The sequence below is a fragment of the Epinephelus fuscoguttatus genome, linkage group LG3 (genome assembly GCF_011397635.1).
Source record: "Epinephelus fuscoguttatus linkage group LG3, E.fuscoguttatus.final_Chr_v1".
NCBI lineage: Eukaryota > Metazoa > Chordata > Actinopteri > Perciformes > Serranidae > Epinephelus > Epinephelus fuscoguttatus.
This window is the reverse complement of record NC_064754.1, coordinates 41,227,796-41,690,265: the sequence shown is the minus strand read 5'-3', so window position 1 is coordinate 41,690,265 and position 462,470 is coordinate 41,227,796. Positions and strand designations below refer to the sequence as shown.

Here is a 462,470-nt window from a genome sequence, read left to right as displayed (position 1 = left end):
TGTGTGTGTGTGTGTGTGTGTGTGTGTGTGTGTGTGAAAGCTTGAGCATGACTGTGTAAGCGCGCACCTGGACCTTGTTATGTAGTTCAGGAGAGGGGGGGCACAGTAGCTACGCATTTTGGTTTCCCTCAGTTTCACCGCCTCAACAAGTCCAAACACAACAGCCAGAAATAGACTGCACTGAAAAACTACCAGGTTTTAAATATAGCCACAGGATGAAGAAATCAACAGAACTCATTACACCCAAGAATAAATTATGCCCTCAAAATAACCAAAGCAGGACGAGGACCAAATCATCCATCTTATTTAATCTAACTCATTCCTCCTTTCCACTTTTTTCCAACTCTACTCCAATCACGTGTCATCTCTTCAGTTCCCCTCTATTCCCTGAAGAGGGCGATGCTTGTTAAGAGGGCTTTCAGTCAATTAAATTTACAGGTGCATTCCACAGACCCAGAGTTTTTTTTTTTAAGATGATTAGAACCAGTTCTCCATATGCCATAAAAGAAACACCTCACATATTTAATATAAACAGGATTTAGCTGGTATTAGTAGGGTTTTATTGTTAACACTAACAATTAAAGTGGCTTGGCGTGCTGGCTCGGTATGAGCTCGCTCTCCTTGCCCTGTATGCCCTCCAAATGACTGTGACGCATAGTCCCCGTTGTTTTTTTTTTCTGGTTTCATCTCGTCTGAAATTCAAGACGTCTTGCTGACTTTATGGCATTGTAAGTGAAGGGGTAGAAACCTCAGTCTTTTTCAGACTTATGTATGTGGCGTTTAATTCTCGATAGGTTTGACTTAACTGCCCTGTGGTGTGCACAAACCAGTGGGGATCATGTTTAATTAGATGAGGTTTGATAAATTAGAAAAAGACTCCAACAAGGCTTCATGTCGAAAAGCCAGGCTTACAGCCAGGGCCTGGCTCTTTTTAAGGTGGTGATTTGTGACAGTTGATGGATTGAGTATGCTATTTGTGCTAATACTTGGATCCAATATGTTTAATCATTTGTACATCGAATGAATCAAAATGAGCCTTTTACTGGGTTGAAACCACAGTCACACCAGATTGGAAGAGTCCAGGGTCTCATTGAGTATTTGGCAGCAACGTCGCACATAATCCCTGACATGGTACAGACGCCCACCACACTTTGAGCGGGGCCCTTCAAATGGGATTTCCAAAAATCACTTATTTAACCCACTTTGAGAGGCTTGGCATTGTTTTTATGAAAATACACTGTATGAAGGGGAGAGGAATATGAATGCAAAGAAAATAAATATGGGAATGATTACCTGAGTGTTTTTTGAGTGTGTGTGTGCTCGAGTATCCACGCATGTACATTATACATGCCTGTGTGTGAGGTTAGAGTCCTGGGGATCAGTATTATGGTTGGAGCGTGGCCATTGTGATTACTACAGAGGTGCAGTATTCTCGTCCCAATAGAATCCAGTGTGAACCCTCACTTCAGATTCCCATGTCCAAACACAGGGCTGCGCTCACTGTTGTGCAAGCGAATGCATAAAGACATCTGTTTAGAATTCCTGGCCTTAAATGAGAGATGGTGGTCGCTGTATGACAGGGTAATGTTTATTTGTGATAGAACCCCTCTCTACATTCCTTTATCAGACTCTGCCAATACGTTCTGCTCGCCTTACAGATATATCCAACATTATAAAAGCTGTGCTCCGCATTAGAGAGATAAGCTGCAAAATTTGAGGAAGAGATGGGGAAGGTAAATACTAAAGAGGGAGGAAGGGCAGTAAAGTGAGAAAAGGAGAGTTTAATCCGAGCCGGAGTGTGTGTGGACATGCATGCAGAGACCTGGAGAGCTGCACCACTGTGCAGGGAGGCACAAGCCGCTGCTGATTTGAAGAAGTCTTTCATTACTTCTGCTCCGTCCAGCTGGTTCCAACTGACCCCCCCACTCTCCCTGTCTGTCTGAGCTGACTGTCTGTTGTGCATCTGGGCAGATCTTTAGGTAAGACAGGGCTCAGTGAGAAGTGTGTTGTTGTGGAGGTAAAAGGTAAAGAGGGGCTCTAGGGGCTTATGCAGCACAGGAGCAGTGCGGAGGATTATCATTAATTCTGCACACAATAATGCACTTGACTTTGAAGGCACACACAAACACTAACCATTTGGGGAGGGTGAAGGTACGCCATGGAGGGGGGCTGGAAGGTGGAGGGTCACAGGGCCAGACCTTGCTCCAGGGATGATGAGGGGAGGGAGGTGAGGGAGGGACGAGAGGAAATAGCCAAACTAAAAACACATGCAAGGTCAAGTGTACTCCTTCATCTTGCATATTATGGAGGAAAAAGCCAAGAGAGAACCATGTTGCTGTGAGACTTAACAGTCTGGATTTTTATGTCTGCTTTGTAACTTCTATTTTATGTGTTATAGATCTGGTGGTAATTTGTGGCTTAGACAGCTTTGTCCTAAAGGTGAAGGGAAGCCCTGCATCAGTTATTGCTAACCTCAGAGATGTGTGTGTGTTACCTTGACCAAGGCCTGCCTTTAGACCTGCATGTGTTAGATTTGCTCCTATTTATTCACATCAGAGGAATATTACCAAACTCAGGAACACTGAGGAAACTGAGATGTTGATATTTACCCATGCATTGGTTTTGTCCCACTTGGATCATTGCAACTCTCTTTTCAACTGCCTTTAGCAAGACACCCAATGCTTTTGAAGGGTCCTGTGCTTTCCTTCCTTCATAGTGTTTACCCATCAAATTCAGAATCCAATTTTCAATCCTTGTGATCACTTGAAGATCTCAGTTTGGTCATGCACCAGCCATATTAGTGATTAATGCAGCCATGGCTCTGGAAGCACTTGACTCCAATCCAAAGTAACATAACAAAGTAACATAACAAATGCCAATGTGACTTGATGGCTATAAATGATATTTCTATAAGAACAATGTATGTATGTACACTAATGACAATGTTAAACAGGTCGCTGCTCTTCGTGATAAGCGTACAGAGAATTATCATCTGAATCTGCAGCTCCTCTCTGCTTGACATGAGTTTCAGCTCACTGTCAAACTGTCCAGCCCGCAACTCTGCTCTTTTGGTTCACTCTCACCCACTGTACACTACCTGCCGATGAACACAGTTGAGCATTTTGCAGCTAAAGAAACTAATATTTCCCCTTAGGATTTGGAGGTGACTAAAACCAGAATTGAAAGAGAGTCAGTATGGATCACCATTCACCAGGTGGCCAAAAACATGTCTCCAAATGAATGTTATGTTGCTCCATATCTGCTGGATTTGTTCATAAGCAACCATTTGCTAACAAGTTCACCATATCAACCTAAAAGGTGATGTCAATGTTGTGTTCACAACTTGTTTCCGCTGTCAAGCAATGGCACCTTTTTGCATGGGCTTGCATTGGGCCAGGAAAAGGCACAGAGGTTTCCCATGCATAGTTATCATGATCATGGCACTGTAGTGTTGAACTAAATGGAGCCATGTTTTGTAATTCCTAAAATCAAAAATTGGTAACACACACACACACACACACACACACACACACACACACACACACACACACACACACACACATCTCCAAAAAAAGGAAGAAAAGAACTCAGCTCTACTGTGAGAGTAGACAGGACATGGAGCAAATGTAAAGTAGATTCGTGCCTCCTCAGTGTGTATTTCACATTGTAATTCTTCTATGTGTTTTCAGGAAGTTCAGCTGATGGTATTATTTACAACCAGTGTATAATATCTCTATCTAGGGCCAGATACTGAATTTTCCACATTCACTGACAGAATCAAAGAGACTGCATTTTGAGATGTCTGAAAGGGCCCCATGCTTATCTCTGAGAAAAAGTACGGCCATGTTTCAATGTGGTGAAAGACGGACAGACAAAAACACCTCCTCCCCTATAACTACAGTATTTCCAGGCAAGTGTGATATTTATGTATTGATAGTGAAATGAAATAGTAGTTTGATATTTGAAGCTGTCAGTGCTCACATACTACTCATAAATCCAGACAGCTGTCGTCCTGTGTTTGTTTGTGTGTGCGTGTGTGTGTGTGTGTGTGTGTGTGTGTTGTATGTACTGCAGTTATGAATCTTCTGTGGGACTCGTGTTTCTGATAAAAGCTGTGACACGCTGATAAGAAGCAAACAGCAGACAGCAGTGGTGTTCTCTCTCTCTATCTCTGTCCACTAGCTTGTACGCATATCAGTCTGCCTACCTGGCCTTAATAAGATAAAAGGGTTGGGGATGTATTAACACAAATTATCATGTTTATTAACTGTAGATTTTATCATCAAAAATGAAACATGAACCTTCAACCAGCTTCTTTTGTAAAAAACAAAGAAAAAAAGGAAAAGATATCTCTCCTGCCCTCATTATGTACTGTATGTACTGAAGGTGCAAACCTATGAAGTGAGCTAAACACACTTCCAATTTAAGGCCTTTTAATTCTTTACTAGAGGCAAATTTAAAGTTATGAAAACTGTATTGGATAAAACGCAACAAATTCAATGACAGTGATTAAAAAATAGGTGAGATACAAGAAAGATAAATCAAATGTATTGTAACAAGACTTACAGAATACTTAGCCCACAAAATGACATTTATGTATCAGTTAGTCATGCCTGTTACCTTGAATTCATGAACAAAACTTTGTTTTTCTCCAATGCCTCCACAGAAAACGACGAACATATTGATTTATTAATTGATTGAGGACCACAACGATATAAAAACATCTGTTTACAAACTCTCACACTCGTGCCATGTAATCCAAATCTCATTTATCCAGTGGTATATTCAGTACTTCCCAAACACATGCATTTTCACTAAAAAACCTTAGTAACGGAGTCTGGCTGTGAAGAGAGCACTGATAAGTTTCACTTTCAGTCCAGCATGCATGTGTTTGGGAAGCACTGAGCATACAACTGGATAAATGAGACTTGGATCCCCAGTCAGTCAGTGTGTTCACTGTTTTTTGTGGAGGCATGCGAGAAAAACAAAGTTTCCTCATGAATTCATGATAACACAGCATGACTTGTTGATTTACAAATGGTCACTTCGTGGGTGAAATATTTCTTCAAGGGGTGTCCTCAACGTGAGTAATAATTATAATTACTGTTTCAGAAATCATTCTCACTGAAGTGGATGGCGATGTCCACATCACAACTACAACAGCAATAAAACAGTGGTGAACCAGAGTGTTGGGATCACTTTCAAAGCGATTTGATGAGCAATGGAAACACTGACAGCCAATTATTTCCTAAACTGCACTGCATGCTTGGTGCCACTGTTTATAGAATGTTTTTGTCGTTTTTGTTCTCTCCATGAAAATGCTACACAGTCATCAATTTAGCAAGTTTACATACAGCTAAATGCCCCTAATGCTGGGCTCAGACACAATATCAGCCCGATTATAGCCCGATGTTGCCATCATATGGTGTCAGTTCGGATTGTGAATGACAATGAGTGTCGTGCACGATAATCCATAGTTCTATCCCGTGTAGTGTGTCATAGTATACGACAACCAAAGACACATCTAGGACGCTTCACGATGTCTTGACAGAAAAACATGTTTGATTTTCTTTTTATCTTCCATGACTCCTGTCACACCTGTCACTTTGACCAATAGGAACACAGAGCGATCTGCAGCTGTAGACAACTGTGGCAACCTTTTTGTTATTATTTATTTTTTGTAAATTCTTTTAGGGATGTTACCACACAGAGTAAAAAGGAAAACTGATGGCATGAAACAGCAGAGGCAAAAAAGCAACCTGGTGAGTGCTGCCATTAGCATCAAGCTAGCAAAGAATGTTGTTTCTTCATAATGGAGAAGGAATGAAATTCGCTTTTACTTACCACACTTATAGTGGGTACCAGCTTCATTTGAAACATACTACATTAGGAACAAGCCTTTATTTCCAGACACATGCCTATATTTCTCATTCCTGCTGTATATTTCTATTCTTACTTTTAATTGGCTCCCGTTTGCCCTGTCAAAGTTAATGCATCATGCTGTCATTCCAAACTCAACACTTCCTGTATCCATTGAAAATGCACCTTACAATTCCCTTCATTTTCTAAAAAGGCTTTTATTGTGAAACATTTACAGGAACTTGTTGTGGAGGATTCAGTGATTGAATAGTTTGCATACAATACTTCAGATGTAGCTCCTGCCATCTGGTGGCACTTCTTTTTATGTTACAACAAAAACACTTCAAGCCATAGTGACTCTCTGGATTATGTTTCAACACCAACACTGTGGGGATATCCCTGCATTGCCTGAGCATTGTCTGCTTTATTTGTTAATATCATTACTGTGATTGGATATAAAACTTCCTGCTTAAAGTGCAACCAGTAAGTGACTCATTTCTAATTTGATTTTTTTTGTACTGTCAATGGCTGTCAACCCACCCTGTACACCTTCACTTGCACTCAAAGAAAGTGAATGCAGGAGACAGGAGAAGAAGCTGTGGCTGTCTGGGTAGATGAAGATGTCAGCCACAGCTTCAGTAATAAAATTGAGCTCCCTAAAATTTCATTTGTCTTCTGTGGGTGTATTTAAAGGAAATGTGGATCTTTCAGATCACTTTGAGGAGTGCCTGTGGTTTGTGTGTTCCACATTTTATCATGTGTGCAGTGTTGGACCCGCACTGGTCTGGTTTTGGTCATAACTTTGTCCCATCTCCTCAAAGTTGTAGTCTCCATACATATTGGTCTCGGTCAGAACTCAGTCTCGGTTAGGGTGGTCTTGACTCCAACACTGGCTTTTAGCAACAGCATGCTCAGCTGAAACCCACTGCATAGAGCAGTATTCATCATGTTGTGGGGACATGAGTTGTAAAACACATACCATGTGGGTGTGCTGTTTGTGTTCTTGTGTGTAGATATTTGTTGTTCAGGAAGGTGAGTGAGTTTGTGTTGCCTTCAGTAACACCAAAGACCCAGATGGTACTGTCAACATGCCCACAGAGCAACGCTAAGCCGCCTGGCTTGTGCGCTGAAGCAGCACTCACCTCTGCCCTCGCACAAATGCACAGAAAAGGTGAGTCCACAAACTATTTGCGCACACACATACACTCACACATACCTTTTTTTTTTTTTTAATGCATGTCAATCACAATGCATGTTAATGTCAAACGAATAGTTGTTACCAGTGATATACAGCTGACAACAGACAGAGATGAAGATGAGGGCAGATACATCATCTACCCTTCTGATAACTCTTCTAAGCTTACACACACCCATACATACACCAACACTTGCAGAACATATACCCAGGGGCGCCAAAAGTGGGACTGTCCCCCAATGGGAGGGGGGCCCTTGAAGGGTCTGGAACTAAAAGTTTGGTTTTGTTTGTAGTTTTTATCTCGCAGTTATTAGTGCCTATATTAAAACTACATTAAAACCGTGGAATAAATTAGTTAAAAGTTTGAACTTTATATGAAGTTCAGTCTTTCATGACTTTATATCTCTAAGGCAATGGTTCCCAACTGGTCCAGCAACGGGGTCCAGATTCCTCTTCAGTCATTAGTTCAAGATCCACATAGTTTAATACATTCAGTGTCATATTTGTGTTTGGCCATGTCGACAAGCTACTGTACTGTTTCTGTTAAGTAGCTGTCCATTAGTCACTCATTCTACAGCAGGAAACACACTTCAAAATAAAAGCTCTGTGGCAGAAATTGACTGTACTTCAAAATAAAGTGTTTTTTTTACAAACTTGACACAGTCCATTCAGAATGGACTCACGACCCACTTTTGGACCACGACCCACCAGTTGGGAACCACTGCTCAAAGAGCCCCTCTCACCACATAAAGGTGCAAAATGGTTTAGTCCTCCCCTGCACTACAAACTGTCTTGTGTCCACACCAGGCGCGAATAAAACAATTTGGATGAGTAAATTGTAAAGTCAATGTAAGACACAATTAGATGCTAATTCCTGCTGGGCCGTGCGATGGACTTCACTGAATTATGCAAAATACGCAAATTAAGCGGCACAAATTAAGTGAGTGGCGTGTTTTTGTGTCATACACTTATTCATGAGAGTTGAAAATCTGAACTTCAGTGACCAATTCGTACCATGATAGCCAATCAGCATTGAGATCTTCCGGGGATGTATGACATCGAGAACATACCGGCAGAAGTTCATTCATCGATTCACCGATTCCATTCACCGATTGTATGATGTGAGTTCTTCGCCCGGATAAAGCAAGTCAACACAAAACATTCTAGCGTTCAAGCTTGCACAAGTAACACATCGCGAAAAATTTGCATCGCGTTTGGTATGAGCACAACATAAGAATATGTGATTGCTTATCAAGTCTTTCACCAGGAAAGGGAAGTTTGGGTGCCAAGAAAGAAAAGACAGAAAGAAAGGAAAGAACGAAAGCAAACTGACTTTGATTTTTTTTTTTTTCAAAAGGTATGTAAGGGAAACATGGCTCAAGAGACGAAAGGCAAGGGTCCACAGAGACTGCTTATGCATAGGGCCCAGAATTTGGTACTACAATACTTACAGCATTTGACTGCATGCATATTAGTGCACTAATGTGTGCATATGTGAGACTGAGCGAATCTGTCTTATGTAATGCATGTATATGTGTGTCTATACAGTGTGTGTATGTGTGTTAATGCTCTGTCTCTGAGGTGTCGTTACTTTAAAACAAAGAGGTGAGTTTCCACTGCTGCACTCTCATTGATGCCCGTCTGTCTCTGGTGACTTTGGTGGAAACTTACCCTCGCTCCTGTCTCTCAATTATGTTCCTTTCTGCGAAATATATTAGAAAGGACCCCTACCCCCTCTTTCTGTCTCTCTGTGTCAGTAATAGAACAAGGTTTATAAGGCTCGGCAGGCCTGGCTAATATAACCCACATGCCAATAGCGCTGTGCCCATTCTCTCTCTCTCTAGCCTCTAACGAAGCTAACACAGACTCTGAAATCTATGCTTGTGTGTGTGTGTGTGTGTGTGTGTGTGTGTGTGTGTGTGTGTGTGGGAACACCAGACCTGGCAAAAGAAAGTCCACCTCAGTCTGGGCCAACAATGAGACACCACAGGGAGGGAAAGTAGGAAAGTAGAGTTTCTCACTTTAAATCAGTTATGATTTACACACACCCACTCTTATACATACACACACACACACACACACACACACACACAAATATAAGCTCATCCGCACACAGATGTTTCAGCTAATTGATTGCGAGTGTGCGGTGTGTAGACCCATTGCTTATGATTGGCTCTAAGTGTGTGGTGTGTTTCTGGCTGACACTAATAGACCACACAGCAGAGCTTCCCTCCTTTCCCACCCACACACACATAATTTAATCAAGTATCGACTGTAATGCAACTGTGGTGCACTGCTTTATATGGTCATATGAAAAATCATTTTTCTTTGTGTGTGTGAATGTGTGCATACATGCTGCCATATGATGCTGGAGATCTGTGTGTGTGTGTGCCTACAGAGAACACATGCCGTGGCTGGAAATGTCTGTCGGAGTGTGTGAGTGAGTGTGGTGACTGATGGAGTGTGTGTTAGAGTGACTAATGTTGGGCATGTCATCTCACACATTCACCAGCTCTCCACCGTGACATCCAGGAAGGACTGCAGGAAACTATGGGATGTCTCTGTGAAGATGTGTGTGCGTGTGAATTTAAGAGTGAGCACTTTTATAAGTTTGACTGGAGGAAGTGAAGAAAAGGGAGGGGACCTCTGTGGATATTATTCTGGCACTTTGTCCAACCACGCTGAATATCTGTGTGTTGCATGGACGTGTGTATGTACAGTATGTGTGTGTGACAACTGCTGCATGTGTTTGTACCACAGTTGGTGAGACATCCTGTAGGGCTTGGCAACACAGCAGGAGGCAGCGTAACCTTTTGACTCCACTGCGTGTGCATGTGTGTGTATATATCTGCGAATGTGTGTGTGTGCATGTGTGTGCTGACAGGATTTACTATTCGTCAGTCCATCCTGTCATCGCCTCATAACTCCTGGTCCAGCTGGGATCCTGAAAAGAGACAGACAACCAACATGTACAGTACAACATGCACATATTTGCTTCAAACTATTAAGGTGAGACATCAGAATTCATCATGTCATCATGTCAGATGAGAATAATACTCCTGACCAAATGGCATACAGCTGGTGTTGTTAGGCCTATTTAAATCCAAGGCTTCTGCCCTGAATGTTTTATAAATAGCCCTGTATCTAAATAGACTGTATATATTTATACATATACTTGTAATCCAAGCAGCACATTTTGTGTGATTACATTACACAGGAGAGAGCGCACCAGTAATCACATTAATGTTGCATGTTATGCTGCTATGCTAAGCCAGGCTTGTGAAATCTCATTAGCTAAGGCTAGCAAGCTAACTTTGTGCTTCTCCCTACAGTATGTGTTGCATAGACGTGAGAAATGTTCCTGGGCGTCCCTGGGTGAGTGTGACCTTTCCTATCTAGCAATTGTGTGTGGATGCGACCAGCTTGCTCAGACCAGGTGACTCTCCTGGACAACGTGCGGGTGCCTTTCCATCGGCTTAGTCAGCCAGCTCACTCTTCATCTTGGTTGTTTTGAGTAAAGGTGTATTTACGTGGATAATTTGTGGTGACGTGTCAGAGGCTTTCTCAGTCCCTTTTCTGTCTTCTGAATGTCTTGCCTCCGGCGTCCTCCTCATAGCGTGTCTGTTTAGCTCAAAGACCTCTCCAGCTCTCTCCCCAGGTGCGGCTAATGAGTCAGTGCCACCAATCCCCAAGAGTGACGTCAGTGTTGACCCTGCCTCCTACCACCTGCCTACCACACCCACATCTACAAGACATTCATTAAACTACCACTAAAGCTATCGTAACAGGTAAAGGTGGAGCTCATTTTACTGCTGAGTAGTTAAATTAAAATCTCCAAGTCCTCAAAAAAAGTAAAGCAGACAAATAAATGTAGTGCAGTATAAAGTACAATATTTCCCTCTCAGATGTAGAGGTGTAGAAGTATAAGGTAGCACTGAAAGAAAATACTCAAGTACAAACACCTCAACATTCAATTAAATTTAATGATAGCAGTTGCAAAGTATTCTGTTTCCACTCACTACTAATAACTAACAACTACTAATGTTGTTAACATCATAATTTATGATTAATCTGGAAAAAAAAAAAATCAAAAATCCCCCTTTCAGCTAACCCATGAATGACAGGTTGTTATAACAGGTCAGAAAAGATAATTAGGCTATATGATATATTAACTTTGGAGCTTTTTTAATAAAACCAATACAGTAGAATAACTTTACATTATATTATTATTGCAATATTATGTCATTTTATTTAGTATAACAAATATGAGAAAATTTTGCTGAATTATGGATCATCATTATGGGGCAGGAGGTCGAGCACTCTCAGCCTCCCCCTCTAAACGTGCCTGCACTCCAGTTAAATACACTAAATTAGATACTTTTGATATGGTATGCATTTGGACAGGTTTCTCTACAGCACATTATGCAAAAATTGATATTTTTGCAATTAGGCGCCTCTACACAGTTTGAATATTCACTGTTATGAATACATATGCCTGCAGGTTTATACTGTCCTGACATAAGCTGTGGTGACCTGTCTCATGACAAAAACACTGACAATCCAACAGCAGAGTGTACACTGCTAATGTTTTTTTATGAAAGCTTGCAAGATAAGCTGTAACCTTATCATTGTCAGCCCTGTCTCACGGAGTCTTATAACAGTTGCACACGTGCATTTGTTGACAAGCTGAAGGATTTTGAGTCTGTGAATACAACATCAGAAGCCAGAGAACCATGTCTACTGACAGGTAGAGTAACATTACAGGATTTTACACAAATGTATCTCAGCACAGTTTTATTTATTGTGACACTGAGGATGAATACTAACATAACAGAAAGAATAACATAAAAGACAGAAAGTTTTAGTTTTGCTTAAATACTATTTTTTCCCCCACCTGTATACATATAGCGCATAGTTTGCTGAGCGTTTGAATGTGACTTTTGGCATCTGGAAAAACTACAAAACTCTGTGAGGCAGGGATGACATAGAGAGGGTTACAGCCTACATTGCAATCTTTCAAAAATAGCATTGAAAGGGATGTACACTCTGCTGTCAGATCATCGTTGTTTTCCCGTGAAACAGGTCACTACTGCTTACATCGTGACTGTAATGGTTTAAACAGTCTGCAACCCTGCAACAGTTTGTTTGTTTACTTGATCACCCTCTTTTTTCCTTTCTTTACCTCCTCTGTGAACATCCTCTTAAGTCTTGTCGCCTCTGCCATCTGTACTGAGAATACCACACTAGCTTCTTTCTCTTGAAATCTTAATTTCAAATTGTCAACATACATATAGAAAACACCAGAATCCAAACATTCAGATGAAGCACTGAAAAACAAAACAAAAAGCCAAGCTAGCTAGTGCTGTAAAGCATTACGCTCTAGTGATGCAAGCAATTATCTCATACAATTAATGAGTGATCATTAAAATGAAGAATTTCCTTAAAACATAACTGAAACAAATAATAGTCAAGCACCACTGTGTGCTTTTCAAGCCCAGAGTTACTTATGAGTCTTTTCCACTGTCACTTTTGGCCTCACTGAGTCAAGCCATGCTGCGCTAATTTGCATTTCCATTATCAGTTTAGATGCGTCATGCCACGTAGGGCTGCGCCAGAGATGGACCTTCTCCAGAGTAGGTCCAAAAGCCGGGCCACCCTCTCTCAAGCCGGTATTGGTGATGCCTCGCCAACTGCAGGCAATCCCTGTGTGTTGCGAGACTCTACTCACCTCAGTCTGCAGGAGACCAGAGAAAAATGCGTTTTTAAAAGTCTCTGTGCTTGTAACTAAATCTCTGTGGTTTGGAGTTTAGTTTCTCTCCTACGTCCTGTTTTCACTTAAGAAATCTGCTTTATTTTACTGTTTCAGGTTTGCTATCAGCCCTGTTAGAAGTTGTGTGCAGTTGCTGCTTGAAAACTCAACATTTCCTTGTGTTGCTCCTTCACAATAAAAGTTTTTACATAACAAAATAACGGGGAGTCAAAGCAGAAACAGCCACAGTGAGATGTTTGATAGGGAGCTGCAGACAACAGGTTCTTACTGCACCTCTGCAAACAGCTCACCTCCAACAGGTAAACTTATTTTACCTGCCCTGCTGTGGAAAAACACATGCAGCAAGAATAACAAGGGACCTTAAAGGATAACTTCGGTAGTTTTCAACCTGGGCTCTATTTCCCCATGTGTATGTGTGCGTATGATTCATGGGTACCACTCGTTCTAAAATTGGTTCAGTATTGAGGGAGGCGGATGCAGCTAGGAGCCGTGAAATGAGCTAAAACGGTAACAGGGGCAAATGCGTCCTGTATAAGTTTGCGCATTAAAAGTGCTTTTTTTCGCCACTGACAGGTTCAGATTGCCAGCGCTATCTCTGTAAATAGCATATTGTAGCGACCCTGGGGCAGTGGTGAGTGTGGTATGAGTGGAGTCAGCTGTCAGTCAGTGTTGGAGCAGAGAGGAGGAGGGCTGCCCCGCTGGGTACTGTAAGTGAGTATGTGTGTATGAAGTGTGTGTTACGCTAGAAGAGTCAGAGGACAGAGTCTTTTACGTGCTACCCCCTGGAGTGTTACCGGAGTTTTTGGAGTGCTCAAATAAACGCGCCTTTTTCCCAAACGCAAGAACAGGATGTCACGCAACACCCCGTACAGCTTTCATAGGCTGCCTTTGTCGGACGGCGAGATGCTGAAGTTGTGGCTAGTTGTGCTACAAATGGATGCTAACACTCCTGTCCAGACACTGCGCCTTGCAGACCATTGGGTCTGCAGTTCTCCCAAGATGACTACTGCCAGCCGAAGAAGAGAAGACATCCAATCCTGAAACACCTCTTCCTCAAGAAAATGGCTGTCCCACGAGAAGAGAGAGCTACAGACACAGTGGAGCAAAGCTCGTGACATCACACAGCTCAGAGGTAAGGGAAAGGCTAGTATGCTATTTACAGAGATAGCACTGGTGGTCTGAACCGGTCATTGGCGAAAAAAGCACTTTTAATGCGCAAACTTATACGGGACTCATTCGCCCCCATTACTGTTTTAGCTCGTTCCGCGGCTCCTGGCTGCATCTGCCTCCCTCAATACTGAACCAATTTTAGAACGAGTTGTAACTATGAATCATACACACACATATACATGGGGAAATAGGGCCCAGGTTGAAAAATACTGAAGTTATCCTTGAAGCGTCGAATCAGCCTGCTGCTTTTAAACATCATCACTCAAGACAAGCTGTCTTCAGTTAAAGACACACCTTCAAGAAGGTAGCCCTGTTGTAAGCCAGCCCATGACTGTCAAAAAGGGGTAATAGTGCAAGGAAAGGCATTTGGGCTGGGAACCACAGATGGACCATTCTTCCTATTATAAGTCAGTGTACCATCTAAATCATGTCGAAGCTGTTATTTTAAGAAAAAAAAGTTGCATAATGTTGCGTTTACCAGTGACACCAGATACAAACTACAAACCATCTTGTAATGGGATCACTCAAATGTGGACCAGAGGAATAAAGTGGAGGGGCCAATGGCTCCTTTGCTACTTCCCACTCCCCTACTTCCAGTGCCATTGCTCTGACCACGCCCATCTTTGAACTCGGCCTCTTGATCAAGCAATGTGTAGTTCCTTTTAAATCAGCTGAATTTATTCTATTAGTGTTTTCGTATTAATAATGAATTATATTTTTGCAGCCATGTTGTAATTGGTGTCTTGTAGTGTCTGTAGTTCTTGTAAAATAGTAGGCAAGCTGTCTTGGAGGCTGATGTGACTACTTTTCCCTCTCAGGTGCTCACAGTTATGGTCTGCATGACACAATGTGAACATGGTTACCACAGGGTTCATTAGTAATTGCTCTGGAGCTTTCAATCAAATCACAGTGTCTCTCAGCACATGGATTTGGCCCTTGTCAAGGAATTTAAAAAGTTTCTTAAGTTTTCTTAACACTTTAAGGACTAACTGTATACTCCATGTTGGCTTAAAAGTTGATGTTGAAAATGCTTGACTTTGGAAACAGCAGATGACAAATGATAATTAAGAAGTTTAAAGGTTAAAGAAATAACTCAACTCTGTTTCTCATCACCTGTCAAAGATCAATAAAAAGTGTATGAGACTGAACAACCCATTCCAACTCAACAGCTGAGGTACACACAGCTCTGGTTATTTAGAGTACCAAAAAAGGCATAAAACAACCATTAAGTTTCTCTAAACAACCCGTGCAGCATAATCCAAGAGTCTGAAAGCCAAATTAGTGCAGTGTGAGTCCAACTGGCCACAGTTACTCCAACATGTAATATTAATGTGGGCAGAGGAGGAGGTTGTGTAGAGTTTCTACCAACATCAAAGTGAGTATGTAGACTGACAGTAGATAATGAATTCTCATTCATCTTAAACTGTTCTTTAAAGAGACTGCTTCAAAATTGTAAGTGATCGTCTTATTATTGGAATGGATTTGCAGAAATGTTTTGGCTGGCAAGACTTTTCTCATGTTGAAGATATTAGACGCAGGATGTGGGTGATCAGGACGTGTTATGGACATGAAAGAGACAAAGTGAAAATAAGAGTGCACGCATTTGAATGCAGACAACAAAACTATGCAGTGTTGAACCCATTCAGTATGAATATGTTGGTATATTGGTCAAAGTCTTTGGCTTGTTGGCAGCCTTTCCTTCACACTGTCGCCCCCAGTGTAACCTACAAATGTCAGCTGTGTAGAAGGGGAGCGATTTGCTTGTGCGTGTTTGTAGATGTGAGTTTGTTTGCCTGTATGCATGCCCGTGAACTTGTGTGTATGCAGGCTTTAGCGATCAGAGTGACTTTCCCGTCTCCTTCTCTGTCTGTTCACGCAGCCATGATGTGAATACAGCATCAGGCTGACAACAGAGGGAGAGAGAGAGACAGAGTGAGGCAGAGAGAGAGACAGGAGTGTCTGGGGCCTGTCAGTCAGAGGGATGGATGGACCAACTGACAGACTGACAGACAGACTGACTGACAGTACGTCAGAGGGGCCAAGGGCCTTGATTGGCCAGTCCCCCCTGGGAGGTGATGTGGTATTCTGTAGTCATTTTGGCCTAAGCTGCAGTTGATCCTCTGAATGTCACCTAATGAATACATTAGAAAAACCACAGAATTTTAGCTATTTATCATTTCCATCTTTATTCATTTACTGTGAATTTGGATTTGGATAAAGATTTCTTTCTTAAAGGTCCAGTGTGTAGGATTTAGGGGAATATCTTCACAAAAATGCAATATAATATAATATAATAAGTATGTTTTCTTTTGTGTATAATCACCTGAAAATAAGAATTGTGTTGTTTTAGTTACCTTAGAATGAGACATTTATATCTACAGAAGGAGCAGGTCCTCATCCATTAAGATCATCATGTTACACCACCATGTTTCTACAGTGGCCCAGAGTGGAAAAACCAAATACTAGTTTTAGACAGAGCCATTCATGTTTTAGTTTTGGTCACCGTAGTTGGCAGCCGTGCTGCAACAAGAGCATTGAAAAAACACAGATTTTTTTTTTTTTTTTTTTAAAGCTTCTTTATGATGATTTTACCAGTTTTAATTGCATGGTCTGTCTGTTGTGGAGAGGAGGAGACCTCTGCAGATAATTTGGATCTCAGTGAAAGCCTCCTGAATGCCTTTAGTTATTAGAGAAAAAATTGAGTTCACATTACCAGGTGCTAGGCTGTAGCGGCCTGTCTCTGTTACTCCAAACAACATTGGAAAAACACTGATTTCTAATGTGAAACTGCTTTAGTCAGTATTTTTACTGGTTTTAAACACCTGGTCTGTTTGTTTCAAGTTTCAAGTGGTTGTAACCTGCAATTCTCACCACTAGATGCCACTAAATCCCCCTAACTCTTATTCTCTGGACCTTTAAAGAGAAAAAAGAATTAATTAAAGAATTATCACCTGACTTTGCAGTTCCTCTAAGTTTAGCATCTTTCAGCTCAGATTTTCAGTCCATAACTTTACTGTTTTGGTTTACTAATTTGCATTTACAGAAATCAGCTATGAATTAGTTATGAATAAAGCTGTAAAAACTGTTAAAACTGCTTCCTGTCCATCTTCAAACAGCAGGCAGTCCAAACTACTGACTACTACATAGTGGATTATTTAGCGGCTAAAGAGACAGATATTACTATCAGAGGTTGGTGGGGACCCAAACACAGCTAAAAACAGCAAATAATGTACTTAGATTTAACTGGTTGTTAGTCATTAGTATTAGTATTAAGTAGAAACAGAATACTTTACAACTGCTATCATGAAACATGTGTTGACTAGAGTTAGACAGACAGTTATATGTTAACAGTAGTGGAATATAAGTAAGACAGCAAAGATGAAAGATACAAAAAAATCACCTTTTGGAACTTTAGGGGCTCTGTAGTATCCACTTCTGAAGGCATTTAATCAACCCAAAATATTGACAAAACCCCTAAAAACCTAAAAGGTGATTTAAAAAAAAAAAAAAAAAAAAAAAAAATCTTCTGCACAAAAGTCATTATCTTGTGACAACAAGTTATTCATTTTGTGCACACACGATAAATAAATATCATTGATTGGAACTTCATTCAAGTACTGTACTTAATTACAGTTATGAGGTACTTGTATTTTACTTGAGTATATTCATTTTATACTAGTTTCTACTTCAAGTCCTCCAAAACTCAGGGTAAAATATTACACTTTTTACTCCACGACAGTTTTACTTCTGAGTGCAGCATTTTTTTTTTGAGCGTCAGGGTCTTTTTTTAAATTGTTGCTAATGAGGAAAGTACGTATGCGGCAGCCTAGAGAAAAGGTGCTGCATCCCAGTATTCTTTCTTCAGAGTGCTGAGCTCTGATTATTCTGATATTCGAGCTCCTGCTCCGAGCACTTCTTGTCTCTTGGAGCTTTTCAGAAAGGCACTGGTGTTGACACAGTTGCTCCTTTACTTTCTGTCCCAAGCTGTATGATATTTTACAACTATCACAACAAAGACAGGAAAGCCTGTTTGTGGGAGCACACTGGCTGGACACTGAATGTTGCTGATAAGCATTTTGGTTTTATCACCGTATGTGTCCTGAGCTTGTTGCTAGCTGTGTAGTCTACCCTATGTTAGCGCTATGTTAGCTACCTAGCTAACTTTAATGTTAAGATATTGTTGTCAAAGAAACAAAACCCATGAGCAAGTTTTTTATGAGGCACGGGGATGAAGCCTTCCTCAACACCTTGCCACCGCTTCTCTGCCAAAAAAAAAAGCTACACGCTGTTATGCACTTTAAAATGAAAATGCATTAGTGTGGATGTAGTCTTTTTGTTTACTGTGCCATTAACCAAGGGCTGTAGTTACCTTCAACGTAATTGACAAGCCCAGTCAGGGCAGCTCTACTTCTTCGTCTTCTCATGTTGGACTGAGGGCAGACTGGACATTAGTGACCCATTTTTGCCTCTTGAGGTGCTAATTTCAGTATCTCAGCAATAAACACATTTTTGGCAAAATATCAAAACTATTAGATTCTGTTGATAATGTTAGTTATTTTTTTTTTTATGTTTAAAATTTTGGCCATATCTTACAAATTGTACCTTTAAAGGTGATGGTATGCCAATGTTGTGTATACATTATTGCCATATCTTCCACTGTCCCTGGTGGCCAAAAAAACCCCTCAACCTCAAGATCATTTTCATGGCAGTTTGACAGAACAGGAAAAAAACCCTTTCTTTGCTAATTACATTTCTTGTTCCCTCTACATTTGCCACAATTTTTGTGCATAATAGGAGCCAAAAACATTTCAAACAGAAGAGTAAGATGTAAAGCGATCATGAACCCAGAAGATTATTTCCATTCTTTCCTATCGCTCATCACCCCATTTCATCTTATTCCTTCTCTTCCTCACAAACACAGAGATCAAATGCCCTCCAGAGGCTCAGAGATGGAGGGCTTCTTTGTGCTAAAGGGGAAGCGATAACTGGAGAACCTCAATATGTTCTGATGGTGGAATCGATAGAGCTTGGAGGGCTGATTCGAACACATGGTTCTACTAACGTCCATCTGGAACTCATCTGAATATTATCTGCATACTTTGGACTTAAAATAGAAAGGAGGAGAGATTCTGAGACTGAAAAAGTGGAAGGTGAAAAAAGTAATCCAAACTGTGTTGACAGTCTACGTTTATATATGGTTCAAAATCATGTCTGCAACCTCAAACATTTACATCGAAGATTCCCCATCGAAATCTTCCACTGTTTATGTGTGTATGTTGCTGTGTGAGCTGGAATACCTGGGTGTCTATGTGTAGGCCTTTGCGTATTTAAGTGCTGGCAGAGGGTTATTGATTTGCAAGGGTGAATGCATGTTGAAATTCAAGGTGGGCTTTCCGTCTTGTCCGTTCCCCTTGGCTGACAGAGCTCCCTGTAGATCTGCATGCACTCTACACACCCTCTGTTCACTAATTCATTAGTTTCACTCTCACACAACTATCAAACACCATCATGGAAGTAGCTGCTGAAGTAAGTCTGCAATTTCACCTTTGGGGAGGAAATGCACAATGCAGCATACTAAATGCCATACAGATGTAGAAAGTGTAGAGCTCCCAGTTTTTTCTCTGTTGAACCACAACTATTGCTGCACTAATGGTGTGTCTGAAAGGACATGTCTGGAATATTGTTATTGCTCATGTATTAGATTAGTGTATCAAAACTGCATTTATTTTAGTAATGTTTTATTTGGACTTGCACTAAGTGGTATAAGTGATTAAAATTGATCACAAAACATCTATTGACTTTTATGGAGCCCCTAAAGTCCAAAAAGCTGTTTTTTTTTTTGTTTTTTTTTTTAAATCTTGTGTGCACAAATGATTATTTTGTGGAAACAAGTTATTTATCTTTTGCACACAAGATAAAAATACCTCCTGTTGGAACTTTAGGGGCTCTGTAGTATCTATATATAAATATTTTATCCAAAGCATGGTAGTTATTTACGGAGCCCCTTAAGTCCCGAAAAGTGATCATTTCATATATTGTGCGCACAAGATATGATGTTGTGGGAACAAGTTAATTATCTTGTGGGAACAACTTCTCCCACAAAATAATTAACTTGTGCTCACAAAATAGTTGGTTGGCGTGGGGGTTAGCATTGCCCTGGTTCCCTCATCAAAAAGCCAATGGGAGTCTTCTGTTGGATTTTGGATCATAGCAGAAAATAAGCCCTGGGGCAAACAAAAGTCTATGATACTGATACTATGATGTTTTGTTCAGCAAGATTTTATCTTCACAAACTTTTATGATTTTTGAAGCGTTAATGCAGTCACCACAAGTAGAAAGCTATTGTAGGCTATAAACGAACTATACTACCGTTGCATGACTTAAAGTTACCACCGTAAAAAATCTGTAAAGCCATGTCCATTGTAATGACATTGTGAAGTCTCATTTAGCCATTTGTTAGCAACCGCCCTTTTTAAGACACATAAAAGCTTCAAAATTCATGAGTGGAGGATTTACTGATGTATTTACAATGCCATAAAAACAAAACATGAAAGCCTCCTAAGCTTGTGTTAACCACAGACTTTATTTCAGGCACCCAAGCAAAAATCCATTACAAAGACCCATTGAGACGAGGGAACCGGGAGTGCTAAAATGCTAACTCATTTCCGGGTTTTAGGATTCATTCCTGCACCACTCTATTACACATTATTGACTCATCTGTTAGTCTGTGAATTCTTTTTTAAAAGTATTTCTGTGGTGTGCTTGTGTTACAATTTATGTTCTTCTCCAGCAGTGTTGCCACCACCTGGGGGTTAACATGTACATAAATCTGCTACAATGCCTCTTTCCTGAGGTAGCTGAACTCAGCAATATCACAGTTTCCGTATGTTTCTCTCCTTTAGTCTCTCTCTTGAAAATGTTGTCTCTAAATGTCTAAATGGGCTGAGTCGCAGTAAGCTTTGCCTCATTCATCCTCTAAAGCTCTCTGTCTCTCAGCTCAGAGACGAGTAGCGTCACCACCACTGAAGTGTGGTGCTAAATGACCTTTTGAATGCTGACCTCCTTTTGAACAGTGACCTCCGGCCAGGTTCAAGAGTCACCACAGCAACATAGCAGGCCTGTCATCTCATCCACAGGGTTTGCCTGGTTAACCACTGCCCAACAAGCAGGATGTGTGGATGTGAGAGTGTGTGTGTTTGTGTGTGACAGAGAGAGTGAGAGCGAAAGATATAAAGAAGGAGAGAGAAAGAGTGTGTGTTTGTGTGTGTGTGACTGTAACAGAAGAGCTTTCTAAGTGTGACCCACATAAAAGGTCTCAATGAGCCTCAGGACACCCAACTTACATGGCTTACAAGCACACACACACACGCACACACACACACACCCGCGCACACAAAACACACACACACACACACGGACACGCACACAATGGCTGATGGTTCCCATGGTGACTGTGTTCCAGTGAGTGGGATTTTCCAGGCGGCGTCTGGAACAGCGGACACTCCAGAGTTTGTCCTAGAAGTTCACTTTGATCTAAGTGAGGAGATCAGCCCAGAGGGAGGAGAAATCCTGACCCTTTACACACACACACACACACACACACATACACGCGCACACACTCACACACTCGAGTCGGATGATTGTTTACCTGATGCATTTCCTTGCTCTAACCCTAAATGTTTTTTGGTCACTTGAGGGCAGCAGAACAAGCTGATGACAGAATACTGACTCAGGGCCCTATTTAGATGGTCTAAAATGCAAAGCGCCAGGCATGCGGCGCATGGGCGTGTCCCAGTCACTTGCTAGTTAGACAGCGCATTTTCAGACTGTGCGCCATGGCAGACAGTCTAAAAGGGTTGGACTTACTCTGTGAATTAGTCATGGGTGTCTTTTGGGCGTATCATTCAATAAGCCAATCAGAGTGTCACCTCTCATTCCCTTTAAAAGAGGCACGATTGGAGCGCACGGCGGAGAGCTAGTTAGATGGCGGACCTACCAAGTGGAAAGAGTGAGCGTTTTACAGCTGAGGAGACGATAAATGTATCTCTATATTACCTGTCCCGTCACATCTGATGTCAGATCAAAAGGGATTGGCACCGTTTGGCATGTTTGGCACGCATACTGGAAACCCAACCTGATTTGATTAACTGCAAACTAATATGTTCACATCCCTCTCAGCCAGCCACAAACAGCCACAGCATCAGATAGGGAGTATATATTCAGCATCTGTCATCTTAGAAAAGCCAAAAGAAAAGAAACAGAGTGAGACTGCAAGAGAGAAAGAGAGAGCGCGCGCACACACAAGAGAAATGTTAACAAATTGTAAATTATTCAATTTATTTTATTTTAACCTGGGAGGTTAGAGAGCCCAACTCCCTCTCCAGCATCCTGAACCCCCACCGCCTGAAGGTGCAGGAAGGGCTGGTCCCGTCGCTGCACCCAGGCCCGTCTGGCTGCGCGCTGGCTGCGGAGCTGCCCCTGGGTGCCCCTGGCTGTGCGGCCGCTGTGCATCCTCCTCCTCCTCCTCCTGACAAGATGATCTTCAGTTTTACGTTCTAAAAGGCTGGCTGTTCTATACAAATATTTGATTATTCATTTAGGAAATGTGCAACAACATTTTTTGCCGAGATGAGATATCAAGCAAAAGCCAGAGACTGTCGTATCAAGTTGCTTTGAGCTGTAAATTCACCACTTCTAAGCAGAAGGCAGAAGATAACGTTCTCTCAGAGCCTGACTCAGCAAAGCCTGTCCTCCTCCGGGCAGCTGCCATCGACTCCCTCAGGCCCTGTCGACACATTTTTGTAGACACATATTTTTACCCTCCATTTAAAAAAAAAAAATTCTATCCACATGATCTTTATGGAATATGTCTGTCCACATAAGAATGCAAAAATGACTCCAAATGCTGTGACCGGTGCTGTCACAGTCCTCCACTGTCTCTGCTCATCACAAAGGTAGTTAAGTGCACAGGCTAATGTTACCTTTTCAAAACACCAACAAGAGATCTCATCATTGTTGATTCCCTCTCAACATAATGAGGAAGGGGCTCAGGAAAACATACAAGAGATGCTCTGACATGATAAAATTTTACTTCCACTCCTCATCAACAATCCCACTCTGGAAAGTCAATCAATCAGTTTATTTGTTACATAAAATCAACCAGTGTTCCAGCATCTGCTGGTTGGACTTGTCCTAAATCAAAACTGTCACTTCTGGCAGACTTGAAACCGTGGACCCTGAGGTGGGGCAAAAACATTATGTGCAGCAGATGCCTCCGTTCATCCATTAAGTGGTGTAGCAACGCTAACTTTACGTGTAAAGTAGTAATTGGACCGAGCAGTGCTAACAAAATGTTAGCAAACCTGCAGTGCGCCATTGTTTTTGTGGTTTCTAACCGAAGGTATTTATACAAATCCAGAATGAGCATGCATGTATTGAGGAGATGATGTCACTGTTTCCCAATTCCTCCATTTTACTCATCCTGACAGACAAACAATAACTGGAGTTTTAAAAAATCTTCAACTCAGAAGGTGTTTTTATAAAAATATCCATTTTAGTGACCTAAACTCCTTTTGCATGTGAACGAGAGGCCCACACTTAAAAGGAAAATATCAGTTCCTAAAAATATCTGTGTACATATAGACATGGCCTCAGACTCACTCTGGGTCTGGGTCCGCAGCTGTCTGTACCAGAGAGCAGCGTGAAATGAGCAGCACTGACTCTGCAGCTAGACCAAAACATCTACAGTAGTACACTGCATAATGACTGACCAAAAAGGAGACTGCTTGACCTGAACTAGTCTCAAATCATCGTCTCCAACTGATGATTCCAATCTTTGACTTTAGGGGGAAGTCCTATTAAAGTTCATCATATATACACACACACACACACACATATATATATATATATATAAATGTTAATTAGGGCAGCTTTATCCAAATCCCACACAAAGCGGCTGTTTGAAGAACTAAGGACCAGACAAAATGTCCCCAGTCCACAAAAATGTCCTCAACTCCAAGGTCTAAATCTCAAATTGGTCCTCACAAAGACAGAGTATTTACACACAATGCAGTTGTCTTTATGATGTCTATAGGGAAAGGGAGGGCGAGACACCAGTTATAAAATCCTCTCTCTGAGGCTGACTCAGACAACAGATTTTACGGTACTGGCACTGCTTTATGTGTGTGTTTGACGGCAGACATCAGTGTATGTATGTGTGTGTGACTGCAGACATAATGAAAGTTAGTATGTTTCTGCCTTGTCCTACTGACACATTTATTATCTGTCTGAACTCTGTGCTGAGAACTCAGACACACAAGTCCAGCTGAACTTCTCACCACCAAAGATTTGAGACTGGGAGGAGGAGGGATAGCAGAGTGCTCAAACACACACACAGAGTCTTACACACAGTCACACACACACACACACACACACGGACCATCATCAAAAATTAAACCAGGTTAAAAATTAGCCTCAGAGCTCATTCTTGACTTTGGTTGCTTTCAATGTTACCGTCAATGTCAGTCTAAGAAACAGAGGACAGTGTTGGGCAACGTACTCTCAAAATGTAATATATTACATATTACTAGTTACCGTTACCAAAGTGAGATCAGAAGAACTAATGTGGATTTTAAATGGATGAGGATCATGTTGTGTTACAGTAGGTGATCAAAGCACAGAAGCTCCAGTTTATTACAGTTCAAATCCAGTGCTGTGCAGATCAGACCCATTCATGCATTCACATACCACTTTGTATTAAAATCCCCTGCTTATATTAATTATAGTGTGATGATATAGAACAGTTAAGTAGTCTAGACCATTTTAAATAAATGAATAGCCTTGGACACAGGGAGGGTCAGGCAGAGGATCAAAGTATGATAATTATGAGATATGGATAAACATTTGTGGGGCTATGATATGAAACACAATAAACAAATATTGAGGTTAACACAACAAACAGAATGGCGTGCGATCAAGTCACTGTGACGAACGCAAATTACCTCACCTGCTGGTTCTAGGTGCGCTTGTCAGTTACAACAGCACCAGAGAGAGAGTTATGCATAAGCACTGGATGTGTGCTGGTGTTGCTCTGCAGTTATAGGGGATGTGAATGGAAACACATTCAGCATATAGTAACATCACCAGACTGGATGTGTCAATCATTGCTGGGATGAGGAAAAAACAAACTGGAGGACTGCAGCTTTCCCGCTGCTTTCAGGCAGCCTCAGGATGCAAAAGCATAACAGGATAAGTTGTAGGGATATGAATGGAAACACACTGAACATGATAATGCACATGAGCATCAGCACCCTTCTGCACTGTAGCATATAATGAATGAACACACAATAACCTTCGAGGGATGTTTTTTCTGGTGGCACACTGGCGGAAGTGGAGTGGTGTGGATCAGTTATTAACAGTGTTTTTTCGGATGGTAACACATTACGTAACATTGTTAGTGTAATAATATTACCTGTAATCATGTTGGTAACGCCTTATATTACTTCATTACTTCTTAAAAGTAATATATTACTGTAACGCATTACAAAAATACAGTATTATCCTCAACACTGCCCACAAATGATGATTCGTACTTAATGTAAAGTTATGTATCTAAGGTAAACTTACGTTCTTAACTTAACGTCACGGTGGCTGCTGACTGCTGAGGCTGATGAATCTGATAAGACTGAGGTTTACATGAAAATGATCCGCTGATAACGGAATCGTTTCTCATTTTCGTTTTGAAAGAAGTTCCACATTCAGACAACAACGTTTTGATAACTATCACCGTGCACACGGATCTGTAAAAATGACCACAAACGCTGTAGTATACATGCCAGGCCAGTAGCTGGTGGTGTGACTTTGTAACGAAACAACACAAGCCTGCACAGATGTGCTTCTTTCGACAGAGCGGTGATGTATAAACAAACAAAATGGCACTGCACTAAACGTTTGTCTCAATGGATGAGTTGCTACAGTAAATCTACACTTTGCTGGTGAAGCGTTGATAAATTCAACAGGGTAAGCAGCACAAACAGAGCTCGGGAGTCCGCCATTGTTGTTGTGATGGTCGACTTTCTTGTGCATGCCGAGTGATTAGAAGTGTAATGCGCATGTGCGAAAAGTCTCCGTTTTCAGAGGAACTGCATATTGCAAGTTTGCATGACAATGGAGACGGTGTCGTTTCCAAAAAATTGCACTCTGGAACCCGTTTTCAAAATGTTACGTTTTCAGGCACCCAAAACGCTGCTGTTGTGCAAACGATTGGCCAAAACGCGACTAAAGTTTACAGTTTTCGGTTGAAATCGTTGTCGTATAACTGGGACCATATTTAAAATGAGTAGCAGTGACATGATAGGCTGACAGAGAAGGTGTGTCGCTGTGGTATTGGTTGATTGTGAATCAGCTGATGACTCAATTGACCTGCCCTGACAATGACACCTAGAGACAGTGACAGAGCATACATGCAAGGAGTGAATGGCAGGGTGAGAAAGAAACTTAATGAAAGTATTGTCTTCCTGACTGAACTTTTGCTAGAGGTTTATTTTGCAAGGGCACTACATCCTGGATTTAGCCCTGCTGAAGATGATTCTGATTGGTTTAAAGGAATACAAACAGCCCAGAATATTTTTGTTCCCCTTACGGTGGAATTATGGTGGGTTCAACCAGACCTTCATCCAACACTCATACAGCACTAAAAAGAAGTGTGGAGATAGGTCTGGCTTTATGAGACTACAGTTTTACCAACTGACATGAAAAGTCCTGGATGCATAATATTGTTGAAGTGCACTCAGCCCAGACAGAGCCTCATTATTCCAAACTCATTACTTTAATTGTGTTTTTTTAGAGATCCAGGACATATTCAACAGAGTCCTGTGTGTGGTCAGTTGGTTTAGGTAACAAACGTAGGCCTACTTTAATTGATGTTCGGGAAAAATTGTGATTTCTGTTAAATGTTCATAAATTAAACATGTCCTGTCTCAGGCTTCGAGTTACTGTTGACATTTTCAATTTTAAACCACAAACACAATCTTTCCCTAACCTTCACCAAGTGTTTTGACTGCCAGAACACAATCATACACAAACGTTAATCATGCTTTCGCTGCTAAGACTTTATATGGTGCATATAATAGGAGAGAAATACCCACTACATTTCTATTACAAATTGAATATAAACATAATTCTGAGGAGACATGGCTGCTGCATTGCTGGAAAATTTTCATTTCCAAGTTCTATTCCAAATGATCTTATTAAATTAATAATTTTATTGTTTAACTTACAGTAATATCAGATGAAAATCACCTGATCTGGGTAAGGCAAATAACTTGTTCCTGCCTGAAGCTATATGGAGTTTCATCATATCAGCAGAATACATAAAATCTGATTAATGAAAACTGTTATTATCATCATGACTGTTATTTTTATTTGGGGAGAGCTGCGAACATCTTGTCAGTCAGATTATCTCTTTTCCTGTTTCCTCTCATCTAACATGACTAAATAAATACATTAATGATTAGCTAACTTCCACTAAATTTATTACATAATTCAGCTGTCATTTGCCAGCTGGAAAAGGAAACATCATTTATTCCTGCATGGCCAGAGAAGGGGTGGGTTCAGATTACGGTGTTGCACTGGCACTGATCTCTTGTGTGTCATAACCTCACTTTTTCTGTGGGGGGAAATTTCCTGTAACATGATCCTGAAATACATGCTTGGTGTCTGGGAAATGTTTTCAGAATGTCACAATTTGGGCTTTCTACAGAGACAGATTCAACGTCTTAAAATAAAAAAAATGGTCTACTGATCAAAATGACAGAGCTGAAAATATGAACGAGAGGTCATGTCTATGTCTGTCTGTCTGCCTCGCCCTCTGTCTCTGTCGCTCTCCTTTTCAAAGAGAACACAGATTCCTCTCATTCTCCAAGTGGTAATTTCCTCTCTATTGATTGACGTGTCCTGTTAAAGTTTTGACAAAAGAGCCAGTTAACACACACTCACCTGGGGGGGATTAGGTGACACACACACACACACACACACACACACAAAGGTCAGTGGTGAGTTTATGGAGAGCTTCTCTCATTACATTAAAAAAGAAGAATCCAGAACAGCAAATGACATTAGAGGATATCAGAGATTTGATTTTAACAACCAACTTCCTGTGGACACAGGATGCTCAGGTGGGTTCAGTTTCACTGTCCTGTTCACAACTGATAGGAAATATAAAAAAATATAAAGTGATAGGCACATGCTTTCCAGCTTGTTCTCACTCCCAACTCATAAAATACTACTGTTTTGTTGGTGGATCTTGGTTTTAAACACTGATGCGTAGAGGCACCTTAGGTGGCGGTATAAAACACACAGGAAGGCAATAGAGTGAGAAAGTCTGTATAAGGTTGGTGGGAGGGGCGGTGGATGGGTCAAATAAACTCCAGGCTCCTAACAACGTAGTGTGCTAGTATATGCTACGCTGATGATGTATGTTGTGAGGTGACATTACGTTAGCGACAACCACACTTATTTTTAACCATGATGTTTTTTTTCCCTTATTCTTACCACAGACTTTTGTTGCCTAAACCTAAGGAAGTAAACCAAAACACGAAGTAAGTTTATTTAGAAAATTACTTTATGTATGTAATGAGCAGAAACTGTACATTTCCTGTGAAAAAGGAAGTTTATTTTTAAAGACACAATGCAATGAAACACCATCTCTGGACATCTAAAACTGAGGCGGGGGGGCATCTGGGGCATCATATTTTGAAGTGTGGCCCCACTGACAAAGTGGCGATATTTGACGTATTGGGATGAGAAAATGTTGATGCTTGCAAATTCATTTGCTCGTGGTCTGCATCAAGTTAATTACATTAGGGGTGGAGGGGTGGTGGGGCACATCCTTGCCAATATACAAATATCTATAAATGCCCTGCCCCCTGTGACATGCAACCATGCACCCCTGTCTGACAAAAAAAAAATCATTAGCAAATGCGTGTCCTTTGTCCAAGTGGTGTTGCCGTAGCCCAGCAGAACACGATTTATGGGTGTATTCAACAAACATTATTGTTTTTATAACATTGTATTTGTCCAATAGCATACATGAAGGCTGTGTAAGGTGACAGTCATCTATGTTGTGCTGTATGTGTAATTATCTAAACAGCAGTAATTATCGTTTATTGCATTTATTGGACTTGCTTATATTGAACAATATATTAAAGTAGGAGATAAGTTTATAAGTTTTTAATTTTGACTCCATGGCTATGGCCTTGGTCTGTATAAAAATTCCACACAACAAAAGATGCACTCGTAACATGACATCACATTGTGTTGTTGTGTCCCTTTCGCCCTTTTCTCCTGTTAATTTGTGTTTACAGTTGAATTTAGTTTTTCCATTTTGTAACAGTTGATAAAAAGCGTGAAAATGCCCAGAAGACATGCAAACATGAGCATGTTTTTCCATTTAATTAGGCTACAAATTATTGCTCAACTTTTCCATGCACTTCTTTTTTCGAACAAAAAGGGCTGCCTCAACTGGTGAGCTGATCCTCTCTGTGGAGAACTGGGCAAATGACCAAAGTCTCTACTTTGATATTGTTATCTTTGCTGTCACTGCTGCTGTATCTCAAACTGGTACTCAAAGGCTGTATTCACTCTGTTCAACCCACAGGGGAACACAGAAATGTTTCACTCGAGACACTTCAGACTCATAAAATGATTTTCCTATTAGCCAACAGGCCTGAAAGCCCCCCTGAGTAAAAGTAATTTGTGCTCATAAATCATCCGACAACTTGATATGATGAACATGTAATTACAGATGTTCAGTGTTCTGATCATGTTGTGGTCGTGTTCTGGTAAATTTGTGTCCAACCTGTGGATGTTATGGATGTAATAGGAGACAGAGCCCTGAAGCCTTCTTATCAGGGCCATCAGCAGGTGGGCTTTTACTTTATAGATGCTTACACACACACACACACACACACACACACACACACGGAAACGCACACGTATACATTCTGAAACGTGCACGTACAGCTCCAGGTTAAATACCTAAGAGCCAAGAGCTGCAATTCCACCCCCTACCCCAACACACACACACACACACACACACATTCAGTCTCACATTCCTTGGAGTAAAGCGAGCGTAGCTGAGCACTTGCAGTGTACACCAACCCCCACCCCCCCCCCCCCCCCCCGAGGTTTAATCTGATTTCACATTCAGAAATACAGGAACACACACATGCCACTCAGCATACTACATATACTCCAAGCACACACACACATGCAGAGGAGGGAGGGGAGGGCGTGTAGAGTTTCTGCGTTGAAGCCTTGTGTAAACACCTGCCAGTAATCTACCAGCTGAGATGAATCCAGATGAAACAGAACCTGTTCTTACAGTTCCTCTTACAGTCTGCTTCAGTCCGCTTCACATCTCAGTGTGAACTCTGCGAGGCCACACTTGACTCGATGCTGCGATTATAGGAGCCCGCCAGCTCGGATGTAATTCTGCATATGAATGCGAGCCGTCGTCACTCTACATGATTGTTACGTGATTGCTGCACTTCTCCCGCACTGTTACCCGACCCTCGAAAGAACCCGTGTAGAGGATCCAGCGACAGCGCCGCACAGGATGCAGGGTGGGGATTTTCTGCAGAGGCTACCACAAAAGACCGGAGGCCATGATTATGATAAAAGCCTATTTCATGCTCTTCGTGGCCTGATTCCAAGCCGCCAGTTCACCAAAAGTATCTTAAGGATCATAGTGCAGGGGCCAGCCTGTGGATCAACAGACCAAGGTGCATGTTCTTAAGAGTTTAAGGCTGCTTCATGGCAGTCATCCTTTTCTTTTTCACTGTTTTTTATTGTCCTTTGATCTACGATGTCACTCTCTCAAAAGAGCAAAAATGTCCCTACAAGTATTGAAAAAACACCACTGTTAAAAGCTCTCTCTTATGACCTGTGAGGAACCACCAAAAACTATGATGGTGCTAAAATATCAGATTTTTTTTCATTATTATGTATCTGAGTTAAGTTTCCACTTAAGTTTTTTTAATCACTCTGTCCAAAATCATTGCATGTGGCCAGAGACGTAGCACCAAATTCTGGGCTCTATAAACGGTCTTGTGGGACCCCTGCCCCTCCTATCTTGATCCATGTCTCTCTCATGCACCTTTTGATTGATTTATTTTTATTAAGTCAGTTTGTTTTCCTTCACTTTCCTTTCTTTCGTTTCTGTTTTAAAACCCTAATTTTCCTTTCTTGGGCAAAGACATGACAGTGGACGTTATTTCTCCAGCAGCATGAGCAGTCACTGACTCGGCTCTAGCTGCATTTAGAGACAAAAAGTGCAGGGGTGGACTAAACCATTTTGTGGGTGACAGGAGCCTCTGGGAACTTCCACTATTACTTTATACAAAGTTCACTCTTTCAACTAAATTGTGCAGCCAGTTTTAATTTAGTTATGACACTAATTACTTAGAAAAAGAAATTTGCAAACAAAACCAAACTTTTCGTTCCAGGCTTTTTGAGGACCCAGTCTATTGGGACCAGATTTGGGTATAACACGTTACAAAATAACGTGTAAGGGTACTTTGATTACTTTTTGTAACGAGTAACCTAACGCGTTAGTTAGCTGTTTGAGTAATCAGATACTTAAGTACATTTTCAAAAAGACATCAGTTACTTCCGTTACTTTTAGAACACTGGTCCTTCAGCTCCGAAACAGCAACGGCTGTCTTTTGGTTCTTATAACGGAGATAATGTTAAACCTATCAGTCTGAAAGAAGCCATGAAGCTTGCGGCTCGCTACGTGGTAGAAGAAATGCTGCCGTTGTCTATGGTGGAGTCTAAATAGGTGGAGTAGGACTCGCTGACAGACATATTTCAGACTCAGGACTTTCATTATGCCTGGTACACACTACACGACTTTTCTGCCCATTCTGAAAGTCACTATGTCACATTACACGATTGTGGAGTCATAAAATCGTGCCGTGACTTGGCCAACAGACATGACACACAACACGATGGTACTCACCAGTCATCCCCGGCCGTCATACATGACATGTGTGATGTCATCGGGTTATTTTTGTCCTTTTTTTTTTTTATTACTTTTACTATTATTTGAGTCACTGTGTGTGTTCATGTGCCAGCCCAAATGTTGTTGTAGTCACCTAAAAGCGTCAGCAGATGGCAGGAGCTTCATTTGAAGTACTGTACGTAAACATTCAAGCTACTGTATCCTCCACAACCAAGTTCCTACAAATGTTTCAGAATAAAAGCCTATTTAGAAAATGGAGGGATTATCTCAGCCGAGGTTATAAGGGGCTTTTAATTTGAAAGAAATTCAGAAAGTGTTGAGTTTGAAATGACGGCGCAATGTGTTAACTTTATAAAGACAACAGGAGCGGATAAAAAGTAAATATATAAACACACAGAGGGATTAATAAATAACGGACCGTCTATAATGTAGTCTGTTTCAAATGAAGCTGGGAGCCTCTGCAGTTGTGGTGAGTAAAAGCACCGCCGCTATTTGTTAATGTTATTACTTTATGTCCGACCGTGAGGATGTACCATTGTTTGCTAGCTTGATGCTAATGACAGTAAGGTTAACTCAGCGGATTGACAAAGTGCCTCTGCTGTTTCACACCATCATTTCCTCCTTTTACTCTGTGTGGTAACATCCCTAGAGGAAATATTAAAAACGCTGGGGTGTTGTTGTCATACAGTTGTACAGTTGGCAGCAGATCGTTCTGTGTTTCTACTGGTCAAAGTGACGGCTGTGATGGGAGAATTGGATCTCAGTGAAGGGCAAGTGGTCCATAACTTTAATTTTGGAGACAAAAAAATGTAGGCTTAGCACCCTGTGGTCCATTGCCCAATAGGAAATGTAGAATACTCAAAAGTACTTTAAAAGTGCTTGAGTTACTTTTCTCAGGGAGTAACATTGGAAGTACTTTTAAAGTAATTGAGTTACTTTACTCAGGGAGTAACGCAGTAAAGTAACTGGTTACTTTTAAAAAAACTAACACAGTAAAGTACTTTGATTACTTTTAAAGTAACCCTTACCCAACTCTGATTGGGACCCTGTGTAATCAGTCCATTTCAGTTTTAATTTTGACAGCTATTTTAGATTTTGCCTTGGACTTGAGACAAAAATGCTAATTAGTTTCAGTCACATTTAAGTCTTTTTTATCTTTTTTATCCCTACTACTACTACTTTTAGTCATCGAAAACTTATTTTAGTCAACTTTTAGTCATTATGTGTTTAATGTGTTGTTGTTTTTTATCTTTAAACTAATCCAGTGAGGCTAACTGATGTATCAGAAATTTGAATCAAGGTAACAGGCTGTATAAAAATGTCATTTAAACAATTTTTTCTACATCTATAAATCATTTCTAGACACATACAAACTTGCATTTCTCCAGGAGTTTTTGACAGGTTTAACGGCTGATTTACAAGCACTTACTCAACATCTCTCAATTTATGGTCTCAAATCTTTGACACCACAAATAACTGACTTACCTGATATGCACCCAGGTTCATTGTTAACTCTGACTTATCCATCTCACTGTTAAGAATCAGAAAAATAACTTAATTTAAGCCTGAATTCTTTCTTAATCTGCAACATTAGTCTGGAGGTTTAAACTCGTGTCCTCTCACAGAGTTTGTGATTGAAACTAAATTTCATCTGTCAGAGAAAACTGATCTGAGTTCAGCTGCCTGTCAAACAGCATCAACCCGTAAACCTTCTCCAGTCTGCATTTTAGTGGAGTGTTGTGAGGATCAGCTGTAAAGTCTGGTGACAGGTGGCTGCTCGCTCCGCTGCCATTAAGTAGCTAACGAGCGGAGCAACTAACGGCCACCGCTGCAACTAACAAACTCCACACACACGGCTGCTTATTCACTGCTAAATTACAGCTCACAACTTGCACCAACGGCTAATGCTGCTCCGGTGTGAGTGTTTTTGCTGGAAACATCTTGGCACTGATTATGTGCTGGAGTTTGCCAGCCCATCGCTCATGTGGCATTTGAAAATAAGTACAAGCATGGCTATATTAAGCTTGTTGTTGTCTTGTTTTCGTCATGGAAAAAAGGTTGTTGAGGTAGTTTCAAGCAAAGTTTTCATCAGCAAAATGAACACTGGTCCCGCTTTTCCCCTCACTGTGATGCTCCTGTGTGGCTGTGTTGCTACAGGTACCAGTGCTGAGATTCATTAAAATGTGTAAGGTTTAAATAATCAAAGGAAAAGATCACCTCAAAATCAAAAATGCAAATTTTTCTGTGTGTCTGTGGATTATATTGAGTAACCAAGTCATGATTTCTGGAAAGAGATTTTGCTGTTGTTCAAATACAATTTTTTTGGCGCTTTGAGCACCACAAGGTGAGTGCCATCTAATTCTATTATATTAGGGAGAAGGCAGACATCTCCAAGTGTATATCTTCAACACTCAGCAACTCACACCAAAACAATCTAGACTGATAAATAGCCCAACAAGTAAGAGGAAAAGATTTTTGATTTTGGAGTGAACTGTCCCTTTAATCCAGGCTTCTGAGGCTTATTAGGTGCCAAAACACAGACCAGTGGTTTATAGTTCTATGGGGAAGGATGTTTTAGTTCTAGAAATGCATTGCATTGCATTGCAACATCACATGCATCACAAGTTAAGCCACTTTTAGCATTTTTGCAGAATTGCCATAGATTAGTTTCCGAGAGCTTTCAACGTCGGGACCCTGCTGTGCCAACAAAGTGTGCTTACAGAGTTTTCGACGCGATCGTCATGTCTATTAGAGCTGTTATTTCCTGTGATGCTGACAGCGCAGCAAGAAAACAGGGAGACACAAGAGAGAAATGTGTGGAGGATTTTTACTTCCCATCTTATGTCTGGGTTTTTTGTTTTGTTTTGGAGATATTCATAATTTCAAAACTTTAATGAGCACAGCACATTTATAAATATACAACTTGGAAAGAGCTGTAGAATTTAAACTCCAAACTTGGCCATTACAATAGGAAGACTTAAAGATTTGAAGATTTTCCACACTTTGGGCAGATGGTCCTGCATTGTCTCTCTGGAGGCCTCTGCATTGTGATCCTGCTGTGTCAATGCAGTGCACTCGCTTAGGTAAATTAGGAGGCTGCAGTTTGTGACGCATTGCTAATATCAGTCTGAACTTGGCCCTACATCTGTGATTACAGGTCAATAATGCTGATAGCAGACTGAGAGTGTACCAGACAGCGGAAACAGTTTTCATAGTTCTTCTGTCCAATGTACGATAAGAGCAGTCATCATGTGAGAAGAACAATCCCTAATCAAAGATTTCCTCAAAATCAGTGACAATAGGAAATGTAATTTTCCACTGATTCTCTACACTGTGAACATGATTGCCTTTCATGATAGCCCCAACTGCGGTCAGAACAGAGCACTCAGTCCTGGTTAGTGAAGGTACCGTCTTCCAGCTCCACACCCTGTGAGGAAAATCCTGTTTTCCTTTCTCTTTTGAACGGAAAGCGATTTCACATTCTTTCCTCAGGCGAGAGGGGAAAGCCGCAAAGGGGAAAAGATACTCTAATGGCAGTATCAGAGCACAATAATGATAGATGCAGGTTTCAGGCCTAATCCACAGGGATGCATATGCGGGGCATGATGGGATTGATAGAACCATTAAGGAATGCTTTGCTGCTACGGCTATTGTGCCGTTGCTGATGAGGCTGCTGATTGACGGCCCGGTGTGGACCAGCCTGGTGAGGTCAGCTTTCTGGGATGAGATTCATTTGCCTTCATTTACATATCAATCTACCAAAGTGAAGACTGGGATTATGTAGGAATTGTGGCTGCATTGCTATTCAGAGTGTCGTGTTAGTGTATTGCTGGTTATATGTCCTCTACATGAAGAATGTTAATATCTGCTGTCAAGTGGAGACTAAGTGTTTATGTGAGAGAGATAGAAAGAGAGAATATCTTCCTCCTCACAGATATGATGTTTGACATTTCATTTACTGCTCCTGAACCGAGAGGTTAATAATGCTACCAAAAGCAATCAGGGCTAACGGCACATACACAACACATGCACAGATACAGTCCATGCACGGGCATGCACGCACACACACATACTCACAGTCACATTAATGCATTCCAATCATGTCAACCTAGTTAAGTGGCCATAAATAAGATGTCATTTTATACTGGGAATTTAAAACCATCTCCAATTCTCATCTCCTCATCAGCAAGAGCTCTTTCCCAGATATGGACAGTGAATTCAGTGCACAAACACACACACACACACACACACACACTGTAGATATGGAGCAGATTTACTATATGTGTCCGCTGGTTTGGATCCCTTCACTAAAGTTATTTGACTGGCACCTTCCAAGAACAACAACCACAGCCAACATGAACATGCCTCAGTTACCACTAGTGCTGTTCCCAGATCAGGATTTTTAGAGTCGACTCTTCATATATATATATATATATATATATACATATATATATGTATATAAGTTCCTATGTGAGTTTCATATTGGTTCCTGCTTTTTTGTTTCTGTAAACAGTGGCGTTTTTAGGTCGAAGAACTGGAGGGGCAACAACTGCTTTGAACAAAAATTCAAAAACCAAAAATTTTTACAATTTGATGCTCTAACTCAGCAGCTAGCTGTTTTTTTTCTTAATGAACCACTCCATGTTAAATCTACATTTGTTTTTATCAGTAGTTTGGTTTATAACAATATCCTGTGGCTTGTGGGCACCGAGGTCTTTGATCTCAAGTTCTTCTTCAAAATATTGTGCTGAAGATGCAACCTGTTCACATTCCCAACTGGTCAAATACTGCTGGTTTGTCAGTGGTTTCAGCATCAGAATCCTATGCCAAAAGGCCCCTTTCCGGGCAATATGATACACCATCAGTTAATGTCAGTCTATAACACTGCCAGGCGACATCAGGTTATGACACCAGCAGCAACTACAGAATAATAAGAGCTGGAAAGTCTTTATGGGATGGATGGGAGGGGAGGTAGATGGGTCCAACAAACCGTGGACTTTCAACCAGGAGCCTGCTGTTTGCTTCTTGTGTGAATGTTGAGCCAAACTATGATGTTTTCTCTTAATCTTTGCCTAGACTTAACCACGTGTTTTTTTTTTGCACAAGGAAATAAATGTACAGATGAAGTATTTTACTGTATGCATCTAATGAGCAGAAACTGTACATTTCCTGTGAAAACTGAAGTGAAGTGTAGCTATTTTGAAAACACACAATACATGTAAAAAGCATGAATTGGCACATTGTCCCAGAATGTCAACAACGGATGCAGGAGGATACCTTGCACGTCATATTTAGGAGTGAAAGTTCACCGACAAAGCTGCCATGTTTGGGAGGAGTTGGGATGAGAACTTGTTGGTAGAAGATAATCCACATCCTTCATACTATCTTTTTAAAATATATACTAACTTTGCCAACTTTGAGTATCAAATTTATGCCAGTTTCCAAATGCTTTGTGCATGAGTATTGTTATTTTATTACACTCGAGACACCAGGAATTGTACGTGAACATAAACTAATTATGAGACAATGGGCCCCCATGGGCACAGATGTGCAAAAGGGCCCATCACCTCTCCTAATTAGGAGCAAGACACACAAACATTGAGGTGGTTTTGCATCTCTTTTAGTCATTATGAATATTTTATGGTTTCGTGTCTCTTTGTAGCTACCGCTACGTCACCTATTGGTTTGTGGACTCTTGATTTGAAGCCTTGAGTTCGCCATTTCTGCTGTCACCATCTTGATTGTTTGGAGCCAGAAATGACCATATTTGGGTGAGAGGCTGGCGCTGTGGAGGAGTGAGGGGTGGATCTGAGTAGCTGAGGACACTGTCACTCAAAGCAGCCCACCATTAATTATGTGTAATTTTGAACCTTTATAAAATATAAACAGGTGAGTTATATAAAAATTCACCATTGCGTACAGTTGTCACAATGGCAGAAATTAACTATTTTTGCTGTGAAGCTGGGCATTTTAACATGGGGGTCTGTGGGGATTAACTGACTTCTGGAACCAGCCTCAAGTGGCCATTAGAGGGACTACAGTTTTGGCACTTGACACTGGCTTCATTTTTCAGCCTTGGAGGTTGCTGCTTTGTCTTTTTGTGGTTGTTTTGCCTATTTTTGCAGTTATTTTGTGTCTCTTTGCAGTTTATTTGCATCTTCCTGGTCAATTTTGAGTCATTTTGCAGGTGAAGGCTAGGGGGGCCCCTGGGTCTGGGCCAGGTAGGCCTGTTCAAGTAACCCATTCATGTGTGATAAGTTATCCCATCTATAACAGCAGCAGCTGAGGATGTTTTATGACATGCATTCATCAAAAATGATATCAATTACTCTACCACTTTTTTCTGCTGCCAGCAGTTGACCTGTCGCCTCTATTTATATATCATCAAAAGATATTTTTTTCAGTTTAATACACACTTAATGTAATTACTGATTTTCTTCAATACACCTTACCTACAAACATATTCACTCCTCTGCCAAGTTAGTGTCGGTTCAGTGCGCCTGCAGAGCTGCCACCCACCCACACATGCAACTCCTTTATCAGTCGACTTTAGTCTTGTGTTTTTCCTGTAAGACCCACATTGTGATGCCTTTGTTCATCGTCTGTGATGTGAAAACATCACATTTCCACACAGTCAGAGAAAGTAACAGAGAGGCATCATGTCATGGTTCAGCACCACAGAGCTTCTCCCCTGTCTGGCTGCTGACAGCACTGTCAGCCCAGGAGTCAATCACACTGGACGGCAATAGAGGAGGTTGTACAAGCGTCTGGTTCAAAAGTAGTTTAGACTATGATTCACTAATAGTCTGTACCGGAGCTGAGACACGATTGCACTGCCCTGACTCCATCACAGTTAGTTTTGTGGTTAGGTCATTTTGAGACAAGACTTGATTTGCAAAGCTTACATCCTGCCTGGCTCTGTCGACAATGATGCAGCTCAAAAGAAAGTGCAGTGACTCGACTTACAAAATGCAAGTCGACTTGGGGTCTTCTCAACTGATGACTCGAATCATCGACTTTTAAAGGGCAGCCCTTGTTACAACTCTGTTTCCTTGTCTCTGTGTCACACACACACACACACACACACACACACACACACACACACACACACATAAAGATCAGATCAACTCAGTGTGTGTGGTACATGTGAACTCATGAGAGCAGTGTGCTGGGCCAGTGTAAACGGGACAGAGGACTTCTTGTTGTTATAGTGTAATTAGGGTGATGATCAACAGGTGGAGATAATGGAGCTGAGTCTCATCGAGCCAAGGTAATCACACACACACACACACACACACACACACACACACACACACACATACACACACAGAAGCCTCCATACTGCTCCTGATCTGAACACATGCATCAATAAATGACATCAGTTATATAGATTACCATTACAAATCCTTTCCTTTATATCAAACACTGAATGTCTGTGGTTTGTGGACTAACATCTGTTTTATCAGTGTCCAAAAAATGCACTTTAAGTATATGAGTGTGGAAAATGAGACAGTGAAGTGGGAGATGGTGGTTGGAGCTTAAAGAACAAGAGGTTTGGGGTTTTTTTGGGTGGGGGGTGGGGGGCTTGGGGACCCTCATGGTTTGGGAGAGGAATGGGGGAACGGTGGGCGGTTTAGATTGAAGAGGTTGCAGGTGGGGTGTATAGCCTGTGTGTGTGCTTCATATTGCTTGTGTACTAGATAGTACTGGTTTACATGGACATGTGCCAACGTGTGCGCATGTGTGTGTGTGTGTGTGTGTGTGTGTGAGTGCAGGGACCCAGCGTTTGGCCATCGAGTGCACTCTGCTGACAGGCATTACATTTCAACCACAGATATAAAACTGGGTTTGGAACAACTGGACCTGAAGGAGAGAGCGATAGAAAAATTAGTCAATCAAAACCATATTCATTATTTCAAATGAGAAAACGGAAAAGAAGATGGGAGGAGGGCGATGATCATATGTTTTCCATAAAAAGAGTGCGCAGTCCACTGAGTTTTACTTTATTTACTAAGTAAAGAAGGAGACACAGGAGGGTTTTGAGGGCTCACCAGGGAAATAACTCAACTACTGCACACTTAAGTTTATACACTTTAAAGCTGGGGTAGGCAGAAATCTGGAAAAGGCAAAAAACAGCATAATTTGAAAATACACCCCCTCCCGCAGCTCTCTCCTCTGTGATAAGCCGATCCAACCTGACGACCAAGGACATTAAGCACGTGCTTCATGCAGTAACTTAGTATTTCCCGTACATTTATTTATTTAATCTTAATTAATTTGAGAGTTGCCTTCAGTGCATTAGTTCAGCCCTCCTTGCTCTCTCTCTGTTTACCAGACCACAAATGAGACAACAATTAGCTAGCTAGCCACCCAACAGTCCCCCCGCCTTGCTCCCAGCCACTGTGGACTGCTTCGCTGGGAGGAGAGCTTGGGACATGGACCTTAGGTCTGCTGCTATAGCGGTCCGAATTTGGCCAGCACAAACCCTCTACCATTTGGAGTCAAGGCGGGCTCGTCATTGGCTCCAAGCTGTGTAATGGCAGCAATAGAAAGTTTGCTGATCTGGGCGGAGTCGGGCCTTTCCAGCTTAGTTTTGCACTGACTGGATTTGGGTTGCTCCAGCCGCTGAGTAGGGGCACTGCTGCCTGCTGTCCTCCAGGAGAGGTGGTCTGTAGAGGCGGGGAGTGAGGCAGAGGCCACTGTGATTCAAGGTACTAGCTAATGTTACTATAAACAACATTTCCTGTCCATCTCTGAAATGCTTTGCTGTTATTGACAAGGTTTTGTTTTCTGATCTTTTTTGATAAGTCTGTCTTTCTGTTTAGGTGTTGATTTGCAGTGTAAGCAGTTGTTGCTGCTGCATTTTTAGAACAGCCAATACGAACACCCTCTTTCTTAAATGACCTGTGATTGGCCAAAGTCTCCCATCACGGGGTAGATTTTCTAAAGCCTGAAAACAGCCAAGAAGAGGTATAGCAGTCTTGTTTCTCTCAGAGCACTTGAATTTCAAAGTTTATTATGGGATTTTTTTTTTCCCAGTGACGGTGGATTAAAACTTCCTACCCCAGCTTTAATGTGTAATGATGGCTTACTATGTTAAATTTTACTTTTCTGAAAATATTCAGAATTATTGAGCACATCATTGTACATTGAAATCTGCCAACTGCAAAACTTAAAATCTTGGTTATAGGCTACTTGATCATTAGAGTGAGAGTTCAAGGCACTGATGTGATGAGGATTCAGTACTTTTGTTGAGTCTCAATAGGCCGATTTGTCATTTGTAAAATGTGTCTGTTCTTCATCTGTTATTGCTTTAAAAGACATTCAATCCAATTTCCTTACAGGGATCAGTACCTGCTCTGTTACACAAACATCATGCTCCTTTGTTAATTCACAATTCATTAACTTGACAGAATGACATCAAGCTTTGATTAAGCATATTCTCATGTTTAAATGTAACATCAATCTTTCTGTTTCCAAGTAATGTGATGTTTGGAGCTTCAAACTTGTCTTTAAATCAGCTTTTTCAGCAACTCTAAATGCTCACAGTGACGATGCTAACATACAGATTTTTAGCAAGCAAGTTAACCACACTCACCTTAGTTCAGGCTGTTCTCATAAACTGTTGGTATGTTTTCCAATAAAAAAGTAATGCACGTAGATTTGTACATATCCAACATAATCATGAACCAGTAATTCGTGCATGACTCATATATTTTGGAATGCTGCCATGTAATTAGTGTGCTGGTGGAAGTGAACAAGGAAGCGACCCCAAGTGGTTTGTTAGGAGGTAGGCTAGGACAGTGGACTTTCCCCAGGAAACCAGTGTTTGGAACTGTGAACTCTCAGTCATTTTAAGGTATGTTACCGCCACTTTTCTTTTCCAAGACCTAACTACAGTAACTTTACGTGAATTGTGTAACTTTAGGTTAAGGACATAACATCATTCATGGGGTGCTAATTTGTAGGATTTCATATAAACTGTTCTCTGAGGATATGTTGCTTTGTTTGCTAACATTTGCTGACATTCACTAAACAAAAAGTGCAGCTGAGGCTGAGGGGAACGTCATTAGTTTAGCAAGTTTTTATAACTCATAAACCAAAGTATTGAAAGAAAAGTTTTTGCCATAAACTAAACCTGTGCAACAGAAAGACACCTAAGACACACAGGCTGGTTGAGATGAATGCGCTTTCACCACTGAGTTGGTTGCCAACACATGAAGTTTTGTTTGAAGTGTTGGGGGGCACGTTGACTTTTTCTATTGATGGAGGCCTGTTTTATCCGCTGAGGCAGAGCAACAGATACCCATGTAATCGAATCTGCTACGCTAGGGGCGCATTTGAGAGCCAAACCCTCTACAAGCCAAATTTATACAAATGGGCTTCTTTTGTTCACAGTATATAATACAGCTGCTCAATTTACTGCTGCACTCCGAACGGATGCAGAAGCACAAATGTATCGAGGTGAAAGTGAGCGAGTGCAGACACACACACACACACATACACACACACACACACACACACACACACACACACACACACACACATACACAGCACAATGTTTCTCTGTGTGTGTTTATTTATTTTGTTTTTAATTTTCATTCTCTCCTTCGTTTTTCATTACACACATACTCGCACAGCCGGGGCAAATTTTATCTAACTTGTGCTGATCAAACCTCAGGGTGATAGTAGAGATAGCGCGGGAGGAGGAGGTAAATCAATGGCTGTGTAGAGAGGCTGTGTTCCCTATTAAAGAAAAGGCTGACGCATGCATTGGGCTTCGTCTGCTAACTGACAGCTGTAAAGATGAACAATGAGACTATCCTGCTTCATAACCTGGAAAGAGAGACCTTTTCTGGAGCCTGTGACTGTGGTCGCCACCACTTTTGCTCTTAACCGCCACCAAATTGTGTGTGTTTTATAGGAGTTTGCAGAGGTGAATACAACCCAGAGCTCTTTATTAGGACAGTAAACGGATGGTGTTTCAGAGGGACTGAATCGAGAAGGCGCAAGATGGATTTGCCTTTTTGCAACATCAGAGAAAAGGGTCGCAGGTGCTCACATGCACATAAACATAAACTAAAATGAAGCACATGCACATAAAACTGGGGCAAAGGTTAAATGAATCCATATTTTTCCCCCTTTGAATTGCAGCCTTTGCTCTAAAGTAGAGTGACATTGAATTTTAAAACCATACAGGGAGCTGTTTTAAGATTCATGGAGCGCCCCTTTTCTGTGCAATTGCATTGTCAGAGCCTCTTGCTCAAAGCACTTTGTGAAGCCATGAAGTCAGGCCTACGGCTGCTATCTACAAGTGTCCTACCCTTTCCTTCCTTTCTCCTCTCCCTCTCCTTGTCACTAGTTATCACTGTCAAAGTCCAGCTGCGGTGTTTACGCTGGGAGCTGTCACAGAGATGTGTCACCATGATGTGATGCTTCACACGCTTGGTGACAAAACCGCCAGCCGTTATTCACACATGTGGCACCAGTAAGTCTTTTTCACACACACACACACACAACACACAACACACAAACACACACAACCATATGCACTTATCATCTACTACCTGTGGACACATTATTTCTCCCTCAGGTTCATTTTTATTTGACCAGACACCACAGAAATCAATTCAAGTTCAGCTTTTTCTTGCTTTCCAGGAACAGTTTTGACAGGCTAAAGGAAAAAGGAACACAGTTTTACAGCTTCACTAGATTGCTTCTGTCTGTTCGTACTTAGTGAGAACTTTGCTGTTTGCTAATGACTCTTTGGCAAGCTTGCTAATAGCTTCTTGTAGTCTCAGCTTTGTCATAAGCTGTCGCCTGTGGCATTTCCACAAGCCTGCTTCATGTGCTATTTCTAGCAGCTGCAGCAAAATGAAAAAAGAGAGAGAATGAATGTGACCAGAAAGGACAGCGCAGACAGCAAATAATGAGACTCGCCATTAAGGACAGTGTTAACACTGAAATTTTCTTGTTAATGAAGCAGTCATAACCTTTTTTTTACATTTTGAGAACAGATATGACACTCTGTCACATCTGCTGTCATATTACTATATATTTTTTTAACTTTTAAGAAACAAATACATGGTCATTAAAATGGACTTAAACTAATTTAAAAACTTGGTTCAAAGTCCAAAAATACAACCTGTCAGACTGGATAAATTGTATGTTCTTCTCAGAGCAGTTTGTTATTTGTAAGCCACCCTGGTTGCATGAAATAGTTGCATAAAGGAGAGAAGACTTCACAGGGCACTGATGTCATCTTGCTGGCAACTCATTTCACATCACAATAATGCAACATAGATCCATAGAGCATTTTGTGATAAATCCAGTTTTGCTTTTAAGCCAGGCAAATATTTGACAACAGAAACAGGGAGCCGTTCCAGTGACAAGATTTGTTTTACATTATACACTTCATTGCAGCTCTCAGTGACGACAGACTGAGACGGAGGTGATGGAAAGTGGGCTTCTTAACGTTCTCTTGGCTTCAATTCACTGCCAGGTTTCAGCTTCAGTCAGTGTTCATCTTCCAGATGTTGTAGCGCTCAGAGAAAATCTAAACATCTCATGGCACTGTAATGCCATTGCTTTGATAAAGTTCACTGCTTTTGGATTATATTTAAACAAATTGAGGGAATTTAGCAAATTAAACACTTCTTACTTTTAATTTGAAAGACTTTGTACACTTTCTCCAACCATAAGGACCTCGTTTACAGAAAATTAGTCATTGTTCTTGTTTGCAGATTGTTTTAGGTGTGTGAAGACAAAATATGAATGAAAATAACTTCAAACTGCTCTGTTCCCTTTACAAAATAGTGGTATATTCTGGTAAAAGGCAAAAAAACTTAGCCTTATCATTAGTGTATTATGCCACCAACATAAATTGCCTTTCCTGTGTCAGCTAGCCTTAGAACAAGCTCCTTAAGTTTGCTCCGTAAATATAACACTTAGTTTAGTTTTTCCTTCGCTGAGTAGATTGCTTAAAGGTGTTGCACAGAAACTCTTAAAAGAGATTTTACGACAATAAAATTCTACTGTTTCCATGTTGATCATTTGTTTACTTGCACTTACTCTTACTGTGATAGCCTACCTGTTATTGCTAACTATTACATATAATAAAATTTGATTTAAGGTCAAGCATGCATCTTAACAATTTTGTTTTTTCAATAATAATTCATTGGGTTTTTTCAATTATAACAAACATTACATAGCCTATTAATTAAATGGGTAGTCTTTTCAGCAAATAACCTACAGTGAATATCAAGTGAAGTAGGCCTAAATATAAATATAATAGGTAAATCAGTGGTGACTATAGCCTACAGATGTTAAAGTAACTCAGTTTGGATAGTTCGACCACTTGCCTGAGATCTGTTGGAAGGAAATGCCTGTCATTAGCCATGAACAACATGGACAACCACTGTCCCTAAGAGGGTTGTCTTTATGCTATTCTTCCTCAAACTCACTTGCAAGGGGGTCCATGTCATTGGTTCGACAGCCCATTGGTTCGACATCCCATTAGTCCGACTGTCCGCGGTGCTGAACGGCTCGCGGCGGGCGTATGGTGCGCCGCGACCGGCTTGAGGCAGAGCAGGCTCACGGCTTATGTGTTTGTCACTTTCTTTTTCATTTTAACCCACACCATGATCTTTTTCTGACCCTAACCAAGTGGTTTTTGTGCCTAAACCTAACCAGACCTTAACCACAGGGCATCATGATGATTTCGGAACGGACTTCAGAACAATGAGTTTAATATGGTCGGAACAATGGGATGTCGAACAAATGGGCTGTTGAACCAATGGGCAGTTCCCCTTGCAAGGATGCTCTTCCACTATCTGAGCGTCATGGGTAGCCTTCTGTGATTTTTTCTGTTGACAAATTGATCCTCATGTTGTACATACGCTTGTATCTTGATGTGGGTCCTGTCTATCACTCTGCACACTTTGGGAAGCTGGTGACATCAAAGAAGTGTGCCGCTATCTCATCCTTCTCTTGCTGGGACAGAAACATTACCGCTGTGTTTGCAGATGGGCAAGGGCGTTTGAAACTCAGTGAATGACACGTGTCCATCTGGTTCCCCCAGTTTGTGGGTCACAATGCCCCCATTTATCGCCATAAACTAAGCCTCATCATGGTTAACATGCAGTCAGAACTACCTTATATTTTTTCCCTTGTTTTGTTTGCCAAGGTCCTCTGTGCAACAGTTTAACAACCTTAAAACAATTCCTTAGCCAATTACAGGAAACCTTAACTCGGATTTAAACAAAAATCTTAACTTAAGGTGCTTTATGCAACTGGCCCCTGATCCTGTTGGGGAAGAAAAGACCATAAAATAATGGGACGTAGCCAACATGAGAATACCAACAGGTTGGTGAATTTCAGTTTTTTTGCTTATCTAAAGTCACTTAGAGCTATGCGACCCAAAAAGACTTTTTCCCATAGACTTATATGTAGACAGAGATGTCTGTTAATCAGTGGATACATATTTTTCAGTGTCATAACAGGATCACAGCATCACATATGATGACTCAGATTCAAAATCAGAGCTTGATCCATTTGATGACATTTGGAAAGACTTGAAGAGCCACAAGACTGAATCACTTTATCCCCATTCAAGTTAGTGGGGCACTAAACTGAAAGTAGCCACTTGGTTGGTGGAAGTCCCCAGTGCACCTGCTCTATGGGCCTTGCAGTGCGCAAAACAGTGCCAATCATCTGGATTCATTTATATGGAGCAGCTGAACTTTTTTGGTTTTATGTGCCACTGAGCAACTTTCAAGGGGATTAACAGGGCTGCTAGCTTAGTTAGGACAATTCATTTACAGCCTTTGCTTGATTATCATAATGCAAATGCTAACTTTTGCTTGCAAAAAACAGGTGTAAAACCATTTAAACAAAATGTCCTAACTGGAAAAATCAGACTCCTCAGTTGGTCTTGCAGTACATCCAAACACTGTTAACACAATAAGACTTTATTGGGTGACCAAAATGTTGCAGTTCACTATCATAAACTGAAAACATACTGAAGTAGCGACATCTACGGCTATGCCTATGCTCCCTGAATCTGGGGTTACACAATGGCTACATTACCTAATCGCTGTTGTTGCCGTAGTAGCAACATATCAATGGACAGCACCCCTGTCACTCAAAGCTACCATGCGCTTGATTAAACACAACTTTAAGCCATAATGACATTTAAACGGGTGAGTCATATAAAAATTCACCTCCCATATCGTAGTTATGAACGGGGAAATCGGCTGTAGAGACCAAAACCATTTTTGTACCAGGCTGTAAACATGTTTATTTCTGCTGTAAATTTGGGCATTTTAACATGGGGGTCTAGGGGGCTCAACTCACTCTTGGAGGCAACCTCAAGTGGCCATTTGAGGAACCGCAGTTTTTTGCTCTTCCGCACTGGCTTCGTTTTTTAGCACCTGAAAGTTGCTGCTTGAGAAAGACACATGTGCACTCACTGGCTGCATTGGAAAAAAAAGAAAGAGAAGAAGCCAACACAGACAGAAACACACACTCATGACACAAACATACACACAGTGGATCAAATAAATTGAGGTAATACTTGAGATGAATTGATGTGGTCGAGGCCTGATGGGGATTTCATATGTGTGAGTGTAAACTCAGATAATGAGCCAGCTGTTAAACTGTTACAATGACCAGATTCATACACACACGGACACACAGTCTGCCAAAAGTTAAGCTATAACAGAGACAATATGTGCAATAAAGCACCATTAAATAAAGAATGCAGTTTTAAAGCAACATTAAAAGAATACCTTGTCTGTTGTATTTCAGCCCCACCATGTCATGTGTCAGACTGACGTGTGTGTCTGTGTATTTGTGTGTGATGTATGAGTGGCTGTCGGGTGTATGAACTTTGGTGCCGTGTTTGTTTTCTGATAACGTCACACACCCTTTACAGCAAGAACACTAAAATAATATCACAAGTGTGTGTGTGTGTGTGTGTGTGTTTGGCCACTATTCTCAGTTGCAACTCATTCCAGCATGATGTCTCTGAACTTGTTGGGTGTTCTCAATGTGTGTGTGCACATATTTTCATCTGTTTCACTGTGTGCACACCCTTGCTTATATTTCAGCAGGCTGATCTATGTGTGTGTGTGTGTGTGTGTGTGTGTCTATACTGTACATGTACATTCTCAGTATGTGGCTTGGTGCCCACAGCTGCTCGATGCTGGAAATCTGGTGTTATTTCTCTGCCTGCAGGTCTGCATCTAGTTAGTCGAGTGCAGAGTGTCGAAGCGAATATCAACCTCAAACCAAATAACAACAACACCAGCCACCACACAACCGCAAGTCCTCTGTCTCCAGCCACACACATTTCACACACCCCTTTAAAATGTCAGCTTGATCAAAGACAGACATTTAAAAAAGGGCTTGTGACTTTTTAAATGCACTGCTGGGTTGCATATGCAACAATGTCCTCTAGATATTATGTCTATATGCTGCTAAATTGCAACAACAAGTACGGTTTGAGAGAAATTTAATGCCCACTGCTTAATTGGATTAAAATTTCTACTTTGTTAAGGATGGGGAACCTTCACTGGCATGGTTATACTAATAAAATTGGGGCTAAGGTTATGGAACGATCATAGTCATGTTTGAAAAGATGTTGACTGAAAATGAATAGTAATATCCTGTGTTAAATGTTTTCTTGACCCATACAGTCACCGATATCCCTACATGGACTTTGTCACCCGACTTTCTTCTTGCTTCTGACTAAGTGGCATCCTCCAGGGCGGAAAAATGAAGTCAGTGTCTAAGTGCCTTCCTCGAATGGCCACTTGAGGCTGGTTCCGGAAGTCAGTTGCCTATCAATCGGCAATTTGCAGTGGTTTTCATGGCTCCCGAAATGTGTGGCGTACTGACTTTCAGTTGTAGAAATACAGTAATTACAGCAGCAGTCATTTTAGCGTTCTACTGTAGACAGAAATATTTTGTAAAACAATGTCATGCGAATGGAATTTTGTTTTAAAAAGAGGGGGAAAATATCAGTTTACGAAAATATCTGGGTACATATAGACAGGGCCTAAAAGGTTCCTTCTGCCCGTTGCTATGTGCTTTTCCAACTGGGGTCTACAGACCCTTGAAGATCAGGGGAGTTAGCCTGTTGATGTATGCACATTTAATCATCTGTTGAGTGTTTGATGGTTGTTTATTTGTACTTTATAATGCATTTTATTTTTATTTCTCTCTCTTAGCTCGCCGGCACAATCTCCATCTTTTTCTCTTTCTTCTTTAAAATAAGTTGGGAACCCGACAGCAAAGATAACGTGACTTGTAATATTATCAAACAAAGTGAAATGTTCTGTCTTCATCCTAAAATGATCCTAAGTGGCTAATTGCTTATTTTATGGATACAGCAGTACATGAGTTGAAGCAGTGGGGCTCTGTTTGGCCAATCAGCGATGATCATACCTGCAAACCCCACCCCAAAAGTCTTTATACTTTCAGACAGTGCTAGCCCCAGATCAGGGTCTTTTTTGGGGGGTAATATAATGTCCCAAGAATTTAATTTAGACCTTGGTCCCTGTGGTGAAATGCAATGACTTCCCCAAAAGGTTCCTCGTCCCTGGGGAAAGTTTCTGTGGTTAGAAATGGGCTTATGTCATGTTTGTGCCCCTACTTAACCAAACCTCAACCATAACGTCGTTGTCACATCATAAAAGTGATTTGTTGTTTCAGCAGTGACTTGTAACGGGTATTGGAATGAATAGATAAATGATGTCTGCGTCAGAACATACTCATATGTGTCATTCTGGTGGAGGTCAGTTACAGCCTGCATATTTTGGCATTTCATTTGGAGGACACGTTGACCTCTCCCTAACCTCAACCAGACTGCTTTTGTTTCCTAAACCAAACCACAAACTGGACTCTGGTCTTTGGTACCAAAGTCCTGTGCACTGTAAGGCCACCATACACCCTGACTACCTCCGTGAGACTCATACGTTACCAGAACGTAAGACTTTATTCACTGGAAAAACGTTGTAAGTGAACACAGTCCAAGCAGCAAACACGTTTCCCATGTAAACATTAGTAGCAAAACAAGTAATAGTAGTATATACACGTAATTTCTAGGAGACAGGGTTGGCATATGTGTCCGATGAGTCAGTCCTGTGGCTCCATCAGTGTTTTTAGTACGTAGGAAACAAGGGTGTAGAAGGCTGTAACCTCCTCACACACACACACACCCTCCTGAAGAGAAAATCTTGTGAGCCATCAAACAAGTATTCTGATATCACTTCCTTACCTAAATAAGGTTTAATTCGTTTATTAAGCGTCTGTGCACGCCAACTTGCAATTATCACTCCATGGTGCGGCCATAACTCTGGAATACCCCTGCGCTCATTTTCCAAGCTCGATGCTGGCAAATGGCTCGTCCAACAAAGGCTCATCAGTGAGTCATGAGCAAGGGAAGACTCCCGTCACCCCCAGCCAGCGAGCAGTCACAAAAATCACCAAGAGGGGAAGGACGGATTCACATCCTATATTCTTTATGTTGTCAATTATGGATGCAGTGTTTTGGAGTTTGTTATAGATGGTTTAATAATGAATGAAGCTATGGAATCATCTTGCACACACACTCTCTGTCCTGGCTGAAGTTGTATAAAGTATCTCACTGGGTGTCGTCATCTGACCAGCCCCAATCCCCGATGTCTGCCGTCACCTAGTTGACCACTGACCTGGGCGACGGCATGTGTGTGTGGGTGCCAGGTGGCCTGTTGTCATGCAACACATAATGGTCACAGGTCAGTGTGTGTGTTTGTGAGCGTGTGTACAGAGTTGAATCATATTCATTTTTCCCAGGGTGGTTTCCAGTGTCTCCAGCCCCTCCTCATCCTCGTGTCGCTACATAACAGCCTTACCTCTCCTCCCTCCTGCCTACAGTGACTCACTATGGTCTGTTAGCACTCACAGCCGCAGACCTGAGCTGGAGGGTGGGACTGGATGGGTAGTGGTGGGTGGGGGTGATGGGGTGCGGTGCGGGGGTCAGTGGGTGGGTAGCGGGTGTTTCCTCTTGTATTCTGGATGGCTACGCATGGATAAGTGTGTGTTTAGCGACCTCTGGAAGGCTTTTGCTAGGTGTGGACATTATGACTGGATTCAGCTGTAATGACAGTTTTAGTCCACACACACACACACACACACACACACACACAAACGCAGACAAGCAGCTGCTGGAACACTTAGCGGTGAAGCCATATTTGCAGAAATCACAGTGACAAGCGGTATTAACCCTAAATGTCAGCGTCAATTTCACTAAGAGAAGTGCAGCACGTTATGTGGACCAGGCCAACATTTGGCTTGGCTGGAGCCCACAGGGAAGGAAACCCTACTCTGCTTTTAAATGCACTACTTTTAATCATGTTTTAAGTTTCATTTTATTATGCATTTTAGGGAACTTTGGTCCACAGTTGACAGACAGTGTGTTTCTCTGTTAATGTACATAATTTATCAGGATAAATGTGACTGTATGTATCTGATTGTAGGAATAACTTTCCTGAATGAAGCACGTGTTGTGATACAGTTGTGATCTGGTTTAGTGTTATTGTACAATCAGTTGGTTTTCAGATCATGTCCACATTAAGGCAGATTTTTTTTTTTTTTAATTATCTTTGAGCATTCAGGTTGTCTGGTGGTTCAAATATACACAGATTCTGTCCCTTAATGCATTACATTTACACTGTTACATGTACTTGAGTAACTTCTACCAGCCACGACAACGTCACAACAGCTGGTATTGTTTTCACCGTGTGAGTCTGGGTGTGTGTGTATCAGGCAAAACGTAGTCATATTGACACCTTGTAGTAGAAACTACCACAGGAGCCGTTTTGAGTAATTTGCAAGGTGTTTTATATGTCTGTCTGTGGACAGATTTTTGTCAACACAACATTACAGGTGTGTAGTGTAGCATAAAAAAGAAGGTCAAGTTCAAAGTTGGGTGTGGTCCAAGCCAGGGGGCTGGAAGTAGGAAGGCATATCTGTGCCCAGGGGCCCATTGTCTCAGAATCCACCCGTGAATTCTATTATACCTAGTCAATATAGTATAAGTACCTAAATATGTATTTATGTGTGTTCTTGTGGATACACAAGAACACACATAAACAGTTCTGCACACTACATTTAGCAGATATTTTGGAGAAAGCCACTTTACACTCTCTCTCTCACAAACAGACACTCACACACACACACACACATACACGCTAGTCACACACGTGACACCTGGTGTCGTTAAAATGTGACACATTAATCACAGCCTCATGAGTTGGCATGAGCTTTCTAAAATAGAAAGTAATGTTACGTTAATGTCTTTACTTACCTTGATTTCATTATGGAATGCCTTGAGATGTCTCTTAAGATTTGTGATGTTTTTTCCTGTGATTTTATGGCTGCATTTCTCCCCCTCTTTTTCCACAACACATTCCATTTTCTTTTCCAAGGTCACGTCTTCTTTTTCTCCCAAAGACGATCCCCGGCTGCCCGGCCATCGGTCCCTTTCTTTGGGTCAGACTTAACTTTGTTTCTGAAGTTGTTGTTAGCCCACTGCAGCTGCATTTTCTAAATAGTACCGCGAGTGAGGATTGAGGAAGTGACGTCACTTGCGTCTGTGCAGTGCGACGCACAGCCTAGGAAACAGAAATACTGCAAAATAATAATAATGCGACTAAACATTATAATGTTATTTCGTCTCGTCTCGGTTTGGTCAACTAAAATCACATTTTAACAGAGTTTTTATTTTGTCAGCCACATTTAGTCTCGTTTTTATTCGTCAACAATATTGCATTATATATTTAGTTATAGTTACTGTATCGTCACATGACCACCATTTACGCTGCGTCTTGTCTCGTTTTCGTCATGTGATAAAGGTTCGTTGACAACAATATTTAGTCCTACTTTTCATTGACGAAAGCAACACTACTGATGTCAACGCCCTGTTTGCCTTTTAAAAGATATGAAACAACAGTCAAATTACACACTGAACATCTCAATCTTCAAGAAATTCATATTGACAGCACATATATTTTCACTTGTCTGGTTCTGGATATGACAGGTCAAAGACAATTAACGTGCACTTCACATTTGTTATCACCTGTTGAGGACCTATTTGGACTGTAATACACTGATGTAATAAATCTCATCAAATGAAGTAACTCACTACTTGAGTAGTTTTTATGAGATACTTTTTCACTCTGACTGAAGTAGTTATTCGTATGAGTATGTTTACTTCTACTTGAGTCAGTATAATTTTTAAGTACCAATGCTGTTACATGAGCACTCTACTCATCACTGGTTATATGTCATAGCCTATGTCCCCTATCTGTAATAATACACCAAAATCTTACAAAAGAGAAAAAAACAAACATCTTTATCTTCTCCAACTGTCTGTTTGTCCATGCTCCATGCCCAAAAGTGTCCCTTTCTGAAAACACTTGAGTGAATTCATTTTAAAATGACAATCTGATGTGAAGTGTCGACAAGGAAAACAAATATTTTCCGATGTGGTGACTTAAATGCTTTCACTGACAGCTGAGTGCTGTGTGGCGTTAATGTTGACAAATAGCAACTTAATGTGCAGTCTCAATGTGGCTGTCCAGCTGGCCTACGTACTGTTGGCCAAGATTAACAGATATCATTTATCATGCCACAACCAGATCAATATTTCATACCAGTTCAGTTGTCTGACTGACAACAGACACACAACAGACACAGTGTTTGGCTACACTGAAATACAGTAAATTTGGTAATAGTTAGCAGGAGGCAGAACATAACGGACATTTAACCATCTGAAATCAGAGCTAAGTTTCTGGCTCAGGAGGTAGAGCAGGTTGGCCACTAATGGGAGGATGTGTGGTTTGTGCACTGGCTCCTCCAGTCCGCATGTCGAAGTATTCTTGATCAAAATACTGAACCCCAAATTGCTCCAGATGGCTGTGCCATCGCTGAATGAGTGCGTGTGAATGGCTAACGGAGTAGTAGGTGGCACCTTGTATGGTTGCCTCGGCCACCAGTGTATGAATTTGTGTGTGTGAATGGGTTAATGTGACATGTAGTGTAAAAGCATTTTGATTGGTCAGAAGACTAGAAAGGCGCTATATGTGCAAGTCCATTTACCACTTCTTTCTATTATGTTGTGTCGGCAGCCAAACAGGATGGAGATGAAGACTGGTGGGTAATTTCAGTATGGACAGAGAACTTAAAAAAAGACTAGAAACACTAATGTGGACACATGTTTCAGATGTTTTCATATTAGTATGGATATGGCCTCAGGTTGGTATCACATCTCAATTAACACTTACAAAATACCACTTAGCACTACCAAACTAGCCACAGGGCTACGAGTCACACACACACACACACACACACACACACACACACACACACACACACACACACACAAGGCACCAGTTACACCCACCCAGTAAGTATTTCCAGCCCTATGTCGCTGAGACATGTCCTATAAACTCTGACAGATGACACAGTAACATGTGTGTGTATGAACATTAAGGAATGGGGACTGTCAGCATTGCTTTTGTTAACAAACAGCCAGTGGCTTCACACACACACACATACAAATACACATTATCACCATCGGAGCACACAGACTCGACAGCACAGGTGTTAAAAAAACACCCCTCGTGATCAAACCAGACTTATAGAGCAGAGATAAAATACAGTGCTGAGCATTTTATCACTCTATTCATTTTTCATTTTCTACTGAAACACACTTGCAGATTACCATCAATCCACACACTTCTTTTCCCACCTGCACTTGTCGAGTTACACCAGTTTCTCTGATTTTTTTTCTTTAGTTTAGAGAAACAACAGGTGTTTATATAAAGTGACTTAATTTCAGTCCATTAATTCTTTATTTATCATACAATTATCTTGCAAGAAATGCTTTAATTAATGCTTTACTGTACAATGAACTTAAATTGACTAATTAAAACTACAGGTGGAGGCATAAAAAAGAGAAAAGTTAAAAGCAGATTTGTTTAAGATCAAACAAAGAAGCTCAAAATCAATTAATCAATTAATCAATTAATAATTAAGTCACAAAATTATACATATAAACTTGTATTTGAATTTCTTTCTTTCTTCCTTAATGTTTGCATAAAAAAGTTTTGTCATTCTAAATTCAGTAATTTGCTGGGAGGTATTATGGCCAATGTTAGAAAATAAATATCACGTATTTAAAGAAAAAATCAAGGCAAGAACCCATATTTACTTTTATAATTGGGTGGCAACTAGTGGCGGTAGCAATTATGACATAAACAAAGGAGGAAGTCAGGTGACGTAGAATAAAGAGCAACAAGTCTGTGTATGGGTGGGTCAAACAAACACAGGACTTTGACCCAGGAGACTTGTGTTTGTGTCCCGTATGAAACCAAAGTCAACATTGAATTATTTTAACTATGTGAAGTAGTCATGTCACATGAATGTTTATCATGTGTCATTTGTAACAAGCATGCTTATTTTAATCCAAACCAGGATTTCTATACCTAACCAAGTAGTTTTGGTGCAACAGCGACTGTTTCAAAATGTTAACCATAAGTTTAAGACTGTAAATGTTAACTTGATCTCCTGCCACCAGTAGGGACGCTAATTTAGAAAATGCTCCCCTGGGTCATATTAGAGGGTAGGAACAAACAACTTACACAGTTGTATAGGTTAACTTGTTGGTAATTTAAGATAAGATAAAACTTTATTTAGCCTCAGAGAAATTGCTGTGCAGCAGTTGCAATAGAAAATGGGAAGAGTGCAAATATAAATGTCTGAGATTGGACATTTATAGGTGCAAATAAGCTGCAAATCCAAAATATATACATTATCTACAATGCCAAAATCACTATAAAACACTATGAATCATAAAAGTATAGACAAGTTAATGGTAGGGATCAGTTTTTGTGGGTTACATGTAGATGCGCATGTACAGGATCAGATCTGAAGTATAAGTAATATAAGATATTCTAACAGAAGTTATCTGAGCGGCTGTTCCAAATGTGTACTATACAGTATTTCTTGGGAGTAAGAGCAAAGAAAAAATTTACATCTCACTTTTGTACTGTGGACCAGCTGAACTGTGGAGAAACAGTCTGCCACAATGAACTGACAACCTGCAATACACATTTATTTGCAGCGCGTCGACTTTCTGTTTGACATGTGTTCTCAAGCACCCCAAGGTCGAATAAGCCGTGCGCACGCCGCGTATGTGCGTTCATTGTTTTCGTGTCAGACGAGCTGTTAGCGGCGACAGGGCTACAGTGGGGAAACTGTTGCACTAATGACATGTGACAAGGGTATGCAGAGTTGACCCAGTCTCAAACTTTCTCTCCTTTTTCTCTCTTTTTCACATCATTTTCTCTGTCTGTCTCTGAGCTTAGTTGACAGCAGTTGTGTGGAAGGAAAACCCTCTGGTGTTGTTTTTCCATGTCACTCTGAAGCAGTGTCATCCAGCCTCGGACGCTCTTGCCAGTAGTCACCAGCCGTGATTCCTTTAACACGCTTTTGGTTTGCAGGGATTCTGCACAATACTCCAGCGATGTGAATCTAATGATCTGCCTGTGCCACAGATTTTAAGGCGAGCCATGCGGCTTTCGCTCTGATTTGAAATGAGCTAATTAGCTCTATATTCAAGCAGAGGAATGTAAGTAAGGATTAGGAGAAAAGGGGAAGGAGGGGTGTGTGTTTGTGCATGTGTGTGTGTGGAAGGAAGTACTGGGGGGTAATATGTAGAAGAGCTGAGTGGGTGAAAAGGAGCAAAAAGTGGGAGGATGTGAACCGAACAGAGAGGGGGAAGAGGGTCAAACAGAGGGTGACATGTTTGTGTGTGTCTTAGTTGGGAGAAAGGGCATGATAATTAGCCCGTTAATCATCTGGTTTGAATCACTGACCGAGCCCCAAAAGCCTTCAGGTTAGTCACATCTGTGTGTGTATGAGTGTGTGTCCAGGTATGCTATGAGTACACTGCACAGTCGGTGACCTCATAAAGTCCTGCCTGCAGGAGAACAGTTCTCCACAGCCATAACTCAGGTTCTCAAGCAACCGTCACAAAGATCCTGACAGAGTGCTGATCTATGCTGCAACAGCAGACGGGAGATTCATGCTCGTCCATATTCTACAAAGCAACGACCCACACACTCCATAAAACATTTCGCAAAACAAGCTGGTCACTGGAGAGTTTTGAGTTTGCTGTCATTTCAGCAGCAGCAGTAGAAGTTTCACCTTACAGCATTTACTCCTACCTGTGCTGATATCAAGTTGCAGCCAGTTTTTCATAATCCACATCTTAACTGTCTGAGTTACAAGTCTGCTTCTCTTTGTTTACACATCTCCTCCTGCTGATTTATTTCATGCACAGTATCTTTTTTTGTCTACCTCGTTTTATCTAAAACCAACACTATGTTCACTGCATAATCAAATCTGTCTATATCCATGCCATTAAATGGTTGGTTTATCTAGACTGAGAAGCAGAATTTTCTCAACCCATAAGGGAACATGTAACTTTTCAGAAAATTTCAAACTAAATTTGAATTTATGAGATACATGATTTTCTTTGGACAGCAGTGAATCACAGGCAAAAAAACCCAAAAAAACAAACGTATTATTGTAAGCAGGGTCCCATAACTTTCAGTTCAGACCAATGATTCGTGACAAGACGAAACCATTTAAGAAAGTTGCAGCGGTGTGAAAAGGTTGGTCTGAGCTCGACTCAAGCTGGCTGATGGTTTCACCTGCAACTCAGCTGGTTAAATCGTCCGCAGCTGGTTTTAGAGCGTAAAGCACATCACCTATACTGCCAGTCAACTTGTTGTTAAGTCCAATGGTCATGCCAAAATGACCGCAGATGGTGTGTTCACTTGCTTTGGCTGTGGTGCTGAGCCCTCTGTTTCCATCCTCATGATGTGCTGTCGTCAGACTGCTGCTTGCCCCCCCCAACACATACACACAGACAAATAAAGATAAGAAATCGCTAGAGGACATGGACAAACAACACAATTTGTATTTTGACTCTGTGATCCAGTCAGACCCAGAGCAGTATGAACCTAAAAATTCCTCAAGAAGGAGGTCAGTGACTAATTACATTCCCTTTTTGTCTTTTACTGCAAGTGACTTGCAAACATGTCAAGTCTGTGAAAAACATTTTTTATTTTTATGTACTGTGAATTTCTGGCACAGAGCTACATTTTTGAAGAGCTGTTTCCTGCTGTAGAGTGAGCAACTAATAGACAGCTACTTGACAGAGACAGTGACTAGCTCAACAACATGGCCAAACGCAAGTAGGACGCTGAATGTATTAAACTGTGTGGACCTTGAACCACTGACTAGGGAGAAAACTGGACCTCATGGCTTGACTAGTTGGGGGCCACTGTTTTATTTCATATAAATATATGATTATAAAAAATAAAGGTACTTTTTACACCTTAAACAAACCTCAAAAGTGTATAGTTGAATCACAAATAAAGTGATCCAGTTGCTAAACTAAGTGAGATGTTTATTACGCTGTAATTAATAATTAAATACGCAATTCAACTTGAGGAATTGGATGGTGACTAGCAGTTAGGAGTATCAATAAAGATGTTGCTCTTGTAGCAGGAAAAAACAATAGTTTGTGAAGTCTTGCGATGCAAAGATAGTCATGCAAAAGGTAACCAGCAGAGTCGAGTGAATGACTTTCTCTGCAGTCCAGTAGGTGTTATGGTCTGTTTTAGAACTCTGGTGATTGATACTGTGTGGTCTGACATCATCTATTGATTCCGTAGCGTCAATACAGATGGAGAGATTACTATTAAATGTTTCCTGGTAACAAATACCTGTTAAATATAGCAAGCAGGGGAATCAGTGCTCGACACATACAGCAGGACCTTATAGATTTAGTGCAGACCAAGGCCAAATTAAATAATCCAAAAAACAAACAAACAAGCAAAATAAAGTCAAATGCTTACATCTTAAGTCTCTTTCAGAACCCCTTTACTTTAATCCCATAGCAATTCAACATGTTTGTCTTGTGTCTGAAGAAGGACCCCTGGAAATAACTATATAAGTAAGTATAAAAGTCGCAACAGCAGGTTATACCTTGTAAGATTTTCGTGTAACTTTCAGTGGCATCAATCTGAACTGAATGTCATCAGGTTAAACTAAAACTTGCAGCAGCACAAAGTTAAACATGCACAGAGAGAGAAATGCACATCTTGTTCTGTCTCCCAAGGTCACTGTAATAAATTTGTCACGTTAAGTTGAATAAACCATCAAAGGTCATCCTTTGCATCGGTCTATAAAAACTTTCCCCTCATCAACCGTAGTAAGGGTTAAAAACCCTTCGTATAACCCTTGTATAATCTGACCAACACTCTCTTTCTGTTTTTTCAGTGTTCATTAATGCCCACTGCAGGGAGGAATAACTAAATATCCAGCAGAATGCTTCACATACTGCGCTTTGAGCTGACAAGAATTAAAGAGTCCGAACTTAACGTCCTGTCTGATTTTATAAAACAGGCAGCACAATTCGCTCTCTAATGCACATTAAATGATGAAACTAATGAGAGCATTAGTATTGGTGAATTTGCTGTGAGAGGAGCAGATGAAGGTCCCTGGTGCTTACAGTGGTCATTAATTAACGCTTCAGTGGCAAAATAAGTTCCACCAGTGATGCAGTCTGTTCTGAATAGAAAACAGACTTCTTCCTTGCTATCATCTTCAGTTCTCTCTTCTCCCTCTTGCACACCAGGTGGCAAATATTGTGCAAGCCTCGCCTCTTTCTTTAAACGTCTGTAAGTAAAGCTGTCAGGAAAAATAATGTAAAAGACATCTATGTCTGAATGACAAAAAGCCATCTCCTTAACAGAGAGGTGAAGCCTGCAAGTTACATATTACACATAGAAACAGAATGCCACTGCTCTGACCATCCTACTATGCTGATGTGAATGGGGATATCCAATTAAGTCTCATCCATGGTATTACATGTCTATAAAGGGCTTTAAAGGAATACTTCACGTCCAAATGATCATTTGTATATATCAAGCCCAAACACATGCATAATCTATCTATTTGAAAAACAGCACAGGTGCAGTACTTGTCCATGTGTGAGACTGTTTATGTGGAAGTGTTTTGAATAGTAACGTTTTAACTAAATTGTATGTGTTTAGGAAATACTGGTCATATTACTGGACAAATAAGACTTGTATTATATTGCACAAGTAGCATGAGAGATTGTAAATGGATGTTTTGATATAGTTTTGCTGTTTAACTCCCTGATGAAGGCTTGTATGCTGAAATGTGTCAGAGTTTTTAAAGGTTTAAGATGACCAAGCCATAACAATATAGGCTTTTTAATTTTTCCAAAGAGAGTGCCTTGGAGTTTCCTGAGTTTTGCTCTATATAATTGTCCCATCCAAAGAGCACCTCAAGCAAACAATTTGAGTCCTGGAAGCGCTCCTCTACAGACATTTTGTGATAGTTTTGCTGTTGTTAAATGCGGACCCCAATGACTTCAATTCATCGAGAATTTTCTTAGTTTTTGTATTCTACGTTTACCCTGCAGGCATACAAGACACATTTTCTTAACAAATTCAGCATAACACAGGGTGTGGAATTAATATACCAATGATAATTTTGGGAGTGAAGTATTCCTTGAAGCTAAATGTTGCAAAAAAGTACAGCTGAAGTACTAAACTGGCCACAGACGCCCAGCAGCAGCTGTGTCAGGTGTGTCTGGATCCTTAGACAGAGGTGTGCTATTTTAGTATCCATCACTCACCCCCACATGCTCCAGCTCCTCACCCCTCAGTAACAGTAGCTCCAGTATTAGCAGCTGTAATGTTCTGACCAACATGTACTTCTGTCTTTCACATCTGGAACTGCCTCAGGACGTGCACTGAAGTTGACTGGTGTTGGCAGGCCTCTTTGACTGGTCATTGGTGTGCTTATGTGTGTGTGTGTGTGTGTGTGTGTGTGTGTGTGATCATTGGAATGTGTGTGTGCGTGCTCCCTCACCTTGCTGTGGGCAAGACAGTGAGAGTTGAAGGGGCCTGTTGTGAGGTCACACGCCCAAACACTTACATACAGCTCCTCCTCGAGGCACCTGGAGGTCAGCGGCAGTGTTTCCCTGTTTTGGCGGAAGTGAGGAGACGGGAGGATCAGACCTGGAGAGGCATTGCATCAACTTGATGTTTGTCTTTAGGGGGTGGAAGGCAGAAGAAAAAGAGGGGGGATGCAGGCGAGCTGGAAGGCACTGACACAGGTATGCAGGGAGGAAGAGTTTAGCAGAGGAGGCGGTGAGCGAAACACAGGTTTCAGGGGAAGTTTGTTTAAGATGGATGGCTTGTTGTTTATTTGATCCTAGTGGGAACACCTGTGGCTCGAGCAAGACACACAAACAAGTTGAGAATAAAACAAGCAGGGTTATTAATCTCATGGCTGTCTCACAAAACTGAATTTATCTTGTTTAGTCATAATAGGGGTGAAACTGCCTCATATAAAGACTTTGTGAAATGCAGGTTTTATTCAACTGGGGACATCAGTCTGCTTCAAACAAAAACATCAAACATCATCTGAACCTTAGTTTGCTGTAACTTCAAGGCAGAAACATGGTCCACACACAGTGCTAGCCTGTGGCATAGACAGTATAAGTGAATGTGAAGGGCGCTGTCATCCATGGGGGGCACTACAAATGGGGGAAGAAAAAAAATCTAAATGTTTACTTTTACTATTTTTTACTAAAACTATTACTACTATTATAATTTAAATATTAACACAAGGCCACATAACTACATAACAGCGCCTACTAAATAAGGCCTTTTTTTTCTGGGTTCCTGTCGCCCCCCGGCAACCACAGAGGTTGCACTGATTTACAAATGAAACACCAATATAAAAACACAGGTATGTGTTGTAGAGTGCGTCACTTGTAAGCTGTAACGTTGCCGCTGCAGCTGCTATAACATGAAACAAATAGAGAAAGCTTACCCTTACGCTTGCTTTAGCCGGGTTTTGGTTGATTTGAAAAAATGTTGATTTGCAAAACGGGGGATGGAAACAGTTATGTTCAAATTAAGTCTGATGTAGCGCACCTCTCTCCATGGTGATACCCACACTCCGGGTCAGGAAGACGGTAATGCATTTACAAGCTGGTTGCCAACCGCCAGAAAACGTAGAAGAAGAAGAAGAATGCGAGACTTGTTTTGTTTCTGGTTCTGCGGAAATCTCACAGGAGTTCGTAGTTTTCACCAAAGTCCGTACATTTAATGGAAACACACAGGATTCGTATTTCTTTCAATGCGCATTTCCCAATGATTCGAATCACTTTTGGATGGAAACATAGCTAGTGTCATTTGTGTCTGTGTACTTGCTTGGACCATGTTTCTGCCCGAAGCTAGCAGCATTTAGCTTTCAAAAAGGAAATGTAGCCTGTGAACCAGTTTACACTCACATGACAAAGACACACATATTCAGCATATCCTCTCAGTTGAGGCGTAAACTTAAGCCGTCAGTGCTCTTTTGCCTTGCCTGCTCCCAATTGAAAACTAGCCTTAAATGTTGACTTGCAAGAAGCCTCTTACAACCCACATTTACGTGTGTGTGTTTTTTGGAAGGTGGATCCGTCTACTGGCTGTAGTAAATATTACTAGAGGAGGAAGTAAGGTGAGGTGAGGTGCTTAAAGATGGAAGAAGTTTCTATAGGGTGGGCGGTAGAGACAAGCACAGGACTTTCACCCAGTAAACTAGTGTTCCTGGCCCAAAGTCAGTGCTGACTTTTAATAACAATGTAGCATAGTAAGCTAGCATGTGAGGCACACAACACCAGTGATGTATTTGCCATGATGTATGTGATGTATATCACATGACTCTCATCACATTATGTTTGCAACAAAATACCTATTTAAAGCCAAACCATGATGTTTTATATAAACCTAACCACCTAGTTTTGTTGTCTAAACCTAATGACAAAGTAGTGTAACTGCCACTGTTTCATAAGTTAAAAACATGTTTAAAACTGCAACTGTTAGGACGGTTATATATGTTTGTTTTGGGGATGGTCATTATTGTTGTTTCAGAAGTCAGTGTAAATCAACCTGTTTTGTTGTTTAGGCATGTGCTACTGCCTCAACATTTCATAACCTTTCACCCCAGCATCAACCTGTTATCCCATCTGAGGTTATCATTATCACTCCCCACTCCCTGATGTGTTGAGCTTGATGTTTCGTCATGGGGAGTGACAAGGAACGTGCACATTCACATAATAATATATTCAACTGAGACTAGTTGACTGAGACAACTTTGTAAGTGTAATTCCTATATACTGACAGGTGGTGACAGACATTATGAAGTTGTGGGATTAAAATTTACTGCAATAAACTGTAATAAAATGACACCTACCCCTCCAGAAGGAGGGGAAGGGGAAGGAGGCCAAAGGATTTTATAGTGAGGACTGTAGAAGAAGAGATGTAACTATATCAACAGGTTACAACAGTTTACTGTACATTGCTTTTTGCTTTTGTGCTGTGTGTGTTTTTGCACTGCGTTTGAAACAGGTATAAACGCTTTTGCTTTAAGACATGGTTGGACACAAAACTTTAAAGAAACGTGTTTGTTTCTAGCATACCTCGGCCTTCACGCCAAAAGATACGTGATAACAGCAAGCCTCTCTCTTCTGTCTTCAGTTCAGAACTTTTCAAATGCAACTCAATCGACTCCTCCTCTCTGGATCTGTTTTCCCCATCATTCCCGTGTCATGTAGGAATCTGACGAGGATATTATTAATGCGATAAAGACTTTGTGCTTCCTCCTCCTCTGGCCTTGTAATAAAAAACTGTGTAAACACAGCAGAGTGGTCCAGATCAGACACTACGCAGATCCCTGCCTTGTTCCCTGATTAACATCTCTGGCTCGTACTGCGTGGTGGAAACCTAAGGCCCAGCAGTGTTTTATTTATCGCAAAGAAATGTACGGATGAATGATTAGCACAAAGGCTCTTTGGAGTGGACTTCTGAAAAAAAATGCATGCCTGCAGCCATGCACACACGCACACAAGAACACATGCACCTGAGGACACTGGCATAGAAAAGTGAATGAACGCCAGATACGGAAAAATATGAAACTCAATGCACAAAGACAGTCACCTTGTGGGTCTGAGGACCATCTGTGACAACAGCAGAGGTCTTCTGTGTATAAACTGTGGACAGACATGTGTGATGCTCTTCCAGTGAAACATACCTTCACAGTCTGGATCAAAGCTTTTCTATTTACTGCTTTGGGTTAGAGAAAGTCAATGGACCTGATAATAATGTTTAAAATTATTGTGGTTTATTTTCCATTTTTCTATTCAGTATTCTCTGTTTTGCCAGGATTTTGTTCCTGCACCTGGCAAAATTATGTCTTCCCGGTGTAAAGATGTGACTGATGATAATTTAGGCAATTTAGGAATGGGATGAGTGTGTGTGTGTGTGTGTGTGTGTGTGTGTACACAGAAGAGGTACTTTGCTATGAAGCCACAACATTCCTAAGTGACACCGTTCCCACAACTTTGCCCAAGAAAACCAAGCGTCACATCCCTTCTGCCCTTCTAAGGACAACTCTCCATTCTCGGATGAATGGGTACAGACGTGTAAATGTAGAACTTAAAACAATAAAGACAAATTTTATGGGACAAAGAAACCTTTGAGGCAACAGAAGTTCATTCTTCCTACTTGAAAGTTAGAGGGGGAAAATGTTTGGGTCATGTCAAAGTCTATGCGTTGTTTTTCTTTTACTTTATGACTTTGCCATGTATGTTTTGATCCAAAGAGCACCTGACCATGTGGATAAATGATAAATCAAGAGGATAAATTGGCCTGCTTTATCAATCATTTAAAGGGGAACACCACTCAAGGGAAGAATTCATATTATGTGCTTCATTCTAGTGTCCCAAGACAATTTAAGCTTTTCTGAACATAAAATATAAGCTATAACCCAAAAGATACAGTATGAACAGTAGGGTTGTACAAACACACGTATTTGTATTGAACTGTTCAGTACGACGCTTTCAGTGTAGTGCGCATTACAAACTGATCAATAGATATAGCTATCCTATTGCATTTGGAAAATAAAACACACAGCTTCAATTGTGTTTAGTCTGAGAGATGGTTATTAACACCATTACCAGACCAGAAACAGATCTGGTGTTTGGAGCCACTTTGGCTTTGCTGTGAATTATGAGGGCATATGTTACATCTGCTGCACACAGTTGGTTGGGAATACTTACCATGTGAACTCATTTACCACAACACTGTGTGTGTCAATTGGTGAAACTAGACAACAACAAGGTGCAACAGACCTGCTACATGGTAACGTTATCTCTGCATCATTAAGGCAGCTTGGTATGATTGGTACTATCGGTTGGCACATTTATAGCCACAGATATGAGACCAACTCTAGAGTGGAAAACGTAGGCTTGACAAACATGTGTTTTGTTAATGTAATTAAGCCCTGTTAAAATATACCTTCACAAATATATAGGTCAAATTCTTTTAGTTTAATACATTTTAAAATTATTACAATACTTTTACTTATACTACATTTTATATTTCATAAGGAGCTGTGAAGACACCCCAGAAGATGGGTCACTTAGGCAGAGTCCTGCACTAATCGTACCCGACAGGTCATCTATATATTCACAGGTACTGTCACGGGTAAAAATGAACTACATGTGGGCGGGCAGCGAGTAAGAAGAAAAATATATTTTTTATTTTTCAGAATAAAACAAATGAAAAAGATGTGTAGTATATGTGTAATATTTTGACATCTAAATCACTATTGTCAAAGGAAATTTCTCTGGCATTTCTACTTTCTGCGGTATCAAAAACGTAGCTACTATACTGTGACACCACCATGTCAGTTTAAACATAACTGTGATTTTTATGAACAGTTACACCCCTAATGTATGGTAAATGTACTATGTTCAAGGTTGGATGTAACTAAACACATTTACTGAAGTACTGTTCTTAGGTAAATGTTGAGGTACTTGTACATATGCACTGAAATGTAATTCTCCTTGCTATTTCTGTTTAAACTCAAGGTTTTGATCAGCATTAGGCACAGGAGCTAAAATCAATACAAGAATGCATGCAGTTTGACACAACAGCCCTTTGATAAAGTCTGCTTTCAAGAAGAGTATGATGTTCTGTTTTTGTTTCATATAATGAATGAGTAATCATACTTAATAATAATAATAATATAATAACATACAGAAAGGGGCCATTCTGCATACACTAATATATGTAGCTAATAATGCTTTTGTGACATATTAGATGCAGAACTTTTACTTGCTTACATCCTATAGTGTGTTATGGCCAGTTTTGCCTAAAGGAATAGTTATAAATTTTTAGAACCACACGTTAGCTTAGCACAAAGACTGGAAACAGGGAGGGACAGCTAGCCTGGATCTCTGCAACGGTGGCAAAATGTGGCTACCAGCATTGCCAAATCTCAACAAAGGAATACTTTCCTCATAAAATGATCATTTGTATATCTATTACTTACCCTGTTACACTAAATTACACTGGGGAAAGTCCCGGAAGAAAGTCTTGTGGTTTGTGGAACGCTCTGGGCTGCTTCCTTCAGAACTCCCAACCTGCATTAGTCATGTGATCTCAGCCTTCCAAAATATGTGGGTTTTGCCACAAATTATTGGCACATGATCATTGATTATTGGTATAGGTAGGAGTGTTTTTTTTTTTTTTTTTTTTTACCTAAAGTACAGAGCAAGGCTAGCTGTTTCCCCCATTTCCGGTGTTTGTGCTAAGCTAAGCTACCATTTACTGTACAGACGTGAGAGTATCAGCCCTCTTATCTAACTCCCTGCCAGAAAGCCAAGAAGGGTATGTCCAAAAATGCTTAACTTTTGCTGTAAGTAAAATATCAGACTACTTCTTCACCGCATGACTCAATGTCAATAAATGTATATAGTAAACGTCCTGTTGTGTATATATATATATGCATGTGCACCTGCTCAGAAAAAAACCTTTTGGCCCCATCGGATTATCCTGAGTTTGGCAAAGTTTGGACTACGTGATTTGCTGCAGTGCTGCTCACAGGCAATCATCCTTTTAAAATTCTTTTATTTCAATTACTTTTGACGGGCTGCCGTAGGCTACATCACTTGTATTTTACATCAGCTGTAACGAGACAGCATCATTTAACGATGGCATTAAGTTGTAACAAATAAAAAGCGTAACTATTCAATGCCACAAGAATGCAATTTGTGGTACAGGCAGAAATAGCCCAAATGTGTAATTTTAGAAATTTATTCCTGGGCCGGCAATACTGTGAAAAAAAACAATGTTCATGCTTAGAGAATTTTAGGGCTTTGCAGAGGTTGTTAATCTTAAGTAACGATTATGTTGTGTTCCCCTAAAATCAAACCGTATCCCAGTGTGTTGCTTTACCTCCCTGAAAATAATATTTTTTGCTCCTCCGAATAAATTGTTAGTCGTTTCCTGACTTTATTGTAAAGGCAGCTGTTCTTGAGTGTGTGTGTGTTTGTGTGTGTGTCCGCTGTAACAGCATGATGATAGCTTTGTATAACGATACCCCTGTGTACCTCAATACATGTGCACACACATCCACACCCTCTCTCACATACACACTCCCATGCATATTTTTTCCACCCTATGCGACTGTCCAAGTGGTAGAAGGTGCCAATAGCCTTAAAACCACAGGAAAATTGCATTTCGCATTCATAAATTCAATAGTAATATGAATAACAGCAGACTGGAGGCAGGGAGTGGGCTGTTTTCCCAACGACGGCAAAAACCAAACTAAATGTAAAGATAATGACTTTTTCCACAGTGTAACTGCCCCTCAAATTGCATCTCAACTTACCAGACAAATAGGCAGTTAAAATAAAGTTGCACTTGAACCTTACATGGTCATTTCATTTTTAATAGCTTACTCCCAGGAGTGTCTTCAAATTATTCAGCGGTCAGTAAATGTGAGCGGTGAGGAAATGTACACAGAGGAGACTGTTTGTGGCCGGCTTATTGCCCTCACTTTTGAGGCTGAACAGTGACTTTGCGTTTGCTGCGTCTGTTTCGTGTTCTTGTTTGAGAAAATGCACATGAGTGCACATTCCCTCCTGTGTACACACACGCACGCACGCATGCACACACACACACACACACACACACACACACACACACACACACATGGACAACGTTTGAGACGAGCAGTAAGTTATTTGGCGGTGGTGGTTGTTCTCATAACATCGTTTCATTGCTGGCATTTTTCTGTGGTTCTAAATCTGGGTCCATGTTTGTTGATGCAGAGGGTGGAATGAAATAGTGTGTGTGTGTGTGTGTGTGTGTGTGTGTGTGTGTGTGTGTGTGTGTGTGATGAATAGAGCTCATCATAGACTGCCTCTAGTCATCCCTGAATCATACCGCCTGTATTTATTTGAACGAAGTAATGCTTTGATTTACAGGAACTTTTATGGATATTATTCCCTTTGTATGTCTTTCTCTTCCTCCCTGCTCGTTGTGTCTCCACATCGCTGTCTCTCTCTAAGCCCACTGCTTTAATCAAGTGTGTGTGTTTTAAGCCCTTAAACAGAGGGATAGAAACTGACACATGCTGTATCTTTCGCCTTCACTCATTTTGTAATGAGTACTAAAAATGTACATCTAGACTTTATTGCTAAGAATTGAATGGAAAGATTGATACCACTCTTATGTCTGTAAGATAAATATGAAGTTAAAAACTATGCCCAGTGGCCAGAATAAAATATATACCATTTATGTTTCTGAAAACCAAGGGTATGTTACATTTGTACATTTCATGTTTATCATATCAACATTCCTAAAATATGTAGTCCCTTTTTCATGTGTATGAGCTGAGTTTGTCATCAGGCGGTGGAGGGGATGGTGGATGAAGTGACCACAAAGCAAGATGCCTGCCAAGCTGCAGACCACTGTTTGAGACCAACAAAACCGACTGGTTTTAAGTGACTCACTTCTGAGCTTCCTGTGACTTTTTAGGCACCAAATGCTGTAGCAACCTGTTGCTGTCTTTTCAGCTGGGACTGTGGCACAAAGAGCGATTGTTTTTTTACCAAGACACCACTGCTTTTCCAGTTGGGATTGTTCCCACAAAAACGGCCAAAACATGATCTTTTCCTAACCATAACCAAGTCATTTTTGTGCCTAAACCTCACCATATGTTAATGTTCCGATGACTGGGTAAAGCAGACCACTGATCAGGACCAAAAAACAAGAAAACCGTTTGTTTTTTAACAAGAGGTCGGGACATTTCCAGCTGTGGTCACAGTGACCAAACGTGGTATTAAAAGCAAAACATGATGTTTTCTAACCCTAACCAGGTTGTTTTTGTGCCTAAACCACAGGTTACTTACTGTACGTTAACAACAGCATAAACACTGACAAGCCGGTCTCACTCCAAAGTCGTTGAATACCGGTGCTTGGGCAGTGACATCCAGCGTTGGACACCAATGAAAAAGCTGTTCTTTTACATTGGCATGAGACGTGGCCAGCCTGCTGGAAATGCAGTGGGACAACACAAGTTAAGGGGTTTGAAGTCTGTGTGGGATGGTTGGGAGGGGTGGTGGATGGGTCCAACAACCACCAACATTCACCCAGGAGTGATTGCTTCTGTAGGACTGTAAAACCAGACCCTGTTCTTTTTTCCTAAACCCAACCACAAGTTGGCTAAACATAACCCTGTGCATTTGTTGTTGAAGGAAAAAAAAGTCAATTTGCAGTGTTGTGTTGATGCAGTGCATTTATTTTATTAAAGCCCCTACAAGGAACTTTCATTTTGAGTTGATTTTGGCGACCCTGTGGACAAAAGCAGTAGTGTTTTGCTGGAATGAAGCCTACATTTCCCATGAGCTCTAGCGCGTATTGTCGTAAAGGTGCTTACCTGGCTCGCGTATGTGTTTGTTTTACCCGATGATTGCTGCTATTTTAACTCCCCGCGGACATCGGGTCGAGGAGGAGGAATAGCGACTATTTATCAATGTCAGAATCACTATAAATGTAAGCAGCTAGGTAAGATGATGTGTGCCGTCTGAGTGCCGTAAATCGTTTCGTCCTGGAAGCGACCTGGGGCGGACCCGGAGACAGTTTCCTAAAGGTATGGATATACACTATATAGAAATAGCTTATCTTCACACTGATGGTCTCATTTGCTGTTATAGGTCACGCACAGACATCAGCAGAAACGAGAGACTTTGCATATCCAGTTAAAAGTTCCTTGTAGCGGCTTTAACAACCAACACACCCTGGATACCTTGCACGTCACATCAATATGTGGAAAGTCCCAAACGTCAATATGTGACAAGATCGGAGTAAGAATGTGTTGACATTGACACATTGTCACAACATAAAATAGACACATAAAGAAACTTAAAGTTTCAGCATCCGCCACATAAAACTTACAAATGTAACATGGTTGATTTGCAAAAATGTCCAATGGCAGCATTTTCTCTGGGGACTGGGTTGTATAGACTACACCTACCAGCCCATCTCAACTTTAATAAACATCATTTTATGTCTGTTTTGTGTAATTACATCACAAATCAAAAGGTAAAAACAGTTTGCGGGTTTATAAACAAACTTCATCAAAGCAACCTATCAGCTGGTAAAATGTAGAGGTGCTGCTCGGAAGCGTTTTTTTTAACTTCCCAGATTCCCAAAATCCCGCATTCCCTCAGCTCTTCTATTTTTGTATGTAAGTAAGCACACACACACACACACACACAGAACACACACAGAACTCCCATAAATTCATAGGCCAGTCCCCATATCTAATCCCAGGCCTTTAGTGAGACAAAGGATTCTGTTCTCTCTAAGGCCACCATGCTAATCTGCCCTCCAAACTACAAAGGCACTCCAGCAGATTGCTCCCTGCTTCTACAGGGATTATCATTCACTTATTGAACCGGCTCTTATGGCTTCGGAGTAAGAGAGGGAGAGAGACAGAGAGATGCAGTTGCATACAGTTTAGGGGAGCAAAAGGCACGAACCCACTTGAGTTTATTTTCTTTCACTGAGCTAAAAGCGTGATTGAAATGTTAATATAGGAGAGCTGCAGTCCCATATCCTCCACCCGGATAAATTTCTCTGTCTGTAAAGAGAGAAAGACAGATTGTAAGAAAAAGAGAGAGAATGAGAAAGGGAAGCAAAGAAAGAACAAGAGTTTAAAAAAGTGAGACAGCGAGGCTGGAATGTGGGAACAGCCAGTAAAAGCGCCCCATGTAATCGCCAGCGTAATCCTTGTAAAATAACCCGGCAAAGGTGGTGTGTGCATGTGTGGTTGTGTGTGTGTGAGAGGCTAATTAAAGTTTGCAAAATAAAAGACTCTGTATCTTCTTTCACTATTTTTTTTTTTACCGGGCGAGTTTGATTCTTAGTGTTTCATTTGAAGTTCTGCTGTGTTTGTTATTTGAGTTTTGCGTTGATTAGCAAGCCATTCTGACGTGTACTTGTAATGCTTCCTGCTGTGGGATTTTGCAGTCCCCCCTCATAAACCCCTCGGCTCCCCCATATCTCTCCCCCGTGTCTCTTTCTTCAACTGTTGGGTTTAATTCCAGTCATGCCTTCATTCTCGTACAAAGCATGCCAAAACTGGTCATTTACATGGTGAAACTGTGCCTCTCTGCTGCAGCGGCAGGAGGACAGTCAAGGGTAACATCTCTCAGTGCAACATTAATAGGATGAGGTTAATCTCCATAAACTTTTAGTGGATTAGTACTCGAGTCTTGCTCGAGGAACAGGCCTTACATGAGATTTACAGCATTGCATAAACATCAAATTTTTTACCTTGATCATTGTTCCTTTTGCTTCCGCTCTGTCTCATTGACCTTTATACAGAGCAGGGGCCGGCGACCACGTCAGCATCACAATATGCTCACACACACACACACACACACACACACACACACACACACACACACACACACACACACACACACAAGCGCACACACACACACACACACACACACACACACACACACTCATACATCACGCAGACCACACTAACACAGATCTCCCACTCTCAAATGTGAACACAAATAAACATCCTGATTGGGGCATTAATCATGCATGAACACCCACATACATACACACACACACACACACACCACCACATACACCACGCCCCTCGGTTGTTTAGCAAATTAATTAGGCCAATGTTCAATAGGCTCTTAGCTTTAATGAATAGAGCTATAGAAAAGAAGGAGTGACAGCAGGAGGAACCAAGAGGGACGAGCGGCCTGAGAAAAACGAGCAGACTGGTTATCGCTTGCTGTGGCTGGAGACCGCAGAGGTTGATGACCTTTCTTGGCAGAGCAGCACACACTGTGGCTTGAATATTTCTCTGATAATTCAGCGAATATTACTCTTTCACTTGGGAAAATTATCATTTGAATAAACACTGCTGGGGAAGCTGTCGTTCCACACAGGAATAGAAATCTGTTCTTGTTAACCTACACATGACATTTTTTTTTTTTTAACTTTTTTTTTTTTCCACAGAACAAAATCTGAGAATAAACTCATAAAGGTGCCACTTGAATTCTGTTGGGAATTTACTTTGTTTTTATATGGTTTTCACTCCATTTATTTACAGTATGGCATAGTTACTGCATGCCATGTACTGTAATTTTTAGAACTCAAAAATGTTATTTACTGACCTGTACTATAGTTTTGGTACTACATATGCTTTTTATTTCTAAAAAGTTTTACACAATTTAAAATTGTTTGGCATTCTTCCCTGTTTGTCTAAAGGTTTTCTAGGCTATCTGTAAATAAATGATTAGACAGTCAGGGAATATTGCAAAACTCTGGGAATAATTTCTTAACCAAGAAATTTCTTCACCAATATGTTCGTAAAGGTGTCTAGTAACACATATAAATACATTCAAATTCAACTCCTGTAGGAAATTCTGTGAGAGCTGCTGAAAGTTGGGGTACTTGGAACCTTATTGGTGAGACATGAAAATGTCTGTTTCGTTTTCGTCTGTTGTTTTGTTTAGGAAAATGTTTCCCACTGCCTTAAGTAGTTTGTGAGGAGTCAAACTAGGGATTTTTAAGGATTCTGAATTGATTGCAAACATTTGTTTTGCACCCAAACCAATTCTTGGTGGAAAAATAGCCACACCCACTTTTACATGTAAATTTATTAGTGGCTTTATTCGTTTATTTCAATATCTCAAATACTAAGTGAAAAACTACTGTTCCACAATGTCAGATGTCTCAAGGGAGTCTTCTCCAGACTCCACATCATCATGGATACAGTTCTTGCATGTAACGCCAGGGCCACACTGCCCGCGGAAGCGCAGCGCACCGAAATTCTCGCGCACGCCGGAGCACCTCCGTTCACATCAGACGCGCATTTCTCCACGCCATCGACAAGCGATTCTGCTCCCAGCTCTTGTTTTTCACTGCCTGGCTTGTCAGATTCGCTCGCGGCTCGCGCAGAAAATAGACCAGACGCCGAACTGATCGCTGCAAATCGTGAGCCTGCCGTGGAGCTTCCCGGCGCGGCCAGTGTGGACGACACAGTCGGTTAACATGGGCGCCGAAAGGAAACTGCCTTCTCTTCTCGGCGCTTCGAGACTATTCGCGGCGCTTCCGCGGGCGGTGTGGCCCTAGCGTAAAGCTTTTACAACTTCCGCATGCTGAGATACACTTGACACCATTCTTCTTGCACCTGTACCACTGGTTGTTGCAGTCTCCATTACAATTACAGCTTGTGAACTGCAGTAGCTCCTCAGGAGCCATGGGGTCAAGTGTTGGAATCGGCTCATAACCATGAACTCCTAGCCATCCATCCATCCACAGTCACTGCATGACATGCTCTGCAGAAGTGTCCAGTCACGGGTTTGGAGATAGGCACGGAGACAATGCTGTGCAGCTGCACCCTCTGTTGGAGGTAAAGTTTCTGGTTTGATCAGCCCAGCCACTGCCCTCCATGAAAACATGTTATATTGCATTGCACCCAAAGCTATACCTGGTGCATGGTATATGTGCTGGAAAACTGCGATACCAGCCCTGATCACCGCACCCTTTGTAGCCCGTGCACCAAGGAAGATGTCCATGTGTTCATCCATGTCTCCTGCACAAAATCTGTCAAATAGCATTCATTTCCCATGGCCCCAGAGTGCAGAAACCATATCACAACCAGTGAAGACATGACAAAACAGCAGGCAGCACCTCTGTCTTTCAGAGAGAGCTTCTCGAACCTCCCTGACATCATAAGAGCCCTTCAACGTGGTTAAGAAGATTGGATGAATGGTGCTTGAGCTATGGTGCACTAGCATTACCAGCATGTCTGCATCTTCTGCCCGCACCTGAAAATAGAACATCATATGTGCAAAGTGTCTTGAACTGTGCAAAATAAAAACAACAACAAAAAAGCTGCTATAGCCATTGAAGACCACAGTGATCTTCTGAGAGTGACTGCCAAGACACTGCCTGTAGCTCAGGTAACTGTCTGCAATTTCCTGCCAGGTCTGACCTTGTTCCCACGTCACCATGTACAGAAGCCATCCGCCATCAACCACCAGACTGGAGCAGGGTTGGTCAGTGAGATCTAGCAGATTGGTCAGGTCCTTCAGGCTAATCTTGGAAAAGTCTGCCTTGTTTGTCTTGTTCGTTTTCTGATCTTTGTTGCTGAACAATGACAAGGGGAAGGGGGTCAGCTGATATTCTAAGCTTGCTTCGACTGTCATATCCCATTGGGTGAAGATTATCAGTCGGCTGAACAACTTGAGTGAGGTACTGCACCCAGCATTGCACCCAGCACTTGTAGCCCGAATCACTATTTCTCATCCTCCCTCTGCTCAACCCACCTTCTGATTTGGCCGCCTTCATCAGTGTTTGCTCAAAACAGATGTCACACCAGGTGCAAGACCAAAGGACAACGTTGCTCACAAAGGCAATGAAACTTTCAAACGTCTCATTGTAACCAGGTAAAGTTTCGAGTTCCTTCATCAGCTAACAATACAGCTGTGCTCCCTTGGTGTATTGATGATGCCCCTCAGCTGAAAAGATGTCCAGCATCCTGGTAACAATGCAGGCCAGGTGCCCCTTGTGGTCTGCAAGCCGTTTAGTTTTTATGAAGATCTTGATGACAGTAACCATGTAGTGGTACTGCACCTAGAGTGCTGGTGTTCTTACTCCTTTTGCAAGTCTTTTGAAAGTTTCTTCAAACCTCTCTTCAAAGACTGCAACTATTGGAGCTGTGTGTCTGGCTCCCATTTTCCCATCAGCTACCTTCTCCATGAATGTCTCTCATTTCACAAAGCTCCTCCTCAGTGAAGGCATGTTTCATGACGTATTGATAGATGGCGGCATCTATCCATTCAGGATGTGTTTGGCCGTTGTACTTCCTGGATAGATCAGCTGGGTCATCTCTAGTAATCCAGAATCATTCATGATATTACCCAAGGACCCGAGGTAGGACTTAAGCAGGTGAAACCCACCCAACCTTGGAATGATGGGTAGATTTGCCTGCTTTATGATATCTACAGCCTTGAGCCAGATGAGGAGATCAAAGGTCACAATGATGACTTTGTCCCTGGAGAGCCGCATGCACTCTGAGAGAGTGGTGAAGATGGTCCTGTGGTCATTAGGGTTACCTTCCATGACTGGGAGGAAGTTGACCTGCGTGCTCTGCTGGGAATAGTCCGCATGGATTCTCTTCATCATATGAATTTTCAATAAGTTCAAAAAGCCCTAGTGAACCCAAGATAAACCACTGTAAGCTAGATAGCTAGCTAACATCAGCACGAGGCCGTCAGCTAGAATTGAAGAAAGTAAAATGGTCATCAGGTGCACTTGGGGTATGTAATACGAAGTGGGAGTTAGCTACCCAACTAGTTTACCTAGTGTTAGCTAGCTAGCAGGTCAGCTAATTTGATGATCATGCTCTCCATATAGATTAGTTATTATCTATGTTGTAACATGAAGTTGTCTTGCAGTATCCTGTTGAGTGATGAATTTTGTTATTTGATATGTGTGGAGTGTATTGTGTCTGTCCATGGTCCACACAATGGCTTGAGCATGTCTGGCACCTGCCTCTCACTGCTGTAAATGCCAACCAATTACAACAGTAAACAGTAAGTACTTACCATGGCAAATAAATTAATAAATACGCCTTTAAAGCTACTTTTTAGTTTACATGCACCCAGCAACATTTATTTTCACCCAAAAAAAAGGGGGTTGCGATGAGCAGGGGAAAATGGGTATGCTCATTTTTCCACCAAGAAGTGGTTTTGGTGCAAAATAAATGTTTGCAATTAATTAAGAATCCTTAAAAAAAACCCTAATTTGACCCCTCACCAGCTGCTTAGGGCAGAGGTAAACATTTTCAGTTTTTCACTGATAAGGTGGCAGGCACCCAAATTTTCAGCAGCTCTCATGGATTTTCCTACTGGAGTTGAATTTAAATCTTTTTATGTGTGTTACTAGACACCTTTATAAACACATTAGTGGGGAAAATTCTTGGTAAGGAATTTATTGACTATAGAGAATAATTAGGGATTTAAGAATGTAATTTATAGGACAGTTTGTGGAAGATGTGCTGCAGCTTCAGAAACGATGGGAATTAAAAAACACATATGAAAATCCAAAACTTATACAACAAATACAACAACTGCAAACATGTTGTATGTAGGAAAGTGCAAAGTCAAAAACCTACAAACCCCAACAAACTAATGCAAAAGAAAAATGCTTCATATCAGGTCAATGCAGCAGAAGCTCTCTAGGCCTCTAGGGGGAGTGCCAAGTGGACAAACTGGATTTTCAACCTGATAGAGAGATCCAACGAGACAGTCTGTGTGTCTGATATCACATACTTCTGTACTAACCACTAAATATTTTGAGTGCACATGTGCCCTAAGTGCATTCACACTGCACAGTATGGGAAAATGCAGTGTACCAGTGGCACTCTCATTGTCCAAAAGTTTTGTAGGGAATGATGGACACTTCTCACCCTCAGCGGACATCATCTTTGTGATGTAGTGGAAGCTTTGTCACAAACTTATCAACTTTTGACATGGCAGCTGGGGACAACAAGGAGCCTAAGCTGGCTACAGTGAACACCGCTGCATTATACAGATGTGAGTTATACATGTTTTTTGCACCAAGTACCCATACTGTTGTCGAATAGAAGCCCTCAGTAATGTTTGTTGCTCCTAGCTACGGCACATTTTAATCAGTGCCAACACTGTGGCATTAGTTTGGTTTATGTGTGGGCAGAAATAGCGGTTACATCTTGGCGATAATACTCTACCGCCCTTTTGAAATTGCAATTTAAAAGAAGATGAGATAAAGGCGGTAAAAAATGTCATAGTCACTATGGGTAAGTACAAAATGGCAATGCACAATTTGAGACAACTCTACACTGTTGAAATGAGTGCACCACTCAAGAAGTATAGTGTACTACAATAAAGTGTAGTCATGGAAGTATGCAATTTGAAACACACTTTGTGTGTTTGTTTTTGAAGCAGGAAGAAAAATTGAGTAAAGAGGCAACATAAAAAGGTACATGTTCTTTTTTACATTTGGCTTTAGTCATACAATATAGCAAAATGGCAACAGAATTATGTAGGTTCCTCCGAGAGACCTGGAGAACCTCCGTCGTGTTGAAGGGTTTTGCAGCATTTTTCTGTTGCATTTGTTTTTGGGTTTGTTTGTTTTTGACTTTTCATCGTATCTGCATTTGCAGCATGTTCGTTGTTAATTTATTTGCTTTGGTTTTCTGCAGCATGTATTTCCATTTGAAGCACGATTGCGTTGTTATATTTGTTTTGGATTTTTCAAGTGTGTTTTTTAATTAAGCATTATTACATGACTGTCGTGCCAGTAATGACAGTAAAGCTCGCCCCAAGTGTGACACCATAATTATAGAATGGTTATCAACAAAGTCAAAAATACAATCAAAATGCATTCATACTGTGGAGCAATTTGTGTTCAAAAAACTTTTGCAAGCATTGGCTCCATTTTCATGAAAAATACATGGTTTCTGACTAATAACTGAAGAATAATTAGTCATGTCAGTAGACTCCAATGTAATAAAGCCTTGTTTATGACTTCAGCAAGTAAGCCAAACTTAAGTAATGACCTGGAAACAAAGAGATTTCTAATCCCAGTTCTTTCGGCCAGCCAACGATGCTTTGCAGAGATTGTGGGATTTCCCAAACTGAATAAATACAACACACATAAACCTCAAACTGCCTTGCTAGATCAGTCTTGTTCTAAGTAAGTTATACGCTGAAAAAAAAACTTTTTTTAAGGACAGATTCAGCATCTACAGCCACAAATGTCACATGTAGCCTATTTTTAAGACATCACCGTGTCATCAATTCATTGACACAGCTGATGTGATCGAAAAAATCCCAATAACAGTTAACTCCAGAGTGCTGCAAAATACAAAAGTCAAAATGAATTGATAAAAGTTGGATGTAATTATTTTAAAAATTCACATTTTTCCATATTTGTTGGCATCTAGCCACCATGGTCACAAAACTGTTTGCTCTCTGGGTTGCTGGCCACAAGGGAGGTATGTACCTGTATTAATGGAGTGGTCTAGTAGCAATTTAACAGCCCTATAGATTATATTTATCAAGAAAAGTTGATTTATTTAAAGATATAAGACTTATTTATATCATTTTGCCTCAATATTGTAGCCTATATTGGTTTTGACTCAGCTCTGGAACTTACAGTGTTACCATGGAGTAGTTATATTTTCAGTGATGAGGAAGGTGTATGGTCATGTTGATTTTATCAACTTCTGTTGACCAATCAGAACATGTGGTCGGAACTACTTGTATAATTGCTATCAAAAAGCTGCAGCGCTTTTCTCTTAATGGAAATGTTTGATGCTGTTGGAGCGTGTTTTCTCTAATGGATGAAGGCATTCTGAGAATGACTGTCCAAAAGTCTATACGTTTGTCCCCATGTACAATCATGTCTCGTCCCTCTCTATGAAGGTAGGACTTTGGCCATTCAGATGAGCTATAAACATTTTGAACTTTTTACATGGTTGGACAACACGTCACGCAAGCTAATGTAGTACGTCACAAGTGCACCCTGAATGTATAATGTCATTGTACTGTGTCTAAGCACTGTCAAAATTGTATTAATAGCACACACTTACATTTGCAGTGAATGTCTTTTCAGTTTTTGGCACTGTGGTTAGTGAAGACACATATACACAGTATGATGTTTGATTTCTGATGCTAAATGCTCTGCTCCAGTGCACCATTATGAAGCCCTTTTATTAAACCCAGCACATCAGGGGTAACTGTAAAATCTGTTGAAACTTTCTCAGCAATGTGGATTTCTTCTGTGGATAAAGTGAGCTGGCCAACTGCTTCTTTGTGCGTAAATATTCCTTTTGTTTCTGTCACTGACCTGTTTGTAACCTCTTATTCACTTTGGAGAGCATTGATTACTGTGCTGCTGATTCATTGTGGACGCCCTACACCACAGTGACGTAGGTAGCTGTTAACATCACACACAATCCCACTGACATAGAGACAGGCTCAACAATAGATACAGCCCAATCGCCACTGCGTATTCTCCTTCATCGCCTTTCTCTCATCCATCTGACATCACGGGTCAGCAGCTGTGTCTCGCATGCAGAGAAAAATCATGCAAAGATTATGCCTCCATTAATGTTGGGGGATATTTCGTCCCTTTCCAGCAGCATGTATCACCTAATCCACGTGTAATTCATCCCTGATGAATACAAGCTCCTGATCTTCTCATTTGGTTTTACTTTGCATTTTGGCTTCATCCCTTACTGATAAATTTTGTTTCTTGTTGCTCCATAAGTCTAATTTCCTGGAAGGAAAATGCCCTAATATTCAGCTTTTTAAAAGTATTTGCTGAGCTCTTGGCTCATGTCTGTGTGTGAGAGCTTGCATGCGGGGGTTTGTCCTTATGTGCAGATGCATGTATTAAATTTGTCTGAGAGTGCAGGAGAACCTGACAGGACCTGTTTGTGTGAGTGTGTGATCCAATGTCCATTTTGCATGTGTGCACACTTTCATGCTGTGTGTGTGTATCTGTCGTGCATTAATGCCTGACCATGTGTGTGTGTGACTTTGTGTGTGAGTGAGTGTGTGTGTGATGTCAGGCTGATATGTGGTTTACATTAGTTCTGTTTGATGTCTCCATCAGAGGCCTCTCTCCTCCTACTTCAACACTACTGTTTGATCTGCACCAATCTGGTCCTGATCACTCTGCCTTTGTTTACTTTCAAAGACACTTTTCATTTCTCCTTGTTTCTCTAACCCCCGCTCACCCGCTCTCCCTGTCACTCTTGCTCTGTGTGTGAGTGTGTGTGTGTGTGTGTGTATGTGTCTGTGTGTGTCTGTGTGTGCGTGCGCAGGTTTGAATGTCTTTTGTTCTCCCAGCAGATGTGTGTCAGAATAAAATGCAGAAAAGTCAAGGGTGTTTTACATCTGTAAGTCTGCCCTGTGCTCTGGGTTTCATTTTATTTTATATTTTTTCCCAGGAATTTCCTTTTTATTAAATTTGAGCAAAAACATCAATTCTGCTCTTGACATTTTTCGTGAGGTCTTGATTAGAGATTATGATTAGGATTTGAAGGCAAACACTCACTCCAGTTGAAGTCCAAGTGTGGATACATACTTTAATCCCCTGCTTAATCAAATGTTAGGAGGGCAAGTGTCCAGAGTCTATACAGCATGAGTCTCACTCCCACCGTCTGTGATTCAGTCCACAGAGGACAGGCAAAGACCAAAGTGCTTACGTCTGTCCATGCCCAACTTTGAGTTGAGTTTTCATGGATTACAGTATTTTTTTCTCATGGTTTCTAGGGTCTAGTGTGTAGGATTTAGGGGGATATGTTCGCTTTAGTGTATAATTGTGTTTTTGTTACCTTAGAATGAGCCGTTTATATCTATGTAGTGAGGGGAGATTGCTATATACGGAGATAGGCATGTTGCACTGCCGTGTTTCTACAACAGCCCAGAATGGACAAACCAAACACTGGCTCTAGATAGGGCCATTCCCATTTTTGTGTCTGCCACCATAGTTAGCAGCCCTTCAGTGACAAGCAGCATCACAAAAGCACTGATTTTTTAAATGTGAAACTGCTTTATTCAGTGTTTTTACTGCTTTAAATCACTGGTTCAGTTTGCTCCTACTCCTGATAAAAACCTCCTGAAGAAGAAGACTGAGGCAATTCAAATTGGAAGGAGTTTGAACTGGTTGCAATGTGCAATCCTCACCGCTAGTTGCCACTAAGTCCCCCTAAATTTTCGGGTTATGGTTAGGGGCTAGGGTTGGGGTTGTGGGGGACACCATTCTGTAGACCTTTAATCTGTCCACCAGAACAGATGAAAGGTACCGTGTGGAGTTTTTGACCTTTAGTAGCGCTATACAGCAATGTTTTTACATGTGGGTCCCCCTCTTTTCTTTTGTATTGCGCATTGGTATGCATGCAACACAATACTTATTTCTATCACTAGTTTCATAGTATTCCATTTATTGACAGTTGGTGGTGGCAGCACACAAGGAAATAAAACACTTGACTAACTAAGACAAAGACAAAGAAGACTTTAAGCCAGTAAATATGGATGTAAACCATTCACAATTTAATATATTCAAATATCAGTTTTGTTTCATGAGAAAGGAAATGCATTGAACATTGGTTTCATCTTTGTCAGATCTCAAAGATCAGAGATGGGGACTCGAGTCATTGTGACTTGGACTCGAGTCGACTCAAGTCGCTGTTTTTGTTTTGACAGAAAATAAAAGACTTGAGACTTGACTTGGACTTGGAAGTTAAAGACTCAGGACTTGACTTGACTTGAGACATGATGACATGAATGACTTGAGTGTTATTCACATCATGTTTTCAGTTTGAATATAAATTAATAAATTCATTTAAAAAATAATGTTGATTACCCAGTAGGAGCACAGGCTGAGAATGGCGTTGTCATGATTGGATCACTACCCTGTCAATCAGTCATGCCCTCTCTACATACCTTACGTGTTTATTGGAGAAACACGCCCTCTTATATCAGATAGGCATCAACATGTCAGTGGGAGGGGTACCGAGAGTCATCGTCTTCGGCTTTCGGAATTACCATTATGACGGCAAAAGACGAACAGCACAGTGCAAGACATGCGGCATAAACATCTCGGACAGCCAGACGACAACTTCAAACTTTGTTTGTCATTTGAAGAGCCATTCTGCACAGTAAGTGCTTGTCAATTAGCTAATATTATCTGGTTAGTCGGTAGTTAGCTAACGTTAGCTTGATGTTATGGTGGGGTGGGGGGTGGGGGGGACGGTGAGCGAACATTCCGACCGGTTCATCACAAGGCCGGCTGTACGTTTTATGAACGAGCAACACAGGGTTAAATGAGCTAAATGGGTGATTTTGGCTGCTGCCTTGGTTAGTGTGTGTGTGTGTGTGTGTGTGTGTGTGTGTGTGTGTGCATGGGGGTCGTCCCTGCAAAGTAAACATTGCAGCGATCAAGTCACCTAAAATTTGGTTAAAACTGAGTAACCCAATTAACTTAGGTTGTAAAGTTGAGTGAATATTGTTTGAGATGGACTAAATGAAGTAATGGTTTTAAAATTCAGTAATTATTACATGCTAAAACACTAGTAAACAAAGTAGACATTGCTTAAAAACAGATCATGACATAAATATGGGTTTAAAAGCAAAGTAAGTAAATATAATTTAAAATGGAATAAATAATAAATAGGATTTTAAAATGAAGTAACTTTTAGTGAAAAACAGCATATGAAGTTGATTTGGATTAACAGCTGAGTTAATGAGATGTATATAAAGCTAAGATCAGATTCTGCAGGTAAAATTACAATAATAAGGTGACTTGACTCGGACTTGACTTGACATAACCTGTGACTTGACTTGCCCAAGAAAAAATGACTTGGGACTTACTTGAGACTTGCACATGTGTGACTTGGTCCCATCTCTGTCAAAGATTTACACATTTTGATGAACAACGAAAATGTAAAGATCATCTTTGTTTGTTTACATAAAAACTCCACAGGCCAGGCTTTTGTGGTAAAATAACATGGAGTAGAAAGCTCCATTAACATAATTTCACAAGGTGCAAGGCAGGGTCATGCAAGTATAACAGTAAATGTTAAGACAGTGCTAATTTAGTTATGCTAATAGTTCTTCCATTTTATGTCTCTTTTATGACTCTACATTTCCTGTTCCCTTAATAGTGATGGCCAAAAATGAACAAACAAATCTTTTTAAACAATTATTTTTAGTGTCCAGTCAGCATATCCTCATGCAGTTCAAACGATACCCTATAAGAATGCACATATGATATCCATATGATATCCAACAAATTAGTACCCCATGAATGATGTTACGAACACAGTGTAAAGTTGGGTAGGTTAGGTAAGGCAAGTAAAGTTATTGTGGTTAGGATTAGGAAAAGGAACATGGTAAGGATGTACCTTACAATGACTCCAAGTTCACATGATTCCAAACAAAGGTCTCCTGGGGAACATCCCGGGGTAAAGTCCTGTGTTTTGTGACCCATCCATCGCCCCAGCCTGGCTCCCTAACTGGACTGCTTGGGACCCCATCCTTGTTTACTCCCATCAGCGCATTGGTCACGTGATCGCAGCCCTCTAAACCACGTGGATTATGCACAAATTACTCGCTCATCATTATATAGGATATATGCGAGTTTTGGATTATTTTATTGTTCAGAGCATTTCAACAACACATTGACAATGAAGAGCAAAGGAAACAGATACGATTAGCCATGCAATATAATCATAATGTAATTTTTCAGATTATTCCAACACCACATGAATGCAGCACATCAGTGACAGTGACATCAGCTACTTGCCCCTCAAAGAAAGATAAATTGTTGATCAGTGACATTTCTGTTGAGCTTAAGTGTGATGTTGAATCATAGCATGTAAATGACTAGCTTATCTTAATTAATGTAAACTTCTACATGATGACTGGTAATGCAGTGAAGAGAAGTTTTGTGGGGTGTCACAGAGAAACTGACACCATATTTCGCAAAAAGTATTAACACTCAACAGGTTTGACACATTTACATATTAACTGGAAGGAACCAATACTGTGAAAATCATCGGCCTGCCCATCACTATCCCTCACCGGTTGGCTGTACTTGACTTCCCTAAAGTTGAAGTCTATGTAAGAGCATCATGTCATTTTGCTTTGTCTCTGCAAGAAAATCCATAGATTGCATCTATTTCATATAAATAAACTGATTTTAGTCTGAAGTGCTGTTATTAATGGTCATGTAGCCAGACCTGAGAGATCCTAGAGCAGACTCAGACACGTTCAGGGATTACATCTGCCATTAGGCCTCGAACACCTGCAGATCTCCCAGGATCTGGCATGCATGGATATAGGTCTATCTTCTCATGTTTACTTTGCCTTTTTCAGCACATCTCTTCATCTTCCTTAAACCTCCGTGCTCATCTCCCCACCTCCCCTCCTTCTTAGAGAGTTTTATGTGAGAGTTACATGTCTAAGACCCATTAATGCTGACAGCTGAAGACACATAGTGAAATTCCTCCTCCTGACACAGATTAATTCAATGCTCCTAATCATTTATCTTCCAGTAATGTTTTTGTTTTTCCACGTAACTCTGTTGGATGCTCCATGCCTCACGTCGACACACAGAAAGATATTACAGAGTGCGGATGGCGCAACAGAGGGAAAAGATATAAAGTGGATGAGAGAGTGAAGACAACCTGCAGACAAAAAGCCAACAGAGCGCTTAATTTAGAAAACTGAGTGACACTGAGCAGTGTTTACATAGTTCTAATCGTGCAGGCGTGTCCAGGAGCTCATACATGAAGTTTGCCGATGACATGAACATGTACACATTACCGACTCTTCTCATTTTTCTCCTGATTACATTTGTTGGCACCATGGCGACCGTAACAAATAATTATTCTTTACAAGGGTGGACGGCTTTTGTCATGACCTCAGGTTGGGGTCAGTGATGACTTTGTTGCCATGGTGATGGACGTGTGTGTGTGTGTGTGGTGCGCACACATTTTAATTTAACCTACTTTTTCCGACTATTCAAACTGTTAGACTCCTGTGTGATGAAAATATTTCTTAACAGTCCTTAAAGTGGAATTCTTTCCATCTGTGACAGTATCTATGTGGTACAAATGAAGCAATCAGTGCGTAATTAAGTAATTCTTCTGAGTCAGGCTTTACACTTCTTAGATGTTTAAATCATCACTGTCAATCATCTTACCACATGTCTGTAATGAAAACCACACAGTGGAGGAGTGAGTGCTGATTAAATTGGATATAATTAGGTCACAGGAGTTTGAGATAATAAAAGTCAATGTTGCTCTGCTGACGTCCCATGTGCTCAGGGTCCTGTGGGACTCAACCAGGCCTGTTAAACTTTATTAGAGTGAACAGGCTTCCTGAGTCCACAGCACTTTGGGCCTGGGAGAAAGAGACCATAAACACAACAACAACAGCCTATTGTCTGTGAGAGTGGAGGAAAGAATGGATGACAGGATGGATGGATGAATGAATGGTCTGTTCTCTGCACCTCTTAGAGATAAGAGATTGTGTGGAGATGCGAGGTTTAAGGTAAGGTTTGATAATATATAAAGTTTTTGCAGTTTTCAGCTGCAGATGTTTTAGACACATAACCTCACTTCACAACTGTTGCTAAGTAACTTGAGATTTAACACCAGCAGGCTTTTAATTTGTTGATGGTGACAGTATTGCAGAGAACATACTTAACAATGATCACTTATTGGATCTCAACAAAGGCACAGAAAGGTTTTAATTGACTGTTATCTTGGACATGAAAGTGTGAGATCAAGACATACTGGTAATGATGAACTTTGGTGGTATAAATCTTTTACAATAGATCTATAGCTACTAAACTCCTGCAGCTCTTTAGTTACTCGCTGCAGGATCCAAATATCTCCCTAGCAACCCAGTGTGAGTCCCTGACTAAATGAAGCTTCATAGTTTCCACAACTATCTTTAGCAATGAGTTGAAAAAAAGCCTCCCACCTCCTCCAAGATTCACTAAACTGAACCAATTAAAGGACACTGCATGGATTCTTAAGTATTTAGGAGACCCTGTTCTTTATTTATTTACAGTTGAGGAAATAGTCATAATAGCAGCTTTGCCTCTAATCTTGGGACCCTGACACACCAAGCCAACAGTCTGCCAATGGGGCACCATTGACTGTCTATTATGGACTGTCTCCTGTAGCTTCTGTAGGTTTGTCCGTCATTAGGCAGTTATTAGGAAATCACTGGCCACCTCCACATACTGAACTGGCAGGGGTGCGCTGTCAGGAGCATAGGCTGAATATAAAGACGGATCTCTACTTACTCCTATTGTACAAGAATTAAGCCAAAAATATCCTGGATACAGCCGCTGCCGTCTTGTGCTGATGACATCATTTGGAGCCAGTGTCTGCACAGTAGTGATCTGGGTGGTGGGGTCTAGCCCCTGTTCACTCCGCTAACATGGAGGGGGTGGAGTTTATGTCAGATACTACAGCCAGCCACCAGGGGGTGATTGTTTTGGCTTCACTTTTGGGGAGCTGCCATATTGTTCATTAAAAATTAAAACTGAGGAAAGTGTCCCCCAAATGCCACTAATATTTGCATATTTTCCAGTGACAACTGTTAAACCCTTAAAGCTGGGATCTGCATCAAATCTTCGATGGCGGAGAATCCTGCAGTGGAAGTTGCTATTCCAGCATTAGAAACAACTGCCCGCACTGTAGAGCAACCTGACAATAAACTTGTTTCATTTGTGGTCTGATAAACACAGAGAGACAGCAGGGCAAGGAGGGGATGGGTAAATGAGCTACGCACAATGGTTCAATGAAATAAGATTATAGAAATCAATGTATGGGAAACACTGGGTTACTCTATGAAGCATGTGCATATGCCAATTGTTGTCTGGTGGGAGGTAGATTCCTGCTTGCTCTAGCTTTCAATTAAGGCACTATGCAATGCACCATTGCTGCCCCCAAAAGTGGGCCCCATCTAGCTATGATAAGACAGCTGGATACTAGTAGTTAAGACAGTTAGCTGCTACTTGTAACTGTCCTACATACAAAGTTAGGTGTGACTGTCAGGGCCTTGATGGGCCTCGTTGCCTCGGGCCCCTCAGAGTCTAGGATTGCTACTAGAACTAGGTTTAGAAGCAGTGAGACAGAGCTCCCTAAATGAAGGATTTCAACCTTTTAATGCAGTTTCTCCCAGTTTCTCACCTCCTTCTCCTTTTTTTCTCTCTAAGCAAAACCACAGACAGACAAAGCAAATCAAATCAAAATTGTGGAGTGTGTCTTTTGCACATTTTTAGTACACATTCTCAACAAGAACCCAGGGACAGAGTGGAGCTTTAAAGCCAATTTGACATAGTGGCCAAACCATGGAATTACAACTTTTGAGTCCATCACATGATGCCATTGGGCCCAAAAAGACTTTTCCCCATGGACTAATATTGTGAAAGCAATATCTGTAAATCAGTGGATAATTATTTTTTTGAGCATCACCACCAGTGTCAGGCTTGTTAGTCTAAAACTGTAATAAATTACTCATTACTCGTTCCTCTTTTCAAAAGTAATAATACTTTACTTATTACTCCCTGCCAACAGTAGCTACTCATTACATTACTTTTCTGTTATACCCCATAAAATTGGTAATTGCATAAAGGGACAAAGCTCTCTAGCATCTATAGTAATTACGTCAGGCACGACAAAGTCAGTATAGGCAGGAGGTTCAGAGCAAATGAACAGATCAACAGAACATCAGACTAGAGTTTATTTTTCATTTCCAAACGACATTCAGCTTGTTCCCTTATCTTAACCATGTGTTTTTTATTGTCATCATGATGACCAACCTAACAAAGTTGTTTTAGTGCCTAAACCTAACCAAACTTTAATAATATTTACTGTGAAACAGTGATTTGCATAGGTTTTGGAAGACACCAAAAACCATCCCTACCGCCCCAATTGTGCCCTACTGGCCCGACTGGGCCCTGCAGATCCAAATATTTTTCTGTATTGTTCTAGAGAGCATGGAACAAACCATATATAGTATAGAATTTGGCATGGTATTTGTTTGTTTGTTTTTAAGTGATGTTTATTGTATCTTTACTGACTAATTACTTGAACAGCGGACATTGCTGTAGGTGAGGCTGGTGGCCAGTGTGGGCCACTGTTGGGTGCTGCAAAGCGGAGATGAAGACTTGCCCTGTCAGGACTGGTTGTCTGAGGTCGCCTCAATGAGTCATCCCATTTATCAAAAAAGCATTTTTGTTTTCATGATGTCACAGGCCAGTCTAAATAAATGTCCAACCCTGACTAAAAGGATGACATGATTTTTCACAGAAACTGGAAGTACATTCATAAATACAGAAAAAATCAGTTAAAAGTGACTCATCAGACAGAGCTGTACATGATGTGGTTGTGAACCACCCGTCAGGATCTGGCTCGCGGTGTCTGTGGGCTGTAACAACATCACTGTGTGATCACTGTCCTGATTAGCTGCTGCATCTATCACTGAGTGTTTAGACGGGACGAAGAGCTCTGCTGATGGACAAGAGTTCACTCCCTGGTGCAGGTGCTGAAGGGGTGGGAACATGTGCAACACACACACATTAGTATTACCCCACACTACTACTGCATGAATTCTATTGCACAAAGTTGTAATCAATGAAATGTTTATTTCTGGCAATGTTATGAATGATAAACAGTCACTGTGCTGCCAGGAGTGTGATGTCTTTTCCCTCCGAGTTTCTGTAGAGGAAGATTAGGTTTTCTGTAGGTGTTTCCATTTACTCTGTGTCTCATCAGGCAGGGTGGCTCTCAGTACCCAGCATGCAATGTTTTTTTTCTCACATGGCTCTTTGGGCTTATTTCACTCGCCCTGCATTTTTTGTAATGTATTCTTTCTTTACTCATTTGATTGAAAAATTGTGTCATTGGTCTAGGCCTATATGTTTTAAATACTGTGTTTCACAGACTGCGTTTTGCTCCCAGGGTGTCAAAATACTCCGCTTGAGCAGTGTCTCTGTGTCACTACGATGATGCCAGGAGCACCCTTTGGTGTCTGTATGAGATGTACTGCGCTTTCTACCATCTCCAATGTAAACCCATCCATGCCATTATTAGAAGTTGAACACAATGGATGTAGTATAAAGAGCATGAAAGTCCATTTAAGTGTGCATGGGAGGGGAGATGGATGGGATAATAAAGGCTTGACCGACCCCACTCTCCCTCTGACTGACTAGTCATTGCCTTAATTGATTGGGTTGGTTAGATTTACACAAGAGAAGTGAGATTAACTGGGGTTATGGTGGGAATATCAGACAGTCGGAGGCAGAGTGAGGCAGAGTAGGGTGGGCCATGTCTTCTCCATCCTAGAAAATGCAAAGTTGCACACAGGACTTTGACATAAGAGACCTATGTTTGTGTCCCATGTTAGACTAAAAGTCAACTTCAAGTTATTTGGTCATTGGAGTCATTAGTCACTTTTCAGTCATGTGAGTGGTTACCCTAGCCAGGTAGTTAGTCACTAGTCAACTCACGTAACTTACCAGCGACCCATTCTGCATCCTGTATCACAATAGAATGCAAAAGTCTGCCCCTGGTGTCATTCAGGCTGTTCTCATGCACTGTTTGTACATTTTCCTACAAACAGTAATGCACCAAATTTGTACATATCCCAGTGAATCATGAGCCAGTAATTTGTGCATAACCCACATATTTTAGAAGGCTGTGATCACGTGACCAATGTGCTGACAGGAGTAAAAGAGAAAGCGGTCCTGAGTGGTCACTATAAGGAGGCAGGTTGGGGTGGTAGATGTGTCACAAAACTCAGGACCTTCCTTTTAGACCAGTGTTAAGAACCATGTGAACTTTGAATCATTTTAAGGTACGTTATCACCATGTTTCTATTCCATAAACCCAACCACATCAACTTTACTTGCTTAAACGTAATTTCCTTAACTTTACGTTAATTAGGTAACTTTACATTAAGAACTAAATGTCAGTTGCAGGGCCCTAATTCATAGGATATCATACAAACTGTTGTATGTGTTGTGTCATTATAATAACGCTAGGGGCTTCTGCCCAGGCATCAAAACACAACAATTAGGGATGAGATCATGTTATGGTTTGCATGCATGTTTGTTTATTAAAGAAGAACACTGTCACCATTGTTCAGTTTATCTCTGTGGAGGACTTCCATAGCCATGCAAGACAAAACCTGTCTGTTTTTCTACCACTCATCTCGACCCTTCTCATGTTTTTTACCTCCAAAGAGGAGGCACTGTAAAATGGTTATTGTAAAAGTTTTCAGGAGTGACATTGATTTTAATGAAGATGTTTCAGATGATTATTTCAGGAGACTTTCCTCAGTGTCAGTGTTCAGAGCAGTAAGCTTTGTGCACTCAGCAGCAGCAGCAGGTGGAGATCTGTGTGTCTGCAGCCTTTTTGGAGCTGATGACTCTCCAGAGCTTCAGACTGATGGCTCCACTCACTCTCCCTGATCTGGGAATAATCATTTCCTGTGATTTGGGAATATTGTGTCATAGACATTACACTCTGTCTTTGTTAATTAATCAAAGCCTATGAAGTTGGGGGTTTTGTGTGTGTGTGTGTGTGTGTGTGTGTGTGTGTGTGTGTGTGTGTGTGTGTGTGTGTGTGTGTGCGCTTGTGTGTCTCCATCTGAGAGACGTGGAAGTCGTTAGCTCCTGATACGTGCGAGGTGTTTGTTTTTTTAAAGTTTGTTTTGGTCCTGTCTCCTTCATCTGTCTTTCCCCGTCTGTCTGTCTCTCTTTTCTGTCCTTTCTATCTTTCTGTCTCTCCGTGTTTCTCTCTCTTAATTGTTTCCAGAGTGTTTGTTTGGAAATTTGTTGAGTTCTCCATCACACGCAACCAGGATCTCAGCCAAGGCATTCCCCTCTGTACACACACACACTTACACACACTTGCAGACTGAAAATACCACATTAAATCCTTCAATTCCACCCGTGTGATGTCTCCACCATGTCATGTCATTGTGTGTGTGTGTGTGTGTGTGTGTGTGTGTGTGTGTGTGTGTGCGCGCGTGCGCATGTTGCTGCATGTACTGGTGTGTTTGCGTTAGACATGTATATGAAGGAGTCTATCGAGATTCCTAATTCAGAATGTATATAATTAGGCAGGATTTGCTCTGACAGTGCACACACTCACACACTCCACTCGCTGATGTTTGTATTTGCGTTGTCATGGTGATGCCACTTGCTCTTGCTTTCTCGGCAACAACAGTGAGAAAGGTGAGAGCGCCACCCTTCCCTTCCCTCTTCTCACACTGCGAGAGGAGCAAAGGGAGTGAGTTGAGCTTTGGCCATGTACTTTTCTCCACATTTTCATTCTACCTCCCTTTTCTCTGACTCTCAGGATCATCTCAGGAGACACCTTTAGACTCGTTCTCCCTCTCCTCCTACCGTAACCACGCAGAGGAAAAAAATATTAGGATTTCTTTCATTTACATTCCTTACCAACTGTGCACTTCCTTCCCTCCCCTCATCATGTTTCACCGAGGCAATAGGTCAGTAGGTCACATCATATACTCTCAGCGGGAACTCAATTTCCCATCATCCACTTCATGCTGAGCCGAACCTCTCCTCATGCTGCGGCGGGATAAAAGCTCAGGAGCAAGAGATGAGATCTGACAGATGAGGAAAGAGACATAAAAAGGAACTGGATGAGACATATGGATGAGAGACATGAAGAGGGATGCAGGGAAGGGAGGTGGAGACGGAGAGGTTGGAGGACAGGGAGGGAGGAGTGTGAGGGAAGGGAGGGACTGTAAGGTGCTTTCCCAATTCTAGTCTTGAATTCATTGTTTGAAAAACATGTGGTCTGAATTTATTTTAAGGAAAAAGAAGGACAAGATCACACAGTAGTGCTTCACGCAGATGCACACACACACACGCGCACACACACACACGCTACTTACAGCAGTCTATGAAGTCACGTCCCGCTTCTAGTGGGAACAGAAATTCAGCAGAAAATACAAACCAGTGATGTGAATGTGAAGGGCAGTTGTTATTAACTGTGTGTGTGTGTGTGTGTGTGTTAACAATTTTAGCACGAAAACAAATTGCTTTATAAACACACACAGAATGTTTCAACTAAACTCATGTGAACTCGGTTAAAAGTTCTTTAAACCACAAATCTGTGACAATAAAAGTGAAGCTGAAGTGTCTCTGATGAATCAACCAATCAGCTGTTCTCCTGTTTTGAGGCTGTCAGGTAGAGCCCCCTGATAGGTGGAGACATGGTTGTTTTGGAAAGCTAATTGGTTAATGGGGCTTTTCCCAGATCTTTCATCACCCTGCGGTCCTCATCTGGTTTCAATCGAGAAATGAACCGCTGCCTCGACTTCTCGCCTCTTTCCCTCTGTTTCCCTCCATCTGTCTTTCTTTCTTACTCCTCTATCCTTATCTCTCTATCTTTTTGCTGTGTTCATCATCTTCTTGTTTGGCTTGCTTAAACAAAAGGGAAAACCCAGGAGTTGTGGCATGCGTGATGAGAAAATTGTGTATCCACTGAGGTTTCATTAAAAAACACAAAAACACACACTCCCTTGCTCTGAATGTGCTATTGTACCCAAATGTGCATCATTTGTTATATGGGCGGAACCCAGTTATTTAATACTTTGTTTAATAACATTACATTGCATACTTACACCATTGCTTTAAACTACCAGTAAAATTGTTATTTTTAGGGTTTGCTCTCTGAACTACAGTCCTGCTCCTTGAACAAACATCTCTCTCACTCTATATGTCATTTTCATCTTATTTTCATCTTTCATCTTCATCTTCATCTTTATATTTGTACTCTTTCCACTTTGTATTGCATCTGCTGCACTGCTATTCCCTCAGGATAAATAAAGTTTGATCTTATCTTATAAAACATTGTCACAGGTAGCTGGCATTTCTGACAGGCCTCACAGCTTCTAAGCCTATGACATGTTCACTGACACCCTGTAAATCTCAGTAACTATAATAACCCATCACAGTGACACTCATAAATACTAACATGCCACCCAGTTTGTTATAATAACAAATTTAGAGCTTGTTTACATCTGGTATTATCACACATCTTAGGTGAGCCAATCACAGGTGGATAGCCTTATGTCTGTTTACACCTGGCATTAGAATGCATCTGCGCATGCATGAGTGACCACTTGTGATTGGATCTTACTTTCCCGCTCTGTATGCAATTAAAAACGTACATCCTTTCAGTTTGCAAAGATCCAGTGCGTTGTTGTTTTCAATTGGTGGGAGGTCGTGCTGTAGGCTCACTGGTGAGAGCTCACCCACACACACAGTGACAGGGCCAACTGTTGGCATCACATGGCTCTTACCTAACGGTTGTTAATGGGTTTAACGACAGTCGGGCTGTGTCGGTGTTGTTGTGAGACGTTTAGCTGACCATTCCCCTGGAGGAGAGCGTCTTCAGGGACTGCCCTTCAGCACTGGATCTACTGGTGGGAAGTAGATCCACTGTCACCTGAGTAGGCGGTCTTTCAGTGTGGCCCCGGACACATTAAGCCTGATTTATGGTCCTGTGTTAAATCAACGACGTACCTACGTCGTAGGGTACATGACTACGCAGGAGGCTCGCTGTAGCCCCCGGTGTAGCCTGACGTGCACCTGCCAAAAAATGTAACTACACGTTGAGGCGACACAGACCCAGTGCAGACCGAGAGGGCTGTGATTGGTTTGCTTGGTAGCAATACATTTCCAGTTCCGAATTCCAGATTGCGCCATCCCCGCCATCTTTAAACATCTTCTGTTGTGATGTGGATGTTGCAGTATTAACATACTTTCTTCGACATCCAACAACTCCAACTCCAGCAAGATTCTCTCTCTCTTGGTCACCATTGTTCACTGTGACCGGAAAAGCCAGAAGCTAAAAAAGAATCAACTAGAGATGACAATAACCATTCAGGAAAGGAACGCAGCCCCCTACCGCTCTGGCAGTGAATTGCACCGCGACGAAATGGAGTGACGGAGAAGTTCGAAGGGTTCACGACAGCGTCACGGCAACGACGTAGCTACGTCGTAGGTACACCGCAGGACCATAAATCAGGCTTTAGTGTTCACACTGCTGAAAGAATGTGGCCATCTGCAGCCCAGACTCCCTCCAACTGTGGTCTGAGTGATCAGATCTCAAGATGCATTGGGGACATATTGAGTGTATTCACACCTGCACTTAGAGTTGTCCTCTTGTGATCCAATCACACGAGATGCTTGTTGTATGTTTTCATAAACATACAGTACAGTGGTTTATAAATGTCTTTTTCTGCTGCAGATGCTGTTGTATTCTCAGTCAGTGGATGTATGTATGTGATGGAGCAGATTTTCAAAAAGGTTTGCAGATAACTTGATACAACAGAAATGCATTTATTCGTCAGCATCCCTCATCTGCCCGACAGCTAAGTGTTTTGTATCTTCTTATACCTGTACCTGGAACATTTTTCTTCTTTTCTGTAATATCTAGCATTTCATTGTGTGCTAGAATGTAAATAAACCTCAGTTCATGTTGACTTCTGGTTACCATAGTAACAGTCCTCTTGCTTTGTGTGGTGACATGTTTTTCTTAAGTATGAAATATGATTTAACTTCAGAACAAAACAATACACAATACAGTTTTTGTGTAGGATGAATGAACATGTTTAAATATGTTAAAATAATACATGTTATTCAAAACCATAAAACAAAATCATATTGCCCTGACAGGTGTCCAACCTTAGCCAGACAGAACTTTAATACCCCAAATCAGTGTGAACATTTTTTTTTAACATTAAGTGCCAATTACAAACAAACATTATTATTTACTATTCACAGATGGGATGTAAATGGTCAACTGTGGGACCCCACCAGTCAATACATGTACGACTGTGGCAAAGACTTCATCACAGGTTAGTTAATGATGTTAAAATTAATAGTTACAGTATTAAAAATCAAAGTAGTGAATCTTATAGCTAGCCTACCTTATAGTTGCAGGGTGCTAGTTAGCTTACTTAAAATCTGTTAAGCATGTTAATACTAGAGATGTGATTAGTTTACAGTAATGTCACATTGGACCGACCACAGTTAAGTGGAGCGGGTGGAACAAATCAATTAACTGATCACCAATCCAGTATCTTTGTTGCAAAGTGAAATCATCAATACCTTTCATCATCTTTAGTCTACACCTGTATTTTGAAATTCTCTTTCACCATCAAATAGCACCAGGCAGATAATGGCAAGAAGCCAGGACAATGAGGATCATGTTATTTACTTGCGAATATATCAGCTGTGTGAAAATATTTTGGATTTTAGAGAAAATCTACAGACAAAACACATGCAATATGCACCTTACAGTATTTTTCTCAGAAACACGGAGGCAAAACAGAACGCAGCCAGCTTCCGTTTTTTTTGTGCGACACTTCTGGTCCAGCACTCTTACCACTGTGTAAATGGGAATCGCCTTATTGTTTACTGAGTTTAGTTATATATATGTATATATCACATTTTTCACATCACTGTATCACCGTTTAGACTAATCTGATGTTTGTAAAGTCTATAAACACAATGATTGAACAAATATTACTATTTCTGTGTACACGTTTAGTAATTAACATGGTTATCATAGATTAGCTGGGCTAACCGTTAGCTGTTAGCCATTAGCCGTTAGCGGTGTCTGTAATAACTCAATAAACGGTCCGTGAAAAAAATATTTTTTCCAGCGGATGTCAACAACATGATTGAACTAACTGGAGTAGATTCATGTCGTATCTGACAACGGGAGGCTTTTAACGGATGACGTCCTGATGTTAGCTTTGCTGCTAGTGTTAACGTTAGCTGTCCCTGTCAGCTGCAGCCACTGATGCTTTCTAGACATCGTGATTTCCCAAAACTGAATAAATACCACGCACAGCAACACAAAACTGCTTTGCTAGCTCAATCATGTTGTAACGGCTGGATGGTTGATGAGTACATGCTGATTCGGGTGCTATCAGAGTCGATCCGCGCATCACTATGGCTTAATGATCAACTCAGTCAATTAAAACAACCCGTCCTGTGTTAGGAGTGTATGTCGCTGACAGAAAAGACAGAAGAGCAGCGTACACCTCACATATTTATTTCTCACAGTTGAGCACACGTTTTGCTGGCATGCAGAAGCACCGTCTGTGTGTCGAGGGTGTGAGCCGCAGCTTCAGCTGCTCAGATAGAGAGGCTTAGCCTGGTGTGTTTTTTCACTGATTCGGTTCTGCAGGTTCTCTGCTGGTACACTGGAGACGGGGATCAAGCAGTTTGTCTCACTCGGAATAGATTGTGCTTTTTTGGTTCATAGTTTATGATTGACGTGCGATTTATTCGCGTTTAGAGGGAATAAATTTCCATTATAACGGAAACGTGGGCACAGTTATCTATACAAAATACACAGACTAACTAACTAACTAACTGATTGCCTAACATAAACAACTGAAAATTGAAAAAAAATTAGCTTGCACCGTTAGCTCCGGTAAGGGAAAGCATGAGGGAAAGCGGCTGAACGGAAGTCACGCACAAAAAAACGGAAGTTGATCACTATTTACTTCTGTGTTTGAAAATAAGGTGGATATAAACAATGCAATTGTGAGAAAAAAAATTGCTCAGGAAACATGACATACCTGGCTGGCCAGGCGTTTCAGTCTACTAACTTCTTGCTACAGCAACAGTAGCTGCTCTGTTTCAACAATGTTAGGCTGGAAAAAAACGTGCATGCAGGCTGAAATTCAACTGAGCTGTTCTGTTGAGAGATGCAGTGATTAAAACTGAAGGTGAGTAAGAAAAAGTATGAATACTACAAGTAATTTGATAAGCTATGAGTAAAGGAAAAGTCCACTAGTGGCTAAGCTAGGTCATGCACTGTGTAAGTGCTTAATCTAATAATGAGTGACTAGCAAATAAATGTGTTTTGTCTGTGAACCTTGACGGTTATTACTGAGCTGAATTTTACACTTTTGTTAAATGATCTTGTTGTTAATCCATGATTCATGGCTGTTGGGAGAAGTTTGCCATCAGGGCTTTTAGCCAGATAGTCCTGAAGTTTTATGAAAAAGATTATGATTTGGGTTAAATGAAAACATTTCTTTCAGAGGGGTCTTTCTGGCAGAAGGCCCTGAAGGTTAACTTATCCCATGTGCTGTTATATGTGTGTTAGTGGAGTCAATTCAAAGTAAATATTACTGTACTTAACTGGATACAGTTATTTGTAATTATATTTGTGTTGGTTTTATCTTTGAATTGAACTGAATTGAATTGGAGTCATGGCATACCTTGATATCAGCAAATATTGTATCGTCTCAAAAATCAACATAATAAGGTCTTGTGATGAAACTAGTGACCTGCACCCCTAGTAATTATATATGTCAGAATATGACACTTCCAGCCACTGGGTGGGGTTGTTCGTCCATTTTGATGGAGGAAGACTGAAAGGACACCCTTTTCCTCAAACTTTGTCGTTATTATAATACTGAATGTGGCGGACGACAACATAACATTATTCTTTGCCTGACCGGATATGGGATTTGGGCTCCTAACCAAAATACAGTGTTATTTAATGCCATTAAATTGTCAAAAACCTTGGAATTTGAATTGATGGTCAGTCAAATTCATGGGACTGCTTTTACCCAAATAGGGGTGGGGGCATGTTGCAAGGGCAAGGTACTACCAGATATCAAAACTCTACAACTCAAACAAGATCAAGTGGCAACCTCCTACGCTTAAAAATGAACTCAACACAAGAGTACCAAAACAGCAGTACCTCAAATGGCCACTTGAGGTTGGCTCCAGAGGAGAGTCAGTCCCCATAGACCCCCAGGTTAAAATACCCAACTTCACAGCTGAAATTAACATGTTTACAGCCTGGTACACAAAAATGGTTTTGGGCTCTATAGCTACTTTCCCCCTTCACAACAACTGTACATGTACATTTTATTAAGGCTTAAAGTTACACATATTTAAGGGTGGGGCCGCTTTGAGTGACGGGCTGTCTTTGAGACGTCGCTACAGTCTATGAATCAGATCCACCCCTTGTTCCTCCACAGCTCCACCCTCTTGTCCAAATACGGTTACTTCTGGCTCCAATAAAAAAACCCCAATATGGCAACAGCCAAAAAAACATAAGGCTTCAGAACATACATACACAAACCAGTGGGCGATGTCCATTATCTTATGCAGTCTATGTTTAAGATTGGTTAGCAACCAACATTATTGTTACAAAACAAGTTGCTATTAATTGTGTTAGGTCTGTGATGGGACACTGGTCTCATGCCCACCCACCTACAACCTCCACACCCTTTCAGTGTCTCTGCACAAAGGGCACAGCATGTCTTGCACTGGCAGTGAACTTTAATCGTGACCTCTGGAACTGTCCGATCTTTGAGACTAAGCATAACTCTTGTGGAAAAGCTGTCAGTGACCCTTGTTGTCAAACAATGTACCTATCGACCGACTGACCTGGCTACCTACTGACACTGGATAACCTCAGTCTCTCAAACAGTACAAAGTGAGTCTGTTGTGCAAGCATTGTTGATAAAATGCTGTTTAAGTTATAAGTAAAACCTCAATGGATTTCTGCATGCTTTTTCATTCAAGACAATCTCAATCTGGAGCTGCCACGAGACTAAAGGTAAAGCTCTAAAGAACCTCCTGTAATTCTGCGGGTGATATTTGGAAATCGCATCAGGCTTAAGCCCTGAGGATGACTCACTGTAAGAGCATGGCTCTAAATCCCTCGAGGAGCAATAAGCAAAGGAGAGGAGATGAAAACTTGGAAAGACTTTTCCTAAGTGTTGTAAGATTGTGGATGATCAGAGATGATGAGAGATGGGGTTTTTTCAAGGGTCCTTTGAGGACACTGTCTTTACTTTAACCTGTTATCAAAGTTAATTGTATCATATCAGAAGATCGTCTCACCCTGGAAAGCAATTTCCTCCAGAGACCGGGGACATTAGGAGGGGAAATTCTGTAAAAATTTGATCTGCATACTTTAAATTGCTTGTAATCCATCTTGTTAAACAATACCTCATTGAAATTTTTAAGAAGGATAAAAGATACAAAATAGGAAAGGCTTTAGCTGATGTCCCCCCATTTGTGTGTGTTTGTATATATTCATGTGTGAATCCCATTAAGAGCATGTGTGTGGCAGAGCCTCCGAGCTGTGAATATTCATAGGCCGCTATAAGTGGTTATGAATGTGTTGAAAGTGATTTTCAATGGCCACATTATGAATCATGCCCAGCAAAAGAGCTCATTCAGAAGCATCTGTTGCCCGATGCTGCTGCTGCCAAATGTGTGTGAGAGAGTTTGTGTGTTCTTCTATATATTGTGTTCATTGTGGCAAAGCATGGGGAGTGTTCTGTGGAAGTAGATGTGTGCCAAAAGGGGCCCGGAACCCTGTAGGAGACCCTTATCTGTGCTAAGAGCGTGTGTGTGTGCGAGACTTTCTGCATTGCAGTGGTTCGAAGCAAATGTCAATTTTTGATTTAGTGAAACTGTCGGTTCTCTATTCCCATGAAGTCTGTGTGTGTGTGTGTGTGTTTGTGTGTGTGTGTGTGTGTGTGTGCTTGTGCGTGTGTGTTTCCATGCATCAAAAGGAGAGGATATGAAAGGTGAATGTCAGTCTTTGATGTAAAGCTTCCCACTGTTAAACTTCAGCTTCAATCAACATCTTAACTGCAACACACACACACACACACACACACACACAGAGGCACAGCCACTGTTTCACATTAAAGACTTCACAATGAGAATTTAAAAAGAGTTGAGACAAAGGAGAGTCAGAGAAAAAAAGACTAATTAAGATCGATGGTGGTGCCGCAATGATAATCCTGCTCACCTGTTTATCTCTCTACAGGTGTCAGTATTTGAGTGTGTGTGTGTGTGTGTGTGTGTGTGTGTGTGTGTTAAATGGGAGTGTGCGCTTATATGTTTGTTTACATCTCGCTGTAGTTGCGGGGGCGTTTGTGTTACTTGAGTGTTGAGTGCGCATGTGATCATTTACATGATCACACAGTGAATTTGGCAACAGACCACCAGCCTACCATCTGCTACTAACAGAGCATGCAGAGCAAGTGTGCGCGTGCGTACACAGTCACACACACACACACACACACACACACCTGTCAATCTATTCTGTTTTGTGTGCGCGGTGCTTCGATACGCCACGCTGACTTGTTGGATTAATTGTGTGATTTATTCAGTTGGTTCCTGATTTGGGGTGAGGCAGCCTTTTTCCAAAAGGGTGGAAACCATCATTAAATCTGACATCACCCCCCAGACGTACCACACACACACACACACACACACACACACACACACACACACACCTCCTGTCTCTCTCAAACACACTCTATATGCAGCTGTTGCATAGCGTAACACTGAAAATAAGGAGTCTCGTGTATTTCCTGCATCTTAAAATTTTGAGTATTGCTTTATGATGTGTGCAGAGACTTATGTGTGTGTCCTCTTAGTAAAGGTGTCATAATAGCCCCCCACTGTTTAGACCTCAATTAACCCCCTGCAACTGCACAGCAGAGAGACAGAGCAGGGAGGAGGGCACAGGGAGGGGAGGATAAAGGAAGCGATTGGGTGAGGGTGGCAGAGGAGTGATAGAGAGATTGAGAAAAGTGGATTTCGTGACTGGTAAATTTCTCCCTCTCCGAGGAGTAGTATTCTTGCCGTCTGCTCTTTCATCTATCCATCTACCCCCTCGCCCCCCTGTCAGTCTGAGAGGCGCCCGGGGGCAGATGGAGAAACTGAATTCAGGAGTGGGACTCGGACAATGGCGGGTTGAGCCAGCTTTACAAACCCCAAACGTCGAGTGGACGGCCTGTGAAAGCCGCTCGCCCCGAGGCTTGCTAAAATACTAACTATTCACACACACATACATATACAGGGAGAGAAGGAGAGAGAGCAAAGGAGCTCTTTCTTCTTTATATTGATAATAATAATAGCTATCAAAGCGAGGCCGTTTCACAAAAAGTAGCTTGGGACAATCTGGGAAAATGTGCCCCATAGCCTGTGGCTTGTGAGTGAATGTGACCCCGTAGATGACAGTGACACAGATGGAGTTAGTGAGGAAAGTGACTGTGAGCGACCGTAAGCAAGAATCAACATATTCGGTGCCAGTTAAAGCTGCTATAGCGCATTTTGCGGATGTGACAGCCTCATCCTATTTCAACTTTGCTCTGAGTCTTTGTTCGATCTGTCCTTTCTCGTAAAGTTGATAGAGGGAGAGTAATGAACTTTTATCCCATTAGCTTCCCTGGCATCATTCTCCCGCCCTCAGCAGTCATGCCAATAAAACATATTTGAGCTGAGGACAGCAAACACAAGGGAGGCAGGGACACACACACACACACACACACACACACACGCACACACACGTGATTACAACCACACATGCCCATCGGCACATAAATCTGCTTAAACTTCAAAATCAATGTACAGGCATGTTGCTTACAAACACATGCAGGCATTTGCGAATTGAATATATGCACACACACACACACACACACACACACACACACACATGCACTAACACACACACACTGACACCAAGGGGAGACGAGGGTCAGACAGGACTGATTGTCTCTTCCAGTCGCTTCAGAGAGCATATTGATTTTTCCCACACTCCTCTTTCTACACACCTCCCTCTCACTCTCTCGCCTCCTCCATTTCTTGCTCTTTCTCTCCGAAGGAACCTTCATATTTTTCTTTCCCTCCTGTCTCGGCCCTGTTGTCTTTTTCTCAAGCCTCACTTTTTCTTCCCAAACTCTGTCTCTCGTCCCACTTTCTCTCCCTCCCTCCATCTCTCTCTCTCTCTCTCTCTCTTTTTTCTGGTGTTTTTGTAGCTTCTTGCTATGGACTCCACTCAGTATTGAATGGGGCTGACCCTCACTCTTTGGGACTGAAAAGTCTAACTGACTTTGATTTCTATACAACAATGTAACAATGATGGTGCTATGGATACATACACTACTGCAAGGACAACTACAAAATCGTTCTCACTCCCAACCTGTCAAACATGGCAACTTGGTCAGTGGCCCTGCACTTTAAACTATGATGCTGTAGGTACTAGCAATGGATGCCGTTAAACTGATACTGGTACCTAGAATTTGGTACTGCTACCCAATGGTTTAAAATATATAAAATAAAATAAATCATACGCCTAAAGTATTGTGGCAGATCAATGATAATTTTGGCTCGCTGGAAAGCCGACAGTGGCTGCAGAGCTTCGTTGCTAGCTTCCCAGCTTCGAGGCACTTCTGCCTCCTGTCTGAAGTTGGACCTGGAGCTCCATCACCAGCCTTGGAGCTTCATGGAGCTTCCAGGTTTCAGGGCACTTTGCAGCACTTCCGCCTCTTGTCTAAACCCAGCATCTGAACCCAGATCGGCCATTTGGCACCAATAGATGTAACGTAGATTGGTACTTGGTAGTAACGATGTAATTCGGTCAGTACCCCTGTTATCATCGGTTTTGAATTGTTAATTTCCCCTTGTTACACGCTACCGTGTCTTTCAAAATAATTATCTTCACAGGAAATGTAGGTTTCACAACCAAAATTACTTTAAAGGGGCAATAAGCGGAAATTAATCATTTTTAGATTGAAGGAATTAAAAAATCGCTATGTGAAGAACTAGAGGTATAATTTCATCTGGAGTATAGCATGACCTCACACACCCTCTCTCTGTGTTGATCTCCAGCCCATTGTTTACAAGCCGGTCCGGCTACACGTTCATGTACGTTCATGTGAATCGCCACCTCCTACCTCCTCTCGGAGCCCTTGGCCCTCCCTCCCTATAAAAGGCTACAGCCAGTGAGCAATGGCAGCGCGTATTTTCGACGCGAAATGGCGGAGAGCAGAACAAAAAGTCCACCTGAAGACGACCAGGATCCGACATTACTTCTAAAAAAACAATGGTCGTTGGCGAAGAAGTTATCGGATAAAGAAAGGGACAGAACTCGGATTAACATTGGCCTTGCATTTCCAAGGTGGAGAGCACTGCGAGAGCTAAAGGGGCTACAATTTGACTCGGAGCTAGCTCTTCTTCTCCTGGACAGGTACAACATAAAGTCAAATGTCTGTTTTAATTAGTGTCACAGTAACGTTAGGCACATGTCGCTATGTCAGTTCAATTAAATTTAATGTTACAATCGTAGCATGGGTTAATGTCCGGAGCTTGAGTTATTAGCGGCTCGGTCCCAGCAATGGGTCAGTCGTTTTCAGTTGTGTTAGGTGAGTAGCCCGGCAGCCCGCTAACATTTGCAATTAGCATTGTAAAATGTAGCCAGGCTAAAACATCGCTCTCACTCACGGAGAAGAGTAAGAACGTTAGCGTTAGCTCCCGGTGTTAGCACTAGCCGGGATCCGGCGATGGCTGTAGCCGAGTCGGCTGCCACCGGCTACTGGAGTAGCTTACAGCTATGGAGCGCTTCTACCAGCTCTTCTAGTCACTGAGCCTCGCCTCCATTTCAGCAAATATATTGCATTTATTACAGGTACCATCATCACTGAAGTAGGCAGGGGAATAGCTAAACACAGGAGAGACCGAGAGTGAGTGAAAGACATCGCTAACTGCTAAACTAAGTTTAGATGAGGCGAGTGGGGTGGGGGGTGGAGAGCAGAGGTAGAGGGAGGTGTGGCTCATGACACACTTTGTTTTGGTCTACAGGCAGTGCACAACAGCAAACCTAGCGGTGAAACGATTTTGCTTTTTGCCCCTTTAAAAAACAAAACGTTTGGTAAGGTTTATAAAAAGGATTGTGGTTCCGGTCATTGTTGGGCAAATTACTTTCAAAATGTAATGTATTACATATTACTAGTTACCTTCACTTGGAAGTAATTAGTTACTTTACAGTTTTACTCTCTGTGTAGAGTAATTAATTACTTATTACACTACCTTTGTGTTACTTTAACCAAAGTGGGCTCAGAAGAACTAATGTTGATTTTAAATGGATGAGAGTCATGCTGTTTCACAGCAGGTGATCAAAGCACAGAAGCTCAACTTTGTATTAAAAGCCCCCAGTTACAGTGTGATGATATAGCTATGATATATTAGCTATTATAGCTTAGCTATTATATATTATATTATAATATATATAATATATATATTATTATATATAACTATTAAATAGTCTAGACCATTTTAAATAAATGAATAGCCTTGGACACAGGGAGGGATCAAAATCTGATAATTATGTGATGTGGATAAACATTTTTGGGTCCATGAAACACAATAAACAAATATTGAGGTTAACACAACAAACAGAATGGCGTGCGATCAAGTCACTGTGACGAGTGCTAATTAATACTACAGCACTGGGAGTCTGTGGTGTGTCAGTCAGCTACAACAGCACCGGAGAGATGTGTAAGAGCGGGACTGTGTGCCAGCGTTGCTCTGTGGTTGTAGGTGATGTGAATGGCAAAACTTCCAACATATACTAACATCATCCAGGCCAGATGCGTCGATCATTGCCGGGACGAGGGAAAAACAAACCTGAGGCCAGCTCCTTATCCCGCTGCTTTCAGGCAGCCTTAGGACGTAAACTCAGAACAGAAGAAGTTGTAGGGATATGAATAGAAACACACTGGCCATGAAAACGCACACAATCACCAGCACCCTTCTGTAATATAACGTATAATAAATGACATGACAACACACAGCAACATTTGGGGAATGTGTTTTCTGGTGGCACACTGGTGGAAGTGGAGCGGTGTGGATCAGTGTAGACAAATGAAAAATGACAACAATAAATAGTTTATTTCAGGTGGAAACACGTTACGCAACATTGTTAAGGTAATAATATTACCTGAAATCATGTCGGTAATGCGTTACATTACTTTAATACTGCTAAAAAGTAATATAGTAAGTATGTAACACATTGTCATTGTTTTGTTTTATTGGTCTGCTTATTGCAGTGGATGGCATTATATTGGAGTCAATTGAAAGCCCAAAGTGTCTCATACAGGCACTGTAGGTTGCCTTGTGTGTAGCGAACAACTGCAGGGCCACTGACCAGGCTGCTATACTGATGCTCTGGGAATGACAACAGGTTGACAATTTCTGTGCTGCTGCACTTCAGAAGTGTGTCAAGCCTTAAATGATTTACTTATACCCCCTATACTCCCCTCTTGCAGGATGCGGGACCCCACGCATCATTCCCTCTATCTGACACAGAGCAGCACTCTCCTATAAAGCCCCATCTGCAACAAGATTCCTGCCCTTGTCAGAGGATCATATACTGTGTCAGTATTTAAGAGCCATTTCTTCAGCACAGCTCACAGCCTACTATAACTCATTCAGTCACTTCTTCTGCTGTAGTAGTGCTCACATCAAACTGAGGCAGTATTTCATTGTGTTTGTGACGTGCTGTGCTCCCTCCGTCTCTAGCTTTTGTTAGCTCTGTGTTTTTGTTCTTTGGCAGTTTTGGGGAAAAAAAGCCTTTGCAGCAACAAATCCTCTGACAAATTCCTAGATTATGCAGAGTGTGATAAACAGATGACATATCTCCAGCATGGACGCTGTTGCTGTAAAGTGTTTGTGCATGTGAATATATTAAAGAGTATGTCAGGACGCGGTGTTTTATGGTTATTAACTCCATGTGGCTTTTCTCTGATTCAGCGTGCTGGAAAAACAATGAAGGGAAGGAGAGAAAAAAGAGAATGATTATTCATTGTTGTTTATTCTTTTCTGTGATTTAGCTCCTTGCAGAAAAGAAGAGGAGAATATCTTTTGTTCTTCATCTGTAATCTATTCTGTCTGCTTCCACTTGCTCGCTGTCACCTAGACTACATCTTCCCCAATTTGGCGAGACAGGGGATATATGGGATATATTCTATTTCCCTCCTAATCTCAATTTGAGTTCAGCAATGGGTTCAGACAGATGTTTAATCTGTTGTCACAACAATGCTCCTCAACAAGCCAGCTCTGCACAACGCACAATTAGTTTCACACACATGTTTATCTTGTACTTATGGGCTATTTTAGGATAATGGCGGTTGAGTTGTTTTGGTTCACGTCCATGGAAAAGCCACAGAGTCACTGTGCTTAAACACACAAACACTGAAGGATAATTGTGTAAAAGGATTAGAATGGCTGAGACTCTATTGTTGCGCCATGAGAGGAAATATGCAAGACTATCATGTCTGGTTGGATACCATCGTCTATTATTGCTAAACACACATTCAAATGTGCAAATCTACCTAGTTTGACGTAGACAGGTACAAACACCTCCATCAAACAATTCAATTTCATCCCTTTCTTTAACTGAAAAATGCAAAAACAGTTTTAAAGCAGGGGCGGCACGGTGGTGTGGTGGTTAGCACTCTCGCCTCACAGCAAGAGGGTTGCCGGTTCAATCCCGGGCGTGGGAGCCCTTCCGTGCGGAGTTTGCATGTTCTCCCCGTGTCAGCGTGGGTTCTCTCCGGGCACTCCGGCTTCCTCCCACAGTCCAAAGACATGCAGATTTGGGGACTAGGTTAATTGGTAACTCTAAATTGTCCATAGGTGTGAATGTGAGCGTGAATGGTTGTTTGTCTCTATGTGTCAGCCCTGCGATAGTCTGGCAACCTGTCCAGGGTGTACCCTGCCTCTCGCCCGATGTCAGCTGGGATAGGCTCCAGCCCCCCCGCGACCCTCAAGAGGATGAAGCGGTTAGATGAGTTTTAAAGCAGATTACCTTACATTCAATTGAACAAATTTCCTGGACTCATGCTTGTTTTATGCTGTAGGGAGATGCTGATAGTTCGACAGTTATCAAGCACAACATGAAATCTTCCAGTTATAGAAAAACAACAGAAAATGGGATGAATGCAAACTGCATATTTCAGGGCAGAGTCCTGCAGCAGGTTGTGGATACCCGACAGGTAATCCACATAAAGCTTTGTTACGGGTATATATATATATATATATATATATATATTTATATACACATATATATATATGTGTGAAAATTCACAGGTACAGGCACAGGTAAAAAAAAGATTAACTACATGTGACTGGACAGCAGGTGAGAACAAAAATAGATTTTTCATTTTTCAGAAAAAAACAAATGAAAAAGAGAACATCTAAATCACTGTTATCAAACTGCAGTTCATTTTATTCTGAAAGTCAATGACAGATATCGAACCTTTGACTTCACGGACATTTAGGACTCCAGTGATGAAACTTTGAAGCCCGAGGATGAGGTGGCAGCCTACACTGAGGTCAAGACACCCAAGGAGGATCCTTTTGAGGTTTTTGTGGTGGTGGAAGGAACATGCTAAAATGTTTCCTATCCTGTGAATGTCTTCACCATCCCGGCATTGAGTGCAGTCAGTGACAGAGACTTATCCTCCGCTGGATTTGTAATTCAAGAAAGGAGAACCCAGCTTTATGGAGAGAGCCCAGCCTGTGTGTTTAATCACAGGTGTGGGTTGGGTGTGGCTTTGCCTTAGACATAATGACGGTTAACGGGCCGGTTCTGGTACTGAGCTTTACAGGTATCGGCAAGAGCGATACCTGTAAAGCAGCGTAGAGCTGAAGGGAGCGGATGGTAAATGGGTCAAACAGACACAGGAATTTCACCCAGGAGACTGCAGTTTGTGTCTCATGTGAAACCAAAAGTCACTGTGGTTTTAATATAATGTGACATAACGTACGGTCATTTTGCACTGATGTCACCAATGTATTATATACATGTATGTATTATGTTATGTATTATATTTTTTCTAAAACCTAACCAAGTAGTTTTGTTGCATAAATCTAACTGTGATCTTCACTGCATTAATCATGTTACAATTGCTTACAGCTGTGAGTCACATAGAGTTGCTAAAGGGTGCCCTGTGCATTGCTATCAGATGCAGACAGGTGTGAGAAACTGGCAGCGTTTGATGACCTGAGAACAAGAATGAGGAACCATAATATATATATATATATATATATATATATATATATATATATATATAGTACAGGCCAAAAGTTTGGACACACCTTCTCATTCAATGCGTTTTCTTTATTTTCATGACTATTTACATTGTAGATTCTCACTGAAGGCATCAAAACTATGAATGAACACATGTGGAGTTATGTACTTAACAAAAAAAGGTGAAATAACTGAAAACATGTTTTATATTCTAGTTTCTTCAAAATAGCCACCCTTTGCTCTGATTACTGCTTTGCACACTCTTGGCATTCTCTCCATGAGCTTCAAGAGGTAGTCACCTGAAATGGTTTTCCAACAGTCTTGAAGGAGTTCCCAGAGGTGTTTAGCACTTGTTGGCCCCTTTGCCTTCACTCTGCGGTCCAGCTCACCCCAAACCATCTCGATTGGGTTCAGGTCCGGTGACTGTGGAGGCCAGGTCATCTGCTGCAGCACTCCATCACTCTCCTTCTTGGTCAAATAGCCCTTACACAGCCTGGAGGTGTGTTTGGGGTCATTGTCCTGTTGAAAAATAAATGATCATCCAACTAAACGCAAACCGGATGGGATGGCATGTCGCTGCAGGATGCTGTGGTAGCCATGCTGGTTCAGTGTGCCTTCAGTTTTGAATAAATCCCCAACAGTGTCACCAGCAAAACACCCCCACACCATCACACCTCCTCCTCCATGCTTCACAGTGGGAACCAGGCATGTGGAATCCATCCGTTCACCTTTTCTGCGTCTCACAAAGACACGGCGGTTGGAACCAAAGATCTCAAATTTGGACTCATCAGACCAAAGCACAGATTTCCACTGGTCTAATGTCCATTCCTTGTGTTTCTTGGCTCAAACAAATCTCTTCTGCTTGTTGCCTCTCCTTAGCAGTGGTTTCCTAGCAGCTATTTGACCATGAAGGCCTGATTCGCGCAGTCTCCTCTTAACAGTTGTTCTAGAGATGGGTCAGCTGCTAGAACTCTGTGTGGCATTCATCTGGTCTCTGATCTGAGCTGCTGTTAACTTGCGATTTCTGAGGCTGGTGACTCGGATGAACTTATCCTCAGAAGCAGAGGTGACTCTTGGTCGTCCTTTCCTGGGTCGGTCCTCATGTGTGCCAGTTTCGTAGTGGCGCTTGATGGTTTTTGCGACTCCACTTGGGGACACATTTAAAGTTTTTGCAATTTTCCGGACTGACTGACCTTCATTTCTTAAAGTAATGATGGCCACTCGTTTTTCTTTAGTTAGCTGATTGGTTCTTGCCATAATATGAATTTTAACAGTTGTCCAATAGGGCTGTCGGCTGTGTATTAACCTGACTTCTGCACAACACAACTGATGGTCCCAACCCCATTGATAAAGCAAGAAATTCCACTAATTAACCCTGATAAGGCACACCTGTGAAGTGGAAACCATTTCAGGTGACTACCTCTTGAAGCTCATGGAGAGAATGCCAAGAGTGTGCAAAGCAGTAATCAGAGCAAAGGGTGGCTATTTTGAAGAAACTAGAATATAAAACATGTTTTCAGTTATTTCACCTTTTTTTGTTAAGTACATAACTCCACATGTGTTCATTCATAGTTTTGATGCCTTCAGTGAGAATCTACAATGTAAATAGTCATGAAAATAAAGAAAACGCATTGAATGAGAAGGTGTGTCCAAACTTTTGGCCTGTACTGTATATATATATATATATATATATATATATGTACAGTATATTAACATATTTCTCCTCCATTGTCGTTCAGCACTTGTAAATGTAAGATTTGACGGTTTGTCTTCATGGTATTTGTCCCTCCTCCACTGTGATTGAACGGCTGAGGTGACAGTGGTGAGCGTAGTGTTTTTACCCTAAAGTTGAATATTTGTCAGCTCTCAGACAAAAAAATGCCCAACAGGCGCACTTAGCTCAGAATTCATGCCCAGCATCTCAGTGTGCTGCTTATGTTTGTAGCACAGCGTTAATATGCAAAGCTCCAATTAAAAACATTATGGCGTCATATATTAAAAAAATAAATTAAAAAAAATGCTTTGATGGACAAGTCCCTGTAGGATTGTGGTCTGTCATTTTGGAACTGTGAAAATCTCTATCCCACTACTGATCTACAGGTGGCGATGATGTGCAAAGAAATGTAACAAAGCCAACAAAGCCATTCAATTAACATGCCAAGGCCAGGAAAGAGAAGAATTTTAGCAAGGAGAACATGGATGTCAACAAAGCAGAATCTGGGATTTTTAAAAAATCAGCTTTTCAAATGTTTTATGAGGAAGAAATTCACAAAACACAATTGAATGTCAACAGAAGCTTGTTTGTTTCCACAGGGCACCTTTAAAGGTTGGTGGTTTGGTCCTTAACCTTCCTCATGTTTAAGTACAAGAAACTAGAGCATTAACTGCTTCCTATGTATATGTAGGGAAATTTTGGGGCACAATCTGTATGTAATGTAACGTAATGACTTTACACCAGAATGCCTCAAAATCACCTTACATGTAGGCCTATATACAACCAATATAAAATGAGTTCTTTCACTGTAATTTTTTTTTCATCAAATCTTCTACCATTCATTAATATTCAGTTAATTACTGATAAATATACGTTTTTTAGTAAGTAAATATAAAAATAATGTGCTCTTAATTTTGGACCACTTCTGTCTCCTTGTCTTTCTTTCACATGACATGTAACGATGACTTACACACACAACAATAAACACTCACCATGCGAAACCAGACACACCTTTCTCCAGCAGCAGAGGAATAGTAAGTTTCTAACATACCAGATCCCTTCATGAGATCCTATTCACATCCTCAATATTTCCCCAGGCTTCGGTGTCTGGGTGTGTGAGACAGACAACAGCCTCTCAGTCCCATCACAACAAAGGTAACCAGCCACTTACACACCTCAGGGCCTCAATCCAGTTTCAGTACACCTCATGGACGGATCACATCAGCATGAAACTGACAGCTGGGAGTGAATGGAAACCAAGACATGAGGTGGCGTGTGTTGTTTTTTTTAAATGCTGCTGTTTGTGTGTTTTGGCGTGGTGGTGTTCATCCTGTGTGTGTGTGTGTGTGTGTGTGTGTGTGTGTGTGTGTGTCTGTCTGTCTGTCTGTCTGTCTGTCAGTGCAGCTGTGTAACCAGCCCCTGTGTTGACAGTGCCAGTCCAAACACAAACATCATTGGTTTTTAATGATGTGATTATTAGGCCACACACACACACACACACACACACACAAACAACATAGTCCTGATGAAGACAAATCCACAGCAGATTTGATTAATGTGATTAATTAATACATAGATGTAATAAACTGTTTGATATTCCATGTGTCCGTCCGCTGCTGCACTGTGTGAACTTGCGTTTGTGCATAAATGAATATTTACAAGTTTGTGTGTGTGTGTGTGTGTGTGTGTACAGTATGACAAGCTCTGAGCAGCATGTGTCTCAGTAGCAGCTGTCCAGAGGCCAGGTGGCTGAACTGACCTCTGCACACACTCACACACTCACTGAAACACACACACTGACCCCCGCACCTTCAGCTTTACTGCATGGCCATAAACCAAAGATAACACAAACACCTCCTAAATCAACAGGCTAGATTGAGCAGCACCAACATCACAGCCGTCAGACAGATCCACTTCTCATTAGCAGCTCTGCAGCCCTGCTAACCTGCCAGATCCAGCATCAACGGGATCATTGTTTCTCACACTGGAATCGCAAGAATAAAGACATATGAATGAAGCTTTAAAATGTGACTTCATAATTACTGCATGCTTCCACTTGTTTTGTTTCTGACTTACATAGTTTGTGGTGTGCAGCAATGCTTTGTCTCTCTTTTCAATGTGAATGTCAGCAGGCGGATGTCTTTATTTATGTGTGGTATTATTGTGTCACATTTAATCTAATGTGGGATGGGCCATTTCAATGGTATGATATAAATGACATTTTAAATAACTCATTCATCATTTGTACTATCAACAAAGATGGATTGGATTAACTGGTCCTGATACCTGTTGTTACTGTTACTGAGACCGCTGAGATAGTTTTAACACAAATTGTGAGCTTCAAGGGGAGAGGACCTATTATACTTTTGTGTAATTTGTGTCATATATAAAGTCAGATCTTCATATCTAAGGTCCAGTGCGTAAAGTTTAGGGGGATTTAGTGGCAACTATGAAAATTGCAGAGTGCAACCAGCTGAAACTTCTTCTAGTTAGAATTCCTTCAGTTTTCGTTGTTCAGGAGGTTTTTACCAGGAGCTGAGTTATCCACAGAGGTCTCTCCAAAACAAACAGACCTGGTAATTTAAATCTGTAAAAACACTACACAAAGCAGTTTCACTTTGAAAAGTGTGTCTTTTTCCGACATCGCGCAGGGGTTGCTAACTATGGTGGCCAACACGAAAGCCCCAATGGCCCTATCTGGAGCCGCTGTTTAGCTTTTCCTTCCTGGGCTGCTGTAGGAAACATGACATTCTCTGTGGACGAGGACAAGCTCCCTATGTTGATATAAACGGCTTATTCTAAGGTAAGGAAAACACATTAAGTCTTATTTTCAAGTAGTTATACACCAAAGAAAAAAAAACTTTTATATTTAATTCCATTTCTGCCAGTATATCCCCCTAAATCCTACACACTGGCCCTTTAAACATGATCTAAGTTTTAAATAATGAGGTAAACAGAAGTAATAGAAGTAATACCCGTGAGCAAAAACCTCTGGTTTCCTACCATACACACTCATCGCTCCATTTCCAACAGCTTTTTTCTACTCTGGTGGTTACAGTGTGATGTAATAGTGTGCTAGGTGTCTTTATATGTTCATCTACTCCAGGCATGCCACCTCAAGTGTTTGCATTGCGTAGCTTATACCGCTAAAAGCAAGCCACATGGTAACATCAGGGATATACTGTATGTAATCTTAGTTGCCGATGTTGTAAATTTCTCCCTGATTTTGGATTTTATTCCTGCTGGGACATGTTTGGATGTGTTTAATGCCTGGTACACACTACACAACTTTCCTGTCTGTTCCAACAGTCACTATGTCACATTACACGATTGTGGAGTCATAAAATCGTGCCGTGACTAGGCCGACAGACATGACACACTACACGATGGTTCACACCAATCATCCCTGATAGTCTTTCATGACGTGTGTGATGTCACCGGGTTATTCTTGTCCTAATTTTATTACTTTTATTATTATTTGAGTCACTGTGTCTGTTCATGTGCCAACTGAAATGTTGATGTAGTAATGTAAAAAAGCACCACCAGATGGCAGGAGCTACATTTGAAGTTCCGTACGCAAACATGCAGGTCACTGAATCCTCCACAGCAAGTTCCTGCAAATGTTTCGCAATAAAAGCCTTTTTAGAAAATGAAGGGATTCTCTCAACCAAAGTTATAAGAGGCTTTTAATTTGAAAGAGATACAGGAAGTAAGTTAAGTTTGACATGACAGCAGATCACTCTGTGTTCCTCCGACAGAAGCAATTGTGAACGACAAAAAGAAAATCAAACATGCAAGACTTTCTGTCAGGACGTCGTGAGGCGTCCCAGATGCGACTTCGAATGTCGTTAACTATGACACCACATGAGATGAAACGATGGATTGTCGCTTACGACACTCATTGTCGTTTACGATCTGTGCCGACACCGTATGTCGCTGCATCGAGCTAGAATCAGGCTGATATGGTGTAGTGTGTACCAGGCATAAAAGTGTTTACTGGTGATTTTTCACAGTAAAAAGTGCTGCAATTCTTCATTACAGTCATTCCCCAGCTGAAGTGACAGAGCAAAGATGCCAGTATGAAATCCTGCAAATGCTGACCAATCAGAGCAGACTTGGCTTTTTTGGGAGGCGTGCTAAAAGAAAAACAGAGCCTTCTCACACAGAGGGTAGATACAGGTGTTCCAGCACAGACAGTATGAGGAAAACTAAGTGTTTTTTGATCATTAAAGAATGCAAACATGTTCTAGTAGAAACCTTAAATACAAGGCAGAAGCCGAAAATGAGCACAACAGGTCCTCTTTAATGGGAGCGAACCACTGAAGTGAGTCAAAACTTTGGATAAAGGATGATGCTTGAAACGAATACATTTATAGATCATTATTTGTTTCAAAATTGAAGTGTGTAATATATTGAAATAAAAATCACATATATTTCTATTGGCAAGGTGGAGTGTGGTCAGACACTACAAATATAGTACTGAGATGTTCTGCATACGCTGCTTCCGAGAAACATAAATCAAGTTTGTCAAGTTGCACCTGTCTTCACTGACAGTGCCATCTAACTTCCTGAGCTCTGGAAATATAATAGATCTTTGTTCATGTTACCTGCAGGGTTGATGACATTTTCCCTTCATGAGAACAACAGCGACTTGCAACGACTTCAAACACCTGACAATGTGTCATTCTTGCTTTACTTTGTCATGAAGATTTACTGTAAATAGTCACCAGACACTTTACTTCTTTAGCACATTTCCCACCATCCAAAGAGAAAAATAAATGTTACACAGATATAGACTATAACATACAGGCTGTCACCTTGAAAGGACAAAACACTTAATTGTGCCTTTAGAGATTTCTACAATATTTACCCAGTTGTTATTCTTCTCTCTGTAGTTTTATGATTGCTGTTTTTATCTACATTTGCCTCTGTTTCTTTTCCTGAGGTTTCTTCATTTTTCTCCCAATTATAATGCGTTTGTTCAGTTCAGTATAGTTTTTTTGGTCTTTTTCCATATCTGTATAAAAGTTCTTAGGACAAATGGAGTCATAAGTTTTATGTTTTGGGCTGTATAGATAAAATTGACTAGACTGCTTTGTAATACAAAGGAGCTGTATACAACATTCAGAGCAAATCTATGATTCCGGGCCTTTCCAAAATTGGACTCTACCTACTCCCAGTCTATCGCTGAGTATAACTCTGTTTGTAGTCACCTTCACAGTTGAATGAAGCTCCCTCCATCAAGGTGTAGGGGATAAACACAGTGGCAAGCTTTGGGACAAACTTTCCTCTCTGTGGCGGAAAGAGGAACTGCCGTAACTTTTCGTAATGATGGAGAAAAATAAAGCTTAATCCAATTTAATGTTCTTCATATGCATTTGTAGCACTTGTGTGCTGCTTTTGTTGACCTAATTTTTTTTGTATATTATGTTTTTATCATTAAAAGAAATGAATGAACATCTTTTGGCTTTTCACTTTGTGAGCTGCTTGTTTTTGTAACAGTTCTTGTAAATATACAGCACTACAATCAGATGAATGCGACTGTTTTCTAGGGGCTAGAGAAGGATCTATTTTATCCTTTATACAAGGTAACCTTGAAAACGTTAACATCTGTATGACAATAGGCCTATAAATGTTTATCTTAGTTTGTGCAGTTTATGTTTGTAAGGGTAGTCACAGAACTTTATTTGTCTGGAGCACCTTCTATGGTGAAGACAATATGCACACAGGTAGTAAATCAGAGTCAGTGCAGGCTTTTGGAGGGCTTTATAATTCACATCCACTGCTCACTAGTTGATTTGGGACTGCACTCAGTCAGTACATTTACATGCACATAGTTGTCAAGCTAAGCTCATAGCTCGGCTAATCAGTCAAGTCAGACTTCTTGTCTTGTCTGAGTATACATGCAGAAGAGAAAATTGAATTTCAGACCAAGTACATCTGACTCCTCCTCGATAGGTGGCGCTGTGTCCTTTTTAATATAATGCATACTGAACTAGTTCTGGTTGACCCAAAGAGGAAACTAACAATGAATAAAGATGGCGGAGCATGAATGTAGTTTCCTCAACCATCCAGAAATGCGTCTTCTGCTTCTTGGTTGCCATAGTGTTTGCTTGTTTTTCCGGGAGTTACTGCACTGCTGCCATGTCATCTCCTTCTTCCGGGTGAAAGCCAGAGAGAAAGTCCTGAGAGAAAAAGCCAAGTCCGACTCCAGTTGGAATAAGTGGATACATACAGCAATAGTTCAGTTTTCAATCGAATTATCTACTGTAGGTGTGTTCATTGAGCTAGGGATAGTTCAATTTCAGTCGGACTAAGTTGTTTACATGCATTTAAAAGTCCGGTTTCAGTTGGACTAAGCCAATAATTCAGCTTTCTCAAGCTGCATGTAAAAGTACTGACTGTGGCGGACTCTCTGCAAATGCGGAAATGGAGTGAAGTGGGCAGGGAAAGGGAGTAGGGTGTGGTTTGGGCAAGGCCCTCAGAGTCTGAGCAGGGATTGTCTATGGCTCTCAAGTGGAGGTGGCTGATCCGGCAACTAACAGTGAATGGTGCTAACAACACGAACAGTGCTAACAACAGTAACTGTGCTGACAGAGCTAACCTTCAGCTGGGGGAGACCGGAGAATAGAAGTTACACTTTTGCAACCATGACTTCGCCATCAATAGCTGTAACCACCCACAACTCCTGTATTGCACAGTGCAGAGCAGCAGCAATGAGCTAAACAGTGGGATTCACAACAACAAACAGAGAAGCTGGGATCACAGCATACACAGAGGGATCATGACTTCATTCTCTGCTCAAAATGCCATTACTCCACAATATCTTTACATAGCAAACAGTTGTTCGCTGCTGTATTAATGCTCTGAATATTGTGTTCCTCCTCTTTAACGACCAGTAAAATATTTAGATACTCAGTTTGGAGAAAATATGACTGGCAAACCAATAATCTGCACTGCCCTCAGCAAGATTTAAGAATAGCTTGACCTGGGTTTAAAGTGTGTGTGTGTGTGTGTGTGTGTGTGTGTGTGTGTGTGTGTGCGTGCGTGCGTGCGTGCGTGCGTGCGTGCGTGTGTGTGTGTGTGTGTGTGTGTGTTGGGGGTGGGGGTGGGGGGTTAAGAGGAGGGCAGGTCAGGTTAGGCTGTGTCTAAACAGGCTGTGTGCCCTGAAGCCTTGTTGTATTGCAGGAGATAGAGGGGTTACCCTCCATCTCCTCCCCTTTGCTTCCTCTCTTCTCTCTTACTTCAGCTATAATACACCACCATCAGTGACCGGCCTCTGCCCTCCTGTCTGCTCTCATGTCTCTGTCTGCTCCCCTTTTGTTCAGCTATATTACAATTCTTTCCTGTCTATCCCCAAAAACCGCTGTCTGAGTAGACTGTGTGTGTGTGTGTGTGTGTGTGTGTGTGTGTGTGTGTGTGTGTGTGATTGTGGGAGTGTGTGTGTTTGTATGAGGGGTGGGATGGGGGACTCGAGGGAAGTATAACACACACACACACACACACACACACAGACATATACTGAGTACACACAGAGTACACATCAGCATTACAATCACACACAGCTGTTTGTATTCTGTCTTAGGAGCCAGAGAGGGATCAAGACAGAGGAGAGAGGAAGACATGCCTCACCACAGATCTGTCAAACGCCTCGAGATGATACATCACTGAGCCCTAATGAAGAATCACTACTTCTGCACTGTAATCCACTAAAGTAATTCCAGTAGGGACTGGAATCCAGTAATGAGGTTACTATTTGTGCATGTAAATGAAAAGTATCTATGAAAAATTCAACCAGTAAGTCACTACAAAACTTTTCAAATGTAGCACAGGTGACCCTTTAATTTGAGCCCCAAGTTTGATCGTGTGTCATCATGTCTCCTGCAGGTCTCTGCAGGAGACATGATGACATAGGCCTGCATATATATATATATATATATATATATATATATACACATATATATTATCTGTGATGACAAATTTCCAAAAGCCTCCATCATTTTATTATGGCAAATTATATTAAAAAAAACTGTAAAATATATACACAACAGTTATGACAGTTATGTCCTGAGTGACAGCCCTGTAGCTCTATGAGTAAACAGGCGTCCTTAAAAGCTGATTTAACTTGTTTTCATGTTTTTTCACTACATGGATTCCACACCTTAAAGTAACTGTTGAGCATACCCACTGCTATTATTAAAGATCAGCAAAATGCTGCATTTGCGAATAAGTCATAATAACCCATGGGTCTGTCTATTGGTAGGTTGCCACTTTGTTTTGTAGCAGTTAAAACTAATCGATCATCATCCAAACAAGACGAAGAAAAAGTTTCTGAAAGTTTGACTTGTGTGTTGGAAAGTTTCTCTCCTGTTTGCTGAATCTGCTGTTTGAAAGAAACTCATAACTCTTCATTTATGAAGCCAGTAGCTGCTGTACTGTTTGATAATTTAAGCTGAGGAAACTCATCCTATTTATAATGGTTAAAGATAACTTAATTTGCATTTGCAGTGCAGTTACTCTGGATATGAAAGTTGTAGAGGGCTCATCGTGTGGTCCCACTAACAACAAGTGCGACAGGTGTTGTTTTATGTGTCTTATTAGTGCACACTGTCTGGAGGCAAAAGAGCAACAAATGTGTGCTCGATACAGCACTTCAGTCTTTGTTCAGCCCTGTGGACATCTAAGAATCAGATGGGTTTCCCCCATTTTGTGCACGTTAGATTTCACCGAGAAGCTCTGTCGCCTTCCCGAGGCCAGATGAATAAAGCATCAGGTGACCGGGACACTGCAGTGAGAATGAAAGTCCCCTTCCGAGGTCAAACTGTTGCTGTTTGACTGACGGCCAGTTGGAAACCTACGCAGTGCGTGTGTGTGTTTGTGTTTGTGTGTGTGTGTGTGTGTGTGTGTGAGAGAGAGAGAGAGAGAGAGAGAGAGAGAGAGAGAGAGAGAGAGAGTTGCCGGACAGACGCAGTAGCAGACGTGCCCGCTCCCGTCTCCCTCTCTCTCTCTCCTATCACACACTCTCGGGAGCAGCGCTTTGACGCACCACGCAGAGTTGGATTATAGTATTGCGCGCTGGTCTTTCACAGGGCTTTTCCCTCCTTCACATTTCTTACACCCTTGCCACTGACCGGCTATTGATATCTGATCGGAATCAATATCTCTCCACCACGGTGACCTGTGCTGAGCTTTTTGGGGAAACCGAGCGCTGCCGCTGCCTCCTCTCCGGACGCGTGTTGTGAATTAATAACCAAGACAGCCTCACCTGGAGTGTGTGCGTGTGTGTGTGTGAGAGAGAGTGTGTGTGTGTATATGCACTAAAGTGTGTGTGAGAGTGTGTTTCTCTGGATCAGATCAAGGAGCGAGGTGTTTCACTGGCTTGGTTCCGCACATATTCCATACACAGACACACCACACACACACCGGGGGGATTTGGGCACCGCATGCCGGGGACATGTGGAAGTTTGCGCCGCTGTAGCGCAGCCAGAGAGCCGGTCCACCGCCTCGTCGACCTCCCCTCTCCCTGCCCAGGGGGACCAAATTCCCGGTTCACAGCCTTCACACATCGAAACCCCTCCAAGAATACCTAAATGTAAAATTCAGAACGAGAAATTTCAGAAACACACGTCTGAAAGGGGGAGGACAACGAAAAAGGAGGACGGCATCCCGTTGCGTGCAGAGTTTGGTGAGCTGTTTCGGGGATTTCGGGGCTTTTATTTTTTAACGCCCTTGTATTTTCTCAGTATTTTGTGGGTCTCATATTGGCCCCCCAGTTGCCGCAGTGATGGTGGGAGCTCTGAGCCCCGTTGGCCCTGGCCGCTCCCCGGCGACTGCGCTGGGGCTGCTGGTGGCTGTTCTGGTATCGGTCCTGTCCGGCGGAGCGGACGGCCAGCCCTGCCCGGCCCAGTGCTCCTGTACCGGGACTACAGTGGACTGTCACGGCCAAGGGCTCCGCAGCGTGCCCAGGAACATACCCCGCAACACGGAGAGACTGTGAGTACTGTGAGTGGGGGACAGCTTTAACAGCGCAGTTTGTAACATTTCAAAAACAATTTCAACACACTTCACAGGGGAAATCACCAGAATATGATCTATTTCTGTGTCAGTGATGCTGAAGAACAAGTGTGCACTGATCTCATACTATTTAGAATTTAATAAATATGTGCTTTCCCTGAAGGGCTTTAAGAGTTTACAGCAATCTTATCACACTTTCTATTTGATAACCTAAATTATATAGCCACCATTTTTTAGGATCATATAATATTTCTAATTTTGAAATTAACAGTCTTGTTCGTATATTTGTTTTGTCCATCCTTTTAAACTGCATACTGATGTGTATTAGGAGGATTGTTTCCTTGGGGACCACATCTTAATAGCGCAGGGCTCTACATGTGACCAAAAAAACTCCTCACACCTCAGGCTGTGTAAATGCTGCTTAATGCACATTTTTGTTTTGTCATAGAAACAGTAAAAACACTCGAGATTTCGCTGCTCGTGTTTAATGGGAGGCTTCGTTATTGCTGATCGCGGAGCTGAAGTTAGGGGCACTGCTGTGGTTGTGTTGGTGGTTTCGCACTGTTGCATTAGCACAGCCTCCGTAGACCACATCGGTTTGTCTGGAGACCAGCAAGTTAATCAAAAACGGATTTGGACAAGTGGGCTTTGAGTTAAACAGGCCCTGTTTTATTAGTCAGAGACCTCTTGATGAAATTAAAATTTGTCCAGTGTAGTGCAGGGGCTCCTCTCAATTTCTCTGACGCTCAAATGACAATTGTGCATCGGCCACGGCACACCAACTTTCAACAAAAAGCCCTTCAGCAGCTCACCTGCTTTGCCCTTGTTTTATTACCATATGATATGTCATGTACTGACAGTGCCCCTCTTTACCCATTTCTCTGTCCAGGGACCTGAATGCAAACAACCTCACCAAAATCAGCAAGGCGGATTTTGCAGGACTGAGGCATCTGCGAGTGTTGTAAGTTGTCTTTTATCTATTTTATTTTCTCCTTTCTTCTCTCTCCTCCTCCTCTGCAGATGCAAAAGAAAAAACCCAAATACTCTCACGCACAGCTCTGACAAGCAGCACCTTGCATTTCCAACAACTTTTTCCTCCCCAAATACCACAACACAGATTTAACTGTTTCCAGTCCTGTTCAGCATCATCACCCAGCAGCCCCGGAGCTGCCGCATGCAGCACTGCGTCTGGAAGCGGCGGTTTCTTTGAGCCCGCTTGTGTGTCTAAACAGAATAGCAACGGCACCTGTTAATGCTGTCGTGTTAATCTGCCAGTGGAAGTGTCAGGAGGGGCTTATTTTAACCACCGGGCAAAGAGGGAAAGAGATAGCGGTCATTAGGTGTAACCGCGGAGGGAGGAATGCAGCTGGAAGGGAGGGAGGGTGGAAGGAAAGGAAAGGAAAGGAAAGGAAAGGAAAGAGTCAAGTAAGAACAGGTTTCTTACCTGGGATGTATCCAGAGTGGGACAGGGATAACCTGCTTTTATTGTGTGTGTGTGTGTGTGTGTGTGTGTGTGTGTGTGTGTGTGTGTGTGTGTGTGTGTGCTATTCAGTTGCTAAAAGTGAATGGCAGGGAATGCACATTGTTGGAATTCCTCCAGAGATTATGTTCTTAATTGTGTGTGTGTGTGTGTGTGTGTGTGTGTGTGTGTGTGTGTGTGTTTATGTGTGTGTTTGCACCAGTGTTAATGCTAGCCATTTCCTATATGTTCATGTCTACCTGCCTGCATTCACACACAACCTTGACCATTTGAATTGCAATTAAAGCTGCAACAATTGGTTGATAAATCGAAAAACAATTCAATGTCAAAAAAAAACCCAATCCTGGTTCCAGCTTCTCAGATTTGAGGGTGTGCTTCATTTTTGTCATGTGTGATAGTGAAAAATCTTTGGGTCATGACCTGTTGATTGGTTAAAATCACCTATTTGGAATGTTCACCCAAGCCAAATGGAATCTGCAGATTTTTTTTCTTTTACAGTTTTCAGCGGTGAGTCAGAATGAAAGCCTGCTGAATTCTGTGGAATGTTTTTCTGCTTGTAATGTGAATATTTTTTTTTTTTTTTTTTTAAATCTGCTGAAAATACATACCTCGAAATTACTCAAAGTCCAAACACTCCTCCTGGGGCAAAGTCCTTCTGTTTTGTGACTCACTGAGCACCCAAACCCACCTTTTTAGGGAGTAACATGATTGTAGCTATCCCAAATATGTGGGTTCTACATGTTCTACTTTACTAGCTTATGATTATGTGAGATATGTACGTATTTTGGTGCATTACTTTTCATAGCAAAATGTACAGACAGTCCTGGAGAACAGCCTGTACTGCTACACAGACTAGTATGTTCAGAGCACAGTTACCTGCACAATAAATACCATTGGCATCAGGAGCAGTTTAGTTAGGTTTAGCTTTCAGTTTTATAAGGTTTTAGTGCCAATACTTTGTGGTTGGGGTTAGAAAAAACGTTATGGTTTGGCTTAAAATAAGTTGTGATGTGATTAAAATAACCTAACATTGACTTTTGCTTTCACACGGGACACAAACCTCGGTCTACTGGGTGAAAGTCCTTTATTTGTTGTTCACCACCCCCACTGCCTCTGTATGTGGACATTTTCTCATTCTTCATACTAATGTTACATTGGCTGACTTCCTCCGTCACCACATATCAATAAACTTGGCTGTTCAGTGTGCTCATAACAGCATTGTGAATGCACTAGTGGGTTTAGCAGGTCCCTTCTAAACCATATCAATGATGCTGATAACCACTAATAATGCCTATTTAATCAAGTGTTAACATTTGAACCAGGCGGTTAAAACAAGCACCTTGGAGACGTCACTTTGGGCATTGTGAGGGGTGTTTTTCAGTGTTGTTCGGTAATGGAAATAATTGTTAGCTGCAGCCCTAACTCCTAGTTTATTATGAGTGTACACTGTACAGCCTTTAAAAAATGTGTGTGTGTTTGTGTGTGTCTTCTTGGCTTGGTCAGCACAGTGCTCTTTGGGGAGTTGTGCTAGTGTAAGTGAATGAGTAGTCACAGCTATGTGGTTAGATAGAGAGTAAATTGGATGATAGATGAGTCGCTGTCCAACTGATGGGCCAGTTTTAAAGTCAATTCTGGGGCTCCATCGACCCGCAGCTGATTGTCTTCTCTCTCTCTCGCTCTCTCTTGCTGTTTCAACATTCGATCACTTTCTATCTCCACCAATCTGTTTTTCGTGTTTTTATTCACACCCACTGCCACCTATCTTCTCCATCTCTCCCCCCATCTCCTCTCCAATGTCAATCTCTTTGCCTCTCTCGTGTCCTATCTCGTTCTCCTTCACCTTCTCTTCCTTTTACTCTCTCTTATCTGTGGCCCCATCCAGCCATCTTTCTCCTTTTCTTTGGCCTCTCACAGTGTCATCACACAAATCACTCTGTCGGCTCTATGTGTCTCTCTCTATCACTCTCTTTTTTTCTGTCCAATGCTTATTGTCTCACTCTCTCCTGGTGTCTCTCTCTCAGGCAGTTAATGGAGAACAAAATCACAACGATCGAGAGAGGAGCCTTCCAGGACCTGAAAGAGCTGGAGAGACTGTGAGTTACATTTTTGAATTGAAGCAGCTGCCATTTTATCCCTTACTTATTACTTATTCTCTGCACATATTTATGGATGCTGATTCTTGAACTTCTAAGTAGACATGTTCATTATCATATATGTGGACATAAACACATGCAGACAGGTGACAAATGAGAGGACAAACCAACACAAACTGTTATACTGAAATGCTGGTCTGCCACGAGCCACCAGAACAACTTCACTGCACCTTGGCGTAGATTCTACAAATTTGTGGAGTTCTTTTGGAGGAATGAACATTGTTCCCTCATATTATCTTTTGAATATGGTAGTGGCATTGTATGCCACGCCATGTGTGAGATGGGGTTAACAAAATCTTGGTGACAATCTTTCTCTTATGGTTCTATATCCATTTTGAGGAAAGTGAGATTGTGCTTTGAATTACGGGCTGACAAGGGCAACATTTCCGTTGGGAGAAACGTACTGCATCTTCATAAACGATGCAAATTTAAAAATTGAAATGTGCTGCAAATGAAAAAACATGCTGCAGAAAGCCAAACCAAATTCATTAACAGCAAACATGCTGCAAAGCCAATCTACACAGATGAAGTTCTCCAGGCCTCGTAAAGGAGCACCAAGTGTGCCAGGTTGCTACATAAATTTATTGCTCTTACTGTAAAAGACTAAGACCTAATTTAAGGAAGATTATGTGCCCTTAATGTCACATCTTTACTCCACTTTTCTTCCCAGTTACAAAACAAACACTGTTCCACTTAGCACTCCCCCTAGAGGTCTGGAGAACTTCTGTTGTGTTGACTTGAAATGCAGTGTTTTCTGTTGCATTTGCATTTGGGTTTGTGTGTTTTTGACCTTGTATTGTTTCTGTAATTGCAACGTGTTTTTTGTTAATACATTGTTTTGGCTTTTCACATCGCGTTTTTTTAATTCCCAGCATTTCTAAATAGGCATCATTTCTGAAACTGTTTCCAGTTCTCCTAATGGACATGTTTTGGGCTGTTGTAGTGCATTTGCCCTTGTAATAAATGGTGCTAGCGCTGTTTTGAGAAAAACAAAGTTTATAAAAAATGGGAACTTACAGTGTCACATCAGCCAGTGTATTGTGAATTATCTCTGCCAGTCTAGACCTTCAGATGTGTTTGGTCATGTGTGTGAGTGTGAGTGTCTGTGTTTCTGCAGCCAAACTCGCAAACTACTGGACCAATCAGCCTACTATTTTGTGTGCATATTTATTTGTGTACACCCAACGACTTCTCAAAGGTTGAAAAACCTGTTTTATTGATTGTTTTGTAGTGCCACTAACTGCTGACTCTTTACTCCTCTTTTTCTTGCTTTTTTTCATTGGTTGGTTTGTAGACGTTGGTCATAACAGTAGGCCCATTGTATGAATTTGGTCCCAAATTTTTGACACTACCAGAATTTTAACGCAGGATGTCTTAAAAGCTGTAATTCAGGGGAACTGTCTGACATTGCAGTCTAGGAACACAGTCTTGGATTTAAGACCATAAACTTAATCAGTTTTTTTTTTTCACTCACATTTCTTTGTTTGGGACAGCTGGAAATTGCCCAGAAAACTCAACCTAAATGTATCAGTCTCTTAAAGATCTAAATCATTTTTATATGCATCAAATTATTCAGAGGCCCCTCCCATCTGTTTGTCTTTATAAATGTTTAACCTGACCGTCATGATGTGCGGCTTTCAACGTCTTAGTCCAAGAGGAAGAATTTTGAAACTGAGTCACGGGCAATAACTAAGTGAACAGCCAAAGGTTGTTATGGCGTTGGCCTGGAATCACTGGTATTCAGCATCCATCCCTGAGGCAGTTATGGCATAATTAAGTCTTGGTTGTGTGTGAGGGAGCAAGACAGAAGGGGGATGCAGACCTCTGACTGCTGATATGCCCATTGTGTCGACTGTCAACTTTGCTTGATGTGCGGAGCTGTCTGTATGTGTGTGTGTTTGTGTGTTGTGTGGCCTGACTGCCAGCCAATGACACACTGGAATGCAGCAGACTGTGACAGAGTCTGAGGAGGCTTAGAGACAAGCTTTTAATTAAAGACACATAAAAATCCTTGCTGCTTACACACAAGTTTACAAAAACACAGACATACCTGTACACACACAGAGATATCCACCTGTACACACACACAGGCGCACATACAGCACTAAAATCAAATGAAGGCAGTTCACCTTTATGATAGCTGTTTTGGGTAAATTCTTCAGGAGCGGTTAGGATGAAAAGGATGAAGTATCATGATTGCCCAGCTGCTCTCATCTCGGGTGTGTCGTGCCTGGTTTTTCTCTCCTCTCTGTTGCACTGTGGCTGCTCTTTGTTGACAGAGAGAGAAGCTCTGTGGACCACTATAAGGAATCTGCTAGCGTTTCTCATGCAACCAATGCTGGGTTCTGTCCAGCTAAGCAGATCTGGGAATTCCTGCCCAGAGCTGCAGACAAAGAGGGCAATATTTAACTGCGTATGGTCCGGCTTTAACAGTAAACTTTGATAGTTATTACCCTCTGCGCAAAGAGACGGTGGTGCTGGTAAATACAATCTTTCATTCTACATATGAGCAAAACAGGAACTTGCACATACAATGTAGAGTAGTCCTTAAACAGCAATAGCAGTGAAAGTCTTACAAGTCTTTGTGTGCCTCGGCAACAAACACTTTTGACAGCGGCTAACTTTCTGACACAACATGGCTGTTTTCTGTTGTCCTCGTGAGGGTTTTCAACTGTAATTCAGCGTCTCTGGCGTGGCATGTTCACAAACACAAAGGTGGAGTCAGTCATCAATGCCCCCCCGCAGTTGCCGGACAATGGCACGTCTACGGAGTCTGGAGTCTGGGGGCTCATTTCAAAGGCCTCCGTCCTCTGGGGGGCCCAAGGGGGGCTTGCTGGGCACCGCTGCCCAGAGGAGAGGGCCCTAAGCTGGGCTGATGGATCCACAGTGACTGCCCCCCACAGGGGTGGAAAACGGTTCCCCTTCTCATCCTTTTCTTGCTACAGGCCCTGCAGGGCTGGGCAGGGTGGGGTCAGGTGTGGGGCAGTAGCTGGGGGGTATGGAGGAGGGGTAGGTGGTCGAAGGAGGTGTGGAGGAGATAGGCATGTCACAACACACACATGCACGGACACATACACATGCTTGGGTATGGATACTCTCATGCATGCGCATTAACTTACGCAAGGCTGCTCCATCAGTACTGGTTTTATCTTGATTTTGCCCCCCTCCCGAATCCTTACACCCACTCACGCCTTCATTCATTCTTAAATTCTCCTCATGTTTTTCTAACATACCCACCCATCTCGTTCTCTCTCTATTGTCCTGTGCTTATAGGAATGTCATACATTCTTCACCATCTCCCTGTAGATTATAAAGAATAGGAAAGAGAGCAGTTCCTGATCCTCTTATCCTCCTCTCACATTTGACTGGTTTACAGCCTCTATCCTATTCAAAGTCTGTGAGATTGAAGGCAATAGAAGCCACAGATATGCAGAGAGAAAGGAAACAATAATTACAGGTATTGAGACAATGATAAGAGAGAGCAGTGGTGAGATAAAGCCTCAGATAATTAGTCTGTAATTGAGTGATCACATCGTCAAAGATAATTTTAACAGCGCTGAATAATTGTAAAACAGATTACAGGTAGTGAGACGCATCTATCAACAGTGATCACAAACCTCAAACTAAGGGATCATGTTGTAATGTGTGGACAGTGTGACTTGTAAAAGATAACAGGGAGGGTATGGTTTTCAAAGAAAAGCACTGGATTAGTGCTAAATGATTAGCTCCAAAGCCTGCGAGTGATGACACTGTTCTCTCAGATCATTTCAGGGCAAAGTTTCAAAGGTTTGTTTGTTTGTTTTTTCTTCATTTCTACTGAGCGATAGAGCTTGAAATTATCTGCACACAGAAAGCCATTTTCACTACAACAGATCTGCATTAAACAGTAATTCATGTTATATTTTTTTGAGTCCCTGCCTGTCTGTACAGCAGCCAACCTTTGTTACATTTGTCGGTAAACACCAGTTAGCAGTGAAAATGCTTAAATTCAGGAAAAAGCTCTTCAGTACTGTTGAATGTGAATAATTTTTGGATTTCTGCTTTGTTTTAGGGCAGATATGGTACCTGTCATTAGTGTTTTGATTACAGATCAGATAAGAGTGTGTAAACTTGGTGGATGATGGTTCAGTTCACTAGCTGTGAACCAAATACATGAACTGTTGGAGTAGATATACAAACATTCACGCACACTCAGACTCACACCGGTCATTTTGAAGTGGTTGTGGAATAAAGGCAGTTTCTCTGGGTCATGAAAATGTCCACAAGGTTTGGGATATAACTATGGTAACAGTACTGTGTGTGTGTGTGTGTGTGTGTGTGTGTGTGTGTGTGTGACAGATTGTTAGTGTAAAGTGTGTATTATGGCAGCAGTGGCATCAGTGGAGTAATAATTGGTTTCTGAGGTGGTTTGTTATTTCCTTCCCAGCCAGAGCCTGCAAACCCGTAGTACTACGCATCCACAAGGCTGTGAGGTGTTAGGAGTGTGTGTGTGTGTGTTTCTGTATTTTATGTTTGTGTGGGTATGCATGCACGTTTGTGGGAATGTGCGTATGTGTGTGTTTACTGGGTGGTTTGTTGCCCTCTAGCATCTGTTTATGATTGCAGGGATTATCACCACGCTGCAGTGTGACATTAGCTTGTTGGAGTGACTCTCACACCTCAGACGACTGGTGGCTCAGTCTTCATTCACTTTCAGCCAGACTTTGACTAATGAATCATCACTGTGGAAGTACTCTGAGGGTGTTAATGTGCACACAGGCACACAGTGATGCATTCGTTCAGGTCCAGAAACAAACCACTAAATCACTACTGAGACTGGGTTATTGCAGTCGGAGGCGGTCAGTACTTTTAGGTGGATACTAGAGGTATTCAGCACATGTATGAACAAATCTTCAAGCACTGAATCTTAAAGCTGAACTGACCACACTGAATTACCATCATTTACATGGGTTGTAGGTATCTGATCTTCCCCTTTACTAGGGCTGCACAGGTAGCATGACCCATCCATCAACCTATCTCCTTATGCGAACCCCTTTTCTTTACTCTCATCAGTGCATTGGTCACAGGATTGCAGCCTTCCAATTGTACAAACTACTGGCTCATGATTACATGGGAAGTGTACGAATTGTGGTGCTTTACTTGTAGGTATATGTAAGAGCAGTGCATGAAAACAGCCTGCCATAATTTGAATCTTTGACTTTTAGGGGGCAGCCCTAGCCGTAACCTTTACACAAGATATGAGTAAACAAATGGTTGCTATGGCTTTGCAGACCAAGTCTGTACTTTTCAGTTGAAATTGTTGCACATTTAAAAACTTAATACAACCTTACATTGCTTCAGTTACATTTACACCTAAGTCTGTACTTTTCAGTCGAAATTGTTGCACATTTAAAAACTTAATACAACCTAACATTGCGTCAGTTACATTTACACCTGTCCTTCATTAGAGTTTACAGAGCGGGTTTTTTTGCATCCGTCAAAAGCCTTTAGAGAGTTTTTGACCAAGAAGCAGTGGAGAAAATGTGGCGTAACCTGCAGGACACATACATCTGCAACAAGAAAGAGGAACAGGGTCATAGTGGACAGGGGGCCAGCAAGAAAATTAAGTGGAAATGCATAGTATAGAGGTCCCTCTAGAAATCTTTCATGACAAAGAGAAGGTAATGTTAGCCTATCCAGAAATGCTCAATGGCAATGATGATGCTCACAGCAGAGTGCAATTCAATAGCCGCACAGAATCATAACTCAGGTAGTCGTGGTGCCAAAAGCAAGATGCAGGCAGAGAGTGTCGACAGCCAGAGAAGTCACTCCTGTGGGAAGAAGCAAGGGAACAAAAGTGCCTTTTGATTTTGTCTCGCATTACAAATTTTTGCTACAAATAGTACAATAAATTGCCTTGGACTCAATGTGCATGCTATCTGTGCCTAACAATTTTACCGAATTACAGATTTAAAAATACACAAACAAAAAATCCGGACTTGGTGTGCAAAAGCCTTAACTTGAGATACTCAGTGTGGACTTCAGGATGTATGGTAGTTAGAGTCAAAACAATTAGCTTACAGACAGAAAATTAATCTGCGAAAATAAAGATATTTGATTATTTGTTTACTTTGTAACTTATCAAAAAATATATATACTGTTCAGTATTACTTTTGAACATCATTGTAAATGATGTCTCTAGTTTTAGACTGTTTGACAGACATATCAGGTCATTTGAAGATGTTGCCTTGGGCTCTGGGAAATTGTGATCTAGTCTATAGTTTCTTGAGTCTAGCAGCTGAAGGAGTGACTTCATTAGACTTGGAGTGTCTTGAGCTGCTTCATTTGCAGAGGTCATTTGCATTGTGAATACTGTTTCATTATCCCTTAGAGAAAATGAAATAACTCGTTTGCATCTGGTTTACTCCTTGTCCTTTGTGATGCACATACAAAATTATAGCACAAAAAGAAATGCAGAGAACATGACAAGGTTAATTAATAAAAATCAACCATTAATTCAGCTTTCTCATGTCACTTTAATGACCCTTAAATTAGCAAGATACGGTGGTTAAGGTGCCTAATTGTTGAAATAATCAGATAGATGAGCAAAATAATTAAGGGAATTTAAATGCACAGCACCTTAGAGGACTGGTTCACTGTCTTTACTTCATTCTCTCAGCCTCCTAGTCTGACAGCATTGCATCTATTTTAAGAGAGTGAGCTCATACCCCCTCTCTGTCCTCCTCCCTCCTCCCCACCTCCAGCACCGGTCCGTGCACTCACCCAGGGGAGGTCTAGCCCACTAACGGGTGCTCATGGCTGGGCAGCACCTGCAGGAGGAGTGGGCCTCTCTGCGGGACCACGTGGGGCTCTTAGCCGCCTGAGCCGGCGTTAACGGAAGAGGAGTGAATAATTTAGAAACATCATTTCTGCGGGATGTTAAATATTTAAGCAGCCTCTGATGTAACCGTGGAGTGTGAACGTGTGTGCGCGGGCACATTCATATATTTGTGCACTTGTGGGTGGAAGATGGACACAGAGGGGGTGACGTTATTTAAGGAGAGTCCACAGCGGCACATAGCAAAGCAGAGAGAGGTGAAAGATGAGGGTTCAGTCATTGAAAGACTTAGGCTTTTGGAGTTTTGAATGGAGTTGGTGACATTTTTGGAGTGTTTTATTTGAGTAACATCTGCAGAGTTTCCTTCATTTATGTGTTTGTGTGTGAATCCTGCAGACTCTGTACTTTTGGTCACATTTTTTATTAGTTTGAAGTCACTCTTTCTTCATTCTGCCTCATTTCCTTCTTCCCTCTCTTCATTCTCCTCCAGTAGCAGCCAGCACAGCATCCGTCTCTGGGCCTGTCAGTGTGTGTGTGTGTGTGTGTGTGTGTGTGTGTGTGTGTGTGTGTGTGTGTGTCAGGGTTAAACTGTTTCAGCAGCCTGTCTCTCATTGTGTCACTCAGTTGCTTCACTCCGCTCTGACTCACATCAAGGCACAACCACACACAGCAACACACACAGGCACACAAACCTCTTCACTCCACTCAACCAGGGTTAAATGATCGCACCCAGATTATTAAACTCACCCGAGTTCTCTCAACTCTTCTGTTTGTGTGTGTGTGTGTGTGTGTGTGTGTGTGTGTGTGTGTGTGTGTGTGATGACGGGTTGTTGTGAGTTCTTCCCCTGTGAGGGCCTTGTTTACTCAGTGGGGTCCTTTTCACACATTCGGTAGCCCGGCCAGACTGCCTGTTTGTTTTTCCCACATCATCTCCTCTCCTCTGCCTTTGTGGTACAAAAAGCCCCCTTCATCTGAACCCCTTCTCTAGTCTTCCTCCCCCCTGCCTTCCTTTCGTCCTTCTCCACTTCACTGTTTGTCTGGCAGCCATGTTGTACCCCTTAAATCAGGGGTAACCCGGAGTCTGTTTTTGTGCGTATCCATGAACATGTGTGTGTTTTTAACGTCTCCATCAATCTCCTTAATCTTTCATGCTTCCTCTATAACTGCACTGAATTGCATTACAATCAAAATACATACAACATAATTTGATATGGAGATCAGGAAACACAAATCTCACCTTAAAAAGCTAATCATACACACATGTAACCGCTTCACCCGCACTGTCTGGAAGGGGTGACGTAGAGTTTATTCCCTAATTTATGCTGTGTTTTTCCAGGCGCCTGAATCGGAATAATCTGGCTGTGTTCCCCGAGCTGCTTTTCCTGGGAACGACAAAGCTGTACAGACTGTAAGTCCTGTTTTTATTTCTCTATCCATCACTCATGCGCTCTGCAATGTTAACTGAAATATTGTTCATTTCCTTGTGTGTTTCGAGAGCACAGTCGGCCTGTGATGGTTCAGATGAATTGCTGCAGTGGTGTGTTTGTGTGTCACCACAAGCTTGTACAGGTCATTGACGGTGACTTAGAATGACATGGTGAAATATGTTACAGACATTGAAAAACATATCTGGTTTTCTCAGTGACGCAACCGTGGTGTTTCACTTGGATGAAGGAGTGAGAGAGTGAGTGAGGGAACAGATTTTACATGGCCCTCACCATAGAAGCCAGTTCAGTAGCTAATGGAGATTAGCACTCCAACAGCTGCTGCCCGCTGGGAGAGGTGTGTGTGTGTGTGTGTGTGTGTGTGTGTGTGTGTGTGTGAGGATGGAGAGGGGAAAGTGAAAAGACAGATCAAGAGAGATGTAAGCAGTGAAACATGGAAACAGGTTTCTCTTCTGATGTTACACTGTGTGTTTCACATGGCAGAGCAAAGTTTCAGTTACAGATCATAAATGTTCCAGTTTGCATTCAAACCAGCGAACTGCTGTTTGTTGTCGTCAAGCACCTTCCACTCTTCACTCACAGCCAGCGCGCTGTACTGTAAACCGAGCTGTGGATTTCCAGCACTGCAGGGCTGGGCTGCGACACTGCTGAAACTGTGGGAACTAACTTCCCGTCATGGTTGTTTGTGGTCCTGGGGAATAATTATGGTCACATGTATTTATATGTGTGGCTGAATATATTTATCTAAAACAATATTGAAATGCTCAGATGATTCAGAGAGTGTGTGAAAGTTGTTTATGTTCTGCGGCTGCTACGGTGGTTGGCTGGGCTTGACCTGTCGTGTCTAAGGGTGTGTGTCTGCATGTGCGTCTGTGTTTCTCCGAGCGTCTGTGTGTGTGAGTGTGCGTATGAGTTTCTCAAGGCCAAGAGTTGGCATATTGCTCAGCGTGTGGGCCGAGGTAAAAATACAACTCGGATATACTGCTCTCTGCTCAGCTGTCGCAGACAAGCGGCCTCTCTCTCTCTCTCTATCTGTGTGTGTGTGTGTGTGTGTGTGTGTGTGCGCATTCGTGTGTTAATGCTAATTTGTGGGCATGTTGATTGTGTGTGTATATGTGTGTGTAAGCCTCAGGTCTCCAGGTGTATGTGTTTAGCAGAGTGTCCCTTGTTGGCTGTACATGTTCACTGAACACACACACTTCATTCAGCTTCATTTATATTGTGTTGTTATTCTTTTTTTTTTAGTAAAATAAACTACCATATCAAATCCACAGTCGTCAGTGAAGTAAAGAAAACTGAAAATCAACAGAAAGTTACTAACTGACAATGAAAAACAGAATTGCCAGAGCTGGCGCCGTTGCAGCCACAAAGCAGATTTGTCAGACGTATGGAAGTCATTCAGAATGAATGACAACCACTGAGGCTTAGCCAATAGTATTTAGGGCTGTTTGGTCAATATTAAATCTCATGTCTACTCCTACACCCCCTACAGTGAACTTTTATTTCCAGAAAACACAACAAGAAGCCCTTGAGAGCCTCTGAAGTGGAATCTTGTTAAATTTTATTTAGAGGTCAGAAGGTATGTGCGAACTGGACCGACTTTGGTTGTTGCGACAGTACTGCTATAAATGAACACTTGCTCAACCTGCTATTATGAAAATTATGTTTTCACTTTTTTGGGCCTTGGAAAATCTATGTGTATGTGTGCGTGTGTGTGTGTTTGAGTACTTGCTGGATGAGTTTAACCTTTGCTCAGCGCCGTGGTTTAAGGCTTTGGGGGCTAAATTAAACTGAGGTCAGGTGTGATGCATTTTAGAGGAAACATTATTTCTGCCTGAATTATGTTTACCTGCAACATTTGTTTTCAGTTTGTATCCTGCATGACGTGTGTTGTTGGTCTAGACAACTAAAAGACTTTTAGATTATGGAATAATTATTATCTTGGTTACTGAAAGTCAGCACATGTAATCTCACACTTGAAGTCAGTGTTGATTTTTTCAATATTAACCACAACCACAATAAGTGTAGTGTAGATTAGTTTATCTGATATGATGACAATAAGTGTTTTACAGAACTATTTTGCACGACAAGCAGTGTTATGTTTAAGGTCAGGCTGTTCTCATTCACGGTCCACACTTATACCTATAAAAAGTAATGCTCTATAATTTGTATAGAAACCATGTAATCGTAAACTAGGAGGTTGAGATCACATGACCTATGCGTTGCAGGCTGTTGGGAGTGTCGGGGAAAGTCAGGTGACGTAATATAAACAGTAACAAAGTCCATGTATAGAGGCAACCATAGTAGTGGACCAACAGGTCAAACAAATACAGGACTTTGACCCATGAGACTACTGTTGGTGCCCTGCATGATACCAATAACTGTACCTAAAAATGGGCAACATGTCTACATTTCCTCCCAATGCACAAAACTGAAGCCACAATATCCCAAATATGGCCACGGCCATCTCATGCTGATGACGTCATTTGTAGCCAGAGTCTGCGTAGTAGTGATCTCCGTGGTATTGAGTCTCTGCCGTTCAACCAATCACGAGCAGTGCCATTGACCATGGGCACTGGAGCTGTCAATCATGACATCCAATCCCCTTTTTATAGCATCAAACAGAAACTGTCTTTTGGAAAAATGTATTTGACGTGAATGGCATGGCCACGCTTATACATTCGCTGGGCCCCCTACTGGTCTCCCTGACAAAAATAATTGAAGGCAAACATTATTCTCTTTTAGAGGCTGTGGCACACTCATGTTTTAAGGAAGGTACTTTGTTAAAGGAGACAACCTAAGGCATCCATTTGTACCATGTTGGCATAGCTTGATGGGGAAGGCATTAAATAACACTCCAAAGTATGCTAAATTTTGCAAGGGTACAATTAGCATGGTCATTTTCAAAGGGGGTCCTTGGACTCTCATCTTAAAATATCTGAATGAAAATGGATTTTATGGGTACCTGTGAGTTTCCCCTAAATTTGAGAAGGCTTGTTCCCCATAAATGTTTTGTTCCTTACAATCAACATGCTCTTTCAAATTAAAAATGTGTATTTGTCTTTAAGGAAAAGGTCAACCAGCCTATTTGAAGAACAATAGATTGCCTGACACATGTATAAATACATGACACATTAAAACAGGATTGTTTTAATGTGTTAAAGCCCTAACTAAAAATATTAACTGTACAGGTATTAGTCTATGCACATCAGATAATTAGTAACATTAACTGTAACTGCTTCATCAACTAGTTTTCAACTAGCCTATATACTACAGCAGCATAATACCTGAAATTCCTGAAATTCAGTCATGGCTTTTGATTTTGGTGTGCCACACTAAGATTTTCAGTGGCCCCATCAATGAGTATGAGAGTATGAAATATAGGCACTATATACTGTCCTCAAAAAATCTTATGATGAAATGATGACCGTTCATGACATGTAAACTACTTTTTTCTAACCTCCCAACATGCAGTGTATTGCATTTCATAGATACAGAAATCAATGCTGTGTGACTGCACCTGTCAGAGATGACTCATAAGTGTCTGAAATCTTAATTTACTGCACGCTACAGAGTTAATTATTTATTGTCTTTAAATAGTGAATGAGTGAACAAGGGAGTGATTTTAGACACAGCTTATTTCCTCTATGATCCTTGATTTAAAGTTAGCAACGATACCGGAGTCCAGGTGACAAACCATTACGATAAATACCAACTGATGCAACCTAATGCAACAGTCCTGCAGTAAATCCTCCCTTCATGAAGGTTACAATGTTCAGATCTTGTTCTGTTTCTTCTTTTCCTTGTTGCCAGTGGTGATCATGAATATTAAAACGGTGTCAAGTAAAAAACAGTTAACTAGGATAAACACATATCAACAAAACAATTATACAAAATTGAATTACCAAGTAAAATCAATTTATTTCATGGGATGCAAAGATGCCAGGACCAGTGCAAAATAAGTACAACACAATCAGTGGTTCCAGATGATCTATTCAATTCTTGCAGCTCTGTTATGATGCTCCCTTTAGATGAAATTATTCAATACAACATGATTGTTATTTTCCATCGCTATGCAGATGACACAATGCTGACGCTATGCAGTGAACAAATATATTTGTGTGACATTTCCTCTACTCTCTTCTCCCTCTTGCCTGCCAGCTCTTTCTCTCTTTCTCTCTCTCTCTTCCCTCTTTGCTGGACAGAAATCAGTAGTGAGATGAAAGAGGGAGAGATGAAAGAGGGGTTGATGAAGGGATGGGGTGATGGGAGGATAAGAGAATGGGTCACTGCCTCCACAGCTGAAAAGTCTGGTTATGCTTGAGTATGAGGCCAGATTGATGGGACAGGGTTTGTGTGTATTTATATGTGTGTGTGTTGTTTTTCTGGTTGGCAAATGTCCCTCAGCAACAGCTTTCCAGGTTACTTTATCAATGTTTGTCCACTGGTGTTTGTGTGTTTTCCTTCAACTTTGGCTTTCCTGTGTTAATTTGCCTGAGCGTCGACAAATTGAGAGACATAGAGCGATAGAGGAAAACAAAGAGAGGAAAAAACTGAAGGGAAGTTAGTTGTGCCTCAGTCCTTCATCATCCTTCCACTGAGAAGGAGAGTCAACATGGACGAGTTGATTGAGAGGAGGAAAATGAGTGAACTTCAGGTCTCACACACATTAAACCTGAGTTTAAGTGGTCTGGGGGTTTGAATTAATGAGCTGATGAGGCTACGTTTTTGGGTGTGTGTTTATGTGTGTGTAATAGTCCCTAATCCTCTGCTAAACGGTGCCCTGATGAGGCTTTACCAGGCAGCATTGTTGCTTAGCAGCCTCAAAGGTTGTGGCTTTGTCTTCTGTGAGAGCTTAACCCTGCTGAACACACACACACACACACACACACACATGTACCACCTCGGCCGAGACGACAGGCTCAGCACACTGGTCGCAGGCGTCTTTCAGGAGACGTGGGCTTTCCCAGCGTGTCGACAGTTAACCGACACAGAGGGAGGACGAGGAGGAGAAAGAAAGAGGAAGACAGGGGTCAGAGGTAGAGAAGATGAAATTTTCTCTGACTAAATAATGTGTTTTAATTAAGACAGAGCATGCTGGGTGTTTTAGTTGCCACAGAGACAACGACCTCTGGGTCCTACAGAGGTCAAAGGTGAAGAATGTTCCAGTCAGGAGATCTAAGCAGGAGGTGATTTATAGAAGCAAGGAGGGGGAAATCTCCTCCCTCTCATTAACAAAAATCATGATAAATTAAACTTGTAACAGCTGTGTATCCTCTAATGGTACCAGCGGGGATATTTTATTCTAAGTTCAAACAATTGTAAAAAAAATTCCATTATGAGACCACCACAGCCTTTATCAGGATCACCATATAACATTTTACAAAGAACAACTAAATGCAACAAGTATTAAAAAAACAATACATTAAAGACTTACAATGATTAACTGAGCAGCCATTAAAGGATGCATTTATAAGACCTCTCTATTAATGCAGTATGGTGTCACCTTTATTCATTTAAAAGAAAATTCAACCCTGAAGTTACGTTTATTTAGTACAAACTTGTTTTTCTAGTCGTCTTTTTAGAGAGGCATAATAGCTGCTAAGATTATGTGTTTGTGTTTTTGTTTTTTTTGTAGTAAAACAAACTATTTTTTGGGTTGGACAGTATACATACAAAGTGCAGGTCTTTCACCAGAGATTCACATTTTAAACGCCACTGAGAATATGATATTCTTTCTTCTGTCAGAAGGTATTGTAGTACTATGACTACTGTAAGAAAATAAATAAAAACGTTGTCAATGAATGTTTTGCAAATACAGTAAGTATGAGTACTTTGCAATTTACAAAATTATTATTTTTTTCCTTTTTATGTTGATAAAAATGTCCCTGTGAAAGGGAAGTGAAAGCGTCTTTAGTTTCTATACTGTGACGTATTTCCCAGTGAAATGGAATATTTGAGCAGAGTACAGTTACAAGAGGGATTTGAATCAGATCCCTCGCATTTGATTGGACTGCTAAGCAGAGAGCGTTCTTCAAATTCAGCACGATGCGGAGCTACAGCAGACCGTTGGCTCCGCACACTTCTCCCTCACTGTTAGAAGACGAGGGAGAGATGACAGCATTAGACCTCCTCCACATTGTTTTGGAAGTGAAAACAAAGGTTTTGCCCTGATATCCAAACAAACCATCTCCTCATATCTCTCTCCATATTGCTCTGTTAGCTACTACAACCTACAAGCAGTGAAGGGCCGTTTTGTAAGGCCGGAGTGGCAAGCTAGTTGCCCAGAGTCTCATTTGATTGTATGAATTTGTAAACGTCTCTGAGTGCTGTATGAGTCATCAAACATTTGAAACTGTTGTACCTAGTTTTACAGAAAGAGAGAAGACAGGGATTTATATGTAAAAATATTTTTATACAGGTTTTTGAAATATATTTAACTTGTAACAAGAGATAAATTGACAGGATTAAAACAGGAGGAAATTATTTTTACTTTACTGGGTCTTTAAAATGTTGTTGCAGACTGGCTTCATATAAACACAATTTTGCCTTTTTTTGAGGAAACCGAATTTCCCAGTAGATTTTATACATCCATTCGTTCATTCATTTTCCCAAACCACTTATCCCATTAGGGGTCGCTGGGGGAGCCACAGGTCATACTGTCACAGGACTGACACATAATGATTCATGCTCACATTCACACCTACAGACAATTTAGAGTCACCATTTAACCTGCATGTCTTTGGACTCTGGGAGAAAGCTGGAGTACCTGGAGAAAACCTACACAGACGGGCTCTCCCATCCCGGAGTTTGAACTCCCCATCCTGGGTTCGAGCCAGGAGCCCTCTTGCTCCCTCAGTGCTCACCACTGCACCACCATGGTACCTGTAAATATCACACACATGCAGGCATGAATTAGTTCATTTCATTCTATAAGGTCATGTAGTTCTAGACCAGGTATATTTATATATTAAGTAATGTGTGTTATGATACTGAATATAGGGTTAATGTTTAATGTAATCCAACCAGGTACATTTTCCAAAATGTGCTTTTCAAGTGCAATATAATTTGAAATCATTTTTAAGAATAAAATAAAATACTTACTGATGCTACACTTGCTAATGTGTGGTATGTGTATGATTGGTTGTCTTTTTTATTGCTTTGCCTTTCATACTTTTATTGTCAGAAGGTCAGTAAAAGTTGGTGAACTTCATGTTCTTTTATCTATACATTGTTATCTCTGAAGCTAATCTCAATAACTGGCATCGAGACCCCATTGACCCTTTCGTGCAGCTTATCCTCGTAGAACGGGTCATATGATATCCTACAAAAATGCATACACAACAGTTTCTATGGTGTCCTGAGAATTAGAGCCCCACGGATGCTGTTTCATCATTAACGTACAGTTACGTAATTAACATAAAGTTACCGACATAAGTTTTGGTTAAGTGAAGTTACTGAGGTTAGGTTTAAAAAAAAAACATAGTGAGGACGTACTTTAAAATGACGTCAAGTTCACACAGTTCCAATCACACATTTCTGTAGCAAAGTCCTGGGATAAAATCCACAGTTTATGTGACCGAACCACCAGCCCAATTTGCCTCCACACAAGACCATTGGGGACTGCTTCCTAGTTTACTCCCATCAGCGCACTGATCACATGATTGCAGCCTTTCAGATTAGGTGGGATATGTCCAAATTTGCATGCATTACTTGTCATAGGAAAACGTACCAGCAGTTTATGAGCGCAGCCTGTTTTGTGATGTTCATGGGGGAAACAGGAATAAACTAAATTCCTGCCGGTTATTCCAGTCGATGTTGAAAGGGATTATTTGAGTTGCTGCCTTTAAAAAGATCAGTATCTGCTGGTAGCAAGGTTAGTCGCCGTGTTTTGGATTAGAAGATATTTGGCCACTGACTTTGTGTACATAGGGTATGCAAATATCTGCCATTATGTCTGTCCAAGGAAATGAAGTTAAGCCTTTGCAGCTCGAGGCGTCTGTGGATGGGCCTCCCTCTCTCTGTCTCTCTCTCTCTTTTTCTCTCTATCTAACAAACAGACGCACACTGGCACAAACCCACCGCTTTACCATTCAGCAATATTTCCTGCCCCCTCCTGTTTCTCTGAATGCACTTTAACAGATATAATAAAAACTCTCTCTCACACACACTCACATGCACACACTCACACAAGAAAGCAGCTCCTTTCAGATCTTTTCAGCACATACAAAGACATATTGTCCAAGAAATGTTTTCATTAGGACTCTTGGATCACACAGATCGCACCCAGCCAAACAGGAAAATGCGAGTCGAGATTTTATTTTTCTTTCTTGAGGTTGAGTTTGTGTGTTTTCTGATATTTCCATGTCATCTGTGCACACATTATGAATCACCTTGAGTGCAAACCAACAGTTACAACAGCGTGCTGAGGTGTTGAGTGTCAGTGACTCACTCGCTTTGCCATCATACGAACATCACATGACTGCCTATCTGAATTGCTCAAGGCCACTCATTCCTAAGAAGTGATTTGGCCATTCAGATCCCGACACAATGCTGTAATTCATCCTTTAAGCGTTTCGGAGAAGGCTTGCCAAAGCCGAACTGGCATTATTCAGAGGGCACCAGTACAAAAGATTATGTTATACAGACAGAATGTAAAGATATGGAACGCCCTACTTGAATTTTACCACAACTAGAGCTAACTTGTTTCTGAATGGAGCCCACGAAGTGTGTGTGTGTGTGCATGTGTGTGCGTGTGTGTGTGTGTGTGTGTGTGTGTGTGTGTGTGTGTGTGTGTTCCACTCTGTGCAGCTTTTTTTCATTAACTATTAATCATTAATTAATTAATTTATTTGAACTGGAAACATTAGCAGTGGAAAAGAGCATCTTAGATTCTACATTAAATACACTTAGTTGCCAATTTATTAGGTACACCTAACTAAAACTAATGCAGTCTACAGTCCTGCACAATGTGATCTCACCCCGACCAGTATTTTGATGCTTGGGCAGAAGCCCTGGCATAAAATGACACTGTGGGGAGGCTTTTGCATTGTATCTTGATGCAGAAAATGTCGACGATAAGTCACATGAGTTGACTCACTTAGATTTTGGGGTTTTTTTGTAAAGGGGAGGGGGGAATTGTATTTATTCATGTCTTGGGGGGGTTTGGGGGTTGTACAATAGAAAATGTTAAACATCAAACATTAAATTTCCTGCATTTTGGTGATTTCTTTTATGCACCAATAAGTATGGTGTACATATCTTTAATTTTGTCGATATACAAGTCCTCTGCTGCATTCACATTTCTATTTTGGGGGATAAATGCACATGTTCTACATATTTAAGGGGGATGTGTCCCCTGCGCCCTCCCTGAAATCTACACCTATGGTCCTGTGCCTGATCCATCCTTTCCCACCCACCCTACGTGGACTTTCACACTTTTTAAACTACATCTGTTGCTCTGAACATCTAATTATGACGCAGATGAGTTTACATTGGAGTTGGTTTAAAGTCCAGTGTGTCTCACACGGATGCTAAAGGGCAAGAGGCACTGCCCAAGCGGAGTATTCTGACGCCCTGTGAGTGAGACCAGGCTGCCCTGCAATAATCCTGCTATCACAAAAGTTGAAATGTTTGGGGTTTTTGTTTAAACAGTTTTACAGAGGTGTTGATCATTTTGGAGGCTGTAGTTTGTCGTGCTTTTGAATCATATTGCTCAGAGCTGTTTATAATATTTTAGAAAGGATAGACTCCATCTAATAAACAGTCTGCAGTCCCTGTAGAGTCCACTCTGCTCTCTGTGCAGACATATCACAGCTGTGCTCTCACAAAAACATCATGTTTATGTCAACATGACACATAAAAAGGAACATTTAATCATAAACTCTGTATTCAAAGGGAAAACATAAATATATATACTCATACACATAAAAGGTCTTCTTTGCTGTCCTTCCAAAATTAAAGATCTTCCTCTTCATTTGTTTATGTTACCCTAAGTCACTTTGTCGTACAGCGGCATCAAAAGGACAAAAACGATTTTCCCATCTGACCATTTTCAGACCCTGTGTGCATATTATTTACCACATGCGACTTTAAAGAAAGTGACATCTTATCACAACCCCTAACTCTCTTCTTTTCATTTCGGTATTACTTCTAAACCTAAAATTGAAACCTGACAAAAAATATGAAAGTAATTAATGCAAAATCTCTTGTTGAATCTCTAAACTAATTTCCACTTCATGTTGCTCAATTTGGTGCACTGAATGTAGCTCACTTAATCACCTGTCGCCCAGGGTGTGTGAGTGTCAAAGTTCGGGGCTCCTATGTGAAAGTTCAGGGAGCATCAGTGTCAACCGATGAGATATCCAGGATAATGGACATGCCAGCAGTGACGATGCTGCTCTGCCCATCAGATTACAGAAGGAGCGAGAGTTACGCCTGGAAAAAGAGACAGAGGGAGAGAGGGAGAGGAGGGGTAGATACAGACAGAATGAATGAAGGGTATTTAAAAGAAAGATTAGAGATGTGTTTGTGCTCTTAAATGGTGTGGAAAAAAAGAGCAGGGAGGAATTTACTGAGGTGAAGACAGAAGTGTTTTCTCTATTGTGGGCGAGCTGTGAAAAGAAGAAAAAAAAAAAGCAAGGCGGTGGTAGAAAGTGAGGGACAGAGAAAGTAAAGAAAGGAGGAGAGCTAGAGGGGAGAGTCATGTGGAAAGGAGAGGAGAGAGGTATGTCAGTACTTACTGTAGATGGCAGGTAGCCTGAAGCCTGGAGCCAGCATGTCTGTCAGAAAGAAGTGCCCAGGTGTGTGAGTGTGTGTGTATGTGCGTAACCTGAGTGTGGATTACTTGGGGGGGGGGGGGTTACATACCTATCCAACGCCAGGAAGAGCTTACCTGGAAGCAGGTAGTTACGATAGCAGAGCGTGTGTGAATCTACGTGTGTGCGTGTGAGGTCTTCCAGATCATCAAAGCATTTCCTTGCCTTGCTTGTGTGTGATTAAGGGTCACTGTGTGCGGTAATACCCCCCAACAAAGCCGCTAAATCATCCTGCATCCTCTCCGCTTCCCTCGCCTCTTTTTAATGCCTACTTCCTCTCCACCTCTCATTCGCTTTAGCCTCAGTGCTTAACTTAATAATACAATGTTAACGCTGCTGTGACGCAGCTGAGAACTATTTCCTCTCCTCTGCTGCACCTCCTTTTCCCTCTGCAGCGGTTTGTCTCTCCAGGGTATCTGCAGGTATGGATCCAGGCCCTGTATTGATGGATGAGTCGGTCCGGCCGGTGAATTATGGGAGGGATTATGGAGTAATCAGGACAATTCATCATGCAACGCTCCTCTACTCACCCCAATCACAGCCACTCAGCAATATTGACCCCTGCATGCTGTGTGCATCAGTGTAGAGAAGTTGTTGTTGTTGTGTGTGTGTGTGTGTGTGTGTGTGTGTGTGTGTGTGTGCATGCTTTGTACAAGGTGATTAGGAGGCAAGTTACAAACTTACATTGTGCAGCCCAGCCACGCCATATTTCCAACCTTATCTCTCTATATCATTAATTTAAATATAAAACATCCTTAGTTATTATTTAAGTCATTATTTGAGTTCAAGACTCAAATTTCATTGTTTGTGCAACCCAGTCACCAGAAAAAAATTGGCATTGTACATTTCAGCAAAGCATGAATACGTAACAATTGCGCGCTATAATATAGTAGATATAATGAAACTTCATGTTTCAACAAGGCTGTAGTTAATGTCTAGTTAGGTTTAGGCACAAAAACCATTTGGTTATGGTTAGAAAGAGGTCATGTTTGGGTCAAAGGAAAAGCAGAAATGTCTCACTAAAAAACAGCAGCTTTTCGTGGCACTCTCCCCGCAGGAAAAGCAGCAATATCTTGGAAAGAACAATGGCTTTTCATAGCACTATGCCAACAGGAAAGGCACCAACATATGGGTAACAAACAATCGCTTTTGATGCCACCGGGCATCAAGACAGAAAGAAAGGGTGCGATATCTGTGCCACTATCCCAGCATAAAAAACAGCCATGCCTCGGTAAAACAAAAATACTTTTCATGGCATCCGGTAAGAAAGGAAGCGATGTTTTACTAAAAAACAGTAGCTTTTCATAGCACTTTGCCATCAGGAAAAGTTGGGCTGTTCCAGTAAAAACAATTGCTTTTAGTGCCACTATCCCAGCAAGAAAAGCAGCAACATCTCAGTGACAAACAACTGCCCGTCATGGTCATTATGCCGACAGGTAAAGCTGAAATGTCTTGTTAATTAAAAACACAATTGTTTGGGTACCACTATCCCAGCACGAAAGGCAGTGATGTCTCAGGAAAAAACAAACGCTTGTTGTGCCACTATGCCAGAAGCAAAAGCAGCACTGTCATGGTAAAAAAAAAAGCAACTGCATTTCATTCCTTAAAAGCTGCTGGAAATGCTGTGATAGTTTGCTATATGACATTTAGTTTAATTGTTTGTTGGTTGCTAGAACAAGTGCTCGACAGGTGTTTGCCTCGGTGACATTCCATGCACCATCCCATTCACCTCCAGATGACAAGGTCAGCTCACTTTAGGAAGGTTGATATGATATGTATGAAATGTGCAAATGTAATGTATTCATGCTTTGCCAAAACGTACATTGCCAACATTTTCTTGTGGTCAGATTTGATCAGATTTGACTGACAGTGGTATACAATATCAGTGTAAACAGACAACATATTACCTGTCAGTAATGTTGCTAAACTGTGAATGGTGCTCAGTACTAAAGTTTCAACTTAGGCAGAAAATCTTGTGGGAACCCCAAAGTGTCCAAATATAGCCTATACATATAAGAATTTTGGGAAAGATGCATAAAACATCTAGAATCTTTGTCTGTCTTGGGTTTAAAATTGTTGCTCACTGTAAACATCATATAGCTTCAACAAGAAGCAATATCATGATGATACTGATTTTATTAAACTGTTGCTCTGTGGAATAAAGCAATTTTAACATCTTTGATGAGCCACTGAAGGGCAAACACATGTGGAAAACTGTATTTAAAGGGGTTATTAATTCTAATCCAGGAGAAAACTGACTGTGGCTACCAAGTGTCTGCTCTTTCACAAACTAGAACAAAAACTAGAAACTTTGAGCGCTCACACAGTCTCGCCAGTCAAATGGGAAACAGAAAGGTTTCAGTTTATGTCAATCAGTCAGCAGACCTAACATGGCTGTCTTTCTCTGCCCTGGGTGCCTCCCCCCCCTCCCCTCTAATCCTCCATCTTGGCTCCGTGTCAAGCCGCCTTGTCCAGTTGCACAATATCCCTCCTCCGGGGCAGGCAACTGCATCCCCTCTCTGGCTCCATTAGTGCCACTCCACTGGCATAGCCGGCATTCTCCAGTGGGACCGTCATCGCTGGCCACTCTATTGGCACCCCTGTCACTCTCCAACCACCACAAAAGAAAACCTCTCCTCCCTCCCTCTCTGCCTCTCCTGCTCGCTTGGTCTTTTTTTGCGCCCCCATTTTCTTCCCCTCCTCGTCTCTCTCTCCCTGCTCCTCTATTATCTTCCATCTCTCTTTCCAGCACCTTTCTCTTAAGTCTTTTCCCTCTTATACTCCTTCTTGCTCTACACTTCCCCCTTCACTCCCCTACCCATCCCTCTCTCCGGAGCCTAACACATTGGTTTGGAGAGGCTTATGCAAGACCCTCATCCAGGGTAATGATGCAGTAGGAACCAAGAGAGGAAACTGGGAGCTGACCAGCGATTCCTCCCAGAGATGTTGCTCACAAGTTTAGAGCCTCTCACATTATTTCACCAAAAGCTGAGTGTGTTTGAACTGACCACAGCGACCCAGGCTCATTAAAACGCACTATGTTTACATAATGTGGGGACTCAGGCCAGGAACAGACCCACAACACATCAGTTGCTGTCACTTTAAAGGTTCAGTGTGTAGGATTTAGGGGGATATATTGACAGAAATGGAATTTAGTGTAAGAAGTATGATTTTTTTGGTGTCTAATCACCTGAAAATAACAATTGTTGTTTTTGTTACCTTAGAATGAGCCATACCTCTTCCCAGGAGATCGCCATGTTGCACCACAACATTTCTATAGTAACCCACAATGAAGAAACAAAACAATGGCTCTACATATGGTCATTTGCATTTTGTGTTTTCGCAACAGTCACTGTAGTTAGCAGCCGCTCTGCGACAAGAGAATTGGAAAAAAACATTTTTTTTGTAAAACTAAACTGCTTTATTCAGTGTTTTTACCAGTTTAGATTGCCGGATCCATTTATTTTGGGTAGGAGGAGAACTCTGTGGATAATTCACCTCCCTGTAAAAACCTCCTGAACATACTGATCTTAAGTTATGAGAAAAAAAGGTGAGAACACATTAGCAGCTGCTGGGCTAGCAGTCTGTGTGTGTAGAGCTGAGCAGCATCAGAGAAACAGTGATTTGTTAATGTGAAACTGCTTTATTCAGTGTCTTACTGGTTTTTTATCATGTGGTCTATTTGTTTTGGAAAGGAGAAGACCTCTGCAGGTAATTCAATTTCCGATAAAACCCTCCTGAACATCTGGATCTTAAGTTATCGGAGTAAAAAGGTGTGGTGCTGGGCTAATTGCCCGTCTCCGTCATGCCAAACAGCGCTGGAGAAACACAGATTTGTAACATAAAACTGCTTTATTCAGTGTTTTTACCTTTTTAATCACCTGGTATGTTTGTTTTGGAGAGGAGGACACTTCTGTGGATAATTGGGAGTGGGAGAAGTTTCAGCTGGTTGCAACATGCAATCCTCACCACTAGATGCCTCTAAATCCCCTTAAACTTTACACACTGTTCCGAATTTCCTGTTTTAAAATGATTTGAAACCAACTTGTTGAATGCCAGAGATATAAAAATTCAAATTAAAACACAATAATTCATAAAATAAATGTTACTGAGGAGATGAAACATGAAGCATTTGTAAAGATTAATGTGAGAGACAGAAGGAGGGAAAGTGTGATATTGTAGCTGTGTAGCTGCAGGCTGGTGATAGATCAGCAGGTTTGTAATCACAGGTTGGTACCCAACCTGCGTGTGTGTGTGTGTGTGCACATACCCAAGTGTTTATGTGTGTGCACCCCTTTGCGAGTGTCTAATGACAGGTTCCAACCCTGATGTGTCATTATCCAATTACAGTTTTCTCTCATCTCTACGGCAACGCCATGCCCCCAGTAATTGGACGGCTGCTCTTAAGAACTCTGACCTCTCAGCAAGTGTCAGGCAGGAGAACACACACACTTGGGCACGCACACACACACACACACACACACACACACTCACACACAGGATGCCAGGAAGATTGGGTAATGCAGGATAAAACAGATGCTATCTGAAAGAGTGATCATCTAAACTATGCAAAGACAAGTTAGGACTCTGATCATATCATATCGCTTCTTCCTCCTCACACTTCATCTGTCTGTCTTGTCTGTTTTTTCTGTCTAGTAATAACAATAACTGGCACTCTTGCGCTTCCTCTCCTCCCCCTCTTTTTTCTCGCTCTCTTGCAAGTGTGTTGCCTCTAAATGGGCCTAAATGGGCCGAGTCGAAGGAGAGCTTTTGTGGTTTATGGTTCTCCAGAAGCTCTCTCTCCATCTCTGTCTCCCTCTCTTCACTCTTTCACAAAAACAAAACACAGCATTTTTTCCCCCCACTGGCCCTCTTAAATATTTCACACACTTTGGAGGCTTCATGACCTCTCTTCTCTTCATGTGTGTGTGGATTCGGCCTTGTTGCTTGACGGTAACACAAAGACAGATCCTCATCATTCAGAGAAATTCAATTATGGACTATTGGCAGACATGCAGAAACACAGAGGAGCGAGAACAAGAGGAGATGCAGAGGATAAAATGTGTGTGTGCAGGTTTCTTCCTGTTCCTTGGTCAGAGGTCAGACATTAGAAGTCGAGGTCGCCTGCGTCTTGACAGCTCATTGGAGGACATATTTATGAGTTCACAAAGAGGAATTTTAACAGTTTGGTTTCTCAACATCAGACCAGATTATGTTTTTCATTATTCAAGCTGTTTTCGTTTGAGTTTCTTTTTTCTGGACTACACATGACGTTCGTCCCACATCTGTCTCGTTTTCTGTGTCTCATCTTAGCAGCAGAAAACTTCTTTTTCTGTTTGCTTATTATTGAATTGTGATTGCATTTTTATGCCTTCATTTAAAATTCTGACAGCAGCAAAACTGATGATGACAACACCTTCATGTTTATCTGCTTTACCTTGAATTTCCCCTCATTTCATATTTTTCTCATGTTGTCTTCTTACATTCGTCGGCTGATATCGCTACCAGACTATGAGTTCACTGTTTAGTTATTTTGCGAGCGTGTGTAGGTGTGTGTGGAGCAGCTGATTAGAGATGTCTCCGTGGTGAGTTAGGCAGAAAATAAAGTTTAATTTATTATTAAGAGGAGGAGCTGGGCTGTTCCAGGTTGTTACGGACAGAAGGCAGCAGTGAAAGTTAGTGCAGCCTAAACACCTGGACAGTTTACTTTTGAACACGCACACACTCACACACACGCACACATGCACACGCACACGTAACTGTAATATAATTTGAAAGACAAGCAGCAAGGGAATGAGCAACCCAAGGCAATGATGTCAGCCTGTTTTACAGCTCTCATAATTACAAGCAACACTCTGGGTGGGTGGGTTTCTGTCAGTGTGTGTGTGTGTTCAACAGTGCACATAAGATTCCTGTCAGAGTTGTCGTAGTGACCCGCTAGGTAACAGTTGGTGTTTCCCAGACATCTTAGCAGCTGAGGATATCGTCTGCCCTGCTTGAATCTGTGTTGTACAGTACTGGACAGTGTGAGCTGTGGATTTGTTCGGGAAAAGAAAGTGGAGTTCCCCTTTTTAGTAAAATTTCCACTGTTCCCCATGTGTGTTCCCATTAATTTCCTGTAAGTCAAACTGACTGTTCACCTGCACATAACCCCTGCTGTTGAATTATAAAACTCTTCTACGTCACCAAATGAGAGCTGCTGAGGTTTTGGCAAAAACTTTTCAATGTTTCTCTACAAAAATCTTTCTAATTTAACAAAATAACCCAAACGTCTGAGATGCATCTGGTGGTTAATTTGCTTTTTCACAAACAGATGTGCAAAAACGTTTCATCCATAAAAGAAAATATATGAGAAAATTGCCTATTATGCATTTCAACAGCAACAAAAAAATCCCTTTTTGTTTTATTCAACAAAATAACTGAAAATAACCTCTCAGATGCATCTGTGTTGGATTTGTCTTCACACAAACAGCTGTACTAAACTTTTCCAAAACAGATTATATGAATAAATTGCCACAATTATTAAAATTGTGCTTTTCTACAAAAATCTTTTTGTTTTCTAATTCCACCGAATGTTCCAAACTTCTTAAATACAAAAGGCCATGCACAAACTTTTCTACACATGAACATGAACACAATTAAATGATTAAAATTAGTATTTCAGTTATGCATCCGATTAAAGAAAAAGTTAATGAGAATAAGAGTCTGACAAAACATTTGGTGATGACTTTTTAAAAGTTTTATTTGGTACTTGAGTCACTCCATAAAACTCTGCAATTGCCATCTTTATATTGACTTTTAAGAGCAGATTTCAAAGCATCAGAGTCATAAAGGCATCTAACTTGACAAACTCCAGCTTCATCAGTGGCCCAGAGTAAACCAGTGGCAGTGCAGTCTACTTTGCTTCAAGCATGCTAGAGGCTAGGTTAAGATGATTTGGTCGTAGTATAAAGTGTGTTTGTGTGTGTCATGACCTTTAACAGCAGTAGGAAGAATTCCTTCAGTCTTCAGCACCTGGAATACGTAAAGTGGGAGGAAAAGAGAGGAGGGAGGGAGGGAGTGATGGGACAGAGGGGGAGGGAAGGAGGGAGGAGAGGAAAGGGTTATTAACCACAACACATTACCGCCTGACAACCTGCATGTTCAGACAAAAACCACAAGTAATAATACCAGTGTTGTGTGTGTTTGTAGCATGCAGGTCCCATGCAGGTTTCTGGAGGTTCGTAAGTTCAGTGTTGCAGGCATGACAAGCCTCATTTGAACTGAGTCTATATAAGTGTGCGTGTGTGTTACAGTCCCATTGTGTCATCCTGCAGTTGGTATGAGACAGAGTGAGGGAAATACTTTAAATCTGCATTTCTAAAATTATGGTGGCGCTCCCATCTCCTGCTTCATTTCCCTCAATCAGCTCTCTCAGGAGATAGCAGCCATTGGGTTGGCTTGGCTGACTTTTATAGCATTTCGACTGAGCTGCTTTTCTCCTTCTGTGACTCCTCTTACCTTCAAATGCTCTCATTTCCTTTTTTTAAACTCTTATTTTTCTTGCAGCAAGCAGTTTTTTTTTTCTAGTGTTGCTAGAATTCTCAGCACATCTTACAGATCTGCAGTGGTGGACAGGAAGTCAGTAGATTTACTCAAGTACAACTTCGTAGTACAGGGGCGGCATGGTGGTGTGGTGGTTAGCACTGTCACCTCCCAGCAAGAGGGTTGCCGGTTCGATCCCGGGTGTGGGAGCCCTTCTGTGTGGAGTTTGCATGTTCTCCCCGTGTCAGCGTGGGTTCTCTCCGGGCACTCCGGCTTCCTCCCACAGTCCAAAGACATGCAGATTGGGGACTAGGTTAATTGGTGACTCTAAATTGTCCGTAGGTGTGAATGTGAGCGTGAATGGTTGTCTGTCTCTATGTGTCAGCCCTGCGATAGTCTGGCGACCTGTCCAGGGTGTACCCTGCCTCTCGCCCGATGTCAGCTGGGATAGGCTCCAGCCCCCCCGCGACCCTCAAGAGGATGAAGCGGTTAGAAGATGAATGAATGAATGAACTTCGTAGTACAGCAGATGTACTTCATTTGAGTTTATCTATTTTATGTTACTTTTTTATTTTTACCCGACAGAGTGAATTATTGTATGTCCTCCATTATATTTGATAAGTGCTAGTTTTTTGGGTTTTTATTACCCAAGACAGACATGCCCTCAAACTATCGGATGGTTTTAATTAGCTAACTGTTAAGGGCCAAAGAGGTAAAATCATCCAATATTAGACAAAAAAATTAAAAGATTTGAGGAAAGTCCAAAAAAAATGAAAACAAATTCATTTGGACGGCCAACACCACCAGATTTATCCCCTGATCCCCAGGTTGGGAACCACTGAATTAAACCACCTAACTGTATGTTAATTCAGTCTCAAGTACAGTCCCAAGTCAAAACTGATGAGTCCAAAGTCAAGTCCCAAATCAAGACAGGCAAGTCCTGACTCAAGACATTCTCATTCAAACCTTGCCACATATCGACATTTTGTCATGGACTTTCCCCGTTGAGAAATGACGTGCAAGGTACCCTGAGTGCGTTAGTTGTTGACGTTCTGGGATGCCGTGACAACTTTGGCCTGTTACATGCATTGTCTGTTTTCAAAATACACTACTGTTTTGACCGGAAGTGTACAGTCTGCATACAGTCTCATTCAATAATAAGGCACTATGTCGGTACAACCCTGCAAGTTGACCTTTTTTTTCCCCTCAACAACAAGCACAAATGGTAACGTTTTGCCAAAACATTCATGTGGTTGGGTTCAGGCAAAAAAAAAGCACGTAGTTGGGTTTAGAAAAAAAGAACTGGGTTTGGCTTTACAATCTTTTGGGAAGCAAACACCAGCCTCTCTGCTGAAAGTCACGTTGAACCCATCTACCACATCTCTCACCTTCCCTAATCGGACTTCCCCTGCCTTAACTTTCATTGTTGTCCTGCTGCATTTACCCCTGACGCTGCTGAGTGTCGTTAAACAATAACGGCGACTGGTTGTGTATCATGCCAACGTGAAAGGATGGCTTTTTTCATTGGCGTCTGACGCCGGAAATCACTGACCAAGTACTGGTTTTCGTCAACTTCAGAGTGATACCGGATTGCTCGAGTCAAGTCCCAAGTCAAGACTGACAAGTCCAAAGTGAAGTCCCAAAGTCAAGATAAGCAAGTTTCAAGTCAAGACTGACGAGTCCCAAGTTCTAAACATTTGAGCTTTAAACAATTCATAATGCACTCCTCAACAAATGTTATGCCATTTTAACGACAGAATAATAATATGTATAATTTACAAAAATCTGGAATGCTTTTTAAAATATTGTATTTAGTATTATTTTTTAAAACACAATTGTTACAAAAAGTGCAACTCAACTTAATCATTAAAAAAGTAGTGCTGACATTGCACTTTCATTGCATATGGCACTACAACTAAATAAATTTTGCATGTTTCTGTCCTGTCTATTTAACTCATAACATATTAGAAAAATGTCAATAACATTCTCTTTCCAAATTGGTTTGGGGCAAGGTTTCAAGTGTTTTCATGTCAAACAGCTCAAGTTCAAATCAAGTCAGGAGTCATTGGTTTTAAAGTCCAAGTTGAGTTTCAAGTCTTTATAGATTTTGTCAAATTTAGTCTACAGTCAGCAAACTGTGACTAGAGTCTGACTCGAGTCAAAGTCATGTGACTTGAGTCCACACCGCTGTAAAGTAGAGCAGCAATAATGAGCAGATTAATCATTTAGCTGATCAACTGAAATTTATTCAGCGACTTTATTAATCGTGTAGTTGTTTATTTACACAAAAATAGTTTTTAAAAAAATGCCATATTGGCATTTGTCATGTATCACTGTGAATTTTAAACAATTAAACAATTTCAATTTAATAATGTTATCTACTATTATAGAACAGTCACAGGGGACATTTTTCAAGTACTTTCACTTTTGATACTTTAAGTAAATTTAGCTGAGAATACTTCTGTACTTTTACTTAACATGAATGCAGGACTTTTACTTGTAATGGGGTACTTTTAATGTTGTGTTAGTGGTACGTTAACTTAAGTAAAGCATCTGAAAACTTCTCCCACCAATACAGAGCTTTATCTATTTCTGTTTTTTATGTCCTTCATATTAATACAGTGTACACTCCTTTATTTCCTCTCTTTGTGCCATCCTCCTCCTCTCCGCCTCCAGCTCCTCTTCATCTCTATGAGTCGATGAGGCAGAAACAGACAGAGACAGGTGATATCTGATGGGCTGATGGTGATGACTGTTGCTAGTCAAGCAGAATGGATGGGTCTAATTGAACTGTGCGTTTGGTGTGTGTGTGTGTTTATATGAGTGTGGAAGAGTGTGTGGGACAGTTCTGCAAATGGCAGCCGTTTCCATGGTAGCAATTAAGCGCTGGGAGGTTTCAGGTCAAGGTTAATTAGCATGCAAAGATGAAAGAGAGTCAGACGAGAGGGATCAGACGTTTGATCGCTGTTTGTCCTCCATGACCACTCGTGTATGTGTGTGTGTGTGTGTGTGTGTGTGTGTGTGTGTGTGTGTGTACATGTATTTTAAACAGCCCACCCATTGGAGCCTCCTCATCAAACAAAATATGTATTATTGACTAGTACACCGTGTGCAGTGCAGTATCCATGATGGAAATTGTCCTTCATTTTTGAGAAAAGATGGTCTGTTGATGTTTGGAAGGAACATAAATTACAAACATATGGTCATAATTCAAAGATCTCTTGTACGTCAGAGGTTGTTGTAGAAACCATCAATTTAACAGTCTTTCAGAGGAGCCTTAGTTTGTTGACAAAGGCCTTTTGATATGTTATAGCTCAGTATACAGTGATTAACACTTGTTAGTAAAATGTCCTTTTCTGTTCAGTTTTTGAATTTGTATGATTATTAAAAAAATTACATCGTGCCTTAGGAAGGAGCAGATTTTATTCAAGTTAAGTACAAGTTAAGTTGTGTACTTCATTTGCAATGTAGTGATGTGATGTTCAACAAGTCTTCCATCTCATACGATCACATTAATCATACGTCCATACCTCTGAATACTTCCCGCAGGAAAGTTAACTAAAAAAAGCACTTCTACCAGTAGACGACAGAATACTATGCCGACCATTAACGGCCGCAATTTTAAACACGTAAGTAAAGTTATGAAACAGTTGCGGTTGCAGAGAAACTGCATGGTTAGGTTTAGAAAAAAACTTCATGGTTTGGCCTAAAATAAGTGCGGTTGTTATTAAGGTAACTTCACTAATCTCACGTGACATACGTCAACATACTATATTTTTCCTAGTTAAACTCTGCACTGACTTTTGTTTTCACACGGGGCACAAACACCAACCTCCTGGATCAAAGTCCGGTGCTTGTTTGACTCATCCACCACCCACCATAAGTAGATTTTTTTCACTCTTTGCGCTATGTTGCCTGATTTCCTCCTTTGCTCCAGTACTACAGCCTCCACAGGTCAAAAAACGCAAATATGGGTCATAATTTCTGCCTGTTAAAAATGCCCTGTGTGGTTGTATTTGCAATTGTTATATTAATTTCCTTTACAAAAATGCTGAACAATCTCTCATTCCAGTTGTGAGGATCTAATGATATTCTTCAGTGACAAAAAAAAAAACCTTAACATGTTAAGTTTTATACACGCCCTTTGGTTGGAGAAAACAGATAATTTGGAGACATTGACAAAATGATTAATTCAGAAAATAATGGGCAGATTTATCAATAATGAAAATAAGCACTAGTTTCCCCCTAAAGTAATGTTTCAGCACTGATATGTTGTATTTTTAACAGTGGTGTAGTGGAGAGTATATGCAGGTAGCCTATACAATATTTTGGCTGTTAGCCACCTATCGGCAAAAAAGCCATTGGAACACGTAGGAGAGTATACCCCCTTCCTCCTCAGTAACTTACCCATCCAGCTAGTAGTACACCCACATTATCAACTGCCAGTGTTGGACCCGTTACTTTGAAAATGTAATCCATTATTCTTTTCAAAGGTAATCACATTACTTATTACTCCCTTCCAACAGTAATTCGTTACACTACTCGTTATATTACTTCTCCGTTACACCCCTTACAACGGGTAATTGTGTATCTCCCCAGAATTCAGATGTCTGCCTCTGTGTGAATGTCAGGGTGATCGCTGTTAAGTGTAGCTAATGCTAGTTAGCTTCCACTTACCTGGGGGTCCTCAGTTGCCTGTGACCGTTATTTTCCCGAGGCTCTGCCCGAACGACGGAGTCACTCGTGGAGCAACATTTCATTAACCTCATATCCAGCCACAAGCCTCATCACTTCTTTGAAGCTGCAGCTGCTTGCCAGTAAAATCCAGTTTGGGTTGGGAGGAGGGCCCACCTTTGGTACGGTGTATTTCCTGGAGCTTTACGTTGTTGAGTTGTCGGTGGTAGTTGCCGCGGTGTTTCAGACCGGAGGTTTGGGGACGTGATTTTTCGCAGTGGAAAGAGTTTTAGTCCGACTACCTACAGAGACAGTGTTCTTGTCATCTTTCCTCCCAACAAAACCAAAGTAATGGGAATATTTCCAGCCGCTAAGGTAAGAGTTTCAAACTAACGTTAGCTTGCTGCTCAGTGACGTGCTAACATGGGTACTAGAGTAGGTCCACTGATGTGACTGTTGTATTTCAAGTCAGTAGTGATGTGATAACAAAAGTAACGTTGTAACGAGTGTTTGGTTTTGGAGTAACTGTAATGTTATTTCTGAAATTTCATTAGTATGTAGTTACACTACTTGTCACTGGAATAAGTCATTGGTGTACTGCCCAACACTGTCAACTACCACTACACCACTGCTTTTAATTCTATGTGTGCAAATGCAAACCTTCAATCTAAAGACCTAACTGCCTACTTAAAATTGTGCAAATAAATAGATCCACAGTATTCTGTAGTGGCCCTACATTAAATATGAAAACACTAGATACTAGTGTATTTGTTCAACAACACTACAAAGGCAACTATAAGAATTAATAATATTAAAGATATCAAACGTTGTGAGTGTCACCAGATTTGTCCGCCCCTGTTTTAACCTGAGGTTTGCAGGTACTTCTCTTTTTCTCAATCACTTTCTCTTTTTCTTTTCTTTTCCTTTCCCTCTTTGTGTCCCTGCCGCCGCCACTCTGCTCCCTCCTCTGAACTTTAACAGCTCAATACTCACTGCAAAGGCTTTCAGCTCTGTTATTCACAGCTCAATGATAGAAATCCTGCTGTATGTGCGCTCAATGTGTGTGTGTGTGTGTGTGTGTGTGTGTGTGTGTGTGTGTGTGTGTGTGTTTATGGTGATTGATATGCATTAATGATGTAAGGCGAACAGCCATTAAAAGCTGGGAAACTGTAAGCACTGCCTTGAGCTGCGACTATTAGTCTGAAAGTTTCCGGTGTTGGCAAAACACAAGGGACTGCAGTGGCAGATGTTAGGGAAAAGTGTGTGTGTGTGTGTGTGTGTGTGTGTGTGTGTGTGTGTGTGTGGACTACCAGTAGCAGGTGGTAAGTTTATTTCACCCCTCTGGCCCAAACCCACGGTCACAGGGGATTTTGGAGCAATCTAAAGCTCAGCTGTTCTCGTGCTGTAACTACACTTGTGTGTGTGTTTGTGAGAGTGCTTATAAGCTCTGGGACAGATTGTCTTTTTACATGAGCAAGAGGGTTTCAAAGAAAGAGATTTCCTCCTCTGTAATGAAATGAAACAGAGACATACTGTAAATGTCTCTCCATAGAAGCTTGTATCATCTTCCCAGTTTCCCCAGTAAACTGGTGATCTTCTCTGAACAGGTACTTGAACACTTTTCCAGGTCTTTGCTTTAGTTAAGCTGAAGTGTTGCTTAACCTTTTTCCAATTCAAATCTCGAATGAGATCGCTCTGCACTCTCACCTTTTGACCGAAGCTCATTAAAGCTAATTGCTAATCTGGTCATGTGGAAACCCAGCAGCAACCAGCAAACAATCTGCGGTCTTGACACACAGTTTAAGTAGCCGAGGGCCTCAGGTTTCTAACTCCAGATGGGCAGGTTTGCTCAGCTCAACGTAAATAAGGGTCTGATAGCTCGGGACGGACAAAGACAGCCATTACTGAAGTGGCTGTCGGCTAAAGAAAGGATGAGGGGGGGGAAAGAGAAAGGAGAGATTGTTTGTTATTAAATTCTCTCTTCCTGAGGTCAGTGACACGGAGGCTTTTAGTGGCTGCTGGAACCACTCTCCTGCAACACCCCATCTAATTGGTTAACGACATCTGATGTCATAACATGCCCCCCTCTCACCACGCTAACGCCATCCTTCATCCCTCTCTTCACGTTGCTTTTGTGCTCTCTGCATTTTTCAAACAGCTCGATCCCATTGCTCTTTAAACTCACTCGTTCCTCCCCTTTCGTCTCGCCTTTACTTAAAGTGGGTATTGATTGAAGGGAAGATAGTGAACAAATCATCCCTGTTTTTTCTTTGTGGTCCCTGCTTTGCTGTTGAATAGGCCAAACTGTCCATTAGTATTCCTCTAGTAAAGTTTCCTGCATATACACAGTGGTTCTATATTGGCCCTTTATAAATGTTGCACTTAGGGTAAACATCTGAGCTGCTGTACCACTGTCAGCTACTCACATGCATAAATACACAACAACTTGAGAATGCAAATAAGGCTGCAACTAAAAATTATTTAGATACATTTATCTGTTATTTTTTGATGAATTCAGAATCGATGAAATGTATATAAAATGTTCCCACCACAATGTCCCAGAGCCTGAGATGACATCTATAGTTTGACACACAAAACCAAAAGATATTAAGTTTTCAATGATTTTTAAACATAAAAGAAGCAAATCCTCACATTGAGAAGCTGTCACCAGAAAATGTTTTGCATTTTTTTGCTTCATAAATGATTTAAATGACTATTCTATAATTAATTTTTGTCCATAAATTCTCAGTCTTTTATTTTATGTAGGTGTACCATCTTTTTTTTTTTTTTTTTTAATTTTAAGTCTTCCACTATTCAATAGGCATTTATTTTACAGCAGACATTTTGACTTGTCATAGTAGGAAGAGCACAGGAGCTACCAACATTAATGATGGCTCTGTTCTACTCAAGTGTTGCAGTGATGGAGCATGAACAAATACTAGCACCCCGAAATTGACACAGATAAATGGAATTCAACCATCATTAACTTGATCAGTTACACCTGTGCTTTTCCTAAAAAGGCCCATTAACTGACCAATGGCTTCAGTACTATATAAAAGCAGCATTTACACATTCAAAGGATCATAACTGTGGTTACATGTGTGTTTTTCATTTACTACAAATCACACATGTGCATTTACAGACTGATATTAAAAGACTACTCTGTATTATCACACCATTACAGTAAGGTGAAAGTTTTATTAATTTTTTTTTTTAAAGGCAGACTAGATGTTTATTGTGATGAATTATGCAAGTCAAGTGAACCCAGTTGATATTCCAAAAATGAATGGATGCCTGGAGAAGTAAAAATATGTGTATGTGTGTGTCAGTGCCCTACAATATGCATTTTTAAGTAGGTAAAATGCATTTCCAAAGTTTCTTTGGAAACCAGAATTAAAAGATGCTGTACAGTGCAAACACAGAGGAAAATAAAAAGTGGGGGGTAAAAAAGAACAGGAAACAATATACAATTTAATCAGCGTATCCTAATACAATGGTTTGTATGATACCCTATGAACTGGCACCCCACAAATGACATTACATCCTTAACATAAAGTTACAGGGGTTAGGTTAAGGCAAGTAAAGTTACTGTGGTTAGGTTTATGAAGAGAAACTTGTTGGTGATGACATACCTTGTAATGACCCAAATTCACACAGTTCCAAACATCAGCCTGTAGGGAAAACTCCTGTGAGAAAACCCAGTATTTTGTTCCGTGTAATATACCCAAATTTTTGTGCATTAGTTTTTCGTAGGAGAATATACGAACAGTGCATGAGAACAGCCTGTTTTATCAGCTTCCTACAACCGTCAACTGACTGTGTTCTTTTTAGCAAAGGGTGGGTGGGAGTCACTGCTGCAAAAGCCTGGTCTTTGGTTTTAAGCCTCGATTTCAGGCAGAAGACCTCAGTGATCTCACCGTGGCCAGGGGACACAATAATTCAGAAATATAAAGTGTGGGCAGTCCGTGAAGTGCTTAATAAGAATTTTTTTTAACCAATTTAGATCGGCCAACACCGGTGAAATGTGTGACCTACGCCATGCAGTCACATTTTGGACCACAACACAGAAGAGCAACTCAGGGTGGTGAACAGTTAATTAAACTAATCAAGACAGGAGGAAACAAAAGTGTGAATGTTTTTCTTATACAGATTATGGCAGGGTAACACAGTTTTGTTTGTGGTAATATTTCATAGTCCATTCTTAGTTTTAGTATACATGATGTCAAATTAACAGCTAAACTTTCCACTCCTGTTGGACCCCCTGCCTGCCCTTCTGTCTGTCTGTCTGGCCTTTAGTTACCTAAGAACCCCCCAGACCAAAAATAACAACACACTGTCAGACCTCTCTTTGCTACCTTCTCACATGGCCCATAAACTTAACAGCTCTCCTCGCCGCCCGCGCCGTTACTGTACACACTCACAAAGTGCAAGCCAAGTTGGGGTCACTCCGGCGGTGGTCTGTTTGCCGATCTGCTCCTTACAGTCTCCAATTTGCTCATCATGATTGCGATTCACTCACAAACGACTGAACCGCAGCTCATCCCCCAGCTTTGCCCATGCAAATGAACGTCTCATCTCTCTAAAGCTCAGTGAACCTTGTTCAAAATGCGGACGTAAGACTGCTGATGCTGCTTGCCCCCCCCCCCCTTCACACACACATACACACACACACACACACACACTCTTCCAGAAACCCCCAATTTCTGACCCCTCCTACACCCCTGGGGGACAGCAGCAGTGACCCATATGTGGGATGAAGCATCAGAAATACATCTGAACCCCTTTACGCCCAACATACACCCCCCAACACACACACACACACACACACACACACACACACACACACACACACACACACACACTGCCCTGCATATACACTCCAATCTCTCCCCAAGGAAAACGTCTGACAGCAGGCTCTACACGTTTTCATCCTGTAGAATGTATTGAGGCAGACATGCATTCATTCACTCAATTGCACACACACACACACACACACACACACACACTGAGCGCACACACACACTGAGCTCTCTCTCTCTCTCTCTCTCTCTCTCTCTCTCTCTCTCTCTCTCTCTCTCTCTCACACACACACACACACACACACAGACAAAAGACAGAAAAGGGAGTAATGGGCTTAGTGCAGCAGAGCTTCATGTGTGTCATAATCTTGTCATGATACTGTCCTAATCCTCCTCTAATCCACTACCCTTCTGGAAAGATGAAATTGGGATTACCCTTCTATCTGTCTCCATTACACAAGCATCTTCTCTTTCTGTGTGTGTGTGTGTGTGTGTGTGTGTGCGCGTGCTATGAGGTATTGCAGCATTCCCTGGAATGTCAGCTATCGTCATGCTCTCAGTTTTTTTTCCGCTGATCCCAGGGCTCTGGTTTTCCTACTGCTGGTATGAGAGTGTGTGTGTTCGTGTGTGTACGTGTGTGTGTGTGTGTGTGTGTGTGTGTGTGTGTGGCTGGCTAAGTGTATACGTATGTGTTTGTGTACATAAACTGTATTAAATGCGATTCAGGGAAAATATCTTTCTCACAGTGAAGAGAATGTTTCCTCTCCCGAGACAAAGGTGACATTTAAAGGCGAGCGATAATGCGGACACACTCGCAAACACACACACCAGAGCACACACACCTCATTGGAGCAGATGGCCGCTGTGTGTGTTTGTTTGCGCTCAGATGATCATTCATATGCACAGTGAAAATTAACATACTAACAAGCTGCCTGCGCGTATGTGTGTGAGTGTGTCAATCCTTGATTACCACTGTGGTCGCGGGACAGAAGCTGAATCCGTGCCCGTGTGTGTGTGTGTGTGTGTGTGTGTGTGTGTGTGTGTGTGTTAATAACATAGGCTCCACTGACCATGACTGGGGCATGAAGAGGCAACCCGCTGTCTCTTAAAAGATATGGCATCTTTACAGCTCCTTCTCCCTCAGGGCGAAAAAAGAAAACAGGGACGGACAGAAAGGAAGAGACACAGAGAGTTAGAAAGATGGAGAGAAGTTCTAGAATGCCCCAAAATGGAGGAACGGTTGGATGGTGATAGACGTCAAGAAGACAGAGGGATGAGCTGAAGAGAAAAAGGGGAGCAAGAGGAGAAAGACACAGAGGAGTGGTTTAAAATGATAGTGGAAGGAGATGAGAGGCAGCTAGAAGGGCAAATAAGAGACAGAAAGAAAGAGGTAGAAGAGAAGACGAAAGACAGAAAGAACTATAGAACACTACTATGGCATCATAAAAAGGCTGCTCCGACTTTTTACATGCTCGAGGCAGAGATGGTCTTAAAAGACATCGAAATGAACAAAGCTTGGTGTGTGTTTGTGTGTGTGTGTGTTTGTGTACTTGCCCTCAAGCTTTAGGCCACTAATGGGCAGCAAAGTCTTTGTTCCTGAGCAACATGGTTTTTGAGTAGCAGTGCGCGCACACACAGACACACACACACGATTATACACTCTGTAAATAACAGCCTGTACTGCTACCCCTCGGTAACTTTTGGAGTTCGTGTTTGTGCATCTTTTCGTGTGTGTGTGTGTATTTTGTATTTCAGCTTCTGGTCGTTGATTGCAATCGCTCCGAGTCAGATTGTTGCAGGTCATTGGCTAACAGTTGCCCAGGGAGACGACTCAGCAGGCTGCGATTGGCGAATGATGCTAACGCAGTCTGACAGCCTTGTTAGTGCAACCTGATTGGTCAATTAGTAACATCACTTACTCTGAAATCCCTGGAGAGAGAGAGAGAGAAACAGAAAACAGGAGCGATATCAGTTTATTTTAGTTTCTTAGAGTTGATTGAATTCAATCAAAGGCATTAGAACAACTTTTTTTAATAGAGGCACTCTGCTGCTCCGTGTTCGTGTCACAGTGAGTGAAGGCTTTATTGGGAGGTGGAGGGAGGATGACAGAGATGGGGGTGCAGGGGGCAGTGGGGGGGATGGGGGTTGGGTGGGTGTGCTGTGGAGACGGATCCAATCTTTCCATAAATTATGAATGTGTTCCGGAGGAAAGCATTCAATAAGCAAATGCCACATGGTACTGAGTCAAGGAATCCAACTGTGTGTGCGTGTGTGTGTGTGTGTGTGTGTGTGTGTGTGTGTGGGTGGGTGGGTGGGTGTGCGTGGGTGTGCGTGTGTGTGTGTATGTGTGTGTGTGTACTGCGTATGTGCCCACATAGTTGTATGCACACATGCTCCATGTGATTTGTTGTCTAGACTAACTAACAACTAATGACATGCATCAGAAATATGTGGTATTGTTGTTTGGATAGAATTGAAGGTAAAAGTAAACTTATTATTTTTAGGTTTTAATTTCTTAATTTTTTTATGTTGTTGAGTTTGAATATTTGAAAAAAGTGGAAATCTAATTAAAACAATCATTGATACAAAAATTGAGTGAAGTTCAGTTTTCGAAAATACCATTCGAGAACAATCTGTAATTGATTTTTCTGTGTGTGATTTACTTCTTTAAAGTCGGATGCATGGCATCTCCTGCCTTTTTATTTCTTAACTTTCTTTTATCAGAAGATTTGTACTTGTTGCAAGAGGATCTCGTTTGCATCTCATTGCCACATAGCTCTGTGTACATATGCAAGTCAACCTGGAAGAACTTCTGTGATCTCCAGTGTGTTTGCAAAAAAACCTCAATATTTTTAGTTTGGTTTTTTTTTTGGTCTGTAATTTCCCTGGACCTAGATGGCATTCTGATGTTTATTCACTGTTGATTCAACGTCATACACCGTGGTTGAATCACTGTTGAATTATGTTCTGATTTTGAAAGATGAATTAATGTTGATTTCACAATGTTGCTTCATGAACTTAAATATTTAATATTTGTTTCAGCATTGAAACAGATCTTTCTGAAATTCCAGTGTTAATTTGTGAGAATTTTGCCAACCTTTTACAACCATGAGAATGAAACATTGTTTCAATGTTGTTTTAATTTTAGAACAACAACTGACATAATTACAAGGCTGGTCGTGTGCCAGCCGGGGAGTATGTTGAAAAAATTTAACTTTTGTGGCAGATTTCAAAAAGAATGTATTGTGCCACAGGAAGTAAGCATAAAACAAATTACCCAACAGTTTAACGAATGTTATACGGGTCTTTTTACACATTGTTTCTAAGTGAAAGTGCTACCAAAGTTAGTTAGCTTAGTTGGTTGCATGCCAGCTGTGTAACATATAGGGTGCAGGCCAAGCGGATCATGCGTCTTTAACAAAATATTTCTGGCCACACACCTGACAGACCAACCTCCTCACTTGATTGTCACCATGAATTATTGGTCCTGTTTTTGTCTCTGTCCCACCCCATGGGCATATTCCACAAGATTATAGTGAAACTACACTGTCAGCTATATGTATACACTGTATACTATATGGCAATAGAGACACAAAACAAAACTGTTTGGAAACAAGGTGTGAACATCTTCTTGCAACTGAAAATTGTTTGAAACAAATCTGTTCCTTTAAAGAAATCTCTAAAAAGATCTGTCAGAACAACAATACTGAGATTTAGGTGTACACAACTTATTCAACTCTTTTCCGTGGTGGATGTTATCAGTTTATTTATGTCAATGCACAGTTGCACAGTTTGTCAGTTACAGAGGGGCTTAACATGGCGGTGTACATGTGTTTCACAGATCATGCACAGAGAGAACATTTCCAATCCACTTCTCTGTCTCAGCTCATCTCTTCCTTCTGTATTGTTATCCAAACCTCTTCTTTGGCAGCTGAGACAGAGTGACCACTGCTGTGTTCATGTCTGGCAATGCTGCTTGTAATAAAGTTGTTTTGAAGGCCGGCCATGAATGACTTAATGAACTGGTTGAGCTTGCTGTCTGCAACTGTGTCAATAGAGTGGCTAATAAAGTTATGTTATCGGGGTGGCAGGCAGCCTGCACGGCCTGCTGCTTTCAGAGACATGTCACGCTGTGTGTGAGTTAATAAAGTTATGTGTCCTTTGAATGGGTGTAATACAGTTGCCGGGGGCGCTGCTGTGTGATGATAGCATTACAGGAGGCATTTTGATTGTCAGTGCAATAGGCTTGAACCAAATGCCTCTCAGTATGTCGGGGAAGGCCAGAGCAAACAGTGTTCCCCACTTGTTCTGTTTCTCTGAGTGTGAGCTGCTGTCTGTGCAGTGATTTTGTTTACTGTATTATCAGGTATTAACGTCGTAGACAAACAGAGAAACCGCAAATAGGAAGGTGAGAACACACGGACAACATGCGCTCCCACAGACACACGCAAACAGGAATGAGGATGTTTGGTATGTGGCTTGTGTGTCAGGTGGAGCTGAGAAGGGTTGACACCTCGTCAGAGAGTCTGGGAGAAGAGACGGGAGATCTCACTATGTGACACCAGGCTTTTTATAGACACAGGGGAAGTAGAGATGGATCCAAATGGATCACCTCTGCTCCACAGGGGCCCTCCACTAGTGTCTGTGTGCAAATGCCTGTTGGCATGTTAGTTGCTGTGTAGATCCTTTTTATTTTCAATCAGCCAGTGTCATTGAGATCAAGGCCTCTTTTTCAAAGGAGACTTGAGAACGCTGAAAAAATAACCAGACATAAACAACAACAACGACAACATAAATCATCTAAAAAATGTAAGGTCAGGCAATTGATATAGCAACAAAAATAAGCAACAAAAAAAATTCCCATAATCATGGTACAGTGGAGAGGCCCGAATGGCAGTGGCTTGATTTCTTCTCACTCCAGACACTTTCTGAGTGGGTTTTTTTTTTTTTTTTTTTTTTCCACATTTTATGCCTTTATTAGATAGTCAACCGTTAAGAGAGACAGTGAGGGGACTGATAAGGGGAGTGACATGCAATAAAGGTCATCAGCCGGATCATGGTCGACACCTTAAAGGGACAGTTCACCCTCAAATCAAAAATACATAGTTTTCCTTTGACCTGTACTGCCATTTAACTGTCTAGATTGTTTTTGTGTGAGTTGCAAAATGTTGGAGATATCGGCCGTATAGAAGTCTACCTTCTCTCTGATATAATACAACTGGATGACACTCAGTTTGTGGTGCTCAAAGCACCAAGGAAATATATAAGGAAATATTCCTGTTACTCAGAATTATCCACAGATCTTGTTGTGAGTAGTTTCCTGTAGGAACTATTTTCTGTGCACCGAAGTACACCCACCAAGCGTATCACCACGCAGAAGGAAGCATTCATCCGCTGCTAGCTCATCTAGTAACACTGAGCTAAATAATGTTACAGCTCAGCCCAGGACCACGCCATTAATCTTTACATCTCCCGCTGTCAAGAGCACAAGCCTCTTGTCCATGAGTAGGTGCACATTTCCTTCTGTGCACTGATACAGTCTGAGTGTGTAGTTCATTAGAAAGAAAATAGTTTAGAAAATAGTTTCCATTATATTCGAAAAAAATGCAGACATCTGTGTGGCTGATATCTCCAACACTCTGCAACTCACATCAAACCAATCCAGACTAATAAATAGTACTACAGGTAAAAGGACAAATTTGTATTTTTGATTTTGGGGGGAACTGTACCTTTAACTCCTTTGGCCCCCAGGGTACCTACACCAGGGCATTTTTTTTTACTTTGCCTGAAACTCTTGTACTCTCCTATATACTAAATTCTTAGTTACTAATTAATTGATAAAGATACTTAGACAAAAATGCATTTTTATCTTTGTAATTTTAGTTGAGTTTTATTTTATAAGGACGGAAGGTCATATATTGCTCTAAGGCAGATTTGTAATTTTGGACTATGCAAATTAAATTGACTTGATTTAATTCACTTACAAGAATAAATCAAGCAATAAATCTGTAAAATCTACAAAGATAATTTAAGAACCATGATTCCTGTTTGTTGTTGTAAAAGCTGCACAGGTCCTGAATTTAATGCTGCCAAGACAGAGGAACCACCGAGGTTAAGTAATCCTTGGATCCTGTGCCATAATTGCATCAAGCAGAGATATATAGTACTTTGGAGGCTTTTAGAATTTAATTCCATAGATTAATACCATGAGCTATTTCCCCTCTTTTCAATAAGGAAGGTCATCCAACGTGAGGAATGACATGTATTAAATTTGCCTCTCGTGATGAAGCTCAGTGCACAGTGATATACTGTGTGTAACAGCTTGAGTGTGTGTGTGTGTGTGCATGCAGAGTTGTATTTTGTGTGTGTTCTCATATTCTTTTGTGTCTGCATGATAGATGGATTCTAAAAAAAAAGTCACACAAGCTGAAGCACAATAAATAGGTTGTAGAGGTTTATGTGCGGGTGGTTGGCATGTGCACATACATGCATACATAGATGCCTGTGTGCTTGTGTGTGTGAATGCGCTCAGCGTGAGTGTGTGAATGAGGGTGAATGGTGCACTGCGGGGACACCGGCCCCTGTATAGGAGATGAATGTGCTGATATGACAGTGATACATGGAGATGTTTACAGTAAACTGAGAGAAGGAGGGAGACTCGACCTCAGGGGGATTCAGAGAGAGAAAGGAAGAGGGGAAGTGTAAGAAGAACTCAGCTTGCAGGATGTTTTTACTGAACTCACAAGAAAATTGGCAACGTTTACATTAATGAATGAAGACGGTTCATCCATCTCTCCCTCTCTGTCTTTATGGTGAAGCTGTTCTCTATCAGCTCTGTATGATATCACCAGAGGAATGTAGTTATTATGTGAGCCGACAATGCTTGCTGGCATGGTTGGCTCACACTCAGTGCTTGTTGAAACAGCCAACACACACACACACACACACACACACACAAAGGTGCATGTGCACATTGAGCCTGCTCGTCCCATCCCATTACTGCAGACAATCCCTACAGTGTTTGTGAACTGGTACACGCTTACGTTGCTCAATAGGGAAACAAATCTCAGGGCACTCACTCAAAACACACACACACACACACACACACACACACACACACATACGCACCTGTATGCAAAGGCAGGAAACTCAGTAGTAAACATGAGACTACTGAGAAATTAAAGTGTTTCCCTTCAGTAGAATTATGGACTCTTTAAGATTTCCTTAGTTTACAATGGAGCCCCTGTGGACTGTGTGAACTGTAGCAGTAGCAGAAACTCTATCCTTTTAGGTGAATTGGTTTTACAGCAACACACCACTCTGTGCAGCTCTGTATACCCAAGCACAACTAGCGTATAATGTGATATTGGCTGGCTTTAGGAGACTTAGCGCTGCTGCTCTTGATTTGTTGCAACTTTGTGGGAAAGTTGACTGTGAGTGGGATAAGCCCTTATTGCTGTGTGTGTGTGTGTGTGTGTGTGTGTGTGTGTGTGTGTGTGTGTGTGTGAGCTGATGGATGAACTTGCAGTCTGGTAAGCAGGGACATTCCCCTCTCTGTTCTCTCTCTGTGCCATGGAAACCAGACGGGAGGGCTATGGTGGCCCACAGGAGCCAAATGAGGCGGCAATAATGCAGCGCTTAACCCCACATTGAAAAATGACTTCATTCTCTCATCAATAGAGCAGTTCCGAACGCCCCGCCACGCTTATGCATGCACGTACACATGCACACACTCACACACACATAAACACACACAAACACACGCATAATTGAAACGTGCAGTGGGTATTTCCCATGGTTAAGGTGTGATACACTTAACTATTATGCGGTTCAGACACACACAGAGATGCACAGCCTCTCATGCATACACAGTGTGCAGTATGCTGCAGTGCAGAGAAGCCAGTTACTTCTTTTTGTTGATTGAGGCTTGTTTTAAATGGAGATGTGTACATCTCTCTGTCGTCATTGTGTGTTTGTGTTAATATTCAGTCAGTGTGATACTTTCTGCTTTATTAGGATTCCTATTAGCTTGCCAAGCAGATACCAATCTCCCTGTGATCCATTAATATTAAACGGAATGAAAAAAAGAAAAAAAACAAAATAAGCAACAGAGACAACCAAGTGTGACAGATCCAACTGCACGTTGGGATTGTTGTAAAATTCAAATCATTTTCAGAGCAACCGTTGTTTCCTAATTGCTCCCTGAAACGCTCATTAATTCAAGGTCATTTTAACACATTACCATGTGCACACGTGCAGCACAAAGCTTATTGATCCGGCCAGAGGTCCAAGACGTTAATCCGACCACCAAACTGCTATTTATGTGTGTGACGGGGGAAGAGAGAGACCCAAAAGACTCTCTAAGATGCTGCTTCTGTCTGTGTCCAGTGGCTCTTTGCTCACTTAGTGCTGCCATTGTGCGTCTCTCCTCCATTAGTGTATTCGTGTGTGTGTGTGTGTGTGTGTGTGTGTGTGTGCATGTCTGTGTGTGTGAGAAAGAAAGGCAGAGAGAGAGAGATTTGAGGTGTACTGTAATATTATAAGTTGAGCCCTCAGGGCAGCTAAGAGCTTTTAGAGAGAGAGCAACAGGGACTGATGACAGAATGGCAGCCAGGCGTGACTGACAGACAGACAGACAAGAAAATGAAGGAGAGACAGAAGAAGACGAGAGACTGAAGACAGGAGAAGAAGACAGAGGACGGCAAAGGTTATGGGGGGGGGGGGGGGTCTTATTTCTATGGAGTCAATACAGAACGATAAACTCAGCAATCAGGGATTTCCCTCCCTTGCTCTGTGTGTGTGTGTGTGTGTGTGTGTGTGTGTGTGTGATTACTGGTGTCTCTTAGAAACCACTTAGCATCTGTATATTTACCTGAGAAAAACAGGGTGTGTGTGTTCTTATCTAAAAAAAAAACATATGATAATCTGTTTGAGTTTGTTTACATGTACGGTCATCCCAGTTTGTTTTGCATGTGTTTATTTGTGTGTGTGTGTGTTGTTGTTGTGTGTTGTTGTGTGTGAGTGTGTGGGTGCATGCTTGCCCTAGGGCAGCCTCTTTATACTGTCTCCTCTGTAAGGGGCTCGAATTGAAAGCCTTTTGAAATGATAACCTAGAGTTATGAATGGTTGTATACACTTGGGAGGGAGAGAGTGAGAGCGAGAGGCACAGAAAGAGAGCAAGAAGAGGGAGAGAGAGAGAGGCACAGAGAGATATAAATGGGTGATGAGCAGAATAAAAAGGAACAGCGTAATTCAATAAAAAAGAAACGTGTAGAGGGAATAAAGTCATTATTGGAGGTGGGAAATCGCTCCTGTATTTCCTTACAAGCGAATTGTTTTCTTATTCACTCCTCTGTCTTCTTTTCTTTATCTCTTAAAAGAGAAATTGGATAGAGAAAGAAAAATTAAAAAAGATAAAGGGTTATGGAAGAATGTATGCGTGTGTGTGTGTGTGTGTGTGTGTGTGAGAGAGAGAGCAAAAAGAGGATGCAGTGCATGAGACGTGAAAGACAGAGGTTAGAGGCTGGTGCAGTGTCTTGTTAACCTGTGTGGTGGGTGACAATGGCTCAGTAGGACCCCTGCACTCCCAGGCCTGTCTCAAGTGCTGCCTGTCAGTATTTAGAGTGCTCTCTTTCTAGTCAGGCAGCCTGCTCCAGCGCCTCACTATGGCCTCAACTGGGGCCTCCCAAGACCCCTGCGGTAAAAGGAAACAATGTCACAACGCCAACCTCTCCAGCCAGCTACTACCAGCCCCACTGCGACTGGCACAATGAAGATAACCAATGTGGTTAAAGTTGCACCATTTTCCTCGGAAAGTGGTCTGCGCTGCGTTCAAGTGGCAATCTTGTGAGTTTTTATACGAGCAGTCATTTCTGTGTTGCACATCCTGCAGATCACCTGTCAATCACACAGTCAAGTGTGGGGGTGTCTTTGCATTTCATTCCCAGTTGTAGTTTCTGTAGGTCAAATGACCCACATGATTTTTTTAACTGTGTGGTTTTTCACTGCAGCAAATGGTTGAAATCATTCTGTAAATAATATTCCATGAAGTCTAGCCTGCACATGTTGCCCAGTTTCACCAAGTTGTGAACCTGACAACCCCGCAGGTCACACACTTTTGTCTGTTGTTTGCCACAGTGGTTCCTCTGCTTATTCCAAGCAAACCACTGTTGCTGCTGCTGGAAACATTAAACGCATCACTTGCTGAGCTACAGAGGACTTTTTCCTGGGAAAAATTTATGTTACTTTCAAACAGAACTCATGAGGTTTTTTTGTCGACATGGGAAGTCGAACACTCAATATGGTTGGTGTTCGAGTGGTCAAATGGTCGCTAAGTAACTGACAACATAAATGGTCATCGCCTTGTTTTCCTGTCAAAAAAACTGAGTGATTCGGGGGTTTTCTCCACTTTCAACATCATGGTCAGGAGAGAGAACTAAAAATAGAAAAAAAACAAACTAGGGAATTTTTTTATATTTCATTAATATGTTTATTTTTGAAGGAATTCAATGTGCAAATGGAGAAATGTCCGTGTGTTGTCCCTGACCTGTTTTTAAAAGGAAATAAAAGGGACGTGACGGTGGAAGCTGGTGTTATGCAATAGCCAGGCCATTAAAAGTGTAAACTAGAAGGGAATCCTTTCCTTTGGTGAAACCCAAGACAGAAAATAACCTCTGCCTCAAAAACTGGGACCAGACAGGAAATCATGACAATTTGTGTGTGTTTTTATATATATGTGGGTCTTTGGTGGTATGTTATTGCCCTGTTTAATGTGGGGGACTTAAAGGAAGCATGCGCGCTCTCTTTGGTATTCACTTAGAGAAAGAGAGAAGGACCAAGGAAGGGAGGGAGCAGAGGAAGAGAATGGACTGAGGAAAAAAGAAATAGTAGGGGAGAGGACTGAAAAGAAGGAAAGGAAGGGGGGAGGAGACGGTAAAAGGGAGTAGGGAAAGACTAAGCGAGATGGAAGAGAAGGGGGAGAAAAGAAACAAGGAAGGGTGTAAATGAAGATGAAAGACAAACAGGTAAAAGGCCAGTGGGAGGAAGGAAAGGGAAAGAGGGAGTGAAAAATGTGAGGAGAGGGGAGAGGGACAATAGGAAACAAGGAAAATAGGAAGCAGGTAGTATTGTTAGGAGATGAGGAGGAGGAAAAGAGATGAGGAGGAAGGGAAAGAGCACGTAAGAAAGAAAGAGTGTGTGAGGAGATGTGGGAATGAAGAGAGACAGTGGAGAAGAAGAAAAGTTGGGGACAAGAAAGAGGAAGGGAAGGTAGGAAAGAAAAAGTGGGATAGAGAGAAGAAGGGAAGGGATTGACAAGTATGTGTGTGTGTGTGTGTGTGTGTATGTGTGTGTGTGTGCGCGCGCGCGTGTGCGTGCATATGTAGGCAGGGGTGAGAGGTCCATGTCTGTCTTCACCAGGATTAAGCTTCAGCCTTATTACAGCCTCATTACATCAGTCCATTTCTTCCATTACACACACACACACACACACACACACACACACACATACACACACACACACACACACACACATTGAATGCTGTGTTGCTGGTGCACACACTTGCGTACACACAAACACAGACGCACGCACACACACACACACACACACGTACACACACATACATATGCATTTAAAAACAGTCTCATTGTCAATCAGTCTCTTAGAGGTCAGGGCTTGAGTTTGGTATTCTGGTCATGTTAATCAGTTCATGGGTGTGCAAGTGTGTCGGTGTGTGTGTATTGTGTGAGTTTGTCACAGCTGTTCAATGCATTACCAACTAATATGACACTCCTGGTGCACCCACAAACACACACACACACACACACACACACACACACACACACACACACACACACACACACACACACATGCCCTGCTAATCTAATTTAGCTAAAGCAGTGTGATGTGTTGTTGCTCACATAGCGCCCCCTGCGTCCCCTCTGCAGGAATGTAGCCCGTCTGAAGTCACTCATCAGGCTCTGACCTGCACATATTCTCTATATTTGGGACACAAACCTCATCGTGGACATTGTAGCATGGAGGGTCATATATCTACCAGAACAGCTCGTGTTGTGCTGCGGTTAGTAAATGGAATGGTGGCACCAGGTCTGAACTCAGCTGCAGCCTGAAGTGTCTGAACTTGTCCAGTGGAAATGCTACGTGCTGCACTAAATTAGCCCCGGCTGGTGGGGATGTAGGTGATCAAACATCGTAATGACAGACTTGTCTGGTTTTACAGGAGAGAGCTTTTAACATCAGAAATTGTTAGATCCACATCTGCCTTTTGGAGGGAATAAAAAACGAGACAACAATCAATATCACAAAAAAAATTCCCAAAAAATAAATTTCACTATATATGTGGTTTGTGTATATTTACATGTTTCACTGAAGTTGAGATGGGATCTTGGATATGAATAATAGTGGCAGCCTAGTGGCCAAATACAGTAGTGTTTGCTTGTACTGGCAGTTTGACAAGAGTTTGGTTCAAAGGTGAGATCAACAGAGATGAAAGACATATCCAGGTGTTTTACTTAAGTAAAAGCATCAGTACATTGTGATACAATACAAATAAATATCATGCATTTAAAATACTTGCTATGACTGCTGTCAGTGTTTTATGTATTATATATCATGTTATAAGAATATTATCACTTACAGTATGGATACATGTGTTTTACTGTTTAGCTGGTCACTTTAATTGCTGTGTATATTGTTGGATAATTTAATCCATATAGATGGATCATGTATTAATAATCAAATGTTTTGTATGTAAAATCTTAATTAGTAAATTAAGCAGTGACTACAGCTGTCAAATAAATATAACGAATGAACGAATGCAGTGAACGAATATTCGTTATAAATTCTGCCGAAGGTCTGAATGTTAAAAAATAGTATTCGGGACAGCCCTGGAGTATGAATTACCAGAAAATGGAAACACTCAAGTAAAGTGCCTCAAAATCATTCTCTAGATACTGTAGTAGATACTTTCCACCACTTGGAAAAATGCATAAATATGATTGTTACAAATATGTTAGTAGTTAGTTTTTAATTGACTCATTTTTTAAAATAATTTTTATTATTTGATTTGATATTCAATTTCACTTTAATATCCAATAAAAATCTAAAGTTTGTCTTGTGTCCCAGGACGTCAACCGTTTCACAGAAATAGACAAAAACACATCACATCAGACATTATGAACAAATGGGCGCAGTGAAACAAGTTAACCCTATGGGCCCTAGGCCTTTTTGGGGGTATTTTTACTGCCTTTCATTTTAAGGTCATATCACAGTCATTATAAAGGCTACATACACATGCAATTTCGTGTGGTTTTTTTTTTTTTTTTTTCAGAACAACCTGGGTTATCCAGATTTGCCATTATTACATGTCTTTTTACGTGCCTGTATTTTATATTAATTTTTATATCAATGGAAAAAAAGTGTTACTATATTCTTACATTTTTACACGTATCTCACCATAGCAAGTTGGAAGTAGACATATTCTGCCATATATGAAGAGGAGTAATCTCTCAAGACAGATTCTGCAATTTACATTGTAGAATCTGTCGGCAGCCCTGTGTGAAAGACGACTGGGGGGCAATCACAATGGAGGGGTATGGCCGAGACGTGCAGGTGTCCCCAGGAAATGTGTACCTACAGAAACAGCAAGCTCCGCATCCATAGCGACCACTCCACCCAAAATGCCGTCTCGTCAACGTGAAAAAAAAAAAAAAAAATTGCAGCGGATGTCTTAGTTACAACATGATTGAGCTAACTGGAGTAGTTTCATGTCATATCTGACAACGGGAGGCTTTTAACAGATGACGTCCTGATGTTAGCTTTGCTGCTGCTGTTAGCTGTCCCTGTCAGCTGATGCTTTCTAGACATCGTGATTTCCCAAAACTGAATAAATACCACACACAGCAACATAAAACTGCTTTGCTAGCTCACTCATGTTGTAACTAAAATATTTTTTCACGGACCGATTATTGAGTTATTACCTTATTTTTATACAGTCTATGGTTATTACAGACACCGATAATGGCTAACGTTAACAGCTAATGGTTAGCCCAGCTAATCTACGATAACCATGTTAATTACAAAACATGCACACAGAAATAGTAATGTTTGTTCAATCATTGTGTTTATAGACTTAACAAACATCAGATTAGTCTACACAGTGACGTGATAAATAGCTAAACTCTGCTGGTTTTCTACCCGAAGTATTTGTAAACAACACAGCGATTCCCTGGGGGCACCGCCGGAAGTGAAGGGCGTGAGCGATCGCCAAGGCCCCTGCACTTCTGTTAGTCGAAGAACTCCGGGCTGTGCCTCCAGAGGTAAAGAAAACATTTTTTTTTTTTTTTAACCTATGGATTTCCAGATTGGAAGAGGGGAGGCTCTCTGGAGTCTGGCAATATAAGAACCATGATGGTGGGACATTCTGTCACTTCACAGCTGTCCAAAACATGTAGTTTGTGCCAGGCAGACATAATTGCCAGTATTTTTTCATTATTGCAAGAAATTCCATTGACTCATTCACAAGTCAAAAATGTGTTTTATCTGAAAGAAACATGCAGTATTTACAACTGAGATAATAGAAAAATAGTAATAATATTATTCCTCACTATATGAAGTGACTAGTAACAAGATCTGTATAATGGATAGCAAAGAAATTTGTCAGGTTTTTATTTTGTAGACAATTGATCTGTATTTATAACGTGATGGGAAGGCAGCACAATGATGTGTTTGGTATCATCGGAAAGCTCTGGTCAGACAAGTGATTGGTCTTGTCGGAAAGCTGCAGTTCAGCTGTTTCACCTGATATGAGTGGCTTCTCGCTATGACAAACTAGCATTAGCAAAATCCATAGAGAAGAACAGGTCTGAATTTGGACGCACTTTGCGTCGTTCAGACCCATAGGGTTAAACATTCCTATAATGTTCAGTGTTCGACCCAGGTACACTGAGGTTACTTAGAAGCCATCCCAGCTGGCACCAGACAATGTAACATCAGAAAGACGCTGGACTCTGGTTGGACAGACATTGAATTCTGGTCGGAATGAAAACCAGGTTGACATTGTTTTAAATGTCTAACAACATTAGAATTTCATATTGTGTGGATGTAAGCATTATGGCATTTTGCAGATGTTGGCTTGTCCTTGTCATGATGACATTGGCATGGGACATTTGGAAGACGTTCAAAAAAAGTATCAACGTCATCCGTCGTAAGTATTCTATGTCAAACTGATGTTAGGCATTAGACGGTGTCCTGAAATTTTGGTCACCTGATGTCACAATCTGAATTCAAATATCAATGTCTAATGTTAGTGGCCAGCAGGGATATTCTGACTGAATAGGTTGACCGACTTAGGAACAAAAGAGTTCCTCAATCTGTTCAGTCAAGCCTGCATGTGGGATTCCAAATCATCTGTGTTTTGCAAAAAGCTAATATTCTTCAAATAGGATGTAAGAAGGAGGAGACATGACATAATCTGCCAGAGACAACATTCTTTTAGTATATACAGCTTGAGAACTTGACTCAAGCGTTATATATGTTTTTTATTTATTCTTTATTACACGGTAGGAACAGTATGAAACGGACGAGAAACCCTACAGTGCCAGAAGTCAGGTAGTCAGGTCCAGTGTGTAGGATTTAGGGGGGCATATTGGCAAAAATTGAATATTATATAATAATTATGTGTACTTTAGTGTATAGTCAGCTGAAAAAAATTAACTGTTGTGTTTTCCTTACCTTAGAATGAGCTTTATATCTACATACAGAGCAGGTCCTTGACTACAGAGTCCACCATATTGTTTCTACAATAAAGCAGACAAACCAAACACTGGCTCTAGATAGGGCCATTCACGTATTCGCATCAGCCCCCATAGTTAGCCCCTCCGTATCAAGTGTTCTTTATGAAGTGTTTTTACTGGTCATGATCACCTTGTCTGTTTGTTTGGGGAGGAGAAACCTCTTCAGATAATTCAGCTCCCTGTAAAAACCTAATAAACAATAAACACTGAAGGAATCCTAACCAGGAGTTCTAAGTGCTAGTTAAAGTTAAAAACACTTCAGTGTTAAAAAAAACTTATAAATACATTTTGTGAATTTCCATTTCCATATTTTCAAAGGATGTGTAATCACTGTGAATCAATCCCTTTAAATCCAGTCGCACAACTGTTGTTTTTTTATTGATGACTTTTATGTGTGTTTATATGTATGTTTGTGTGCACATGTGTGTTTGCATGTGTGTATGCCTGTGTGTTGTCTGGCTGCTGTCCAGGAGACTTAATGTCCAACACTGTTTGCTTTCATGGCCCGTCTTTCCAACCCACTGCTCGTAGGAATGCAGAACATACACACGCACACACACAGTCATTTTACTCACTTCAACACATATGGTGTTGAGGTAAAATGCAGCGCAAACACACAAAAAGCCCCAACAACCAATCAAGAAAGCGCACAAGTAGTCCACATTATGCATGACTTCTCATATTCACTGCTGGCCATGTGGAAATGGATCTCAGCTTTTGTTTGGAAGTGTTTGCTCTCTTTTTTCCTCTCTCTTTCTCCCTCTCTTTCCTCTCTCACACTCTCGCTTTTTGTCTTTCTACTATCATTGTCAGATATTGTATTTATTTTGACACAGCCCAATAAACATAAATTGTTCTTGGGCATGGTGTCTTTGCCAGTAACTGCCACATTTTAGCGCCAGTGTTGCAGTGCGTGTGCGTGTGTGTGTGTGTGTGTGTGTGTGTGTGTGTGTGTGTGCAGAGCGGACAGTGGACAGATGGTGCAGGACAGCTGGTCCAGAGTGACAAGTGTGTGTGACCCGAGCCTCTACGGTGGTGAAAGAAAGAAAGACAACATTGACGGAGAGAAACTATTTGAAGAGGAATATTTCAGCTAGCCTACGATTGCCAGGAGCTGGCAAACAGAGGGGTGGGGGAGGTGAGGTGAGGAGGGGGAGAGTCTGGAGACATCTTGAATAGATTTGGAGCAAAAGAAAGAGAGGAGGAGGTGGAGTAGTGATAAAAGGAAAGCAGAAACTATGCCTTTCTGCCAATTTGTTCTTTTTTTATCTGAATAGTGCTTGGATTTCTTTCTGATGGCCACAAATGTTGTTCTTCCATCTTTTTGTCCTCCCCTCTGGCCCCCTTCATCTTTCTCTCCTCTCCCTCCCTCTCCCTCTCTGGTCTAAAAGCATTGTGCAGGTGTTGGGTCAGATACTGTAAACTGTCGCAGCCTCATCGGCCTCCAGGAGCTGAGCGGCTGACTGATGAATCCCTCATTTCCCTAAACAGCCCTGAGTAGACGATTGACAAGAGGTTCATTCTCACACTGAGTTCAAGTGAGAGGCCTCAGGGGAGGAAACACTTTCTGTCTCTAACATACACACACACACACACACACACACACACACACACACACTGATACACACTCTAATAGCGCCTGAAGGGAGTAATGTGATCTGTCTCTGTGCTTATTGAACCAGTGATAACCACCTCGTTCTTCCTCATACTGTCTATAAATACGTCTCCATCCACCTGTTTTTATTTGCATTTTCAATCAGCACATCAAGAAAGAAACTGGAGAAAAACAACAAAAGTGTTGAACTTGAGTCAGTACATTTGACAAAGGGGAAAACATGGGCCTCTTGAACAGACAAAATGCTAGAAAAAGCGGATGAAAACTCTCACGTTACATCCCTCCACTCCCTTAGGAAGACCAGAAGATCAAGAATGACAAAGTCGTGTCAAAAACAAAAATGGTGTGTTTGTAGCCACAGGGGACGGATGTCATCCCGGTGAGAGGAAGGAATAAAATGCTGTAATGTGTTCAGTAGAGCTAAAAAAAAAAAAAAAAAAAACCCTCAATGGATTAAGTAGTCAACAGAGAATTATTCTGCAGTTGTTTAGAATAGTCTCGAATAATCTTGGTTTTCCGTGATAGATTGGACTGGACAAGACAAATTAAATATATCAATTTGGGCAGTTTAGGAATTTGTGATGGACATTTTCAACTGTTAATGATTAATCAAGATTTGACAGATTAATTTGATATGAAAATAATTACTAGTTGCGTTCATTGACGATGTCTGCTAGAATAGTGGTTCCCAACCTTTTTCCTTAAAGGACACCTTAAAAAACTTAACGACCCCTGACCAAATGACATATTTTATGGATATTTCATATATATTTAATCCATACCAATAACAGCACAGAACGACTGATTAACTCTACAATACATGCAGGAAGTTTGTGTATTAGTGATTTGGATGAATTTTGACCAGATTATTTCCTGTCAGTATTACATTAGAGATGAAATTTCCTGATATTTTTAGGAACATTTTTTTTATGATTTGTTGTCTCTATTGTGTATCTTTCTGTGAAGCTGTATTCTGTGAATATAGGTTGTCATTTTTTTTCTTAAACCCCTTAAAATCAAGAAGGCCTCATGACCCCAGTTGGGGTTGGGACCCCCAGGTTGGGAACTATAGTGTTCTAGAAATTACATTTATATACTAGGTAGAACTGGTCTATACACCAATATTATATTGATATTGTGGTATGAGACTAGGGCTGCAACGATAAGTCGACTAATCGATGACTAATTGACTATTAAAATAATCGGTGACTATTTTAGAAGTCAACTAATTGGTTTGAGTCTTCATAGAAAAGTACTATAAAAGTACCCCAAAATACTGTTATTGCAGCTTCTTACGTTCAGATATTGGCAGCTTTACACACTCTCCCATGACAGTGAACTAAAACCCTTTGGCGTGAGTAGGAAACAAGACATTAGGTGACATAGTTTTTGGGGTTGGGAGTGACAGACCGACATTTTTCAACATTTTAACACATTTTTTGATAAAATGATTAGTCGATTAATTGAATAAATAATTGACAGGTTAGTTGACAATGAAAATAATTATTAGTTGTAGCCCTATATGAGACTAGATATCGTCTAAGATTTTGGATGTTGTAACATTGTAAGTATTGCCTTTTCCTAGTTTTAGGACTATTCTAGCTGTTCAATTATTTACCTTTACCCGCTTTATCCACATTACTGGTGATTATTTATGAAAAATCTCATTGTATAAATATATTGTGGAAGAACCAGTAGTACAATACTACAGTGTTGTCACAATATCTATATTGAGGCATTTGGTCAAAAATGTTGTGATGTTTGATTTCTCCATATCACCTGGCCTACTGCGAGGGTCACAATTTTGATTCTAAATCAAAAATTGATTGAAATGAACTTTCAGTCTCAGTCATCAAAATCAAGAGCAAGGCCAGTGATTCTCCAAGTATTTTTTTCTCTCTGCTCCCACCTACTTCCGTGTGTCCCAAGGGGAAAACAACACTTCACAGCCAACCCAGCAGAGCTTAGCAGTAGCCTGCAGCTGCACTTTTCCAGACACCGTGGCCACTGCCGGAGTTGGAGATAGGGGAGAAACAAAAGAAAATCCTCCTGCTCACTGAAGTCAGCTGTTTGGAGACACTTTGCCTTCCCTTTGAGTTATTTTAACAACAAATGTATTGTTGACAGTAAAAAACCCTACAGTTTGGAGGCTGTGTTATTGAGGTGAAAGTGAAAGTAAAGCAAGAATCTGAACAGTGGCTGTTTGCAGGTGAGGAAACTCAAACTGTAGTTGCGAAGTACCTTTTTGCCATGACTCATATTTTTGTTTCCAAGTGACTGGTGACATAACCACTGTCACCTTGGGCCCTTCTGTATGAAGTCTGCATATTCTCCCTGGGTAAATGTGTCTTTTTCTGGGTTCTTTAGCTTTCTCCCATAGTCCAAAAACATGTAGGTTGACTCTAAATTGCCTGTTTGAGTGTGAATGGTTGTCTCTATGTTTCAGTCCTGTAACAGGAAACCTATCCAGGGTGTATCTGCCTTTACTTAACATCAGCTGATATAGGCTCTAGCCCACCCACAACCCTGAGAAGGATAAGCGATTCAGATAGGATGGATGGCTTCTGGCCTTAGTGTGGAACATTTAAAAAAGATAGTTGTTTCACTCTTGATACCATGCAGCCCATGTTTTTGAAGAAGAATTTGAAGATGTAAATTACAGTTGTTGGGGTATAAAACCAATGATCTGTTGATCTTTTTGAATCAAGACTTCTAAAAATGGCATAGCCATCAGTGTGAATAGAAAACTGAATCAGATCGTGACCTATCATAAAGGATCATGACACCCCTAATATATACTAGTTTACAACAGCAACTGCTTTTTAAATTTGTAATGCTACCCAGATGTCATCATCAAAATAATAAGGAGCCACTGTTAATTAAAGATTTAGTGTGTAGGATTTAGCTGCATCTAACAGCAAAGTTATAGAATTGCAACCAGCTGAAATTTCTCTTGTGTGCCAAGTTTGCAGGAAACTATAGTGGCCAGTAGAAAAATGCAAATGGCCATATTCTCACCTGATTTTTGTTTTCAGGTGACTATACACTAATGAAACCAGTGTTATGGATATTATGTTGCATTTCTGCCAATATATATATATATACACACTAAACTTAAATGTGTCTGCCAAGTCACAAACTGGAATGCATCAGTAAAATGTTCATTGATCACGAATTTTATTTGTTTTCCTGCAACATCGGCTCATAGCAACTAACGCATAATAAAACTTGTTCATGGTTTAAGTTCAGGCACTGAAAGCACTTAGTTAAGGTAAGGGAAAGATTTTGGTTTCATCCAGAAAAAGTCAAGACTGAGCTGAAATGTGAGGACGACCTGTTTATTTTATTAACATTTAACTGAAACCACTCTGACATGAACCAAAGTGTGTTTGTTGCCTAACCTAAAACCACACACGGGACTTTGGATGCAAACCCCAGTCTCTGCTGCTGTGTCAGAGCTCTGTATGACCACCATCAACCCCAGCCACCTCCCTATGATTCATGTGCTGTGCATAAATGTAGCACATTACCATGGAGCGTAATCCAAGCAGTGAATACATGTAGGGTACGTTTCCATACAAATTAGTAATAGACATACTATATATACATACTGTGTCTGTCTGTCTGTCTGTTAGTCACTCCATCTGTATTTCGGTCTGTGTGTGTGTATGCATGTGTGTATGCATGAGGAAGCCTCGCCAGCATGTCACTCCAGGCTGCTGGGTAAACACAGGGAAGGAAAGACAAAACCGCACACAGTGCTGAATTAAGAGGAGATGTGTGTATGTGTGTGTGTGTGTGAGAGAGAGAGTTAAAGAGAGAGAGAGAAGGAAAGTGTGTGTGTGATTGTCTGTCTTGCCTGTCTTGTCATGGTTTGTAAACTGTGAATAATGACACCAGGGTGAGTAAGTCATTGCCACTGCAGTCCTCTGCTGCTACACACACGCACGCATGCACGTGCACGCACGCACACACACACACACACGCACACACATTTTATGCCTCTTTCCACTGATACGCTACATAAACCCTCATTCCTGATGTACAAACACACTCTCCCCAACCACAAACCGTCTCTTCAGAGGCTCAACTGTCAATCACGCTGAAGATGTTGTTAGAGGGGGAGAGAAAAAAAACTGACCTCTATATTTCCTAGTTGTTAAATTGTTTATGAGCTGTTTAGTTGTTTATTTTGATGTCGTCTCCGACTACATTGAGCCGCACGGAACGGCAGATGGGCTGTTAGCTTTTAATGAATTTGATTTAACAGCACAAATCAGACTAATATAATGCACGTACAGGATGGGTCCGCTCTCTCTCCAAAACTTAAATGTTTTACTTTTTAATCTGCCGCTTGTGGTCGTCTCGACTGAGCCGGATGACAGATGAATAGAAAGAATGAATGATTGATGGATGAAAGGAGTGATGCAATGATTGAGCGATCAGGAGAATGCTGCAGCGATTGATGGATGAAGCGAATTGTGAGGGAGAAAAATAGATGGAGGAGCTAAGTCTGAAAATGACAAAGGATTGTTGGGCGCCAGATTGATACATTATCCTGTAGTGAGTTTTTTTTTTTTTTTTTTTGTAAGACGTTGGGGTTTTTAAATGGAAAAGAGGCAGACAAGAAGGGAGGAGGCTGCTTCAGCTTATTGGGTCATGGAGTTTGTGGCAGATCAGGTCAAAGACGTGGGTGAAAAACTTTCTGACCTGGCAAAGGATATACAGACTAGGACACACATAGATGCACAAACCCACACAAATAGACCCAGACACGCGTCCATGTGCTGTCACTTTCTATTTATCTATTCTATTTATTATTGTATGGCCATGTAAGAGGCAAACAGGAAAAGGATATGATGTCACTGACCAAGAGTTTGTGGTAACCGAGTGGTCTGGCAACATGTCTAGTGGTGGTCATTTTAGCTGTGGTGTGTGTGTCTGTGTCTACATCTTGTGTGTGTTTTGGACACTCTTCCAGGCAAAGACTGCAATAAATTTGGTCATAGTGCTGAGCTGGTTTTAAAATTCACACACACACACACACACACACACACACACACACACACACACACACACACACACAGCCTATATCTGTCATAGGCAGTGTGTAGGTGTTAGAGCTGGGGTTATTGACTCGTAGAGACGGAGACAGCAGCGAGCAGCGAGTGAACACACTGCTATCGGAATACGATTAATACTGTCTGGCTGATGGATTAGACTCATTACACAGGGAGCAGGGCAAAGGAGGGCGGTGGAGGGTGGAGAGGATGTGGGAGAGAGAAGAGAGAAGAGAAGAGAGGGAGGGAGAAGACAAAGAAAAGGGGGGGGGGATTTAAGGCAAGAGGTGTGAGGGAGAGAGAGATGTTGGGAGGAAGTGAAATGTATAGAGGTATGGACTGAAAGTAATCAATGGAGGGGAGGTAGAGATCTTAAATGTGAATTAGAAATCTTTGATTACATTAAGTTCCTCTGTGCTTAAAATTTAAAAACACTTTGAGGAAGATCGAATCTTTAGAGTCTATCAGAAATTCTTCTGTGTCTGACTCTGCTCTACACTGAAACAAAGCCGAAGAGCTTCTACAGAGGGGAAGAGGTTAAACTCCAAATTGACCAACAGAGGGTGCTTAAAGAGCAATATGGTGCAAATGCAAAATGATTTACAGTCGTAGATTGTATAAAATAATGGATGTAGCCACTGGGATATCACCAACTGGTTGGTGGACTCCTGTTATGGAGCTATGAGTTAGGCTTTTTAGCCGTCGCCATGTTGGATTTTTGGAGCCAGAAATGACCATATTTGGATAAGAGGATGGTTAGTACGGTGCATTTACAGCTATTGTTAACTGTGATAATGCGGATGCTAATTTGCTAGCAAGAAAACCATTAAACAGAATGTACTTACCTGAAAACCTGAACACATGACTCTTTTTTAGTACAACCAAAACACTTATCAAGGCTACCAAAATGCTACAATTAACTCATAAACTGAAAACACAAGTAAAGGTGAGACATGCATGAGACTGACGACTGAAAGTTAAAATGCCTCCTGGACTGCAAATAACAATTATTTTGATTTTCAATTGATGAACCAATTATTTTCTCAATTAAACATTTGGGTTTTGCAGATTAATTTTCTGCCAGTCATCTTATTTAATAACTGACTAATCATTGCAGCTCAAGCCTTGATCAGTTTTGAGATGCCATATTTGAGATGCAATGCCAATTTAATCTATAAAGGTTTATGTTATCACAAGTACTTGGTGGCTAATCTCACCAGCATGGTCTCCTGAACCGATTATTGCACACCACTTTGCCAATAATCCTTGTTTGCCACTGAATGAGCAAAGATTTATCCAAGAATGACAAAGTTCACGCAAACGGCACTGTTGTACAAACTTTTCTCAGAACATATTTCCTAAACCACAAAAATATCAGTGAAACCCCTATGGTCTTTTGAATTGTTAGTTTAGGTACAATGGCCGTGATTTTCTCTCTCCAGGTGCTATGGAGGAGTTTGACCAATATGGGGGTGCTAAGAAAATAGTTCATTTTCATGACTTCACAGTAGCTGTGTCAGAAAGTTATTGTGTTTTCAATCAGAGCAGGTAATTCTAAGTTACAGATGTAGTTTTTTGATTGAATTTGGCCAACATAATAGCTGTAACCCTATTACAAGTGTCCATAATGTAATGATACAAAGGTGAAAGACTTTAGCTCTGGACAGTATCAATGCAGCCACGGTTAGGACTGGGATACATGCTGCGATGTTGCTAAGCAACCATAAACAGAACTGTATCAAAGCCCACTTACCAGAAGTCCCAATTTCAGAGCTGATCTTCCTCCAGGTGTTGTTTTCTAAGTGTGTATTAACCCTAAAATATTGTCCGTGGGACAGGTGTAAAACTCCTCCCCCTGTGACTAGTTGTTTCTCATCACATGCACTGTGGTGCACATTAGTTCTTTCCAAAATTTGAACTTAGTTTATCTCAGGGCGCAGCCACAGTGCCCTGAAAGACAGGCAGGAGGTGCTCTCCTTTTTAAAGCACATCTTCATCAACAACAATGGATTATAGGGCACAAACAATGCGGTGTGTATACAGGGCCTCAGTAACAACACAATACATCCAAAATGTGACGGTATCAAGTGCTATAATTCCATATGCATAATCAGACAACTGTGATTTGGTAATTATGTTTCGGGTGAAATGGCTATTAAGTCTACCTGCACTATTCTCTTGACTGGAAAATGGTCCACTGCTTACATAACATTCGTAACCCCGGTGTAGCAACGTGCCTGTTAGGTAGGCTGGAATAATCCAACCCAGAGTCATATTCCAGTTCTTAAAAATCATTGCTAGCAAAGGGCAGTGGTCTTGGCTTTTGTCGTCATAAATGTGAGGATACTTGCTTGACACAGTTACTCTCATTTCTGTGTTTTTTCTTCTTATGATGAAGGGGCACGCTGCTATGGCCAATGTCAGTGTGATGCCAAGAGGGTCTGCATGTACCTGGAAACTGATAAGCAAACAGGCTGCCTAGTTCAGGGAACTCATGTGCGTGTCACACCGAACTATAAGAGAATCAGGACTTTATCACTTCCAACAGGCTCAGCCAGCTGCAGTGTGTAAGTGTGGAATAAAAATGTTTCCTTACAGCTGTGGCATTCAATTTCACCTGCTCCCCTCATAAAACTATTCTGAAGAACAGACATGAAGAGCAGTATTTTCTAACAGAGGAGCACAGGTGCACAGTGTGATGGGCCTTTCTGTCAAGACAGCTTCAAATCTAAATATCATCAACAGATGTTTAGAGGGGAAACCATGCCCCCATTACTAAGTGCTTCTCAGCTCTCCTCATATGCAATTACTGTATTACTGCAAGCCACTGTCCATTTCTCCTTCTTGTGTGTGTGTGTGTGTGTGTGTGTGTGTGTGTGTGTGTGTGTGTGTGTGTTCAACAGATGTATTCCTCACTTGTCTATAATTACACGTGTAAACATTTCTGATGATGTCATGGTCTCAGACCGCTGACTAATCTGTTCCTGGGTTGGAAAGCGACGTAATCAGTCTGCTTTTACACATGCATGTACACACACACACACACACACACACACACACACCATACATGATCTTTATTTTCTCAGCTTTGTTATTTTACCAGTTAATCTTCAGATGATAAGAAGTGTCTGTTGAGTGTGCCGTTTCCTCAGCAACAAGACGCTGGTGTTACAAGTTTGGCGAGAGGCTTACAGCTGGCTTTGTTAAGAGCTCACTACAAAACGATTGGTAGCTGAATGGAAAGCGCAGGAGCTATTTATGTAGGAAATCAGTAGGCAGAATGTAGCATTTCTTACCAAGCAATCATCTTGGCTTTCCCGTCTGCATTCAGACTATGAAACGTTGCAAAATAAAAGTCCTTAGCAAAGCAGTGAGAAGAAAAATAACACAGCTGTTACCACAAGAGCTTTTGTAAACTGAGCACTCTGTAATGCTACAACATCATGGAGACAACACACACACACACACACACACACACACACACACCTTTTCTGGCAGATTGCCATCCCGATAGCCAGGCAGACACACTCACGCACACACAGGGGACATCCTCTCCGTCAAGTCAAAGTGTCCCCTAGGTGTCCACCCTGGTCCAGTAACCATAGCAACCCTCTTACCTGGCATTTAAAGTATGCGTGCGAGGCGTGATGAGGAATAGAGGAAACAGACAATGAGGAGGGAAGAGGGAGGAAGACTGCAGATCTGTCATTCATGAGCAAAGTCAATATTAGTTTAGAAGGCTGAAAGACGAGGCTATCTGTGTGTGTGTGTGTGTGTGTGTGTGTGTGTGTGTGTGAGGGTGTGTGTGATTCTGCATAATAACTCGGTCTCTTAAAAGAACAAATAGTAAGAATCTCTGTCATGTTGTGCACACTTAAAAAGTGCCACGCGAGATTGCCAGGATGCACCATCACACTCACATTCCTCCACGTTCCCAGGTGCCAGTGCGGCCCCAGTGTGTTCACTAATCCTCTGCATTGTCTTCAGCAAGCCTCCTCTCCTCCCTCTCCTTTGTCCCCCTCATCTCCTCTCTTTTCTTTGGGAGTCTTTCTCCTCCTAATTGCTCACAGAAGTGTGATCTTTGGGGGTCCACTTCATGGCATGGCTCCCTGAATTAGCTGAAGGATCCACACACACACACACACACACACACACACACACACACACACAGTCTCATTTTAATCTTTCTCCATGACCATCCTGTCCTACACACCCTCGACCAAAACTCAAAATTTGCTCTCCCTATCCGTCTTATCTTCTGCGTTCACATTTTCTCACTCTGTCCATCTCTTCTTCACTCTCTCTTCCTTTTTGACTCTTTCCAGCTCCCTCTGCCCATTCACACATTCTTATACTTAATAGGATTAAGGTCTCCAAAAGGGATTTGAACAAGATGATTAGTTTACTGCTCTGCCAACTCTGGCCCATACCCTGCCACACACACACACACATACACACACAAACACACTCGTATATAGATCCACGGGAACTCCCAGTTTGCTGGACCTGGGAACAATCTCGTGGCAGTATAGGGCACGTACAAAAGAGGTTCAGAAACTGTATAACAGTAGGTGAGTGTATGTGTGTTTGTGTGTGTGTGTGTGTGTGTGTCCAGTGTGAGAGAGAAAGAGCAGGGAGGAGGGGAAGGATGAGGGGTGCATGTGTGAGAATTGAGTGCTGCTCTTTCATGCCCAGGTCTTCTTAGACACGCAGGGCGTCAAAAGCCCCTCTCACTCTGAAAAGACCCTTTAGAAAAGCAGCGCTAAGCTCTTAACACTGGAGACCTGACTCTGTCACGCACACACACATGCACACACACACACACACATCCTGGCCACCAGAGGTGAGAAAAACAGACAAAGAGGAAGGTCAGTAAATTTACAAAAAGACTTCGTCCACACGATTCGGACTCAATCTGAAAACAATGTGCCTTCATTCACATTTTCATAAAGATATCTGACCAAAGCAATATGAAAACTGCTAAATCTCTGTTTGTTCCTCTTCTTTTGGATGGTAAAAACAAAATTGTGCATCACAACTAACATCTGCTAGAGACACAGCCTCATTTCTCGGTCTCAGCTGGTTAAATCTTTGTTCTGCCTGCTCCTATAATGAGTTTTTCTAAGTTTCCATTTACATATTTTTCTGTTTCTGTTATCAGACACCTGAACAATCATTTTAAAAAGTTATTATGCTACCTGTTTACCACAGCAACTTGCAAAACAAACCTGTTTTTTTTTTCATGCAAACTTGTCTGACAAAATTAACATAAAGACATTTCAATGCTAACATTTGTGCTGTATGATCAGCTGTACTGGCATTTAACCTGTTTAGATCTGCCATCTATTCTAACAGACATAACTTTTCTAGGATGTCTAGATCTATGATTACTGTCATATGACTCTCCCCAAATGCACAGACTAATTTTGATGGATGTCTATAAGCCAAACACAATGTTCTACATCACCTAAAGTGGACTGTATTAGAGCCATACCTCCTTTTCAACAAGCATGATTGACCAAAAGGCAAGGAGGAAGTGTGTGGCACATTTTAATTTATTAATCATATTGTTTGAGTACATTATTTTAAACTGTCTTGAAAACAAACATGAGATGTTATATTACTTCTGCATGTCAAAAACTTATATGACAGATTTCTAGCTTTCACTCAGGATTTTCTTTTCAAAAATATCCACCATGAAAAACCCTCTTCATCTGAAAGTTGAGATGAAGAAGGATGTAAGATTTTTTTAGTCACTGCACCCGTGAACAGTTAACAGTTAGTATTGGAGTCTGGCTTTGAAGAGAGCATGGATAAGTTTCACTTTTAGTTCGGTTTTATAGAGAAAGACTCTAGTAAAGATGCATGTTTAGGAGGTACTGAGCATACGATTGGATAAATGAGACTTGGATTATTCTGCACAAGTTGTGTGAGAGAATCAATAAATCAATGTTCACCAATTTCCGTGGACGCACATAAGACAAAAAAATGTCTTTACTTATTCAATGTAAATCAGCATGACTAATTTATACACAAGTTGTCATTTTATGAGTGAAGTATTCCTTAAAATCTTCCTGTCTTGGCATTATGGCCGTGTGCTATCAATTTTTAGTAGTTGTGTGTGTGTGTGTGTGTGTGTGTGTGTGTGTGGGTGAGTGGGTGGGTGTGTGTGCGCGTGCGTGTTTCAGAGGGTTCTTAACTTAGCAGCGTGATATAGTTCCTGTGTGGATTTAATACCTCCGGCCCCTTCAAACAAAAACACACACACACTCATTCGCACACACCCATTCACACTCACTGGGCTCAGCAGGAGCCGCTTTTAATGAAGGTAACCTCCTGGTTTTAGGCACAGGGGCAGAGGTGAGGGGTTAAACTTTGGGGAAGTCCAAAAGACCAATTTCACAGAAAAGGAAGGGAGAGAGAAAAGAGGATGGAAGCGGAGAGGCTGACAGAGAGGGAAAGCCAGAGAGGGATATAGAGAGAAAGAGGGGGAAAGTGGTGGGTGGGACATCCACCAAACCATTTAACTAAAAATGAAATTGAATCAGGTGCCTTGGCACAAAACTGAGGGAGAAAATCCACTCCTAAATCCCTAAGAAGTCAATTTCCTCGTAGGGGGAAAACTTACTATTCACCCTCTCTCTCTGTCTGTGTGGTGGTCTGAGTGATGAATAGGGTTGAGAGTGGCCTCCTGCACTTCCTTAAGAGCCCCTCACCAACTCCAACTGCCAATCACATGTGTATGCATGTACTATGTGTGAGCATGTGTGTGTGCTGTCTCTCTCTTGTCGTAGATCACAGGGACAGAGGGACGTGAAAAATCAATTTCCAATCATCTCAGTGCATCAGAAGATAAATGTATATGTCAGACACACACAAATACACACAAACACAGAGCCACACACGTACACACTTACATACTGTACACCACCTCTCGTGTACCGTATAGGGTAAACCCCACTTTTGTGTGGCGTTCACCGTAGCTACATTACTATAATTGTGAAAGTGATTTGTATACGCTCCCAAGTGAACATGTTAAGTGTATGTGTGTAAACACACTCCGGCCAGCATTAGCTGACTGTGTGCGACTGTGTGCTGTTGAGTACAGTGAGGTCTGTGTGCGGCCTAAAACACAGACGTACAGACTGTCAAGCTGTCAGCTCCTCACATATGACACATTAACAAGTTTTTACCGATTTCTACACGTGATAGGCAGATGAAGTGGATGCAGACTGCAGGTGTGTGTGTGTGTGTGTGTGTGTGTGTGAGTGTGTGTGTGTGCGTAGGGTTAAGGAGCACTTTCGCTGTGTTTATTTGGTTTTAGAGTTCCAGCGGTTAAAGGAGCACGGCTGTTTTCCAAACCCCCCCAGTCGTGTAAAAACAGTATCAGGATACACTCTATTTGATTCAGACCAGCCGCTCTGTGTGTATGTGTGTCTGTGTTTGTGTGTGTGCACGCATGAAGAGAAGTACACACATGTTTGTGTTGTGTGTGTAAAACAGCAAAAGTGAAGGCTCTTTTTCATCTACCTCTGTTTGTAAAGTCTTATTCCAGGATCACGTTGATTGATCTCGGCATCAGAGAGCACTGAAACATGATGTGAACTTGCCTTTACAATATGTGTGTGTGTGTGTGTGTGTGTGTGTGTGTGTGTGCAGGTGTAGAAGTGAAGTCCAACTGAAATTATGTTATTTGTAGTGCTTTATTTATTTATGTAAGAGGAAATTTAATTTTACATAAGTTGGTTGTTTGAATTCTGTGCAACAATTTTTGGCCAATCATAATTTCTCCAGAACCAAAGTTGATGTCTTCAGTTTGTTTGTTTTGTCTGACAAAACAGTCCAAAATCCAAAGATATCCAATTCAGCATAATTTAAAACAGAAAAGCTGCAAATCCTCACATTCAAAAGCTGGAACCAGAAAATGATTGACATTTTGGCTTAAAGCTGTCGTTGATAACTTTTGTAAAAATAACTGTGTGTCATATATGTTAAAACTGTCACTATATGCTCACAGTATTACATGAGACAGAGAGTCTATGGGAAAAAAAAAATCATATCCATCCCCCTTGTAGTACTTCTAGTGGCATTTGCAAGAATCCACCGCAGCTGAGAGAGAACAACCAATCAAAGGCGAGGAGTCTTTAACGCAGCTGTCAGTCAATGTCAATCACTGCTTGTGTACTGTGGTCAAATTAGACAGTGCTTATCAAATATAAATCAAGATTCTGCTACTGCATTGCGTATTTCTCTCCTCAAATGTTTTCAGTGACATATTTTAGTGTACTGTTTAGCCGTTTTTATTCCAAAAGTTGTCAGATACCACCGCTTTGTCAGTGATCTCGGCGTTAGATACAAATGCACAAGGGCCCCTTTCGTGGCAGTATAATATGCACCAGGGAGTGGCAGTTGTTGACACAGTGGCCACCAACCCATCATCAAATACTGATGCTGTGACAGTGGACATATGCATTAGATACAGACACACAAAGGCACCTTTTGCGGCGTCATGAAACTCAACAGCTGGCGCCAGTTTGAAATGCCACTGGTAACAACGTCATATAAAGGAGCTGGAAAGTCCCTGTAGGGTGGATGGGAGGGAAGGTGAATGGGTCCAACAAACTCTGAACATTCACCTGGGATCCCACTGTTCACTTCCTGTGTGAATGTTAAGCCAAACCGTTTTTTTTCTAAACCTAACCACGTGCTTTTGTTGCACAAAGAAATAAACATAAATACGAGGTGATTTCTGTTTTCTGTGAAAACAGACATATATTTTGAAGACACAATGCATGTAACAAGCGCAAATGGACATGGCGTAATGAAACGTTAACAACAGACACAGGAGCATACCTAGCACGTCATATGGAGATCCGAAAGTCCACTGACCAAGCGGCGATATTTGATAACTTGGGATGAGAATGCATTGGTTTAGCTGTAACATTAGGAGCTGGCCACCATGTTGAAAACAGTCAAGCTTAAATGAGGCACTGCCCACTGACCAGAGCAAACTATCTAATTTTACAGCTAAATAGTGCACTAAAATATGTTTCTGAAACATTTGAGATGAGAAATAGGCAATGCAGTAACATAACAAAATGCAGATTCATATTTGATCAGAGCTGACTAGTTTTACAGTTCATGAGCAGTGATTGACATGATTGACATCCGAGTTAGACTCCCTGACTCTGACTGGTTGTTTTCCTTCAGCCGCTGCAGATTCTTGTGAATGCCATCAGAAGCACTACGAGGAGAAGGAGGGACATGATGTTTTCACTGTGTCATGTACTGCTGTCTGGATGTAGTGACATTTTCAGCACATGCTCAAGAGTTATTTTTGTAAAAGTTACCAACTGCAGCTTAAAAGAAGTGACAAAAATTATTAAATCAAACACACAACACATTTTAAATTTAAATGTATTTGCATAAAGCAGCAGTTACTTTGTTATTACACAGTGACGTTGATTGATAACCAGAGCGCAGTCTGCTACATGGATGCAAAAAAGCCACAAGTTTTGTGAACATCTCGCAACTCGTCCTCCTATAAGAAACTAACTTCTATGGAGGAAAAGTACAATGGCTTATGTAATGTTCACAGGATTGATAGCTTGTTTGGTAGCAGCTTGAGCATCTTAAACATTTACTTGCAGATGTCATGATCAGTCATGATCAGTGGGTGTAGATGCAGAATGTTGTGGTCCAATACCACTGCAAACATCTGTCCCTCTGCTAATAAGCTACAGTTACTGGAGAAAGTTTGTTTACATTGTGTCTTTGTGCCCTTGCTGCCTCAGCTGTCAATCAGTATCCAGGCTTCGGGGGTAGGGAGGGATAAGGGGTGGGTACAATTCAGGGTGATGTCTGTATGACTTCAGTATGTTTGTATATGTGTGTACATGTTAATGTAAATGCAAAACTCCTCAAATAAAATTACAGAAGAAACAGGCCGTCCTAATACAGGCTTGGAGGCTGAAGAGGCGTTCACTTTCACCTTTATTTGCAATAAAGGGACTAGTTTTGTCATTTCAATTGGACATTAATAAAGTCGACAAAAAATAACCCTTAATAACAAAAATACAACCACTCATGTTTCTCCATCTTTCAAACGCCCTCTCTCTTATGTTTTAAATCGTTAGCAACAGCTGCAGGTGCAGAAGCAGCAGGTGGAAACACAGGAGGTGGATGATACCTGCAGTACTGATCATACGATCACATACAGACAGGAATGTGAGGAATGTGGCTGGGCATTAGCTGTTAGCCGATTAGCATGGTGGAGGTCACAGTGCCAAAGCTGGGGTCAAGAGCTGGAGGGTCAGTGGTGAAAGGTCAAATAGTCCGTCTGGAACTTTGGTCTGTGTTGGTGACGGATGACACACACACACACACACACACACACACATATTGTCCATCAGTCTGAGAACCCATTATGTTGTCCAAGTGTCCTGTTTCCAGAAATGTTTTTCTGATGTTGAGATGATGAGATGCTTGATTTTGTAGTATCTGCATTTCACATCCAGTAATATGTCTGGATCCTCCCGACAGCTGAATTCATTCCCTCGTCTTTGCATTACTTTATTTATATTTGCGCGTGAGTATGCGAGCGTGCTTTACACCTCATTTCATGTAACTATTTGTGTGTACATCCTTCAGCACCTATGCATGTGTGTCCTTCACTAAATCAAGTTGCTATACCAACCAGCGATAGCATGCGTTTCACTTGGCTGCAGGCGGTAGATTTAGTTTATGTGAGACACCTGTTCATGTGTTTGAGTGTATTTATGTACTCGTGTGAGTGAAGCAGGGGAACATGTATTAGCACACATGTCTGTGTGTATGTGTGTCACCGACTGCAGTAAATTTAGTGTTGTTGTTTTTTTTTTTGCTGTTTTCCAAGCTGCGGCTTAGTTAAAGTGGCTGAAAATTAAATCTCTGTAAACCCCAGCGCGCACGCACACATCCATCACTCACTCCTTAAAAGCAGAAGGGGGGGTGGTGGCGGGGGCGATGGAGAGATGAGTGGGAGAGATGAGAGGAGGTACAGGAAGCTCTGTTGGAAGCAGAGGTCACTAGTGCCCCCTACAGGTTGTTAAAGCATTTATCGTCTGTTATACCTGAGTTGGATGGATGTTCAAAGCAGACAATTGAATTGGCTCCGGATACGTGGACACTTATCGGAGGGAGCATTTTTTGTGTCACTGAGAGATGAATAGAGACAGCTGATTATATTTGGCGAAGGAGTGCTCTGTGTGCAAGGAACTCAATCTCGCAGATGATCTGTCTGGCTCTGAAGTTTCCCCCCGCTGCATTTTGGTGATTACATCAAGTACTTGTGCTGCAAAGCAAGTGGCTCTGTGACAGCTTGACTTAACTCTGCCACCTTATTTCTTCCCTCTCCCTTCTTCTCTCCATCTTTCTCTCTCTGTCCAGTGATCTCAGCGAGAACCAGATTCAGGGGGTTCCAAGGAAAGCCTTCAGGGGAGCTGTGGAGATCAAGAACCTGTAAGTGGCACTTTAGCTATACTTTCTGTGCATGTGAGCGAGTGTATGTGTGTGCATGCATTTGTGTGTGTGCATATGCGTGCACATCTGTCACTTGCTTTCCAGCGTGTTGTAAATGTGCACAACCCCCATGTGCCTGTGCATCAATATTTCATTGTGTTAAATGTCATGTGCCTCCTGCTTGCTGTATTGACTGGCACCGCTGCTCGTTAGCAGCTCTGTGTGTGTGTGTGTGTGTGTGTGTGTGTGTGTGTGTGTGTGTGTGTGCGCGCGCGTGTGTGTGTGTGTGTGTGCATGGTCACGTCACTGGCATTTCTGTTGTTTCCTCTCTTTGTTTTGCCTCAGTCATAGTTATGATGATTGAAGATAATTGTTGGTCATTTTGCAGGTAAAGTAATTGCCCAGCAGTAATTCTAGAAATATGGATTTTTTTGGACTATTTGGCTACATCCTAGTTTTTTTTCCACATCACATAATTTTTTTGAAATGCCTTGCAATTATTATAAAAGGACAGGGCACACTGTGTGTGCGTCCATGTGAATGTGTGTGTGTGCATTAGCATGCGGGTGACAGCACATGATTTACTGTCCTTATGTCTTAATTAAATTGTTTCAGCAAAGCAATTCTGAGAAAAAAGAGAGAGCGAGACAGAGAGAGAAGGGGGAAGGAGGTAAAGAGCAGTGCATACAAATTAGACGTCAGATAGAAGAGAGCAGGAAAGGGGAATGGATACAGAGATGAATTCGTTGTGAAATACATCTACAGAGAACAATGAGCTCGGGAGACAGAAGTGAAGCAAAAGAGAAAGTGAGTAAGTGCGAGGGAGACAGAGAGAGGTTGTAGATGAGTTGGCTGTCTGGCTCGAATTTCACCTCAAGATATACTGTAAGACACCTTTACATCCCACAACAGCTTCCTTTTTTTTCTCTCTTCTGTGTATGTGTGTGTGTGCAGCCAGTTGGACTACAACCACATCAGCTGTATCGAAGATGGAGCTTTCCGAGCGTTACGTGACCTGGAAGTGCTGTGAGTACCTGCTTATTCAGTCAGCCCGTTAACAACAGCAGAGCTCTGATGAATGATGAACACTAACAGCAGCGGGACACGGAACAGCTCATATCCTCGTTGACCTTTGAAACACTGCATTGCTTGTGCAGCTCCGGAAAATGGACGGCTTCATGTATATTCAGGAATGACACTTGATGCCTGATCACGGACTGTCACTATCATCTCATAATGAGTTAATTGATCACCACATAATTAGTGCCACTGCACAGACCCCTTGTCAGCCTGACTGAGTAGCTTGTTGATTTTCTTAATGACGGATATTAATTTTCATCGTTTTACGAGGAAAAGGCAAGTTGCTTTGATTTTAAAGTCAAAATTATGGATAATTCGTGTGAATCTGAACTAATGAACTGGGAGTGGTGTAAAAGCCGAACAGAGGTTTGAGCGTAGTCAAGTTCACTGACACCCAAACCGATACTTTGTCGATTTTCAACCAGCTTTGTATAATAACAATGTGGGAAGTATGTGTTAATGAACTGTGGTAAACTTCCCTCCATCTAACCAGCACCCAGATTTCCATGCTCCTCTCTCAGCTTAAATCTGCCAGATGATGCATTTTGCTGACTCTTGGGCTGTTGCCTGAACCACAGATTGTACTTTTGCATTTTCATATGCTTGCCACCACAGACACAAAGAGCATAGAAGCGGATCATGAGACACCTGACGTCCATCTTTTTCAAACTCAGATCAAACTGTAAAACTAGGCAATACTGATCAAATATAAACCACTTCTGTTACTGTAGTGCCTATTTCTCACCAAAAATGTCTTCAGAAAAATATCCGAGTGCCCAGTTTGGCTGTAGTATGAGAATTTGTGAACAGGAAGTGGCTGCTATACTGTTTATTGTGTTTTTTAAATGGAGGCTGAGACTGTAAAACCCCACAGTGCTGAGCAGATATTAACCAAGGCTCTGTCACTGCATTACCTGTTTCTTGCCTGAAATGTTTTCAGAAACATATTTAAGCAATATCACACGAGAGGGAGTGATGTTGTACTGTGATATCGTCACGGCTGTGATTCGGTCGTCGGCACGAGGCCGCAGGCTGATTAAGAAATGTTGAAAAATGAGGACAAAATAGATAATTTAAGAATTTTATTTGTCTTCCGCCAACAAAAATAGTTCCCTCAGGACTCCGCTGTCACCGTTGCTATGTAACGCAAACATGGTGCGCCAGGCACTTACTCTTTATACACATTTATCAGCATGTTTCCATTAATTGTGCAGCCGGTGAAATAAGTCTCTGGTGACTACATGGTGGACTGTGGCTTCACAGGCACAGCCAACTCTGCCTTCTGATCTGACAGTATGTTGCTTTTCTCCAAGTCATTGAGCTCATGTGTGCTCAGATGGATTCAGCTTCTCCTCTCCCTCATCTTCCTCTGATTACCATTCATAGTTCAATTCAAAACTTATTTTAGGAAATAAATCCATATTTTTGGCTGTTTGACAGTGGATGAATTAATTAGCCTACAACGCAACTGCTGACCTAACTGACACTAACCGTCAGTTTTGATTTGATTGTTGATTGCAATCAGCTGTGAGGCGGAGTGATACATACACAGTGAAATAACCGTGATGTTGTACTCCAATATCGTCACGGTTTTACTGTCTCACGACCAATCAGATTGCAGGGTCGGAACTAACTGTTGTATAATTAATAATAATAACGTAATAATAATAAAGTTTCCTGTTTAACTTTAATACAAAATCATTTGCTACTAGCTGGCTGCCATATTATTTCCTGTGTCAAAACAGACAGTGCTTATTGGTCCAGTGCAGTGAAGTGCATTATTGTAGTTATAAGTTTTCTACCTATTATCCTCTTATCAAGTGTTTGCATCTTCTGACTGCATTGACAGCCCAGTTTTATAAATAGACCATTTACAGCAGTGAAATGCTTCTTTAAATTTGTGATTTATCTCAAGTGATGTCAGTGAATGTACATTTTTTTGTGTCCAACTTTTACATCATAAATTACAGTCAAGTGTTTTTGCTGAAATGCTCATTTTGTTAGCTTTCTAGAAAGACACTGCTGTGCCTGTTTCCAGTATAATCGCTGCCAAGGTGTCAAATATTTCTTGTGCATCCTGCAGTCGAATCAATCCTAAATCGAATGAGTTTGGATTAATTAGTCTTTAGCTGCAGTAGGGTGCAGTCCCTAGGGACTTGGCTTGGGAGGCAGATGGTCACTAGTTCAAGTCCCCAATACGGACTAAATATAGACTGTGGCCTGGTAGCTGCTGAGGTGCCCTTTAGCAGACGCCCCAAAATTGCTCCAGGGACACCACACCTTGCATTATCTGCCTGAGTTGCATGTGTGCAGTGTGTAAAAAGAGGGATAGGCGACATTTTTACTGCCAATCTGTCGACTAATAAGTATAAAATTAATATTAATATAATTAAAGTTAACATTATATTTTCTAATACTGTGTCTAAAAAAATGAGACACAGGTTTAATCAAATGAGCCAGGTGATAAGAGTGCTAATCAGCAAGCAGACTCAGTAGGAGAAAATGTTAATACTACAAATTTTGTGGTTAACAAGGTGCAACTTATTTGAGAGTCAGGATTCACCTCTAACCAGTGTTTAGAATTACACTAATTATGTGGCACTCAACGACTTCTGCGCCCTACTGTGCTGATTAAGCCAGTTCCCTGTGTTAGTGTACAACAACCCTGTGACTGCATAAGAGTCTGATGAATCTAATGGCGTCGTGTTTTGTGTTCCTCCCCCCCCCCCCCCCTTAGCACCCTCAACAACAACAACATCAGCCGACTGTCTGTGGCCAGTTTCAACCACATGCCAAAGCTCAGGACCTTGTAAGTGGCTCCGCTGAGTATTTGGTACACATTACCATCCCAATGGGAAGGATTCCTCTCATCTGTGCCCGTTTGTACAATTGATTGATTGATCTGTACTTGCACCTCTTCCTCCCTATCTCCACCCTTCCTGCTCCTGTCTCCCACATCCTCAAATCTATTATTTCTCCTCTCCCTCCCCTCCACCTGTTTCGCCACTTACTCTCCATCCCTTCCTCTCCTCCCTCCCACCACCTCTCTCCTCTAGTCGCCTGCACTCCAACAACCTGCAGTGTGACTGCCACGTGGCCTGGCTGTCAGAGTGGCTGCGACAGCGCCCCCGTCTGGGTCTTTACACGCAATGCATGGCCCCGCCGCACTTGAGGGGGCACAACGTGGCTGAGGTGCAGAAGAAGGAGTTTGCCTGCACAGGTAGGTTTATTTGACTATTTGCATCGTTGTCTATTTTGTGACTTATATTCGCTTGGTGTTTTACAGTAGCAAACCCAGCTTTTGCTTTGTCTTGTTTGCTCATGCTTTTCAAGATGGGGACGAAGGCAAGTACTCATCTTCCATCGCATGGCTTGGCTTTAACCCTCATGCACTGCACTAAAATACGCACTGATCAGATTTTCTGTACAGCATATGATATAAAAAGAGCACAAGATGAATAGTCAAGGTCACTATAACATTTAGGGACAGTGCCTCTCTAACTCACCTGCACACTTTGTTGCCTGGCTGCTGGTTCACACTTTTCTTCACTGAATTCTGTCAGCTCCAACATTCTTCGCCTTTGGGATTAACACCAAGCACAACTATGATCCTTGGATAATATTGGCCCTCTGTCTCTGTGTAGGTCACCAGTCGTCATCATCTTCCTCCTGCAGTGTGTTACAGTGCCCAGAGTCCTGCACCTGCAGTAACAACATCGTGGACTGCAGAGGGAAGGGACTGACAGAAATACCCACCAACCTGCCTGAAACCATCACTGAGATGTAAGGCGCATACACACACACACACACACACACACACACACACACCTGCATTACTCTGCATGCACACACATGCACAAAAGCACCCTCAGTGCAGTGATATTTCTCTTGCTCTTTCACTGTGCTTCCCTCCATTTTCCTTCTTTGCCTCTTTCCACCTTTCTGTTTCACTACTTCTCTTTCTCTCTGTGCAGTGGAATAAAACCACACATCTGTGAAATGAGAAAGCCTGGTCATGCAGCTCTTCCCTGCTTAAGAAAATAATGAAGGGATGAGGGAGGAAGAACCGAAAGATTAATGTGAAGGACACGACTAATCATATCTCTATCTAGAGGGGACATCAAGAAAATGTAACCAGCAGATTTAAAGTGACGAAGTACCAAGCAGAGCTTTAGAGACTCAGAGTCACAAAAATGAGGACTCTAGACGTGACTTGGATGAGACTGTTTTGAGACTTCACTTACATGGGCAAAAACATTACGGGCAGGTTGCACTAACAGGGCTTACACCAGGTCTTAAGCTAAGTTGGTCGCAACATGCCCTTCTAAGTTCGACCTCAGAGTTATGCTGGTTGCACCATCTAGGCTTAAGCCTCCCTCTCTCTAAGACCAGGCGTAAATTTTATGCCTTGTCAGGAGCAGGTGTAAAGTCAAAATCTCAACTGTTTCTGTATGTCATCAGCCGGATACACAACACAAAAGCCACAATAGTTGAACAGCAACCCACATCAGCTTTCCTGCTACAGTCTCCTTTTATCTAGTCAACACACGAACATAAATACGTCTTGTCCTCACCTCAGCCTGTTGAATGAATGACCAAACAAACATTCACCAGTAAAATGTGCACCGCTAATTTCCGTTATCAAGCAAGATAGCAAGCTTATTAGCTGGTCAGCAGCAGTACATTAAGCAGCAGAATATAAACTTACTGGCAAATGTCACTGTCGGTCCGTTCAGACACTGGTCTAGTCCTCAATCTTTAATACACTGTTGGTCCATGAGTTGTGAACTGCAGCCAAGTTTGTTTACCTTTTTTCTCCATTCTCTTACAGCATCATCTACCAGCTGCTGTCAAGGAAACACAGACATGGTTCTCCTGTACAGTTCTATAAATCTTTGTATCTTGATGTCTGTGAAATTTCCTAGTAATTTCTCTGATGTTCATTAATAACGTTGTAGCAAATGATAAATGATAAGTAACACAATAACAAGACAGTGGGAAAATTTAACAGTGTATCCTAGCAACGCATATACTGGTAGGCAATAGCCAAAGTTGCTGGGCATTCACATGAACATGCATTGCTAAGACAGGGCATAGTTAAGACTAGGCTTAAGCTGGGTTGGTTTAACTGATGTGAAGTTCGTTCGAAAGACTGGTCTTAACAAAGGCTGACTTAGCAGTTAGGACCAGGTTCAGTTAAGACCAATTGGTCTTAATTGAACCTGCTGGTCGAGAGGTCAAACTTGACACTTGACCGCTTGAGACTTAAGTTCTTGTAAAATCCTGGAGAAAATTAAAAATCAGCATTAGACAGGCCTTTTATATTTAATTACTAGCTCTTACCATTAAAGGAATTAATCAGCTATTCAGCTATGTAGCCCAACCATGTAACAAAGCTTTGAATGGAAAATTTTAAAATGCTGTGTTATTCTAGTAGTATTAGGCATTCAGAGATCTTGCTTATGACGACATAGCTTGCACTTGTCTTGACTGAAGACTTGACAGAGACATGAAGACTTTATTTGGACTTGTCTCATTTGGTTTGAGACTTGACTTAAGACCTCTCTCTGACTATAAACCTGCTTTGATGAACTGAAACTGTAAATGGACTGAGCAGCTATGCAAAGTGCTGGACTGACCATCGAGACCTTCTCCTCAAGGACACTCAAAATGTGGACAGAAGGAGCTGAGGTTTAAATCACCAACCCTGCGACTAGTGGACAACTCTTTGACTTGACTTGGACTTGTTTTGAGTGTTTTGTGACTTGATTTGAAACATGCTTTGTCCAGACTTGAGATCTGACTTAGACTTGTGTTGATTGATTTTAAGTTGAATTAGACTCATCTCAGTTGCTTTTAAACTTGACCTCAGGCCTGCCATGACAAGACCTGAGACTTGACTGCTACTTCATACAGCTGAATTGAGACTTGACTTGAGACCTGCTATGATAATACTTTATACTTGACTCTGATTTGTCTTTTTTGATTTAAAACTTGACTTGAGAGATGCTTTGACCAGATGTGAGATTTAACCTGTCTTGACTGACTTGAGCACTGACTTGGACTTGTTTCGGATGCTTTTAGATTTGACTTCAGACCTGCCATGAAAAGACTTAACACTTGACTTAGACTTATCTTGACTGATTTGAGAGTTGGCTTAAGACATACTTTGACCAAACTTGAGACTTTTGCTCGAGATGAACTTTTCTGGATTGACCTGGGAATTGATTTCAACTTTGTAACTTCAGACCTGACTTGACTTGGACTTGACCTCAGTTGATTCACACTTCACACTTGCTTTTTTAAGGTTTCATGCTTGAGCTGCACTGATACCTATTATCTAGTCTTGAGACTTAACTGGAGACGTACTATGATAATACTTAAAGACTTTGATGCAATTACTTTAAGACTTTGATGTACTGGAGACTTGACTTAAGACGTGCTTTGACCAGACTTAAGATTTCGCTTGTCTCAATTAACTTGAGAATCGACTTGTCCTGACTGATTTTCATTTAACCTGTCTAAGTTGACTCGACTTGCACTTGTCTTGATTGCTTTTGGACTTGACTTCAGACTTCATGACAAGACTTGGGACTTGCATTGGACCTACTGCAGTTGACTTAAGACACAACTTGAGACCTGCTTTGTCAAGACTTTATACTACTTAATACTTAATTAAACTCATATCTTTTTATTTTAGATTTGACTTGGACCAGAGTCGATTGACTTGAGGCTTGACGTGGACTTGCCCCAGATTATATAAAAGCAGAATACATTACATTGCTACAATTTTCCTGTGTGATCAGTCAAACATGTTAGTAATGAAGAAAGGACTGGAATAAAGCTGAACAGAAGAGAACAGCAAATGAAAAACAAACTCATTTTAGGGAAATGTTTCACAATCGAATGGTTGGTTTGCAAATCATGTTCCACCGCCTTTCTTGTCACGGTGACTGCACATGTGAAATGTTTAGAGAATGCTTGTTTGGGTCTGTTTTCTCTTTTGTTTGCCCCCTCCCACTCTCTTTCTCCCTCCTGGCCTGGCTCAGTTTGTTTGGGCCTGACTGACACAGGGTCAGACTGGCACTTAATGGACCACTGCCCAGATAGTTAAGGGTGTGTGTTTGTGTGTGCGTCTGACTGTGCACATGTTAAAGAGGGCGAAAGATCAGAGAAAGTTGACAGACTTTGGCAACGGTCATCAAAGCGCCTTATCTGGGAATGTTCCCCTTAGCCAGAGCCCCCGGGAATGAGCAGCAGTCAACGATACAGCAGAGATAGCTCTGTGATATGGAAATGTTAATGTCGCTCCTCAATGGTCTGTGTGTATGTTTGGTTCCAGACGACTGGAGCAGAACGCCATCAAGGTGATTCCAGCTGGAGCCTTTTCTCCTTATAAGAAGTTGCGCAGGATGTGAGTAGATGAGGAGATCCATGTATTGTGCACCCTGTCAACTATCCACAAAAACTTTTGTTTTCATCCTGTATTTGTTGACCTCCGTGTTAAACTTTACATGTCTCTCTCTCCCTCGCTGACTCTCTGGCTCTGGCTCTATGCCTCTCTGTCTCTTGTTTCCTTTTTTCTTTGGATCTGTTCTTCACAGAGACTTGAGTAACAACCAGATATCAGAGTTAGCCTCGGACGCCTTCCAAGGTCTGCGCTCCCTCAACTCTCTGTGAGTACTGTGTGATGTTTGTATTTAAGATGCAGTTTACACAAAGCACCCCAATATGGCACTTTGTATCTCAGGAGGAATATCTAAGGTCTGTTTACACCAGGAACTGTAACTATAACAATAACAATTTTAGCAAACAACAAACCCACATTAGATAAAACTCTAGGCTAAATGTACCCTCTGGTAACTACATGGGTGCAGCTGAAATTAAGACTCAGAGGACAGCCAAATGACACAGCTTAGTAAATTATATATGTAAGTTTTTTTTCCTCCAAGAAAACAAGTGACATTGTAAATATAAATCGTTCAAATTTAGAGAACATTTTTTCAGTGTCAATGATATACTTTGTTGCCTAGAACAAGGTGTCCTAACTGACCCTACCTGCTGTCCTGACCATCCCAAAGAGGCAGACTTTTGGGAAAATGCCCTCCTGGTACAATTCATGAAATTGTGCTTTTCGCATTTGGATTGGTCTCTAAACTTGATAGATTGTTAGCAGACACATGTATCTGTTGAGAGATCAAATCAATTTCATTACTGTTCAAGTTGTCTGTGAGTAATGGAAGGTTATTTTGTGTCAATTTCAGAATGTAATAACATCACTACAAGAAAGCAACCAATAAAGCCGAGACATAAGAGCAGTCATATGATTAGACAGGTTTCACACAAGCCAGCAGTTAATCCCAGTTATCTAAACCACTTTATCTGGAGGAGAAAACTAAAGTGAACATATTGGAAATGATTCCATATTGCACATGAACACTATGCATGCTGGGTGCAAGTTGAATTAGGCAGTCAGTCTGCATGTTGCCATTGTTTTTAGTGGGCCATTTTGGTAAAGACTGTTTGTTCAAACCATCCGCCAAACCACAATTGTCCAACTATTGCTTAGCAACTGTTTCATAGGACCCTATACTCCTGGTGGTGCCATTTATATCGCCTTTTACAAAACCACGACTTCAAGATGGTGAGATTAAATAATGTGTCTGCCTGTTACAACATAAACTACAAGCATTAGCATGCCTGGCTTCCGAGACCAAGATTCAGCATATTGTGAGGTAAATACATTATCATGTGCAGTTACAAGTAGGTTATGGTAGAAAAAGCTTGATTCATGAATCAGGCTTGGGAGCCGGTACTCTATCACTCCAATAGTGAATGCCGTAACCATTATGTCAGAGTTTCGGCTAGCATTGGCATTAGCGGTTCAGTACTGCTATTTGTTGGGTTCAGAAAAATTAACCCAAATGACTTTGCCAGCCTTAATGGTTTGTTTTCGTTCTCAAAACTTTTCCACATATAAATAATATTACAGTAACTTAAAGTTACTGTTGTAGGCGCAGTAACCAAGCCATCCCTAGCAAAGGGTCAGTTTTAGTAGTAACAAGAGGTGCGATCAGAGAACGCAGACCTCCACCAAGGCCAAATGCTCTGTCCAGCAATGAAATGTAATAATTTGTGTATCCACCCCGTGGTTCGGATTCCTTGGCCCATGCTACATCCTTCCACCAAGTTTAATGAAAATCAGGCCTCTAGTTTTTTCGTAATCCTGCTGATAAACAAACAAACCAAACCGAAAACATAACCTTCTTGGTGGAGGTAATAATTTTGCCTTCCGTTCTGTTCCATAAGTTTGGTGTTTGTATAAAACTCGTTTCCTGTCCTGTTGAACTTCTTATCTCATTATCATGGCTGGAAATAATGGCCAAATTTACAAAATTAAGAGAAATAGAATTATCCTTTAATGTGGCTTACATTTGCAGTATAACAAAGACATTTAAGATGCACCTTTGAGTAGAACGTTTGTGCTGTTGGCCTCCACAGCAGCCTGAATCTCAGGTCGGACCATCTGCTTTGCGTGTGAAGCTTTTGGAAAGGAGACGGAGAGAGGAGCAGGAGAGGGAGTGAGGGATGTAGAGTTATTTCATGAAGGAGTTATATTAAGGTCTCGTCTCTCCAAAGTCAATAATTCATAAATGCTGAATTGCTGAATGGAGGCTTCTGCCACCTCATTACACATTCACCACAGAGAGAATGGGACACACACATTCATGCTGACACACCACATACAGTATGGCTTTCGCATTAAACTGCACTGTGTGTTCATTGTGTGTCAGGGTTTGGTGAGAGAGGATGTAAATGAGCCATCGATTCTCTCTGTGCATGTGTCTGTATGTCTGTACGTGTGTGTGCGCGCGTGGGCACTCGAAACAGTACGTGCTAATGCGTGTGTGAGACATAAATGAAGCATCCACTCTCTGCACCGTGTGTTTCCCAACCTCAGGTCTCTCAGGGACAGCCACTCAGCACAATGAAATAAAAGCCAATCTAAAACACATGTCTTTAGACTGCCTACATACACAGTTCAACTCAGCGTGGAGCGTAAAGATGACTGATAGCTCTCTGAGTATGTGTGTGTGTGCGCCTAAGGTATTTGTTGGGCAAGGCAGTGGCAGTCTCAGCCTTGACCAGTTTGTAATCTGATGCATTTATAAAAAGCTTTTCTCTGATAACAGCGTGCATTACTTGCATTGGAGCCAGATTTATGGAGGAGTATTTTTATTGTGACATTTAGATGAAAAGTGTTCAGAAGGAGTTATGCTTTATGTCTGTAATGTTTACATACAGCCAGGTGTTGTTGCACAAAGAGGCAGAGTGTTTATACGGGCAGCATTTTATTATATCCGCCAGGGAGGTCAATGTTTTCTATGCTGTTTGTGCGTTTGTCTTTTTGTTAGTTAGTAGGATTACAGAAAAACAACTCTGCCCGTTGTATGTAAAATTTGGTGGAAGGGTGTAGCATGAGCCAAGGAAGAAGCCATTAAATTCTGAAGCTGACCTGAATCACAGGATGGATTATTTTTATGCCTCCATGTCGGCAAGAGTCATGGCTGGAGGCATTACATTTTTGGGTTGTCCGTTCGTCCCATTCTCGTCAACCCACTATATCAAGAATGCCTCAAAAGAATTTCTATGAATTTGGCACAAACATCCACTTGGAATCTGTGATGAACTGATTCAATTTTGATGGTCAAAGGTCAAGGTCACTTTGACCTTGCATCCGTCCCATTCTCGTGAACCCGCTATCTCACACCTTAAGGGACTTTCCTTAAATTTGGCACAAACGTCTACTTACACCCAAGAATGATCTAATTAGAATTTGGTGGTTGAAGGTCACTGTGAGCTCACAAAACATGTTTTTGGCCATAACTTAAGACTTCATAAGAAAATTCTGACAAAATTTTACACGAATGTCTAATAGGATAAAATGATGATGATATTATGTATCCAAAAGGTCAAAGGTCAACTTCACTGCAGCATCATAACTAATAATAAACTAAAAATAGTTATGATGAGTTATGATGTGACATATTATGTCACATCATAACTCAGGAGCAAAAGGGGACACATTTGGTCAGATACTGAATTTGTGACACTCATCTTTAAACTGTGCTGACTGTATAAATCTTCTGGGCTGCCAGAAGAACATGTGTGTGAGGCACTCATGTCTGTAACTGCAACTTTACTGGTTTGCATAGGCATACAACTGGGAGACTATAATTCTAGTTCCTTTCTGTTAAATTTTCAATACATGCACACGGCTGTGTTGCAAGCAAACTTTGAAGTAGCTGAGCCAAAATGGCGGCAACTAGCAGCACAGTACTAACATCAGCAACAGTGCTGACAGAGCTCACTTTGGCAACCAGTCAGCGAGCCAGAGAGTGGGTGTTACGCCATGATCACACTAGACGCAAAGCGCTATGAAGCCTGAAAATTATATATCGCGGCATTTCCACAACAACACTGTCTCCATGGGTGAGGATTACCAGCAGTTACCATTGTATGAGCACTGCCACCATTTGGCCTTAGTAGAGGTCTGCACTCTCCAAGTGCCCTTCTAGCGTAAAAGCCAAAAAAAGAACTGTATTATTTTTTATTAAGTTCTTGTTGTTTCAGGTCCTTGTGTTTTTTTAATGATTTTTCTGCATTCTCTTTAGTAAAAAAAGTTCCACTCCTTTAGTTTAATGCTGCATTCATGTTGGGAGAACTGCCTTATTTCAGGATGGTTACACCCATAATTAAGCTTGTGGTCACCCTAGATAAATAGCCTACATTTTTTATTTTTATTATCTTACATATCTAGAGCATTAACATGTTTGGTGAAACCACAATAATAATTTTTATTAGTGTTGCTGAGATATTGTAGGAGATATTTTAGGTGCTGGTCTCCCCATACCTGTGGCTCAAAATTACAACAGTTTTTTTCACACAGGCTGCTTGCAGTTAAGGTCTGTTACATTTTGACATGAACGCAGCATTCTCTGGCACACTGTCAAAGATTAATTGGAGCTGCATTTTTTTTACACACTAACAAAATACTACTTTCATGTTTGATGAAAGGTACTCAGATGCTCCCATTAGACACAGGTGCTAGTGGAACAGAGGGCAGTGGGAAGAGCTCTTGCTCCTTTTACAGTGTGTGCTGAGTGTTAATATTAATAGCAGCACTGGATAATATATGTGGTCTCATTCCTAACTTATTAATGCAGTGTTTGTGCTCCACAGGGTACTATATGGAAACAAGATCACTGAGATTTCCAAAGCACTGTTTGAGGGACTGTTTTCTCTGCAGCTATTGTAAGTAGACACACACAAACACACACACACACACACACACACACACACACACACAAAGTTGGAGTTGCAGCTAAGAGCTCACATCCGCATCTCATTGATATTCCACTGAAAAGTGCTTACCTAAAACATTGTCATCAGAGTGGAGACATCATGATTGAAAGCCATGACCTGTAACACTGGCAACACTCATCGAAGAATGATAACAGGATAAACCGTCATCCTCTCTATCTCTCCTTTGTTCTGTCGCTTCTTTCTTTCAGGTTACTGAATGCTAATAAGATAGCATGTCTACGTGTGGATGCATTTCAGGACCTCCACAACCTCAATCTGCTCTCACTATATGACAACAAGCTCCAGACCATTGCCAAGGGGACCTTCTCGTCGCTACGAGCCATACAAACACTGTACGTGTACACACACACACACACACACACACACACACACATACATACATACACACACAGACAAACAATACAAAGGTGTGAAATTATGAGCGGTGGTTGGCAATCATCATAACTGAACAACTGCAGACGTAAACAAAAATCAATTATGTTTTAAGAGAAACACAGCAGAAACAACTTCAGTCTGAAGAAAAACAACAATATTGTTTATATTGTTTATGCATCTTGGATTTCTGGGAACATTTGTTGTTGCCACTTGTTAAAAAACAATTTTCATTTATCTTAAAATCAGCAGTAAACAGCAGGTTTTGTCGTCAGCTTTAATATATATAATAACCACTTCTCTTTAAACACACCATTTTGCACTAATCTTTCCAATTACACACTATCTGTCATAGAGGAGGTAAATACTGTGTACCAATTTCACCACTTTCCTAAACAGACTTTCATCTGAGTGCAAATTGTTTTGTTAGTGTGCTCCCCTGGGTAGAAAATAACACAGAAACCGCCTTCTATCATGCAAAGCACATGACAGGCTCATATCTAGCAGTGTCTAAGTATTCAAGGGTGGACTTTACCTTTAATGAATGACATTGTGCCCTTTAAGGACCCTGTCTTCATGTAACAGAAATAAGTTTGCATCTTTGTGAACTTTACCTGGCCTTTACTTTATCTTTGAAATTCAGCCATTACTTTACAGTTTGTAATCCCTACAACATTGTTACTTTGTGGTTTGGTTTGTTTGCTGTGTTTAGTCAAGCAATTTGCACTGGCCTTCCCCTTAGCCGTTCCAAAACAACAGTAAATAAACAGTACATACCTGGCAATGTTTCATAAAATAAACACACAGCAACAAAAATGCAATAAGATATTGACAACAAATAATCATTCTTCCACCAAGCAATGTAGTTCTTTGGTGACATTTAACAAAATCACTGCCAAGCAACACACAGATGCAGGGGAAAGTGCCGGCTGCTTTACATGGAGCCAGAGAAGTTAACCCCCATGGGCTCCAGTAAACCTAATGTCAGGAGAAAGAAAAACAAGACTTATGTGGCTATATTATAACCACATATAAATCTACAATCAGTAATTGTTGTGCTCACTTTCCCCTAGCTGTTGTCACTTGCCAGCTTTATATATTTTTTTTACTTGCTGAGTAACCAAATTAACATTAGGCTGCATTAGGCTATGAATAAAAACATTCAAGCTAGCTAAAGTACATTGCCAACCTTTCATAGATCATTTGTGTAGCTACGCGCTCTGGTTAGAGATTAAAGGCCGGAAGTTTGTGCAGCAGCAATGACTGGTAATTCTCCAACAAAGTGACAGAACACAGTGGGTCCCCAGGCTGCTCAAACATTAGTCCCTGTAGGTGCTGTTTGCATCTTTTTTTTTTGTGCATTAATTGAATGACAGATGAGTTGCGTACATCATTTCTTATGTCCTGACGGATGATAAATGATGCAGGTTTCAGTTGCCAGTTGCCCTCTTCAGCTCTGCGTCCCATATGATAGTAGGTGACTAATTGGCGCAGTAATACTGAAATGTGATGCGGTAACAGCTGTGTGTTTATAGAGTAATTCACAGTGGTTTCAAACGTAGGTCAGCCAGTCATAATCAAGGACTGGAACAATCTGTTTTTATAAAATCAGTTTGGTTGCTCTGCATTCAGTGGACGCATTCAGTGCTTGCTTGGCGCAGGGGAGGGAGAAATATTGTGTGCTCTATTACCCAACATTAGCTTTTAGGCTTTTTAGGGAAGTATTGTAAACCAATCCAAACTTTTTTTTTTCTTTGACACGATAGTTTCACAAAAAATGCTTGAGGCATTCTGAATGTACCTGCCATCCAAAAACAAACAGGTGACATCTGTGACAGTACCCACACTCAAGAAACAGAACGTGTTCATAACTTTTGTTCTAACAGCTTATTTGTGTGTTTTTGTATGCTCCATGTGTCCGTGTCTGTGTTTGTGTCTGTGTGTGTGTGTGTGTGTGTGTGTGTGTGTGTGTGTGTGTATTAGTCACTTAGCCCAAAACCCGTTTATCTGTGACTGCCATCTGAAGTGGCTGGCAGACTACCTGCAGGACAATCCCATTGAGACAAGCGGTGCCCGCTGCACCAGCCCCCGGCGCCTCGCCAACAAACGGATCGGACAAATCAAGAGCAAGAAGTTCCGCTGCTCAGGTATAAACACATGTGGCATTGTAAACATATTTATCTTAAATTATTTCTGTTCCTGGTCATTAACACAAGTACAGACTTCTACACATAATATCCAAATTGACTCACTGTTTACTCTCCTGTGTTTACATTCTGTGTCTTCCTGCTGGGATTTTCCCTCAGCCTCTCTCTACTAACCTCAACTCCCTGTTTTCAGCATTTTTTTTGGCATCTTTCTCGGTCTCTTCTTGCATTTTAACGCACACACACACAAGCACACACACACACACACACACACACACACACACACACAGCCAGTGAGTACTTTACTGCAGACTAGCCTTATGTTCTTTGGTTGTTTTTCACTTTCACTCTCTCTGTCTCTCCATTAGCTAGAGAACAGTATTTCATCCCAGGTATTGTACATCGAGCATGTGTGTGTGTGTGTGTGTGTGTGTGTGTGTGTGTGTGTGTGTGTGTGTGTGTATGTGTAAGACACTGTCTGGTCCAACACGGCAGATGCTGCACACTCAAACTCTACACTTGCGTGAGTGACTTGCCTTGACTGACACCTTGTGAATGCCAAGACAATTTCTTTTAATGGTTTAACGTACATCATAATGCATCACGTCTAACCAGGCACCAAATAATCACACTCTTGTCCTTGCACTTGGGTTTTTCCGATGGTAACCGTAACCTTGACAATAGAGGGAGAAAAACAATTGGATTAATGGGCTCAGGCCGCTGTCAGCCGGGCACTCCATGTGAGACTCTGTGTAAATGAAAGTGTATTGGTACAGCGATCACAGAGACTATATTTAATAACAGTCCTCCTCGCTTCTTAGCACATCTAATGATAGTTAATGTATGAGCGTGTGTCCGCGAGCATCTGTGTCTGTTTCGCCCACTGCAGAACATCAAAAGGTCACGCAGTTACCATGCTCAGAGGGGTGCTGGGAAATATGTAAATCAGACATGCATATGAGATCAGTAGCAGGGCTAAAGGCGGTCATTACCGCAGCAGCACACAGAGGAGGCATGGTGTGTGTTGGATGAGAGTGTGTGTGTGTGTGTGTGTGTGTGTGTGTGTGTGCTCACTGCAGTCATTAACTCACCGGGGGGACAGAGGTTTCAAAGCCCAGATACCACATACGCGGCAAAGCTGAATAATTTAGGAAGATTTGTGGTTGAAAAGTTGAATAAACATGTTTTATTCTGTGGTACAACCTTGGTATCATGCCTTGGATCAATACATCTAAAATCCTCTCGATTAATTTGCATCATGTCCCCTATTTCACGGTGTATTATTTTGGATCCTATCTCATATATCTGTTTGAACAAAAACTCTTTAATTTCAGTTTTATCCCTCAAACCATTTCTTGTTTTACTCGTGTAAAGATTGAACTGAAGTGACTGATGTCAAAGAATACACACAAAGCAAAAATAATGTACTTTACGCTTGCAAGTGTTTATTGTTCATCGGCATGACGCATTTATCTGGTTATGTGTGCTTGAACAAGTCGGAATCAGTCGTGCTTCAAGCAAACCAGGCCGGGATGTGTGTTGGATGAAAGCACCCACCAAATGTCATGTTATGCCGGCACGATTCTCACTATTCACGAGTCATTACCCCTTTAAATGAATCACTGCCTGAGGACTGAACACAAAAAAATTGCAGCATTTTTTTTTTCTCAGTCTCCCCTTTTTTTCTCTCCTGTTCAAATAAAAGAGTGAAATCCCTTCTTCTTTCTCCTACTGCCTCTCTCACACACTCAGGAGTACACCATGTCGGCTGTAAGTAACACACACACAAACACACAACATTCTTGCGTCAGCTCCGAAACCCTCACCTCTCGTCTCCTGAGCCGGCCTCTGACCTTTGACCTCTAGAACCCACAGTGACCTTTGACCCCCTCTGTGACTTCTCCTGTCTGTTTACAAACAACAATAATGAGAATATCCATAAAATTCACATTTTATCACACTACAGTGTATGTATTTTTTTCTCTTCATGCTGTTCTTGTGTGTGTTTGCAAGTGTGTGTGCCCATGTTTGTTGGAATTCGTGTGTGTGCGTGTGTGGTGTGTGTGTTCCTAGAAGTCAGGGCTTCTCTTGCCTTCAGTGCTGCTGTAACTCTCCTCCCACTCCTCTGTAGCTGCCGCTCTGTTCCTGCTCTCCTGTGTTATGTCTGTGAGTTTAGATGTCTTTAGATGTTCCAGTCTACTTCCCCTGCTTTTTCTTTACTGTACTTTCCACCCTGCCTGATCTTGTCCTCTTCTCCTCCTCTTCTCCTCCTCCTCCTCCCTATTACTGCTTCCCTTCCCTCTTCATTCCGAGCAATACATTTCCTCGAGCCAGACGGCTGTCTTTGCATTTTCATCCCTTGGACTCTTTGTTTTCTTATCCTTATCTGCTCTCCTTCCTATCCTCTCCTACTCCCTTTCATCATTCTTCTCCTCCCTCTCATCTCCTCCTCTCCTCTCCTCTCCTATTCCTCATTTTCCTCCTTTCCTTGTTATCTTCCCCTTCACCCCTTTTTTCTCCTCCTCTTGTTACCCTCTCCCCTACTACTTTTCCTCTCATCTCTCCTCTCCTCTACCTCATCCTCCCCTCTTTCCTGCTCCCTTCCTCTCCCTCTCATCTCCTCTTCTCCTGTCCTCTTCTTCTTCTCCTACATCTTATCCTCTCCCTTTTTCCTGCTCCTCTTCTCTCCTCTTCCCTCTTCTCCCCCTGTCCTTCCCGCCCCTGTGTTCCAGCGGAGGAGCAGTCAGTCAGCAGGTTGTTCCTTTGTGCTTGATCTAACCATGTGGCTGCCAGGTTCCTAAAGTGGAACATGGTTCTGTCAAGCACCATGGAACGGCCCTGCAAAACCCTACAGCATGGCCAAGACGCAAGAGACAGCAATCTCCTGTCATCCTGTGTGTGTGTGTGTGTGTGTGTGTGTGTGTGTGCGTGTGCGTGTGCGTGTGCGTGCGTGTGTGCGTGTGTGTCTGTCTGTCTGTGTGTGTGTGTGCCTGTACAGTATGACAGATGACTGCTGGGTGTGTGTGAGCATTTTTCTGCTATGATCTAAACTGTCTGGTTTGTGCTGTGGTTGCTAACACTAACAGTTGCTTTGTAGTCTGACAGGACTGAAAAACTCCAACCTGTGTGTGTGGATGCGTGTGTGCCTGTACACATGTCTTGACAGTTTGTGCGTCTTGTGAACTTGGCTCCTTTTAGGCCATGATACACATGCAGCATTTTGAAGTAATGCTCATGGGGAATGATGAATACGAGCATAATCAGCAATGTTTTTCAAACATGTTTGTTTCAATTTGACAATTTCCACTCCAAACAAAAGCAGCACAGCCCCTCTGCACTATGTCAAAATTCTTCTTTTGTATCACAACTTTCAATCAGGCCATCCACAATATTTTTATTGGAACTGGTACCAGTAAACGCTGGGGTTCAACTCTTGCACGATGAGGGCGTTGGGTGACTTTGTGCTTATAATTGTGACCAGGTACCGAGGACTACCGCAGCAAACTAGGAGGGGACTGCTTCGCCGACTTGGCTTGCCCGGACAAGTGCCGTTGTGAGGGCACCACAGTCGACTGCTCCAACCAGAAACTTACCAAAATACCAGATCACATTCCCCAGTACACTGCTGAACTGTGAGTCAAGCTGTATTTTTTTACTACAAAGTGTATCCTTGTGTGGTATATAGAGGAAACCTCGCATCGGCCTTGATCTCCTCCTCCTCCTCTTCCTCCTCCTCCTGTCTCCGTCTCTTCTGTTGTTCTCTCTCTTTGTCTCTGACCACCTCTTCTCTTCTCTGTTCCTAGGCGTCTGAACAACAATGAATTCACTGTGCTCGAGGCGACAGGGATCTTCAAAAAGTTGCCTCAGCTGAGAAAGATGTGAGTCAGACATGTTGCAAACGTAACGTGAACAAAGAGTCACATGTGGTTGTCAAGAAGTCATACTAAGGTCACACAGAGAAAGCTATGATTGTACTTGTGTTGACACAGAAATCAAAATGAACCATGTGTATTTCTCTCAATATACCTTACCTCCATCTACTCCTACTGCTGCTACTTCTGTTCCCTCTTGCTGCCTTTGTCCTCTTCTTGCTCTCTCTACATCTTTCATCTCTCTTGCTTTCACTCTTTTCATTCTTACTGCCATCTTACCTTTCTTGCTCCTGCAGTAACCTGAGCAATAACCGTATCACTGACATAGAGGAGGGGACATTTGAAGGAGCCTCAGGGGTCAATGAGTTGATTCTGACCTCCAACAGACTGGAGAACATACACCACCGCATGCTGAAGGGACTCAGCGGCCTCCGCACACTGTGGGTACACACACACGCACACACACAGAGTTTCTTAAATGCATATGCAATCACATTATCATATCAAACATGGGAACAATATTCAAATATGCTTTCACACACTGTGACAAAGTCCACACACAAACATTGAAAACATGTGAGCATGCATAATTCGCAGGTTTATATAATGAATATATCTTTATTTTCTGTAAAATGCACAGTAACTTTAATCTTTTTTGTCTGTATGTGCCTGTGTGTGTGTGTCTGTGTGTGTCTGTGTGTGTGCAGTATGCTGAGGAGTAACCGCATCAGCTGTGTGAGTAACAGCAGCTTTGTGGGGTTGAGCTCAGTGCGTCTTCTGTCACTCTACGACAACCAGATCACCTCCATGAACCCCGGAGCCTTTGACACACTACACTCCCTGTCCACGCTGTGAGTACACACACATTACAAATGCAAATGTACAACCCCCCCCCACACACACACACACACACACACACAAACACAAACACACAGCATCCAACTCCTCCCTTTGTTCTCCAGCAACCTTCTGGCCAATCCCTTCAACTGTAACTGTCACCTGGCTTGGCTGGGTGATTGGCTGAGAAGGAAACGCATTGTCACCGGTAACCCTCGCTGCCAGAGTCCTTATTTCTTGAAGGAGATCCCCATCCAGGATGTAGCTGTCCAGGACTTTGCCTGTGAAGATGGTAAGACGGAGCAGATACACCCTTTAAGCATGACACTGTAGCATCTGCAGCCCTGACAAATTTTGTTTTTATTTTTCATTACCACCTTTTCATCATCCTTCCTCCCCTTTCCACCACTCCATCTGTTTTATCATCTTTCATCAGGTAATGATGAGAACAGCTGCTCTCCACTGCTGAGGTGTCCAGCAGAGTGTTCCTGTCTGGACACTGTGGTGCGCTGCAGCAACAAGGGTCTCACCACGCTGCCCAAAGGCCTGCCCAAAGAGACCACTGAACTGTGAGTGACACACCGACACATCATTAAGTGCAAGAGTTCCATCTCCTACTTTACTGACCTACTGAACCTCAAACAAGACATGTAAACCATGTATCTCCAAAAACAAATTTCAAGTTTTTCGTGTCAAAAAAAATTCATGCTGTGATTTTGTATCAAAAGCATTTTACAGCAATTGCATCCCTTCTGTTCTGAAAGTTGCTCAGAAACTCCCTCGTTGTCTGTATAGCCATGAAAGCCATACATCTTCTGACTGCCCGACATCTCTAGATTGTGACTGTTAAGTTCAATGAGACTGTGATTATGCTAGAGATCAAAATTGGTCATTTTATACAGTAATATCCATTTAAAAAGATTATTCATTATTTATTCATTCATGCATTTTTGAAGGGTTTCTGAAGTATTTTAAATTTCCATTACTTATCAGATTTGCGTCTAATATAACAAATGTAACAATTTGTGTCAAGGCACTTTCTTTATGTTGTCAACGTCTTAAATGTGCAGTTTGTATGTCTGGAGAAAGACAGTTGATTGTTAGGTCTCACTGTATTCAGATACCGACACTGAGGTCATCAGTTTTTGATAACCTGGGAATGATTGCATATTGAACCTGTAACTACATCTATAATGATCAGTGAACAACTTTTCCAGTTTAACTTTGGGCTTGTAGAGCTACAACAGGCAGGGGTAAATATTTTTGCCCAGACTGGTGAAGACTGGTCCACCTGCTGTCCTGTCATCACCTTAGGATCTATGTGGCTGACAGGACAGCTGGCTTTGAGGACAGTTAAGCCATAACTGAAGCCGAAGCTTGTGTGGATTGCGAAAATGAAGCATCAGTAGCCCTTACACAGTCTTCATGTCTGGTGTAAACATGGAATAAGACAGATTTGCTGCCATTGTAACCTCAAAGTTGTCGGCCTCAGAAAATCTAAATCTTGATCCATTGTCCATTTGAATCTTGTTTTTCTTAATTTCTGAAGCTGTACTTGGTCAGAAGACACATGAAACAGTAGCACAAGGCTCACAGAGACACGGGTACACATACTGAAGGCTTACAGAGGATTTTATTCTAGAAACTCAGTTTAAGATACACACAAAACCCCAGATGATCAGAAAATGATAGCTCTAAATTAAACATCAGACAGCAGGCACGGTGGTATTTTCTATCATTTCACTATTTCACCTGTGGGGAACAGGCTTTCTCCAATATTAACAAAGACTTAATTAATACACTGGATTAATAGCACATTGTCACAGAGTGAAGGAGATATGATTGCAGTCGTGCGTGTGGGTGTGTATGTGAGAGAGAGAAGGTGGTTATACTGTATTAGGATGCCTGTGGGGATATTAAGCTCCAGTGTTTATTATGGCTGCAGCAGTAATGACTGCTCACACTGCTGGAGATGAGGAATTTCCCACATGGCTAAATAACTTCATTTTCTCCCCTCCCATATCCCCCCTCTCTCTTTCTCAATCCTCCTTACATCTTCTATATTTCTCCTTTTGTTCAAAACCCTCTCTCTCTCTCTCTCTCTCTCTCTCTCTCCCTCTCTCTCTTCAGGTATCTGGATGGTAACCACTTCACTCAGGTTCCTGTGGAGCTCTCCAATTACAAACACTTAACACTGATGTAAGTCTCACCCATATGACCTCAGCTCACACGCGTTCATCACAAAGCCAGAGTTTTGCTCAGTCAAACACACTTTAAATGAGGATCGTGACTTGGCCTGTATTCCCTGCACTCTGCTTTTTAAAGACTAAAACTAACTGACTGCTGTTGTATCAGAGCTCTGTGTTGTATCACTTTTGATGGTCCGTGTGGGCGTGAGAACCCAAGCACAGTAGAATACAAAGGAGTATGTACTGTACTTCACAGAGTTTGTGTGTGCGTTTATTGAAGCATGTGCTGACAGTGCTGCCTGTGTGTGTTTTATGTATCTGTTATTGTTTCCTTTTCAGTGATTTGAGTAACAACCAGATCAGCACGTTGTCCAACCACAGCCTCAGTAACATGTCTGAGCTGCTTACCCTGTGAGTCTGGCCCTACATCAGTCCCTTTGCAGTGTGTGTGTGTGTGTGTGTGTGTGTGTGTGTGTGTGTAGCTCACTTGACTAAGGGAAAGCAGGAATCAAATAAGGAGCTCCTGTTGCCGCACATATCACACATATTTTGTTGAGTTGACATAGTCACACATGAGTACTGTCTCATGTGAGACACTATACAGTAGGGGACTCATGGGAGCCTATAAATGAGCTTTTTTCAGTGCACTGTTAGCAAAAAAATAAAGGAAATCACAAAGCAACTGAGTTTGCAGTCATAAGCAGTTGGAAATATCATCATCACACAGCCAGAAGTACAAGAAAATGCTGACCTTACACAAACAGCAACAATTAATAATGAATAAAGTAGTTTTTTTCCAAAATGAACCACTAAATTATTGGAAGACAGACATGTTTGGGTCAGTGAGGAAAACAGTAGGGAGGAAATTACCAGGGGCCCCACAGTACAATTATCACAATACTTCACGGTACAATAGTAAGTCACATTACAATATTACTGTAATTTTAAATGTTTTTCAGTTACAATAGCATACATTGCAATATATCACAATTCATTACCTTTCTTTGAACTGCAAATTATGTCCCTAAAGGAAAACTTTGTCAACATCTAGGTTCAATCTAAATACACTTCTTGCCCAATTTACAATTTTACAATTTGCAATTTAGCCCTTACCACTCCATTTTGTGCGTTCAAGTCCTCGGATACGGTGTTGCGATTCTGCCTGGGGTAGAGTGGTAGGGTGAAGTGATAAGACTACGTGACCCTTCAAACAGAGGTTTTTCAGAGGTAAACTCTTAACTGAGTGTTTATCAACAAGATGGCTGCACAAGCAAAAAAAACCCCAACAAAACACAAAAACGTTCTTTTTTGTTAATAAATATTTTAAAAATGATGCTAACCATCATATTTTCTTAGTTTAATGTCGTTTCAATGTATTATAGTTCACAAGTATGCTGTGTCTTGGTGGCTAATTGGCTAGCTAGAGCTAATGTTACAAATGTTACGTTTTTGCTGATAAGTCTTGACAGTCCTGCATTTCGACATATTACGATGTGTCATTCCACCCTCTTTGATGGCTTATGACACCCAAAATTTAATAAAAGTCCAGTAGTAAAGTTAATGCACTTGTTCCCGCTCCGCACAGGTTGCTAACATTAGCCCATAGTGCACCGTGTTCTATTTCATTTGATGATTTGTTTGATGGATTTATGGCTTGAAACTAAAAGGGGATTTATGGTCGTGCGTTGACCCTACGCACGTCGCCTACGCATGTCGCCTACACACTTTGCCTATGCCGTTGTGAGCATTTTTACTTCTGCGGTGGTGTGTCTGTGTCACTCTGCAGTAACTCCTTCAAAACACTAGTCAGCGGCGGAGGTTTCTGTGAAGTGCTGTAAAGTTTAGATGATTCAAAACACACCCAAAACACACATTAAACATGTCTTAATAGAGACAATTTGAAAAACAAGTACACAAATTGGCTTCACTACAACTTGCAGCATTCACAGACAAAGCACTTGTCTTTTGCTGGACACATTTTCCCCACAAATACAACATGCTAACATTATTAGCACAAGCCTATGGCATTTTACATTGTATAAATCAACCTAGCAACCAGTGGTCCTTTCTTCTTCTCTTATAAAACCAGGGACAACGGCAACATTTAACAAAGGTAACGGCACACAGTTTGGCTCCATTACAACTCACAAGGTTCACCAACAAAACAACAGTCTAGTACAGGTTTTTAGTTTTTTAAACAAATACAACATGCTAACATTATTAGCACAAGTTGTGAACTTTTCTGTCTCCATCAGATAAATGGCAAATGTCATTGTGATGATTGCACCATTACTGTCATAGTCACGTCTGTTTGTGTAAACGCCATTGACGACTACTGATGACGTATCAGGTGCTTGAAGGGTTGTGCCAATTGATGGGGAGGATTTCTGCTTAACTAATAAATCGTTAAGTTTCTAAAAACTTTCATTCTGTTCAACTCATTTTTAATCATTTTTATTGTAGCAAAATGTATCTGCTGAAAAAAGTAATTAATTTTATTATTTGAGTAGGCTACCAAAAGTTTAATTTATATTTGCAATCATTTATTTAACAAAAAAAAAAATTGATATATGGCATTCGTGAATTGATACAATGTTGCCACGTAAAATATCACTAAACTATTCTGTATCAATTCTTTCCCCATCCTTAAAAAACAGTACATCCTCTATACATCAGTACATTTTTTTCCAGTTACAGACTTATATTAAATGTGTCTTAAATGTAGAGCTTATTAGTGTGCTACTTGTTACTGTAAATAAAATAACACTAGAAAAGGACAAAAATGCACAGGGGAATCAATTTCCCAGGGGGTAAGATTTTTGCTTGTGTGTGTGTGTGTGTGTTTCCGACTGGATGGATGTGTTTATGCTGACAGGTGTTTTAAATTGTGTGTGTGCGTGTGTTTGCTCTACTGCTTTGCTTCGTGGTATGTACTGCTATGCTGCATTTGAAGATATCTGGAAAAAAAAAAAAGACTGCATTTGTCTCCATGCCAACATGTTCATTCTGTGTGTAAAGAATCCTGAGCTACAACCGCCTGCGGTGCATACCAGTGAGGGCGTTCGATGGACTCAAGTCTCTCCGTTTGTTGTGAGTATCGGTCACAACATATGCCAGGTGGAGGATAACTCAGAAACGTTTTAAGTCAGCCTGCTGCTAAAGAAGCCATCCAGACTTTTAACATCCAGACTCTTTTCTACACTTCTGTGCCCTTTTTCCTCTCTCTTCTTCCTTCTGTTGCCCTTCCTTAGGTCTCTCCATGGTAACGACATATCACTGATACCAGAGGGAGCCTTCAAAGACCTGTCATCGCTCTCCCACCTGTGAGTAATATAAACACACACACATATCACAGTTCACGTCTTTCTCCAGCATTGAAGTGTCTACCTTTTACCTTATAGAATTGGAATTGCAAAGTAAGGAAAACACATTATCATGACAAAAGAGCCTTATCTCGTCGTCCGAAAAGGAAAATGTCTGCTCAGTGAGGCTTCTCTGTGAATGTATCAGGCTGCCAAAGTAACTGAGCAGCAGACCCATCTACAGCTATCTCCTTTCTCCTGCTCTCCTCTTTTCTCTAGTACTTTTCTATAGTATTCTGTAATATTTGCTATTGAAGGTGGTATACATTATACATATATAACAAAAATTCAAATGCAACACTTTTATTTTGCTCCCATTGTTTGCAGGTTTAGATTTTTTTCATGCACTCAATAGATAGTTTTCTCTCAAATTTTGGTCACAAATGTGTTAAAATCCATGTTAGTTAGTTAGTTAATTAGTTAGTTAGTTAACAGCATCATTACTACACAAGTGTGTCTTGGGTTGGTCACAATAAAAGGCTAAGGAATGTCCACCAGAGCTGTTGCCCATCAACTGAATGTTCATTTCACCACCATAAGATGTCTCCAGTGTCGTTTCCCTGAATTTGGCAGTACATCCAACCGCCCTCACACATAGCCACACTAGCTCTGGACCTTCACATCCAGCGTGTTCACCTGCAAGATTGTCTGAGACCAGCCACCAAAACACCTAATGCAACAACTGGTTTGTGCAACTGAGGAATCTCCGCATAAACCATCGGAAAACATCTCAGGGAAGCTCATCTGCGTGCTCAATGACCTCACCATGGTCTTGATCTTGAGGTTGGTTGGATGTACTGCCAAATTCACAGAAACGACATTGAAGATGTCTTATGGTTATGAGATGAACATTTACTAACGGGTAAAAGCTCTGCTGGACATTCCTGCAGTCAGCATGACAATGGCACACTCCCTCAAAACCTGTTACATATGTGTCGTTGTGTTGTGTGATCAAACTGGACATTTTAGAGTGTCCTTTTATTATGACCATCCCAAGGCACACCTGTGTGTGATGATGCTGTTTAAGCAGCATTTTGATATGCCGCACCTGTAAGGTGGATGGATTATATTGGAAAAGAAGAAGTGCTCACTAACACAGATATAAACAAATCTATTGCGTGCATACAAAAAAGTCTTAGATCTTGAACTTAAATGGGAGCAAAAACAAAATTTGTGTTTTTATTTTTATTTTGTTTTTAATTATTGTTTTTTAATTCAGTTTAGTTTCAGTTAGTTTTCAGAGTGGGTTTGCTCATCTCAGTTTAATTTTTAGTGTTTAAATATGTTTAGTTTAGTTTTTGTTAGCTTAAGAATTTTATTTTTTTTTTTTTATGATATAGAGAGTATTTGTAAAGGGCAAGATTTAGGAAGTACAGAATAGTTAATGCAATATAAACACATCACTGTGAGGCCAACTAACTCACAGTCATGTAGACATCCCGGTCCCAATAAACATGTACCAATGCCTACTCATTGTTGTTGTGTTGACAGATTTGACCATCTTGACAAAGGCTAAAACTTAAGACATTTTCTGTATATTTTTGTTTTATTTCAGTTAGTTTTATAAGTTCACAATATTGCTTCAGATAGTTTTGTTTCGTTTCAGTTGATTAAAATGTTTTCACACACCTTGTTTTAGTTTTTAGTTTAGTTTAAGTAAACTATTTTGATCTTGGTGGGATTCTAGGGGCCCTTTTCTCATCTGAGCAATGCTCAATATTATTATTATTATTACTATTATTATTATTATTATTATTATTATTATTATTATTATTATTATTATTTGTTTTAAGGAAATCTTCTAATCTACTTTACTGTAAAACTGTATGAACGACTCCGGTGCACAAATTCAAAGCACTAACTGAGAACAGAAAAATTGACTTCACACATGAAAGAGCTTTTACTTTGTTCTCTCTTAAGTTCACTGATGTTCAGTAAGCACTCTGTAGAGAGAGCACAGAGGTTCTATTGGCTGCACACAAGCGAAGGATGATGCTAACAACTTTTTAGTTACCTGCTAGTGGGAATGCCCCCGGGGCGCTCATGAGGATCAGAACCATGGAGAGCGCCTGTGACAGTCTGCTGCAGTTTCTAGTTATGCCCCACTGCAGACCACTAGTCTAATATTATCTCTTTCTCTACAACAGAACTACAAGCCTGGGAGTGGCTCTAACTTCCTCCTTGAGCACTATAACAGTTCAGTCAGATCTGTTGTTTTTAGGAGAGAAGGAAATGATCCAAGTAGCAATGATGATTCTGCAGGAAGTATCAACTATCAGCAGAGTTGGGTATTAAAGGTAGTGCAGTACAGCTGCATGCATATGATTGGTTACTAGTCAGATAGTAGCCAAGTAGCTGATGAATGAGCCAGTCATTGTGGTGCATTAATAAAGCAGATGATGCTAATAAGCTTATGCAAGCACAGCTTTAGTGCTCTGCCTGGACTAATGAAATGCTCCATTAGTTATCTTTAAGAATTACCTCACATGTGGTTTATTGAGCTGTAGAACATCAGGAAAAACTTTATGGAAAGTGTTTTAAGTTTGAGAAATACTACCCCCAACACAGCTACCAGCATGAGATAGATGCTCCCGATTATCTCCACTTCAGTCTCAGTTATTTATGGCAGAAATATACCTCGCTTAATTTGACAGCTATGCACAGCTCGGTCTGTTAGTATTTAGACAGTGACACATTTCCTTCTGTTTTGGCTCTGTATGCCAACACGTCGTCTCTGAAATGAAGTGCTGCGTTTTCCTCGTGTTATTATGACTGAACATCGGTCTCACTCTGCTCTCTCTTCCTGGCTCGCAGGGCCCTGGGTGCCAACCCTCTGTACTGTGACTGCCACATGCAGTGGCTGTCAGACTGGGTGAAGAGTGGCTACAAGGAGCCTGGCATCGCCCGCTGCGCCGGGCCTGGGGACATGACTGACAAACTGCTGCTTACCACGCCTTCCAAGAAGTTCACCTGCACAGGTAAACACATATACAATCACACCTATATGTTGAGTGTATTAATGTACTTTATTAGGTTTCCAGATATAAAAGCATGCACACATACTTTGCAGACAAGCATACCATTATTATGCAGTGCATTTAAATACACACACACTTGATGAGGACTCCTAGAGGAGACCACAAGTTGCCATTTACAAAGTGTCCAATGAAAACTGTGTATCTAAATAATATAAACCTTGAATGGACAATTTAAAAAAAGCTTTGTTTTAACATTTGTGATTTGGGATTTTTAGTTTTTACAGGGTTATTTCAGCTGATGTCAGTGATGATTTTCGTTGGACGCCAACAAAATGTTAATATTTAACTTTAGATAATAACTCTAAAATCCACAAATTTGCTTGTGAGCATGATTGTGGCTGTAACTCATCAAACTGCAAAATGCTACTGACTTATTTTATCACATTAACTATGAACACATGACTGAAACCTATTTTTAACCTAATCTAACTGACGCACTGTAGAAGTCCCGGGGCCTTGTGGTTTCCTGGTGCCAGGTAAAGTAGCCAGTCATATCCCAGTATTTCCTCCTCAGTCCTTCCTTCCCCAGCTCCTCAAGACAGTCCCGGCCCACCTTTCCTCGTGCTTTGAGCCCTCACCGAACTGAACAACCGCTCTGCTTCCCATTCAGCCCTCATGTTGTGACCCAACTGTTAGAACTTGATGTTCTGTCATGAAATTTGGGAATATGTTTGTTCTCTGTACATGTCATGGCCCTGCAAACAATGTCTTCCTTGTTGCTTCTATTCATCTTTTGAATTATCTTGTGTTCAAGTTTCTAGGTGGTTAACTTATACGGCAGTATAGGTGGTGGTGTTTTTTCCTCCTTATTTTCCCCATACAAATTACCTATTTTCTCACAAAATATTATCTTAAATGTCAAACTACATAGCAACCAGTGGGAATAAATACATCTTTGTAGCACAAAATTGTGACTTGAGGTGATGCAAGGTTTATGCAGGTCCCTGATCATGTACAGCTGTCTGAGTGTATGTCAACATATGTATTCTGACTTATCTTACTGCTTTGTGTGTGGAACATTATTTAAAGCCAATCATCTCTCTGGTGTGTATGTTTTGTGTGTGTGTTTGTCTCACACAGGTCCAGTAGATATGAGTATCCAGGCTAAATGTGAACCCTGTCTGTCCAACCCCTGCAAAAACGATGGCACCTGCTCTAATGACCCGGTGCACTACTACCGCTGCACCTGTCCCTACGGATTTAAGGTACTGTGGAAAACCATAAGGGTCATATTCACATGCTTAAGAGCAGTGGTGGCATGAGTTTTCCACCTGAAAAGTATATGAATATTGAAAAAAAAAATAAGAACAATATCTGCATTATGACAGCACAACGGTCAACAATTCACCCTTTGTCAAGACCCACCCATGGCCCCGCCCTCCTTGGTTACTGTTGCTGGGTTCGACAAAACTAGTATCGTGGGGGTTCATTATAGGAAACAATGGAAAATACCGGGAGGTATAAATTTCTCGTATTTCAAATTAAAAACGTGGCTACAGTTGAGTGAACGGGCATTACATGACATCTCCGAAAACTGGTGAAAATCGTTGTTTTGTCCCGATGTCTGATGGTAGCCATGGCCACTAATGTGAGCCCCCACGGTTGCTAGCTCTCTGGCCCGTCTTGTCTCCACAGACTTATCCCTCGAGTCTGTCAGTGACCATTTCTGGAGCCAGGGATCACAGATATCATCCAAATGTCTGCAACAGGGCCTTCAGTATGCAGTGGAGTCTTATATACATGATGTGACATTCACAGCCACATCTATAAATGCAAAGTGCTACAAATCCAGGAGGAAGAGAGAGAGACGTCATTTACTCTTTGGGATGGAATAAAAAATACTCCGGGAATACGTTCTGGATATCTTGAGTCACTGTTGCAGACACCCCAAGCACACCTTTTAAGCATGTTAAAATAATATAAATCACTGATTTCACTGTGACACCATTAACAATGAGCGTGGGAGAACACAGCCTGGGGCGGAGTTTGACGGACCCCAGTACGTTAGCAACTGTTGTTATGAGGAGGAGCACTCTGGCTGGTGGGTCAGCAGACCAATCAGAAGGCCAAAAAAGGGTCAGTTCTTGATATTAAATTTTCCATCCCACATCCAATTATTTTTCAGCGTGTGATGTCAACCAGTCAGTGGCTATCAAGAAAATCCGAACATATTAGAGACATACTGCTCAGGCAGGGAAAAGTACGCCCTTCATCACACTAAAACAGAGACTGTGGGCAGTGCTTGTTCAATAGTCCTTGCATATTAAGTAATGTAGGATTTATGTGAGAGTACCAACTTAAATGTAAACACACACAACAAGAACAAAAATTATTTTCATTAGAATATGGAATTCACATTTGGAATGCCATGAGGGGCGTCACCCCAGCACCCGTAATGGACCACATGCCACTGCGCAACAGTCTCTCCTAATCACAAGGGAATAAGAAAATCCTATCATTTAGCAAATAGTTGCAAATTCTATATTGATAAGAAGCTGTTGTTCATTGGATGCACTAAATGTTTGTTTGTGTTTGCATGTAGGGACAGAACTGTGAGGAGCCCATTCATGCCTGTATTAGTAACCCGTGCCAGAATGGCGGCACCTGCCACCTGAAGGAAGGAGAGGGAAGCAACTTTTGGTGAGAGACTATTTAAAAGACTTTTTTCAGCCTGGTTAGTTTAGGCTATTATGTCTGTATGGCTTATGTTAAAGAGGCTTTCCACCTATTTTACACTTTGATATCAGATTACTTGTCTCGAGGAGTACTACTCAGCTCTATGAAAACTGTATAATGTCTTCTGTAGCTCTGAGGGGAGATTTCTAAAGTCTGAAAAAATGTTAAGGTTTAATAGACATGAGCATGTGCCAGACAAGGAGGGTCTGCTTAAAGATGCTATATTATTGGAGTTGTAGGATCAACCCTGTTTTGTAGCTTGACCCATGTTACCCATACTTGACCAAAGTACAGATATTTTGGTGCTCTGTTGCATCACTTTGATCTTTCTTTCTTAAATCTGTCCCTTGTGAGTCCCCCAACTTAATGGAAGTGTAATGCAAAATTGACAGAGTGGCCTGTTAACATTTGAATTGCCAGGACAGCAGCTCTCTGAATGGATTTCTGCCACCATGTCTTCTTTTAATGCCACAGTGAGGGAGGTGTAAAGTCAGACGTTTTAACATTTAACACTCAGTGGCTTTGAACAAATATCAGGTAATGATTAAACCAGGTACTCAGACCACCTCTGTGGAAGTGATGACAAAAATGAAAGAGGCCAGATATCTGTTTTCTTTATTGCTTTGTTAAACTGTGTGTACACAAGTACTGTGTGCTAAGGGGGATGAAGTAGAGTCAGGAATCAGCTTGCATTTGTTCCTCTTCTAAATAACCAATGAGTTAATGTGGTTAAAGCTGTGAACTGTTTGTCAGGAAGGAGAGAGGGCAGCAGACCTTCAATTTAGCCAGCACAACCCCCCCAGTGCTGGGTGTCACAACAGGCTGGTGGACAGTGGCAGTGCCAAGCTTGTGCACTGGCTGCACAGGTTGCTATGGTTGTTGACAGGGGTCCATTTCCTTAGGGACGGGTACCGTTAAAATGTTAACGATACCCATCCCTACTACTCTTACCAATGCTGCTTATTGATCCAGTACATAAACACTAACCTTACACGTTCTTTTGGGGAGGGCTTTACAGCATACAACAATCCTTTGTCCTTGGACCCTCACAGCAGATAAGGAAAAACTCTGCAAAGAAAACCTTTAACAGGGAGAAAAATGCTTGAAGCCTCAGCAACCTGAATGAATTACTATTGTAGACTTTAACCTAACTCAGGTGGATGGGGTAACAGGAGATGAACTACGAGTTACATAGTAGAAAACGGTGCATTTCTCCACCTGTATGTGACAAACTTTCGCTCTATGTTTTGAAAGATTGCTAGTGTCTCTGCGCTTACCTGCACAAGAGTTGTTGAAAGTGTAACAACAAGCAGTTTCAGCATCAACTCTTGTGAAGTATAACCAAACCTCTCAGCCATTATCACTGAGAGCAGGGCCTCTCTGTGTGTGTGTGTGTGTGTGTGTGTGTGTGTGTGTGTGTGTGTGTGCGTGCGTGATACAGAATGTAAAGCTGGCCCCTCCCCTCGCACATCGGGCATCCCTACATCTCCGGAATCGCTGCCCGCTCACATCCTGGCAAGGTGGTCTGTAGCAGCGGGGTGTGAGATGGAGGACACACTGTGATTCGAGGCTCTAATGTTAGCTAACCTTTGCTAAGTTCACATACTCTTGAACATGGAGCTGCAGGTGTAGGCCTTTAGCTCTGGTTAGCAGAAGGCTAAACTATAAGCAACATTTTCTCTCCATCTCTGAAACACTTTGAAATTGACATGAACCTTAATCTGCTTATTGTTAGACTCTCTTTTAGAGTCTTTCTGGTAAGTCCGTCTTCCTTTTTGGGGTTGCTTTGCAGTGTAGGTAGTTGCTGCCAAGCTAGAATAGCAACTTACTCTCCGCCATTGGATCAGGCTTTCGCCATAGGGACATGAACATGCATTTGCATTTGTAGAACAGCCAACAGGTTCACCCTTTCTCTGAAATGAGCTGTGATTGGCCAAAGTCTCCTGTCATGGGCTAGATTTTCTAAAACCTGAAAACAAGACAACACAAGACAAAGGTGCAGGAGTCTAGTGTTCTGCCAGACCACTTGACTTAAAATATGTTAAAAGGATTTAAGAGATTTTTTGCCCAGGGATGCCATAATTAAACTGCCTACTCCAGTTTTAAACAGGAAACTTTTTATGATAACTCATGTGTTTGCAGCGTCCTCAGATCTTACCAGTGCAGTTGGCAAGTAAATTGTTATCAGAATAATGACCATAGCTGTAGAAAATCAGATCCAGGGCATACAAATTGTATATTTCTTTGTGTTCACCCTAAAAATAAACATACAGAAACATCTACTGAGCTTCTTTAAAAACCACAGAGGAGTGGCAAATACCAGACAACAGTTAACAGATACTGAATATCAATAAACCAGTGAACCAGTGATTATTGAGAACGTGTTAATATTGACACCACATGTGATCTGTGGACCCTCAGCAGATAATTCCATCAATGATACAGCTGCACCACTAATGACAAGTGGGGATGAGTGTACAGGAGGTAAAGCGCTCAGGGGACCAGTTGTGTCCTCAGTCTGTCTCGGAGCCGGACAGCCCTGCTGTGAGAACCACCTTCTCTTCATTAGGCTGCTAAGTATTAACAGGAGGAGAGCTAACGCCTGTCTGCACGCTCCAAGCAGATTTTAACCACCCACACAGACAATTAGACCAGCACAAGATCACACCTCCTCCCGTCTCTCTCTTTCCTTGCCCTCTTCTGTCTTCTCTGTGACTTTTTCATATCAGTCTTCCTCTCTGTGTCTGTATTTCCATCTTTGCACACTTTGGTTTCCTTCTTCAGCGTCGGGGGTGGAATATTTATCGTCAAGAGCTGTCGTTGACTATATAATGAGATATTAATCCACCCGAGTGTGTGCCGCATAAGAGCTCTTTATTAGACCCATAATATACTGCTGTGTGTGTATGTGTGTGTGTGTGTGTGTGTGTGTGTGTGTGTACACGCAGTAATAAACCTGAGTAGTAGTTACAGAGTTGAGGCACGCTCACGTTAACAGAATAATGACTCTCTACTGGGGATATGTAGATGGAGCTGACACTGCTGTTATGAGCTGCACGCATGGATTGTGTGTGTGTGTGTGTGTGTGTGTGTGTGTGTGTGTGTGTGTGTGTGTGTGTGTGTGTGTCTGTGCGTGTCTGTGCGTGTCTGTGTGTGTCTTTGTCATCTAGAGGCCCCAAAGATTTCTGATTCCAATGTTCTGCATGCGGCCCTACATGTGTTTATCCTTTGATATCTGCTTACGGATGCGTGTGCGTCTGTGTGTGATCTCAGGTGTGTGTGTCCAGAGGGCTTTGAAGGGGATGGATGTGAGATCAACATCGATGACTGTGAAGACAACGACTGTGAGAACAACTCCACCTGTGTCGATGGAATCAACAACTACACATGCATGTGCTCACCAGAATACACAGGTACCATTCCACATTCTGTATTCGCAGTTTAATCTTTTTTAACGTCAGCATTGCAGAGCAACACATTACTCTCCAGAGGCCTCATTATAGAAAATTAGTAGGTCTGAAATTCTATCTTATCTCAGTTTAGGATGACATGTAGGATTTTTCGTAGCCTGGGAACCAGACAACTCTGCAAACCCCTTCCATTCAGCAAATTTCCAGCTCGCCCAACCTGGGCTCGACCAATCACAACCATTTATGTAATACGGGCTTGGTTTAATACAGTGATTGACATAGAAGCATCACCAGTTCAAATATGAAAAGACACACATCACTCATTTTACTACTCTGATTGGTTGTAAGTCTATCTAATTGTGTCCAGAGGTATTTTGTTCTGCAGTAATTAATAACACCCTCTGGAAATCCAAATGAACTGAGAGGTTATAGTCTGGATAGACTATGAAACAGTTCTGAAGGGAGCTGTCTTAACTTAGGCATTTCCCAATTTAGAAGTCCACAGTTAACATGGCAGATACCCTGTCCTAAATTATAAATAACTGCCACAAATGGCAGCAGCCCTGCTGTTAGAACCGTAACGCAGTGACAGTAAAGGTGGGGAACAATGTGAACACCAAAATCTAAAACGACTGAAAGGGCACTCAATCATGATGTAATGACGCTTTACATTTAATAAGAGCATTAAATTGGCTAAAAATACAGAGAAGTTATGGCAGTACACTGTGATGAGATTCAACTCGAGGCATGTTTAACACAAAGCTTTAACATTCATGTTTAAAATTCATTGATTCTGCTCCTCCAGGCTGAAGACTGAGGTCTTTGATCCATGTCTTCTGCTATTTCTCAGTGACTCTTTTTTTTAAACTTCTCCCCTTTACATCCTACTATTTACAGGATTTAAAGTAGTCTTTTTTTTAACAATTTGATCTCTGCTGTAAGCAGCACAAATTATAGGCATTTTTGCAGTGTTGGTAGTGTCTGCCTCCAGCTGCCTGCTTCATCTGGACAGTGCACCTATGTATGACATCATATGCAAAGACATTGTTGATTTAAGATGCAGGTTGTGTTGCCAGTTCTCACCTCAACTGTAAGCTTTCTCCCGCTATTATTATTTTTTTTAGCTTGGTGATTAGATTTCTCTTGTCAAAATGCATCTTGGGAGTTGTAGTTAACTTCTACCTGGATGTTTTTATGTACACACAAGCTTGTACCTTTGACTTTTTATCAAAGAACCAGACATTTTCTAACACAGTTGTTCATCTTTTGCACTGATGCCGATCCAACCTGTAGAAGCGTTTTAACTGTGAGTCAACTAATATTGTGTTTGGGGAAAAATAAACTTTTACTTCTCCACTCCCCCGACTTTGCAACTGTATTGTGTCTACTGAAAAGTACTGAACATGCACAGACAAGGACGGCCTTTTCACAGTAATAAACTGCAGACAAATCACATTTTGTTCTAACTAACAGTGGTCTGTTGCTGCTTGTTTGTCTGCTTTTGCACTGTGCTAATCATCTCTGACTGCTAACCTTTGTGGCGGTGTTCTCTCTGTCTTTCTGTGTCTCGCTGTATTGTGTCTTTTTTCATGTCTCGCTCTGCTTTCTATCATCTGTCGTCTATTTTTTTTTGTGTCTGTCTTTATTTGTGGTTGCAGCTGCTACCAATGAGGTGGAGAGAGGTTAGTCTGTTCTTCTCTCTGTCCTTCTTGTCCCTCTCTCCTTTCTTTCTTCCTTCCATCCTTTCCTTCCTTCCCTCATCTCCTGTGCTTTTTCCACGCTCCCCAGAAAGTTTGGTCTGTAGTACCACAGATAAAACATACTGTAAGCAGTCATGCTCCATGTTAGCAGTGCATGTTCTTGCTGTTCAAACAGACCGCTGAGTTTGTAATTCATCCTCTCATATATCTGGAATGATTCAGCTTGCTGCTTTATGCATACATGTTATTACGTAAGTCAAAGTAAACTATGTCTTAATGATTTAGGTGAACATTTTGACCTTTAAAGAGAAGGCTGGTGATAAGCGACTAAAGCCAATGGCTTGTTATTCCATCTCTCAATACTTTCCAATTTCCCCTGCCTGTCTGTGGCACTCAACCCCAAGACCAGTCATTCCTCCAGAGGACATAAATCTTGAAAAACCTTTAAAAGGCTCAGTGATATCAGCTGGGCACTGCAGTTTTATCAAACTTCATTAAGACAGGAGTAAAAGTTGAGATGACTTGTAGTCTGCTGCTTGCACCCTAAATATCTGACTTACAGTATACCACTTCAAAACTGTTCTTACAGGAATACTCCACCCACATAATGATCCTTTGTGTATCAATTACCCACCCTGTCATGGTAATTTCAGAAATAAAACTGTTTTGCTCGCATGCTTCCTGTGAACAAAGAATCCAAAAATGGAGAAAATTCTTGATGAAATTATGGCGCTCCATTTTTAACAACAGCAAAACCGTATCAAAACATCTATTTACAAACTCTTACACAATTCATGCAATATATCCCCAGTCTCATTTATCCAGTCTAGTTCTTCCCAAACACATGCATTTTCACTAAAACCTGACTTTTTACTACTGGGCGGCTGTGGCTCAAGAGGTAGAGCTGGTCAGCCACTAATCGGAAGATGGCCGGTTATTCAACGTATTGTCATAGAACAGTACATATGAAAATGCACACACAACAGTTCATATGATATCTAATGGCCTTACATCCTTAACATAAAGTTACATTATTAATGTAGACTTACAGAGGTTGGGTTTAGGCAAGTAATGCTACTATGGTTAGGAAGAGACCCATCCACCACCCCAACCTGTCTCCTTACAAAACTGCATATGTCCGCTTCATTCTTTGCTCCCATCAGTGCATTTGTCTCATGATGGCAGCCTTACAAAATATGTTCGTAATGCACAAATTACTGGCTCATGATTACATGGGATACATACAAATTTGGGTGCATTATGACTGCTTCTAAATAAGTGAGTTAGCACTGTTACTACTGATAAAGAAGCGCCAAAGCACCAACATGCATCCCCCATCATTTAACACACATTCTCATTGATCAGAGTGGACTGTATGCTGTCAGGAGTATTGGTTTATTCCCTGATGCCTCATCAGCGATTCGTTCGGAGTTCAGAGTTTTAGAAACGTCAGGATACACATGGGAATATCATCAGGAATGTGACATTCCCAGAGATGAGATCATTTATCAGACCACTGTGTTGGTCCTGGCCATAAGAGAGTCATCCATCATCAGAGGACACACCCATACAACACACACAGACACACACACACATTGCTGTGAATGCAGTGCAGATACATACAGTACTGCGTATACACACAGAGATGCTCAATCATACCAAGATGCACAAACACTGTCAGGGTGTTAGAGTTGGCAAATACTGAGGTGTTTTATATGATAATTTCACTTTATTTATTATTTATTATTTTTCTTAATGTTATGCGAAGTATTGAAAAGGTGTTGAGATGATTTTTGTGTGTGTGTGTGTGTGTGTGTGTGTGTGTGTGTGTTCCTAGGGGAGCTATGTGAAGAGAAACTGGATTTCTGTGCTCCGGAGCTGAACCCATGTCAGCACGACTCAAAGTGCATTTTGACCCTTCAGGGATACAAGTGAGTGGACTCCACACACACACACACACACACGCACTTACACACATGCAGAGTTGGTGGAGTTAGGAGTGTTTTCTTGTTTCTCTCCCACAGGATTTGAGTACTAACATTTCTCACACTAAACTAAATGAGTTGCTGGTTTTTCCCTGCAGAGATAAGCAGTCTGTGTGTACGTGTGTACATGTGTGAGTGTGTGTGTGTGGAGGGGAGGTGTTGGGAGTGTGATTTGGGCTCCCTCATAAGGTTTCCTGTCCAGATTTTATCTGAACCTTGCTTTAGTTTTAGTCCCTTGTGATGTGTACTGGGGTCAGCGTAGTGTGTCTGCCTCCGTGTGTGTTTGTGTGTGTGTGTGCTTTGTTGCCAAGCTGTATAAAGTTATCAACAATTTGACATATGATGTCTGGAAGCTGGTGCTCTTGATCAGGCATCTTGAAAACCTTAAATGTAGCTTTAATTGTCTGGATCCTACTTTTCTTTCTCTATTCTGGCATTTGGTTAAAATTAGGGGTGTGTGTGTGTGTGTGTGTGTACGTCCACATTTTAGGTGTGAGTGCACTCCAGGCTATGTAGGTGAGCACTGTGAGCTGGACTATAACGACTGTGAAGACAACAAGTGTCAGAATGGAGGTCAATGCATTGACGCAATCAATGGATACACCTGCGTCTGTCCAGAGGGATACAGGTAAGCACGCATCCTAGCAGGAGCTCACATACATAGATCATATCAAAGTAGCATTCTCTTTGCCAGCAGTATCCCAATGTGTATTTATTTGCAGTGTGGTGCAGAAGGGGCTCCTCCCTGTGTTCACTATCAATTATTGCTATCCATCCAACCATCCATCCATCCATCCGTCTATCCATCCACCCATTAAGTCTCTCAAAGCTTTACGGGATAATTAAAAGAGCCCACCTTAAAAGGATACTTCACCCAAAAATTATCATTTGCATATCAACTAGTCTACTCACCAAGGGATACCTTGAATTTGTGAGGAAAACTTAGTTTTTCTGGCATGCCACACTGAATAAAGAATCAAAAAAGACACAAGTCAAGAATTGAAGTCATTGGGAACTGCATTTTACAACAGCAACACTATATCAAAACGTCAGTTTACAAAAACTCACACAACTCCTGTAGTGTAACCCAAGTCTCATGTATCCAGTCATGTGCTCAGTAGCCTACTTCCTAAAATTCCCTAAAAATGTTACAATATATAACACTTTCACCTGCGTGTCCTAAGTGTGCTTGAGGACACACGTACGTGTGAGCTTCGCTTGAGCAGAGTTCAAATGCACGGGACTAAGCCCTGCATGAGACTGTTTGTACTTATGTGATTAAATTAAATAATGTTATAATGTTTCAGCAAAAATGCATGTGTTTAGTACTGAGCATACAACTGGATAAATGAGCTTAGGAGTATACTGCAGGGGTTGTGTGAGAGTTTTGCTGTTGTTAAATGCAGTGCCCTGTACTTCAGGTCAATGTCTTTCTGCATTCTTCGCTCACCATGAAAGCATGCGAGAGAAACATTTATTTAAGAATCCATGGTAACACGTGGTGAGTAACTGACATACAAATGGTCATTCTTAACTCTGACTAGGAGCACTTTTTACTTAGCTGCAACTTGTAGCCTACGTAATGAATCACAAACATGCTTAAAAAATAAAATAATGGTTTCAGAAACACTTGTTGGATTCAATGTGTGTGTGCAATGTGTGTGTGTTGCAGCGGGCTATTCTGTGAGTTCTCTCCCCCAATGGTACTTCCTCACACCAGCCCCTGTGACAACCACGAGTGCCTCAACGGCGCGCAGTGTGTCATCATGGGAACTGACCCCCGCTGCCAGTGTCTCCAAGGCTACGAAGGCGAGCGCTGTGAGATGCTTGTCAGTGTCAACTTTGTCAACCGCGAGTCCTACCTGCAATTTCCCTCCAGTCTCCTCTCACCGGAGACCAACATCAGCCTACAGGTGTGAGCTTTATACCGACCTTCAGCTCACTGTTTAGATGTCCAACCCGCAACCTTTCTGTTTTGGATCAGTTCTCATGGCGTTGTTATCAGATGCAGCAGGCAGCTGTTTTCAGTAGAAAAGTTTTTATAACCAACTGTACAATACCTTACAGAGAGACACAGTTAACAGCTAGTGAACATAGCATTTAGCAGCTAAACAGCTACATTTCCCTCTGGTGTTGGTAGAAAGCCAGTATCAGTTTGTGTTTCTGATGTACAGTATTAGCATACCACTAACCAGCAAGTTTTTGCAGGTTAAGTGTGTTTTAGAGACCCAAGTGTATGCTAATAGGCACAACCTGAGGCCAGTAGCGACCAAGAGCAGAACTTAAACAAACCTAATATTGGATTTAGGCTGTATGTGCCAACTTAAAAGGCAATATGTCAAGGTTGTGAAATGGCTTGTTTCTGCTACCCGCCAGTGGCCAAAAATAGTTAGTGCATGTTTAAATACATTTTGCTGATGATGACCTAAGTAGGAGTTTGAATGCAGGACATTTACTTGAAACAGAAGTAGTTTCATATTGCTTTATTGGTACTTTTATTTACCTAAAGCCATTGATTCGAACATCCCGCTCTGTTTTTAGATTGCTACAGATGAGGACAGTGGCGTGTTGTTGTATAAAGGGGACAATGACCACATTGCCATGGAGCTGTACAGGGGACGCCTCAGGGTCAGCTATGATACCGGATCTTACCCTCCCTCTGCTATATACAGGTACTTGCACATACAAGCAGAAATGCCCAACTGCTACATTCACTTGATGGATGATGCAAATGTTCAGACACAATCTCTCCATGCTCTCTATCTCTCTCAGTGTGGAGACAGTGAATGATGGCAGCTTCCACGCTGTGGAGTTGGTAGCATCAGACCAGACTTTGTCTCTGTCCATTGACGGCGGGCCACCCAAATCCATCAACTCCATCAGCAAACAGTCTACACTCAACATAGATTCTCCGCTTTACCTGGGAGGTAAGGACAGGAGTACGGTGTGTGTGTGTGTTTATGTGTGTGTGTGTGAATGACTCAAGACAAACACATCATAGATGAATTGTTCCACTGCAGGTCAAACAGGATCACTGTGTAGATTTATGTATTTATCGAAAAACTGGTTAATTTTAAGGACAATTATAAAGAAACAGCAATATTTATTATCAATTTTAAATAATGGCCTTCACATTGTTGGCTATGTGTGATAAATACAGTATATCAAAATAACAGGAAATAATGCAGAGTATTAATAACTGTCCTCAAATGCTTATTTGTATCCTGTCACATTTACTGGTTCAGTTTACTGCCACAATGTCACAGAATAAACACGTATATCCTGTAGACCAAAAATAAGAAAAAGGTTATTTTCTATTGGGGCAAAGGCCCAGATAGATTAAGTTAAAATCCCTTGTACAAAACATCAAACTACAAGTAGTCTTGATGCACATTTTGATCCTGATTTGAGATTTACAGCCCACAAAAATTATCACTAAAAGAACCTTGATACGTTTTAGGAGTTTTGCCAAAGTAGAGCCATTTGTCTCACTGAAAGGTACTGAGAAACTAATGCACCCTTTTATCACTGGCCGGCTTGATTACTGCTCCCTTTAGTGGAGTAAGGGAAAGATGAACTGCAGATTGGAACATGCTGCCAGAGGAAAGAGGCATCCCAGCAGTTATAATCTTCAAACTAAGTCCTAATACAGTTTCACTTAGTATTCAAATAACTATTTAAACGAGTTTTACTATTTAATCTATTGTCTTTTAATTTATCCTCTTATGTGTGAAAATCATTGTAATCTTGCACAGAAGCCACTGTATAGAGAAAATGGGATTTGACTTTGTGCATTTTGATATATGCTTATGTATGTCCACAGTTTGATGCTCTAATCTCTAATCCTGTATTCCTCCAGGTATGCCAGAACGTGCCTCAGTCTCCGGGGGCCTCTCATCCCTGCAGCATAGCTCAGGTGGACGAAACGGCACCAGCTTCCATGGTTGTCTCCGTAATCTGTACATCAACGGGAAGCTCCAGGACCTTGGTGCCGGGCTGGGGACGGGGGCTCCGGGCTCTGGGACAGCACAGAGCACCACCAGACAGTGGCTGGGCCACGGGGTGGAGCCAGGCTGCCAGCCCTGCCAGAGAGGCGCCTGTGTCCAGGGTGACTGCCACCCAACAGGGCATCGTGGCTTTACCTGCACCTGCCACCCGGGCTGGACGGGAACAGTGTGTGACCAGCAAGTCAACAATCCCTGTGATGGCAACAAGTGAGTGTTTGTTTGTCTGTGTGTTGGTGGCTAGGGGATTACAGTACACAGTGAGCACCAGGTTTTAGTACAAGATCCAAAGACACCAAAGATTTGTATATCTGTCCACATCTTCATCTTTCCTGTCTCTCCATCCTCAGGTGTATCCATGGTACCTGCCTTCCAATCAACTCCTACTCGTACTCCTGTCGCTGTCAGCCTGGTTTTGCTGGTGTACTCTGTGATGAGCAGGACCAGGATGCTGCCAACCCCTGCGGTGTGTCTCGCTGTAAACATGGCAAATGTAGAGTGTCGGGCCTGGGCAAGGCATACTGCGAGTGTAACAGTGGATATACAGGAGATGCATGTGACAGAGGTGAGAAAAACTTGTTTTGAGAGGATGCACATGTATGTTTGTTGTTGTGTCTGTGTATGAATTATTACCTGTGTTTACAGTAATTTAACTACTTACATTCTTCAGAAAATATTATCTTGCAGTACAAGCTTTTGAAAGCATGTTTCTCTTAACAGCACCTCTTGTAAGCTTCTGCTTTGTTGTCTGTTTTCTCTCAGTAGTGTGTGTGTGTGTGTGTGTGTGTCTAACAGTGTTAAATGTCTCTGCATTAACGCTTCTAACACGTTGCTTTTCTAACTCAGCATCTCCTGAGCTTCCTCTTAATCCCTCGTGGGGGATAACTCAGGTGAGACTGCCTGGTCACATCTTAATCTCGCCTCTTTTCTTCTCTTTTCTTTTTTCTTTTTTCCTCTCTAATCCAACCTAAAATATGTCCACCAACAGCCCCTGCTTCACCTTGTTTTCACCTCATGCAACATGCAGCTCAAGTTGTTTGCTTTTGATTTTTCATCTTTCAAATTCCACACAACATTAGGACAGTTAAATAACATCTAATTTTAGAATGATCTTTTTTTTTTGTCATCCACAATAGACAATCTTGTTCAGTTTGCATTTCTTTCATCCACATGCAAACGGGGGAAGATTTTTAGAAACTTAGTTTTCAGTGTTGACTTGTGGACAGGGAGTTTTTGGCTTTGTAATGTCAGAGTGTATGCCGTTGTCTCGTTTGGATTAAAGGACAAATTATTTTAGTCTGAAAAACATTTTTTGAATGTTTCATAGTTTGTATTTTTGACAAGTTTAAAGTTCTGTATTTTATGCTAGTTTCACAAATCTATGTTTGTAACAAACAAATTTCTCAACATTTCAGAATATTTTGCTTGTTTATAGAAAGGGATTTTGTCAGTGTGGTATCCCTCACTTTGTCTCATTTTACCATCCTGTCCGTGTCGTCTCTACAGTCATCTGATTTGTTGAGTTACTGTTTCATTTTTTCAACATTAAAATCACTTTTGTCATTGTGACACTGTTGCTTCATAGCAAAACATGAATAACTTGTAATGCTTCTGTTCCCTTCTCATGCCTGCAGAGGTGGCCTGCCGAGGGGAACGGGTCCGAGATGTCTACCAGAGACAGCAAGGCTACGCGGCGTGCCAAACCCAGGAGAAGGTCTCCCGCCTAGAGTGTCGAGGCAGCTGCCCGGGGGGAGCAGAAGGACAGGGGACCTGCTGCACCCCCCTCCGCAGCAAACGCAGGAAATACACCTTCCAGTGCACTGACGGCTCTTCTTTTGTTCAGGAAGTGGAGAAAGTGGTCAAGTGTGGCTGTACAAAGTGTTCCTCATAAAAAAGAGAGAAAAAAAACAAAACAAAAAAAGAGACAACACCCTTGGCAGATTTCCTCCCCTTCAGATATGTTTTATGTTCTTGCCCGCCTTACTTGATCCCCGTCCTCCTTGTCCAAGGTTCCAATTCCTTCTGAAAAAAAACCCCTTCACCCTCCACAGACCCGTCCGCCCACCATCCCTGTTTTTTTTTTTAAAAACCCTTTAAAAAGGAAAAAAAAAAAAAAAAACCCACAAGAGAAACAACTAAAAAAGAGTTTCTTTTCTTTGTCAGTGCTGGACTGATGATTGATGCTTCCTCGGTGGGGATGTTGAATTGTATTGTAAAGTACAAAAACAGACTTATTTTTTATTATGAAGTGGAGAAAAAGACAAAAAAAACACAAGAGTTGACTTTTTCCTTACTTCTTTATGTTGGTCATGATGACTCCAATGGTGTGCCACACTGTCTCTTCCCTGGAGGACTGGCCGGTCACTGACGGCTGACCGCTTCCTGTAGACTTCCTGCTTCCTGTCTGTGAGTTGTGTGTTTTAGGAGTAACCTTAACTGGTAGTATCACAGACTCACCACTAGGAGGAGCTGCATTAAGGCACGGGAGACGGCGGGCAGTGATAACCCCCCTACGACACAAGAAACCACCACTGTAGTCTGCAGACTCCCTCAACAGACCTCCTGTACCCTCTGAGACTGTGTGCACGATCCTACACACAGCTGTGTTTAAAATTGTGGTATTTTCTACAGCTACTGAACAACACACACACACACACACAAACACAAACACACATCCAAATGCTCTCACCTGTAAAAGAGTTATACATAATACCTGCCAGGTTAAATACAGTACTCTCTGTTTATCTACCCCCCAGTCATGAATGACAAGTATTTATTGTATCATAAATACCTGTACTTATTCAGTAGATCCCCTATGTATCAATCTGATTCTTTTAATATATATTAATTTATATTTGTCCTTATTTTTGTATTAAAAAGACATAATCTGTCAAGATAGCTGAACTAACAAAATGGTGTCCTTTATTTTGGTTGAAGAGAAGTTGTTTTTTTTTTTTTTTTGATCACTGAAACTATTGTGCTTGCCAGAGACCTTAGTTACATTTTAATCTGCAAATGTGACGTGAAGACATTGTATATTTTTGTCGCGTTTCCTGAGAGTTTGTACTGTGCCATTACCAGAAGGTCTTTATATTAGAGTATAAATGTATAGATAATTTCCCTACCTATGTATTTCACACACAGATCTTGTGAGTAGCATTGACCCTAGAGGATGCTTAGAACTGTTTTTACCTTTTTAACAAATTTATGCTTAAAGAATACTGTGACTTTTTCTAAATGAAACTACTTTGTTAGCCCCTTGGTCTCCGATGTTAACATGTTGCTGCTAAGTTTTTGTACCGTAGACTTGGATCCTGATCTGTATGTTATATAGAACTTCCTGCTCCTACTGTACGGGGGCACCTTGTGTAACAGATAAATACGTCCCCCCACCTCTACACATGTGCATTGTGCTTTATATTCCCCCCTTTCCATCCCCAGACTAATGTCAGTTCCCTGACTGATGTTTGTTTATTAAACACAATATTTACCTCACACTCCTCACTTTCGCTTTTTTTTTTGTTTTGTTTTGTTTTGTTTTGTCACACTAAGAGGTCCAAGTCAGAAACATTCCCATCTACATACTGAAGAGAATGATTATTGTAGTTAAGCGCAACAACATGGACAGTAATCTGCCATTATTTTTTAAAGATACTTAAAAAATAAATATAAAATAAAATAAATGAAAATGGAGAATACAGCAAGGTCTGTACAATATGTCTTCATACCTTTACCCCCTTTCAGCCCCTTACAGTCAGTTTCATAGACTGTAAAAATAATGGACGTAGCTACCATGACATCAGCCATAGATTTATTGACTCCCATTTTAAAGCCTGAGTTCAATTTTGGCCATTGCCGTCTTGGTTTTTTGAAGCCAGAGGTGACCATGTTTGGGTGAGAGGCTGGCACTGTGAAGGAGCGAGGGGTGGATCTGACTGAGAAGCTGAGGACACGTCCAGCAGACAGTCTGTCACTCAAAGCAGCAGCTCCTTAATTAAAGTGTAAACTGGTGTGTTATACAGTATAAAATTTCATCCCCCGTACAGTTGTCATGAATGTTAAAATAGAGCAATAGAGACCAAAACCATTTCATGTACCAGGTTGTAAACATGTTTATTTCTGCCGTAAAGTTGGGCAATTTAACATCGGGGCGCAATAGGATTTAACTGGCCTCTGGAGCCAGCCTCAAGTGGCCATTTGAGGAACTGCAGCTTCCACATTAGCTTCATTTTTCAGCCCTGGAGATTGCCGCTTGGTCTCACATATCATTCCTGGTAAATTACTGAGGTTACCTTTCATACACCCATAGTGATTTTCACTATTCACACATGCACTACATTAAGGAACATTTCCATCTTGCGTCTTTTCACACATGCCATGGATGGGGCAGGGGACTATACAGCAGATGGCGTTAATGTAACATTTATAGAATCCATCCACCATAAACTCAGCAGAAGAAAAAGATGATGGGGCAAACCCATGGGGAAGATGTCTCTAATTATTTTCAGGAAAATGGTGAGGAGCTTTTTTGTCCAGTGCCAGTGTGCTTGTAACGTATTTAATATTCCTCAAGTTTGCAAGATGAGTAATGTTTTTTTGTAATCTACTTGAATTAGAAACACGCATTTGAATACATGATTGGTTTTGTGATTGGTATGCTTGCTCCACATGAGCTAGATGTAGCCCTTTACGCATACTTGTCCCTGCAATGTTACTGCTTTTGTTTACAACACAGCCGTACTGGCATTTTCCCTGAAATTGTTTTTTTTTCTCAAGAAAGTCTTGAGGTACAAAATTAGCAGTACATATGATCCCATGCCTGAACATTTCTTTAGTAAACATTTAACTTTCCTCAGGACATTTTTAATCCTGATCCTATATGCTACTTTTGACTCCCTTTGTTGTGGAGCATGCACATGAATGTAAATCCAGTTTAGTGTATTCTGTTTTAGGGCTGGTGATATATATGTTTCTTATAGCCAACAAAACCCATGACATAAAGAAAAACAACAATGACTTTTTTCTCATCAACATGGGCACTGTAATTGATTTAAATTAATCTCACATACACTGCCCTGCTGCTGTAGGCTAAATGATTGCTAGCATACAAACTATGTATCACTCACCAGCTGTAAATAGTCCCTAAATATCCTAAAGACTCGGGCACAAGTGTTTTATAGTTTTCTAATATACATTGAATAGCAAATAGCTTACTGTATTTTGGTTACAGATTGATTTATATAATGTAATATCTTTATAGAACATATGTCCACAATTTATTATTATGTCCTTATTTTTTTGTCTAAGGTCGGCGAGCATGAGCCAATGGGTGCCTGAAGGACGTAAAGAGAGGCCAGAGATGTCTTGGAATCATAAATGATGCCTGCGGTTCTTGCTGACTTTCCTAAGCAAGTTTGGGAAGGGGGGAGAGGGTTTCCTTTCCTGGTCAAGAATACTGAGGCTCGCTTTCCTGACATGGGTACCAGGGGACTACAAGATGCTTGCTCCCCCATTTAGGAGGGAAATCTGCAGCTGGAGAGGAACCCAACTCCAACAGCTAAAGGCCTAGTAAAGCCTGCAGTAGACAGAAGGTGACTGACAAACACAGGGAAATGATGCGTAACACATTGTAAACCACATTTAAGCTATAGCAGAGTGTTTGATACTCATCTATTTTAAAGTTAAATTCCTTCTATGTCAAGCTCAGCTCACATCCCAGCTACATCAGCTGATCTTTAACAACCCAATCGACTGATGGAGGAGCTTTGTGATGGAAGGGAGTCAGCTGATAGATCACATGAATCCTTTCTATCCAACCAATTGGCAAATCTCATTCATGGTGCCCTTTTTAATCTACTTTGGCCTGCCTGCTGTTGCTGCTTCCTCTGCAAGCTGCTTTGTAACCCGCCTCCACCCCAGCTCCTCCTTTTTCATGCTGTATCTGACTTATCATTGATGCTGCTCTGTTCTGTTCCTGGGGGAGTCTTTGCTGCTGCTCTCCCTGCCTTAGTCTTTCCATGTAGTAACATGGAAGGGCAGAGGTGTGCTCCCTCTGCTTTAAAGCTTTCCATGCAGGCACCTGAAATGGAGGAGAGGTGTGCTCCCTTCGCCTCAGGCTTTCTGCGTAGGCCTGAGGGGAGGCAAAGAGGCCCCAGGACAGAGCCACACCAACAAATGTAATACTGCAAATGGAAATAAAGTCTTTGACAAAAGTGTTCCTGACTGAACTAAATGTTGAGTACATCAAGAGCAACCAATGAAATTTAGCATATTTTTGGTTTAATTAAGCCAGTGCATGTGTGTGGAGTGATTAAAGTGTAACTGCCCTTTAAATGACTGTAGCTACTTCTTTATTTGTAATTCATCAGTGGCTGTGCAAATGTGAGTCCATATGAAAAGAATTTGTTCAGGTTACAGGATGAATCATCCCAGGTAACAGTTCAGCAGATGATAAAGACGGATCAAGAATGTCAGCAGGTAAATTCACTTATTAGCTCATTAAGCATCACCAGCAATGTGTAAACATACAGTAACCATTTTTACATATAGTGGATAAATGTGTACCATAAGTATTCATACAATAATACTGGCACAGCAATCAAGCATTCAACAAACACATAATAACAAAGGAGTGTTAGTTAGTTGCCTTGAGGTCAGATATTTTTTAAGTTGCATGGTTTAACCAGGGCTGATTCAAAATGCCCTACAGTGACCATGCCGTGTGTCTTTGATCACTGTAGAAGCATCTGGTGCTAAACAAGACAATCATCTGATCTGTTTACTCATCAGAGATGGGGGATGGCTTGACTGTGGCTACGACCATTATTTTATACAGTCTGTGGGTCAAATGTGTCCCAGACCACCTCAGCAAGTGGTTTGAGTGATCGGATCACTGTATGTCTTGGTTATTGTTTACACTTGTGTTTAGCACTGTCCACTTGTGACTCAATCGCCTGAGACACATTTTTCAACCAAGAGCCTTTTCTCCATTACTTTAAGCTGCAGTTACATTCATAAAACAAAACAAAACACACATTGTCCTTGTTTATCCTCAAAAGGTCACTTCGACGTGAAACATATTTCTCATTCATGAGATACTGAAACATGCAGATAATTTGTTATATGAGCTCATATTTTTAGATGTCTGTCTCTGAAACATCTGCCACCACCTCAATGCAATGCAACACAATTTTTGTGTGCTTATTGTTAATTATTGTGGTTTGTGATATAACTCTTTTTTTTTAATTAAATTTCAATGAGATGTGAAATTCATCAGGCCCACTCATGCTTTTATCATGACCTATGTGGCTGTAATTTTATGTGTATTGCCTCTTTAATGTGGAGGTGTGGCACCCAGTCTAGCAGACATGAGGACTTTACTAACCTGTCCCTGAACCTGGTGCCTTGAGGTTCAGTCCAGCAGATGCTCCAGGATCACATGATGGTAAAATCCACCTGTCCTCCTTCCATGACATCCCCCACCAACAAACACTCACACACTGCGTGTGTTTGTGCATTGTTATCCAGTGTGTAACTCACAGCATGTTGTCTCTGTGCTGTTGTCCAGGAGACGTTTTTTGAGCGTTTTGTTACATCTGTTGTTATTTTCAGTGAAAGTGATCAGTTCAGTGATGAGCATTTATTGCTCTTGTAGGTTTTTTATCACATTCTGCTACCTTCTTATATTGCTTCAGAAAGACATCCTTGTAGTTATTGTAACATTTTTTTATAAGAGATGTTGTTTTCTTAGGAAACATGAGACAGTATAAAATGTGTCATGTTCCTGATATTCTCAGAATTTCTATTGTATGACCTCAGGTAACTTTCATAACCTCCACATGTTGATACACCTGATCTAACTGTGATTTGTCCTCTGTTAGGACACTACGTGTGTGATCTGATGCACCCAGAGGTGGAGCTGGATGACCCCACTGGCTACTGGCTTAGCTATAATGACTGCAGGTCACAGAGACAGCCTGGGCCTCTATCTGCGAGAAGCATCAGCGAACTGTCTACATCCTGTTCTACCAACGACAGGTAAGACGACAACACTGTCTACCTGAAGTCAGGTGAAACTCTGATGTTGTTTGAATTTAACCCACAAACATTTTCTTGTTTACATTATTAAATCCACCAGCTTTGTACTGACTGCGTGTTTTGTGCCTTTTCTCAGATGTAGAGCAGCCTGAAGATGGTCAGACTTTATGTGGCAGGTTCCGTAAAATGTTCCAGCCCTGGGGCCTCATTACAGACAAATATTCTAACTACTTGTTCTGTCTGAACTGAAGTTTCAATAATAGGAAGGATCCTGTCTTCCTATTACAGAAGCAACTCCTAAACTCATGGCCTATCCTGTCTCAGACCTCCTGTCTTACCTTAACTTCAGAAATTTGAACTATAACTTTGAATTTGATTCTTTTTTAGCATAACATGCCTAAACCGAATAGTAGAGATAGCTCAGTCTGGTTGAGTTAAATTCAACACTTTTTTGACAGAGAAAGTGACTCCAAATGTGCCCTAAACAGTCACGCAGAATGTTAAAGGGTTGAGGATCTGGCCGCAAAAGCCAAATGTGACACTAGGTGGCAGGAACTCCATTCTTTTACAGTCAGTTCTCATGCCAAGACATCCCAATACTGAATACATACAGTATTTTACTGTGTATTTTATATGGTCTACTACTACTACTGTTCCTACTTAGTCCTTATTAATGATCCTAAAAGAATGAAGTCAAATACTATATGAGCAAGAGACCTTTAAGACTTGGAAGTGTCTTTTTTCCTGTGGTGTTCTGTTCTCCAAGTTAAACCTTCAGCTTTCTCACTTTGGCTGCTAGTTTTTTCATGCACTGGTCAATTTTGAGATTTGGCTGCCATAACATTTCTTTTTTTCAGGTCATTGGAAAGAAAACAGCCAAAGTACACATTTAGGTGTTTATTTACGTTCCAATTCCTGTGCTGGATATGTATGCAGAAAGTGCATATTTAATCAGATAATGCATCGATTGCATATTTAAACACAGAATATGAAAACTTGTAATCCAAAAGATAATTATCTTAATGTAGGTAATGAAGTGGAGAAGTTTCAAGGTGATATCTATTGATTATTTCTTTTTACCCTGTTGTCTTATTCTTTAGCTTATGAATGTATTGCGAGTTTTACGAAGGCCATTTTCTCAAAATGAGTTTTTTCTTATCTCTGAGCCAAAAATCTCCACTTCAGTAGCAATTACAAACCAATTTTTTTCAGTTTCATCCCTATCTATATTGAAAAGGATTTTACAGAGGGGTTTGTTCATATATGACTGATATGTAGAACATTTTATTCCTTAAAAAAACATGATGAAAATGGATTGTTTATGGCTGTATTGTCTTGTTTATTTCCTAATTTATGGAGTGATGAAAATAGATATCCAAAATCCCCTCTGTAAAAACCTTTGACTCTAATGTGTCAACAAAGTGAAAGGAGAACTTTGAGATTTTTGTTTCTGAAATGTATATGTATCAGTGCATGTTTAATTAAATAATGCTTCATTTGCATATTCAAACATAACATCAAAAATTTGTGACATGAAAAATAACTGCCACACTATGATTAAGTAACTAAGGAAGTTTTACCCTATTCACCTGTAGTGTCCCCGTTTAGGTCTTTAAATCCATGAAATAATTCCAAATGCATATTAAAATAAATTAACTGAAACTATGACTCTTTAATTGCCTGAAAACAACTGGTGCTGACATGTTCATGTGTGTGAACATATTTAATATAAGAGAATAAAGCACTTTATTGTTGAAAGTACAATAAAGCATGAGGAGAGTGGGAGAGATGAAGAGGTTAGGTCTGGTCAGGGTGGAGCAGAGAGAAGCAGATGGTATGCACCACCACAAAATGTGAATCTTGTTTGATTTTACTTGAAAGTCTTTTAACATAGTCTGAAGGGTACTTTGTAGTAAAGTCTACAGAGTGCTGCAGGGATGATGTTATTTTAGTTTACAACGTGGAAGTAATGCTGTGCTGGTTCCCTCATCAAAGTGCTAATGGGATTTTTTCCATTGGACTTTGAATTACTGCAGAAAATAAGCTCTGTGGCAAACAAAAGTTTATCGTACTTACACGTGTTGTTCAGCAAGATAATCTTTACAAATAAACACAGCTTTGTGATTTTTGAAGTGGAACTGCAATCGCCAGAAGTGACAAGCTAACATAAACGACCTATGCCACGGCCAAATGACTAAGATCACCACCACGGCGAGGCTGCAAAGCCATGTCGGCGTGATGACATTCTGTAGTCTCATTTAGCCACCTGTTAGCAAAGACACATAAAAGCTTCCTAATTCAAAGTGACCTCAAAGAGACACAAAATGACCACAAAAAGACACAAAACACAAAAAGGGAGATGGTTGGGCCCTTTGCATGCCTGTGCTCAGGGGCTCAGTGTCTCATAAACTGTGTGTATGCTTGATTGTATAAAACAGTCAATAAAACAGGTTTTTTAACAATTATTAACAATTACAAGAGGTCTTTGAGCATGTGCACACAAAGTGTTAGGCTGATAGGTCTAGTAGTATTTGAGATTAGCTGCCGACAGACGGACACAAACTTACACACTTGCACACACATGCACACACACAATCACACACACAAAACCAAAGGCACGATCCCCTTCAGACTCACTCCTGGCAGAGATTTTAAAAAATGCGAGCCTTATCCTGTAATGTTTTTAAATTACCGACAATTTATTACTCTACGTCTTAAGAAACAAATTATACTTATTTATGGTGCAGCTGTGGCTCAGGAGGTAGAGTGGGTGATCCATCAATCAGCAGATCAGCAGTTCGATCCCCAGCCCCTCCAGTCCACATGTCGAAGCATCCTTGGGCAAGATACTCATCCCCAAATTGCTCCTGATGGCTGTTCCATCGGTGTATGTGTGAATGCACGTGAATGGTTTATGATTAGCAGGTGGCATCACGTGTTTGTGAATGTGTGTGTGAATGTGACTCGTATAAAAGCACTTTGAGTGGCTGGAAGACTAGAAAAGCGTTATACAAGTGCAGTCCATTTATTGCATCCCAAAATTCTAAGAATTTACCGTTTTCAAGAAAGACTCATTTGTGCTGCTGCAGAAAAGCCTCTAGAACTGTATTCAGACCATCATGAACCATTAAAGCCATATTTAGAAGAACTATCCACAGTGTAGTAAAACAACCATCTTGCATATCAGTAACAGGAAGAATACTTTTATACCTGGCTTTCTTTTGCTTTTTTTATTGTTTGTTTTTGTTTCATCCTGCTCTGTCCCATCTGCCCCAAAATAACTGTCAATCTTTAATGTTTATTTTAATATACAGTTCAGTAACGCCATCTGCTGGTGTGCAGCTTAACTACAAGTGACTGTTTACTGTATATTAGGTCTGTTAATGATGGACACGAGCATAATCACAAGGCTTTTGCTCTATAACATGAGATATGCTGTTATTAGGAGCTAAACAATTACATCTGACTTCACTTGAACTGAAATCTATTTGGCCACAACTGTGATTGTTGTCTAGACTGACATGCCATAAGATACATGAGCAAAAGAGTCCTGTCAGCGGTAGAACAGTAAAACAGCAGCCTCAGTCATTTCTTTAGAGGCGCTCCAACCTTGCGATCCTCCCAATCTGTCCCAGTCAAATGATGGGAAGTCCCCACACTGCACAGGGTAGAAATATCCACCTCCTCCTATACAGTACTGAAGACACACACACACACACACACACACACACACAAATGAAAGTATTATTACATTGTATATCATTTTGTGTTGACTGACTGCAATGTAATGATGGATTCAGACTCACATGTTCAGTGTCACATCCAGTCGGCTTGACCCCAGAGCAGATAGCCATGGCTGCACGTTCATTGTTTATTGCTCTGAATGTAATGAAACCTGGTTCAAATTGCGCTTTCATATAAACAGAAAAGAAAAAAGAAACACAGTAAGTGATGAAATAATTCAAGAATAACCTTCAGCCATTAAAGTTAATTGAATATACTCTGTTAACTCCTGTTTTTGTTATAAATTTGTAGAGTAATTATTTTTAGGTAGTAATGAATTAGTAACTACACATTAATGACCCCTTGCATCCATCCATGACTGTGAAAAAGCTCTCTATTATCTCCAGTTCCCTCTTGCTACATGAGCTTTTTACCTCTTGTGTTGGGTCCATATAACATTCTGGTGGACTCTCTGTCTCCATGGTCATACACAATGGGGAAAGCCGGCCCTCTGTTGCTGCAAGAACCAATGTTGTATCTCACTGGAAATTGCTACAAAAATGTGACAAAATCATCATGAAGGTACGTGCCTGTAGAGCAGCAGGTTTGTTTTTAATTATATTTGTACTGTCACATTATATACTTGATCTATTTGTTATCTTAAGACATAATTTAGCATGGATACACAACTAAGTTACCTTGAAGAGGTGAAAGAGGTTCCCTCCATACAGGCGAAGAAAGCGGTTTTCAGTGTGGTAGCGGAGGATGGATGCCAGGTTCCAGTGCTCCAGTGGGAAGTTGTTGGGAACGTGCCACACAGACATGTCTTCTGCTAAAATATCATAGTAACCTGGATTCTGTGAAAGTGTACAAAGTAGCTGTCACAACTATGATCATGACTAAAACAGACCATTTTGACCCTATCTTTTAAAATGGAAGTGCATTCAGAGGGATCCTTCAATGGCCAGTAGTAAGAGGAGGACACATTACAGCAGGCAGAAACACCTACACCTTTGCCTCATTTAGTATGCACAGATCTATGAATATGTAAATAAGACCCCACCTCTATCTCCACCCACCCCTAAGACGCTGGCCTGGAGCTTGAGCGTACCTGCTCATCGCTCTCTTCAATGTTAGAAACATAACGGTAAAGGGTAGCATGAGCCTTTGGCTTGACAACATTATCAAACAGCCAATAATGTGTTGCTAATATTAGATGAACCTTCTTCCTCATTGCCAGCTCAAGTAAAAGTGAAAGTAAAAACTATCTTGCACAGTAAAATGCTTCTCCTGTAACAACCCTTTAGCATGATGTTAATGATGTGAAAAGCTCCACCCCATAAGTTGACGGGACTGGTTCAGTAGATATGTGATGAAACAAACCCAGGAAGTCTGAATCTGTGTTTTTGAGGCTGTCATTGGTACACTTCAGTTCAAAGGCAGAAATGCTCAGCCATAGTGTCAGTTTCTTATCTCACTCATGGTTATGTGTCGTAGCATATAAAAAAGACCATACAGACATGTGTGGCACGTCTAATTGGCGAAGGTTGCCCTCAGTTTGGTGCAATCACTTAAGAGAGCCCCTCAATGTCCCAAGGTGATGAGGCCATAGGACTTTGGTGATCCACTGCAGAGGGTCAAAGTTTCACTAATCTGGTGACAGATCCACATCAGCTGGATGGATCTGTACATGAATTCATGGTTTCTAAATGAATGAATCCCACTGACTTTAGTGAACTCCTTTGCCCCCACTTTCTTTAAGGTTTTTATAGTTGTTTTGTTTGACAATGTGGTCAAAATGTTCCAGTGAATGTATTCTTAACTGTAATATATAAAGGAGGTAATAATCATATTTTATTTGTATAGTGTTTCAGTTTTACAAAGCAAAGAGATTCAATGAAACAAACAAAGCTGCAGAGAGCAAGGTTCTAAGTAAAGAATCTAAACTCAACCAAGCCTCAAGTCTGTATTGGATCAAAACTGTTACTTGTTCACATCCTGTTGTAGTGTTAGGGAATTTTTTTTAAGAAGTTTTAAATTCTGGCCATATCTTACACATTGCACCTTTAATAGGTTCTGAATGATTTATGTGTGATCTCATTCAGCAATGTGTGTCAGTGGTCCACAAGAGAGAATACCACTGCAGCATGTCTGTGTCTGCGTACCTTAAAATCATCCGCGGTGGCGCTCTCTACTGCCCCAAAGGTGTTTCTGTTCATCCAGTTCCCGTCTCCATCTGGCAGGTCAGCATTGTTGCCCTGCTGGCTCGACCAGCGATCGCCCACTGTGCACTTTCCATATACACTGTTCTCATGGACACTTGCCACCAGTGTCCAGCCGCCTCCCGCAGTGGTCATATCACAGAAAGTCTGATAGACCATGCCATTAGCAGTGGTCAGGTAATATAACCCATCTGGAAAGAAAATAGTTAGTGTTAGTGAGTGAAAATACACACACTTGTTGTGACTTATTGGTCATTAGCTGAGATGTGTGCCAAAATATCTGTTCAAAACTTGCCTGTGGAACAGCATCACAATGAAAGACATTTCATTGTGAAACATCTCCCACAAGCAACAGATCTGCTTACCTTCTTGCTCATTATATCTTTCCTTGATCTCTTTACAGCTCCTTGCAACATATCTGGACCTGTTGCTCAGTTTCTCCAGTTGTTCAAAGTTTGTCTTCATGAGTTTCTGAATTATCTCAACATCCTCGGTGGCCTCTGTTTGGGTGAGTTCTTCATCTACTGAAAATAAAGCCAAATTTTACAAGATAAGAATGTTAGATAACAGTGACGTACTGTAGGAAAGTAGGATGTATGAGCATATATTTAGGATATTTCTTGTGTTTTTGTTTTTTACCTATTTGTAAAATGGCAGCTGCAAAGGAAGCATCTGCCACTAACAGCAAAACCACCAAGAACAAAAGCATGTGGTATAACATGTCTGTGGGAAAAGAAAAACATCAAATGAATGTAAACAGTACAGAGCATGTTATCTCATACACACAGAAAGTATTTCAAATCTGATAAATCTATTGACCTTAAGCAAAGAAAGTTCGCTCCTTGGTATAACTCTCAAACCCATAAGTTAAAACAAATATCGCGAAAATTTGAAAGGAATTGGCGATTAACCAAACTGGAAGAATCTCGTTTAATCTGGACAGACAGTCTCAAAACTTATAAGAGGGGCCTCCGCAATGCCAGAGCAAACTATTACTCAGCTCTAATAGAAGACAATAAGAACAACCCCAGGTTTCTTTTCAGCACTGTAGCCAGGCTGACTGAGAGTCAGAGCTCTGTTGAGCCTTGTATTCCCTTAGCCCTTAGCAGTAATGATTTTATGAGCTTTTTTAATGACAAAATTCTAACTATTAGAGGCAAAATTCATGACCTCCTGCCCTCAGATAGTACCTATCTAACCTCAAACACAGCTGTAAAATCTAATATATATTTAGATTGCTTCTCCCCAATTTCTCTTCAAGAATTGACTGCAGTGATTTCTTCATCCAAATCATCAACGTGTCTCTTAGACCCCATCCCAACTAGGCTACTTAAGGAGGTCTTTCCTTTAGTTAACACTCATATATTAGATATGATCAATATATCCTTATTAACAGGCTATGTACCACAGTCTTTTAAGGTAGCTGTAATTAAACCTCTACTAAAAAAGCCCACCCTGGATCCAGAGGTGTTAGCCAATTATAGACCAATATCTAATCTTCCCTTTATGTCAAAGATCCTTGAGAAAGTAGTCGCAGACCAGCTGTGTGATTTTCTCCAGGATAATAATTTATTTGAGGAATTTCAGTCAGGATTTAGAGTGCATCATAGCACTGAGACAGCACTAGTTAAAATTACAAATGACCTTCTGATTGCTTCAGACAAAGGACTCGTCTCTGTACTTGTTTTATTAGATCTTAGTGCGTCGTTTGACACAATTGACCATCAAATTCTGCTGCAGAGACTGGATCACTTAATTGGCTTAAAAGGTTCAGCACTAAGCTGGTTTAAATCTTATTTATCTGATCGTTTTCAATTTGTTGACGTTCGCAATGAACCATCCTTACGTACTAAAGTTTGTTTTGGAGTTCCGCAAGGTTCTGTGCTCAGACCAATCCTGTTTACTCTATATATGCTTCCGTTAGGTAACATCATTAGAAATCACTCTATAAATTTCCATTGTTATGCGGATGATACTCAGTTGTATTTATCAATGAAGCCAGAAGAAAGCAATCAATTAACTAAACTCCATAATTGCCTTAAAGACATAAAAACTTGGATGAGCACCAATTTCCTGATGTTAAATTCAGACAAAACTGAAGTTATTGTTCTTGGCCCCAAACAACTCAGAGACTCTTTGTCTGATGACATAGTTTCTCTAGATGGCATTGCTCTGGCCCCTGCCACTACCGTAAGAAACCTCGGAGTAACATTTGATCAGGATTTGTCTTTTAATTCTCATTTAAAGCAAACCTCACGGACTGCATTTTTTCATCTGCGTAATATTGCGAAAATTAGGCCTATCCTGACCCGAAAAGATGCAGAAAAATTGGTCCACGCTTTTGTTACCTCAAGGCTGGATCATTGTAACTCTCTATTATCAGGTAGCTCTAGTAAGTCCTTAAAAACTCTCCAGCTAATTCAGAATGCAGCAGCACGTGTACTAACAGGAACTAAGAAACGAGATCATATCTCTCCTGTTTTAGCTTCTCTGCACTGGCTCCCTGTAAAATCCAGAATTGAATTTAAAATCCTACTGTTAACTTATAAAGCTCTAAATGGTCAAGCTCCGTCATATCTTAGAGAGCTCATAGTACCATATTATCCCACCAGAACACTGCGCTCTGAGAACGCAGGGTTACTCGTGGGCCCTAAAGTCGCCAACAGTAGATCAGGAGCCAGAGCCTTTAGCTATCAGGCTCCTCTCCTGTGGAATCATCTTCCTGTTACGGTCCGGGAGGCAGACACCGTCTTCACATTTAAGACTAGACTTAAGACTTTCCTCTTTGATAAAGCTTATAGTTAGGGCTGGCTCAGGCTTGCCCTGTACCAGCCCTTAGTTAGGCTGACTTAGGCCTAGTCTGCCGGAGGACCCCTCTATAATACACCGGGCCCCTTCTCTCCTCCTCTCTCTCTCTCTCTCTCTCTCTCTCTCTCTCTCTCGTATCCTATTACTGCATCTAGCTAACTCGGCCATTCTGGATGTCACTAACTCGGCTTCTTCTCCGGAGCCTTTGTGCTCCACTGTCTCTCAGATTAACTCATATCGCAGCGGTGCCTGGATAGCGTGACGTGTGTGGTTGTGCTGCTGTCGTGGTCCTGCCAGATGCCTCCTGCTGCTGCTGCCATCATTAGTCATTAGTCATACTTCTACTGTTATTATACACATATGACTATTGTCACACATGTATACTGCCAGGTATTAATACATACTTTCAACATATTGTACCATAGTAGCCAGAACTATAACTATAATATTATTACTTTCAACAATGTTGTTGTAAGATACTGTCATTACCTGCATCTCTCTCTCTCTCTCTCTCTCTCTCTCTCTGTGTCATATGGATTACTGTTAATTTATCATGTTGATCTGTTCTGTACGACATCTATTGCACGTCTGTCCGTCCTGGAAGAGGGATCCCTCCTCAGTTGCTCTTCCTGAGGTTTCTACCGTTTTTTTCCCTGTTAAAGGGGTTTTTTTGGGGAGTTTTTCCTTATCCGCTGTGAGGGTCCAAAGGACAGAGGGATGTCGTATGCTGTAAAGCCCTGTGAGGCAAATTGTGATTTGTGATATTGGGCTTTATAAATAAAATTGATTGATTGATTGAAGTCATGTTAATGTTCTTTTACATTAATGAGAGGTTTATGACAGAAAATGTTTGTAAGACAAAAACACACGCTTTTTCCCCACAATTCAGAATTGTACAGTAACAGATGTGGAGACAGGAATATTCATCCACATAACTCTAACAGTACAGTTAAACTGAATAGCAGTCATGTTATCATTGTCCCTAGTGCGCCTGTCTTTGTAACAAAATATTGATTTCCTACCTGTGTTGATCGCTGTAAGATGTGTTGTGATTGCTTCTTCATCTACACAACTATATATGTCCTTTTTATGAGTCTTTGTTGAAATAAAAAGACTCAAAGTTCAAACTGATGATTGCATTACTTACCAAAACACCACTCGGACAAGGAAACTGTTCAATGAAAATATACTGATATACAGTCATAATGATCCCAAAGGTCTTCTGTTATCTTGTTACAACTCACTGATTCATCCAACATCCTGTCTGCACTTCACGTTTCTCTGGCTTACTGTGATAAATTGTCCACATGAATTATAGGGCCTTTAATTTTTATTGACAAATAAATAGATTCATGTTGCTTGACCTGCACTGGTGTTCCAGTAAGTCATGAAAGTGAGCCAGTTTGCGTAACACCAGGAAACTAAAACCAGCTAACCTTAATGTTATCTGTCATGTCTACAGTTACACTTGTGTTTTCCTTGCTATGGTGCTGGTAAAATGATGTACTGTGTTTCCAAAACCACCTGTAGAGGTCTGAAAAGAATCTTCAAAGTGTGAACTGTCCCACTCAACACGCTGTGCTGTAGGAGAGTGAAGCCTGACAGCCTGACACACCTGTTAAGTACCGATGAGAGACCTAATCCAAGCGGCAACCTCCGGGGATGAAAATGAAGCCAATGTGGAAGTGCCAAAATCTGCAGTTCCTCAAATGGCCACTTGAGGCTGCCTCCAGGATTTAGTCAATCCCCATAGAACCCCATGTTACAGCAGAGACATAGGGTTCTATGGGGGATGTGGACATAGCCACCGTGAAGTCACCCATTGGTTTGTGGACTTCCATTTTGTAGCCTTGAGTATGGCATTTTGGGCGTTGCCATCTCCCCTATTTACACTTTACTGGGCCTTAAAATTATGCATAATTAAGGGTAGGCCACTTTGAGTGATAGGCTGTCTGCCGATAATGTCCTCGGCTTATCAGTCAGATCCACCCCTTACTCCTGCACAGCTTCAGCCTCTTGCCCAAGTATGGTCACTTCTGGCTCAAAAAAACCCAAAATGGCCACAGACAAAATGTCAAACTCGAAGTCCACAAACCAATGGGTGACATCTATGTCTATTATTTTATACAGTCTATGGTCTAAACACACAAAATTATTAAAAGCACCTGTGTTGGAAGGGTGTTGGGGTTTTACTTGTGTTGCCTGACTAGACGTCTTCTCACAACTATGTGGGTGTGCACAGATTCACACTGTTATGATTATTTTTCTCAACTTCTTATGGTTGGTATAAAGTCATACAAACCACAGGGACTTAACAATTAAGATAAAAGAAGAGGGGTATATAAATATTTCAGGGTGTTAAAGATGACCAGAATCCTGATGGCTTTGTGACTTTGCATTTATAAGATCTGAAATAAAAATATGAATTATGTCATCATTACTGTTATGATTGTTACTAGTTCAGTGAGTTTGGTGATGTCACATTATTCCCTGCATAGCTCCTCCCAACTTCAACTTGAAGAGAGGTCTAATTAGTCAGAATAGTCAAAAACAACAGTGTGAGTGTGTAGGGCCTTTAAGTCTCCCAAAAACTAGACAGACCTTCAAACAGCCTTTTATTATAAGTTAACTAATTTCCAAGAGACACTTTTCACATCATCTATTGAGGTAGTGTGAGTGTAGTGTGGACAAAGGTTGTTCTTGCTATGTTTGTGTAATCATCCAGATATGAATATCAGGATATTAGGTTTTATGATACTGTATTGATTCTCAAAAACACTGTAATTACAACGGGCCCAGTGCACGCTATTATGACAGGCTACTATCCTGCACATAAGATGACGCCCAGGTTACGGGCCTCTTTGTGAATGTTGCTGGAAAGGACACCCAGACTAGAAGATAGAAAATCTATGTTGTTTGTGCTGGAGCCAGCAGGGGTGACGATAAGCACTTCTAACTTTGAGTCATTTAACTGCAAAAAATTGTTGGACATCCATTTTTTGATGTCAGCAAGACAGGACATTATGCGGGAGACATCAGAGCAACCAGGTTTTAAAGGGACATACAGTTGGGTGTCATCTGCATACAGATGAAAGTTGACATCATACTTCTGAATGATTTTCCCAAGGGGTAGTATGTAGTATTTTCAAGGTGGCAGTCACTCAGAAGGGTCCATTCTCCACCCAACACATTTTTGGAGGGCCCACACTCTTTATGGGCCCCCCACCTCATGGGCCCCAGTGCAACTGCAGTGCTTGCACTGTCTATATCTACACCACTGGTGGACACCCAAGATTAGTGTCACCAATTCAGTATCTGACCGAATGTTTCCCCCTCTGTTCTTGCCATATGACTTTGAGTAATGGCCAGAAAAGTGTTTTTGCAGAATATTTTGATGTCACAGTGAAGTTGACCTTTGCTGTTTTGGATATACAATGTCATCACCTCATCATTTTATCCTGTTAGACATTGTGAAATTTGTCATAATTATATATGAATTCTTTAGCTATGACCAAAAACATCTTTTGTGAGGTCACAATGACCTTGACGTTGACCATTGACCACCAATGGTAGTCACAGCTATTGCTGGCACGGAGGCATAAAAATCACAAAATATCAGTTTGCTTAAAATACCATGGGGTGCGCTAGCTCGCCGAGTATTGCAAAAGATTGAATTATAAGCCCTGTATCGTGAATCATATCATATCACCAGATTCTTGCTCATGCACAGCTCTAATTGTTGCCCTATGGTGTATATTATGTCCTAGGCTGACAGACCTTGACTTTGTAGTTGGAACAGGATCTTTTTTTTATTGACTTTTACAAGTGTGATACCTGTGTGAATAGGCTGACCAAACGTCCTCTTTTGCCCGGACATGTCCACTTTTCACGTCCTGTCCGGGGCGTCCAGGGGGTTTTTATAAACTGATGATAATATCCAGCTTTCCGTGTGTGTGTGTGTGTGTGTGTGTGTGTGTGTGTGTGTGTTAGAGTGTGGCACGGGCAGCATATTTCTGTCCCAGCCCGAACCGAGCCCGACATTATTTAATGACCAAAGCACTGAGTTTGTGTCACACAGTGGTTACAGGCTATTTAACAGGCCGGGCGTGCGCTGTGGGTGCTCCAGAGAGGGAGACCTCTGTGTTTGAGACGGGAGCGGGAGGCGGGAGGTCCGACGCTTCTAGCGAGAGGAGAGGGAGAAATAAAACAAAATAAGATAAAATAGGAAAAACCTGTCTCCCTCTTTTATTTTATTTTCAGCGTTTAATCAATGCGGAGGCGGGCGGCTGGAGGTCCGAGACTTCCAGCGAGGAGAGAGGTAGAAACAAACAGCCAATGTGTGTCTGTCTGTGTTATGTTCAGGTGTTGTCACGTAAATAACAGTGCCCAAGCAATAAACAGAATAGACAATAGGATTTTATTTATTTTTACACTACATTTTCACTGAAAGCTGACCGAATCCAACCCAAGCCCAAATACAATTTATAGCTACATTTTGGACCAAACCCAGCCGACCCGTCGGGTACCGTCGGGCTCAGATCACCACACTCCAGTGTGTGTATGTGTCCCCTATTGGGGCCTACCTGAATTTCTGTCTTTGAGAGATATTATTTTGTAATATAACTGAATTTTCTATCCATACATATACATTTTAAATGTATTAAAATTATAAGGCATCTTTGAGTAAACTGCGAGTATCTTTTAAGTAGGCTTTGTCGTGGCCGGCCGAGTGTCCTCTTTTTTGGTAATCAAAATATGGTCACCCTATGTGTGAACAAAGTTTACAGTTTGAGCTGGCCTGACAGCCAGTAATTGTTAATCATCAACTGTAGTGGCTGGACTTTTTTTTTTATGTTGCCAGGTTTAACAAGATGCTCTCCTAAAATAGTACAGCTGAAGATAAATCTTGCACTCTTTGACTGTTTTATCGATAACACATTCTTTATGATGCAGTTTTACACTTAATGTGATTTTTATTTCTGACAAAGTGTTCTTTCACAATAGAGCCTTTTGTATTTATTTCATTGAACTCAAACCCTTTGATAGAAATGAGTGATCCCTGCCACTGGAATTTTGTGTTCCTCTCAAATGTCTCAGGATCTGTTTATGACCAGTAAGACACAAACTATGACTCCTCTTTTTCTCTGTGTGTGTCCCTCTCCGATCTATTTTTAGAGGTTAGACGGACACTGTGAGAGGCGTTCACTAATAATTCAACTGCTTCACGCAGCAGCAGGAATGAAAACCGGCAGCCAGCTGTGTTGTGCTACACCGACCACATGTGGCTGTCTGCTGGAACTATTACCTTCTTATTAATAAAGACTTTTGATAAATAATTGTGGCTTCTTATTGCCCTTTACCGTGTGCTTTCAATCTCTCCAGTTTCCTTAATTTAAACTCTTTAGAACTATTTGTAAATCTTAAGATTTTTTTTCTTTTTTTCTTCCTTTTTGTCTTAACCTTGTCCCATGTAGAAATGAGGCTAAATCAAAATGTTTATGTAAAGTCATGTCTTTATTGTATGTCACAACATGTATGTACTTGAATGGTTTTGATGTTGCAGGCTTCATTTAAAATCTAATACATGTGGTTGTTGATGATGTACAATAACTAGTAACCTCTGTAGATGCAGACTTTGTACATGAAAAATAGGATCAACTTGATAACTTAAATATTAACTTGATATAATCTAAAATGACTATCAGAAAAAAGACCCAGGTTTTTGAGATTAAAGAAACACAATAATTAACTATTAATATCATTAATTAAGTATGGTGATATATAAATGATATAGATTAATATTTAAAGGTGAAAAGTGTTGTCATCTGTCAAGTTTCACTGTGTCCTCTTAGATTAAAGTTAAATTACCATTCACTGAATTGGTAAAGTGGAAGCTGGGCTGCTTAGTGTCTAGGCTAAAGTCCCATTTTAAAATGGCACATTTTCAGTTACTGAGAGCAACAGCTATCAATGTCCATTCAATGGATGAAGTAGTTAATTTGTTTCCCTGTAAACCCAATATGAACCTGCATTTCCCCTGACCCTAAAAATCTCCATGTTTCTCGCTTAAATCCTCATGTTTCCCCTGTCCTCTTTTAAATATAGTTTATAGTTCTCTCTCTCTCTCTCTCTCTCTCTCTCTCTCTCTCTCTCACACACACACACACACACACACACAGACACACTTTCTCTCCCTTCTGCCTTTCCTTTTTTCTTTCTCAGTGTTGACTGGTTTGCTAATCTTATCTGACCTAATTCACTTTTCTGCCGGAAACAGTCAGATTCATTGACTTGAACACACACACTCATAAATAAAACACACACATAGCCTACACAGTGTTTACTTCTCAGATTTGCTCTGAGCTTTCTTTAACACAAAGGATAAAAAAGGATAATTTATATAAGTGTTGTGTGGGACTAAATCGGACTGAATGTGTTCTTCATATATCAGTAATAATGCACAGACCAGCATTACTGGATTACTGCAGGAAACAATGCATCGACCTGATCCCATGTCTACAAAGAGACCACAGGGGATTTAAAGGTCTTTTGGACCAAAGGACACAAACTGGATCAGAAGAGAAAAGACATGGGGTGTCAAAGCAAATCCATCAGTTGATATCTGTAACATATAAATGCACATTTTTCATTCAATAATTCAATAAGATGTTTGCAAGGATATGGAAAACATTTTTAGATTTGGTCAGTCAAATTGTAAAAATAGTTCAGTGCTTTTTAAAATCTTACAATTACTGAATAAGAAGGAGAAAAAAATGTTGTGCTTTGTAAATGTATAAATTGTGCTGTGGAGTAATTAGTTACATGTTACTAGTTATATGTAATTAAATTACAAAAAAAATTAATTGTAATTACTGAAAGAAATATTGAATTCAATTACAGTTACTAATTAAAATGTTGGTGGTTGCAAAGGGGTTACATCTGAATATATTCTTTTCAGTAAAAAGTGTATATGTATATATATAATTTAACAATTATTCTGTCGCTTTGCATCTTTTCATGGTGCAGGAATGCCTTCTCTTAGCATAGCCTATGTCTGGATATTTTTCAGCTTTATTGCCTAGTTTAAAACATTTGTTAGAAAAGTAATCAAATGTAATAAAACAGAAATTAAAATAGTTACATTACTTAGTACATTGTGACATTACATTTCAGAAGTAATCTTCCCAACACTGATACTGATATGAGGACAAGTTGATACATTCAGTAAGATGAATCTCCATTCATGCACAGAAACTTGTTTGCTAAAGCAGCAGCTTTCAACCACAAATACATCCACAACAGAAATCACAGGATTATGAGGTGATCCTCATACAGACAGGAAGAAAAAATAGCCCAATGCTGCACAAAAGACAAGGCATACAGTAATCTAAATATTTTTTTAGGTGTTACAAGTCAAAAACAATAAATGCCCTGAGAAGTTGCAAGATTAACTTGAGGAGTCACAAGATAATCAGGAGGACAGGAGCAGAAATATGATTAAAAACAACAACATAGTTAATTTGTAGGACTTTATTCTCATTTTTTCCTTTTGTCTAATATTTGTTGCTTTTACTGCTTCAGTTCAAAGTCTTTGGTTGACCCACTGCAGCTCGTTGAACTTTAACCTGTGACAAGGGGTCATAGCTAGTTACCGATGTAAACACTGTAGAATGAATGAAATAATGGATGCTGCCACTATGATATCACTCACTGGTTTGTGAGCTCCTGTTTTGAGGCCTTGAGTTTTGCATTTTGGCTGTCGCCATATTGGATTTTTGGAGCCAGAAGTAACTGTATTTGGATGACAGGGGGGCAATAACCCTATGGCTAGCTGCTAGCTTGGTTAGCATTTGCACATTTATAGTTATGTTTCATACCATTGCTTCTGCACCTCTTTACAGTTGTCATGAACGGGGAAAATTAGCTATAGAGATCAAAACCACTTTTGTAACAGGTTGTAAACATGTTTATTTCTGCTGTAACACTGGGCATTTTAACATGGGGGTCTATGGGGACTGCATTGCTTTTGGACTCAGCCTCAAGTGGCCATTCAAGGAACTGCAGCTTTTGTCACTTTCACGTTGGCTTAAATGGAATTTAGTTCCTGTGACTGGTCTTCTGTGAGGCTGTCCTCCATCCCCCCAAAAAACAACATCATTTGTGAAAATGCCCTAAAAATATGATAAGGAAGTTGTGTGACTGAGTTATAAATGAGTGGGTGGGTAGACAAAGTATTGGACTTCACATGGTAGACTGCTATTCCTTTTCCATCCTCAACAATTGGTTCCTATTTTTAATCATGATCATTTTTTCCCCTGACCTAAACATAGTTATTTTAGCCTAAAACATGACCTTTGTCTAATGCTAATCAAGCCCATTGAAGCACTAAACCAAACGTAACCAAAGCTTAACCACAATTGTGGTTTACATCAGATGAGAAAACACGTTTTGTTAAAGTAAATGTATTTTGTGGTTTAGACTGAATAAAATCTTTGCCTTCTGCATAAATGATTGGCTTGTTCTGTCAGAAGTTTGCTGCATTAAATGACAACAGGGCTACAGGTATATATTGCTGCCTGATGTCCACCTCCTCCTCCTGATGTGAACCACACATATAAGCACTTTCTGATCTGTTACCACTAACAGCAGTACGACAGCTTTGGTTAGATTTAGGTGCAAAAACAATTCAGTTAGAGTTTGGGAAAGGTCATGGTTATGACCATGGTCAGGGAACAGCTGGGATCATGTTTACAAGAAACCAATGTCACTAAGTAACATAAAACAAACAGCGGTCTGTGACATTTGTTGACCCATCTAACCTCAACATCCTCCCTCTGTGAACTTTGTGGCTCTGATGTCCAACAAGTCAGAATTTCCTACAGCCGCAAGAGGGTTTAAAGTAAACAGATGTTGTTTTGGGGTATTTGCCGAAAGGACTTATGTTCTTCTTGGACTAAATGTCTCAAATAGGTTGTCTGGTACACTCTAAGCATGGAGAAATTGTTCTGTTGTCGTCACTTCTGGTGGAAGATGCCCTCCAGGGTTCCTCTCCTGACCAATACATGCCGCCAAGTCTACTCTCAACACATGTATTGAATGGCTATTGAATTTTTTGTCACAGGGGAATTATGATCTATGTGTTTATATTAAGATGACATCCTAAAATAAAACCATCAGCCCACAATGAAAGAGTCCAAGGCTTTAAAATCCTAGATAATCCAATAGGAAATACTTCACCCATTAAATGACCACTGTATTTCAGGTCACTCTTTGATGAATTGAAGTGAAAGGGGCTAAACTATATGATAACATGTTTACAAACTCTCACACAGCTAATGCAGTACAATCCAAGTCTCATTTATCAAGTCGTATGCTCAGTACATTCCAAACGCATGCATTTTCATAAAACATCATGATTTAAAACACACTACTCATATGCAGAAATGTGTTTGAGCAAGGCGGTCTCATTCTGAAGTTGTCAAAATCCGGCACTTGCAGCAACTTGTGGCATCAGAAACCGACGTCCTTTAAAGTTAGCACAATACGCGGTCAGCACAATACACAGTCAGTCGCCGTTGTAGTTTAACAGTGCACAGAGACATCACAGGAAAACGTGGCGGGACAAGAATAAAAGTTACGGTGGCGAAAGGCAGAGTAGGGCGGGTGGGAGTGGTGGTAAAGGGGTCCAACATACACTGACTTTCACCCAGGAGAGCTGTGTTTGTGTCCGGTAAGATTATAAAGCCAAACCCTGTACTTTTCTTTTTTCCTAAACCTAACCACGTGTGTTAGTTGTTGAAGGAAAAAAAAACGTCAATTTGCAGTGTTATACTGACGCAGTGTGTTAAGTGTATTTTGAAAGAAGATTGTGCATGTAACAGATTGACACAGCATCCCAGAACATCAACAACCAATGCACCCAGGGTACACTGAACGTCATGTCTGGACGTGGAAACCCATTACCAAATGTCCATATGTGACAAGGTCAGGGTGAGAATATGTTAGTTTGGGAAGTACTGAGAATACAACTGGATAGATAAGAATTGCATTATACTGTACACATCTTACTATATAATCACGAAAACTCTGTCTATGTGTGTGTAGGTGTGTCTGTTCCACATTTTTCTCCTCACTGACTTGGTCAATCCATGTGAAATTTGGCACAGTGGTAGAGGGTCATGGGAGGATGCGAATGAAGCAATATTACATCAATTGGCCAAAGGGGGGCGCTATAGCAACCGATTGAAATTGCAAACTTTGAATGGGCATATCTCATGCCCCGTATGTCGTAGAGACATGAAACTTTGCAGAGATGCCTCTCCTCATGAGGAACAAATTTGCCTCAAGAACCCATAACTTCCAGTTATATAGATTTTCCGCCATTTTGAATTTTTTGAAAAACACTTAAAATCAATCTCTTCCTAGGAAGTTTGACCGATCTGCATGAAACTCGGTGAACATAATCTAGGGACCAATATCTAAAGTGCCCTCTTGGCAAAAGTTGGAAAACTTACTAAAACTGAGCTTCTATAAGGCAATGAATATTGCGGAGGGCGTGGCTCATCACATAAAGGTGTATAACATCTCAAGGGTTTCACCAATCACCACGCAACTTTGTAGGCATATGACCACACAGAGAGCTAATTTCTTATCTACTCCAACCACCATATCGATTTTTACTAAACTTGGTAGATATGTAGAACAGGACGCCTCAAGGTGACTGCAGAAATTTAACTCTAATTGGCAACTGGGTGGCGCTATAACAACAAAAAAATGCTTAAAAATGATACCAAAAAATAATTTTTGGTATGACTAACTCATGGTATGGTATGCTGTACATAATCACGGAAACTGTCAGTGTGTGATTCTGTTTGACAAATGATACCATTCTACTACTACTGGCAATGGTACTACTGTACTTTCAATAAAGCAATCGTACTATCAAATTCACAAAAACTCTGTCTAAATACATTGCTCTTCTCAGTGGGTTCAGTTAACTATTTAATCTGCAATTTCCTATGACCTGTATCCCAAACACACACCATGTGAAACTGTACGTGGGCAACTGTGCACTCAGTGGATATGGACTAGTTGTGAGAGAGCTTGTAAATGAATGTTTTAATTAAGTTTTGCTGTTGTTAAACAGGTGATTAGGTTAATTGGTAACTCTAAATTGTCCGTAGGTGTGAATGTGAGCGTGAATGGTTGTTTGTCTCTATGTGTCAGCCCTGCGATAGTCTGGCGACCTGTCCAGGGTGTACCCTGCCTCTCGCCCGATGTCAGCTGGGATAGGCTCCAGCCCCCCCCGCGACCCTCAAGAGGATGAAGCAGTTAGAAGATGAATGAATGAATGAATGAATGAATGAATGAATGTTGTTAAACGTGGACCCCTATGACTTCAATTCATCAAGAATGTTTGTCTCTTTTGGATTCTTCGTTCACTGCAAAGGCATGTGAGAAAAACAAAGTTCTCTTCAAAAATTTTAAGTAATTGATTTACAAATGATGATTTTTTGGTAAGTAATCCTTTAATAGGCCTTCATTTTTTTGCCATCACAACAAAAGTGGCTACTCTATATTCCTCCAGCAGTGTGTTGATTCATTCATCATAATACTGCACATGATAAACTCATATACAAATATGCTTTAATTTAACAGTAAACTTAATTTGTTCTTCAGCAAGGCATCTCCGCTCATCTTACACTAATATTGTCTTGTTAAAGTGGGATAAGGTTTTCAGAAACTCCTCTTGAAAATCCCTGAATGCTGAGGCTTCAGAGCAGGAGTTACAGTACCTTTGCTGGATGACACTTTAAGTAACAGCTCGAATTAAACTCCCTGTCTCACTCTCTGTCTTTCTGTCCTGCCTGCAGCCTCGGGGGCTCATTTAACTTTCACACACTGAAGGTGGGCAGGTGTGGCCCATTAAACGTTTCCCCAGGCAAACACAACCACTCTTAATGAAGTGAGCTCCTTTTTGGCTGACACGTGAACCAAACAGAGGAAGAATGAAACAAGGATAGCCATTAGTCAGTCAATATTAATAGATGTAATCACTTTATCATTCCTGAGAGAAAGGACCCCGCACACTTTTCTCTGAACTGCACTTCATTCAGGCCTGTAATGACTTCTCTCACTCAGTAACCTACATGCAACGGCTGTAAATGGGAGACACATTTTTAAAAATGTATTTGACCTATGTTTTATTAATCCTCTTTGGTATGGTGACTATTCTTACATTACCTACAGCTGATGGAAGTCCTATGTAGGTTACAAGCCCATTACACAGTGAAAACCAAAAGGCTGCACATGCTTCCTTTCTGCAAACAGTTATACAATATACTGTAGCATCTCTGTGTTTTCTCACTACTGCATAATCTGAATAAACACAAACATGTTATCACTGGTGCCTAAAAGAGACGATACACGTGACAACTGCATTTTCACTGAAACTGGAAATTAATAATGTCCATCAGCTGTTGCAATGATCCATAATGTGTGGTGTACTGTAAAGGAATAATTTGATATTTTGGGAAATGTCAAACAATTATTTCCTTTCTTGCTGTTGTAAAGCTCATAGACAACAGTAGTATTCATCTTCTCATCCAGCTCTCAGAAAAAGAAGAGAAAGTATTTCCGTAAAGGAATATTTCCATACTGGAATCACAACCACCAAAATATTTACAGCTCAGGATAGAGTCATTATTCTTGTTGGCTCCATTAAGGGTAGTGGCTCCTTGAGGGTATAACACGCAGGTTCATATTTAACACTAACAAGGAGGTCTCATTAAACAAAAATGAACAGATGTTAATCTGCAGAGAGTTCATCGCAGAGCAGGGCTGTCACCGTAAAAGCTTCTATGTTCTCACTGGCCAGGGCATCTTTCACAGGAACAACCTTTACAAATTATTCATGGTTGTTTTTTCCAGAGGACAGAGGGGGGAAACAGAGTGCACACTGCATCCATACAAGATGCACAGCTGACGGGTGCTAATGTGAGTTAGTTACATAATCCCATTTCTAGAGATTCAGAGAAATCCTGACCTCTGATAGCTGTCTCGCTGTGGAGAGCAGGGGCGGAGCCAGACGTTGTAAACTTTCAGGGCTCAGCCCAAACATAAGGGGGTCCTGGGGCATGCTCTCCACTTGGGAAAAACATGATAGTTGCCAGGAAAAAAATTATCCTGTAGAGCCTACACTCTGTTTTGTATCTAAATGTTCTTTAACTGTCTTTATCATTCTGAAACCATAACAATTAAATGTTGAGGATGAGAAATTTTCACTCACAAAAAAATATTGTCTGATGTTCCTATTTTTAAATAAATAACATAGGTAGGGTACGATTTCGGTGTTAACAACATTGCTAATCTTGAAATCCATTTTTGCTATGCTATGCTGGAGTAGAGTTCACAGAATCAGCTACATTTGAATCCATGCCACAATTATCTGTCCTGCTGTCTTCAGTCTTCAATACTTTGTCTTCACTGTTGCTGAGGAAAGGTCTTGAATGGAAGCTGACAAAACCCACCTTCACAGGTAAATCTTTATGGTCTGTGTTTTCCCAGTAATATGGTTGAGATATTTCACTTGTTCGGGTTTAATGTCATCCGAAAATAATCTTGAAATCAGAAATATTAACTCAGCAATGTGACTTTAAGGTGTTTTATCATCAATGTACAGCATCATTCTTATCTAACACTGACACTGAGAAAACTATGAATGAGGAAGAGGTGATTGCACCTACCTCTAAGACTGTTACCATCCTATTTGGCATTTGTGGCTGATTCTTAGAAACTGACAGATAAGTGCCACATGGATTAAAAAAATATGAAATTACTTAACTTCAGAAAAAATATTGTAAGTCAACACCTCTCCTATCTTAATCTGGCCTCACTTTATCTACCCACGCAGATCTGGACCTGTCTTTATTTGTCCTGCTAAGGAAAAGCAGAAGTAGTCCTCACACTGAATTCTGCAGGGTCACAAAAAAATTAATAATTAATTTTACAAAGACTACAAAGTCTTTGTTGGGTAAACATCCATGTGTACAAAAATGAGTCATACTGTATATAGCCCACAGACAAATAAAAAACACCTTCAATTATCCCCAAAGATTTACTGTGCTCATGAAGGCAAATATTGTCCTAAAAAAGAAGAAAATAACATTATGTGTTTCTGATATGCATGCAGTGGTGCCCCCAGATTTTTTTTATAGCAGTGGGGAGATGGAGCCACTGAGAATCTTGGGGTGGCACACCAAAACCAAAAGCCATGACTGAATTCAGGAATTTGATTATGCTGTCCAAGTATTTAGATTAGTTGAAAACTATGTCAGTATGAGAGTTGAGGAATCGCATACTATACTTTGGTTTCTTATTTTGTAGTTAATGTTGCTGATAACCTGATGTGCATAGTCTAATATCTGTACAGTGCATTTTGAATTGTACAACAACCCTGTTTTAATGTGTTATGTAACTTTACATGTGTTCGGTGATTTATCAACCCGGTCTCACTCCGAAGTCGTCGAAATCCGGCACTTGGGCAATGACTACAGGCATCAGACACATGAACAATGGCATGATATGCGGCCAGTCGTCATTATAGTTTAATGGCACTCGGCAGTGTCAGGGGAAAACGTGGCGGGACAACAGCGAAAGTAAAGGCAGCGGAAGTCCAAGTGGGGTCGGTGGGAGGACTGGTGGATGAGTCCAACAACCACGGACTTTTACCCAGGCCGGTGCAACATGCTTTTGTTGCTTGAACTCAATGTGTATGTGTTGCAAAATGTAACCACGTGCGTTTGTTGTTGAAGGAAAAAAAAAAGTCAATTTGTACCGACATAGTGAGGAGTTTATTTTGAAAGGGACTGTATGCAAACTGTACATTTCCTGTGAAAACGGAAGTGTATTTAGAAAACAGACAATGCATGTATCAGGCTGAAGTTGATACAGCGTCCAAGAATGTCACCAACCAACGCACCCAGGGTACCTTGCACATTGTATCTCAATATGGAAAATCCGATACAAAACATCAATATGTGACGAGGTCTGAATAAGAAAGTGTTGGATTTTTTGTGTAGGAACAAACAAATGAACAAAATATTTCCTGGGAAAAAGCCTACACTAATGTAGGGGAGACTCATGGGTACCCATAAACACATTTTCATTCAGATATGTTGAGGTGAGAGTTCAAGGGCCCCCCTGTGAAAACTGCCATGCCAGTTGCTCCCAGCTGAACAAACCTCAGCCTAAATTTGGTGCATTATTTAGCCCCTTTCCCGACCAGCTTTGCCGACATGGTTGGTACCAATGGATGCCTCAGGTTGCCTCGTTTTTCAAGACATTGCTAGCAATCCTATCACCTGACTCCAACTTGGGGGCGCCACTGCATGCATGGTAATGGATAATGGGTGTTAATATGATCTTCTAAGGTGGAGTATTTTTGTCTGCACATGTAGCTGTTTATGTTCATGTAGATTTTTGAAGACCTTGAGAGTAAATTCACTTTGCATTTGCTGTTTCCTGTCCCTGTAGGCCTTCTACATCATTATCCACCTCCTCTGCATAGTTTACCTGCTCTCTGTCCCCGCACATGGCATATCATGAATAGTGTCACTTATATAGGTATCTGCGTCAGTCTGTCTTTGTCGTTACTTTCCTCAGTGTCCGTCACCAGCTCCGAGCTTGTCCCACCGTGACAAAACAAAGTCACCGTTGTGTTCCCACTGTCCTCGCTTCCCCTGGTGGTCATGGCACAGGAGACGGCCAGCCTCACGTTGAGCGGGCTCTCCTGCTGCAGGTGTCCGGCCTCGTTGCTCGCCATCACCGTCTCCACTACTGCGCTCACCGCGGCGCAGCAGCCTCCTCCGCGGCAGCGCAACAGGCGCAGGAATGCGTCTCTGAAGTCCGCGTTAAACGCATAGATGACCGGGTTAAGGGATGAGTTGCTCCAGCCGATCCACACGAACACATCGAAGGTTTTCTCGCTGACGCAGTGAGGACCCCGCTGGGCCCCCGGTGCCCCTGGTCCGGGACAGAAGGGCAGAGCGCAGTTCAGGACAAAGAACGGCAACCAGCAGCAGACAAAAACACCCATGATGATGCTCAGAGTTTTGAGGACTTTGGTCTCTTTTCTGATGGAGACTGTGAGCTCCCGATTAGAGCGCTGAGAATCAGGATGAAGATCGATTTGAGACTGATATGAGCTGGCACCGATTTCCGTGCACAGGTGAGGATATAGTTCAGGTGCGTCCAAGCGGCAACTCTGCGCGTGCACCGCCGCCCGCTCCAGGGAGGATATCATCCGGATCTGCATCTGGGCTATCCGGTAGATACGGGTATATGTGACTATCATGATAGCCACGGGGATGTAGAAGCTGATGAGGGACGAGGAGATGGCATAAGTGCGGCTCAGGCTGGAGTCACAGCTCCCATCAACACTCTTATCGTGAAGCGCCAAATCCTCCCCAGCCGGATCATCCATCTCCGCCCGGTGCCAGTTCAGCTGCACGGGTACAAAGGAAATGACCACCGACACTGTCCAAGTCACGCCGATCATAACAGACGCTACCTTCCTGTTCATACTCCTCTCGTAGAGAAAAGGGCTGGAGATGGCCCAGTATCGGTCCACACTAATGACGCACAGGTTGAGGATGGAGGCCGTGGAGCACATGATGTCGCAGGCCAGCCAGGTCTTACAGAACCCTCCAAACGGCCAGAAACCAGCCACCTCAGCCACAGCTTTCCACGGCATCACCAGCACGGCGACCAGGAGGTCTGACAGAGCCAGGGACACGATGAAGATGTTGGTTACTTTGGCGCGCAGGTGCCGGAAGCGACAAACGGCTGCGCACACCGTGAAGTTGCCGAAAAGCGTCCAAATGATAAGCAGCGCCAGGATGCAGCCCGTTAAAGCTCGGTGCGCCGGTAACTCCTCCCGACTGCCAGCTGCTACCGGTACCAAGCCGGTTGTGTTATTCATTGCCTGATCCTGCGCTCGGCCATATGTCAAACAAAAAAGACAAGAAAAACATCCATTCGTACAAATAACAGAGAAAAAGTAGTCAGGCAAAAGAGTCGCTCTGAGTGGAGAGCGCGCGTCCTGCTCCAGTCGGACTGATCTGTGTTGCTGCTCCGAGCGCAGAGCAGATTTACTGGGGACCACATGCACCACCAGCTGGTACTGTACTTACTGCTGACAACACAACGGAGACGCGCGGCGCAAAGACAAGGTTGACATGTCAGGCAATTTTAAATTATATTAATTTACTTTAGTTCAGAATTACTTTTACTTTTCGTTGTCCAATTTATCCAGTTTTCCACTCAATATGTGCCATTAGTGGTCCTGTTGGGACTGAGCTGCTTATGCTGGCGGCATCAGATCACAATAATAAGTTTATTTACACAGCACCTTTTTCAGCTATGTGATTACAAAGGCCTACAAACAGGCAAAAGTAAAAGTACTGAAAATAATATAAAATAAGATAGACTAAACAAATACAACAGATAATACATTTAAGAACTAACACTTGGGAGTAACACTAAGATAGAACAAGGACAGCAAATCCATCTGTTCATATATTTACCTAAGATTTACTGAATTTAAATGTCACAGGGTGTGAGTGGAGCTAAACAGGCTTATTTAGTCACAAATGATGGCTCATCCCAAAGGATGTCATCCATCACGCATCACTACCCTTCCACTGACTCTCTCCCAGCCACCTGGTACACTGGAATGATTGTGAATAACAAATATTCAACTTATTCATCTACGTTTTAAAAAAATATGGGTTATTATTTCATTGAGTCCATTCCCTGAATTTATATTTGTGGACATATTACTGTAATATGACCTATGATAATCCTGTTGTATTCTAAACTGCTTGCCATGCAGTACTTTGTATTTCTAACTCTGTAACATTTGTATTTCTAAAAGCAGTTCAACCATCCAAGGAAGGGCAGTTATGGCAATACGTCACCAAACAAGACACAACAGGACAGAAGAAGCAAACGTGAACATTTAACACATACACAAAATAAAAACAATAACATGCATGTTTGTGTGTTTCCATCGCCGCAGCTCTTTCTCATTATTAATTATAGTGTAAAGTTACATGTGGCCATAATTTATTTCGTCCAGTATGATTTTGTTGGAGGCTATACGCTGTTTGCTTCATTGCTACTGAGTCCATAATATTCTTCGAGCCAGTCTCTGTTTGCAATGCAGATGTATTATGGCACTGTGCTTGCTTCGGCCCACGTGCCAGAAGAAAGAATTGGCATTGTACGTTTCTGCAAACCACAACCAATTCCATCTGTACGTTAGAGGATATCAACAGTGACGTAGTATATATGAGCTTCCAAACTTTAGTTCGTTTTTAGTGACCCATCATTGTTTCTGTAACAGAGATAGTGCTGTAAAAAGCAGCTGTTTTTTACTGATCATCGGTGGTATTTCCAGTCTTGGTTGTGCAAACAAAAGTGTAAAAAAAGTGGCCTGATGTCAGAGTAATTTATAATTGATCTTATTCTTTATTTTTTCAGCTCATTTCATTTAGACTTCAAATGTGTCATATTTCTTTATAAACTCACAAAGGCACATGAGTACATGCAAAGTTGCCAATACATTTGTGCACTTTGTGGTGTCTTTCTCCCCTTTTAGGAAGCCATAATCTTCCCCACATCATCATCATTTTCCTCTGGGGTTTCTAGCAGACAGGTTTCAACCAAGGCTCTCATCACAAGGTAGGGGTCACAGTTGGCAGCAGGACGTCTGTCCTCAAAGTACCCACAGCCCATCTGACTGACATGACCTGGGATGCGAACACTAACAGCACGAGAGGATACAGCTGTAGAGAAGTAATGGAAATCGGAGGTAGCGCTCTCACTGCTGAGGCGTCTCATGTTGTCAGCACCATTGTGCAGATCGTAGACACGGAGGTGCTGAGAGTGACGCTTGCTGAGCCTTTTGATTGCCTCTTCAATGTACCTGTAATTTCATAGAGAACATGGTTTTTTATCCATATATTTTTAAATGTCTACTTGCACAGGAGCACAGGATAGGTGTATTTTGGATATTGGCAGTGGGTCACTCAGTGGTCTAAACTTACTGAAGCCCCCCTTCACTCCTCATCTCTTTGGTGCTGAAATTGATGTGACAGCCTGATGTAGCAGTGTTTCCCTCGATGGGTTGAGCATCAAAGGAGGCAACAACCCCAAAGTCTTCACAGACACGGTGCAGAATGTAACGGGCCATCCAGAGATGATCCCCCATTTCAATCCCCTCACATGGGCCGACCTGGAACTCCCACTTATAAGACAAAACACCAATCACAGAGAGCAGAGGAGACATCTGAGTATTTACGACCACAGTTTCTTGTGCTCTGAAAGTCAGCTGGTTTGTGTCAAACCAAACAAGCATGTTCTTATAAATGTTGTGTGTAAATGATAGTGTGACCTTGAATAATGTGTGTATTTGATGATTTACCATGTTGATTTAGACAGGACAGGCGGGGACAGAGAGAGGGAAGTTACATGCAAAAGAAGGACCCTTGTAAAATCAAACCAGGGATGTTGCAGTTATATAGTGCACATCTTAACCCCTGGACTGCCATACACCCAATAAAGTTATGTTGTACTGCATTATATGAAGCTGACGTGATTAAATTGGGGTCTTTGTTGACCTACAAAGTTTGATTAGTCTGTCTACTACTGTCAGCTATGAATGTAAAGATAAATTCAGATGATGAAAATCTCATATGGTCTCTGAAAACAGGAATTAAACTATGTCATCTCATAATTACATAATTATTGACATGATATTCCTCATTGGGGTCCAGGCTGGTTTGGGAGTTAGTCAGACCTGAATAAACTCATCACAAATCATATTTTATTTACCTTTTAAGTTTTATCTAATCATTCAGTTTAGAGCTCCCATATTGTGAAGAGTTAGATTTCCATGTCTTTTTATATATATAAAGGAGGTACAGCTGCTATATAAATATTCCAAAAGTATCAAATTGCTCAATCCACAGAGAAATGCACACAGTCCATATGCAGAAACTGTGCCTTTAAATGAGCTGTCAGGACTTCTGTGAAATTGTGATGTCACAACTATACTACATAAAGCTAGAAACTGCTGCTACAGCTGCATTTGCATTTGTCTTTTTTGGCCACTTGGGGTCAACCTCTGCAACAAGTTAAAAATCATACATGTTTGACATACATCATCTTATAAAGTTTAATGTGTTAACAAATCTAGTGAGACATCCAGTCGACACTTTGAAGTATTTAGTTGCATGTTTCCATCCTCTTGGCAAATGTAAGTCCAATATTCACTTTTATTTTGCTCTGGTTTGGTCTCCACCAATTACTGAGTGAAATATCGCTCAATCTTTAGCTGCTAAATGCTTCACTGTGTGTCACTGTATGTGACATGCAGTGGGTTTATCGCTGCTCTTTTGGCTAAATTTGCAAACTGTAAAACAGTTAATGAATTTGGTTTTTCAAAAACCTGTCTGATGATCTGTTCTTACCTGGGAGGCTAGTGTTTCTGCATTGGTGCCACAGATCTTCACACCAGCTTACAGACAGGCTCTACAGTGACAGATGCAAATGTCTCTTCATTACGCCTTGTTAATGCCCACAGCACAATACGCTGGCAATAAAACCAACACAAAACAAAATTTGATGAGAAAACAGTCACAATTAAAAATAAATTTAAGAATTTGAACTGTTAATAAAAATATTACATAATAGATTTTAAACTATAAAAATAAATTGCACATTTGTCAAGATACAGTATGTTATGCTCTTTCTCAGGTCTCTGCTCGAAAATTACAGACCCTTAATAAAAGCATATTTCTCAGCAACTACAAGGTCTGTATAAATAACCTTGGTCTCGAACTACAGGTAACACTTTGTAGCTTAACTGAGAGGTGTAAGCATCAGTATAGATGCTACTGGGTAAGATCAAATGAAGAAATAAAACAGGATAAATTAAAAATTTCATCCTCGCCTGACGAAACTTTTAGAGTGAATATTTTTTTGAAATTATGTAGTAGCAGCCCAGAACTCTTGAAATTCATACAACATCTGTTCTGATCCTGTGCATAGGCAGATGCTTATAAATGAAGCAGAGCACATTCAGAGAAGATTTTGTGGAGAAAATCTTAGGCAGGCTCTTTAAATTGGCCTTTTTAGGTACATTTGTGCCCCTTATTTGCCTTAAGTAGTTAAGTTAGTAAACAGCAACAACAGTTTTTGGCTTTATTTCAAAAACTCAATTACTCCGACCTCTATACATGTTCCCATTTATAGAAATCCTTGGGTTTGGGTGAAATGACACTTTAAAAAGGTCATGGCAAGGTCACAACAAGAGACTGATTATCAGAGCACATTAGCACTGATAAACCAGCAGATAGAACCATTAGACCATCAAAAGAAGCCCAGTTCCTTTAAATTTTAGCATTTCTAGCAGATTTATGCAACCAGGAACCACAAAATAAGCGAAGATAAGACACAAACTGTTGTTGTATATGTGCAAAGGGGAGTTTGTTTTTTGTGTGTTGCTTTGACAATCAGTGCCACGACTTCATGCTGCACAGTGCTGCATGTTACTTTAGCGTCTAAGGATTCTTTTAAGGGGTCATTTGTGTGGATAGTGTGAAGTAAAAGCTATGTGGAGTGTTGTTATGCTACTGTGCATAATGTTTAGTTTTTAGTAAAGTTTGTAATGCATGTTTGAAGTCTGGAACAGTAATTGAGGTGTGGTTTAGGGGGACGTGGCTAGCTGTTTGAGCTTCTCCAGATTAAAACGGTATGCAGCATAATCATGTCCTCATGTGTTCAAGTGCCCTGTGAAGCGGGGGCTCTCAGGAGGAACTTTATCACACCTCCTCTTGGACATCCCTGGGGAGGCCAACCAAAGGGCTTTCCATCCAAACCAAACAGTGTGTACTCCTGTTCCATCCCGAACCAGGGCTGAAATTCTCTAACTTCCTCCATAACTTTAGCACACTGTGAACGCTGATTACTTTCTGTGTGGAAAAAGTAAAACAAAAGTTTAAAATTATGTCAAAAAATCTTAAAAACTAGCTGCTTTTGAGTTCTCAGTCAGTACTGTAACGTAATACCTTTTGGCACATGGTTGCTGTCGAGCACTTCACACAGAACCAGTTTATCAGGGTCAAGAGTGAACGGATCTCGAAACATTCTGACGGGGACTAAAGTGACTTCATTATAGTGATGCCCAATAGCCCAGGCAGCAGTCCATTCTGGGATATCTGCCAAGGATTTACAGTCAACACATGGTCACATGAAACAGCAGCACATTGGGAACATTATTGATCAACAATGCTACATCAAACCCTCTAAAAGTACCTACAGGAACAACAAAGTGACAGTCAGTGTCCATTCCTCTACTTTACCTTTGATTCCTGTTGGTTCTGTGTTCAGAATCCTGGTTTTACATTGTAGATTTTCTCCAGCATTATCAATCCAAACATATGTCACTTGGCACTCTGCACCTTTGGCAAGAGATATGTAGTGCTTCTTGGCTGTCTTGTGAAGGCGAAGGCTCTCAGACAGGTCAGACATGATGATTTGAAAAAAAAAATGTGAAAAAAGTGAAGGTGAAAAAAAATGCGTCTCGTGTAGCACTCCATGAAGTACGCAAGCTGAAATATTAGCTTGTGCAGTGCAGGTAAGAATAGGTATTTAAATGCCAATGAACACAGTGATCTTGTAGTCAAACAACTATTACTAGTGTATCAAAAATACACACACAGGTCACAGAGTCCAAAGACAAAGACAAAGTTTCACGAGCTTATTTATACTTACAGTCACACCCTTCATAGCTATCTATACAAGAATTTGATGAAGTCAATAACTACTCCAAACATGATGTTATGCCTGTCTAGACCGGCCCCACTCTTTTCTTCTCTTCACTTTTCAGCATATAGCAGTGACTTATCACTGTGTAGGCAGTTATATATAATAGTGATAATAATAGTGATGTATTTCATAAATTACACTCACCTTTGTAAAAACATATTCACATTAAATGCACAAATACTGTGTCATATTTTCTCCTATATTCTCATCCTTGATTAATTTATAAATTACCCAATAAAGAATTCTATGATTTCTAATCTACGCTTTTCATGTGTAATGAGATGTGTTTGCTGGTGGCTAGTTTTTTTTTTTTTTTGGTCAGTTATTTGTAAATCTTCTACTGTAAATATCACTTTAAAATTGGCTTTGAGCAAACACTCTGCCCTGCAGCCTGTGTTGTCAGCCCCTCTTTTTATCGGGAGTGGCAGTCAGTGGGTTTTTACCCCACAGTAGAGATCACCTCTCAGGATGGCCTGGTCTGAACCTTGCTGCTTCAACTGTTCTCAGATTCATGTTGCTGGTCCCTGAGACTGCCTGGTGCCTTCCTACAGTGGCTGGCGTGGATCCACGTGGCTCTCTCAGTGATCTTCACTGCAGAGTTGGTCACCAGTAGCACCTGGAATGGGCTGACCCAGGGGGCTTTCATCAGTTTCACCTCTTGCAGTTCTTCACCACCACCCTGTCTCCTGGATGCAGCGAGCACAGTGGTCGCTGCAGCAGTGTTCTTTTTGTCAGTGAAAATGGTGACAGTAAGTATTTGCTAATGTCCTTTATTTCATGACTGAATCGTAACGAGAACTGTTAACTGGAGACCATTTTCTGATGAAATCAATCCAGCCACAATACAGCAATCCACGACTGAATACAAATGTGGGCTAGGGTGTAAAGTAAGGGCATCAACAGCCCCTTCCCTACTTTCTACCCCCCTGCTTACAGCACCCTTGCTTGTACCACACCCATCTTTAAACTGTCGCTGTGATCTCAGCTACACACCTGTAAAGTCATGGCATAATATTTGTGCCATTCATATTTCCAACTTCACATCATCATATGCGTGTGTGTGCATGTGTATATAGGTGTGTGTTTAACTCACTCTCTTGTGTGTCTGTGTGTTTTTCCTAATCCTCTTCCAGTCCCGTCATGTCTCTCCTGAGTTGCCAGGCCCCCTCCCTCTGCCACCTGTCCTCTCTCTTGCTATGGTACTCTGTTCCTTGGTTGGCTTCTCTGTCTTTCACCCAGTGATCATATTTCCCACAGTGGTAGTGAGTCTCCAATGAATTCTTCAAAAAAAGCCATCCTTGAACTCTGCTCCATCTCTCTGTCCTCCCTCTGCCACACGACTATGATGTATTTTCTGCTCAGGAGCCGACAGTTGAGCCATCAGAGTCTACCTTTCAGCATTACCAACTCACTCCTCACTTCTTGTCAACATTTTCTCTGCATGGTGTGCATGTGCGAAAGTGTCAAACAGATATCTTGGGTCAAGTGTGACTAAGCGTTTAAAGAAGTTCTTGCAGTTCATAGGGTTTGTCAGGGTTCTCATCCGTGTCCAGCCACTGTGGACTCTGAAGTTATTTGACAGTCTCAGGTGGTAGTTTGTAATGCTCTCCACAGACTTCTTGTACCAGTGTCCTACCACGCCCCAGATCAATAGTTTTGTACAGTTGTCGTTCAGTCTCTGTACCAAGCCTGCTGTTGCTGTTCTATATGCTGAGCCCTCAGCCCAGTCGTCTGGAGTGTCCTCTTCAGGACATTTTCCTTTGACAATGCCCCATTTCAATTGAATCTTGGTGACCACAAGTATCTTTATTTCTCCTGTAGCTGAGCAATGTGCTCCTCCAGCTTCTGAAGGGAGCGACCTCTACCTTCCCTTCTGTGCAATCTTGCTGACATAGGCCGTTTGGTTGGAGCATCCAAATCATCAGGCAGAAGAGCAGGGTCTCACTCCAAAGTCGTCATAATCCGGGGCTTGGGCAGTGACTTGTGGCGTCAGAAACCAACTCAGCATGATACATGGCTGGTTGCCGTTATAGTTTAACAGTGCCCGGAGGTGTCAGGGGAAAATCAGGCAGGACAAGGACGAAAATTAAGGCAGCAGAAGTCCAAGTGGGGCGGGCAGGAGGGCTGGTGGATGGGTCCAACAAACTCTGACCTTCGCCCGAGAGAGTGGTGTTGGCATCCCATAAGATTCTAAAGCCAAACACTGTTCTTTTTTTCTAAACCTAACCACTTCCTTTTGTTGCTTAAACCTAACCATTTGTGTTTGTTTTTGAAGGAAAAAGAGGTAAATTTGCTGTGTTGTACTGATGTAGTGGATTTATTTTGAAAGAGACTGTATGTAAATATAAATCAATGCACCCAGGGTACCTTGTGCATCATATCTGGACGTGGAAAGTCCATGACCAAAACGTTAATATGTGACGAGGTCAGAGTGAGAATGTGCAGGGCAGAAGCAGGGTCGGACGCAGCCAGCCAAGATGCCTCGGGTTACACTGTCACAGGCAGTCTAAGCCATCACCCATGTGCTGTTTCAGGAAGGACACAGAGAGAGAGAACATTTTCCCTGTGTAGAGCATAGCACACAGTTTTTAGTTTATCCTGCCCCTTTGCTATACCTATTTCTCCCACCAAAAGATTTCAAGTAACATTCTTTTTCTTTGTTTCTAACTTTCTTTTTTTGGTTTTAGCACTTTTAATACTTTCTCAGTTTCTCTAACCGAGACTAAAGCTGCTATTGGCTGAAAACCTACATTTCTCTCGTAATTTAAAATCTGCACATCCAGTCACTATGCGTATCACACATAATCTATGCACAATTTCAATTTTAGACCCCTTTAGTTTACTTTGATTTGTTCCCAAATCAAATCAAATCAAATCAAATCAAACTTTATTTATATAGCGCTTTACATACATAAAAATCCAACACAAAGTGCTTCACAAGATAAAAAACAAACAAACAATGAAAACCCACTCCTCCCACCTCCCACATATAACACACACACACACACACACACACACACACACTAACTGTCAGTGTAGTAACATGATGAACAGTTGTAAGTGACAGGAATTACCAGCACTTCGAGATATCTGTGATGCCTCATACAATGTCTTTTCTCCTTTTTCTTTGATTTCTTTGATAGTCCAACAAGTATTTCTCATTATCAGTCCCGCTAATATTTTAACCACCCCAGTTAGCTGTTATTCGATTAATGCATCCCAGACATTCATTAATAAGCTCATCAACCCTGTGGCGAGTAGTACCCATCAGGCCTTTATCATCAATATCTGTGTCCTCACCTTCTCAGTTCTTTCATCCCTCAGATTGCCGTGTAAATCTGTAATGCACGTCTGATTGATTCTGATTCCCCTCTTTTTATCCCCTGACAACCTCTCCTAGGATGAGACCCAGTCTCTGGCTGAGCACATTTTTACTTGTCAGCATGTTTCAGGGAATCCTCAAGTCAGGCATCCCGTACCAGCCCTAAGCTGTTGTGCTCACTTAAATCTCAGCTTGCGTAGTGCAGCTGAGATTAGTGAGGTGTACATTGCACATTCTTTATACACTTTTATTTATACTTTGTACTGTGAACCTCAGTTAGTTCCTTTCCACATATAACTATTTCTTTTAAAAAGTACACGCTTTCATTTTCATTGAGATATATTGTACATATATTTTCAAGGTATTTTTCGTAGTATTGTTCAGACAACATACTGATATGACACCACACTCCAAATTTAATACCCACTCTTCCCACAACTCGCTCTCTTTGTCACACACACACACACACACACACACACACACACACACACACACACACACACACACACGCACGCACAGGACATGCTGCAGGATTAAAGCAGACTTTTTGGTCGGGGCCAGAACCAGATGGCTCAGCTGAAGTTGGAGCACCAGTGAGGGACACTAAAATAGCACTCAAGTAATATTTGATCTTTATTAATGGCAACAGGGTTTTGTTTGAATACAGATTTAGATGATGGAGACAGAGACAGAGAGTCCGAAGCAGAGGACGGGGAGTTGATAATCAGATTATCTCCATCATTTTGGAGAGTTTGTACTATTTTGGTGCATTTGCTGATTTAGGACACAATGGAATTAAATCCATTTGTTGAAATGAAATGCTTTCATGTTAATTTCCTTTCATTTTCCAACTGTGAGTTAATGGTTGAATCTAATAATAATTCTCAGTCATAACATATTGAACCTTTACATTCCTGAATAATTAGTAGTTAGTAAGGTCATAATACACATATGCATAAAAAAGGTACTGTTATAATGAATGCATTTGTCCTGTAAAATAATAAATCCACTATAGAAATCTTCATGTTGTTACTGTATACAGCAGGGAGCTCCAACACTCTCTAAAGCTGCGTTTAGTCCCATCAGTCCCATTTCCTGCATATATCCAGTCACAGTTGTCACTGTGCTGTGTCTCTCTGCAGATTTCTTTTCCATTGTCATGTTGTACGGCTCTGAACACTTACTTCCGCACTGCTTTTTCAACAAAGAAATTTCTCTGTCGCACTTTTCCCTCTCCCTCCGCAGGTCCTCCTCCACCTGTCTCTTGAGATTGTCTTTGCTTGCTTTTTGTTGCTCAACTTTCATCCTGATGAGTCTTAGCTCCTGCATGAGGGCCATGGTTCTCCTTTTCTCCGCTCTCTGGTTCTCCATCTGTATGTCCCTTTCTCTCTGGTTCTCCTCCCTCTCACATCTGAGCAGGTTCTCCATTTGCTTTTTCCTGTCCTCCTCCTTCCTGATCTGATCCTCCAAGCTCTGGGTAAGTTTATCCAGCTCTTTCTGCAAAGCGTCTCTCTTCATTTCCTCACTCTGCCTCATGGCATGCTCTTTCTGTGTTTGCTTCAGTTCCCTCTCTTTCTCCTTCTTTTCATTTTCTATTCTGTCCTTCTGGATCTTCTCCTCCATCTCTCTTTTTATTTTCTCTTCCCGCTCCGCCTGCTCCTCCAGCTTTTTCATAACTTTGTCAAGCTTTTCTTGGAGAGCATCCCTCTTTTCCTCCTCCTCTCTACGTATCTCCATCACTCTCACCATCTCTTGTATCCGCCTCTCCTTCTCCTTCTTGTCACTCTCCTCCATCTCTCGTTGAAAGGCCTCCTCCCGATCTCTTGCCAGTTTCTCCTCTTCCTCCTTCTCCAGCTCTTGTTTTTTTCTCAGCTCCTCCATCTCCCTCTTGTATTTTTGCTGAACCATCTCTAGCTTTTGGTCATACAACTCTTGTATTTCTGCCTCTTGCTTCTTTTTTAAAAGCTCCTCCTTCTCGTTCAGCAGCCTCCGCTCCTCCTGCAGCTCCTGAGCCAGGTCCTCCTCTGCTTTCTGGAGCATCTTAATGCTGTAGAACATTCCTGCATTTCGCTGCATCATGCTGTCCACTAAAGCAAGCAGCTCATATACCTGCTCCTTGTTCCTGATGCTTTGGTTGTTGAAGACACAGTACCTGCCCCCACATCCTGCCACCAGATCAGCCAGATCCTTGCACCCGTCGATCAGACACTGCTTCACTGATGTCCCTTCTTCCAGAAGGTCTCCATGGGTAAAAACCACCACAGAGAAATTCAAAGCATCAGAAGCCATTGCCTGTTTGATCTGCCGCACCACCTCCTTCTCCTCCTGAGTGAATCTCCCAATCCGAATAACAAGAAGGAGCACATGGGGCCCTGGGTATAGGAGACTAACACTCCTCCTCAACTCCTTCTGAACCTCCTGTGGAGTCTGAGAAGTGCCCAGAAGCCCCGGAGTGTCCAGGAGTGTCAGGCATCGCCCACGAAATTCTCCAGAGACCCTGCGACAGCGTTGGGTGACAGAGGAGCTGCCAACCTTTGACTCAAAGACCTTACGGCCCAAGATGGAGTTGGCAGTAGAGCTTTTTCCGCTGCCAGTCTTCCCAAGCAAAACCAGTCTCATGTCAGGGTAGGGTGATGGTGGCTTCTTGCCTGAGGAGATGAAAAAGAAGAAGGGCTATGGTCAGATGAAAGAGAGAGAAGACAGGATACATTCAAAAGAAATGAACATAAATCCCAACTTACCTGCACAGCTGATGGAAGACAGCTGCTTGCCAATGGATGACATGCTGTTTCTGGTCACTTGCCTCCATAAACTGAGAACAATAGCTCACTATATAGATCCCAACGTACTGGGTGTGTCTGACCCTATGACATGTTAAACCCCTCTGAACTCTAACCATTGCCATCACCATGTTTTTCAAATATCAGTCTGGAGAAAACTTAACGCAATAGTCCGTCTCTGAAACACTCAGCACAGCAGATCTTATCTCTGAGTATACACAGTCCAGCAAGAGGTCATGGTCCAGCTGAGGCAAAAACCTGGGAAGCAGGCTGAGATATTGTACATCAGTGTGATCAAAGACCAAGAGTAGAGTCATCTGATTGTTCAGTCGCTATCTTTAAAGTGAGCTGATGAGTTGTCACTTAGGAACCACCAGGGATCAATAAACTCAGTCGCCAGAAGAAAATGCTGACAATGTAAGTTTCTGAAAACCACAGATAATTGTATGCTTCATACATATCATATCAATGTTGTACAGCTGACTTTGTGACTGGCATGTGAAAGGGATGGTGGATGGCATGTTACTTAGGCGAAATGGCCGCCAAGCTGAAGATCAGTGCAAACCACTGTTTGAGACTAACAACAAACAATATTGGCAGCATTTCCAGCAGCAATTGTGCCACCAAAACCAGTGTTTTTTAGCAAGATATCTGCATTACTAGTTGTGACTGTGCCACCAAAACCAGGTGTTTTTTAGCGAGACATTGGCAGCATTTCCAGCCATGATTGTGCCACAAAAGAGGGTGTTTTTAGCAAGATGTAGGCAGCATTTCCAGTGGTAACTGTGCCACCAAAACTGGGTGTTTGTTAGCGAGACACCAGCAGCCTTTCCTGCAGCAACTGCACCAACCAAAACTGAGTGCTTTTTAGCAAGATGCCGGTGGCTTTTCCACCGATTGTGCTGCCAAAAGTGACAAGACATTGACAGCATTTCCAGCAGTGATTGTGCCACCAAAATGGGTGTTTTTAGCAAGATTTGAGCAGCATTTCTAGCAGTGCTTGCTCCTCCAAAATCCGCTGGGTTTTTTTTAGCACTTAAGCAGCATTTCCAGCTATGATTATGCCACCAAAACTGGGTAATTTAAGCCGAAACGAGATCTTTTCCTAACCATAGCTCAGTAGTTTTAGTGCTTTTACATAACCACACATTAACTACAGCGCTGTTGAAACATAAAGAAACATATCCACCTTACAACAGTGAACAAGTGTTACATATCCATGGTTTCCAGAAACATAAAATGCAAACTTTTATTCTGTCGAGTGGGATGATAACCTATAGACACCCCCCTGTCAGTGTCACACAGACTGACCAAACTGTCTAACGACAAAATAGTACTGAGAATCTACAGCCATGACAGCAGCTCTGCGAGGCTTGACTCAGGCACAACAGTGAATTGAGCTAAAAGCTGATGTCAGCATGCTAACATGCTAACAATGACAACGCTGTTATGCTGGCTTTAAGAAGGTTTAACGTTCACCACCTTAGTTAGCATGCTAATATTTGCTTATTGGCAGTAAAGCCAAAGTACAACTGCGGTCGATGGGAATGTCATTAGTTTTGCAGGTATTTGGCCACAAACCAAAGTATTGGACAAATTGAAATTTGGCTTGAAGGCGGTGCTTGTGGGAAAATCAGAAGAATACCAAACATTACAGTTATTTGTATTACATTAAAGTGTGTAAAAACTGACCGACAAACCAACATGTATTTAATAACATACATGGTGTTAGTACCACATCTCCAGTTGCACAACACTTAAACTGTGACTTCATTCAGATACAAATACACAGTGTGTATTTGTTTACAAACTCCAGGTTAGTGTGTGCGATGTCATCTATCAGACAAGTTATTGACTATTGCTATCATGATGTGGTGCTGGGACGTCAGACAGAGTGGTGTCAAATCTTTTTGCACCTGAGTTTAAATGGATGATTGTGTTACTATTATTGTTATTATTTTCTTTTGTTTCTTTAATAATTATATCTATTTAAAAACTGCCTAATGAAAGACATTCAGTGAGTCGGGGAGGCTTCTGGAGTCTGTAACTGAGAACCCCAATTATATACAGAGTAGAATTACCTTTAGCCTGAGTCTGGTATATTTCTGAATGTTTTCTGATGTTATTTATTAGTAAATTAGGAATTACATCACAAATATCACATCACATTTTTGTTTTATTGAGGTTATCATCATTAAGGCTCTTATTTACCCATTTTTGTGTGTCCATCACATACAAATCTTAATTACTATCATAGTAATTCATTGTTTCTGCAGTGAAGATGTGAAGATGGATAAGCAGTGGCCCAAACGAGCTTTGTCCTGCAGAATAAATGTAACCCCTAAATCTGTTCTTATGTAGTTCATGTGCTTTTTTTCACCAATTCTTTGAACTATTGTACTGGTACACCCTGTAGCCATTAAGAGCATCTGATAATACTTAACGGATTCTCTGTATTTTATGTCTTTTAAAATCTTTAAGCTGTTTATTTGTCACTATCTAATTGAAGAACTTACATGTTCAGGTTTTCATTACTTTATTCAGTGAGTCAGTAACTGAAACCTCTATGATCATATCTGCCCTCTAGAGGCTCTTGGGGGAATGAAAATGTCTAAAGGAACCAAGCTGTGGTTCATTTGCTGAGCCTCATGTCTGTCACACTGTGTGTATGTGTGTGAGTGTCTTCTACTGTATGATTGCAATTTTTTAGATAGATAGATAGATAGATAGATAGATAGATAGATAGATAGATAGATAGATAGATAGATAGATAGATAGATTACTTTCAAGGCTCTTCATGGTCTCTCTCCCAGCTATATCTCTGGCTGAAAACTGAGGGGGACAGAGAGTTTGCTGTCTTCATGTTTGCTCATTGTTTGCTGGCCTCAAGGCTCAGGAAAAATCTCTCTGAGGAAATCAGGTCAGTTGAGTCAGTTTTAAATCCCTTTTCAAACATACTTTTATTGGAAAGTCTTTCCTGATTTTAATTTAGTTTTAAGTTAATATAAACTGTCTGTGTTTGTATCAGTTGTTTTAAAAAGTGTTGTTTTCATGTCTTGTCTGTTTAAATTATTGACATGTAAAGTACTATGGAACTCTGTTTTGAAAACGTTTTATGATTATTATCATTATTATTATTATTATTATTATACATGCAGAGAAATGATGATGAGATCCTGAAGCCTATTGTCATGCCATTCATCCGCTGTGAACATGTTTGGGATGCTCTGATCAGCACGTACGACAGTGTAACCTCATACAGCCACTGAAAAAGAGTGGGATGACATTCCACAGGACACATTCAACAACCTGACCAACTCTATGTGAAGATGTGTTGCACTGCATGAGGCAAATGGTGCTCTACCAGATACTGACTGGTTTTTCAAGATTTTTCAAAAGCCTTTTATTATGACCGTCCCAAGTCACACCTGCGTAGTAATGATGTAGTTTAATTGGCATCTTGATATTCAACACCTGTGGATGGATTATAAGTAATAAGTATTCAAGGATTTTGTGTGAGCTTTAACTGAAGCAAAATTTATGTGTTCATACATATATATATATATATATACTAGTCCATACCCATTGAGTACAGCATACCAATTTTTTTGTTGTCAAAAAAATTGCCAATTAGAGTTCAATTTCTGCAGTCACCTTGAGGCGTTCTGTTCTACATATCTGCCAAGTATAGTAAAAATCGATATAGCGGTTAGGCCTACATAAGAAATTAGCTCTCTAGCACCCCCATTTTGTTTGATGGGGTCAATAATGAAGGGGTCCCCTCAGAGTATGTGTGGTCATATGCTTACAAAGTTGTGTGATGATCGGTGAAACCCTTGAGATGTTATACACCTTTATGTGATGAGCCACGCCCTCCGCAATAGTCATTGCCTTATAGAAGCTCAGTTTTGTTTTGTTTTTTAAGATATTTTTTGAGGCAGTTTTAGCCTTTATTTGATAGGACTGACAAGCATGAAGGGAGGACAGAGAGAGAGGGAGTGACATGAAGCAAAGGGCCACAGGCTGGAGTCGAACCTGGGCCGCTGCAGCAACAGCCTTATACATGGGGCGCCTGCTCTACCACTAAGCCACCAACGCCCCATAGAAGCTCAGTTTTAGTAAGTTTTCCAACTTTTGCCAAGAGGGAACTTTAGATATTGGTCCCTAGATTATGTTCACCCAGTTTCACGCAGATCGGTCAAACTTCCTAGGAAGAGATCGATGTTTGTGTTTTTCAAAAAATTCAAAATGGCGGAAAATCTATATAACCGGAAGTTATGGGTTCTTGAGGCAAATTTGTTCCTCATGAGTAGAGGCATCTCTGTGCAAAGTTTCATGTCTCTACGACATACGGGGCATGAGATATGCCCATTCAAAATTTCAATCGGTTGCTATAGCGCCCCCCTTTGGCCAATTGATGTAATATTGCTTCATTTGCATCCTCCCATGACCCTCTACCACTGTGCCAAATTTCTCATGGACTGACCAAGTCAGTGAGGAGAAAAACGTGGAACAGACACACCTACACACACACACAGACAGAGGTTTCGTCATTATATAGTAAGAAGATATATATATATATATATATTAGTTTATATACATTTTACAGGAAAAGTGTGAGGCAGTTTTAAGAGCTTTTATATATTAAAAAAAAAAAAAATCTGTAAATTGTATGTATACATTGTTTATAATAAATTAGATTTGTACCATAACACAAACTGCTGGGACAGTGAGTAAAACCATATTTAATAACAAGCTATCAAAGGTTTATTTTTTACTGGACCAATGAGCGAAACACAAGTTAGTCAAAAGGTACAGTACATCCACTGTTCACACTCTGGAGGTAGACTTTAAGGTCTGATTATTGTGTTAAAAAGTGAGGGCTCTTTGAAAAGTAAGAAAGGTAAACATTCACCCTTTGTCTTCAAGTCTCACATTCAAGTATTCACAACTAATGTAAACCAAATTTCTTACAATCTAAACTAGTAAAACACTAAATGTCCTTACATTGCACGCTTTCCCATGATGATTGGCCCTTTGACCATATATAATGTTGTCTCATAAGTATTTAAGGTCAATCTGCTGCTGCTCTCATTGTAACCGACTCTGGAAAGCAGCATCATCTGGTTGCCTGAAACGCAATGTTAAGTAATGTAATGCCTATAGCTGGATGTCTGGCTGTTAGCTCATCAATAATGGAGAATCCATGCATGTTCAAGGCGAAGCCTAGATTGTCTTACCGCTCCACTGCTCCATCACACATGCAAGCACACCTGACATTAACTAACCGAGAGGCTTTGATGAATCCTGTGCTTGTGTGCCTGTGTGGTTAAACGGATGATTGGTGCGCAGTGACCTCGTCCTCTTTATGTCAAAGCAAAAAAATAACAATCAACCTACACAACCGCACGCACATACACACAATACTGACACACATATAAAACAGTTTTGATTTATCTGGTGCTGCTTTAAAGTAAAAAATGAGGTGACACTGAGTAATGCTGAGGTCCAGCCATGAAGGAGGATGAATGTTATCATGATGGTAAAAAGACGAGGGAGGAGGCTGTCAGGATGCCTTGGCGATGATGAGGATGCTCATGAGGAACACCATGACAAAGAAGATCCACATGAAAAACCTATCCATCACCTTGGCGACCTTCTTCCACTCTGCTGCCTTGACACAAGTAGCTCTCTGCTCGCGGAAACAGTTGGCTATGTACTGAATGTTCTTTACCACCTGAAGAAGAGACAGATAGATGAACCAAAGCAAGCACTTAAAGAAACTTTAGAAGAAGAGGAGTAATCAGATAAGTGGGTAAAGTGAGTAAACAGAGATGCTGTGGTGATGCACCTGTTTATGTTGGAGACAGGGGCAGCAGCAGGGGCAGGCTGGGACCTGAAGCTTCTCCACAGGAAAGAGGAGCTGTTCCTTCAGCCCTCCGTTCAGGTGCGGGAGGTTTTGTGGATGAGGACGGGTTTGGTAGTCCAGTTCATCCCTCCTGATGTGGTGGTAGCGCTTTGCAGGCTCTCGCTTCCCCTCACCCCTCTCCAGTCTGGAAGCATGGTTGTTATGGTTGTTGTAATGGTGACGGCTATTGTTGGCATTGCCATTGGCCTGGTTTTTGTGATGCTTGTTGGGATGATGTACGCCATGGCCGTTGCTGTACTTGTATGGGTCGTTGTCATGATGGTAGTCATTGAAATAGTCATCGTGGTAGCTGCTGTTACCGTTCAAAGGTTCCTCAGGGTAGAGCGGCGTCCTCTCACTCTCCGGCGTAGTGCAGTTCTCCCCCACCTCGTAGACGAAGAAAATCTTGGACATGTAGTCTATGATGAGCACTTTGGCCCAGTGAGGGACCGGCTTGGCCTCAGGCCCACAGAAATGAATGTTCATGATAAAGATGGTGAGAGAGGTGGAGGCTGTGATCATAGTCATGGTGGCTATGTAGTACTTCCCTGGAGGAAAGGATAAAGGACAGGATGGATTACAAAGGGGAGAGACAACACATACAAAGCAGCCCTAATTTGTGAACTACAAGGTTGAACATTCACATACAACTTCCTCACTTCGTCAGTACTGAACTGGAAAGACATGCCATGGAAATCTGTTGTCCCAGATACATCTTTAAACATAGACATATCAACCTATATATCAACCGATTTAGTCTCCAAGTAAAAGAGCTGAGTTTGTGTGAAGCTCATTTCTGCCAAGAAAAGAAAATGCATGAGAAGTAAAATGATAAAATTAAATTTAGAATAATCATAGTAAGTCATAATTATAAGATACTGAGTCAAATTTCTAAGACGCTGAAGGACTTCACGCAAAGATGGCAAACTGTGGCTTTTGCCATGAGTACATCGCCATCTGGCGACAATTATGTGCCGAAAAAACTAGAACAGGGCAGATTTGTCTGAGCTTTTGCACTACGAAAAAGTCATCAACCAATCACGTTGTGCCACTACCTATGGGGGTTATAAAACCACAACACGGAGGATCTGTAGTCCCAACTAAGATTGCAAACTCCTTTCAATCTTGCAAACAGCAACAGCAACCACACCTATTTCCTTCATTCTTACCTCTCGCAATAATAATTCCAGAAGCTGTTGCAAATTTGCATTGCTGCCGGTGAGTTTATTTGCATTGGAACCTTTTTTTAATTATGTTTTTGGGCGTTTTTGCCTTTGCTGATATAACTGACAGGAAAGAGCAAGAGGGGATATGACACGCAGCAAAGGGCAACAGGTCAGAAACAAGCCCAGGCTACTGCAAAGGAGTCAGTCAATATGGGGTGCACACTGTACCAGGTGACCTAAAGTTTGCACCAAAACCTTTTTTAAGTGTTGCAACCGTTGCAAATTTGAAATGTTGCCAGTGTGTTTCCCTCTACCTAAACCTTACCCAAACCCTTAGCCTTAACCCTAACCACCGAGGGGGGCAAACGCATTAATGGTGGAAAAAAACATTTTGATGTAACACTGGTATGAATGGTCTGAATGCAAAATATTGGCAGGTGTCATTTTTTAGCCACAAACCTGGTTTGTAAAGGCCTTAAGTCAGAATTAAGAGGTCCCAAATCAAAACTGTGAAATACTAAGTCTACATCTGGCCTTAGCATTTCATAATGTTGCTGTACTATAAACACTTTTATTTCTATGAACCAAAGTTTTTCATTCATTTTATTCTTTTGCTCTACCCTGTGGAGTGGGTTTCAGTAGTTTAGATATTTTCATAATGAGGCAAAATTGAATGCAAAGAGAATGATTCAGACCTATATAGGGCATGCTTTCTGCAGGAGGCATGCTCTCAGCCACCAACAACTGGAACACAGTAAGCGCCAGCAGCACTGTGACGCCAAGGGAAACCTTCTCCCCCGAGTCGGCCGGCAGGTAGAAGCCCAGCGGGGCCAGGAATGAGATGAGGAAGCAGGGCAGGAGCAAGTTGAAGATGTAAAAAGAGGAGCGGCGCTTCAGTAGCAGGGTGTAGGTGATTTCAGTGTAAGGGTCGGAGCAGCAGCCGTACATCCTGACGTTTCTTACTGCTGGCATGCCGTGACACTCCCACTCCACATTCTCCACAAAGTCAGACAGGTCACCGCTGTCCATCCCCAAACTGATGTCCACCTGTATAGAGGACACATATCAGCAATGCGAACATGCTGTCATGTGGACACAGCAACTACCAACTCGAATTCCCCTTACAGAGCCTTTAAAAACAAGAAGTTATTCACTCTTAATTTATCTGATCTGGTCAGGAACTGGAGCCAGTTACAGACTACAGTGGGCAAGACACTGGTACATGACCCGTATTGATTACCAGTGCTAACATACGGTACACACTCTACTTACTGTATAAACTATTTAGATTTTCTGTTCCACTAAAGGAGCAACATGGAAACCAACATATAAATACATCAGAAAAAAATGCAAATCACCCAGAAAACACTCTGTCATCCTATTTGACTTTTTACTAAAATGGAGATTCACTGAACTGAAAATGTGAGGGGGGTAGTTCGTCATTTGGGTGAACAAACCTTTAACTGCTTCCTTGTCGTGCTATCATCCTCCTTGAAACTGAGAGTAACATCACATTTTAAGTCAATATGGTGAACTTGTTAACATGCAGTTGCTTCTTTATACATCCAGCAGTTAGAGAGCAACAATAGAATGCTGTAGGAATGAGTCCTCAAACACAGAAATGAGTTGGTTTTTTGAATGGGTTTTTGGTTAGATGCCTGAAATAAAGTCTGTGGTTAACACAAGCTGAAGAGACTTTCACGTTTTGTTCTACAACACAAGATACATCAGTAAATACCCCAATGATGAATGTCGAAGCTTTTACACGTCTTGAAAAAAGGTGGCTGCCAACAAATGGCTAAATGAGACTACAACACATCATTTCACCAAACACGGCTTCACAAGGCTTTTTGTTGACGCTGAAGCCATGTAACCGTGGTGTAGTTAGTTACTAGCCTAATGTTAGCTTTGCACTTCTGGCGATTGCATTTATCAGAAAAGGGGTGTTGATTTGTAAAAATGATCTTAAACATGTAAGTATGATTCTTTGTTTTCCCCAGAGCTTATATTCTGCAATAGTCCAAAATCCAACAGAAAAACCTCATAGGCTTTTGATGAGAAAAGCAGTGCGATGCTAACTTCTGTGTCGGTCTACAAAAACATCATCCCTGGAGCTCTCTCTTCACAAGCTATCCAGCAGAATAATAGGTAATTAAAAGAGCTACACCTTTTTAGATCTGTTTTGGGCTCCACCAACTCCAGTTCTTAAGCTGCTCAATGCTCCACTTTACAGTCCCTCCAGGATTTTGTGGACTGTTTTTAAGATTGCTGCAGCCTGAAATGTCTGATTTCACAGCACTTTTTCTGAAAAATTGCAATACATGTTGCAATGGTTATAGGTGGTTTTTGGAATGCGAGAGCAAGTGAAAAGAGCAAAATAGTTGCTATTAAAGTGTATTTGGTTTTTTCCAGAGTATCTGAATGTATTTGTAATGATTTGAGGGGGATTAGGGGCTGTTGCTGCCATTTGAAGCAATGCTGAAGGACTTTGTGAGCCATTTTCCTCCTGTTTTCTCTGCACGGTTAGCACAAGCTAACAGCAGCAGCAGCTAACATCCACCACCGAGCTGTGTTGGGTGGAGAATGGACCTTGTGAGTGCTTGTGAGTGATAGCCGCCTTGAAAATATGCCTGTGTTCAAAGAGGAACTCTCATTAAATTAAAAAATGGTGCCATTTGCTATATATACCCTTGAAAACAGCAAACCCATCTCCGTCATGTTTATTTAGCATCTATGATGAAATTGTATACTTTATAACTATAAATCAACTACTTTATAAATCAACTATTAAGTATGAATCAACTATTAACATTGTTAAATTGAATTAATAATTGTTAATAATTTCTTGTTTTCTCTGGTATTTTTTATTATATACAGATGGGTAATATGGGTAATATGTGTGCTAATGTAATCCAATGCCAAGTCTCTGATGATCTGATGAGACGATATGTGCACAATAGCGCAGGGCCGGCTTAAGGCATAGGTGATATAGGCGGTCACCTAGGGCGCCACATTGTCTGGTGGGCGCTGGGAAAAAAAATGAAAATAAAATTAAAAAAAATAATAATAAAAGTTCTCCAGTGGGCGCCCATCCTATTTTTTTCTGGAGGTAACAAATGAACAAATACATAAAAAAAGATAGAAAGAGAGAAAGCAAGCAAGAAAGAAAGAAATACACTTTGCACCCCTGTTCCTCAAAATTTTTCATCTGCCCCGCCGCTGCACCTGTATTGTGCGCACTGAAAGTGGGGTCTGTGTCAAAATCTGGTCAAGATAGGCAGATATACGTTTTACCTGCGTTTCATAATAATGAAAAGGTCCAAGTCTTCAGGTGCAGGAGAAGGAGGAAAATAAAGTCCGATATAGAGGTATGTCGTCTGTCTTATGTCATCTTTAAAATGCCGTTCTGTGTGTAACGTCATTAGATGTTTCATTTGTTGCAGCTAGCTAGCTAAGTAGCAATAAAGCTAATGGTACATAATAATGCTACGATAGCTGTTGGACTCAGATAATACGGATTGAAGGATATGAGACTGAATGGCAAGCCAATAGCTCGCTATCTGGATAACTGCTCCTTCTTGTGCTGAAATTTCGCTGACAAATATCAGTGATAATGGCTAACATGAACTTATCCACAAAAACAGATTTCTGCACTGGCTTGCACCAGAGATGTGAGCGCCACTTGGCATCGTAGCACATTGTAGTAAGCTGGATTGATATTGAAATATATCAATGAATTAGGTCTACACTGGATTACTGGGTTGCAAATTGGCTAATAGCCTAACTACGCTAAATAAAAAATGCTGTTTTACTACAATTAGTGAGTTCTGTGACATTTTAAGATTTACACCTACCCCAGCAGCACTTTTTGTCTTGAAACCATTGTGGTCCCCAGTACCGGTGGGGTAATGTGGTTCGGGGGGGCACCAAATCTCAATCTCGCCTAGGGCACCAAAATGGCTAGGGCTGGCCCTGCGATAGCGTGCACTAGAGCCTGTCATGATAGCCTGCAGCGGGGCCCATCGTAATTACCTTACGCCACTGGTCCCAGGCACATAGACTGCACGCAGTTTTACAATAAAATGAGATTTACCGGTTTTTGATGGTGAAATTTGCTGTAAAATTGCAGTGATTGGACAAAATTGCAAGGTTGTGCAGAATTCAGGGGGAGTGACTGACTACTTTCACCAGCTGGTCTCTTACTGTGTCTGTCAGCTGTTCAGTGCTGAGCAGGTAGAGTGGATTTTTAGAGGTTTTTCTTTTACTGAAAACAGCTCCCTGCTTCGCCCAAAAAGGCCACAAGAGTGGTGAGATTGAACCAAAACAGTAAAGTTATGGGCTGCACAACTAAACAATAAGCTGAAACTCATTATAAACTCCATAAAACTGAGGGGAGCTGCAGATTCAGGTGATAATTCTCTGTAGGTTTATTGCTATGAGCGAGCAATGTCACACTGTCACATTGTTTTCACTTTGTCATTTGATACATTGCTGTTGTAAAAATGAACAGTGGAGAGGTGGATTATGTTGTAAACAGGGTTTGCATTTTTAATATGGATGAACGGGATGATCTCAAACAAGTAGAAGGTGTGATCCCTGTCTCATTCACCCTGTCATCAGCATGCTTAAACACACCTGGTTGCCATTGTAGGTCCAGGAACCGAAGGTGAGGTTGCACTGTTGCCAGTCAAAGGGGAAGTAGGAGACGTCCACCACACATGTGCTCTTTGTGATCGCTGGAGAGTCCCAGATGATCTCTCCGTTATAACGCAGTTTTACATTAGTGCTGGATGCTTCTGCAGGCTCCTCATCTGCTCTATACACACACAGAGAGGAAAGGACACATCAGTCAGATACACACACCGCTGCATTACAAGTGTACTGTGAACCCTCTTACTAACTTGTTGTAGAGCACAATGTCTGGCTTCCAAACTAGGTCACTGGGGATGTTGATCATCTCCAGGTTATCATAGTCCTCCTTGTCCCACTTCAGGAGGTTGTCATGCCAGACTTGCCTGATCCACAGGTACGTAGTCAGCACCTGGTTTCTCTCATCCTAAACACGCATACACACATATAAACACATTTAGAGAAAGACAAGATAGGTTTTTCTGAAAAACTAATGCTAACAGACTGGATGTTCTTAGAGTTAGAGACACATGGATGTAAAAAAAAAACCAAACCTGAATACAGCGTTAAAGGCGGAGCACCCTTTAATTCCTGTGGCTCATGAAGCCAAAATAGTTTAGCTGCATGTATAAAATTACCCAGATGCTTGCAATCATTAGAGAAGGCGCACCAGAGACTTCTGCTAGCCAAAATGGCTACTTCCAGTTTAGCCCTTTACTAGCCTGAATGTGGATAAAACACTTCATTCTTGTGGCTCTTCTAGACTTTCTCAATGTTAGCGGAAGAAACCATCAAATTCTGATTATAAAACGAAACGTTCCACAGGGGTTGTGACATTTACAAATATCTCTTACGCATTGTAAGTGTATTGGAAATGTCTTTTGGGCCCTACGACACCTTGTGACCGACTCAGAAGTTGTAATTCCACAGTTTGGCCACTGTGTCAAATTGGTTTCAAAGCCCAGCGCATTTCCTGGAGGCCTGCAGAGACAACGAGAGTGCAGATACGGAAGACCTGAAAACGTTGACTAATCAGAGCAGAGTGGGCTAGCCAGGTGTACCAGGTGTTCTAGCACAGACAGTATGAGGAAAACGTGCGTTTATGATGCCAATTGAGTGTGGGACCCAGTGTTTGTTCGGTTATATTTTGTTTGGTTTTGTTTTTTGTTTAGTTTAGTTTGCCATCTGAGCTGGACAAAAACTTTAGGCCTCTGCTTTGTTCATTTAATTAATTAAATTGTAAGTCCACTACTGTATTACAGTGCAGTATTTAAATCCTGATGTACTCATCTAAGAATTGGTTACACTGTACACACAGTAGCTCTCTAACGTGTAACTTGATTTATATATCTTATCAACATGGTTCTGTCACTATCTACCCTTTGATATGTGCTTGAAGAAAATTAGATGAAATAATTCCTAATTCTTCTTTTTACTGCAACCTTTTTGCTCTTCACTTGGTGAAGGATAAAACATTATAGATATTAACTGTATTCAAAGAGTTATACTTGACATACTGTATGTTTAAGTTTAATTATATTTTATGTATTTCATAGTAACTAAGTTGATCAGCTATTGAGTTTATTTGTAGTGTAAACATTTTGTTGTTAGGTTGTGAGTTCTTTGTTTTGTCAATGTGGTCAGTGTTGATGATGTAGATTGTATATATTCAAAAATCTAAATAAAGTCTTATTTAAATAAAGGGTACACTGCCCTGCATTTTACTGCATGTATCGTATAAGCATGTGACAAAAAACTTTGATTTTTTTTTTTTTTTATCTTGAATCAGTGACAGTTTGAAGTGAGTCATGAATCACAACAACAACAACAGATTATTATGTCTGTCTTCCTGTGATATAATTTATCATCTTAAACTCTACAGCTCTACAAGTCATGTTGTGAGACCAAGAAGTCATCAAATTCACAGAAGTTTCAAAAGAGACCAAATGCATCTAGTTTATTTATACATACATGGTGTCTTCGATTTGGACTTTAGAGTTAGTGTAGGCATTCTGTAGCATCAATAAAGTGCTGGAGCAAGAAGGTGAAGAACATAAATGAACAGTGTGTGTGAAATGTCGGGATTTAGGATTCTTTTGAGGTTGATTGGTTGTATACGTGCGTGGGGGTGTACAGGCTTTATATCTCTAAATCCATGTTTGGCAATAATACATAATAGAGTTTCCTCTCTACTCACCATATCTTTGATCTGTGACAGGGTGATCTGCAGGGAGACATTGAGGGCTTTGTCTGTGTCGTCCACTGGTCTCAGAGCGTTGGAGTAGTCCTCCATCAGGTCAGACAGAAGTTTGTGGGCATAATGACCCTGAGCCCCGTGGGACACTGAGGGGGCAAGAGGACAGCAGAGGGTTACAATAGACAAAAGACTGCAGAAACAAGAGCAGAATACAAGGCAGAGTTAGCTTTATCATATCAGTCAGATATAAACATCAAAACTGACCTTGCACCACAAGACTGATCCAAACCATCAGTGCTGCCTTCCTCATTTTCAACCAGTCACAAGCCAAGGGATCAATTATTCAGCAAAGCAGCCGCTGTGACAGACCGGGTCTGAATCCAGAGCGTCACTCTATTCTGATCTCCATTCTTGCCTGCTGACGCTCAGCGAGACCACAGAAAATTCTCGAGATCTTACATCCTGTCAGAAGCTCTGAATGCTTCGCTAGCTGTTAGTTGCAGGTTGCCTCTCTGTCACTGTTTCTCAGTGTGTGATCGCTGCGCTGGAACAGGACCTGGGGCTATCACTCACACACACACACACACACACACACAGACGTGCACTGCAGTATCACATAGCACACAGGCACTGGGTGAAATGTGATGCCTGCAGCCCTATCCTCTTGTGTACATGACCACAACCAGCTGTATGACACACACACACACACACACACACACACACACACACACATACACACACACACAAACCCACACACACACACACACACACACACACACACACACACACACACACACACACCTTACTGCATTACACAGCTAATGACATGTGTCAGTCACACACATACAGTGACACTTTCTTACTGCTGTTCAGGTCATTCAAGATGAACACACACACATGTCATGACACCTGTCATTCACGCTACATGGCAATGAACTGATCCAGGATCAGGTGACACCCTGTAAATAGGAATCTTTAACATAAAGACAGTAGAGCTGTACACTGGTTGTAGATTGGTGATAAGGGTAGATGTTATCCTCTCTTAATCTTTTAGCTGTTGAAGAGATCAGTAACCAGAAACTAAGGTCAGCTAATTGACCTTTGTAATACTGGCCAGCAGTTGTGACATCTTTAAGGTTCAGAGTAACATAACACACTTCTATTTCTCGTTGACAATTTAATGTTTTTCATCATAAAGCAAAGATTACCATGGAAATAAGTTGTGTGTTTATCCTGCCGTGCTTCAATTTAATGTATAAAAATATAAAACCTTGTTTGTGTTACATACTATTTATACTTTTTGTCTTTGCTTATCCAGGTGCATGTTCAGTCTCAAAATGGTGTGCACAATTCTGCTACAGTTTACAGTTTGAACAATATATTTCCTCGAAATGGTGTTAAAAGAGCTTTGAGGCACATTTCCTCGTTTGGTGGGTGTGTCAGAGATGTTACCCAATCAGCAGCAACATGTATATGAATAAATTTCTAGTAGATCTTTACTTGTTGTATGTATTGTTTTTGTTTTTATTTCACAGTGTTTTTGACAAATGTAGCGTAAATGTATTGTACATGTGTGTTTCCCACACCAATAAAGCCCCGCAAAAAAATTATCATTATTATTATTATTATTTTTAATTATTATCAGAGGTAGTAGTGGTAATAATGTTAATAATAATAATAATAATAATAAAAACAATAATAATGATGATGATGATGATGATGATAATGATAATAATAAGAAGAAGAAATGTTAAAGCACTCAAGAACACCTTCCAAGACTTTTTCAAGGTTTTAGAAAACTAGCAGCAATGTGTCCATACATTATGAAATTAAATAGCAGTAATATACAATCATAAAATGCTGGGAAAAAAATCCTAATCATAAAAAACTATTTATAAAATCATCATCATTATAAAGTCATCATCAGTGCAAATGTCAATGTTGTTAGCTAAAGAGGCTAAAGACCTTTAGCTGTATGTATATTGACTACAGAGAAGCAGGCCAGGAAACCTCAGAGTTTTTGGTTAAATGATGAGTGAGACTGTCTTCCTTCAATAAGCAGCCAAGCTGCTACTTGAGACTTTGTAGATTGTATAAATGTGATGCAGGCCACTGCTGAAAGATGGCAAAAAATAAAAATCTTAGTTGCCTTTACTTGAAAAAGTTAAAAAGTATATATATATATATATATATATATATATATATATATATATATATTTACAGTACAGGCCAAAAGTTTGGACACACCTTCTCATTCAATGCGTTTTCTTTATTTTCATGACTATTTACATTGTAGATTCTCACTGAAGGCATCAAAACTATGAATGAACACATGTGGAGTTATGTACTTAACAAAAAGGTGAAATAACTGAAAACATGTTTTATATTCTAGTTTCTTCAAAATAGCCACCCTTTGCTCTGATTACTGCTTTGCACACTCTTGGCATTCTCTCCATGAGCTTCAAGAGGTAGTCACCTGAAATGTATAATATATATATATATATGTGTGTGTGTGTGTGTGCATACTAATTCAGGTTTTCACTAGCCACTAGAGGAGAAGCTAGGATAGATCACACACAAGATCTAAAGGCTAATTTTGTTGAGGCTTTATTGTCTTCACAATTTGTAGTTTCTTAACTGTAAAATTAAAGTAAATAAAAGCTTCATTTCCACTGAGAGAAATGGTTCAGCTTTTAAAAATGGACAGGGGGTCTGTGTCGCTGTGAAATGTAGTTACATTTCTAGGGAGGTGCACATCAGGCTACGGGGTAGGGTCTAAAGCAATTCAGAGCCTACGCCGTAGGTGCGGCATCAATTCAATGCAGAAGTATAAATCCAGCTTTAGAATGATCTGTATGTCAGCACAGTGTTTACAATAAATTGTTGGTGTTGTATGCTTCTGCAAACCATACACAGGTTACATTTTTATGTTTCATAGTTATCATGTCAACATGTCTAAAGTGATGCAGTTCAGATTACATGTATATGAGCTGTGTTTCCCATCAGGAGGAAGAGGAGGGAATGGTGGATGGTGTAACACCGAGGCAAGATGGCTGCCAAGCAGCATACAGTAGCAGACCACTGCTGAGATACTTCCAGCTGTGTTTGTAGAGACAAAAAAAACTTATTTAAAGCCAAAACATGATGTTTTCCCAACCCTAACCAAGAGGTTTTTGTGCCTCAACCTAACCACAGACCCACAGCGCTGTTAAAACATATTTCAACATATTTACCACATATCAAATGTTCAAATTAAACACAGCCATAGTTTGCAGAAATGTACAATACCAACATTTATTCAGGTGACTGGATTGAGTATTTGTAGGAAATATAGATATATTAATTTTTATATCTTGTATATGTGTAAACATAATTCAGTGGCCAGAGAAATCACTCTTGTTAATGCTGCTGTTTAGAGTAGAAGTTGGGTGCGATCACCATATTTCTAATATTCAGAATATATCTTGAGAACTACTGAGGTCAAAGGATACGAGGCACAAAAAACCTGGAAGACAAAGACCATGCTCTTCTTCAATTCAATTCAATTCAAATTCGCTTTATTGACATGAAAGTTATAATAACAATATTGTCAAAGCACTTAGAGAATTAATAACATAAAATAAAATAAGTGTAAAAATAGTATAACAACAATAATAGTAATAGTATTAGTAGTAAAAGTAGTAGTAAATAATAGTAATAATAAGTAATAACAAGTGATATATAAAATTTAACATTAAACTATATACATGTATGTGTGTCTGAGGGGGTTGAAGTGTTACATTGTTGTGTTTATGTGTGTGTGTGTGTGTGTGTGTGTGTGTGTGTGTGTGTGTTCATGTGTGTGTGTGTGTTCATGTGTGTGTGTGTGTGTGTGTGTGTGTTCGTGTGTGTGTGTGTGTGTGTGTGTGTGTATTAGTTGTGTATCTCAGTGTCCACTGGTCGTTCTCAGCTCGTTACAGCAGCAGATGAATTTTGCTGCAGTCGTTAAACATTTGGGGATTTCTCCCAGTAAATAAGGGAGTTTCTCTGTGTCTGTTTTAAATTCAAATTCGGGGCATGTTTGTGTTATATGTGTGAAATATTTGTTTCTTAACGTTTGATATTTTGGACATGAGGTGAGGAAGTGGAGCTCTGTCTCTACCTGTCCTCTGTCACACTGGGAGCAGAGTCTGTCCTCCTCTGGCAGCCAGTTCTGTCTGTGGCGACCTGTTTCTATGGCAAGACTGTGTCCACTGAGTCTGTACATAGTCAACACTTTCCTCACTGAAGCACTTTGGATTGTGCTCAGATAATTTGCTAACGTGTACTTCTTTAAAAGTCTCTTGTTTCTCATCATTTCACTTGAATCAGTGCTTGGATTAAACCACTTCAAAAGACGCAGATCTCTGAGTTTACAGTAAATCAAAACTTTTTCATCAAATGACATCAGTAATTGTTGTTACTGAATCTTACTGACATCGCTCTGTTGTGTTATTCTGCAGACTTCTTAGCATTGTGATGTGATGTGTTACTATGTCACTGAGTTTCTGTGGTACCGAGCTCACATAGGACAGGTGTTTCCTGTGTGTGTGTATGTGTGTGTGTTTGATAAAGTAGAAAGTGTGAAATAGTGTCATTGAGCCAGAGGAAGAGTCAAAGAGGAGCTTCTGTAAATCATTTCTAACCATCATCTCTGTGCAAGTTTAAATGTATGTTGTTGATGTGTTGGTGTGTTTGTGAGAGATGTATTTATGTGTTTGTATGTTGAACTTTGAAAAGTATTCTATAATGTATGCACAGTACAAAAAAGGGACACCATGGTTAACCGTGTGTGTGTGTGTGTGTGTGTGTGTGTGTGTGTGTGTGTGTGTTATTATAGTAAACGAGGGATAGAGAAAAGTGAGTGGGGGAGCTTGAGAGGATGAGAGAAAGACAGAGAGGTAGACGCAGACAACGACAGTATAGCTAAAGAAGTGTGTGCATGTAACAATAATCAGTAATGTCGAGTGAACAATGCTCGTCTGCAGAAGGAGATGTAATTTTAGGTACCTTAGTAATCTTGAGAGGGGTGAACAACACAGCTGTGGTGACTTGATAAAGTCTGGCAATGCTCTATGATTTTTCTAACGTCAACAAAAGCAACAATGAACTGATCCAACAAGTGTTCTCTGTGTGTCTTAAAGATACAATACAAAGTTGCATACAAGTGAGCAGTGGGTGAAGAAGGACTCAGATCTTTCACTAAGTAAAAATAGCAATACCACTTTGTAGAAAGACCCTGTTACAAGTAAAAGCCCTGCATTAATAATGTTACTGTGTAAAAGTACAAAAGTATTAACATCAAAATACACTTACAGTAAAAGCACCCATTATAAAGAATTGATACATCAATGATACATCTGGTTAAGCTGGAGCTCATTTTAGTTACTTAATCTACTGCTTGATAGCTTGTTAATAGAGTGCTCCAGGGTTCCCTCATCAAAAAGTCAGTGGGATTTTTCCACTGGATTTTGGATTATTGCAGAAAATAAGCACTGTGACAAACAAACGTTGAGACTTATATGTTTTGTTCACTTTCAGGATTTTTGAGACCTAAATGCAATCAAATGCAAAAAAGGTTAACTTCAGGCTATAACAACCTCCACCCTGGTCACATAATGTAATATCACCACCATAACAAAGTTGTGAAGCCGAGTTCAGCAAGATGACGCTCTGTAGTCTCATACAGCTGCTTGTTAGCAACCGCCTTTTTTGAGACACATAAAAGCTTCAAAATTCATGTGTGAGGTATTTACTGATGTATTTTATGTCATAGAACAAAACATGAAAGTCTCTTAAACTTGTGTTAACCACAGACCTTATTTCAAGCACCCCCGTGATCAAAAAAGTTTTATCTTATCTTATCTTATTCTACAATATCATCAATATCATAATTTATTATTTGATTATATTTTGTATTATTAATCTTAATCTGTGAAATAAATAACTAAAGTCAACATCAATCAAATTAATGTAGTGGAATAAAAAGTACAATATATCCCTCTGAAATTTAGTAGAGGTATAAAGTAAAATATAACATGGAAATACTAAAGTTAAGTACATGTACTTTAAGTGAATGTACTTAGTTACCTTTCACCACTGCAATATGATGCGACAGACTGAGTGTGACAGGATAATTAGCTGATTGACTTGCTATAGTCAGGAAAAACACAAGTGTGGCAGTTAACATTAACAATGGCTCCGTACCATTTAGCTGCACCACCAAACCAGTTAGCCAGTATGCACAATACCAGAACTGCAGAACAACAACACCTACATGTGATGCAGCAACCATTAATGTTAGTGACGTTTGTTACACCGCCTGTGCTCCTCTGCTGTGACATGTCAAAATGTCTGCTGTGAAAAGCTCCTTGGATAACACATCAGAGGCCCTTACGCAGTATGCTGGCACAACCTGTGTGTGTGCGTGTGTGTGTGTGTGTGTGTGTGTGTGTGTGTGTGTGTGTGTGTGTGTGTGAAAGGGAGAGAGCAAAAGAGAGAGAGAGAGACATAGCGAGTGAGGGATGAGGCATTGTGGTAGTTGTGGGAGAGAGCTCAGTCAGAGATGAAAGATCTGGCCACAGCCGGCAGTCAAACACTCTGAAAAACTCTCAGAGTGTTTCTCTTTGTCACTTGTAACTCAAAAACTACAAACATGTGGACAGTATTTAAACGAGTATTAATATGATTATGACTATAGTATTAGGTTCTGTGTAGTAAACTCAATAAGAGCTGTATTGTGAACGAATCTGTGCACACGCATGGTGTCTGTGTCAAATGATACATGCATGGTCTGGTATCTTAAACAACTTATAAAAGGCAATTATGATTTGAGGTTTTAGCTATTTGAATAACAGTTAGTACTATTAATGATTATTACGACCAAGAATTAAATGGTTCATCAGAATGCTCTGAGAAGTTTGAGGATTTTTGTTACACAACGTCAAGACTTTGATAAAGCCCTTACGATGTTCATGTTATCTACATGACTCTGTATTTTGAGTGTGACTGTAAGGTTATGTATGTAAGCACATGTAAGTGTGAGCATAAGAGGCTGAATGAGTGAATGTGTGAGAGAACTGAGTTGCTATGTGTTTGCACAAGTTTGACTCTTCAATGCACGTGTGTGTGTGTGTGTGTGTGTGTGTGTGTGTGTGTGTGTGTGTGTGTGTGTGTGAGTGTTGGGATGTGGTTAGGTGTTTTTCAGCGTATCCTTGAAAAGCCTGTGTTGTACCTCTCATCCTGAGCGGCTATGAACACCACATAAGACGGAGAAATGTAGAGAAAGAGCGGGAAGAAAAGCATGAGGGGGGAGGAACAGCTTCTCTCAGCTTTTTCCTGGTTATCTGCTGTTCTTGGTCGTCTTTGTGCGCCTTCATTATCATTCAGCTACAATCAATCTTGTAGCACAGCCTTCGTTTCCTCATGTCATCCTCTAACGGGCATATTCAAACCCCTCGAACACACACAGAGACACATATCTCACATTTACGTGCATAAAATATATACTTTAAGTACAAACTGTACTGGTGTGTATTAGGGTCCAAGACCATAAATAAAACTTACCTACGATAAATGCAAAGATTAAAATTCACAGCAGGTCTCCATCTTATTATGCATTGTGTGTATGTTAGCTATGCACTGTCACGCTAGCTATGTGCTGTTCTCAGATTTTCAAATTCAAATAAGCTTTACTGGCATGAATGTTCAAGTCACATTACTGCCAAAGCTAAATTACATATTATGAATAATATATTTTATACAGGAAAATTAAATCTATCATTACAAGATAACAAACACACTTTCAGTACACACTTTCTTTCACAGATGTAATCCCTCTGAAACATTTACTACGGAGCTTTCTCTTAATGTGTGGCAGCAGTCAACATATTTTGTAGCTAATACTGCAAATTGACGAAGATGCCACTCACAGTCTGTCTCTTTTTCACTGAGATCATTCTATTTACTAAAGTATCTTCATGTTTTGCCGGCCAATTTAGCATTTATGGATCCTGCATTACACACACACAGCACATGTCTGACAGCATTGTTTGGTGGTCTTGTAAACAAAATACTTTGACCTAATCATCACTCGAGAAATGGTGTGTGATAATCGTGTCAAAGTCAAAGAATTACAATTAGAATCATATATTTTAAAACGGTGCAATTAATTATTTGCATATGAACATCTGATATAACGTGTATTCTAATACAAATTTCATACATGGTTTGGTAATATAAGTATCTTCATCAGCCACATAGTATGGTACTCCATTAAATCTGTATGAAAGTGGCCATCACAATATATGATAACACCTACAAATTAGATCAGATGTTCCCATAAAAAGTGTACAAATCATACTTCATGTTGTAATGCAATAAAGTGATAAAACTTTGTTTCAATACTTCAGTATTTTTTGTATTTGTACTTGTAATTTACTTTTGTTTTAATACTCCTGTCAACTTTCACTTTTACTCCACTACATTTCCTAAATAAAATACATATTTTTCCTCCTATACATTTCCCCTAAGCATCTTAGTTATTTACTACAAAGTAGGGAAGGAAGGGAGCAAAGAAGGAAGGAGAAAGGAACAGACTGACAAATGAAGGAATGGGAGAGATGGAAAAACTGGATTTTTGTTTGTGTAAAAGACCTTGTGTAAGTGTAACGACACTCCATTTTAAGGTTGTGTACATGTCAAGAAATAAACTACATAATTTTCAAAATTCTGACGCTTGCTTTTCAATTTTCAGCATTTATTTGTACCTTTACTCAATAGGTAATTACATTTAATATCATAAAATGACTTTTGATACTTAAGTACGGTAAATATTAGATACTAGATAGACTTTTACTCAAGTAATATTCTAATAGGTGACTTTAACTTCTACCAAAATTTTACTCAAGTGTGTCTTTTAGGTACAACGTCCACCACCGATTATACTTTTTATATGATTATAGGGTTTTGAAATTTGGGTTCAGACAAACTTAAGTCAAGAAAGGCAGAAAAGGGTGCTTTCATAATGAACACACACTTATATTCAAATCAAACTCTCTAAAAAAATGGAAAGGAATATCGAAGGGAGATAATACAGGCATTATTGGGGAACTGATTTCAAACACTCGCAGATTACTCAGTAATTTCCCCAGTATTTTATTTAATATGGGTAAAACTGTACATAAATAAATAAAACAATACGGGGTCAATGTGTTGAATCCTTAGTTTTAATTCATTTAAGTCTGACAGTTTGCAAGATACATAGGAAGTAGGTCATGTCTTAATATTTTTTATACATTATCTATAAGGAGGTATACAGTTAAATAATAATAAAAAAAAAAAATACAATTCACAAAAAAATTCACAATAGATGCCAGTATGTGGCATGCCGTCTCATGTCAACATTTCAGATCATTTTGATGCTTCACTTGTGTTTACTTCATTCTACATTTTTGATTTTAATGTTTAGATCCTTTACTAATATGAAATACACTTCTCAAGTATATACTGTATCTTGTATTTGTCAATAAAAGCATTTTACAAATGTTTTAAGGTATTTTTTAATGACTGATATGTGTTGAGTGTCTTGAATTCGTCAAATTTCATTTCAATGCAACCGATGTTTAAGGAAACATTTCAAACAATACAAATACAGTTTTCTTTTAAATAGATTTGACAGATATTTATAAAAATATTGCATATAACCTGGAGAAACATATACCCCACTTCGACCTATCGACAGTTTATGTCATGGTCACGTCTAATGAAATGTTATCCTCTCTGGAGAAGTAATAAAGAAAATGCTGTACGTAGAACCCGATGCACCAAAAGTGGACCCATTGGGCTCTCTGAGCCGACACCCTCATTTTCTTATTCTAGAGATTTAAAGTCACTGATGACAAATGTCAACATGCACTCACCATTACTGATTTTATATTAGTTACATTTCAGGAGCATAAGAATAGACTTTTCCTTGTTTGATTGTGACAAATCGCGCTGTAAAGTTTCATGCAACTGTAAAACCTGGCTGTGTTGTTTTATTTGTGTTAGTACCGGCACTTACTCATTTTACACAATGATTTAAAGGTTAATTTGTGATCCATTCACAAACAACATATTAAAGCTTCAAATGCTTCAATTTAAGTAAATCTTTCACAGCTAGGTAATTAATGGAGTATTTCTGAAACACAAAAATCTCAGATGCCTTGTTTGAAATAAGAATGTGATGTGCTGCGGTTCACTTCACAAACAGATCAGAGGAATCAAAAATGAAGCACTTTTTTTTCTTCACTTCTCTCTGGATCACACAGAAGTAGATCCTCCATCTGTGTAAATGATGAAAGGTATTCTCATTTTAAATATGGTTTGAGTTTAGGGAAGTCTTGTGAGCGGCAGGACACCCTGTTAGTGAAGAAAAACCCTACACATGTGTAAGAGAAATACAGCTTTGGGTTCATGTTCCTCTACAAGCCCTCAGCGAGTTTGAACAGTACACTTAGAAGTATTACAGAAAAGTCTTCTCATGAAAGCTGAGGTGTCCACAAAGTCAAGGTCAAAGGTCAAAAGACCTTGCACTGGTTTATGCTGAACATCCGTCGCCTGGCCTGTTTCCTGGCCTGGTTTACGGCCGTCCGCACTGCATGCTCAAACACCTGCTGCACACCACGGTTACTTAAGGAGGAGCACTCCAGGTAGCCTTTAGCATGGATTTCATGAGCAACGCGTCTCCCCTCCGCTGCTGAGATGCAGTTGCCTCGATATGCCCCAATCTCCCGCAGATCTGTCTGGGTCGCCACAACCAGCACCGGCACCTTGGGCAAGTTATCTCGAACCTCAGCGATCCACTTATGCTGGACACTGGCCAGTGAGTTAGGGTTGGCCACAGAATAGCAAATGAGGACAATGTCAGCCTGCTGGTAGGATCTTGGTCGGATCTGCCTAAAGTTGTCATTGCCCGCCGTGTCCCACAGCCCCAGGCTGATCTGTACCCCATCCATGTACACCTCCACCCCTGTGTTCTCAAACACCGTGGGCTTATAAGTGTCCGGGAAGGTCTCTGAGGTGAAGCGGACCAGCAGGGCCGTCTTGCCCACGGCACTGTCCCCGACCAGGACACACTTCACTGACATCTCTTCCAGGTTGTTCATGGTTGCCTCTGATAGTCTGTCTCTGTTAGATGTTTTGCAGTATTGTGGAAAAAGTCTCAGGAGTAGTGTCTCTTGAACTAACCGATTAGGAGAGGCGCAACGTTCACGAGGTAGTCAAGGGCAGTGATCACTCATCTGTGTGCTGTACTTCCGTGTTCAGGTGGTAATTTTCATAGCAATTGATTTGTAGCTCTGCCTTATGGTAACTCCATTCCTGGAGATTTCAGTGGTCATTCAGCTTGTTGACCTGTCCTCTAATGTCTCTTTCTTTTCAGCGTCCTGAAGCGTCTCTCATATGGAGCAGGTATGTACAGCGAACAGTTCTCCAGCAGTGAGCTTCATAGACTCCTCACATAATGTCTTTGTTCTGTAGGCTGTCTCGGCTCGTCTCACTTCCGCTGGCTCTCTGCAGCGTGGTCAGGTGTTGGCCCTTCTCTCGAATGATGGCTGTCATTCTGTCCAAACAGACCGAACCACTCAGAGATGACGTGGGAAATCTACTGAGGAAGAGAAGATATGTTCCGAACATTAAATATCTGTAAGAACTCTATCGTCTTACTTTAAAAAGACAAAACTAAAACTGCTTTAACAAATCGTTTATCTGCAAGCTCATACTAGGTTTCTCCAGCTGACAGATTCTCATAAAATATGCAGGGTGCCGGAGAGAATGACAGCTGCGTAACCCTTGATACAGTACGGTTTGCATGACAGATAAGAAATATCTGCTCAACTGTATAGCAGCAGTCAACTGCTTGAGTGATACATATTGAGGATAAAGCGTTACAAATACGGAAGTGAAGATTTGTGTGTTTGGGTGTGACCCAGAATTCACAACTTGATCCCGAACAGTTTAACAGAGGCTCATAAACAACATATCCATATTTGCTGTATTATAAAGCTCTTACATATGACCTGTCTGTCTCTGTTTACTCTAATGTATCTCCTCTATATAACCAGTCCTGATTCATTTGCCCTATATACGAACATCAGATACTAGAAGCGGATGTCTCTCTGTGTTATTGTATGATATGGTGATGGATATACATTTTGATTGTTCTTTATTTTATGATCAACAAAATACCGCTGGTGGTTTATTGTGACTTTTTTACCGCATTAAATTGACAGTTTGACAACTGTATTAAAGTAGCAGACGTAACAAGTCATAACCTCAAAACCACCTGCCATGACACACGGATGGAAAGACCTCCATCACGTAAATGGGACATTTTAATCATTTTTTTCCCCACCATTCAACTTTCTGAATTATCTTACTGGAAGAAACCTTTAATAATCTCAGTCTACTGTCAGAGAAATAAATTATAAATTAATAAAGTCTTAAAACAAAGTTCAAACCTTCAGTGCAAATGAATTTAACTGTTTAAACGCTTCTTACTTCATGTAACATACTTTTCCTTGAGTTTAAATACAATAAAATGTCATTTTACACACTCATAATGACCTTTTTGTTCTAATGAGAGAGTAGAAACAAACCCATGAAGTTTTTATGTTCAAACAAGTTTAGGTTTTTGCCTACATTATGGAGTCTTAATTAAATTTCCAAATAGAATAGAATAGAATAGAAAAGAGTTGAATAGAACAGTGATCTCAGCAACACAGTAGGCTACTGTATTGAGACAAAGAAAAAGATAATTACCTCTCTTGTCAGTCTTCTTGATCTGTAACGGGCGGATGCTGGCTGCCGTCTCTGAAGGTTTCACAGTGCGGACAGAAATGCAAAAAGCCTCCAAAAACTCCAGAAACAGTTTGTTATTAATTACAGTCTGCCAAACTGGATGCCCTAAAACACCATTAATTAAAGTCTGTATTTATTAGAGAGGAAATATTTTGGCACTTGTCTCAAAACACCAAGGCTGGAGAGTACAGAGGAGGGAAGTGAGAGAGAAAAGAAAAGTAAAACACATCCGCTAGTTGAAGTGTGGCGGTGTGACTCGTATGTTCTGCTCGCCTCCCCCACAGCAGCTGTGCTTTGTGGATTTGTACCATTTTATCTGGCATTTCACAGAGCAGCAGAGCTCACAGCTGGTACAAATACACATTTTTTAAAAAGGTATTACACTTCTTGTCGTGATCACACCAGTGATGTGATCAAAAGAAAACAACCTCCAACTCGAGATGTGATGCTATGTATCTCTCCTATCTCTGTATCACTCTTATTGAATTGCTAAAGGGTAACTCCACCAATTTTACACATCAAAGTCTGGTTAGAGTTGTTGAAGAGTACAACAGTAGCCTATGTGTAAAAATATATAGGCTATATTAAAATAAAAGAAGAAATTGTGCAGTGTTTTGTGGCTCCAGAGAAAGCTGCCCGTGAAAGCTGATGGATTGACTCAAGTGATGTCACTTGAGTCAGCATGGGTTGCAGTGCTGACCTAGACATTTTGCACCCGAGCAAGGTTTAATACGAGGTTTATTGTGTTTATTACAAACAAAAACAAGAGCTAATGAGACATCAACACACATAAACAACTTGCTAACGCTCTCCAAATATACTTCATAAATGTTCTAGCATGATGTGACTGTGAAGATTGTTCAATGATGAGCTGATGGATTAGAGGTGGTACCCCTTCTACATGCCGACTATTAGCATTAGATCTTTGAACTATTTTTACCTTATGTTTGATTTTTATGAATGTCAATAAAACCAAACATTAAGGATGAGCAATCACTGGTTAGTTGTGTCTGAGACTACAAGTTTAAAGCTGAAAGAAATCTGTTGGTGGAGAGCTAGAAAGCAATAAGCTTAGCAGACCTATGTCCCCCTCTACTCATCTGTTTGAGGCAAGCAGCTCAAAGCTAAATTTGCCAAATCTGCGACTGGACAGTTGGAGATGGTTATCCAGGCATGAAAGAGGACTGTATACAGCACAGGATGCGGGGGCCCATTCATTCCAATTAAAGTTGCTCAGTGCCGCATGAAGTCAAAAAGGTTTAATAGTGAGGAACAGAAATGAGGAGGAGGAATGTAAAATGTGCTAACGGTAAGATTATTTTTGATATGTTGTTGTTTTTGTTTTGTTTTTTAGGTAGTGTTGTTGATGACATATGTGTATGTAAGAGTGGTTTAGTTGTGGGGATGGACGCTGGGGCGGACAGATGTTTTTTAAGATTGATTGTGTGTTAATGGGTTAGGAAATTACTTGGATCTTCCGCAAAGGTAGTTCCAGAGAGCAAACACACTAGAGACTTCCGCCAGCCAAGAGGCTAACTTCAGGTTTAGCACTCTGCTAACTGGAATGGGGATAAAATGATTGAACTGTGCAATTCTTCTATACTTTAGAAATATATTGGATCAAATGCATCAAATCCCGATAGTGAAACAAGTCATTTCACAGGGGTTGTGGCACTCAAAAAAAAAAAAAAAAAAAATGTATTTACAGATGCCTCTTTTACAACTTAAGTCTATAAGTCTTTTTAGGCCCCATGGCATCACGTGATGAAAGCAGAAGTTGTAATTCCATGTTTGGCCACTCTGTCAAATTGGCTTAAAAGCGCTGTGCTGTTCCTGGGGGTCTGTTTGTGGGGCTGAAACACAAAGCCAGCACAAGTGCTACAAGCTGCGGTTCCTCAAATGGCCGCTGGAGGCTGGCGCATACAGCGAGTCAATCCCCATAGACCCCTTTATTAAGGTGCCCAACTTAACAGCAATAGAAATAAACATGTTTACAGCCTGATACAAAAATAAGGATTTGGTCTCCAAAACTAATTTCCCCATTCTTGACAGCAGTACGAGGCAAATTTTCATATAAGTCATTTCTTTAAATATTATTAGGACCTTCAATTATGCTTAATAAGGGTGTGTCTGCTTTGAGTGACAGGCTAATGTGGCTAATAAAAATCCAAGATGACAACAAAAAAAATGCAAAACTCAAGGCTTCCAAACCGGAGTCCACAAACCAATGGGTGATGTCATATTAGCCACATCCATTATTTTACAGTCAATGTTTTAAAGAATAGAAAATGTATATCTTTAGTTGTGCTTCAGTGAATTTTATCCTTTTTTTTAAAACTGTCAGTCACGAGTCTGACAATAATTAACGTAATGCTAAATCAGTGGAGTGCCCTTTTCAACAGTGTTTTACATACATGTATTGTTCTTTTTATGCCATTAGCAATGTTCCAAATACATTGTGAGTTAATGCTGATATGGTTCTGCCAATGACTCAGTTTGCATTTTAATTTATATCTGAGTAGTTCATGATTTGCTGCCATCAAAGTGAGAAAAATTCTGGCTATTCCATGATAACAAGACACATTCGTTTTGTTTTCCTGGTCCAATAAAAAATCTGTGAATGGGATGTGAGGTTTTTGTCCACGTTAAAGATCCTTTTCAAATCTGGCTTCATAAAGAAACTGTCAAAATTGCATATGTTGGGGAAGCTATGAAACAGTAGTAGTAGTAGTAGTAGTATAAAGTGAAGTACATGATGTCTTTGTTTTGACTTTTAAGAAGTACCATTGTAAATATTATAATGTTCCTCTTTCTCAGCATCAGTACCACTTTAAAATGCCTAAAACGGGTTATCTGAGTTTTGTGATGGTTTGCTTTGTTACAACAGCAGTAACACAGGCTTATTTCTTCCACTATGATACATATCCATTCATGTAAACTCATAAATGCACAAGTCTTAAACGGTAAACAAATAGTTTATTTCACAATACAATATTCTCTGTAAAACCATTTGAACAAATGAATAAAAAAATACAATATTTTCTTTATAATTCATGTGTTCACAACATTATGTACAATAAGTAAAATTTGTCAACATGGTTGTTGCATATTTCTGAAAAATATCAGAAGCTATATCAAACCTACAAAAATAATGTAGCATCCTGATGAATACAACTGCTACATTTAAATTTGGCACAATGGGTTCAAATAAAAGCAACCAGGAACAGGGTGGAAACAATCGACACGCCTCAAAAGAGATAACCTATATGCTAAAACAAATGCTAAATCTTTACCTGAGTTTGGGAGTCAATATATTAGCAGCTAAGCTCTGCTTGGACTTTAGTAAATGAACAGTTGCAGTATAATGTGGCTGCTAAGACAAAGGAGACTGCTGCAGAACTCTCAGAGGAGGTGTTCTGACTATTAAATGAGGTTGTTCAACCTGTTTATTGGCCTTTTCATTGTCTATCATCAAGAGTTTCAGTCTCGCCTCCTGGTGAGCAAGACGAACTGTAACACTGCAAACAAGAGAGAGAAAAAATTCTCTTCCTTCTCAGCATTTGGTTTTGCGATAACTTCTCTGATTCGATGGCATGCATTAAATGTAGAATTGACGTCAAATAAAATGCTTAAAGTGTGCCTCAAAAAGGAACGCCGTATTACTTAAAATCCTAGAGAGCAACCTCCAAGTAGACAGTATGCCGTCATGATTCTATAACAGTCTCCTAAAATCCTCACATTATTTCTCAAACATGACTCCAGATTAGCAAATACTGACGATTAATGAGGATTAAAAACCAACCAAAACACAGGGATTTTTCATGCTCTTTAAAAGACATGAAGATAAATGTAAAGCAGAATGCGCCACAATATAAAACATTTTTAACTGTAAAATTTACATACATTCTAGCATTACAACTGCATGTGAAGACCTTATTTGTGTTTGACACCTATGCAGTTATCTTTCATAAACAAAAAGAAGAACTATTTTTATTATGATCTGAATCAGGATTAAGATTTTAACAAAAATTAACCTCAATTTAACAATGATTAAGATTGGGATTAAGTTAAATTTCTGGTGGCCATAAGACCAATGGAAAGAGAGATGGAGAGAGAGTTAATAAAAAAAAAGGACCAAAGCTGACTGACAGAAGTACGAAACGAGGTGTACTATGCTGTATAAACTGTAGTCAATGTATACGTAGTGTTGTAGCACTATAGAGTGAGAGAGAGAGACACAGTGTATGTGTGTTTGTGTGTGTGTGCGCGTGTGTGTGTTGTCCTCCATAGCAGCTTTAGCTTGAATCCAATAAACCAGGTTCCTCTCACTTCAAAGAGACCAACATGAGACCTGGCTTTGGCTCAGTGAACCTGAGAGATAAAGAGATAAGAGAAAAGGTGGGCGACAATGAACAGGTTGTGCATGTGTGTTTTGCATGTGTGAGTGAGTGAGTGAGTGAGTGAGTGAGTGTGTGTGTGTGTGTGTGTGTGTGTGTGTGTGTGTGTGTGTACCTGTAGTGCTTGCTGGTGAGGTAGTCTATAACGGCGGGGCGGATGCGGGCCACGCCCCCCTGGCTGTGGTTCCCTCTTCCTGTGATGACAGAAAGCTGAGGTCGACACAGACCCTGCTCACATTCTACACAGAAAGAGGCCAAAGAAGAACAAACACACACACACAGTGTATACAGTTAAGAGGTGCACAAACTTTACCAAAGGGGAAGGAACACAACCTTATGCAAGCGTACTTGTTAGATATTCTGGTCCCTCACATGATTTAGATGTATGCCACTAATCAGTGTTGTCCCTAGTTTGCGTATAGACTTGAGGCCCACCAATGTTTTCAAACCCACCCAATACTCAAAAAGCTCAGAAACAGAACCAACCTGCAATTATCTCTGTAATCCAGATCTAACCTGATGGTAAGACTTAGGGCCTGTGACCACATAGCATTTGCTTCATCCCGGCACTTTATTAAAAAAAAAGGGCTCCTAGCACTTTTATCAATGACATGCTACACGTGGGTACGATGTCGCTATGACTCTATGACAACAATATCTTGACATAAATGTTAGCTAGGTAGCTTACATAATGCTATGTCAAGAGAGGGTTGAATACACAGTGAACAACAAGCTTGCAACACGTATGGTGGTAAAAGTGTAACAGTCATAAGCAACAGTTGGTGTTTGGCCATATTTTGTGCAGTATATTATTTATTACCTGTGGCTTTGTCCTGTAGGACCTGGGCCAGATGCTCCAGGGCCTCATCTACATGCAGCCCATGGAGATCCAGGATGTTCCTGGGCAGCAGTGATGAGTTGACCCTCTCAAAAATCTTGACTGCTGCACGGTGATTGGCCTCACGCATCCGCTGGCCATGCAGGTGTCCCTACAAAAAAGGTGATGCAAATCAATTAACCTTGGGCTGATCATTTATTAGTAAAAGAAGAGCTGCACATTCAAAACAAACAAATGCAGGGAAAGCTGAATAATTACATTTAAATTAACTCCATTTCAATATATATCACACCGCCATCCATTATTTCAAAAATACTTACAAAGTGCTTCACATGTGTGAATGTTGCAGTAAGATACTCAGCTCCTCACCTGCTGTGCGTAAAATGAAGCCACTTGTTTGCGCCCTTGCTTGTAGGCCTCAGCAGCCTTGGAGAAACTCTCCAGCTGTCGGCTCCTCTGCATGCTGGCCTCGGCCCTGAAGTCCTCATACTCTGGGTCCTCCGTATCCTGATAGTCAGGTACGATTGGCTCCAGGGGCTTCTGCCTCTGACAAATTAAATAAAGGACAGAGAAACAGGGTGGAAGAAGTAATCAGTAACTTTTATTTTCTGATGCAGCCTTGCAGATGCACAGTTTCCATTGATGTTTTTTTACTGCAGATAATAAACTCTAAACTGCTTTGTAGCAGTTCAGCCTTTAGTCAGTTTGATGTTTGAATAATGGTACAAGAGTTCTTGTTTTTGTGTGTAATAAAAGAATACTAAAATCTATATGCACTGTAGTAACAAAAAAGGATTTACTAGTTAACGGGGACATAAATGCCGACAGGGAATGCTTAGGAAAACAATTAATGACACAGAGGTCAAGAAATAGACATTACACAGCTATTTCGATAATAGGTCTATAGATTAATAAAGAGATGCATGAGTCTAGATGTATAAATCTAGAAAATAGACCTACACATGAGACTATATAGTGTCTCTCTGCTTGTGTCTGTGAATACCTTCTCCCTCTCCTTGCTGGCTGCTCTGAAGTGGTCAGCGCGAGGAGCCTCTGGGGCGACCACTGTCTTGACGGGCTCCTCGTCCAGTAGAGAGCGAAGAAACAGCTCCGTCTGTGTCAGGCTGTAACTATGCAAACATAGACACATATACAAGATAGTCAGGAATATAGAGCAGTGTTTAAACACATAAGATTTATATATTTTTGTTTGCTACAGAAGAAAAGAGCATGTTTGAATTATCAGCCTTCATCAGTTACATGATGATGATGCATCTCTGTCAAATAAATCAAATGAACTCAGTCTCAAAGTTGTTTTCTCACTTGTGGTCTCTGAAGATGTCCTTGAGGAAATGCCGGTCGATGGTGGGAAAGAGGGAGTACAGCTGGTCCTCTTTCAGCAGGGAGGCTCCATCACGCCGGTCTAGGTCGGCGCGACTTTGTCTGGTCTGAGAGGAAGAAGGTTGGACAGAGGTTAGGATGTGAGATGAACGACATGATTCAATATATAAGTTTGCAGGCACAGTAGGCAGATGTGTTACCTTCTTCACATTCTCCTGCAGAGCCTGCTGCTCTTTTATGATGTCTCTAAGAGACACATGAGGGCGGGACACATTCCAGTGGTCCATGAATGGCATCTGACCACGGGCCTCTGGTTGGCTGTCCAGCGACGCATAATCATCTGCACCAAACAAGAAACGTGGTGGCTGTGTCCGGTCTCGTGATCCAGATTTGGCCGTCTGTGTCTCACCCCAGTGTGCTGAACCTGTACATTCAAAACAAAATATTAAACAAAATGAAGTCATGTCTGAGAAACATTAATCCCAGTAGTATTTCCGTGTTTGACCGGGACAATACAGATAAACAGGTGTAATGTTTAAAGGAGATTTTTCTGAATCATCTGATTTGCAGTCTCCAGTGCTGGTTAGGCTTTGAATTCTTAGTCAAACAACCCAACAAACATATGGATGAAGTTTCAATGTGCGCATATAGTATGTGTCTTTGAATGTAACACAGTATTGATCATGTGCTGAGCAAAGGTATGCTGCCATTAGCACTACATGATGCTCCATGGATTTTAAGTTTGTGTCTAAGAATGACTGTGTGTGTGAACTTACTTTCCTGAAGCAAGTGAAAGGAAAGAGTTGCTTGTCTCTGCTTTTCCTGTAAAAGAGAATTCAGGGTAATATATTTACATGGATAGAACTGACTGATGCTGGTAAGTTATGAATGACTACATACTGCATACTCCAATTAATGTTCCCTGTCATGTCGTCTATCACATCAAAATATGGAAACAAACAACCAACTTGAGCCGCATTGGCCATTTTGGTCCTTTGCATCAAGAGAGTACATCATTAAAGTCTTCCATCAGCCACGGACTTGTTCTACTTTACAAACGCAGCCTCCCTCTTTCATTCCTTTCACCACCCTCTTAAAAAGGTTGGCGTTGCAATATTTGTGCATGTCCAAAAACCTGTTGATATCCAAGTCTTTCAGAATGTTTAAAAGCAGGTGTTTTTGCCCAAGACCACAAATAAAGGCTTTTCTTTAAGCCATGCATCTCTGCCCCACAGCCTTGCAAACTGTTGGCCAATTGGTTTGTGTACAACTCATCCATGACAACACGTAGAGCTGACCATAAACAGGAAAGAGGCTATGAGTTACAAACTGCAGTAAAACCCCCAACTGAGATGCATATTCTAAATGTGCTGTATACATGTCTAAAGAATGCTCCTAAAATCTAAATAACATCAGCATATTCCCTTTGTCCTAAACAGAAAATGCTACATGCAGAATTAGGGCTGCACATTTAATCAAATATTAATCACGATCACGATTGAGGCTTCCCACAATTCGATGAACATGACCAGCTGTGACACTGACGTTTAAAATACATGCTCCGCTCATAGAAAACTCAGCTGCATATTAAAATCAAGCGCTTCCTTAACAGCCAGACTCTACTTTTGAGGAGCTGTCATGCTGCTATGCGTGCATCCTGCAATGACAGCATGTGAATAACTTTACTGAATGTAATCATATGCAAAGAGTGCATAAGACTTGTGTCTACGCTGCAAAGCAACACAATCAACTTGTTAAGCCGCTCAAAAACTCACCACAATCTGTAATATGATGAATGCATGAAGGCCGAGAAGAATAATGTTGCTATTGTTACCACACGGTTACCGTTACTGTCCTTGTCTGGTGTCAACTCAGACATGACAGTGAAAAAAAAAAGTTTAATTAAATGTGAAAGTGTGTAAATGTGAAACCCTAAAAACAATGAATAACCGTGAGAAATAATTATGATCTCAGCATTGATCAGAATAATCATAATTATCATTTTGGCCATAATCGTGCAGCCCTGCTCATAATAAGGCCTAATTTGGAATATCCAAACAAAACCTGCTGTTTACATGACCTCTGTCAAATTCATAATACTGTCCTATTCGGAATAATAGTGGATATTAGTGTGCAAGCATGTAAATATAGTCCCTGCCATATGACTTGCAATAACTGTATTTTTGGCCACTTAGGGGCAGCAGAAACAAGCTGTGAACACAACACTGACATACAGAACTCCGAAACAATGAGCTGCAACTCACTATAAAGCTCTGCAGAGCTGCAGATGTGCGTAATAATTCTCTGTGGCTTCATTATTAGGAGCAAACCTCTCACACTGTTGTTTGCTAAACTGTTATGATAAACATATTGTTTACAGCTGCTTTAAAAGAGCTCACCTGGATGGTTTCCTTCCACTTCTGGTGGAGCAGTTTAGCCATGTTCAGGTCCATCTGCACTGCATAGTCATCAGTGGAACATGTACCTGAATATTGTAGAGTGGAGTGAACAAATACCCTAATGTTAGTTCTGAGTACCAGGGAAGTATAAAAAACATTTTTTTTATTGGTTTGGTTATTGGTTTCTTAAGGAATCTAATCCCGTTTGATTTCGGCAGTGTGAACCTCTTGTGACCACATGCCTTTGCTGACGTCGACCCCAGCAGGATACGACCTTATTTCAGATGGCAGAATCTCAAGGGCTATGTATAACATGTTTTACATTATGCAGCAACTGGCCAGTTGTGGACACGTGAAAGAGTTTCAACTTCTGTTAAAGTTATTTTCATTCTTCCAAAAATTACTTCTATTATTTTTGGTGCAGTAGCATTAAGGCCTGCATCGTCAGCTGAAGATTAAACTTAGTGACTGAGGTAAAAGGTATTCTTCAGTGCGACATCTGTGTGTTGGTTACCTAGGTCTACTCCGACAGGACCAAACAGTTCAGTCAGCTGCAGTGCCAGCTCAGTGGGTAGTTTCAGCTCCACACACTGAATGTCCAGGTGTCTGCTCCTCCTCTCCTTCGCATGCCTCTTTTCCGTCCTCTCCTCATCCGCCTTTTGCTTTTGCTCTCTCTCCATGTCCTCTAGCTCAGCCTGCAGCAGCCGGTGGATCTCATCCATGCTGGCAATCTCATCCTCAATCTCGATTCTTGACTCTTCAATTATCACTACATCATCTAAGCTTCCACCCCAAGCGCCGCCTTCTAGGTCGGCCTCTGATGTTACTTTGTGTTCAGCGTCACCACATCTCTCTCCTTCATTTACTGCAAGAGGCAGATTAGGCTCTGTTTGAGGAGATGTTTTTAAGAGTGAGGTTGTATCAGGATGATCTTTGTTTCTAACTGGAACAGCTGCACCCCCGAAGATTTGCACATCTGTATTACTGGAGTTCTCATCTGATTCACTGACTGTCCCAAAGCTTAACTGCTGAGTCGCCTCCTCCAACCCAGTTGGCTCTCCCTTTGGCCAGTCTTCAGGGTGATCCTTATCTAGGGTGATGCTCATCCTGCCTAAAGCCCCACACAGACGGGATGGGTTCTGCTTATCTTCACCCCTAGCACCACCCTCCTCCTCTTTCTCAACATCATCATCTCTGAAGAACCTCTCTCCAGAGTCCAGCAGCAGGTTGGTGGTCCACTCTAGGTCCTGATGGCATTTGTCATACAGATCTTCCAACGTGTCAAAACTAACCAATTTAAAATGGCGGCTGAGAATGCGCAGGCTCTCGAGCCGGTCTTGAGTTGCCCCGAGCTCTTTCTCCTCCACCTGTGTGCCTTTCTCGTGCACCACGCGGTAGGGCACCTCTTTTTGGCCAGATGGGTGAACTGCAACTGCTGCAGAGACTGCAGAGGACAGCTCCGGCACAAAGCGAGAAGAGTCTCCAGACAGGACTGTGATGTCGCTGGGGTGGCTGCACGCAGCGACAACTGCATCATCAAGGCTGTCTTGACGATTGAGACGCCAAAGAAGGGCAAAGTCTTGAGGTTCTGTCTGGGTGGGGCTACCTGTGTCTACCAGAGGAAGTGGGGAAGGAGGCTGCAAGTGTGCCTCAGATTTGGACTCGGTGAACAGGTCAGGCTTAGGGCTAATGTTACAGTTAGGCTCAACATCTGTGTCAATGCTACTCTGAGTGCTGTCTACACTTTGAGCTGTGTTATTGGGACATTCAAGGGGATTCAGTGAAGAGTCGGGACAGTTCTGAGTAAAGGTGAGGGCAAGTTTGCACTGTTTCCCTGATCTACGACCATGGCGCTGCTTTCTCTCCTGACTGCCTCCACTGAAAGAACTGCTTTCTGCTTCCACAGAGCCCTCACACACAGGACTCTCACTAATATGACTCCCTTCAGCCTCACCTCTAGTATCTCTGCCAAGCTCTGTGCAGTTATTCCTGTCTGTATCAGTATGAGCAGCAGCAGGCTCTGTACCAACCTCACCTTCAATATTATAGCTTCCCTCTCCATCATGCCATACAGCTGCCTCCACTGTTTTGGAGACAACTAATGAGTCAGTAGAAAGAGCTGAGAGGAGATTGGTTGGGTTGGTTGATTTCAGATCCACAGACTCTGTTTCTCTACCAATCTCCAATACATTATCTGTGGTATTACTTGCTTCATTTTCATTTTTAAGTCCCTCCCAATTATCAATCCTCGATTCCCTGACCTTACAAGAGTCAGCTGGTCTCCAGTCTAACACACAGTCAGGTAATTCACCTCTGCTGCCGTTACCTGGGTTCATGTTTTGTTCCCTCTCATCTATGTTAGATCTACTGCCGACTGACTCCTCAAACCTGCCACCTGCCTCCTCGCCTCTCTCCAGTTCCTCTCCAGAGCTCAGGGAAAGGGAGGATGAATGTGAAGAGCAGGCCTGAATGTCAGCTACTCCTGTCTGAATAAGATCAAGAAGCTTCTGAAACTCTGCCACATTGGGTCCCGACTGCACTGGATTGTCATTAGCTTCTTGAGATACACCTTCGTCTTCCTGCCCATTTCCATCTTTATGCCTTTCTCTTCTCCTCACCTGTCGCTGTTCAAGGGACTCTTCACAAGGCCAATCTCCTACAAAATCCAATATCTCAGGCATTTCCATCTCCTCCCCATCCCTCACCATCTCAACCTCTTCTGCCTCCTTTGTCTTTTCTTTCTCCTTCGCCTCACTGTTAGATTGGTTAGTATCTTTCACTAGATCTGCAGGCTCCAACCTGTCCAAGTCAGACCTCCTGCTCGGCCTTTCTCTCTTCACTCTTTGTGCAATAGACTCAGAGAAAGCTACAGGTATTTCTTCCCCACGATGATCTTCGCTCATCACTGATTCCACAATACAGTCGGGGATTCTCTGATCTCCTGTTGGACAATTCAGCTCCAACTGGGCGTCCAACTCAGAATCTAATTCCCCCAAATCCACGTCGTCATCTCCATCGGGCATTTCATTGTTCTCCGGAAGTGTTCCAGTTGGCTGGAAATTGAGGGACTCCGTAGATTTGTGGGTGCTGTCTTTTAATATTCCCACTTCGCTGGAGCGACCAATAGAGGACACATCAGGGAGGGAGGAATACAGCTGAGGGCGGGATTTCTTAGATTCCTCAGCCAATCCAGGCTGCCCTACAAGGTCAGGACGAGGTGTTTCAGAAGTCACCAGCCTAGAGAAAACAAGAGAGGTTGGAGTGGTGCAATTAACAAAACTAATGATGGTTGCACAATATCAACATCATGTCTGATTTAGCCCAATGATGTTGGATGGTCCATGTTTACTGGATGACAATAAATCTCATGAGTTACGTTTATTTTAACCACAAAGGGTTTTTTTAATACTAGAATGATCTAAAATTTTGTTGATAAGATAAAAAAGAAATCACTTAAAGGAATCCTTTGTTTTTCTCGCATGCCTTCACTGTGAATGAAAAATCCAAATACTAAGAAAATTCTTGATGAATTGAAGTAAAGGGGGACTGTGTTTACCAACAGCAAAACCATATCATAACATCTGTTTGCAAACTCTAACACACTCTGATTTCCTCAGCTGTATTCTCAATACTTCCCAAACACACGCATTTTCGCTAAAACCTTACAGGCTAAAACACGAATAGTAATACAAGTAGCGCATCAGGGGCAAGAACATGTATTTAATCTTTGCTTGTGCTTTCAATGGAGTTGCCAAGGCACGCTACACATTTGTGCGTGAGACTGCCTTTGCACATGTGTTTTATAAAACACTGGCTAAATGAGACTTGGATTATAATGAATGAGTTGTGTGAAACTTTGTAAACAGGAGTCAAATTTAGTTTTGCCGGTGTTAAACTCAAACCCTTTTACTTCAATTCAAGAATGTTCACCGATTTTGGATTCCTCGTTCACTGTGGAGGCATGCAGGAAAAACAAAGATTTCTTCACAAACTCAACATGACACGGGGTGAGTAACTGATATACAAATGGTCATTTGTGGGTGAACTATTCCTTTATGGCAACAGAGTGTCAGAGAGCCATATATATATATATATGCCAAATTAAATAAATAGATAAATAACATTGAGTATAGGTAAAGTCACCACTAGAAACTAGATACATGGTGGTATTACAGTGAAATGAAAACCAAAGATACGTCTGGTATAATGTACTTTGGATTCATCAGTTTTAAGTAAAACTTAGTGTATAAACATTGTGTACAGGAGCATAGCAACAAATTCTGGGTCCTATGCATAAGCAGTCTCTGTGTCGTCGTCCCCGCCCTTCCTCTCTTGACCTATGTCTCTCTCACAGACCTTCTGAATTTGCTTTCTTTCCCTTTACCTGTTTTCTTTCTTTTCTCTTTTGGAACACTTTTTTCCCTTTCATGGGGAAACACATATCAGTAAACGCTGGTGCTCCAGCAGCTTAAGCGGTCACTTTGTGACTCTAGCTGCAATTAGAGATGAATAAATCCAAGTGCAGGGATGGACTAAACCATTTTGGTAAGAGAGATGCAAGAGAATTCCACTATTTCTTTTATAGAAAGTTCAGTCTTTCAACCACTTTATTCAGCCAATTTTAATTTTGTTATGGCACTAATTAGAAATAAAAAATTGCCAGTAAAACCAAACTTTTCATTCCAGGCTTTTCGAGGGCCCCCCTCCCATTGGGGCCATGGGTAATCAGTCCCACTTTTCCCCCTTCTACGACACCCCTTATTGTGCATCCCTTGTCAACAGTCATTAAATTCCACTATTTTAGCTGTAAAATATTTTATATCCATATACATAAATTCCTAACCCTGCAGACAGATCTAATCTCATCCACAAATCAACACATGCTGTATAGCTTGCAGCTGAGTCAGTGGTAGTTTTGCAGTATTCCACACTGACAGTGTCTTTAACTGTCATATACAGAAAACTTATTTGTCTTTGAGAATATTCATGTTGACTCTTAAATTAGCTGCTTTTCCTGATTATGTGAGTCACATTTGGGTCTTCTATGTGAAACAAAGCAGATTCGCTGTCTCCAAGACCAATGTACAAAGGTGAAACTCACTGTGAATTTCTGTTCGCCAGAAGGAGCTGCTGTTTTATCTCAGGCATTTGTGAACCCATGATGGACTGCACCGTGACGAAGCGCTCATAGCCATTAAGCATGCGTCTGATCCTTTCCGCTGGCACGTTGTGTGTGGTGCGTCTGCATATAGAAACACACGTACAAACAGAACAAGATGCAAAAGTGGAATATATAAAATTGTCTCCAACAGTATCTTGCTGGTCACGTGCAAAAAGTTTTACTGCCATTCTACATTAAAAAAAATAGATGCTACTGTAATCCCCCCCTCTCTCTCACCTCTCCAGTTCTCTGGGCTTGTTCTTCCACCAAGTGTCTGGCTCTCTGAACAGCACCTTATATCCATGTTTCAGTGCCTTTAATAAACAGGGGACCAAACATTTACAGTTCAGAACAAAGTTTACACTGTCAGGCCAAATGTTATGTAATCTCACAACGTATTTGTTTCAGAGACTAAATGCTTCTATCAATGTTAATACATAAAGAGGTATAAGGCAAAAGTGTAGTTCAACAGGCAGACAGAGGAGTTCAGACAGAAATCAGCCCTGCATTACAACAAGGATGCATCAGTATGAACATGAACATGATTTATTTTTTGAATTAGGACATTATGGGGTATTTTTCCATAGTCAGATTATTACATACAGTAGAGGTTAGTCAACACGTCCCCAGTTTGGAGAAGCAGGCTGCAGTCCCACACAGAGGCTAAGCAATGTACTGCTGTGAGCGGGGGCAGCAGCAAAACATGTTTTAGCCGTCTAAAAAACATCAGTATCGGTTTTAATGTATGCTATATTGAGAGTATTTTACCGCTTTATCGCTCCGTCAGACTGCCCGTCCCAATGGGTAAGCTGTAAACAGTTCGGTTCCCCATTTTGTTCCGTCAAAGCCACTAGACTCTAATAATTAAAACAGTAATTTTAGCTCACTGAACACTGGAGCTGCTGGTCTACCACTGCCTCGATCAGTTAGTTTGTTTTATTGTGTGACTTTGTTGAATCCAAACTAACCATTTTAAATGCCAAAGTCACACAAAAACACAAACAAACTAACTGATGGAGGCTGCAGTAGACCAGCAGCTCCTTTGTTCCGCAATGTTAAATCACTGTTTTTCTCAATGGAGTCTGGCGTTGAAGAGAACAATATAACTGCCTCATGTTCTAGTCAGAAATCAGTGTCTGGCATTACGGTAAAGCAGTGAAAATACTCTCAATATAGTGTGCACTTTAAGAGATATTGATTTTTTTTTAGGTGGGAATTTAATTTTTAATTTAATTAATTTAATTTTTTTAATTTAATTTTTTTCTAAAATATGTTTTTGTCCGGGCGGCACGGTGGTGAGGTGGTTAGCACTCTCGCCTCACAGCAAGAGGGTTGCCGGTTCGATCCCGGGTGTGGGAGCCCTTCTGTGTGGAGTTTGCATGTTCTCCCCGTGTCAGCGTGGGTTCTCTCCAGGCACTCCGGCTTCCTCCCACAGTCCAAAGACATGCAGATTGGGGACTAGGTTAATTGGTGACTCTAAATTGTCCGTAGGTGTGAATGTGAGCGTGAATGGTTGTTTGTCTCTATGTGTCAGCCCTGCGATAGTCTGGCGACCTGTCCAGGGTGTACCCTGCCTCTCGCCTGATGTAGCTGGGATAGGCTCCAGCCCCCCCCGCGACCCTCAAGAGGATGAAGCGGTTAGAAGATGAATGAATGAATGAATGTTTTTGTCCCTGTCCACTGCAGTACATTGCTTAGCTTCTGTGTCAAATTCCAGCCTGCTTCTCCAGACTGGGGGCATGCTGACTGACATCAACTGTATGAAATATACTGTCTCTGGATAAGTACCTCATACAACCCCACTTCAAAAAATCTGAACTATCCTTTTAATGTGTTTAATGGCTAATGGCTATTTTACAAAACTTGGATGTTATCACTGCAGCAAGTACTAAATCTTTCATCACGCTGCATTTCTTCATGCAGGTGCTGAAGTTGGTCTGAACGTAGCCTAATGTGCGACAGTGTTATGTATTAAATGTAATTTAAAAGAACTTTTGTGAGCCTCTCCTCCAGAGCAATTAGTGCTACAGCAGAATCAGTTAGCCCCGTGGAAGCTGTTACCGTGCTTAGTGTATGTTGAGCAAGCACACTGACCTGAGCCACATAGGGTTTCATTTCCCAGGCTTGCATGTTGGTATTGTCAATGATGATGGGGGTTGCGCCCCTTTCAAAAGCCTCCTTAGCTATAGAACAAAGTTGGCACAAGAGAGACAGCACAAGAGAAACAAACCCTTTGTTATTCTGCACACAGCACTTAAGGGGAAACAATAGCAATCAATTAAATAGATAAACCAATCTTTTGACTTTGACTTGCTACTGCTGAATCACTCCTTATCATAACTGTGTGTTTGTATGCGTGTTGCTTACCTCGTTTATGGTTCCAGTCATGGGCCTCCCCCAGAGCAGTGGGGTCAAACTGATATTTTCCATGGCGAGTGAAGAAGTCGTCGGTGCTCAGTTTAACTCCACCTGGGTTATGCTCTAACAAGGCTCTGCAGACACATAGAGATAAAGACAGCTTTCAGGTGATGTAACACAGGTTGTGATTGCTGTAGTAAGTCTGTGACTTCATAGAAAACTGCTTTTGCTATGAAGCTGTAGTTAATCATCTCACTACTGACACATCTGATCTACTGTATATTTAGATGATGGGATCTTGTTAGGTCTGTTAGCAAATCATCACTGCTCTGACTAAAACATGTCTGATGTAAACATGGCCTACAGGCACTACACACAGAGATTGCAAGTGTATCAATTTCAACAGTAACACTTGTTGCTGTGCTTTAACACTGGCAAGTAAAGCAAAATTCTACTGACTCTGCAACAACCAAAGGATTTCAAATTGCAAAAATATCTACTTTGGCTGACTATATGATTAAAAACAATCAGTTAAAGTCATACATGCTTTTTACACAAGTAAGCAAACTCTATTTAGATCACACCTTTTAAGACATAAGTTATAAAGTATTTTACGGAAAGAAGTTAATGTTTTAAGTCACCTGTGCACAGTCTCGCATCTAAAGACACCTAAAATACACACAATGAAACACCCAATCTTTTATTCCCTTCCCATGCCTATTTATCCGTATCATCTTGTTTTACTTTTATTTATATTTGATATTTTATACTTATATTTTATTCCTGTTATGTAGCTTGGGTACAGTGTGACAATAAATGTATTTGTATAACAAAATCAACAAAAAGCCAAAGAAAACACTAGAAGACATGCACTCATTTTGCTTTTCTGAGAACACTATTAGCTGTATGTTTAAAAGCTAAATAAGTACTTTCCAAAAACTACTTGTTTCTTCTTCTGGCATTATTTGGATGCAAATAAGGGTGTAAATCACAAGTACTGTCACAATACGATATTATATTCAGTTCAGGGGCCTGTGATACATATGAGACAATATCAGTAAATGTTCTCGTTGTCTTTTTCTTGGCTGCTTGCCATCGTCTGCCTGGCGCTAGGCCGTTAGCACTGTTTAAATGTTTTGGAAGGAGGTGCACTTGAACGGGGGACGAAGATGTGCCATGGAAATTTCAAAATAAAGTTGTTTCTTAGGGATGATGATCTGTATCAGATTTCACTCTGCATCCATGATATTGGATCGCTGATCACTGAATCAATATATCGATACAGATCGATCTCACGTTACACCCCTAGATTCAAACAAGTCTCCACTCTGCTACCTGAAGCTGTGATGCAACTGCAAAACCGCCCTCCTAAACAACTTGTGCTACTAAAGTGTACTGTTATATAGAGTACCCCAAAAATCTTACTTAGCCATGGTCGACTTGCCAGATCCTGGAGCACCACGTAGCAGAACAAGGACCCTCCCTTCCAAACGATGCCTGCTGTACTGCGCAGGAGGATGCGGAGCAGCAGGCAGGGCCCAGGATTTTGGAATAGTAGCAGAAGGTTTGAGAGGTGCTTGGCTGACCGGGCCCTGAATCAGCCAGGGAGAGACATGCCTGGGTTGGCCAGGCCAGTTGGACGGTGTTTGAGCTACAGGGGTAATGAAGGCTGGCCCCTGGTTCCCATGGATACGAGGAGAAAACACTGGTGCCTGTAGATTCCAGGGTGACGGCATGTAACCTAGAGGCACCTGATTCAACATGTTCACCTTAGATCTTGCACCTCCAACTACTACTTTAGGGGGCATGACCCCGGCCTTTTCTGAGAGAGCATGCGATAGGTCTTGCTTTTTATACACCTGGAAAGCTGAGGGACGTCCTGAAGCTGCCAGGTCCAAAGGAGGTTTCGGCTTTTCTGCAGGCATCTCTGTCATCAGATGTGTGAAATCCACCATCGACTGCCGCTCTTCAACAGTCTTATCTTCCCAAGTGCTGAGCTGGTCGAGCGGAGAGGAAGGTTCAGAAACATGCTCCACCAGGTCACCTCCAGAGGGCCCTCTAGATCCAGGCTGCAGGCTGGACTGAAGCAGCTCAGGGAGGACCTGCTGTGGGATTGGTGGTGGGGGGAAAGAGGAAAGCGAGGTGCCAATAGATAAATACTGGCTGCTGCCATGCTCTTCCTTAACGCCTTGTTGTGCGTCCAGTGTCTCCAGCTCCTGATCAACTAGCAGGTCCAGGTCTGCTGTCAGGAGGTTGGTGGAGGGGGGAGAGGAGGGCAGCTGTGATGGATTGGAGGAGTCTGGGTCTGGTCTAGGTTCAGAAAAGTGGCGAGGGCTGAGCAGGGCTGCAGCAGTGCGCTCAAAGCCAGAGACTGGAGAATGTATAGGGGCTACAACTTCAGCAGCCACAGACAGCTCCAAGAGAGAGTCCATTGCATTTTCAACTAGAACACAAACAGAGAAACCACAGACACCCGGAGTTGATTTAAAAGTCGCGATTACATTTTTCAATACTTATTTTAACGTAGTTGATGGGAATGTGCATTGATGAGCTCACATAGAACAAAATAAAACATTAAAGTGATTAAAAATGCATTTAAAAAAAACTAAAAATAAGGGTATGCAAAAGAAGCCTTACTGCAGCAATGCTGTCATCACCACAAACCAATGATGATGAACACCATTTCAGACATACCATTACAGTGACAAGAATAATAACAACACAATAGGTGGTTTCGGAGTTAAGGACATGAGCACTCTCTGGGTAAGTGGTGGTACGGAACCTGGCTGTCCTACTTCTAAACTTCTCAGTCTTTTAAATAACTCCTTTCTGTGTAATTTTGTAAACTGTGCCTTATCAGGCAGGACTCTGCAGTCATCTGACCTGGGATTAACGACTGGGCTTCGGTTGCAGGTTTTCTGTTGTGTCCCCCAGGCTTTGATACAGCATTTTATTCTTCTATCAGCAATGTAGGCAGTTAAAAGTAAAGTGTACACATACAGTACATATATGTATTGGGAACGCAGGGACTCGTGGCTTATATAAACAGGCACAACAGGTGGAAGAGGGTGCGTGGGTTGCTGACCCAAGGAATTTAAGGTGCAGTTTCAGATGACTGCTGATACTGTCAATAATACACATGGGACTCCCACTACACAGTAACGTTGTAAAATGCTGTTATAGTAACACTGCTAACAAGCTACACAGCTAACTGGTTAGACATACAACACTAAATAGCATTTCCATGAGTCAAAGAGCAGGCTGGATTACCAGTCTTCCGTGTTTAATGCTACCTTTGAAATCACACTCGGACAGCACGATGTATATAACTTCTGGCTCCAGGTGTGAGAACATCTCTTGCATGCTTTTGACGATGTTCTCCTTGACGGAGCTGGGGAGCGAGGTGCTGGATGGAAAGTTGTTCGCCATGGCACCGTCAAATCCCTGAGGTAGTCGGTAGCTGGTGTTGTGGCCGAGGCTTCCCCCCTCTGGCGGTCCGCCGGGGACTCTGGCCGGGCTTTGGCTGTTTTTCTTTCTCCGAGGCATTCCCTATCCGGGCTGTAGCCGCCGGTTGCTCTCGTTAGCGGCTACATGGAGCTAACTAAGTAGCGCTGGAGCTACCTGGGGGTGTCCCGGAGCTGAAACCATGATTCTGTGGAGTAACCAAAGTGCAACAACTCAAGGTTATGCTATCTAACAGCACTCCAAGTGGTGGAAATACATCAGAAAGCGTGAATACTGCCAAGTCCGCCAGAGAGGTTAACACCGGAAGTCAAGACAGTGACTTCAAAATAAAAGGTCGCCGTGGCACATGGTGCATGTTGAGACTTGAATTTGAAGCCCGGCCTTTCTGAACAATTCAGCATTTGTGGATAAACCTAACCTTATACAGAGGTTTTACGTGAGTAAAAGTAGCCATGTAACGATACAAAATAGTCATGCATTCAAGTCTTACATAGAGCTTCAGAATTAGAAAAATGTGATGTCTCAAAAGTTTTCATATGCAGCCCTGTCATTGTGAAATTGTCATGTAATTACACTGCATTATTATTAGTGATACATTAACATATAAGCAGCATTTTAACCTCTTACATGGATGATGCTTCACCACACCTTGGAAGTTGACACAAAGAAACTAGTAACTACTAAATATTTGTGTAAATGCTGAATCAGCATTGACTTTTCAAGCACTGTCTTTCAGCTCTTAGCTGCTTTAGGTAATGCACCAACCAGGCAAGAGGAGCTCTGACTCTGGTTTTCGCTGGATTTTCAAAATAAACTCCCTAGATGTCAACAGGATTTTACTGGTTGGAAAGGACAAGGCTGGATTTTCTAAATAAAAGCCCCAAGATAGTAACACAAAACTGAACATTCAAAACAAAAACTCCTAGACAGTCATACTTCATTTAAAGCTTTTTCAAAGGTTAAGACATTTTAGTGAGTTGAAAAAAGACTTCAGTCTAGTCCACTTTGAAATTTTACAATTCCCATACTTTTATCTACAAACTTCATTTAAACTTGAAATGGGTTACAAAGAAGGCCTATTTATACTTCCCTTCAAAGGTCAAACCGTTATGCTCTTTTCTTTTAGGACATTTATGCATGTATTAAACTTCGATTTTATGCTATTAAACTAAAAGCATTTGTTTAATTCAGCCTTTTAGGAAATTTCAGCTTCCACCAGTGACAGTACTACCGTTTAGCTTCCAGCTCTTCTAGCAATGTGTTTCAGCTCTTAGCTTCTTAGGTAATGCAGTTCAGCTTTCAACTCTGCCAGTTTTACAATTCAGTTTTCACGTTTTTCAGCAGTGCAATGCAATTGCGCTGTAAGATACCTCATTTCTCAGCAATGCTTTGCAATTTCGGTTGTCAGTATTCATACAGATTTTCTGTAGGAAATCCATTTTTAAAATTAGCTTTAAACTCAAGTATTGGGGTAAATGTACATGGCTAGGATTTTGGGTAGGTACTGTAAAATACACGCAATAAGGTTTTGGTCATGAAATTCAATATCTGGAGTTCTGTGTACTTTGACATTGGCTGCACAAACAATTTTGCGATTTAAAAATAGTCTATATATTATAGGTTATAGGCCATTACTTTAAAAAAAATCTTTAATACTTCATAGCTACTTTTTTTCAAAATTGAACCTTGATTACTTATCACTTCTTTGTAGTTGTAATTGGGAGTTAGGCTAAGACCAGTAGCCTCCTGTAACACTCTCATCCCAGCCATTTATTCTTTTTGTGTGTGAATGTGTGTCAGTATCTGATGAATTAGGCACTTTATCCCTGTTACGGTAGACCCTATTATCATTAATGTGCATTAACCAATAGAACATTACCATGTCAGATGTTACTGAAACAATGAAATAGTGGTTAGTTTTGGTCAATGCAGAAAATCTGCCTATTTGATCAAAAGTAGATGGTCTGCAGCATCCATAAAATGGGTAAAGTTGAACCATTTTTTCCAATTGTCCATAACTACCAGTTGACCACCAGGTGTCACTACGCTCACATTTTATTACTTTAAGGAAAGTTGAGTCATTGATTGAATTCGTTTATACCACAATGATACGAAGAAACAGCAATACCATTCAAGGTAGTGGTAGCAGAAATAAGTATTGACCGATCATCACTGTAGACACTGTAGACACTTACAGTAACTACTGCAATTAGAGATTAATATTGGTAAATTAATATATTTTCAATAGTTTCCTGTACATAGCATATATCCACAAAATGAAAACTGCATCATGTATTTGTGAATGTACATATAAACACAGTCATTACATTTTGTTAACAAAAGCAAATTTGACCAGTACAGCGTATACTTTAAAGATAAAGCCACATTAGGTTGAAGGACTGAAACTGATTTGGGTGTACGAGCTGTTTGTTCCTGACTCCCGCCATGTATTTTGTGCTGCAATACTCCGGTGAGACCGAGGGGGGCGCTCTGCACCCAGCCTACACACAGACAGCACTGACTGAACGGACAGAGAGCTTTGTGCCGAAAACTAAACCCAACCTGTGTCAGACTAATGAATTAAAACGGCCCACTTGAGAGGTAAATACAGACGGGGAGACGCTTGGCAAATATCGTGCTGTTTTAGTCGTAGTTGTATATTTGAAAATAGATTCATTTTGCATTTGTTAGGGTGTTAAAAATCATCTTTGAGGGCAAGTTGGTGGTGAGAGAGGAGGGCTCAGGGCGACGGTAGCAGCCCTTCTTCGCCTGTAAACTAGCGGCAGTGCGGAGCGATGCGTTGAAGTTGAAAAAAGATAGTAACAAGTAAATTAGCTTGATTTTTAAACTTCACAAAGTAGTTGCATTTGTTGTAAACCACAGGAACTGACCACGAGCATCGCTATTTTAGGCAGCAATGATAGGATACTTTACTTCCTCTGTGATTGTCTGTAGCTGGAGATGTGATGGGTACCTCAATAGTTTGCGGCCTAAGCTAGCAAAGTAGGCTAACCAGATAGCAGGCACGGCTAACGTGCATTAGCCGCTCGCTGCTAGCTTTACTTCCCTCCCGCAAAATGCTAGCCGCTAGCCATTGATGTTTGCACTGCAACTAGCTAGCTAGCTAATTTGATAACCTGTATGACAGTAGACATACACCGGCTGCTCTCGTGGTGTTTTAAAGTGTTTTTCTAACAACTTAGCGGTTTAAATAGCCACAAGGGTACCGTAATAGGAATTGAGCTTGTTTACCCAGCGATACCATGTTTCAAGAGAAATTTACGGAAAATATGGAGCTGATGTTTAGCTGAGGGTATTTTAGCATACAAGCTAATGATATGCACAATGCTGGTTGAATGTTGTCTTTCTGTCTGAAAACTTTGCTGGATCAGAATATCGTTTAATATACAGGTACGGTGCTGTCAATTTTAGTGGGCAAGATTAATGATTGGCAAATAAGAATGATGCTTATAACAAGGTTTTGATAAGTGCGGTAGCATGGTTGTGTTGAACTTTTGTTTTCTGACCCATAGAGGCCAGTAGAAGACCGTGTGGACCATACACCAACAAGCATGGAGTTCCCGCAACAGCAGAAACCGGCGGGGGACGGAAAGATCATCTATCCACCCGGAGTGAAGGAGATTACGGACAAAATCAGCAACGATGAGGTGGTCAAACGACTGAAGGTATGATGATGGGGATTCTTGCTGTCACGATACATTTTCTGCAAACCCTAACCTCATTTATCAGTGTCCAGCCTCTGGCACAGTGCCAAAACCCTCCTAACTTTATAAACTGATGTATATTATAAGAGGCTCTTCTGTATTGGCAGACTGTTTTCCCAATCCCCTGTTTTTGTTGTCTGTTAACTAATATAATGTAATCACTACCAGAGTCAGAGTGTTATGACATTGTTGATCTTATGGGATATAGTACTGGAGATACTATAGTTCAGAAGTATTAAAGTCTCCGAGTTTATCAGCATTACATCATATCCCCTGAAAACTGGAAAACTGTGATGATCCCTAAATGTCAACACAAGAAAAAACAACATTCCTCATTGAAGCTGTTTTTCCTGCAAGGGAACATATGAGTGACTCACGTTTGGATTTCTTTCTCAAAGAAGTACTGAATCACATCACATATCATTTTGTATACATGTATCATACTACTATATTTAACCAGTTTTCAGGTACTTGGCTGTAGCAGAAACAAGTTGTGGGTTTTTTTTTTAAGTTTATGTGTTAGTAAACATTTGCTTATTTACACATCTGGCAGTTATGGAGCAACATCATCATTTATTTGGAGTCAAGTGTCAAGCTCTGTTTTGGTCTCCACCATTTCCTGAGGGAAATAGCTGGCTCTTTTGTTGCTAGATGCTCCACTATGTTCTCCAGCTAGTCGCTGTGTCTGTCTGCTGTTGCTTTGTTCAGTGTACACTGGCTGTAAACATTTACAAAAAACACTGCTACCAAAAATGACACTATGAGAACAGTGTAAATGAACCAAGACAGTTAAGTTGGTGCAGCCAAACAATGAGCTGAAACCTGCTAAAAATGGAGTACTTATCCATAGATAGTGTATTTCATCCAGTCATTGTCAGTCGGCACATCTCCAGTTTTAAGAAGCAGGCTGGGGTCCGATACAGAAGCTAATCAATGTACTGCTATGGAGGGGGTGAGGGGGGGAAAAGGTGTTTAGCCACCAAAAGAACAATCAATATCAGCTTTAGTGTACACCATGTTGATATTATTTTCACTGCTTTATATTTCTGCCAGACAGCTGGTTCTGACTGGGAAGCCATTAACAGCTTCAGTTCCCCCTCTATGCTCTCGTGAAAGCTACCAGACTCCATTGACAAAATCATTCATTTTAGCTTGCTGAACACAGGAGTTGCTGGTCTACCACTGCTTTGATAAGTTAGTTATTTTGTGCTATTGTATGACTTTGGTGAGTCCAAACTAACCCTCTCAAATGCCAAAGTCACAAAACAACAAAACAAAAATCTGTTTAAGGCAGTGGTAAATCAGCAGGTCCTTTGTTCAGAAATGTTAAATCACTGTATTTCTCAATGGAGTCTGGCTTAAAAGAGAGTGCCACAATGTTTTCACTTTGTTGTTGGAAATTACTGGCTGATGGTAAGGTAAAGCAGTGGAAATATCCTTAATATAGTGTGCTCTTAGTGTTGCACGGTATACCGGTACTATAATAGTACCGCGGTACTAGAGTATTCCAAACGGTACTATGCTGCATTTGGAAAATACTGGTACTACGAAATTGATTCAATTCATTAATTTAGTTAATTTATTTTACTCATTTATGCACACAAACACCTGTATCAACATTCGCAGCTGGCGCACGTGAAAAAAGACAAGAGAAAGTCTGCCTCGCAAAGGGAGACAACACGAGACAATACAAACTTGGTGGAACATTTGAGTTACCAAACCGTGACGTCCGTACCGAGGTACTTACCGAACCATGATTCTTTTGGTACTGTTACACCCCTACTATTTATTGTTCTAAAGGTTTGTATCCAAAAGGACTTTTCCTTAGGAAAAGTACCGAAGAGTATCGAAAAGTATCGAAATTCATATTGGTATTGGTACCGAAACACAGATTTTGGTATCGTGACAACACTATGTGCTCTTGAACTAATATTGATTTCTTTAGGTGTCTAACCCCTCCACAGCAGTACAGTGCTTAGCCTCAATGTCGGATCCCATTGCGCTTCTCCAAACTGGGGGCGTGCTGACTGGCATCTACTGTATGTAATTTACTGTCTATGGATGAGCACCCCATACAACCATACTTCAGAAAAAAGGAACTATTCCTTTAAACATTCTTACCCTGCATTCTGATAGCCACCCTTCCCTTTACCCCAAACTTTAAATCCACAGCATTTGTGCATCTGCATTTACAGGGATCTTGTGAATCTTCTTAATCACATTACCTTGTTTGCTACAGTAATAGTGAAATGGTTCCCTGACATCCTAGAACTGTTAGTAGAGTAGCATTGTGATCATAAAGCACACAATCCTTCACCTTGGCAAGCTTGACAAATGTGCTGAATGGCAGGTTGTTGACTGTGCAAGACAGATGTTTACAGATCCATTTAACCTCTGCTGCATACTGCTGAGAGTTTGAAAGGCTGACACTAATTGCATGTGCGGTAACCAAGCCAATTGATGGCAGAGATTTGAGATTGGTGTTGTACTGCCAGCAGAGCTATTAGCCAAAAGACAGCTTATTTATAAGGTTGATATAAAAGTTATTCAGTCACTTTCCTCCACAGTTAGCCACTATTATGATCATTCTGTAGATTGGTCCAATATCTGTGGTCCATCAAGTAGGAGGGAGCCCATATAGCACCAGGCTGGTCACAGTTAAGACATAAATAAACCTGTCTTTTATCTGAATATTACATGAGTAGTTACTAGAATGTTATGTCTTAGCTCAATACAAAAATACATAGCTTATCGGTGCACACACAGACACACGTGCAAATATATTGGCATTTGCTGGTTGTTGGGCTGACAGTGGCGGCTTGAAAGATTTTAACAAATTGCCCAACTGTACTTTCTTGCAGAAGTCTGAATGTGTAGAAGTTGCCAACAACCTAAGTCTGTGTTAGCAAGGCAATAAAGAGTAATTAAATATACAATAAGATAGTTTATCTTGTGATTATAAGTCAACTCATGGAATTTAATGTGTTTTTGGTCAAAAACCTACTGGATGCATTCATATAAAAAGCTAAGCTTAATACAGAGCGTAATTTTTGTTGACTTAAGGGGAACTACACCCATTTCCAAAATTCACGTTTTTCTTATGGTCTGACAGTTAAAAAATAGTCGTTATCATGACTAACTCTTTTCCAAATCTAGACTGTGTTAAAATTCATATTTGTGTTGTCACAGAGTATAAAGTCTGGGGCTGCTCCATAGACAATGAATGGTGAAATATGTTCTAGATGACACTGAGAACACATAGCATAAAGCTCACTTGGCTATGAAATAAAACAAACAAACAGTGTGTGGGTCTACAAAATCAGGCTCCCATTTATTGTCTGTGGAGCAGCTCCAGACTTTATACCCTATGACATCTCAAGTTTGAGACTTCTCTGGTTTCTGGCTTTGAGAGTGAGTAGTCCGTGTTTGCAAATACTGATTAAACTACCTCATGCCATGGAAATAACATTGGAATTTATAATTTAGATGGTGTTTCCCTTTTAATAAAAAGAAATAAACAGTGCAACAGACTACTCTCTAGAAAACATTTTGTAGTATATACATACTTTATTGCAGAAAGTATTTGTTCCTGTTATTTGTTTGTTTTTTTTAATTGAAAGTTAAATATGCGCTATGTTGCATCTGGGGCAAAATAACCACAATAACATTTAAGTAATATGCACCCTAACAGCCACTGAAGGAATTTTTCCAGAAAAGTCGGCCCAAGTAAAAAACTACAAAGTGTCTGATTATCAATGGTGGTTCGTCATTAGGTTATGAAGATTATTAGTGGGCCCACCTAATCTTCATGATAGGGAAATTAGGATGGGTAAAAATATATTCGCAGGAGAATCTCAATTCTTATCCTCTATGATTGTGGACCATAAAAATAAATATAATAAATGTCATTTTATTTTATTTCTGTGTTGTGAGCAATTTACAAATGCTCTAATAACAGAGATACTATCTTGTCCTCAAAACAAGGCAAGTCTTTGCGCTCATTTCAAAGATATACCAACTTAATAAACAGCTTTGGAAGCTGACTGTGAATTGTTTGTACCCCGTCACCCACAGACTAATGTTGGCAGAACAGTCTGTTTCAATTGAAAACCCACTGACTGCGACCTTGATCAAGACCAGTTAGCTTTACTGCTAACTAACGGTCGATCAGGAGCTCTAAAAATAGTGCTCTTCTATTGATGCAGTGCAAAATTAGTTCTGAATTGAGATTTGAATCCTGACCCAAATAATTAGAATTGGATTGATTTGTGAGATTTCCACCCCTATTGGGAAACACTAATGACTGTGCTACTGAACATTAGCTGCGAGTGTCCAAAGGTTTCAGCTTCATGCCATTTTTTTAAAAGTCTTCCGTTGGTTTCAGAGTTCTTAAAAAATGAAAGCACTTAATAATGCAGTGGATAAAGAGAGGAAGATGCTGATTCATGCTATTTGGAGAACTGTCCTCATGACTTGGCATATATTGGGTTTTATAGAATTGCTTGTGTGCTTGGTAATGAAATGGCTGTTGTGGGTCATGGATCGTGATAGTAGCGTATAGTGAGTAACTGAATCACTACCTCCCCAAATGCAAATTATGTAATTATACAGATTATTCAGGCATTACCAGCCATTGTCAGAGCTCACATTGCTGGTGAAATAGGCCAAGTAGGGTGTTTATAGTTTGAAAAGGGAAATGCCAACTGAGCCTACCCAATGGCAAAGTATTTTCACCAGCACAGACTGGTCATGTGCTCTTTGGTCTATCAAAGAAAAGCACTGTGTACAGAAACAGAAGGCAGGATGATGAATCAGGAAACAACATCTGCTTGATCAGACTGTTTTGTAGAGTAAATGTTTCAAACCACATTTATTCCTCAGAGGGAAAATGGTCCCTTAAGCTACAAGACCAGTTCAACATTTTAGAAATGCCTTTGCTCATGCCTAAAATTGGATGAGACGATCCAGACCATCATTATGTCTGTATGGCAAATATGTTAAAATGAAGCAAGAGTCGTATTAAGTCTTGTCATCACCGCAAGGTTACCAGGCAACTGGCTGAGACTTCAAGAAGGGACTCCCCCTGGCCAAGGAAAAATTCTCTGCGTAACCCCCTATAAAACTGCGATTTGTCATTTTTACCCTTTGGTTTTTGTATGATTAAAGGGGCCCTTTGTAAAAATCAGAACATATGAAATGTCAGGACACGGCTCTTATCATGGAGGTGGCTGAGCCGGGTGCGAGCTGCTCGCGATGCAAACTCCATAAACAGGGCAAAACAACAGCAACAGTGCTGACAGAGCTAATGTTGTTAACCGGGGGGAACTGGAGAGTGGGGGCTACGCTACTGGGATGACGCCGTCCAGTTATCAGCAGTAACTGGTGTATGAGCGCAGTCCAAATTGGCAGCTATGTGCTAGCCCGTGGGATACACACATGCACTAACATGCACACACTGCTGGGCAGGCGTACCTCAACAAACGACAAATAAGCTGTGGTTACAACACACACATACGGAGCGTGACTACATTTTTTTTCTCAGGATGCCATTACTCTGTCTTTTTTTACTCACATTTACATGCATACATACATACAAATAGTGGTGTGCTGCTATATTAATGCTCTCAATGTTGCATACAGAGCCTTTTAAAGAAGCAAGATGTTATGTGTTAATCAGTTAACTTTACAGGTGTATTTTGTGACCTTTGGACAGAGCCGGGCTAGCTGTTTACCCCTGTTTCCAGTCTTTGTGTGGAGCTAAGCTAGCTGCTACTGGCACAAGCTCCATATCCAACATACAGACATGAGTACTCCATAGTGCTGGTCACATTGAAATGAATGGGGATTGTTTTCTTTTTTTAAATATCCGTGCAGTGTTGTCTGTTTGAACACAGCCGAAGCGTTCAGTACCCAGGCTAACCTGTTTGAATGATATTAAGGAAGAGGGGTAACAAGGCCGTGTTTGACTTCACCCAGGGTTAGCTGCTTGCATCAATTACAGGGATAAATTGTGGCTTCATTTTGGTTAAACATTAAGCTGAAACACTCCCAACTCTTGTGGAGTGTCTTTGCATCAGCAGCCATTTGAAAACATCATATATTTTCACACTGAGACAAAATCCAAATAAACTACAATACATTTAAGGTGCATAGAAACACACACACACACACCCCATAGCTCAACAGGCCCACATCTCATCTCTGTGTAGAGAGCCTTCACCGGCTGGGTTGTGACTATTTCAGCTAAGCTTGGTGGAGGGTTGGAGTGACTGTGTGTGTGTATCTGTGTGTAGGAGTGAGTGTTGTGCTCTGCAGTCTGCTGGAGCTGTTGGCCCATCCCCCACCCCTGCTGACTGCCTGGCTGTATAGTGAGCTCCACTGCTCTGCTTCACCTCTCTCTCATATATATATCATAGACTGTATATACACACACAGTCACACGTCACTCTCGTAGAGGAAGTGGTAGTTTAAACTCAAGCATGGTGTCCCAGAGCCTGCCCCTAAGAACTGAGATGTTTGATAAGATTGAAGTGCATACAATCTCTTGAGACTGCAGTGTTCATGTTTAACCCAAAAAACTCTTTTAATAAATGTTTCTTTGCTATGATGTAATCCAAATGATCAAAGGGAAATTAAAAGGAAACCCTCATAAGAACTAGTAAACAGTTGTTTTCAGCAAGAACAAACAAAAAAGGGTGTGAGAGCTTCTGTTAAAGTCCTTTTTATTTCAGTGATGTCTCTCTCTAAAAGTCACAAACCGTCTCACAATTTTTTAAATTTTAATTGAATTTTTTAATTTTATATACTTTATTAATCCCCAAGGGGAAATTCAATTTTTCACTCTGTTTGTCAATTACACACAGGTCCAAACACACACGCACAAACTGGGCCTATACATGCACTAAATGGAGAGGTGTCAGAGTGGGCTGCCGAGCAATTGGGGGGTTCAGTGCCTTGCTCAGGGGCACCTCGGCAGTGCCCAGGAGACGAACTGGCACCTCTCCAGCTACCATTCCACGCTCAATATTTTGGTCTGGACGGGGACTTGAACAGGCGACCTTCCGGTTCCCTAACCAAGTCCCTATGGACTGAGCTACTGCCGCCCCAATTAGCGAAGGGAATGTGTTTCTTACCTTGCATTGTGCCTATAGATGCTTTGAATGTATATAAAAGTCAAGCACATTGTCACTGAGTTCAATAATTCTTAAATGATGAAGGGAAGCTCTACGTTGCTTTAGGCTCATTGAGCTGTTAGTTTTAATTGTCTGATCACACAAGTACTGTGTGGTTGAATCTCACTGCTCTCATCTGTCCTTACAGCAGCCATTACAGCATAGATGGTCTGACAGGCCAGTCATTTCATATCCAACTTCATGGTGTTCCCTCCTAATTTGCTCTTGGTAAATCACTGTCTAAAACAAGTAATTGCATCCCATTAAAACCATGGCTAGATTTAAAAAGAAATTTGATTCTGTGTTCCAAGTTGGCGCTCCGTTCGTCCCAGTGACAGTTGCCTCTGAAGTTTTTCACACTAATGTGTTTTTGAGTCAAAAGATACTTCACTCCACGGATGATGTCTACATAACACCAGGGTTGAGACACTATGCTGACCTCCTAGTTAGATACTGTTTCAATACTTGGGTGCAGATTCCATAGGCATTGCGATTTTTAGGCCTCTGCATTGGCGACACGATGTTTTGGGTTGTCTGTCCATCTGTCCATTCCAATTTTGTCTGTAACTCAAGAATTCAGATGGTAATTATGACAAAATGTCACATAAATGTGTAATAATGAAGTAATGACATTGAATATCCAAAACGTCAAAGATCAGCTTCACTGTGACATCATAATGTTCTGCAAACACACCTTTCTGGCCATTACTCAACTAGGGCTGCAAAGATTAGTCAACTAATCGATGACTAATCGACTATTAAAAAAATCAGTGGCTATTTTAGTCGGTTTGAGCAATTTTCATAAAAAAGTACTATAAAAGTACCCCCAAAATACTCTTATTGCAGCTTCTTACACTCAAATATTGGCAGCTTTACACGCTCTCCCATGACGGTGAACTAAAACCCTTTGGCGTGAGTATGACACAAGACATTAGATGACATAATTTTGGGGTTTGGGAGAGACAGACCGACATTTTTCAACATTTTAACACATTTTTCGATAAAATGACTAGTCGACTAATCGAAGAAATAATCGACAGATTAGTCGACGATGAAAATAATCGTTAGTTGCAGCCCTATACTCAACATCATAACTCAAGAACAGAAGGAGAGACGTGTGGTTGGATACTTAACTGGGGACACTAATCTTGGATGTCAACCTTGAAACTCTATTGATTGTATAGATCTTCTGTGCTGCCAGGTTGAAGATGTGTGTGAGGCATTTATATTTTAGAATATATAAAGACTTTGCAACAACATCCATAGCCCATTTGAAGCATTGTCAGTTGTCATGGCTACATATCACACTGGTCAGACATGGATGTAAACTCTAACTGCAACTTGGCTGGTTAGTGGAGGTATACAACCCCAAGGCAGTAATTGTAGATAGGTATTGCGATTCTAAAAATATTGCAAACCAATATTACGATTTATTGCCATTTTTAACACTAGAGCATGGTTAAAGAAGTTGAGTCACACACTTCTATAGAGTGTCTATCATGAGACATATTTCAAAAAACAAAGCACTCTTTCTGACTTTTATTTCAGCAGCATCATACACTGCATAGTTGCGATAGAATTGTGACTTTGCCCTGTAAAAGGTGTTATACTAAATAAACTTCACTCACTTAGTAAAACATACATGTACAATAGAATGAATATGTGTGTGCGTCCGTCCGTGCAAGAAAGAGAGTGTATGGCTCTGCTCATTACTGTCATTCTGTTTGGATACAACTGACAAATATGTGGAAGCATGGGTTGCATATTTTATCATTTGTCATAGTGACATCATTTACAGTACAGGCCAAAAGTTTGGACACACCTTCTCATTCAATGCGTTTTCTTTATTTTCATGACTATTTACATTGTAGATTCTCACTGAAGGCATCAAAACTATGAATGAACACATGTGGAGTTATGTACTTAACAAAAAAAAGGTGAAATAACTGAAAACATGTTTTATATTCTAGTTTCTTCAAAATAGCCACCCTTTGCTCTGATTACTGCTTTGCACACTCTTGGCATTCTCTCCATGAGCTTCAAGAGGTAGTCACCTGAAATGGTTTCCACTTCACAGGTGTGCCTTATCAGGGTTAATTAGTGGAATTTCTTGCTTTATCAATGGGGTTGGGACCATCAGTTGTGTTGTGCAGAAGTCAGGTTAATACACAGCCGACAGCCCTATTGGACAACTGTTAAAATTCATATTATGGCAAGAACCAGTCAGCTAACTAAAGAAAAACGAGTGGCCATCATTACTTTAAGAAATGAAGGTCAGTCAGTCTGGAAAATTGCAAAAACTTTAAATGTGTCCCCAAGTGGAGTCGCAAAAACCATCAAGCGCTACAACGAAACTGGCACACATGAGGACTGACCCAGGAAAGGAAGACCAAGAGTCACCTCTGCTTCTGAGGATAAGTTCATCCGAGTCACCAGCCTCAGAAATGGCAAGTTAACAGCAGCTCAGATCAGAGACCAGATGAATGCCACACAGAGTTCTAGCAGCAGACCCATCTCTAGAACAACTGTTAAGAGGAGACTGCGAATCAGGCCTTCATGGTCAAATAGCTGCTAGGAAGCCACTGCTAAGGAGAGGCAACAAGCAGAAGAGATTTGTTTGGGCCAAGAAACACAAGGAATGGACATTAGACCAGTGGAAATCTGTGCTTTGGTCTGATGAGTCCAAATTTGAGATCTTTGGTTCCAACCGCCGTGTCTTTGTGAGACGCAGAAAAGGTGAACGGATGGATTCCACATGCCTGGTTCCCACTGTGAAGCATGGAGGAGGAGGTGTGATGGTGTCGGGGTGTTATGCTGGTGACACTGTTGGGGATTTATTCAAAATTGAAGGCACACTGAACCAGCATGGCTACCACAGCATCCTGCAGCGACATGCCATCCCATCCGGTTTGCGTTTAGTTGGACGATCATTTATTTTTCAACAGGACAATGACCCCAAACACACCTCCAGGCTGTGTAAGGGCTATTTGACCAAGAAGGAGAGTGATGGAGTGCTGCGGCAGATGACCTGGCCTCCACAGTCACCGGACCTGAACCCAATCGAGATGGTTTGGGGTGAGCTGGACCGCAGAGTGAAGGCAAAGGGGCCAACAAGTGCTAAACACCTCTGGGAACTCCTTCAAGACTGTTGGAAAACCATTTCAGGTGACTACCTCTTGAAGCTCATGGAGAGAATGACAAGAGTGTGCAAAGCAGTAATCAGAGCAAAGGGTGGCTATTTTGAAGAAACTAGAATATAAAACATGTTTTCAGTTATTTCACCTTTTTTTGTTAAGTACATAACTCCACATGTGTTCATTCATAGTTTTGATGCCTTCAGTGAGAATCTACAATGTAAATAGTCATGAAAATAAAGAAAACGCATTGAATGAGAAGGTGTGTCCAAACTTTTGGCCTGTACTGTATATCACATCTAATATATTCTCTATACCGTTTAAAATAGATTAGCAGTGTGTTTTCTTGCCAGATTTCACTCATGGTAAAAATAGACCAGATGTCGAAACTGTCACTGCAGATCGTGAGCCATCCTAGGCACTCAGCTGCGTCTAGTGTAAATTGATTTGATTTGCTTCGCTTAGTCCCTCACCCTGCTCTCTCTCTCTTTCACTCCGTTTATCGAACCACAAATGAGACAAGATTTAGCCTGCTCCTGCAACCCGCAGTCCATACTCTCTGCCGCTAGGAGATTCATAGGGGGAGAGTGGGCGTTAACTCTGGAGACAGACATGCAGTAGAAGTAACTCGTATTCATCAAGCTCAAACCTCAGCGCCAGGGGTCACAGTGCTCTAGGTCTAATCTGTGTAATGGCAGCAACAGAAAGTTTGCTGATTCGGTGGGGAGTTTGCGCTAAGCTGGCTGAATTCCAGTTGCTATACAAGCAGCTGAAGGTCTGTGTCTTCTACTGTCCGCCATCTTCTGCTTTCTTGCTTTGGATTTGTTTTTCTTGAAACAGACATGGTGTCACCTTAATCAGAGATTACTGCAATAAAATCAGCACCTTATTTCCATCTCCACATTTGAATTATATTGATTCAGGCATTTAGAAAATCAGTTTTAAAATTGGGGGGGAAAGAATGGCAGTAGTTAAAAAGCAGTGATACAGCCATGTTTTCCTAATGCAGAGCTTTTAAACATTCAAATTGCTTTACCTCTCTTAATTGTGACCTGCCCAAGATGCTTAATTTCTAACCCTGCTCCTTTGTCACCCTGTTTGACAGATGGTGGTGAAAACTTACATGGATATGGACCAAGACTCCGAAGAGGAGAAGCAGCAGTATCTCGGCCTGGCACTCCACCTCGCCTCAGAGTTCTTCCTCAGGAACCCCAATAAAGATGTAAGGTTACTGGTGGCCTGCTGTCTGGCTGACATCTTCAGGATCTATGCTCCAGAGGCCCCCTACACCTCCCACGACAAACTCAAGGTTAGGAACTGTCGCTGGGTAACTGCATGCAATCCTACATCAAACAGCTAAGCACTATCTTCAAGGGAATAGTTTTTCAATAGTAGTCAAACTTTTCAGTTTTGCTCCTTCCATCAGCTGAAATGAGATTTAATGCAAATTTTAATGAGCTGTAGTTAATTAACAAGGACACGAGCAACACATAAGAAAAAGTAATTGTATAATGTTATAAAATAATGTTATATAAGTGTACATGATATATCTGGGAAGAAGGGCCCTGAATGTCTGAATGAAGTCATCAGTATTCAGTTGATTCGGGCTCATCTTTTGGCAGTCCCATGAAGAAACTGATCAAAAAATGGTTTTACTGTAGAATTTCGGTCTGAACTTTGAACAGTAAAATGTGCAATAAGTGACGTTTGTAAGTTTGCAGCAGAATTACCACATCAAAGTGCCATCTAGATCAAACAAGTGTTTCAACATCACTGTGGGATTTTTAACGTTACCTTGAGGTGAACGTTGGCTGACATTGCAGACCATCATGATTAATTTTGTCTCTGCTTGCTCTGATCAAATCTGCTCTGTTGAGAGCTTGCCAGGAAACTTATTTTCTTTTTTTGAACACTCACCAACACAAGCATAAAAACAATTAACTCAAGTGTTTTCCTGTCTTGTCTCCAGGACATCTTCCTGTTCATCACTAGACAACTGAAGGGACTGGAAGACACGAAGAGCCCTCAGTTCAACAGATACTTCTACCTGCTGGAGGTAAGGCATAGGGCTGGGTTAAAAATGGATTCAAATCGATCTTCGTCTGAATGACCGGATATCGATTCACAAAATCTGAGATCAGTCTTCTCATAAATGCCTTTTCCTGCAGATGCATGAAGCTTTAACCCCATTAATCTTGCTGCTATTAAACGGGCCCAGTGCTAACTCATTAAAGGTCGTAGTATTGATAAGCTACTTTGATGTTACTGGTTCTTTTAACTGTACTTTTAAATGCTTTGGTGAAATTTATCATCACACTGCAGTATCTCTGTGTGAGGGCTCCTCACACACACACACACACACACACACACACACACACAGAGTGAACAGTAAATAGGCTGAGGTAGAGATAGTGAAATGAATGGCTGAAATGTAGATTAATCGAGTTGACGACCATGCTCATCACTGAAAATGCTATAAAACACAAGTAGATGAGCGAAATTTTAATCCGCTCTGTCCGCAGTTTCTCATCCACCGCCTGTATGTTTTACACTAGCACACGGCACTAATTTGGTTAATTGAGGATTTGTAACAAACAAGCTGAAACCAAAGCTGTCTGTATGCGTATGGTAACTGTTGAGCTTAGTTTGCCACATATCACAAGATTTAGCAATGGTACCTACAGAGAATGAACCAACCTCAGCAGCAGAGGGAGGCACACAGACGACAGCAGGAATGACTGATGTCTGTGTTCTTCATTCTGTCTAAATTTCACTCAGTGTTTTGATGTCAGGAATGATTTATTTTACTGACATTTTAGATTGATTTCCAGTGGGATATTATTGAGTGGCTTTGCTGTCATAAACATTGTTGTTCTAGAACCATGTAGTTATACTATACTGTATCTAATTTGAATCCTAATATCAATTCATATTCAAACAAAAGTAGTATTTGAACTGAAATATCTCTAATTAAATCAATATTGAATTGAAGGAGTAACGCGTCGTTATGTGTTTCTCTAGAACCTGGCGTGGGTGAAGTCGTACAACATATGCTTTGAACTGGAGGACTGCAACGAGATCTTCATCCAGCTTTTCAAAACACTCTTCTCTGTCATCAAGTAAGGCAGTTGTTATCTGCTAATGTGTCCTTTTGTGTGAATACTCTTCATTTCTTATAACACTGTTTTTTCCCCACATTCTGAAATAACACTAATATCAGACTCTTTCTACATTTCAGCAAAGTCCTACTGGTAGCCTTTAAATCTGACACATGTATAAATAAGCTCCATTTTTACTACCTTTTTAACAAGTTCTGCTTACTTAAAAACATGCAGACTGATAAAATTACAGTCACCATGATCCAGGTCCGGGGTTACAGTGAATATTCACTCTTTGCTTTATATTATTATTGTTTCAGTTTTCCTTTAATATATTTCTTCCTTCCTCCACAGTAACAGCCATAACCAGAAAGTGCAGATGCACATGATGGACCTGATGAGCTCCATCATCATGGAGGGTGACGGAGTCACGCAGGAGCTGCTGGATACCATCCTCATAAACCTCATCCCCGCACACAAGGTGGGACACACACAAACACCGTTTTATGTATTATCTTATTATACTGTCATGTATATCTGTTTGTTTACTGTGGATTAGATAGAGCTACAGACATAATTATGAAACATGTAGTCATTTTTTCAAAACTGTGGATTAAAATCCTATTATAAAACCATTTGCAGCACAAACACTGTTTATTGTTTATTATTTCTTGAGTAAGTTAGTGAGACTTGGGTGGACCATTCACAGCTTCTTTGACATTTCTTGCATTTTCGTCTTTTGTCTTTAGTAATGAAAACCTATTCTGAGCCTTATTACTCTGAACAATAATGAAGTGGGTCTTTTGGTGCAAGAACATCTTTTTCTTTTTGTTTTTTCTTTGTTTTTTTCCCTTCTGAATTTCTGTTAATCTGTCAAAAATGACAACAGTGAGCCTTGCATATTTGTCAACCACTATCAGCTGACATCATACTGGACAAGCTTAATATTTTGTGTACCAGTAAATGTTTGAATAAGATGTTCGCTGTCAGTTAAACTAACTAATCAGTGTTTATCTTCCCTCGGAACAGAATCTGAACAAGCAAGCGTACGATCTTGCCAAGACTCTGCTGAAGAAGACCGTCCAGACCATCGAGACATGCATTGCAAACGTGAGAAGCAGCCTCTCTCATTCATTTTCAGTTTGCCCGTGTTGGTTTTTCTTAACTCTTGTCCTCAGACTCATTATGTAAACGGCTGTCTGTATCTACAGTACATCTTGTTTAATAAAGTATTTTGTCTCACTCAGTGTTATTTTTTTTTTTCTTCCTCAGTTCTTCAATCAGGTTTTAGTGATGGGCAAGTCCTCAGTCAGCGACTTATCGGAGCACGTCTTTGACCTCATTCAGGAACTGTTTGCCATCGACCCTATGCTGCTTACCTCTGTCATGCCTCAGCTGGAATTCAAACTTAAGGTTAGCACACACACACACACACACACACACACACACAGTCAGCATCATCGTCATGCTGTGCTCAAAAGATTAACATTATTCAGAGTGTAGATAATGTCAGATTTATGAGTGATGTAACTTTGTATTGTATGTTTGTATGTTTCTCTGTGAGTCAGTTTTACCTCTCAGTAGTGTCAGATAATGCCCATCCTGTGTTATCCTGGTGAAACAACCTTTACCCAGGCAACCTAGGACACTTGCGCTTTTAAACAGTAAATACAGGAACATAAACAAAACATGTTTTTTTTGTTGTTGTTGTTGGTATTTTTTAAGAGCAACCTTTGTCATGTGGGTAGGGCAAATTGTTAATGTGACTCACAGACTTATGCTACAATAAATTTATCCATAGATTATGTTCACTTATCCATGGGGGCGGGGGGACATTTGATTAGAGGCAGGTACACTCTGAAAAGGTTTGTGGTCCTTCACAGGGCTCATAAAAAATTGACAAACATTCATGGTTACATTCACATCTACAGGCAATTTAGTGTCACCAGTCAACCTAACCTGCATGTTTCTGCTCCAGTGTAGGTGCGTGTGTGTACCACAGACTGTAAACAAGTATGAATATGGGTCAGTTTGTATGTTTTTTTCTGTTGAAGCTCCCCAGCTCTGTATGCAGGTTGTGCAGGTTCTGGATAGTTTGTCTCACTGTTGTTGTGTTTTTTGCATTAGCAGGAGTTAGCAGGAGTAAATCTATTATGACTTTGAAAGACAGCCTCAAAAAGGCAACTTGTATTTCTGTGTTTTGTTTTCGCAGAGCAATGATGGCGAGGAGCGTCTGGCTGTTGTACGGTTGCTAGCTAAGTTATTTGGGGCCAAAGACTCAGAGCTAGCCTCACAGAACAGACCACTGTGGCAGTGCTTCTTAGGACGGTGAGTTACATGAACAAGTAGACACACACACACACACTCACACACACACACACACACACACACACACACACACACACACACACACACACACACACACAAATTGATTCCTTATGCAGATCCAGTTCAACCAAGGGGGGTTATTAAGAGGAAAGGGGTATAATTTGTTGTAGAACAGAGAAAAGACATTTCTAAAGATATATCAAAAGGTTGTAGTGAAATTACTCCCTTGTTGTCTTTTTCAATGGTTGATGAACTCATGAAGCCGGAGTGGGAGCATTTAGGCTGGTGGTTGTAAGGATCTGGTTTGCTGATTTAAGCGACCACTTTCTTAAGTTAAATTAAGAGTTAGATGGTACACAGTGAAGTACACAGATTTTCAATTGACATTGAAAAATGAACACAGGAAGCTGATCTGTACTCCTATGAGGAGGTTGAGATGAAATTAAACTTTGAAAGGAAGCATGGCTCAGTAAGGAAAACTTTTGAATTCTGTAAATCATAGCAGTTGGTTAAAGGAGGATCAGCTGAGGTGAGTTGTCTGAATTGACACGGTATGCTGAAGAAGACCTTGTGCAAATTAAGCATATTCCTCCTGATTTGTATTTCCTAAGTCACTCATTGGCTCGCTTACCTGCTCTCTCAGAGTGTGATGTTAATGTCATTATCTATAATGTTTTTTTTTTCTCCAGGTTCAATGACATCCACGTCCCAGTCAGGCTAGAGTGTGTAAAGTTTGCCAGCCACTGCCTCATGAACCACCCAGACCTGGCCAGAGACCTGACAGGTGTGTCTGTGTTTTCTGACTCAATGTGTCTTCTTCACTTTTCCCTTTAATTCTGTCTTTTCTTTCACATTTATTCCCTGAACACAAATGTGGTTACATGTGTTTTTTTTTATCACCCTATCAGAGTATTTGAAGGTGCGTTCTCACGACCCAGAGGAAGCCATCCGTCATGATGTCATTGTCACCATCATCAACGCCGGGAAGAAAGACCTCAACTTGGTCAATGACCAGCTGTTGGGCTTCGTACGAGAAAGGACATTAGACAAGAGGGTGAGACAAATACACAGCCACTTGTGTTGCATCAGAAGTGCAGATGTTGTGATAGTCATGTAGGAAATGAATCAAATGGTGTTTAAGATAGTCACGGAAGCAGGTGGCTGTTTGATTTAGCTTTCACGTTTGAAATCTTTCTCCTATTCATTCAAATTGTTACACATTAAATTGAAAACAAAACAGTAGAAGAATTTCCCTCAATGCCAAGTTGCTTTTTTGTTTACCTCAATAAATTTAAAATTGCTTTCTTCATCTTGATATAATTCTGTTGTCCTGATCTGTTTTTCCTCCCTCTGCTTCCTCCCCCTACAGTGGCGTGTGCGTAAGGAGGCCATGATGGGCCTGGCTCAGCTTTATAAGAAATACTGTCTGCACCATGAGGCCGGTAAAGAGTCTGCCCTGAAGATCAGCTGGATCAAAGACAAACTGCTGCACATCTACTATCAGAACAGCATTGACGACAAGTGAGCATATACACTGACATATATGTGAATGTTGAAAAGAACAAAGCAGCTGTGTCAGACAGTTGAGCCCTTGTCAACATCACTTAAGGCGACGTTGCCATTAGAAACAGCATAAATGTTTGGAGAAACCGCCTACTAGTATTCAGAATGCTTGAGGTACTTTGTGTCTTCTGTATAATACATTTCTCTGAAATATGCTTTTATGAGACTTTGATTAACTGACATTAGGAAATATGCTGAATGGTACAGAAGTCTAGAGATATTAGTACAGATCTTTGTCAGTGCATATGTCATTACTGCATTCAAGTATATTTGCACATTTACTTTATTGTCCTTTTACATAATTCACGTAAACTCCCCTTTGTTCTTCAGGTTATTAGTCGAGAAGATCTTCGCTCAGTACATGGTCCCTCACAGTCTTGACACGGAGGAGAAGATGAAGTGTCTGTACTACCTGTATGCCTGCCTGGACACTAACGCTGTCAAGTCAGTAAACCTGCAATATTGCGCTTCCGTAGCAAAAACACATTTTTGGATTGTACACATGAATACACTGACCCCTAACTTTTAATGTATGTTTGCCATGAATACACTTATTGAGAAAATCCAAAACTGCTCAATGTCAAGCAAACTTAAATCTGTATCTACAAACTAGAGATGGGCGATGATTGGATTTTCTAATGAATTTGAATTTCTGGCGTAGGACCATGTTAAAAAAAATGTAATTTATTTTCAGTATAATTACGGTCCAGAACTGCCACCTGTTCCCTGAGCTCCCATAGTTGATGTGCTTAAATTCATAGTCCCTACAACAGTGGAGCAACACTGACACAGCAAACTCATCTTATACACATTTCTCTCTCTGTTGCTGTTGTGGCTGACTGGGAACCTGCAGGCAATGTTCCAGCTCAAGAATTTGATCTGCGCTCACCATAGTATGAGTGACTTGCACGCCAGTCCACTTGTTGTGCTAACCTTAGCACATGTTGCTAACAGCATATGGCTAAAACATTCCGGGTGGATATTTGGTTCCACATTATGTGCATCAGTCTACATACCCATACTGGGACAGCTGTTTGTACACACAAACTAATACAGCCATAGATTGCTGTAACGTTACTGTGTGATACTCCTGTGAAGTTGCAGAAGTGTTTTCACTTTGGCATAGGAAAATCTTTGATTAGGGTTGCTTGCTCCATTGTTGACATCTAACTGGTGCTTGTTGTTATAATGGTTGTGCTGACGTTATCAATTAAGCACAAAGTTTCTGGATTTACTCACAGGTGTGTGTATTGACCTTGGTATGAAGTGTCCGTAGCACAAATTAATATTACGTTTGTGAAGATTTAGGATGGAGCCCTCTGCTCCTTTCCTTGTCTCTTCTCTCCTCTGCTCATGCAAAAAAAAAAAACTGCAGCAGCGGGCATTTTCCAGTGTAACGGTGCTGCTAAGTGCATATAAGGGAATCACTGCCATTACACTGTGCAGTTAATATTTACATCATAATGATACGTTACAGCAAAAAACTTGCATTTTTTTTTCCAGTTTCCAGTATCGCCCAGCCCTGCCACTAAATATAAATATAAAAACAACACATTAACAGTCCAGCATATACTGTACATATCTTAAGCACAGCATATTGATCATCGCCTTTGTTTTTGCCATCTCTGACATCTTCTCTGCTCTTTTGCTGTATTGTTTGCTCTCAGGGCTCTGAATGAGATGTGGAAGTGTCAGAACATGCTCAGAGGCCTTGTCAAAGAGCTGCTTGACCTCCACAAGCTGCCAGTGGTGTGTTGATCCTCACATTTACATACAAAACTATCCATCTCCTCTGTGTTTTTGGATGGAAATATGTTTAACTTTTTTCCTCTCTCTTTCCAATGGTAGTCTGAGGCTAATAACACAGCCATGTTCGGGAAGCTGATGAGTATTGCCAGTAAGTCGGAAGCTGCACAAATATATACAGTACACCTTCAATCCACCCGCCTTGTTATTTCTTCAAAAGAGTAAAGGTTCTTTCCACGTAATGTGAGCCTAATTAAGCTCTTCTTTATGTTCACAGAAAATCTGCCAGACGCTGGAAAGGCCCAGGACTTCATGAAGAAGTTCAACCAGGTTCTCGGTGAGGACGAGAAGCTCAGAGTTCAGCTGGAGATGCTCATCAGCCCGACCTGCTCCTGCAAACAAGCTGAGATCTGTGTGGTGAGAGAAACACTCATCCATTTACAGGGTGTCTGCAGGTCCTTTAAGAAGTCTAACACCTCATTAATTCATTTTTTTAAAAATATTTGGCCTTTTAAGTAATTCAATAGTCTTAAATTTGAATTTGTAACATCTTAATTGCCACAAACATCTAATTAAATGCATCCTTCCTTTAATTAATTTATTTACTTCTGTGTGAAGGTCCACATTTTTGATGTTATAAATCCTTAAACCTACCACTGACCCTAATACTGTCTTTTACTTTTATACTTTGACTTAGCTGTTGGCAAAATGTAGATTAACTTAACTCCCTCTAATAAACATATTCCTACATAAAAGCTACCTCTGCATGGGACTATATATGTTCTAACAATGCATACTGCAATGCCTGAATTAAAAAAAAAATATGTATGTATCCAAAAATCAGTCTTAAAGTTGACCTTAAATTTATCTTGAAAAGTTCTTAAAGAGCATTAAGTTAAAGTGTGTGATACCTGTAGACATCCTGATTTAGCGTTACACACTCACACTCACTCTATCTTTAGCGAGACAACAGTGCTTTGAGTTTGTTTGGTTTTTTTTAGCCTGTATTTACACTGTAGCTTTAAATCCCTTAAGAATATATTTTTGTTCGGTGTGATGTTTTAGAGAAGGAAATTGTGGTAGTCACTGAAAATAGTTAATTTTATCAACATTTTCAAGGTGCAGTCACTTAAAAATGAAAATTTAATTTTGTAGTAGCAGGAAATGATGCCATGCTATAAAAGGAACAGCTTCTATATGTACAGCAGTGATTAACGCCTCATCAAAACTTGGTCTCAGTTTACTTTAACAGAGCAAGCCATGCAACTGCTACTCTTGTTTTTATGCTCATGGTGTTAATCAGCTATCACATTATTATTAAAGAGCTACGGAGAACACCACTCCACCATGTTTGATTTGCAGCTAACAAGTCACACTCAGGTTTGAATGTTAGGTAATGAAATAGGAAACTGTAATCAGAGCACACATTCAGGGTCAAAGAATGAAGGCACTTTAGTAAGGTTGTCCTACATTTAACAATAGAAACCTTGGCGTAAATGCACACGCAGATTTATAAGCATAAGTCCATGAGTGTTGGTGATAACCTCAAGCTGTCTGTACTGTGCACAGAGGGAGATCACTCGGAAGCTGACGTTCCCCAAGCAGCCCACTAACCCATTCCTGGAGATGGTTAAATTCCTACTGGAGCGCATCGCCCCCGTCCACATCGACTCTGAGGCCATCAGGTCAGAAACATTCCTGACATGTTCAACACACAAAGTTGGGACTTATTCTTCAAATTTCACAACATACTAAAAATATCAGCAGATGTTTAAGTCTCAAGTTCTAATATTTAGAAAAGGTTAAGAGTGCATTTTGATTCAAATTGAAAGAGATGAAACTGTATTGTTAATCCTGTTCCATCAGATTTAAGTGTCATTTTGTACAGTACACAAATACAGTGAGGCAGAGCAGCACTGCCTGTTTCAGTGATAGGGAGCTTCATGTTACCCCTGTGTCTCTGTGTCATTGTGTAATACCATCAACAGGCTTTTCTCATTCACTGAGACACCTAGTGGTGGTAAGGTGTACCTGCAGGCCTTAGACAGGGAACAGGTTTAACCCTTTCCGCTTTATGGAAAAACACCATGACAAGGGAAACACACGTACTAAGTGACTTCAAATGCTTAATTTAGGCTGTGTAACAATTTCTATTACATTTGCTCCAATTTGTCATTTAACACACATTTCAATGATATTACCAAAAGGGGTCATAATTGTACATTTGTTTTCTTTTAGTGCTCTGGTGAAGCTGCTGAACAAGTCCATCGAGGGCACAGCTGATGACGATGAGGAGGGCGTTACCCCTGATACCGCCATCCGCTCTGGCCTGGAGCTACTCAAGGTAAAGAGCATGGACCCAGCATACTGTTGTAAAATGTAATGAGTGTGTTATTAGTAGTGACGGGTTGCTTGCTCACACAAAAGACTGGTCACACTCTTAAAGGATGGATTGTGCTTTTAATGTTGGATAATAAACAACATCTACTTGGTTTCATTTCCTGTAGGTTCTGTCATTCACCCACCCCACAGCGTTCCACTCGGCAGAAACCTACGAGTCTCTGCTGCAGTGTTTGAAGATGGAGGATGAAAAAGTGGCAGAGGCAGCCATCCAGATATTCAGAAACACAGGGCAGAAGATTGAGACAGAGCTACAGCAAATCCGATCGTAAGAGAGATGTTAACTCTTACTTTTAAGTGTTAATGATAAATTCTAACAGAAAGGATTTCAGTGAAACAGTAGTCTGTTGCTTTGTGAATCTACGGGCAAATCATCCACGTGTCTGGCACTATGTGGTCCACATCTGGATGAATGAAAAGAAATGATCTGTTTTATGAGACTCCTCCCAATGTCTGTTATGTTTCCATCAGGACTCTGATTCCCATCCTGCATCAGAAAGCTAAGCGGGGAACACCTCACCAGGCCAAGCAGGCTGTCCACTGTATCCACGCCATCTTTAACAATAAGGAGGTGCAGCTCGCACAGATTTTTGAGGTAGGTGACCATTTCCTAATTCGCTGATTTTCAGGGATACATTTTGTTTTACAAGTAGACAATAATGTTTTTATTTATTTTCAACTTGCTGTTTACATAATTCTCTTCTCCACTGTTTATCTATCCTGTATGTAATGTACTCTTTAACTGACATTTCTTTGTTCAGATGCACTCACACTGCTTGTTTTCTTTCCCCCTCCACCCCAGCCTCTGTCACGTAGTCTGAATGCAGATGTCCCAGAGCAGCTCATTACTCCCCTCGTGTCCCTGGGCCACATTTCCATGCTGGCCCCAGACCAGTTTGCTTCACCGATGAAGTCCATTGTAGCTAACTTCATTGTCAAGGACTTGCTCATGAATGACAGGGTGTGTGGAAATCAACACATACTTGCACACCTTTGACACCTTTTTTTATTTTTACAAAAAAGCCAGATTATAAATGAGAAATTTCAGCAAATATACCAAGTCAAAAAAAAGAGTGAGAGTGTGACTGTGATGTGCCTTTCTGTCTTCAGTCAGTGGGAAACAAGAATGGGAAGCTGTGGACCACTGACGAGGAAGTTTCACCTGAGGTCCTAGCTAAGGTAAGAGGCAAACACTTCTGTGGTATTTATTTCACGTCATTTATAGTCTGTTAATTCAGTTTTTTTATTTTACTGCAGCAGTGTTGCCCTTTAAAAAATTTTTTCCAGCAGCAGCACTAAAGTGTGCAAGTTGTATTTTGCACTACTAAAAGATATTAGGTTGGCCGGTGACATGAGAAGGGCTTTAGATACATATTTGTACACAGTTGTAGATGTTGAGTTACGTTTAACAAAATGCTTCCAATATCCATACCCATATCTAGCAATTACAGTCACTCCTGCAAGTGGAGGCAGGGGTGACATTTGACATGGTAGTGTTTCAATCAATATTGTGACTCGAGACAGGCAGGTGAGCTGGATGTCAGGTTAGCAGTGAACCATGAATGTAACAGTGAATGTTCAGAGTGAGCTGCGGTTTGTGAGAACCGCCAGACCAGTGGAGCTATTTCACCTTCACATAGAGAAATTGTCTTGCATGTTTTGCTTCATCTGATCAGCTCTTATGATCAGCCATCAAATTATTTAGAACAAATATCTGCTGATAATGATCAATGGTCGATCAATCAGAATGCCCTTATCTTGTGTTGTTCAGATGAGGCTGGTCTTGCTCGTCCCTGCCTCTGGCTGCTTAAGGCATAGACATAAAGTTAATTGTGCTTGGGGAGATGTTTATATAGCAGTGGTGCAAAGCTGTCAATGAAAAAACTGAAAGAACTTGTAAAGACTTTTTCCTAGTTATTCATGCTCTTCCTGGTTTCCCAGGTGCAGGCCATCAAGCTGCTAGTGCGTTGGTTACTAGGAATGAAGAACAACCAATCCAAGTCAGCAAACTCCACCCTGCGCCTGCTGTCAGCCATGCTGGTCAGCGAGGGAGACCTCACAGAGCAGAAGAAGATCAGGTAACTCACAGCTCAAAGGTCTCAGTACAGCTGTTAAAATAAAATCATTTATTTTAACTTCAGATAACAGATCTACCTGTGGTTAACTGATTTATATTTTTATGTCTTTGTTTATGTCTTCTTTTTCTTTTTAATTTTCTGCCTCCTCACAGTAAGTCAGACATGTCTCGTCTGAGGCTGGCTGCAGGTGGAGCCATTATGAAGTTGGCCCAGGAGCCCTGTTACCATGACATCATCACACCTGAACAGTTTCAGCTCTGCGGTCTTGTCATCAATGTCAGTCTTGCCTTTACATAACTTTTTATTGGCTTTTTAACAGAAGACATTTTGACACGTCACAGTAGGAGAAGCACAGGTGTATATTAGAAAATGAATGATGGCTGAATTCCATTTAGTTTAGCTTAGTATTGTGTGTACCGGCTCACTGTCAGAATGAAGCCATCATTAATGTCATTTGTCAAACTCCCGTATTTTTCTTTCTATGATATGTCAGAACATCTGCTGTGAAAAAATGCCTATTGTAGTATGCATGATGTACTGCATATGTGCGCAATGAAATATCATTTCACATGTCACTAGATACAGTCACGGTGAACTACATGAATCAAAGCAAACATTCTCATTAGTCGATACACTAGTAATCTTTACTCACTTGTGTGAGCTGAATTTGAATTAAGCCTGCTCCTTTCTTTTTACAGGATGAGTGCTACCAGGTTCGTCAGATCTTTGCTCAGAAGTTGCACCTGGCACTCGTCAAACTGTTGCTTCCCCTGGAGTACCTCGCCGTCTTCGCTCTGTGTGCCAAGGACCCGGTGAAGGAGCGCCGCGCACACGCCCGACAGTGCCTCCTCAAAAACATTTCCGTCCGCAGAGAGTACATCAAGCAAAACCCACTCGCTCAGGGTCGGTGTTCATCCTGTGGATGTTGTCATGCTGAAACTTGATGTGCTCCATAATTACAAACCGCATCGTCACCATCATTTTGGGGAACACAACTTTGAAGTTTTTAATATGGGATTTATTGAACAGCAAGTTTCTGTCCAGAGTCAGTGCAGGTTTTAACAGAATTTCCAGAATATCAGCCAAAGAAAATGTGAATGCTTGTCTCTGCCTCCACTGTTATGTAAATATTAGGAGTGGGGTGAATTTATGTAACAGTTTGTGGCACTCATTTTCCAATTGGGTGCTATTAAACCATTGCAAAAGAAAAGAGTGCAGCGAGATGACGTAATTATAAGAATGCCAGTCAAATCTTAGACAGTCATTAAGGATGTGGAAAAAATGATAGAAATATGGCATTAAAGTTTATTTTATGTGTTAATTTGAGGTAGTTTACTCTCACCTCGTCACTCCACATTGATCTGATGTTTTCATCTGCTGCAGTTTTTAGTCTCTTCAGTGGAGCTGAAACTAGACTGAAAGTTTAACTCACATGTTTCCTATCCATCATTTATTAAGTCTGTTTAAATTGCACTTTGTTGCATCTTATTTGTGTCTCTACACCAACTTTTCCACCTCAGCCAAGTGGAAAACCCTTCCTGAGCAATATTTTGTTGTGCATTATTTCAAACAGATGGATAGAAACCACACTAATAGACATTGTGATGAGTTATTTTTTTCTGCCCACAGAAAAACTTGTCTCCCTCCTACCTGAGTATGTTGTTCCCTATATGATCCACCTGCTGGCCCACGATCCAGACTTCACAAAACCACATGAATATGAACAGCTCAAAGACATCAAAGAGTGAGTGTTGACATATAAAATCCCTGACTGTGATTACACGGCTGAGAATTTGTTTTTAAAAAGTCCCTATTTTTCTAAATTTGTAAGAACAATTTATATTCTTTCTGATCTAAATACTAAAAATGTACAAGTGGCACAGACTGGAGCTGTGGCATGCAGCGTATTCATTGTGCTTCTGTGCGTAGGTGCCTGTGGTTCATGCTGGAAGTGCTGATGACCAAGAATGAGAACAACAGTCATGCCTTTTTAAGGAAGATGGTGGAGAACATCAAACAGACTAAGGATGCACAATGTCCTGATGACGCAAAGGCCAATGAGGTATGCACACACACACACACATACATATATATATATATATATATATATATATATATATATATATATATATATACATACATACATACGTAAATACATGCTTACATGTCATGGCAAACAAGCAACAACAGAAAAGCATCAGAAACAGTCACACACATCTCTAAAATGTTCAAAATTAAAAATTAATCATCCAGCGAGGTGAGACTTACAAGTTTCAGTGTCCTTTTGAATGACCTTTATTGTGACCATGTGAAAGGTGTCAAAAATAGCAGTGTGTTATCCTGCTAGCATAACTTGAAACAATACAGTGAGAAGGAATAGTCTTGAGGAAATCCAGTTTGTGTCCATAATGTTTTTGAATAAATAATAACGATATATTCAATATTTAATATAATAAGATATATTTTATGTATTTTAAAATTATTATGGGGAGTTTGTTTCCAGTTGGAGGCAGTCTTTGTAAATTAAAAACAAGGCAGAAAAAACAATAAGCTTAAAACACTTTGGGAGGAGTCACCTATCCTTATCAATCAATCTTAACAGTGTGACTCATGTTGTCATGGTTACAGAAGCTGTATATCGTCTGTGATGTCGCTCTCTTCGTGATCGCCAACAAGAGCACTGCATGTCACCTGGACTTTCCCAAAGACCCCGTCCTACCTTCCAAGTTCTTCCTTGTACAGGACAAGGTAATACACATGTGCGCGCATACACTTAAACAGATATCAAACATCTGAAACATAAATGAAACCTGTACTTACAAGGTACACTGTTTTCTCTCCTCTTGGAGATAAAGCATTTCAAACTCTTCTTAAGACTGACTTATCCACTCTGTGGAAAATAGATATGGGCACACTCTTAAAAGATTAATAACAAAATCAAGAGCTTTGTGATTTTGCCGTTTATACTTACTTAAAGTTTTCTGTATTTTCCTTCAACAGGACTTCAAAAATGATAAAGAGTATCTTACGACAGAGATGAGACAAATGCTGCTCACTGGAAAGGTAAATGCAAAACACTTGATGCTTGAATGCCCTCAGTAAATGCCACATTATAAGCTGTAATGCTCGACATTGTTATGATTGTAGTTTAACTTGAAAGAACACATGATGATGGGGTAAACATTAATTTGGCATTTTTTGTTAAACTGTGAAGGTGAAAAAGATTTCCTGTATTATTGTGAGTTTAGAATCATGTGCATATAAATAATTATATTCTCAGTATATGAGTATAATGTTCAGTGTTGTCATGATACCAAAATTAGGATTTTGATTGTTGCTCTTTGCGACTGGTCAGCATGTCTGTTGGCGAGATGCTTTGCCAAGTTGGCTGTGTTAGTAACTTTGGTCTGCGTAGGTTTAAAGATTTTTTTATGGATACACTTTGTGGTGTCTGTGAACTCGCCCTGATTGTAACTATGTAAATGAAATTATGCCATATTGCTCCTCACATCTGCTTTCTCTACAAGCCACGGATGGTCGGCAGGAGCGCACATATTTGCAGCCATGCCTCTTGTTGTCACCATGAAAGCTGCAGCATGCATATGTGATAAAGAAAAAAAGTTGGCGAGTCTACTGTGCCTGCAGGGACTAGGAGTAGAAGCAAAGCGCTGCGGTCGCACATCCACGGCAATGCAACTCATAAATATGGCTCTTATTAACACACTGTTATTCTTATAGTACCAATACTAATGAAATGGGTTATTGTACTGTTTTTAATGGCAGGATATTGTGATACCTTTCTAGTATCAGTATATTATGTAACTATTAATGCTTAGGTCATCAGCCCTCATCAAATGATTTTAAAGGTCCAAGATGTACATGTAGCAAAGATGAGCAGAGATAACTGAGTGATGCATTGAACTGTAATCACTGATTATTTCTACACACAACATAATTGTAAGGAATCTAAACTATCAGATGCTTACCAGCTAAATACTAGGGGTGTAACGGTACACAAGTCACAGTTCGTGTTTTGTTTTTTTGTTTTTTTGTTTTGTTTTTTTTTTTGGTACAGTAATGAAAAAAATAGACAACTATTAAATATCTTTTACTTATTGGTAACCTTATTAAAACATACCACCACAGCAGTTAACTCTTTTTACACAATTTTTGATGCTTTTTCACATTGTTTGAATGAAAATAGAAATATAAAAGTGAAAAATAAAATCCTGCTGTTTTTTAACACATTTTTTGAATGAAAAATATAAATATACATTTCTGCTTTAACAGTTTTTTTCAATTAAAATAAAAAGTATAGTGCAGCTGGTCAGCTTTAAAGCCTGCTCAGATTCAGTTTTACTAGGAACTTACTTAGCTTTCCCACTTTGTTAAAGTGCAGTAAACAAACATGCTTATATCTAAAGTGCAGCTTAAACAATTTTACTCAACTCCAGTGGCGTTGGTTATTTCTTTAGCACGATGGTCAGGGAAACGCTTTTTCTTTTTAAACGACGACGATATCGTAGTTTGCACCAGATTGCTTTTTCTAGTCGTGCCGGTTAACGTTCAAACTCAGGTGGTGTCGCTTTAGATGCGTTAGCATGTTAGACGTGTTTCCAAGTACATACCCGACTGCTGTTCTGCAGTGTCGGCACACTGCTTTTGTCTTGTCAACTTGTTTATTTCCATCTTCGTATTTTACCCTGAAACCAAAGTGCTCCCAAACGGAGGACTTAAGGTTTTCAGGTGGGTCTTCAGGTTCGTCAGGCTCACTTGCCATGTTGTCAAATTGCAAGAATGTGCTGCACAAAGTGAAGGCGGAGATTTACGGTTGGACTCGGTCCGTCACTCAATTATGTCCGTCGGGGAACTAGATATTTTAAATGGTTTGGCTCGCAAAAACGGAATTAAAATAAAACAAAATAAAATAAAATAATATCCTGCGCCCAATAATTCGGTACATGGTCATGCCGAACCGAAAGTCGCGTACTGAACGGTTCGACACAAATACATGTACCGTTACGGCCCTACTAAATACCTTAAACTGCACTCTACAACTCCGCCCTTTCTTGATGCAGCCTAAACCAGCTCCAGTGTTGGGAGCTGTGAACAAGCCTCTGACGGTACCAGGGAGGAGGATCTTCACCAAGACCCCCACAGCCTCAGACACAGCCAGTAACACCAGCACCAACTCCACCCCACTCAGCTCCTCAACCATCAATAAGAACAGGTACAGATACACACACCGCACACACACACTCGCACATAGACGTTGACAAGAATCCGACTTGCCTCAACTTTTAAATATGTCTTGTAGTAACAGCAATGCTGCCACTGAGTCATCAGAGAGCCGAGCGCAGGAAAACAACGAGAACCCAGTCATCAAGGTTGAAGAGGTGAAGAAGGTAAGCTCAGAAGACAACCTGATGTCAGCTGGAACCACACATGCTGCAGTGTTAAGTGGGGGTTGTCTTGACTGAGCTCTCTCTCTCGCTCTCTCTCTCTCTCTCTCTCTCTCTCTCTCTCTCTCTCTCTCAGGAGGAGCCATCTCAGAATGCGACCCCAGATTCTGAGACAGAAGCACCTGTCAAACGACGCGGCCGTCCACCTAAAACAGCTGCCACCGCTCCTGCAGTGGCTGAAAAAGAGGGAGCAGCAGCACCGACAGGAGGTGGAGCTGGCAGAGGCAGGAAGAGAGCAGCTGACCCCAACTCCAACCCATCGGCAGAGTCAATCAACATCAAGATGTCAAAACAGCAGCAGCAGAATGACGAAGGGACAAAGAGACAGATTGACTTACAGAGGTGAGAGAGGAGAAGAGAAGGGGAGGAAAGGTGCAGCAGAAGTAAGATAAGAGAGTGTGTCCACATGGCTTTTTTTCTTTGGCACAAAAGCAGCGGCAAAGTGCTGGGGAGAACTTCATTCCATCATTTCATAAAAAAGTGCTACGTGGACACAGGCTCCAAGATGGAATTTACCTTAGTAGCTTTGCTTATCCTAGCTTTGGCAAATAAATGATGAAATAAGAAACTGACTACAAAATGCTTTACAGTGGTGCATTTAACTTTGTACTTCCAGTTTGTGTCTGTCTCACGGACAGCCAATGAATCCAATCCTGAGGATGTATAGAAATCTGATGTCAGATGTCAATTTTTTTTTTCTCTTTGGGTGGCCTTTTGTGAGCAGAGAGAATGAAAGAGTGAGAAAGTGGGAGCCTGGAGAAGAGACAGGGAGAGCTGCAGGGACAGTCGTGGTCCTTCTGGGCAGTGAGGGTGACACTGAGATAGAGCTGGAGTCCAGCCCAGAAGGTGTTATCTGTGGCAGGAAGGTCAGAGAGAGTAACCCCCTCACACAAAGGCAGAGCAGCTTTGCAGCCTGGTCCAACACGCATAGCCAGGGAGATACCAAGTCTACAAGGAGAGGAGGTACCAAGGAAGAAATTCCCCCCTGGCAAACAACAAGAGCCCAACATGAGTTGGCAGTGAGTTGGTTTAATCCAGGATGTGTCCTGTTACAGGGCCACACTAGACTATCCAAGTCTTATATCTCATCTAACTACAACAAATTTGATAGATGATATAATTCCAACCATGAGTTCACACTCAGCACATGGGAGAACATTCAGCTAGTTGCAATCTGCAGTCCTCACTGCACTGATGCCCTAAATCCTATGGATCCTACACACTCCCTCTCAAAGAAAAATCTTATTCTTCAAGCAACCAGCCACAGATACAGATTACATCAGTTAGGTTGTCATTGTGTGTTAGTCTCTGACAGGTAAAAAGCAAAGAGATGATAGGTCTGACACTGAATCCAAACTTTGCTGTCTTTCAGGTAAAGAGGAAACCGGTGAAGGTGAAACCAAGACTGTAGAGAATGGGCCAGACTCTTCCTCATACCTCCCCAACCCCTACGTACATGCTCCTCTGACTCTAAAGCTTTCCTGGACACGTTATGGACCTTTCTTAAAACACACACTTGTACACACACATATGCAGACACACACCACTGACATCCTAGAAGGTTTTAAATACCTTATAGTCATGATTTGAAATTCATTGTATGTAGGTCTTACTCAAAAAAAAAACATGTTATTTTTTTCCTTTGTGTTTGTTGCTCTTTGCTTCTTTTGTGGAGCCATTTTTAAGAAGAAAAAAAAAACGGGATGGACATTTTACAAACATTTTAATCTGGTTATGATTGTTGCTTTTTTTAAATTTGCTGGGAAAAATCCCACTGTATGTCTCCAGACCTCTTCCTCCTCGTGTCTCTGTTGCACAATTTTTTATTTTGAGCTCACCAGATTTACTTACACAGTTGTATTTTGTAAATACCCATGTGCAACTTTGCAGTTAAACTTTTTCAATATCCAAGACAGTTACAAAATGGCTGAAATATGGGAACATCATAGCATAAGATTTGTGCATTTAACAGATGTACCAACACCAAAATTTTATAAACTTTGGTATGTTTAGGTTTCTAACTTTGGTATGTTGAGGTGCTTTAGCTTGGTTATAGCGTCACATGGCCCTGTAGAAACTCTGTGGCCTCTTAACTGCAACATGTAATGCTTTTAAAGGCCTTCTGATTTGTTTCCAGTGTGTTAATGGACAAATTTAGGCTGTTTAACATTTCTGGATACTGTGCTCCAAGCTCTTCCCCAAGAATGGTCAGGGGCTCTGAAACTGAGCTGGGTTTGAATTACCGTTTTGTTTTTTTACTGCTGAAGTTCACGTTGGAATGCATAAATGATATATTACTATACAAGTATGTGTTCAGGTTTTTGTTCCTCTTTTACAATGAAATATTTTTTGTACTTCTGTCAGTTACTTTGCCGGGTAAAAGCCTGCTTTTAAGCATCGAGTGAGTGGAAACCTTGCGGGTTGTGTTGATGACGACTTATTTTTGATGTAGTTCAAAGTTTGCCTATTCTCATGATCATATTTAATTTTTTTTTTTTTCCAGAAAATAAATGCCTTTAGATGTTACAAGCAGTGAATTTGTCCAGATCAGCGTGTTAATGAAGTACAGTTGTGAAAAACACCAAGAGACAAACCACACTTGATTTTCCACTTTTTTTAATCAAAGAAACATGACACTGTCACAATAAATAACCATGCTTTTTTTATATACTGCTGATGCTCGCTTCCAAGGAAACAAAAGAGGAAAATAAGTCTCAATCCAAATGGAGAAACTGAGATGCAACAGCCCCTTTTTTCTATGCTTCATCATCGTGCAATATTGTACATTGTGAGAACACCAGGAAGACGGGGAGGAGGGGGGCCTCTGTTCCTTTTTTTGTCCTTTCTTTTTCTTACAAAATATAGATCCAGCCATCAATGGTGCACTCTAGTGATAACGAGACGGCTCTTTATCAAGAACTGGACTATTTACAAGTCAAGGAGATGGTGTGTGTGCGCATTCTACCTCTGACTATGAATCCTTTTTTTTTTTTTTGTTCATTTTTGGCTCTTGGTGGAAATTGTTCACCATCAGTGGAGAGGGAGTGTGATAACTCCATGTAGTACTGTAATATGCTGCCGTGTTGGCAGGGGCTGAGCTGGAGGGCAAGCAAAAGGAAGATTCTCTTAACAGAAAAGCCATGTGTGAGGATTCATCAACACCCCACTTGTCTATACGCTGAGCATTTTCTTTACAGTCCATGTACCTCAAATCAAAAGGTGTGAAAACACTGCAGGCCTGCGATCTACGTCAGAGGAGTTCCAGCCTCTTTTACTACTCATAAGACATCATTCAAAGACCTCAATGAGCATTTTATTTGGCTGCAAGTAAAGCATGTTTGGGCATATAGGATGTCACCTACACACCTTTCTCTCTCTACATATATATGTATATGGCCAAAATTTTGATTGAGTGCTGCTGGATTGGATCAGTGATTCATGATAAAGTTCCCCCTCTTAATGATCAACATCAGGACTGAGAGGGTGAGCACATCCTTTAATCCGTGGCTCAAAGTAACGTCGCTCAAAGTGATTGCTCTGAAATGAGTTAAAAAAAACAAAAAACACAGCATTGCAAACATTCACAATCACTCATTTCTTCTCGAGGCAAATCTGTTTCGGAGCAGAAGAGAATTTTTTTCCAGCAACATACTCGACAGAAAAAGGCTTTGGTTCCCTACGGATGTCAAACTGGGTGTGCTTTAGTGGCTTGCTGAGCAGAGCTTCCAGGTGTCTCTTTCCACGGGTTAGAAAGAGTCTATCAAGTTCCACAAGTCTGAAGGGATGTTGAACGGAACAGACATCCCCGTCACCACATCATTTGGCCAAATGAAATAAAAGGCAGCATAGAACATGCAAGAACAACAAAAGACAAGGTTGGATTGTGGTGGAGCAGAAAAGGTGGCATGTAATGTGACCTTCGGGGGCCTGAGCTGGCTGTCACCTCCTGTCCCCATTAGGGCCAGGATTTTGGTTGTGCCACCCCTAAACAATCTTAAAAAGAAGAAAAAAAACAACAGGACATTCAGAGGGATTTCTCTTGGATCACAAAACCATAAAAAGATATCTCTTCATATAATTGTAAACTAGGCATAGTTTATATTTAAAATAATTTGTTTTACAATGCCATGTAAGAAAAAAAGTATATCCCCATTGTATTTTCAAATTTACACGCATCTATTTACAGATAACTTTTTTTCCTTCTGTGTAGATGTTTTGAGGATGTCTGTGTGATCTTCTATAATTCTACAGACGGGGGGGAAAAAAACTTTTGCAGGTGATTGAAGCATCCATGATAAGCTTGAGGAAAAATCCATCACACTGCTCACTGCAGAACACTATCCAGTCAAGTCAACTGAATGCAGCTAGACCTTTATAGTATTAAATGTCCATAGAAGAAAATAATCCAACATATGGTCCAACTGGTTGCTGGAGAGAGTAAATGGTTATGTGCTGTGAGAGCAGTATGCAGGATTTCCTTCACATTTAAACCTGGAAAACCCACCGGGCAGTGGCAGTTATTTGATTCTTAGTGATATTAATAAGGAACAAAAAATGAATGGAAACAAGAAAGAAAGTTTCAGAGCCAATATGAATAAAGGGCATGGAAGACAAGATGCATGACTGAAGGTTTTTGGTGGCTTTACAAGGATACACATTTGGAGTTAGTGGAAGAGAAGACACAGCGTAATGGACAGATGGGGTCAGAGAGGCAACAGGGTGGTGTGCATATTGGCGATTGTGGTGCTACCGGTGTTGAGTTTGTAGCAAAACAAACTTGTTATAAAAGAAGGCTCAGACTGCTGTGGTGAATGGGGTGTAGTCTGTGTAACAAAAGGCGATGGTGGAATGGATGCCGGGGAGGAGCTGATGCTATGATGAAGGGAGTTTGGGATCCTCACATCTGGCTGCGCTTCAGTTGCTGAGGAGCAGCTCTGTCGCCGTTTCCACGTCCCAAGATTTTGAAGACAAGGCCGCTATTACTGCATTCTGTGTTTGAGGGAGAAACAGAATTTTAAATTATTGTAATTTGAACGTCATTTGCAAGATCCAAGTTCATAATAAAACTGAAAGAACTAATTTAAAGAGTGCTATTATGACCATCGAACATGTCGACCCTTTGAGCAGCTTTTTTAGAAAAGACAAATGAAATTAATTCTTTTCATGGGAGTTTGAATAAAACGGGCCTTGTTCAGAGTAAATTCTCTGACATTAAGCACAAACTCTCAACCCCTGCTCACTCTGACAGGCATGCTGTCAAATAAGGCAGCAACTAATTATTGACTAATGACTATTGTCATTACTGATTAATCTACTGCTAATTTTTTGTACAGTAAGAGAAATGCAAATCATAAGCTCCCTGAGTTCAAGGTTACATACTCAAATTAGAGATGCAAGATAGGGAGTTTTTTCAGTCAATACTATAATTACCTGCTTCTCATGGCTGATACTGATAAGATAACCGCTAAGTTTTAAATTTTAAAAGGAAGTTCATAACCAGTAGTTAATGCACCCCTGAGCGTAAAAAAGCTAAGATATGGTGAGCAAAAGTAGGTGATTTAATATTCCATTGCTCTGACTGGACCAAATCTATTTTACATCACTACTGTTAACACAACAAAAACAAATTACGGTTTCCGACTCTTGAAATGTTCCATATTTTTTTCCAGCATAGTACATCAATACACAATTAATTGAAACAGAAAGTAAAGTGCATCTGTCAATACAAAAATAAAGGCTTTGTGCTTTGCAGCTTGCAGCCCCCCTGCCTACCCACACTACTGCTGCAGGAGAGTGAGCTCCACGCAGGGGACAGTTGCTGACAGTTTGCCTACACACACACACACACACACACACACACACACACACACACACACAGTGACACACAGCTAACTGCAGCATTGTACATAACCTAACAGTTAGTGACAGTCAAACTGTTTTGGTGTCGGTGTGAATTTGTTATGTCAGATGTTAGCTGTTGCTGCTGTGTTCGCTTATGCTAACAGGGCAGACATTGAAGTGACCGTTCCCCAGGTGGAGAGCTGGGTCTAACCTGTGTAACAGCAGCAACAGAAAGTTTGCTGCTCGGGTGAGGTGTAGGGCCATCCGGGATCAAACCCCTGGCACAATTTTGTTGTCTTCTTCTGAAACTATGGAACACATCTACACAGGAGACAACACGTTTGGCTCTCCAGTCAGCATGGTGTGCTTGTTCTTCCACTTTTCTGTGTTTATTGGTGGCCACCTACTGTACTAGACTGTGTAGATGCTGCGCTTGTTAAGTCAATGAAAGCATTTTGGCTTCGCATTATTGGCTCTGTTTACTGGCTTAAGTTTCATCAGTGGAATAATACATAATGATATAAATTTCCCATTATTAGCTTGATATATATCTTGCATCACTAATTCAAATGTCTTCTTTTGTCAGACTAACAGCCCGTAAACTCCAAAAATATTTACGTTTTTAATCACAGAGAACTGAGAAAAACTGCAATATTTTTTTTAAAAAACAACTACATACTCATATAATTAACTGATTATCAAAATTGGTGCCGGTTTATTTTCTGGCAATCTACTGATTTAGTATTAGGGCTAACTGTATCAGCATTACCACTAAACCAAACCCCCAAACTCTGTCCAAACATATAAATGTTACTGTACAACAAAAAGAGAAAATGGTTCTGACCTTATCAAAGCCCATGGCACAGAGTTTGTCTATTTTACGTGTGTAGTCGGGACTGGAGACAGGAGCGCCTGCATAGACGTGAGACCACAGCCTTGCAGTCTGTTTGAACATTTCTGGGTTCTGCTTATACTGAGGAAACAGAGAGAAAATTCAGAGAGGTTCATTATCAGGAGACACTGCAAACAGTGAGGGTAGACAAAGAGAGAGACTGTTGGTTTACAAAAATGTTTCTCACCTGATTTGCTACTACTGCATCCTGTGGATCATCTGGTTCTGCTGCAGCAAGCAGAGCCTGTAGAGACAACAGCACCGTCCGCAGGGTCATCGCAGCTGCCCTGGGTGAGACAGATTTAAAGTTGGAGTAGGTAAATTGAGAGTGTTTGAGAAAAGGAGGACACACTGGTACATGTAAGTACAACAGGTCATAATGTTCACATTAGTCTCACTCACCACTGGTCTTTTAAAATGTCCAGACATATTGCTCCTGTCACAGAACTGATATTAGGGTGCCAGATCTTAGTGATGAAACGCACCTAAGAAAGACACATGTAAGAGGTTACCTGGATAACAATGGCATAATTCTGAGAAAAGAGAGAGGCAATTGTAGGTTATAATGGGTACATTTACAAGCACATTTGTATCCTGGGCCCTGCGTCCTCAGATCTGGCTTAACTAATGCAGACTAACAAGCTGTTATCAGACTACAATAACCCTGTCTATTCTCACCCAGCTAACTTTGTTCTTTGAAAGCAGTTTGAGGATTGATTTGTTCATCCTGGATGAAGTTATCTTGAACAGCACTGGATACACTGCATATAAAAGTAAAATCACTTAACACCATGATCACCATTCATATCACTGGCTGATTGTTGATCAAGTGATTAAACCTACATTAAGTGTGTTGGAAACCCAGCATGCACTGGAGCACTATATTATCAGATATAAGTCACATTTAATGTGTGAACTGGCAGTTTTACAGGTGCCAAGTTGTTCTGCATCATGCTCCATCGTGTCTCCACTGTTTCCAGTTTGGTAATCATCAGATATTATCAGTAAACATGATCACAAACTGAGTGATGTTGGTGCATGATGAAATGAGGATCTCCTCGTGGACATGCAAGAGACTTTTACTGTAAGTGATAATCATAAGCCTTCAATGAAAATTAAACCTTTCTAAAACCTCTTAAAACGCAATTGATCAACACTTCACAACAAAGTGAGTTATGCAGTTCTTACTTTAGTAAGTTTCAGTGTTTAAATGACTCATTTGAATGTCAAATTAAATGGCGGTCTAGCTTCTTTGGTCTTTTAACAGTCAGTATCTTTATGCTGCGTTGAAGAATTTCTACTCACAGTTTCTCATACTACATTTAAATTGGTTATTTTTTGTGTAAAACATCTGTTTATATTTTATAATGTATATGTAACTTCATTATGAAAATAAATATAGGAGTAATAATTACACCAAAAATCTAAAAAGCAAGCCATTTGTATTTTGAAATTACTTGGTGTATGTGGTCTGCAGTAAAGCACCTTGGTGATGATCCAGCTGTCAATAAAGCTGCCCTTTTGCAGGTTCCGGGTTAAGGATTTGTTGCTCTGACAGCAGGTCTTGATATAAATTCAGCTAGCTTTTAAGAACCAAAAAAATCCAGACTCGTGTCAAATCATCAACAGTCTCATATGGATAGCTCAGTTATCTGCTTATGAAAAACAGGGCCCTGGTCCCGAGTCTTATCCTTGTTTTGATCATATTTGGGTAATTTTTGTCCTGCTATTTATACCATCATTTTAACCTCTCTGGGTATATGAGGCCACTGTGGGCAATGTTAAAAATAAACAAGCAGAACTGCTCTGTGGCAATATTGGATTCTTATATGACTTTGCATCAATGTGACCAAGTCACCCATGTGTCAGATATTTAATTCACTGGATAAGCCACGAGCAAACATTCCTCTCTGATAATTTTATCCATAAACTCAACATATTTATAAAAAAAAACTTTACTATATTACCATATATATCAATACTGCAATGTAAAATTACTGTGATAGAGGATTTTGTTTCTATCACCTCAACAATTGAGATACAATGTTTAAATGATATACCAAAACTCAGGTACCTTCATATATATTATACGTCCATTTTCTAATTGTCCCAGGTTCCTTATGTTCTGTATGTGGGTGTGTCTATGATTACTTAACATCTCAGAAACTCTCTTAGCCTGGTTCCAGACCATAGACCCCGCCCACTCAACTGAGTAGGCTTGCATCTCTCTGATATCTTTGCTTTTCTGTCTGCATTTTATCGACACAGTTTGATTTATCAGTATCAGACTCTCTTTGACTTAAGCATGCAGACTGTTACAGGACTGACACCATAATATTTATCACTGTAAACTGTCTTTTAAGTGACAAGAAAAACTACTGTGTAACTTAAAATGAGGGCACACCTGTGCACATGGCAGACAGTGATCGGAAAGCTGAATAAGGTGTTAACTAGCCACATTAGAATGTTTCAGCTGGCATCTTCAAATTCCTCAAACCGGTTTGGAGGACGCAAAGTTCTTGATTTCAGAATATGTTCACTCCAAAACCATGATGCTAACCAGATGATAGTGTGCATGTAAATACACTTGAGTTAGAGAAGTAAAGGACATACAGCACCAGATGGGCACAACTGACGCACATACCTTTGGCGGGTTAAAAGGATAGGTTTCTGGGATTTTTATTTCAAGTTGATATCTGCCACCTTGGATATAAAGAAAAACAACAAAATGTTTCAGCAGGGCAAATCATAACATTGAAAAGTCTTGATGCAAATATCTAGTCAGGTCATTGTGATGCTGGACTGTGACAATACCTTCATATGGCGTATCTGGAGGACCTGCTATCTCCCCCCTCAGCTCTGTGAAGTTCTCATCCACCAAATCTACTTTTATCTGGTTTTTACTTGTCTGTGGGTTGGGACAAATGAGAGGGATACAATGAAATACACTTGTGTTTCAAGAAATCCCTGCTCACAGTCTGTGTCCTGACATGTCTTTGTCAAGCATGAAACCACTTTTACAAACAAATATGAAGCTACAGACATGATGGCTATTAAACGCACAACTGTCATTTTCTGCAAAAATAAATGTTGGTGTTTCCACAGGACCCGTTGGGACATTTAAATGCGTTAGCAACATAGATAGCTTGCTACTAGAGCTAAGCTAGCAAAGTTGACATAACTACAAACCCACAATAACAAAACGTGACAAGCAGTAGCGTGACAAAATACACGCTTTAAACTACCTCAAGCCATCCGTATTGAAACTACAGTTATTAACGTTAAATAAATGTGATAAGTTGGTGAACGTGATATCATAACATCACAGGCTAATGCTAACTGTGGATGAGATGTCAAAATAACGTTACCGTTAGCAAGCTAAAAGCTGCTAACCCGAAGTGTCAGTAACTAATTCGCGTTGGTAAACACCTATGGTGCCGTGTACAGGGCGTGTGCTATAGCCCATACAAAGCAGGTTTATTTTTGTTAGGTAATTACCCAAAGTTAGGCGGTATTGTTTGTTAGAAACAGAGGGCCTGCCAGTTGAGAGCTGAATCCCCGGTGTTGCCTGAACACACGCACCTGATATAACAGGAGAGGTTGAACCAGACACTGATATCGAGCTAAAGCTAGCTAAAGTTCTTGTGTTAAGGCCTGACCTACTGCAACACAGGACTAGGACCTGGCGTTAGGTAATTTTGGTCTTTGTCACAATGGCTACAGACACTTTACAATTTAATTAAGTTAAAACAATAACAAAAAAAGAGCAGAATGGAAGTAAAAAACAGCCAGAAACGTTACCGCACCTCTTCGCTTTTGAGAACTTCTTTGAACTCCCGCTTGATCCTTTGGACCGCAATGTTAGCCATGGCTGTGTGTGTCTGCTGAACCGCTGCTGCCTCAAAGCAAGACCCGGGGCCTCTCTCTCACACACACTCTCTCTCCCTCCCTATGTTGTCTGTCTGTATTGGGACTGCCTGCTCCGGTGCTTTCCACAGTTAGGGCGCTCTCCCTTTCACTTTCACCGTGCACCGCTTCTTTTCAGCCCAAAGGCAGCTCACCGTTGCAGTCGACCGCTTTGCTGCCAGCCAGCGTACAGCGTTAGTCAGTCCAGAACATGCACACACAGTGCAGCTGCACGGAGCAGACACTGGAAGTTTCATTAATGGGCTCTGGTACCTGGCTACATGTTCTTTTCAACCTGCCCTCAGGTCATTTCTCATCATGTGCTGAACACATTACTATCACTGGTAACGTTTACTAGCGTTAGCATCTCCATTCACCCATAGGATTTTACATGTGACTGTGATGAGTTTTATCATAACTGTTTTTATTATTATTTTGAATGTGTAACAAAATATAAAAGTAACAGAAAAAGCTGTCAGATGTATCTCATTTTTACTCTTCGGTTGCTATTGCACCTTACACAGGCCTACCAACTGACACTTCAACTATTTACAATGCACACACTCAACTATCTCTTCAACTAACATTTACTTAAATTTCATCTCCTGCTCTTTCTGTGACAGTTCAGCTGCTTTCATGGCCTAGATATCAACTTATGTCAAGGAGCTGCTTTCATCTCTTATTAAGTGGTGAAATAAAAGTTAAAAAGAGTGCAGTCAGGTTCTCCCCTGACTGACTGACAGACAAGTATTTGGATTAAACCAACGTAGGAAATTCTGAATTATTGTACTTTTTAACTACTTTGACTGTTTAACAGACAGGCTGGCAGACGGCTGAAAAAAATCCCATCATGTTAAAGTGAAGAAACTACAGTCAGCTGATGGCAAAACGCTCGATTACAGTGTAGCTTAATAAACGTTTAGTACAACAAAGTTGTAATTTAAAGCTTTATTGTATTTTAATATATTTGGAAGTGGTGGAAGAAGTAGCCTATTCAGATCTTTAATTTAGGTTTAAAAAAGCAATACTACAATGAAAAAAACAGTAATGCCCTGCATTTAAGATATTACCAAAATCCAAATAAAAATAGATAAGTCATTATGCAGCAAAATGGGCCCAGTCAGTGTTATAATTTCATATATTACATTGTTGGATTATTAGAATTGGTGGATTATTATGTATTTCGATTATTTAAGTAGTATCTGGTACAGGCAAGGCTACTTACTGTTAATACTGGTGGGATCAATGCATTATATTTTATAAACTGATCACTGGATTTTTAAGTACAGTTGTCAGATATTTGTAATGAAGTAAAAGTAAATTTCCCTCTGCAGATTTCTGAATTTGCACATTCTGCACAAAAATGTAAAGCTTTCTCATACTAAAACTGTTTTATTGTACATAGTTGTTATAGTATGTTTTATTGTAGCATATCTTTTTAATATTTGTATTGTATTTTTTCTGTTTCTCTATTTTCTGTTTTTCCTGTCCTTTGCAGTATCTTGCCTTTATTTTTATTTTTTATTTCACTGCATGCATCAAACACGTAGGCAAATACCTTGTAAGTGAAAACCAAGGCTACTTGACAATACACCTTGTTCTTAATCTGATTCTTCTGCAATGTTTTGGAGTAGAAGCAGGAAGTAACGTACAATTTAAATGCTCGAGTATATTGTTGCGGTATTGTCCTTAAACGTAGAGTATTCGTGTTACACTCCACCTCAGTGTATTTGGTTACACAACTGTGCAGATGTTGGAGCTCGTCGTCTGCCTCTATATGATGATATGGAGCCAGACTTGTTTGTTTACTATCTAGACGTTACAGTCGTTTCTGACTATGATTGGTTCAATTTCCCGTCCATCAGATTTCTGAACCAATGAGAGGCGGTTTAAACGCCCCTTATTAGTCTACCGCCCCAGTTCCCGGATGTCTGTCGTGAAGAATCGCTGGTTGGCTCACGTGCACCAAACAAAACACAGACGGTAGGTTGACATGTCTGCAGTTTAATGGTTTCTGTGCTGCTGCCGTGCAGCCCGGGCCGTTTCTCAAAGACTCGTAACGCTTTCTCAACATCTGCAAATATCAAGTAAGTCATGCTTCGATGTCGTTAGCCGTCACATCTGTCTCTAATCATATATTCACTATTAACGTTGGAGGAAAAACGACAACACCGTGAGTTTTCTCAGGGTTGGCTAGGTTAGCAAGGAGCTAATCTAACGTGAGCTAAATCAGTTCGAGAGCAATAATACGTGATTGTAAAACTCACTTGTTGGTTAGAAAAGAGTAATGGTAGCTGTCCTTGACTGTGTTTCAGCAGGGTCGATATAAACTGGCCTTGTCGTTTGTTCGTCACTGCAGAAATATGCAGGCAGACACCCATGGAAAATGTAACGTGTTTTGACTCGGTCAAAATTTTGCAGCGTTAGTCACCGTAAAGTTAGCATTCTGTGGCAGTCACTTGTTTTTCAACAGTTTTTTGTTTTAGCATGTTGTGGTGCAGTAGATGGATCCTTACTTCACTGTGCATATTGATATACTGAAGAAATACATAGCCTCAAAAGTCAATCAGAACAGTGGCTCTCAACCGGGGTCCTTGAGGTGGTCCTCAGGAAATTAGGGAATATTATGAACTATTATTTCACCATTCATTCACTATAGAAGTGAGTCCAAGGCGAGTAAGAGTCATCACAGTGACTATTCTGATCATTTTTCAAACTTCCGCCTCAGTGATCTCATCAGCTGAAGTTGACAGCTATAGAATTTTGGTCTTAATCACATCCAACAACCAATTTCTTTTCAGATGGAGACTATTGAAGTGAAATCTTATCAAATGGGGATCTGACACCTAGTTTGTATCAATGTAAGAGTCCTAGACATGAAGAAAGGTTAAGAACCACTGCATTAAAAAATGTTTGACTTTTTACTTTATTGTGGTACAGACCAGATCTATACTATATATTAAAAACGTAAGAGCTTCATTGTCAACTGATCCATGTACAAGTACATAATATGAATGAATTGTAGTTTCACCTGGTGCCAGTGGTGCATGAAGCAGTTAACATGATGTGCAGAAGACAACATAAGGTGCCAAACTGTTACTGTTAAACACAACTGTTGAAAAGACAAGTCAAAAAGAGACAAGTGCATAAACCATCTTCATACATTAAATAGTTTGTAACAGAATTTATCGTTTAACTTTAAAATTTACTAATGCACTATTAATGAAAAATTAAAAAAAAAGAAATGTTTGTGCACCATGTTAATGTAAAAAAGATGACCAAAGAAAATATATGGGAATTCAGTCAATCAAATATCAATATTATCAGCCTCAAATATCCAGTATCTGGTATACTGGTGTAGACGGGGATAACTTTTATCAGACACCTGTAGCAGAACTCTGTACATTTGACCTCATATTTGTCCTGCAACAAGTGATAGCATCATCTGTATGTTTTCCATCAGTATACCAGGCCATTTGTTTTAGTTTGAAACTTCTGCAAGCCTGCCTTTATTCTGTGGACTAACAATTGTTTGCTTTCACCCCATCTTAAGCTGACATCAGTCTCCTGTGATGATAGGTGGATGATGTTTACCAGTCAGCTATATTTTTGCATATACGGGAGTCCTAATTAGCGTTATATTAAAAACAAGTGCATCCTAAAGGTAACCCAGTTTAGATTTTTCATGGACGGCAACAGAATCTACTCATGTCAAGTATTGAGTATGTTGCCAGAAAAGGTCTAATTAGAGTTTATTTTCAATAAGATAAAGTCTCAAACATTTCTTAGTTCAATTTTATTTAGCTTTGCTGTTCAGTTTTTATAGGTGGTAACAATAAAGAAACATCACTGCAGTGCAAAAATACTTTAACATATAGTATTCAAAAACTTGATTGGCAGCATATGGTATGTCCTGCCAAAAATATATACATAATTATAGACAAAACTGTGACAGCTCTTACAAAAACCTAGATTACATACAGCAAAATGATAAAGTCACAGAGTGTGCTGCTGACTGTCCTTAAATGCGCAGTCTCCTCCCTCTAATCTGTGGGTCTGTGAAACAACAATAGAGCACAGCACTGACAAGAGGGAGCATTAGGTTTCTCTCACTAGTTCATGGCTGCCTAGTTACTTACAGTACTTTTGGTCGTGTCCAGGGTGGACACAGTCTGGTGAGAAATGGCAGAGGGGGGCTTCGACCCTTGTGAGTGCATCTGCACCCATGAGTACGCTATGAGACGCCTCATCAACCTGGTAAGTCATGGAACAAAGTGGTTTTCACAACATCCTCAGTGGCAGAATTATGACAGAGTTGAGATGTGGGGAAGGTCAAATGTTCCAAGTGTGCAGTGTGAAGTGAAAATATCTCTGGCAACGTCCAGATAGGGGAGCAAAGAGATTAATATTAGAGACAACTAGCAAGTACATGAAAGTCTCAGCCGGCAAGAAGGAAATAAAAAGCCGCCTGCTGACACTGAGCCAACATATCCTGGTTCCTGCTCAGTGTTTATCTTGAGAGCCTATCAGTTCTGCCTGGCTGAGACATTTCACTCCGTTGCACTGTGTGCTGTCAGGTTCGCATTGTGCTTGTAAATATTCTCCAGTTCTTCTTAATGGACAGTGCATTGAAAAAATATTTTAATTACGGTGAAGAATGAAAACAGCTTATAATCAGGCTGTGTCAGTTTCCAGGTGACCTCATTGGCTTTTTGTGCACAGGTGTAACTTGCGTGGCAAGCTGCAGTTGGCTCAGTTTTTAAACCGCCCTGGGGGTTTCTGATTTGCCTGCAGCAGGAGAGGGTGTTGTCTAAATAACTAAAGACTTTACACAGCATTTGTCAGTCAGATTTCTGCAGTATATTTTAGGAGGCGGGCGGATCTCAGATGGTTGTTTTATGCCATCCTCTTGTGATTATGTGCTGTTGGTAACATTAATGTGTGGCTCACTTGTTCGTTGGCTTAATGTAACAAGGTACTCATAAGGATAATGTCAGTTTTATTAGCAGTGTTTATATACCACCTTTTTTATATACCACCACAAATGGGGGCAGTGCAAACCACAGTAAAATAAGCCATTGCCAGGGCATCAAAGTCTTAACATGGAAGAATTCTAACATTATTTTTCCTTCTCTTCTCTTTTATTCAATCTACCTTGTCCCTTCTGTAATCTCTCTTTCAGCTCAGGCAATCTCAATCCTACTGCACAGACACAGACTGCCCTCAGGAATGTATGTATGACCATATTAGACCTCATTTAATTTTCATAATGTGTCATATCATGTTCTTGAATCAGAAACATTAGTGTAGATTACATGTGTGAAGTGCAAAGATGTGTTTTGTTTTGTTTCAGTGCCAGGTCCCACTGGGCCAGTCGGCGGAGGAGGTGAACTGACCCTCCCCATGATTCTGATGGGATGGGCGGTGCTGGCTCTGGTCCTGTTCCTGTTGCGCCCATCCAGTCTCAGGGGTAACCGTCCCACAGGAAAACCATCTGGACCCCACAATGTCAGTATAGATCACACTACATAACATTGGTGATTTTTAAATATAGGTTCAGTACTGCTCTGCCTTTTGTTTATCATGACAGTTTACCTCAAAGTACCACATGGCTTACCAGAACCTTCTACTCAACAGCGATCTCCCTCTAGCCAGCTTTCACCTTATTTAGGTTTTTGCAGTGAAATAAAAAGATGTCATGTAGATAATTACCCAGTTAAGGTTAACGAATCAGCCATTCCTTATCCATTGACCCCCAAATTCACCCTTGTGTGGTGTTTTGCCAAGTTTTCTATGCATGTCTTTTGCTCTGTGTCTTTTGGATGCCTGCTGCTTATGGTCTGGCACCTGGTTGCTACCTTTTTTTTTTTAAAAAAAATACCTGACCTCACCTGAGGTCATTTAAATACACCACCACACACTGAGAGTGGTTCCTAAGTGATGACGGAGAGGGTTTATTTCTGTATGAGTCTATACACTGGCTGTGGCTCAGAGGTAGGGTGGGTCATCCACCAATCAGAAGATCAGCACTTTGATTCCCGGCTCCCCCAGTCTGCATGTCAAAGTATCCTTGAGCAAGATACTGAACCCCAAATTGCCCCTGATGGTGCTTCCATCAGTGTGTGAGTGTGTTAAAAACTGATTGGCAGGTGGCACCGCTACCAGTGTGTGAATGGCTGAATGTGACTCGTAGTGTAAAAAGCGCTTTGAAGGGTTGGATGACTAGAAAGGGGCTATACAAATGCAAGTCCATTTACATTGGTTTTTAGGAAAATGCACAGTATACCTTCTAAGATACTATATCAGACCAAGTTTACATGCATGGTCATTAAATTAAGATAAAAATGATAAAAAATCATCACCATTTGATGAAAACTATAACCCTGGATTGAGAAAATGACCAAAGAAACCAAAGAAAATAAGAAATGTCATTAGCTTAGGTTGGTACTTCATTTGTCTCATGCTAGTTATCAGGCTATCTCTTTTAAAGTGACAACTATTTACTGCCTTGTTTTTAAAGATGAAATACTGAGAAATGCATAGAAAAATTACTCATAGTTACTGTTATAAAAGAATGAAACCCTTTGCACACAGCATGTACCTCACATACTTTGTGACCACACTCTGCTCATAAAAGTATATGACCAAGGGCTGTGTGCCACACATTGCTCGTATCTTTGTTAATGAAAGATCCCTGATCATTTATGTTATTATTATATTGTGTATTTTATGTGTCATATTTTAATGGGCTGAATGTAAGATCACTACCACAAATACCATTTGATTAATTTGTCAGTTTTTAGTTAATGTTATTGCTGTTGTGTCGTCTTATTTTATTCTTTGACAGCCCCTTTTACAGAGGACATTTCAACTTTGACGTCATAGCAGGAAAACCTCAAGTGTTTTGTAAGTCATAACAGTGAGACAGCATTAACAATACCGGCACTGTGAAACTGAAGCAGCTAAATGGATTGTGACTATCATTTCTACTTGTACTTAAAGATCCCAGAATGTCTGCCATAAAAAAGTCCAGTGATTCAAGTTAAATTTCAGAAATTCTCTTGGTGCACTTAAAATGTCAGCTGTCCTGAGCAGAGAAAGGTTGCTACATTATTGTGTCAACATTATTGTTTTGTTTCATTTTGTTATAGGCCTTGTCCACACACATGCAAGTATAACTGAAAATGTAGCCTTTTCTATGCGTCTAGGCGTTTTAAGTGAAAAAAGATGATTTGCAAAATTGCTTCCAGGGTGAAGACCTCTAACCTGCTAACAGGTTTTTTTTTTAACATGTTCACACATAAATGTACAGTTACTCTTTCACTATATTGAGAAACAGATGTGTCGGAATGAGCTACAGAGGTCACTGCTCCAGGTAGCCCTATGGTAATAGCTTTGTTTCGGGCTTCTGATTAGCCAACATCATTGTCGTCTGTTCTGCGTGGCTTTAGAGTTACGGTTATATAGCCGTTGGTTTGGCATGCTTTTGATAGAGCTTCAATTGCAATTTTCATTTTGACAGGAATTTTCTATAATGTCATGTGTGGATGGACATTTCTTAAAGAACACGTTTCTGGACATTTTTAACGTCATAATTCAAGAACAGAAGGGGAGACATTTGGTCAAATACTCAATTGATGACACTAATCTTGGGTGATCTTGAAGCTGTGCCGATTATATAGACCTTCTGCGCTGCCGGGTTGAAGATGCGTGGGAAGCATCCATGTTTTAGAATTTGTAGCTTCTTTGCAGCAACATCTATGTTAGAAGCATTGTGTACTGTCATGGCTACAGCTGTCTCTGATCTGTTCCTCTGGTAGTCCACCACAAGTTCATTGGTTTTGCTGATACTGAGTTTTCAGTGATTGCCTTGCACCATCTCTAACAGTCCTCTAAAGAAATAGTCTTCAGGTGAAGATGGCGTGTTTCTTACTGGAAATAATTCACTGGAGTCATACATGTCAATATAGTGATAACTTCTGTTTTGCCAAAAATACACATAATACCTTTTATTAAATACCCGCTAACTGCTACTGGACTGGTTGGTGGGGGCATACAACCACAAGGCAGTTTTTCTCTGTGCTGCTCAAGTTACAGGAAGCAAAAGTTACCCAAATGCAGAAGTCTTTCATGCAGTTGCTGTGTTTGAGTTGTTAGGTCAATATTTGTAAAGATGAGCACATATCTCCCAAAATCAGGAACCAGAGACTAAATGTTTATTCTATGATGTGAAACAGAGCTGTATTTTAACAGTGACTCAGCCTCTTGGTGTACACAACCAGATAAACATTTGCTGATTTCTTGTGTACATTTAGTCCAAATTTTAAGCTCAACTAGTAATAATATTATCACAGTATTGGTTTCAGGATAGCACCATCAACACTCTGAACTCTTTTCTATTGCATGGACTTAATATTCCCTTGTCTTGGTTCGCAGAGCGATGGAAGAGAGCCTCCAGCACCACCTGTTGACTAACAGTGGAGAGTACCAGCACTCACCCACCCGCTCTGACTGGAGCTGCACAGTTAGCTAGTGACTGTGACCAGGACAGCACCATCTCCCCGTCATTCAGATATCTTTTGCTTTTCTCCTATTTTAATGCCATTGTGTTTTGGGGTAGATCTGTCTTTGATTTCTGTTACTAGAGTCCAGCTGATACTGAATTAATGAGGCCAATACAGATATATTCCAAAGTTGTGAAAAATCTTTTTTTTTTTTTTTTTTTTAAATAAAAATAAAGCATTTGGGCAACAGAGGCCTAGGCAGCATATTTGACAATGAAAAAAACTTTGGAAATGTCTTGGGAAATTGAATAAGAATACAGAAAAACATTTACACACTCATAAAACTTAAATTAAGAGCAATAATTACAAAAAATATATATTTTTTTTATATCTGTAGACATATACAAACCAATTTTGACTGATAATATTGTCCATCAATATTGGCATTTTGATATTTCAGCTGGGCTCTATGTAGTATTGACCAAGTCTTTAATCAGAAGGCTTGGCATTGTTCTGGGTCGATCCCTGTTCGCAGCTCTGGTACTGACTAATATGCAGAGACTCAGACGTGAACTCAAAATGAAGGAATGTGTCATATCATGTTTTGGTGGAGACGGGAGGGGTTCTTAAATAGTTGTTTGAGTGCTTACTGAGTGATCTAGGGTGACGGTTTAAACATTCCTCTCTTTCTACTTTAAAGTCACAACTCTAAACAGTGCCAGTAATGATGTCATATCACATAATGTTTTAATAGCATATTTAAACCAGCAGAATGATTCAGTTCAATGTACTGAGTTTATATGAAAAAGAATAAATTCTGAATGGAGTGCTGCAGGGATGACATTTATTTGTAGGCCAACACTGAGGTTAACATCTCCCTTGTTCCTTTGTCAAAAGTCCAATGGGATGTTCCTGTTTGATTTTGGATTAAATCCTAAATGCAATAGCCAGAAGTAAAAAGCTAAAGTTAGGCTACGAAAGAACTACACTATAGTCACATGACTTCAACTCCGCCACTGCAACGAGGCTGTAAAGTTGTGTTCGGTCTTATTTGGCCACTTGTTAGCAACTGCCTTTTTAAGGAATGTAAAAGCTTCAACATTTATGAGTGGGGTATCTACTGATGGATTTTACATTGTAGAACAAACCGTGAATGTCCCTAAAGCTTGTGTCAACCACCGACCTTATTTTAGGCATCTAACCAAAAACACATCCAGAAAATTCATTGACATCAAGACAAGAGAACTGGGAGTGCTAACATACTCATTACTGGGTTTTTGCACTCAATCCTGCAGCACTCTATTAGGATTATGATAACATGGCATATTCTTCTGTGTTTACATCCAGGCTTCAATCTTATACATACTCCAGCAAATAGTCCGGTCTGTTATATGATCTATAATTTTTAAGAACATGTCTGTCCCTTTAAGTAACTGTTTGTTTGGTCACTGTAGTAAAAGTGATTCTTACAGTAGTGACCCATCTGTTTAAAAGGATTAAGATATGACCGTTAATTGGTCACGTTTCAAACTAAGTTCACATAGCCAAAATGAACTGGAAACAGGTGTAAAGATGGGGTTTGTTAAATGTGGTCATTGTGAAACAATATACTCAGCACAAGCATTTTAATCATATCGAGGTGATACCATGTACTGTAATTGTTTTGTGGTTAAAAGGTAAAAACCTGACATAATAGTAGCAGATCATCATATTTTATCAGCACTTTTGTTGTGATGTTGTTTCCTTATGAAGGTGTGTTCTGATTCAGCCGTTATTTCTTTTCTCGCTGAGAATCGCAGCAGTCTGTGATTAATGGGAGCAATCCAAAGTTTCTACTTCACAACTTTTGTGTGAAAATACGTCAAAGGAAAGGAGCAGCTTAAACTGCATTTTCAAACAGTGCCAATGTGAATTTAAATTTCTGGTCTCAATTTAGAGAATAACTTCTTGTGAAAGAAAAGCAATATTTGAGCTCATTTTTACTTTGAGATAAGATGACAAAGTTTTCTGTCACGTTTTCTCATTAGGGTTATTTTCTTGCTAAATAAGTGATGACTTCTACATCTAAATACTTTTATAGAAGGTTTGTCAGCTGGATTAAAGGTTGAATTATAATTAGTGAAGAGAAAAATAGAAACCTTGAATGCACAACAATGTAATGGTGAATGTTGTGGTGTTCCATAACCATGTGTATAAATGTGGATGGATATTTAGAACACAGTACAACAGCACCACAAACTACAGCCTCAATACTACAGGAGAAAATCAACCCTTTTTGATACAATCTTAAGAAAAATCATAATATCACATCATAATAGGTGATATCTTTTTTAATATGTCTGTTGTTGGCTATTGGATTCTGGTACATACATAGAGGGTTTCCTGTTTTTCTAGTCACTGACTGTATCTTTGTCATGCCCCTGTCATGGTAACATGGACATGAAAGTGTGTGTGTGGGCCCTGGATTATGTTCTAGGGCACCTGTGATATCACAAGTTACATTGATTAGTCTTAAATTTGAAGTGTCTTTCTTGAATACATGGTGTAAGAGTTCAGACCTTGGATATGATCTGAGTTCATCTCAACCATCTCCAGTGGTTAGCTCTTAATAGCCATATCTGCAAACGTGATCTAAAACTGTCTTTACATCTTTCTATACTTGCTTGGGAGATGGCACAGAGCAAATACAAGGAGGGAAAAAGTTAAGTCAACCATAAGCAGTTGTATAAAATTAAGGGAGAAGCCACACACACTAGGTTGTTGAGATGGACAAGTGGAAGATCTGGTACCACAGAGACCTTGATTTACACTGTTTCTGTCAAAGAGAAAAAGGGCTTCAACTATGCACTTTTCCTATAACAAAACAAAAAAAATAAAAAGAATTCAGTCTTATTGCCCGGCTGTTTTTACTATAACCTTTTATGTTTCTGCATTCACCAAGGCAGATACACTTAATCTGTTTTGTCAATGAAAAATATTATTTTCTGGCTTTTAACATTTGACATAAGCTTGCAGACACCTGCAGCTGTGTGTATTTTATCAGTCCATAATCGCAACAAAGCATTATAAGTACATAACCATGTGGGATTTAGCTAAAACATTTGCTTACTTGTACTTTGATTTTTTCCATTTTAAGCTGTGGCATACCAACTCTACTTTTTAAAGAAATGTACTTTTTCTCCCCTCCAACATTTACCAGACAGCTATAGTTAATTGTTATTGAGCAGATTGCGGTTTTAAATACAAAACCTGTGATGATCTTAAAAACATGATGCTTTGTTACTCATGAAACTACCCCTTGACCAACCATAACATTAAAATGCTGCTTAGATGTGACTGCACTGTAGCAAACCATTAATGCAATATATAAAGATAAACCACAGATTAAAAATTAAATTAGGACTTCAGTTTGATGCGTTTTGAGTGTGTATTGCTAATTGATGCAGATAATTTAATACTTAAACTAAAAATTTGAATGCAGAAATTTTGCTTGCACTTCAGTTTCTTTTAAATTGTAGTACTAAAGTAGGAGACCTGAAAACTTCTGTGTAACACATTAGTGTATTATACTGTATGACTGTGATGGTGCTTTTGCAGCTCTGCTCTATCTGGAGCTTTGGCAGATATTTTTTTAGACGCCTGTCTTCAATAATAATTAGAGTTAAAAAAAAAAAAATTTACTCATCTCAGTATTATCAATTAACTATTCCAAAAAATGTTGAATAATAAAATGTCATTGTTGCTCTAAAATATCACCCATCTGGCAGGAAATATAGGTTACTTTTGTATGGCACTCTAATGAGACGTAATAAGCAAACTTTCTCTATAGTGACCTAGTGACTCAAATGTAATTCAAAAGTTTCACCACACTTGACACACAGAACACATCTCTTCATATGGGATTTTAGTGCTTTTTCTATTTTACATGAATATTTTTATGAAAAATTCATGATTTTCTTCAACCATTTTAATTTAATATGACCCAGTGACTCGAATGTAATACCAAAATGTATCACTGCACTGGACACAGTGTTCACCTCTTCACGTGGGATTTTAGTGCCTTTCCTATTTCTTATTTATAATTTTGTGGAAAATTCCTGATTTTTTTTTTTTTTAAACTTACATCAATGTGACCTAATGACTCACCTTTTCATATGGGATTTTAGAGGAAGTTTTTTTTTCCTGTTTATATTAATGTTGGGTCACATTACATACAAAGAGATGAGAAAAAAGTCATAAATTTTAATTGCAAATCAATATGGCTTGCATTCTGGCGTGCTAGTCAGCAAAATGCATCTTTATAATCCGTATTATATATTCGTGTTTTTATCTCATTCGGAACCTTTTCAGTGTCGGAGCTTTGGGTTGAACAATTTTCTGAGCGTGCGCAGTGTTGAAACGGAACTGCCCTCTACGTTTCCCAGGGTTACCATCAACAATTCAGTTAGCCCACGTTAGCTTTGTCAGTTTGCCTTTAGATTTTATCATTTAGGAATAGCTGTATGGTATGTATTGAATCAGACAACAGTCATGTGCCAGTTAAACTTAGCATAATGCTAATGTAGCTATAACGTCTGCACAGGAAGCTTAGTAGCTTTTTACCACAGTGAACTAGTAACACCAGCTAGCATGCTAATCTCGGTGAACGCGGTCAGAGGAAAGTGTTGATAGTTTTCAGAATGACAAATCAGCAGTTCCTGGCGTACACAAAAAGCCCCAAAACATCGAGAAGAACAACATTTCAGGTAAAAGCTTTACTGTGTGCAGTCTGAATGCCCAACAAACGACAAAGGAGTGGATTAGTTAAATCGACAGCCTTCTGAAGACGGTTATGAAGAGTCATGTTAACATGACATTATGTCTTTGTAGGATGAACTTCAGGCTGCCGTCTCCGCCAGGGCGAGCAAAACAAAACCAGACCAGTACTCGTACTCTGATGACTTCAATGAAGATGAAGATGGTAAGATGACAGAACATAAAAAATAACTTAATAATTAAAAAGGCTTGTGTGCGTGATTCGGCAGAGGAGCAAAGTAACTCAGGACATTTACTCAGTTTTGAGGTACTTGTATTTTACTTGACTATTTTTATTTTCTGCTACTTTACACGAATACTCCACTACATTTGGGAAGCCTTTTGTACTTTTTACTCCACCAGGCTACATTTATTTGACAGTTTTAGGTACTTTGAACTTTAAAATGAATGATACAAAATATATGAATAAAAACTAATAAATTATGATGTATTATAGGTTGAGCTACCCCACGATATACTGTATAATGTAATCATAACTAGCCCCACCTTTACAGCTGTAACATGAATGTGATGTACACATTAATGAATGACTTACTGTAATCCAGCAATACAATATATATTATTATGGAATAGGCCATTCTGCATGATAGGTACTTTAACTTTTGGTATTTTAAGTATATTTGTGATGCCAGTACTTTTATTCTTTTACTTGAGTTAGATTTGAAATGCAGGACTGTTACTTCTAACAGAGTGTTTTTACACTGTAGTATTGCTGTTTTTTCTGAAGTTAAAGATCAGAGTGCTTCCTCTACGACTGCATGTAGGCCTCGCTTTTGTTTACTTTGTAACTGTAGTCTGTCACCTTTACCTGTTTCTAATGGTAGTTGATTTCTATGCAGCAATATGCCCTTCCTTTCACTCCACTTTGTGTGAGTTACTTCATATTTGTATGCATGTAATTGTGATTCACAGCAAAATGCATTCAACAAATTGAAGAAACTGTGAAGAGGTTTTCAAAAAAAATCTCTCTAAAATGGCAGTTTTTTTACAGCAGTCATTCTCCACAGGGGTACTCAAATGCAGTTGCGAAGGGTCTGTCAAGTAGTTCATCTTTTTTTTTTAAATAGATAAATAAATAAAATAATTAGGATTTGGTAAGCCTCTTGAATGTACACAGGCTGAGATCAATGCAAAATTTGTGTATTAATTTAAGATATCTGTGCACAAAAAAGGTGCTCTAAGTGCAAAAAAAAGTCTGAAACATTTGCGGCTCTTTTCACTCACTCTTTATCTTCTTATTCTGCACTTTGAGCACCTTTTTTGTGCACAGATGTCTAGTTTGTTTATTGTACCGATGCACCCAAGACAAACCTTTTTTTGCCCCAAGTAGGCATCGTTTCACAGCAGCTCTAAGACTTGGAAAGCCTCTTGACACAAATTTGATTTGTGATTTTTGTTACTAAGCTAAATAATTAGATCGACTTGACTAAAGTGCTTGAGTAGAGTGTGTGAAATCTAGTTAGCCAGAGAGCAGACAAGTCAAAGTATATAGTCGTACAAATGTTACCTTCACTGAAAAGGTACTAAGCCAAAATGTTGTCAACGTCAGCACCACTTTATTCTATGTGAAGAGATATTGTCACAATATCCTATTCTGTGTAATTAGCAGTGTCAGATAACATCAGTTTTGAAACAGTCCAATGAAGACATTTGTAAAATGTCACGTGATGTAAATGACAGCGTACTTGAGATTACTCTGCTGTAGGGTTAAAGCAGCAGAAAAGTTGGGATACGCTGCTACACAATTCTCCCCCGCCAATGTCAGTATGATGAAGGATTTCTATAACTGCTTTGCAGCAGAAAATGACGGATGGAGTAACAGCAGAACATCAACACAACAGACCGTATGGCCAAAACAAACACAGTTGCTGTACTTTGTACTTCCTCTTGCTGTTGTCAGGGTTTGGATAACATTTTTTATTGTCACCTCACCTTCGACTTAGATAGATGCATATTCAGTGTGAAAGTTGGAAATACTTGCTTGTTCACTTTCTACTTACTTTTTCTGTAGTTTTCAACCACATCTCACAGTCTTCCTCAGTAGATGGAATTTGCTCAGTTGGCCAGCAGCCATCTTCTTAGGAAGGGATGCTAAGATGCAGTTTAAGGCTCCAGAAAAATCTAGGAACTAAGTGGACCTTGAGTTTAGAGTGTTTTGTCAACTTAAATAGATGCAGTTTAATGGTCGGTTATGTTGTCATTTACTTGTCACTTTCTATGTTTCACAGATTTTTTGAATGAACAACTCAAATCAAGAAAAAAGAAGGCCGGTGCACTGAAGTCTGGGAAGAGTAAATCCAAAATCAACGACTTTGAAATTTCAGACGATGAAGGCAAACATGGAAGGACAAAGAGAGTTTCATTTCTGAAATCCCAAAGAATCGGCTCTTCCTCAGAAGACACAACAGCATCAGAGTCACGTGAAAACGATCCACCCGACTCTTCCACCGGTCAACACAACAATTATAATGACTCATTTTCATCACAACGCTCCACAAATGCCAGCGAAGATATCATACGATCTAAAAGCAGTGATGGGGAGTCTCACGATCCTCAAATCACAGGAGAGAGCTCAAGTATATCTCTGTCATATCAAACATCAGGTGACACTCTAATGGACATGCCGTTACCCTTACCATCTGACAACAGTGTGATGGAGACTCCAGGTCCCAAGGAGAAGAGCAACTCTGTTCCTGGAGAAAGATCCCAGACTCCGCAGTTATCAGCAACTGACCTCAAACACGTGTCCTCAGCAGGTCTGTTTACACTGCTTCATGTATAAAGCCACAAAGGGCACATTACATGTTATTTGCCTGCAGATTTTAAATTTATATTTCCACAAATTCATTGATACAGACAGGGAGCCACCCAGGCCTAAACCGAGGCAAAGGACTCTTGGATTGAGCCTTCATGCTGCAGAGAAGATAGCTGAAGATGCTGAATCTCAGGATCTCAGCAGGCCCCAGACCTCCTCTATGTCCATTCCCCTTTCCTCTGACACGTCCAGCAACATCGCTGTAAGCAACCGCAGTCCACATGCATGTCTCATTGCTTGGATAGTCAGTATTTTAAAGGGACAGTTCACCCCAAAATCAAAACTACATTTTTTACTTCTTACCTGTAGTGCTGATTATCAGTCTAGTTTGTTTTGGTGTGAGTGGCTGAGTGTTGAAGATATCAGCTGTAGAGATGTCTACTTTCCCTCCAGTATAATGGAACTAGATGACACGCAGCCTGTGGTGCTCATCATGACCCAATTACTCAAGATAATCCACAGACCTTGTTGTGAGCTGTTTTATGTAGGAACTGTTTTCTTTCTACCAAGCTACACCCACCAGCCGTATCAGCACGTAGAAGGAAGCGAGCATCTACTGCTGTCTCATCTAGTATCACTGAGCTAGTTAATGTCACGGCCCAACTGAGGAGGACGCCATTAAAGTTCAGCTAAAGCACAAATTAATATGTGTAATTTGTAATGTGAGTTTGTCACACTACAGAAAAATATGTCACTAACCACAGAGCCAAATTTGAATGACTAAAAAAAAATCACGAGGTAGTATATAAAGTGCATCATCGAGCCATGATTTCACGCCCACCCGAAAAATCCTGGATGTAAAAACGGTGAAAAACAGTTTAACTGTTAAACTCAACAAGTATTGTCGAACATGTATGATATGTTTAGAAAGGAATCTCTGATTTTACTTTACCCTGACTTTTATGTTTACATCTTGCGCTGTCACAATCCTCCCGTCCATGAGTAGATGCACACTTCCTTCTGTGCATTGATACGGTTGGTGGGTGTAGTTTGGTAAAAAGAAAATAGATAAATTTCTCTGTGAAACTGCTCACAACAAGGTCTGTGGATTTTCTTTTGTAACTGGGTCATGATCTCTAGAAAGAGACACTGCTGTTGAGTTTTTCAAATGCATTTTTGGCGCTTTGAACAGCACAATATATATTGTATATTGGAACCAAGGCAGACGTCTCTGCGGCCGATATCGCCAACACTCTGCAACTCAACCCAAAACAATCTAGACTGATAAATAGCAGGAGAGGTAAGAGGAAGAATATGTATTAATGATTTTGGGATGAATTGTCCCTTTAGATTGAAACATCTGGATCAAGTGTTTGTTATGTTGTTTCACCGTAGTGGACAGAAGGAGATCACCCAGTTTCATTCAGCCTCAGCAAATCCTCTTCGAGTAAAAGTGACCAGTCACAGCTCTTCACCAAATCCACCGTCGATTCTGGATCCAGAGGTAATAATCTTCATCTTCAGCACCATAACCTTGATTTTTTAAATTTAGGTCATTTATTCTCTTGATTTATTTTCAATTATTGTTTTAGATGGCTTCATTTCTGATGACAGTAAAGAGCAGGAGAGAAAGTACTCCACATCATTTGAAGACTCTAATGTAAGTCATTCATTATCAGGTGTGACTGAAAGTGTCATGTCAGATATGCTCTGATTACTCACAGTCTCTGTAAATGTGTCACTGTCTTATTTCAGGCAGACTCAGGAGATCACTCACATCAACTCTCTGATGTCCATGAAAAATCACTTGATACCAGGTTGGTCAACGCGCTGTAATAACAGATACTTCTGTAGCCATGCGGATACAACAGAGTAGTAACTTAACTGACTGTCACATTATTTAAATTAGGACGTCAAGTTCCGTCTCTAAGACCACTCAGAGACCTCAGAGCGTGTGCTCCAGGAAAGTGGAATCAAAGTATTTGGGAACTCTCAAACTTCTCGATCGTAAAGTCTCACTACAAGAGTCTCAGCCTCAAGCAGCAGATTCACTCAGAGCTGCCGTTTACCAGGTCAGTGTGAAAATGAGCCCATGTTGACAGTAAACTTCGCTGCTGTTAGAAATCTCCACAGTGTTTTTCCTGTGTTCTGTGTTTTATTGTGATAACTATAGGCAGGCAGTGTGGTTCTTCTTAGCACCATCAAGAGGAGCTCTATCTTACACACAGGCTGATAATGATTTGATTAGAGGTACATGATACGTGGAATATACTAATCAAAAGATGAGTGTTAAACACTTTGTAATTTCTGTGTTTCTACATTATGCTCAGATTTCAATACATTATTATCATGAACCATGACTGTTGTGAGTTGCACTGAACCATATAACCCCTTAGTCTTACCTAACCTCTTACCCCTTTGTCTCATGAAGCCCAAGGCTGTCGGACGTGGTTACCTCGGGCCTAGGCTAACCTGTTAACTAAAGCCATGATTAGTGGGAGGGGAACCTATGGGCAGTGGTGTGGTGGAAGGTATTCACAGTAAACCCACTACTTTTCCTAGTTGTTCACAGTATACCCACCTATCAGTCAAAATAGCCACTGGAATATATATGAGAGTATACCCACTTCCTCCTCCATAACCTACCCATTTACCTAGTAATACACTCACCCAATAAATCACCATTACACCGCTGTCTGTGATTAATATAGTCAAATACTGTTTTTAGAGCCTCTTGGGTGGGTTCTAGATAAAACCCTAGGAATATAAATGGATTCTCGGTAGAAGCCCCTGGATGGGTTCTCGTTAGCACCCTTGGAAGGTGGAAAGGTTTTGGATAGAACCCCCAGAGTGGGTTCTGAGTGACAATAATATACCAAAGAAGTGTGTTCTCCTATTGGGACAAGCCTAAGAACCCTATATGGTTCTTGTTATCACCTTTATTTCTAAGAGTATTAAACGCTCCATTTATAATTTCTGTGTTCCAGTGTTTACCTCAGATTTTTATTACATTATTATCAGGTATCAGATACAGAGGAATGGATTCCAAAGAGCTAATTTGGGCTTGAAACATTGTACTTGTCCTAATGTAATAACTAACAAATTTAAAGGGAGAGTTTTGTAGTGTTGCCAGTCCTCATGAGGCAGAAATCTGAGGGGTTTTTTTTAATTCAGCACCTGGACAGCAAAGACGTGCGTGTGTTTTGTACACACATTTCGGTAGAGGGCATTAGAGTCTCTACAATTTATTCTCATGCAACTAAAATCCCTGCCCACTTACATGTTCTCCCGACAGGAATGGCTTCAAAAGAAAAAGGAAAAGTCAAGAGAGAACATGCAGCTAAAGAAGAAAGAGGAAATGCTGAAAGAAAAAAAGAAAAAGGTGAATAATCCCTTTTGTAAATTGAAAGTACCGCACTTTCATAGAACACTAAAAACACAATTTTAACATATGTGCATCATTCACAAAACAAACAGCAAGAAGAGGCCAAAAAGGAAGACGCTGTTGCATCATATGAGGCTTGGAAAGAAAAGAAAGTAGAGAGTCTCAAAGCAAAAGCCAAAGAAAAACAAGATGCAATCAGAAAAGAGCAAAGAGCAGCTGAAGAGAAGGAAGAAAAAAGGCAAACCGCTAAACAGGTATGTTGATTCATTTATTTAACATTATTCTGAAGGGTAAAATAAGCACTTCTGTGGGAAGATATGCTGATCAGTAATATTCTAAACATTACAGGTGTTTGAAAAATGGAAACGTGAACGTGATGATCTACTCAAAGAAAAGCAAAGAAAGCAAAGAGAAGCTGAACGTAAACTTCAGGTTAGAAAACAAGAAGAGGAGGAAGAAAGAAAGAGAGACAGCAAATCTGCTACTTCTGACTGGTGAGTGTAAATGAGGTTTTACATTTACTATTTATTTATTTTTCTCATTTATTCAAAGGGTGATGAAACATTACCTCTGACTGTGCACTGACCTCCAATGATACAAAGTAGACAGGAAGGCCTACCTCTGCACAGGACCGCATATATATACTAACCTTTACCTGCAATGCTTGCCTAAGAAAAAGACAATTTGTCCTAAAAGTAGTCTTAAACATGGTTAAAAAATATCTTGAAGAGGTCTCAAACAAGCATTAAACTTAAGTGTCTGGTACCTGTAGTTATCTTGTGAATAAGTAAATAAATGAATACAGAAGTAATTTTGCCTCTGAAATAAGTAAATGAGGCTATGAAATACATCCTGAAATGAATGAATGAGGCAGTAAATATATGTAGATATAAATATATAAATGCATTCATATAGATATATAAATAAGTAAATAGGTAATGTTTTTCAAAGGACTACTTTTTATTGTGGGGATTTTAATTTCATAATTCCACATTATTTCACAGCTTTTTTATTTCCATCTGCTATCTTCAACAGAATGGGGCGTGGTTATCTCACAGACGTAGACTAAGGCACCAGAACAGCAATTAATCACATTCTCTTTTTTGATTTCATTGGCATTTTTATTTGTATATTAATTTAGTGTTGACTAGTTGAATGGCATTATATAGATTAGCAGTTAAATTTATCACCACACCTAACTGCTGTCCTATCACACTCAGACCTATCTGGGTGTGACTATGATCAACCACTAGATGGTAGTCAAAGCTTGATGATTAGCCACATTTCATTTCCTCTCACTGTCATCGTAAATGTTGTTACTTATGTTTTTTTTCTTAAAATGTTTAAGGAATGAAAAGAAGAAAGATGTCCTCCATGAAAAAGCCACAATGCAGCGCAAAGAAATCAAAAATAAAGCAGAGGAGGAACGTTACATGAAAGAAGAGAGAAATAAAATGGCTTTAGAGATGTATGAACACTGGCTGGTAAGTTGAATTACTTGTGGCACCAGAGATGAATGGCATCAAAGGAGGTGGCTCTTTGTATGTTTTTTAACAAATGGTCTCACTCACTTTTGGGGTTGATTTCCTCCATTATGGTGGCAGTTTTCTGAGATCTGCCAGCAGTGGTGATCCTCGACTCTGGGGATCCCAGGCAAAGAAGCTAATTGAAGCCCTGTCCTAACTGACAGTATCCAGCCATCATATGGTGACCATAAAGGGGCCCCACTTAGGGTGTTTTGGGGGCAGCAATGGTGCACTGTATAGTGCCTTTATAGGAGGTTTAATGGGTTTGTAGTTGTCATTGCAAAATGTGCCAGTATGAGTGGCTATCGAGGAGGTCCTTTTCTCAGTTCCCCCCCCCCGAGGTGCCCAAACATTTGCATGGTTTAACTCTTGTGATGGTGTACCCCTGTCAGCCAGTGCTCAAAGAAATATTTGTATTGAAGCCATCTGGAATATTTCTGTTTTGTTTGTTTTTTTTTTTACTAACAGGTACGAAAAGATTTGGAACAGAAGAGACGAAGAGATGAAAGACGAATACAAGCAATACTCCGAGACAGTCCACCTCCCCCATGGAGCCCTCCAAGTAAAACAATACCATTTCGAAAATAACGTTTGAAATTTAACAAACCAGCCTTATAACATCGGTGGGTTCTACGTTACATTTGAAGTTTTTATTTTTTCTACCATATGTTGTGTTACAAACATTGATAGCAGCTGATACGTTTTTAATATTCTTGTCAGGGTTTGTATCAGCCAGCAGCTTGCAGGTTTATATGTTTATATGTTTTTGATGAAATGTTGCAATATGTTTAGAAATTTGGAAAAATGTGTTCCTGCGACATGGTTATGTGTCAATGTCAACGGAATCTTGCAATAAGAAAACCCTTTTTATAAATGTGCTGGGCTGTTATGACCAGGTTATACTTCTGAATGTAAAGCAGCAATAAGAAAATTTTTTAATGTAAATGGTTAATATAATTGGTCTGCAGATTCACTTTACTGTTAATTGTTGAGCTGTTGTTGATGTCCACGTAAAGTTTGTTTTTGTCTATGAGAGTACAAGAGGCTCCAAAATATCACACAATCTTAGAAACTGATCTGTTTAACGCTCAGCACTTGTTTTATGTTAAACATGACTTAATTTGTGAATTTGTTGTTTTTATCTAAAATGCTGGTCATTTTTGCATGTCGCAGTTTTATGTTTTATTCATTATATTTGCGTTTTTTTTCCATCTTCGAAACATTTACTTTAGAATAAAAAAAAATTAAATTGAAAAAAGTCTCTAATGTTTTAAATGATGCATCAACACAACAAATTAACGAGGGCAACACTAAAAACTTTAAACTACTTAATTTTGCTTTGTTTTTTTAATGTATTGGTGGAAAAAAAATATCTTGCAGCAGCAGTTAAATTTGGGAAAATTTGGGAAAATTTGATAAGTATTGCATGCATGTTTGTGTGTTGATGTGTAGGGGGGAATAAAAAATTTAATAATAAAGGTAATACATATCTTTTTTTAAAAACAGCGTAGTGGTAATAGTAAGGAAGGAATTAAAAATAAAATTAATATTTACATGTGTCAGCTATTGTAGACTGGAGGGTCCTGGTAGAGATGCAGAGGTGGGGGCACTGACTGCAATTTGGATTTACAACTGAGACACAGTGAAATCTAATTGTTTTAATGACTGAGTGCTGTTAGGGATTAGTTTATGGCCTGCTGTTAGGACTGCTCCTACTCTGTTATCCAATAAAAGACTCTCCCACAAAGCTGGGAAAATGTTCAGATCCTACTATGTATGCCAATGCATACTGAAACAAAAGACATATGTATCTAAAGAATATGTGTGCTCCAGTTCCTTCTTTGAGATCAGGACTTAAGAAGCTTCAAAGACCTCTTTGTAGTCATCATGTTTGTGTAAAATGTGAGAGTGGAGATGCCTCTAGACTTTAAAGTGCATAGTGTTGTTGTTTTTTAAATGATGAACATACTACACGGCCAAAAGTATGCAGGCACCAGAGAATAAGAGCTCTATGTTATTAATATGGTCATAAGGCACCATTTTGATAATAGTTTGTCGGGTTTCATGCAAAAATATTTCATGGTTCCAGCTTCATATATGTGAGGATTTGCTGCCTTTCTATGTAAGCATTTCAATAATTGTATTCTTTTAAATAATCATAATAATATAATAATTGTGATTTTGCAAACCAAGCAATGGGTTAATCAAGAAATAATCAGTGGAATAATTCATAATGTGTAATTAGTTGCAGTCCTCGGTTACCAAATAGATTAAAACCCAGCTCCACCTCTCCAACTCTCACGGTAAAACCCTGTTTTTTATTCATACATGAGTAATTAATCAAATGATATATATAATATTATAACAGCATTGTTGGGAAGGTCTCTTTTAAAATGCAATAGGTCACACATTACTAGTTTCCCTGTTAAAAAATATAAGTAGTCTAAAGTAAATATTCTAATTACCTCATCAGAGTAATGTGGCTCATCACATTTGATTATTTTTTGAGTAGTTTCCTAATAAATGATTTAAACTGGGCACTAAAGCTGAAACATGTTTGGAAATAGGCTAAGAAAAGGCATTCCCTCATGGATAAAAGATTCAAAGCAACAGAATGAATGCTATATTCTAAATATAAACTTTTTACTGAGATAATAAATCTGGATGTCATCCCTTTGCAATCACCAAAATCTTTATCAGTAGCCTAACTGTAATTTAATTACATATTTTTCCTCAGTAACTGTAACTGATAACAGTTACATTTATTCTGTATTTTAATGCCATGTAACTAGTTAAATATAACTAGTTACTCCCCAACACTGTATAACAATCACAGACAACTTCTCTGCATTTGGTATTTTTACTTTCAACACTTTGAGTACATTTTCTGGATTATACTTTTACTTTTTGGTAACAGGGTGTTTTTACAGTGAGTGTGATAGTACTTTTACCCGAGTAAAGGGTGTGAATACTTCCTCTCACTGTATTCATACAATACATGCAAAAGCCCTGCAATAAATCCTGCCTTCATGAAGGTAATATTGGTCATCTTAAGTTAGCTGTTTAAGAGTTTATAGACCATTGAAACATATAAAATCATGCTTTTACGTTAAAACACCGTTGAGAACAATCTAATGATATAATATATAATAATTTAACAGTCACAGTGCCAATTTTTCTGTAGGCTATTCATGGATTAATAGAGCAGGCCTATGTCTTATTCTCTTTTTTTGTGCATCTTTGAGTACATAGTCCATATTACTCTCTTGTGCTTTTACTTCAGTAATATTTTCAATGCAGGACTTTTGCATTTTGTATTGGTACTTTTTGTACCAGGGTTTGTACCTTTTTGGATCTGAATACTTCCTCCACCGTCGTTAAGATGTTTTGGTTTGGTGCTTTAACTTTGAAAATTTCGCACCGGAAGTATGTCCTGACTGCCTGGTGTCATGGAGATCGCGGTGGTACCCTGGTAGACAGAAGTACCTCAGTCTAGGTGGAGGTAGTGATACGGGTAAAGTTGAGAGAGAAGCCCTAGTGGTGTGAGTTTGTTTGTCGAGCACCGGTTTAAGTGTTTGTTAGAGGCATTTATTTTTTGTAACAGTTTACCGGCCCCGGAAGCGACGGCTGTTTGGACACATTAAAGAGAGGAGCTAACATAATCTGCACATTCCTGAAGTTGACTGACTGTCGAGTTGGCAGAGGTAATGTAACGTTAGCTTATGGTTGCTAGCTAGCTAGCTGCTTCATCACAGAAGCCCATTCATTTGTTTCTTGTGTTGAGTCCGCTCACTCGCCGCTTTAGGAAAGAAGTGGTAAACTAGCGTAATTATGCTCATGTTAATGTGTAATGTTAACCTACAAGCAGTGACACTTCCTCTGTAGCACAGCTAACGTGAAGTAGTTAATAGGTATCTGAGATAAAAGGTCGTTTTTCGTCTGTTAGACGGGGCTGTGCTGCAATGAAAGGCTCTTTATTCCCTGCAAGGCTGAAACGGTGCGACTGGTACTGTAGCTCTGATTAACCATTACATGTGAAGGCTTGAACAAAAGGAGTTTAAGTTTAAGAAACGAAAATCAAAGTGTAAGAAAGAAACCAAGCTTAACTTTTCTGATAAAGATTTGCTCCCAGTAGTAAATCAGCCTGTGGAGGTTAGCTAAGATTTAAAAGTTGAGACACATATTTCAGCAAAGTGAAATATGTGGACAGATGAATGGAAATGTGCTGTTAAGAGTAGAACAGGGCTGTAACTAATGTGTTATTTTCATTCTCAATTAATCTGCCAGTTGTTTTCACATTGAAAAATTCTTTAAACCCAGGGGGGTGTCTTCAAATTGCCATTGCCCCACCAGCAATCCAACCTAAAGAAGTTAACTGTCACATCAGACAGAGGCAGAAAATCCTCATAATTGATCTGCAGGAAGAAGTAAATGTTTGGCATTTTTGCTTGAAAATGAATCAAAATTATTGCCAGTTGTTCTCTGTTGATCAGATAAATGATTAATCGATCGTAAAGTCTTGACAAGTAATTTGAGCAGGAATTCTGAAAATGAGAACATACACATTCGATCAAAAGAGACCAAAGTAATTTTTCTGATGGAAACTTGCCCTTTAGAGCATGTCAGCCCATAAAAGTTGTTCTGTTAAAGTATGTGTCAGGAAAGTTAGAAACAACATAACTAGTACATAATTAGTCCACCAGAAAGCACTGACAAGTCGATTACCATATTGCAAAATGTCTTGGTCAGGCTGGCTGCCAGAGGGGTCAAAGGGTAAGGATGACCCTGGCCCAAAGCCCGGGGGAGGGGGCCCATGCAAAGGTATATGCACCAATGGTGGGGTTGGAGTGGGTGTGGATGTGGCCCACTTTGAAAAATGTCCCCCTGTCCATAATTCCCAATGGCTGGCCAGATCTTTGTCACAATTCTTTAAAAAACACTTTAAAAACTAAGGTATGCATTTAGAAATTACTATTGGCCAACTGCTATGTACTATATTATTGGATTTTCTAAACTCTCATATATTCATACCATCACTGGCCTCAGAATCCTACCATTGGTCAGGCTATAATACAGAAAAAAAATTAAAATTCTGTTGTGAAAGGTCTATCTACTGTCTCATGCTCTGTGTTTTCCTCTCTATTCTCTCCTCTCTCTACATTTGCAGATGTTTCAGATTAAGAGGATCTGTTGCATTGGTGCTGGGTATGTAGGAGGCCCAACATGTAGTGTGATCGCCCACATGTGTCCAGAGATCACAGTGACCGTTGTCGATGTCAACGAGTCCCGCATCAAAGCCTGGAACTCGGACACTCTGCCCATATATGAGGTATCATTATTAATGTAGTTCTTCAAAGAAAATGAGCTGAACTTTATTAACAGGATTGATAAAATGTTAACCAGGAGTGGGTCATATTTTATTAGTGTTTTTTCCCCTACATTCTTATCTGACCTCTGAGAGTCATATATCTTGAAGGAGTTGTTGGCTCATTAGTTTAACTTAATAACAGGGTTGAAAAAACTGGTGTAGCTAGACAACCATTCCAACCAGTGTTTTTGCACAATATTACTCCATAGTGGGCTGAATGAAACATAAATTAGTTCCAGATTTTTCAGTGTTGTAACTTTTCTACGTCAGCCACAACCACAAGGTATTACATCATCATGACTAGTGTAAAGGGCAGTCGATGACCAGTCATTGAGAACCCGCATTACATTTGTTACTGTTTGTGCCATGTTTGTCCTACACATTCAGTGACACACCCTCCCTGTCTCATTTTTCCCACTTCCTCTCACTGTAGCCGGGTCTGAAAGAGGTGGTTGAATCATGCAGAGGGAGAAATTTGTTTTTCTCCACAGACATAGACTCAGCCATCAGGGACGCAGACCTCGTCTTTATTTCTGTGAGTCCATCACACACACCCCTCACACACATGCTGACACACAGTTTTACCAGCTACAGAAATATATCTGACATTTATGACACATGGGTGAATTTATTGGAATGGCTGCACTTCCCCCACAGGTGAACACGCCAACCAAGACCTATGGGATGGGGAAGGGTCGTGCGGCTGACCTCAAGTTCATTGAGGCGTGTGCTCGGCGGATTGTGGAGGTGTCTGATGGCTACAAGATTGTCACAGAGAAGAGCACAGTCCCGGTTCGAGCTGCTGAGAGCATTAGACGGATATTTGATGCCAACACCAAACCCAGTCTCAACCTACAAGTGTGTATTATCGCATAAGAAGGAAACTCTGATGTCTGTTGTTCTGAAAGTTTCTAAAGTATTCGTGTCACCGCTTTAGGTGCTGTCCAACCCAGAGTTCCTTGCAGAAGGAACGGCAGTGCGGGATCTGAAGGAGCCAGATCGTGTCCTGATTGGTGGAGATGAAACAGCAGAAGGTCAAAGGGCAATCAGAGCACTCTGTGCTGTCTATGAACACTGGGTCCCCAAAGCACGAATCATCACCACCAACACATGGTCGTCTGAGCTGTCTAAACTGGTGAGTGTAGTGTGGTAACTAACAATATCTTTTATTAGTTTAATTTGCTGATTATTGTCTCACTCAATTAATTGTTGTGACCAACAGTCCATGACAGAGCTGTATGGAGAAATCGCCCAATAGAAAGCACTTACAGGTTGATTTTACGCTGTAAAATGTCCCCTTCAGTATATGTCTTGGTCACAATTCTTAAAAAAAATCTAAGGCATCCACATTCATATTATTTATGTTACGTGCTAAATTTAGGCAAGACGAGTGGGATTATTTAGGGTTAGGGTAAGATTGTCATGGTAAGCCAATTAGAGGCAGAGTAAGGCGGACCATTCAGTCACTAGCCTAGGATGCATACTGGACTGATCCCCAGAAAGGGAAAGGGGGAAACATACCCAGCAGTGCAGGAGCAACATTAATTGATAGTCTTGTTATACTCAGTCTCTACTTCTCCCTCTTTTGTTAAGACAGGAAGCCTCAATTCATGTCATTTTGCCTTGTTCATTAAAGTTAACCTTGTGAAAATATCCTTCCATCACATGCTGTAGTCCTTGCTGTCGGCTTCTTCAAGCTATGTTGCCCGTCACCCAGAAACGATCTAATAAACACACAACCACCATTGCCATGTTTCTTTTTGTCAAGCTTGTCTGACTCAGCAACAGTAACTGTTTCCTCGACTTTTTGTAGTTTTCGTGAGTACAATTTTTTTTAAAAACATGGTATGTGCTTGTGTAGGCAGCCAATGCATTCCTGGCACAGCGAATTAGCAGCATCAACAGTATCAGCGCTCTGTGCGAGGCCACCGGGGCTGACGTGGAGGAGGTTGCCAAGGCGATTGGTATGGACCAGAGGATAGGCAGCAAATTTCTCAAAGCCAGCGTAGGTAAGAAATGCATCCAAAAGATGTTTAAAGTGAGCTTCTGTGTAAAGTTGATTAATTTAAACACAGATTAAGTGTTGCCTTTTATCCCTTTGCTACTCCAACACTTGGGCAGGTTTTGGTGGAAGCTGTTTCCAGAAGGACGTGCTGAATTTGGTGTACTTGTGTGAGGCCCTCAACCTTCCTGAAGTAGCTTCCTACTGGCAGCAGGTGAAAACTATATTGCATACTACATATTTTTTTTATTTTTTTATGTTTTTACTGAAGGTTCTGTTCCTTAATTGCTGTTTGATTGATTTTGTCAGGTGATCGACATGAATGAGTACCAAAGGCGGCGGTTTGCCTGCAGGATTATTGACTGCCTCTTCAACACTGTTACCGGTAAAAAGATTGCTCTGCTGGGCTTCTCCTTCAAAAAAGACACAGGTGACACAAGGTTAGTCTCAAGTCATGTTTTTGTTTTTTTGTTCCCTTCTCACACCCTTGTAGACATTTGCCGCCTCCCTGTTCTTTGTTTTTCATTCTGTATTTCTTTGCAAAAGCTCTATGATGTTGATCATTAACCTGGGAGATTGTTTGTATGATCACACTTTACTTTACATGAACACCTGCCAACACAATGTGGTGAACCCTGGGCCCCAATCAGGGTTGACACTGAAGTGTGTGTGTTTCTGTTGCAACTCTAGGGAGTCGTCCAGTATCTACATCTCTAAGTATCTGATGGATGAGGGAGCCAAGCTGTTCATCTATGACCCCAAAGTTCTCAAGGAACAAATCATTCATGACCTCTCCCAGCCCAACATCTCAGAGGACAACCCAGAAAGAGGTGTGTGTTCTTACCAAGGTTCAAATGCAGCTTCGGAAATGTCTTTTTTTAAATTTCTTTTTTGGAATGTATTGTATATGACTTAATTACACCAGACACAGCAGAGAGTGTAGAGGACATGGGGTAAAAGGGAGAAGACATGCCTCTAAGGCTGGACTTTATGTGCTTTAGTGAGTGTCTTAAACCCTTTGGCTGCTTCCAGTACCATCCACAATTAAAAAAATTATCAACAATTTTGATGATATTCTAAGTCAATTTTAGGAAAAATGCCTAAAAATAACTGTTCCAGCTTCTGCAATGGTGAATATTTGCTGGTTTAAGATATGATGGAACTTCATTTATCCTGGGGGAAAGTGTTGTGCAGCAGTCACAATACAAAGCAAAGTATCAATAAGGTTCAAATTCAAATACACACAATACCAAAATTCTAACAGCTTAACGATAAAGATCATTTTTCATGCTGTTGCATACAGTTATGTATGTACAATATGATAGGTACTTCTGTGATATTGGATTTAATATCTGTTGGTTTTGGCTGTCTCACAATTTTCTGACATTTTATAGATCACACAATTGAGTAATAACAGGCTGATTTAAGTGGAAACAGATAACTTGTGTTGGTAGTGGCCAAACAGTGAAGTTATATCCATCACATAATGCCATTGGGTCAAAAAATACCCTGTCCCATAGACTTACATGGCAAAAGAGACGTGTGTGAATCAGTGAATACGTTTTCTTCTCCATTCAGTCTGATAACATTTCAAAAGTCTAGAAGAGCTGCACAGTTGAATAATTTTATCCCCCCTCTGAAGTAAGTGCAGCACTAAATAGGAAGTAGCTGGCACAGGCAGCCAAAGTCCCTATTACACCTACTCTATGGGCCACACAGTGTGGAAGCTGTGCCGGTTTTTCGGGTAGTTTTATACACGGTCATCATGCTATAGTCATTACATTGTACAGTCAAAATTTACTTCATAATGATAAGTTAAAGCAAAAATCTTTTCCATTTCAACTTTCATCACAAAAAGCATTTGAGTAGTTGCAGCCTTAGGAGTTATTCATATTCGTAATTATGTTTTGTGGTTCTTATTGAGTGATCTTAGTGATGATTGAGTGATTTTGTAAGGATGAAAGAAGTCATTTCATATTTCTTAGGAAGGCTAAGCTGTAGGGATCACTAGCTGAGGTTAGAACTTTCGACTCTTCACTGACACAGACTTGCCTTTTTTTCTTCTTAGTGTCAGAGCTGGTCACTGTGACCTCGGACCCTTACGAGGCCTGCCAGAGTGCACATGCATTGGTCATCTGCACCGAGTGGGACATGTTTAAGGTCACAATCACACATTGTTTTCTTACCATCTTATAACTTGCTTCATCTTGGGGAACAAAACACCTGTAAGTCATCTTCCCCCTTTAATTCCGCCACAGGAGCTGGACTATGAGAAGATTTACAAGAAGATGCTGAAGCCGGCCTTTATCTTTGATGGCCGCAGAGTGCTGGACCACCTCCACCCTCACCTCCAGAACATCGGCTTCCAGGTGAGCAGAAGACACACCACTGTTACACATCTCACATAAAATGAAAGTTTTTGAACTCAGTGCCATATGGAGCGACTACTGCTCAGCCTCCATTGTTTCAACCCAACTGCCAGAAAAAGCATTGGTATTGTACGTCCTTCAAACCACTGATATGTTACATTTGCACGTTTTTATACTTTACATTTCAGCAACACTGTGGTTAGGTGTTGGTACCAAAAGACTTGGTTATTGTTTATTAAAAGAGGTTTTGACTTAATATACCCATTTTGGATGGCAGCTAGCAGCTAATGCAGCAGTGTCTAAGTAAAGAACAACCGCTTTTCGTGGCACTGAATCAGCTGGAAAACAGCAGTGGGTCACTTAAAAGCAGCTGGAAACACAGTGATGACTTGCTACAACACAACCAATTTTGTTGTTTGTTGTTCTCGAGCAGTGGTCTGTAGCTTAGCAGGAGACACGCCAGCCACCATCCCCTCCCGATTCATTGACAAAGTCAGCTCACTGTGACTGCGTGACTTTAGACACATTGATATGATACAATGAACAATGATTCTCCTCTGGCGACTGGGCTGATTATTATTTCACTGCTGTTTTCTGTCCACAGATCGAGACCATCGGTAAGAAAGTGACAGCAACACGAATCCCCTACACCCCAGCAGCGGTTTGTCCTCGCATCACTGCCAGTGAACCTCCTACCAAGAAAGCCAAAGTCTAAAACTTACTCCACCTCCACACATGCAACACATTCCTCTCACAACCGTTGTATTTCTGGTGAAAATTTTCACTCAGGTCCAACGCCCTCTTTTGTCGGTATGTGCCTAATGATCAAAAAGGCCAAAACAGCATGACTAACTGCTCCCCTGTGTTACGTCTGAAATGGAGAGGTAGAGCCTTCTGTCCAAATTTGTGTGAATGTGATCCATGAATGTGTTAGAGTCTTTGGAAGATGTTCAGTGATATTTCATCACTTAACAGTTCATTTCAGACATTTCATGTCAAATAGCATTAATCAATCTAACATTTCAGATGCACCGTCTATTTCAAATGAACACGATTAGTGTGTCTACTTTTTTACAGTATATACTGTATAATCAAGTATTGTTGCTAAATTGCAAGAACAATTTTATACTATTTTTTAAAAATATTTTTATAAAACTATCTTACTGTATGTTAATCAGTAATGTCCTCTGTATCAGTGACTGTTTACTAAAAACAGCAATGCAATAAAATGTGATGTGTGTCCTTACTATGTGCCTGTTGATTACACATTGATGGAAAGAAGGAAAAAAGTGACAAATTAAAATCAGCAAATGTGAACTGTTTTAATTCTTTAAATATAAATACACATGTTAAGGATATGTTTTGTCTAAACAATCAGTTTACAGAATGAACACACATCTTTCCAGGTGTACAACAATTTTATTATGTTAGAAAAAGTAGTTTTGAGCCCAAATAGTTGGCTTTTTTTCCCAGATACAGATATCAAAGTACCTGTATTGTACCTGACAAAAAGCCAATTTAGGGTTATCTCATACTTTTTCCAATGTGACAGACATTTAAAACAGTGTTGCTGCGGGAACCCTCAGACCAAAAAATCCTCTAACCTCAGTTAACCATCAGTCCTGCAGCGGCAGACATCAAAGAGCATATAAACAGAGCTTGGTGTTAAAGGTCAGTCGCCCTTTAGCTGAAGTCAGGGCCCCTGAGGGGAGGGAGTTTGTGATGGATGTGATTTAGGGGCCCCTGAGGTGCAGAGGTAAATTACAGCTACTGCAAACAGCGGGTTGTATTTTCTCCTGGCAGGGGTACATAGACAGTCTGTGCCCAGGTTATCTACATGTCTGCAGGCCAATAACTGCTGCTTGTTCTCTTTGATGTCCCTCTCCTTAAAATGATAGACCTCTGGGTTCGCACAGGTGAACAGTGCAATCAAAAGGAACAGAATGGTCCCTGAACTTACATGAGATCTTCTTAATGTCACTTCTGTGCTCTGATTTGATGCCACCTGCCGCCTTCTTTGACCCGAGATGTTACTACTGATATATACTAAAAATGTTTGCTGTGCTACAGCGTACAATGATGCATCATGGTGCGGCAGGAGTAAAGCTGATTTTGTCACTGTGAATGTGTAGTTATAGGCAGGGACAGGACTAAACGGAGAAAGCCATTAGAAGCTGCTAATGGAGGAATTATCATTCTGCTATAGTGACTTCTGCTTTTCTCTTCTGCAGTAGATTCTTCAGGAAGAATTCGCCTGTAAAGAGAAAAAAATATATACATATAAATTATCTGACGGGGGTTCTGGATTCAAACCCACCGGCCGGCCAGGGCTAACTGTGTGGAGTTTTGATGTTCTCCCTTTATCAGCAGGAGTTTTCTGCGTGTACTCCAGCTTCCTCGCACAGTCCAAAGACATGCAGGTTAATTGGTGATTCTTAATTGCCCTGTGACAGTCTGGAGACCAGTCAGGTTTGTACCCTGCCTCTCCCCCAGTGTCAGCTGGGATAGGCTCCAGCACCCCCTTATGACCCTTAACAGGATAAGTTGTTAAAAGTAATGAATGAACAAAAAATGAATGAGTGAAAGGGCTCATTGATATTATGAGTGTCTGACCACATCATGGAAAGGATCCCTCCACAGACAGACCTTCTTGTTAAAGAGTAAGATCCTGTTTATTTAATAGGAAATAGCCCAGAAATCATTACCGCCAACGCCACCAGACTCCATTCAAATAAACAGTCATGTTAGCATGTATACAGCCAGCATGTTTGCACATCTAACTGAGTACATTAAGGGTTTATTTCAACCACACAAGAATTGCTGATTGTTGGAACAGTGGAAAAATAAACCAAGATACTTTCTGTGAGATTTGTTTTGTTTCTGTCGGCTTTGACTAAAGTGTGATTTCCAGTGATTACTGTTTATTTAAATGGAGTCTGGTGGGTTTGACGACAGTGATTTCAGGGCTGTTTCTGATTAAAAGGATCTTACTGTTTATCAGAAAGTTCTGTCTCAGTGGGGATCCTTTCCAAAATGTTGTCAGCCACTTAAATTGACAATCTGAGCCTGTCAATGGCAAAAATAAGCACTTTTAATGGACGTAAACTGACGGTGCGAACATGCCCTAAGTGGTTACACTGCAGCCTGTTTCATTGCTGCCGGCTGCAGCCCTCTCACTCAATGCTGGACTAATTTCAAAAACTGTTGTTCTCATTAGTCACTTAGACACAAAAACATGGGAAAAGGGGTCCAAGTTGAAAAATACAAAAGTGAAGTAGAATCAGGAGTCCTCCTGTATGTCACTGGAGTAAACTGAACTATCCGTAACATGTGCTTGTTAAAACTGTACGAGATAGAGTGTGTTTCTCACCTGCTTTGTATGAGGATCGCACCAGTGGCCCACTGGCTGTGTAAATGAAGCCCATTTCATTCCCAACTTTCTCCCAGTGGGCAAACTTCTCTGGAGTGACATATTCCTCCACCTAAACCCAAACACACAGTCAAAATGTGCAATACTTTACCAAAATGTGCATTGTTCTTGCAGTGCTGAGCCTTAATGAAAGGAAAAGGATAATGTGCTTACTTTTAGGTGACGTTTAGTGGGTTGCATGTACTGGCCCAGTGTTAGACAGTCCACTCCTGCCTCTCGCAGCTCTGCAACATCACCAGAACAGCGTGGTCAGGGAATTGTTACACTTTGCATCAACGTTTTGGGAGTATGTCTATGAGTACATACCAGTCAAGGTGTTGTGTATCTGTTGGTCAGTCTCGCCCAGTCCCAGCATGATGGAAGTCTTGGTGAGCACAGTGGGTTTAACCTTTTTAGCGTGCTTCAGGACACTCAAAGACTGGTCAAAGTTCGCTCTGGGGTCACGCACGAACCTGCAAACAGATGGGACAGATGGACATCGTGAGCAACTGAAATACATGATCAAAAAGGTAACTATATACCCCTATACTGGAAATATATACCCAGATTACCATTAACAATGAAACACTTGTACTGTGTGTCTTTCCTATGTTTGACACTTCTGCAGTTCATTTAGTATTTATACTGACAGAATAGTCTCTGATGTGCCCCCTGCTGGTCAGTGTGTGTATTACTGTCCTCCTGCCTGTGGCTGACTGCCCTCTTGTGGCAGAGTTGTAACCAACATTTAAATTGTGAAGAACAGTGAAAATACTGTATTACCTGGCTTTTAGGAGCACTGCCTAGTTTTACCCCAAAAGCTATACAAAAATAAGGAAATGCAATCTGCAGTTCATGCAACAGCCCTACAGCTACCATGTCAGCAGGGAGATCTGGGCACTGGCTAGATGAAGAGCAGTTTACCATTGTTCATTCACACATACTATCCACATTGTTATGATACAAAGCTGGCTGAAAATGGGCAACGTATACCTTAAATGATGAAAGAGAAACCAGCTGCTCAGCTTCCAGCTCTGAGTATTTACCCTCTCATAAATAAAATTACAGCCATTACATAAAGAAGCTTTTCAAATAGAGGTAACATGTTGAGGTTCAGTCAGTACCTTTGCAGCTCTCGCACCGTCTCCACATTGTGGGCATATACATCCAACCCTGACAGGGCGATCTTCTCTACTGCTGCCAGGTCACCGCGAAAATCAGGGGTCAGACATTCAACCAGGATCTGAGAGTTCCTGAGATGAGGATGACAAATGTGCTTTTACGTTCATTTTGCACAGATATTAGGATACAAACACCCAATGGATCCAAAAGGGGAAAGAGATTATACCTTTCCTTCAGGTTGGAGACGGTCTTAGCAAAGTGCTCTGCGCCTCCATCAGCAATATCTGCAAGAAAATGTGGATTTACAGACATGACTGACAAAACCGCTGGCTAATATTTTTGAAAAGTTAGTTTGTGGACATTTATATAATTTGTTCACCTTTTTAAATCCATTCAGAGGACATGTTCTGTATGACTAATACTATTCTGAAAATGTCCGTTGATTTATAAGTCATGTAACTGATATATTCAAAGCAAAATTAAACAGAAACGAGCACACACTCTGTCGTGATAAGGACAGTGATAGCCAGGAACATTTGGGGAACAAAGCATATGTTGGGAAAGAGTTGTGCAATGGTTTTAATTCTGACAGACTTTTGCTGAAGCTTACACGGCCTGTTCCTCACAGTGTGTGTGGTTTTTTTAAGTGAGTAAATGAGAGAGGTTCCATTTCTCCTTGTAAAAATCAGAGCTTCATTGCTAGCACTGGTGTAAAGTCACACCTGGAAAGAATCCGGTAGATACACTGAGTTAGGAAACCATTACCATCTCTGTCGACTGAGGTGAGAACCACGTAGTCCAGCCCCCAGGCATCGATGGCCTTTGCTGTATTGTAGGGCTCGTCTGGGTCCAGAGGTGGAGGGCGACGGGCTGTCTTTATGGAGCAGAACCTGCATCCACGGGTACATGTGTCTCCCATCAGCTGCGTACAAATAGAGGGGAAAAACGTTAAGTTATACGTATCTCATATGACTGGAGCAAATAATCCATACAGATACCAATACCAATTCCAGCACCCTTGAAGTGATACCAGTACCAATATAGTATTTCATTCGATACTCATAATATAAATGTCAAATGCACTGCACTCAAATTAACCACACCACAGCCTGTATGGGTTATAGCTGCTGCTGCTGCAGGCGTGTGAGCTCCGTGCCACTGACAGTGGTCAGAGTCCACCCGGCTGCACAATAACAGTGATAGGGCTAACTATTAGCATCACATGGCTAACCTTGCCTAACAGTCGTCAACTTGTGAGTTTATTGTGACCAGTCAACGGCTTGGATTGATGCCAGCCACTGCTGCTGTGTTAGCTGGTGCTATCCGGGCAGATGTTGTCAACTGGGAGGAGAGCGGCTGATCCTGCAGGGCGTTGGGAGGGTGCGGGATCAGACGCCAAGCGCAAAGAGGACTGAAGGCAGGTATTGTTTGACTGGAGAGATTTTGATACTACTTGTTACTGGGTATCAAGTACCAATACCCAGTCCTAAAAGGCAGGATTTTGAATTTTACCTCTATCTATAAAGTTATCCATTAAGCAATACATAAGATTTACTTTTACTTCATTGGAAAATAAGAGACTGGATGTACAGAGATGCGTTTTTATAATGTTTTCTATAAGTGTCGGTAAAACTCGGTTGCACCACAGAGTAACACTGCGCCAGGACACTTACCATGATGGTGGCTGTGGCTGTAGCGTACTCTCCTCCTCCCCAGCATTCCCCAATGTTAGGACACCGGGCCTCCTCACACACCTGAGACAAAACACACAGAGCTGACTTGTACTTACCAGGTATTTTGTATATAGATAGATCCTGATGTAAAAGCCATTTAAGTTTGCAATTTAAGAAATATGTTTTGTATTTGAAAGGCAAGTAGATTTACCACGATAAAACTCACTATATCGCTTGGACCCTTGTGTTTTAAAGGATATAACTGAGCCAAGAATTTTGTTAATTATTTTTGAGTATGGGTATCCTTCACCAATTTGAAGTATCTGCATTTGTTACATTGCTGCACCCACTTATACAGACCATCCCTTTAACTCCTCGCCTGTCTAAACAACCTACTGTGTGCAGGTTGAGGTCTCTCAGTGTGTTCTTCAGCCTGTTGTAGTTTTTCCCAATGGGGATCTCTGTCTTCAGCCAAGGAGGAAGCCGCAGCCTGTCACAAAAACAACAGCAGAGCCATTCACTGAACACAGGTGAGGATAATGTGGATACAATTTTCTATCACTGTGTATGTCAGATAAACATCGGTAAAACATCGAGGAAAGATGAAGAAGATGGGCACGAGCTGAACTAGCATCCTGCTAGCCAATGTACAGGTGTTGAATAATAAATGGAACGACCTCAGTTTCCAACAAGATATCATGAATTGTAATATCCTCTGAATCACCAAAACTTGACTATATCCTGGACTGCACAATTCAACCAGGAGGATCTTTTTCTTTATGCAGATCTGACAGAGCAGACAACTCTGGTGAGAGAGGAAGTGGAGGTGTGTGCTTTATGGCTGCAGCACAGGAGGGGCGACCATGCGGCTGTCTTGTTGAGGTCAAGATGGGAAACAAACTACAAAGCATCCCCTCAGTGATGCAAACATGGAGCCAGTCAGAGTCTGGAGCACGTTCCAGGACAGCATTATCGACATCACCGATGCCATCAATGAATGCAGTCTGTGGTGGATTTAATTTTTAATACAACAAAAGCAACTGTACCTAAAACTTTAGTTTAAACATCCCGCAACTAGAAACTATGGATTACCAGAGCCATCCATGATACCACAAACAAACAGAACAGATATAAAGGCACAGAGGGAGGGAGGAAGGGGTTTGATTTGGTGACCTCACAATTGCGTCTCTGCTTTTTGTAGATGATGTGGTTCTGTTGGCCTTATCACAACATGACCTCCAGCATGCAGTGGGGCGGTTTGTAGACAAGTGTGAAGCAGTCGAAGTAAGAGTCAGCACCTCCAAATCTGCAACCATGATTCTCTGACGGAAATTGGTGGATTGCTTCCTCCAGGTGGGGAGTGAGTTACTGCCAAAAGCGAAGGAGTACAAGTATCTTGGGGTCTTGTTTATGAGTAAGGGTAGAATGGCGCGTGAGATGGATCGACAGTTTGGTGTGGTGTCTACAGTGATGCAGGCGCTGTGCCAGACCATCGTGGTGAAGAAGCTGAGCCAGAAGAAAAAGCTTTCGATTTACTGGTTCATCTACGTCCCAACCCTTGACTATGGTCACGAGCTTTGGATAGTGACCGAATGAATGAGACTGCAGATAAAAGCTACTGAAGTGAGTTTCCTCTGAAGAGTGGCTGGGCTCAGCCTTAGAGATAGGGTAAGGAGCTCGGACATCCAGAGGGAGCTCGGAGTAGAGCCGCTGTTCCTTCACATCGAAAGGGGCCACCTGAGGTTGTTCGGGCATCTGATCAGGATGCCTCCTGGGCGCCTCCCATTAGAGGAGTTCCGGGCACGTCCAACTGGTAGGAGGCCCCGGGGCAGACCCAGAACACACTGGAGAGATTATGTATCTCGTCTGGCCGGGGAACACCTCAGAATCCCCCCAGGAGGAGCTGGAAAGTGTTGCTGGGGAGAGGGACATCTGGAGTACTTTGCTCAGCCTGCTGCCCCCCTACGACCCAGCCTGGGATAAGCGGATGAATATGGAATGGAATCCACATGGTCATAAACACACATGCTGTGGGCAATCTGGAAACATTAATAAAGCAGCAGCCTACAAAGAGAGGCAAAAAAAGGACTACACTGCAATGCACAAGTTAAAGGAGCTGACAGGATCTCATTTCTCTGGAGTTGTACTTGCAATTTCATGTGACAAATAAATGATTGATTTCACTGGTCGTTGATTCAAATGAGCAGAAGTGCTATTTCACACAGCAAAATGTCAGACAAGGTGTATGAGGATCTATCTGGGTAGCATGCCACCTTGAACAATTCCCCTTAAAGGTATGACAGCAAGGACACTTAGACCTCAAGCTGATTCAGCTCAACACAGTCTGGCAGATAAGATATGGTCTGATCTGGTCTTTGAACCCCTCTGATAACACTCAAACACATTCTCGCTACTGCTGACCACAGCAGCAGCATCTCTGCTGTCTCACCTCTCTCCCTTCTCCCTCTTCAGGGTCCCTCTGTACTCAGCCCACTTGCTTTTCTCCGATAAATCCCCTGAAATGAAGTCTCCTAGATCAGGCCCGTCATCACTCAGAAGCTGCTTCTTTCTGTTCGCCCCGTCTGGGGAGGATTTCGCCGCAGTTGTCAGACTGCCGGTGTAAACCTGCAGAGGGAGGACTGAGGGTTAGCTCAGGTGCAGAGCTGACAGATTCAGTGCATTCAGGCTTGTTGTGTTTGTGTTCTGTTTTCAGCTTTATGACAGCCCAGCTAATCCAAGTGGGTTTTTCTAAGAGTTTACTTAGTTAAAGAGTAGTAGACTTTTCTAACGCCATGAAGAAACACTTCATCCTTTAATTCATCACAAACATACTGTACAAAATCAAAATCACTATATTTGGAGATGCATAGTTCCCACTGGACAGGAAGGGACTGACAAATAGTAATCTGTAGAGTAACTAAAGCTGTAGGACAAATGTAGTGGAGTAACAAACAATGTGATGTAGTGGAGTAGAGGTACACAGTTTACAGCTTAAAATGGAAATACTCAAGGAAAGTTCCTCGATTTCTTACTGTAGAACAATACTTGAGTAAATCTACTTTCCACCAGTGTCCTGGTGTCACTGTTTTACACAGTCTCATTGAGCAATCACACACAAAGCACTCATCTGGGAGCTTATAGCCAGGATTAAAGTTACTGTCTCTACAGCTGAGTTACAAAACATACGTACTTTAGGGCCCGTGGTCAGACACAACCCACAGGAGCCGTTAGCAAAGCAGCCACACCGTCACTATGTTTGTTATAGATGAAGAGTATTGGAGCTGTGGAAGTACTCACATGTGGGACACACCTGGGACTCAACCACAGGTGGTTTGTGGAAAAACGGCCGGCGACACAACAACTCTGTTTGATCAGTGCCATGACTTTAGCTAGCAGGAGACTGTCATTGCACAACAAGACTCGACGAGCGGCTGCTTTGGTCTGCTGCTGCGTTCCCTTGATGTACGCAAAGTAGGAAGAAAGGGCATTTAGAATAGGGTTAAATGTGTAATAGGGTTTTAACTTAGAAGTAATTTGTCTTGGCGTTTGGTGCATACAGTGAGAGGAAATAAGATAAAAGCAAAATACTGCAAAATTAAAAACGTAAATATAGAATCGAAAAGTTACATTAAAATATGAAAAATATGATATAAAAATACTGTGACAAATGTGTACAATATACTTGTTTTAAATAAGAGATCTGTACAGTTCTGTACAGGAGGTTGACAAATATTGATCAGGGAAGGTGTAAAGTTCACTGTACAGAGAATGTGCAATGCAGTATTCTTATTGAATATATATTTAACAAAAGTTGCAGATGTAACAAAACAAAACTAGGCAACCGATTTAACTAAATACTAAACTTATTTAACAACAGAAACAATTGGCAATTTGTCGTTGCCATGAAAAAATACTAATAGTTTCAAATCCCCTTTTTTAATGAGCTAAATCTGTGATATCCAGTGGTGAAAGAAGTACTCAAATCGTCTACTTAAGTTAAAGTAGTAATACCACACTGCAGAATATTATTTTACAGGTAAAAGTCCAGCGAAAATGTTCCTTGAGTAAAAGTACAAAAGTATTATTAGCATCAAAGTATACCTGTAGTATCAAAAGTAAAACTACTCGTTATGCAAAATAGCTAATTTCAGAATAATATATATTATTTTATTGGATTATAATCATTGATGCATTGATGTTTTAATTGCATTAATGCTGCAGATGGTAAAGATGGAGCTAATTTTATTTATATACATTTGATATTATTTTACATACTGCGTGGTAGCTTGAGAATTTCCCTCAGAGGAGCATTAAGTCCTTATTAATATAGTATATCATAATTTAGTTATTAATTATATTTGTATTGTTAATCTGAATCTGCAAAGTAACTACAGCTGTAAGACAAATGTCGTGCAGTGAAAAGAAGAATAATTGCCTCTAATGTGTACACTCCATTTCCACCACTGCTTATATCAGTGATCAAACTGAATTTAATTTGGTAACTTTGGAGCCACTGTGCCACCCGTTTGTTGACACTCCTATAGTTTGTTTTCACTGACTGATATTTGCGGTATCTTCGATTCGAAAGTAAAATGTAGACAGCTCATTAGACGGGTTTCTTCCCCTAAACAGCTGGTCTTTACAAACTGTCATGAACGCAGCACGGCGAAACTGGAATAACTGTTACTAATATCTAGACAGTAAAACAGCGTCTGTATGATGGCCTGTATTTTTTAAATAATAATTGACAGCCAATGTATTTTTGTAATTGCTACATTTCTGTACAATGACAACTGACGAAATCAATCATGACGCTCCTCGATCGTCTTGTAATGCCTGATGATGAAACGTACGTGCTCTACAATTGCGTCGTGACGTCCTTCCCTGTCATGAACGCAGCACGGCGAAACTGGAATAACTGTTACTAATATCTAGACAGTAAAACAGCGTCTGTATGATGGCCTGTATTTTTTAAATAATAATTGACAGCCAATGTATTTTTGTAATTGCTACATTTCTGTACAATGACAACTGACGAAATCAATCATGACGCTCCTCGATCGTCTTGTAATGCCTGATGATGAAACGTACGTGCTCTACAATTGCGTCGTGACGTCCTTCCGTCCTCCTTTCCTCTGCTACCGGCGAGGTGAGGATAGCTGAAAATTTCCTCCTGGAGTTTCATCTAACTCCATCTGTGCGAATTAAACATGTTTTTGGCTTCATTTTGAATCACCAGATGTGGACAGTATTGTGTTACACTACATAAGCTGTATTTTGCCTTTATATTAGGTTTGTTGAGAAATATGTTAGTTGTTTTTCAGGCTCCACTGTGTCTGAGGCCTGACGTCGTAACGTTAGCTCTGTCAGTTTAGGGCCGCAGCGGGTTTAACAATATTATTGTTAAAAGATAGTTTTGTGTAGTTCAGCTTTTAATAACGCTCAATTCGAAGTTTCTGAGTTGTACATCTACGACGGTACGCATGGGTAAAGCCGGTGTCACTTCCTAATGTCCGTTAGCATTAGCGCTAATGCTAGTTGAGGTAACGCAGTGTGTCTGTGGGTAGTTGCAGATGATGGACATTGAGTTTAACAGTGGCCACGTCTTGCTTAGAATCGTGTTAAAATGTAACATCAAACATTATTTTGTAGTTGTGTCATGGACAACATGTCAGGTCAGCCCGGTGTAACTGTAACTAACCTGAACTGCAGAACCAACAGTCATAGATTTGTAAAGTAAAGCTGTCACACATCACAAGGGATGCAGACAAGCTTCAGAGCATTAAACACACACTGTGTCTGTCTTTACAGAATGAAGACCATTCTCAGCAGTCAGACCGTCGACATCCCCGACAATGGTATGAAACTGTTGTCTGTACAGTATCATGATTATTCTGTATTTCCCGTGTTTAAACCTGTAACCTGTGTGGAGTTCAGCTTCTTAACCTTGTGTGTGGTTGTGTGTTTCTTTGCAGTCGAGGTGAGGTTGAAGGGGCGGACAGTGATAGTCAAGGGGCCCCGTGGGAAACTCGTCAGGGAGTTCAACCACATCAACCTGGAGCTCAGTCTGCTGGGCAAGAAACAGAAGAAGGTAAGGAAGAGCCTCAAATGAGGCAAAACGCAGTTTACTTTAAACAATACTGCCATTAACACTTTTGTGCTACACCAGCAATGTTAAGGCAAGTATAAACACGGCTGGGCGATGTGCTTGAATCATTACCACAATGATCTATGGTAAATTTATAATAATCAATCTGATTCACAAAGCAGTCATCTGTCTTCCATTGTTATGTAGTTTGTTACCATGTTATGTAGATGTTTGAAAGATATAAATAACTCCTTATCTTGTTGATTGTAGCCTAATCAGAACATGGGGCATTTGTAGAGTCATAGAATATTGCTGTTACCATCACAGGGAAGTCAGGGGAAAAAACAATACAACAATAAAACAAGGGCACCTTAGTGCTGTGTTGTTTTTTTTTGCTGAATTTGAATAAAAATAAGGTAAGCCATTGCAGCAGCTTTGGCCCAAAGTTAGGGTTTGATGTTAAAAACCTAGCGTTGGAGTTCTGTCACAAATTGGGCTGTATTCTGTAGTATATTAAACAGGAATAACCCTGAAGGAAGCAACCTGTATTATTGAAACACAGTAGTAGCTTGATGAAAGTGATGTCTTCCTCAGCTTCGTGTGGATAAATGGTGGGGAAACAGGAAGGAGCTGGCCACAGTCCGCACCATCTGCAGCCACGTCCAGAACATGATTAAAGGAGTCACTTTGGTGAGAGTACAGTTCTATTTGTCGCAGTTTGATGCTGTCAGAGTTCTTGACAAAGGCTTATTGTATTGATGTCAAACTGCTGTGATAGCTCTGTGCCAGCCATCATGGTGGGATTAGTGTGTTTTGTAGTCATGGTTTTGTTCCGTGTGGCTGGGTATTGTTAGAACATTTTGTTTGCCTCCACGGTTCGGCTCAATGCTTCTCTCTCTTCTGTCTGACTGCAGGGTTTCCGGTACAAAATGCGTTCCGTGTACGCCCATTTCCCCATCAACGTCGTCATTCAGGAGAGTGGAACTCTGGTGGAGATCAGGAACTTCCTGGGAGAGAAGTACATCCGCCGTGTCCGAATGAGGGCTGGTGAGTCTGCAAGTCATAGCAGTATTATAGTTATGAGCAGGGAAGCAAACGGTTAGCTTTTCAGTACTGTGGCTTTTTTCACATCAATGCGGGTGACTTGTGTGAATTGAGGATAAATCAAATCACTGATTACGTGGTTTATTGTAGTCTTGCTGCACTATGGCTGACACAGCAACAAATGCTAAAAAGTTTGTGTGTGAACACAACACTCTTTCTCTGCACTGTATGGCTCATGTTGAATGGCAACTGATTTAGAAACCAGGCTGACGTGATCAGCCCTGTACGCTCACTATGCAAGGGCCCCCCCTCGAGCTCATGTCAAGCGGGTGTCACTGTCTTGCCTAGCCAGGTCTATCTCAGCAATTAGGTAAACTTGTCTTCTCAAGTTCTCTCGTATAACTAATGCTTAGTTGATGTACTCGTTTGCAGTGCATCTCTTGGTATGCCTGTCTTTGTCTTGTTTGCCAGTCACTTCCAGGGCTGTGTTCTGTGACTTTGACAAAAGTGAGAGTGAAATACAGCTATTCATAACATTTGATAAATGCCAACAGGCAAGTATTAATAAACTACAGCTCAGAAAACAGGATCTGAATTTCAGTACGGATTGTGCATCATTTCATCGATTCCTGCAAATCTAGTTATTATAATGCAGGAAGTTCCTGTATACATTTATAGCAATGTCTAGTGAATTTCAGTCAGTGTTTGAATTGGTGTGAAATGTGGGAGGACTGATCGGAACGCTGCGTTTGAAGGACTTACGCTCTGGACAACACACCTGGTGTTCACTCTCTTCCTCTCTCTACAAAGCTACAATCTCCCTCTGCTGTTGTAGCTTCTCTCGCTAGCATATATAGACAAGTTTCAATGATGTGAAGTTGAAGGCGTATAAATATGGACCTGAAAAGAATAGCACAAATGGCGGTGCCATTGATGTCAATGTTAACATTGTTAATCTTGAGAATCCTCGAACTCGTAATGGTATCGTTACTAAGGTGAATCCTGTCCAAAGACACGTTTCAAGTTAACTGGCTCAGAATCCATCTGTGGCTCCAGTTTAACAGTGAAATGAGCTGCTCGATTTGTGAAATATACAGCGCTGCGCCTTTTACCATCCGATGTAAGGAAATGTCAACTTTAAGAGTCATCACTCAGATGGTGTTTCACATACAGCAGGGAAAGAAAAGAGCATGGAGGCGATGATATTTCGCCATTAAGCAAAATGCTGAACCTCAGACTGCTTCGCCTGCCTTGCACAGCAGCTGTTAGTGAATGAGAGGCATTGTGGTGAACTTTATCTTGCACTGGAGTCTGTTTTATACCACCTGGTGTATTTGATTTCATAATGCATGATAGTAATTTTATCCCATTCTGAATAGTAAAACTAATTTTGCCATGTTGTCCCCTCCGTCTCCCAGGTGTGAACTGTGCTGTCTCAGCTGCCCAGAAGGACGAGCTGGTGCTGGAGGGTAACGACATTGAGCTGGTGTCAAACTCAGGTATGCTGTCTGCTGTTTTCTTTACAGCTGTTCTATACTGCAGTGTTTTGTTTTTTCTCCACATGGGACCAGAAGGATTCATAACACTACTGCTGATCCTTGCCCATTTTTGAACCCATCCACTCTGCTTCATGGCTAAGTCTCCCTTGGCTAAGATGTTGTTTGCCATTATTTCATGAGCTGTGGACATTTCTGTGCAGCTAGTTTGTATCAGTCCAGTGGTGTTGTAGTTGATCCTGTCAAATCCTGTTTTCATGTATAGCCCTCTCATTCTACAGAACAAACAGAATATTCCCCTGAACTGTCAAAGTATACAGTTCCTCATTACTATTTGAGGTGCACTGATAGTTTTATCATTGAAGGATGTTGTGATGTTGGAAATTGCAGTCAGATGTATATGGCAAAATTCAGTGGAGTCCAGCACACGTTTCAATAAACTTTCATTTTAGATATACACAAACTTACACTACTTAAACTTTATTTATTTTTTAGTTTTTGTATCTATTTGTCAATGCACCAAAACACCAAAGCAAGTTCATTAGTTAATCAATGAACTGGTTTCTGATTTACAGTATTATGATAGTACAGTATTTGGTGGCAAAGATGACTGGAGTCTGGGATTCCCAAACTTTATTGGCTTGTTGCAGTTTATAATGAAGCAAAATCATCTTACAAGCCCCCTGTTAAAGGTTACATATGTGCCGAGTTGTGAGCAAAAATTGACTTGAATACCTTTAGAGCTCCAAAGAAACAAAACTAACCATTATTTTACCAGGGAAAAGCAAAAATAAATGTCAAAAAAATGTACCAAAAAATAAATTGGCTTTAGCAAAAAAAAAAACAACCTCAGATATACCTGACTGCAGTTATTTACAATGTTGAGAATTCTCTACAGTGGAACATATTGTACAAAAGACACTATCACTGCACCTCAGTTTAGATTTGATTCTCACTCAGTGCCTTTTCATTGTTCGTTGCATTCCTCAGTAATCCCCCCTTCCTCTACTCTTTATTGGTATAAAGTAGTTTTTGTAAGTAGGAATGACATATTTTGTTTTTTTGGGGGGGGTTTTCGGCTCTGTATTCTAGCACATCGAAGTTGTTATTTAACAGTTACACTGCTAACTTTCAGTTTTATATGTTTTACTCAACATTGTAGGAGCTTCAACAGCACATTAATCCATAAAATAAGTAGAAAACAGCTTTGGTCCAGCAGCCATCTCTCAGATAAAAGTCATAGCAACATTATAGAGATGCACTTTTAATTTGACATGGATGTAAACACCCTTAAATAAAAACTGACATTAAAACCTCATATTCCATTGTAACTGTCAAATATAGAGCCAAAGCTGTCTCTCAGTACTTCCTGACTGCATATCTCCCCAGTGCTCCTCCCTCAGTCTGATCTCTCCATCTCTCCCCACCAACCTCCTCTGTAATTGTTGTGATCCTGTGTGTGACGTGACGTGTTGCTCACCATCCCAACCTCTCTCTGTTCCAGCTGCTCTGATCCAACAGGCCACCACAGTCAAAAATAAGGATATCAGAAAGTTCTTGGACGGTATTTACGTGTCTGAGAAAGGAACAGTAGTGGAGCCACCTCAGTAAAAGTTACATCTGCACTTGTCGAGGTTAGACATTGCCGTCGAAGCCGACCTCATGGCCTATCTGTTTTCTCTCTCTGCATGCTCCTTACATTGTCTGATGTCTTGGTGGTGGTACAAAGACATTTTGGTCTTTTCTTTAATTGCTCAGTTCCCTCTGTTACAGGATGTCTGCAATTTTATGCTCATTTTTTACAATGCAAATATGTTTAATTTTAAAGTTATGTGTAGTCAGGTCTGGGCGATGTGATTTTAAAAATAATATGGTAGTACTGTTTTTCAAATCTGGTTATTTTCATGATTAATCGTTGTGTCTGTAAGAAGTCAAATGATTTCCAAGAGCATAAGATGTCTCCAGGGTAACTGAAATTATAAATGTTAAAATGATAATTTTCCAGTATCCAAAAAAATCCAATTCTCATCCAAACTGATGTGTGGACTTGATTCTTGTTTCTAAAATAAGTAAAACAGTAGTAGTACTAAATGTGCTTTTTGTTTTTGGAGCGATGCACGTCCAAATGTTGACATCTTTCGTTCTTGTTACAGTTGTTAGTCACTTTGAGTCTGTGTCTGCCACTTCAATGTAATGACATATATCAAACATGCAAGTTCACAATCCGTATTGTTTAAATTTTGTGGAATTTTGTGTTCGTTTGGACCACAGTTCTTTAAACTATAGATATTCATATCACAAAATACGGTTCCACTGAAAGTGTGAAAGTGTGTTAACTGTTGCCTAGCCGTGTGTTTATTGCTACAGATGGTTCATTTGTTTACTGACTTCACTTTAATGTCTTCATTTAACACTAACCACAGCATGCAAGTAGAGTCTGAGTTATTAAATATCATTTTGATATTTTCTTTAAAAAAAAATGCCTGTTTCAAGAGAGATCATCTCAGGCCTTAGTAAATCTACATGTTGTGGTATTAAAACTTTAATTTCCCTCTGCTCTGTCTTTTCAGCAGCCTTGATCCAACAGGCCACCACGGTCAGAAAGAAGGACATCAGGAAGTTCCTGGACGGCATCTACGTCAGCGAGAAGACCACTGTGGTGGAGCAAAAGACCGAATAATTGTTCACCGTGTCCTGTTATGACCAATAAAACTACCATCTTTTCCAATCAATCTGTCCTCTGATTATTTGATTCACTCGGCTACATGTCACAATAAGTTAAAACTGCATTTGCAGATAAATTTGGCAAGATTTGAAATGCATATTTCATCCTGCCTGTTGCCTTTTGTTCGGAACGAAACCAGTGACTCTCCTGTGTGTCCTGAAGGCATTTTATGAAATAAAATCTGGGTGGGGGTAAAAACCCTATTCTCAATGGGCAAATGTGAGTAAAAGTAAGACCAAGTTGTAAGACTGCAATATAAAAACACTTAACTTTAAATGTCACATATTGAGGAAGTTATTTCAGTAAAAGTAAAGTATTGGCATCAAAATACTAAAACACCAAAAGTATACATGTATGAAGAACAGCCCAGTTTAGAATGCCTTATACTACTGGATTATACACTGCCTGGCCAAAAAAAAAGTCGCCACCTGGATTTAACTAAACAAATAGGTACGAGCCTCCTATTGGATAATTACTGCATGGGCGATTATCTTTCAGTTGGCAAGTTATTTAACCCCAACTGGTGCAATGAGTTGCTTCTCATTTCCTGAACAACCATGTCGAAAGACATCCTGTGGTCGTGGAAAAGATGTTAGTCTGTTTGAGAAGGGTCAAATCATTGGCATGCATCAAGCAGAGAAAACATCTAAGGAGATTGCAGAAACTACTAAAATTGGGTTAAGAACTGTCCAACGCATTATTAAAAACTGGAAGGATAGTGGGGACCCATCGTCTTCGAGGAAGAAATGTGGCCGGAAAAAAAATCCTCAATGATCGTGATCAGCGATCACTTAAACGTTTGATGAGATCAAATCGAAGAAAAACAGTAGAACTCAGGGCTATGTTTAATAGTGAAAGAAAGAGCATTTCCACAAGCACAATGCGAAGGGAACTCAAGGGATTGGGACTGAACAGCTGTGTAGCCTTAAGAAAACCACTAATCAGTGAGGCTAACCGGAAAAAAAGGCTTCAATTTGCTAGGGAGCATAAAGATTGGACTCTGGAGCAATGGAAGAAGGTCATGTGGTCTGATGAGTCCAGATTTACCCTGTTCCAGAGTGATGGGCGCATCAGGTAAGAAGAGAGGCAGATGAAGTGATGCACCCATCATGCCTAGTGCCTACTGTACAAGCCTGTGGGGCAGTGTTATGATCTGGGGTTGCTGCAGTTGGTCAGGTCTAGGTTCAGCAACAGTATGTGCTCAAAGAATGAGGTCAGCTGACTACCTGAATATACTGAATGACCAGGTTATTCCATCAATGGATTTTTTCTTCCCTGATGGCATGGGCATATTCCAAGATGACAATGCCAGGATTCATCGGGCTCAAATTGTGAAAGACTGGTTCAGGGAGCATGAGACATCATTTTCACACATGGATTGGCCACCACAGAGTCCAGACCTTAACCCCATTGAGAATCTTTGGGATGTGCTGGAGAAGGCTTTGCGCAGTGGTCAGACTCTACCATCATCAATGCAAGATCTTGGTGAAAAATGAATGCAACACTGGATGGAAATAAATCTTGTGACATTGCAGAAGCTTATCGAAACAATGCCACAGCGAATGCGTGCCGTAATCAAAGCTGAAGGCGGTCCAATGAAATAGTAGAGTGTACCTTTTTTTTTGGTGGTGACTTTTTTTTTGGCCATGTGTTTCTCTTGCTGAAGCCAAAACTGAGGGCAAAACACCCAAAACACAAGCAGGAAGTGCAGATTGCTGCAGTAAAGGGCTGGCAGAGCATCACCAGGGAAGAAACCCAGCATCTGATGATGCCTATGTGTCCAACACTTCAGGCAGTCATTGACTGTAAAGGATTTGCAACCAAGTATTAAAACTGACTGTTTAATTGATGATTATGTTAGTTTATCCAAATACTTATGAGCCCTTAGAGTTGGGGGACTGTGTGAAGAAATGGTTGTCATTCCTACACGGTTCATACTACATTTTTGAAAAAAAAAAAAAGCCTTAAATGAAAGCTGAGAGTCTGCACTTTAAGCAGGTATTCATTGTTTCATTTAAAACCCATTGTGGTGGTGTACAGAGCCAAAATGACGACAACTGTATCATTGTCCAAATAATTATGGACCTGACTGTATACTAATACATGGTAATTTATCAGTTTGTGAACGTCTTGTATTGTTTTCTGAACCTGCAAAGTAACCAGAGCTTAAAAATAAATGTAGTGGAGTAAAGGATGCAATATTTGCCTCTGGCATTTATGGAGGAAGCATAAAGTTACAAACTGAGAAAGTACACTGCTTGAATAAATGTTCTCTGTTACATTCCACTACTGGGTGTAACTAGATCATGTCATCCAAATGCTTCGGCTGCGTTTTATGTACTTGAATCACATAAAATGAACATTTACAACTTTTCAGAATGTGGGTGCTATGATATTAGTTAGATAATGGGTGTTTATATCTGGTGGCTCCTTGTGGCACTTGAATTTTATATATTAATATTCATTACAACAAACAGCGGCCTGCCTTTGTAGTGTTTCACTACATGTTGAACATCACTCACTTTATGTTAGTTTGATGCCTTTTAAGGCAAGTGACGCAATACATGCATTGTTTCTCAGCTATGTCTCAGTTTTACAGTTGCTGTCTATAATGTTAAATTAATAGATTATGACTGTATCTGTCAGTGTGGCTGAGCATTGCAGAACACAAACTGGTGTTTGGTTGCAGTAATCTCCACACATGCCAAGAAGTCTGTTCAAATCACAGCCAATTCACTGGAAAAGCTGTTTATATTTTCACACCTTAAAATCAATATCACAAGCTGAGTAGGAATGCATCTCACAGGCTGGAACAGACTTACACATAAACGTTTAAATCACCAGCTTTGTTGTGATTTGAACATTATTTCAGACACCTCTCAGTTCATATGAAGGACTGAAAGTATTTTAGGTGTAGAAATGTAGATAGTTAAGAATGTTCATTTTATATGCTTTAACTACATAAAGAGTAGCTGCAAACAGCCCTTACGGTCTCTGTTCAGGTGACTGCTGGGAAGTCCCTCCCACAAAATATTTACTTTTGATCGATATGGTGTCCTTTGACTTGTGTCCAAGCATTCAGACTGATGTCCTGGTGTTTCTCTGGTCCAGCAGCTCCACACATGAAGGCAGCAGCAACAGGCTGACACTGTGATGAAAGAAGAGATTATACTGTATGTCAGAGTACATTTCACATGCATTTGACACTATCAAACATATTTTCTGTTGTTGAGATACACAACTTCTACAAATCTGAAATTTAAAAACATAACAGATCTTCCTTACTGCTGATGCAAAAGAAAGATGAGTGCTGTAATGACTGTACTGCAATGAGGAAGGGCAGGGCAACATACAGTCGCTGGCCCATCTGTCTTCATATTGTTTCTGAGGAGCAAAGGAAAGAATAGTGTGACTTTTTCACAGCACTGCAAACATGTGCCAAGTGTCTGACTTTTACACTGAAGACCACAGTTAATGTCCCGCCATCTCAATCCTTTAACCTCGACCATGATTTTTAGAGTAATTATAATTCCATGAACTCATGTAATCTTTAACCAGAGGTTACAGATCAGAAAATGCTCACAAATGATAAATAACATTAGTAAATACTGGGCAACAGCATTATTATGTATATTGTGAAGGTGCTGTTACCTATTCATTTGTGATCAGTGTTACTGAGCATATTCATTTATATTTTTACATTGTGTTTACTGGTTTAACAGGTCATTTCTGACAGCACAGGGTAGACCTACTACTCTGGACTTGGCTATGGAGGAAAAAAGGGTATCCACTGAGTCCCCTTTTGTTTCATTTAAAGACAACTTTAACAATGGTCAGGCAGACACAATATTTTTTGAAACATACAAGGTTGTACAAACAACCAGTATGTGGCATAATAATCTGCAGTCTAAGGACTCAAGTTTAATGTTAAAATTTGTGTTACTGCACCATGGGATTAAAAATTGAATTCCTGTCATTTTTACCTCTCCACCGTCAGTGTCTCAACATACTGTTTGTATGCTGTAACTCCCACTTTTTCAAACAGTATACCTATCCAGTGAGTGCTTTTTTAAAATAGAAATTTAAGTTTGAAATAGACACTTGTATTTTTTTTTTTTGTTCTTCAGTAGGATAAACTGTTGAACGTTTGTTCAATGTTGTTCAGTGTTAACATACGCGTGCATTTTAAAAAGATACACAGAACTGGTGCCCTGGAACGTAAAAAAAAAAAAAAAAAAAAAAAAAGTTCCTCCATTTACATATTTTAACAAACATTTCCAAAAATAATTTGGATACTCACTTTGACATTTTAATATCATAATATAGCATACTCTTACAAAACTTTTTTTCACTTTGAAAATCGATTGAATGACTTTCCCCACAAACCCCCCATCATCATATACTGTGCATCAATAATTATACTCCAATTATATAACATTTTGTACTTTAAATATAGCCTGTTTTGATGCTAATATTTTTGTACTATTTAAGTAAAAGAACTAAGTGACCGCTGCTCACCCTCCTCTTGTTCCCTTTCCTCTATTTGTTCCCCCCTCTACATTTTAAACTCATATTTTGGTTATTTTTGCTGTGTAAATTAATAGTGTATTTAAATATACAACCCGCACGCTCAGTGACGCACATGACGCACAGCAGTATGGCCAAACTCCCGGTTGTGCGTCATCTCCGGGCGACGGTAGAATTCAGCTTCGCGCCAATCAGTTGAAGGATTTCACGACTTTCCTTGCAACTAAACTGACCATAAACTACGAGAAAGCCTGTTCACCATGGTACGTTACAAATATAAACTATTTATTCGCTCTGTCTGCGAGCTGTCTGTGCAAACAAAGTGGTAAAATAAAGCGAAAATAATCCTGTTGTGTAGCTGCTGTTGAAACGCCAGTCAAGTGCGCAGTGTTAACGTTAGCTAATTAACGTAACAGCTAAACATAAAAAACAGCTATTCATAATATAAGTAAAACTTAACGAGTAAAAGTTCAGCGAGGAACACGTTATGATCATATTTTGCTCCGTCGTGTAGTTGACATGCGCCTGCTGATTTTGTTCAACAGTTAACGTTAATGATGCTCATTTCCCTGAAAAATCAATGTCAGAAAGTGAAATCTTCAAACTGTGAAGCTTCAGTTTGCATCAGTATAGTTAGACAGCGCTGTAATATATGGGCTCAGGCAACAGCTCTGTTATTAGATGACCTTATTGTACATGCTGTCTGTGTGCACACAGGACATCAGGCGGTTCTTTCCACCGGCTGCTGCCAAGCCCGCGGTGCAGAAACCAGCTTCAAATGGAAAGATCAAAACAGAAGAGAGGAAGAAGAATCATCCCTCTTCAGACGAGGAAGTGAAAAAAAACAAGAAAGAGACCGCCAAGGCAAGGAAACCATGTCACTTTCTGCCCTCCTTCTTGCCATGATTCATCTTATCTTATTTATCACGTTTTATTGTGGTTTATGTGCTTCAGGTGAAAAGCTCCAAAGCAGAGGAGAAACGCAAGGACAGTGAGAAGAAACGTAAGAAGCGTGCAGTCATAGAGTCAGGTACGTATGATTTAGTGCTCCCACATTAATTCCCTGCTGCAGTTTGTGCCTCCATAAGTGTCATTATTACATTTGAGTAACAGAGCAGAGCATCTGCTCTGTTACTCAAATGTAACAGAGCAGAGCATCTGTTTTACAGAAAAACATTTTTTCTATCTTATTAATTATCTTGTAAATAGGCAGTGTTGTTTTATAATAGTCACTGTTGTTGTGAAAGTGTCTTTAAGCTAATAATCTGATCACTTCATTCATTCACTGTTTGTGTCCCTGAAAAACCTGAGATGCGGGTGGGATTCAGAGCTCTTCAGAATCCTCTTCTGTCCATCGGCATAAAAAACGACTCTCTCTGCTGAGAGATAGATATTTTAAATTATTTCGTCCAGTTGTGACTCTTTATTTTTTAATCCAAACAAAATGAGATGACATTTGCCCTTGCCACAGAAAAAAATGTAAATTTGTTGTGTGAAAATATTAAATAATTAAAATAAACCGGACTAACTTCTTTGAATTAACTTTATATTGTGCAATTGATAGAAAATGTTTTTATCCAAATAGTCTGTGAAGATCTTTGAAATACCATTTAAAACACTTGTTTTTAAACAAGATTTCCAATCTTTTTTTTTCTTCTTCAGAAAAATAGATGTTTTGCTCTGTGAAAGGTACAAACCAGGGACTTTTTAATCAGCTGCGATCGATAGTTGGACACATTGCTCTTTATCTTCTCTCTGTCTCTTATTCATGACACATCTTGTCTTTCTGTCTGTCCAGACTCTGAGGATGAGGAGCCAAGGAGCAAATCAAAGAAATCCCCCAAGGAGAAACAGAAGACAAGCAAAATGGAGCCACCTCCCAAAAAAGACCCCGTGCAGTATGTCTCTGAAACAGGTAATGGGATTACAGTTTATCATCATGCTCCAGACGTATGGGCATGGCCTGTGCAACATGACCTAATATCCACCTCACGATTTACTGTCACATTTACTTCAATGATGATTAAAGAAAAGTGATGTTTTAAAATACACCTTCACTCAAAATGTTCTCATCCTTGCAATGTCTATCTAATTAATTCTTTGTAAGCTGAGTCTGTCAGTTAATCAGTGCAGTAATAAGCACATATTAAAAACAGTAAATGTTGACTCCTTAAATTTAAAGTATATTTAAGTCATTCAAATGAAAATAAATAGGAAGTGCAAAAATAAAAAATAAGGGCCAAAATAAAACCATTCATGTCATGATGTTAAGAATTGAGGAGACTCAAACACATCAGTAAGAAGATGGATCCAGCTGAGATGAGGAATGATGTTTTGTTAATATATGGAAGATGTATTTTGATAGGCATTTGTCTTTTTTTTTTTGGTCGTAGACTCAGACAGCGACAACTTTCAGTCCCTAAAGAAGGCCGCCAAACCTAAGCAGAATGGCATGGACAAACAGACAAAGTCTGATGGCGGGAGTGCTCGTCCAGGAGCCAAAGAGGGGCTGAAGTCTCCTTTCAAGCCCTCCTCCACACAGGGGAAAACTGCGGTGAAGTCTCCTCCTGTTCCCGTCACCCCTAAGTCAGCCTCGCCTCCTCAGCCCAAAAAAACCCCCACCTCAGTATTCGACTACTTCGGCAGTGCGACTATTCAGCGTTCCGATAAGAAGCTCGTAGCCAGCACCAAACGGAAGGCTGTGAGTATTGATTCATTATTTCCTGTTTTCTCGTATTCTCTTCAAACCTTCTCATGGTTTTCATGTACTAATTTTTAATCCAAACTGTCAAAATTGTAGCTTTCTGAGTAATTTTAATCTGTCATCCGAAAAAAAAATTGTTACGCACAGAAACCTTGCACACTGATTCTGATGCATCTTATTGTTCCATTTGTTGTAAAAATGTGCGATATGTGACAAAATTAGAGGACACATTTCCTCCTTTGCCTCTCTGCTGGAGTTATCTATCTGGCTGTCACCACTCTCTCCCTGTCTGTAACGCCTCCCTGAGGGTACAAGTTCAAATTCACTGTGCAGCGGGTGAGAAGGGTTGCTAATAATGCTGTTTGCCTTACTTAGGTCTGTCCCATAGTGCTGCTGCTGCTGCTCTGGCTTAATGTGGGTCTCATGCCACTCATTTATAATGTGTTCATTTGAACTAGGAAATCGGGATTTCAGAGTTCCCAGTCAGAATTTTCAAGTGGAATGCCCCCTGAAGTTGTACTTCTATCTCTGAAATGTGAAGGAGCCTCACAAAACCAGACCTCAAAGCCCTGCTTCAGTGCTTATGTGCGCAAAATATACCGTTAGTGATTTTTATCCACTGGTACCAGCTGAAAGAGGTATTGTTGTGGTTTCCGACTAGCTGTACTGGAATGCGGTCAACTTGGGTGGGATGTCATTCCCAGCTCTGACTCCGGACCTCTGTGGTAAAATGAACCACGACATAACCTCCAACAGGTCTGCAGCTCTTGAACACACAAAGCAAAGCAAAACAAACCAAGCAGATGAGCCGTCACATCCCTTTACTGAGAAAAAAACCCCACTTCAACATTTCATTACAGTATCAATAAAGAATCATTTACACCAAATTGACATTGTAAAAACTCTCCTCCTTCTCAGCCGACTCAAGACACAGATGATCAGATCAGTGAGGAAATCGCCAGACAGCTGCAGATGGAGGAGGACATGGAGGTAGGCTGATCAACACGACAGCTGCATGTTCACTACATTGTTTATTGTAATTAAAGTTAAAACAAGAAGCTGAATGACAGAGAATGAATGCTAAATCATATATCATTCTAAATTGACTATCTTTAGGTTATAGACTGTTAGTTAAATAAAGAAAGCAGTTTGGCTATGTTGTATTGGGCCTCGAAAAGTAATTATTGTTATATAATTATATTTAAAAAGAATCCTTTTTTTGTAGAACTTTTAACACTTCATAGATAAAATTATTTATTGGACAAGATAATCAGCAGAATAATTGGTTTTTATACATGCCTCCCAAGGCTGGACATGCTTTTGAAAGTTTACAATTTATTATAAATCTCAGAGAATCACTGAGATACTAAATTATGATATTATGTTTGTTAATAGAGTTTAAAAAGTCCCAAAAGTAACATAGAAAATGTGACAAAATTTGCTGCTCTGTTAAAACCTCTTTGTGTTAATGTTATTCATAGTTAAGTGTGACTGTTGTTTTCTGTTTTTTTGTTGTTGTATTTTTTGTTTTGTTTTTTCATCATTTTGCTTTCTCGCTCTGACTCCACTTCACTTAGCTGGAAAAGCAGATCCACGAGGACGAGGAGTTTGCTAGAACTCTGGCCATGCTGGACGAAGAGCCTCAAGCGAAGAAGGTGATTTTTAGGGGGAAAAAAAGAAAGAAAAGAAACAACACACATTCACTTTTGATATCACTGCTTGTTAAATATAGTGTCTGTCTGTGTGTCCTCATCCAGGCTCGAAAAGGCTCTGATGAAAAACCAGCCGCTACCACATTTCCCAAAAAGAGCAGTACAGTCTCTGCCAGCACGAGCAGCCCGTCAAAGACCAACCAGAGGGGCAGCAAGTCGGAGGATGTGATTAGTCCGTCTCCGAGGAAAATCCCCGCCCCTGTCAAAGCCAGCTCCAAACTGGCCATGATGAAGAAAAAGGAAGAAAAGACAGATGAAGAGCCAAAGAGCAAAACACCAATTTCGCCCACAAAAATAAAAATCTCTCCCAAAAAGGAGCCGATTGCTTCGTCGAGCTCAGACAAGAAGCTCACTCCCAAAGTAGGAATCACACCCATCACAGTTAAAACTTCTCCCAAGAAACCAGAGGTGAGCAAAGTCGTTAGTTATCTTTGGTTAGATATGTGTTGTCATGATGGACATTATCTATCAATCATTTTGTTTGTCCCCGAAAGAGCAGTGAAAGACAAATGCGTAATTAATCACATAAAGGCATTGTATATATACACAGTAAAAACTTTGTGGAAAAACATTAAGTACACAAGTTAAAACAATTTTAAAACTTTTTAAAAAATAAATTGTAGAATTTTACTTTAAAAACAAACTAAATGTCCTCTCTGTCTCTCTCTAATCAGAGCACAAGTACAAGCCCTGACAACGCAGAGAAGAGGAAGATCAACGCTTCAGCTTTTAGGAACTTCCTCAACAGGGATGGACCACGAGCTCTGGGCTCCAAGGAAATCCCACAGGTAAAACACACATCAGCCTTCAGAGTGACCACCATCTCCCCCACAACTTCCTTTGACTTGTTCTTAATCACCAGCTGTATGTTGTGTGTGTGTGTCATTTCCAGGGTGAAGAGAACTGTTTGGAGGGCTGTGTGTTTGTGCTGACGGGGGTCTTGGAGTCCATGGAGAGGGACGATGCCAAATCCCTTATCGAGCGCTATGGAGGCAAAGTGACGGGCAACATCAGCAAGAAGACCACGTACCTGGTGCAGGGCAGAGACAGCGGAGTCTCGAAGCTCGAGAAGGTGACCGACCTGACCCAGACTGACAAATTCAGACTCAGAGAAGAAGAATTCTTAAAGAAAACATGTGATTGCTGACTTGCGTAGTTTTTGGATTAAGTCATAATCATATGAAAAGTAATAAACCTTGACGATGTATCTGTCTGTTAAATAATATAGCATGTTTGTACAACTGTCTTTATACACAGGCGGAGAGTCTCGGTACCAAGATCCTGGATGAGGATGGTCTGTTGGAGCTGATCAGAACAAAACCAGGAAAGAAGTCCAAGTATGAGATTGCTGCGGAGGCAGAGGTCAGCTCTGACATTTTTTTACTTAAATCATACTGTTCACAAAGCACTCCATCAGAGGTGAAACCATTTGAACCCAAAAGATGGCATGCGGTGTGCGCTGCTGCATCCCAGAAGTTGAACTCTGTATATCTCAGGGCGCCCTGAAAAATAGGTGCTCTGGCATTTGAGCATCTTGTCGTTTGTCTTCAATGAAAACATTGAATTTGCAGCATGTGTACGTCCCCCAAGGATGAATTTTATTATGATGTGCTGTAACTACTCTGGGTTGATTTCTTTTTTTTAGAGCAAAGCCTCAAAGACCAGGACTCCTCCCAGCAAGGCATCAAAGAGCACCCCCCAGTCCCAGAAGATCTCTCCCTCCAAGGGTAATTCCAGGTCTCCACACACCCCGAGCCCGTCAAAGACCGGCCTGGGACAAGGCCACAGTGCCCGGAACAGAGATGGCCGCACCCCACCTGGGAGAGGCTCAGGTCACACAGCCCGGAGGGAGCTTGGCCTTTCCTCCTCAGCTTCTTCATCATTAGCCCCAGGAACATCATCATCCCCATCACCAACAGGAGAGGACGCCAGTCTGCTGTGGGTGGACAAGTACCGCCCCCGCTCTCTGAAGACAGTGATTGGCCAGCAGGGAGACCAGAGCTGTGCCAATAAGCTGCTCCGCTGGCTGCAGAACTGGCACAAACACCACAGTGGGGGCTCTTCCAAGCCACCAGGTAGTAGACAGTTTATCTCTTACGTTTTGAAGTGTAGTGATTGAAACTAGATATGAAAGCTTACTTAGTTTCAGCGAATTTTAGCTCTGAAAACTGAACCTGTGTTTGAAGACCATGTGCTTTGTGCTGTTTGTTGCTGTACAGTAGCGAGGTTTGGTAAGTTCGGAGGAAAAGACGATGGATCAGGATACAAAGCTGCTTTGCTCTCTGGACCTCCGGGTGTGGGGAAGACCACCACAGCTGCCCTGGTCTGTGAGGTCAGTGTGAAAACTCACATACAAGTTTTTGGGTGATTGTCTTTGTATGTTTTATGTATTCACACCAGATAGTGTGTTATTTTTAAGTATTGCTGCACCCATAACTCCCAGTTGTAACCAAAAATGCCTTATACTTGAACATTTTGCTTTGATGTCTGCTTTTGACTCAACCTCTCCGGTGTTTTTGTGTGTCGGCCTGCAGGAGCTGGGCTTCAGCTATGTGGAGATGAACGCCAGCTGCACTCGCAGCAAAAACAGTCTGAAGGAAGTTGTTGCAGAGTCACTTAACAACACTAGCATCGAGAACTTCTACAAAGGTGATCCCTCTTTTCATTTTTGTTTCTCCATGTGTCATTCCTGCACCAGCAGGTTTTAGTATGTACTGATTGATAAGGTACCTTAATAGCACACGTTATATTTACTTTTTTCTCAATGTATAGATATTTTATTGTACTTGTGAATTGAAAGTTGGTGAATACTGTGTGGTATGTGTAACTGCTGGTGTATGTTTTGTAGGCACGTCTCAGAAGGTCACCAGTAAACACGTTCTGATCATGGATGAGATTGATGGCATGGCTGGCAACGAGGACCGTGGAGGAATCCAGGTAAAAGCAGCGTGATTTCACAATAGCCCCTTTTTGTTTGTTGGCACCAGCAGTTCATCGGCTTTCCTTTGCTTCATGACTAATCTTTCTCCAAAATTTTGCACCTTTTTTGCGATAGGCCGCTCCCATTTCCACCCCCACCCTTTTAGCCAATTGGCATGAACGCACACACACACACACATACGCACACTTGACCTCCATGCCAAATATAAGCCTTCTAGGGCAAACACTGTGGACGCCAAAGAGTGAGGACCAGATTCTCACAAAGAAATGGGGATGTTTAAGGAAAAGGTTCTGAGGTTCGCTGATAGATGATGAAATTGATACTGTTTTGGCTGTTTTAAGTGGCTTTACTGAAATAATGGATGTCAGACCGACGTATTTAATTGAAGTTAACTGCTTCTAGCAACTGCTACCACAGCGGACTTAGAATAACGACCGGTGAACGGACACATGACCTTTTCTTGACACTGACATGACTTTTTCCCTCCTGCAGGAAATGATCAGCTTGATCAAAAATTCAAAGATTCCCATTATCTGCATGTGCAACGATCGTAACCACATGAAGATCAGGTCACTGGCGAACTACTGCTTTGATCTGCGCTTCCAGAGGCCGCGAGTGGAACAGATCAAGGTACACACACACACACACACACGAACACAAATCCTGTTCCACATCTGACAATTTAGGTTAAAATAAAACACAAAAACCTTCAGGATACAAGACACACAACGATGCTCCATGAATCCAACTTGTACATGTAAATGTGGATTTTTAGGGATGCTCATGAATGGAGACAGTTGAGACTTTGATATATGCAAACCATTCCACACAGCAGCAGTAGACGGGAACTGATGTCTGTTACGCCATTTTAATCTGAAATATTAGTGAGCTCCTAAATATAAATGTTTACTTTTCCATCTCCTTCACTCCAATTTTTTTTCCTTTTCATTTTTCAGGGAGCCATGATGTCCCTCGCTTTCAAAGAGGGAATCAAGATCCCACCCTCAGCTCTCAACGAAATAATCCTAGCCTCGAATCAGGATGTCCGTCAGGTAAAGAAGATGAAGTACAATGATTTCACACTGAGATTATGTCTTCACTCAACACCCTCTGTCCCCCATCTCATCACACTGGCTGTTTTTTCTCCAGGTTATCCACAATCTGAGCATGTGGTCGGCCAAAGACAAAGTGATGACGTACGACCAGTGCAAGTCTGACGCAGCCAGCGCCCGCAAGGACATGAAAATGGGGCCGTTTGATGTTTGCAGAAAGGTGTTTGCGGCTGGGGAGGAGACTGCCCATATGAGCCTCATCGACAAGTCTGACCTCTTCTTCCATGACTACTCGTTAGCGCCGCTCTTTGTCCAAGAGAACTACCTGCATGTTCGGCCAAAGGCTGCTGGGTGAGAGAGGCTTCCGGTTTCCAGTCTCTGTACTGAGCTAAGCTAATTCTCCCTTGGCTCGAGTCACATTAATGCGCAAACATAAGAGTCGGATTAATCTCAGTTGTTGACAAGAAAATAAAAATCCTAAAATGTCAAACTGTCCCTTTAATAATTCTGTATTTTCATGTGTCATCCTCACAGTGGCGACCTGAAGTCCCACCTCATGCTGCTGAGCAAGACAGCTGACTCCATCTGTGATGGAGATCTGGTGGACAGACGGATCCGCTCTGGGCAGAACTGGTCGCTGCTGCCTACCCAGGTAACTCACACACTCACAGTCAGACTCAGAAGTACTTGGTCGCCCTACAAACTTGAAGTAAAAATGGACTTGTATGTCAAGGGAGCCTGCAGTAGACACAAAGTGGTAACATGATCTGGCCTGGCTACAGCAGACATGAAATATGTACAGATGCTTGCAGTCTGTCGAGCAGCCTTTTGGTTGTCTTGATGCTTTTCCCTTTTAGCATGGCTGACCAGAGCCACTTCCCCCATGTTGCTAGCATCACATGCAGAGCTTTGTTCCAGCGTGGCTGTGGTCTGTCATGCATTATATTTGTTGTTCGAAAACCATACATTATTAAACACACACTTATAAGGCATTTGCAGATAAGCAAATAGCTGCATACGCCAATGTGTATTACGTCGTACTAATGATGTTTTAAAAGTCACCACAGCACTAGATTTTAAATCACAAATACAAGGAACATATATTGTATAGACATATTTTTTTAACCAATCAAGCAGTGATATTCCAAACGTTTCCAAAACATTTTGTTAATTCCAAACCAGACCCGGAGAACTGTTTTCTTTTGGCATACTGTACAGTGGCAAACTAAGTTTCTTCTGGTGGTCAGTGTATTTTTCACAACATGTGAAAATCATTTGACCAGGTTGACGAACCAAAGACCTCAGATGTGGACTCATTTCTGCTGTAAAAAGTTCTCTAAACACAATGTTATCTTAATACTTCTGTTCACCGTTCTAATCACTGCCTGTGTTATCCCTCTGTTGTTTTTCTTTTGTAACACTGACTGTAATTATACATTAATTACAGTAAACACACACTCACGCCTTATCACAAGCCAATTACAGCACTAACCCAATACATGCTCATTTGTCAGTGCACCAGAGATTCATCATTGTGCTGCTCTGTGTGCATGTGTGTGTGCTCGTAGGCCATCTATGCCAGCGTGTTACCAGGCGAGCTCATGAGAGGCTACATGAGTCAGTTCCCCACCTTCCCCAGCTGGCTCGGCAAGAACTCCTCCACCAGTAAACATTCCCGCATCGTCCAGGAGCTAGCCTCACACATGGGTTTAAAGTGAGTGACCTTATTCAGCGTCTTTGAACTATTTACGCATCCTCGAACGCAGGGTGACATTCAAAAATTTGAATGTTGTATTTGTTCGGCTCCTGCAGGACGATGAGCAGCAGACAGGCAGTGAACCTGGACTACCTGTACTACCTGCGGCAGGCGCTGCTGAGCCCACTTCAAAGGCACGGAGCAGAGGGTGCTGGAGAAGCCGTGCAGCTGCTGGACAACTACCAGCTCATCAAGGAGGACGTGGACAGCATCATGGAGATCAGTGTATGGGGTGGACAGCCAGACCCGTACTCCAAACTGGATGGCAAGGTCAGCATGAGCAAGAAGGGGCATAGTTTGGTATGGAGACAGTGTTTGGAAGTGACATATAAGGAATTATAGCGCACTTAGTTCAGGCCATTGTGACTAGCTGACAGCACTTACAGCACCTCTTAGTATTACTCTGCTGTATTTACTCACTTAAACCTATAACTGTTCAATCCAGTGCTCAGTACACACCTTAAAGGGACAGTGCACCCAAAAATGAAAATTCAGCCATTATCTACTATCTATGATTATTATACAGTGAATTCTGACACTTCTGTTGTCTGTCTCTTCGCAGGTGAAGGCAGCGTTTACAAGAGCCTACAACAAAGAAGTTCACTTGACGCCGTACTCTCTGCAAGCAGTGAAGAAGGGCCGCCGTGGTGGTGGTGGCGGCGGCGAGGGGGAGTTGGGGTTGGAAGGAGAGGACATAAACAACGAAGAGCAGGAGTCTGAGGATGAGGGTCTCAAAACAGACGCCATGATCAAAGTAAGAGCATCAACAATGACATGTACAAACACATTTGATCCCATGAACACTTAATGCCAAAGGCTGTCTTCATATATTTGTGTTTTTTCTTGTTTTAATGTCATCTGTATCTTGTTCCTTCCTGCAGCAGAAGAAGGCCAAAGCCACCAAGGAGTCAAAGAAGGAGAAGGAGGATTCTGGGAAAGACAAAGGCAAGGGGAAAGGCAAAGGCAAGGCCAAGAAATGACCAATGATCAGAGGAGAAAAACTGTCCTGGTCTGCCTCCCTCCGCCCCCACAGACTGTAATATTCTTTCTCTGCACTTGCAACAATCCTCAAATGAGCATCACAAAGTAGTGAAACTGGTCTTGACCTGTGCAGGTAACTCACCTGTCCCTCATCAGACACTTGACTCTAACTGCACTAAGAGATGTCCGTACGTTTTTTTTTAACATCCTGTCACGATTCCATCAGTGTCTCCATATTGAACAAATGATGAATGTTTTCTGCTTGTTCCAACCATTATCATGTGTGTACATCTCAATAGTAACGTGTCTCATCAGGAGTGTAGTGCATTTCTTCAGTTATCAGTTTGTGGTCCAGGTGTCGAGGCTGTAAATAACACGACTCTGATGTATAAGACTGTTACTTTTTGCTATGACGACAATGTAGAGATGCTTTAGCTGTACGGTTAGCACTGATGCTCCTGTAAATTGCAATTTTGTAAAAACTTTGATTAGGATAAATAGAAAAAAGTTACACTCATGAGTGCAGTTGATTTCTTGAATTTTTTTCAATGAGTTGGGGGGGGGGGGGGGAAATCGAAGCCAACAGCTAATGGATTAAGATATCAAGGCTCAGTACTTTCTCTGCAGTTGCACCAAAGTCACTCTTAAGTCAGTACTGCTCTACAAGACTGAAAATATTAAATAAGACTTAAAATTCTGAGTTTTAAACTTCATCCTTGACTTTGCAAAATTGTAGTTGACACAACAGTCTCCCCCAAGTGCCATTTAGTAGCTTTCAGTCTTACATAATCTTCATCAGCAGATGGTGTTGTCCAGTTGTCATGAAAATGTTCTTTCAGTTGTAAAAGTTTTAAACCAACATGGACAAAAGGACCTTAGAGTTCTCTGAAGAAAACATTTTAACATCAACATTCCTGTGACAACTGGGCAAACTGAATCTCAAGAAGATTTTGTGATGTGATGGAAGCTCCAGATGTTTCATCAAAACCTAAAATGTTTATAAATAATGCTCTCAAACTACACAGCCTAAAGTAAACTCCACAACTTGTCCCCAAAGCCAGAACAAAACAGACAAGAATGTTTTTTTAGACCTCTTTATTATCTTAAGCAACTCTGTATACAATGGTGTTATTTAAAAAACATCTGACAACATATAACATATGATATAAAAGAAAAAGCATAAATAGAGAACATTTGACCTAAATCATTTCAGTCTTTAATTGATTACTGTCTTTTGGTTGTTGGCATAAAGAGCATCTTTGAAATTCAGTAACTGTGACTTTAACATCATACAAAACTGAAAGCTGCATAAAATCGATCCAAAATATACATTTGATATTGTTAAACCAATAGAAAATGACTTAACATTTATGTACATATGATTGGTTGTTTGTTCACTGATCCGGTTCATCAGTCTGCAAGTATGCAGAACAATCAGAGATCTTCTTCACTTGTTGGACATTCAGATTCTCACAGCACATGGGACACGTCGTTTCTGTTTCCAGCAACCTGGACACACAAACAGTTGTAAGAGTGACAAATATCAAGAGAAATGACTCACCAGTGCTTATACTGGAATAGTTTGACATTTTTGGGAATATACTTGTTGGCTTTCTGGCAGAGATGTAGATTAGAAGATCGATGCAACTCATGTCTGTAAATCAGCCAGGAGATCTTAGCTTAGCATAAAGACTGGAAACAAGGACACAGTTAGCCTGGTGCCAGCCAAAGGTAACAAAATGTGCCTACCAGCATGTCTGAATAACACATTACATTTTGTCTGCTTTATCCAAACAAAACCGGAAGTATAAAAACATCAAGCTGTGATTTTTACAGGGAGTCAAGAGCAGTAGCTAAACCTCTTATGTCCTTATTTGGACAGTTAAAGAAAGGGATAAATGCTGATGCATCACTTACAGAATGAACTGTGAATAGAGCGCAGGAAATTCACAATGAGGACACACAGACCAGTCTTCTTTCAGCATGTGACGACCCTGAGAAAATCACAAGGGCACAGAGATCAAATGATAAAGATACAAGTACAGGGGAAGCTATGTAGTTCAGTGTGTGTATGAATAAGTCAGTGATTCTCTGTTTGTACCGTGGCAATGCAGTAGGGCAGGTTGTTCTTGCAGGAGATGCACAGCAGTTCGTCCTGTGCCAACTGAAAGCCACAGAAGGGACACGGAGTAGTTTCCTCCTCCAGCTCTGATGTATCGGGACGTCTGTGGTGAATTAAAGACAAGTATTTAAATGCAGCATAGGGTAGTGCAGCAGGGGTCGAACAGATGAGGTGGGGTATGTGTGAAAAGGATGGAGGTCAGGAGAGGGAGTATGACCAAGAAAACAGGAGGTGTGGACATTCTCGTTGCTCACCGAACCATAGCCTCGATCTTCTTCCTGTACTTTGGGTCAATCTCATTTCGGTACTCTTGTCTCATCAACATGGCAGCAAAGCTGAAGGCTGAGTTCTTCAATCCGGCACGGTGACATTCGATAACTGCTGACGTCAGAATGGGAACAACATCTACATACACAAACACACAAACATGTACTGATGATACATCTGATGGACAGTTTTTTAAAATTCCAGTCACATTTCAGCTTCATTTAGATTTTTCTGTAATGTGAACTGGACAGTAGAAAATTCTGTGTGGACTCACGTGCAGGAAACTTGCTGATGTTGTTGCTGACACGAATGAGCATGCGTGCCCCTTTAAGGTGATCCCCCCTCTTTACGTGGATCTACATGATAACATAATTTACAAAGTCAGGAACACCATTCACTTCTATAATGTTAAGACTGAGAGGCTTTATCATGTAAGAGCATAGACTGTATAAAACAATGGATGTAACCACCCTGATGCCGTCTTGGGTTTTGGGAACTTGAGGTGACCGTATTTGGACGAGAGGGTGAAGATAACCCTAATGCTAGCTGCTGGGTTGGTTAGCATGGTGCACACTAGCAAAAAAACAGGCTTAAAACTATTCGAACAAAATGTATTGACAGGAAAAACCGAACATCCTTACCTATATATCCTTTTTTTTTTTAACAGGACTTTTTTGGGGGAACCAAAACGTTAGTTAACTTTCATGAACTGAAAACTGAAAAAAATAAAAATAAAAGCTGAAATAGTGACAGCTATGGCTACGCCTATAGTCTGTGAATCTGGGGTTCTACCACAGTTACATTACCTAACCAACATTGTTGCCATGGATGGCAACTTGTGAATGGATGGCACCCACCTGTCACTCAAAACGGCCACCCTTTCATTATGCACAACATTAACCCTTAATAACATTTAAACGAGCGAGTTATATAAAAATTCACCCCCCCCCCCTTCAGTTGTCATGAATAACGAAATTAGCTAGAGACTGAAAATATTTTTTTGTACCAGGCTGTAAACATAATTAATTCTGCTGTAAAGTTGGGCATTTTAACATGGGGATCTATGGGGATTGACACACTCTCGGAGCCAACCTCAAGTGGCCATTAGAGGATCTGCAGTTTCTGGCACCTCTGCATTGGCTTCATTTTTTTTAGCCCCAGATGTTGCTGCTTGTGTAAGAGAGTAAATCTTTAACAGATTTCAGATAAAATGCCTGCCAAAAAACTATTAATAAACATTCTGAACTGACCATGAATAAAATAATTCACCATGACAACAGAGAAAAACCTGAGCTAACTGACTGCACATGTTTACTGACTTTGACCAGAAGGTAGGAGTGGAGGATCATCAGATTTGTGGCCATCTCAGCAGGAATTTTAATCTTCTGGGCCTGCAGCTCTGTGTACATGCTGAACAGGACATCATGGGCGTTACGGTAGTTTCCTGTGGGAGAAACATGCAAAATATAACAAAAAAATGAGAGAGGGCAGAAACGTGATAAACATAAATGTATGAGTATGGTTGTATATTGTGTTGAGGTTGTTGTAACTGGTACACAGTGTTTGTGTGAATACGTTAGTACCTGCACACTGCTCTTCTCTGGCAATGATGATGGCGGTGCGAGCAGCCTCCCTGTACTGCTGCAGCGCCATATACAGACGGAACAGGTACTTGGCATCCTGGGAGGAAGAAAGAAAGGTCAACTATTGGTCATTAGTGTCACTCTCACTGTCACTCAGGCTTAGATTTACATCCATGAAATCAAAGGATGAAACAGTACTGCAGCGGTCATTCATTTTGCATTATATTCATTGTGTAATATGCATCTGATGGTGATGAGGTTTACTTTCAACTGCAGTTCAAACAATTACAGTGTCTGTGTGCAAAAACATAAATCCACCAGGCGACACTTTGCAACAGACAAGGAGAAGGAGAAACAGTGAGAGGGAGAATGAGTGATGACTACACTGAAGACAAAGGTATCCAAATGATGCCATGCTGGATGAGTCACAAACAAAATCATGTTGGTAGAAAACTCACATCCACTGAGACAAAGGCAAGAGAGATGGCTGCAGTGTATCTATTACCTTGGGCATACCATCACTCTCTCCCATCAGGTAATCTATCAGCTGATTGGTCAGAGAACTGTCCTTGGCCTGACCCACCTGAGACACACACACATACACACAACCACATAACCACACATCAAAATCACTTAACTGAGTGGTCACATCATATTGTATAATAATACATTCTGTTTTACACACACAGCTCTCACCGTCTCTATAGCCATCTCAACAGCCAGGTTGTCATCAGTGTTGGGACACTTCAGGAAGTGCCTCAGGGCCTGAGGGATAGAAAGAAGAGACTGATTGGTTGACCTGGTGGATGAGTCAATAACTGCTAGAACATAGAGATTATTGTTAAAACATTTTATTGATTGAGTAAATAAGAAAGGAATAATAAGAGAACAGTCTTACTCTGCTGTACTGCCCACACTTCTGAAAGAACTTGCCAGCCTGCAGGTGTTTCTTCTCTCCCTCAAAGTAGAGCGCAATGCTCTGGTAGTCCTCCTGCGTCGCCTCAGGACCTGATAAACACACCGCACAGTCATGCAATTAATTTACAGACCATTTCACTGAAACTGCAGTGCTAGAAAACAGCCTGGCAAATGCTGCAGTCAGACCCATTTTACGACAAACTGGAAAACTGTTCACATGGTCTATATAAACACACAGACTGACCGATGATGTCTGCGTAGACCTCCATTTGTCCATGCTGTTGTGCCAGTTGGAAAGCTTCATCATTGCACTGTGACAGCACCAGGAAGTGGATGGCTGAGCTGTAGTCATTCAGCCCCAGAAAGAACCTGAAACACACACAAACACACTGTACTATACCATGACTATTTTATGACAGACTTCCTTCTGAAATATTCAATGGCATACTGAGCGGGGACAACTATTGATAGGCAAATGGTTGTTTAAGGGTGTTGCTACATCCATTTATAGCGACATGTCGGAGCAGAATCGAGGCTTGTGCATGTACACTCAGCTCCACAATGACTGAGACATGCAAAACAAAAACAGGCATGTATATGCACAGTTCTGTCTTTGTGCATACACACAGTATTAGTTGTGAATTCAGACAAAATTTTAAACATCTGGCCCATAGCAAGTTGGCCATTTTGCCATTCCCCTGGACTTTTGGTCTTACAAAAACAAAGAATTTGAAGCACATTGGGAAATAATCTTGAGATGATTCTGTCGTGGAAATAAACGGTAGTCACTTAACACTAAAAACTGGTTTAAAAAAAAAAAAAAAAAAAAAAAGGGCATTCAGATTGAAGCAGACAGTTTTTTTTTTAGAGCCAAGTGCTGCAGCTGCTCTCCATCTACTGCAAGACCCAGTGCATGATGGGAAAGACCTGGCTGTTGCCTGATCAAAAAGCTGATTGGCTCTTAGCTTTGACCACAAACACCACGTTTTGTAGAAAATCCAAATTATCTGTGCAATTGCAGTTAATAACACTAGATTGTAGACTATATGTGTTATGTTTTAGATCTAACACAATGTAAGTATTCCTGTGACTTCCTGTATGCATTTTTTTTCTAGGATAGTGAAGGAATGACTCACCCTATTCTGAATTTGATTGGCGGTTAGGTTAAGGCAAGAGGAGTGACATTGGTTCGGCTAAGAATGTCAGGATGAGCAAGTTAGAGGCAGAATAAAGCAGAGTAGGGTAGGTCATGCCTTCCTTCCTCCTCAGAAAAAAAATTGCTTCTTGTATATTATATGAAGGCTGCTGGAAACTGTCTGACTGGACTGCACCTTTTTTCATCGTCCCCTATTGCTTCCTCCTGATCTGATTAAATTTTTAGGCGAGGCCTACTGTGTCAATGTGTTGGTAACATGGTAGACAATACAAAAAGAAATGGTAATGTGCGGTATGTAAAAAAAAAAAAAAAAGTATTAGCACATTATTTAATATTAACAGAGCCAAAGATCAGATTAGATGTACAGGATGTATGTGTAAAACATCTTGCAAAGCATCCTATTTCATTTGACCACAATCAGTGGAAGCATAATCACCTTACCTGGAGGCCAACAGACTAAATAAAACCTGAGTTTAGTAATAATAAAATAATAATAAAAACAAAAAGATTTTAAGTTTATGAATTATAAAAACAAATTTTATCAGTACTACTGTACCTCTGCCGAGACAATAAGTTATGGGCTACATTTAGGGGATGTCAATGGAAAAGCCCCTCAAGCAAAATACAAAATTATTTGGCTGTGGTTGTCTGTCCTACCTGGCGACCATCTTTGCTCCGTCGATGCTCTGCGTCTCCCTGACGATGCGAACAGCCTCCTCAGGGTTGTTAAGGTGGTCCAGCAGCACGCGTATCACGTTGTCCCAGTCTTTCGCACTCTCATAGGCCCGTGCAGCGTCCTTATACCTGGTGCACACAGTACACGTTACATTTGCTTCTTCTTCATGACATCATTATCTCCAGTGCGACAGACATTAATACTAAGAACCTACTTGCCGTCCGCCTCCTTTGCCTTGGCGTACTGCAGGTGGATCTTTGGAGAGGAGACGTGTGGGAGCAGCTCTCCAACCTTTGTCCTGAATGTGGAGTAACATTAAGTGCAGTCATATAAAGGAAGAGAGAAACTTGCAGGCCTGAGTGTGTTGGTGTGTGCTGGTGTTTGTCTCACCAGTTCTTGCAACGAATGTAGACCGACGCAGCCTTGTCATAATACTGTCCTTTCTCATAGAGCTGAGCAGCTTCAGAGAATTGCTGTAAGAGAGAGAAGAAAACCACAGAAGAAGATATAAACAAAGAGACATTCAGAAAACATTATCTGATGCTCAGATACTTGCAACACAGCTGTGGAAACACACACTATAAAAAACATACACACATCAGATCACTGTAGTCTACCACTAACCAACAATATGGTGATTTCAACAAAACATACAGTTTACAAGAAGAGAGAGAAAGGGCTGACTCTCTACCTTCATGCTCTCCAGTATGGCTCCACACTCCTTCTTTAGGACTCTGCTTGGGTGCTGAATCGCCTGAGCAGCTCCTCTCCTGATGTCACCCATCCTGATGGACATCCTGGCTACGCCGGCTTTACACGCCTCATCATGCTCCTGGAACTGCACAACAAGAAGGAAACAGAGGGAGGTGAGGGCAGGGGAAAGATGAGACTTAAAATGATTTCATTACAATCACCTTTACTCAGACTGGAACCTTAAATGCATTAAAACCACCGATCCTGAAAGGAGAATATGTATTAGATCTAAGCCTGACATACAGTAAATCTACCTCCTGCTAAGTTTTCTTTGAAAAAAAAAGTGGCAGAGGGCAGCAGCAGATATGACTCTGATATGAGCATCACACCTTAGACACGGACTGGACATGCCATTGATTATTAAAGAAAATAATAGACGAAATAGATTTTTATGGATAAAAAGAAATGATATATCATCAGTGGTGTAGCAACAACCACCTATCCTTCAGCAACTTGGTATCCTCACAACATTTATTAATACTGAACCACATCAGCACAAATAATTGTATTTGGATGCAGGCTACCATCTTTTTTTTGGTATGTTAACACTGCAGGAAGTTGAGATCAGATATATTTCACTTACTTTATTATTGTTGGTCATGCCTTTTTCATAGTGTGCGAGAGCGTTCACATAGTCTCCACTACAGAGAGAGAGAGAGCTTTAGAAACAGTGTAGACAGATCAAGTCTACTAAATGGAGTGTGAGTGTGTGTGTGTGTGTGTGTGTGTGTGTGTGTGTGTGTGTGTACTTACATAAACTCCAGATGGACAGCGTATTCTTTGGAAATAAAGGGAATTTGGTCTTCTGCTAAGCTCTTGGCTAACATAAGAGCACTGTCCCAATGCAACAGGTCTCTCCTCATCTAAAACACACACACACACACACACACACACACTGACAGCTGAGGACAGTGGTATGAATGAAAGCCTGTATCAACAATCTTTAGCTTCACAGTTACGTGTTACACTTAAAGGGCCACTGTGTAAAATGGGTTGAAAACCGTTGATAACAGTGACATCAGTGGTCAAATTCTAGATTGCAGGGCTCACTCGCTCACCCCTCCCGTCGGGTAAATGACAGTGGCCTCGTAGGGACAAAAAGCCTTGCGCAGACACGAGTTTTTCAGGAGTAGGTCTATCTAGCAACGAGGTGAATGTTTATTTAGAAATCTAAGCCATGTTACGATATTGTAATGAATCACTCACGAGCAGGAGACCAGAGGAGCATTCGGGAAAAAGGCCAGTTTATTTGAGCACTCCAGAAACTCTGGTAACACTCCAGGGGGTAAAAGACCCTGTCCCAAACTCTGACTCCTCTAGCGTAACAGACACACTTCATACACACATACTTGTTTACCATACCAAGCGGGCACCCCCTCCCCTCTCTGTTCCACCAATCTCCAGCCCGCACACTGACTAACAGCGTAGCCGGTAAACAGAGCTCAGCTGTTTATTTAGCCTAGCGATATCTCCGGACTAAAGTAGCTGCAATGGACGACTTTGAATGCGATTTTGAAGAGTTTCTTGTAGCGGACACAGACCCAGAGCCATACCTGTTTGAGCCGGAGCATACAGATGAGGAACTCCATGTGTTTGATGCTGAGCGGGCGAGAAGAGAGGCTGAATGCACAGAATGGGATTCGGTGCTACTGCTACCATCGTTGGGGAGATATATCATCAGGAGGAAAAGCGCCGCAGAGAGTGCATCACAAGGAGTGAAGTTACGTCTTCTTTTCCTCGCAGATGACGGTTCGGGTTCATTCTCTCCTGTTGCGTGGTAAGTGTGGTCCATTCGCAAACTTTATAACTAAAAAAACTTTTCACTGTTCTCTATCGACGAACTACTAACACTCTCTGCTGTTTGCCCCTCCTTCTTCCTTCCTTCCGCTGTCTTCGTTGGTTTATTTATACACGCGAAACGCGTTCTCTGGCTGGCTGGATTGTCCACTCGGGCTGCCGTACATACATGGCGGCGCAAGATGGCGACCTCTCTAAAGCAAGGCCCTTGCTATATATATATATATATATATAAAAGCATAATTATAAGGCTACGAAAACCAAACAAATTTTATTTTATAGTGATTATACACTTGTATAAACTTATTAATGGGTAAAATATTCAGATTCAGATTTGACAATAAACCATGCCAAATATTACACACTGGCCCTTTAATGACAACAGCTTATGCAGAATGGTTGGAAATTAATGTTAAAAGACACAAGCAATCAGCCTTGGTCTCTTGAGCCCAGATTAGACCAAAGATTTGCGACAAGACAAGTTAAAACAGGCAACTACTTGCAATGTGCTCTTCTGCAATGTTCTACAAATCTGCTGTGCAACTAGATAAGACTCTATGCAACAACTCTCTGTATTTCTGTTCTGATTTTCAGCTTTTCAGGCTTATTTTGTGGCTGAATAGAATTTGTAGCTTCTTAAAGTTTGAATGAGGATAGTGATAGTGAGATACTGGCTACAGTTGCAATTGTAATAGTGATTAAATGTTGAAAAATATAAACGAAACAAGCATCAGATGGACTGTATTTATAATAAATACGCCACAATAATATAAATAACCAGCACCAATTAATCAGACAATGAGAATGTGTGTGTGTGTGTGTGTGAGGTTGAATAAGCACATACAGCGAGCAGCAGCAGTGGCCCACCGTCCGAAACCTGCACACCGTGAGGACAGAAGCAGAGGGCTCGGCGGGGACAAAGCACTTACCACAGCAAGCGAACATGCTGTCTGTGGTCATTTTGACATGACCGGCAGACTTCACTATAAGCCGACTGGCAGTAGAAACAGGTAACATGCTTAACGTTCTAATCTCTGCTGGCGATTTGACCAGCTGAGTTGCAGGTGACACCATCAGCCGGCTTGAACCGAGCTCAGGCTGGCCAGTTCACACTGCTGCAACATTTATCTGCAATGTTGTAAAACGGTTTCACCTTGTCACAAATCATTGGTCTGAACTGGGCTTTACACACATACATGAACATACAGACTGTTTACTCTTAAATTGTGTGTATGTTTTTACCTCCAGGGCAGCGATTGGGCAGCCTGAGGACAGATACAGGTCCTGGGCCAAGTTGTATTCACCTAGAAACATGGCCAAATGTCCTGCCCTTAAATTCATGTCATCTGTACCCTGGACAGAGGGAGACAGAAACAGAGAGAGAGAGAGACAGATAGACAGGAATGATGGTGGTATCAGAATCCTTAGACAGAAACAGTGTGTTACTGAGAGGGTGTGACATATGAGCCATTTGTGTCTGAGTTGTACCTGGATACCCTGCAGTGACAGGACCATGCCCACATTGCCGCTCATGCGATAGACCTGTATGGCCAGCTCAACCTCCATGTGGACCAGACAGGCTTTTCCTACCTCTTCCCAGTCTGTGTTACTGCCTGCAGACTTACACAGACCCCAGGCTTCTTGGAACCTGGACAGGATAAACACACACACTCTTTCTTTTGTATGAAGTGAAAACCACCACACTGTGGTTGTGGTTAAAGGTGTTGTGTGAACACCCCGTTAAAGGGTTTTTTTTGGGGAGTTTTTCCTTATCCGCTGCGAGGGTCATAAGGACAGAGGGATGTCGTATGCTGTAAAGCCCTGTGAGGCAAATTGTGATTTGTGATATTGGGCTGTATAAATAAAATTGATTGATTGAATTGAAAGGAACTGAGGATGACACATAAAACTCTTCTGTACAGTATTAAAACCACTGACGATGTATAAAGACGGACGACACGCCTCGACTCCTCCCACTGTACAAGAATGAAGCCAAAACATCCCGGATAATCACAACACAAACACATATACAGTACAGGCCAAAAGTTTGGACACACCTTCTCATTCAATGCGTTTTCTTTATTTTCATGACTATTTACATTGTAGATTCTCACTGAAGGCATCAAAACTATGAATGAACACATGTGGAGTTATGTGCTTAACAAAAAAAGGTGAAATAACTGAAAACATGTTTTATATTCTAGTTTCTTCAAAATAGCCACCCTTTGCTCTGATTACTGCTTTGCACACTCTTGGCATTCTCTCCATGAGCTTCAAGAGGTAGTCACCTGAAATGGTTTCCACTTCACAGGTGTGCCTTATCAGGGTTAATTAGTGGAATTTCTTGCTTTATCAATGGGGTTGGGACCATCAGTTGTGTTGTGCAGAAGTCAGGTTAATACACAGCCGACAGCCCTATTGGACAACTGTTAAAATTCATATTATGGCAAGAACCAATCAGCTAACTAAAGAAAAACGAGTGGCCATCATTACTTTAAGAAATGAAGGTCAGTCAGTCCGGAAAATTGCAAAACTTTAAATGTGTCCCCAAGTGGAGTCGCAAAAACCATCAAGCGCTACAACGAAACTGGCACACATGAGGACCGACCCAGGAAAGGAAGACCAAGAGTCACCTCTGCTTCTGAGGATAAGTTCATCCGAGTCACCAGCCTCAGAAATCGCAAGTTAACAGCAGCTCAGATCAGAGACCAGATGAATGCCACACAGAGTTTTGGCAGCAGACCCATCTCTAGAACAACTGTTAAGAGGAGACTGCGCGAATCAGGCCTTCATGGTCAAATAGCTGCTAGGAAACCACTGCTAAGGAGAGGCAACAAGCAGAAGAGATTTGTTTGGGCCAAGAAACACAAGGAATGGACATTAGACCAGTGGAAATCTGTGCTTTGGTCTGATGAGTCCAAATTTGAGATCTTTGGTTCCAACCGCCGTGTCTTCGTGAGACGCAGAAAAGGTGAACGGATGGATTCCACATGCCTGGTTCCCACTGTGAAGCATGGAGGAGGAGGTGTGATGGTGTGGGGGTGTTTTGCTGGTGACACTGTTGGGGATTTATTCAAAATTGAAGGCACACTGAACCAGCATGGCTACCACAGCATCCTGCAGCGACATGCCATCCCATCCGGTTTGCTTTAGTTGACGATCATTTATTTTTCAACAGGACAATGACCCCAAACACACCTCCAGGCTGTGTAAGGGCTATTTGACCAAGAAGGAGAGTGATGGAGTGCTGCGGCAGATGACCTGGCCTCCACAGTCACCGGACCTGAACCCAATCGAGATGGTTTGGGGTGAGCTGAACCACAGAGTGAAGGCAAAGGGGCCAACAAGTGCTAAACACCTCTGGGAACTCCTTCAAGACTGTTGGAAACCATTTCAGGTGACTACCTCTTGAAGCTCATGGAGAGAATGCCAAGAGTGTGCAAAGCAGTAATCAGAGCAAAGGGTGGCTATTTTGAAGAAACTAGAATATAAAACATGTTTTCAGTTATTTCACCTTTTTTGTTAAGTACATAACTCCACATGTGTTCATTCATAGTTTTGATGCCTTCAGTGAGAATCTACAATGTAAATAGTCATGAAAATAAAGAAAACGCATTGAATGAGAAGGTGTGTCCAAACTTTTGGCCTGTACTGTATGTGGTGTATATTGTAAAATTAGTTTTTGTATTTTATAAAAATCTGTAAGTAAATCTGAACATTTCGGAACATTATGTTTCTGAATTATTCTCATAGTTAATTTAAAAAAAAATGTTTCCCTGTTACATTCTGTATTGTGACATAGTATATTAAAGAAGAATATTAATCAGCTTCTATCTATCATAAGAACAATTATAAATATTGCACCTATGTCCATATGCAATGTCAGTGTACCCATGTGTACCCAGAACAGCAGCCACAGGTTGGACTGACTATAGGTACTTACAATTAAATGTATTTCCACCTAACAAATACATGAAGGATAACACAGATATATGACTTTAAAACTTCATCAGTATCTCCAGCATGGCTGACCTCTTGAGCATCAGTGCCTGGGTGAGCTGCTTGCTGAGCTCTGGCGATGTGTCTGTCGTCGAGCCAGTTGAGCTCTTGAGGAAGGAGTGTGTGCTCAGGGCCACGTCACTGGTCTTGCCACTTGTTGTCTGACATGTCAGCTCCCCATTGTACAGGAGCAAAGGCTTCTGGGAAAAGAGGAGTGGGGTGCTCCCCACCAACACTACCCGGGGACCTGGGCAGACAGATTGAGAGAGAAATTTAAAATAACTTTTCTTGTTAACTCTCGGGTAAATTTACATCACAGGGTAACAGGAGTATTTAAGGAGTACTAGAACTTTGATTTTTTTCAGGATGCCCTGTTAGATCATTTGATTTGCATATTAAAATATATAATGTGACACTCACTGCAAGTCCCTCTGAATAAGACAGCAGGAAAGAGAAACATCAAGGACCAGTGCTCCCTTGTTCAACATTTTAGAGGTAAACATCAGAGAGGTTAAAGTGTGCGTGTGTGTTTGATGGCATGGCATCACCCTACCATATATGGTGGTTTTGTGCAGGGCATAGGTATAGACCTTGTCATCATCGTAAGCCACAAACACTCCTCTGTCAGCATGCCAGTTGTCCCACAGCACTCCTGTGATGGTGGGAGAGAAGTTGGGGAGCTCAAAGCAGGAGTCTGTCACCTGGATTGAACAAACACAAACACATTTAGACTACTGTTAATCCAAATCTGTTATTCAGTATTAAATCATACTGCTATTTCCTTGTAAAGCACTTTGTAATCTGTAGATTTGATAAGTGTTGTACAAAACTTTATTATTGTATATAAAGTATGTACTGTAACTCACTCTACATGACAAGGCCACAAATGTACTACAAATGCTTATAAAGAAGAGAGGGTCAAGGAAAAAGTAAGACATTGTAAAAGTCAAGAAAGGGAGCCAAAGAACCACTATATAATAATGAAATTACCAGTAGCTTGTCTTACCATGATATTTCATCCCTGTGTATGTAATAACTAGGTTTATTCGGGGTGCAAACACCACCAGCGCCCACTACACTGTGTGTTTAGCTGTATACATGTATAGATGTATCAAGTAGTGTATGTACATTTGCAGTGGAGAGCAGGAAACCACTGTTCTTGTCGTCGATGAAAATCAGTCGTGTGCCGTTTAGGTCGGGGAACACTTTCCTCACACCAACTGAGTGGCTGTAGCTGCTCAGAGTCTCCCAGTCCTCCACCAAAACACACACCACATTACCTGACTGACAAACAGATAGGCAGAGAGATGATAACATCCGTTAGAAAACAGAGAGACAGGGATAAAGGGGAAGGAAATTGGAACACATTAATTTACTGAAAACTGACTTCAGGGGATGCTTACATTCATATGGCTACAGAAAGCGTCTTAACAAAATGTAACAGCCTAAATAGTGTCCTCCTGTTATGTCCTGCTAGAACGTAGTGGACTGACTGAGGTGAGGATGTGCTGAGCCTTACATCAGTGCCATAGTAGAGGAAGTCAGTGGTGAGTGCATGGCAAAGGATCCGACCTTTTGTGTCATCATCTGGAAACAACTTCATCTGTTTCCTTTCCTCCTGGTCTTTGCCTTCAATCTAAACACACACACAGATGTGTAGTTTGTATGGTGTAGTGCAGTGAATCCTGCGCAGTAATCATTCATTGGTCAATAAAAATAAAAACAAAGCACTGACTCACCATGTGTAGCTGCACTTTTCCTTCAAACAGCGCTGCTGCATAGTCTGAGTTAAGGCACATGCTGGCTATCGTCCCCAAATACTCAATGTCCTTCAACTTATTAAAACCTGAGAAACAAACATAACTCTTTAGTGAGACTTACTGATTCACCCATATATAATTAAACAACATAACATGGTTTTCATGGTTATACATTACACACACCAGGTTTTTGATCTACCAAGGCGTAGAACCAGGCTCTGTTGTTCATTCCCACAGCAACATGGTATGGCCCCATCGCAATGAAAGTAGGCTCTACTTCCACTTCTATGGCCACTGGACTCTCCTGAAAAACACAGAGCATCAAAAAGGGATTGAGAGGGGTTCACCCTCAGCTGTTTTTTGGATTTGTTTGTCTGTTTAAAAATTAAATATGTTTGAATAAATTAAATTAAATATGTTGTCGTTTTTAACAACCCAGTCGGCAGAAGAAAACGTTGGCATTTCTGCAAACCATAAATATACATGTGTACATTTCATATCAACATTTCTAAAGTGACATAGTATATCAGCTGACTTGGTGGAGGAGATGGTGGATGGCTTGACACCTCACTTTTTTTTCAAGTAGCTTTTTATTCACAAAACGGGTGTTTTTTAGCAACCCGTTGCTGGTTTTCCACCGGGGATAGTGTCACAAAAAACATTCACTTTTTTTTTTTTTTTTTTTAACAAGACACAGCTGCATTTCCAGCCAGGGTAGTGCTACGAAAAGTGTGTATTTTAAGCCAAACATGATCTATTCCTAACCATAACCAAGTGGTTTTTGTACCTAAACCCAACCACACATTAATTGCTTTTCCTGTTAGGGGTCGCAGGGGGCTGGAGCCTATCCCAGCTGACACCCTGGACAGGTCACCAGACTATCACAGGGCTGACACATAGAGACAGACAACCAGTCACACTCACATTCACACCTACGGACAACTTAGAGTCACCAGTTAACCTAACCTGCATGTCTATGGACTGTGGGAGGAAGCTGGAGTACCCAGAGAAAACCCATGCTGACACAGGGAGAACATGCAAACTCCACACAGAAGGGCTCCCACAACCTGGAGTTCACACCCCCCCCCCCACCTTGGATTCGAACCAGGAACCCTCTTGCTATAAGGCAACAATAATAATAGTGTTTACATTGTAGTGTGTGTGTGTGTGTGTGTGTGTGTGTGTGTGTGTGTGTCTGTCCTTACCCCCTCCACCTGGTTGGATACAGTGACCTCCAGCAGGGAGGTGAGGTAGGCCAGCCGGGTACCATAGCTGTCACCCAGGATGGGCAGCTTGGTCAGAAAAACATGGAGCGTGCCCCTCTGTGTGGAGACGGCCAACAGCTGGCCATCTTCTGTCCAGTTCAGCTGGTCCAGACCTGGAGGAGGAGAATGAGGAGCAGATGAAGGAAAAGTGGGTGGTGTATTCAAAAAGGCCTTTTGAGAGTATGGCTGAAAAACAGGACAGTCTCACCTTTAGTCTCATCATCCAGCTCAACTACATTGCTGATATCTTTGAGCTCAGACAACTCATGGATCTTTATGCTGCAACAACAAACAGGAGGCTTTAGTTTTTTCACTTAGATAAAACAACAGGATTGGCTGTGCTGTTTCTTTTGAAAGCATGCATGTACCAGTTGTCCCCACAGGATGCAGCCTTGTTCAGTGCTGGCGAGATGGCCACACAGTTGAGACTATCTTTATGGTTGCGAGCCTGATAGAGCTCATGGCCGATCTCCCTGATGTGAGTGGAAATAATCACAAAGTATCCATGGGAGAAGCCAATCAGAATATACCCATCACCATACCTTGAGGAACACAGAGGAAGAGAACTCACTTTAGTACAAGTATCTCAGTGTCATGATTCAGTGCTACTGTTTTGTTAGTGTGTAATCTTGTGCAGTACCAGCGGTAGGACACAATGTTCCCATAGTGGCGCTGGAAGGTCAGTTCTATCCGGTTATCAGGATCGTTGATATTGAAGAGCATCAGTATCTTCTTGTCCACAGACACACTCACCTAAAGGTCAGTATTTGCAGGAACGTGAACATATGCAATTAAGTGGATTTCAAACATTTACCTCATTTATGTAAACCATAAATTTGTGTAAAAATTTAACAGGTTTTCAGAATGAAAGTATGCAGCCAATGGCGAATGTTTAGGCCTGGTATGACAAAAATAAACACTTAAACTCAAGACACGAAAATGTGAGTGTTGTAATAAATGTGTGATGTAAAAATTACATGGATACATGTTAGTTAGTGGGAAAACTGCAGAACGCCACCACCACACAAACTTACAGTGCTCTCTCCTTGCCCAGACCTTTCATCCGTCTTCATCACTGAAAAATTAATCTCAGCAGGCTCACCACGAAGTGCTGTCTGGAAAAGAACAGAAAGATAAACTAGGTCCATTTTTTAAATTTCCTTTTTATCTATTTTAGGTCCTATTTTGTTTCTACATTATATGCTTCCATTAGGATGCATTATCAGTCATTTTAATGAAGTATCCTACCACTGTTAGGCTGATGACACCCAAATTTTCCTGTCCTTAAACCAGATAGTTAGCTGTCTGAGCAGTTTGATGGAGTGCTTCACTGCTATTAAGAAATGGATGACTTGTCATTTTCTGCAGCTAAACTCAGACAAGACAGAAGTAATAATCTTTGGCCGATCACCTAGCAAGGAAATTACAACCCTTCATTGGTCCTCTGACAACAAATATAAAATCTACAGCAGGAAATTTAGGCATCACTTTTGATTCTCAATTGAAGTTTGAACCACGTGTCAATAATCTCATTAAATCCTGCTACTTCCACCTAAGAAATATTATCAAAAATCTAATCAGCTGTCTTTTCCTGACCTAGACAAGCTTATTCATTCTTTTGTATTCTCGCGCCTCGACTACTGTAATGCACTGTTTACATGCCTCAGTAAATCTTCAGTAGCACGGCTTCAACTATTACTGAATCCTGCAGCTCGTATTTTGACTGGGACAAATCGTAGGTCACACATCACCCCAATCTCGCTTCCCTCCACTGGTTGCCTGTTAACTTCAGAATTTGTTTTAAGATTATTTTAATAACTTTTAAAGCTCAACATGGTTTAGTGCTGAGTTATATAACTGAGCTTCTGATTACCTATGCTCCAAGTCGTGACCTGAGATCCTCAAGCCTACCCTCACTAGTCGTCTCCAGATCAAGATTGGTAACTAAAGGTGACTGGGCTTTTGCCATCAAGGCCCCGAGGCTCTGGATTGTCTGTCTGAGGAGATTAGGCTGGCTAGCACATTACCCGTTTTTAAATCATTGCTTAAAACATATTCTTATAGGAAAGCTTTCCCTTTAAATGCCTGATTTGTACTTTTGTGATTTGTAACTTTTGTGTTTTATTTCATTTTGTTCTATTTCTAGTTCTGTTTCTTCTGTAGACACTATTTTATCATGCTCTGTGCATATGCATTAATACCTCTTTTCCTCCAAATTAGCTCTGGTTCTTGAACCGGTTCCCTTCAGATTTCCTGGAACCTTCGTGCTAACTATTGAACCAGCCCGCAATTCCACCAGTTTTGAGCAGAACCATTGTAATCAAGGATGTGTCATCAATGGAGCAGTAGTAAAGTAAAAGTAAACAGTAGTAGCAAGATGGCAGATCACACCGATTACCTGTGAGCTTTTGTTCTGTTACTACAGATTTTTTTCTTTTATATGAAAAACAAGGATGGTCCAACTACTGATGATAATAAGAAATAGAAAACTACTGAGTGCATGACTCCACCCTCTCTTTCAAATCTGCAGAATATGACACACCAACCAATGTCATCATGGTTCGCACCTCAGGTCAAGGAAAACCTGCTTATTTTTTGGTTTCAGCTGGGAATCAACAACAACAACAACCATTTATTTTCCTGTGTGTGCCCAAGAAAAATGTGAGTTGTATTCACTTTGTTTATATTACACTGTCACTGGCATTAATAATTAGAAGCCCTGTCTTCAAACTGTATTCTGTTTGTTTCCATATCTTGGTTTCGCTCTTTTATTTTTAATGCTAATTTTTTTGTTGTGCCTTACAGTTATAGAACCACACAGGAAATGTGATGGATCTTTGGCATTTGACAGTTTAATTTTTCATTAGGCTCACTTCACACACATTATTATTTTGTATCTGCTTGGATCTGCATCTAGGTAAACAGTCTAAACTGCAGAACTGGAATCTGCATCTCTCTTTTCTCTACGCTCTCTCACCTGAGCTCAAAAATAGTGTCCTGATCCAACACCCTGAGGCAAGTGCTGACACACTCTATAATATACACACTCTCTTGCACACTACTGGTTGCTCAAAATATATGAGTGACCCAGAAACCTGAGCATAGGTATTGATGATGCAAACAGTGAAATGGCCATAATCTGATGTAAACTTTATAGTTTCATGACCATGTTGATGCTAACGTACAGCATTTGTGCTGCCTATGTATTTATACACTCATGTGTATGTGTGACTACCTGTCTGACAGTGTCCCCCTCATGATTGCTGATGCTCAGAGTGTTGTCGTCACTTCCAAGCGCCAGTAGATTCTGAGTACTCCAGCACCCACAGGTGATCTTCTTGGTGTGTTTACCTGGTGTGTTGGTGATGGGAGAGGAAGAGACAAACAAAACAAAAAAGTGACAAAAAACTTATGATACAATTAACAAGTAACTGTGCAGTTGTGTGTGTGTATTACCCAGGACAGGGATCTTGCGTGAGGTCTGCTGATTGTAAATCAACAAATTTCCTTTGACTGTCCCAACTGCTAACAGCGGGCCCGTCCTTGACCACAAGATGAAGGACATCTGATCCCTGTTAAAATAAATGCAAGCAGGAAACAAACCCAGAGTATTAGTATTAGGAGTGAGTATCAATAATTTCATCACTACTGTCTGTCTTTTTGAGCAACACAGGCTGAAATTATGAATGGCAACGCCAACTTCTTCTTCGTAAATGTGATGCATGGTTGTCATACCTCATGCCGCTATCTATTTGGGATGTTTTATTGACGCTGGCATCCCAGAGGTAGATGGAGCTGGATTTTGCAGCTATCACTGCCAAAATGTCCCCATCTTTATCCCAGTCCATCCCCACGCAGCGTCTAATGGGAGTGGGAGAAAAAAGAGAAAATGGACTGTAAAATTCTTTTCAATAGTGTTAGGTTATCACTTGAACCTTTTTGATTAGACAAAATCAGAGCCAAAAATTATGTTCTCCCACTTACCCCGTGAGGTTGAGTTCAGCCCACTTGTGTCCATGTCGATCAAATATTTTGACTGAGTTATCCTGTCTGCGTGAATAAAAATATCATGTACAGTTTAGTTATCAAGATGTAAATCTTGTATAAAGAGTAGCAGATTATTACACAGTTTTCTGTGGTTTTCACTCACCCTGCGACAGCGATATAATTACCAAGGGATTTCTGCCACTTATACAGAAGACTGGAACCAGCCCAGGCTTTGTCGGCGAGGACAAAAACACTCTATAGACACAAAGATTACTTTTTAAGTGTGTCTTATTTGGATAAAAACATACAAATACTTGAAATTAAAGAAGCGTTAATGATGTTACAGATACTTATAAGTTTCAAACTCAATAATAGTTTCCACTCATCCTAACCAAAAAGATACCTAATGTTAGCTGTGACTGAATACTGGACTCAGCTGCTCATGATCATGACCTTCAAAGGTTTTGAACACACTATTTCAGTGTTTTTGACAAACCAGAAGCAATGTTATACCAGATTTGGAAATGTAGGAAATGAAGGTGTAGGCACGAGTGAACGCATAAACGGAACTAACTGAAAATTACCTAATTCAAGTTTTGATGCCTCTTGGGTCACGCCACCAATTTTACACGTCAAATTAAATTTAGTAGTTATGAGGAGTGCTGTTCAGCAGGTGACGGCAGTTGTTTATCATCTTCTGTGGCTCAGGAGGAGCTTTGGCAAGAAAATTACTCAAGAGACATCATTGAGCTATCTGTGTTTGGGCTTGGAGATTAAACATTTTTTAACAGAAAGCCTGCATTACAAACTAGGGGCGTGGAGTTTGAAAGATGTGGGCAAGATCTGATGAAAGATTGAATTGTGTGAAGTAGGGTCTAGCATTTTTGGAGTCTAATCTATATCGCTGGAGTGCCCCTTTAACATACAGTTGGTCTGCTTGAGCTTTGTGTCCAAACCTTTTCCCACTTTCTTTAATGGCTACTAATAAGCCTTGGTGCTCAAAGATAACTCAAGTTTAAACAAATGTGTTTTGTTAAAAGCATAACTATAAAAGTGTATGTATAGAACATTTGCTGTCAGTGATAGCAGCACCTCCCACATATCTATGTTTTCTGCTGTTTTCAATGAAATACAGCGTTACAAACATATGATAATCCACTTGTCTTAAATCCATGTAATTTTAGGGTAATTTATGAACTGGAATTCATTAAACATATTTGACCAAAAACGCTAAAATATCATTTGTTTAAAACATTACACGGACAAATGACAGTCACCTCCCACAGCAAACATTATCTTAGTTGTGTGAATAATGTAGTCTTCCACTTCGACACACTGCTTGGATAACTCTGGCCGTTAGGAGCCGAACAACACATTACAATGCATGGTTTTAACTATCGTAGAGCTTACCATGACATTTCGAAAAACTGCCTTCAACAGTAGGTTACAGCTAGAAACGCAATTCGTTAGTTAACATTATCACAGCTGAAGCTAACATGGTAGCTGATAAGGCTAACAAACTTACGTTACCCAATGTAAAACGATAACATTAGCTTGGTTTCCAGGAGTTGCCTAACTGACGCTACTGTTAGCAAGTAACGTTAGCTAGGCTTGCTAGCTGGCTGAAGCCCGTTCATGTGATAAAACTCAACACTGAAAGCGTAAAACCAAAGGTAATGCTGCCATTTCAAATTAATTCGCTGGACACCAACCTTCATTTTGACGGTGTCTAATGATTTAAACTTTAAACAGATATTTTCTGTTCAAAGCATCTTCGACACAACTGTTGTATATATCCCACAATGCTTCACTCTACAGCGTCTGCAGAAGCCACGGCGATGTCATAGCAACAGTCATCAGCCAATGAGGTGCCTCCAAAGCAGAGCTAAGTGAATATATAATGAGATTTGATCTTGCATCATTATTTTTAACATTTGGTAGTTTGTTAAAGAAACATCTTCTATTCCTATGGTAGTTTTAGTCACCTAAATGTCAACATCAACAACATAAATAAATAGATAAATAACCAAATGAATAATAAATGCACACTTTTATCAGCACTGAAATCCAGGCTTGGGTTTATAGTTTTTTCCTTAAAAACGTGGTCTTGTTTATTAGTTTTTACCTGTTTTAATTAGCTTTGCTGATTGTTTTTATTCCTATTTTGTGCAACATTTTATTACTTATCTTTTTTTATCATGTCTCTTGTTTTGATAAGTCTGTTTTTGCCATACTGCAAGCCATGTCTCCCATGGAACAATGAAAATGTACCTGAACTAATAGGAGAATAGGGCCCAAATCTTTTTTTATATCATGGGATGGTCTTCTGAACATTGTCAGTGAGATCGGTGAGATGCAAGCTGAAAGTTGAATCTCTGAACATGCCTTCATTCAGAGGACATTTTTTAAATGTCACAGTCGGAAAAACACAGGCATAAATAATAAAATGAAAGAATTCAATTTAGCTGCTTCAGTTTCAGGATCCTGGCACCTGTGCTCCCCCTACTACGAGAAGTCAAAGTGTCTGCTGTGAAAAAGGCCTAATATTTTACTTTCATAATCTTAAACAGAGACACTATCAGAAAATTGTGTAGAGCTGGCATGTACAGTAGATATCCTTCCACTAAAAATAGAAGGATTTAACAGACTGTGAAGTTGAAACAACAGAAGATGTTTTAAAGTCTCTCTGTATTTCCTTCCCTCTTTAGAAAAGTTATTTAACAACCTCATATAATGTGAGCCTTGAGGTATTATACTGTCTAAATAATCTCTGTGTGTGTAACCAGCTGTGTTTGCTGTGGACATATATATTATATTGTCTCAGAGCCCCTGACAGGGTTCTAAACAATAAACAACTGCAATAAACCGAAGGAGCAGATCGTTAATAACAATACAGACATTTATTAGATGTTTTATGGAGTCCAACTCAGCAAATAATAAAACTATGGAATTTTCTTTTTTTTTCCAAGCAACTTCAGCTCACTAAATATATGATCCCATCTGGTACGTTGGTGCAAATGTAGCTTGTAAACATCCTGCAGGCTGCAATGCTGCGATTTTAGATAAATAGTAAATCTGTAGAATCTTCCACTGGCAGTTTCTCATGGCCAGTGATGTATGTTATTTCTATTACATATTATAGTGCTATTTCTTGGTGAACATGTGAAGATAATCAGGACAGAAACACTGGACTCAGCTGACTTTTCTGTTGTTAATTAACCCCGTGCAGGACGAGCAATAGCAGCACAGTGACAAAGTGTCACCTGTTTGAGTCTGCTCGTTGTAGGGGACAGGAGCTGCTCACTGAACCTTATTTATTTAACCTTATCTAAATGGCATCTTTGTCTTTTATAAGACTGCAAAGGAGAGCATGTACAAAACACACTCCAGTACAAACTCTAAAATCTACACACCTATTAAATGATTTGTTCTTGTTGGTATAGCTTAATGATTTAAAATAAAGCACATCTGCTGCCTTTCTTGCTTTTCTAACCTCAAGAGCCTTGATGCGTCAATAAGCAGTCTGCTTTATGTATGTATTTTGTGTATCTATGAAATAATTATTTCCATCTTCACACACATATTACTTGTTCCAGGTACAGTCAAACACAACATTTTAATTCATACTTGTAGGTGTCCAGTGAAGCTGCAGTGATGGACACACAGTGTGGTGGTGAACTTGGTCAGCAGGATGACTTAGTTAAAGTAGAATTTAAAGATTCAAAACATACCAGAAAACCACAGAAATGCTGTATTACTGAGGTTCCTTTAAAGGGATACTTTGCCAATTTTCAGTCAGTTTGGATCATAACAATCTGGGTAGTATGTGTAAATGAACTATGTTAAATGTCCCCCTCATCTAAAATGTTTTCAGAAACAGATTTTTGCGTACTGTTTGGCTGTAATACAAGAGTTTGTGACCAGAAAGTGGGCGTCATTCTGTTTCCTGTATACAATTTCAAAAATATTTGCATCCCTCTACTACATAGACAGCTCAGTTTTATGAAAAGACCATCTTTCTAGGAGCTAAATACTTCTTTACATCTTTACGAAATCTATGCCAATAAATTATAATGCTTCTATTTGTTTCCCACTGTTTCTGGGTGACACAAATCTCATTATTTACACAGACTGATAATGTACCATGTCCATGTACTACATACTTTAAATTCCTTAAAAAAGATATACATATTATTAACTGGAAACCATGGTTCTCCCATCCTTTTTTTAGCACAACATTAATAATATGTACCAGTGGCACCATATAGGGTGGAAAAATTAGGACAATTCCAAGGGCCCCCGACTGACAGGGGCCTCAAAAATAGGTAAAAAATTAATATACATTTTTTTCTGGATATAGTAATAAAATTAACGATCTCTTTGTTTTCACTTGTTTTTGGCAGTAAAAGTTAAATATCCCCATTGACCAAAAAGTAAACATCCATATTGACTGACCAACCCCCTGTATCTGCATGAAATGGTTTAGTCCTGCCTTAGGGCACTGACGTGCCTATTAGCAGTCAGCAATTGCGCGAGAACACTACAGTCATCATCATGCTACCTAGTACTAAAAGAAAATCTGGTTTTCAAAAAAGGAATGAGAGAAAGGAGAGAGAGGAGAGGCAAAAGAAAGGGTGTCAGTATGTGACCCAGTTTTTCTCCAAGAAAGGTGGGTAGCCTATAATGTTAGTCTGTGAGTGGTAGAAATGAACCTGTTAGCTTAATGTGAAATAAGCTAGTTACAGACTAGCGTTAGCCTACATTTCACTCCTTTTTAACCTACATTTAATCAGTGTAGGTAAATGTTTAGCAAGATATTCATATTAAACCAGTTGTCCCTGCCCCTTTTATCAGACTCAACAACAGATGAGTCAGAAGCAGCAGCCCTGTCTCCCCATAACTTTACCCCTCCCCGACCCAATGAAGAAGGTGAGCAACACATGCCAGTTAGCATCATTGCAGGGAGTCTGTGGGAATTTCTCTCTCTTGCTCTTTTTTACCATTACAAAAAAGAAAACAAAATATTTTTAATGACAGAAATTCAAACAAATTATTTTTCCATATAATGATTATTATGAAACAAAAACAGCCCACAACTGTCTGTACTGGATGCTGGACAGTTGGAAACATTAAGTAGCCTAACTCAGCCTGTATTAAAGTTACAGGCAATATTAAAATAATCCAGTTAGATGCTTTCATTTAGATTGAATTTCCATTTCAGCTTTATTTTCTTGTTGGCATCTATGTGCAGCTAAGTTAAAAAATGTCTTCATTATTTTAAGGTGATAATCTTAATTTATTTTGATTGAAAAGTTAATGTATATTTAAGTTTTTTTTCAAAGTCTTTTATTGATGTTAAGATAATTTTCCATTTGGGGATTTTATAATAAAAATTACATTTAGACTGTAAAAGATGGCCTTTGGCACATTTTTTATGGCAGCTTGTAATCTTGCATCAAATAGTGAATTGTATACTGTGTGCAGACTGTTGCATGTACAACTCACTAGCAGTAAATATTATACTGGCAAGACAGTTGCAAGTCTTCAAAGTTAGAGTTATGTAAAGCTTTTAATGGGTCAGTTAGGCCCTAGAGATGTGGTGACAACAGCTGCGCAGGGGGGGCCCAATGTGACTTTTTTTCATGGGGCCCAAAATTCCTGGCGGCGCCCCTGCCTACAGACATCCCAAGATCATCAGCCAGGCTTAGAAGTATGCCAGGAGCCTGACAGAGCAGCACCAGGAGGTGCCCAGCCTTAAACTGCTTGGCCCACAGGAGGTGGTGATGGAGGTGGTTCCAAATGTCCTGCAGGGCTTCTGGTTGCTTCCTAGAAACACCTCCTTCAACATGGCC

General features: G+C 40.8%; 15 protein-coding genes and 1 pseudogene across 20 annotated transcripts; 7 read left to right on the top strand and 9 right to left on the bottom strand.

Annotated features, from left to right (window-relative positions):
* Positions 1–118,767: 118,767 nt before the first annotated feature.
* On the top strand, positions 118,768–239,498 carry slit2 (slit homolog 2 (Drosophila)). 2 transcript variants are annotated; one of them, XM_049572647.1, is made up of 37 exons: positions 118,768–119,450; positions 119,539–119,758; positions 120,669–120,740; positions 123,281–123,352; positions 131,566–131,637; positions 193,404–193,475; positions 194,430–194,501; positions 197,293–197,364; positions 197,612–197,775; positions 198,200–198,338; positions 201,898–201,969; positions 202,160–202,231; positions 206,799–206,870; positions 207,131–207,274; positions 209,298–209,461; positions 212,943–213,093; positions 213,265–213,339; positions 213,630–213,773; positions 214,041–214,184; positions 214,296–214,462; positions 214,607–214,739; positions 216,301–216,369; positions 216,699–216,770; positions 219,378–219,449; positions 219,611–219,682; positions 222,536–222,699; positions 223,840–223,964; positions 225,302–225,399; positions 228,709–228,848; positions 232,383–232,476; positions 233,021–233,158; positions 234,203–234,443; positions 235,072–235,202; positions 235,303–235,457; positions 236,390–236,744; positions 236,885–237,099; positions 238,169–239,498. In XM_049572647.1, the coding sequence occupies exons 2-37, from the start codon at positions 119,550–119,552 to the stop codon at positions 238,423–238,425; spliced, it is 4,680 nt and encodes a 1,559-aa protein (XP_049428604.1). In that variant the 5' UTR covers positions 118,768–119,450; positions 119,539–119,549; the 3' UTR covers positions 238,426–239,498. The 2 variants fall into 2 exon arrangements, with proteins under 2 accessions (XP_049428604.1, XP_049428605.1); XM_049572648.1 differs by lacking the exon at positions 216,699–216,770 and having other exon boundaries at positions 118,768–119,758.
* Positions 239,499–247,501: 8,003 nt separating this feature from the next.
* LOC125886472 (intelectin-like) lies at positions 247,502–254,371 on the bottom strand. The gene is made up of 8 exons (XM_049572717.1): positions 254,347–254,371; positions 251,156–251,239; positions 250,882–251,037; positions 250,460–250,707; positions 248,993–249,151; positions 248,729–248,846; positions 248,378–248,481; positions 247,502–248,268 (listed from the first exon to the last, which is right to left on the bottom strand). The coding sequence occupies exons 2-8, from the start codon at positions 251,235–251,237 to the stop codon at positions 248,125–248,127; spliced, it is 1,011 nt and encodes a 336-aa protein (XP_049428674.1). The 5' UTR covers positions 251,238–251,239; positions 254,347–254,371; the 3' UTR covers positions 247,502–248,124.
* A 13,313-nt stretch (positions 254,372–267,684) lies between these two features.
* LOC125886463 (D(1) dopamine receptor-like) lies at positions 267,685–270,538 on the bottom strand. Its single transcript, XM_049572705.1, has one exon. The coding sequence runs from the start codon at positions 270,303–270,305 to the stop codon at positions 268,941–268,943; it is 1,365 nt and encodes a 454-aa protein (XP_049428662.1). The 5' UTR covers positions 270,306–270,538; the 3' UTR covers positions 267,685–268,940.
* Positions 270,539–271,977: 1,439 nt separating this feature from the next.
* LOC125886471 (glutamine synthetase-like) lies at positions 271,978–275,920 on the bottom strand (annotated as a pseudogene).
* An 11,033-nt stretch (positions 275,921–286,953) lies between these two features.
* chrna9a (cholinergic receptor, nicotinic, alpha 9a) lies at positions 286,954–296,732 on the bottom strand. Its single transcript, XM_049572690.1, has 7 exons — positions 296,484–296,732; positions 296,220–296,365; positions 294,295–294,449; positions 294,029–294,209; positions 290,089–290,440; positions 288,171–288,775; positions 286,954–288,056 (listed from the first exon to the last, which is right to left on the bottom strand). The coding sequence occupies exons 1-7, from the start codon at positions 296,527–296,529 to the stop codon at positions 287,886–287,888; spliced, it is 1,656 nt and encodes a 551-aa protein (XP_049428647.1). The 5' UTR covers positions 296,530–296,732; the 3' UTR covers positions 286,954–287,885.
* Positions 296,733–305,455: 8,723 nt separating this feature from the next.
* rhoh (ras homolog family member H) lies at positions 305,456–309,300 on the bottom strand. 2 transcript variants are annotated; one of them, XM_049572721.1, is made up of 2 exons: positions 309,039–309,300; positions 305,456–307,884 (listed from the first exon to the last, which is right to left on the bottom strand). In XM_049572721.1, exon 2 carries the CDS (start codon positions 307,382–307,384, stop codon positions 306,797–306,799), a length of 588 nt encoding a protein of 195 aa, XP_049428678.1. In that variant the 5' UTR covers positions 307,385–307,884; positions 309,039–309,300; the 3' UTR covers positions 305,456–306,796. The 2 variants fall into 2 exon arrangements, with proteins under 2 accessions (XP_049428678.1, XP_049428679.1); XM_049572722.1 differs by having other exon boundaries at positions 305,456–307,881.
* Positions 309,301–312,031: 2,731 nt separating this feature from the next.
* n4bp2 (NEDD4 binding protein 2) lies at positions 312,032–329,328 on the bottom strand. Its single transcript, XM_049572644.1, has 16 exons — positions 328,865–329,328; positions 326,997–328,014; positions 325,581–325,705; positions 325,308–325,396; positions 323,451–323,527; positions 323,154–323,294; positions 318,567–321,289; positions 318,053–318,138; positions 316,430–316,475; positions 315,854–316,077; positions 315,636–315,760; positions 315,316–315,442; positions 314,682–314,858; positions 314,295–314,463; positions 313,590–313,713; positions 312,032–313,448 (listed from the first exon to the last, which is right to left on the bottom strand). The coding sequence occupies exons 1-16, from the start codon at positions 329,115–329,117 to the stop codon at positions 313,403–313,405; spliced, it is 5,550 nt and encodes a 1,849-aa protein (XP_049428601.1). The 5' UTR covers positions 329,118–329,328; the 3' UTR covers positions 312,032–313,402.
* Positions 329,329–331,526: 2,198 nt separating this feature from the next.
* On the top strand, positions 331,527–364,047 carry pds5a (PDS5 cohesin associated factor A). 2 transcript variants are annotated; one of them, XM_049572657.1, is made up of 33 exons: positions 331,527–331,637; positions 332,570–332,722; positions 344,173–344,376; positions 345,037–345,123; positions 346,089–346,186; positions 346,520–346,646; positions 347,195–347,275; positions 347,438–347,578; positions 348,378–348,493; positions 349,183–349,277; positions 349,402–349,547; positions 349,863–350,014; positions 350,387–350,500; positions 351,724–351,805; positions 351,905–351,953; positions 352,080–352,219; positions 353,372–353,487; positions 354,041–354,146; positions 354,310–354,470; positions 354,674–354,797; positions 355,005–355,163; positions 355,313–355,381; positions 356,144–356,280; positions 356,433–356,556; positions 356,979–357,183; positions 357,910–358,024; positions 358,210–358,342; positions 358,909–359,028; positions 359,281–359,343; positions 361,359–361,510; positions 361,598–361,685; positions 361,819–362,084; positions 363,115–364,047. In XM_049572657.1, the coding sequence occupies exons 2-33, from the start codon at positions 332,609–332,611 to the stop codon at positions 363,116–363,118; spliced, it is 3,888 nt and encodes a 1,295-aa protein (XP_049428614.1). In that variant the 5' UTR covers positions 331,527–331,637; positions 332,570–332,608; the 3' UTR covers positions 363,119–364,047. The 2 variants fall into 2 exon arrangements, with proteins under 2 accessions (XP_049428614.1, XP_049428613.1); XM_049572656.1 differs by lacking the exon at positions 331,527–331,637 and adding an exon at positions 331,988–332,447.
* Positions 364,048–364,341: 294 nt separating this feature from the next.
* Positions 364,342–372,660, bottom strand: ube2kb (ubiquitin-conjugating enzyme E2Kb (UBC1 homolog, yeast)). The gene is made up of 7 exons (XM_049572720.1): positions 372,282–372,660; positions 371,290–371,383; positions 371,120–371,178; positions 368,878–368,960; positions 368,663–368,762; positions 368,428–368,556; positions 364,342–366,731 (listed from the first exon to the last, which is right to left on the bottom strand). Exons 1-7 carry the CDS (start codon positions 372,342–372,344, stop codon positions 366,657–366,659), a joined length of 603 nt encoding a protein of 200 aa, XP_049428677.1. The 5' UTR covers positions 372,345–372,660; the 3' UTR covers positions 364,342–366,656.
* A 1,640-nt stretch (positions 372,661–374,300) lies between these two features.
* smim14 (small integral membrane protein 14) lies at positions 374,301–383,777 on the top strand. 2 transcript variants are annotated; one of them, XM_049572724.1, is made up of 5 exons: positions 374,301–374,364; positions 376,542–376,638; positions 377,564–377,612; positions 377,735–377,889; positions 380,818–383,777. In XM_049572724.1, exons 2-5 carry the CDS (start codon positions 376,564–376,566, stop codon positions 380,854–380,856), a joined length of 318 nt encoding a protein of 105 aa, XP_049428681.1. In that variant the 5' UTR covers positions 374,301–374,364; positions 376,542–376,563; the 3' UTR covers positions 380,857–383,777. The 2 variants fall into 2 exon arrangements, with proteins under 2 accessions (XP_049428681.1, XP_049428680.1); XM_049572723.1 differs by having other exon boundaries at positions 374,331–374,468.
* Positions 383,778–383,910: 133 nt separating this feature from the next.
* On the top strand, positions 383,911–394,777 carry map9 (microtubule-associated protein 9). Its single transcript, XM_049572686.1, has 13 exons — positions 383,911–385,630; positions 385,755–385,845; positions 387,929–388,456; positions 388,557–388,717; positions 389,851–389,959; positions 390,048–390,115; positions 390,211–390,272; positions 390,365–390,527; positions 391,751–391,837; positions 391,933–392,094; positions 392,189–392,334; positions 393,189–393,324; positions 393,835–394,777. Exons 1-13 carry the CDS (start codon positions 385,565–385,567, stop codon positions 393,952–393,954), a joined length of 1,899 nt encoding a protein of 632 aa, XP_049428643.1. The 5' UTR covers positions 383,911–385,564; the 3' UTR covers positions 393,955–394,777.
* A 2,022-nt stretch (positions 394,778–396,799) lies between these two features.
* On the top strand, positions 396,800–404,346 carry ugdh (UDP-glucose 6-dehydrogenase). The gene is made up of 12 exons (XM_049572704.1): positions 396,800–397,070; positions 398,534–398,695; positions 399,168–399,269; positions 399,392–399,592; positions 399,672–399,869; positions 400,596–400,743; positions 400,856–400,950; positions 401,046–401,176; positions 401,427–401,566; positions 402,805–402,896; positions 402,995–403,105; positions 403,710–404,346. Exons 2-12 carry the CDS (start codon positions 398,534–398,536, stop codon positions 403,818–403,820), a joined length of 1,491 nt encoding a protein of 496 aa, XP_049428661.1. The 5' UTR covers positions 396,800–397,070; the 3' UTR covers positions 403,821–404,346.
* Positions 404,347–404,504: 158 nt separating this feature from the next.
* Positions 404,505–412,763, bottom strand: lias (lipoic acid synthetase). Its single transcript, XM_049572710.1, has 11 exons — positions 412,607–412,763; positions 411,759–411,934; positions 409,706–409,799; positions 409,310–409,390; positions 408,402–408,558; positions 407,863–407,920; positions 407,639–407,767; positions 406,842–406,987; positions 406,689–406,759; positions 406,476–406,587; positions 404,505–405,359 (listed from the first exon to the last, which is right to left on the bottom strand). The coding sequence occupies exons 1-11, from the start codon at positions 412,688–412,690 to the stop codon at positions 405,298–405,300; spliced, it is 1,170 nt and encodes a 389-aa protein (XP_049428667.1). The 5' UTR covers positions 412,691–412,763; the 3' UTR covers positions 404,505–405,297.
* A 2,241-nt stretch (positions 412,764–415,004) lies between these two features.
* rpl9 (ribosomal protein L9) lies at positions 415,005–420,669 on the top strand. Of its 2 annotated transcripts, none has more exons than XM_049572719.1 (7): positions 415,005–415,167; positions 415,285–415,400; positions 415,992–416,087; positions 416,312–416,444; positions 417,860–417,940; positions 419,442–419,571; positions 420,511–420,669. In XM_049572719.1, the coding sequence occupies exons 1-6, from the start codon at positions 415,071–415,073 to the stop codon at positions 419,546–419,548; spliced, it is 630 nt and encodes a 209-aa protein (XP_049428676.1). In that variant the 5' UTR covers positions 415,005–415,070; the 3' UTR covers positions 419,549–419,571; positions 420,511–420,669. The 2 variants fall into 2 exon arrangements, with proteins under 2 accessions (XP_049428676.1, XP_049428675.1); XM_049572718.1 differs by having other exon boundaries at positions 420,508–420,669.
* A 4,670-nt stretch (positions 420,670–425,339) lies between these two features.
* Positions 425,340–436,852, top strand: rfc1 (replication factor C (activator 1) 1). The gene is made up of 23 exons (XM_049572660.1): positions 425,340–425,452; positions 425,907–426,053; positions 426,144–426,219; positions 426,988–427,104; positions 427,583–427,890; positions 428,812–428,883; positions 429,471–429,548; positions 429,651–430,013; positions 430,280–430,393; positions 430,498–430,677; positions 430,863–430,967; positions 431,251–431,680; positions 431,825–431,937; positions 432,140–432,254; positions 432,454–432,542; positions 433,039–433,176; positions 433,503–433,598; positions 433,696–433,949; positions 434,133–434,250; positions 435,167–435,312; positions 435,411–435,624; positions 435,917–436,108; positions 436,236–436,852. The coding sequence occupies exons 1-23, from the start codon at positions 425,450–425,452 to the stop codon at positions 436,332–436,334; spliced, it is 3,567 nt and encodes a 1,188-aa protein (XP_049428617.1). The 5' UTR covers positions 425,340–425,449; the 3' UTR covers positions 436,335–436,852.
* A 580-nt stretch (positions 436,853–437,432) lies between these two features.
* On the bottom strand, positions 437,433–458,434 carry wdr19 (WD repeat domain 19). The gene is made up of 36 exons (XM_049572653.1): positions 458,331–458,434; positions 456,782–456,873; positions 456,616–456,681; positions 456,367–456,492; positions 456,088–456,203; positions 455,867–455,982; positions 453,666–453,746; positions 453,272–453,384; positions 453,000–453,173; positions 452,840–452,910; positions 452,572–452,744; positions 451,550–451,670; positions 451,346–451,452; positions 451,126–451,242; positions 450,735–450,890; positions 450,160–450,307; positions 449,640–449,853; positions 447,096–447,255; positions 446,850–446,960; positions 444,564–444,673; positions 444,394–444,451; positions 443,749–443,895; positions 443,448–443,530; positions 443,272–443,355; positions 443,039–443,185; positions 441,470–441,594; positions 441,206–441,315; positions 441,004–441,072; positions 440,813–440,890; positions 440,308–440,404; positions 440,044–440,168; positions 438,999–439,080; positions 438,712–438,862; positions 438,437–438,560; positions 438,253–438,329; positions 437,433–437,844 (listed from the first exon to the last, which is right to left on the bottom strand). The coding sequence occupies exons 1-36, from the start codon at positions 458,334–458,336 to the stop codon at positions 437,730–437,732; spliced, it is 4,050 nt and encodes a 1,349-aa protein (XP_049428610.1). The 5' UTR covers positions 458,337–458,434; the 3' UTR covers positions 437,433–437,729.
* Positions 458,435–462,470: the final 4,036 nt, after the last annotated feature.

Coding starts and splice junctions, on each gene's coding strand:
- slit2 (XM_049572647.1), top strand. CDS start 119,550: ATGGTGGGAGCTCTGAGCCCCGTTGGCCCTGGCCGCTCCCCGGCGACT. Junction 198,339..201,897: donor CCTGAAACCATCACTGAGAT/GTAAGGCGCATA, acceptor GTTTGGTTCCAG/ACGACTGGAGCAGAACGCCA. Junction 214,185..214,295: donor CTACACTCCCTGTCCACGCT/GTGAGTACACAC, acceptor TTTGTTCTCCAG/CAACCTTCTGGCCAATCCCT.
- LOC125886472 (XM_049572717.1), bottom strand. CDS start 251,237: ATGTTATACCACATGCTTTTGTTCTTGGTGGTTTTGCTGTTAGTGGCA. Junction 251,038..251,155: donor AGCTGCCATTTTACAAATAG/GTAAAAAACAAA, acceptor TATTTTCAGTAG/ATGAAGAACTCACCCAAACA. Junction 248,482..248,728: donor ATATGGACCCAACACAAGAG/GTAAAAAGCTCA, acceptor TTTATATGAAAG/CGCAATTTGAACCAGGTTTC.
- LOC125886463 (XM_049572705.1), bottom strand. CDS start 270,305: ATGAATAACACAACCGGCTTGGTACCGGTAGCAGCTGGCAGTCGGGAG.
- chrna9a (XM_049572690.1), bottom strand. CDS start 296,529: ATGAGGAAGGCAGCACTGATGGTTTGGATCAGTCTTGTGGTGCAAG. Junction 296,366..296,483: donor GATCAGTCTTGTGGTGCAAG/GTCAGTTTTGAT, acceptor TTGCCCCCTCAG/TGTCCCACGGGGCTCAGGGT. Junction 288,057..288,170: donor CCTGTCTCCAACATAAACAG/GTGCATCACCAC, acceptor TCTCTTCTTCAG/GTGGTAAAGAACATTCAGTA.
- rhoh (XM_049572721.1), bottom strand. CDS start 307,384: ATGAACAACCTGGAAGAGATGTCAGTGAAGTGTGTCCTGGTCGGGGAC.
- n4bp2 (XM_049572644.1), bottom strand. CDS start 329,117: ATGCCTCGGAGAAAGAAAAACAGCCAAAGCCCGGCCAGAGTCCCCGGC. Junction 314,464..314,681: donor CTTCATTTTACGCACAGCAG/GTGAGGAGCTGA, acceptor CCTTTTTTGTAG/GGACACCTGCATGGCCAGCG. Junction 313,449..313,589: donor CTCACCAGCAAGCACTACAG/GTACACACACAC, acceptor TTTATCTCTCAG/GTTCACTGAGCCAAAGCCAG.
- pds5a (XM_049572657.1), top strand. CDS start 332,609: ATGGAGTTCCCGCAACAGCAGAAACCGGCGGGGGACGGAAAGATCATC. Junction 357,184..357,909: donor GCAAAACCCACTCGCTCAGG/GTCGGTGTTCAT, acceptor TTCTGCCCACAG/AAAAACTTGTCTCCCTCCTA. Junction 358,343..358,908: donor ATGACGCAAAGGCCAATGAG/GTATGCACACAC, acceptor TCATGGTTACAG/AAGCTGTATATCGTCTGTGA.
- ube2kb (XM_049572720.1), bottom strand. CDS start 372,344: ATGGCTAACATTGCGGTCCAAAGGATCAAGCGGGAGTTCAAAGAAGTT. Junction 371,384..372,281: donor AAGTTCTCAAAAGCGAAGAG/GTGCGGTAACGT, acceptor CCCAACCCACAG/ACAAGTAAAAACCAGATAAA. Junction 368,557..368,662: donor ATGCAGTAGTAGCAAATCAG/GTGAGAAACATT, acceptor CTGTTTCCTCAG/TATAAGCAGAACCCAGAAAT.
- smim14 (XM_049572724.1), top strand. CDS start 376,564: ATGGCAGAGGGGGGCTTCGACCCTTGTGAGTGCATCTGCACCCATGAG. Junction 376,639..377,563: donor TGAGACGCCTCATCAACCTG/GTAAGTCATGGA, acceptor TCTCTCTTTCAG/CTCAGGCAATCTCAATCCTA. Junction 377,890..380,817: donor AACCATCTGGACCCCACAAT/GTCAGTATAGAT, acceptor CTTGGTTCGCAG/AGCGATGGAAGAGAGCCTCC.
- map9 (XM_049572686.1), top strand. CDS start 385,565: ATGACAAATCAGCAGTTCCTGGCGTACACAAAAAGCCCCAAAACATCG. Junction 389,960..390,047: donor CGTCGATTCTGGATCCAGAG/GTAATAATCTTC, acceptor TTATTGTTTTAG/ATGGCTTCATTTCTGATGAC. Junction 393,325..393,834: donor AGATGTATGAACACTGGCTG/GTAAGTTGAATT, acceptor TTTTACTAACAG/GTACGAAAAGATTTGGAACA.
- ugdh (XM_049572704.1), top strand. CDS start 398,534: ATGTTTCAGATTAAGAGGATCTGTTGCATTGGTGCTGGGTATGTAGGA. Junction 401,567..402,804: donor AGAGGACAACCCAGAAAGAG/GTGTGTGTTCTT, acceptor TTTTCTTCTTAG/TGTCAGAGCTGGTCACTGTG. Junction 403,106..403,709: donor TCCAGAACATCGGCTTCCAG/GTGAGCAGAAGA, acceptor TTCTGTCCACAG/ATCGAGACCATCGGTAAGAA.
- lias (XM_049572710.1), bottom strand. CDS start 412,690: ATGGCACTGATCAAACAGAGTTGTTGTGTCGCCGGCCGTTTTTCCACA. Junction 406,988..407,638: donor ACGGTGCGAGAGCTGCAAAG/GTACTGACTGAA, acceptor ATCTGTTTGCAG/GTTCGTGCGTGACCCCAGAG. Junction 406,588..406,688: donor CCACTAAACGTCACCTAAAA/GTAAGCACATTA, acceptor GTTTGGGTTTAG/GTGGAGGAATATGTCACTCC.
- rpl9 (XM_049572719.1), top strand. CDS start 415,071: ATGCAGACAAGCTTCAGAGCATTAAACACACACTGTGTCTGTCTTTAC. Junction 415,168..415,284: donor CGTCGACATCCCCGACAATG/GTATGAAACTGT, acceptor GTTTCTTTGCAG/TCGAGGTGAGGTTGAAGGGG. Junction 416,445..417,859: donor CCGTGTCCGAATGAGGGCTG/GTGAGTCTGCAA, acceptor TCCGTCTCCCAG/GTGTGAACTGTGCTGTCTCA.
- rfc1 (XM_049572660.1), top strand. Junction 431,938..432,139: donor CAGCTGCCCTGGTCTGTGAG/GTCAGTGTGAAA, acceptor GTCGGCCTGCAG/GAGCTGGGCTTCAGCTATGT. Junction 436,109..436,235: donor AAACAGACGCCATGATCAAA/GTAAGAGCATCA, acceptor TCCTTCCTGCAG/CAGAAGAAGGCCAAAGCCAC.
- wdr19 (XM_049572653.1), bottom strand. Junction 451,243..451,345: donor GAAAAGTGCAGCTACACATG/GTGAGTCAGTGC, acceptor GTGTGTGTTTAG/ATTGAAGGCAAAGACCAGGA. Junction 440,405..440,812: donor AGAGTGATGGTATGCCCAAG/GTAATAGATACA, acceptor TCTTCCTCCCAG/GATGCCAAGTACCTGTTCCG.